This window comes from Bos javanicus, chromosome 9 (assembly GCF_032452875.1).
Source record: "Bos javanicus breed banteng chromosome 9, ARS-OSU_banteng_1.0, whole genome shotgun sequence".
NCBI lineage: Eukaryota > Metazoa > Chordata > Mammalia > Artiodactyla > Bovidae > Bos > Bos javanicus.
Window position 1 is genome coordinate 65240165 of NC_083876.1, and position 483309 is coordinate 65723473.

Consider the following 483309-nt stretch of genomic DNA (forward strand, 5'->3'; position numbering starts at 1 on the left):
ACTTTGACTTCAGCAATGAATGGTTAGAGGAGTGAAGTTTGAACGTTTTCTAATCCCTGTGCTGTATGTTAAGTCACTTGAGTTGTGTCCAACTCTGTGACCCTATGGACTGTAGCCCTCCAGGCTCCTATGTCTATGGGGATTCTCCAGGTAAGAATACTGGAGTGGGTTGCTATGCCCTCCTCCAGGGGATCTTCCTGACCCAGGGATCAAACCAGAGTCTGATGTCTTCTGCATTGGTAGGCGGGTTCTTTACCACTAGAGCCAAATCCCAGTTACTGATTATTCTGCTCTAGTATTTGAACCCATTAATTACAGCCTTTTTCAGTTTCTATCAAAGAGTCCTTTAATGAAAAGCACATGTAATCCTCAGCACCTGTCCAGCTAGTAGTTCCTAGCCCAAACCTATTTCCTGCTCTCTAAAGCAAAGTATTGGAAGGACTGACGCTGAAGCTGAAACTCCAGTACTTTGGACAGCTGATGCAAAGAACTGACTCATTGGAAAAGAGCAATGAAAGTAGGAGAAGGGGACAACAGAGGATGAGATGGTTGGATGGCATCACTGACTCAGTGGACAGGAGTTTGAACAAGCTCCGGGAGTTGGTGATGAACAGGGAAGCCTGGCACGTTGCAGTCTATGGGATCACAGAGTCAGACGCAACTGAACTGAAAGCAAAGTAGGTCTGGGTTTGTTGAAAGCTTCAATCACAATCACCTAAATAGTGCAAACAGGAATTTTTCCCATCAATGCCTACTTTATAGGACTGTTGTAAGAAATACGTTTGAAGAGCAGCATTATCAGGGGTTCTACAGAGGAAAGAGTCACCACATTCCATCAGTGGAATAAAATGGGTTGTTAGTAAATTCAGTAGCAAGAGGCTAGACTTCGTGGAAAAAAGGGTGGGCGGTGGAAATTATACCAGGTATGCCTCCTTGGAGCACAGAAATGAAGAGGCAAGAACACGGCAGGAATCTGACCCAGTGACCTAGTCTCAGGAAGCCTGCCGTGAACGTAAACCCTTTCAGTGGCCTTCCAGTGTCCCCTCCATAGGGTATTGATATTACAGTATGAAGACCTGATGCAGAGGGCCTATGTAACTCCTTGGAGAAAGGTCTGGAAGGAACTTGGATTTGTGAGGCAGGGAAAAGTGAAGTCATTAGAGAAGAACTGTTTACAAAAGGGATAAATTGAGCCTGCTTATTGGAGAAGCCTGAGTGGACTGAAGATCCTAGTTGGTTTTTTCCCATCAGCGTCAGGAAGTGCAAATGACCAAAAATATTTGCATGCCCATGTCTTACTTGTTTTGCTCATCATCCTGGCCATGTGCAAGGAGCACTCATGAGATCAAGCTGGTGCTTACTCCTCTGACTTGGGGTCAGAACTTTCATAGGAGCCTACTTCCTCACACATAATAGGGGCTTAGTAAATTTATCACCTTCTGTTGTCCTTGGACCTTCATCTACATGCAACCCTTTGCTCCCATCAGCCCCCAAAGATCATAGCTGTTCTCATACTCACAGCACAACTACTGCTACCAGCAGGATAACATTGGGTCTGTGTCTCTACTCTTCCTTTCTCCTGGGTTCCAGCCCCTATTCCCAGTTCCTGCCCGAGTTACCCAGTGTCCACAAAAAGGTAAATGTGTTTGAAACCAACTCCTTTACTTCTCTCCCTGAAACCAGCTGCCCACTCCCCTAGGTTTCAACATTCTCCAGTCAGTTCTAAACTCTAAGGCACCCTTGACTGTCTTTGTCAACCTGGGACAGTTCAGTTCAGTCTCAGTCGTGTCCAACTCTTTGCGACCCCATGAATTGTAGCACGCCAGGCCTCCCTGTCCATCACCAACTCCCGGAGTTCACTCAGACTCACGTCCATCGAGTCAGTGATGCCATCCAGCCATCTCATCCTCTGTCGTCCCCTTCTCCTCTTGCCCCCAATTCCTCCCAGCATCGGAGTCTTTTCCAATGAGTCAACTCTTTGCATGAGGTGGCCAGATTACTGGAGTTTCAGCTTTAGCATCATTCCTTCCAAAGAAATCCCAGGGCTGATCTTCAGAATGGATTGGTTGGATCTCCTTGCAGTCCAAGGGACTCTTAAGAGTCTTCTCCAACACCACAGTTCAAAAGCATCAATTCTTCAGTGCTAAGCTTTCTTCACAGTCCAACTCTGACATCCATACATGACCACTGGAAAAACCATAGCCTTGACTAGACGGACCTTTGTTGGCAAAGTAATGTCTCTGCTTTTCAATATGCTGTCTAGGTTGGACATAACTTTCCTTCCAAGGAGTAAGCGTCTTTTAATTTCATCGCTGCAGTAACCATCTGCAGTGATTTTGGAGCCCAGAAAAATAAAGTCTGACACTGTTTCCACTGTTTCCCCATCTACTTCCCACGAAGTGATGGGACCAGATGCCATGATCTTTGTAACAGATTACCATAAATTAGGTAGCTTAAACAACGAGCATATTCCTCAAGTTCTGGAGGCTGAGAAGTCTGAGATCAGGGTGTCGGTGCTTCCTCGCTTGAAAGCAGCAGACTTCTCATTGTATCCTCATATGACCGAGGGCAGAGAAACATAAGATCTCCTGAGACCCTTATAAGAGCGCTGATTCTATTATTCCTGAGGGGTCCACTCTCAGGACCTCACTTAATCCTATTTACCTCCCAAAGGCCCTGCCTCCTAATACTGGGAAACAGGGTTTCAACATGAGATTTTGAGAGGACACAGATACTCAGTTTATACATCGACTAACTCTCCCCAACGTGGAGTCATTAAACCTGTAGCCAATTTCTTCACAATAAGGCTTATATCAATCTGTCCTTTTCCACTCCTATATCCACCACCACAGAAGTCCTGTCACCATTTTACTTATTTTTCTGGTAGAGGTTTATTCTATTCCTCTACTCCAATGTTCTCACTCCAGATAGTCTGTGAAACGGCACTGCCAGCTCTGCTTCAGCACCCCGTGTTCCTCCTTCACCCGGTTGCTTTTTTGGTGTTAATGTCAGAATCCTCAACCCCAGCCTCCCTCTCCATCAGACCATCTCCACCTCCTATACAAATCTTCCCTACTACTACAGTAGTAGTTTTCTACTACTACTGTAGCAAATTACACAAACATAATGGCTTCAGCCAGCATGGATTTCTCACCTTACTGGTCTGGAGGTCAGGGATCCAACACAGTTCTCATCTGGCTAAAATCCAGGTATCAGCAGGGTGTGCTCCTCCTGGAGGCTCCAGGAGAGAATATTTCCTTGCTTTTTTAGTTCTCAGAGGCCACTCACATCCCTTGGATTGTACCCTCACTTCTCCCACCTTCACTGCCAGCAGGCTTGCATCCTCTCAGGACATTCTTCCAAGATAACGTCCCCTCTCTGACTCTAAGCTCAGCTGGGATGTGTTCTCCTCTTTTAAGGACCCAAGTAATTAGGTTAGGCCCCCTGCAGGATAATCCAGGCTACTCTTCCCACCATCTCCTCTCAGGATCCTCTTTTCCCATCACACTCAGGCTTTATGTGGCTGTGACACTCACCTTGGGTAATGATTCCTCTTGTGAGCAATGTAAGGCTCAAGACACTTATGAATGGCATTTTTGTTTTTTCTTCCTTAGTCTTTCCACATTTGTTACATTTGGTGAGTCTATGAACCCTGTTTATTTGCAGCCCAGCACTAATCTTTGACAAAGCATCATGCTTTTAAAAGGTAATTTATTAGAAGATAGAAATCCTCTTGGATTTTTTCCCTAAAATATCTGTAGTCCCTTTGCCATTGTACAGTAACATTTTCACACCTGGCTACCTTGTGGGAAAGGGAGGGACATTATTCTGCCCACCACGCTCCCCTTATTCATACAACCTGCTGATCTTCAAACAGATTTTGTCCCTTCCTCCTTGATCATCTCGTTCCCACCACTTCCTTTGTTTGCCATGCCTACATCAAATGTCTGATCATTGTTCTCATTGTATACACACACACACACACCCTACCCATTTATTTTCCTAGAATCTTCTAGACGAATCAAATCCATAATGATAATGATGATATTGACAATGATTGCAGGGGCCTCTTGAGGACTCTGATCAAGAGGGAATCATTGCAAGGCTGCTGCAGAAACAGGCTTAATTGCTGTAGTGTTTAATGGAATCAATTAAGTTCATCATTTTTTAAAATGTTATATCATTGTATTTAAGATTTTAATATGAATTTTCTTTAACCACCAAGTTTTTGAGTGAGTGAGTGAAGTCACTCAGTTTCCGACTCTTCACGACCCCATGGACTGTAGCCCACCAGGCTCCTCCGTCCATGGGATTCTCCATGCAAGAGTACTGGAGTAGGTTGCCATTTCCTTCTCCAGGGGATCTTCCCAACCTAGGGATCAAACCCAGGTCTCCCATGTTGCAGTCAGATGCTTTAACCTCTGAGCCACCAGGGAAGACCATTTACTCTAGGACAAAACTCTAAAAGGATTTCTATCTTCCAGTGAATTGGGTACTAGCCTTTCAAACATGTGATCCTTTAAAAAAGATCAGTGCTGGGCTGCAAATAAACAGGGTTCATATAATCTCACCAGATGCAATGAATGTGAAAAGACTAAGGAAGAAAACAAAAAGCCTTTCTTAAAGAAAACATTACCCAAGGTGACTGTCACACCAACATAATGCCCACATGTAATAGGAAAGCTAATTTTCCCAAGCATATGGTTATGCTGCTAATTTGTTAGGTGCTAAAACAATCTCCTCATTGTATATGTTCCTAATAAGTACAGAAAAGTTTAGGCTCTACAAAGAAAGTTAAACATATTCCTCTGCTGCCAAATCTCTAGATTGAACATCCCCATAAAAAGGACATGATTATACTTCCTCCAGAAACTCTTCCTGAGAAATAACAGGCTTTTAACTGCAGTTGCCCCAGTGGAGGGCTAGAGTAGGACTGGAGGGAACCACTAGAAACACAGTAGGTCTGAGGTGAGGTGCTGCTGCCCTTGGCAGCCAAAGATATCATTGATGTCTTTATGGATGAGCATTTTCCCAAAAGGTCAATGAATAGGGAGAATACGAACAATAAGTAGATTGTTAAGACAATTGTTAAGCTGCATATAACGACCACCACAAGTCAAATATAGTATATTTTGATACTTGGAAAACAATTATCTTATTTTTCTTTAAAAGTGCATTAGTATCAATAGAAATAATAAAGAATGAGCCGTCTCAGAGATAACAATAGAAAAAAACGATTCTAAATCTGTCAGATTACTTGACAACAAGCAGGAAATGAGCTAGATGTCTTCCACAGACATCTCCTAGTGTCAGACTCACTCCTGCAAAGTATAAAACTAGGTTTTCAGCAGACAGAGGGAACAAAGTCAAGATTCCTGGATCTTGAGAGGTTTACTATATGGCAGGGGAGATCAGACAAATACATGTAGCCAAATATGAATAAAATTAAATAAAAGTATGATGAAGTGTGAATGGAGCACAGAAGAAAGAGAAACTCCTTTCACCTGGGATCTGGAAAGCCTTTTTTGGAAAATGTGGTTTTGGAGATGGCCAAAGAAATGGGTGGAATTTTGGTAGAATTGTATGTAAGGAAGGGAATTTAAAAACTGATCCTAAATTCAAATAAAAATGCAAAGGGTCCCAAGTACCCAGAACAACTTTGAATAAGAAAAACAAAGTTGGAGGACTTAAACGATCTGATTTTAAGACTTTTTAAAGCTACAGTAATCAAGAAGTATGGTCCAGAACTAAACCAATACATATACAGACAACTGATTTTCAGTATCAGTGCAAAGGCAATTGTGGAGAAAGGATTTTTTTCAACAAATAGTGCTGCAACAATTAGGTATCCATATGCCAAAAAAAAAAAAAATGAATTTCAATCCATACTTTTCTATGTACACAAAAATTAATTCAAAATGGATTACAGATCTAAATAGAAAATCTAAAACTATAAAACTTCTAAAAAATAATAGGATTAAACTTTTATGACTTGGGTTTGGCAAATATTTCTTTGCTATAACACCAGAAGTATGATCCATTTAAAGGAGAAATGAAGTCACTCTGAAAAAGAATTTATATCGAGAATAAAGAACTCTCAAACTCAATAATAAAGCAAACACCCCAGTACAACAATGAGCAGACTTGAAAACAGATATCCAGATGGATAATAAGCACGTGAAAAGATGCTGAATGGGATTTTTCAGGCAAGAAACTGGAGTGGACTGCCATTTCCTCCTCCAGGGGATCTTCCCAACCCAGGGATTGAACCAGGATCTCCAGCATTGCAGGTCAAATTCTTTACCATCTGAGCCACCAGGGGAGCTTATTAGTCACTAGTGAAATGCAACTAAAAACCACAGTGAGATACTACTACACACACATACTAGAATGAATAAAATTAAAAAGACTGACCTTGCAGAATGTTGGCAATGAAGTAAATCGATAAGAATTCATATAAACTATGAGGAATTCACAGTAACATTTAAACATTTTAGAAAACTGATAAGCAGTTTCTTTAAAAAGATAAACATCTAAGATATGACCCAGAAATTCCTCTTCTGGGTGCTTTAGAAAATAAAAGCATATGTCCATAAAAAGACTTGTAACCAAATATTCACTGCAGTTTTCTTTATAGTAGCCAAAATTGTAAATAGCCCAAATATCCATCAACAAGAGAATTAATAAACAAATTATGGTCTATCCAAACACTACTCACAATAAACTACTCAGCAATAACTCAGCACTCAACTGGTAAAGAATCTGCCTGCAGTGCGGAGGACCTGGGTTCAATCTCTGAATTGGGAAGATCCCCTGGAGAAGGGAAAAGCTACACACTCCAGTATTCTGGCCTGGAAAATTCCATGGACCGTATAGTCCATGGGGTTGCAAAGAGTCAGACACCACTGAGTGACTTTCACTTTCAAATGTTTTGGAGAAGGAAATGGCAGTCCACTCCAGTACTATTGCCTGGAAAATCCCATGGACAGAGGAGCCTGGTAGGCTACAGTCCATGGGGTCATAAAGAGTCAGACATGACTGAATGACTTCACTTTCCTTTCCTTTCCTTTAAACACTACTCAGCAAATAATAATAATAAACTACTAATAAAACAGGGATGAATCTCAAAATAATTATGCTGAATGAAAACAGTCAGACAAAATAGAGTAGATACTGCTTGAATCCATTCATACAAGTATCTTGGAAATGCAAACCAATATACAGTGATAGAAAGAAAATCAGTGGTTTCCAAGGCAAGAAATGGGAAGGGAGGGATTACAAAAGGACAGAAAATTTTGGGGGGTGATGGGTGTGTTCACTGTCTTGAATGTGGTAATGGTTTCTTGGGGATATACTTATGTCAAATGAATTAAATTGTATGTTTTAAATATGTGAAAATTATTTTGCCAAATATATCCCAAAGTTGTTTTAAGAAAAAAAGTTCAGTCCTAACTCGCTTCAACTGGAATAAATTTTTCTCTAGGGAAACTTTTATAAACTAGAATGTGTGAGATAACCATAGGAAAAAACAATACACGCTGAAGAGCTCACACTACGCTACACATGCATCCATGCATATAATACACACAAGACAAAAAACAGAAGCAAATAACTGGCATGAAGAAGTAGCTAATCCTCAAACCCAGGATGATCGCTATTCCAGAGCCTGAAATTATGAAACAATCTAAAAGAGAACATAAAATAAGTTTGACGGAATCATTAAACATAAATCACAGAAAACATAATAGAAATCAGGATATCAAGATAAAAGACCAATTTTTTAAAGAACTAAACATAACTTATATAAATAAAATATATATTAGATCTTACATATAAAATTCAATGGTTGTTACAGAATATTGAGTAAAGTTCCCTGTGCTACACAGTAGGTCCTTGTTGATTATCTATTTTATATACAATAGTGTGTATATCGGAGTGGGCAATGGCACCCCACTCCAGTACTCTTGCCTGGAAAATCCATGGACAGAGAAGCCTGGTAGGCTGCAGTCCATGGGGTTGTGAAGAGTCGGACACGACTGAGCGGCTTCACTTTCACTTTTCACTTTCATGCATTGGAGAAGGAAATGGCAATCCACTCCAGTGTTCTTGCCTGGAGAATCCCAGGGATGGGGGAGCTTGTTGGGCTGCCATCTATGGGGTTGCACAGAGTTGGACACAACTGAAACGACTTAGCAGCAGCAGCAGCAGCAACAGTGTGTATATGTTAATCTCAAACTCCTAATTTATCTCTCTCCCCATCTTTCCCATTTGGTAATCATAAGTTTGTTTCCTAGTCTGTGAATCTGTTTCTGTTTTGAGATAAGTTCATTTGAATCATCTTTCAAGAGTCAACATATAAGCAATGTCATATGATATTTGCCCTTCTCTTTCTTACTTCACTCGTACGACAATCCCTAGGTCCATCCATGTTGCTGCAAATGGCATTACTTCATTCTTTTTTATGGCTGAGTAATATTCCATTGTGTGTATATGTGTGTGTGTGTGTGTGTGTGTGAGTATACCACATCTTTATCCATTCCTCTGTTGATGGACATTTAGGCTGTTTTCATGTCTTGGATCCTACCCAGGATCTCAGCCATACCTGATTTAGATGAATAAGATGATGCTATTTGGGATCCTTGTTGCTGCTGCTGCTGCTAAGTCGCTTCAGTCATGTCCGACTCCATGCGACCCCATAGATGGCAGCCCACCAGGCTCTGCCATCCCTGGGATTCCCCAGGCAAGAACACTGGAGTGGGTTGAGCTGACACTATATAGACTAAATATTGGACTTTGATTTGATGATGTAATTATTGAGATTTTAGAGGATGTTGGGGGTGAGACAGATATATTTTGCATGAATCTTTGGGGTCACAGAGGAGAATGTAGTAGGATAATGCCCTCCCCCCGCCAAACATGTCCATTCTTAATCCCTAGAACCTATGCATATAGTACCTTGCATGGTGAAAAGGACTTTGTGGATGTGATTAAGTTAAGAATCTTGAGATGAGAGACTACTGTGGGTAATCCAGTGTTATTACAAAGGTCTTATAGGAGCGAGGCAGGATGGTCAGAGATAGCTAGGTAAAGTGGAAACAGAGGTGACAATAATACAGGGCCATGAGCCAAAAAATGTGAACAGCCTCTGGAAGCTTAAAAAGACAAGAAATGGATCCTTTGCTAGAGCCTCCATATGGAGCCCTGATGACACCTTGATTCTAGCCCACTGTCACTGACCTTGCACTTCTGCATGTGAGAACTGTAAGAGAATAAATGTGGATTGCTTTAAGTCACTGAGTGAGTGGTCCTTTGTTACAACAGCAACAGCAAATGGACTCAGGAACCAACCTGAACAAGAAGCACGTGCTGCTTGCTATGCCGTCATGAAGTTCTTTGTCTCTGACCCAGGAGTCTGGTGCCTTCTGCCAGCTTCCACAGAACTGTGTCATGATACTTGTAAGCTTGAAAGAGGGGTCAAATCTTAGACCCTTCACAATTCTTGACATTTAGTCGATAACAACGATGGTATATAGCCATGGATATTTTTCCATCTTTTAAAAATATCCATCAGTCTTCTAATAAATCTACTTTTAACTAAAATTTAAGCCACTTAAATAGTTTTACATCTTAGTAATAGATAACCGTGGTTTATATTCAATTACTTAAATTATGAATAATAATATTCACATTCATAAAAGCCATTAAAATCAGTACTCTTTAATGAAAACAGGAAGTTTCTTTTTGTAAGAATGTATATTAACTATAAGAAACGTCCCATGCTTTGAGTCTTAAAGAATACTATTTTCCTCAAAAGACAATTATGGGAAAGGGATTTCTTTTGGTGGAATAAATTCTAAAAGAAATTTGTTACATGACTCATACCACTAGGAACTTGGAGATGACAGAAATTAGGAGGCATTAACTGTGGTGTTGGAGAAGACTCTTGAGAGTCCCTTGAACTGCAAGGAGATCTAACCAGTCCATTCTAAGGGAGATCAGCCCTGGGTGTTCTTTGGAAGGAATGATGCTAAAGCTGGAACTCCAGTACTTTGGCCACCTCATGTGAAGAGTTGACTTGGAAAAGACTCTGATGCTGGGAGGGATTGGGGGCAGGAGGAAAAGGGGCCGACAGAGGATGAGATGGTTGGATGGCATCACCGACTCGATGGACATGAGTCTGAGTGAACTCCGGGAGATGGTGATGAACAGGGAGGCCTGGCGTGCTGCGATTCATGGGGTCGCAAAGAGTCGGACACGACTGAGCGACTGAACTGAACTGATAAATGTGGAACTATTTTTAAATAAAATGAAAAACTGGACGTGTGAAAACAAAGAACCAGAGAAAATTATGGTGCAATAAATGTATTTATTTTTCAGTTTAAGCAAGACAGGTGGTAAACGAAAGTCCATATTGAAAATGCCACCCAGAGATTAGTAGCTGGCCATTCATGCAATGTGACTGGGCAAAACAAAGTCATTTCCAAAACAGTGTGCAGATTTAATTCCTTCATGAAATTAACTCTTGAGTTGCACCAAGCCACCTGGAATGTCTGTTGATGGGGTATTTATAACTCATTCACCATCCCAACTTAAAAGCTACACACTAGCTACACAACCATCACTCACACATCTGCCAAGCAAACAGCCAGCCTGGCAAATAGCACTCTTCTTGTTCACTAGCCAACGACACAGCAGTGTGACCAGTCACAGTTACACTAACACAGGGACACAGAAGGCACTTCCCTTTACTCAGCTGACAACCTTCCATACACTTTGGGGGATGGGATTGTCATATAAGGTACTCATCTTGGGGCATGGGGTGTGGGGGCTGTCTCCAGGTTTGAGCTGTTTTAGGAAAGCACTATAAATTTGGCCACAGTGACCATGAGAGACAAGGTCTCCTGACATCCTGGGAGATGCTCGAGCTCCTGACATAAGTTGGATTCAATTAAGGGTTGGGTAAGAGGTACAGACCTGGGGGAATGTTATAACAAGAACCAGGGGGCAGCCTCTAGTTTATATAATTTTGGGTATTTCCAGCCTCATGTGAATATAAAGTCAAAAGTCCACACATTATTGGATCACCTACTCCAGACTCCTCACCTTACAGATAAAAACGTGGCAGCCCAGAGAGTCAAAGTAACTTGCTAAAGGCAGAGCATGGCAGTGGCAGGACCAGATGGAAAACACGACACATCAAACCCCGTTCACGCACGCTGACGCAGGGTATGTGACCAAGTTTTTCAACGAGGAAGATGAGATAGTGTAAATATTTGGTTCCCCCCAAAGCTCCAAATATATTTAAAAGCATGAAAACTCAGCTTCACCATCTTTCTTCTCAGGGGGTTCTCTTCTCTGTCTTTCTGCCTCTCTCTGTCTCTGTCTCTCATACACAAACACACACACAATCTCGATGAATAGCGATTTCTGGCTACTCAATGACAAACCCAACATTTTCAGGAAAATGCCCGATAAAATGTGCTTCTCAGTCCAACTCTTTGTGTGAGGTTTGGACCACTGGCTTATTTTCTAGAACAATAGGTGTTTCAGAAATCAGGAGATCATCTTCTCCAAAGGAGTTCTGGTCCGTGTTGACGAAGTTGGGGATGTCGAATTTCATGAGCCTGTTCAGCTCCTCCTCTGGCCGCCCACTGCATCTGATGGCTTCCTGGAGATGAACTTCACTGTCGAGGGCCGTGGTCTGGAGACAAGCTTTGGCCTTCTCCAAGTGGTCCACTTCATTGATGTAGCAGTGAAAGAAGGACCTGGATTCCTCATTGCCCTGTCGAGAAAACACCTTATCTGGCTCCAGGGGCTTTCCAAAGTCTGACACAAAGCTATTCATTCTGAATCTCTTCTCCGAAGACTCTGCATTGCTGTGAAGAAAGGCAAAATAAAAGACTCCTTACCCTCCAGCACAGTTACCTGTGGGATGATGGTTTCCAGCATCTATGAAGTGCAAGTCCCCGCACAGAAAGTGCAGACAAACATCAAACTGAAAGACACCACTTCTGAAGATATACAAATAAATGCAAGGCAAAAGACTCAAGGTGTGGGCCCTTGGACCATCCTGAAAAGATGCTTTTCACTAAGGGGTCTTCTATATTCTGCATCACACACCAGTATTTCTCAGTGGGACCCTTGGTATTCTATCTGCAGCAGAATTACTTGTAGGGCTTCTCAAAATTCAATATTCCTGCTTGCAGGATCTCTGGTGGAAGGGACAGGCAATCTGTATTTTTTTAGAATCCCCAAGGATCACTACTTATGGTCAGGTTTAGAGCCGCTGGCCAACATCAGACCAGCCTGAACAATAATTTGATCCCACAGGGGTGAGCTTCATGTTTGTCAAAGCACTGCCATATCCGTTGATCTCTCCCAATTCTCAAAACTGACCCATGCAGCCACTTGGGCCAAAAGTTATACCTATTTCACAGAGGCAGAAGCTAAGGTAAGGAGCAGTCAGACTGCCTGCTTGACTGACACAGTCAGTGACAGGAGTGGTTAAAAAACTCAGCTTCTTAATTCCCTGTTTCATTTAGTGTGGAACAAATTAGCAATTTAATGGTAGAAACTGGTGAATGGATGAATAAAATAACTCTCAATGAGCACCATAAGTACATGACAGAAAGAGCAGATACAAAATGAATAACCTGATGGCCCACCTGAAATTCATCTGCACCAGGTCATAGCTGTGGCTTGTGGGTTCTTTAGTTGTGGCATGTGGGATCTACTTCCCTAAACAAGGATTGAACCTGGGCTCCCTGCATTGGGAGCAAGGAGTCTTAGCCACTAAACCACCAGGGAAGTCCCTACCCCACCTACTTTAATCACCATCTTTCTAGATTGATATAAGAGTGACTCCCACACAGGTAGAGTCACTTCATAAGGTCAAGAATCATGTCTGAACATGCCTTCAAATCCAGAATAGAACTTGACAACAAGTAGGCTCTGGAGTCTACATTTAAGGCATGTGTAATCTCAGTGACTTCAGTTTTTAAACCTCGTCATCCCCATCCCATTGATGACTCACGATATAGCATTTATGACCAAGCTGTCATGGGGTAGGCGATATGGGATCCATTTACAGCTCTTAGAAACTCACCTCCAAATTATCAGGAATTACCTGGATTTCAGAGTTCAGTAATTCTAGAAGCTTTGGAATCCAGGCAGCAGAGACACTTAAAGGTTTATCTCCTGCATGACATCAGATGGCATCAGATGACCCAACTGACATCAGATGAGGAATTCCTTTCAGAAATCCGAGTTCCTCCTTTTAATGATAAGCCTGATTAACCAATCTCATTGCCCACTCAGCAAAGGTGATACAAAGATCAATGACTGACACAAGAGTACAACATTAATAGGTTGTATTCAGAATTCAGAGAAAAATCATTTGAGAGAGACTGACAGAATTGTGCTTTAATGCAAATATAAGTTGTCTTATCTTTCAGTAAGTGATTTTCTTCCCCTGGTTGTCACTTCACCCAAGTTTAAAAGATGTTTGAGAACAGGGATGAATGGCACCAACAATCTGTGACCTAAGAAACTAAAAAGTCATTGAGGAAAAAGAGGGGATTAACATGTTAGAAAAAAAAAGCACGGTTAGGATGGCTGGGATCATGCCTTCTCCCGATTCCAGGCTAAGAAGCTCTGAGTACTCGCTTCCTGCCTGTCTAGAGCATCAGCTGAGTATGAAAGCCAACCCAGCTGTGCATAGCAGCTCTTCCATTATCCAGACTACATGTTCTCAGGATTACGAGTTGGGGCCATTGACCACCTCCCTCTGCACCAGTCCTTGCTGAAAAACAAAGGCACAAGAGCAGAGCATCTTGCCCCTTCCCCAGGGCAGAGCCCAGGCAGTGGACAGTAAGATGCCTTCCCTGCCTCACCCCTACTCATCTTTTTCCCCATGATCTCTCCTTGTGATAAAAGTACAATCTGATTCTCCCTTCCTGAAAATAAGGGAAAAATCCATCTTTGTTCTTAGAGTCTGAAAAGTGAAAGTGTTAGTCACTCAGTCGTGTCTGACTCTTTGCAACCCCATGGACTGTAGCCCACCAGGCTCCTCTGTCCATGCAGTTCTCCAGGCAAGAATACTGGAGTGGGTTGCCATTCCCTTCTCCAGAAGATCTTCCCAACCGAGGATTGAACCCAGGTCTCTTTATTGCTGGCAGATTCTTTACTGTCTGAGACACCTAAACAGACCATCCTTTTATTTCTCTTTCCTTCCTTGACTGATAAAACTAAAAAACCTGTATGTGAAAAACTGTGGTCATGGACATGGCTTGTTTCAGTTCAGTTTCTATTCATCCCATCACTGAGTAAAATCTATGTACTGAAATCAATAGATCTTAGACATAAAATTCAATGTATTTTTATTGACACATACACCCAAGTAACCCTCTAATCAAGATATAGAATATTTCCTTTCTTCTGGAAAGGTTCCTTCCGTTCAATTTCCAGCCCCTTCAGGTAACACAGGTCTGATTTCTATTTCCATTGATTAGCTTTGCCTGTTCTTAAACCTCCAGCCAATTTACACCTCCTGGAGGCAATACCTCCTAGAAGCAATCTGTTTTGTTTTTTGTTTTCGGTGAGGTTGGAGGTGGGGAGGGGGCACTGCAGGACATGCAGGAATCTTAGCTCCCCAACCAGGGACTGAAATCATTCCCCCTACATTGGGAGCACAGAGTCTTAACCACTGGACCGCCAGAGAAGTCTCGATCTGTTTTGATTTTTATCACTGCAGATTAGCCTGTTCTTGAAATTCATACAAATGGAGTCGTGCAATAGTGTTTGTTTGTCTGGATACAATAGTATTTTCTCTTGATCTGTGACCTGCATTTTCATTTTCTTAGAGATGTCTTTTGATAAACAGCTTTATATTTCCATTAATTTCAAATTACTAACTTTTATCATCTATGTTAGTGCTTTTACATCTTAAGAACTAATTGCTAACTCTAAAATAACAAAGATATTCTTTGAAGCTTTCTTCTAGAATCATCCTGTTCAGTACAGTAGCCAACAGCCACAGGTGGCTCTTCAAATTTAAGTAAAATTTAAAATTCGATTTCTCAGTCATAGTACTCACATTTTAAGTGTTCAACAGCCACATGAGGCCAGTGGCTATCTAATTAGGCAATACAAAGAACATTTCTGTCATCACAGAAAGTTCTATTGGACTGAACCATTCTAGGAGTTTTAATTTTGGGTTTATTGTATATGTTGAGACAGGGGTCAAGGTTTGTTTTTTTCTCATATGTTTATCCTGTTGTACCAGCCCTTTTTTTTTCAATTGACCTTATACAAAAATCTCTGTATTTCTACACACTGGTAATAAACAATAAGAAAAGGAAAAAAAAATACATTCACAACAGCATCAAGAAATAGGATACTTGGGAATAAATATAACAAAGGGTGTGTAAGACCTGTACACTGAAAATTTCAATATTGCAAAAGGAAATTAAGGAAGAGCTTAGTAGGTGAAGATGATGACATCAGTGGTAGACAGCTTGCCCAAGATGCTGGACCTGATTTGTATGATCATTTATGTTTTCTTGACTTCTTAGACCTCTGCACATAAATCAAATGCTTTTCTATCATAGGCCTGATTCTATGCTAGTTTTAGAAATCAATTCAATTGTTGGGTTTGTGGCCAATTACCTGTGTCTAGTTCTGGGTTACCTTGTTAAATTTCTCTACTACAAGACTCTAACCAGTTGGCCCTGAGAAAATTTACTTAAAAAAAAATTATAGTCATATTCAGGTTACTGTGATATTACTAGATGGGATCCCCTCACTGGGCCAATTAATTATGCCTGCTCTGACTCTGGCCATAAATTTGAGCTTTTTTATATTACTCAAGCTCAATCAGAGCAACAAGAAAAGTTTCAGCAAAGGAGGAAAAAATCTCCCACAATTATGGGATGGATTTATATAGATAACACCAGGCTATGGTAATTTAGGTTTAAAGTCTCCTCTGTGTTGGAAACAATTATCATACTAAGGGCAAACACACTGAAACCATACTCACAGAAAACTAGTCAATCTAATCACACTAGGACCACAGCCTTGTCTAACTCAATGAAACTAAGCCATGCCCATAGGGCCACCCAAGATGGGCAGGTCATGGTGGAGAGGTCTGACAGAATGTGGTCCACTGGAGAAGGGAATGGCAAACCATTTCAGTATTCTTGCCTTTAGAACCCCATGAACAGTATGAAAAGGCAAAATGATAGGATACTGAAAGAGGAACTCCCCAGGTCAGTAGGTCCACAATATGCTACTGGAGATCAGTGGAAAATAACTCCAGAAAGAATGAAGGGATGGAGCCAAAGCAAAAACAATACCCAGGTGTGGATGTGACTGGTGATAGAAGCAAGGTCCAATGCTGTAAAGAGCAATATTGCACAGGAACCTGGAATGTCAGGTCCATGAATCAAGGTAAATTGGAATTGGTCAAACAAGAGATGGCAAGAGTGAATGTTGACATTCTAGGAATCAGCGAATTAAAATGGATTGGAATGGGTAAATTTAACTCAGATGACCATTATATCTACTACTGCGGGCAGGAATCCCTCAGAAGAAATGGAGTAGCCATCATGGTCAACAAAAGAGATCAAAATGCAGTACTTGGATGCAATCTCAAAAATGACAGAATGATCTCTGTTCGTTTCCAAGGCAAACCATTCAATACCACAGTAATCCAAGTCTATGCCCCAACCAGTAACACTGAAGAAGCTGAAGTTGAACGGTTCAATGAAGACCTACAAGACCTTTTAGAACTAACACCCAAAAAAGATGTCCTTTTCATTATAGGTGACTGGAATGCAAGTAGGAAGTCAAGAAACACCTGGAGTAACAGGCAAATTTGGCCTTGGAATAAGGAATGAAGCAAGGCAAAGACTAATAGAGTTTTGCCAAGAAAATGCACTGGTTATAGCAAACACCCTCTTCCAACAACCCAAGAGAAGACTCTACACATGGACATCACCAGATGGTCAACACTGAAATCAGACTGATTATATTCTTTGCAGCCAAAGATGGAGAAGCTCTATATAGTCAACAAAAACAAGACCAGGAGCTGACTGTGGCTCAGATCATGAACTTCTTATTACCAAATTCAGACTTAAATTGAAGAAAGTAGGGAAAACCATTAGACCATTCAGGTATGACCTAAATCAAATCCCTTATGATTATACAGTGGAAGTGAGAAATAGATTTAAGGGACTAGATCTGATAGATAGAGTGCCTGATGAACTATGGACTGAGGTTCGTGACATTGTACAGGAGACAGGGATCAAGACCATCCCCATGGAAAAGAAATATAAAAAAGCAAAATGGCTGTCTGGGGAGGCCTTACAAATAGCTGTGAAAAGAAGAGAAGTGAAAAACAAAGGAGAAAAGGAAATATATAAACATCTGAATGCAGAGTTCCAAGAATAGCAAGAAGAGATAAGAAAGCCTTCCTCAGCAATCAATGCAAATAGAGGAAAACAACAGAATGGGAAAGACTAGAGATCTCTTCAAGAAAATTAGAGATACCAAGGGGACATTTCATGCAAAGATGGGCTTGATAAAGGACAGAAATGGTATGGACCTAACAGAAGCAGAAGATATTAACAAGAGGTGACAAGAATACACAGAAGAACTGTACAAAAAAGATCTTCATGTCCTAGATAATCACAATGGTGTGAACACTCTCCTAGAGCCAGACATCCTGGAATGTGAAGTCAAGTGGGCCTTAGAAAGCATCACTATGAACAAAGCTAGTGGAGGTGATGGAATTCCAGTTGAGCTACTTCAAATCCTGAAAGATGATTCTGTGAAAGTGCTGCACTCAATATGCCAACAAATTTGGAAAACTCAGCAGTGGCCACAGGACTGGAAAAGGTCAGTTTTCATTCCAATCCTAAAGAATGGCAATGCCAAAGAATGCTCAAACTACAGCACAATTGCACTCATCTCACACGCTAGTAAAGTGATGCTCAAAATTCTCCAAGCCAGGCTTCAGCAATATGTGAACTGTGAACTTCCTGATGTTCAAGCTGGTTTTAGAAAAGGCAGAGAAACCAGAGATCAAATTGCCAACATTTGCTGGAACATGGAAAAAGCAAGAGAGTTCCAGAAAAACATCTATTTCTGCTTTATTGACTATGCCAAAGCCTTTGACTGTGTGGATCACAATAAACTGTGGGAAATTCTGAAAGAGATGGGAATACCAGACCACCTGACCTGCCTCTTGAGAAATCTGTATGCAGGTCAGGAAGCAAGAGTTCGAACTGGACATGGAACAACAGACTGGTTCCAAATAGGAAAAGGAGTACGTCAAGGCCGTATATTGTCACCCTGCTTATTTAACTTATATGCAGAGTACATCATGAGAAACACTGGACTGGAAGAAACACAAGCTGGAATCAAGATTGCCGGGAGAAATATCAATAACCTCAGATATGCAGATGATACAACCCTTATGGCAGAAAGTGAAGAGGAACTAAAAAGCTTCTTGATAAAAGTTAAAGAGGAGAGTGAAAATGTTGGCTTAAAGCTCAACATTCAGAAAACTAAGATCATGGCATCCAGTCCCATCACTTCATGGGAAATAGATGAGGGAACAGTGGAAACAGTGTCAGACTTTATTTTTTGGGGCTCCAAAATCACTGCAGATGGTGACTGCAGCCATGAAATTCAAAGACGCTTACTCCTTGGAAGGAAAGTTATGTCCAACCTAGATAGCATATTAAAGCATAGAAAAGCAGAGACATTACTTTGCCAACAAAGGTCCGGGTAGTTAAGGCTATGGTTTTTCCTGTGGTCATGTACGGATGGAGAGTTGGACTGTGAAGAAAGCTTAGCACCGAAGAACTGATGCTTTTGAACTGTGGTGTTGGAGAAGACTCTAGAGAGTCCCTTGGACTGCAAGGAGATCCAACCAGTCCATTCTGAAGGAGATCAGCCCTGGGATTTCTTTGGAAGGAATGATGCTAAAGCTGAAACTCCAGTACTTTGGCCACCTCATGTGAAGAGTTGTCTCATTGGAAAAGACTCTGATGCTGGGAGGGGTTGGGGACAGAAGGAGAAGGGGACGACAGAGGATGAGATGGCTGGATGGCAGCACTGACTCGATGGACGTGAGTCTGAGTGAACTCCCGGAGTTGGTGATGGACAGGGAGGCCTGGCGTGCTGCAATTCATGGGGTCGCAAAGAGTCGGACATGACTGAGGAACTGAACTGAACTGATACCAGGTTTGCAGACTGAAAGCCCTCAGGTGTAAAGCCATATTACCATAGACAAAATATTGAAGGTTCCTTCCTTCAAGGGCCAAAAGCACTTCTCCTTTCTGATTTAGTCTGCTAATGTTCATTCTCCAATGCCTTCCAATACTCATTCTTTATAACTTTTCCAGATTTTATCATTGTTATCTGCAAGGTTATTCTGAAACATAGTACTCTGCCCTTCCTGAAATGGGAACACATGAACGGGCCTGACCGTTCGTGAAACATTTCTGGTTCCACCTCGTTCCCTGACTCCTCCAATGAGATGGGCTCTCTCCCAGAGGACTGGAGGCCTCTCTCCACTTGCCTTCTCACTCTGCACTAAGCCCTTTTCTTTCCCTGTCTGGCACCCTCTTTTAGACGATGAGCTCTTGAGGGTAGGCAGTTTCTTGTGTGGGTCCTCAGTGCCTTGCAGAATACTAGGCATAGAGTAGCTGCTTCTTACATTTTTGTTAAATGAATGAATACATCAGTCATGAAGAGATCGTGAAACTAAAGCCGCTCTTGCCTTGGCAGGGGGCCTCTCCTACAGTGCATACAGGGTTGGAAATCAATACAAGGGCATACCCAGGTAAGGCCTAAAAGCAAGGGCGGGTGAGCCTTAAGAGAAAGATGGTCTAACATGTGGATTAAATAACATAAGTAAAATGTAGAGCATAATAAAAAGAAAATAGAGAGAGGGTCTATTAATAGAGATCTTGAGTGTTGCTCTAGCATCAGAGAGATTTGGCAAACTAGCCCCATTGAGGTCTGCCTTGCACCTGATTTTGGCCAAGGGAAACACCGTCTCTGACTGCAGCCCATGGTGCTCTCCATATCTCCAAGCTGTCCCAGAGTCATCCATGGAGTCTCCTGCCCTGAGTCCTTGGAGCTCACAGACCACAAAGCTACTAAAAGGGCATTTTGCATCATGTAACTGGCCTACCTTGGAGGCTGCAGGGTCTTAGATACCATGAGGGAGACTTCCTGCCATTTATTGGTAAGATGGCTTCAAGAAAGACCAATGAACCTCTCTACCCCACCCAGTGGTTACCCCGTCTTTAAAGCAGACCAGGCCTCAGGAGTCACACCTGAAAATGTCCTTGTACACTCAATGTTGGAACATCAAAGAAAAGTGAAAGTGAAATCGTGTCCGATTCCTTGCGATCCCATGGACTGTAGCCCACCAGGCTCCTCCATCCATGGAATTTTCCAGGCAAGTGAACTGGAATGGGTTGTCATTTCCTTCTCCAGGGGATCTTCCTGACCCAGGGATCAAACTTGGGTCTCCCGCATTTCAGGCAGATGCTTTACCATCTGAGCCACTGGGGAAGCCTTCAAAGGATGCTCACTAATTAGGTGGGAGAGGGTGGGTTTCATGGCTGGCTGTCTGGTTTTCAGGAAACATGTACCGTATTGTTAAGGATGTCTTTCCAGCCTTATAAAGCATCTGCGGTGGGTGATCTGGGCGCTGCTCTATGGTTGGACACTCCCACTGGCAGACAGAAGAGGGCTAGTTGCAACCTTCTCATCCTCTCAAACTCAGTTGACATATGGAAAGATAATGCTCACTGGCACCTACTAGAGGAGTCAAAACAGCTTTAAGACCAACTCATTCAGCCTTGATTACATCTGTGAAAATGAAAAATTACAAGGCTCATATCTTAAATACCGTCTTGATTAAAATGATAATTCAAGCCAGAAGCTTCAACAACTGGAGCATTGAAAGAAAAAGAAACTTTGAGATGTTGGCTGAGCTAGCAAGTAATAAACTGAAGAATATGTGTGCTAGAGACTGAATGTGTGCCCCACCAAAATTTCTATGTTGAAACCTAATCCCCCAAGTGATGGGATTAGGAGACAGGGCCTCTGGGAAATGAAGTGATTCATCTTATGAATGGGACTCAGTCAGTTCAGTTCAGTCGCTCAGTCATGTCCGACTCTTTGTGACCCCATGAATCACAGCACGCCAGGCCTCCCTGTCCATCACCAACTCCTGGAGTTCACTCAGACTCACGTCCACTGAGTCAGTGATGCCATCCAGCCATCTCATCCTCATCCCCTTCTCCTCCTGCCCTCAATCCCTCCCAGCATCAGAGTCTTTTCCAATGAGTCAATTCTTCACATGAGGTGGCCAAAGTACTGGAGTTTCAGCTTTAGCATCATTCCTTCCAGAGAAATCCCAGGGCTGATCTCCTTCAGAATGGACTGGTTGGATCTCCTTGCAGTCCAAGGGACTCTCAAGAGTCTTCTCCAACACCACAGTCCAAAAGCATCAATTCTTCAGTGCTCAGCCTTCTTCACAGTCCAACTCTCACATCCATACATGACCACTGGAAAAACCATAGCCTTGACTACCCGGACCTTTGTTGGCAAAGTAATGTCTCTGCTTTTGAATATGCTATCTAGGTTGGTCATAACTTTTCTTCCAAGGAGTAAGTGTCTTTGAATTTCATGGCTGCAGTCACCATCTGCAGTGATTTTGGAGCCCAAAAAAATAAAGTCTGACAGTTTCCACTGTTTCTCCATCTATTTGCCATGAAGTGATGGGACCAGATGCCATGATCTTAGTTTTCTGAATGTTGAGCTTTAAGCCAACTTTTTCACTCTCCTCTTTCACCTTCATCAAGAGGCTTTTGAATTCCTCTTCACTTTCTGCCATAAGGGTGGTGTCATCTGCATATCTGAGGTTATTGATATTTCTCCCGGCAATCTTGATCCCAGCTTGTGCTTATTCCAGTCCAGCATTTCTCATGATGTACTCTGCATAGAAGTTAAATAAGCAGGGTGACAATATACAGCCTTGACGTACTCCTTTTCCTATTTGCAACCAGTCTGTTGTTCCATGTCCAGTTCAAACTGTTGCTTCCTGCCCTGCATACAAATTTCTCAAGAGGTAGATCAGGTGGACTGGTATTCCCATTTCTTTCAGAATTTTCCACAGTTTATTGTGATCCACACAGTCAAAGGCTTTGGCATAGTCAATAAAGCAGAAATAGATGTTTTTCTGGAACTCTTTTGCTTTTTCAATGATCCAGCGGATGTTGGCAATTTGGTCTCTGGTTCCTCTGCCTTTTCTAAAACCAGCTTGAACATCTGGAAGTTCATGGTTCACATATTGCTGAAGCCTGGCTTGGAGAATTTTGAGCATCACTTTACTAGCGTGTGAGATGAATGCAATTGTGCGGTAGTTTGAGCATTCTTTGGCATTGCCTTTCTTTAGGATCGGAATGAAAACTGACCTTTTCCAGTCCTGTGGTCACTGCTGAGTTTTCCAAACTTGCTGGCATATTGAGTGCAGTACTTTCACAGCATCATCTTTTAGGATTTGAAATAGCTCAACTGGAATTCCATCACCTCCACTAGCTTTGTTCGTAGTGATGCTTTCTAAGGCCCACTTGACTTCACATTCCAGGATGTCTGGCTCTAGGTCAGTGATCACACCATCGTGATTATCTGGGTCCTGAAGATCTTTTTTGTACAGTTCTTCTGTGTATTCTTGCCACCTCTTGTTAATATCTTCTGCTTCTGTTAGGTCCATACCATTTCTGCCCTTTATTGAGCCCATCTTTGCATAAAATGTTCCCTTCGTGTCTCTAAGTTTCTTGAAGAGATCTCTAGTCTTTCCCATTCTGTTGTTTTCCTCTATTTCTTTGCATTGATTGCTGAAGAAGGCTTTCTTATCTCTTCTTGCTATTCTTTGGAACTCTGCATTCAGATGCTTATATCTTTCCTTTCCTCCTTTGCTTTTCACTTCTCTTCTTTTCACAGCTATTTGTAAGGCCTCCCCAGACAGCCATTTTGGTTTTTTGCATTTCTTTTCCATTGGGATGGTCTTGATCCTTGTCTCCTGTACAATGTCACGAACCTCAGTCCATAGTTCATCAGGCACTCTATCTATCAGATCTAGTCCCTTAAATCTATTTCTCACTTCCACTGTATAATCATAATGGATTTGATTTAGGTCATACCTGAATGGTCTAGTGGTTTTCCCTAATTTCTTCAATTTAAGTCTGAATTTGGCAATAAGGAGAATTCTGACAGAATATGGTCCACTGGAGAAGGGAATGGCAAACCACTTCAGTATTCTTGCCTTTAGAACCCCATGAACGGTATGAAAAGGCAAAATGATAGGATACTGAAAGAGGAACTCCCCAGGTCAGTAGGTCCACAATATGCTACTGGAGATCAGTGGAAAATAACTCCAGAAAGAATGAAGGGATGGAGCCAAAGCAAAAACAATACCCAGGTGTGGATGTGACTGGTGATAGAAGCAAGGTCCAATGCTGTAAAGAGCAATATTGCACAGGAACCTGGAATGTCAGGTCCATGAATCAAGGTAAATTGGAATTGGTCAAACAAGAGATGGCAAGAGTGAATGTTGACATTCTAGGAATCAGCGAATTAAAATGGATTGGAATGGGTAAATTTAACTCAGATGACCATTATATCTACTACTGCGGGCAGGAATCCCTCAGAAGAAATGGAGTAGCCATCATGGTCAACAAAAGAGATCAAAATGCAGTACTTGGATGCAATCTCAAAAATGACAGAATGATCTCTGTTCGTTTCCAAGGCAAACCATTCAATACCACAGTAATCCAAGTCTATGCCCCAACCAGTAACACTGAAGAAGCTGAAGTTGAACGGTTCAATGAAGACCTACAAGACCTTTTAGAACTAACACCCAAAAAAGATGTCCTTTTCATTATAGGTGACTGGAATGCAAGTAGGAAGTCAAGAAACACCTGGAGTAACAGGCAAATTTGGCCTTGGAATAAGGAATGAAGCAAGGCAAAGACTAATAGAGTTTTGCCAAGAAAATGCACTGGTTATAGCAAACACCCTCTTCCAACAACCCAAGAGAAGACTCTACACATGGACATCACCAGATGGTCAACACTGAAATCAGACTGATTATATTCTTTGCAGCCAAAGATGGAGAAGCTCTATATAGTCAACAAAAACAAGACCAGGAGCTGACTGTGGCTCAGATCATGAACTTCTTATTACCAAATTCAGACTTAAATTGAAGAAAGTAGGGAAAACCATTAGACCATTCAGGTATGACCTAAATCAAATCCCTTATGATTATACAGTGGAAGTGAGAAATAGATTTAAGGGACTAGATCTGATAGATAGAGTGCCTGATGAACTATGGACTGAGGTTCGTGACATTGTACAGGAGACAGGGATCAAGACCATCCCCATGGAAAAGAAATATAAAAAAGCAAAATGGCTGTCTGGGGAGGCCTTACAAATAGCTGTGAAAAGAAGAGAAGTGAAAAACAAAGGAGAAAAGGAAATATATAAACATCTGAATGCAGAGTTCCAAGAATAGCAAGAAGAGATAAGAAAGCCTTCCTCAGCAATCAATGCAAATAGAGGAAAACAACAGAATGGGAAAGACTAGAGATCTCTTCAAGAAAATTAGAGATACCAAGGGGACATTTCATGCAAAGATGGGCTTGATAAAGGACAGAAATGGTATGGACCTAACAGAAGCAGAAGATATTAACAAGAGGTGACAAGAATACACAGAAGAACTGTACAAAAAAGATCTTCATGTCCTAGATAATCACAATGGTGTGAACACTCTCCTAGAGCCAGACATCCTGGAATGTGAAGTCAAGTGGGCCTTAGAAAGCATCACTATGAACAAAGCTAGTGGAGGTGATGGAATTCCAGTTGAGCTACTTCAAATCCTGAAAGATGATTCTGTGAAAGTGCTGCACTCAATATGCCAACAAATTTGGAAAACTCAGCAGTGGCCACAGGACTGGAAAAGGTCAGTTTTCATTCCAATCCTAAAGAATGGCAATGCCAAAGAATGCTCAAACTACAGCACAATTGCACTCATCTCACACGCTAGTAAAGTGATGCTCAAAATTCTCCAAGCCAGGCTTCAGCAATATGTGAACTGTGAACTTCCTGATGTTCAAGCTGGTTTTAGAAAAGGCAGAGAAACCAGAGATCAAATTGCCAACATTTGCTGGAACATGGAAAAAGCAAGAGAGTTCCAGAAAAACATCTATTTCTGCTTTATTGACTATGCCAAAGCCTTTGACTGTGTGGATCACAATAAACTGTGGGAAATTCTGAAAGAGATGGGAATACCAGACCACCTGACCTGCCTCTTGAGAAATCTGTATGCAGGTCAGGAAGCAAGAGTTCGAACTGGACATGGAACAACAGACTGGTTCCAAATAGGAAAAGGAGTACGTCAAGGCCGTATATTGTCACCCTGCTTATTTAACTTATATGCAGAGTACATCATGAGAAACACTGGACTGGAAGAAACACAAGCTGGAATCAAGATTGCCGGGAGAAATATCAATAACCTCAGATATGCAGATGATACAACCCTTATGGCAGAAAGTGAAGAGGAACTAAAAAGCTTCTTGATAAAAGTTAAAGAGGAGAGTGAAAATGTTGGCTTAAAGCTCAACATTCAGAAAACTAAGATCATGGCATCCAGTCCCATCACTTCATGGGAAATAGATGAGGGAACAGTGGAAACAGTGTCAGACTTTATTTTTGGGGCTCCAAAATCACTGCAGATGGTGACTGCAGCCATGAAATTCAAAGACGCTTACTCCTTGGAAGGAAAGTTATGTCCAACCTAGATAGCATATTAAAGCATAGAAAAGCAGAGACATTACTTTGCCAACAAAGGTCCGGGTAGTTAAGGCTATGGTTTTTCCTGTGGTCATGTACGGATGGAGAGTTGGACTGTGAAGAAAGCTTAGCACCGAAGAACTGATGCTTTTGAACTGTGGTGTTGGAGAAGACTCTAGAGAGTCCCTTGGACTGCAAGGAGATCCAACCAGTCCATTCTGAAGGAGATCAGCCCTGGGATTTCTTTGGAAGGAATGATGCTAAAGCTGAAACTCCAGTACTTTGGCCACCTCATGTGAAGAGTTGTCTCATTGGAAAAGACTCTGATGCTGGGAGGGGTTGGGGACAGAAGGAGAAGGGGACGACAGAGGATGAGATGGCTGGATGGCAGCACTGACTCGATGGACGTGAGTCTGAGTGAACTCCCGGAGTTGGTGATGGACAGGGAGGCCTGGCGTGCTGCAATTCATGGGGTCGCAAAGAGTCGGACATGACTGAGGAACTGAACTGAACTGATACCAGGTTTGCAGACTGAAAGCCCTCAGGTGTAAAGCCATATTACCATAGACAAAATATTGAAGGTTCCTTCCTTCAAGGGCCAAAAGCACTTCTCCTTTCTGATTTAGTCTGCTAATGTTCATTCTCCAATGCCTTCCAATACTCATTCTTTATAACTTTTCCAGATTTTATCATTGTTATCTGCAAGGTTATTCTGAAACATAGTACTCTGCCCTTCCTGAAATGGGAACACATGAACGGGCCTGACCGTTCGTGAAACATTTCTGGTTCCACCTCGTTCCCTGACTCCTCCAATGAGATGGGCTCTCTCCCAGAGGACTGGAGGCCTCTCTCCACTTGCCTTCTCACTCTGCACTAAGCCCTTTTCTTTCCCTGTCTGGCACCCTCTTTTAGACGATGAGCTCTTGAGGGTAGGCAGTTTCTTGTGTGGGTCCTCAGTGCCTTGCAGAATACTAGGCATAGAGTAGCTGCTTCTTACATTTTTGTTAAATGAATGAATACATCAGTCATGAAGAGATCGTGAAACTAAAGCCGCTCTTGCCTTGGCAGGGGGCCTCTCCTACAGTGCATACAGGGTTGGAAATCAATACAAGGGCATACCCAGGTAAGGCCTAAAAGCAAGGGCGGGTGAGCCTTAAGAGAAAGATGGTCTAACATGTGGATTAAATAACATAAGTAAAATGTAGAGCATAATAAAAAGAAAATAGAGAGAGGGTCTATTAATAGAGATCTTGAGTGTTGCTCTAGCATCAGAGAGATTTGGCAAACTAGCCCCATTGAGGTCTGCCTTGCACCTGATTTTGGCCAAGGGAAACACCGTCTCTGACTGCAGCCCATGGTGCTCTCCATATCTCCAAGCTGTCCCAGAGTCATCCATGGAGTCTCCTGCCCTGAGTCCTTGGAGCTCACAGACCACAAAGCTACTAAAAGGGCATTTTGCATCATGTAACTGGCCTACCTTGGAGGCTGCAGGGTCTTAGATACCATGAGGGAGACTTCCTGCCATTTATTGGTAAGATGGCTTCAAGAAAGACCAATGAACCTCTCTACCCCACCCAGTGGTTACCCCGTCTTTAAAGCAGACCAGGCCTCAGGAGTCACACCTGAAAATGTCCTTGTACACTCAATGTTGGAACATCAAAGAAAAGTGAAAGTGAAATCGTGTCCGATTCCTTGCGATCCCATGGACTGTAGCCCACCAGGCTCCTCCATCCATGGAATTTTCCAGGCAAGTGAACTGGAATGGGTTGTCATTTCCTTCTCCAGGGGATCTTCCTGACCCAGGGATCAAACTTGGGTCTCCCGCATTTCAGGCAGATGCTTTACCATCTGAGCCACTGGGGAAGCCTTCAAAGGATGCTCACTAATTAGGTGGGAGAGGGTGGGTTTCATGGCTGGCTGTCTGGTTTTCAGGAAACATGTACCGTATTGTTAAGGATGTCTTTCCAGCCTTATAAAGCATCTGCGGTGGGTGATCTGGGCGCTGCTCTATGGTTGGACACTCCCACTGGCAGACAGAAGAGGGCTAGTTGCAACCTTCTCATCCTCTCAAACTCAGTTGACATATGGAAAGATAATGCTCACTGGCACCTACTAGAGGAGTCAAAACAGCTTTAAGACCAACTCATTCAGCCTTGATTACATCTGTGAAAATGAAAAATTACAAGGCTCATATCTTAAATACCGTCTTGATTAAAATGATAATTCAAGCCAGAAGCTTCAACAACTGGAGCATTGAAAGAAAAAGAAACTTTGAGATGTTGGCTGAGCTAGCAAGTAATAAACTGAAGAATATGTGTGCTAGAGACTGAATGTGTGCCCCACCAAAATTTCTATGTTGAAACCTAATCCCCCAAGTGATGGGATTAGGAGACAGGGCCTCTGGGAAATGAAGTGATTCATCTTATGAATGGGACTCAGTCAGTTCAGTTCAGTCGCTCAGTCATGTCCGACTCTTTGTGACCCCATGAATCACAGCACGCCAGGCCTCCCTGTCCATCACCAACTCCTGGAGTTCACTCAGACTCACGTCCACTGAGTCAGTGATGCCATCCAGCCATCTCATCCTCATCCCCTTCTCCTCCTGCCCTCAATCCCTCCCAGCATCAGAGTCTTTTCCAATGAGTCAATTCTTCACATGAGGTGGCCAAAGTACTGGAGTTTCAGCTTTAGCATCATTCCTTCCAGAGAAATCCCAGGGCTGATCTCCTTCAGAATGGACTGGTTGGATCTCCTTGCAGTCCAAGGGACTCTCAAGAGTCTTCTCCAACACCACAGTCCAAAAGCATCAATTCTTCAGTGCTCAGCCTTCTTCACAGTCCAACTCTCACATCCATACATGACCACTGGAAAAACCATAGCCTTGACTACCCGGACCTTTGTTGGCAAAGTAATGTCTCTGCTTTTGAATATGCTATCTAGGTTGGTCATAACTTTTCTTCCAAGGAGTAAGTGTCTTTGAATTTCATGGCTGCAGTCACCATCTGCAGTGATTTTGGAGCCCAAAAAATAAAGTCTGACAGTTTCCACTGTTTCTCCATCTATTTGCCATGAAGTGATGGGACCAGATGCCATGATCTTAGTTTTCTGAATGTTGAGCTTTAAGCCAACTTTTTCACTCTCCTCTTTCACCTTCATCAAGAGGCTTTTGAATTCCTCTTCACTTTCTGCCATAAGGGTGGTGTCATCTGCATATCTGAGGTTATTGATATTTCTCCCGGCAATCTTGATCCCAGCTTGTGCTTATTCCAGTCCAGCATTTCTCATGATGTACTCTGCATAGAAGTTAAATAAGCAGGGTGACAATATACAGCCTTGACGTACTCCTTTTCCTATTTGCAACCAGTCTGTTGTTCCATGTCCAGTTCAAACTGTTGCTTCCTGCCCTGCATACAAATTTCTCAAGAGGTAGATCAGGTGGACTGGTATTCCCATTTCTTTCAGAATTTTCCACAGTTTATTGTGATCCACACAGTCAAAGGCTTTGGCATAGTCAATAAAGCAGAAATAGATGTTTTTCTGGAACTCTTTTGCTTTTTCAATGATCCAGCGGATGTTGGCAATTTGGTCTCTGGTTCCTCTGCCTTTTCTAAAACCAGCTTGAACATCTGGAAGTTCATGGTTCACATATTGCTGAAGCCTGGCTTGGAGAATTTTGAGCATCACTTTACTAGCGTGTGAGATGAATGCAATTGTGCGGTAGTTTGAGCATTCTTTGGCATTGCCTTTCTTTAGGATCGGAATGAAAACTGACCTTTTCCAGTCCTGTGGTCACTGCTGAGTTTTCCAAACTTGCTGGCATATTGAGTGCAGTACTTTCACAGCATCATCTTTTAGGATTTGAAATAGCTCAACTGGAATTCCATCACCTCCACTAGCTTTGTTCGTAGTGATGCTTTCTAAGGCCCACTTGACTTCACATTCCAGGATGTCTGGCTCTAGGTCAGTGATCACACCATCGTGATTATCTGGGTCCTGAAGATCTTTTTTGTACAGTTCTTCTGTGTATTCTTGCCACCTCTTGTTAATATCTTCTGCTTCTGTTAGGTCCATACCATTTCTGCCCTTTATTGAGCCCATCTTTGCATAAAATGTTCCCTTCGTGTCTCTAAGTTTCTTGAAGAGATCTCTAGTCTTTCCCATTCTGTTGTTTTCCTCTATTTCTTTGCATTGATTGCTGAAGAAGGCTTTCTTATCTCTTCTTGCTATTCTTTGGAACTCTGCATTCAGATGCTTATATCTTTCCTTTCCTCCTTTGCTTTTCACTTCTCTTCTTTTCACAGCTATTTGTAAGGCCTCCCCAGACAGCCATTTTGGTTTTTTGCATTTCTTTTCCATTGGGATGGTCTTGATCCTTGTCTCCTGTACAATGTCACGAACCTCAGTCCATAGTTCATCAGGCACTCTATCTATCAGATCTAGTCCCTTAAATCTATTTCTCACTTCCACTGTATAATCATAATGGATTTGATTTAGGTCATACCTGAATGGTCTAGTGGTTTTCCCTAATTTCTTCAATTTAAGTCTGAATTTGGCAATAAGGAGAATTCTGACAGAATATGGTCCACTGGAGAAGGGAATGGCAAACCACTTCAGTATTCTTGCCTTTAGAACCCCATGAACGGTATGAAAAGGCAAAATGATAGGATACTGAAAGAGGAACTCCCCAGGTCAGTAGGTCCACAATATGCTACTGGAGATCAGTGGAGAAATAACTCCAGAAAGAATGAAGGGATGGAGCCAAAGCAAAAACAATACCCAGTTGTGGATGTGAATGGTGATAGAAGCAAGGTCCGATGCTGTAAAGAGCAATATTGCATAGGAACCTGGAATGTCAGGTCCATGAATCAAGGCAAATTGGAAGTGGTCAAACAAGAGATAGCAAGAATGAACATTGACATTCTAGGAATCAGGGAACTAAAATGGACTGGAATGGGTGAATAACTCAGATGACCATTATATCTACTACTGCGGGCAGGAATCCCTCAGAAGAAATGGAGTAGCCATCATGGTCAACAAAAGAGATCAAAATGCAGTACTTGGATGCAATCTCAAAAATGACAGAATGATCTCTGTTCATTTCCAAGGCAAATCATTCAATATCACAGTAATCCAAGTCTATGCCCCAACCAGTAACACTGAAGAAGCTGAAGTTGAATGGTTCTATGAAGACCTACAAGACCTTTTAGAACTAACACCCAAAAAAGATGTCCTTTTCATTATAGGGGACTGGAATGCAAAAGTAGTAAGTCAAGAAACACCTGGAGTAACAGGCAAATTTGGCCTTGGAATACAGAATGAAGCAGGGCAAAGACTAATAGAGTTTTGCCAAGAAAATGCACTGGTCATAGCAAACACCATCTTCCAACAACACAAGAGAAGACTCTACACATGGACATCACCAGATAGTCAACACCAAAATCAGATTGATTATATTCTTTGCAGCCAAAGATGGAGAAGCTCTACACAGTCAACAAAAACAAGACCAGGAGCTGACTGTGGCTCAGATAATGAATGGGACTAGTGCCCAGATAAAAGAGGCCCCAGAGAGAGAGAGAGAGAGTCATTGTTCCTTCCCCCATATGAGGACACAGTGAGAAATCTAGCATTGATGAGCCAGGAAACAAGTCCTCAGCAGACACTGAATCTGCCAGTACGTTAACCTTGGATTTTTTAGGCTCCAAAACTGTGCGAAATAGACTTCTGTTACTTAACAAATCATCTAGTAAACATCCATGGTATTTATAGGAGCCTGGACAGACTCAGAAAATTAGAAAATTCATAATCTCCAAGAATTTTAGTGCTTTTCATTATATTTGTCACAGTCCTACCTATTCTATACCTTGTCATCATGAAATTTAGATCAAGCTAGTGTGTTTGCAAGAAATTCTCCTGTGTCGTACTAACTTTAGAAAAATGAAAACTGTTAATTTTGGTAGAATCTAAAAATCATTAGTTTCACTTATTTAAGAATCTGTATTCCTCCTTTTCAGCTTGTTATAAGAAATGCAATTTGGACCTATTCTATTGATTGCAATATTCCCAAACTCCACCAGTCAGAGTAAAAAGACTGTTCAGACTGTTTCGATTCTTTTCTTCTCACTCTGGCTTGTGTCATGTAGTCTCTGAACCAGATGGGAGATTCTCCCTCATAAGGACCCATCCAGTCCACCAGCACTTGCAGGGAACCTCATCTGCTTCCATGACAGTCCCCCTGCTCACAAACTCACCGATTCTCCAAATCCTTCTTCCTGATCTTTCAGAGAGTCCACTCCCACATCACATGGCCTTTCTGGTGTCTGCTCCCACCAGTCCCCTTGCTAAGCCTACAGCCCAGCCACATGGGACCTGCCTGTCCCCCAAAGCCCTCAGGGTGGTCCCCTTTTGTGCCTTTGCTCGTGCTGTTCCTTCTACTCCTGTCAAAATCAAATCTGTCCTTTGCTATCCAACTCCCATGTCCCTGCCTCCACGGACTTTTTGATCTCCCAACAAGAAGAAATCTTCCCCTTCTCTTGGCTCCTGTCCTATTTAATCAATCTTCTCTTACACCGGTTTACCAGGGGGCTCAGTGGTAAAGAATTCACCTGCAATGCAGAGACACAGGAGTTGTGGGTTGATCCCTGCGTTGGGAAGATCCCCTGGAGGAGGAAACGGCAATCCACTCCAGCATTCTTGCCTGGGAAATCCCATGGACAGGGAGCCTGGTGGGCTACAGTCCATGGGGTCGCAAAGAGTCAGACACGACTTAGTGAACAGGTCAATCACATACAGGGTGCGGCCCTTCCTGTCTCATGTCAGAGCTGTTTGGTGTGATCGTTTCTCTCCTATATACTGCTGTGCTGTATTCCACTCATCTCTGCATCTCTCAAAGGGACTTGCTGTCATTAGACCCTCAATCAGTACCCTGGACAGTTGTATCTGCAGGTGTTCAGGAGCCCTGATTCCTGTGAAAGGCACAGCCACCTCCAGTATTCAGGGACATGCTCCTTCCTCTGTGACCCTAAGACAAATCAAGTCAGGAGATCAGACTTCTGCCACTTTCACTGGCTGAGGGAAAACACCCGTAAGGCTCTGCGTTACTCCCTTAGGAATTTTACAGATTTATAATGAGTTTTTACAAATGGGCTGCCTACTGCTCAGTCTTAGCAAGCCCTCACTACTCTCAGGTTTACTCCACTCAAAAAAGTGGTGGGCAGTCCAGCAGGCACCTACGATTTCTGGCAGGGACTTCCAGTGGACTTTTAGAGATGCATAAGCCAAACAATGGGCTTCCCTGGTGGCTCAGAGGTTAAAGTGTCTGCCTCCAATGCGGGATACCCGGGTTCAGTCCCTGGGTTGGGAAGATCCCTTGGAGAAGGAAATGGTAATCCACTCCAGTATTCTTGCCTGGAGAATCCCATGGATGGAGAAGCCTGGTAGGCTACAGTCCACAGGAGTGGAGCAAAGAGTCGGACATGACTGAGCGACTTCACTTTCACTAAGCCAAACAAAGACCTACTAAGAGTGAAAACTCTTGAGATGAACCACCGGTGAGAAAATGATAATAACTATTTCTGGAGCCATAACCTGTCCTGAGAGCTTCATGCCCTAGCAGAGGCACCAACCAAACCCTTGTGTGTGTGTGTGTGTGTGTGTGTGTGTAAGTGCCTCTTGGTTGCTTTCATTGGTAGTTCTGCCTTGCCAGGGAGATGTCAGTCTCTGAGGAAAGACTCTACTACCTTAGAATGACCCTCAGCATGTCTGGGCAAGTCATAGCTGTGCACTCAGGAAATACCTCTTAATTGATGAAGAATTAAAAGGAACTCCTGAATAAAGGTGTATAACTTGAATCAGACATGTAAAGCAGTTGGATTTTTTACCTGTTGATATATGGAGACCTCTCAGAATAACAGATCTTCCTGAGGAACAACCTGCTATGTCTGCATTCAGCTGGTTCCTGTGACCTTGGTCATTATCTCCAGCTGTTAGCTTTTAGGTGCGCTGTACCCATGCTTGGGTGAGAATCGTACCCAGGTAAATTGCAACTCCAGGTAAGATGCAATTTCCATTTTTGCAAGATCATGAGCAATACCGTCCTCATCCCTAAAAAAGAGACCATCCCCACCTAGACAAGTGCACTTAGCAAAGGCTACACAAAATGAGGATATCTGAGGTGTACGATGTCTGAGAGTTGATCTTTATTTTTTTAAGAAGTACAAAATATTCAACATAAAATGCAACCCAACTTTTTCCCTTACTCCTTCTCTCTGGCAGATTTATGACAATGCGGCAATTACGGTGCTTTAACAAGACGGCAAAGAGAGTAAATGGCTCCTCAGTGGAGAAAGCACAGGAAAAAATGATTCTTTTTGTCCTGTCTATAAAGGACTCAAGTGAGAGGGTCCACCCACTCCATACAACAGGAGATATTCCATGGGAAAATAATCCCCATTAAAGCTACTTCTTAGACCTAAAAGCTTTTTAAAAAGGCATGATGGCAGCTTTATAAGAGTCCTTCTCCCTCTGATCTCTGCTTTACCAGCACTCACCCTTATCTGAGTCTCCTCCTGGGCACACAGATTACCCTCCCCAGCCAGGTGGTCAGATGGGTGTGGCCAGTCCTGGCCAATGAGCTGTGAGAGGAAGGGATGCGTGCCACTTCCTGGCTGAAGAACAGACCAGCAGGTATGAGTTCTCCACGTGCCCCACTGCTTGTCACAGCAATTCAGGAGGATGAACCTTAGAAACACTGCAGCTACGATGAAGAAGCATCGGTCCACCCCTTGCCAACCCTCAGAAGAGATGTAGCTTGAATACAGTGTAAACCTGTGTTGCATTACAGTGAGATTTAGAGAGCTGTTTACTCCTGTCTCATAATCTCATTATGACACATCCTCTCCTTAACAGAAGCCACTGAGTAGGCAGTGACTCTGGAATTGAAGTTCTGATGCTAAAATGATCCCAAGTTGTAAACTTAAGGGAAGAAGCCTATTTGCCATCCTTATGTCCTACTCCTTCCAAGGGGATTCATGCACTCTTTCCATAGGTCAGCAATTTAGTCTGCCTAGGATGTCTCCATGGAGAAAAAGATAGAACTAAGTGGCTGATTCAACACTAGTCAATTCTGAGTGGGGGCCTTACTCAGAAGTGATGCTCAAAATTCTCCAATCCAGGCTTCAACAGTACATGAACTGAGAAGTTCCAGATGTTCAAGCTGGATTTAGAAATGGCAGAGGAACCAGAGATCAAATTGCCAACATCCGTTGGATCATCAAAAAAGCAAGAAAGTTCCAAAAAAACATCTACTATTTTATTAACTACACAAAAGCCTTTGACTGTGTAGATCACAATAAACTGTGGGATAATCTTCAAGAGATGGGAATACCAGACCACCTGACCTGTCTCCTGAGAAATCTGTATGCAGGTCAAGAAGCAAGTTAGAAATGGACGTGGAACAACAGACTGGTTCCAAGTTGGGAAAGGAGTATGTCAAGGCTGTATATTGTGACCCTGCTTATTTAACTTATATGCAGAGTACATCGTGAGAAATGTTGGACTGGCTGAAGCACAAGCTGGAATCAAGACTGCCGGGAGAAATATCAATAACCTCACATATGCAGATGACACCATCCTTATGGCAGAAAGTGAAGAAGAACTAAAGAGCCTCTTGATGAAAGTGAAAAAGGAGAGTGAAGAAGCTGGCTTAAAACTCAACATTCAGAAAACTATGATCATGGCATCTGATCACATCACTTCATAGCAAATAGATAGGGAAACAGTGGAAACAGTGCAGATGGTGACTGCAGCCATGAAACTGAAAGATGCTTGCTCCTTGGAAGGAAAGTTATGACCAACCCAGACAGCATATTAAAAAACAGAGACATTACTTTGCCAACAAAGGTCTGTCTAGTCAAGGCTATGGTTTTTCTAGTAGTCATGTATGAATGTGAGAGTCAAGGCTATGGTTTTTCTAGTAGTCATGTATGAATGTGAGAGTTGGACTATAAAGAAAGCTGAGCACCAAAGAAAACAACTTTTTCTGAGAGACATAACCAAATCTCCGGGAGTTGGTAATGGACAGGGAGGCCTGGCGTGCTGTAGTCCACGGGGTTGCAAAGAGTCAGACATGACTGAGTACTGAACTGAACTGAACTGAGTCATATTCCAAAAGGATGCTGCCTGATATCTTACTTGAAGCAATTGTTCTTTGTGACCCACAATCCAGAGAGCTTGTTACCTAAAGCTGTTAGAATTCAGACATTCGAGCCATGACTAAGACTCTCTACTTAGTCTCCTTTCTAAAATCATCTTACTCTTTCTTCACACAAAGACATCACTTTGCCAACAAAGGTCCATAGAGTCAAAGCTATGGTTTTCCCAGTAGTCATGTATAGATGTGAGAATTGGACCTTAAAGAAGGCTGAGTGCCAAAGAACTGATGCTTTCAAACTGTGGTACTGGAAAAGACTCTTGATAGTCCCTTAAACTGCAAGGAGATCAAACCAGTCCATCCTAAAGGAAATCAATCCTGAAAATTCATTGGAAGGATTGATGCTGAAGATGAAGCTCCAATACTATGGCCACCTGATGTGAAGAGCCAACTCATTGAAAAAGACCCTGATGTGGGAAAAGATTGAGGGCAGGAGGAGAAGGGTACGACAGAGGATGAGATGGTTGGGTGGCATCATCGACTCAATGCACATGAATTTGAGTAAACTCTGGGAGATAGTTCAGCCTGGCATGCTGCAGTCCATGGGGTTGGAAAGAGTTGGACACGATTGAGCAACTGAAAAACAACTTTTTCTGAGAGACATACCCAAGGTGAGGTGAAGCCAGGGTAGAACAAGTCACATTTGGCACATGTAGCTCCAACATGAAAGCTTAGGGCCTGGCTGTCCTGTGGGAGGAGGAGAATCTTCTGTTCCTTCCTACTCTTTACCTGCAGCCCTCTGCTCTCCCCAGGATGCCATGAGCCATGCAGGGGAGGACTAACCTTCACTGAGGGCTGCCTGCTGTGAGGCTAGTGCATACTAGCAGTTCTATAGGCATCAGTTCACTCAATCTTTACAGTACCCCGAGGAGGCAGATACTACTTTATTTTTACAAGTGAGGAATCATCAAGTACAGAGAGGCTAAAGTGAAGTTGCTCAGTTGTGTTCCACTCTTTGCGACCCCATGAACTGTAGCCTACCGGGTTCCTCTGTCCATGGGTTTCTCCAGGCAAGAATATTGGAGTGGGTTGCCATTTCCTTCTCCAGGGGATCTTCCCGACCCAGGGATTGAACGCGGGTCTCCCGCATTGCAGGCAGACGCTTTACCCTTTGAGCCACAGACAGACTAAGAATCCAGTAAATCATTCCAGTAAATCTGGAAATGTTTGACTCCAGAGCCCATACTTGATCCAATATGTGATAAAAGAAAACAAATCTTATTGCTTGCTAATATCTTTGCTGTAAGAGAAAAAGATTTAATATTACTGATATGAAGTCATTTAATGTAGGGGTAAGAACAGGAGCTTCAAAGAGACTTTAGTTTGAGGCTTGGCTCCATTTGTTGTTGTTGTTCAGTCGCTGAGTCGTGTCTGGCTCTTTGAGACCCCATGGACTGCAGCATGCCAGGCTTTCCTTTCACTGTCTCCCGGAGCTTGCGCAAACTCATGTCCATTGAGTCTGTGATGCCATCTAATCATCTTGTCCTCTGTCGTTCCCTTCTCGTCCTGCCTTCAATCTTTCCCAGAATCAGGGTCTTTTCTAATGAATTGGCCCTTCACATCAAGTGGTCAAAGTATTGGAGCTTCAGTTTCAGCATCAGTCCTTCCAATGAATATTCAGGACTGATTTCCTTTAGGATTGACTGGTTTGATCTCCTTATAGTCAAAGGGACTCTTCAAGAGTCTTCTCCAACACCACAGTTCAAAAGTATCAATTCTTCAGCACTCAGACTTCTTTATGGTCCAGCTCTGACATCCATACATGACTACTGAGAAAACCATAGCTTTGACTATATGGACATTTGTTGGCAAAGCAATGTCTCTGCTTTTTAATATGCATAATTTTTTTAAAACCTGTGAATCCTTATATGAGTGATTCAGTCTCTTTTTTCTCATCTGTAAGGTGAGATTTTACAGGATAAATCCTATGTGATTTACTTCATCTTTCAGTGAGAACTTAGTGAGATTATACTATAAAGTGATTAACAGACCCTGACAGATGGTAAATGTCAAAAAATGTTCTTAGCATTATTCTCAGTGATTTATCATTATGTCCTCCATGTCTAATTATCAGGGGCAAACTTAAAACTGACTGTTTTATTTTAAAGTTGGCTGCTTGGATAATGTCTATTTTACAAAAAATATTTCCTGCCAAATAAATGTCAAGTTTACTAAGATATAAAACCATTGTTAACTGCTCCATTTAGGGATTTTTCCATATGTCTGTATCATTCAGTTTGATTTGGATATACTACAGCCAAATGCATGTCTTACCCTGCTTCAGAAAAACATTTAAAGTGTGGCCCTGAGGGCTCATCCATTGTTTCATTAAAAGTAAAAATAAAAAGGTCAAACTTGCTCCTTAACCTCACCAAAAGCATGTAGGATTACAATGACCCCTATCACCATCAAAAGAGAAATCATCTATTAGAAGGACAAACTGCCAACTGGAAAAGGGGAAAAACAAGCCTCAGCTACCCAGGGTCAACGTGAAATGTTAAGTCAATGTATTAGTCAGTGTTATCCAGAGAAACAGAACCAACAGGGGTGTTTGGGTGTGTATGTGTGAGTGTGTGAGTGTGTGAGTGTGTGTGTGTGTGTGTATGTGCCTGTGCACATTTATTTCTATATCTATCTATCTATCCATCTATCCATTCAGGGTGAGGTGGGGACAGATTTAGTTTAAGAAATTGGTTCATGTGATGGTGGAGACAGGCAAGTCCAAAATCTGTAGGGTTTGGACAGGCTGAAGACACAGGGAAGAGCTGCAGTCTGAGTCTGAAGGCAGTCCTTTGCCAGAATTCCTTTTTGCTAGACAGAGGTCCATCTGTTTCTAGGAACGCCTTTTGCAGTTGGATGAGGCCCCACCCTCATTATGGAGGATGATCAGTCTTCCTAAAAGACTGATCTCACCTAAAAAAAAAACCATCACAGAAACATCTAGAATAATGTTTCACCAAATATCAGGGCCTAGACAAACACAAAATTACTCATTACAGGAAGTCATGCTCCCTTTTGAGCTAGGGTGTTCCCATCTATAAAATCACGTGCATCTTATATCAAACAAGTACATCTCAATAACCATGCAAAGGTCCATCTGGCTATCTGAAGAGAAGGAAGATAAAGGGGTTTACTATTCCCCAATCACTCTACCAGATGTGCTATAACTTGAGTTTGTCCTCAGCTTCTTTTACTACTGCTATAATCTACACCATATTTCTAAACTCCTTGGACTAATATGCTGAAGCAAAGACATATGCAGATGTTTACAAAAACAAGGAGACAGAAAAGGGAAAGTTCATATTTTTTTAGTGGCTATTCCAGAGATTCTCAACCATCCATCTCCATAGCCTTCAATATAATGGTCTTTTACGTTCATTTAACATGTGTTTGAATTTTTCTCCCAGACCTTAATGTCTGAAAACAGCTATGTGATGGGCAGAACTGTTCCCTTTATCTATGACTAGTTGTTAGAGTTCAAGTGCAGGCTGAAGACTGAACAGCAGACACTGCAGACTGTGTGATGAGATACAATGAGAACACCACTGCTAGGCTGTGAGGATGAAGGGAGACATTGAATGGAAATGTGAGGATTTGAGCTCACTTTCTTCCATTTAGTCTCCCAGGTCATTCCCTACCCTTCCCCACCCTGCTCTGTGCCCTGGGAAACTGACCTCTGATGTAGGCTTTGGCCACTGGTAGTAGTGGGGTGCTCAGCCAGCGGGGAGCAGTGGTGAGAAAGGGGAGAGATGGGGAAAGACAGGTCTGGGTATTTATCGGAGGCTCCCTCCCTAAGAGGTCACACTGGGCTGTGTCCCTTGACCTGGGTCATTGCTCCTCTCAGCCAGTCTCTCTGCAGGGCTCCTGAAAGACAATCAGGGCCCTTCAGATTTGGGCATCTACTCCTCAGTGTTCTGAGCCCTGGCATCCTGCCCCATCCAGGAAGAGGGGCTGCTCTCTTCCCAGGCCACAACTTGTGACTAGTCCATTTGTCAAAAGCTCTAATTAAAAAAGATACACGCACCCCTATGTTCACAGCAGTACTATTCACAACAGCTGAGATACAGAGACAACCTAAATGTCCATCAAGGGATGAATGGATAGTGAAGATGTGGTACATATATCCAATGGAATATTACTCAGCCATAAAAAAGAATGCAATAATGCCATTTTGCAGCAACATCAATGCAACTAGAGATTATCATACTAAGTGAAGTAAGTCAGAAAGAAAAAGACAAATACCATATGACATCACTTATATGTGGAATCTAAAATATGGCCCAAATGAACCTATCTATGAAACAGAAATAGACTTATAGATATTGCCTTGTGGTTGCCAAGGTAACAGAGGAATGGACTGGGAGTTTGGGACTAGTAAATGCAAGCTAATAGATATAGAATGGATAAAAAGAAATATCCTACTGTATAAAACAGAGAACCACATTCAGTATCCTGGGATAAACCATTATGGAAAAGAATACTAAAAAAACAGAAATATGTGTGTAACTGAGTCACTCTGCTGTAGAGCAGAAATTAACACAACATATTTCAATAAGAACATTAATTTTTTTAAAAGCTCTTCTAATTACCTAATTTGAATATGCTATCTGTTGCCTTCTGGAACTGACTGACAAGGTATCAAACAAGTTGTTATTTTTTCCTTTTTTTGGAAGAGTTGGGATTTTAAAAAGTCTCTAAAACATTTCTGAGTTTTTGCAAACCATAACTTACCAATTATGTTTTGATGTTATTCAACACTCATTAAGCATTCATGCAATCATTTCCTCCATAAATCCAAAGCCCATCACAGATGTTCTTTACCACATCATGAAAATTTTATAATCCTTTATCTCATTTTGAGGAAATTAAGTGCTGAATTCAGTGAATAATTAAACAATTTAGTCGAGTATCATTTCTCTGCTCCTTGAAATGTTTTTTAAGCTAGCTTTCATCCTATTTTTGTTATTGTCCTTTTTCATCATTTTCAGTCTGGTGAGTCACCTAAATTCTTTTGGGAATAAGGAGAAAATCCATCCTAATTAGTAATCTTTCAAAATAAACATCAAGCCAGGATCAGCATTAAGACTACAGGAAAGACCAAGAAACCCAGGTGCACGAGGGTTCACTTGAGAAGAAGCCTCAGAAGCAAGAGGCAGAGTGCCAGGAGGAAAACAGGTCCCACCCAACCAGCACCTGGGTCTGGACAGCAAATCCAGCTCTCCACCCATTAGAAGCAACCCCACCCCCTGGATACTGTTTCTGTTTCTTCAAGTCCCTATGGGGTTTAACAGACATTTAGAAACAGCCCAAACTTACTCTTGGTGTGGGGCTCCTGTCTTGGTCAGCAGAGTCAGCACAAAAAACATAAAAATCACAAAGACTGCAAGGCCAACCCAAAATCCAATCACAATGGAATCTGTAAGACAGTTAACACTGGGATTAGTATTTCATAGCAACATAAAATTTAAACATTCAAGGAATCTGTGCTTTTTGATACATGAAATGAGAGAGGATGGTCACAGTCTTCTGAGACAACCTTGAACTATCGGACAACAGGGAACAGTTAATACAAGGAATGAGGGAAGAGTCCATGTCTTCAGGCTCCTGACTCAGGTAACACTCGGAGATGCCAGCCTTCCTGACTCTTGGTTCTACATCCCGATGGAAGAATTTAAGACGGAATCAGGCTGTCTAAGTCCTCAAGACTGAAGTGTCTTGAGTTAGAAAATCCAATTTTTAGCAGAAACTACAGGATGAAGCTTAAAATGACATCTGATTCAACTCAACCCAGTTTTGTTTTTTCACTCATGTTCATGCTGGCATAACTCACGTCTTCACTACATCCTGCAAAGAACATACAAATGGCCTCCTGAGTGCTCTTCTACCTTCAGTCTTTGCCTGGGCCTCATTTCTAATAGAATCTGCTTTATCGTACCTCTGATAATATTGCTCTTTCACAAAAAATACTTCAACAAAAATAGAATTGACCTTTTCCACATGAGAACAGATTCAATATACAAAGCACTTTTACAATATCTGAGAAGAAGGTACTCACGTCTTGGAGTTTGTTCTGGGAGCTAAGAGCCTCTAATCAGATCTCTTATATCAAAATAGTAAAGACTTACCTAGGAATTTCTGTTTTTTGCCTAAAATGAATGCTAACACTGACAAAAAGCTCTCCTTCTTAATGGTACAGTAAGTAAAATGTGTAAGTAATGCCTACATTTCTGCCTATATTTTGCAGGAATTTTTTCCAGCTATAATCATCTCTAAATGTAATATGCCCCAAAGAGATTTTCAACTTCCCTGGAAATGCCCCAACCAAAATTACAGCAGTATTGCCCTTTAAACTAAGAAAAAGAGGCAGAAGCAAAATGACACAAAAATAAAATCTGTGTCATGAAGTTATAAAAACTTAGATTACAGGAAAACGTATGGTGATTTGCCCAGTCATTTTGATTTTAATTAAAATCCTTAACAGCAAGTATCCTTACCCACAGACTGTTCCAGAAAAATAATGGATTAAAGAATCAAAGCAAATCAATGAGGGTGATTCACACCCTGACAGCAATAGCCCTCCGTCAGATAATGGATGAGAGTACATCCTAACAGATTCCACGTGCTTTTCTTTTACTTCCATACGGAACTACTGAGCAGAAAACAACAACAAAGGAGTGTGTGAAAGCATTTGATTATTACTATTCACTTCAGGGGTAAAGGATATGTGATTTAGTTAATGCTTTTTAAGGAACAAAAATAGAAAGCTCCTGATATAGGAAATTTTTAACTCCAAACCCTTTACAACCCCACCAATGGAGACCAGAAGGCAGGAAACAGCCAGCTATCACTGCCCCTGTCCCTCTAATGGCCCAGGAGTTGCTCAACCACAGCCACCAGCAATCAGCAGCATCCAGACCCTCAGGACCTACAGGTGAAGCCAGGCTCTTGTGGTCCTTCCTGCAATCAGGGGTGAGGAAAATTCCAAAACTTAATTAGCTGGAACTGGGGGTCGACCAAGATGGAGGCTTGGGAGGCTCCTGTGGTCCCCTCTTCCCACAGACACATGGAATACATGGCTACATATGGAGCAGTTCCCTCTGAAAGAGTTCCAGAAGCTAGCTGAATGACTCCTACACATCTGACAAATGAGAAAGTACCCACCTTCAAATCAGTAAGAAAGGCTGAGTCATCTCCTGCCATTAACCCCACCCCCAGCAGAGCATCATGCAATCAGAGGTAAGCCCCAATTCTCATCCTCCCCGAGGAAGGATCTGGACCACACATCTGGAGCCCCACTGGAGGCAGTTCAAGATAGCAGTGTAAGAAGGTCCCAAATTCACCTTCTCCTAGGGACATACAACTACAACTACACAGGGATACTTTCCTCAGAAAAGACCTGAAAACTGAACAATCAGAGCCTCTATGACAAAGGATAAAAAGACAGCACTGAGACAGTTAGCAGAGGCAGAAACACAGTCTCACCAAAAAAAAAAAAAAACAAACAGAAAAAAACTCCATCCTAGGTGCAGCAATCCACAATTGGGAGAGATCTCAAAAATACAGAACTCTTCTCTAAGGTGAGAGGGGTCTGAGTTCCATCAAAAGCATCCCAGATCGCCGATCCTGCCTAGGAAAAACAAGCCCCCAAAATGGTTGACTTTAAAAAACCAATGGGTGTTACTTTCAGGAAAAACAGAGCTCTGTAGGGAATGGAGAATATGTTTAAAGGGCTCGTGCACAGACTCCCTCACCCCAGGACCTAGTACAAAACACCAATTTGAAAATCACTTGGACTATTCAGAAAGGAGACCCACTAACTAATCTTAAAGCTTCTGCTGGAGAGGCACAAATTTGCTGGGACTCTTTCCGGTGATGGACACATTGGCAGATGCCATTTTTATGATCTCATTCTACCTTGCTAATTCCAGGGCTGGTGGGTGCCATCTTAGAACTCTCCCTCTAACCTGCTAGTGTCAGTAGGGGTGCGCCCCTGGGAGCCCCACCCACCCCTGTGTCACAGCTGCAAGCCACAGCTGGGCTGGGCAAGCACTCTGCCCACTGCCCAGCCCATACAGGGCTTGAGTTTCCTTGAGTGCCTAGCTCTGGTGGCCAGGGCTTCTCACAAAACATTTCCTACATGCCACTCCTTTAAGACTGGAAGAAGTGGCTGTTTTAGCTAATGCACAGAAACCAACACAGAGAGTCAAGAAGAAGGAAGAAATAGAGGAATATGTTCCAAACAAAAGAACAAGATAAATCTCTAGAAATAGATCTTAGTGAGAGTTCAAAATAAGGGTCATAAATATAGGAGTAAGCTCTTTGATATCACTCTTAGTAATGATTTTTTGGATTTAACACCCAAAGCAAAGGCAACAAAAGCAAAATAAACAAGTAGGACTACATTAAACTAAATAGCTTCTGCATAGCAAAGTGAAAGTGAGGTTGCTCAGCCCTGTCGGACTCTTTGCAACCCTATGGACTGTAGCCTACCAGGCTCCTCCGTCCATGGGATTTTCCAGGCAAGAGTACTGGAGTGGGTTGCCACTTCCTTCTCCAGGGGATCTTCCTGACCCAGGGATTGAACCTGGATCTCCTGCATTGCAGGTAGATGCTTTACCATCGGAAACCATCAATAAAGTGAAAAGGTCACCTATGGAATAGGAGAAGACATATGCAAACCACATATCTGGTAAGAGTTTAACATCCAAATTATACAAGGGACTCGTATAACTCAATAGCAAAATAAACCCAATTAAAATATGGGCAAAGGGCCTGAACAGACATATTTCCGCAGACAATATCCAAATGTTACAGGCACGTGAAAATGTATTCAACATCGCCAATCATTAGGGAAATGCAGTTCAAAACCTCAAAGAGATATCATCTCACCCCTGTTAGAATCACAAAAGACAAGAGAGAACAAATGTTGGTGAGGATATGGAGAAAAGATAACCCTTGTACACTGTTGGTAGGAATGTAACTGGTATAGCCACTATGTATGAAGTTCCTCAAGAAATTAAAACAGAACTACCATAAGATCCAGCTTTTCCACTTTTGGAAATAGAGCCAAAGGAAATGAAAGCATTACCTTGAAGAGGGTATCTGTACTCTCCTGTTCATTGCAGCATTATTCATAATAGCCAAGGTATGGAAACAATCTCACTGTCCATTCACTGATGAATGGATTAAGAAAATGTGATAGATGATAGATATTTGAATATTATTCAGCCTTTAAGAAGGAAATATTGTTATTTATGACAACAAGGGTGAAACTGGAAGGCATTATATAAAGTGAGATAAGCTAGTTAGAGAAAGACAATTAGAGCATGATATCACTTATATGTAGACTTTAAAAGAGAAGTCGAACTCAAAGAAACAGAGAGTGGAAAAGTGGTTGCCAGAGGCTGAAGGGTGGGGAAATCGGGAGAGGTTGGTAAAAAGAGTACAAACTTTTCAGCTGTAAGATGAATAAGGTCTGGGGACCTGACGTGTAACATGGAAAGTATAGTTGATAATATTATCTTGTACAGTTGGCAAGAGAGTAGAACCTAAATGTTCTTACCAATGGATAAACAATCAAATACATATACCTGAGGTGACAGAAATGTTAATTAAGTTGATGGAGAGAATCCTCTCACAATATACACAATGTATCATTATTTTATTTATTGTATAAATATATGACAATTTTATTTGTCAATTATATCTCAATGAAGCTGGAAAAAACTAGAAAGTCCACCTTGCAATGGAGCAGCAAGTAGGGGTGAGAGATCATGATGCCAAGACAGCTCAGAGAGGCAGAGGCCAGAAAATATGAAAGGAGTGAAAGCACTTCCTTGGCCACATTCATCTTCAATTCTAATCCTCTTGTATTTCTTAAACATGTCCCATTCATCTGGTTCAGTAAAGGACCTACCACTTTTATAGTACTGTGGACATTCATTCTGAAACAGCCAAACATCTCTAGGATATTTACAGGGTAACCACGACAGGGCCCGGGAATGGGCAGCAGTTTCTGCTCATGTCAACTCTGCTTAAGGAAACAGCTGTTTCATGCTTGCCAGTCAGCAGGCAGTTATGACTAGAGGTGAACAGTACCCTTTCATAGAATTATATTTCCTTGCTCTGTGCTAGATGATTAATTACTCCAATAACATGAAGCACAATTCATGCCTATAACACAGAGTTGGGAATGATAGTGAACTCTTCTGGTCCTTTATCATGAAAAAACACAGACAAAAAAAAAAAAAGAAAAAACACAGACAGACTGCTTTCCACAGTCCCAGAAACCCAGCAGGGCTGAAGGATGCTGTGAACCAAGTGTTACAAAAGGAAGGGTCTTCAAATTAGAGTCCTAGATTCTATTTGTGTATACATTTTTGATGGTCTAAATGTTCACAGTTTTGGAGAGCTGGAATCATTAAAATTTTTAAGTTTCAATTTGAAAGGGACATTGACTCATCTTCCACTAAGGGAATCTTGCAAGTTCTTCATCATTCACGTTATACATCCCAGATCAATGAGCCTATATATGGAGGGGATTTAGGGGGGTTAGGGGGTAGAGGGTAAAGTTATGTATAAGCATGTCCGGGGAAAGTTAACACTGGTGGCTTCACACATTAAGGCAAACACACAACATGCTTACAGTGGGAAATTGCACAAGACTTACATTTGTGAGCCTTCAGTCCTTCAAAGGAAACTGGTCCAATCTCATAATACTCATATTCCCAGGTATAATCAGAATTAGACGCAGATTGCTGGGCTGTCCTGTTAGAAATTAACCTCTGGGCAGACATTTCTACCTGCACAAATGGAGAAAGGCAAGCATAGAGTTTGTTAACTTATCCACACTGTCCTTGACCATCTTCAGGAGGTCAGCAGGCAAAAGCCTAAGGGAGGTCTTATCCATCAGGTAAAGGACATTTCTCCCTGGCTTCCCATACTTCACCCCAAGAGGTCATTATTTCCTTTTCTCTCTCCACGAGACTGGCATATATTTGTAACCAGACATCATGTTTTCTTTTGAGGTTGTTCCCCCAGAACTTAACCCAGTGCCTAGCACACAACCAAGTTCCAGTAACTGACGAAAGAAAGAAGGAGGGAGAGAGTGTACCCAAATCCTCTGAGCTCACAACTTTAGCCTGACCACATATCACCACCTATAAAGAGCCTACAGAGGATAAATAAAATCAGTGGCAGGAGAGAAGCAGCTCAATAGATTTCTATCAAGCACCTTCCATAGAAAAATAAGGACATGCCACCTACATCTAATGAAATAGAGTGGAGCAAGAGAAGGGGACATCAAAAGTCACATCATTGGGGAAGATCCTCAGTGGAAGCCCCAGTCTTGGCCACCACTAATTCCTGAAATTTGTCCTATTTTCTGGATATGCCAATGCCTTTATCTGTTACAATTTTAGATTAAAAAAATGCTGACTTCTTTGTGAAATGAGGTTGCACTATCCAGCATGGACACCTAGGATGACAAGTCCACAGAGCCAGCATCCAGCACCGTGCACCTGTGATATGTAAGGCACCGTATATTGTGGGCTAGAAGGAGACGTCAGGCCAGGACCCCAGAGACCTCCCCTAAATAATGGGGGAAGAATGTGTGTGCATGCTCAGGCACTTAGTTCTGTCTGACTCTTTGTGACCCCATGGACTGTAGCCCACCAGGCTCCTCTGTCCATGGGATTTCCTTGGCAAAAATACTGGAGTGGGTGGCTATTCCCTTCTCCAGGGGATCATCCTGACCCAGGGATCAAACCTGTGTCTCCTGCATTGCAAGCAGATTCTTTACCACCTGGGAAGCCATAATGGGGGAAGAACACTAAGCAACAAATAACAGTAACATAAGGAAGAATTTGGAGAAGGCAATGGCACCCCACTCCAGTACTCTTGCCTGGAAAATCCCATGGATGGAGGAGACTGGTGGGCTGCCATCTATGGGGTCACACAGAGCCAGACACGATTGAGCGCCTTCACTTTCACTTTTCACTTTCATGCACTGGAGAAGGAAATGGCAATCCACTCCAGTGTTCTTGCCTGGAGAATCCCAGGGACAGGGGAGCCTGGCAGGCTGCCGTCTATAGGGTTGCACAGAGTCGGACACAACTAAAGCGACTTTGCAGCAGCAGCAAGGAAGAATTTGAATGAAGTACCAGCCAAAACCAAGATTTGCTGAACAGTATAACCACTGAGTACCATTGCCCCACCCAAGAGCTTTCTGAAGCTCCCCTTCTTCCACCCACCATAGGTCAGGACCACCCACTGCTGCCTCCAGGGCACAACCTCCAGAGAAGCTGAGGCAAAATCTCTACCACCCTTCTGCCCCAAAGCATGAGTCTCACCTTTCCTTCTTTCTTTTTTTTAAAAAATTAATTAATTTATCTTAATTGAAGGCTAATTACTTTACAATATTGTGGTGGTTTTTGCCATACATTGACATATATCAGCCATGGCTGTATATGTGTCTCCCATCTCAACTCCCCCTCCCACCTTCCTCCCCATCCCATCCCTCTGGGTTGTCCCAGTGCACTGGCTTTGAGTGCCCTGTTTCATGCATCAAACTTGGACTAGTGATCTATTTCACATATGGTAATATACATGTTTCAATGCTATTCTCTCAAATCATCCCACCCTCGCCTTCTCCCACAGAGTCCAAAAGTCTGTTCTTTAGATCTGTCTCTTTTGCTGTCTCACATAAAGGGTCATTGTTACCATCTTTCTAAATTCCATTGCTAAGTCACATCAGTCGTGTCCAACTCTGTGCGACCCCATAGATGGCAGCCCACCAGGCTCCCCCGACTCTGGGATTCTCCAGGCAAGAACACTGGAGTGGGTTGCCATTTCCTTCTCCAGTGCATGAAAGTGAAAAGTGAAAGTGAAGGCGCTCAGTCATGTCCGACTCTTTGCGGCCCCATGGACTGTAGCCTACCAGGCTCCTCCCTCCATGGGATTTCCTAGGCAAGAGTACTGGAGTGGGTTACCATTGCCTTCTCCCTAAATTCCATATATATGCGTTAATATACTGTATTGGTGTTTTTCTTTTTGATTTACTTTGCTCTGTAATAGGCTCCAGTTTCATCCACCTCATTAGAACTGATTCAAATGTGTTCTTTTAAATAGCTGAGTAATATTCCATTGTGTATATGTATCATAGCTTTCTTATCCATTCATCTGCTGATGGACATCTAGGTTGCTTCTATGTCCGGGCTATTATAAACAGTGCTGCAATGAACACTGGGGTACATGTGTCCCTTTCAACTCTGGTTTCCTCAGTGTATACGCCCAGCAGTGGGATTGCTGGGTCATATGGCAGTTCTATTTTCAGTTTTTTAAGGAATCTTCACACTGTTCTCCATAGTGGCTATACTAGTTTGCATTCCCATCAACAGTATAAGAGGGCTCCCTTTTCTCCATACCCTCTCCAGTACTTATTGTCTGTAGACTTTTTGATAGCAGCCATTCTGACCAATGTGAGATGATACCTCATTGTGGTTTTGATTTGCATTTCTCTGATAATGAGTGATGTTGAGCATCTTTTCATGTGTTTGTTAGCCATCTGTATGTCTTCTTTGGAGAAATGTCTGTTTAGTTCTTTGGCCCAGTTTTTGATTGGGTTGTTTATTTTTCTGCTTTTGAGCTGCATGAGCTGTTTGTTGCTTTGTCAGTTGCTTCATTTGTTGTTATTTTCTCCCACTCTGAAGGCTATCTTTTCACCTTGCTTATAGTTTCCTTTGTTGTGCAAAAGCTTTTAAGTTTAATTAGGTCCCATTTGTTTATTTTTGCTTTTATTTCCATTATTCTAGGAGGTGGGTCATAGAGGATCTTGCAGTGATTTATGTCAGAGAGTGTTTTGCCTATGTTTTCCTCTAGGAGTTTTAGTTTCTGGTCTTACATTTAGATCTTTAATCCATTTTGAGTTTATTTTTGTGTATGGTGTTAGAAAGTGTTCTAGTTTCATTCTTTTACAGGTGGTTGACCAGTTTTCCCAGCACCACTTGTTAAAGAGATTGTCCTTTCTCCACTGTACATTTTCGCCTCCTTTGTTAAAAATAAGGGGTCCATAGGTATGTAGATTTATCTCTGGGCTTTCTGTTTTGTTGCATTGATATATTTTTGTCTTTGTGCCAGTACCATACTGTCTTGATGACTGTAGCTTTGTAGTACAGTCTGAAGTCATCACCTTTCCCTATTGCTTTCTTCCCCATTCCCAGTCCTGGACACCACAGAAACAGACTCCAAGCCCTCACATCCTGTTGTTCAAAACAGGGTGTGCTCTGACCCAGAGATGTGTGACAGTATCAGAATTAGAGGGTGACTATGAGTGCCCAGCCAAACAAATCACTACTCCAAAGGGAGAAGTTCAGTTCAGTTCAGTCGCTCAGTCGTGTCTGACTCTTTCTGACCTGCTGAACCGCAGTACACCAGGTCTCCCTGTCCATCACCAACTCCCGGACTTTACCCAAACCCATGTCCATTGAGCCAGTGATGCCATCCAGCCATCTCATCCTCTGTCGTCCCCTTCTCCTCCTGTCCTCAATCTTTCCCAGCATCAGGGTATTTTCAAATGAGTCAGCTCTTCACATCAGTGGCCAAAGTACTGGAGTTTCAGCTTCAGCATCAGTCCTTCCAAAGAACACCCAGGACTGATCTCCTTTCGGATGGACTGGTTGGAACTCCTTGAAGTCCAAGGGACTCTCAAGAGTCTTCTCCAACACCACAGTTCAAAAGCATCAATTCTTCAGTGCTCAGCCTTCTTCACAGTCCAACTCTCACATCCATACATGACCACTGGAAAAACCATAGCCTTGACTAGAGGGACCTTGGTTGACAAAGTAATGTCTCTGCTTTTTAATAAGCTGTCTAGGTTGGTCATAACTTTCCTTCCAAAGAGTAAGTGTCTTTTAATTTCATGGCTGCAGTCACCATCTGCAGTGATTTTGGAGCCCAGAAAAATAAAGTCTGACACTGTTTCCACTGTTTCCCCATCTATTTCCCATGAAGTGATGGGATCAGATGCCATGATCTTTGTTTTCTGAATGTTGAGCTTTAAGCCAACTTTTTCACTCTCCACTTTCACTTTCATCAAGAGGCTCTTTAGTTCTTCTTCACTTTCTGCCATAAGGGTGGTGTCATCTGCATATCTGAGGTTATTGATATTTCTCCTGGCAGTCTTGATTCCAGCTTGTGCTTCCTCCAGCCCAGCATTTCTCATGATGTACTCTGCATATAAGTTAAATAAACAGGGTGACAATATACAGCCTTGACGTACTCCTTTTCTTATTTGGAACCAGTCTGTTGTTTCATGTCCAGTTCTAACTGTTGCTTCCTGACCTGCATACAGATTTCTCAAGAGGCAGTCAGGTGGTCTGGTATTCCCATCTCTTTCAGAATTTTCCACAGTTTATTGTGATCCACACAGTCAAAGGCTTTGGCATAGTCAATAAAGCAGAAATAGATATTTTTTGGGAACTCTCTTGCTTTTTCCATGATCCAGCGGATGTTGGCAATTTGATCTCTGTTTCCTCTGCCTTTTCTAAAACCAGCTTGAACATCTGGAAGTTCATGGTTCGCATATTGTTGAAACCTGGCTTGGAGAATTTTGAGCATCACTTTACTAACGTGTGAGATGAGTGCAATTGTGCAGTAGTTTGAGCATTCTTTGGCATTGTCTTTCTTTGGGATTGGAATGAAAATTGACCTTTTCCAGTCCTGTGGCCACTGATAAGTTTTCCAAATTTGTTGGCATATTGAGTGCAGCACTTTCACAGCATCATCTTTCAGGATTTGAAACAGTTCAACTGGAATTCCATTACCTCCACTAGCTTTGTTCACAGTGATGCCTCCTAAGGTAGAAGAGAAGGTACCAATTCTCCTTTGGGAAAGAAAGCTATACAAATTTTAAGAAAAGCTGAACTTTGAGTAAGGATTCAGTTACCTTTCTAATACTGGCACAGAAATAACATGAAACCATTACTACAGTATCTTCCCTGGCATTTCTATTATTTGAACAAGAGGTGATTTCCCTTGACAATGAAATAAATTTCCTCAGGAAATGAAGACGAACAATTCAAACCCCAAAAGGAACTCTCCTTAATTATGAGCACTCTCTCCAGAAGAAAGGAACTGTGTGTGAGAAAGAAGAGTAGCTCTTCAGTTGCGAGGTTCAGAGATAAATGGTAGATTAGGATGAACATAATTCCCATTTGAGAATGTTAAGAATTTCACACCACACAGGAAAAAGCACTGCATCTGCAGTCAGAAGATGAGAGTTTTCATTGTTGTTTTCCCTCCATTTACTACGTTGCCAAACAGGACACTTCAGCCAGCCACATCTTCCTCTTCTGCAAAACCAACCATCCCGACTTCCTGTTGTTGGCAGGAAGTGGTTCTGCCTATGGTCACTAATTGACACCATCATTATCCACCTGGCCTGCTTCTTGAGCCTCCTGTTTTTTCTGCTTCTACTATTACCAACCCACTGCAATCCATTCTCCACACATCAGCCAATGATTTTTTAAAAAGACAAACTGCCCTTGTCACTCCTTTGCTTAATATTCTTAAATGGCTTTGTATTGCTCTAAGGACAAAGCCTAAAATCCTTAAGATATTCTACAAGGTCATGACTTGAGCCCTGCCATCTTCCCTTTTCTTGCCTCATACCATATATCAAGTTGCACTTGGATTTCTTGCAGGTCTTCAAATACTTCATGCTCCTTACAACCTGCACACATATTGTTCCCTCTGACAGGAGTATTCCTCCTACCACTTCACTCCTATCACTTCAGTATACCTCCTACCACTTAGTATTCATCCTAACCCATGTCTCCTTTCCTGCATACTCTCATCATGTATACTGGATAAAGCAAATCCAGTTTACTACCTGTTTTTGTATAGTCTGCAAGTGAATAATGTTTTAATATTTTTAAGTTTTATTTTTATTTCTTTTTTCTGTTTTTCATTCATCTTATTAAAAAATTTTTTAATGATTTCAATAATATTTATTTCATTTGAGCAATAATTTATTTTCTTTTTTTAATATAAATTTATTTATTTTAATGGAGGTTAATTACTTTACAATATTGTACTGGTTTTGCCATACATCAACATGGATCTGCCACAGGTATACACGTGTTCCCCATCCCAAACCCCCCTCCCACCTCCCTCCCTGTACCATCCCTCTGGGTCATCCCAGTGCACCAGCCCCAAGCAACCAGTATCAAGCATCAAACTTGGACTGGCGATTCATTTCATATATGACATTATATATGTTTCAATGCCATTCTTCCAAATCATCCCACCCTCGCCCTCTCCCACAGAGTCCAAAAGACTGTTTTATACATCTGTGTCTCTTTTGCTGTCTCTCATACAGGGTTATCGTTACCATCTTTCTAAATTCCATATATATGCGTTAGTATACTGTATTGGTGTTTTTCTTTCTGGCTTACTTCACTCTGTATACTAGGCTCCATTTTCATCCACCTCATTAGAACTGATTCAAATGTATTCTTTTTAAAGGCTGAGTAATACTCCATTGTGTATATGTATCACAGCTTTCTTATCCATTCATCGGCTGATGGACATCTAAGTTGCTTTCATGTCCTGGCTATTATAAACAATGCTGCGATGAATACTGGAGTACACGTGTCTCTTTCAAGCAGGAATAGAAGGAACATGCCTCAACATAATAAAAGCTATATATGACAAACCCACAGCAAACATTATCCTCAATGGTGAAAAATTGAAAGCATTTCCCCTAAAGTCAGGAACAAGACAAGGATGCCCACTCTCACCACTACTATTCAACATAGTTTTGGAAGTTTTGGCCACAGCAATCAGAGCAGAAAAAGAAATAAAAGGAATCCAAATTGGAAAAGAAGAACTAAAACTCTCACTGTTTGCAGATGATATGATCCTCTACATAGAAAACCCTAAAGACTCCACCAGGAAATTACTAGAGCTAATCAATGAATATAGTAAAGTTGCAGGATATAAAACATACATTAATAATGAGAAAATAGAAAGAGAAATTAAGGAAACAATTCCATTCACCACTGCAAAGGAAAGAATAAAATACTTAGGAATATATCTACCTAAAGAAACTAAAGACCTATATATAGAAAACTATAAAACACTGGTGAAAGAAATCAAAGAGGACACTAATAGATGGAGAAATATACCATGTTCATGGATCAGAAGAATCAATATAGTGAAAATGAGTATACTACCCAAAGCAATCTATAGATTCAATGCAATCCCTATCAAGCTACCAACGGTATTCTTCACAGAGCTAGAACAAATAATTTCACAATTTGTATGGAAATACAAAAAACCTCAAATAGCCAAAGCAATCTTGAGAAAGAAGAATGGAACTAGAGGAATCAACCTGCCTGACTTCAGGCTCTACTGCAAAGCCACAGTCATCAAGACAGTATGGTACTGGCACAAAGACGGAAATATAGATCAATGGAACAAAATAGAAAGCCCAGAGATAAATCCACGCACCTATGGACACCTTATCTTTGACAAAGGAGGCAAGAATATACAAGGATTAAAGACAATCTCTTTAACAAGTGGTGCTGGGAAAACTGGTCAACCACTTGTAAAAGAATGAAACTAGAACACTTTCTAACACCATACACCAAAATAAACTCAAAATGGATTAAAGATCTAAACGTAAGACCAGAAACTATAAAACTCCTAGAGGAGAATGTAGGCAAAACACTCTCTGACATAAATCACTGCAAGATCCTCTATGACCCACCTCCCAGAATATTGGAAATAAAAGCAAAAATAAACAAATGGGACCTAATTAAAATTAAAAGCTTTTGCACCACAAAGGAAACTATAAGCAAGATGAAAATACAGCCTTCAGAATGGGAGAAAATAATGGCAAATGAAGCAACAGACAAACAATAATCTCAAAAATATACAAGCAACTCCTGCAGCTCAATTCCAGAAAAATAAATGACCCAATCAAAAAATAGGCCAAAGAACTAATCAAACATTTCTCCAAAGAAGACATACAGATGGCTAACAAACACATAAAAAGATGCTCAACATCACTCATTGTCAGAGAAATGCAAATCAAAACCACAATGAGGTACCATTTCACGCCAGTCAGAATGGCTGCTATCCAAAAGTCTACAAGCAATAAATGCTGGAGAGGGTGTGGAGAAAAGGGAACCCTCTTACACTGTTGGTGGGAATGCAAACTAGTACAGCCACTATGGAGAACAGTGTTGAGATTCCTTAAAAAACTGGAAATAGAACTGCCTTATGACCCAGCAATCCCACTGCTGGGCATACACACTGAGGAAACCAGAATTATTTTTTAAAATTATTTTTTGGCCACATCATGTGGCATGTGGGACCTAAGCTTCCTGACCAGGGATTGAATCCATACCCCCTGCAGTGGAAGTGTGGAGTCTTAACCACTGGACCACCAGGGAATTTCCAAGAATGTTTTAATATTTTTAACCATTGGGAAGAAACAAAATAATGGTATTATTCATGATCTGAGAGAATTTTAAGAAATTCAAGTATCAGAGCCCATAAATACAATTTTATTGGAACATAGCTACTCTCGTTTTTGTTTTTGTTTTGTCTTCTCTAGCAGTACAACCAGAGAAGGCAATGGCACCCCACTCCAGTACTCTTGCCTGGAAAACCCCATGGACGGAGGAGCCTGGTAGGCTGCAGTCCATGGGGTCGCTAAGAGTCTGATATGACTGAGCGACTTCACTTTCACTTTTCACTTTCATGCATTGGAGAAGGAAATGGCAACCCACTCCAGTGTTCTTGCCTGGAGAATCCCAGGGACAGGGGAGCCTGGTGGGCTGCCATCTATGGGGTCACACAGAGTCGGACACGACTGAAGTGACTTAGCAGCAGCAGCAGCAGTACAACAGCTGAGTAGTTCTGAGAGAGAAAGCAGAGTCCCCAAAGTCTAAAATATTTATTTTCTAATACATTATAGAAAAAGTTTGCCAACTCCCTCCTCAAGAGTTGTGGCAAAAAAAATTATCTGAGCTTCAGTTTTCCCAACAGGAGAGTAAAAAGTGATAACAGTAGTAACATGATGAAGTTGTTCTAAAGATGAAATGTGATGTTGCATGAAATATGCAGAGCCAGGATGCAGGGAAAAGCTAGTCTGAGAAAGAAATGCCTAGGTTTATTCTTTACACAACAACTTCCCTGTCAGCCAATTCCTATCAACTTCACCATATGGTTAGGTGACCTATGTGGTTCAGACGAATAAAATTACAATAATAAAAAATAAAAAGGCATTCATTTCGATGGTTTAAAATCACAGTGAGAAGTACGGGATTCATGATGTTTCATCCAGTCAAAAATATGGTAATAATCTCTCTCTTTTTGAGGCAAATAAGATGAAGTCTGGTTTGATCATATCATTTTTATGCGAAATTAGCATTACAGCCAATGTAATAAGCAGAGGAAGGCACCTGGCTTCAGCTGGTGTCAAAATAGAAGATAGAAAAACAGAAAAAAAGCACATAAAATGATGAAGAAAATAAACATAAGCAAGTGTTTTCCATGCTCTGAGCATCACTGCCCATGATGTTCTTCTCCACATCTGTGCACAGTGGTTCCCCATCCGTGGTTGCCCAGGCCCACGGGACCAGCGGCTCTTCCTGCTACTCTATCAGCTCAGAAAGAAGCATTAGTACCACCTGCACAGGACCAACCAGGAACCAGAAAGTAAAATATCTGTAAAAGAGTCAGGTTTCAAGAAGTATCAACCATTTACCCACCACACAGAGGTGTTTTTTAAATTTCTTTTTTCTCTCCCTTACATTATCCCTATTCATCTAAATTAACTAGTTAGGGATTGATGGAGACCAAAGGGTGATGAAAGTCATAGGTGACAAGGTCCTGAGAGTGGAAAGGTGGTCCTTTAAGACAGGATGCCTGACAAATGCCTGGAAATAGGAGGTTCTCTGGGGGAGCAGAATGGGATGCAGGCCACACCATCTCCATCCCAGAGCAGTGTGGAGTCCTTCCGATGAAAGGAGCATCCTGTGTTTTCACTGGCTATTTCCTCTCGGTTCTTGAATCATCAAGACAGATTTGGAGGACAGAACCTCTGGCTTCTGCTTCTACCTCACACCCTTGAAAAAGTCCACGAGGCAGTGCTTTTCTTGCAAGTGTCAAATTAGCCAGCCTGGGCCATCACACGAACAGGACAAACAACAAACAGAAGGCAGGACGTTGCATAATGTCTGCTGTTGAAACCCCGGGTTGCCTTTCTAAGCTTTGCAGACACGGAAGGTGGTGCTGCTTCACCATCTGCAAGCTGCCAACAAGTCTGGGTAGCAGTCCCTAGAGTATATTGTCACCACAGTGAGGAATGTCTGGGCTTTAACACACACTGAGGGAGAGATGGGGGCACTGAGGCTTGTTTATGGGGGTGCTGGACTTAGCTGCCCTCTTCAGAGCACAGCAAACAGGAAACACAGAGCTCGGTGTGCGGCTGCCCTCTGCCCCCCAGCTGCTCCTACATATTCCCTCCTGAGAGTTTCTTAATGTCAGATTTCTTTGTAATATTAGAATCAGTAAAATAAACTTCTTCCAGAGGAAACATATCTCAAACAAGCCTATTGGTGCTGTATAGAGAGACTAATTGCTCTTTTGAGTAGCTGAATGCATCCTTGCCAGCAGCAATAATGAAAAATGATAACCTCACCTCAAAGCCCCACCTGAAAAATAAACTTGCCTTTTCCAGGTGTGCACTGAGTACTTTATGCCAGTTTATAGGAGTGGGAGAGGGCAATTAGCAGGCCCCAGGAACCTCTCAGAACTATCTGAACATTTCCCCTTCTCCCATCCACATGCCCAACACTTTCATGTCTTCTTCCAATTATCTGATCTTTCTTTCTCCAACCCAGGTTCCCATACCACTCCTGGATATCCTCTTACCTTCTTAAATCAGGTCAAATAATTCTCTCCACCTCCCTGAACTTGGGAAGATGTATATGAACATGGGGGCTTCCCTGGTGGCTCAGGCAATAAAGAATCTTCCTGCAATGCAGGAGACCTGGCTTCAACCCTTGGGTCAGGAAGGTACCCTGGAGAAGGGAATGGCTACCCACTCCAGTATTCTTGCTGGGAAAATCCCATGGAGAGAGAAGTCCGGTGGGTTATAGTCCAAGGGGTTGCAAAGAGTCAGGCATGACTAAGAGACTAGCACTTTCACTTTCACATATGAACACGGATGCTCCCATGGAGTGAATTAAAAACTCTTCATCAACATCTGTGGTGGGTCATGATGGGTGCATCTGATAAGGGAGCTGTTTCCTTGGGACTGGACCTTTATTTCCATGTTAAGGGGTAGACATGAGCAGTTGAGTTTTCCAAGTGACCACAAATTCAGACACAGGACTAGCACATAAAGGAGGGATCCAAAAGATGCCTATAAACCCTAAAAAATGAGCATCCACATGCACGTTCGCACGCACACACACACACACACATACACACACACACACCTGACAGCACAGCCAGGAAGACACACCAAGCAGTTGTTGGCCAGTGCCACAGACCTAATGACCCAAGGTGGTCAGCTTGCATGGAGGCAGACCTAATGACCCATTGCATTTGAGATCAAAATTCCCAACTGTAGGCATTCTTTCCACTCTTCAATTCCCGAATTCCAAAAGTCGGTGTGCCACCCAGGATGGCAACCTCCATTCTGACCTGGGCCATGACAATCTCATTAGTCACTTATCCTTATCTCTTTCTTCCTTCTATTCATAGGAACAGCTATTCCATCACAACAGAGAAGTCACCCTCTCGACCCATCACCCTTTCTCTCTCTCCAGCTGAGACATCCAAAAAATCAAAGGTCAAGTCTGGCCAGGCCCTATCTTGGTCACTGAAGAGCCCAAGGTCAGAACTTCAGAATCACAGCTTTAGAAGCTTCATTCCCTCACTGCACAGAGATGTGACCAGGCACCCAAAGTAGAACTGATGATCCACCCAGCTTCATGCAGCCAGGTGGGATGAACCACACAGAAATCTAATGAGAGTCTACAGGGTTATGAGCTGGGCTCATGGTTAGGCCAGAACCAGCTGGATAGTCCTAAAGCATTTCCAAAAGGCACTGCATCCCAGCAAGGAATCACACTTGACTCTATAAAATCAGAACCTCTGTGGTCCCCTCCCAGAATGTTGCTTAACAAATGCTGACATGGTCTTCTTGCCCAGTGCATCACTTCTTTTTATAGATTCCATGTGAATGCGAACCACCATGTTCTATCTGCACTTGGCACTTTAATTCTCATGTTTGCAGATTCCTTTTCAGTGAATCCATTTTAAGTCACCAACTTCTTACACAGAGTGTGACTTTTTAGTTCCTTCAATTAAGGAGGCCATGCTTCCTGGACTTCAGTTCTTCTCCTAACTATTATCTTGACTTGAACACACATCTTACTTGTGAAGTCAAAGACTCTAGTTACTCAATTCAGACTAGAAATATTACACACACACATGGTTCTTCCTCCCTTTTCAGATGGACACAACTCCCAAATTTCTCTACACTATCAAGGTTTATGCCTTGCTGGACATTTCCTAGAAAGTACTCAGTAACTCACAAAAAATGTGGTGATAGGACTTCCCTGGTTGTACAGTGGATAAGAATCTGCCTGCCAATGCAGGGGACATGGGTTTGATCCTTAGTCCAGGAAGATCCATATGCTGCAGGCAACTAAGCCACAGCTACTGAGCCTAAAGCCACAACCACTGAAGCTCATGAGCCTACCCGTGCTCCAAAACAAGAGAAGCCACTGCAATGAGTAGCCTGGGCCCCACAGTGAAGAGTAGCCCCCATTCACTGCCACAACTAGAGAAAGCCTGCATGGCAACGAAGACCCAGCACAGCCAATAAATAAATAAACAAAAACACAGTTACTGATGGCTGACAGAGAAATTCCAGATGCATCCTCTTCTGTCTCTTCCTCGTTCTCTACTGCACAACAGCAATTTATTTTGAGGAGCAAAACTTGGAACAGAAAGTGCTTACAAGCCTGAAGATTTCCTGTCTGAAAACCAGAATCAATGCCAATAGAAGAACAATTTGCAAAACCAGAAAGGAAACTTATATTTTGTGCAACTAGGTATTCATTCAACACCTGAAATGCAGAGAGGCTGAATTAACAAGTAGGCATCCTTCCTCCACCATCTGATCTCTCAAAGAGGATATGGGGTGGGTCCTATGCTCATCTTCTCCAGTTACGTTCTGGGCACCTGCATAGCCATACATAGGCTGAAAAGTGCCTTATAAAGTTGGCCCTTTCTGGCTCTGTTTTACTCCCTGGGTCAGTACAGCAAATGCTTACTGCATGAACTATGAGGTGGAGAACACAATGGCTATCCTTGAGTCACCTGGAGAGGTCTTTGAGATGGGAAACAGTCTCAGCAATATACCAGTACAGGCCATGCTAGGACTACATGAAGCAGTCCTCTGGTGGCCCTCTCCTCCCTTTGGTCTCTTTTCCATCAGGACAGGGACCTCTCCCGCTTGCTCACTGCTGTATTTCCAGCAACCCACCCAAAACCGGGCTCATAGCAGACATGCAATTAATACTCATCGAGTCAGTTTCTCATGATGTGGAAAAGCCATGAAATTATTTTTCTTTCCACTCTCTTTCTCAATCCTGAACCCAAGAAGAGAGCTTTCCCATTTTAACAGAGACTTCAGCTGGGCAGAGAGAAAACTGTCAGGCCTACACAAGGAAAAACACTCCAGAGAGAAGCTGTAAAGCCTCCATCTGGGAAGGATTGCCTGAAAGTGACAATGCACAGCTCTGAGATGCCGGGAACCATTGAGGAACTCCGCCCGTGGCACTGAGATATGAGAGGGGGTGGCAGGCAGGCTGCCCTCAGCTCTGCGGATTTAGGGAGCTGGGTTTTCACAGTCCTCCAGGGGTGAGGGGGGCACACTGACCAAGCAAAGGAGAATGATTTATAACCAGAGCATCCATTTGTTGAATTACAATAAGGAACAAAGTGGTCAAGAAGACCTGAGCAGAGGTTTTGCAGCCTGGGAAACAAAATTCAAGATGAGAAGATTAGCTGGTGAATGCAGAATTAGGGCAAAGGAGTCATGTAATGTAACTGAGCCACTACACATGTGACAGGACGCTCTGCTGTTTGTCTTGTATCCCAACACGGATGTCCCATTGCAGCCACAAAGTGAGGCCACTCTCAGCAGAGGAGAGGTTGGAGTTCTCACTAAAGAAATGTCATCCAGTTATCCTGCCTCTTTCTGGACCTTGTTTTTTTTTTGTTCTGGACTTCAAAAAATTCTAGGCATGTTGTGCATGCTCAGTTGCTTCAGTTATTTCAGTTGCTTCAGTTAATTTCCAACTCTTGGTAACTGTATGGACTGTAGCCTGCCAGGCTCCTCTATCCATGGGATATTCCTGGCAAGAATACTGGAGTGGGTTGCCATTCCCTTCTCCAGGGGATCTTCTTGGCCCAGGGATTGAACCCATGTATCCTGCATCGCAGGCAGATTCTTTACCACTGAGCTACCGGGAAAGCCCTCTAGGCATGTTAAAGACATATCCCAGGATGACCACTCTCTTATAATTAGTCTTTTGGGGTTCCTATTACTATTTACTTTTTGCTATATTCCTGAGCCTTCTGAAAAAGTACAGCAGACGGTCTAAATAGACACTTCTCCAAAGAAGGCATACAATGGCCAAAAAGAACATAAAAAGATGTTCACTATCACCAAATATCAGAGAAATGCAAATCAAAATTACATGTGGATCACCTCACACAAGGCAGACTGTCCAGCATCAAAAAGTCTATAATAATGTTGGAGAGGAAATAGAGAAAAGGGAACCCTTCTACATTGTTGGTGGGAATGTAAATTGGTACAGCCACTATAGAGAATAGTATGAAACTTCCTTAAGCAAACAAAACAGAACTTCCATATGATCCAGCAATCCATTCCTACACATACATCCATAGAAAACCTTAATTCAAAAAGATACATGCACCCCAGTGTTGATAACAGCACTATCTACAATAGCTAAGACATGGAAGCAATCTAAATGTCCAGGGACAGAGGAATGGATAAAGAAAATATGGTACATATATACAGTGGAATATTCAGTTCAGTTCAGTCGCTCAGTCGTGTCCAACTCTTTGCAACCCCATGAACTGCAGCACGCCAGGCCTCCCTGTCCATCACCAACTCCCAGAGTTTACCCAAACTCATGTCCATCATGGCAACTCATGATGCCATCCAGCCATCTCATCCTCTGTCATCCCCTTCTCCTCCTGCCCCCAATCCCTCCCAGCATCAGGGTCTTTTCCAATGAATCAACTCTTTGCATGAGGTGGCCAAAGTACTGGAGTTTCAGCTTTAGCATCAGTCCTTCCAACAAAGACCAGGATGGACTGGTTTGATCTCCTTTTTATGGCTGAGTGGAATATTACTCAGCCATAAAAAGAATGAAATAATACCATTTGCAGTAACTTGGATGGACCTAGAGATTATCATACTAAGTGAAGTCAGAGAAAGACAAATATATGATATCACTTACATGTGAAATCTAATTTTAAAGGAATATAAATGACCTTATTTACAAAACAAACTCACAGATACAGAAAACAAACATGATTACAAAAGGGGAAAGGGGTTAGGGGAAGGATAAAGTAGGAGTTTGGAATTAACATACATATGTTACTATATATAAAAAAGATAACCAACAAAGATCTACTGTATAGCACAGGGAACTCACTCAATATTCTATAATAACCTATATGAATAAAGAATCTGAAAATGAATGAATATATGTATAATGGAATCACTTTGCTGTACACCTGAAACTAACACAACATTGTAAATCAACTATATTCCAATAAAACTAATTTTAAATCAATAAAAATGTTTAAAAGTACTAGAATCATGCCAAAGAAGTGATGTGAAGTAAAGTGTTAGTCACTCAGTCATGTCCTTTTGCAACCCCATGGACTATAACCCACCAGGCTCCTCTGTCCATGGGATTCTCCAAGCAGGAGTACTGGAGTGGGTTGCCATTTCCTTCTCCAGAAGATCTTCCCAACCCAAGGATCGAATCTGGGTCTCCTGCATTGCAGACAGATTCTTTGCCTGAGTTGGGAAGATCCCCTGGAAAAGGGGATGGCAACCTACTCCAGTATTCTTGCCTGGAGAATCCCATGGACAAAGGAGCCTGGTGGGCTACAGTCCATGGAGTCGTAAAGAGTTGGACACAACTGAGTGACTAACACACAAGCCAGAGAACAAGCTATCAAAGAGCAGTGCTTCATCATGAGATACCACTTCACACCCATTTGAATGGCTATTACCAAACAAACAAAAGTCCCCAAACCAGAAAACACTAAGTGTTAGCAAGGATGCAGAGAAATTGAATTCTTGTGTGTTGCTGGTAGGAATACAAAATGGTGTAGCTTCTATGAAAGACAGGATAATGGTTCCTCAAAAATGTAAATATGGAGTACCTTATGACCCAGCATTTCCACCTCAGCGTATATACCCCAAAGAACTGAAAGCAGAGGTTCCAAGAGATAGCTGTACATCACCGCAGCAGCATTATTCACAACAGCCAGGAGACAGAAGCAGTCCACATGTCCACCGATGGATAAATGAATAAACAAAATATAGTACATGCATACAGTGGAATATTATTCAGCTTCAGAAAAGGAGGAAATTCTGTCATATGCAACAGCATGGATAAACCTTCAAAACAGCATGCTAAGTGAAATAAACCAGACACATAAGAACAAATATTGAACGATTCCACTTACATGGTATATCCAGAGCACTCCAATTCATACAGACAAAAGAATGTTGGTTGCCAAATGCAAGGAGAAGTGGAGAATGGAGAACTACGGATTAATACAGGGGTCCCCAACCTCCAGGATCTAATGACTGATGGTCTGAGGTGGAGCCAATGCAATAATAATGGAAGTAAAGTGCACAATAAATGAAATGTACTTGAGTCATCCTGAAACCATCCCCCTCCCTCCCTGGTCCACAGACAAATTGTCTTCCACAAAACTGGTCCCTGGTGCCAAAGAGGTTGGCAAACAGGTTGATTTAATGAATATGGAATTTCTGTTTGGGAAGATGGAAAACTTGTTGACGGCTTGCACAACACTGTCAATGTGCCTAATGCCACTGAGTTGTAATTTTAAAATGGTACATTTTATGTTATGTATATTTCACCCAAAAACATTCTAAAATGTTTTAAATAAGAAAAATATAACAAAAATCAACACTTTCTGACCAGTGTCCTAAGATGGGGGACAGAAACTGAGAGGTTCCCCAGAGTAAAAGACAATCCCAGGCGACAGAAGATGGTGGTGGGCACCCAGGTGCCCTCCCCGTGTGGGTCCTTCCTCCACAGCCCACCTTCTAGGATCCAGCTTTGCTCAGTTCAAGAGCCTATATGGCACTTCCTTAGCACATAAAAGGAATACTCACTCTGTCCAGGCTGTGAGGAATCACACTTCCTTACGCCAGGGAGAAGCTGGCAGGATATTGATGCTGTGCGAGCTGTGGTCCTCCCACTCCGACTAGTCCAGCAAACAGACTAGCTCCGTTCCCCAAACTCTGTAAGTTTCGCCTCCCAGGGTCCCTTGTCACTTTAGCTTGCCACATTTCAGGATAAAATCCACTACCAGTTATCCTTCCAAAGCTTCCAGGGCCTTCTCATGGATTATATGTAAAGCCAGTTGCTTCCCCAGTACCAAAAGGAAGTGCCTCAATCTCATAAAATTGGCTCTAGTCTCTGGGAAATGTTTCTGGGAGACCAGCTGTATTTCATGGACCTGGAAAACAGGGATGCCAGTATATATATATATATATATTTTTTGCCAAGTAAGGAAATGTGTAAAAAACAAAACAAAACAACTATCATTAACAATGATCCCTTCATAGACAAAAAGTTATTTTAAGCACCCTTCAAGGAGGAGAGATATAATCTCACAATAAAAATAGTTCTCTGCAAGGAAAGAGAGCTGGCAGCCTGGCACCAGTATTTTTACAGCAAACAGACATTTCCTTTCAGGTCTTGCCTCTGTCCACTGCACTCACGTGATAGCTACCGGAATGGCTTACATATTCACTCTCTCTGAAAGCAAAGGAAAATGCCTGAGAGAGACGTAGTGAAATTTCCTTCCCGATCTAGAACATAATAAAATACCTAGCTGCTTTCCACTTGCATCACACACTCAATGATGTGTGTGTGTTGTGTGTGTGTAGTGCAGCATGAATAAGATGCTATTAGAGTTCTGTCCCCCCAAATTCATATGTTGAAATCCTAACTTCCAATACCTTTTGTGGGTTTTTTTTTTTTTTTTAGGATTTTTTTTTTTTAATGTGGACTATTTTAAAAGTCTTTATTGAATTTGTTACACTATTGCTCTTGTTTTAAGTTTTTGGCCCAGAGGCATGTGGGATCTTACCTCTCTGACCACAAAGGGAACTTGCACTCTTTGCATTTGAAGGCAAAGTCCTCACCACAGGACCACCAGCGAAGTCCCTCCCTGTACCTTTGGAAATGACTGTATTTGAAAACAGTCTTTAAAGAGGTACTTAAGTTCAACTGCTGTTAGGGTGGGCCCTAATGCAATCTGACTGGTGTCCTTATAAGAAGCAGCGATCGGGACACAGGGAGAGACGCCAGGAGCACTGGTGTATGCAGAGCCCACCACGTGAAGAGTAAGCAAAAGGATGGTCATCTATAAGCCAGAGAGGCCTGGAACAGATCCTTCCCTTATGGTCCTCAGAGGAAACCAACTCCACTGACACCTTGATCTTGGACTTCTGGTCAGAGCGTTGTGGGAAGTTAATTTCTGTTGTTAGAGCCACTCAGGTTCAGGTATTTTGCTACAGCAGTCCTATAATAAGAATATGGCTGCTGAAGTTCAATGCATGAAGTAGGGCACTCAAAGCTGATGCTCTGGGACAACTCAGTGGGATGGGGTGGGGAGGGAGGTGGGAATGGGATTCCGGATGGGGAGACACATGTGTACCCATGGGTGACTCAAGTCAATGTATGGCAAAACCCACCACAATACTGTAAAGAAATTATCCTCCAATTAAAATAAATTAATTAAAAAAAAACAAGGATAAAGGTGCTGAAATTAATTTTTTTGAAATTAATTTTTTAAAACTGATGTTTTCTTTGATGAATTAATTAGACAAACTGTCCTAGAAAGGCTCTTAAAAATAACTTCAGTTCAGTTCAGTTCAGTTCAGTTGCTCAGTCGTGTCCGACTCTTTGCGACCCCATAAATCGCAGCACGCCAGGCCTCCCTGTCCATCACCATCTCCGGGAGTTCACCCAGACTCATGTCCATCAAGTCAGTGATGCCATCCAGCCATCTCATCCTCTGTCGTCCCCTTCTCCTCCTGCCCTCAATCCCTCCCAGCATCAGAGTCTTTTCCAATGAGTCAACTCTTCGCATGAGGTGGCCAAATTACTGGAGTTTCAGCTTTAGCATTATTCCTTCCAAAGAAATCCCAGGGCTGATCTCCTTCAGAATGGACTGGTTGGATCTCCTTGAAGTCCAAGGGACTCTCAAGAGTCTTCTCCAACACCACAGTTCAAAAGCATCAATTATTTGGTGCTCAGCTTTCTTCACAGTCCAACTCTCACATCCATACATGACCACTGGAAAAACCATAGCCTTGACTAGACGGACCTTTGTTGGCAAAGTAATGTCTCTGCTTTTGAATATGCTATCTAGGTTGGTCATAACTTTCCTCCCAAGGAGCAAGCGTCTTTTAATTTGATGGCTGCAGTCACCATCCGCAGTGATGTTAGAGCCAAAAAAAAAAAAAAGTCTGACACTGTTTCCACTGTTTCCCCATCTATTTCCCATGAAGTGATGGGGAAATAACTTACTTTATACCAATCACTCTTACTGGCACTAAATAACATACATTTTTGGAAAGAAAACCTATTCCAGTATATGACAATGTCAACCAATACCTTGATCACATTCTTATTAACATGCCCCTCAAGGGGAAAGAACACGAACATGTTAAAATTAGTATGAGTCAGTTCAGCTCAATAAACAAATTCTAAACACTGTGAGTTTGATGTTGAATGACTTAGCGGCGGTTGAAAAGTCAAGGCCTGTACCCACAAGGAATTCAGTGAATTCAGGCTTGAGTTTAGAACCATGCTCTCCTCTGTTGAATTTCACTCTCTCAAACAAACACACATACACATACACACACATACACACACATTAAGAAACATCACAGCAGCCTGATGAAACAGATAACAGGTACAACACAGTCATTAAGAAAGGAAGGACTCATCAGGACTTCCCTGGTGGTCCAGTGTCTGGGACTTTGCCTTTCATTGCAGGGGGTACAGGTTAGATCCCTGGTCAGGGAGCTAAGAAACCACATGCCTTCCAGCCAAAAAACCAAAACGCAAAACAGAAGCTATATTGCAACAAATTCAACAAAGACTTTAAAAATGGTCCACATTAAACAAACAAACAAACAAATAAACTTTGAAGAATTAGAAGGACTCATTATGACAGAGGAACCTGGGGTGAGGGGACCCTCAGAGATGGTCCTCTGAGGTTTTGCCCACTCTGTCCCACCTGCCAGCCTGGTCTGCCATCTCCTGCTCTCCAGCTTCCCACTTGCCTCTGAGGGTAGAAATCAGTCATCATTTCCTCCAGGGAATTCTGTCCAAGCTTCTCAGTCCTTGAGGACTCTCTCCCTTCTTTTAAATCCCATCACATGGATTACTTGAAGCTCTCATTTTAATAACGAGAGTATAAATCAGATTCTGTTAGTGTCTCTCACCAAACAGTCATACTGATTTATATAGATGCTATTAGAAAGCATCATGGCCAGGTGAATTACCATTTTAATGATGATAGGAAGACAACCACCCTTTCCATTTTAACTAATGGAGTTTTTGAAACACTTGGCACAAGACGACTAAGGAGCATGAGATTGGCTGTGTCTTAAATCACTTGGAGGATGATCTGGCAAACAAACTGCCTTTGTATTTATTGCTGATGGAATCTGTCTCCAGGCAGTGCACCCTGTTCCTTACAGCCTGGAGCTGAATCAATCTTTTGATAAGCAAGAAAGGAGTGGGACCAGGTATTTCTATCTCTGTTCCACAGAAAAGGAAATTTAAACTAAAGCAATGGTTTAAGACCTGGAGACAGAGCACCAACAAAGCTAAACTTTCTAGTGATTTACTCTCTCCTAGGTCCAATGGTGCCAAAAAGCCCCAGAGTCTTGTGTCCCACCTGGTTCAACCTTCCGGAGCATCAATTTTAGGAGAAAATTTAGAGGACATTTTAATATTAAACATGTTGCAAAATAACTACAAATAGCAAATGAAAGCTCAATGTGAACATCAACTTGCTTCCGGCAACCTTGGGCTCCACTTCAGACTCCCAGAAAAATGAGTTAACTCTCCTTGCCTATGGTGGCAATTTAGTGCAAATTTTAAAGAAGCATAGGTAGCAATGTACATAGGTTTACAAGATATAGTTTCTAGTAGCTTCCAGATTTTCAGATCTGCATCTTAAATTTCTGTGGGTTTTTTGTTGTTGGTTTTTGCTTTGTTTTTCACAGAAGATAGAATTATATTTTCTGGGGAAATCTACACAAAGGTTGGTAGAAAGACAGATTATGTTTATAACTATTACCATCACTTATCTCCTAGTTTTTTTCCTTGATCAACCAGGGGAATTCAGAACCAGTATTTAAAGACGCAGCTCCCCTAGCTGCCCCGTCTTTGCCTTTAATGGTTGTTTTGGCAGAGGAAAACAAATGCACCTTTAGGGAAAATAATCATTTGAAGCTTATAAGTTATTTTAACTTGAAGGGTTATGAAATTTACCAATGTTCTCTAGTCAGGGGGAAATTACATAGTTCTTGGTAACATGGACATGAACAACAATTAAACTGAGACAGAAACATCCACCTTTAGCAGCTCAAAGATTCTCAACTTTTATTTTATACTTCACATCTTAGCAACAACATGATGGATTGAAGACACACCCTGGCAAAGAGAGGAAGCAAAAATGTATACCTGCCTTTCTTTCCAATGGGACCAAGCACTTCATATACTCCAGTTTAAAAAAAATCACTTTGTACCCTGAAATAAGCCAAAAATAACATGACCATCCTGTCTAGAAGTTTGGTCTCCAAAATCATAAAACTTTGAAAATGTCCTGTAAACCTGGACTCCCTAAAAATTTTTTTACCCTGATTGCTTACCATGGGAATGTCTGAAGATAAATCATGACTTTGGAGAATATGACCATCGTGTGAGAAAGCTGTTTTCAACCATAAACAACAGACTATGTGCATTTGAGAATCCTGGAAACTATCTGGGGGCATTTTCCTTCAAGTTTTTATTGTGGTTTTATTTGATGAACCAATCTTCTGAAGCCTGGCTCCCTTGAATTCTCTTGCAAGTAAACATTTCCTTTTTCTTTTCTAAAGGCTCCTCTCAAAGTCTTGGTCTTAAGTACACATCAAGTATAGACTGCTACTCTTTACTATTTCCACTGAAGCGTATGTAACACACACTCTGAGCTGGGACAATTTATAGGACCTGATGAAATGTTAATTTCATTTTTCTTTTCCGCTGCTCCTTAAAATAGCATTCAGTGCATTCATCCTTCCCACCCTCAGACTAACACTTGAGCAGAATCCTGGGGACTTTTCTACTCAAGCAACCACTTCAAAGTCTCCCAAGAATTAAAGTGTGCTGCTTGGAGACAAAAGAAACTCCAACCTGGTTATAACAATAAATCTCCTGCCTATGCCAGCTAGGCCTGTTGCATGCTGGACTCCTGCAGCAACCTGGGGATGGCTGACGTCTTTTCTCTTTCTGTATGCCCAACAGCTGGCTAGCTTTTCATCCCTCCAAGATCAAAGTAAGTGGAGAGGCTGTGGAAGTCCTGTTTGGGGGTTGTAAATTACAGTGAAATGTGCCAGAATGAACCCCCAAAATCTTTCTCCAAGCAGCCCACACCGTTCCTTACAGCCTGGAGCTGAATCAATCTTTTAATAAGCAAGAAAGGAGTGGGAGCAGGTATTTCCATCTCTGTCCCACAGAAAAGGAAATTTAAACTAAAGCAATGGTTTAAGACAGAGCAGCAGGAAAGTTACACTTTCTAATGATCACTTTACAAAAGCTTATGTCTCATTCCCTTCTTTTTCATTAAATTAACTTTTTATTGTTTACTGTCCTAACACTGACATATAATGTTGTGTGTGTTGTACATGTACAGAAACTTTCTCAGTTATACATACACATCTATCTGTTCATCTTTTGATTCTTTTCCCATATGGGTTATTACATAGTGTTGATAGACCTCCCCTAGTATACACAGGTTGTTATTGACTATTTTATATGTAATAACTCGTATTTGTTCATTCCAACCTCCTAATGTACCCCTTGTGCCCTTCTTTCTTCTTTAGTAACTATAAGTTTGATTTTTAAGTCCCTGAGTCCATTTATGTTTTCTCAATTAACTCACTACTTTTAGATTCCATCTATAAGTAATATGATATTTTTCTTTCTGGACAAATAGAGTATTTCCTGCCATATTTCTGGTTTCCTTTCTGGAAAAAGAATATTTCTTGCCATATTCCTGGTTCTGACTTTCTTTACTTAGTTTGATCATCCATAGTTTTAGCTATGCTCCTGAAAATCCTATTTCATTCTTTCTCATGGCTGTCATATCCTACACTCTATACATGGGTGCTTACATGTACTCATTTTCGTTCTACTGATGGCTTACTCCTATCTTAGCCTCTAGATTCCTGGAAACACTAGCTGCTGGGGTTGCCCTCACACTTGGGCTGATCTTGGAGTGGACCCAGGCCAATCATCTCCCCACAAGGCCGGCAGGTCTTCAGGAAATCCTTGGGCATCTTTTGCCCTGACAAATTCGGGGAAGGCAGGTGATCTTGCAGCCTAGGCCACCACTGAACCCTAAATGCATGTACAGCTAGACTTGTGTTCCCATGACAGCCCCTCACATTATGTTTGGGATGAAGGCAGTACCAGTATATCTCTTTGAAGAAATCTTTTTAACAAAGCCTCTGCTCTCAAAGAACTTCTGTTCTGCAAGTGGCCAATGAGGTTTGGGAATCATGAAAAGTTCTCAAATATCTACACTGGAATTTCTACTTCTTGGTCTTGCCCTTTCCTTTGAAATTGCACATAATTTGAATGTATGTCTTGTTCAGAACTTTAATTTGGTTCCCAATTTTATTTTTGTAGGCACACATAGATGTCTAGGAGAGTGTGTTCATTTTCAGTTACTGAAAGTTAATTTTTCTCTTATATGTGTGTGTGTGTGCATCACTCAGTCGTGTCTGACTCTTTATGACTCCATGGACTATAGCCCTGCCAGGCTCCTCTGTCCATGGAATTCTCCAGGCAAGAATACTGAAGTGGGTTGCCATTCCTTTCTTCAGGGGAAGATCCAGGAAGAAATGGCAACCCACTTTCTGATCCAGAGATTGAAGCCACCAGGGTATCGATCTAATAAAATTTGAGCATTAGAAAGGGCATTGAGTAATGAAATCTGACACCCGTTTACCCAGTGGGCAATCCCCCTCCCCAGTCCTGAAAGATCCCCCAGCACTGGCTTGATCTACTTCTGGAAGCAAACCTACTTTCTCTTCCTCAGATATCTGAGGAATGGCCTCAGAACTGGCCAAGGCTGCTTTTTTGCCAGGTGAAAAAAAAAAAATATTCCCTATTCCTCATATGGCCTGGTACTCAGACCCTCATCATCCCATCACCTTCCTCGGGATCCTCTGAAGTTGGTCTCTGTCCTCTATAAAGGAGCCACCCAAGATGTGACCCTGATTAGAGGGGTCCCCAGCTCCTCTGACTTGAATGTCACTGGTTGGTAGATGGTAGTGTAAAGGCCCAGGCTGTAATCCCATCTCTATACTTGCTGCCTATATGATCTTGGACCAATTTCTTAATCCTTCTGTGCCTTAGTCTGGATAATCTGTTAAATGGGAATGGTGATGAGAAATGGAGTATTTCCTGCCATATCAGAAAACAAGGATGCCACAGTCATCAGCAATTGCAGCCACCACAGATGGTGAGCTGGTGAGCCTGAGGAGAGTCAGGAAAGAAAAGTCCTGCCATCCAGCAGCCAGCAGCCACTTCCTACGGTGAGCCCTGAGGAAAATCAGGATGTAAAAATGCAGGATACTGGTCCCAGACAGCTGAGGTGCATATCAAAGTAATGATTTCAGTGATCCCAGACTCTTGCATCTTCCCATACATAGAAAAGCGCTAAATTCCTAACTTGGGGTATTAATTTTCTTTAATTAACAATCATCTTTTGATATTCTGACTACCTGCTCTTTGTTGCAAAACTTTTATATAACCTGCCCTCCACGCCACCTCCTCAGAGCAGTTCTCTCAGGGTTACTTGAGATGCTTGCTGCCTCCCAGACTTAAGTTCTAAAAATTTCCACCAAATTAAACGTAACTCTCAACTTTTAGGTTGTGAATATCTTTAAAGTCAACAGTGATAATTATATTCTCTACTTCATGAGGGTGCGACAGGATTGAGAAAACAACTGTGAAACACTTACAACTCTACCTGGCACATAATCAGCTCCCTGCAAATATCTATTTGCTTTGTTTGTTTTCTTTTTAAAGCCTATTCTCATCACTGCAACCCATGTTTGCTATTGGGCAGCTACTTCACACAGGTTCATGTTGGCCTGGTGGGCCACTGAGACCCTCAGGTTACTTCTCTCACATGAACTGCAGCTTAGCGGAGCCACCCCATCCTTTCCTTTTTTCATTGATTCTTTGATCCCAAATGCAGAAGAAGACCTTCAACCATACTGTGAGCTCAACATTATATCTCTTGCCTGGAAATGAGTCTTATAGAGAATCCTACAGAAAAATGTCCCCTCTATATCTGTTTCATGATGAGTGACACCAGGGAGGTGTAGAGATGGAGCCCTGCTGTGTGTCCACTCCTCCCACACCTTATCCTTAGGGAGAGTATGCCTCTGTAAAGGCGGGACTCACATCTATGACGGGGGTGGGAGGCAGTGACTGAGTTATTCATAGGTTCCTAGCTGTGAAATATGAACAACTACAGCCACCTAGCTGTGAGGACCAAAGGAAGCTGTGCAGTAGGAAGCACACAGCCAAGCTGTCATCAGATCTACAACATTAGGAGATCAAAATAAAGGATTTGGAGAGGAATTCTGATTGGTAAAATACCTCAACACCTGGGGGCCTAGAGAAAGAGGCAGGAGGAAGGCTATATTTTCCAGAAGATGCTGATGATAGTATTTGCAAAGTAAAAGATGACCCCATGATGAGCAGAGGAAATTAGCCTGGAAGGAACAATAGCGCAGCCAGGGTTAGGTATGCACACCCATGCAGAGGCAGTGGGATAAACCACACACACACGCACACACAATTCATAACCCAATACTTGCCCTTGTACATACAGTGCACTCTGATCCTGTCTCATCCCTTCTATTGAATTTCATGTCTTAAAAAGGCTGGTGTAACTCACTACACTGATAGCATTCCACTGATGAGTCACAACCCACAGCTGAAAAACAGGAGATATGGCGTGCCCCAACCTGCAGCCCCACTAGGTTGCCAGAAGAGAGAAAAAAGTTCATTTGGCATACACTGATTTTGCAAATCCTTTCCCAGGTGCTCTTGAGCTAGCTTCTCTAAGAATTTGTTCTGGAGGGTTGCCAGGATTCAATGTTTGCTTCTTTTGAAGTCTACAGGCTTGGCTACCATCTCTCAAGCCTGCTCCGAGGGACTGTGAGCTAGGATGCCTGCTACTTGAACCTCAGCTCAGTTTCAGGGTTTCCGGATCCTCTTAAGGGGTTTGGGCTGCCCTTCCTTTATTGAAAGGAAGGAAACAGACTGGGCGCAACACTGCCTTCCCTGTCACCTGTTAATATCACCTCATCTTTCATAAACACTGGGTAATCTTCCTGACAAGAACACAACTGTTTGTTGTCGGGCACCCCAGCACCTGGCTACCTCTCCTGCACTCTGGACCTTATCCTTGTAGCCTTGGCCTTTCTTGCCTGCGTTTTAGGTGATGCGCCCCCACTGCATCACAGTCCTAGATTCCAGACCTCGCCTCCCCACTGTTAACTGGGGGATCTGGCTGGGAGAACTTATTTAATATCTCAACCTAATTTTCTTCACTTGTAAACTGGAAATATTACCATTTACCTTTGGGATTTTATCAGAATTAGTTTATACGTGGGAGTTCCCTTCTCCTCCCTGGAGTAGCAGGGAGACTTTCCCCAAGCTCCCTTTGCTTTTAGAACACCATCACAGGCTTCGATTTTGTTAGATGAAATCCGGAGTATCATCTGCGATTACCCTTGTCATCTAAACCGCGGCGGAAACCACAAAGCCTCCGAACAAGTTTCTAATGAGGCGACTCTCCGTCTTCCTCAATTAATTACACAGAAACGATGAAAAAAGGGGAAAAAAATCGAACGCGGTATTTCCCTCTAAACAGTAGAATGACCTGCAGGCAGGCGCCTGGGCACAAGCAAAATGAATTAACAACAGTCAAACCCGCGTTATTCCAGGAGCCCAGCCCACCGCCAGGGGCGCGCACCCGGGAGCCGCGGGCAGCACGTTCCGCCGGGACAGGCCGGTCTCCCGCGCCCGGGTTGGGGGCTCTCTCGGTTGCTGGAGACATCCGGGCTGGCCCGCCAGGACAACGAAAGTTCTGCCCCTCGGCGGGAGAAGGTATGACCTATCATTGAGTGCAAGCGAAAGGACGAAACCCACCCCAGCCCCGGGCGCCGCGCTCCTTGCTTTTTCGGACGCCCTCCGGCAGGACACTCACAGCAACCCGCTTCCAGGAAGGCTCTGTACTTGGGTCCACTCCACGCGTCCGCACTCTTGCCCCGGGCACCCTCGAGCAGCAGATCTCTCCTCCCCACTCCCTTCCACTCAAACCACCCCCTTGCAACCTCAGCAAGCCCGACCGTCCGTGGGAGCCAGAGCCTCAAGGTTCCAGATTCTCGTGCCGCCCGCGGTTACCAGCTCCTGCGAGGTGCGTGAGCGCGGCCGCCGCCTTCAGCTGTCTGGCCGGCCGGGCGCTCCCGGCGCTGCGGTGCGGCGGGGACGCGCGCTCCCGACCTGCGGCGAGGCGGCGTGGGGCCGTCCCCTCCACCCCCACCGAGTTCAAGGGCGCCCCGCTGGGGGAGCTAGCTCTGCCGAACGCTCTGTGCCCTGAGTTGGGGGGTGGCACTCACGCACCTTCTGGATGACAGCCTGTCGCGAGGAAGGGAAAAGGACCCGAACGCATTGTTAGCCCTTCCGGGGCTCGGCAGTGCGCCCGTTTGGCCAACTTTAGGTAACCAGAGCCCGCGAACTGTGCGAAGATTGAGGCAGTCTAGGAGGGGGTTGGGAAAAATCCTCAGTACTGGGTTCAGGTTCAGTTACACTGGGACTCTCCATCGTGAGCTACTTTAATACCTGAAACTGATCTCCTCATGCCTTTCGGCATTGGGTCTACCAGACAGGGCCTCCCAAAGATGGGAGTGAAACAGGAGTGGTTTCAAGTTAGAGACCTAATTCGCTCCTGCCTTACAGTAAATACTTATTGAGCCCTTATTCCCTGACGGTCACTGATCGGGCAATGGAAAGCAGCCCCCTGGGGCCTGTATTCTAGGGAAAAGACAGGCAATCAAAAGAACAAATAAGAACGTGTCCTGTATTGGATTGCGACAAGTGTTGTAGAGAAGAAAGAACTCAGGAAAAGGACAGAGAATGTTGATGATAAGGGATACAGTATTAAAGCAGGGGATTGGAGATGACCTCCTGGTAGGGCTTGCCTTCAAGCTCAGGCGGCCTGGCGCCCTGGAAGCCAAGTGGAACCAGCGCTGTATTGCAGTGGGGTAAATGTAGCGAGAGCAGCAGGCAGGCAGGTTTGTGACTCTGATTAACTCCATCTCTTGGTGCCAGAAAAGGATTCCTGGAAATGACAGTTAATTCTTTTTTTTTTTTTTTTAAAGCTAGTTTCATCACTCCATGTAAAATGAAATGTTTTGCAAACCATCCTTCCAGCTATATTCCTATATTGGCCATAGGCAGTTTAATTCTAAATGGCATAATATGACCATCTGTGATGAGATGCACTAGTCCTTCCATAATTCTCCATATTGGTTACACATTCCTGGTCACCGGGAAGCAATCCATCACCCACGCAGAAGAGCCGGTACCGCCCTGTTGATGGTACAGATCAGATCAGATCAGTCGCTCAGTCGTGTCCGACTCTTTGCGACCCCATGAATCCCAGCACGCCAGGCCTCCCTGTCCATCACCAACTCCTGGAGTACACTCAGACTCATGTCCATCAAGTCAGTGATGCCATCCAGCCATCTCATCCTCTGGCGTCCCCTTCTCCTCCTGCCCCCAATCCCTCCCAGCATCAGAGTCTTTTCCAATGAGTCAACTCTTCGCATGAGGTGGCCGAAGTACTGGAGTTTCAGCTTTAGCATCATTCCTTCCAAAGAAATCCCAGGGCTGATCTCCTTCAGAATGGACTGGTTGGATCTCCTTGCAGTCCAAGGGACTCTCAAGAGTCTTCTCCAACACCACAGTTCAAAAGCATCAATTCTTCGGTGCTCAGCCTTCTTCACAGTCCAACTCTCACATCCATACATGACCACAGGAAAAACCATAGCCTTGACTAGACGAACCTTTGTTGGCAAAGTAATGTCTTTTGAATATGCTATCTAGGTTGGTCATAACTTTCCTTCCAAGGAGTAAGTGTCTTTTAATTTCATGGCTACAGTCACCATCTGCACTGATTTTGTAGCCCAGAAAAATAAAGTCTGACACTGTTTCCACTGTTTCCCCATCTATTTCCCATGAACTGATGGGACCAGATGCCATGATCTTCGTTTTCTGAATGTTGAGCTTTAAGCCAACTTTTTCACTCTCCACTTTCACTTTCATCAAGAGGCTTTTTAGTTCCTCTTCACTTTCTGCCATAAGGGTGGTGTCATCTGCATATCTGAGGTTATTGATATTTCTCCTGGCAATCTTGATTCCAGCTTGTGTTTCTTCCAGTCCAGCATTTCTCATGATGTACTCTGCATAGAAGTTAAATAAACAGGGTGACAATATACAGCCTTGATGTACTCCTTTTCGCATTTGGAACCAGTCTGTTGTTTCATGTCCAGTTCTAACTGTTGCTTCCTGACCTGCATACAAATTTCTCAAGAGGCAGATCAGGTGGTCTGGTATTCCCATCCCTTTCAGAATTTTCCACAGTTTATTGTGATCCACATAGTCAAAGGCTTTGGCATAGTCAAGAAAGCAGAAATAGATGTTTTTCTGGAACCCTCTTGCTTTTTCCATGATCCAGCAGATGTTGGCAATTTGATCTCTGGTTCCTCTGCCTTTTCTAAAACCAGCTTGAACATCAGGAAGTTCACGGTTCATGTATTGCTGAAGCCTGGCTTGGAGAATTTTGAGCATTACTTTACTAGTGTGTGAGATGAGTGCAATTGTGCGGTAGTTTGAGCATTCTTTGGCATTGCCTTTCTTTGGGATTGGAATGAAAACGGACCTTTTCCAGTCCTGTGGCCACTGCTGAGTTTTCCAAATTTGCTGGCATATTGAGTGCAGCACTTTCACAGCATCATCTTTCAGGATTTGGAATAGTTCAACTGGAATTCCATCACCTCCACTAGCTTTGTTCATAGTGATGCTTTCTAAGGCCCACTTGACTTCACATTCCAGGATGTCTGGCTCTAGGTCAGTGATCACACCATCGTGATGGTACAGGATGCGGCAAATGCAATCAGAGCACGGAGCCTCAGAATGACTACTGCTGAGAAGACATGCTGCAAACAGGTGCGTCTCTGCCTTAGCTGTCAGAGTAGGGTGGCGTCTTTTGGGCAGAGGGCCAAAGACTCCTGAAAACAAGGGCATATCTTACTGTGTAGAAAAGGCCACAAACCCTCAGTTTCGGAGGCTGAAACTGCAGCATTCAGTGGGAGCAATATCAACAATGGGACGGCAGAGCTCCTGTTTCTCTCCTGTGCATCTCTGCCTCCCCATCAGCTCAGTTCAGTTACTCAGTCATGTCTGATTCTTTGTGACCCCATGGGCTGCAGTAGGCCAGGCTTCCCTGTCCATCACCAACTCCTGGAGCTTGCTCAAATTCTTGTCCATTGAGTCAGTGATGCCATCCAACCATCTCATCCCTCTGTTGTCCCCTTCACCTCATGCCTTCAATCTTTCCCAGCATCAGGATCTTTTCCAGTGAGTCAGTTCTTCACATCAGGTGGCCAAAGTATTGGAGTTTCAGCTTCAGCAGCAGTCCTTCCAATGAATATTCAGGATTGATTTCCCTTGGGATTGACTGCTTTGGTCTCCTTGCAGTCCAAGGGACTCTCAAGAGTCTTCTCCAACAAGACAATTCAAAAGCATCAGTTATTCAATGCTTAGCCCTCCTTATAGTCCAACTTTCACATCCATACATGACTATTGGAAAAACCATACCTTTGACTAGATGGACCTTTGTTGGCAAAGTAATGTCTCTACTTTTTAACATGCTGTCTAGGTTGGTCTTAGCTTTTCTTCCAAGGAGCAGTGTCTTTTAATTTCATGGCTGCAATCACCATCTGCAGTGATTTTGGAGCCCCCCCAAAAAAAACAGTCTCACTGTTTCCATTGTTTCCCTATCTATTTGCCATGAGGTGATGGGACCAGATGCCATGATCTTAGTTTTTTGAATATTGAGTTTTAAGCCAACTTTTTCACTCCTCTTTCACTTTCATCAAGAAGCTCTTTAGTTCTTCTTCACTTTCTGCCATAAGGGTGGTGTCATCTGTGTATCTGAGGTTACTGACAGTTCATGCCTCCCTGTGGCTGCATCTATTCCCTTCTTCCTTCTCCCAGTGCCAGCAATATCTTCTTCCTTTTCTTCAAGGTCCATCTCAAATGCCACTTCTTCTAGGAAGCCTTCCTCACTGCCCCAGCTACAAACAAACTCTTATTCTAAAATCTGATCCCTCTTTATGGCACCTGTCATTTTAGAGTTTAACTCTAAAATCAGCTCCTCCTATTCCTCCATAGGCTTGTTTTATATTAAATTTCTCCACAAGTCCCAGCTTAGTGCCTTGTATCCAGCAGACATTTAATGAGTTTTTTGTTAATAAATCTAGAAGAATACAGCTTCATTTTCCCTTTTTAAATTGACATATAGTTAATGTACAATATTATGTAAGTTACAGGTAAACTGTATACTGATTCACAATATTTAAACATTATACTCCATTTATAGTTATTATAAAACATTGCCTGTATCCCCCATGTTGTATAATATATCCTTGTAGCTTATTATATATGATAGATTTTACCTCTTAATCCCCTATCCCTGTATTGCCCTTCCCCTTCCCTTTCCCTCCTGGTAACCACAAGTTCTCTGTACCTGTGAGTTGTTTCTTTTTCGTTATTCAATATATTCACTAGTTTGTTGTACTTTTTATATTCCACATATAAGTGATATTGTACAGTATTTGTCTTTCTCTGTCCACTGTCCCTTAATTTTGTCACTTCATTCCATAACACCTTTCAAGCTCACAGAAATTTAGTGATAGGACTTATATGTAGCCATAGCTGTTGTCTGTCAATACAAACTGACAACAATTTACTTTGAAGTCAATTCTATTTGCCCCATTTTGAAGTGGGAAAAATGAAGTTTATGAGTAATGTCCCCAAGGTCATGAGACTAGAGTTGAGATTTAAACCAAGGAGATTTAAACTCAGCTCATTGCCAGAGCTGAGATTTAAACCCAGGGCTGTTTGACTCCAAAGTACATGCCCTTCACCACAAACTTATGCATCTCCTCATTCAGTCATGTATTCATATGTGCATTCATACACTGAGTGATCAACAAATGTTTCTATTTACTGTACTCAGCTCTGCAGCAGTTGCTGAGAAAATGACAGGTGGTTAAAACATAGTATTGCCCTCAAAATTGCTTTCAATCTGGTAGAAGGGACAGACCGATTAGGAAACAGTCAGACTTTAGTGTTAGAAATCTTATAAAAGAGATGCATAGAGGCTCTACAGGAGTGCTTTGTTGAACCTTAGGTGATGACAATAGGGATTCACTGAGATAAAATGTAATTTTAATTTTGGAGGATACATCATAGTTTGATAGAATGATATTAAAGAAAAGCATATGGTAGGAAGAGTGAAGAGCACATGCAAAAATATGCAAACATGCAAGAAAACATGCATTCAGAGATGGGCTACAGTAATTCAGGAGGGCTGCAGCATAGTGAAGGAGGTACTGAGATGGGGTTGAAAAGGTAAGCAAAGCCAAACCACAGATGGTCCACACATTAGCTCCATGGAGTCAATTATCCCCTGAACATGTATAAAATCATGGATTACTATGTACAAAAACTTTGTGCAGGAGAGTTTTGTGATGTTTAGTTAGAGTCTCAAAGGGCTGGGATGGAGGGAAATCAGTTCCCCTCACCATGGCCTGCTGTCCAATTCACAGATCACAGGCCATGGTAAGGGGAACTTACCAAGGGACTGCAACATCAGCCAGGATGCTCTGTATACCTGGGCAGGGGTGCAAGGCTGAGCCCTGCCAAATCACCTCAAAACATGCAGTGGTGCTGCCAGTCCTGGGCAAGGATGGCTGGACCCTGACCCTCTCAGCATCTTCGTATGCTCTCAAGACAAAAGGAGCAGGTAGCTGAGTGGTATCTTTATAAGAAGAGATTAAGACACACAGAGAGACCAGGGGCACTCATGTACAGAGGGACCACCATGGGAAGAGGCAGCAAGGGGATGGACCTCTGGAAGCCAAGGAAAGTGACCTGGAACAGACCTTCTCCTTTCATTCTTCAGAGGAAACCAAGCCAGAGGCACCCTGATCTTGGCATCCCAGTCTCCAGAACTATGAGAACAAAATTTGTTCTTTAAGCCATCCAGTCTGTGGTGTTTTGTTATGGCAGCCCTAGCAGACTCATAGGTTCACAAAACACAGATTCACACCTCAAAGATAAAATTTTTAAGAATTTCAATATGGTGACCACAGATCATTAAATCTCAAATGAGGCCTTCTGAAGTGTGGAGTTCCAGACCCCATGCTGGCCACATGCCCATGATGCCAAAACTTGGAAATATGGGAACAATGATCTGAAGACAACTAGGGATTCATCAGCAGAGAGGTGAGCTGAAAGCCATGAGAAGGGGTGAGACTGCTCCCTGGGAATGTGAAATGAAAACACCAGAGGGCCGGTAATGGAAGCTAGAAAGGAAGGAGGGGAGGAAGGGAAGAAGACAGAGAAAAAGCAACTAGAGAAAGCAGGGGTGGATGAGAGGAGGAAGGTGACCCCTAATAGAGAAATGAGCCCTAGGGTCTAAGGCTCAAGGTCATGGGACTAAGAACCGAAGACCATTGACCTTTGCAAGAAGGTCATGTGGTGGGAATTGAGGCCAGGTTGCTGCTGGATCCGGAGTAAGGGCTGCAGTTGCAGCCTACCCTTCTAAGGAGGCTGGGGGGTGGAGGAGGGGAGGGGTGAAGGAGGGGAGCGGTGGAGGAGGGGAAGGGTGGAGGAGGGGAGGGGGAGGAGGGGAGGGGTGGTAGGACTGTTGAGGACCTTGGTGCAGGCCTATGAAGACCCAAGGGACAGGAGACTGAAAGCCAGCCCACACTCTGTCACCAAGGCATATCAGCCTGCAGGAAGGGCTGATGGGAAAGTCTTCTGACAAAGACACCTAATGGCCTCACTTTGAATAACAGAGCTGCAACTAGAGCTTCGTGTGTTGGTGCGTTTATTATCTGCATCCCCTCACGGCTCCACAGGAGCAGCAGCTGTTCTGTCTCCATCTGGCTCTGGCAGCAATACTGACACATAGGAGGTCCAGTAACACATGTTCCACAAATGAATGGGACACAGAGTTAAGAGAAGAGTTGCCTGTGTTTTGTCTTTATTCTGTTTCCAACGCAAGAGACAAACCTGTTTATCGATTGACAGCCAGGACCCAGAAGGAAGAAAGAAGTTGAAGGCAGAGTTGAGAGAGAAAATCATTGATGAAATAAGACATTAGAGAATAGAGTAAGAAAATCAATCAAAATAACAGCCAGAGGTTAAAAAAAAAAAAAAAAAGGAAAAACAAAAACAAAAACCATTATCTGAATTACCTTTGAGAAATTCAGTCATTTGTTTACTCAGTGGTTAGCACATGGCTTTATCCTGAATCCTACTGGGGATGGGGAACTTTGGGGAAGGGAAGGATGGATACATAAGAACAGGTAAGAGAAACTTCCTCCCAGCTGTTCAAAATGATGACAGACAGACAAAATTTCTGGTTAAGAAATTTCTCATGGAAAAGATAAATGACAATGAAACACAGCAAGGAGGTTCCAAAGTGTCTGAGCAACAAGGAAATATTTGGAAGCAGAATGAGCTGGGGGGAAAACCTGGAGGCATTTGGTAAATCACTGCAGAGGAGTGACTTTGGAGAGGGGATAGGGAAAAGGAAGGAGAATATAAAAAAGGGACTCAGGTGTGGCTCCCCGGCCATGGCTGGTGGGCGGCTTCCAGACAGGGCTCAGTGTTGGCTCAAGACCTGGGACAGCTCCATTTATCTTCTGGTTGGCCAGGATCCATGCCAATGGGCCAGCAGGAACCAGTAAATATTCAGACCTCTCTCAGAGAAGGACACATCCCTAATGGCTACTGTGTCTGGGAGAGGGAAACTTGGCAGAGTTTGAGTGAATTCAGTAATGATGCAAGAAACAACTAAAGGAAAGGGATGGGAATGAAATATTGACACTGTTTTCAGAGGTCAAAGTGTATAATACAACAGCATTAATCCTGTTAATGAAAAGATAATCTATCATAAAAACATTCTATATTTTCCAAATAGTTGATAGTTTAATCAGAAAGATAGTATAAAATTTGTCATTTGTCTCTAGCCGTAATTTGTTTGCCAACTCTTTGCTTCATTGCAAAATATAAGAAACTCTTCTATTTAACAAAAAAAAAAGAAAATGTAACCCATGGTTTAAAAAAAAAAAACCCAATCAAAGGCAAAATCACACATACATACACACACACACTCCACTATGCAAAGTTATCCAAAGGAGCAGAAAGTACAATTTGCCTCCATACAGTTGTTCAATTAAGTTTCCAAAAATAAATAGAGTGAATGTTCAGAAACCTACAACATGAGGAGCACAGTCTGTAGCTGCTGCTGCTGCGTCACTTCAGTCATGTCTGACTCTGTGCGACCCCATAGACAGCAGCCCACCAGGCTCTGCCATCCCTGGGATTCTCCAGGCAAGAACACTGGAGTGGGTTGCCATTGCCTTCTCCAATGCATGAAAGTGAAAAGTGAAAGTGAAGTCATTCAATTGTGTCCGACTCTTCGCAACCCCATGGACTGCAGCCTACCAGGCTCTTCCGTCCATGGGATTTTCCAGGCAAGAGTATTGGAGTGGGTTGCCATTGCCTTCTCTGAGTCTGTAGCTGGCCATGTTCTAATAGAGAATCTCTCCCAAGTCAGCCATGGTAGGTGTGCTCCACCGATTTTCTTAGGTGATTTGAGAATTGTCACCTTTTTCTTTCTTTTTGCCTGACTTGGATTTCATTGCCTTGTCTTGGTTATCCTGTTGCTCTTTTCAAATTAGCACAGTTGTTTCTGAGAATATGTAAACTGCTCTCCCTTGCCAACTGTGCCCTTTTATTGCATGGAGCAGACACAGACCAGGGAATACCATCTGCACACACAGACTCCCTCCTGGGTATATCCACCCCATTCCTTTCCTTCTGAGACTTGAGCTTTTGTCTGGAGCTCTCCTCTTTCTGTTAATCCTGTTATTCTTCCAGCAGAATGACACAAGATGTCCACCCACAGAAATGGCACCAGGCAGACAAAGCAGTTAATGCATTTTAGCTCATGTTTGGCATTCAATCAAGACAATGGAGCTGCCAGCCGCTCTGAAATGTCAACTAGAATACATTTTACACTGCCAGGGAAAGAGAGAGTGGCCCAGGGAAAAACTATAGCCTTGTGGTGATAACTTGCAACTAGAGGCTCTGATGCTCACATATTTCTTTTTTTCGAAATCATACTGTTTGGGAGTGAATTTCTGGTGGCTGCTCATTCATTTACTATCACACAATAATGAGGAAGATTCAGTCTGTTGACTCTGGGCTGATCCAATCTGACAGCAAATAAGAAAGAGAGATTGGGCTCGTCCTGGCTACTTGCTCCTTGTTTTTCCTTAAATTGTATCACATGCAGGAATTATTCCAAAGTGGAAAAGCATACTGACTCTGGCTATGATACTGGAAACTATGGCCACGTGGGTGGCCCTTAAATGTGCATGGCTTTCTCTGTCTGCATGCTGCCTACTTGCACAGCAACCCTACCAGTGAGAACAAGAAGAGGTCTTGAAGCCCCCCATGGCTTCATCTTCCCAGGGAGCCCACCTTCCTTCCACCATTTTGTTCCTGGTCCTTTGGCCTCAGGGAAAATTTACACTCACCATCTTTACAGGAAGGATCTCCTTATCTGGTTTCGGTTCATGCATGACCAAGCCAGTGTATCCCTGCTGTCAGAGAACATGTACTGACCCAGAAGCAGTCCCCCAAAATGCCAACGCTCAAATGGGAGCCCACTACTCACAGCCTTCACTGAATTCCTGCAAACTCACAAGCACTGCTGGCCCAGTACCTGGGCCACTCTGTTCACGCCCTCTCTGCTCCTGCCTTCAGTTCAGTTCAGTTCAGTCACTCAGTCGTGTCCGACTCTTTGCGACCCCATGAATTGCAGCACGCCAGGCCTCCCTGTCCATCACCAACTCCCGGAGTTCACCCAGACTCACAGCCATCGAGTCAGTGATACCATCCAGCCATCTCATCCTCTGTCGTCCCCTTCTCCTCCTGCCCCCAATCCCTCCCAGCATCAGAGTCTTTTCCAATGAGTCAACTCTTCGCACGAGGCAGCCAGAGTACTGGAGTTTCAGCTTTAGCATCATTCCTTCCAAAGAAATCCCAGGGCTGATCTCCTTTAGAATGGACTGGTTGGATCTCCTTGCAGTCCAAGGGACTCTCAAGAGTCTTCTCCAACACCACAGTTCAAAAGCATCAATTCTTCGGTGCTCAGCCTTCTTCACAGTCCAACTCTCACATCCATACATGACCACAGGAAAAACCATAGCCTTGACTAGACGGACCTTTGTTGGCAAAGTAATGTCTCTGCTTTTGAATATGCTATCTAGGTTGGTCATAACTTTCCTTCCAAGGAGTAAGCATCTTTTAATTTCATGGCTGCAGTCACCATCTGCAGTGATTTTGGAGACCAAAGAAATAAAGTCTGACACTGTTTCCACTGTTTCCCCATCTATTATCCATGAAGTGGTGGGACCGGGTGCCATGATCTTTGTTTTCTGAATGTTGAGCTTTAAGCCAACTTTCTCACTCTCCACTTTCACTTTCATCAAGAGGCTTTTTAGTTCCTCTTCACTTTCTGCCATAAGGGTGGTGTCATCTGCATATCTGAGGTTATTGATATTTCTCCTGGCAATCTAGATTCCAGCTTGTGTTTCTTCCAGTCCAGCATTTCTCATGATGTACTCTGCATAGAAGTTAAATAAGCAGGGTCACAATATACAGCCCTGACGTACTCCTTTTCCTATTTGCAACCAGTCTGTTGTTCCATGTCCAGTTCTAACTGTTGTTTCCTGACCTGCATACAAATTTCTCAAGAGGCAGATCAGGTGGTCTGGTATTCCCATCTCTTTCAGAATTTCCCACAGTTTATTGTGATCCACACAGTCAAAGGCTTTGGCATAGTCAAGAAAGCAGAAATAGATGTTTTTCTGGAACTCTTTTGCTTTTTCAGTGATCCAGCGGATGTTGGCAATTTGATCTCTGGTTCCTTTGCCTTTTCTAAAACCAGCTTGAACATCAGGAAGTTCACAGTTCACGTATTGCTGAAGCCTGGCTTGGAGAATTTTGAGCATTACTTTACTAGCGTGTGAGATGAGTGCAACTGTGCAGTAGTTTGAGCATTCTTTGGCATTGCCTTTCTTTGGGATTGGAATGAAAACTGACATTTTCCAGTCCTGTGGCCACTGCTGAGTTTTCCAAATTTGCTGGCATATTGAGTGCAGCACTTTCACAGCATCATCTTTCAGGATTTGAAATAGCTCAACTGGAATTCCATCACCTCCACTAGCTTTGTTCGTAGTGATGCTTTCTAAGGCCCACTTGACTTCACATTCCAGGATGTCTGGCTCTAGGTCAGTGATCACACCATTGTGATTATCTGGGTCGTGAAGATCTTTTTTGTACAGTTCTTCTGTGTATTCTTGCCACCTCTTCTTAATATCTTCTGCTTCTGTTAGGTCCATACCATTTCTGTCCTTTATCGAGCCCATCTTTGCATGAAATGTTCCTTTGGTATCTCCGATTTTCTTGAAGAGATCTCTAGTCTTTCCCATTCTGTTGTTTTCCTCTATTTCTTTGCATTGATCACTGAAGAAGGCTTTCTTATCTCTTCTTGCTATTCTTTGGAACTCTGCATTCAGATGCTTATATCTTTCCTTTTCTCCTTTGCTTTTCGCTTCTCTTCTTTTCACAGTTATTTGTAAGCCCTCCCCAGACAGCCATTTTGCTTTTTTGCATTTCTTTTCCATAGGGATGGTCTTGATCCCTGTCTCCTGCACAATGTCACGAACCTCATTCCATAGTTCATCAGGCACTCTATCTATCAGATCTAGGCCCTTAAATCTATTTCTCACTTCCACTGTATAATCATAAGGGGTTTGATTTAGGTCATACCTGAATAGTCTAGTGGTTTTCCCTACTTTCTTCAATTTAAGTCTGAATTTGGTAATAAGGAGTTCATGATCTGAGCCACAGTCAGCTCCTGGTCTTGTTTGTGTTGACTGTATAGAGCTTCTCCATCTTTGGCTGCAAAGAATATAATCAATCTGTTTTCGATGTTGACCATCTGGTGATGTCCATGTGTAGACTCTTCTCTTGTGTTGTTGGAAGAGGGTGTTTGCTATGACCAGTGCATTTTCTTGGCAAAACTCTATTAGTCTTTGCCCTGCTTCATTCCGTATTCCAAGGCCAAATTTGCCTGTTATTCCAGGTGTTTCTTGACTTCCTACTTTTGCATTCCAGTCCCCTATAATGAAAAGGACATCTTTTTTGGGTGTTAGTTCTAAAAGGTCTTGTAGGTCTTCATAGAACCATTCAACTTCAGCTTCTTCAGCAGACTGGTTGGGGCATAGACTTGGATTACTATGATACTGAATGGTTTGCCTTGGAAACGAACAGAGATCATTCTGTCGTTTTTGAGATTGCATCCACATAGTGCATTTCGGAGTCTTTTGTCGACCATGATTGCTTCTCCATTTCTTCTGAGGGATTCCTGCCCGCAGTAGTAGATATAATGGTCATCTGAGTTAAATTCACCCATTCCAGCCATTTTAGTTCGCTGATTCCTAGAATGTCGACATTCACTCTTGCCATCTCTTGTCTGACCACTTCCAATTTGGTCAAACAAGAAGCTCCTCCCTCATCCCCCAGGAATTTCAGATAGTCTGGCCCGGGGTGAACTTGCTGCGGGAGGCTGCCTCTAGCTCTCAGTCACATGCCTATCACCCTTGGTCCCATTCCTCTCTAGCCTTCCTTGACAATCCACACTTACACACACACAGAGAGACACAATTTCAATCCATTGTAATTTTACAATGATCTCAGAATAGAAGGAAATAGCAACCCACTCCAGTATTCTTGCCTGGAGAATCCCACAGACAGAGGAGCCTGATGGGCTACAGTCCATGGGGTCTCAAGAATTGGATGCAACTTAGCTACTAAACCACCACCACAGAAGAGAATCCAGTAATACTCAGAGCACTTACTCCATGCCATGCCAGTTGCTTTGGAGGCATCACTTTCCATCCTCACAATCATCCTATGGAATAGCTGCTGCTGCTGTTCTCAGCCGCATTTTATAGATGTGGAAAGGGATGCTTAACAAGGATAGGCAGGTGCCATATGCCCCTGTGCACTGAAAGCATGCAGCATACTTCTGCCTCTCCTCAAATGATCAGTAAAACTATTCTTAATATTTCTGGCTCCACCAAAATGCATGTCCACATTTATAAGAAACTGACTCAAGGTGAAGATGATGAATAATAAAGAAGTAGTACATGAATGTATATACATCTGGGTATGTGTGTTTTGTCTAAAATGTCAGAGAGAGATATTGAAAGATATGTAAAAACATTTAAATTTTTATGATTTTAAAAGTATCACTAGTACTTTATGAAGTACTTTATAGAAAGACAAAAAAGAAAATCATATGTAACTTCACTGCCATAAAACTACCAATGACGGCATTTTGCATTAATTTTTAGACTGTAGTGAAACATGGCTGTTTACAATTATGTATAAGTAGTAATCATATGGTCTTTACAAATTTGTATATGTTTTTTTTGCTTAACCCCACTATATTGTAGGCATTTTATATTTTATTATATAATCTTTAGGACCATCACTTTTAATAGCTACAATATTTCATTGAGTAGGTACCATAATTCATCTCATTACTGATAGTTTGGTAGATTCTGATTTTTTTCTACTATAAGTTTTGCTGTAATGATATTTGTGTTTATCTTATATAAAAGCAGATGACAAAATTCACAGCAATTTTTCTGTTTGTACTGGAACTACAAAAATCTATTATTTTACACTTGCAGACATTTTTCAGATGTCTGCCAATAGGTGGCGCCAGCAACATCCACCTTTGGAAGAGCCTGGGAAATGGCAACCCACTCCAGTGTTCTTGCGTGGAGAATCCCAGGGACAGGGGAGCCTCATGGGCTGCCGCCTTTGGGGTCGCACAGAGTCGGACACAACTGAAGCGACTTAACAGCAACTTAGCAGCAGTGGGTGAGTAAGAGCAGAATGTACCAGTAAGAGTTTTTATTTTGTGTCTAGTTATTTTATTAATAAGAAATGTCGTTATGAAGTACCTTAAGTTTATCAATGAGAAATTACTCAACTTAGCCTGGATATGAGAAAACTGAGAGCAGGGAAGGATGATAATATAACATTACCAAGTAAAAGGGGAAGAGTTGGGGGAGGTGAAGGTGGAGGTGGAGAGTTGGGTGGCCGCAGGTGGAGGCAGGTTTCTGCCAAGTAAGGGGAACTTCTCAGCGTGACCTGGAGAGATTCCATCTGAAGGCTGCGATCTGGAGCAGAGTGGACAGGCCCCTAGCAAGGACTCAAGGTGAATTCAAGTCACCCTGCAAGCCTAGGCTGGATGCTCTATAAGACCTCTTTCCACCCTGAGATATGGTCACTCTAGAAGTTACATAAAATGAGTTTTTCCTTTTGTAATATAGAAGAGAATCAATTACCATAATTTTGGACAGTTTATAGGGACAAGGCAAGTTCTTTTATAACGGAGTGCATTTATTCAGTAAATCTGCATCATACATCTAGCATGATTCAGGCATTATTTTAGATGCTAGGAATGTAAGAGTGAGCAAAACAGAAAAATAATTAAAAAACCAGCCTTCATAGTGCTTACAGATACCTGATTCAGTCTTCAAAAATGGTTTTATGTGTCTGTGTGTGTTGTTGTTGTTAAGACTTTCTTTTTTTGATGTGGACCATTTTTAATGTTAGGGTTTTCGGTCACAAGACATGTGGGATCTCAGCTCCCTGACCAAGGATGGAACTCACACACTCTGCACTGGAGGGTGGAGTCACATCACTGGACCACCAGGGACATCTCTGTGTGATTTTTCTTATTTGACCCCAGAATGACAGCATGAGGAAAATAGATCAGGGATTCTCTCCATTGTGCATGAGGAGGTAAAGGCTTAGGAGGGTCCAGTGACTGGCCCAGGAGCACAAGCTGAGTTGTGGGGAGGGAGGAAAACAAAGCCCTAGGAGCCACTGTCACAGTGCTCTGTGCAAGCTGTGTCCTGACCCATGGGCCTGGATTTCTACTGTTCCAACTCAGACTACCCAAATGGGCAACACGTCCTGAATTCCCTGAAAATGACTGCATTTTTAACATAGGAAGGAGGTTAAGCCTCAGAAGAAGTCTCATTACAAGCCTAAGATATTTCAATTTCTAAGCTATGAGGTTCTCAAAGGCTGACACTGTATTTTATCCATGTTTCAAAACTTCATGCCTGGTACATAGTACATGCTTTATCAGCGTTTGTTTGTGAAGAACCATAACTCATCAATATCAGATGCTGTTCTAACATTGTGTTTTTCAAGTATGCTGTTCTTGTGAAATTACATAACTCAGAAATGGAAAGTTACATCATTTCACATGACTTTGAAGAAACTGGAAGAGTAAGATAGGGATCTGGGTATCAGAAATGCTTGGTACAACAGACATGCCAGTCCATGGGTCACACTGATGTCTGGATGAAGCAAGGGTCTGACCTCATTTCCATCTTCAAGCATTAACTATTTTGAGAATCGCATGATTATTTTCTCAGTGAGTCCAGTGTGTTCTGGTTAATGAAATACTGGCTTTTCACTTTCCAGTAGTTCAACTAAGTTCTTCATTGTTATCACTGGATTACCTAGAAGTATAGTCCAGATTGGGACACGTTGGGACATCACAGGCATTCTCTGTCCTTGGAAATGAAGAAAAAAGTAAGCACATCTTTCCATGGCAGGTTTCTAGAAGGTCTCTGTTTAGAGGGAGAAGTTAGTGAAAAGATGGCAGCAAGCTCCTGCTGGGGTCCAGCCCCAGCTGATCCAGGGAGTTCGAAGCGGGGACAGCGTCGGTGAGGATCAGGATACAATAGCTTCAATTAGATATTAATTAGAGATATAAAGAGTAATAGAATGAGGATAGCTCAGTAGGAAAATTCAGTGGAGAAAAGAGGCTGAGTAGCTTGGTTTACGCGGGAGACCAATAAAACTTAAAGACAAGGAGTTTCCACCACTTATGTAGGCCGCAGTCATCCTTCCATTCTCCCAAAGGAGAGGAGACACTGAGGCCTCCCCGGCCGGATCTTAGAAGCCCAGGCATAATTAGTAAGCATGGCGGGTTCCGCGCTCCAGATGGAGACTCAGCCAGAATGAGAGACAGCGACATGGGGGAGACCAGTATTTTGAGAAACTGATCCCAACGCTTTATTTTCCATGGTCTACTTTTATACACTGAGATGTTATGCAAAAGTCACGCAGGGTCAGCAGTCCTGACTTTTATCAAAGTCAGGTGCTTCATACAAATGTATACAGAGGTCTTAGGGGTGTTACATCATCTTCTGGCCAGGGGGCCTGCTGACAATTTATGACCCTCTCCTTGTGACAGTGGTCAGTCAACCAGGACACTTATTTCTCCAGGGGTGATTATTCTTAAAACAGACTCCACCTTCCGAAGGTACCAGATAAAGTTACATTCCTATAGGGTGAGGGTGTAGTGGGTTTTAATTAAGGATAGAATTTACTTAGCCTAAGGTCTAATGTGATTAATATCAAAGGTTAATACTTATTTCTTCTATATATTCATTAATGTGTATAAGGGCAGGGGATGTGGAGACTTAGCAACAAACATTGGCTCAACAAATGAAAAACCCTTCACCAATACAATTTCTAATCAGCCCACTATACTTATACTAATGGTTTTCTAACTTTTCTAAGGAACCTGTTTTTAGAAGGTTTAAAGCATCTCATGCCTCTCACGGTTGGGAGGCTATGAGCAATCACATGTGGCAGGACAAGCCTGTCAGGCAGGCTAGAGAACCTTCAGAGGAGTTTGTAGGTTAAAACACTCTTGTCACACCCAGGAATTTTTATTAACTGGAGCTCTAAGTTAACTCCTTCTCCGAAAGAGGTGGTGGGGGACAGCCCCCCACAAAGTCAGAGGTGTACATGAGAGCACAAAGTAGTAAAGTAGGCAGCCTCTGGTTATGGGGGTAGATGCTCGAGGATTTCCAGGGGGACTCCTGAGGCTCGATCCCGCCTTTGTGTATATTGAGCCTCCTTCCTCATGACCTTTGCCATGCGCAGAGTGCCTCAAGCTGGCCCCCACCAAGCTCCCTTTTCAAGTCCTCATCACCTGAGAAAAAAGCCACATTAGAGCTAGTGTAGCAAAGGAGATATATATATATATATATATATATATATATATATTTATATATATATACATGCATACATACATATACACCTACAAATGTGAGAGTTGGATGAAGGCTGAGCAACAAAGAATTGATGCTTTCAAACTGTGGTGCTGGAGAAGACTCTTGAGAATACCTTGGAGAGCAGGGAGATCAAACCAGTCAATCTAAAGGAAATCAACCCTTAATATTCATTGGAAGGACTGATGCTGAAGCTGAAGCTTCAATACTTTGACCACCTGATGTGAAAAACTAACCCTAACCCTAACCCTAACCCTAACCCTAGACCCTGATGCTGGAAAAGATTGAGGCAAATGGGGCGACAGAGCATGAGATGGTTGAATGGCATCATCAACTCAAAGGACAGGGGTTTGAGCGAGCTCCAGGAGATAGTGAAGGAGAGAGAAGCCTGGTGGGCTGCAGTCCACAGGGTCACAAAGAGTCAGACATGATTGAGCTGTAAAAACAACTGTTTTTACACTCATATACATATATATCTGTATGCATACATGTAGAAGCATAAATATATATTTAGAAATAGAAATATTATGCCTAATTTGCCTACGTGTTAGTCATTCAGTCATGTTCGACTCTTTGCCACCCCATGGTCTTTAGCTCACTAGGTTCCTCTGTCCATGGGGTTTCCCAGGCAAGAATGCTGGAAAGGGTTGCCATTTCCTTCTCTAGGTGATCTTCCTGACCCAGGAATCAAACCTGGGTCTCTCTCATTGCAGGTAGATTCTTTACTGTCTGAGACACCAGGGAAGACCAGAAATACTATAGCGGTGGCCAAAAAGTTCATTTGGTTTTTCCTGTTACATCATATGGAAAAACATGAACCATTTTTTTTTGTCAACCCAGTTTATTTCTATACTAAACATACTGTATAGAATACATGAGAAAAAGGAAAGGAAAGAATGTCGGGTGAAAACAATGTAAAACACACGTCTATCTAGGTAGATGGGAAAACCTGCAAAAGCTCAATCCTGAAGACCATTCTAAATTCAGTGTCTGTGTTCAGGCAAAAAAAATAAAAAGGCAGATTGAGAGAGTAGCATTGAAACATATACATTACTATATGTAAAATTAAATAGCCAGTGGAAATTTGCTGTATGATGCAGGGAGCTCAAATTTGGTGCCCTGTGACAACCTAGAGGGGTCAGATGGTGTAGGAGGTGGGAGGGAGGTTCAAGAGGGAGGAGACATAGGTATACTATCGCTGATTCATGTTGTTATATGGCAGAAACCAACACAATATTGTAAAGCAAGTATCCTCCCATTAATAATAAATTTAAAAAGAACAAACAAACAAAAGAATAGCTTTATTGATTTGCCAGGCAAAGGAGGACACAGCTGGCTCATACTCTTCAAAACTGTGTCTCAACCCAGGAGAATAAAAAAAATAAATAAATTCAGTGTCTGTGCCCTGTCAAAATATTGATTTGGGGGAAAAAATCCATTTGGGTTTTTCTGTTACATCTTATGGAGAAACCAGAAGAAACTTTTTGGCTAATTCAATAATTGCTCACCCTTGTTCACTTGAGAAAAAAATGTTAAAGATCAATGAAAGGAAAGAAGTTGTTTGGTGGCTTCCAAGCAGTTAAGGCAGAGAAGGCAATGGCAACTCACTCAGCACTCTTGCCTGGAAAATCCCATGGACAGAGGAGCCTGGTAGCTACAGTCCATGGGGCTGTGAAGAGTCGGACACAACTGAGTGACTTCACTTTCACTTTTCACTTTCATGCACTGGCAAAGGCAATGGCAACCCACTCCAGTGTTCTTGCCTGGAGAATCCCAGAACGGCAGAGCCTGGTGGGCTGCCATCTCTGGGGTCGCACAGAGTTGGACACAACTGAAGCCACTTAGCAGCAGCAGCAAGCAGTTAAGGAGAGATGATGTAGCCAGTGGTGAGGAGGCAGGGTTAGAGCTAGACAGACCTGGAGTAGAATCTCTGATCTGCCACTCACTTGTTCTGTTCCTCAGTTATTTCATCTGCAAAGTAAAGATAAGCACTGTCTTCAGAATTGTTGGGACTAGAATGAGGTCACTTATGTGAAGGGCTTAAGATGCTGTCTGTCATAGTAAATACTCATCAGAAGCAGCAGTGGCTTGGTTATACATGATGTTGGCAGTAATCACAGGGCCATAGGCTCAGCCTTGCAGAGAAAAGACAAGATATTTTGAGTCTGGACTTTTGAGTCCAAAAGTAAACAATTTTGTGCTCTGGGCAAATCAATGAATCTGTTTATACTCCTATTGGTAACAAGGCATTGGCCAGCCAATCCTCACAACTAGCAGCTAATTTCATTTCAATTCCAGAGTCACATGAGAAGTGGAATCAAGGATGGCTTACTTCAAAGCAGCAGTCATGCACAGATGTGAGAGTTGGACCTTGAAGAAGGCTAAGTGCCAAAGAATTGGTGCTTTTGAACTGTGGTTCTGGAGAAGACTCTTGAGAGTTCCTTGGATAGTGAGGAAATCAAACCAGTCAATCCTAAAGTAAATCAACCCTGAATATTCATTGGAAGGACTGTTACTGAAGCTGAAACTCCAATACTTTGGCCACCTGATGGGAAGAGCTGACTCATTGGAAAAGACCCTGATTCTGGAAAAGATTGAGGGCAGAAGGAGAAAGGGATGACAGAGGATGAGATGGTTGGATGGTATTACCGACTCAGTGGACATGAGTTTGAACAAACTTGGAGAGAGAGTGAAGGAGAGGGAAGCCTGGTATGCTGCAGTCCATGGGGTCACAAAGAGTTGGACATAGTAAGTGACTGAACAACAACTTCAAAGCAGTCTCACCAGAAAAGTGAACCCTCCTACATTGTTGGTTGGAGTATAAGTTTGGACAACCACTATGGAGCACAGAAAGGAGGTTCCTTAAAAAAACTAAAAATAGAGTTGCTGTATGAGCCAGCAGCCCCACTCCTGAGCATATATCCAGAGAAAACTCTAATCTGAAAAGATGCTTGAACCCCATTGTTCACAGCAGCACTATTTACAACTATTTACAAGCTAAGATATGGAAGCAACCTAAATGTCCTTCGACAGGTGAATGGATCAAGAAGACGTGATATATACATACAATGGAATATTAGTCATAAAAAGAATGAAATAATGCCATTTGTAGCAATATGAATGGAGTTAGAGATTGTCATATTAAATGAAGCAAATTAGACAAAGACAAATATCATATGATATCACTTATATGTGGAATCTTAAAAAATGGTACAAAGGAACTTACTTACAAAGCAGAAACAGACTCACAGATATAGAAAACAAACTTATGGTTACCAAAGGGGAACATTGGAGTGAGGAAGGGATTAAATTAGGAGTTTGGGATTAAAATATACACACAACTATACAGAAAACAGATAACCAGCAAGGACCTACTGTATAGCACAGGGAAATACTCAATGTCTTGTTATAATCTATATCTTTTCCACCATGTATATATGTGTGTGCCTGTATATATACATCTGAACCACTTTACTGTACACCAGAAACTAACACAACATTGTAAATCAACTATACTTCAATAAAAAAAAATTATAAAAACATGCACCCCAAGATCTGAGTGGGTTTTACTTCCAAAAGACTTTCTATGAAACTAGAATGTCTCCCAGGGAGACGATGAAGCTGCTTGCTCTAGTTTGTGTCCATGCTGTGGTTTTCCTCTGTGCCCAACAATATTTTCTGGAGCTGGGTTGCTTCCTTTTTACAAGATGTGATGGTGACTTGGGGAACTCAAACTCTGGCATGCATGCAGAACATAATTAGGGGGAAAAAGTCCCCAGGCAGAAGTGTTCTCAACTCAAATAGAAAAGAATTAGAAGTTTGTTTTTAATATCTGCAGTTCTGGGAGATCTTGTCCCATGGCTCTTTCCTTTGCTGAAAAGAATGGACTCTGTGACATCTACTCTCAGCATGGATTCCCCAGAAGAGTGCTCCCTCAGGCTTTCCAAACGAAAGGCACTTTCCAAGGCTTTCCACTTTATCTCTAGGGGGATATGATGAAACAGCAGGTCTGCAACTCACTCTCCTCATTAAGGGGACAGAGATGCCTGCAGAAAACAAAGAAGGTAGCTTGGTCTAATCTCCCTATAAAGATGCTAGTGACAGCTCTCCTGCCAAGAAAATAACTAAATTGCTGGTAGAAGAGTCCTTCTCTAAGGAAAGGTTTACCCATGGGTACCAGGTGATCAAGCCTGGGCTTTGTAAAGTTCTGGGGCAGAGTTCTCTGTCACAGGCATGTAAGCTCTGTAACCAACTGAGTATGAAAAGGAGAGGTTTCAAGACTAAAATGGCCCTCTTCTGTACATGATCTGACCTGACATATCCCTCAGACATGTCCAGAATTCTCCTGAGCTACAGTGAATCCAGGACTTCACGAAACATCCTGAAGACCTGTGTTGATAGCCCTAGGCTGGTCCCTGATTACCCTGTGATTCTTGATCTGTTATCTCCTTGAAATTATCAGGAATGCTTGACTCTGGGTGTGTGCATGTGTACTAAGTGACTTTAGTTGTGTCCGACTCTGTGACCCCATGGACTGTAGCCCACCATGCTCCTCTGTCCATGGGGATTCTCCAGGCAAGAATACTGGGGTGGGTTGCCATTTACTTCTCCAGGGGATCTTCCCCACCTGGGGATCAAATCCATACCTCTTATGTCTCCTGCCTTGGCAGGCAGGTTCTTTACCACTAGCGCCACCTGGGAAACCCCTGGGTAAGATCTCTGATTCCTGTGAATCTGATTAGACAGTCCCATCTTGTGATCAGTCAGGATGCTGGTAAAGGACAAAAGGAGTTTGTTCAAGCTTCATGTATCAGGCATCAGTCTGGAAGGTGAGCTTCATGCCTCTTGGGAGGGTCCATAAACCAAAGGCAGGTGCCCATTTTGAATCGCTTTTGAGATCTGCCAGATGTAAAGACCTGGTACTTAGTCTGCCAAGATAACCTAGATGAGCATCAGGAGGAGAAATTGATGGAATTTAGAAACCTAGGTGGAGATGTCATTCCCATCAGACAGATTTCCCTCAAATTTGAGATAAAAGGCTTTCATTATAAACTACTCTTTGAATCTGAATTCAGCTAAACTCATAACATCAAGCAGGACAGTGATACCAAACAGTGTCAGATCTAGCCAGATGGATGGAATGCTTGAATGAAAGCAGTCAGTCAAGCAAGACAATCATGCCAAGTGGGAACTCGGGTATTTTCCAGCTGCACGTAGATCAGAGGGTCCCTGGGCACACATCCCTTCATCCCACCTCCAGCTCTGCCTCTTACCGATCCCACCACTTGAGTCTATAGAGTCTACCTTTGTCCTTGGACTCCCAATTATTTTAATTTTCTACCATTTCCTCTTTCATTTTTATCCCTTTGGGATCAGCTTTGGTAAGGTATCTGCCTTATAAGAAAAAAACAGGATTTTTCCAGTCATCCAGTGGCTAAGACTCCGTGCTTCCAGTACAGAGAGCATGGGTTCGATTCCTGGTCTGGAAACAATCACACACGACACACAGTGAGGCCAAATAAATAAACAGAAAGAACTAAAGTCACACAGCACTTTCTTCCTCATGATGGTAGGAAAATTAGTTCCCTGTAATCTTCTGGAGAGGGCTCTGCTTTAGGACTCAAATGAATCTGGAAGCAGCGTGTTGCCTGATTCAACGCAGATTATGGATGTGCCTATAGTTCCTTTAGTCACCAGAAACAGTGATCTGTAGAGGGTGGATGACACATTCAGCTGTCACTTCCCTCCCAGGACCAGGAGAAATCATTTAACTCAAAAATCAAACAAAAGGAGCAAGCTCTGTCTTGTCTGATTGGCAATTACATTGTTTGAAAACCAGTCCTTCCCTCCAGCTTCTGAGGAAAACTCAGGGCTTGTACTGCTGATTAGAGAGCAAGAGTCTTTTTGCCAAACTCTAATGGATATTCCCCCAGATTTTGGAAGCAGAGTGAACACTGAATCATCAAAGAGCAATCAACCGTGGGCTCCATTTCAGACGTCTCTTTGGGCAGGAGAGGTTTAGCTCTATGCCAGATGCTAGACTTAAATCAATAACTCATCTTCCTTATATCCCAAGTAGATAACACTGGATTTCTGTATTTTCTAAAGAAATACAGAATATTTGCAACAGAATAGGAGACGTTGGACTCTAAGATACATGGAAACATCCTTGTCTTCTTTCTCTCAAAGACAACTGCTTGTTTATATTTAACATTTAGGTATCATTTACTCTCATCCAGACTTTATAAGGGCTTCACTGGTAAAGAATCTGCCTGCAATGGAGGAGACCCTGGTTCGATTCCTTGGTCAGGAAGATCCCCTGGAGAAGTGATAGGCTACCCACTCCAGTATTCTTGGGCTTCCCTGGTGGCTCAGATGGTAAAGAATCTGCCTGCAATGTGGGAGACCTGGGTTCAGTCCCTGGGTTGGGAAGATCCAATGGAGGAGGGTATGGCAACCCACTCCAGTATTCTTGCCTGAAGCATCCCATGAACAGCGGAGCCTGGCAGGCTACAGTCCATGGGGTTACAAAGAATCAGACATGACTGAGCAGGCACGCACACACACAGAGACATACCAAAAGACAAAAATTCGTCTCACTTTTGTTGAGTACCAGGGATAGACACTATGGTATTACAAATCAAAATGAACATTATTAACTACTTTTCCATTCCTGGATCTATACTAGGTTCTGAAGATATGTTAGTGAACAAGATAAATTCTGCCCCTGCTTCACAGAACACACAGGTTTCAGAGAAGGCTGCCGAAAGAATTCCAGGTGAAGTACAGATGACAAACATTCCGAATCGCCCTTCTAGGTTTGATTTTGTCAAATGCTGAGATTCCCTGATTTGGCAGTCATAATCTCAGGAGTTGCTTCTTGAATCTGGCAGTTTTTCCTTTTAGAACTTCTGGAAGATACATGATAATGGGTACTAAGTAATTTAATGGTTATCTACGGAGTTGACATTGCTGGGTAGGGGGAGAGATCCAGCGGTTACACAGGCAATGCCATGGTGGGGGTGCACTGGCGAGGGTCTCATTGTGGATGGATTCTGTTTACCAAAGGGCCTAGAGAAAGTCAGTTCTAGTCAGAGCAGACTGAGTCGGGGAGCATACTCTCCCTTAGAAGTCAACTGATGATGATTTAGAGCATCAGCTCTGCTATTGGAACAAATTAAGAAAAATATTTTTTTAAGGACAGAGGCTTTCTGAGCAAAAGGCAGAAACGAATTCAGGACAGTGAGATCAAGAACCACATGGACACACACACATGAATCCAGGCTGTCTTGCAACCAAGATAACTCTGAAGAATGAGTAGTAGCAACTGGCACTAAGACCCATTTTAGACTACAAGACTGTGTATTTAAGTATACAGTAGACTGTGTTACTTAAGTGTAATGAACATTATATTTTCTTAGAGTGGACCATTACTTCTTCCTGTAATGTTCATAAATCTCTATCTATGTTCCTGGAGAACGTAGACCCTTCCTAAGAGGAATGAAACAAACTAGATAAGCCGAACTCAAAAGAGACAGATAAGCCTCTTCTCCACCAGAGTTGTGGTCTCTGTTCTTAGCTTCATCTGGCAGCAAGTGGCTAGTGTTCGGATAGGGACCATCTCATCAAGCAAACATCTTTCTCTTTCCCTTAAGCTCCATTATTTCCTCTCAGAAGAGTACCTTGGCTCCAAGAAAAATGGTCAAGGTTGAACACTTAACCCTTGCATACAGTTAGCATTTCATGTTTATACTCTAGACAAACCCCCAATACCTTTTGGAAGACTTCATTCAGTGAAGAGAAATTTACTGCAATGTGTCTAAGTATATGCAGTCAATGAAGAATGTGCCAACTCATGTGATAGAGCACCTCTAACTGAAGGATGTCTTCCTATGGAGGATCTCAATACCCTAAACAGTGTGGAAAGAAGCCCTTAGCTCACTGCAGACTGACAACTGTGTAACTCTGAATAAGGAAAAGCTTTTGGGGCCTCTGTGTTCAGTGGCCCTGGCAGGCTTTCAAAATTTGGTTAAACAAGTTCCAGGGCAGCATAGGACAATAACAGGAGTTTGGAAAAGGAGGTGGAAAGAGAGATCTGAGTAGTGCCCTGCAATAACCGCAGAGCCATAGCCAGAGTCGTGTGCCAAGAACAAAGTTTTGAGATGACCCCTCAGGAGAGCAAAGTAAGGCTGGTCAAACCCAGCATGAAAGGGCAATGAAATGTACAAACTGCAAGAAAGATCACCAAGGAAAAAAAAAAACACCCAAGCTTCATGCTGATGAAGTTGGCAAATTTACTTTCTAAAGAGGCCAACTTTCCCCCACTCCCAGTAAAACTCAGTTATCCATAATGACACCTAGTTAAATTGTTGTTGTTGTATAACTGGTCTGGGATTCAGGGTACATATAGGCAATGTGTTGGTAAACACATATATGTTAAGAGACCATGGAACCTTGAAAGAAAAAGCAATTAGGGGCTCAGAAATTGTTTTTATGTCATTTATATTTGAGAAGTGAGACCTGAAGAGAAGATGCTTAAAAACAAATAAAAAACCCCCTCCATTCTAGTGAACACATGAGGGCTTTAATTCATATTGTATAGAAAGACAAACAGGTAAGGAAAAGATGCCCAATCAATGCTTCCTTTCCAACCCCACTGGATATAAAGATTTGAGAAGGGAAACCTAAAACCATGGAGTTAAATAGCCTGTGACTAAAGGCGATGGCACCCCACTCCAGTACTCTTGCCTGGAAAATCCCATGGATGGAGGAGCCTGGTGGGCTACAGTCCATGGGGTGGCTAAGAGTTGGACAGGACTGAGCGACTTCACTTTCACTTTTCACTTTCATGCATTGGAAAAGGAAATGGCAACCCACTCCAGTGTTCTTGCCTGGAGAATCCCAGGGATGGGGGAGCCTGGTGGGCTGCCATCTATGGGGTCGCACAGAGTCTGACATGACTGAAGTGACTTAGCAGCAGCAGCAGCTTACAGTGTGCGAGTCAAAAGACCACTTGGCTTACAGACCCTCCCAATTCAGTGGTTCCATCAAATTTCCCATCGTTCATAACACTGACATTTTGATATCCCAGCAGAAAAGTGCAGTTATGAGCTCATGCTTATTTTGACCAGCTAGAGCATTACCCATGTGTCTCTTTAGAACAGTGAGACCCCTAGGACACAAAGAAAGGAAAAAACATTCAATCATGATTTTTGATGCTGTGATTTAAAGTGCTAGTACCTCCTTTGAGAGAGTTACAAAGATAGCAGGAAGCTGAGATTCCCAGGGCAGGTCAGCAGGCAGTAGAGGAAAGGCATTTTTATAGCAACAATAAAAGCTTGAGAAAACATTGTTTGAAAACATTGCTCTTCATCAGGCAATTTCTGGCTCCTTCCCTTACCAGGATGAACTTATTGGTCCCAAGCCATACACCATGCAATGCACAAGTAATTCAAAGTATTTTCTTCTAGCCAATTAGTAACTGTGTTTAACTCAATGAATAACAAGTGACCCTAAAGTCTGGGGAGAGTCAAAGTCCACTGCCTCATGGACTATATTTCCTTATGTCCAGAAATACAGGTGCCCAGATTTGTGTCTTTCTGAAGGAATAAAGGAAAAAGAAAATTGCAATGGAAGTTTTATTCTTTACTTTCATCTTTTGCCAAGGTTTAAGGACTTTACCATGGAAATCACAACAGAGGAAGGAAATTCTGCCCACCGTTCTAAATGATTTCTATAAATCTCATTGTTTTAAAGAGAAAAATGATATCAAAATTGCATGTGTATTTGCATTTCCTTTCTAAGTTCAAGGCTGAGAAAATATGAATTTAGTGAGGAAACTCAGAACAAAAGAGGAAAAAAATCTTATTTAAAAAAGAGCCAGAAGCTGACTTAAATTGGGCTTGACTTTTCAAAAAATTATTTCCCCGAGGGACTTCCCTGGTGGTCCAGCAGTTAAGACTTCGCCTTCCAAGGGTGCAGGTTTGATCCCTGGTCAGTGAGCTAAGATTCCACATGTCTTGTGGCCAAAAAAACAAAACATAAAACAGAAACAATATTGTAACAAATTCAATAAAGACTTTAAAAATGGTCCACATTAAAAAAATCTTTAAGAAATAAAGTTAAGAAAAAAGAAAATTAAAGTTAAGAAAAAAGAAAATTTCATGTTAAGATAACCCATTTCAACATTCCCCACTTCTTCTTTTATTAGGAGAAAGAAAGCCTGTTAGCAGGGAGAGTTTAAATTCTACCAAGGGAGTTATAAACAACCTTCTCTAACCAAAATCAATATCTGACCCAGAATGTCTTGCTGGAATCACCACCTCAATATGACTCACACATTAGTTCCTGCTTCTATTGGTGAATCTCTACCTGTATTTTTATTTTATGGTCTTTTCTGATTGAAGTTGAAAGCATCATTGATGACCTGGCATGACTCTAAGAAGTAAAGAAATAAGTAGTGAGATTTTAGAAAACAGGAAGAGATTATTTATCATGTTGACCTTGGAAGTTATGTCTACAGGCTCCATAGTTTTGGTTGGTATATTAGCTTCTTAGGGCTGCCAGAGCAAAATCTCATAAACTTGGTGGCTTAAAACAACAGAAATTCATTCTCTTACAGTTCTGAAAGCTCGAAGTCTGAAATCAAGGGGCCAGCAAGTTGGTTCTTTCTGGAAATCTCTGAAAGAGATTCTGTTCTAGGTTTCTCTCCTAGCCTATGGTGGTTGCCAGTAATCTTGGCATTCCTTGGTTTGTAGATGCATCACTCAAGCATCTACCTCCATTATCACATGCGTGTCTGTGTCTTTGCTTTCTCTTCTTATAAGGATGCTAATCATATTGAATAAGGGATCCACCCTACCTCAGTATGACTTCGTCTTAACATATCTTAATTACATGTGCAAAGATTCTATTTCCAAAAAAGGTCACATGGACAGGTCCAGAGCTTAGCACTTCAACGTACCTTTCTAGGGTGACAAAATTCAACTCACCGTAGCCAGAAACAAATTTTTATAATCTTAACCAAAATGACTAAAGTTCAAGAAATCATTCTGTGTAAACCATTTTATGGACCTATTCACCCTAAAAATGTAAGCCTTTGGCTTCACCCATGAGATTTGCATGTCAGCAAGTTAGGTTTTATATATGTTTTGTATAGTGGCTTTTAAAAGATACCCATCAGGTAACTGCCCTTTATCCTCATTAAAATAATCCACTTGAGCTGCTGCATTTGGGCAGTCACTGGAAATATCCTATTTGAAGTTGACTTACAGAATTCAAACGTATCACATATAATAGGAGACCAAAATTTAGGGTGTTGGGAGTTTACACAAAATTTAGGGTGTTGGGAGATATTGGATGATCAAGGAGGAGACCAAAACTGGAAGTTTCCTATCTGATCCACCAAACTTGGACAACTTCCAGTGGGATTACAGAACAAGAATGCTTGGAAAGTAGTTTTCCCGATTTCAGAATAGTAATGGAATTGCAGTAGCAGCAGTTCCCCTGAAACCAGCTCCACTGGGTGATGTTTTTCTCATCTTTGGAGGGATCTTGACCAAAAGCACCTTGAAATGAATTTCAAGTTAAGACAACCCAACCTTTGAACCAAACACACCAATCAGGCAGCACTGAGAAAAGGCAAAGTAGAGAGTAATCATCAAGTGTTTGTGACTGACTCCTCCATTTTACTCTGTTGGAATTAAAGGTAAAAAGCCCTTAATTTGGGAACATTATAAATGCCATGAAACCAACAACTACACAGTAATTGCTTTGACTTCCATAATTTCCCCCAACATTTCACCCTGAAAAATATCAAGCATATAGCAAAGCTAAAAGAATTTTATGGTCAGCATCACCTGGATTATATCATTAACATTTGCTCTCTCATATAACTATCCATTGGTCCAACCGTCAATCTACCTGTCAATTTATCTTATTTTTATGCATTTGAAAGTAAATTATAGACATTAGTTCATAACCTCCTAAATATTTCAGCATGCATATCTTTAGCTGGGGATTTACATAAATCCCCATTTACATAACAGGGCACATAAACTATGAGATATTTATATCAAAGCATCCCCTCCCCATGAAGATAATTTGTTTCATAGTAAGTGTCCAGGTAGCATATTTTCCCCAGGCATTTCAGTAAATAACCAAAATAGAAGACAGAAATGTTAGTACTCAGGAAGGAGATGGCAAACAATGGGAGGAGATGAAACAAGAGCTGGTGGAAACCAGCAAAGAACTGGAAAAGAAAAACCATAGAAATAAGGCAAAATTGGAGGAAACGCAAATCAAATCGACACTGTAACAAAAAAAAAATTCTTTGAAAGTTGAAAAGAATTGGAAAGAAAATGATAAAGAAACAGGCAAAGGGAATCCAACAGATAGTTGAAATTACCAAAGAGAGAAAAACTACTTAAGTAGTATGAGAATGAGAGGGACAGAAACATAATGGTAAATATGATACAACCCCTGCAATATAGAGACATCGTATAATAATTAGTATATGTCTAGCAGTATAAATGTGATTTAACTATTACACAGTGAAATGGGAAGATGGGCAAAAAAAGTGGGAAGAAAAATCCAATGATCTGTAATATATCTGAGTCAAAGGATATGAATATAAATACAAGCATATATAAAGGTAAAAAGATACATTTTAAAAATTGTTTTTTACCAAAATTAGGAGATGTAGGGGAAGGAGTTAGTGGAAAACATGAAAATCAGCTTGTTTTAGAAGGAAATGGCAACCCACTCCAGTATTCTTGCATGAAGAATCCCTTGGATAGAGGAGCCTGGTGGGCTACAGTCAATGGGGTTGCAAAGAGTTGGACACGACTGAAGCAACTTATCACAGCACAGCACAGCACATTATTGCTCATAGTAAGGAAAAATAGATATTGTCTCTAAAGAAATAAAGGGCTAAGGGTAATACATATCTACAATTATACAAGTAACCACAAAACAAAACCACTAAACTTCCTAAATATCAGATAAATCATCCAGACTATAAAGATCACAGACTGAAATACTTTTTTAAAATACTTTTTTAGAAACTATAAAATGACATATATAAAAATATAACAGAATTGAGACTACATGTCTTTTAAATCAATAAATATAAATGGAATGAACATATCTATTAAAAGAAAAAGAATTGTAGGCAAGACTAAAAAGCAAAACACAACTCCAAGATGTGTGTAAAAGAATCACTTAAAACAAAGTAAGCCAGAAAGGTTAAAAATAAAAGTGGGGAAAGTTATACCAGGTATTTAGAAACCAAAAGAAAGCAGGGATCCCAATTATAAAATCATAATAGATGTAGTACCAGAAAAGGAACATTAATGAAACAATGAGACGGCATTTTAAAATCCTAACTCCTTGTAATTAATGGTGATTCTGTAACAGCTATAAATATTTACTTGAGCATAAAATAACGTAGCAAAAATTTTCATAATTCAGAAACTATAGGAAATACCAGAAAGATTGGCAAAATATATTTCTAATAGGAGTTTCTCTCTCAGAAATAAATTGGCAAAAACCGAATAAGGATATAGAATACCTAAATAACATAATTAACAAGAGATAATTAATAAAAATGCAATACCTAGAAAATAGAGAATACATCTCCTTTTCAAACACCCATAGTATAGTCAACTAAAACTGACCAGACTAGTATACAAATAAAATCTCAATAAATTCTTTATGATAGTGAGTTTTGCCATCCAAGAAAATGAATGTCTTTCCATTTGTCCAAGGCCATTTTGTCCTACATAAATATCCTATCATTTATTTTACATAGGTCTTTGTTTAATTATTGATACACTTATCTCTTGATATTTTACCTTATTCATCACTATTGTTAATAGGCTTATTCCATTAAGTTGTTATACTAACTGTATATATGGATATATAGAGAAATATATATGTGTGTGTGAATATATATACATTTATTAATATTAGTGTTATACTATGCTCCTTTGGGCTTCCCTGGTAGCCCAGGTGGTAAAGAATCCGCCTACAGTGCAGGAGATCTGAGTTTGATTCCTAGATCGGGAAGATCCTCTGGAGAAGGGAATGGTAACCCACTCCAGTGTTCTTACCTGGAGAATCCCAAGGATAGTGGAGTCTGGAGGGTTACAGTCCATGGGGTCACAAAGAGTTCGACATGACTGACCTATTAACATGCTCCTTTACTGAACTGTAAATTTTTCAGCTGATTTTTATTGCCAAATACCCAGTTCAGTTCAGTTCAGTTCAGGTCAGTTGCTCAGTCGTGTCCAACTCTTTGCAACCCCATGAATCACAGCACGCCAGGCCTCCCTGTCCATCTCCTGGAGTTCACTCAAACTCATGTCCATCGAGTTGGTGATGCCATCCAGCCATCTCATCCTCTGTCGTCTCCTTCTCCTCCTGCCCCTAGTCCCTCCCAGCATCAGCGTCTTTTCCACTGAGTCAATTCTTCACATGGGGTGGCCAAAAACTTCAGTCAATTTCCCAGTAGCCCTGTAGTCCTGAGAAGGGTGGCCAGAAGGGGAATCTGAAAGTTCCTGCAAAGACTCAGAGCAGCTGATGGACACTAATTTGCCTCTGGACACTGCTGGAAGAGAACATGATTTCTGCTTTCTTTCCACCTTCTAAAATCTTATAATATGCATTTTATTCATACCACTCCAGTATTCTTGCCTGGAGAATCCCATGGACAGAGGAGCCTGGTGGGCTACAGTCCATGGGGTCGCAAAGAGTCAGGCAGAACTGAAGCAATTTAGCACACACTAACACACCAAAATTACAGTTGGATATATATATGTGTGTGTGTGTGTATGTATTTCACTTTGCATAGAAATTGCACTTCAAAAAACTTATCCTCTACATATATTTACATGTGTGAAATTTAAATAGCAAACACATGCATACAACCTAGCTGTCCATCAATGGGGGGTTGGTTTAAAAAATTATAGTATAGTCATTCAATGGATTATTGTGCATCTTAGAAAAGAATGAAGAAAAACTTTGTGAACTACTTTAGAAATAGTTTCAAGACATTAAGTGACCAAATTAAAGTGCAGAGCTTTATGAAAAGAAGTCTAACCTTTGTTTTTTAAAAAAGAAAAAATCACATATTATTCCACTGGCTTTTATATGCTAAAAATCCTGGAAAGGCAAATAGGAAACTAACAACAGTGGTTATCTTTGGGAGAGGACAATAACAAATGGGCAGATGGAGGATAGGATGGGAAAGATATAATACTACTTGGGGATTTATGTTTGAATTATTTCAATGCATTGCCTATTCAAAAATAAATACATGAGTTTTTAATGATGAAGTCCGGAGGAAGAAAAGAACTTGGCAGAAGTTCAGTGGAACCCTATAAAGGCAGTTATCTAAAGACTTGAGAATAAGCTCCATGAGGAGTGAGTCTGATTCAGCCAAGAAAAGGGAAAACTGGGAGGTGACAGAGCAGAACTTCTGTGTACAAGATGATTGCTGACCATTTACCATCTTTCATGAAGACATGAATGGTTGAGCTTGAATATCCAAGTCAGACTGTGAAAACAGGACTAGGTTATTAAAAGCATATACAGACTGAAGCCAACCAGCCTTGAGATACTGAGCTCTCAATTCACTTGCTTAAACACCCTGCACTGGCTTTTTGTTCAATTACTTTAGAACAGGGAGCAAAGCCCTTCATAATCCGCACCAGGATACCTTGTAAACTGGGCCTGCTGCTAGACACCTGCTGTCCTCTCTCTACATGATACATTCTTGTCTCTGGCCTGGTTTTAACTTCCTGTTTTTAAAACCTCTTGTGCATTTTCATACCTCCATGCTTTTGCTGATGCTGATCTCACTTTTTGGAATATCCTTCTACTTATCTTCCTAAAGGGACCCTACTCATTCTTGAGACTGAAGAAGTAATGCCTTTGTGAAACCCTTTGAAGCCCTCCCTAATTATGGCATAATTCGCTGGGTCTTCCTATATCTTCTCCAGCTGAATGCCCATATCTCTGTTTTATTGGTCACTAAGCTACATGGTGATTAGTGGAATAGAAGTTTGCTGCTGCTGCTGCTGCATCGCTTCAGTCGTGTCCGACTCTGTGCGACCCCATAGACGGCAGCCAACCAGGCATCCCGTCCCTGGGATTCTCCAGGCAAGAACACTGGAGTGGGTTGCCATTTCCTTCTCCAATGCATGAAAGTGAAAAGTGAAAGTGAAGTTGCTCAGTCATGTCCGACTCTATCAACCCCATGGACTGCAGCCTACCAGGCTCCTCCGTCCATGGGATTTTCTAGGCAAAAGTACTGGAGTGAGGTGCCACTGCCTTCTCCGGGAGGAAGGAAATGGAAACCCACTCCAGTGTTCTTGCCTGGAGAATCCCAGGGATGGGGGAGCCTGGTGGGCTGCCGTCTATGGGGTCACACAGAGTCGGACACGACTGAAGTGACTTAGCTGCAGTAGCAGCAGCAGCCCTGTTAAAATTGGCAGATACCAGATGTTATCTTTTTATCCTTAGAAACCAATATAGTGGCCCATAGTTAGCACAGTCCCTGGTCTTAAATCATGCTTACTATATGGAGGGTGAGGTATAAAAAATGTAATTGGGAATAAGAAAAAGTAGGCAGTATTCTGTGCTTATACATTTCAAACACTTTGATAGAATGATTACTAGTCTGCTCTCCTATGTTTACAACTTCAGGGACAAATTCCAAGGCAATCTGTAGGATGTACTAAATAGACTCTTGAGTACACCGGGACATATTCATTTCAAAAGATACACAGTGGGTTTGCCACCAAGGCAGTTGTACAATGGGGAATATAAATGTGCTCTGAAAGTGCAACGGCACCTGTTTTCTTCATACATGAAGAAAATGATGCTTTAGGTGTGTATTTTCTGAGACCGTATATATTTAAAACTTCCAAACTTAATGTTCCACTAATTTATTTCAGCATTTTAGTTCTTTTCCTTAAGGAGAAAAAGAAGAGAAGCCCACAAAAGCTTCTACCTGACGCTACCAACACCCACCTCTCCACATCTCCCATGACACAGTAAACAGAAAGAGGACCCCTTTAAGAAGCCTTGGTTTTAGAAATGGGTCTCTTACATGTCAGAAAAATACATTTTATCAAAATATTTCAATCAGGAAATTCCATCTCGGGCTCATATTTTACATCCAAAGTCTTGTTCAAACACCTGAGTCTCTATGAAATCACTTTATTTATCATAACTGAGTAAATTATTCATAATTATAATACATGATCATATCATTTATGAGGAAATTGAATCAAACAGAAGCCTACGCCCTCTTTCAGTCCAATTATATACTGACTCTACTCAAAACAAGTGGAAACAAACTCCTCTAAGGTCAGCTGAGTTGGTCTGGATGTCCCATTCCATCACTGGGACCTCGGGCAAGTACTCATCCTCATTAAACCACTGTTTCCTCCCCTCATAAAAAAGAAATAATTTTTAAAAAAGAAATAATAGTAACAACATACCTTAAAGCGTTTCAAATTAGAAATGGGTTGCACATAGTACCTGGCATATAGTAAATTCTCAACAAGTTGTGCGCTTTTTTTTTTTCCCCCCTAAATCATAGTTCCACCTGTTTACCAGCATTTCCCTTGCCTTATTGTGGTTTCCTCATCTGGAGCACCTGTGCCCTCCCTCAACCTTACCCTGATAGGCAAACTTATCTTGGTCCTTAAATATCAATACCAGTATCAACTCCCCTGAGAAAACTTCCTGATTTCCAACTTTTCTAGGCCAGTTAGTCATCCTTGAATGTTCTGCATAACTCTCTCACTACCCTTACTATACTGCTATGTAATATTTACTTACTTATCTATCTCCCCCACATTAGTGTAAATTCCTTGTAAAGAGAAACTGTGTCTTCATCTGTGATATCATAGTATCTTTATTTCTAAAAACACTGGTGTCTTTCCCATACCTGCATTTAGAAGGGAAATAAAAACAAAAGCTCTTAAAATGCTTTTATTCAGATGGCTGAAACGAAACACTCTAGGTGTTAATGATATTTTGATGAGGAACTCAAGGGGAGATTTCCTATTAAGAGTGTTAATCAGTCAGTTGTGTCCAACTCTTTGCAACCCCATGGGCGGTAACTTGCCAGGCTCCTCTGTCCATGGAATTCTCCAGGGAAGAATACTGGAGTGGGTAGGCATTCCCTTCTCCAGGGGATCTTCCTGACTCAGGGATTGAATGCAAGTCTCCTTCATTGCAGGTAGATTCTTTACCATCTGACCCACCAGGTAAGGCCTAATATGGCAAATATTTAAAATTTTCTTAGTCCTGAGTTAGTCATTACTCTTCTTAAAAAATAAAATAGTGGTACTTATAAAAAATTAATCAAAAGAATCTTAGGTTTTGAATCTAAAGTCTACTTTGCCATATAAGTAAAACAAAATATACCTCTTCCAGAAGCAAATTCAAGTACAATATCGACAATATCCACAATGTATGTTCAAAATGTTCCAAGTTCACAATAATACCTCAACAAATCTATAGATGAATTAAGAATGAGTAAGAGACCCTCTGTTTTAGATGAAGTCAAAGTTTAGGGAAAAGGTTAAAAGGTTTCAATGATGAGTGTCTGTCAGAAGATTGTTTTTACTTCTCTGATGAACTGTGTTTAGAGTAATGCTGCTTTGAGAACTGGACTAGGAATATGTAAAAATCCTCAATATTTCCTTCAACTCCCTCTTTACACGCAAATATTTCATCAAGATTAACTTAATCCCTTACATGTGGAATCTAAAAAGAAATGATACAAATGAATTTACTTACAAAACAGAAAAAGACTCACAGACTTAGAAAATGAACTCATGGTTGCCAGTGGGAAGGCACAGTTACGGACTTTGGGAAGGTCATGCACACACTGCTATATTTAAAATGGATAACCAACAAAAACCTATTGTGTAGCACATGGAACTCTGTTCAGTGTTATGTGCCAGCCTGAATGGGAGGCGTGCTTGGGGGAGAATGGATACGTGTATATGTATATGTATATGTATGGCTGAGTCCCTTCACTGTTCACCTGAAACTATCACAGTATTGTTAATCAGCTATACCCCAATACAAACTGCTTTTGGTGTTAGAAAAAAAAAAAGATTAACGTAATTAACAAAATTATTTTTCAAGATGGAAAACATCACTGTAGAAAGTGAAGCAATCATTTTTTGAAAGTTACATTCAAGCACTCAATTAGAATGAGAATAACACTTTGCTAATTAAGTTGGAGGCAATCTTACACTGGCTTCTCAGGTAGCTCAGAGGTAAAGAATACTGCCAATAGAGAGGATGCAAGACATGCGGGTTTGATCCCTAGGTTGGGAAGATCCCCTGGAGTAGGAAGTGGCAATCCACTCCAATATTCTTGCCTGAGACATTCCAAGGACAGAGTCTGGTTATAGTCCTTGGGGTCTCAAAGACTCAGACACGACAAGCATGCATGCAAATACAACCTTATACCAGGAGTCTGAAAGACTCAGACTCTTACTCTCTATGCTTTTGGTGCAGGACAGTATATCCAGATTTGTTATTGATGGAATCTGAAGAGGTACTTGGAGAAGGCAATGGCACCCCACTCCAGTACTCTTGCCTGGAAAATCCCATGGATGGAGGAGCCTGGTAGGCTGCAGTCCATGGGGTCACTAAGAGTCAGACACGACTGAGCGACTTCACTTTCACTTTTTCACTTTCATGCATTGGAGAAGGAAATGGCAACCCACTCCAGTGTTCTTGCCTGGAGAATCCCAGGGATGGGGGAGCCTGGTGGGCTGACGTCTATGGGGTCACACAGAGTTGGACACGACTGAAGCGACTTAGCAGCAGCAGCAGAATAGGTACTCACCTTCAAAAGCCAAGAAGATCAGATCAGTCACTCAGTCGTGTCCAACTCTTTGCGACCCCATGAATCGCAGCACGCCAGGCCTCCCTGTCCATCACCAACTCCTGGAGTTCACTCAGACTCACATCCACTGAGTCAGTGACGCCACCCAGCCATCTCATCCTCTGTCGTCCCCTTCTCCTCTTGCCCCCAATCCCTCCCAGTATCAGAGTCTTTTCCAATGAGGTGTCTCTGCATGAGGTGGCCAAAGTACTGGAGTTTCAGCTTCAGCATCATTCCTTCCAAAGAAATCCCAGGGCTGATCTCCTTTAGAATGGACTGGTTGGATCTCCCTGCAGTCCAAGGGACTCTCAAGAGTCTTCTCCAACACCACAGTTCAAAAGCATCAATTCTTCGGCACTCAGCCTTCTTCACAGTCCAACTCTGACATCCATACATGACCACTGGAAAAACCATAGCCTTGACTACCCGGACCTTTGTTGGCAAAGTAATGTCTCTGCTTTTGAATATGCTATCTAGGTTGGTCATAACTTTCCTTCCAAGGAGTAAGCATCTTTTAATTTCATGGCTGCAGTCACCATCTGCAGTGATTTTGGAGCCCAGAAAAATAAAGTCTGACACTGTTTCCACTGTTTCTCCATCTATTTCCCATGAAGTGATAGGACCGGATGCCATGATCTTTGTTTTCTGAATGTTGAGCTTTAAGCCAACTTTTTCACTCTCCACTTTCACTTTCATCAAGAGGCTTTTTAGTTCCTCTTCACTTTCTGCCATAAGGGTTGTGTCATCTGCATATCTGAGGTTTTTGATATTTCTCCCGGCAAACTTGATTCCAGCTTGTGTTTCTTCCAGTCTAGCGTTTCTCATGATGTATAGAAGTTAAATAAACAGGGTGACAATATACAGCCTTGATGAACTCCTTTTCCTATTTGGAACCAGTCTGTTGTTCTATGTCCAGTTCTAACTGTTGCTTCCTGACCTGCATACAAATTTCTCAAGAGGCAGTCAGGTGGTCTGGTATTCCCATCTCTTTCAGAATTTCCCACAGTTTCTTGTGATCCACACAAAGGCTTTGACATAGTCAATAAAGCAGAAATAGATGTTTTTCTGGGACTCTCTTGCTTTTTCCATGATCCAGTGGATGTTGGCAATTTGATCTCTGGTTCCTCTGCCTTTTCTAAAACCAGCTTGAACATCTGGAAGTTCACGGTTCATGTATTGCTGAAGCTTGGCTTGGAGAATTTTGAGCATTACTTTACTAGCGTGTGAGATGAGTGCAACTGTGCAGTAGTTTGAGCATTCTTTGGCATTGCCTTTCTTTGGGATTGGAATGAAAACTGACATTTTCCAGTCCTGTGGCCACTGCTGAGTTTTCCAAATTTGCTGGCATATTGAGTGCAGCACTTTCACAGCATCATCTTTCAGGATTTGAAATAGCTCAACTGGAATTCCATCACCTCCACTAGCTTTGTTCGTAGTGATGCTTTCTAAGGCCCACTTGACTTCACATTCCAGGATGTCTGGCTCTAGGTCAGTGATCACACCATTGTGATTATCTGGGTCGTGAAGATCTTTTTTGTACAGTTCTTCTGTGTATTCTTGCCATCTCTTCTTAATATCTTCTGCTTCTGTTAGGTCTATACCATTTCTGTCCTTTATCGAGCCCATCTTTGCATGAAATGTTCCTTTGGTAAAAAGCCAAGAAACCAGGTTTCAAACCAAAAGTATGCACAAACCTATAATAACTCATATAGTTTTAAATAGAAGCAGAGGGGAAAAAAGATTTTTTATTTATTAGTACTCCCTTATTTTCTAAGGAAGAAGGATTCTGGTAAGTGAAGGATTCCACCATAGGGAAGAGGTAAAATGGGCTGAGCTCTGTAATATAAACCAGCTGCCCAAGCAGCCTCCTTTAAAATGTTCATTTCTCACCAATGCTCAAGGGAGGGGCATTTTATTGGAGAATGAGGACTGTCTGACTTCTGCTCCCAGAAAGTCATGGAGTGAGGACAATAGATTTCCCAGGACCCAGCCACATGTGTCTCACACAATTATTTTCGTCTTTTGGTTGGATTCAAAACCCCAAGTGGAGCAACTAATTTTATCACTGAGAGAACTGAAAGAAAAAGATAAACTAACCCCAACCAATGTAGGGGTTAACATACATCCTGCTGTGATTTGCTCCTGGTAGCTGATCAAAAATAGTGATGTTACTTGGAATCAATAACAAACTTCAGAAATGTAGCTGAATGTACCATGAAGTCACAGTCTCAACTGGAACAGCTATGCTGACAGAGCTGTAAATATTTCCCTTCAAAGCCACAACAGTCCAATATAGGGTGTCTCTGTAGCAAGCCCTCCCTCCTGGCTGATGAAATCAGTCGCCATGGTAACAGGTGAATGAAGCAAGAGGCAGAAAATCATTTTCCATCCCCAGCACGGTTCCTTCCCCTTTTACAAAATAACTCCAACACTCAGACAAAGTAACAAACAAAAAAAATCCCTAACTGTTAACACTCCAGAATTCACAGATAAAGTCTCCTCCCTTGCTCCACTCAACCCATCTTCCTATACCACCCCATCACCTAATCCATACCGAAAATACTTTTTTTTTTTTTTTATTGAACTCTACCCTCACTACAACCCTCCCTTATCTTTGGATTGATTTTATAGTGTCAATTCATAGTTCTTCCCAAATGTTCACAGGCAGCCAGGAGCCAGGACAGACCCAGGAATGGCCCCAGTTTCCAGTTCATCCACCCTCCAAGTCCATTTACAAATACCTCCCCTGTGAAGGTGCATGCATCCCCTTCCCTCCCAAATGACCTACCTTCCCAAGGTCCTCATTTCATCTCAAGGTGGGGCCATTTTCCCCCAGGCCCAGACTTCTCATGCTGGTCCCAGACGAGTCACTTCTGGTCTTCAGGCCCCACCAGCTGCTACATTCTTCAGATACTTTATTGTTTTGCTGGACTTCATCCCTTCCTCCACCCTCCCCAGCAACTCCCCAAACTTCACTGACTTACACCTCCCGTGCTAACCTATCTCTTGGCATCAGTTTCTTTCTCTCTGACCTGTTTCCTAACCCTTGTATTGTAATGTTAGAAGTCCAGAAACACTTTTCTTAGCTGCAAAATACCAGAGACATCCTTGAAGAGCCAGACCTCCCTTGTTGAGGAAATGATCTGAATCAGAATCAGCTGCTTTTGGTTAGGAAGGGCCTGAAAGTGGGTGGGACTGTTGCAGGTGAGGTGAGGGGAAGAGCTTGTTACTCAGAGGAGGAAGGATGGGGATGCCAGCGAGATGACAGAGGCTTTGCACCCTGCTGCTGCTGCTGCTGCTGCTAAGTCGCTTCAGTTGTGTCCGACTCTGTGCGACCTCATAGACGGCAGCCCACCAGGCTCCCCCATCCCTGGGATTCTAGGGCTCCCAAAACTTTAGGGAATGATCAAAGTTACAAAACACCTGGTCAAAGTAGATTTTGGTTTTGTTTATTTTGTGGGGTTGGTATGTGTGTGTGGCAAACTGAGGAAGGTGCTTTGCTTATCATCCTAGTTGACATGACAGGACTTAGGCAGGCACTTTGTATCCCTGAGGCAGACACAGAGCTGAGGACAAAACGATGAATATATGACTTGTAAGAAATTCTCAAAACCATAGAAGGGCTCTGAATTCTCATTTGTCATGTTTGACTCTCTGAGGCCCTGGCTGAAGCCTAGCATACATTTTAGTAAGCTTATGTAACTTTATAACCTGCCTTTAACACTTTCTGGCCCAAGGGAGAGCATAAAAATTGTAAAATGTGAGTAGGACTTTATACACTGTGATTATAACCTTATGAAAACTATTTATATGCAGGGGGCATGGGTTTGATCCATGGTCAAGAAGCTAAATTTCCACAAGCCACATAGTGGGGCCAAAAAGTAAAAAAACAAGAAAAAGTTAAAAAAATTTAAATAAAAAAATAAGATAATTAATTTAAATACAAAGTAAATTTGAATTAAAAAAAATATACAAAGATCAACAGTTTGGTAGTAGAATTACTGGTAACTCTTTTTCAAATGTTCTGTGATATATTAGTTTTACATTTTACATAGGTAATTATGATGGCTAAATAGTAATATGAGGAACTGTTCATGACAATATATTAAGTTTAAAAAACAGAATAAAATAGTGCTCTGGTATGTCTGCAATAATGTAAAATAAAAATCCAATACAGTTAGTTACCCTCCACTCTTTTTGAAAGTTCACTTTTATACCACTTCATTTTTATGAAAGCATAAAATGCTTTTATGAAAGCATTTATGAAAGCATCTGCTTTCACTAATGGAAAGAAATCCTAAAAGGATTCTTGTTTTTATGGGAAAAAGGTGAAAAACAAAAAGAATGTTCAGCATCTGTTTGCAGTGAGCTGTTAGAGGCCATGTGTACCCTAAGCAGAGAGAGTAGCACCACCAAGCTCTTTCCTTGGAACTATGGTCAGCATCTCAGTATCAGGTTGTCTTAGATTTAACTGTGTCTCTGAGCAAGTGTGCCCGCTCAGTTGTGTCTGTCTCTGCAAATCCATGGACTGTAGCCTGCCAGGCTCCTCTGTCCATGGGATCTTCCAGGCAAGAATACTGCAGTGGGTGGCCATTTCCTCCTTCAGGGGATCTTTCTGATCCAGGGATCAAACCCCATCTTCTGCACTGATGGCGGGCTCTTTACCATTGAACCACCTGGGAAGCAGGTGTCTGTGAGCATCTACACTTTAATTTCAATTTCTTTTGTGCACCCCTTAGCTGGATTGTGTCCCTGGACAATTGCTTCTTCACTTCACACCATGCTGATTTACAAAAAGTTTCTTAGGAACACTCTACTTTGGATATGGAAGAAACCCAGTATGTAAACAAGGGGTGGAAAGGTGTTAAAAATAGTCCCAGTTTGATTCTTTTCAATTAATTTTTATTGGAGTATAGTTGTTTTCCCTGGAGGAGGGCATGGCAACCCACTCCAGTATTCTTTCCTGGAGAATCCCCACGGACAGAAGAGCCTGGTGGGCTATAGTCCATGGGGTCACGACTGAGCGACTAAGCACATAGCCGTTTTATAATGTTGTGTAGTTTCTGCTGTACAACAAACTGAATCAGTTATATGTGTGTGTGTGTATGTGTGTGTGTGTGTATATATATATATATATATGTATATATATACCCCCTCTTTTTTGGATTTCCTGCCCATTTAGGTCATCACAGAGCATTGAATAGAATCCCTGTGCTATATAGTAGGTTCTCATTAATTACCTATTTTATACATCATAGGACTTCCCTGGTGGCTCAGATGGTAAAGTGTCTGCCTACAATGTGGGAGACCCGGGTTCGATCCCTGGGTCAGGAAGATCCTCTGGAGAAGGAAATGGCAACCCATTCCAGTACTCTTGCCTGGAAAATCCCATGGACGAAGGATCATGGTACGCTTCAGTCCATGGGGTTGCAAAGAGTCAGACAACAACTGAGCGACTTCACTCTCTCTCACTTATGCATCATAGTGTATATATGTCAATCCCAATCTCCTAATCCATCCCACTCCCCACTTCCAACCTTCCCCTTTTGGTGTCCATAAGTTTGTTCTCTATATTTGTCTCTATTTCTGCTCTGCAAACAAGTGCATCTCTACCATTTTTCTAGAATCCATATATAAGTGATTCTAAACTTCACTCTGTCACACAGAGTGAAGTAAGTTAGAAAGGTCCAGTGTGATTTTTATGGGAGGTAGACTCTGTGATGGAGTTGACTTCAAGTTGTTTTTTTAGGGAGCCCTTAATATCAAGACTTGTGGGAAAGACGAATTAGAAGGGGGGAGGGCAGGGAGAAGTCTAGCTGCCCTGGTCCCTCAGAGTTGTCCCTGTTGGGTTGGAATCCCTGTTCTGCATGGTCCGCACGCTCAGTCACAGGATGCGGGCCACTCCAGGGAGGGGTGGCCTCAGGAGAAACAGTTCTCGGTTGCAGGGGCTCCACCTGAAGGCTGTCTGCTGACAACACTCTTAGTAGCTGAGCCCACAATTCCTTCCTTGATGCAAGCTAAGTCACACATGTCCATATTCAGTACAAAAATGAGAACATTTGGTATGAAATGGCCGGATACAGTGTCATTCAAAAGCCTTCATGTAAAAATCCCTTTTAATGTTGCTACATCAAATTTTTATTGCTATAGAACTGTGCTTTTAATAGTACCCATCTCATAGTACTGCCATGAGAATTAAGATGACAAATGTAAAGCACAAGGCCTGGCCCAAAGTGCTCAATATTATTTATGGTTATTTGTTTTTCATTTTTCCTAACTTAAGCCATACTGGGATGAACTAGTCTTCTCCTCTGCCTTCCTTGTGTCATGAGTCAGGGCCAAGCTACACTTTTTTGCATCTTCCCCTTCTCTTTCTGCTTCCCAGCATTAAAAATGACATAAGGAGTTTGGGAATAACACATACACACACAAAAAAGTGATAACCAACAAGCAAGGCCCTGCTTTACAATGCAGGGAGCTATACTCAATGCTCTGTAGTAACTTATAAGGGAAAAGAATCTGAAAAACTATATATGTGTGTGTATATATATACAAATATATTTATAGGTATAACTAAATCACTTTGCTGTATATCTTTACTCATATATATATATATTTGTTATATGTTTTCATATATATGTATAGGCTTTCCTGGTGGCTCAGTGGTAAAGAATCTGCCTGCCAATGCAGGAGACTCAATCCCTGGGTCGGGAAGATACCCTGGAGAAGGAAATGACAATCCACTCCAGTAATTTTGCCTGGGAAATCCCATGGACAGAGAAGCTTGGCAGGCTACAGTCCATGGGGTTGCAAAAGTGTCAGATATGACTTGGTGACTAAACAACATGTATGTATATATTGAGATATATATATATATATATATATATATATATATGAATATATTGTATACATTCATATATATGAATATATATATGTATAACTGAATCACTTTGCTATACACCTGAAACTAACACAGCACTGTAAATCAACTATACTTCAGTGAAAAAAAAATTTTAATTTAAAAATAAAATGATGTAAGGATGTGATGCTGGAGTCACACCAGCCTTCTTATGAGCATTTGATGACAGACAAGAAGGACAGACCCACAGTCTAAGGTTGGTGAAGCAGAAGAACACATAAATAAATAATTCACGTCTTTAATATCATTTTTGAGATGACAAGCAATCCTGAGTTGTTTCACTCAGTAAACAAAAATATATATCCTCATGATATTTAAGCTACTCATACTTGCACTTTATTACTTGCAGCTAAAAATATTTCTAGCTAATACATAGGGCAGAAGGGATAGACAGAAGATTGGGAGGAAAGAAACACATAAGGTTTACAAGCTGGCTTGAGTTCTGGTAAGTTGGGAGAGTTGTGTGAATACAGGAACTTTATAAATAGAACTTCATGATGAGATCTCTTCCGACTGTGTCTGCTTCAAATTGATCCAAGGTTTAATTTTCTGAATACCTCCCTTCTCCTGACACAGAACAAATTAAGCCCCCCTTTGCCTCTAGGCTACGTGGAGCAGGTGTGTGCAGAAAGAAAGGGTGCTAATGAGATTTTCTGTTATTGGTGGGGACCATTGTGGCCATTAAAAAACAAATGAAAAACTGCTTCATTCAGACATAGATTCCTAGAACTTTAGTAAGAAGACCTGCATTCTGACAGTTTCCAACATTACCTATAATTTTAAGCTATTCGTCCTCTTTATTATTCATCAGCATGGAGTTGTGGAAAGACATCTCCATCCTCAGGAGGCTGTGTGCACATGACTCAGCTAGTGACTGGCTGTGGACCTTGGGAGAAGAAATTCAGGAGCTAGGAATTTAACTTGCCAGTATTCCCCCAGTAAATGAGGAATGGAGAGAGGAATAGACTTTAGTGCTTCCCCAATTTTTATTCTTCATTCTAATTCTCTAAATGATTCTGCTTATCAGAGGCAGATTTCAAGCTTCTATACTATCATAGATGAAAGAGATGGCTAGGAAATAAAATCTCCTTGAATGATTAATTTAAATAAGTTTCAAGGACTGTAGAGTTTGGAACTGGTACATTATGAAAAATAAAACTGACTTCCTGGGTTGACTTTTTTTTTTGCGGGGGTGGGGGGGTTGACTTTTAAGAAAATAGAGTGAATCCATTTTCAAGGGAGATGGACAAACTGACCCTAGCCCAGGCCCACAGATCCCACACACTCATACACGCTTGGAAATGTCAGTTATTTAGCAAGATGCTCCCCCACATTTGTGACACACTGGGTTATATGTATGCCATAACTTCTGTTTTGTTTTGGCTCTTAACTTTGTGTGGGTGACCATACACTTGTCACAACGAAATGATTTCTCAGTGCATGGTGGAGGCTCGCAAGTCTAGCAGAACAGTTGCCTGCTCCTCTCTGCTGGGCTGTGCTTCTCTTCCAGCCTTCTACACTCCCCAGCTCAGACATCCTGTCACATCTTTCCAGACCTGTCTTTCAACTGCTTACATGATTGCGCGTTTATCTTTGACCTCTCAAGTGCTGCACAATCAAGTTGACACATATAGGGACTTTCCTGATGGTCCAGTGGTTGAGAATCCACCTTACAATGCAGGGATTCAGGTTCGATCCCTGGTCAGGGAACTAAGATCCCACATGCTTCAGGGCAACCAAGCCCATGTGCCACGACTGCTGAAGCCTATGTGCAGAGAGCCTGTGCTCCACAACTAGAGAAAGCCCACAGGCAGCAAAAGACCCAGTGCAGCCAAAGAAGAGAAAGTTGACACATATAATGTCCATGGAGCCTGCCTCTACTAAGACAATCTGTCTGCTGCTTCTCTCAGCACATTAGATGAATCCAGAACCCTGAGGAGGGGCACTGGGGCAGCTGGTAAGTACGGCACTACAGAGCCTCACTCTGACCTTAGTGCTTCTACCAGCAGGCCAGCTCTCAGCTCCTTTATTCTTGTTCCCCTTGGGCCCTCTGCTCATAAGCAATGCCTCAGCGGTTCTCAGCATCACACACAAGTTAAGCAAGTACATTCTCACCTTGAGGGTGCCTACAAGGCACTAAATCAGATTGGGTGATCTGAGTAGATAAAAAGGCCTCTATAAGCACAGCCATGCAAACCCTGAATAGACACATTAAGTGCATAATCAGTTTAGTTCAGCTGCTCAGTCATGTCTGACTCTCTGCGACCCCATGCATAATAGATGGTTACTTTTTAACCTCAAGCCAAAGAACTTGGCACAGAAGGGACCAATTTTAATCTGTGAAATCAAACAGTAGTTAGCAAAGTGATTCCCACTAATTCATGTATTCCATGAACTGGGAGCAGAAGTAAAGGTATAGGATATTTCCTCCGGATAGCAGACTCTTCTTAGAGTTCTCTGTTTAGTCTAAATGGGGGTATGACAATGTTGGGCAGTATTTCCCATGTGTGGGCTGTGAGTCCTTTTCCTCATATATCACCAGGGTGGCTTATTTAAAATGTAATTTTGTAGACTCCATCCAAGAGTTAAATCGGAATCTCTGGCAGCGGGGGATGCTAGGAGTGTGTATTTTAATCAGTTTCCCAAATTTGAGACCCACCCAAGTAGAGACAGGGCTTCCCCTGTGGCACTAGTGGTAAAGAACTCGCCTGCCAGTGCAGGAGATGGAAGAGCTTCAGGTTCGATTCCTAGGTTGGGAAGATCCCCTAGAGAAGGGGATGGCAACCTACTCCAGTATTCATGCCTGAGAAATCCTATGGCCAGAGGGGCGTGGTAGACTACAGTTCATAGAGTCACAAAGAGTCGAACACAACTGAAGCAACTTTGCACACACGTGGAGAATATGGAGTTTGACTAACGTATCAATGTTTCCCAAATGTGCCTGGAGCCCTGAGGTCCTTTTCAAACAGACTCCCAGACCCCTTCCCTGGGAGGTGCAGGTTCAGTAGGTCAGGGGCAGGGCCCTGGAATCTGTACACTTAATGTGTCCCAAGTGACTCTGGTGGGACAAGTTTGGGGAACTCTGAATAGGAGAAAATTGCAAGGTGCATCACAGTTAAACTGTAAAAGTAAAGCTGACAGTTACTACATCCTTCCCACTAAACACTGCTGAATGTTTTCCAGTGTTTGCTTACCTTGAAACAATCTTAGCAGATCAGTGATCATTACTTTATGGTGGAGGGGAATGAAACTTAGCAAAGTAACTTGAGTTGATACAGCTCATAAGTACTGAACTCAAGTCCTAGAAGTTAAAAGTCCCTGCTCCTTCCCAGGCTGTCTCTCTCTTTACACATCAGATGAGCACCAGAACAGAGTGCCTTCTCTCCTTTACTACACCAGAGAGAGTCTCATCTATGTGGTTTTACAGCATTTTGAAATAGGACTTGGCACTCAAGGTCATAAAATACATTCCTCCTCATTTTATAAAATGTTTTGCTAATAGACATCTTATTTTTAGGGTTTCATTTTGAAAACTGTCCGATGTTCACCTTTTATGCTAAATTCACTTCTTTATCAGGACATCTGAAGCTTCACATCATCAGCTTCTCCCCCAGTGACCTTGTAGAATTCACCTCTATGTCACAGCTGAGAACTCAGAATTATCTATTACTGCCAAGAGGCTAGAATGAATATCACAGTCTCTCTCTGAGCAGCTTCAACAAATATGCTTTGGTCTTAGGTGTTCTTAATCTTTTTCTTAAACTATGTGTATTGTTCACATGGAAATTCCAGGGCAGGCTGAACTTCTGAACTGGCAAACTAATTTTGAAATTTGCTGAAGAAAGTTTGTTTAAAAAAAAAAAATCACACCACATTAACAAATTGAAAAACAAAAACCATATGATTATCTCAATAGATGCAGAGAAAGCCTTTGACAAAATTCAACACCCATTTATGATAAAAACTCTCCAGAAAGCAGGAATAGAAGGAACATACCTCAACATAATAAAAGCTATATATGACAAACCCACAGCAAACATTATCCTCAATGGTGAAAAATTAAAAGCATTTCCTCTAAAGTCAGGAACAAGACAAGGGTGCCCACTTTCACCATTACTATTCAACATAGTTTTGGAAGTTTTGGCCACAGCAATCAGAGCAGAAAAAGAAATAAAAGGAATCCAAATTGGAAAAGAAGAAGTAAAACTCTCACTATTTGCAGATGACATGATCCTCTACATAGAAAACCCTAAAGACTCCACCAGAAAATTACTAGAACTAATCAATGATTATAGTAAAGTTGCAGGATATAAAATCAACACACAGAAATCCCTTGCATTCCTATACACTAATAATGAGAAAACAGAAAGAGAAATTAAGGAAACAATTCCATTCACCATTGCAACGAAAAGAATAAAATACTTAGGAATATATCTACCTAAAGAAACTAAAAACCTATATATAGAAAACTATAAAACACTGGTGAAAGAAATCAAAGAGGACACTAATAGATGGAGAAATATACCATGTTCATGGATTAGAAGAATCAATATAGTGAAAATGAGTATACTACCCAAAGCAATGTATAGATTCAATGCAATCCCTATCAAGCTACCAACAGTATTCTTCACAGAGCTAGAACAAATAATTTCACAATTTGTATGGAAATACAAAAAACCTCGAATAGCCAAAGCGATCTTGAGAAAGAAAAATGGAACTGGAGGAATCAACCTACCTGACTTCAGGCTCTACTACAAAGCCACAGTTATCAAGACAGTATGGTACTGGCACAAAGACAGAAATATAGATAAATGGAACAAAATAGAAAGCCCAGAGATAAATCCACGCACATATGGACACCTTATCTTTGACAAAGGAGGCAAGAATATACAATGGATTAAAGACAATCTCTTTAACAAGTGGTGCTGGGAAATCTGGTCAACCACTTGTAAAAGAATGAAACTAGACCACTTTCTAACACCATATACAAAAATAAACTCAAAATGGATTAAAGATCTCAATGTAAGACCAGAAACTATAAAACTCCTAGAGGAGAACATAGGCAAAACACTCTCTGACATACATCACAGCAGGATCCTCTATGACCCACCTCCCAGAATATTGGAAATAAAAGCAAAAATAAACAAATGGGACCTAATTAAACTTAAAAGCTTCTGTACATCAAAGGAAACTATTAGCAAGGTGAAAAGACAGCCTTCAGAATGGGAGAAAATAATAGCAAATGAAGCAACCGACAAACAACTAATCTCAAAAATATACAAGCAACTCCTATAGCTCAACTCCAGAAAAATAAATGACCCAATCAAAAAATGGGCCAAAGATCTAAATAGACATTTCTCCAAAGAAGACATACAGATGGCTAACAAACACATGAAAAGATGCTCAACATCACTCATTATCAGAGAAATGCAAATCAAAACCACTATGAGATACCATTTCACACCAGTCAGAATGGCTGCGATCCAAAAGTCTACAAATAATAAATGCTGGAGAGGGTGTGGAGAAAAGGGAACCCTCTTACACTGTTGGTGGGAATGCAAACTAGTACAGCCACTATGGAGAACAGTGTGGAGATTCCTTAAAAAACTGGAAATAGAACTGCCTTATGATCCAGCAATCCCACTGCTGGGCATACACACTGAGGAAACCAGAAGGGAAAGAGACACGTGTACCCCAATGTTCATCGCAGCACTGTTTATAATAGCCAGGACATGGAAACAACCTAGATGTCCATCAGCAGATGAATGGATAAGAAAGCTGTGGTACATATACACAATGGAGTATTACTCAGCCATTAGAAAGAATACATTTGAATCAGTTCTAATGAGGTGGATGAAGCTGGAGCCTATTATACAGAGTAAGCCAGAAGGAAAAACACCAATACAGTATACTAACGCATATATATGGAATTTAGAAAGATGGTAACGATAACCCTGTATACGAGACAGCAAAAGAGACACTGATGTATAGAACAGGCTTATGGACTCTGTGGGAGAGGGAGAGGGTGGGAAGATTTGGGAGAATGGAATTGAAACATGTGAAATGTCATGTATGAAACAAGATGCCAGTCCAGGTTCAATGGACGATGCTGGATGCTTGGGGCTGGTGCACTGGGACGACCCAGAGGGATGGTATGGGGAGGGAGGAGGGAGGAGGGTTTAGGATGGGGAACACATGTATAATTTTTTTTTAATTTTTTTTTAGTAATAAATTAATAAAAAAAAATCAATCTTCAGAAAACTACTTCCTGTGCATACATACTGTCATATTGCCTGGGGCCCTGGTATTTCAGAAAAAGTGTTGTGTTATGGTTAAGAAAGGAGAGCAGGTGGGGGGCGGGAGAAGGAGATGAGATGGTCTTATCCTAAATTAATGGATATTATATGTAATTTCTCATTCAGATTCAAAGGCGGGAAGAAGAACTTGATGGCAGGAAGACCAAGCCTGACTTTGAGTGTGGCCAGTGTCCTGAAGGATTGTATGGTTCTCTGAGCAACAGAGCAATGGATTATGAGTAGTTCAAATGCACAGGAAAAACAAATCAGGAGTTATTCTTAAAAAGTAATTGCATTTTTTCATATATTGTATTATTGAACTGGAAAAATTAATATTGTTAAAATGGCCTTACTACCCAAGGCAGTCTACATATTCAATGCAATTCCTATCAAATTATTAATTGCATTTTTTCACAGAACTAGAACATATTTTTAACTTTTTATGGAAACACAAAAGACCTCAAATAGCCAAAACAATCTTGAGAAATAACAAAGCTAAAGGAATCATGCGCCCTTACTTCAGACTACACTACAAAGTTACAGTAATCAAAACAGTATGGTGTTGGTGCAAAAACAGACACATAGATCAATGGAACAGGATAAAGAGCCCAGAAATAAACCCACACACTTATGTTCAATTCATCTGTGATTAATTAGGCAAGAATATACAGTGGAGAAAAGACAGTCTCTTCAATAAGTGGTGCTGGGAAAACTGGCCAGCATGTAAAAGGATGAAATTGAAACATTCTCTAATGCCAGATACAAAAATAAATTAAAAAATGGATTAAAGACCTAAATGCAAGATCAGATACTATAAAACACCTAGAGAAAAATATAGGCATAGTATGCTTTCACATGAATTGCAAAAAATTTTTTTGATTCATTTCTTAGAATAATGGAAAAAATAAATAAATGGAACCTAATAAAACTTAAATCCTTTTGCACAGCAAAGGAAACGATAAACAAAACAAAAAGACAATTTATGCAATGGGAAAAAATATTTGAAAACAATGTGACCAACAAGGGATTTGTTTTGAAAATATGCAAACAGATCATACAGTTCAATATCAAAACCCAAAAAGCCCAATCAAAAAATGGGCAGAGGACCTAAATAGACATTTCTCCAAAGAAGAAAGATGGCCAACAGGCACATGGAAAGATGCTCACTATTGCTAATTAATAGAGAAATGAAAATCAAGATTACAATAAGGTACCACTTCACACCAATCAGAATGTCCATCATTAAAAAGCCTACAAGTAATAAATGCTGGGGAGGGTGTGGAGAAAAGGAATCCTCCTATACTGTTGGCGGGAATGTAAATTGGTATAGCCACATGGAGAACAGTATTAAGTTTTCTTAAAAAACTGAAAATAAAGTTACCATATGATCCAGAAATGCTACTTCTGGGCATACAGTTGGAAAAGATGAAAGATCTAATTTGAAAAGATACATGCACCCCAATGTTAATAGCAGCATTGTTTATAATAGCTAAGACATGGAAACAATATATATAAATATATAATATAATATTATTCAGCCATGAAAAGAATGAAATAATGCCATTTGTAGCAACATGGATAGACCTAGAGATTATTACATTAAGTAAGTCAGAGAAAGACAAATATCATATGATATCACTTATAAGTGAAATCTACACTTGATCCTAGCCAAAAGGCCAAGAAGTGATTATAAGTGAAATCTAAAATAATGATACAAATGAACTTACTTACAAAACAGAAACAGACTCACAGACATAGAAAACAAATTTATGTTTGCCAAAAAGGAGGGATAAATTGGGACTTCGGGGTTAACAGATACACACTACTACTTGTATGTGAAGTAGATAAACAAGAAGGACCTACATTATGGCACAGGGAAGTCTATTCAGTATCTTGTACTAACCTATAATGGAAAAGCATATATATATATATATACACTTTTCCAGATATATATATATATAAACTGAATACTGTACACTTGAAAATAACACTATTGTAATTCAACTACACATTAAAAATGGTTTGTTTTGAAAAAAATTGTTTTAAGTTTTTAGATGTTGGGGTAAAAAAGTAATTGCACTTTTATAACCAGATGAAATAGTGGCCTGTTTAATTACTGACAATGATTAAGGTACTATTCAGACCTGTCTGATGCTTCAGGGTCCTCTTTGTTTTTTCTTTTAAAGATAATTTCAACAGCTTTATTGAAGTACACTTGGCATAGAATACAGTGCTCATATATTTAGAGTACAATTTGATAAGTTTTGGCATAAGTATACACAGTGAACCACCACCACAATCAACATAGTGAACTACATACCACCAGCAAAAGATTCCATTTTAGTTGTTTCCACATGGAGTCATTATGAATAAAGCTGCAATGAATATTTGTTCACAAATTTTTGTGTGATATATGCTTTTATTTCTCTTAGGTAAATACCTAGGGGAGGAATGTAGGGTCATTTAAAAATTAGATCTATTTTTTAAAAAAACCAACCTGACCTACTATATCCCAGGCCAATACACTGGCCACCTAATGCAAAGAGCCAACTCATTGGAAAAGACTCTGATGCTGGGAAAGATTGAGGGCAGGAGGAGAAGGGGACAGAGGATGAGATGGTTGGATGGCATTACTGACTCAATGACATGAGTTTGAGCACACTCTGGGAGATGGTGAAGGAGAGGGAAGCCAGTCTATGGGGTGGGGTTGCAAAGAGTCAGACACGACTGAGTGACTGAACAACAAAAATTTTTTTTTAAATTAGACTTATTTTTTAAAAAACCAACCTGACCTACTATACCCCAGGTCCTGAGTCACAGATGTACTCTTCACAGGCACTCTGGACACTGATTCATAACTGTATCTTGTCTCCCTTCAAGCAGGACATCCTGCCACACACAGGCTTGCTCGTGGTGCCTCTGCTGACACCACACACCGGTGAGTGATCATAGTCAGCTTTTTCAGGTTCGTGGACTGGCAGTTATGTTATTCGTTGGCAAATGCAATACTTGGATCTCCTCAAATGCTCCTTGAAGACCACCCATTATTTCAAGGCTAATTTAGTGACTGACCTTTTCCCATGTACAAACAATATGGTGAACAGTTTGTATATTTTAAGATATTTCTTATAAAATGACTGGACCCTCTCTCCAGGGCATAATAGCTCCAGGAGATTTCTCAGTCCTTCAGGTGCTTACTAAAGACAATTTTTTTTCTTTCTTCCAACCCTGAAGAAAGACATTATCCTCATAAACAGTTCATAGGAAATCAAGCACATCTAAACTCCAGGTTTAAACAAGAAAAAGAAAGGCTTGCAACTGATCCAATTTGAAGTGATTTGAAGGCTCAGCCAACATGATGTGACTAATTCAAATGTATAATAATGACCTGCTTTTCCTGAACAAACTGCAAACAATATTACATGCTTTCAGGCAACAAATCTTCTCCAGTCCCTTTCCCAGTGTCTGAAAGAGTGTAAACTAGAGAAGAAGATTTATTGATTCTTTTAGGCAGGATGACTTTTTCCAACTACAAACAGCTCATAACATAATCCAGAGATATTTATTCCCAGTTGGAACTTATTTGTCTTCCCTTCTTCTGTTTTGTTCCTCTAAGTAATTTCTACTGAGAGAAATGCTCTTCTCGCCTTCTTCTGATGGTATTTTCTATTTATACACGGTGGACAGATACCTATGAAACACTTGTGTTTGAAAGTTGGCCCCTTTCACATATCCTAGATGTGCAAAGTTTTGTTCTGTAGTTAGGCTAGTCCCTCTCAAAATGCATCCAGATGCGACCCAACAGGGGAGGGTGAGACAGTCTGTCACTAGCCAGGACTTGGGTCCAGAGAACTACCCACTGGAGCAGGAAGGTACAGAGGGAAGGGGCTCTGGAACCTGGAGATTCCCACCCCACCATGAATCTGATGAGCTTCTAAAGGTCAGCCGAGCCCTACTGCACTTATCTTTTTAAAATTTATTTAATAAACATTTATAAAGACTTACTGCAGCCAGGCATCACCTAATCATTTACAAAGACTCATTCGTGAAATTCTCATCATTGCCTTGTGAAGGTGTGTTATGATTCCCACTGTACAGAGGAGGGAATGGAGGCACTGGCAGTGCCGGAGTCCTACTCCAGCAACCAGGGATTCAACCTGAAAAGATGGACGGTGTTGGTGAGAGAAACGAGGCAGCCTCTCATTTTTCTTGGACTGCCTCTTTATTTCAAGTTTAAGATTCTCTTTTATACTTTTACAAAAACATTAGGCCAGAGGTTTGACATTTTCAGTTCCCCCTCTCCCAGATTTATTATCTCCATAAATCATTGTTGCTCTTCAAACAGAGTTCCTGCTTCAGTGATTCTCTCAGGAATCAGCCTTATCATCTATTATCTCCCTCTTCTAATGTGTCCTATAGTTAACTTGTGATTACATTGTAACTCATGCTACACTCCTCAGTTTACTACTTATCTTCCTAAGTCCTGTTTGCCCCTAACATCCTGAGCTCACTATCTCTTAAAAAGGCTTCTAGCTATAGTGTCTCTAAAAATTCCTAACTTCTATAAGCTATAGTCCGAGAAGGCAATGACAACCCACTCCAGTACTCTTGTCTGGAAAATCCCATGGACGGAGGAGCCTGGTAGGCTGCAGTCCATGGAGTCGCTAAGAGTCGGACACGACTGAGCGACTTCACTTTCACTTTTCACTTTCATGCACTGGAGAAGGAAATGGCAACCCACTCCAGTGTTCTTGCCTGGAGAATCCCAGGGATGGGGGAGCCTGGTGGGCTGCCGTCTATGGGGTCGCACGGAGTCGGACACGACTGAAGTGACTTAGCTATAGTAAAATATGCTAACTTTACAACCTTCCTTAAATCTTTAACTTCTAACTATTTTAATTATTTCTAAGCCCTGAATTCAGTAAACTCCTTTGCCATAAACATTCTTCTCACAAATATGCTTCAGATATCAATCCCTCCCGTGGCCTCAAGCTATGGCCTATGTGCTCATCCTGGAACACTCTTTTGTAAAAGTCCTTGAACAAATGTCAATAATTAGCTTTATAAATTATTTTCTGCACACAACTGCAGAAGGCTTTGTGCCTTCTCATGCTCCTCTCAAGAACAATAAGCACCTTAATATTCCTTTTCAGTCAACTCAGCCGAGGAAAGGAAAAGACAAGTCAGAATTACAAGGCCTAACTCCTCCATCCCAGGATCCCTGCCTGCGGAATGAGGAGAGGGGGCTGGGGACCGTGCCTCCATTTTATCAGTAATGCCTAACCTGGCTCCCAACAGGCAGGTTAAGAAACTTGACCCCAAAGTCACCAGGTCAGGAGGCAGGAGAGTCAGACAATGGGTATCTGCGTCAACTCCCTTTATCTCTACCTGTGCTGCTACCAAGAAAAGCCAGATGTTGACAGTGGCTATGGCAGCAATCCCGGTGCAGTCGGATGAAGGTGGGGGGAGGGGCACACAGGAGTCCAGGCTAAGGGAGGGTGTAAAGAAAGTCTGTGGGACCATAAGGACAGGACCCAGGCCCTCAGCCCAGCCCACAGGTGGATGAGGAAGCACTGAACTGCAAGTGCAAGAGGTGGCACATTCATTCAAAGCCTCAGCTTTGCTTCTAGTTTGTCTTGTAGCTAAATCTGATCTTTTGATTAAGGACTCTATTCATTCATCCATTTGCACATACATTCCCTTGTGTATTTGCTCAGTCAGTCATTCAACAAACATTTACTGAATGTGAATTGCCAGGATCTTTGCTAAATGCCAAGGAGAAAACATAGCAATAAACCACAGACTGTACACTAATTTAAGATTTAATAATAATGACCTTAAGTTAAAAGAATCCCTGCTTAAGAAGCCCAGTTACACTTAGACTTATTTAAAAATGAAGGCTCATTTAAATTGAAATAGAAAGGCCTAAGTTTGCCCATGACCCAACAGTAGTACACATTTAATGTGTATCCCAGTCACTGAGCCATTTTGGTCAAATGAATGCCCCACTTTGCTAAGCAGATATTAAAAAAGAAAGAAAGGGTAATAGGAGGTGAAAATATAAGTTTTGATTTCAAATTCACTAAAAAGAAAACAAAGTACTATATGTACTATTGAACCATACTTTCTTTCTGGCTGGCTTGTGGGATCTTAGTTCCCCAATCAGGGATTGACCTCAGCAGTGAAAGCATAGTCCTAACCACTGGAGAGTCAGGGAATTCACTGAACCATATATTTAAGTGCTAAATCAACATTATGGTTTCTATAAACAATTTTATAAGGCATAGATTACATTTTATTTCCTTAGCAGAGTGTAGCTTTTTAATAAACAATGTAAATATAATAGGTAATTTCAATTAAGGCATTAATTAAATAACTTGGGCAAACTCGGATTTACTTTAGACCAGTGGTTCTCAAATGTTTTGGCCTCAGGACTCTTTTTTACATTTAAAAGTTTGTTACCTCATATATTTTCCTTTTTTTTCCCTCTCTTTTGGTGAGGACATTTATACTCTCTTAAGAGATTTCAATTATAAAGACTGTGTTACTAACTATAATCTGCATGTTTTACATTAGATCCTCAGACCTTATTCATCTTATACCTGAAAGTTTATATCCTTTTCTCAGGCTTTTCTTAGTTTCCCCATCCCAACCCCTGCTAACCATTTTCTACTCTGTTTCCAGGAGTTTGACTTTGTAATTAGATTCCACATATAAGTGATTTCATGCAGTATTTGTATTTCTTTGTCTGGCTTATTTAACTTAGTATAATGCCCTCAAGTTCCATCCACATTTTCCCAAACAGCAGGATTTCCTTCTTTCTCATAGCCAAATAATATTCCATTGTATGTATGGGGCTTCCCTGGTGGCTCAGTGGCAAAGAACCCACCTGCCAATGCAGGAAACTCAGGTTTGATTTCTGGGTGGGGAAGATACTCTCTAGAAGGAAACGGCAACCCAGTCCAGTATTCTTGGCTGGGAAATACCATGGGCAGAGAAGCCTGGCAGTCTACAGTCTGTGGGCTCACGAATGAGTGGTAAAACACATCTTTATCTGCTGCCAGACACTTAGGTTGTTTTTATACCTTGGCTCTTGTGAATGATACTGAAATAAACATGAGAGTGCAGATACCTCTTCGAGATCCTGTTTTTGCTTCCTTTGAATATATATATACTCAAATGTGTTGCTGGGTCATATTTCTGTTTCTGATTTTTTGAGGACCCTCCATAATTTTTTCCACAATGGCTGTACCAATTTTCATTTCCACCAGTAATGCACAAGGGTTTCCTTTTCTCCATATGAGAAAAACATTTAAATAGCCTTTAAATAACTATAATAGCATCACCAACTCAATGCACATGAATTTGAGCAAACTCCAGGACACAGTGGAGGGCAGAGTATCCTGGCTTTTTATAGTCCATGGGGTCATAAAGAGTTGGAAGTGACTTAGTGGCTGAACAACAACAAATAACTATGGATAACCTTGTTTGATACAATATCAAAATTCAACCACAATAGTTTCTCAAAGGTAAACCACATTGTGGAATCTGAAATGATGTCAATGAACCTTTTGTATTTTGTAACGTTAAAATCCATTGGTCTATCTTGTACTTTGAGTAGATCTTCTAATTACGGATTTTTTTTTTTTTTACCAGATTGCATATTGGTAAATATCTACTCACAACATTGTACAGGTCTTTCAAATGTTGATATCAACTAGATGGTGAAGGACAGGGAAGCCTGGTGTACTGCAGTTCATGGGGTCACAGAGTTAGACATGACTAAGTGACTAAACAACAACAAATTGTACAATATCCAAAAAAAAAAAAAAATCACATCTATCAGTAGCTCCATCAATATCATCAAAAATATCTTTAAGTATTTGGAAGCTGTCAAACTCACAGAAGACACAAGTTTTCCAAAATTCTAGTCTCTTGAAAGTCAAAACTTTATCATTAGCAAAGAATAAAAAATTAGCCAAAAATGTCAGTCCTAGGAGTGACAGCCTACTTTGCTGGTTTTAAAACAAATGCCTGCCAAACCCACCAGTCTGAATAATCATAGCTTGTATGTCATTTGTTGTTTCAAGTAAAAATAGTCTTCTCCGAACTAAACAGTCTGCTCAGCTTACAATTCAAAGAGCTTTTCCTTGAAACAACTGCCTTCAGTCTACAGCAGAAATATGTGTCCTTACTATTTTGTATTACACAATATTTTTCTTCTGCATCAAGGGCATTGTTAAGTGAAACTGGTGTTTGTTTTTTTCAGGGTGTGCATGATGATGAATAATACAAACACCACTGGTTCGGTGCAATTACCTTAATTTGTATTAAGGCTCCAGCAATTTTACACACCAATGCTTTTGAATCTCCAATAAAATGTCAACACATGTGTACAAGAATAAACCGTAAGATTAAAGTAAAAAGTGAAACAACCCTTTGAATTTTCCAGTGTAGCTGAGGCTCATTGTGGAACATTCACATATAGGAACCTCTTTTTTGTACTGTTAGTACTAATAAGAGATGAGCTGAAGAAAAAAAGAAGTCAGTCCATCCCTGTCTATAGACCAATCCATTTGTAGTTTGCAGTTCTGCAGAAGGAAAGATGAGAAGTCTGTCTCCATATTTGTAGCTAAGTCTTGGATTTACTGAGTTGCTGATGGGTACTGATGGGATTCCCTTTACTTACTCTTCATCCACCAGGCAGTGAACAATATCTGATTATAAAATGATTACAGGATTTATTTGTCTCAGAGTTGTTTGTGCTCCTTCAGTCACATAACTTATCCTAGAAGATGCTTCAGGGAGTTTTCATCTCTAGTTCAAAAGCTGAAACAAATCATTTTTGGAATTTAAAGAGCTCATCAAACCTATGTTTAAAATATTTGATTATTTTTTAAACTCTGATTTATTGGTTTCAATATTGGCAACTCTAAATCGGCAATATAGAGTGACAATTTAATTAATATTGTATATTATCTAAAAATTTTCTATTGCATAAGACCCAGTTGGCAAATTATTAACACCTATAAAGTGAAGGAAACAGAGGTTTTGTCATCAGTTTCATGTAGAGTTTTGCAGTCTCTTTTGTCAGGAAATTCTACAGTGTCAGTTTCCATTTTTGTCAGCATCTTTAGACATGGATGGTACAACTGTGGTTTGAGAGAGCAAATCTCATCTTTCTTTTTTATGCCAAGATCCTTTCTTTAATGGTAAGAAAAAGTATAATTTTTAAATTCTACAATAAAATTATTAAACTCATAAAATTCTCAAATATAGCTTTTTCAATCAACTTTAAAAAGTCTTGTTTGTATCTATAGTATGCTCTCACTTAAACAAAATGATGTGTGTCTGTATATCTAAATGTAGAAAATAGATGCAAGAATGGCCACCCATGTTAATTGTGATGGTGATCATCTCGGAGTAAGATTGGTGGGATTTTAGTCATTTTTGCTTTTTCCTTTATGTTTTTGCATATTGTCTACATTTTTTTCTGTGTTTTTAAAACAGCATTTAGAGGCTATTTTCCTTGTTTGTTGCAGGGAGGGTATCCATTTCCAACCTTAGATACTGGTGTGTGATGTGCTGTGGAAAGGATGAGTGGGACTAATCAGGCAATTTGATTGACAAATATGATGAATGTGCCCAGAAGTAATTTGGGAAACAGGACAGGTCCATGCTAATCAGAGCTTGCAAAGATGGATTTGAATACCAAAAATTGAATATTTTCACTTCATTTGCTAAGAGAACTATAGCTGTCAAATTCTATCAGAATATCATCTCATTTTCTTCCAAATCACAGTGTTGATGTGTGAAAACAAATTATGGAGTCATGGTGGTGTAATGGTAAAGAACCCACCTGCCAATGCAGGAGATGCTAGAGATATGAGTTCGATCCCTGGGTTGGGAAGATCCCCTGGAGTAGGAAATGGAAACCACTCCAGTAGTCCTGCCTAGGAAATCCCATGGACAGAGGAGCCTGGTGGGCTACAGTCCATGAGATCACAAAGAGTCAGACACAACTGAGCACAGCACACACACACACAGAAGGCCAGAGCAGGAAAGGAACTTAGAAACTGCCTGGTCCAAACCTGTCATGTTACAGGCAAGAATTCTAGGCTGCAGGAAGAGGAAGTACGTCTCCCAGGTCATGGAGGAAATCCCAGAGTACGTGTGTGGTAAGGACTGGTGCCATTTGGGAGGCCTGGGATTATGTTCTCATAGAGCCCTGATTAATCAGCCCTGGAGAAGCTATGTCCCAGCCCTGACTCTCCACCTCTCCTTTATCAGCATCATCAAGACTTCCCATAAGCCTCTTGTCACAGCTCCCAACATGTCTTCTTATCATGGTTTAATTACATGTACTTGCACCTTGGTACAGGAGAGCCAAGGAAGACACTACACAGCCAAGTGCTAGACAGAACAAGACTTTCACTCACATAGAGAAGAGACAAAGCAAGATTAGCTCCAATCGTATGCACTGGTCTTCATGGCTGGTAGATCTACCTCCACTACAGCAAATGCAGTGCAACTGGCCTATGAACCCCCAAGCTCCTGAGCATCGCTCCTCAGCAGCAGTAGAAGGACCCTGACTGGGTCTGAAATACCGAATGCTGGGGTTGTACCTGAAGGCCATCGACATAACCACTTAAATACAACAAAGAAGACTTATCCAGGAAAAACTTTCCCACACAAGGTTACTAAGCAGCATGAGAATAATCTTTACTTTGAGGTGAAAAAAGGCAAAGTCCTGCTTTAGGTACCTTCCCCTCCTCCCTCCTTCCCACTGTCCTTTGAGGCCACTTCACCCCAGTGTGCATTCCAGCTGCCCCCTCCATGGCCTTGGAGGAAGGAAGGTAAGGCAGTGGTCCCCCAACCTTTTTGGCACCAGGGATCAATTGTGTGGAAGACAAAATGTGGGCAGGGGAGGGAGATGATTCAAGCATTACATTTATTGTGCACCTTATTTCTATTATTATTACATCTACCTCAGCTCCACCTCAGATCATCAGGCATTAGATCCTGGAGGTTGGGGATGTAAGGGGATATCAGGGGATATCAGGTTCCCCTGATATAAGGGGAACAAGGTCAATTCCTCCAACCGCTGACCCTGTTCTCACTTCAAACTCCTACTGTGCTCCCCAGGACTGAGAACCTCCTTGGTCTGCCAAGCCTTAAAGGACTAGACATCCTGCCCACTTCCATCCTCTCATAACCAACCAAGAGTACCCAAGGCCAAGGCTATGGATTGGGAGAGGTTCATGTGGGCTGAGAAGTCTAAAGGTCTGGGTATGAGTCCTGAATGTTGCACTCACCAGCTTAGTTAGTTATGTAATTTCCCCCAGCACCTCTTCCCCACCTGCAAAGTGAGCATTATTGAGAGAGTGCAATGTGTAGAGCATACTGTTTGGTGAGGAAAAAGTGAGATGCAGCTCATGAAAATGCTCTGCAACATTTGCTACAGATCTCAGTTATTCCCTTAACTGGGGCTCATTGCAACCTCTCTTCCCCAGAAACACTTTGGATCAGGGCCTTATCCCTGTATACCAGCCCTTCATCCAGGGTCATGTTGGAGAACAGAGGGAACAAAAAGTGCTCACTGAACTGAGAAGGTATCTTGAGATGGAAAAGTGAGGCAAGCAACTTCAAACAATCAATGAATCAGTTTAATATAGGGTAACTTACAGGGTGGTATCTGGATTGGGGGAGGGGAGACAATGACCTGGAAGTATTTGCAGCTGCATTCTGCACCACACCAAGGAGTCACTGGGGCAATTTTATAGTTAACCTGAGTTATTTGGTTAGGTATTTGGGCCGGAGAAGACAATGGCACCCCACTCCAGTACTCTTGCCTGGAAAATCCCATGGATGGAGGAGCCTGGTAGGCTGCAGTCCATGGGGTCGTGGAGAGTTGGACATGACTGAGCGACTTCCCTTTCATTTTTCACGTTCATGCATTGGAGAAGGAAATGGCAACCCACTCCAGTGTTCTTGCCTGGAGAATCCCAGGGATGGGGGAGCCTGGTGGGCTGCCGTCTATGGGGTCACACAGAGTCGGACACGACTGAAGTGACTTAGCCATTTGGAAACAGGAAGCACGTTCTTAAGTCAAGATTGGTCTCATGGGTGCCAGGAATACGTCAGTGAAGGTTTTTATGATTTCAGGGGGGACTAATAGAGCACTGAGGTTACCTAGTCCTAATGATTGTTAAATAATACCTGTGAACTAAAAAGCCCTTGATAACAGAGAAGTGATTTTTTACTGTACAGTACAGTCCTGGGCAGTCAGCAGGACAGGAGAAACTGTAAGGGCTCCAAATGGCATCAGTTATGCTAATTGCCACACACTCCATCCATGACACCCTTTAAAAAAATTTTTGGCCACAAAGTGGAACCTTAGTTCCCTCCCTAGATTGAACCCACACCCTCTGCATTAAAAGGTGGAATCTTAACCATTGTCCCATCCCTGACATCTTGAGGGCCTCTGCAATCTTATCTAGCATTCTTCCGCATAGACCCTAGAGCCAGAGATAAAGATTAAGTGTAAGAAAACTGGTGCAAGAAATTCTATTAATAACACAATTTTCTTATGGCAATAACTTCAAAGTTATTTTTGAAATAGAACATTCTCCAAAAAGGTTTTGGTCCCCTATCTGCTGCCCTGTCGCACATGGTGGGGTCAGCTTGTTGGTCAGCCAGCATGGCCTTCATTCAGTTTTCATGTCTCAAAGCCTGGCTTTTACTGACCAAATGAACCTGGGCCCCCATCCCTGACCACCCTGGTCTGGCTCAGCTGATACTCCCTTCTAGAAATAACAAGGCAGGAGAGAAGGTCATCCAGTGGCACGGTCTAGTCATTTGAGGGCACACACAAGTAGCCATGTGACCAGCCAGGTGACGTGGGAGCAGACGGCTCAGGCTTGGAGCAACTCTGATTGAGCAGCTGTTGTCCTTTAGGTGAAACCTGAGACTTGGTACCCATCTTCTGCGCTGGACAGCACTATTGCTCATCCAATTAAGAAAGGGATGCCCCACCACTCCCCTCTCTGCTCTTCTCCTGCCTCCTTTCTCATTACTGGAGTCTGACACTGGCTCCTCCTTTTATGGCCTGGCCTCACTTCCTTTTACGACTCACTCATCCTTCATCCCTCTGGCCTTAAATCCTCTTACCCCTCCATGCCCATTCTGAAAGTGATTTCCCCAGCTTGATAACCTAAGCTCCAGTTCTTCCAGGAAACCTGATGATTCCTTGAACTAGGAAAGGAGTATCTCTATACCTCTCCTAGCATTCTTTGCATATTTCTAGTGATCATTTATTGTAATGCACAATTGTTTACTTATTTGTTACACTCTAAATTAAGCCTTCTGGATTAAAAAAAAAATCTATTGTACTGAGAGATGTAAGTGTCCACCCAAAGTGGGCTCAGAGGTCATCAGAAATTTTGAGTTAACATAGGGATGAGATGGGTGGGTGAAAATAAAAACCGAGATGAACAGACTCTTCCTCACAATTGTGTACCATCTGGGTGCTTGCAGATGCTGGAGGTAGGGAATATCCTGCCATTTGTGTGGGCCTTGGCTTCACGTGGGTAGGGGTACATGAGCGAGACAAAACGCCAGAGCTCAGCTTGTGAACTGTGACTTAGAAATAAATTATATAGTCATTGCTTTATTATTTTCTCCTCCCTTGCCTTCCATGCTGTAAAAAATGTAGCATTTATGAGCTCTACAATGAATCACAGCAATAAAGAAAATAAAGATCCTTTTCCTGTTGCCTCCAAGATTACCTAGACATTTGTTATTCAGTAAAAACATCCATTAACATTCTCTGAAAATGTTCCCGTAGAACATACCTTCCAGGGCTTTCCAATAGCTGAAAGAAGAGTTTCAAAACTTTTCCTTTAAAGAACAACTTGAAACTAGCACTTCTTGGAAGAAATGCCAGCCTCAATTTTTCTTGGCTTAATTTCATTTCAAGAATAGTACATTTTCTTCTTCCTCCTCTTGAGCCTCACTTGCTAGTCCCAGGAAGAAAGGGAGTCATGGTAAAGCAGCTACGGTGAGTAGATGAAAAGAGGAAGGACAAAAATAATAAGATTGACAACAAAAATACATTCGGGAGGACAAAAAAAACCAGAAACTCATTATGTAAAAACACTATTAAAGTATGGAAAAGACTGATGAGAGCGATAACTAGCAAATAATAGCAATGAAGAAAATGCCCTTAACTACAGCTATAGACCCAACACCCCAAATAAGAAAATACTTTGAACAATTTTTTCCCAGTGAATTAGAAAAGTTAGATAAAACAAACCATTTTCTAGATGAATACATTATCAAAACTGACTCAAATGAGGGGGAAAGCACAGAATCCCTGCTATAATCTAAAATGTTTATGTCATTACAAAGTCATATACTGAAACCCTAACCCCTCAAGGTGATGGTATTAGTAGGTGGGGCCTACTTAGTAGGGGGATGCTTAATCCATGGGGATAGAGCCCTCATGAATGAGATTAGTGCCGAATACAAGAGAGACACCTACCCCTTCCAGCATGTGAGCACACAGAGAGAAGGCGCCAGCTGTGAGCCGGGAAGAGGCCTGGCTGGCACCTTGATCTTGGGCTTTTCAGCCCCCAAGACTGTGGGAAATAAACTTATGTTATTGAGAAGCTACCCAGTCTGTGACATTTTATTATATCAACCTAAACAGACAAAGATAACTCCAAAGAGACTTATAAATATTAAAGGCAAACAAGAATATATTGTGTTGGCCAGAAAGTTCACTCAGGTTATTCCCATAAGATCTTAAGGAAAAACATGAACAAACTTTTTGGCCAATCCAATAAAAATCTGTCCATAGGATCAGGGGAAAGTGATGAAACAGTTTCACAAAGGAGATCTACCAACAATGGAAGTGCCACCTAGGAACTTTACCATAAAATAGAAAAAGAAGAATTATATACTCCAAAACACACATTACATAACCAGTATTACTCTGATATCAAAACTAGGTTAGAATGATTTAAAGAATGAAAATAACAATGCTAATTTCACAAACACTGACAAAAATTTCCTTAATAAAATGTTAGCAAAGAAGATCCAATGATCAGAAAATGAAATAAAAATTATTACCCAACTGGATAACTGGGTTTACTCCAAACTGGATAACTGGGTTTACTCCAAGAATATGAGTTAAGTCTAGAAAAACCTGTTTTATAAAATATCTATATCTATATTTTATCTATTATCGTATTAACTGAATAAAAGAGAAAATAAGATCCTCTCAATAGATGGAGAAAAACTTGTGTTTTTAATTTGATGATTTTAAAAACAGCGTATTTGTTTGCAGACTTAGAAGGAAATTTCCTCAACCTAATATAAATTTTAATACAACAGAAAAATCATATTTAAAATAGAAAGTAGAAACTAGACCACTTTCTAACACCATACACAAAAATAAACTCAAAATGGATTAAAGATCTAAACGTAAGACCAGAAACTATAAAACTCCTAGAGGAGAACATAGGCAAAACACTCTCTGACATACATCACAGCAGGATCCTCTATGACCCACCTCCCAGAATATTGGAAATAAAAGCAAAAATAAACAAATGGGACCTAATTAAACTTAAAAGCTTCTGCACAAAAAAGGAAACTATAAGCAAGGTGAAAAGACAGCCTTCAGAATGGGAGAAAATAATGGCAAATGAAGCAACTGACAAACAACTAATCTCAAAAATATACAAGCAACTCCTATAGCTCAACTCCAGAAAAATAAATGACCCAATCAAAAAATGGGCCAAAGAACTAAATAGACATTTCTCCAAAGAAGACATACAGATGGCTAACAAACACATGAAAAGATGCTCAACATCACTCATTATCAGAGAAATGCAAATCAAAACCACTATGAGGTACCATTCATGCCAGTCAGAATGGCTGTGATCCAAAAGTCTACAAGCAATAAATGCTGAAGAGGGTGTGGAGAAAAGGGAACCCTCTTACACTGTTGGTGGGAATGCAAACTAGTACAGCCATTATGGAGAACAGTGTGGAGATTCCTTAAAAAACTGGAAATAGAACTGCCTTATGATCCAGCAATCCCACTGCTGGGCATACACACTGAGGAAACCAGAAGGGAAAGAGACACGTGTACCCCAATGTTCATCACAGCACTGTTTATAATAGCCAGGACATGGAAGCAACCTAGATGTCCATCAGCAGATGAATGGATAAAGAAAGCTGTGGTACATATACACAATGGAGTATTACTCAGCCATTAAAAAGAATACATTTGAATCAGTTCTAATGAGGTGGATGAAACTGGAGCCTATTATACAGAGTGAAGTAAGCCAGAAGGAAAAACACCAATACAGTATACTAACGCATATATATGGAATTTAGAAAGATGGTAACGATAACCCTGTATACGAGACAGCAAAAGAGACACTGATGTATAGAACAGGCTTATGGACTCTGTGGGAGAGGGAGAGGGTGGGAAGATTTGGGAGAATGGCATTGAAACATGTGAAATGTCATGTATGAAACGAGATGCCAGTCCAGGTTCAATGCACGATGCTGGATGCTTGGGGCTGGTGCACTGGGATGACCCAGAGGGAGGGTATGGGGAGGGAGGAGGGAGGAGGGTTCAGGATGGGGAACACATGAGAAATAAAGGAATAAAAAATTAAAAAAAAAAAAAAAAGAGACATGTGTACCCCAAGGTTCATCACAGCACTGTTTATAACAGCCAAGACATGGAAGCAACCTAGATGTCCATCAGCAGATGAATGGATAAAGAAAGCTGTGGTACATATACACAATGGAGTATTACTCAGCCATTAAAAAGAATACATTTGAATCAGTTCTAATGAGGTGGATGAAACTGGAGCCTATTATACAGAGTGAAGTAAGCCAGAAAGAAAAACACCAATACAGTATACTAACGCATATATATGGAATTTAGAAAGATGGTAACGATAACCCTGTATATGAGACAGCAAAAGAGACACTGATGTATAGAACAGTCTTTTGGACTCTGTGGCAGAGGGAGAGGGTGGGAAGATTTGGGAGAATGGCATTGAAACATGTATAATATCATTTATATGAAACGAGTCGCCAGTCCAGGTTCGATGCACAATACTGGATGCTTGGAGCTGGTGCACTGGGACGACCCAGAGGGATGGTATGGGGAGGGAGGAGGGAGGAGGGTTCAGGATGGGGAACACATGTATGCCTGTGGTGGATTCACTTCGATATATGGCAGAACCAATACAATATTGTAAAGTTTAAAGATAAAATTAAAAAAATAAATAAAATAGAAAGTAGAATTAGGAAAACATTTGATAAAATTAACACCATTAAAAATTAAAAACAGATTCAGATATAAAGAACTAGGGGCTTTCCTGGTGGCTCAGTGGTAAAGCATCCACCTGCCTACCAAATCAGGAGACAATGGTTTGATCCATGATCTGGGAAGATCCCACATGGTGTACATACAGCAACAAAGCCCGTGCCCTACAACTACTGAGCCTGTGCTTTAGAGCCCAAGAACCTCAACTATTGAAGCCCCCGTGCCCTAGAGCCCACACTCTGCAACGAGAGAGAGAGAGAGAGAGAGAGAGAGTTTGCCTCTCAGTCGTGTCTGACTTTTTGCGACCCCATGGGCTGTAGCCCACCAGGATACTCTGTCCATGGAATTCTCCAGGCAAGAATACTGGAGTGCCTGCCACTTCCTTCTCAGGGGATCTTCCTGACCCAGGGATTGAACCTGGGTCTCTCATATTGCAGGTAGACTCTTTACTGTCTCAGCCACCAGGGAAGCCCCCATAACAAGAGAAGCCACCACAATGAGAAGCCCATGGACCACGACTAGAGAGTAACTCCTGCTCCCCATGCAGCAATGAAGACCTAGCACAGCCAAAAATAAATCATAAAAATTATATATACAAAAAAGAACAAACTAGGGTCATCTGTGGGGATGGGGGCAAGAGAGAGGTAGAGGATTAAAAGGTATAAAGTAAACTACAAGGATATATTGTACAATGCAGGGAACAGAGCCAATATTTTATAATAACTATGAATGGAGTATAAACTTTAACAGTTGTGATTCACTATATTATATAACTGTAACATATAATAATTTAAAGCAACTATACTTCAATTAAAAAAATTAAAAACAAACGCCATGCATATATCTGGAGAAAATTATAGTTTGAAAAAGATACATGTGCCCCAATGTTCAATTTACAGTAGCCAAGACATGGAAATAACCTAAATGTCCATTGACAGATGAATGGATAAATAAGATGTGGTACATATATACATAAAAAGAATAAAATAATGCCATTTGCAGCAATATGGATGCAACTAGAGATTATCATACTAGTGAAGTCAAAAAAAGAAAAACACCATATGATGTCACTTATATGTGGAATCTAAACTATAACATTAATGAATTTACCTATGAAACAGAAGCAACTCACAGAAAGAAAAGACTTCTGGTTGCCAAAGGGGAGGGGTTCGGGGATGGTTGATTGGGAGTTTGAGATTAGCAGATGCAAACTATGGTACACAGAATGGATAAGCAATACGATCCTGCTGTAGAGCACCATAGTAGTGGACCATGGTGTTAGTCACTCAGTCGTGTCCGACTCTTTCAGATTCCATGGACTATAGCTTGTCAGGCTCCTCTACCCATGGGATTCTCCAGGCAAGAATACTGGAGTGGGTTGCCCTTCTCTAGGGGATCTTCTTGACCCCGGGATCAAACCCAGGTCTCCCACATTGCGGGCAGATTCTTTACCATTTGAGCTACCCAGGAAGCCCTCTGTAGAACACAGGGAAATATACTCAATATCCTGTGATAAATCATAATGGAAAAGAATATGACAAGACTGTTTATGTGTGTGTGTGTGTGTGTGTGTGTGTATGTATAACTGCCTCACTTTGCTGTGCAGCAGAAATTAACACATAATAAATCAACAATACTGCAATAAATTTAAAAAAAAAAAACAAAAAATAATGCTGTGTAAACTATGAATAAAAAGGGATTTCCTAATCTGGTAAAGCTTGTAAAACTATAGCAAATATTCGATCTAATGGTGAAATATTAATTCTAAAGAATTTTAAAATTAGTTTAAAGGCAGAAATAAAACAACCATTATTCACAAATAGTATTCATTGGCCTGGCATGCTGTAGTCCATGGGGTAGCAAAGAGTCGGACACAACTGAGTGACTGAACTGAACTGAATTCAGGCTCTAACTCAAACTTGAGAAAACTCAATTATTAGAATTACTAATTGAGGTCGGAATAAGACAAATATATATGAATAGGTTGCATTCCTACATACCTAAATATATATATGCATACAATTTTAAAGCATATCATATGTAACAGCAACAAAATGTAAGGTATTGTAAGTAAATCTAAAGAAAACATGTATATCTTTATAAAGGAAATAATAAAAATTTATTGGAAGACATTAAAGAAGTTCATTATATAAGTGGATAAGAAGAGTGGATCCCATGTTCAAGGATAAGAGTGAATATTATAAGGATGTTAACTGCCCTCCCACCCCATAAGCTGTAAAGCTTCAGTTACAATCCCAACACTATTGTTCATGGAATTTGACAAACCGTCTTAAAATTTATGTAGAAAAGCAAACAGCCAAGGTCAGACATGACAATATGGAAAACTTCAGGGTGAGAACCCTCATCCTGGCACCTATGCAGACTTTCCTAAAACTTGAAGAATGAAGCAGCGTGGAACAGGGGAAGAGCCAAAGAAGCATACAAACAGAATGGAGAACTCAAGTATTGATGCGTTCATAGATGAAAACCTGACCTGTGGAGGTTTTCAGCATTCTTGGCTCAAGAACCCCATGAACAGTATGAAAAAGCAAAAAGATATGACACTGAAAGATGAACCCCCGCGGTTCGTTGGTGTCCAATATGCTACTGGGGAGAAGTGGAGAAACAGCTCCAGAAAAAATGAAGAGGCTTAGCTAAAGCAGAAACAACATCCAGTTTTGGATATGTCTGGTGGTGAAAGTAAAGTTCGATGCTGGAAAGAACTATATTGCATAGGAACCTAGTATGTTAGGCCCATGAATCAAGGTAAACTGCTGCTAAGTCACTTCAGTCATGTCCAACTCTGTGCGACCCCATAGACGGCAGCCCACCAGGCTCCCCCGTCCCTGGGATTCTCCAGGCAAGAATACTGGAGTAGGTTGTCATTTCCTTCTCCAAAGAATGAAAGTGAAAAGTGAAAGTGAAGTTGCTCAGTCGTGTCTGACTCTTTGCGACCCCATGGACTGCAGCCTACCAGGCTCCTCTGTCCATGGGATTTTCCAGGCAAGAGTACTGAGTGGGGTGCCATTGTCTTCTCCAAGGTAAACTGGATGCAGTCAAACAGGAGATGGCAAGAGTGAACACCAACATTTTAGGAATCAACAAACTAAGATGGACAGGAATGGGCAAATTTAATTCTGATGACCATTATATCTAGTACTGTGGGCAAGAATCCCTTAGAAGAAATGGAGTAGCCCTCATAGTCAAGGTCAAAAGAATCCAAAATGCAGTACTTGGGTGCAGTCTCAAAATGACAGAATGACCTCATTTCATTTCCAAGGCAAACAATCCAGCATCAAAGTCTATGCTCCAGTCACTAATACCAAAGAAGCTGAGGTCAAATAGTTCTATGAAGACTTACAAGATCTTCTAGAAATAACACCCACCGCACCCCCCCCCCCCCCGCCAAAAATGATGTCCTTTTTATCAAAGGGGCTTGGAATGCAAAAGTGGGAAGTCAAGAGAACCTGGAGTAACAGGCAAGTTTAGCCTTGGAGTACAAAATGAAGCATGGCAAAGGTTAACAGAGTTTTGCCAAGAGAACACACTGATCATAGCAAACACTCTCTTCGAACAACACAAAGGATAACTCTACGCATTAACACCACCAGATGGTTAATACCAAAATCAGATTGATTATATTCTTTGCAGCTGAAGATGAAGAAGCTCTATACAGTCATCAAAAACAAGACCTGGAGCTGACTGTGGCTCAGATCATGAGCTCCTCCTTGCAAAATTCAGGCTTAAATGGAAGAAAGTAGGGGAAACCACTAGGCCATTCAGGTATGACTTAAATCAAATCCCTTATGATTATACAGTGGAGGTGAGGAATAGATTCAAGGGATTGGATCTGATAGAGTGCCTGAAGAACTATGGATGGAGTTTCGTAACATTGTACAGAAGGCAGTTATCAAAACCATTCTCAAGAAAAAGAATTGCAACAAGGCAAAATGGTTGCTAGAGGAGCCTTTACAAATAGCTGAGAAAATAAGAGAAGTGAAAGGCAAAGGAGAAAGGAAAAGATATACCCAACTGAATGCAGAGTTCCAGAGAAAAGCAAGGAGAGATAAAACTTTCTTAAGTGAACAATGCAAAAGAAATAGAGGAAAATAATAGAATGGAAAAGTTAAAGATCTCAAGAAAATTAGAGATACTAGGAGAATGTTTCATGCAAAGATGGGAACAATAAAGGACAGAAATGGTAAGGTCCTAACAGAAGCAGAAGAGATTAAGAAGAGGTGGCAAGAATACACAGAAGAACGTTACACAGAAGAACTTTACACAAAAGGTCCTAATGACCTGGATAACCATGATGGTGTGATCATCCACCTAGAGCCAGATATCCTGGAGGGGGAAGTCAAGTGGGCCGTAGGAAGCATCACTATGGACAAAGCTAGTGGAGGTAATGTAATTACAGTAGAGTTTTTTCAAATTCTAAAACATGATGCTGTTAAAATGTTGCACTCAATATGCCAGAAAAGTTGGAAAACTCAGCAGTGGCCACAGGACTGGAAAAGGTCATTTTTCATTCCAGTAACAAAGAGGGGCAATGCCAAAGAATGTTCAAACTACCATAAAATTGCACTCATTTCACATGCCAGCAAGGTAATGCTCAAAATCCTTCAAGCTAGGCTTCAATAGTATGTGAACTGAGAACTTCCAGATGTACAATCTGGATTCAGAAAAGTCAGAGGAACCAGAGATCAAGTTGCCAACATCCATTAGATCATAGAAAAAGCAAAGGGTTCCATAAAAACATCTGCTTTATTGACTATGCTAAAGCCTTTGACTGTGTGGATCACAGAAAACTGTGGAAAATTCTTAAAGAGATGGGACTGCTAGACCACCTCACCTGCTTCCTGAGAAACCTGTATGCAGGTCAAGAAGCAACAGTTAGAACTGGACAACAGAGTGGTTCCAAATTGGGAAAGGAGTATGTCAAGCCTGTATACTGTCACACTAATTATTTAACTTATATGCAGAGTACATTATGTGAAGTGTCAGACTGGATGAAACACAAGCTGGAATCAGATTGCTGGGAGAAATATCAATAACCTCAGATATGCACACGACACCACCCTAATGGCAGAAATGAAAGACGAAGTAAAGAGCCTCTTGATGAAGGTGAAAGAGGAGAGTGAAAAAGCTGTCCTAAAAGTCAACATTCAAAAAACTAAGTTCATGGCATCTGGTTCCATCACTTTATAGCAAATAGATGGGGAAAAAGTGGAAACAGTGACAGATTTTATTTTCTTGGGCTCTAAAACCACTGCAAATGATGAATGCAACCATGAAATTAAAAGATGCTTGTTCCTTGGAAGAAAAGCTATGACAAACCTAGCTGCTACTCTATTAAAAAGTAGAGATATCACTTTGCCGACAAAGGTCCATATAATCAAAGCTATGGTTTTTCCAGTAGTCATGTATGGATGTGACAGTTGGACCATAAAGAAGGCTGAGTGCCAAAGAACTGATGCTTTTGAACTGTGGTGCTGAAGAAGACTCTTGAGAGTCCCTTGGACAGCAAGGAGATCAAACCAGTGAATCCTAAAGGAAATCAAACCTGTGAATCCTAAAGGAAATCAGTCCTGAATATTCATTAGAAGGACTGATGCTGAAGCTCTAATACTTTGGCCACCTGAAGGGAAGAGTCGACTCCTTGGAAAGGACCCTGATGCTGGGAAAGATTGAGGGTATGAGGAGAAGGGGCGACAGAGGATAAGATGGATGGATGGCATCATCAACTCAATGACCATGAGTTTCAGGAAACTTGGGAGACAGTGAATGACAGGGAAGCCTGGCTTGCTGCATTCTATGGGGTTGCAGAGAGTCAGACACAACTGAGTGACTGAAAATCAATGAATTTAAAAACATAAAGGACAATTCTCTATTTTGCATGGGGATATTGTTTAGGCCCAGGTACAAAGTTAAAGTGAGACTTCCCTAGTGGCTCAGACAGTAAAGCGTCTGCCTACAATGTGGGAGACCCGGGTTCAGTACCTGGGTTGGGAAGATCCCCTGGAAAAGGAAATGGCAACCCATTCCAGTCTTCTTGCCTGGAAAATCCCATGGACGGAGGAGCCTACAGTCCACGGGGCCACAAAGAGTTGGACACGACTTCACTATCACTTTCACAAAGTTAAAGAATAAAAAAATATGCATGGGAATGATAAACACAAAATGCAGAATAATGGTAACTCTGAGGGTGATCTAGAGGAAAATGGAATCATGGAAGTGTCCCCAGGAGTCTTCACTAATATTTAAGTGCTTTGTTTCTTAGGTTAGGTGGATAATACTTGCCTGTTTCTGACAGTTTCTCTAAATCTTTTCTAGATGTCTGAAATATTTGATTTTTATTAAAAAGATAAGGAAGTGCTGACGTCAGATTACTTTGTTACTCAACTAAATATATCAATCCTCATGTTGGCCAAAACTCTGAAAAGTGTTTATAAGAATTCAAAGCACAAAACAGTGTAAGAATAGCAATGGTTCATAAAGTTCCCCTTAATTTCATCCTATGTTCCTGAGCCTACAAATACTCATGATCTTTCCTCAAAAAAACTCAGCTCTTTGTTCTATCAAATATATAAAAAGTCAAAACATTTTGAGATTGCATTAGAGGCTAAGATGTATTCAGTACTTTCTCTGCTTCAGGCACCAACATCCCCACTGTACATATAAGAAAAACAGGGCACCAAGGGAGGACGTCCATTTCCCACAGCCACCCAGCTAAATAGGGACAGAGCCTTCTAGGCACTCACTCTTCTGCCCTTCCCAGGGTAGCCCTTGTTTTTCTGTCTCATCTCAGAGTAATTTTTAAAGCAGGATACATAAAATAAAGGTGCTTCTGGCACTCTCTAGGCCTGATCATAATGTGAAAGTGAAAGTTTCTCAGTTGTGTCTGACTCTTTGTGACTCCAAGGACTATACAGCCATGGAATTCTCCAGGCCAGAATACTGGAGTGGGTAGCCTTTCCTTTCTCCAAGGGATATTCCCAACCCAGGGATCGAACCCAGGTATCCCTCATTGCAGGTAGATTCTTTACCAGCTGAGCCACAAGGGAAGCCCAAGAATACTGGAGTGGGCAGCCTACCCCTTCTCCAGCGGATCTTCCTGACCCAGGATTCAAACTGGGGTCTCCTGAATTGCAGGCGAATTCTTTACCAACTGAGCTATCAGGGAAGCCCCGACCATAATGTGGTGTTTTCTAACTTCACGGAATAGAAAACAAAACTCAAAGAGCTTCCAAGAAAGAAGAGAGCTCTCCCTCTCAGCACTCCTGGCTCCAACGCCCTGTGACAACTCCTACAAGTTTGTGACCTTGCCCATGTTAATCAGACCAACTGCATTCCAGTCCCGGTTCTACCACTTTCTGACCTGTCACAGCTTCTTGCATGCTCAGTCACATCCATGACCCTTTGGACTGTAGCCCACTAGGCTCCTCTGTCCATGGGATTTTTCAGGCAAGAATACTGGAGTGGGTTGCCATTTCCTTCTTCAGGGCATCTTCCTGAACCAGGGATCGAACCCGGGTCTCCTGTGTCTCCTGTACTAGAGGCAGATTCTTTACCCGCTGAGCTATCAGAGAAGCCTTAAAGAAGCCTTTAAGCTTCTTTAAGCCTCAAAAACAAACAAACAAACAAAAAACAAAGTATTTAATACCTACCTCATTGAGTGACTGAGAGTGCTAAGTGAAAGTATGTCAACATCTCCTGCCCACTGTCTGGTCCATAACCTGAGATGGTTACCCATGGGGCAAAGTCAATGGCGCCCATCTCTTCCCAAGGCCATATTCAGTCACCTCACATTAAATCTGGCCATAGCAAAAGGACCTAAACCACACAAATGGACAAATTCTACACACCAGTGCTTTTTGTTTTTTTGTTTTTCCTAAGAGTTGGTTGTTCCATGTCCAGTTCTAACTGTTACCTCCTGACCTGCATACAGATTTCTCAGGAGGTAGGTCAGGTGGTCTGGTATTCCCACCTCTTTCAGAATTTTCCAGAGTTTGTTGTGATACACACAGTCAAAGGCTTTGCCACAGTCAATAGAGCAGAAGTAGATATTCTTCTGGAACTCTCTTGCTTTTTTGATGATCCAGCAGACGTTGGAAATCTCTGGTTCCTCTGCTTTTTCTAAATCCAGCTTGAAAATCTAGAAGTTCACAGTTCATGCATGGTTGAAGCCTGGCTTGGAGAATTTTGAGCATTACTTTACTAGTGTGTGAGATGAGTGCAATTGTGTGGTAGTTTGAGCATTCTTTGGCATTGCCTTTTTTTTGGGATTGGAATGAAAACTGACCTTTTCCAGTCCTGTGGCCACTGCTGAGTTTTCCAAAGTTGCTGGTGTTTTGAGTGCAGCACTTTTACAGCATCATCTTTTAGGATTTGTAATAGCTCAACTGGAATTCCATCACCTCCACTTGCTTTGTTCCTTGTGATGCTTCCTAAGGCCCATTTGACTTCACATTCCAGGACGTCTGGCTCTAGGTTGGTGATCGCACTATTGCGATTATCTGGGTCATGAAGATCTTTTTTGTGTAGTTCTTCTTTGTATTCTTGCCACCTGTTCTTAATATCTTCTGCTTCTGTTAGGTCCAAATTATTTCTGTACTTTATTGTGCCCATCTTTGCATGAAATGTTCCCTTGGTATCTTTAATTTTCTTGAAGAGATCTGTAGGCTTTCCCATTCTATTGTTTTCTTCCATTTCTTTGCATTGATCACTGAGGAAGGCTTTCTTATTTCTCCTTGCTATTCTTTGGAACTCCACATTTAAATGGGTATATCTTTCCTTTTCTCCTTTACCCTTCCCTTCTCTTCACAGCTATTTGTAATGCCTCCTCAAACAACCATTTTGCCTTTTTGCATTTCTTTTTCTTGGGGATGGTCTTGTTCCCTGCTTCCTGTACAATGTCACAAACCTCCATCCATAGTTCTTCAGGCACTCTATCAGATGTAATCACTTGAATCTATTTCTCACTTCCACTGTATAATCTTAAGGGATTTGATTTAGGTCATACCTGAATGGTCTAGTGGTTTTCCCTACTTTCTTCAATTTAAGTCTGAATTTGGCAATAAGGAGTTCATGGTCTATGCCACAGTCAGCTCCCAGTCTTGTTTTTGCTGACTGTATAGAACTTCTCCATCTTTGGCTGCAAGAGAATATAATCAATCTGATTTCAGTATTGACCATCTGGTGATATCCATGTGTAGAGTCTTCTCTTGTGTTGTTGGAATTCTTGCTATGTATGACCAGGACGTTCTCTTGGCAAAACTCTATTAGCATTTGCCCTGCTTCATTCTGTACACCAAGGCCAAATTTGCCTGTTACTCCAGGTATTTCTTGACTCCTTACTTTTGCATTCCAGTCCCCTATAATGAAAAGGACATCTTTTTCAGATGTTAGTTCTAGAAGGTCTTGTAGGTCTTCATAGAACCGTTCAACTTTAGCTTCTTCAGCATTACTGGTCAAGGCATAGACTTGGATTACTGTTGAATGGTTTGCCTTGGAAACGAACACATGAAACAACAGACTGGTTCCAAACAGGAAAAGGAGTACGTCAAGGCTGTATATTGTCACCCTGATTATTTAACTTATATGCAGAGTATATCATGAGAAATGCTAGGCTGGATGAAGCACAAGCTGGAATCAACACTGCTGGGAGAAATATCAATAACCTCAGATATGCAGATGACACCACCCTTATGGCAGAAAGTGAGGAAGAACTAAAGAGCCTCTTGATGAAAGTGAAAGAGGAGAGTAGAAAAAGTTGGCTTAAAACTCAACATTCAGAAAACTAAGATCATGACATCTGGTCCCATCACTTCATGGCAAATAGATGGGGAAAGAGTACAAACAGAGGCTGACTTTATTTTTGGGGGCTCCAAAATCACTGCAGATGGTGATTGCAGCCATGAAATTAAAAGATGTTTGCTCCTTGGAAGAAAAGTTATGACCAACCTAGACAGCATATTAAAAAGCAGAGACATTACTTTTCCAACAAAGGTCCATCTAGTCAAAGCTATGGTTTTTCCAGTAGTTATGTATGGATGTGAGAGTTGGACTATAAATAAAGCTGAGCACCAAAGAACTGTGGTGTTGGAGAAGACTCTTGAGAGTCCCTTGGACTGCAAGAAGATCCAACCAGTCCACCCTACAGGAAATCATTCCTGAATATTCATTGGAAGGACTGATGATGAAGCTGAAACTCAAATACTTTGGCTACCTCATGTGAAGAACTGACTCACTGGAAAAGACTCTGATGCTGGGAAAGATTGAAGTTGGGAGGAGAAGGGGACGACAGAGGATGAGATAGTTGGGTAGCATCACCGACTGGATGAACATGACTTTGAGTAAACTCCGGGAGTTGGCAATGGACAGGGAGGCCTGGCGTGTTAAAGAGTGATGGGGTCGCAAAGAGTCAGACACAACTGAGCAACTGAACTGAACTGAACTGAAAAGTTGGTTGTTAAACATTTACCAGCTACCCTTGCAGGGTTGTTGGAACTGGATTTGTCAATGGAAAAAGCAGTACGTAAATATTCACTGTAATTAAGATTTCATGACCAAGAGGACAAAACAGGGCATGTTAAGGAATGAAAATGCTTCCTGCAAGAGGTGAGTCTCCATCCCACAAAGCAGCACACACATCTAAGGGCTTCCTTTGTGCCTGAGCTAGGATGTGGGGGAGGGGCACCAAGGAACCAGGAGTTTTTCTAGAGTTGGTCCAGCACCAAGGGGCTGAGTTCCACAGCTTCATTACTGAGTGAGCAGATGGTATCTTCACGTTACTTTTGCATATTTTAAAAAATTAGAGTATAATTGCTTTACCATATTGGAGAAGGAAATGGCAACCCACTCCAGTTTTCTTGCCTGCAGAATCCCATGGACAGAAGAGCCTGGTGGGCTGCCGTCTATGGGGTCACACAGAGTCGAGCATGACTGAAGCGACTTAGCAGCAGCAGCAGCAGCTTTACCATATTGTGTTAGTTTCTGTTATACAATGAAGTGAATCAGCTGTATGTATACATATATTCCCTCCCTTCTGGGCCTCCCTCCCGTCTCCTCCATCCCACCCATCTAGATTGTGCTTTTCCTAAACCCTAGTAATTACCAGGAGCCTTGTATTTGGGTGCTTTTGCCACTTCCTAAATGGGTGAGGAAGAATGGCCCTTCTTCTAATGGTATATTGCATAGAATTCTCACCTCACCAAAGATTCAGAACAATTAATTCAAGATTTTAAAATATTATATACTTTATGAGTATATACTCAGTTGTTAAGTCATGTCTGATTCTTTGCAACCCCATGGACTGTAGCCTGTCAGGCTTCTCTGTTCATGGGATTTCCCAGGTAAGAATACTGGAGTGGATTACCATTTCCTTCTCCAGGGAATCTTCCTGACCCAGGGTTTGAACCTGCACCTCCTGTATTGGCAGGTGGATTCTTTACCACTGAGCCACCATAGTATATATTAGAATACACCACATAATATGTGAAAGGCAATGAGGAAAATCTATATGCATTATGATTTCTGTGATTTTTTTCTAAACTGTGCAAGCACATGGCTATCCGAGATCTACCTTGTGACAATTCTTATATATAAATAAAATATTAACTTGCTCAGAGAGTGAAAGATCCCCAGCATAACAAATACCTGAATGTATTTCACTAAGAATTTCAGCAGCTTTCCCTTAGATGTGTTTACAAGTAAGAGTTATTGGTACTGAACACAAATAACTGTTTTTCAGCATGTTCTAAATGAGAGGAAATAGAATTGTAATGAAGTCCATGCAGGCTGCCTCAGCAAACATTACCAAAAACTACATTCCCCTCGCTGTTCTGATCATCATGGGCTGCGATGGCTAATTAGAAAATCCTGAGTCAGAACAGAGGCTCTTCAAATTTAAGGAAGAGGGTTGCCAGCAGCATTTTCAGATTTACCTCCAAGTGCCTAGTTGCTAACAGAGCAATGGACAAAATGTACCATAACAAATCAGTGGTTGTTTCTCCCGCAAAGCCAAGCTTCCACAAAGCTTGTGTGGTTTGTATTTGCCGACAGTGATGATTTTCATTATTTAATGTGTTTGCCATTGAACCAGAATTGAAGGTGTTTCATTATGATCCTGCTTGTCATTAGCTGTCTGCCTCTCAGACCCTTCCCTTCCAAAATGTTCTCCCAACTCCATTACCAGAGTTCTCATCCTAGAATTGCAGTCATTCACATATCAACTTCAGAGTTGCCTTCTGCACTATTATTTACTTTACTCTCTTGGTTTAGTCAAATTTAAATTGATTTATATCTCTAAACTTATTCTTGTACTAAGCACTCCATAGGATCTGCTGTCAAATAATGGAAGAAAATATTCATGAAACACACCTGAAAAAGGACTTACCTAAATATATAAAGAATGCTTACAATTAAATAATAAAAACCATCCAATTAAAAATGGAGCAAAAGATTAAAACAGACACCGTATGAAAGACAATACACCAGTAGCCAACAGGCACATGATAACAAGTTTGACATCAGTAGACATCAGACAATGCATTGAAACTATAATATTGTAAAGCAATTATCCTTCAATTAAAAATAAATACATAAATAAAAACCACAATAAGATACCCCTATAAGCTTAAAAGATTAATAATTCAAGGTTGTTGAGGATGTGGAAGAAGTGAAATTCTGATACAGAGCTGGTAGGAATGTAAAATGGTATAGCCAGTTTGGGAAACAAACAAACAAAACAAACAAACAAATAAAAAACCCACTAAACCTGGCATTTTCTTAAAAATCTGAAACAGTACATTCAAAAGCATGATTATCTAACTAGCATGTCTCAACATTAGATCTAAAAATATATGCAGAATAAAATAGAATTAAATATGCAGTTATCATATGACTCAGCAATTTCAGTAGTAGGTATTCATCCAAGAGGAATGAAAAAATACATCCATGGAAGGATTTGGACATGAATATTCTTGGGATAAAGCTTCTCTCGAGGTGAAGAGCTGAGCACTTGCTGGAGGACTAGGGGGTTGGGGGCAGTGGCCTGAAGTCCTCAGGCCTTGCTTTCCTGGTGAGAAATCAGTATCTCATTATGGGGGCTCCAAGCTCAGCATGTTGTCCCCAAGGAGGAGCCTCCATTCCGTGAGTGGGGACCGGGCAGCAGAAGAGGACTTTAACCAGGGTAGAAAACATGTATTTTGCACTGTAGATAGGTTACTTTGGCGTTCTGAGGCCTCCCAAACTGGCAACCCTGCATGAAGATGATTCGTAAGAAAACCAAAGCAGAAAGACACCAAGAGAAGGAGTCTGGTGGAGGTTTCATTTTTTCTTTTTAAGCTAGCAACCGCCATTCTAAATATCAGAGACCAAGCAGACACTGTCATCTGCCCAAAGGTGGGGTCTACAGTTATCAACAAACACAGCCCCAAACTAGTTTAGGACAAGTTTACATGGCTAGACAAAATATAATTATCTTACCTTGGACAAGTTTCTCTCTGTTCCCTTCATAGACTGCAGTAGGCAGAATGGTCTTCCAAAGATGTTCTTCAAATGGTCTCCAAAGCGAAATGTTCTCCAGTGCCTCCAGGGAAGAGTTGAGCCCAGCTGACAATCCTTATTACAGCTTCGCGAGTAGACCCAGATGAGCCTCACTGGGCCCAGACCTCTAAGCCATGGAACAAATGGGCTGTTGTTTTAAGCCGCTAAATTTGTGGTAATTTGTTCTGGCAGAAATGGAAAACTGACACATAAACATATTTTTTAAAGGAAGTAAGCAAGCAGAATTCTCAAGGAAACGTGACTTTGAATATAATTCCCTTTTCTTATTACAAATACAGGAAATAGGAGTCTTGGAGCTCTTTGCTCAAGAATAATAGTTACAATCCATCCGTGCTTCTCAGTATATGGCTGCATTAAATGGGAGACTGGGGCTCTATTCAGAGGAGTTCCCAAGGTGTTCTAGAACACACTGGAATGGAGAATGGATTTCAGTGAGATCAAGGCTGCAATCTTTTGTCATTGTTGTTAGTTGTTCAGTTGCATCGATTCTTTACAAACCCACGGACTACACAGCTCACCAGGCTCCTCTGTCCATGAAATTCTCCAGGGAAGAACACTAGAGTGGGTAGCCATTTCCTTCTCCAGGGGATCTTTCCAACCCAGGGATTGAACCAAGTTCTCCCGCACTGCAGGTGGGTTCTTAACCATCTGAGCTACCATAGGAATAGCAATAAAAGACTACAATAGGAAGACCAGTTATAAGGCTTTCACTGATGTGGTTTAGGGCCAACAGGGAAGGGCTGACTGGAATGAAATCAGACTGGAGAGGGCAACACTGATCCTGAATGGTTCTAGAAGGACTGGCGAGGTGGAAGGTGTTTAAACTGTTCAGTTCAGTTGCTCAGTCATGTCGCTCCATGAATCGCAGCACGCCAGGCATCCCTGTCCATCACCAACTCCTGGAGTTCACTCAGACTCACATCCATCAAGTCAGTGATGCCATCCAGCCATCTCACCCTCTGTCATCCCCTTTTCCTCCTGCCCCCAATCCCTCCCAGCATCAGAGTCTTCCAATGAGTCAATTCTTCGCATGAGGCGGCCGAAGTACTGGAGTTTCAGCTTTAGCATCACTCCTTCCAAAGAAATCCCAGGGCTGATCTCCTTCAGAATGGACTGGTTGGATCTCCTTGCAGTCCAAGGGACTCTCAAGAGTCTTCTCCAACACCACAGTTCAAAAGCATCAATTCTTTGGTGCTGAGCTTTCTTCACAGTCCAACTCTCACATCCATACATGACCACTGGAAAAACCATAGCGTTGACTAGATGGACTTTGTTGGCAAAGTAATGTCTCTGCTTTTGAATCCATAGACTTGACTAGATGAACTTTGTTGGCAAAGTAATGTCTCTGCTTTTGAATATGCTATCTAGGTTGGTCATAACTTTTCTTCCAAGGAGTAAGCGTCTTCTAATTTCATGGCTGCAGTCACCATCTGCAGTGATTTTGGAGCCTAAAAAATAAAGTCTGGCACTGTTTCCACTGTTTCCCCATCTATTTCCCATGAAGTGATGGGACCAGATGCCATGATCTTAGTTTTCTGAATGTTGAGCTTTAAGCCAACATTTTCACTCTCCACTTTCACTTTCATCAAGAGGCTTTTTAGTTCCTCTTCACTTTCTGCCATAAGGGTGGTGTCATCTGCATATCTGAGGTTATTGATATTTCTCCTGGCAGTCTTGATTCCACTTTGTGCTTCTTCCAGCCCAGCGTTTCTCATGATGTACTCTGCATATAAGTTAAATAACCTGGGTGACAATATACAGCCTTGACATACTCCTTTTCCTATTTGGAAGCAGTCTGTTGTTCCATGTCTAGTTCTAACTGTTGCTTCCTGACCTGCACACAGGTTTCTTAAGAGGCAGGTCAGGTGATCTGGTATTCCCATCTCTTTCAGAATTTTCCACAGTTTACTGTGATCCACATAGTCAAAGGCTTTGGCATAGTCAATAAAGCAAAGCAGAAATAGACGTTTTTCTGGAACTCTCTTGCTTTTTCCATGTTCCAGTGGATGTTGGCAATTTGATCTCTGGTTCCTCTGCCTGTTCTAAAACCAGCTTGAACATCAGGAAGTTCAGTTCACGTATTGCTGAAGCCTGGCTTGGAGAATTTTGAGCATCACTTTACTAGCGTGTGAGATGAGTGCAAATGTGTGGTAGTTTGAGCATTCTTTGGCATTGCCTTTCTTTGGGATTGGAATGAAAACTGACCTTTTCCAGTCCTGTGGCCACTGCTGAGTTTTCCAAATTTGCTGGCATATTGAGTGCAGCACTTTCACAGCATCATCTTTCAGGATTTGAAATAGCTCAACTGGAATTCTATCACCTCCACTAGCTTTGTTCATAGTGATGCTTTCTAAGCCCCACTTGACTTCACATTCCAGGATGTCTGGCTCCAGGTGAGTGATCACACCATCGTGATTATCTTGGTCTTGAAGACCTTTTTTGTACAGTTCTGTGTATTCTTGCCACCTCTTCTTAATATCTTCTGCTTCTGTTAGGTCCATACCATGTCTGTCCTTTGTCAAGCCCATCTTTGCATGAAATGTTCCCTTGGTATCTCTAATTTTCTTGAAGAGATCTCGAGTCTTTCCCATTCTGTTGTCTTCCTCTATTTCTTTGCATTGATCGCTGAGGAAGGCTTCTTATCTCTTCTTGCTATTCTTTGGAACTCTACATTTTGATGCTTATATCTTTCCTTTTCTCCTTTGCTTTTTGCTTCTCTTCTTTTCACAGCTATTTGTAAGGCCGCCCCAGACAGCCATTTTGCTTTTTTGCATTTCTTTTCCCTGGGGATGGTGTTGATCCCTGTCTCCTGTACAAGGTCATGAACCTCAGTCCATAGTTCATCAAGCACTCTATCTATCAGATCTAGTCCCTTAAATCTATTTCTTACTTCCACTGTATAATCATAAGGGATTTGATTTAGGTCATACCTGAATGGTCTAGTGGTTTTCCCTTCTTTCTTCAATTTCAGTCTGAATTTGGCAATAAGGAGTTAATTATCTGAGCCACAGTCAGCTCCTGGTCTTGTTTTTGTTGACTGTGTAGAGCTTCTCCATCTTTGGCTGCAAAGAATATAATCAATCTGATTTTGGTGTTGACCATCGGGTGATGTCCATGTGTAGTCTTCTCTTGTGTTGTTGGAAGAGGGTGTTTGCTATGACCAGCGCATTTTCTTGGCAAAACTCTATTAGTCTTTGCCCTGCTTCATTCCATATTCCAAGGCCAAATTTGCCTGTTACTCTAGGTGTTTCTTGACTTCCTACTTTTGCATTCCAGTCCCCTATAATGAAAAGGACATCTTTTTTGGGTGTTAGTTCTACAAGGTCTTGTAGGTCTTCATAGAACCATTCAACTTTAGCTTCTTCAGTGTTACTGGTTGGGGCATAGACTTGGATTACTGTGATATTGAATGGTTTGCCTTGGAAACAAACAGAGATCATTCTGTCATTTTGAGATTGCATCCAAGTACTGTATTTTGGACTCTTTTGTTGACCATGATGGCTACTCGATTTCTTCTAAGGGATTCCTGCCCACAGTAGTAGATATAATGGTCATCTGAGTTAAATTCACCCATTGCAGTCCATTTTAGTTCGCTGATTCCTAGAATTTAAACTGTGGGTCGATTCAAATCCACTTCAGCTGACTCACTAATTAAGGCGGTTTTAAGACTTGCCTGTCTTCCAAGGGGCATGTAGCTGAAGCAATATCTGCCGAAGTTACTTTCCTAGGAACTTGGAGTCAGCTGTGTCTAGCTGGAACTGAGCTGGTTAAGACTGGATAGGATCATTGATGCTCCAAATAGCACAGATGAGTGGCCATGCAGTGACCTTTTGATATCAGAGGGCTAAAAACTCCACCCTCAGATCCTGCAGAGTGCCTCCACTTTTGAACATGCGAGGGCCTGGAGCTTAGTCATGCATGGGCAGAATGACAATTGCTCTAGCTTTTCCCAATCATCTCTCCCCATGCCTAAGAAAACCCTGCTTCTTTATCCTTTAGCCCATAAGTACCCCAGCCCCTTCCAGATCTGAGACTTGTTCTCCGGCCTCCTGACTTGGCAGATTTTTAAAAAAACCCTCAGTTCAATTCAGTCAGTCAGTCATGTCCAATTCTTTGTGACCCCATGGACTGCAGCACTCCAGGCCTCCCTGTCCATTGCCAACTCCGGGAGCCTACTCAAACTCATGTCCATCACGTCGGTGATGCCATCCAACTATCTCATCCTCTGTCATCCCCTTCTCCTCCTGCCTTCAATCTTTCCCAGCACCAGGGTCTTTTCCAATGAGTCAGTTCTTTGCATCAGGTGGCCAAGTATTGGAGTTTCAGCTTCACCATCAATCCTTCCAATGAATATTCAGGACTGATTTCCTTTAGGATGGACTGGTTGGATCTCCTTGTAGTCCAAGGGACTCTCAAGCGTCTTCTTCAACAGCACAGTTCAAAAGCATCAATTCTTCATGGCACTCAGATTTCTTTATAGTCCAGCTCTCACATCCATACATGACTATTGGAAAAACCCTCACTTTGCTGCAAACCTTGGTGTCTCAGTGTTTTGGCTTGCTGAGCATCAGCCAATCAGACCTGGTTGGGTTACATGACGGTCATGGCAAAAGGTTAGTTTGGGATCTATTGAATTTTAGTGGGTTGTGGAACATCCAGCTGGTATTCGGGAGGTAAAATTGAAGCTCAGTTGATTCTCAATTTAAGACACTAATCTGAGGATTATTAATACACAGGTTGAGAGGATGCTTATGGGTTTTATTTTGCTTTAAAATACAGTAAGAAGAGGACAGAGGAAAAGATACAGAGAGTAACAGGAGACTTTATTTGCTGGAGGCAGTCAAAAAGGGGTTGGAGGAGAGAGGAAAAAGGAGGATAGAAAAAATAAGAAAGCTGGCTAAGATAGAATTAATTTCTATATTACTAATTAACTACAAAAAAAAGGTATGCCTAGAAAGTTCATGATCTTAGGGGAGAAAAAGGAGGTGGTAGGAAGGCAGAAGATAGAAAATGTTTCTGTTAGCCACCAGGGAGCATTGACAGCCTAGGACAGCTAGGTCCTGCCTGGGTGAATGAGGACAGACAGAAGAGGGAGACATAGGGAAAGACAGTGTTGACTCAGCCACTTGCACTTGGGGAGCTTCCGAGGCTGGGGGTTTGTAATTTGAGGAATGTTAATATTGTGTTTTCTCTTGAGTATACCATTCATTTGGTGAAGCTTAGCTGCTTACAAAATCATTTACAGAGAAGTTGGAGACACCCGTCCCCCAACCCCCCTCCCCGTCATTTCTGTAAAAAAGCAATGCTGCTATCCTGAATAAGAGTGAAAAATTGAAGTTAGCTTATGCAGAACCACCCATGCATCCAACGCGGTTTCCTCATGAAAAAGCTCACAACGGCTTTTCTCGATACTCTTTGAAGAATCCCCATCTGTGAGAGCTTTTTGCAGGTTGTGCACAGAGGCAGGGAGAGAGAATAAGATGACCACACAGCAGAGCTTAGGAGGGCTCCCCACTGAGCTGGCATTTGTGGGGCGAGCAACCAGCCAGGGAAGGTACCATTTAGGATGGCGTGTTCCTCATTTTCCTAGATGGTCTAGGCAGACTCAAAAAAGAATTTAAATTTAATCCATTCCAAAGCAGCAAATGATTGTTTTAGGCCATGGGTCCAGAGGCTACACTTCCATTATCTTTCCCGATGTCTCTAGTTTTGGCTAAGAAAAGCTGTCAAAGTTATCTAAGTTTCTAAACACATCTAATCCAAAACTACCTGTGTGAGTGTCTCCAGAATCTTTTATCATTGCCTCTTAATATTCTCCTTACATACCACCCCAAACATGCATTCAAACACATTTCTATGACAAAGATTAAAAAGTACTTAAGTATATTTTTATTCTACTCTGTATCAAGGCCATAGACACAAAATGTTTGGATCGCTCAATAAGTTATAACATTCCATGTTTTCATAGTAAGAACAAGGACATAAATAATCATTTCCTGAGTTAACAGTGCAATGTAAAATTTAATCTGTATTGCTAATCAGACATTGTACAGCATAGAAATGTGATCAAAATGATCATTTGCTTTATCATGTCATAAAACACGAGAGCTTACTGTAGAACAGTGATACAGTTTACATGGTAAGGAACTTTGTGATTCATAACAAAGAATCCTATATGTACTTGTTGTCATGATTGACTTTTCAGGACAAATATCAGTAGTAAAATAAGTTAAGGTACAAAATAAAGTCCACAAGGTATCTATAGTGAAGAAACGTTTGTTTTTGTTTAAGAAACTGAAACTTGGATTCTAGTTAACCTTTTAGTATATACAAAAATGTTCTCTTAAAAAAAACCTTAAGTAATCACAAATTTAGATTAAACAGTTGAATGACAGCTCTTCATTATGCTGTAAAACTATGGATCTCATCTTTGGAAAAGTTCAGATCATGCAGCATCCTGAAAAACAAATACAAAGCACATGTTTCTTATGGAAGATGCTTGAAAATAAAATAACATCAAAGTTTACCACTGTAACCATAATATTTTTTCATATTTCCCAGTTAGTATGTGCTGTCTAAAAAACCCCATAATTTTCACTTCTAAAAAATTAACAATTCCTTAGTGTCATCAAATATCTAGTAAGTGTTCACACCTGCAGCTGTCTCATAAGTGTTATAATTTTTAAAAGTATGTTTGAATCAAGATCCAACTAAAGTCTATTCACTGTGACTGGTTTATATGTGTTTTAGGTATCTTTTGAGCTGTAAGATCCCCTCCATCTCTCTCTGTCCTGCAATTTATTTGTTGACAAAATGAGATTTTCACACATTGACTCCCCCATGGTTCTGATTTTGCAGTATCCCTGTGGCTTTACTCTAATAATATGTTCCTTTTTCCTTTTATCTCCCTAAATTTAATAATCAGATCTAGAGGTCTGATCAGATACAGGTTCAATTCTTTTTGACCAGACTACGTCATAGATCGTGCTCTTTCATCACAAGGCACATAATACCTGGTTGGCTCTCTTTTGGGATGCAAACCACCATTGATGATCTAGGTACGGATCAATTAGTTCATTAGGGACTGAACTTGATGACATCCTACTTCTATCATTATTTATCAGCCAAGGAATTCTCTAAAGAATAACTTCTTCTCACTTATTATGTGGTTACACAGTAGTATAGCTCATACAGAAAAGGCAGAATAAATCCTTATTTTTTTCCCCTTTATTCATCAGTTTTCAAAGTAAGGAGTTGATACCATAGCATTCTATCTTAATTTTCCCTCACGGAAAAGTAGAAATACGGCTTAAGTACAATTTAACTTGGAAAACACTATCAAAGGAGATAGCTACTTAAAAGTAGCTGTTTAAAATGCTGCTAAAAAAATAAACATTTATTTAGAACTCCCTCTATGTAGTCACTGTGCTAAGCACTTCAGTGCATAAATATTATCATTTATTGCCTTGTATAAATGAGGCTTCCCAGGTGGCAGTGGTAAAGAATCTGCCAGTCAATGCAAGAGATGCAGGAGATGCGGGGTTGATTCCTGGGTCGGAAAGATCCCCTGGAGGAGGAAATGGCAACCCACTCCAGTATTCTTGCCTGGAGAAGTCCATGGACAGAGGAGCCTGCTGGGCTACAGTCTGTAGGGTCCCAAAGAGTAGGACACGACTGAGCGACTGATACACATGAACATATAGAAATGCACTAAAGTTTAGAAAGTTTTGGCTCGTAGTTAATGACTGCAGGGTGACTGTAAGTGGTGGAGCTGGGTTTCCAACCCAAACTGGTAGCTTCCAGAGCATACACACATATTCACACAAAGGGCCAGGATGGCACAGGAGTCAAAAGGACCAATGTGGTACAGCAGGCAAGCCTCTCACTATCTAACCCCATCCTATCTTTTCAGCCATACCGCCTGTCTTTTTCATAATTAAAAATAAGACAGCAAGAGAGAAAACTATCTAGAAAGTGTTAGGTTCAGTCATATACCAAACAAGGAAATGCAGAGCATTTAAGGCAGCTGTATTTTAAAATCATCTAGAAACCCAATAACAGTGGCTATCGCTATATCTAAACTAAACACGTTAAAGTGTCATTTTAGAGTTAAATCAGATCAAGGTGATTTTTAAATAAGATAGTCATACCACTGAGTTTTCATTGTGCAGAGTTCAACTCTTTGACTAATGCTCACCCAGCTGCAGAGAGGGAGGATCAAAAGCTATAATGAGATGAACATAGCTTATGATATTTTAAAAGATTATTATATATTATGAAGCTTTGGTGGAAGGAGAGGTTGAATCTAGAGCCCTAAAAAGATCTGGCACCCATTCTATGAATGTGTTCATGCTGCCTGCCACTAGGAGAGGCTATCAAGAGCTGGGTGTGTCTTATTTTTGTGTTCACGTTTAACTCTGTGCATAACTGGGGCCTCCGACCCTTCACTGCATACAGATGAAACACTTGGTCAGTATTTTCTTACACTGTGACAGACTTCTAAAGTGCAGGTTCATATGAACAGGAAGAACTGAGAGCCGCATCAACTGCTTTCTACAGGAGGCTGTACTTCACCAGTGCTGCCGTTCTTTCTCCTACCACATTGCTACTCACTTCATTCCTTGTTCTGTGAATGGCGTTGGCCCACAAAGGCAGATGAGGACTTTGGATGTGTCTGATCTTCTTTTCAAAAATTCAGAGAGCAGAGCTGGTGAGATGTATCCCTGTTTGCCACTCCATTCAGAAGTAGGTGCTGAGAGGACAAATTCAACCTCAAATCTGGAGAAAAGAAACATTTCTTTAAGAAGTTTATTATGTTAAACATGTCAGGAACATGTTTCAAGTTCAATAAAACATCTTTTTTTCTCCTCTGGAGAACAACTGAATATAGGAAGGTTGATACACTTGCTAGAAGAGCACTGGAAGGGATTGTAAACAAAGATTTCACAAAAAATACAAGTAAATCCATAGTTATTTAACATAAACTTTTGTTACAGAAAAGAGAATAATTTGACATTTTTTACTGAACTCAGAGAGAGCTTAGCCTGGGTTCATGACCTGTGTGTAATTACATTCTACCTACATATAAATGTATTCCACTCAATAAACAGTTGTTGAATTCAACCAAGGATGACTATATCCAAGATAGAGAATGTGGTTTTTAGGGACCCTACAAACCAAATCATTTTAAATTAAAATATTTTGAATTAAAAAAAGAAAGCTCAAAGTTATCTCAGAGAGCTCCACGCTTCTATTAATCTGCTCAGTAAAGAACATGACCAATGACATGTGCATTTTAATCTCTGACTCAAACCCTTCCAATGAGTCCTTGACTCTGATAACCAATTGCCTATCTGACTCTTTTCTGTTAACGTCTCCATGGGCTCACCTCACCCTGCAGTCTCCCTGTGCCACACTTGGCTTCACTGCTGTGAATGGCACCACACTCACGTGGGTGCACAAACCAGAAACCTGAGACTGATCTGCCTCACCTTTCACATCCAGATTCTCCCTGATCCTAGCTCCTAACTCTGTGCTCTGCTTCTCAGCCTGCACTGCCACAGCCTGCCTGTTCTCTTTCTGTAATGTTTCTACCACACCCCACCGTTCAGTTCTTAGCTCAAGCATCATTTCTAGGGAAGCACTGCTGTTCCACTGTCTTTTCTTATATGTGCTGTAGAAATGTTTCCCTTTTCCTCTTCTTTATCACTCTTAAATCAGGCTGTAAATAGGTGGCCACCGAGATGATTATTTTAGTAATGTCTGCTGCTGTTACTAAGTCACTTCAGTCGTGTCTGACTCTGTGTGACTCCACAGACGTCAGCCCACCAGGCTCTCCTGCCCCTGGGATTCTCCAGGCAAGAACACTGGAGTGGGTTGCCATTTCCTACTCCAATGCATGAAAGTGAAAAAGTGAAAGTGAAGTCGCTCAGTCGTGTCCACTTTCCCCATAAGACTAGAAACTCAATGAGGGCAGGGACTGGTTACCGCTGCACCCCTAGTGGCCAGCACACAGGGAGGAAGGCATTTGAGAAGAGTACAGAATTACAATAAGAAAGAAGTACATCAAACCAAGTCTCAAAAGGAGCTCCAGACCAGTTCTTCCCACAGCTCTGTAATATGATATGTGACCTGCTGGTGAAGAGCCAGAGCAAATTGAAAATTCTAAGCTGTACCTGGTCCCTTTGCTCTGTTTTCAAACACCACTAATTCTTATCATTTTTCAGCAGCATAGATCAAATGCCTTGCTACATTTTCTGCTTGAGTAATTTAGATCTTTTCTCAATAGTGGCAGAAATTAATTATATGTTAATCTCAAGAAAACGCTGAAGTGAATCATTTCTCTCGTGAGGTGGCCTGGGTAGCCGAACACCAGAACAGAAACAAGAGGCAGCTGGTGCAGTGGTCCTTGCCTGGCTGCACTGCAGCAGGTTAACGCTCCCAAAAGCTGATGGGAGTCGGGGTGGGGAGGGTGAGGGTGGGACAGGTACACAGATCACCTCAGGGTCCAGCTGGGGACAGAAAAGCCATCCCAGCTCTCAGCAGACCCAGACTCTAGGTGGGAAAAACTACATGCTCTTACAATTCTAATAATCTGATTTTATATTTAAAAACCCTATAGAGACATGTTTTATTTCTTGCTTTCAAGATTCCCATTTTGTTTTAGCAGTGATTCAAATCCACCCTATAGAAAATAGCACCCCCAAAAAACATTCTTTCACTAACATTTTTTCCTTCCCTGCAGTTATAATTAAGAAAGTGTTAGATAATTCTGGAATGTGATGTCTGTTTACTGCTTCATGAGGGCAGAGTCCTTGTTTATCTTCTTCTACACTGTATTCAGGCTTGGTTTGAGACAAATGTGCAAAAAATACTTGATGAATAAATAAAAGAATTTATTGAACAAGCTATACTGGTTAAAAATAAACAGTATACTTGGAAAAGCAAAGCCATATGCTGGTATCTATGAAATTACATATAAAAATGTATGCAAATTTGTGGGAGCATTTTTCTGGGAAGGTCCATAACCTTTCATCAGATTATCAAAGGGGACCCAAGAGCAGCTGCAGAATCACTATCTTAAGACATTTCTAATTATACATAGACAGTACAATGGAGACAGCAACTGCCTTGTTAAATTACAAATGAAAGATAGTCTCCTCTGCCTCTATTTTCCAATAAACCTGTCACTGGAATAAAACTGCTAAGATATGTAAATCAATATTGGGTGTCCTTTGTCATCCAAAAAAATCCTGCTTTTCCTTTAATGAGCTGCTTTAAAAAGAAAAAAAAAAAAATCCTCATCAGTGGCATACTTTCTACAGGCATCTACCATAGGGTGAAAAATAACTGTGATCCTTACGTAAATGGTATAAATTCCTTATATGTTTTGTATTTAGTTACATATTGGTCCCCTGGGTATACCTTTGGGGCTCTCAAAAGAAAAAGACCAGGTGGCATGGATGCAGTTTTAGAGGACCGTAAGGAGACTGTTCTGGAGAAGGAAATGGCAACCCTCTCCAGTGTTCTTGTCTGGAGAATTCCATGGACAGAGGAGCCTGGTGGGCTACAGTCCATGGGGTCACAAAGAGAAGGACACGACTGAATGATCTTCTCCTTCCTGGGACTGGAAAAGAGCTTAAACTGGAGTGGGAGCAATCCCAAGTTAACTCAAGAATACCTGAATGAAGGACTTTTTACACCACATCAAGATACAGACGGTTATTATGGATGGTTACTTCCGAATTTTTCTAAAAGGCAACTTACTGTCTGAAGCATTTGTAGCTTTGAGGCGTGCACTGCCTTAGGTGAATGTCCTGAAGTTCCTTTCTACCCTATTATTTCAAAAGTGCCAGAAAGGACTCGGACTCTTGAAAAAGTTATCAGAAAATACATTTCCAGGATCCATAAAGTGCAAAGCAATATATATGAGAGAGAAAGAGAGACCTGATTCTATGAGGTCTAAATGTCAATGGAAGTAAACAAGCTTGTGAAAAAGAAATTATTTTTAAGTAGACTGATAACGACTTGAGATAAAAAATCTTGAAATACAAATGTATTCATTAGTCTAAACCGCATGCAGAGCCTGAAGTCATTTAACAACATATTCCCTCCTCCCCCAGGCAATCAACTTCCCGGACCCACTGATTCCTACTTCTTAACACAGGCATGGCCCTGCCCTCCCATTTTTACTGCCATAGCTTCAGTTCCAGCCCTTCTATCCCTTGTCTAAGATGCTGCTCTATTAGCCTTATCCTCATCTACCTGGCACATCCTCGTTATACTAGTTTTCCTAAAAACACAGATCCAGTCTCACAATTACTTTGCTTAAAAAGCTTCAGTGACTTGTTACTACCCACAAAATAGTATTTCAAAAGTATTTGGGGCCCCAGCTTTCCCTGGCTTTTCTAAACTAAAGAAAAATACTAGAAACTGTGGTGAACGCTATTTGCTCATGGGAGAAACAGCTCATAAACAGCTGACGTTAACATGAGATAAAACGTACATCTTATAGAAACATTTCTCAAAATGAATCTGATGAAACACCTGTGTTCTTTCAAATGTTAGTGGTAGTCCATGGTGGGGGAGGGGGAAGCTAACCTAATCAAGTAAGTTTGGGGGAAAATTAAAAGATATTTCTTTAGAATTTTTCAAAACCTTGAACATGGTAAGTTCATATTAAGCTTCAAGAAGCTAACAGAGCATACATTATTTCTCAAACCTATTTAATCACAGAGCCCTTTAGGGTGGGAATACATGAACACATTCGAAGAAACACACCCCTGGAGGAACATCTAGCAGGGGAACAGAAAATGGTTTAGGGTCCAGATTAGGGATCCACGTATCTGAGTTGCCTCACAGGCTGCAGGAAAAGGAAGGGATTCAAGAACTTTCTTCAGTTTCCTTATGCTTCCGGAATCACTGGATTTTTCTATCTTAAAGGAACTAACACATTGCTAGTCCCCAGAGTACAGAAAAACTTTACCTTTTGAGAGGCTATTTGTCAAAATGGATCAGTAGCTTTGGTACACTTTGACTTAGTGAGTCTTCTGGTGAATTTCTATCCTGCAATACACAGAACTGTACAAAAAAGGTCTTAATGATCCAGATAACCATGATGATGTAATCCCTTACCGAGAGCCAGACATCCTGGAGTGTGAAGTTAAGTGGGCCTTAGGAAGCATTACTACGAACCAAGTTAGTGGAGGTGATAGAACTCCAGCTGAGCTATTTCAGCTCCTAAAAGATGATGCTATTAAAGTGCTGTACTTGATCTGTCAGCAAATTTGGAAAACTCGGCAATAGCCATAGGACTGGAAAAGGTCGGTTTTCATTCCAATAACAAAGAAGGGCAATACAAGAGAATGGTCAAACTACCATAAAATTGCACTCATTTCACAAGCCAGCAAGGTAATGCTCAAAATTCTCCAAGCCATGCTTCAGCAATATGTGAACTGTGAACTTCCAGATGTTCAAGCTGGTTTTAGAAAAGGCAGAGGAACCAGAGATCAAATTGTCAACATCCACTGGATCACGGAAAAAGCAAGAGAGTTCCAGAAAAACATCTATTTCTGCTTTATTGACTATGCCAAAGCCTTTGACTGTGTGGATCACAATAAACTGTGGAAAATTCTGAAAGAGATGGGAATACCAGACCACCTGATCTGCCTCTTGAGAAATTTGTATGCAGGTCAGTAAGCAACAGTTTGAACTGGACATGGAACAACAGACTGGTTGCAAATGCGAAAAGGAGTACATCAAGGCTGTATATTGTCACCCTGCTTATTTAATTTATATGCAGAGTACATCATGAGAAATGCTGGACTGGAAGAAACACAAGCTGGAATCAAGATGGCCGGGAGAAATATCAATAACCTCAGATATGCCGATGACACCACCCTTATGGCAGAAAGTGAAGAGGAACTAAAAAGCCTCTTGATGAAAGTGAAAGTGAAGAGTGAGAAAGTTGGCTTAAAGCTCAACATTCAGAAAACTAAGATCATGGCATCTGGTCCCATCACTTCATGGGAAATAGATGGGGAAACAGTGGAAACAGTGTCAGACTTTATTTTTCTGGGCTCCAAAATCACTGCAGATGGTGACTGCAGCCATGAAATTAAAAGACGCTTACTCCTTGGAAGGAAAGTTATGACCAACCTAGATAGCATATTCAAAAGCAGAGACATTACTTTGCCAACAGAGGTCTGTCTAGTCAAGGCTATGGTTTTTCCAGTGGTCATGTATGGATGTCAGAGTTGGACTGTGAAGAAGGCTGAGCGCCGAAGAATTGATGCTTTTGAACTGTGGTGTTGGAGAAGACTCTTGAGAGTCCCCTGGACTGCAAGGAGATCCAACCAGTCCATTCTGAAGGAGATCAGCCCTGGGATTTCTTTGGAAGGAAAGATGCTAAAGCTGAAACTCCAGTACTTTGGCCACCTCAGGCGAAGAGTTGACTCATTGGAAAAGACTCTGATGCCGGAAGGGATTGGGGGCAAGAGGAGAAGGGGACGACAGAGGATGAGATGGCTGGATGGCATCACTGACTCGATGGACGTGAGTCTGAGTGAACTCTGGGAGTTGGTGATGGACAGGAGGCCTGGCGTGCTGCGATTCATGGGGTCGCAAAGAGTCGGACATGACTGAGCGACTGATCTGACCTGATCTGATCTGATACATAGAACATACACAATACACTAAAGAGAAAATGTAGTTATAAAAGTATAGTCAGTAGGACTACATTATTTAAAAAATACAAAAGAAAACAACTAATACATGTATATAAGTATGTGTGGGCAGTTGGAAAAGGGGAGAAAGAGAAAGAAAATGGAAAGATACAGACCATTACTTTTGCTTGGATGGTAAGACTACAGATGATTTTTTTCCCCATATATATTTTTCTATATAAATTCATATTAATTCTATAAACAGAGAAATCAACAAATCATCAAATTCCACTATTTACAGAGAAGAATATGCTACTAACTTTACTAAAATAAGGTTATTGTCTTCAAAAATGATTACTTTGAAAGGGAAGGAAAATACTTATTATATTTGTGTATTACAAAATGCTACCCAGGAGTCAATCTCATTGTAAAACTGTCCTTCCCCACAAAACTAATTCTGCAAAAGCAGAGAACTCAGAGTAGATGCATTCTACTGAGGGGGGAGGGAAGTACCGATGTATAATACTGAGCCAAGCAGGCCTCATAACACTGCTCAGTAAAAGACAAAAATATGAGACATTTAATTTGGATCACAGTTTACATAATAGCTACAGCTGTTGCTGTACATATTTATGTTCTGTTTTTCTCTCATTTTTCTTTAGGAAAGTATATGTAGGAGACTTCCCTAAACTTGGAATGTTGTGAACCAAATTCCAATTACTGGAGTTAATAGTCAAGTGTAATAGTATTTGGATAAAATTCAGGCAAGCTTTCTTTCCCTCCTCACATTTAAGCCTTAATGACATGAAAACTGAATTGAAACAGAAACATCCTAAAAAAGCACTTATGGTCTATCTATTTTCTGCAATTCTAGTAAATTTAGCAACGTGGGAAAATGAAGAGATCCATTTCCCGGATTGCATGAGGAAATAAGGCAACACAACATCCCTGCTTCCTATCATAGCCCTGGGGAACAGGCACATGACAGACGCTCACAAGTATTTCATGAATGAATGAACATTGCTACTGCTAAGTCACTTCAGTCGTGTCCGACTCTGTGTGACCCCATAGATGGCAGCCCACCAAGCTCCCCGATCCCTGGGATTCTCCAGGCAAGAACACTGGAGTGGGTTGCCATTTCCTTCTCCAATGCATGAAAGTGAAAAGTGAAAGGGAAGTCACTCAGTCGAGTCCCATTCTTCGCAACCCCATGGACTGCAGCCCACCAGGCTCCTCCGTCCATGGGATTTTCCAGGCAAGAGTAGTGGAGTGGGGTGCCATCGAACGTTACAAATATACTAATTCTGGGCCCAGCACCTACTCTGCCATTTCACTGCCCCCTTTTGCAAACAATCCTATGATGTAGATATTGATGTCCCTTTTCATAGATGGAAAAAATGAAGCTCCATCAGATCAAGTAACTTGCTCAAGGTCACAAGGTTAATAAGTTTCCATTATACAATTGTGTTTCAAAGAATTTCCCTTGCCAAACACATTATTTGGATAAACATGCTTGCTGAAAATGAAGGTACTAGATTACACACCAGTCTCAGCATCTATTTTTCCTATTCCTCCTTGTTCTACAAAGGACTGATTAGACACTGTGTCCTAATCCTACATAGAACAGGGTATTTCATTTAACTACACACGTTTTTATTGCCACAATCCAATAATAATCTAACCAAGATGATGTGTTCAAGTGTCACATTTTGTCATCAGAAATGTATTGGTAAAATGAGAAGTGATACAGGAGAGTCAAAATGTAGGAAAGTGTGATTTAACAGATAAAAAATAAAGCCTTAAATGTTAACTAAATGATGTTTATGACTGTAGCCCAACAGGCTCCTCTGTCCATGGGATTTCCCAGGCAAGAATACTGAGTGGGTTGCCATTTCCTTCTCCAGGGGTTCTTCCTGACCCAGGGATCAAACCCAGGGACAGCCTGCACTGGCAGGCAGATTCTTTACCACTGAGCCACCCTGGAAGCCCAACTAAATGATAGTTATGACCAATTAAAACTACCTTACATTAAATTTAAACTTTTACTTTCCTTGAATGTATGGGACTCAACAGTTATATATCTTGACTGAATACTACTACCAAAACCCATTGGTAAGCCTTCAAGGCCAGGTTTCTCCTCCATCTGCATAGTCTCAGAATATGGAAGGTTCCTGATAAATGTTCCAAAGCCACGTACCCATACGAAGCCATGCGTTTTCCAGTGAGGGTCTGACCATGAGTATCCAGGGAACACAGATCAGCCAGTGCTGGAAGTCAGTGCTAGTAGTGGGCCTCCAGCAAGGCGAGTGTATCTCCAGAAGGCCGAAGAGAAGGCAGGGAGCAGAGAACGCACAGGAATGGGAGCAGAAGAGAGAGGATAAAGGCGGGCTGGCAGTCAAAACACTCTCACTTCTCCCAGCAAACTGGAGCGTCTCCCTCACCTGATGAGTACTGTTAGAGCCACTCATCCAGAAGTGGGGAAAAGGGGGCCTTTCCTTATCCTCAAGCCTACACAATGCCACCAACCCAAATTACATGGACCATGCAAGAAAAAACACACAGGGGATGTTGTTAAAGAATACTTTGTGTTCAGAAGCTGTCAACACATACCCTTTACCAATTAGTTCTTACATCAAAGAAATACTGTTTGCCGAAATAATAGTAAATGAATTTTCCTTGTACAAGGAAAAGATCTTACAAAATACCATGTCCCCAAACTGCCAGAAGTACTTACAAAAGAAAAACCAAAAACTAGCCACAGAAGTATAGCTACGTCTGTCTAAAGTCTTTTAAATGATTGTTTAGAAAAAAGAAGCTCAAGTAGTCAATACAGAAATGAAATGCATATCCACAGAGGTCCTCCCTAACCACAATCCAAATAATCTGAGGCAGGGCTTCACAGTTTCCAAAGCATTTACACTGCCTTCTCTAGTCTGCACAATAGCCTTAGGAAGGAAGTACGACAGATGTCATTATTCTATTTTGAAGATAAAGAGACAGGCCTACAGAGTAAGTAATTTTTGAATACAGTTTCAAGCTAGTAAAGGGTAGACAGAAAGCCAGAATTTAGGTCTTTAGGTTTTTTCATAAACGTTGCTTCCAATTTTCCACTTTGAGTGAAAAAGACACTAGAAAAACCCAGGAATCTGTATTTCTTTAAATTAGGCTCTAAATTGCCATGTAACTACTTAGACATAATAAATATTTTTAGGATTATGTTTTAAGTATATTAAGAAGAGAAAGCACTTCAAAGATCATTAAATTCAGATCATTCTTAATTTGTGCAAATTACTTACTAAACAAGAATGAGGGGGAGGATGGGAGACAACAGAGAGAAGACTAGAAGGAACCATGGCATCACCTTAGTGAAGATGTTTGGAAAATATTCTGAAGTACCTGGAGGCCCTGGGACAGCTGAGTTCCTGAAGTCTTCACCTTTGAAAAGGCAGAGAACTTTATCTATACTATACCGTCAAAAACAAACATTTACGTCAGATACTTTGTGTGACTTAGGAAGTTCTGCAATTCTAGAAATAGTTTTTAATGATTACAAAAATGCTTCAGGATGTATGACAGCTTGTTCCATTCGCTCTTCTCCTAAAAGATGTGTTTTGAATTTCATACTGCTTTTACCTCTCTTTAGGGGAGATAGAGCATATGCCTGTTAACCTATCTCACCTTCTTCACTATGCTTGGGCTCCTTTTTCTATGAAACAAATTGTTACCTTGCTGTCCTTGCTGCCTCATTCTGCCACTGAGTTCAGCCTGCCTCAAATTTTTTTCCATGAACCATACTGGCATTTCCCAAAGTGTCTACTGAGGATCATTTGTGATATTTAATGTGTTTATGTAAACAAACAAAAATGAAGAGAATCTTGCTAAACAATGTATAATTAACCCCCTTTCTGGAAAGTCACAACAGGCACTGGCATGGATGGTAAAGGCTCTAAGAAATCCTGTAGTAAAGAATCATGTTTGCTTATTTAATTTGGCTGCACTGGGACTTAGCTGTGGCATGTGGGATCCTGAGTTGCATCATGTGGGCTCTTGGTTGCAGCATGCAGGATCTAGCTCCCTGACCAGGGATTGAACCCAGGCTACCTGCATTGGAAGCATGGAGTCTTAACCACTGGACCACCTGGGAAGTCCAAAACATCTTTATTTTTGTTTAACTCATCTCACCAAACTTATTTGATTTGTCCCCATTATAATTAGAAAATCTTGAATTACCAAACTGACTACACTGGATCATTTTCAAAGAAACCCAACTCACTATAAAACATAACATAAACAGAAAGCCCAGGAACTTCCCTGGCGGTCCAGTGGTTAGGACTCTGAGCTTTCAATGTAGGGGGTGTGGGTTCGATCCTTAGTTGGGGAATATGATCCCATGAGCAATGTGGTGCAGCCAAAATTTTTTTTTTAATTTAAAAAATCAATATAAAGTCCATTATATATTTTATCAATACATATTTGATGTCACATTGACCTTATCAAATAGTATTTCTTTGGGGAAGGTGTATTAACATTACTTACATTTAAATTTTTTAAAAGAGAATTATTGATTTGTTTAGTTTTTATTAGAAGGAGTTTTCTGGTCAACTAAGAACTTGAACTGAAAGAGGTTAAGGTCTCAACTGACTGAACATGTATGAAAATATTTAAACACAGAGCTAATACTACTTTAATACCTTTTATCCTTAAATGCTAATTTCTCCAACTGGCTTCTCCAAATTATGTCATCCTCTGTTTTATTGAAGAACATCAGCTTCACTTTCCTTAAAAGAAAAAACAACAATTCAAAAGTACTATTTCAATTATATTTAAAATATGCATGAATGGAAAGTCTAACCGTGAATTAGCATGAATGTTTTTTCAGTGTCAATTAGGTAATCAAAGGTAACAAAACTAAAGGAATCAAGTGAATAAAACAGCTTAGGGTAGAGGAGGAAGAGAAAGAAATGATGACTAAGGGATGAGAACATGTCTGTTGAAGTCCATTGAGTTTTTAATAGATTTAGAACACCTTCTACTAATCTAACAGCCTCACAAGGGACAGGAATTAAATGTAAAATGACATACCTGAGACTGGGTATATTAGTCAAAGCATAATTCAGTACTTTAACCATTGGTGTGAAGCCTGTTCCTGCTGCCAATAAAAAGAGATCTTCCAATTCTTGGAGCTGGGATATTATAAAATTGCCCTCAGGATTGCTTACAGAAACATAATCTCCTACACAACGAAATATACATGAAATCAGAAAAAAAAAAAAATCAGGAAAACTGAAACAGTTAACCTAGCCGAATTAAGAACACTAGGAGAAGCAGGTTGCATAATTATCAGACTATATCTCAGTTTTCAAGGAATGTAAGCAGTTTTAAGAATATTCATTAGGCCCCCAAGTATGTCATTATACTCACATTTTCATTATAATCAAATTAATAATAAGGTTTTATTATACTTATTTCCCAACATTATTTTCCCAAACCATCTGGCATCTCTAATTTATAAACTACTGCCACTAATTATCAATAAAGTCTTGATTGCTAAACTATTGATAAAACTATTTAAAAAGCAGAGTCTGTGTATACCTGTCTTGCATAGTACAGAGTGGAGAATACATATTCACTCTTACATACTGATTCTTAATCATAGTAATAAACCTAGTAGGAGAAAAAAATTGAAATAGAAATACTTTCTAATATCTTATTATCTTTTTACTGTTAATTTTTTAATTACAAAAGTCACATTTCCTTACCAAAGAACATTTAAAAATATGCAAATATACAGCAATAAAAGTCACTCCTAGATACTGTTAATAATTTGAGATAATTCTTTAGTCCATTTTAATTTTTTTAGTTTATTTTATTCCCCACTCCCTTCACTGAGGTTACTTCATACATTTGTAAAACAGATTCATTTGCCATACTCTGCATTCCATCTGGGATTCCCTGACATCACCAAACACAAGTTGCAGAACTTGCATTTTTTTCTGAAAGTTTTATATTTTTTTCACATAGTAAAATTCACTCTGCATGGTCTTTGACAAATGCATAGTCATGTGTCCACCATCTCAACAGCATACAGAATGCTTCTATCACCCTAAAAATTCCCCTTTGTATTCAACCCCTCACCCCACCCCTCACAACTATTTATCTGTTCCATTCCTACAGTTTTGCTTTTCCAGAATGTCATATAAATGGTAAAACTGTACAATTTGTAGCCTTTTGAGCCTAGGTGGTTTGGCACAGCAAAATGCATTTTTAAAATATTATCTTATGTACTATTGTTTTCTTAGCTCAGTCTCCCAAGACAATAGAAATAAAAACAAAATAAACAAATGGGATGGACCTAATTAAACGTATAGGCTTTTGCACACAAAAGAGACCATAAAAAGAAAAAAAAAAGACAACGTACAGAATGGGAGAAAATATTTGCCAATGATGTGACAGACAAGGACTTAATCTCCAAAATATACAAACAGCTCATACAACTCAACAACAACAAAAAACAAACAACCCAATGGAAAAATAGGTAAAAGATCTTAGTAGACATTTCTTCAAAGAACATACAGATGGCCAATAGGCACATGAAGAGATGCTCAACATCACTAATCATTAGAGAAATGCAAATCAAAACCACAATGAGGAACCACCTCACACCAGTTAGAATGACCATCATTAAAAAATATACAAACAACAAATGCTGGAAAGGGTGTAGAGAAAAGGAAACCCTCCTACTCATTTGGTGGGAATGTAAATTGGTACAGCTACTATGGAAAACAGTGTGAAGGTTCCTCAGAAAACTGAAAATAGAATTACCATACGATTCAGCAATCCTATGCCTGGGCATATACGTGGACAAATCAATAATCAAAAAGAGACACGCACACCTATGTTCACAGCAGCACTATTCACAGCAGCCAAGACACAGAAATAATCTAAATGTTTAGCAACAGATGAATGGATAAATGTACATATATACAATCGGGTAATACTCAGCCATAAAAAAGAATGACATAATGCCATTTGCAGCAACATCGATGCAACTAGAGATTATCATACTAACTGCAGTAAGTCAGAAAGAGAAAGACAAAATATCATAAGATATCACTTATATGTGGAATCTAATGGCACAAATGAACGTATCTACAGAACAGAAACAGACTCACAGATATAGAGAACAGACTTGTGGTTGCCAAGGGGGAGGAGGTGGGAGAGGGGAGGACTGGGAGTTCAGGATGAACAGGTATAAACTATTATATATAGGATGATAAACAACAAGGTCCTACCATAGAGCATAGGAAACTATATTCAATATCCTGTGATAAACCATAATGGAAAAGAATATTAAAAAAAGAATGTCTATATGTGTATAACTGAGTCAATTTGCTGTACAGCAGAGACTGACACAACATGTAAATCAACTATACTTCAATTAAAAAAAATTTTTTAAACACAACTGGAAAAAAAACCCACAAAATAAAACAAGAGCTGTTCTGAATTCCTATTAAAAACAAAGCATGATCAGAAACCATACTTGGGGCACACTACTACCAAATCTACAATCAAAATAGTTGAATAAACCCTTTTCTGGTATGCAACTGATATAATCTCTGTGCACCACTCAAATAAGAGAACTGTCTTCAGGACATTTCAGAAATTTTCAATGTAATATTAAAAATAATAAAAAAAATAAAGTTGTCCATACTTTAAAAAACAATTTCAAATGCTCTGGTTTATTTTTAAATGCTTGGCTGCTCCTCTCTTTTCCCTTTCTTGTCCATGGCAGGATAGCAAGAATTGGGTAGTAATTGATGAGTTAAACATTAGAAAGTAACAGAAGCTCCCTGTTATAATTTGAAAGGAACCATGAAAGCAGAATATCCTCGGGAAAAAATCAGCTGTTTGTTTACTAAAGAAGCCTCACAGAATCATACTATCTTGATAACTTCTGTCCACAGTCCAGTCTTTCCAATGTCATAAAATTGATTAGACTCAGGCATGGACCTAATGCTACTCTAATTCACAAGAGATTAAAGCATACCTGCCAGAATGGCAACGATTTTCAGCCAGACCACCTGCATCTAGTAACCTGAGCTCCATCCAGGACTTCCATTCCCAATGCAGGAAGATAAAAAATTGGACTATTTGGAAGGTCAAAATAATCATATAAAATTGCTCAATGAACACAAAATTGAAACAAAGTGGATAGTTTGATAAGGTAGCTCCTATAGGTCATAATGGAGTTTCATGAGTTATCACTGTCATGCCAGTGTACAACCCTCTAAGGGGCACCAGTGTCTGTGCCATGAGAGCTCCTCTAGATGAAACTGAAAAAACACTGGCCTTACTATTTCAGCTTTCCTTTTGCATGCTGTAGGCTGACTCTCCACTCTGTTTTGTGTTACACAATGTCTACAGATAGGTTGTAAGACCACTGGTTAAGTTTCCACCTTCTATATTACAATTGTGCTGTCAGTCCTTCACGAGGTCGTATCACCTTCATTAGATCTGTAGGTATTCCAAAATTCTATAGGTTCACATTTATGTTCAATATTTTGATTTATGTAACCAAAGATGACTCATCACATCTGTTATATGTTGATTGCTGAGCTTAACTTTCAGATAGCAAAAATTTTCTCTATTTCCAAATTTCAGCAATCTATTTCACTCGATATTACTGCTAATGTGGTCTTAAAGGGGGAAGGGCACATTTATTGTTAGGCAAAAGACAGTGAAAAGCTGAAGACATAGAAAAAGGAGTAAAATAGTAAGGGAGGGAATCTCTAAATATTAGTAGATTTCATTATAGTCCCTTTATTAATTCTTTCAGAGTACTTTTATTAAAAGCCCATTATGTGCCAACTGCTCTGCTAGGGATGGGAAATACAAAGATAAGACAATCTATATCCTTAAACTCAAAGTTATGTAAATAGGAAATATTATGTATTCTTATCCTAGAGCTATGAACAGTGTTAGTTACTGAGGGGTTCAGAAGAGGAGGGAAGTTTCATAAAGGAAGTGATATTTTTAAAAAATACTAGAACAAAGGTACTTGACAGGTAGAAAGAGGGTCAATGGGCATCCTACAAAGCTCATGTGTCAATGAATGAGGATGGCAAACTTGTAGAGCCTGAGTAGCACAAGTATTTTGTATAGTGAGAGGTGAAGCTGGAGAGTTCATCAAAGTCTTCATAGGCCATGAAAAGGGTGTAATCAGTTAGGTAATGGAGACCCATCCAAGGTATCAAAGCTGCAGAGCAACATGATTAAATTGATTATCAGGGCAGATATAGATAAAGAACTGGAAAATGCAGATTAATAGTAAGATATCAGTTAAAGGCAACTGAGAGAGACCAGTTACAGATCAAGAGAGAAGTGATGAAGGATTGATCTAAGAGGTAGCAGAAAGGATAGAAAAGACAGATTAAAAAGCTACTGGGAGGTAGACTCATCAGAACTTAGCCACTGACTGGATTGGGAGGGAGGCAATGGTTGTCTGAGGAGGCCTTACAAATAGCTGAGAAAAGAAGAGAAGTGAAGGCAAAGGAGAAAAGGAAAGATATACCCATCTCAATGCAGAGTTCCAAAGAATAGCAAGGAGAGATAAGAAAGCCTTCCTAAGTGATCAATGCAAAGAAATAGAAAACAATAGAATGGGAAAGACTAGAGATCTCTTCAAGAAAATTAGAGACACCAAAAGAACATTTCAAGACAGAACATAAAAGAACATAAAAGACATAAAAGAACATAAAAGACATCAAAAGAACATAAAAGACAGAAATAGTATGGACCTGACAGAAGCAGAAGATATCAAGAAGAAGTGGCAAGAATGCATAGAAGTACTACTCAAAAAAGATCTTAATGACCCAGACAAACCACAATGGTGTGATCACTCACCTAGAGCCAGACATCCTGGAATGTGAAGTCAAGTGGGCCTTAGGAACTATGAACTAATCACTACGAACAAAACTAGTGGAGGTGATGGAATTCCAGCTGAGCTTTTTCAAATCCTAAAAGATGATGCTGTGAAAGTGCTATATTCAATATGCCAGTAAATTTGGAAAACTCAGCAGTGGCCACAGGACTGGAAAAGGTCAGTTTTCATTCTAATACCAAAGAAAGGCAATGCCAAAGAATGTTCAAATCACCGCACAATTGCACTCATTTCACATGCTAGCTAGCAAAGTAATGCTCAAAATTCTCCAAGCTAGGCTTCAACAGTATGTGAACCGAGAACTTCCAGATGTTCAGGCTGGATGAAGAAAAGGCAGAAGAACCAGAGATCAAATTGCCAATATCCGTTGGCTCATAGAAAAAGCAAGAGAATTCCAGAAAAACGTCTACTTCTGCTTCATTGACTATGCTAAACCCTTTGACTATGTGGAAAATTTTTCAAGAGATGGGAATACCAGACGACCTTACCTACCTCCTGAGAAATCTGTATGCAGTTCAAGTAACAGAACCGGGCATGAAACAACAGACTGGTTCCAAATTGGGAAAGAAGTAAGTAAGTCAAGGCTGTATATTGTCAGCCTGCTTATTTAACTTATATGCAGGGTACATCAGGTGAACGCTTGATTAGATGAAGCACAAGCTAGAATCAAGACTCCGGAGAAGGCAATGGCACCCCACTCCAGTACTCTTGCCTGGAAAATCCCATGGACGGAGGAGCCTGGTAGGCTGCAGTCCATGGGGTCGCGAAGAGTTGGACACGACTGAGCAACTTCACTTTCACTTTTCACTTTCATGCACTGGAGAAGGAAATGGCAACCCACTCCAGTGTTCTTGCCTGGAGAATCCCAGGGATGGCGGAGCCTGGTGGGCTGCCGTCTATGGGGTTGCACAGAGTCGGACACGACTGAAGCGACTTAGCAGCAGTAGCAGCAGCAGAATCAAGACTGCAAGGAGAAAGACCAATAACCTCAGATATGCAGATGACATCACACTTATGGCAGAAAGCAGAGAGGAACTAAAGAGACTTGATGAAAGTGAAAGGAGAGAGTGAAAAAGTTGGTTTGAAACTCAACATTCAGAAAACTAAGATCATGGCATCTGGTACCATTACTTCATGGCATATAGATGAGGAAACAATGGAAAACAGTGACAGACTTTATATTCTTGTGTTCCAAAATCACTGCAGATGATGACTTTAAATTGAAATTAACTTAAATTGAAATAAACATGAAATTAAGATGCTTGTTCCTTGGAAGAATAGCTATGACAAACCTAGACAGCATGTTAAAAAGCAGAGATATTACTTCACTGACAAAGGTCTGTATAGTCAAAGCTGTGGTTTTTCCAGTAGTCATGTATGGATGTGAGACTGAACCATAACGAAAGCTGAGTTTCAAAGAACTGATGCTTTTGAACTCTGGTGTTGGAGAAGACTCTTGAGAGTCCATCCTAAAGGAAATCAGTCCTGAATATTCATTGGAAGGACTGATGCTGAAGCTGAAGCTCTAATACTTTGGCCATCTGATGTGAAGAACTGACTCATTGGAAAAGACCCTGATGCTGGGAAAGATTGAGGGCAGGAGGAGAAGGGGACAACAGAGGATGAGATGGTTGGATGGCATCACTGATGTGATGGCCATGAGTTTGAGTAGGCTCTGGGAGTTGGTGATGGGACAGGGAAGCCTGGGCATGCTGCAGTCTACAGGGTTGCAAAGAGTTGGACATGACTGAGGGATGAAACTGAACTGAACTGAATGGGAAGACTCAGGGAAGACTCAAGTTTCCAAATGGGGTGGAGGATGAACAGATAATATTTTGCAAAGAAGCAAAGAACAGATGAGGAATATGGAAGCAATATGGTGAGACTAAGAGAACACAACTTTGGCTGCAGACATGGTGAGTTTAAGATATTTGACAGATTCCACAAGGAAGTAACCAAAGGAGAGTGTAATATGTGATCCAATCTAGAACACAATCTAAATTAAGAAAAAAAATACTAACCAATCTGAAGCTGATCAAGCTCTGGTGTGAAGAATCCAGCAGGGTAGATTTTGATCAAAAAGTAGATGTATATATTGTTGGGAAGAACTGGTTCCTTGAACTCTGAGAATAAGGAATCACATACAGGTGTATATGGCTTCACAATTTCAGTACCTAGAGAAAGTCAAAACAAAGAAATTCAATTCTAAAAATCTAAACAAATGAAGATGAAACATAAAAATCTTATGATGCTATCAGTATATATTTAAAACTGCACCCTTAATGTAATATATTTGTAACTATGTTCTATATGTATACAGCACATGCATATATACTCTAAGCCAAAATGTGTTGAAATAATTTTAACAAATCAGTAATTCACCATAATATGAATAACCTGTTTTTATTAAGTGTGGCATAAAATGATAGGATTTTATGCTAATAAACTTAAAACAACCATCTTTGCCATCAGCATATAAGCTTTGTAATGGGCCACAACAAAAATGGCATCAGAAGTTTACACAGAGATACAAGGAGATACTTACACAATAATTTTAATTATATACCAAATTTTTAACAATGAATACTGATGGCCAATGGGATAATTTGAGTTTTAGGAAGGCATGAATTTTTGAATTATTTTAACAATTTATCATTTTATGTATTATTTTGGTAATTGAAAAGAACACTAATCCAACTACTACTAAGAATATAAAAATAAAAAACAGGGTAAAATTAGTAAGAAGCCATGTTATATTTTAGCTAGCCAAAATCCAAAGAAAGAGGAGTTAACATATTTGAAAGACCAAAATTTTATACATGGCTCCCTCACATATATGAAATTAACTATGTGTAAATTAGATACAATACTTGGACAATAAATACACTGGGGAAGATATCAGTTATTGAATAACTTGGCATTAGTGATGATGAAGAGAAAAATTGAACAGTGTGTATAATACACTATATTTATCAAATCCTGGCTGGTAGTCTGTAAAGCTACTTGCTGGAAACACTAGGACTGACATGGGAATGTTACCTTTTCAGCTTCAACAGATTAAGAAGATATTAGACAACAGCTGGAAGGGTATTTAAAACGAGGTAATTTGGGGGTGAAAATAAAGGAAAGAGCATTTACACAGTAAGGAATACACTTACAAGAGCTTCTTTTACTGGTGGCACATGCAAGGAAATCATCTATAATCATCCACTCATTTTCAGCTTTATAAATTCAACTTCATAAACAACCTTGAACTTAAAACTGGCTAATAAGAGATGCTAGTGTATGTTTCTGGTAGCTGTCTTCACAGAACACTGTGTGCTCTCTAACCTCTTTCTTTTAAGGCTTTGCTAATAACAGATTCCCTGTGGGAGGTAATGGCAACCCACTCTAGTATTCTTGCCTGGGAAATCCCAAGGACAGAGGAACCTGGCAGGTTGCAGACTCAGAGACAACTTAGCAAGTAAACAACAACAAAAGTAATAAATTACAATGCTGGTGGCACCGTCTCTGTGACGAGTGACAATTTCTTTGCTCCACACAGTGATGCAGCGTAGCTAGAGTTCCCACTTGCAGGCACCCTGCATCCACAAACCCAGAAATGGGATATCACAAAGACCAGCTGCCCAGAAACGCTTCACTAATAACCTACATGGGTGCTTACATTAGTACTGATTACAAACTCCTTATTAAAGAAAATGTTTCTGCAAAGCCTCACCTGTAATAGGTAGCCTGAGGTAAACGTGTTGCCCAACTGGCACCTCAAGATGTGTGCTTGGTGGCAGCATTAAGCAGAACAGCTTCGTATCATGAGTCACATCTTCCTTGGAAACTAACTGGCATTTTCTGTAGAACAAACCTAGAAAGAAGTTCATTTTCTCTTAGTGACAAATAAATTAGGTAAGAAGTACTCCCAGACCCACTACTCAAAAGCACAGACTCAGCTTCTGCTCTTTAGTGAGCTTGAATTTCACTAACAGGTCTATGACATTAAGATAAATTCATCACTATTTTGAAAATCTTATAGTGTTAGTTTTTTCCATTTTACTTCCTGACATATCCATTTTCTAAAACCTGTAAATACTTCCGTAATTTGAAAAAACAGCTCTATAAAATGAGTGTTATTTGCTCATGTCTGTTTTTATAGCATGTTAAAACCATTACAGTATAAAAAATGAAAGCCTAGTTTTTTCTTCTTAAATTTACTTTTTAAAATAATTTCATCCTTTATGCCTTTATCAATAGCTATATAATTAAATTGTAGATGTGAAAAATAGTTGATAACCATCAAAGTTCATTTTAAATTCTTTTCTTACAGAATGGCAAAGTCCTGAAACTCAACCATTTAAAGTTTAACAATACCAGCACTATTCAATAACTTATAAATATTTCTTTGATAAAGGCAGGAAAATATACATTCTTGTGTCTCTGTATGTGTGTTATATATACACAAACAAAATCTATATGTATATGAATTATAGGACATTTCAACAGTCAAAATATGATTAAAACAAAAACAAACAGGTTAATAAGGGTATAAGCTCTGATTATCTGGAAAAATTTAAATGAACTACTGAAGATGGCAGGTTTGTGGTACTAAAATACAAATAAAAGGAACCAAGTATTTCTATAAATACTGGAAATATCTGAAGTTAATACCCTAAGCTCAGGAAATATTTGCATACAGAGCAAAATAATACCATTGGATTAGAAGATCTTATTACAGAAGTTCTGAAAGCATGAATATTTTCACTGGCAAATTCTCTTTTGAATGTAAACAGCATACCAGAATAGACTAATGACACTGATTTGTTTCATAATTTCCTCTTTTTTATAAAACAGCATTCACAGAGATGTATCAGGAATTAATCCTAATAAGGCATCTTTGGCCATGTGAAGAGTCGACTCATTAGAAAAGACTCTGATGCTGGGAAAGACTGAAAGCAAAAGGGGGTGGCAGAGGATGAGACAGTTAGATAGCATCACCGATTCAATGGACATGAATCTGAGCAAACTCTGGATGGTACTGGAGGTCAGAGGAGGCTGGTGTGCTGCAGTCTGTGGGGTCGCAAAGAGTTGGACACGACTTAGCGACTGAACAAAAACAATAACAAAGCATCTTATTATCCTAATTAAGCTCTTTTTTCTAACCTAAAAATATTTAAGTAGGTAAAGATTTACTTCAGACCTTAGCATTTGAAGGCCCTACATCAAATAATCAATGGTTAGTAGAAAACTAAAATCACACAGAATCCTAAGAAACCATTTTGGCCACAGTTTCATCCAATTCTCTTCCCTTTTCGCTTGGTGCCCCAAAGACCCTGGTCACTACATCTTTCTACGCGCTACCACGGTAGCTCAGCGTGCACACAAACTTAAGCACACATCGTGGCCAAGGCAGAATTTAGACAAGATCATGGCCAAGGGCACCATCCCAGAATTATACCAGAAGGCCCAATCCAGTGCTAAACTGACGAAGGATCAAAGGAGCTAGGTTCACCCGCAAGAAGAAATGAAGGTTCAGATGATCTCCTTTTCTCTTCCTCTAGACCCTTCCTGTGACCCAGAGTGGAAATATTGGGTTGGCCACAGAATTCATTCAGGATTTTCCATAAGGTGTTACAGAAAAACCGGAACAGATATTTGGCCAACCAATATGTGATGAGGGCTTCCCTTGTAACTCAGTGGGTAAAGAATCTACCTGCAATTCAGGAGACCTGGGTTCAATCCCTGGGTTGAGAAGATCCCCTGGAGGAGGAAATGGCAACCCACTCCAGCATTCTTGCCTAGAGAATCCCATGGACAGAGGAGCCTGGCAGGGTACAGTTCATGGGGTCACAAGAGTTGGACATGACTTACACGACTTAGCGACTAAATCACAATATGCAATGAGACCTCCAGGTCTAAACACATGAAAGTTATAAATCAGACAAACAACTGTTAATAAGTTCTGTGCTGCAACCTGAAATGTACCTTCATAATGCCCCTTTAGAAGGCTAGGTTCAAATTCAGGATTTGTGAACTCCTCAGAGTTCCATGCAGGAAGAAGGCAAGGGGATGAGAGTTGCACCCCCAAACTGTTAATGGCCTGAATCCTGCTCTTCTCAGTCCCGCTGTCTGACCCTGAGTGGAGCCTTGTGTGGATGTGGGGACACTAGCCCATATGTTCAAGCTTATCTACTTGCTGTCCCCATAACTAGCCTTGGCCACTCCTTGGATAGGCTTCCCAGGTGGCTCAGTGGTAAAGAATTGCCTGCCAATGCAGGAGACGCGGGTTTGATATCTGGATAGGGAAGACCCCCCAGAAAAGGGAATGGCTATCACTCCAGTATTTTTGCTTGGGAAATCCCATGGACAGGGGAGCCTGGTGGGCTATAGTCAATGGGGTCCCAAACAGTCAGATACAACTTAGTGACTAAACAACAATTTCATGGATAGAAGTGGATTTGGGGTCATTTGCGCAGGGAATTCTGGGGCTCCAGATACCTGGAGTGCAGTGATTAAGGAAAGAGCTTCAATTCTGGGGGGACAATTCCTCGCTTTGCACCCTCCTCACCCTGTGAAGGATGTGCGGTTGGTGGAGAGCCCTTGTGTTGTTCCCCAAGCACGGAATCCAAGGTAGCTGTCCCTCATGAAAAGGTCCAGGGGCCACAGTGCTTTCCTCTAATCAAATCTAGTGCATACCCTCTGATGAAAAGACTCATCTTTAGACCTGACAATTTCACCTCTAGCCTTTGTCAGAAAGGATTTGTTACAGTAAGTCTGCATCTCTTCGACTGTACTTAAAACACAAGCAAACTCTGGGTTACAATGATGGACTGGCTTTCTAGACAGAGAAGTAACACGGAATTCCTGCTATTTAACACTGTGAGATAATGTCAGCATCTTTAAGTGTTAGTCGCTGAGCTGTGTGTGACTCTTTGCAATCCTATGGACTGTAGCCTGCCAGGCTCCTCTGTCTATGGGATTTCCCAGGCAAGAATACTGGAGAGGGTTGGCATTTCCTTCTCCAGGGGAACTTACTGACCCAGGGATCGAACCCTGGTCACCTGCATTCAATATCTTACCAATAAAATAATAAAACTGCCATAATTTCAATGGGACATGCTAACGATAGGTTCTAAAAGTCTTAAGAAAGATTTAAGAATGTTTTCATCTTTCACTCTTTCACCTACACTGAAGAGAGAAGTCACATAGGCATGGACCTAAAGCATGGGGATAAAGGAAGATAAAGCAGATTTGTTGACCTGAGACTGAATAATGCTGGTATTAAGGTGTCAGGTTTTTGGTTTTATAAGCATGACTATACAAGAAAATGAAAAACTGAAAATAAATATGAGATGGTAAAACAAAAAACACAGGACAGAAAAACGTTTGTTCAGAAACTTAATGCTTTTTGAAAAAAAAAAAATCTTAATTTTTAAATTGGAGTACAGCAAAGTGATTCAGTTATATATATATATATGTATACATGCATACACACACACACACACACACACACACACACTCTTTTTCAGGTTTCTTTTCATTACGGATTATTATAAGTTATTGAATATAGTTCCCCGTGCTATATGGTAGGTCCTTGTTATCTACTTTATGTATAGTAGTGTGTATCTTGGAGAAGGCAATGGCACCCCACTCCAGTACTCTTGCCTGGAAAATCCCATGGATGGAGGAGCCTGGTGGGCTGCAGTCCGTGGGGTCACTAAGAGTCGGACACGACTGAGCGACTTCACTTTCACTTTTCACTTCCATGCATTGGAGAAGGAAATGGCAACCCACTCCAGTGTTCTTGCCTGGAGAATCCCAGGGATGGCAGAGCCTGGTGGGCTGCTGTCTATGGGGTCGCACAGAGCCGGACACGACTGAAGCGACGCAGCAGCAGCAGCAGCAGCAGCAGTGTGTATCTGTTAATCCCAGACTAAATTTTTTTAATAACATACAAATAATATTGAGATACTCAGGGTAACACTGCAACACTGAGGATAATATGGTAATTTGGGCATTCTTTATACTTCTTGTTGAATAGAAACTACAGCTTTCCTTCTAGAGAGTAGAATTTCACAAGGCAAAAATAAAGACAAAGTTCAGTGGGAGAGAGCTATGAAAGAGCACTGGATTGGGAGTCCACACCTTCCTGTTCTAAGTACTTTTTTTGTTTTTTTGGCCATGCCATGCAGCACGCAGGACCTCAGTTCCCAGACTAGGGATTAAACCCATGTGCCCCTGCAGGGGAAGTGTGGAGTCCTAACCACTGAATTCCCCTAGTGTTCTTTCAAAGCACCTGCTGCTGCTGCTGCTGTTGCTAAGTCGCTTCAGTTGTGTCTGACTCTGTGCGACCCCATAGACGGCAGCCCACCAGACTCCCCCGTCCCTGGGATTCTCTAGGCAAGAACACTGGAGTGGGCTGCCATTTCCTTCTCCAATGCATGAAAGTGAAAAATGAAAGTGAAGTCGCTCAGTCGTGTCCGACTCTAGCGACCCCATGGACTGCAGCCTACCAGGCTCCTCCATTCATGGGATTTTCCAGCCAACAGTACTGGAGTGGGGTGCCACTGCTATTCACGCTCATTTTCCCTGCTGGAAACAGGGGCTTACAGAAGTTAAATAGTTTGCCCAAGATCACAGGGTCACTAGAGAAGATGTGGGATGGGGGAAGAAGTTATGAGAGTTTCTTGCCCCAACTCATAAACCTTGTTCAAAAAGTTTGAGAACTATAATTATAGACCAGTACATTGTCCTTTAGCATCTTCCTCATTTTAACCATGTCAGTTCAAACACAAATATCTATAGACTATCCCCCTACCCTTTACAACTCCCTAGTAACTATTTAATGTCCAAATTAAGGAACCAGTTCAGCAAGTCACCATCTATCTCAGGTACCTCTCTTCTTCAACATCCCCAGCAGGACACCTTGGGATTTCATCATGCTATTCAGAATAGTTTATAATTGAAAATCTATGAATTATTTCTGGAATTTTCCATTTAATATTTTTGGACCACGACTGACCAAGGGTAAGTGAAACCTCAGAAAGCAAAGCTGCAAATAAAGTGGGGGCACTGTATCTGTCTTTGACTCTGATCTCGAACATGGGATTCCTAATATCCTGGTAAATTCCTAAGCAATAAGGGAAAACTAGGAACATCTTTGTTCTCATGTGGTGACTCTAGGTGGATTCCTGGATGGGGGCTGGTCACCAGAAAGACTGAATTATGGTCAAAAGTTTGCAATTTCCTGCTCCATACATAGCCCACCCTCTGGAGAGGAAAGAGGGGCTGGAAATGAACTTATGCAGAAGAAACAACAAAGTTTTAGTTATTATGTGCTTTTAAAAGTATTACATAAACTGCAATTATGCTGCTGTTTTTAAAAATTATTCAGCCTTTCTACTAATTTTGATAAGGTTTTCACTTAACCTCTGGTGGTTGCTGTTCAGTCACTACTAAGTCATGTCTGACTCTCTGCAGCCCCAAGGACTGCAGCACGCCAGGCTTCCCTGTCCTTCACCATCTCCTGGAGTTTGCTCAAACTCAGTGATGCTATCCAACCATCTCATCTGACCTTTTGTAATATAGCTTTACTATCCTCACTCAAACCACTCTTGCATATATGAGTAAGAAAACATTCATAACACATCTTCTAACACCCAGGATGATAAATGTGTATGGGTACATGCTTTTTCCAATTAGTAAATTGACAACAGAGCATAGACTCCTTTCTGTTTTAACTATCACTATTAAAAATAAATTTGAAATGTATTCAGTTCTTTTACTACCTTACCTAGACTGATGTGAGCTGAATCTTTCTTTCAAAGTAAGGATTTTGTAGAGTTAAACATCAGTGTTAAGCTAAGAAAAAGGCAGCTTTTCTTCCAAGACTAGGTTCAATGGGGTCCTTAGACAATGAGGCCCATATCGTTTAGTAAGGTCGTCACTAGATTCGAACATCTCTGTGCTTATCACCTTTCCTCAGCTCCATAACTAATAATTCAGTCCACATTATACATTAAAGTGCTTGAATTCTAAGTTTTTAAACTTCATCTATTCTGTCTTTTAACACAGTAAATAATTTCTTACTTATTTACAGCCTGCTTCATCTATCCTGTGTTTCTTCATATTCAGGCTGTTCTGCTAGAAATGAGAATAAGACAGCAACATGCTAACGCATCTTGTAATTAGTGTGCAAGTGACAACTTTACACCTGCTGGGCTGAGCAGACAATTTAAAAGCATAAAGTACCGTGAAGTCCTATTTGCTAGCCATAGGAGTCTCTTCTTTTCCAGTAATTCTGAATGACTGTTTTAGGCAGCAAAGAAACATGGCTGCACAGGCAAGAAAGGGTTAGGAAGGGGCGAAGGGGGATCTTTATACACTGACAAGAAGAGCTGTTGTTCCTTATGACAGCAAACAGCTTGCCTGCAGAATCCCAGGCCCCGTAGAAAGCCTCAATTAAGTGACTGCTCACAAAGTGTCAACAAGCATGTTTACAGGTACAGACAGCACTTCTAGATGTGTACGCGTGTAGTGTTAGCAATTAAGAAGCCCTGATAAAAGCATAGTTCAAATTATGCAAAACTGCCATTTTTCTAGGTAAAAAATAAACAGTGGTGGTTTCATACAGTTCAGCATGATTTAAAAACACAGTTATAGATTCTATATGTATTTAATCTAAAGGTTTATAAGTGGCTATTGACATATCAAAATTATGACACAACTTTTCAAAACCTTGTTTATTCTTTAGTATCTCAATATTCATTTACTGAGCTGTTAGTTGTCAAATTTACAAAACAACCTTTGTGTGATGATCTGAATCCCTATACTAAAGGTAATCACAATTCAAATAAATTTTTAGGCTGGGTACAGAAATAGCAACCCAATATTCTATTAGTTTCTGACTCTTAATAGACAAGTTTCTTAGTCATATCACACACACACCACACCACACAAATACTCACTCATAATCGTCATCTTTGAGAAGAAAAAAATAATTGGAAGTGCCCAAGTTACAAATGGTAGTCTGGTGATATTCATACAATTTAATCTATCAACTGTTACACCTGGATTAAAGGTAAAAAATGAAGTAGTTTCTCTGCTCTGATTATGTTCTTTGCTATATTTAAATCTTCTGTGTAAGTAAACTCTAGATTTGACGTGAGAAGTTATTGCATTAAAAGTCTTCAACTCACACGCTTAGTTTCAAACTTAAATTTTTTAACTAGGAAAAATGGAAGAAGCCAGCATGCTAATATCATAAAAATTGATAATTCTGGTAATACACATTGAAAATCTAGGAACCACATAATAGAGTAAACATTTGAACTTACTGACAGCAAGTTAAATCATAATATTTTGATGATGTAAGTATTCAGCTTTGCTAGTGCAGAAAATAACCTATAGTTTTTATCATGAGTTAGGGAAGAGAAAGGACAAAGAAGAAATGAATCTGTGCTAATTCAGGCAAATAAATAGAAAAAATCCCCTAAACTGAGTCATTTTCCAAAGCAGAAAATCTAATTCACTGAAAAATACAAGCGTGGCTCCAATTTCACACAAGAAAGCTAAAACAAACTATGGTGGCTCACGACTCAAGCCGAAATTTATAGCAGGGAGGACAGAGTTCATGGAAAGCCTCAGGAAATTATAGGGAAGAATACTTGAGCAATGTTCATTCTAACTATTTCTAAATACAGGTCAACTTTGTTTCTCAGTATCATTTATTTCTAGGACTTAGCTTTTATCTGGTTTGCTAGGATTTTTCAATCAGTCAGTCAGTCAGTTCAGTCGCTCAGTCATGTCTGACTCTTTGCGACCCCATGAATCGCAGCACACCAGGCCTCCCTGTCCATCACCAACTCCCGGAGTTCACTCAGATTCACGTCCATCGAGTCAGTGACGCCATCCAGCCATCTCATCCTCCGTCGTCCCCTTCTCCTCCTGCCCCCAATCCCTCCCAGCATCAGAGTCTAGACAGCCAGATAATTTCAGGGCAACAGATTTTACCTTAATAATATCTTTTTTCATTTTCATGGTCTTTTACCTGTTCTCTTCTGATCTGCTGCATCTGCTATTATTCCTCTCTCTTCTGCCTACCTTATACCATGCAATTGAGACCTCCTGCTCTTGGAAAATGAATCTATTTGACCTTTCCCACATATGGCTTACATTTTCTTTCTCTGCCACCTGCAAAAGGTCTGGCACAGTAAGTACCCAGTAATGATATCTGGAAAGTCCTTCATGACTTTCTTTTTTAAGTCACTTTCAAAACATTGCTTGAAATTCATCTGCATTCATGGGGAGTTGCTCAAGGTCAGATTGATCTGCATCTGATCACTTAAGGTTACCTTAGAATATATTCAAGTTTGCACTAAGTAACTTCCTCTTATTGGCCTATGTCTTGATATAAGTATTCTTTAACCCCATGTTTATGTATGTTATTTCTTCCACTAGGAAAATAATTCTGATGTCATTTATTTGTTACATACCACAATACCTAAAATAGCATTCTACACACAATAAGTACTCAAAATGCAGCTACCTGATACTTTTCTGAAAATTAAAATATTATCTACAAATATATTTTTATAGTTTTAAATATTTAAAGATGGTAAACTGAATAGATGCAGTTAGTGTCTTCTAACCCTTCCCTAAAATAAAAACAAAGATGGTGTGTGAATGTGTGTGTGTATGTGTGAGTGAGTGAGAGTGTTTGGTTGTTTTTTAAGGCATAGCCTGTAAGGATAGAAAAAACTAACTCAGTTAACTGGAAAGCTAAATCCCAAACTAGACATACAAAAAGCCAAGAATCAATCCATCTGTAATATAAGATCTCATTAAGGCTCAGAAATTGGCAGGACCAAGTATTTCTGGAATCAGAGGGAAGGCAGAACTAAAACTGCTTTCTGGATTAAAGTTCATTTAAGAAGCCTAGCTGTCTCCCCTAGCCCCACCTTTCTGAAGTCTTTCCCTATTTCACACAGCCACAGGCCGATTCTCTATTATTCTGGCAAAATATCAGAATTTTGCTCTCTTGTAGAGGGCAAAACATAGGGTCTCTGGATTGCGTATATTTTACAGGCTGAACCGTGTGCATCTCAATGTTCCACATTAAAGTCACATCTCCAGTACTAGAGAATGCAACATATTTGGAAATGTGGTATTACAAAGTAAGTTAAAATGAGGTTGTTTGGATGGTTCCTAGTCCAATAAGCCTGATGTCCTTATAAGAAGAGGCAACAGGGACACAGACACAGAGGGAAGATCATGTGAAGACAGCCATCTACAAGCCAAGGAGACATGTCAGGAGAAGCCAACCCTACCAGAATCTTAGTGTCAGACTTTACCTTTAGACTGTGAGAAAATAAACTTCTGTTATTATCCCACTAAGTCTGTGGTACTTTTTTATGGCAACCAGCTCAGAGGTTAGAGCGTCTGCCTGCAATGCGGGAGACCTGGGTTCGATACCTGGGTCGGGAAGATCCCCTGGAGAGGGAAATGGCAACCCACTCCAGTATTCTTGCCTGGAGAATCCCACGGATGGAGGAGCCTGGTGGGCTACAGTTCACAGGGTCGCAAACTGAGTGACTTCACTTTCACTTTAGTAGACTAATACAGGACAGTTGACAAAACAAATCTTAAAAAGGAAATTAAAGTTTACAGATACCCCTGCCTTCTTTTCCCATATAATTTTTGAAATGTTGGGTGCAAGGTAGAAACTGTTTAGAGACTCCAGCAAAACACTGGCATCAGACTTTTCTGATCCAGCCACACAGTGAATGTTTCTTTTCTGATCCAAAGAAAGGATCCAGCCACACAGCCAATGTTATTGTCAGCAAGAAAGGCCCCACACACAGTTTTCAACTAGCTTTTAGAGTTCAACCCAGAAATACGCACAGTCAAGGATCAGCAGACATTCAAAGGAAGCATCTAATATGAAAGATAGACCAAAACGAGGCTAGGCTACACAGGGAAACAAAAACTCTAAAACACTATCAGTAATTCTCAAAAAGCTAAGAGAAGGGAGCAAATAGGATGCTAAAACAAATAAAAATCAAAAGAGTTCTCTAAAGTTAAAAATATGAAAGTAGAAATGAGTTACTCAACAGCAGAGTTAGAAGACACAGCTGAAAACAACTCTCAAAAAGTAGAGCAAAAGGACAAAATTGAAAATGAGAGAGAAAAGACAAGATACACAGAGAACTGGTTAAGAAGGCTTAAAATAAGATCATTTTTAGGGACTTCCCTGGTTGGTGGTCCAGTGGTTAAAATTCCACGGATGGAGGAGCCTGGTGGGCTACAATCCACGGGGTTGCAAAGAGTCGGACACGACTGAGCGACTTCACTTTCACTTTTGTAAACTAATACAGGACAGTTGACAAAACAAATTTTAAAAAGGAAATTAAAGTTTACAGATACCCCTGCCTTTTGCAGGAGAGACATGGGTTCCATCCCTGGTCTGGGAACTAAGATCCCACCCCACGCCGTGGGCTGACTAAGCCATAGCTACTGAGCCTGCAGGCTCTAGAGCGGTGTTCCTCAGCAAGAGAAGCCACTGCAACATGAAGCCTGAGCACCACTAGCCAAAGCCAGAGCACATCAATGAAGACCAGGTGTGCCACATCAAAGGGCCCAGTGCAGCCAAAAATAAATAAATAAAAAATAATCTATTTTTTTTAAAGTCTTAAAAAAAAAAGAACACTTCAAAAAGTAAAAACAGACCATGGAGGGATGACAAATAAGTACTTTCCAGATACATGGGTCTTAAGCTTCCATAATGGAAAGATTAGCACAAAGGATGACCATTTGGCACAAAAGTTGAAAACAGACCTCCATTAAGGTCTATCAAACTATGAAATTTCAAAACACTTGGAACAAGAGGCAAATCCTACCAATTTCCAAAGAAAATATGGAGTGCATTCACTTTGTGAAAATTCATCAAGCAGGAACACTTATAATATGCACCTTTGCCTGTAAGATGTTACACTTAAAATGAATGGTATTATCTTTAGGAAGTAAACTGGTACTCTTGCCTGGAAAATCCCATGGGTGGAGGAGCCTGGTAGGCTGTAGTCCATGGGGTTGCGAAGAGTCGGACATGACTGAGCGACTTCACTTTAACTTTTCATTTCATGCATTGGAGAAGGAAATGGCAACTCACTCCAGTGCTCTTGCCTGGAGAATCCCAGGGAGAGGGGAGCCTGGTGGGCTTCTGTCTCTGGGGTTGCACAGAGTCGGACACGACTGAAGCGACTTAGCAGCAGCAGCAGTAGCAGAGGCAATAAACGTGCCTTCTCTAATAGAAAAAAATTAGATATGCCTACAGGGCATCAACTTTACTTGTTTTTGCACCTTTTGTAAAAGGGAACCTGGAGGAATGAAGGAGTGAAGGAATGAAAGGTCTAAATGGGTATTCTCCATTTAGCTATCATTACTGAATGACCCCATTATGCCTAAACATTAGATAGCAGAGTCAGAAATGTAATCTCTGTTTAAAAAAAAAAAAAAAAAAAAGGGAGGGTAACAAACCCAATGCCCCATTTCAATTCTTTAGAAAGAGATACACAGAGAAGGCGATGGCACCCCACTCCAGTACTCTTGCCTGGAAAATCCCATGGATGGAGGAGCCTGGTAGGCTGCAGTCCATGGGGTCTCGAAGAGTTGGACACGACTGAGCAACTTCACTTTCACTTTTCACTTTCATGCATTGGAGAAGGAAATGGCAACCCACTCCAGTGTTCTTGCCTGGAGAATCCCAGGGACGGGGGAGCCTGGTGAGCTGCCGTCTATGGGGTTGCACAGAGTTGGACACGACTGAAGCGACTTAGCAGCAGCAGCAGCAGAAAGAGATACAAGGACCCTTTGGCTCACTCAAAGTGGCCCTCCAAATTCTGGTACAACTGAGCCACTGACATACATTTTCATGAACCCAGGACTCAAAATAACAGCATAGCCTACCTGTATCTTTCTTTGGAATAAATGAATTATGATTCTCCTGGGGATGACCAAGGCATTTCCAAGAAGTATTCTCTTTTTTCTTCAGGACGATCTCTATTTTTCCCACATTCTCAACAACTAGCACTGAAAAGAAGATAAACTCCATTTGTATTCATTGATATTAAATATGAGAGTTTATTTTTAAACCAGTCTCTCTCAAACAACCCAAATGCCCTGATCTGATATGAATGACATTGATCATTAGTGAAATAAATAAAATTTTTGGTACATATTCCTCAAAATTGTTTATGCCTTATATGATGTTAAATCCAGTTTATCTTAAATTCAGACTAACGTCTTTCAAATTAATGTATCAGGGGCCAAACTAATACATAATGCTGGTTTTCATATAAGCTCAAATAGACCCATGGCAACTAACACACAACTTAAAAAAAAAAACCTTAAATATACAAACTAGCCATTGAATGAATCAACAAAAGCAAATTTAATTTATACTGTATTAACATTTCTTGGGATCTGAGAGAGTCTTATGAGTGAATTCCGTAAACCAATATTGAGCTTAATAAACAGAAAAGGCTCCAGGAGAATGAATCCCTATAAATTATCCTTATAATTATCAATCTTTGATAATTAAAAATGTTTTATATTATCTTATTTTTGAATATTTGAAATAGTTTAGAATATATGAATATAATATTAATCATATAATAAGCTTTATTTTTATTTTATTTTTTCTTTTATTCTAAGTACATTTTTATTTTAAGGCCCTTTTAAGGAATGTGGGCATGAAAGGCCAGAAGACAGTCTTTTTGATCATGGACACTGAGATTCAAGAGGAAGCTTTTCTAGAGGATATTGACAGTGTGCTCAATACTGGAGAAGTACCTAACATTTTTGCAGCAGATGAAAAACAAGAAGTGATGAAGGTAAATGCTTTTCAGGGAGTGCTGCTGCCAACTCAGAAAGGTTAGCTTGAAACTTTTCTATTCTTCAATATAAATATGGCTTGTGCAGAGAATTTTGGTAATCAAAAACTTTGTTTTTTTTTTTTAATTTGTTTTAAAAATATAAATTTATTTTAATTGGAGGCTAATTACTTTACAATATTGTAGTGGTTTTGAAATACATTGAAATGAATCTGCCATGGGTGTACATGTGTTTCCCCATCCTGAATCCCTCTCCCACTTCCCACCTCATCCCATCCCTCTGGGTCATCCCAAGTACACCAGTCCTGAGCACCCTGTCTCATGCATTGAACCTGGACTGGCGATTCGTTTCACATATGATAATATACATGTTTCAATGCCATTCTTCCAAATCATCCCACCCTCGCCCTCTCCCACAGAGTCCAAAAGACTGTTCTATACATCTGTGTCTCTTTTGCTGTCTCGCATACAGGGTTAGTATTACCATCTTTCTAAATTCCATATATATGCGTTAGTATACTGTATTGGTGTTTTTCTTTCTGGCTTACTTCACTCTGTATAATAGGCTCCAGTTTCATCCACCTCATGAGAACTGATTCAAATGTATTCTTTCTAATGGCTGAGTAATATTCCATTGTGTATATGTACCACAGCTTTCTTATCCATTCATCTGCTGATGGGCATCTAGGTTGATTCCATGTTCTGGCTATTACAAACAGTGCTGTGATGAACATTGGGGTACATGTGTCTCTTTCAATTCTGGTTTCCTCAGTGTATGCCCAGCAGTGGGATTGCTGGGTCATATGGCAGTTCTATTTTCAGTTTTTTAAGGAATCTCCACACTGTTCTCCATAGTGGCTGTACTAGTTTGCATTCCCACCAACAGTGTAAGAGGGTTCCCTTTTCTCCACACCCTCTCCAGCATTTATTGCTTGTAGGCTTTTGGATAGCAGCCATTCTGACTGGCCATTGACCTCACTGTAGTTTTGACTTGCATTTCTCTGACAATCAGTGATGTTGAGCATCTTTTCATGTGTTTGTTAGCCATCTGTATGTCTTCTTTGGAGAAATGTCTGTTTGGTTCTTTGGACTATTTTTTGATTGGGTCGTTTATTTTTCTGGAATTGAGCTGCAGGAGTTGCTTGTATATTTTTGAGATTAATTCTTTGTCAGTTGCTTCATTTGCTATTATTTTCTCCCATTCTGAAGGCTGTCTTTTCACCTTTCTTATAGTTTCCTTTGTTGTGCAAAAGCTTTTAAGTTTAACTAGGTCCCACTTGTTTATTTTTGTTTTTATTTCCAATATACTGGGAGGAGGATCATAGAGGATCCTGCTGTGATTTATGTCGGAGAGTGTTTTGCCTATGTTTTCTTCTAGGAGTTTTATAGTTTTTGGTCTTACATTTAGATCTTTAATCCACTTTGAGTTTATTTTTGTGTATGGTGTTCAAAAGTGTTCTAGTTTCATTCTTTTACAAGTGGTTGACCAGTTTTCCCAGCACCACTTGCTAAAGAGATTGTCTTTTCTCTGTTGTATATTCTGGCCTACTTTGTCAAAGATAAGGCGTTCATAGGAGCATGGATTTATCTCTGGGCTTTCTATTTTGTTCCATTGATCTATATTCCTGTCTTTGTGCCAGTACCATACTGTCTTGATGACTGTGGCTTTGTAGTAGAGCCTGAAGTCAGGCAGGTTGATTCCTCCAGTTCCATTCTTCTTTCTCAAGATTGCTTTGGCTATTTGAGGTTTTTTGTATTTCCATACAAATTGTGAAATTATTTGTTCTAGCTCTGTGAAGAATACCGTTGGTAGCTTGATAGGGATTGCATTGAATCTATAGATTGCTTTGGGTAGTATACTCATTTTCACTATATTGATTCTTCTGATCCATGAACATGGTATATTTCTCCATCTATTAGTGTCCTCTTTGATTTCTTTCACCAGTGTTTTATAGTTTTCTATATATAGGTCTTTTGTTTCTTTAGGTAGATATATTCCTAAGTATTCTATTCATTTCATTGCAATGGTGACTGGAATTGTTTCCTTAATTTCTTTCTGTTTTCTCATTGTGAGTGTATAGGAATGCAAGGGATTTCTGTGTGTTAATTTTATATCCTGAAACTTTACTATATTCATTGACTAGCTCTAGTAATTTTCTGGTGGAGTCTTTAGGGTTTTCTATGTGGAGGATCATGTCACCTGAAAACAGTGAGAGTTTTACTTCTTCTTTTCCAATCTGTATTCCTTTTATTTCTTTTTCTTCTCTGATTGCTGTGGCCAAAACTTTCAAAACTATGTTGAATAGCAGTGGTGAAAGTGGGCACCCTTGTCTTGTTCCTGACTCTAGGGGAAATGCTTTCAATTTTTCACCATTGAGGATAAAGTTTGCTGTGGGTTTGTCATATATAGCTTTTATTATGTTGAGGTATGTTCCTTCTATTACTGCTTTCTGTAGGGTTTTTTTTTTTTTTTAATCATAAATGGATGTTGATTTTGTCAAAGGTTTTCTCTGCATCTTGAGATAATCACATGGTTTTTATCTTTCAATTTGTTAATGTGGTGTATTATGTCGATTGATTTGCAGATATTGAAGAATCCTTGCATCCCTGGGATAAAGCCCACTTGGTCATGATGTATGATCTTTTTAATGTGTTGTTGGATTCTGTTTGCTAGAATTTTATTAAGGATTTTTGCATCTATGTTCATCAGTGATATTGGCCTGTAGTTTTCTTTTTTTGTGGCATCTTTGTCTGGTTTTGGTATTAGGGTGATGGGGCTTCATAGAGTGAGTTTGGAAGTTCACCTTCCTCTGCAATTTTCTGAAAGAGTTTGAGTAGGATAGGTGTTAGCTCTCCTCTAAATTTTTGGTAGAATTCAGTTGTGAAGCCATCTGGTTCTGGTCTTTTGTTTGTTGGAAGATTTCTGATTACAGTTTCAATTTCCGTGCTTGTGATAGGTCTGTTAAGATTTTCTATTTCTTCCTGGTTCAGTTTTGGAAAGTTGTACTTTTCTAAGAATTTGTCCATTTCTTCCAAGTTGTCCATTTTACTGGCACATCGCTGCTGACAGTAGTCTCTTATGATCCTTTGTATTTCTGTGTTGTCTGTTATGATCTCTCCATTTTCATTTCTAATTTTGTTGATTTGATTATTCTCCCTTTGTTTCTTGAGTCTGGCTAATGATTTGTCAATTTTATTTATCTTCTCAAAGAACCAGCTTTTGGCTTTGTTGATATAATAAGCTTTAAAAGGTGATTATATTTTATGAATTAAATGTGTTTTTAAATATTTAAAGTATATTTCTTTTTGCCTTTAGAAACAATATTAGTCTTCCTCATGTGAACATAGAAATCAGCAGCAATTTAACAACTTTTAAAGACAGCATAGTCGGATGAATTCAATTCCATGAGCACTGATTTGAAGCTTAATAGACAAAAAAGTCCTTGACTTCAAAGAGTTTAATTAATATAATTTATAGAACTTACTATGGTGTATATAGAAAAAGGAAGGTACAGAACCAGTGTAATGTAATCTCACAGTGCTTTAAAATGAGAAACCACATATATACAAATATAGAGTAGAATATTATTCAGCCTTAAAAAAGGGAATCCTGATAGCTGTAACAATCTATGATAAACCTAGAGGGCATTATACTAAGTGAAGTAAATAAAACAGAGAAGACAAATACTGCATGGTATCACTTATATGTGCAAATTAAAAAAAAAAAGTCAAACTCAAAGAAACAGTAGCAAAACAGTGCCAGGCGTCAGGGGTGAGGGGGAAATAGGAAGAGGTTGACAAAAGAGTATGAAATTTCAGCTATAAGGTGAATAAGGTCTGAAGATGTCATGTATAACATGGTGACTGCAGTTGATGATACTGTCTTGTATAACTGAAATTATACAAAAGGTAAACATGTGAGATGATGGATGTGTTAATTTGATTGTGTGAATCTTCACAATGTATACCTTTATTGAATCAACATCTTGTATACTTTAAATCTTTAAATAGATCACAATTTTGTTAATTATATCTCAATAAAGCTAAAGAAAAAAAAAAAAACTACCGTTCTCTGATGAGTCTTCTATTGTTAAACAGCTGTGTAAAATCCATTGTACATTTATATGTAATGATATACATAATTTAATATGCTTTGGGTCTTCTGCATTGTAAGCAGACGCTTTACCATCTGAGCTACCAGGGAAGTCCTTGTTAACATTAAATATTTATATATACACCTAAGAAAAACTTGTCTGGTAACATGTATTTCTATAAGCTACACGTCAGGAGTAGGGCAGGAGGGAAGAATGAAAGACAAGAATTTTTTTTCTAGTGAGAGGAAATGAAAAGGGCACAGATGAAATGAATAAGGGAAAAGGAACAAGGGGTAGGAGGAACTGAAACCAGACGGAAAAGGTATATTTAAAAATTAACATATATGTTTATATAGAAAACATCATATCCCTGTTCTGCAACATGAAAATATACATGTGAACAATAAGACAAACTGCTGTCCCCTCATACATGCATATGTATATGTGTGTATATGTACATACATACATTACATTGGTAGCTGTCCCCCCATGGGTGTGTATGTATGTGTGTGTGTGTGTATATGTACATACATACATAATGTTGGTAGCTTACCAGAAAAATCTTCTTGAATCTCATGACTCAGGGCTAGAGAAAAAGAAAAAAAAAATTCAGTTAAGATCCAACTTCAATTCCTATAGTCTACAAACACGGTATAAGATCATTTAAATGGTTCTTTCATGCACTATTTCAAATCTCTCAAACATATCCTAAGAAACCATAAGAAAAACTGAATGCAACCAAAATGTATATACTTTGAGAAAAAATATTTAAATATATTCTTTTAGTTGTTCCATTTCTCTCCTTATTAACTAAAGAGTAAATATTCAGTTGCCCACAAGTGGGTAACCCACACTGGTTTAAGGGTGGTCCCACCCTGACAAATCCTACAAACCAAGAAAGGAGCAGGGCAGGGAGAGAGGCAGCACATGAAACACACAAGCTCCAGGGTGTGCAGAAGTGCATGTGAGGATAGGCCAGGTCTGGGTCTGGATAAATTTTTCTTTTCTTATTGTTCTCTAAGTTGGATAGTCATTTAGAAGAACTGTATAAAAAAGATCTTCACGACCCAAATAATCACAATGGTGTGATCACTCACCTAGAGCCAGAAATCCTGGAATGTGAAGTCAAGTGGGCCTTAGGAAGCATCACTATGAACAAAGCTAGAGGAGGTGATGGAATTCCAGTTGAGCTATTTCAAATCCTAAAAGATGATGCTGTGAAAGTGCTGCACTCAATATGCCAGCAAATTTGGAAAACTCAGCAGTGGCCACAGCACTAGAAAAGGTCAGTTTTCATTCCAATCCCAAAGAAAGGCAATGCCAAAGAATGCTCAAACTACCACACGATTGCACTCATCTCACATGCTAGTAAAGTAATGTTCAAAATTCTCTAAGCCAGGCTTCAGCAATATGTGAACTGTGAACTTCCAGATGTTCAAGTTGGTTTTAGAAAAGGCAGAGGAACCAGAGATGAAATTGCCAACATCTGCTGGATCATGGAAAAAGCAAGAGAGTTCCAGAAAAACATCTATTTCTGCTTTATTGACTATGCCAAAGCCTGTGACCGTGTGGATCACAATAAACTGTGGAAAATTCTTCAAGAGATGTGACTACCAGATCAACTGACCTGCCTCTTGAGAAACCTGCATGCAGGTCAGGAAGCAACGTTTAGAACTGGACATGGAACAACAGACTGGTTCCAAATAGGAAAAGGAGTATGTCAAGGCTGTATATTGTCACTCTGCTTATTTAACTTCTATGCAGAGTACATTATGAGAAACACTGGGCTGGATGAAGCACAAGCTGGAATCAAGATTGCTGGGAGAAATATCAATAACCTCAGATATGCAGATAACATCACCCTTATGGCAGAAAGTGAAGAAGAACTAAAGAGCTTCTTGATGAAAGCACAAGCTGGAATCAAGATTGCTGGGAGAAATATCAATAACCTCAGATATGCAGATGACACCACCCTTATGGCAGAAAGTGAAGAAAAACTAAAAAGCCTCTTGATGAAAGTAAAGAGGAGAATGAAAAAGTTGGCCTAAACCTCAACATTCAGAAAACTAAGATCATGGCATCCAGTCCCATCACTTCATGGGAAACAGATGGGGAAACAGTGGCTGACTTTATTTTTTGAGGCTCCAAAATCACTGCAGATGGTGACTGCAGCCATGAAATTAAAAGATGCTTACTGCTTGGAAGGAAAGTTATGACCAACCTAGACAGCATATTAAAAAGCAGAGACATTATTTTGTCAACAAAGGTCCGTCTACCAGTCAAGGCTATGGTTTTTCCAGTAGTCATGAATGGATGTAAGAGCTGGACTATAAAGAAAGCTGAGCACCAAAGAATTGATGCTTTTGAACTGTGGTGTTAGAGAAGACTCTTGAGGGTCCCTTGGACTGCAAGGAGATTCAACCAGTCCATCCTAAAAGAGATCAGTCCTGGGTGTTCATTGGAAGGACTGATGTTGAAGCTGCTCCAATACTTTGGCTACCTGATGCCAAGAGCTGACTCATTTGAAAAGACCCTGATGCTGGGAAAGATTGAGGGCAGGAGGAGAAGGGGAAGACAGAGGAAGAGATGTTTGGGTGGCATCACTGACTCAGCAGACATGAGTTTGGGTAAACTCCGGGAGTTGGTGATGGACAGGAAGGCCTGGCGTACTGTGGTTCATGCGGTTGCAAGAGTCAGACATGACTGAGTGACTGAACTGAACTGAACTGTGTGTCACACACTTTGCAGATGCTGTGGGTACCACAGTTAGGGAAAGGGAAAAATCTGTGCCTTTCTAGAACTTACATCCCAGAAGGGGGAGATGAAGTATTTTTACAAACATCTGTTCTAAAGTTCTCTATGTTAATATGGTTCTCTGAAACTTACAATTTTGATTCCGATTTAATATTAGCAACCAGGAGTTTCACATTTTTAACTGTGGAGCTTTTGTTTTTTCATACATGTGCTAGCTACAGTTAGCTACGATGTGAACAGAACTAGCCATAAAATATTTGAAACATAATAAATGCTGACACAAAAGTCTTTGTTAAAAAAAAAAAAAAAACATGACGGAGCTAATGAATAATATATACTTTTTTAGACATCTGAGTTTTTTGTTAAAACTCTCCCTAAGAGGCAATGTATATTAGATCTTACGCAGGTAAAAAATAAGATAGGATGTATTTCCAGAAGAAAGGTGTAAGAATTGAGGTTGATTAATCTAACGAATGGGGGAAAATAAGAAACAAAAAACATTTATCAACTTCAATCAAATTTAGGAATAAATGTCCTTCATTAAGAAAACCATGAGCAGAATCCCAAGTCAGCTGAGATCTGGAGATTTTCAGTTTGTTTTACAAAAGTAAACAGAACAGTCTTTACATAAGAATGAATGCTTAAGATACAGTTTTCTTCTTGTTGTTTTGGTTTGTTTCCTTTTTACTTTTTAACTGGAATATTACCTTCTTTGAAGGAGAAAAGGATGAAATCCTAGAGTCATTACAGGTGAGAAATGGATTAGGAATCTGCTACTAATACCTTTGATTCCAGATTTCAGTCCTGAGTTCTTTCTCCTGATAAATCTGCAACCTCTCAAAACAGACAGAAGTGAATTATATGGTTGGGCTCTGGCTGTGAAGGGATAGGCACTGGAGGGTACAGTACAACCTTGTGGCCTAGGCTACTGTGACGTAGCCTCTGACTTCCCATGACAGAGCTGGCAAGAGATAGGCCAATGGAACAGCGCCTGGTGATGTCAACTCAGCAGGAGCACACGACAGGCAGGCCTCTGGAGATGTGTTTGCAGGTATTAAGTAATATGATCTTACAAAGCTGGGCCAGCAAGTATTTCATATGACTGATTTCGATCACATCTAATCAAACTGTTTAAACTTGGGAAAAGTGAGGTCATACTGCCATTTGCTAGCCCTTTCACTAGTCTCAAGAAATAATGGGAAAACAAAAAACAAAAAACAAAAAAACCCCAAAACTGATCATAAAATGATAAACCAGGCTTCTCTGGTGCCTCAGTGATGAAGACCTGCCAATGCAGGAGACACAGGTTTGATCCTAGCCCAGAAGGTCCCACAGGCCATGGAGCAGCTGGGCCCGCGCACCACAACTATTGAGCCTGTGCTCTAGAGCCCGGGAGCCATAACTACGGAGCCCATGTGGCACAACTGCTAAAGCCCGCATGCCCTGGAGTCCATGCTCCACAGCAAGAGAAGACACCACAAGAAGAAGCCTATGCACTGCAGCTAGAGAGTAGCCCCCACTCGCCACAGTAAGAGAAAGTCCACAGAGGAACAAAGACCCAGCACAGCTAAAAATAAGTCAACAAGTCTTTAAAATGACAAACCGAAATGACAGTAGCAGATAAAATATTATAGTTTATCAAGGCTCTACAACCAGTTATGACTATACTTTAACAAAAGTTGTTTCCATGAATATAGAATAAGTTACTTACCAACATGTACAAGGTATGAATAATCCTTGATAACTGTCTCGGCTCTAAAGGAATCATCCCGATGATCAACTATTACTGAATCTAAGTTGATATCCTTAAACAGAAATAGAAAAGGAAAATAAACTTTTTTCTAAACTCTATCACTATACATTTAAGCTGATCAGTGGAAGTTCATATGGTAATTATTTACAGAGCCCACAAGCTAAACCCACATTACTCCTGTTTTTTGCTCTCTCATACCACGTTCTTCTCCTTCAAAGCATACATCATAATTTTAACTACATACGTGTCTATGCTTAATGTCTACCTTACGCATTCATCTGTAAACTCTAAGCATAAGGGACTGTCTTAACACAACTTCTTAAGCTCAGCTTATCAAAAAAAAATATATATCACTAACAACTTTTCAGATGTCTCTAGTTTCTACATAGCTTTGATGCAAGTTATTTTTCTGCCTTTCATTTACACAAGGAACACATCTTTCAACATAGTAAGCTCCCCCTTCCCCTCAGTCTTCCACCCTCTGTGCCTCACTGGTATCACCAATGGGAAGAGACGGATCCCAGGTTCCCTAGGCCCTGCCCTCTTGGTTCTAGACTGCTTGGTGAGGAGGGAGTAGGAAGTGGGACATGCAGTGCCTCTGGACATCCTGGCTCTTTCAGGCAGAGGCTGGACACTCCGGCGGGAACATCAAATCCTACTTCAGGAGGAGGAGGAACTCACTCACTCAGATACAGTTCTGCCATGGCAGAAGTAGCATGAATTCTCAGGAATCCTTGGCTGCCAGAATTTCTCTCTAAATCTCTATGGTTCCTCAAGTGTGGAGACCCTGCAGGCTGCTGGAGGATGTGCCTGGAGATGGTGTAAGTTGCCTGCTTATTCATCTGATTTTCCAGGTTGGACTGTAAGCCTGGTGAGGTCTCAGTCTCTATGAATCTGGCCCACCTGTAGATTTCTGAATTCTACAGCAGTGTCCAGAATGAAGCAGTGTTCAATAAATAATGAATGAGTTAATTCCCTAATTTTAGTTTCCAGAGGACATCTAAAGCTGGTTAGCAGCTTAAGCGTACTAAGACACAGCAATCCTCTCTCCTGTCTCTTGAATTCCAATTCAAGTGCAGGAAATCAGTTCATATGGTGAAGTTAAACTGCGACTCTCACTGCTGTTCAGTTCAGTTCATTTGTTCACTCGTGTACGACTCTTTCCGACCTGATGGACCGCAGCATGCCAGGCTTCCCCGTCCCATTATCAATTCCCAGAACTTGCTCAAACTCATGTCCATTGAGTTGGTGATGCCATCCAACCATCTCTTCCTCTGTCATCCCCTTCTCCTCCTGCCTTCAATCTTTCCCAGCATCAGGGTTTTTTCCAATGAGTCAGTTCTTCGCATCAGGTGGCCAAAGTATTGGGATTTCAGCTTCAGCATCAGTCCTTCCAATGAATATTCAGGACTGATTTCCTTTAGAATTGACTGGTTTGATCTCCTTGCAGTCCAAGGGTACTCACTGCTGTTATCCATGCATAAAAACAAACAAAATCACAGAAGAGCATATAAAATAATGGGTTGGCTGAAAGTTTTCTTCAGGTTTTTGTACGATGTTATGGAAAAACTGGATCGAACTTCTTGGCCAACCCACTACTTTCTGTTTTTTTTCCTGAGATGCTATGGCATGTTTGTTAAGAGCATATACTATGGAGCCAGCCTGTCTGGGATCAAAATGTTAGATCTCCCATTTACTGTGTGACTCTGCTAAACTACCTAATCTCTGTTTCCTCACCTGTAAAATAGGGATAATGAAAGGACCTATCTCATAGAATTGCTGTAAGTTAATACAAGATGAGTGCTCAGAAATGTGCCTGCATGTAGCTTTTTATTTTTTTCTGATGTTAAAAACTTGTTTACCTTCTGTTTAGTATATATGACGATGGTGACTAAAGAGTCTGTTTGGAACCAGTCATAGCTGTAAAATATTCAAAAAAGAATGAATAATTATATGCATTAACATAAATTAACCATTAAAGATATAATTTTAAAATATATACAATCAAAAAAACATACAATATAACACAATAGATACATGATTTAAAACATTTATTTTGAAACCTACAGTAAGAAATACATTTTTTGAGGGAAACTTTTTCACTAAATAATCAGACTCGCAATTATTTCTTAATTTAAAATGCCTATACTTCCATGTTCATGCCCCAACCATTAATGCCAAAGCAGCTGAGGTTAACCAATTCTTTGAAGACCTACAAGACCTTCTAGAATTAACACCAAAAACAGATGTCCTTTTCATCATAGGAGACTAGAATGCAAAAGTAGGAAGTCAAGAGATATCTGGAGTAACAGGCAAGTTTGGCCTTGAAGTACAAAATGAAGCAGGGCAAAGGCTAACAGAGTTTTGTCAAGAGAACACACTGGTCATAGCAAACACCCTCTTCCAATGACACAAGAGATGACTCCACACATAGACATCACCAGATGATCAATACTGAAATCAGATTGATTATAATCTTTGCAGCCAAAGATAGAGAAGCTCTATACAGTCAGCAGAAATAAGACCTGGAGCTGACTGTGGCTCATGAGCTCTTCACTGCGAAATTCAGGCTTAAATTGAAGAAAGTAGGGACACTTTCCTAGTGTCCCTAGGAACATTAGGCCAAACACTAGGCCATTCAGATATGACCTAAATCAAAACCCTCATGATTTTACAGTGGAAATGACAAACAGATTCAAGGGATCAGATCTGGTACACAGACTGCCTGAAAAACTATAGACAGAGGTTTGTAACATTGTACAGCAGGTGTTGATCAAAATTACCCCAAAGAAAAAGAAAGGCAAGAAGGCAAACTGGTTGTCTAAGGAGGTTTTACAAAGAGCTGATGAAAGAAGAGAAGCCAAAGGCAAAGGAAAAAGGAAAGATATACCCATCTGAATGCAGAGTTCCAGAGAATAGTAAGGAGAGAAAAGAAAGCCTTCTTACGTGAACAATGCAAAGAAAAGAGGTAAACAATAGAATGGAAAAGAACAGAAATCCCTTCATGAAAATTGGAGATATCAAGGGAAAATTTCATTCAAGAATGGGCACGATGAAACGACAGAAATGGCAAGGACCTAAGAGAAACAGAAGAGATTAAGAAGAGGTGGTAATAAAACACAGAAGAACTATACAAACAATATTGCAGTGACCCAAATAACGACAATGGTGTGGTCACTCACCTAGAGCCACACATCCTGGAGTGTGAAGTCAAGAGGGCCTTAGGAAGCATTACCCCAACAAAGCTAGTAGAGGTGATGGAATTCGAGCTGAGCTATTTCAAATCCTAAAAGATGATGCTGTTAAAGTCAGCTCAATACATCAGCAAATTTGGACTACTCAGCAGTGGCCACAGGACTGGAAAAGGTCAGTTTTCATTCCAATACCAAAGAATGTTCAAACAACCATAAAAGTGCACTCATTTCACATGCTAGCAAGGTAATACTCAAGATCCTTCAAGCTAGGCTTTAGCAGTATGTGAACCAAGAAATTCCCGACGTACAAGCTGAATCTAGAAAAGGCAGAAGAATCAGAGATCAAAATTGCCAACATCCATTAGAGAAAGCAAGAGAATACCAGAAAAGCATCTACTTCTCGTCACTGACTATGTTAAAGCCTTTGACTGTGCTGATCACAACATACTGGAAAATTCTTAAAGAGATGGGAATACTAGACTAACTTACCTGTCTCCTGAGAAATCTGTATGCAGGTCAAGAAGTCAAGAAGCAATAGTTAGAACTGGACATGGAAAATAGACTGGTTCAAAAACTGGGAAAGGAGTATGTCAAGTCTGTATACCGCCACCCTGCTTATTTAACTTATATGCAGAATACCATGCAAAATGCCAGGTTGGATGAATCACAAACTGGAATCAAGATTGCTGGCAGTAATATCAATAACCTCAGACATGCAGATGATACTACTAATGGCAGAAATCAAAGAGGAACTAAAGAGCCTCTTGATGAGGGTAAAAAAGGAGAGTGAAAAAAGCTGGCTTAAAATTCAACATTAACAAAATGAAGATTGTGGCATCTGGTCCCATCACTTCATTGCAAACAGAAGGGGAAAAAATGGAAGATTTTATTTTCTTGGTCTCCAAAATCACTACAGATAATGACTGCAACCATGAAATTAAAAGACATTTGTTCCTTGGAAGGAAAGCTATCATAAACCTATACAGCGTATTACAAAGCAGAGACATCACTTTGCTGACAAAGGTCTGTATAATCAAAGCTATGGTTTTTCCAATAGTCATGTACAGATGTGAAAGCTGGACAATAAAAATGGCTGAACGCCAAAGAATTGATGCTTTTGAACTGTGGTGCTGGAGAAGACATTTGAGAGTCCGTTGGACTGCAAGGAGATGAAACAAGTCAATCCTAAAGGAAATCATGAGTATTCAATAGAAGGACTGATGCTGAAGCTCCAATAATTTGGCCACCTGATAGGAAGAGTTGACTCCCTGGAAAAGACCCTGATGCTGGGAAAGATTGAGGGCATGAGGAGAAGGGCGACAGAGGATAAGATGGATGGATGGCATCACTGACTCAATGACCACGAGTTTGAGCAAACTCCAGGAGATGGTGAAGGACAGGGAAGAATAACTTGCTGTACTCCATGGGGCTGCAAGGAGTCAGATACAACTTAGTAACTGAACAACAACAATACTTCACGTATACCAGCAAATACATGGACATATACTACAGGTATACCAACTTGGATAAAAACAAACCACCTCCTTGACAAGACACTTTTTATAAAGGTTACACATCTAAAATGCCTTGTATCAGAGCAATAACACAACATATTTTCTGAAGGAAAATGACAAAATCTACATGCTTATTACCTTGACTCTTTCCTGTCACAAATATATTACACAAATATATTACCCACGAAATTAACTCACCAAGGATGTTTAACAGTCAACAGCAAAAATTTAAGGAAAAGCTACATCATCTGTTTTGTAAAACTCTGATCAAATTGATTTAGTTTTTGTTCTTATTACCTGTATACAGGCCCCCAGTGTGAATCTTACAAGAGATACCCCGAGGCCCTTAACTTAAAATTGTATATGAAATAACTTAACAGATATAACAAGTATAGCAGGATGCTACTGTTACAGACTCATCTTGTGGGGAAAGGTGGTAAGAGAAAAATGACAAATAATACACATAACCCTAGGGCATGTGAAATATCATTAACAAAATTATACATGGATTGCTTAATTTACTAAGACAGTGCAATACATTTCCAAGAATTTTCATTAAAAAACTGATAAAACAAACTAGACATGCAAAATAATGCTGTTGTTGTTTAGTTGCTAAGTTGTGTCTGACTCTTCTGCAACCCCATGGACTGTAGCCTGCCAGGCTCCTCCTCTGTGCATGGGATTTCCCAGGCAAGAATACTGGAGTGAGTTGCCATTTCCTTCTCTAGAGGATCTTCCAGACACAGGGGATGAACCTGCATCTCCTGCATTAGCAGAAGGATTCTTGACCACTGAGCCACTAGGGAAGCATATTACAGTTGAATAAATTATGGATACTTGATCAATTTCCATCATACGATGGAATACAGACCAGAAAATGCCTTTGCAGAATATTTCATGACATACAAAATTGATCACATAATATACTGTAATACCAATACTGTCAGAATAATACGGAAATAGGTACTACATGAATCAAAGTGGATAGAATAAACCAAATATTAAGAGTATATATTTAGGGTTGATGGGACCGACTTTTATCACTTTCTTTTGTATTTCCCTGTGTTTCTAAGTTTGCTACCATGAATATATATGTGATAATCAGAAAAAAATTGTTTTAAATAGTTCTTTTTTAAGTTGTGGTGTTTAAAATGGGTTAAACTTCAGTTATGCTAAAAGTTCATATTTAGGGAACAGCTCATTTTTCAACAATGCCTGATAAATGAGGCAGTGCAGTTCTTGTATCAAAAAAGCATGATTAATATAATAAGCAATAAATCAAACTTAGAGCCATTTTTTTTTAATGTGCATATTTTGGTGTAGAACTGATTAAGCTTTAAAGAAAGTAAAATTAGAAAGCATACCTTGGAGAACTAGGACCTTCTTTGGCAAGTGTATCTGTCACTTGGCTCTGAGGAAGCATGCCTTCACAAAGAAAAATAAACAAAATAGCTATAGTTCATCTATGTTGCATTTTTCTTTTTTTCACCCCATCTCTCCAGTAAACTTCTTATTGAAATATTATAAAAGGAGACAAGTCATAAATATACTACTCAATGAATTTCCATATGTAAAACATACCCTTGTAACCATCACCCTCCCTGTGCCCTTCCATTCACCACCTCTCCCCCAAGATAATCACTATTCTGACTTTTAACATCATGATAAGTTTTTGCCTGCATTTGACCTTTATGAAAAAGTGGAATCATAAAACATGCTTTCTTTTGGTCTGGGTTTTTGGGACAGTTACATAGACGTTAAAGTTAATGTTAAATTAGCATGATTAATAGTAAGCAATGAGTCAGATCTGGAGTTTTCTGAGATGTTATCCATGCTGCTGAATGCATTAGTAGTTTGTTCTGTTTTACTACTGAGTATTATTATACTCTCTCAATATACCATATACCATATATTAGAATCTATTCATTCTACTGTTGATGGATATTTGGGCAGTTTTTGGTGATTATGTATAGTGCTGTTATTAATATTCTTGGTACATGTACACACTCATTCTTAAAGAACATCCATCTACATATCTGATAGGTATACAGGACGTGAGTATGTTTAGCTTTAGTAAATACTGCTAGACAGTTTTCCAAAAAGGTCATACCAACTTACAATTTTTACCATAAGGGTATGGATGCCTGGTTGCTCCAATACCTTGCTGACACGTGGTATTCTGTCTTTTTCATTTTAGATTTTCTTGTGGGTGTGTCTCAACATCACATTTTAAATGCCCACCAAGGCTCTGGTTTTTGAATTGTTTTTGAAAACTCTGAGAACCGGGAAGAGCTTCAGAGATTCTGTAAACATTAACTATTTTTCTTCTACAGTAGGAGTGTACTCTTTGTGCAGGAAAAAAAAATTTAGGCTTTGGCGAGTCTTAGAATTCTCAATTAGAAGGCATGGTAATTATACAAAGTCAGTGTTGGGAGGCACCTAGGAGACACGGTAGTTTAGAGGTTTTCAAGATTCTTCTTATCCAGAGAACCTTCTGTTAAAACATGAGAGAATTGATGGACTTATGTCAATTTGAAGAGACTGGGTCTCTAGAGGAATGCTGGCTTCAGTGTTTTAAATGACGTTTAAATGATGACACAGAAAGCAGGCAGATGACGTCTGTAAATATGCAGACTTAACCATATACACTTATATAAGTCAAATATTTGAGGCATACATATTCATATAAAAGAGGTAACTGTGCTGGCCAGACCACTGGACAATGTAATATCACATTTTTAAGGCCACTGTTAACTGACATGTTAAGTGCCATGCAGCCAAAGGAAAGCAATGTGGCGGGAAAGAAAATAGCCAACCAGTAATTAGCCTTTAAGGAAAGGCTGTTTGCCTAGTATCATGGAAGAGTAAAGTATCAGCTGAAACCCAAGAACAGACCTTCCTTTAATGCGGTGACCCTGTCAGACAACTTCAGGTGGCACATCACAAACTGCATGTATTAGTCTATAAGAAGACTGTTTCCTCTACTTGAAAAAGAAGAGGTAATTCATCTGGCAATCTAGCTTGTTAGCTGAATTTCTACAACTTTCTTGTCCAAAATACAAAGGAAAAAGATGCATTTTAAAACATATATTAGTATTACAGTTCAGTCAGAGTAGCCCCAGGCAGTTTTGAAAGTCTCACACCAAAATTTTTGAGGAGGTTAGGGGTAGTGTCAGTCATGATTCCAAATCATAGTGAATGGCTGAGGAGAGCTGCCGAGCCCAGAGAAGAGGGGATTAACAGGCTACTCAGTATCTGCATAGACACTGGAGGAGAGCCCTGTGCCTGAGGGAGAGGTGCCCTCAGTCTGGCATCGGAGGGGGGAACTCCAAGTCAATGAAAGTATAGTTAAGTCCCCTACATAAGAACCTTCAAGTCTCGAACTTTCAAAGAGGCAAACGTGCATCCACATGTCCAATCATGTAAGTCAGTTCACGTGCATAGTGTACACTGTCACATGCATGCATCCTCTACACGTGGTTGTGCTTTTGTGTGCTTTACTGTACAGTTCTGTATAGAGTGCATGTGTGCTAAGTTGCTTCAGTTGTGTCTGACTCTCTGAGACCCCATGGACTATAGCTTTCCAGCCTCTTCTGTCCATGAGATTCTCCAGGCAAGAATACAGGAGTGAGTTGCCATGCCTTCCTTCAAGGGATCTTCCCCACCAAGGGATTGAACCTGTATCTCCTTTGCCTTCTGCATTGGCAGCTGGGTTCTTTACTACTAGTGCCACCTGGGAAGCCGAGTACAGAGTATACTAGCACAGTATCTTTATTTTAAGTATCCTGGAAGCAAGTGCAAAAGCAGCCGTGATGCAGCTGGTATTGCTGTACTTTTCAAAGTACTTTAAGACTAAAAATGTTTTCTTTATTTTTTTTTTAATTTATTATTCGTATGAAAAGTATTATAAACCTGTTATACACTACTATATAGCCTACTGTGTTAGTTGAGTACCTAGGCTAACTTTGTTGGACTTATGAACAAACAGGACTTATGAAGACACTCTCAGAACAGAACTCGTTCGTATATAGGGGACTTACTGTATTCAAGCTGAGGACAGATGAACACAAGTTCAGAGATGCCATAGAAAGGACTATAGAAAGAGTCATGGCTTCAGTAAGGGATCTACAGAGTCCTGTCAAATCCTCTAAGCTTAGCAAGTAAACACATCTTTTGCATAAAAATATCTAAATATCCCAAATAATTCTGTAAGGCATTTCGTATACAATCATGTGAATATGATTCAGTTTTTTACTATAAATGTATACGACTTACCATTTAAGACTTTCTTTTCCTCATGATAGTCTGTACAACAGTTTAGGAAAATAAAAAAGTTAGGTTAAGAAAAGTGTAACATCAGAGCAGATCAGTTTATATTATTGACATAAGGATAACAGCCCTCTTCTAAGAGGGCTTTCTTTAACAAAAGCCCTGAGGAGAGAAATAAGGCTGATAAACAGATGGCCTATCTTTTAAGTAAGTCATTGCATCTCTGAAGACTGTCAAGTCATTTCTGCAGATGTTTGTCTCAGAATTCACTGGGCTTTCCCCTCCTTTTCTGGATTTTTCTCCCCTAATATCTTGGTGAATTTCTTTAGAAAGCACATAAAGACCCAAGTTTTCTCCAGGTTGTCATTATCTAAATTAGTCAAAACTATCCAAAATTTATTAGATTACACTTTATATCAGAAACATACATATTAACCCAAAGAAAGACACCTTACTACCTTTCTCTCTTAACTAGGTGAGCACTTAAAATGATTATTCAAATTTAAATGGCCAAGTGCTGAAATATGGTAAGATTTTTTACTTATTTATCAGTACTATCAATCATTTGGGTTACAAGCCAGAAAAAGTTTAATGGGTGTTTTCTTTCAGGATGGTAACTGGCTCACAAATCTATATTATACCTTGATCACCACAAGTTTTATAACCATATGTCAAAATAAAACCATCAGCAAGTTGCCAGAGTTCTCTTAAAAAAAAGAACGCCAAGCTAACACAAAATATTCAAGAAGTAAACTGAATTGATAGACATTACTTGTTAACATGACATCACCTTGTTTTGTAGAAAAAGAAACCAAAATATGTACATCGAGGCTTTCAAATTCTTTTATATTTTAATTTTCAATCAACCAGAGACCTCATAAAATTACTACCACTTGTCACTCACATCATAAAATAACTATGATTAAGGAGGTCAGATAACCATTCTTTTATTTTCCCCATTTTACTGAAATAAGTTCAGAGCTGAAAGGGATCTTAACAACACACACCAAATTATCATCCATTCCTCTCACTGAAGGTTGAAAATAGAGGTCAGGACTTGAATAAAACCCACGGCTCTTCAGCAGTAAAGCTGAGGTTAAACTTTATATCCCCTGAACTGCAAACCATTTTTCTTAATATGCCATTGAGAGAGTTAATACTTTCTCAAAAGACACAAGGCCTAAAGACCATTTAAATTATGTCTCAAAATGAGTTTTGTTTCTCAACCTCTAGATAAAAATCTAGTCATTAGTTTGCAAGGGATCACTGATGGTCTGGCTTGGCAACTAACCTCCATCCAATTTCATCTGTCTTTGCTACTGTACTTGTGATCATTGGTTTTATCTTAGAACAAATAGCAAACTCACCATAACAAAAGTAAATTAAGTCTAATTTCAGTGCACAACATATTTGGCAGTTCAATGAATCTCATTGATCATGTAAAATAATTTGCTTTTATCTAAGAGACTCACAGATTTTAAACACTTCTTCCAAGTAATTTGTTTCTAGGGGGAAAAAAAAAATCATCTCCTATGATTATTTCCCATCTGATGTGAATTGATTTGAACCTGTCAGATCCTGCAACTGCTTGTTTTCTGAGCTTTTTTTTTTTTAATATAAGAAGTACCAGCAAGAAGAGAACCTACTTAAATGATCTAAAAAACCTTTAAAGCTCTACAAGTCTTATCTTTGCAATTCTTTTGGAAAACTGAGTCACAGAAATAAGAGAGACTATTATTTACTATGAAGCATAGTCACATCTGAGTCATTTTAGGCATGAGATACTTTCCTGTTTAACAAAAAACTTAACATTCTGTCTTGTTAACTAATTCTACTATTTGGTTGGCTCCATGGCCAAGAAAATTTGCATCTTCTTGTAACATTGGTTAGAGTGCATTACTCTGATAAGAGCCTCTGCTTTCTGAAAAATGAAAGCCATTCAGTCATGTCCAACTGTTTGAGAACCCATGGACTGTAGCCCGCCAGGCTCCTCTGACCATGGAATTCTCCAGGCAAGAATACTGGAGTGGGTTGTCATTTCCTCCTCCAGGGGCTCTTCCCAATCCAAAGAGCGAACCAACATCTCTTGCGGCTCTGGGATTGGTAGGCAGATTCTTTACCATTGAGTCACCTGGGAAGCCTCTAGCGTCTCTGAAGTGAAGTGAAGTCACTCAGTCACGTCCGACTATTTGTGACCCCATGGACACCAGGCTCCTCCATCCATGGGATTTTCTAGGCAAGAGTACTGGAGTGGGTTGCCATTTCCTTCTCCAGGGAATCTTCCCGACCCAGGGATCAAACCCAGGTCTTCCGCATTGTAGACAGACGCTTTACCATCTGAGCCACCAGTCTGGCAGGGAGAAAAACCAATCCAAGAACCACTGGTGTATACCAAAGGAAAATACATTATTCAAAAGAAGATAACTTTAATGAGGTGATCTCTACCTTACAAAAAGAAGTATCCAGGATTTCTTTCAAGTGTGAACTTTTCCAATTAAATAACTACTATTAGTTAAGGAAGGTATATATACCTACAAGCTTCAGTATCTGAACTTTTAAACTGAGGTTGTTAGAAGAGAATCCCTCTTCTACCTCGAAAGTATTCTCCTGGTCTATGGCTCTAAGTGCTTTATAGTCAGTAGCTGCTTGAGAAAACAGGAATGAAAAGTCAAAACATAAAGCATTAATATTAGAAATCATGATAAATCTATGAGAAATTAAGAAGAAACACCCAAGTGGTGCTAGTGGTAAAGAATCTGCCTGCCAATACAGGAGATACAAGAGATCTGGGTTTGATCCCTGGGTTGGGAAGATTCCCTGGAGAAGGAAATGACAACCCACTCCAGTATTCTTGCTTGAACAATTTTAAGGACAGAGGGGCCTGGTGGGATACAGTTTATGGGTCACAAAGAGTCAGACAGGACTGAGCAAGCACAAGTGTGTGTGTGCACACACACATATGCACATTTCTGACATGAGCTATGCCATTAGAAAATGTGACTATTTTACAGAATGACCATTATTACAAATAAATGCTGGAAAGGATGTGCAGAAAAGGGAACCTCCTACACTGTTGGTAGGAATATAAATTGGTACAGTCACTGGTATGGAAAACAGTATAGGGGTTCCTCAAAAATCTAAAAACAGTATTACCATATGATGGTGCTATGGTACCATAGCATATGGTACCTAATGGTACCATATGATGGAGAAGACTCTTGAGAGTCCCTTGGACAGCAAGAAGATAAAACAAGTCAATCTAAAGGAAATCAACCCTGAATATTCATTGAAAGGACTGATGCTGAGGCCGCAGCTCCAAAACTCTGGCCACCTGATGCAAAGGGCTGACTCATTAAAAAAGACCCTGATGCTGTGGCAAAGACTGAAGGCATGAGGAGAAGGTGGTGACACAGAATGAGATGGTTGGATGGCATCATTGACTCAATAGACATAAGCCTGAGCAAACTCCAGGAGAGAGTGAAGGACAGGGCAGCCTAGCATGCTGCAGTCCATGCTGGGATCGCAAAGAGTGGGACATGGCTGAGTGAATGAACAATAACCAGCAATCCCATTCCTGGGCGTATATCCAGAGAAAACTCTAATTAAAAAAGATACAGGCACACCTAGCAACAAGAGTCACGTTAGCCAAGACGTAGAAACTATCTAAATGTTCATCAACAGATGAATGGACAAAAAAGGTGTTGTATATATACACAATGGACCACTATTCAGCCAGGAAAAAGAACAAAACAATGCCATTTGTAGCAACATGGATACACTTACCATACTAAGTGAAGTAAGTAAGCCAGAAAGAGAAAGACAAATACTACATGATATCACTTATATGTGGAGTCTGAAATTTGACAGAAATGAACTTATCCACAAAACAGAAACAGACTCACAGATGTAAAGAACAGACTTATGTTTGCCAAGAGGAAGGGGAAGTAGGGAAGGGATGGAATGGAAGTTTGAGGTTAGCAGATATAAGCAATTACATATAGGATGGATAAACAACAAGGTCCTACTGTATGGCACAGAGAACCATATTCAATATCCTATGAAAAACCATAATAGAAAAGAATTTCAAAAACAGATTGTGTGTGTGTGTATATATCTTTATCTATATATAGATATATAAGTGATTCACTTTTCTGTGCAGCAGAAATGAACACACTGTAAATCAACTATATTGCAATTAAAGAATACATATTCTTTAACTGAATATACATTTACATATATATACATATATATAAACAAAATGTGACTGTTTTAAAAAATGATTTCAGCTGGGATTTTGTCATTTTTTTTCACTAAATAATTATTTAAAATCAGGAAATAAAGGGAATTCCCTGGTTGTCCAGTGGTTAGGACTCAGTGCTTTCACCACCTGGGCTGGGTGCAATCCCTGGTCTGGGAAGTAAGATCCCATAAACCAAGCAGTAAAAGCACCATCACCCCCCCTTCCCACACCAAATTAAAATTTTAAAAGTACATTTAAGTCTGGAACAGTGCTGTCCAGAAGAAATATAATACAAGTCACAAGTATAATTTAAAATTTTCTAAAAACCACATTCAGTTCAGTTCAGTTCAGTTGCTCAGTCGTGTCTGACTCTTTGCGACCCCATGGACTGCAGCACTCCAGGCCTCCCTGTCCATTACCAACTCCCAGAGTTTACTCAAACTCATGTCCGCTGAGTCGGTGATGCCTTCCAACCATCTCATCCTCTGTCATCCCCTTCTCCTCCCACCTTCAATCTTTCCCAGCATCAGGGTCTTTTCCAATGAGTAAGTTCTTTGCATGAGGTGGCCAAAGTATTGGAGTTTCAGCGTCAACATCAGTCTTTCCAATGAACACCCAGGACTGATCTCCTTTAGGATGGACTGGCTGGATCTCCTTGCAGTCCAAGGGACTCTCAAGAGTCTTTTCCAATACCATAGTTCAAAAGCATCAATTCTTCGGTGCTCAGCTTTCTTAATAGTCCAACTTTCACATCCATACCACATAACCACATTAACAAAGTACAAAAAGAACAGGTCAAATTAACTTTAATAATATATTTTTACTTAATACAGCATATTCAGAATATTATCATTTTCACATGACAATGTAATCAATGTAAAGTTATGAGATATTTTGTAATTTTTCATCCTAATTCTTAAAATATAGCACTTACACTTCCAGCACATTTCAATATGGAGAGAATTCCCATGCTCACTAGCCAGCCATATGTGGCCAGTGGCTATAATAGAGATAGCAAAGGATTAAAAAAAGGGCAAAAAGCAAGAACATTTCTCATCTTTGCCAGAGAATGAAGTGTTCCACATAAATAAATCAGCAGTGACTGAAGCTCACCTTTTCAAGCAAAGTTTCTCCTTTTATTCATTATTGACATCTTTCTAAAGCATGAAACAAACTACAATCCTTTTTAAACAAAGGATTATAAAAAGTACACTGATTTTTGGCTTGATAAGGGCTCACTAATATTACCGGTTTTATATTCTGACAGTTAGCTCTTCTGTGTTCTTTTCAGACATCACTCCCCCACTAGAAACCAGGTGATAAATGGAAAACTGTCCTCTCAAATCTGCTCAGCTATGGGGATGCCTATGAAATGCTACTTCTGGATCATCCCTGCACTGGGGTCTGGCGGTCACCCCACCTAAAACGTCGTGTCAGGGATCTCATATGGAAAGAAGTCCATGTACAAAATTTCTCTTCAGTATATCCATCGTCCCTCCCAACCCCTTGTAAATCCTCATGTTAGCAAGTCTCCATCTACTGCCTACTGTCTCTGTTTTCACCCTCTATTCCCATTTCATCTCTCTGTTTCCATTTCATCTATAAGTTCTAACAGTAGATTAGAGCATGTGAATACATGCTTGAGTTTGCCATGGAGAGTCACCATTCACTGCCTGCCCTCTCTTGAACTAGTGTAACTACTAATAGGAGCCCAATCTTTCTCAAATCCATCCCAGTTTGGACAATGACACTGCTACCCCATCTAATAGTTCTATCCCTAAATCTCAGGCCAGTAGACTGCAACGATCAACCCTGCCTATAGATAAAAGGCATATGAAATACTCTTAAAAAAAATTTCACTTTAATTAATAAACATTTCTTTAAAATAAAGAATATTCTTTATTTCTAACATATTAAACCTTTCTCTTCAGTTACTCTGTCCCTTTTACATGATCTACTTCTCTTGTTAGCCTGCAATTCAAACTGTAACTTGTTAGATCTTAAAGTCTCTACTGTTTAAAAAAAAACACCTGATCCATTTATTGCAATCAACACGTTCCTGCAGAATTCTTGTCTTTGCTCCCTAATACCTTGCAAGTTGCCTTATATCATTACCTGTTACCAGCCACACTCCAGCAAAACATTCATAATCCCCAAAGGCTTTATAGTGAAACAGAGATTCACAACCATGCTCTCACATGCCCTGTCAATAATGATGATAATACTTGATTTTTCCCAGAAACAGAGCCACGGTAAGACACATCAGTACATGCTGATAATTACAAGGGTACAAAAAGGGAACAGAAAACATAAGCAGCCTTAGCATCACAGAACAGAGGGGCAAAGGCAGCCACCAATAGCAACACCCACTTCTACTGTCCCTACCAACTGTTGCTACTAATGCATCGAGTGTTTAGCAAACATTATTTAATCTTCACAATGACTCTGGGATGTTTCATTCTTAAACCCCATTATACTGCTGAAGAAAAAAAAAAAACAACTCATGTCTGTTAACTGATGCTGAAGATCACAAAAGCGTATGAGTGTAACCTGAGGCAGAGATGAGATCTGACGCCGTGTTTGTCTATATGAAACCTGTGTTCTTTCTACAGATCATGCAGCCTCAGGAATCAAACTCAGGGCTACAGACAGTGTGAAAAAGGGAACTTTTAATTTATGAATGCACAGTATTTCAGAGTCCATGTCTCATTCTGGGTAAGAAATACGTTTGCACTTTGCTGAACCAAGTGGTGAGAAGGAGAAGGAATACTCATGACAGTTTAGTTCTTTACCATTAAGATTCAGTCAAATCCTCAGTTTCCTCAACCCTGCTGATTTTAGTTTCATAAATTTCCTTTCGTTAGTCTTTTTTTAAAAAATTAATTAATTTATTTTAATTGGAAGCTAATTATTTTACAATATTATAGTGGTTTTTGCCATACATTGACATGAATCAGCCATGGGTGTCCATGTGTTCCCCATCTTGAAGGCCCCTCCCACCTCTTTCCCCATCCAACTAATTTTATTTCAACCTTGTTACTAAATAAATTTAGGTTGTCATATTTTCTCTCAGAACTTTCAAGGTAATGTTCTATTGGCTTCTGTCTTCTACTGATATTCTAATAAATTAGCTGTAACAGCTTGTAAATTACATGAGTAAATTAGCTGTCAATTTACCGGTTTCTCAGTGACTCTGTCTCTCTCTGGCTATTTTTCATATCTTCTCATTGTCTTGCTGTTCTTCAATTTGACTACAAAGAGAATATGTGTAGATTCCTTTTTATTTATCTTGATCAGGATTTGGTGAATTTGCTATCTCTGATATTTGTGATTTATCAATTCTGGAAAGTTCTCAGCCATTCAGATGCCTCTTCCTCATTCTCACTACTACTTCCTTCTGGAAATCTGATTATAAGTGTTAGATCTTATTACTGTATTCCCTGTGGCTCTTGAATGTTTTTCTATCATTTTGTTTCTCTGTACCACATCCTGTCCAATTTCTGCTGCTCAATTTTATAGTTCATTGGACTGTTGTATGTCTAATCTCTCACTATTCATGTTATGCACTTTTTTATTTCATCAGTTTGATTTTTCATTTCCAAAGGTTCTATTTTTTCAATACTACACAATTACTAGTCTCCTTCTTTATTATGTTATTAATTTATTCTTATTTTCCTAATCACATCAAAGTTATTTATTCTGTATACAAATATTAAAGTCCAAGAGGTGAAATTCTGCCTTTATTTCTGCTGACTTGTTTCCTCAAGCATTAATTTTTCACTGTACACTAATAACTGCTGCTCTATACCTGTGGCAATTTTGAGGGTTTTAGATTGAAAGTTTTTCCACCACTAAAAAGGTATCTACAAATCTGCGAAGCAGCCTGGGAAACCAATAATGGGAGACCATTTTACTTCCTGGTTTGAGGTTTCTAAGACTACATAGGTGGTATATATTTGAATGCCCAACTCATATATGGGTAAGACTGTGGCTACAAATTCTCAAAGGGAACTTCTCTTTCCTCTCCCCCATCACCTCATAAACAAGGTCAAGGCAGACTATCCTGACATCTCCCTTTGTTGTTGGACAGATTTTTCCGTTAAGCATTCACATTTCACTGATTATACAGACTTCAGGAGCCAAGCCACAGGCAGGGATCTCAGTTCTAATTCCTTCTCTTTACCGACCCAAGATCTGATTTTTCTTTTCCTATGTGACCATTAAAATTCCTGTGTGGCTCTAAGTTCAAGTATCTGATAAGTGTTTTCTGAAAGTGAAGGTATGAGAGCTAGCTTATCACTTTGAATTGTTCCACCTACTTTTTTCCCCTTAACCTGGCAACTTCCCTGTGGAATCTGCTCATTTTAAACAGCGTCTGCTGTATTTGGTGAATCATTTTGAAGGTTCTCTGTCTTTCATTTCCAGGCAGGCAGGAAGGAAATCCTGAGTCCTTTCATTTGTTTCATGCCTATGACACAGAAGCCTAAGGAGCTGGGACACTTTCTGACCATCCTGAATGGTAGTACAGAGAAGCATGTGACCTTTACTACCAGACGGTGTAAACAAGACATGTAATATTTAGGGTGAAGTAAAGTTAGCCATTTAGAAATTTTAGTTAAGAACGTGTTCCCTGATGGCAGTGATCTGGTGAGCTCTGGAGCAATTAAGAAAATAAAGGTATTTGTTTACAAAGGTAACCTGGTTTGGAAGAACTGTCGGACACTAAAGTTCAAACTAATTTGCTTTTGGTGTACTGGAAGACCTCGTCTATTGTGCATTGCTTTATCCACTTTGCAGATATAGCGTTCCTAAAAAATTGAAGGCTTGTGGCAACCCTGCATAGACCAGATCTACTGGGGCCATTTTTCCAACAGCATTTGCTCACTTCAGGTTTCTGGGTCACATTTTGGTAATTCTGGCAATATTTCAAAATTTTTTCATCATTATTATATTTGTTATGGTGATCTGTGATCAGTGATCTGATGTTACCACTGTAATTATCTGGGGGCACCATGAACTGCACACCCATGTAAGACTGCAAATTTAATCTATAAATGTGTATGATTTGACTGTTCCATGGACTGGCCATTTCCCTCTCTCTTCCTCTCCTTGGGTGTCTCTATTCCCTGAGACACAGCAATTTGATATTAGGCCCATGAACATAACCCTACAATGGCCTTGAAGTGTTCAAGTGAAAGGATGAGTTCCACGACTCTCACTTTAAATCAAAAGCTAGAAATGACTAGGCTTAGTGAGGAAGGCATGTCGAAAGACAAGACAGGCTGAAAGCTAAGTTTTCTATATCAAACAGTATGGAGATACACAAGATTCATGCTCTTTTCATGCCTGCTAACACAACATCTAGGCTTCTCTTGTGGCTCAGTGGTAAAGAAAGTGCCTGCCAAGCAAAAGACGCAGGTCTGATCCTTGGGACAGGAAGATCCTCTGAGGAAGGCAACTTCCTCCAGTATTCTTGCCTGGAGAATTCCATGGGCAGAGGAGTCTGGTGGGCTACAGTCCATGGTGTCACAAAAGAGTCAAGACACAAGTGAGTGACTAAACAACAATAACACAACATCGATTCTGTGGCCTGTGGATCAAAGAGTCATTTTGACTTTCAAGTCTTATTTAAGAAATATATTTTATAAGGCTATATAGCTGCCATAGATAGTGAGTCTTCTGATGGATCTTGGCAAAGTCAACTGAAAACCTTCTGGAAAAGAGTAACTTTCTAGATGCCACCAAAAACTTTCATGATTCATAGGAAGAGGCCAAAATACAAACTTTCAGAGGAGTTTGGAAGAAGTTGATTCTAACCCTCACAGATAACTCTGAGGGGTTCAAGACTATGGTGGAGTAAGTAACTGCAGATGTGGTAGACATAAGAAAAGAACTAGAATTAGAAGTGAAACCTGAAAATGTGACTGAGTTGCTATAATTTCATCATAAAACTTGATAGATGAGGAGTTGATTCTTTTTCTTTAAATATAAATTTATTTTAATTGGAGGCTAATTACTTTACAATATTGTATTGGTTCTGCCATACATCAACATGAATCCGCCACGGGTGTACATGTGTTCACCATCCTGAAACCTCCTCCCACCTCCCTCCCCATACCATCCCTCTGGGTCATCCCAGTGCATCAGCCCCAGGCACCCTGTCTAATGCATTGAACCTGGACTGGTGATTCATTTCAACATATGATATTATACATGTTTCAATGCCATTCTCAAAATTCATCCCACCCTCGCCCTCTCCCCCAGAGTCCAAAAGACTGTTATATACATCTGTGTCTCTTTTGCTGTCACGCATACAGGGTTATCGTTACCATCTTTCTAAATCCCATATATATATATTAGTACACTGTATTGGTGTTTTTCTTTCTGGCTTACTTCACTCTGTATAATAGGCTCCAGTTTCATCCACCTCATTAGAACTGATTCAAATGTATTCTTTTTAATGGCTGAGCAATACTACATTGTGTATATGTACCACAGCTTTCTTATCCATTTGTCTGCTGATGGACATCTAGGTTGCTTCCATGTTCTGGCTGTTATAAACAGTGCTGCGATGAACACTGGGGTACACGTGTCTCTTTCAATTCTGGTTTCCTCAGTGTGTATGCCCAGCAGTGGGATTGCTGGGTCATAAGGCAGTTCTATTTCCAGTTTTTTAAGGAATCTCCACACTGTTCTCCATAGTGGCTGTACTAGTTTGCATTCCCACCAACAGTGTAAGAGGGTTCCCTTTTCTCCATACCCTCTCCAGCATTTATTGCTTGTAGGCTTTTAGATAGCAGCCATTCTGACTGGCATGAAATGGTACCTCATTGAGGTTTGATTTGCATTTCTCTGCTAATGAGTGATGTTGAACATTTTTTCATGTGTTTGTTAGCCATCTGTATGTCTTCTTTGGAGAAATGTCTGTTTAGTTCTTTGGCCCGTTTTTTGATTGGGTTGTTTATTTTTCAGGAATTGAGCTGCAGGAGTTGCTTGTATATTTTTGAGATTAGTTCTTTGTCAGTTGCTTCATTTGCTATTATTTTCTCCCATTCTGAAGGCTGTCTTTTCACCTTGCTTATAGTTTCCTTTGCTGTGCAGAAGCTTTTAATTTTAATTAGGTCCCATTTGCTTATTTTTGCTTTTATTTCCAATATTCTTGGAGGTAGGTCATAGAGGATCCCGCTGTGATTTATGTCAGAGAGTGTTTTGTCTATGTTTTCTTCTAGGAGTTTCATAGTTTCTGGTCTTACCTTTAGATCTTTAATCCATTTTGAGTTTATTTTTGTGTATGGTGTTCAAAAGTGTTCTAGTTTCATTCTTTTACAAGTGGTTGACCAGTTTTCCCAGCACCACTTGTTAAAGAGATTGTCTTTTCTCTGTTGTATATGCTTGCCTCCTTTGTCAAAGATAAGGTGTCCATAGGTGCGTGGATTTATCTCTGGGCTTTCTATTTTGTTCCATTGATCTATATTTCTGTCTTTGTGCCAGTACCATACTGTCTTGATGACTGTGGCTTTGCAGTAGAGCCTGAAGTCAGGCAGGTTGATTCCTCCAGTTCCATTCTTCTTTCTCAAGATTGCTTTGGCTATTCAAGGTTTTTTGTATTTCCATACAAATTGTGAAATTATTTGTTCTAGCTCTGTGAAAAATACCGTTGGTAGCTTGATAGGGATTGCATTGAATCTATAGATTGCTTTGGGTAGTATACTCTTTTTCACTATATTGATTCTTCTGATCCATGAACATGGTATATTTCTCCATCTATTTGTGTCCTCTTTGATTTCTTTCACCAGTGTTTTATAGTTTTCTATATATAGGTCTTTTGTTTCTTTAGGTAGATATATTCCTAAGTATTTCATTCTTCTCGTTGCAATGGTGACTGGAATTGTTTCCTTAATTTCTCTATTTTCTCATTATTACTGTATAGGAATGCAAAGGATTTCTGTGTGTTGATTTTATATCCTGCAACTTTACTATATTCATTGATTAGCTCTAGTAATTTTCTGGTGGAGTCTTTAGGGTTTTCTATGTAGAGGATCATGTCTTCTGCAAACAGTGAGCGTTTTACTTCTGCTTTTCCAACTTAGATTCCTTTTATTTCTTTTTCTGCTCTGATTGCTATGGCCAAAACTTCCAAAACTATGTTGAATAGTAGTGGTGAGAGTGGGCACCCTTGTCTTGTTCCTGACTTTAGGGGAAATGCTTTCAATTTTTCACCATGGAGGATCATGTTTGCTGAGGATAATGTTTATCATATATAGCTTTTATTATTTTGAGGTATGTTCCTTCTATTCCTGCTTTCTGGAGGGGTTTTTTTTTTTATCATAAATGGATTTTGAATTTTGTCAAAGGCTTTCTCTGCATCTATTGAGACAATCATATGGCTTTTATTTTTCAATTTGTTAATGTGGTGTATTACATTGACTGATTTGTGGATATTGAAGAATCCTTTCATCGCTGGGATAAAGCCCACTTGGTCATGGTGTATGATCTTTTTAATGTGTTGCTGGATTCTGATTGCTAGAATTTTGTTAAGGAGTTTTGCATCTATGTTCATCAGTGATATTGGCCTGTAGTTTTCTTTTTTTGTGTGGCATCTTTGTCAGGATTTGGTATTAGGGTGATGGTGGCCTCATAGAATGAGTTTGGAAGTTTACCTTCCTCTGCAATTTTCTGGAAGAGTTTGAGTAGGATAGGTGTTATCTCTTCTCTAAATTTTTGGTAGAATTCAGCTGTGAAGCCATCTGGACCTGGGCTTTTGTTTGCTGGAAGATTTCTGATTACAGTTTCAATTTCCGTGCTTGTGATGGGTCTGTTAAGATTTTCTATTTCTTCCTGGTCCAGTTTTGGGAAGTTGTACTTTTCTAAGAATTTGTCCATTTCTTCCACGTTGTCCATTTTATTGGCATATAATTGCTGATAGTAGTCTCTTATGATCCTTTGTATTTCTGTGTTGTCTGTTGTGATCTCTCCATTTTCATTCCTAATTTTATTGATTTGATTTTTCTCCCTTTGTTTCTTGATGAGTCTGGCTAATGGTTTGTCAATTTTATTTATCCTCTCAAAGAACCAGCTTTGGCTTTGTTAATTTTTGTTATGGTCTCTTTTGTTTCTTTTGCATTTATTTCTGCCCTAATTTTTAAGATTTCTTTCCTTCTACTAACCCTGGGGTTCTTCATTTCTTCCTTTTCTAGTTGCTTTAGGTGTAGAGTTAGGTTATTTATTTGACTTTTTTCTTGTTTCTTGAGGTATGCTTGTATTCCTGTGAACCTTCCCCTTAGCACTGCTTTTACAGTGTCCCACAGGTTTTGGGTTGTTGTGTTTTCATTCTCATTCATTTCTATGCATATTTTGACTTCTTTTTTGATTTCTTCTGTGATTTGTTGGTTATTCAGCAGCGTGTTGTTCAGCCTCCATATGTTGGAATTTTTAATAGTTTTTCTCCTATAATTGAGATCTAATCTTACTGCATTGTGGTCAGAAAAGATGCTTGGAATGATTTTAATTTTTTTGAATTTACCAAGGCTAGATTTATGGCCCAGGATGTGTTCTATCCTGGAGAAGGTTCTGTGTGAACTTGAGAAAAAGGTGAAATTCATTGTTTTGGGGTGAAATGTCCTATAGATATCAATAGGTCTAACTGGTGTATTGTATCATTTAAAGTTTGTGTTTCCTTGTTAATTTTCTATTTAGTTAACCTATCCATAGGTGTGAGTGGGGTATTAAAGTCTCCCACTATTATTGTGCTATTGTTAATTTCCCCTTTCATACTTGTTAGCATTTGTCTTACATATTGTGGTGCTCCTATGTTGGGTCCATATATATTTATAATTGTTATATCTTCTTCTTGGATTGATCCTTTGATCATTATGTAGTGTCCATCTTTGTTTCTTTTCACAGCCTTTGTTTTAAAGTCTATTTTATCTGATATGAGTATTGCTCCTCCTGCTTTCTTTTGGTCTCTATTTGTGTGGAATATCTTTTTCCGGTCCTTCACTTTCAGTCTGTATGTGTCCCTTGTTTTGAGGTGGGTCTCTTGTAGACAACATATATAGGGGTCTTGTTTTTGTATCCATTCAGCCAGTCTTTGTCTTTTGTTTGGGGCATTCAACCCATTTACGTTTAAGGTAATTATTGATAAGTATCATCCTGTTGCCATTTACTTTATTGTTTTAGGTTTGAGTTTATACTCCCCTTTTGTGTTTCCTGTCTAGAGAAGATCCTTTAGCATTTGTTGGAGAGCTGGTTTGGTGGTGCTGAATTCTCTCAGCTTTTGCTTGTCTGTAAAGATTTTGATTTCTCCTTCATATTTGAATGAGATCCTTGCTGGGTACAGTAATCTGAGCTGTAGGTATTTTCTTTCATCACTTTAAGTATGTTCTGCCATTTCCTCCTGGCCTGAAGAGTTTCTACTGAAAGATCAGCTGTTATCCTTATGGGAATCCCCTTGTGTGTTATTTGTTGTTTTTCCTTTGTTGCTTTTAATATTTGTTCTTTGTGTTTGATCTTTGTTAATTTGATTAATATGTGTCTTGGGGTGTTTTCACCTTGGGTTTGTCCTGTTTGGGACTCTCTGGGTTTCTTGGACTTGGGTGATTATTTCCTTCCCCATTTTACGGAAGTTTTCAACTATTATCTCCTCAAGTATTTTCTCATGGTCTTTGTTTTTGTCTTTTTCTTCTGGGACTCCTATGATTCGGATGTTGGGGCATTTAACATTGTCCCAGAGGTCACTGAGATTGTCCTCATTTCTTTTAATTCATTTTTCTTTTTTCCTCTGATTCATTTATTTCTACCATTCTATCTTCTACTTCACTAATCCTATCTTCTGCCTCTGTTATTCTACTATTTGTTCCCTCCAGAGTGTTTTTGATTTCATTTATTGCATTATTCAGGAGAAGGCAATGGCACCCCACTCCAGTACTCTTGCCTGGAGAATCCCGTGGATGGAGGAGCCTGGTGGGCTGCAGTCCATGGGGTCGCTAAGAGTCGGACATGACTGAGCGACTTCACTTTCACTTTTCACTTTCATGCATTGGAGAAGGAAATGGCAACCCACTCCAGTGTTCTTGCCTGGAGAATCCCAGGGACGGGGGAGCGATTTAGCAGCAGCAGCATTGCATTATTCATTATGTATTGACTCTTTTTTATTTCTTCTAGGTCTTTGTTAAACCCTTCTTGCATCTTCTCAATCCTTGTCTCCAGGCTATTTACCTGTGATTCCATTTTGTTTTCAAGATTTTGGATCATTTTCGCTATTATTATTCGGAATTCTTTATCAGGTAGATTCACTATCTCTTCCTCTTTTGTTTGGTTTGGTGGGCATTTATACTGTTCCTTTACCTGCTGGGTATTCCTCTGTCTCTTCATCTTGTTTATATTGCTGTTTGGGGTGGCCTCTGTATTCTGGCAGTTTGTGGAGTTCTCTTTATTGTGGAGTTTCCTAGGTGTGGGTGGGGTTGTACAGGTGGCTTGTCAAGTTTTCCTGGTTAGGGAAGCTTGTGTCGGTGTTCTGGTGGGTGGAGCTGGATTTCTTCTCTCTGGAGTGCAATGAAGCGTCCAGTAATGAGTTATGAGATGTAAATGCGTTTGGAGTGACTTTGGGCAGCCTGTATATTGAAGCTCAGGGCTATGTTCCTGTGTTGCTGGAGAATTTGCATGGTATGTCTTGCTCTGGAACTTGTTGGCCCTTGGGTGGTGCTTGGTTTCAGTGTAGGTATGGAAGCATTTGATGAGCTCCTGTCAATTAATGTTCCCTGGAGTCAGGAGTTCTCTGGTGTTCTCAGGATTTGGACTTAAGCCTCCTGCTTCTGGTTTTCAGTCTTATTTTTACAGTAGCCTCAAGACATCTCCATCTTCTTTCAAAGACAATGGGCTGCTTTTCTGAGTGCCTGCTGTCTTCTGCTGGCATTCCAAAGTTGTTCTGTGGAATTTACTCAGCGTTCAAATGTTCTTTTGAAGAATTTGTAGGGGAGAAAGTGCTCTCCCTGTCCTATTCCTCCACCATCTTAGGACTGCCTCCTTGTAATGAGGAGTTGATTCTTATGGATAAGCTCAAAAGTGGTTTCCTGAGATGGAACCTACTCCCAGTGCAGATGCCTTGAACGTTGTTGAAATGACAACAAAGGATTTAGAACATTACATAAACTCAGTTGATAAAGTAGCAGCATCAGCATTTGAGAGGACTGACTTCCCTGGTGGCTCAGACGGTAAAGCGTTTGTCTACAATGTGGGAGACCCAGGTTCAATCCCTGGGTCAGGAAGATCCCCTGGAGAAGGAAATCAATCCACTCCAGTACTATTGCCTGGAAAATCCCATGGACAGAGGAGCTTGGTAGGCTACATACAGTCCATGGGGTCGCAAAGAGTTGGACACGACTGAGCAACTTCACTAGTGACTTCACTAGTGACTGATTTTGAAAGATGTTCTACTGTGGGTAAAATGCTATCAAATAGGTCTATATAATACAGAAAAATCATTCATGAAAGGAAGAATCAATCAATGTGGCAAATTCCTTTGTGGTCTTATCTTAAGAAACTCCACAGCTGACCCTAACTCTAGGAACCAACCACCACCCTGATAAGTCAGCAGTCATCAATATCAAGGCCAGACACTCCACCAGCAAAAAGATTAGAACTTGCTGAGGGTTCAGATGATGGTTGCTTTTTTTTTAGTAATAAAGTTGAAGGGAAAGAGCAAATTAGCCAAGATGGCATGGTCAGGCTCTCTCATCCCATGGCCTCTCACTCTTGCCCTACGATTTGTAAATGATTATGTAATAGCTGAGATCACTTTTAGCACTGCCCATGAGGTACTCCCTTGGTCACGGGCTACCTTGTGTGGTACGCCTGTATGAGTTTCACCATGAAAGCCCTGGCTGATGCAGCACTGAGGCTACACTGGAATGACATCATGATTATGTTATTCAAGGTTATGTTATGGTTTTGTTATGGGTACGTTATGGTTATGTTGTGGCTGCTGCTATGGCTGCTGCATCAGCCAGGAGAGAGGTTGTGTTATGGCTGCTGTTCTAGCCAGGAGAGAATAAATGTGTCTGTACTTCTTTTTTTTTTTTTTCCGGCACCCTTGTCTTGTTCCTGACTTTAGAGGAAATGCTTTCAATTTTTCACCATTGAGGATAATGTTTGCTGTGGGTTTGTCATATATAGCTTTTATTATGTTGAGGTATGTTCCTTCTATTCCTGCTTTCTGGAGAGTTTTTATCATAAATGGATGTTGAATTTTGTCAAAGGCTTTCTCTGCATCTATTGAGATAATCATATGGTTTTTATTTTTCATTTTGTTAATGTGGTGTATTACATTGATTCATTTGCGGATATTGAAGAATCCTTGCATCCTTGGGATAAAGCCCACTTGGTCATGGTGTATGATCTTTTTAATGTGTTGCTGGATTCTGATTGCTAGAATTTTGTTAAGGATTTTTGCATCTATGTTCATCAGTGATATTGGCCTGTAGTTTTCTTTTTTTGTGGCATCTTTGTCAGGTTTTGGTATTAGGGTGATGGTGGCCTCATAGAATGAGTTTGGAAGTTTATCTTCCTCTGCAATTTTTTGGAAGAGTTTGAGCAGGATAGGTGTTATCTCTTCTCTAAATTTTTGGTAGAATTCAGCTGTGAAGCCATCTGGACCTGGGCTTTTGTTTGCTGGAAGATTCTTGATTACAGTTTCAATTTCCGTGCTTGTGATGGGTCTGTTAAGATTTTCTATTTCTTCCTGGTCCAGTTTTGGGAAGTTGTACTTTTCGAAGAATTTGTCCATTTCTTCCAAGTTGTCCATTTTATTGGCATATAATTGTTGATAGTAGTCTCTTATGATCCTTTGTATTTCTGTGTTGTCTGTTGTGATCTCTCCACTTTCGTTTCTAATTTTATTGATTTGATTTTTCTCCCTTTGTTTCTTGATGAGTCTGGCTAATGATTTGTCAATTTTATTTATCCTTTCAAAGAACCAGCTTTTGGTTTTGTTGATTTTTGCTATGGTCTCTTTTGTTTCTTTTGCATTTATTTCTGCTCTAATTTTTAAGATTTCTTTCCTTCTACTAACCCTGGGGTTCTTCATTTCTTCCTTTTCTAGTTGCTTTAGGTGTAGAGTTAGGTTATTTATTTGACTTTTTTCTTGTTTCTTGAGGTGTGCCTGTATAGCTATGAACTTTCCCCTTAGGACTGCTTTTACCGTGTCCCACAGGTTTTGGGTTGTTGTATTTTCATTTTCATTCGTTTCTATGCAAATTTTGATTTCTTTTTTTGATTTCTTCTGTGATTTGTTGGTTATTCAGCAGCGTGTTGTTCAGCCTCCATATGCTGGAATTTTTAATAGTTTTTCTCCTATAATTGAGATCTAATCTTACTGCATTGTGGTCAGAAAAGATGCTTGGAATGATTTCTATTTTTTTGAATTTACCAAGGCTAGCTTTATGGCCCAGCTTTATGTACTTCTTATAGCTCCTCGAATCTCCTTCCAGCCTCGTAGCTTCTGCCTTGCCTACCCTGGGTTCAGCAAACAGTCAAACAGTATGAACAGAAGACAACTGGCATCACGAACAGGATGAGCAATACAAAAGTGTTTTTCAATTAAGGTATGCACATTGTTTTTGCAGACATACTGCTATTGCACACTTAATAGACTATAGTAGAGGGCAAATATAACTTTTATATGCACTGGGAAACCAAAAAATTCATGTGACCTTCTTTACTGTGGTATCTGCTTTATTGTGGAGGTCGGAAACTGAACTTGCAATACTTCTCAAGTCTGCCTATGTACGTATAATGCTTATTTGTTTTGTAGTAGTATTAGTAGAAAGAAAAAAGCCTTTTTGAGTATCTGTTACAATGCTATCATGCTGATTTACTCATATGAATTATTAGCCCTATCAATCTTTGCATAGATTAAAAAAAAACTCGAGGCTCAGTGATAAAAAGAGCCATCTTTATGGCACCATTAACAGGCCATGGAACAAGGGTTCAAATCTAGGTAGGTTGACACAGCCAATGGAGGCCTCCATCAATAAAGCCTGGAAATACAAAACTCACTTAACTACATAAATAGTAGCAGAGTCAGGTCAAACAAGCCAATTTACTCCTACTTTGGATGTCAAAATCAAGAGTTGTTCAAAATAAATGACTCCATTCCATCTACAGTAAAGGACTTACACAAAGCGCTTCTGCTACTCTTACTGCATGTTGAAACCTTTGCAAAGGCACTTCTTTGCAAAAGAAGCTTAGGAGTAAAGAGATGCTTTCCAACACTGTGCTGATTGCAGAGTGGCAGTTGTCAAGGTAAAGGCAAGAAATGGTTTTTTTTTAAAAAGTACTTTAAAATCAGAATATAGGTTGTCTATGATAAATAGTCAAGGAATGGGAGATAAAGATGGGAAGGAAAATTTCACTGTATAACTTTTTATATTTTCTGATTTTTGAGTCACGGGAATATAGTTACATATTCAAACAATTACACTCTAGGAAACTAGTCTAAAAGTCAACTCTAATCAAGTGTTCAAGCTACTGTATGTAACGAGACTGGTTACATAGTCTTGTAACAAAAGACTAACAAAACCCGAGTAAACAAAGTCCTTTCACTTCAATTATGTTTATTCCCCACACTATGAAAGTTCTCTCAAAACAGTCAAATTTTTCAGGTAAAGTCACTGTTTCATTCTAAATAACTTAAGAAAAACCTTTATAGTGGCTGGACTAGGAGGCCAGTGAAATGAGAATGATTTAGTCATTTATTTAAATCTATTGGCTGAAATCCCTCTAAAAGATAGTCCACCTGTGTCGAACACCAATGCCAGTTTATCCCTGGATCCACGTACCTTTAGGAAAAGCAGGTTTCATGGCCATCCTGCCCACCAGGCATTCTTTTAGCATGGATTCATAGTTGACCCAACGATGAACCTGGCGTGGGAGAAAAGTAATATAAAAGCAACATGACTCCAACTCCATGAGATGCTACCATTTTTTTTCTGATCAAAACTAGACATTCTTACACTGCTCTGAAAAACTAAAAAGCAGATTCAATTAGCCAACAAGGGAGGGACAGAATGAGAGCATATGCAGGGATGGTTTAGAAAAATGTTCTCCAAGTGTCGTCGGTAGACCTCTGGAGAATCCCGATGCCCAGATACCCATAAGGTCTTGACTAGTGTCAATACTGGGTTGGTTACAATGTTCATTTGGGTTTTTCCATAATGTCTTATGGGAAAACCTGAATGAACTTTTTGGCCAATTCAGTAACACTAAGATGTTATTTACCTTTTTCACTGTGTTAACATCTGCAACAGTTTTTGAAAAAGCAATGTGGGTAAAACCGCATCTTAGCATATAGCAAGGCAGTGGCCTCAACCATGATATTCTTCACCACCACAGACTCATGGGGGTGGAGGGAATTGGTTTCATTTGAGAATATCCTTCCTGAGGTAGGAAAAAAAAAAACGTTCTTAAACCTGAACCCTTGGTTTCAGGACTTTTTTTATACGCTGTGTGACAAATGGGAAGTTTTCAAAAACACTTATGCTGCTAAGTAAGATGGTTTCCCTGAGGAAAAACATTTAGGCAATTGTTTGATTTGCATATCAAACTGTTTTTTCTTGAAAGGATGTTTATAACGTAAAAGAAAATGCATGACTTATAAACTAGTTACTCGGACTTGGGTATCTAATAGACATTTTCTTCAAAATGAACAGAGTGAAATTGTCATCTCAAGGAAAACAACTAACAGTATTTGTTGCCAGACTTAAAAATGGGAATTAAATTTAAACAATCTTTCTGGGGACATATTCTCAATATACACTAAAAATCTTAAAATACGCAACTCTTCTATTTAGTAATTCCGGAATTTACCTGGGAAAATATTTACATATACAGAAATATCCAGGCACCAGGACACTCATCATAGCACTATTTATATTAGCAAAATATTGGGAACAACCTAAAAGACCAATTGTAAAAGATCATAACAGAAAATCATAATATATTATTCAATAAATGCTATATAATAATTAAAATAATCAGGTCAAATAATACCGTCATCAGAATCTTTATGTACGTTTCCTGAATATATAAATTTACACTAAAATAGAAAATATGTAAAAAATATATATGTAATTATAAATGGGCAATCACTAATAGAAATTTAAATTTTATTTACCAAATATTTTAAAATAGAAAATATGTAAAAAATATATATGTAATTATAAATGGGCAATCACTAATAGAAATTTAAATTTTATTTACCAAATATTTATAGAGTATCCAGTTATGTGTAAAGTACCATCTCTGGGGCTATGTAGAATTTTAACAGATAGATGAAGGAAAAAGATATTCAAAGAGGCAAAGGTACAGGATTTGTCAAAGCTAGCGATTCGCTCAAAGCACTTCAGTTTGCTCAAAGCAAGGTCCATGTTGAGAATATTTACCTTGATACATTACTTTTAGGCCCTTAAAAGCCAGACTAATGACCTTAAATGTATTATACTGTGTGAAATGGAATATCTCATGCCACATTAATAAACAAGGATGAAACAGCCATCAGAGACTTCAGGCCTTCAAATGTGCATTTCTGAGCCTGGAGGGCCCCCAAAAGAGAGAACAATGCCTGCAATGAAGCAGCTGTTAGCTGAGGAACTTAAGGCTGTCACAGTCATCAGCCGTTACATCCCTCCCATGTAAGCCAGTGAGCCCTAGTTCAGTTCAGTTCAGTTCAGTCCCTCAGTCGTGTCTGACCCTTTGCAACTACATGAACTGCAGCACACCAGGCCTCGCTGTCCAGCAGCAAACCCGGAGTTCACTCAAACTCACGTCCAGCGAGTTGGTGATGCCATCCAGCCATCTCATCCGCTGTCGTCCCCTTCTCCTCTTGTCCCCAATCCCTCTCAGCATCAGAGTCTTTTTCAATGAGTCAACTCTTCGCATAAGGTGGCCAAAGTATTGGAGTTTCAGCTTTAGCGTCTTTCCTTCCAAAGAAATCCCAGGGCTGATCTCCTTCAGAATGGACTGACTGGATCTCCTTGCAGTCCAAGGGACTCTCAAGAGTCTTCTCCAACACCACAGTTCAACAGCATCAATTCTTCAGCACTCAGCTTTCTTCACAGTCCAACTCTCACATCCATACATGACCACTGGAAAAACCATAGCCTTGACTAGACGGACATTTGTTGGCAAAGTAATGTCTCTGCTTTTCAATATCCTATCTAGGTTGGTCATAACTTTCCTTCCAAGGAGTAAGCACCTTTTAATTTCATGGCTGCAATCGCCATCTACAGTGATTTTGGAGCCCCCAAAAATAAAGTCTGCCACTGTTTCCACTGTTTCCCATCTATTTCCCATGAAGTGATGGGACCAGATGCCATGATCTTAGTTTTCTGAAGGTTGAGCTTTAAGCCAACTTTTTCACTCTCCACTTTCACCTTCATCAAGAGGCTTTTTAGTTCCTCTTCACTTTCTGCCACAAGGTGGTGTCATCTGCATATCTGAGGTTATTGATATTTCTCCCGGCAATCTTGATTCCAGCCTGTGCTTCTTCCAGCCCAGCGTTTCTCATGATGTACTCTGCTGCCGCTGCTGCTAAGTCACTTCAGTCATGTCTGACTCTGTGTGACCCCATAGACGGCAGCCCACCAGGCTCCGCCGTCCCTGGGATTCTCCAGGCAAGAACACTGGAGTGGGTTGCCATTTCCTTCTCCAATGTAGGAAAGTGAAAAGTGAAAGTGAAATCGCTCAGTCGTGTCCGACTCCTAGCAACCCCATAGAATGCAGCCCACCAGGCTCCTCTGTCCATTGGATTTTCCAGGCAAGAATACTGGAGTGGGGTGCCATTGCCTTCTCCGATGATGTACTTTACATTAAGTTAAATAAGCAGGGTCACAATATACAGCCTTGACGTACTCCTTTTCCTATTTGGAACCAGTCTGTGTTCCATGTCCAGTTCTAACTGTTGCTTCCTGACCTGCATACAGGTTTCTCAAGAGGCAGGTCAGTTGGTCTGGTATTTCCATCTCTTTCAGAATTTTCCACAGTTTCTTGTGATCCACACAGTCAAAGGCTTTGACATAGTCAATAAAGCAGAAATAGATGTTTTTCTGGAACTCTTTTGCTTTTTCCATGATCCAGCAGATGTTGGCAATTTGATCTCTGGTTCCTCTGCCTTTTCTAAAACCAGCTTGAACATCTGGAAGTTCATGGTTCACGTACTGCTGAAGCCTGGCTTGAAGAATTTTGAGCATTACTTTCCCAGCGTGTGAGATGAGTGCAATTGTGTGGTAGTTTGAGCATTCTTTGGCATTGCCTTTCTTTGGGATTGGAATGAAAACTGACCTTTTCAAGTTCTGTGGCCACTGTTGAGTTTTCCAAATTTGCTGGTGTATTGAGTGCAGCAATTTCACACCATCATCTTTCAGGATTTGAAATAGGTCAACTGCAATTCTATCACCTCCACTAGCTTTGTTCATAGTGATGATTTCTAAGGCCCACATTCCAGGATGTCTGGCTCTAGGTGAGTGATCACACCATCGTGATTATCTTGGTCATGAAAATCTTTTTGTACAGTTCTTCTGTGTATTCTTGCCACCTTTTCTTAATATCTTCTTCTTCTGTTAGGTCCATACCATTTCTGTCCTTTATCGAGCCCATCTTTGCATGAAATGTTCCCTTGGTATCTCTAATTTTCTTGAAGAGATCTCTAGTTTTTCCCATTCTGTTGTTTTCCTCTATTTCTTTGCATTGATCACTGAGGAAGGTTTTCTTATCTCTCCTTGCTATTCTTTGGAACTCTGCATTCAGATGCTTTATGTTTCCTTTTCTCCTTTGCTTTTCACTTTTCTTCTTTTCACAGCTATTTGTAAGGCCTCCTCAGACAGCCATTTTGGTTTTTTGCATTTCTTTTCCATGGGGATGGTCTTGATCCTTGTCTCCTGTACAATGTCATGAACCTCCATCTCAGGCACTCTATCTATCAGATCTAGTCCCTTAAATCTATTTCTCACTTCCACTGTATAATCATAAGGGATTTGATTTAGGTCATACCTGAATGGTCTAGTGATTGTCCCTACTTTCTTCAATTTTAGTCTGAATTTGGCAATAAGGAGTTCATGATCTGAGCCACAGTCAGCTCCTGGTCTTGTTTTTGCTGACTGTATAGAGCTTCTCCATCTTTGGCTGTGAAGAATATAATCAATCTGATTTTGGTGTTGACCATATGGTGATGTCCATGTGTAGAGTCTTCTCTTGTGTTGTTGGAAGAGGGTGTTTGCTATGACCAGTGCGTTCTCTCGGCAAAACTCTATTAGCCTTTGCCCTGCTTCATTTCATATTCCAAGGCCAAATTTGCCTGTTACTCCAGGTGTTTCTTGACTTCCTACTTTTGCATTCCAGTCCCCCATAATGAAAAGGACATCTTTTTTGGGTGTTAGTTCTAAAAGGGAATTAAAAAAGGAGAATACTTGCTATCGGGCTACAGCCACTCTACAGATGAGGGATAGGGGATGTAAAAACAGATGGGTGCAGGATGCTGGCCCTAGATAGCTAAGAAACACTTCACTGAAGGAAATTATTTCAGTAAGCCCTGAAGCTAGTATCTTCCATGTTGCTCAGTTGTGTCCAGCTCTTTGTGACCCCATGGACTGCAGCACGCCAGGACTCCCTGTTCTTCACCATTTCCTGGAGCTTGCTCAAACTCATGTCCATCGAGTCGGTGATGCCATCCAATCATCTCATCCTCTGTCATTCCCATCTCCTCCTGCCCTCAATCTTTCCCAGCATCAGAGTCTTTTCCAATGAGTCAGTGCTTTGCATCAGGTGGCCAAAGTACTGAAGCTTCATCCTCAGCATCAGTCCTTCCAGTGACTATTCAGGATTGATGGGTTTGATCTCCTTGCCGTCCAAGGGACTCTCAAGAGTCTTCTCCAATACCACAGTTCAAAAGCATCAATTCTTTGGCGTTCAGCCTTCTTTATACTTCAACTGTCACATCCATACATGATTACAGGGACCTTTGTCAGCAAAGTAATGTCTCTGCTTTTTAATACACTGTCTAGGTTGGTCACAGCTTGTCCATGGAACAAGTGTCTTTTAATTTTGTGTCTGCATTCACCATCTGCAGTGATTTTGGAGTCCAAGGAAATAAAGTCTATCATTGTCCCATGTATAGAAGAGTGCTAAATTTCTTAGTTTGAGATATCTGGCTTTCCTTAATTAACAATAATCTTTCATGTTCAGACTATCTGCCCCCTTTGCTGCACACTTCTATAAAATCTGACTCCTTCCCTGCCTCCTTGGAGCTACTTGAGATGCTGCCTCCAGGAATGAAGTCCTAAGAACTCTCACTTTTCAGGTTGTGACTATTTTTCAGTCAACAACTGCCAATGGTGAGCCTCCGAGAGCTGCAGAGCAAGGTTCTAAGACAACTGTCTCTGAGAATACTACTTTAGTTGTCATGTTATCTAAATGGTGCTGAAGGTAAAGGTATCAGGGCAGTACTAAAATACTCGGGTGAGAGAGGGTGGTGATGACCTGACTAGAGGCAGTGGGGAAAGAGAAAAGGTGCAATATTTAAAGACAGAATCACAGAATTTTACCAGAAATTGGATATTGGGACACCTTTGTTACCAAGAATGTTGCCCCAGAATCATAATCCTGCCCATCCCTCATGTGGAAACTAACTACCCTTATCTGAGTTTCTGGCCCAATTAGAAAAGGACGAAGCTGCTCCTAAAGAACTTTCTAAAGAATCGGTTAGAACCAACTAGGCCCAAATGGCAAAAGACCTGCTGACCTCCAGTGGACTGAGCCCTCTTTATACATTCACTGTAATACATTAGCATGCTAAGGGACACATCCCCCAGTGCCACAACAGCTGACAATTGCCATGACATCAACCAGAAGAACCCAAAAAAACAAGTGAAAAGGAGTGTTGCCTCATTCTGGATCCAAACCACACCCCTATCTCAGAAAAGTCATTAATATTCCTCCCACTCTTTATCAAATTCCCTCCATTTTACCTCAACCTTCTATATATATGGTGTCTCAGCCTGAGCAGGGTCAAGAAATTGATCCGCGAATTAGTTCTTGCTTCTCCATCCTTTGATCACTGAATAAAGCTTGTGCTGTTGCAGTCTCAACACTGGTTTTGTCATTGGTTGTATGAATCTGAGCAAAAAAAGAACCTCCCTGGTTGAGACAAGGGGTCTCGGCCTAGGCTAACACTCGGGCACAAGTCCAGGTGACCGATTCGGTAACACAACGAGAGAGGGCAAAGACTACTCAAGTGGTTTCAAGTTCTCATTTCCAGAAACAGGAAACAGAGGAGGGAAAAAGGGAAGAAGAATATGAGTTGATGTTATCTGAGGGTGCACTAAGCTCAAGTATCAACAGGTTATCACACTGTCCATCCAACAACTGGAGATACTAAACAAGTAATCAGGAGTGAGAAAAAAAAAATAGACAGAAGTCTGACAGTAAAGGGATTACTTAACATTCTTTGTACAACTCAAATACTAAATATTAAAGATACAAGAAGTTTCACTACCGTTTCTAAAATATAAAGTTTCCTTCTGTGAGGAAAAGTTATAAACAAGGGGAATGCAGCAAGCTGGTAACTAGTGTGGACAAAAGAATGCAGCCTGCCATTTTAATAAACAAGGATCTTGTAGCCATAAAGCGATCAACCACAACAGCTGCCTGCTATCGTGCCCTAAGGAGAATTCAGGCTTCTCTGGTGGCTCAGTCGGTAAAGAATCCATGTGAAGTACAGGAGACCTGGGTTGGAAGATCCCCTGGAGAAGGAGATGGCAGCCAGTCCAGCACTGCCTGGGGAATGCCATGGACAGAGGAGCCCGGTGGGCTACAGTCCATAGGAGCAGCAAGAGAGTTGGACATGACTTAGTGACTAAACCATCACCACCGACCAAGGAGAATTCAGGACGGAGAAAAAGAGGATACTGGCTCTAGAGAGTTAAGGTGACATCAAAGGAGTAATTGATCTTCCTATACATAGAAAAACACTAAAATCATTAACTTGAGAGGTTTTCTTCTTGTGATTAGTAATAATCTTTTGATATTCAATTGATGTTTTTTTCCCCAGCAAAAATTCCTATAAATCCTGGTTTCTCCCTTATCTCTTTGGGAACACCTTCTCAAAGCTATCTGACAGGCTGCTTCTGGACTATAGTTCTCAATAATGCCCCGAGTGCATTTTTTTTTTTTTTTGTCAACAAAAGGATTGTAGAACTTGCTCAAGAACTTAACAATATAGTAGTTCTTATGATTTCCCCCCAACAAGCTTAAATAAGGTCCTTACAATCACATGACACTAAGAAATATAAACAGGACTAGATGTTACTGGAAATTCATCTATGGCAGAGTACATTCAGCCATCAAGAGGTTACAGGAGCCAACTAAAAACTGTCTCTTGCCATCTGCCTCTACAAAGATGAAGTCACCAGCCACTGCAGCCACTGACCTTCAACATCCCTGAAAGGAATTCAGGGCACAGATCAAAAATGAGACACTCTGTGTTCCGGTAAAAACTGGCAAAAAGGGCCTTCACAGAGTTAGACGTTTTCAAGAGAAGATTTTATGAGCCTAAATTCTTACATCTTCTCACACTTAGGAAGCATTAAAATCACTAAGAGTGACATCTGCTCTTTGTGACTAACAGCAAGCCTCTGATGAAATATGAGCTTGACTACATGTACCCCACTTCACTAAAAACATACGACCTCTCCCGCAACCCCACTGGAGCAGTTTCTCAGAGCTCTCTGAAATGCTGTCTCCCAGACTACAGCTCTCATTTTGCCACCAATAAAACTTAATCACAATTCTCACACTGTTTTGTTTGTTTTTTCCAGTTGACACACAGGAGAGATGAAAATCTGGTAGATAAATTTTCCTGGCAAATGTTCCCAAACAGTTTTCTATTTCACTTGCATTGCTAGCAGATAACCAATACCAAATTACAATGGGAATTTACCTTAAATTAGCAATAAGAGCCTCCCAAGGAGAATCCTAGTATCACTGATAAGCAAAAATGACTTTTTTCCAAGCCAGTAAAAACATTAATAGCAAATGATATTTGGCTATTTAAGCAGGTGCGTGTAAGTACATTAAAATACAAAACAAATTGTATTTCTGGTAGCCTGGTAAAAAAAATAAATCTCCAAATGGATGAGAACATAAAAGGAACAGAAATTAAATTTCATTTGTTCAGAAGACAACTCTAAAAATAACTCAACTGGTTCAGGTATCTCAACTGGTAAAGTCCAGTACTACAACATGGTTATTAATCATCACTAAAATACAAAATAAAGCATTTGTCAGATGAAGGCAAATTTCTATTCCTAATGCATAGGCAAATTAAATGAGCAGTTGCTATTTATGAGCATCTTCCCACACTTCAAAATTCAAGCCAACACATCTGAAATTTATGCCACTATTTTCTTTCTATCACTGCCACACTACTGAACCTAAGAGTGTGGTCCCAACTAGGATAGAATGATCACTTTCAGCACCTTACCTGATCAAAAAGGTCAGTGCCATCTGATCCTGCTGCTCTCATAAGTTCATCTTCTCCACCAGGATGATACTCCATATATGGGCTGACATTATAAACAAAGCCTACATCAAATAAGGAGAAATAATACCCTAAATGAACTTCTTAAAAACTGTACAAAGTAGGTGTACAAAGTAGATGTTTTAATAAATTTTTCCAAATACCTCCCACTTAACAAACCGTTACTCAGAAGTATTAAGGATATAAAGGGTCTGAGGTTTCACCATACTTGCAAGCTAACAAGTTAGGCTGCTGGTTTCATGGGTCCTGACAGAAAACACGAGACTCCTAGGTTAGAGACAAAGGATAGCTGAGTACTTACATCAGCAGCAGTAACTAGAAAATTCGGCACCTACGTAAGTTTCCCAAGCCCCAGTTCCCACAGAGCTTTGTGAAGAGGGCCGGATAAGCAGCTGTACACTCAACGTGCTGCATGATGGAAAAGGAACCTTGAGCATAGGAAGCCCCGAACCTTTTATAAGGGGCAGTAAATGCACCTGCCCTTTGTTCTGGAGGCAGACATGATCTCTGTTTATACTGAACAGTAAACAAATCTCTCCTTTCTTTGCTCTAGAAGGAAACACTACCTGTACCACTGAAGGATGATCACCATGCAAAAATTTCTGAAAAGGGGGCTAGAATAAGACAGAGTCAGTGCCTCGGCTTGCAAGATGTGCAAAAGACCTATAAAAGAACTGCCTCCCAACACACACAAAAAATCATGCAACACTGAATTTAATATTTTAAAAGTTCTCTCTCTTCCCAACCCTCTCCCCCAACCTCTCTCTCTCATATTATCACATCATCCTCTATTGCCCTGGCAGGAGAATCTGATGAAAAAGAATGGAGCTGTCATCCATAAATCGATCATCTCAGCAAAGGATGAGAGATGGGGACTGGGTCACTGAGGCACACTCTGTGAAAGCAAGCAGTTCTTTTCTGCACTTGCTCAAGGAACCAAGATTACTGTTTAAATCTTAGGAATTCTTTCATCTTCCCCAAATACTTATTTCATCTGTTCATATATTTAACTATATTTTTGTTAGGAAACCATTGACAGAAACATTCCTGCCATGGCCAGGCAGGATAATAACCGCTTGAGTGTTATCTCACAACATGGAACCCAGAACTGACAAAACTGCTGCCAGCTGGAAGAATTCAGGAGAGAGCATAAGGGGTAAGGAGACACCCACCTGCCAACCTTCCAGAAACCCTTGCACTGGAAACCATCTTGATTGAGAGATGCAATCACAGGCACAAGTAAGATGATTGGCCAGAGACAAGCTGGAAAACTAACCTTATTATTATAAAACCTGAGACTGTGAGCCACATGGCAGAGCAGTCCTCCTGGGTTCTCTCACCCTGCTCTCTCCCGCCCAGGTTCCCCTTTCCAATGACGTCTTTTGCTCTGTCAGTACATGTATCTCCTTGGACGATTCATTCCCAAGTGTTAGACAAGAGTCCACTCCTGGACCCTGGAAGGAGTCCACCTTCTGGTACATTTTCATCTTTTAAGAAGAAGGAAGAATAGAAGTAACAAATAGAGGAGAAGAGCTCACTGAATAGCCTTCCCAAGGAAGTGAACTTCTTTTAATCCTTTATTTGAAAACTAGATAGTAGACAAACCTAGCCTTTCAAGACACCTCAAGAGTGCAAGGAGAACAACTGGTTTTCTTATTTCCAGGACTAATCCTTCTTTATGTAATGACTTCCATGAATTCAAATAAACTCAGATAATTTAAGATGTTCATCCTATATAATCACCTTTGAAGGGAAGTAGTTAAATTTCAAACCCAAGAAGGGTACTGCAGTTTCCCCACCAATTTAATTTTGGAAAATAACCAGCCAGTCTGAATTGCTTTATAAAATTACTTAAAGGAAATTTAGGCAACAAAAAGAGGTAAATTCACAAAATCTCTCTTTCAACAGTCCTCCAAATAAGTCAGGAAAATGGGGGTAGGGGGGAAACTGGTAGAGCACCCTCCTCTCTCCTTCCCCATAAACCTTTCCCAGCCAATTTAGAAGGAATTTTTGCTATTGTTTAATGCTCCAAAGTCCCACAGACCACAAATGTCTGAAGTAATGATTCAGTTCAGTTCAGTTCAGTCGCTCAGTCATGTCTGACTCTTTGCGACCCCATGAATCACAGCACACCAGGCCTCCCTGTCCATCACCAACTCCCGGAGTTCACTCAGACTCGCGTCCATCAAGTCAGTGATGCCATCCAGCCATCTCATCCTCTGTCATCCCCTTCTCCTGCCCCCAATCCCTCCCAGCATCACAGTCTTTTCCAATGAGTCAACTCTTCGCATGAGGTGGCCAAAGTACTGGAGTTTCAGCTTCAGCATCATTCCTTCCAAAGAAATCCCAGGGCTGATCTCTTTCAGAATGGACTGGTTGGATCTCCTTGCAGTCCAAGGAAGTAATGATTAGGATCAGAGTTATTCCCAATAGGTTTTTAAAGACAGAGAATGCATTCCAAACATTCAGAGTTCTAGTGTTTCTCAGGAACATGAAATCTATAACACACGATCATCTAATCTTCTGATGGAAATCCATGTGTTTCAGCAACAGCAGAGAGATGACCAGGCAGTTTAACAGCTGTCCCTGATCAGCAAAGAGAGCCTTGTATCTCCCACATGTGTTCTTGACTGCCTCCCAGTTCTTTAGATCAACCCTCATCCTCTCATAATCTACCCTCCTTTTTGATGGACTCCAGACCTGAAGAACTTCTCATCCCCTTCAAATGGACAAAACTAGGAATGCTTATAAAATCCCTCACTGTGTGGAATTAAAGCCCAAGAAATGTTAGATCCAACCACATTTGGCAGTATTAGTAATTTGCTAATTATGAGACTTTCAAACCTGTCCTAAAATGCATCTCCCCTGGTTCAGAGACTCTCTTCCCTCTTTTTCTTCTTCCCTCTTATCTCTTTCCATTTTTTTTTTTTTCAAAAGCATTTCCTACCAACTAAAACTTGGACCCCTGACTGGCAGAAGAAAACAGTCACAAAGAACCTAGCTTTATGCTTTTCCTTCATGCTTTACTGTATTCTATTTACACCATGGGCTTCCCAGATGGCTCAGCAGTAAAGAATCTGCCTGCCACTGCAGGCAGTGCAAAAGACTTGGGTTCAATCCCTGGGTCAGGAAGATCCCCTGGAGGAGTAAATGGCAACCCACTCCAGTATTCTTGCCTGAAAAATCCCATGGACAGAAGAGCCAGGCAGGCTATAGTCCATAGGGTTGCCAAGAGTCAGACACGACTTAGCAACTAAACAATAACAAATCTGCACCCTGCATGACTTTTAAATAGCACTTTCTAAAGTGCAAGATTTGTCTCCCATGAGTTCTTACCACTTGACTTTTAGAATTTTGCAACTTTCTAAATTTTAAAATGACATAATGTCTTTCTAAAGCTCTATTTTTTTGTTCAGGTGTGGCAGATTTACACAGCTGACTGCCCTCTAACTATAAATGAATAGTATTTATGGACCCCAAGATACAATCTCATTAATGCTAGGCTACTAATAAATTTTGCAAAACCTAAATCCTAATAATAACATTAAGAACAAGGATGGGTAGGAAGGGATTCATGAAATATCAATCCCAAATGGTGCGAAACTCGGCTGAGACCAAGATCCTCTAGTCATAGCCCAACGGTTGCTTTTAGATTATTTACACGGATGACTTTCAGTGGTAGAGGGAGATTTAAGGAGGCTACTTACTGACTTACCTACCTGTCTATCCCCTCCTTTGTGCTGAGATTTTATTTTTTGTATTTTGTTTTTTAAACCCCAACCAGGAGTAGATAGAAGAAATGGACTGGCTGACTACTGTGAAGAACAGCAACTTAATTTCACAACATATACACATACCAAAGCATAATGTTGTACACCCTAAACTAACACAATATTATAGGTCAAATCTCAGTGAAGCTGGGGCAGAAAAAAAGAGGAGGAGGAGTCACTTACTAAAACTAAATCAGTTCCATTGGGAACATATACTTTAATGTTTAAATATACCAATAAAAATGCCATAGCAACATTCAGGGGGTACATTTTATAGCTCATTCAGCCTAGCAGAGCTGCAGTGCAATTGGAAGCACACTCAGAAAAACAGCTACACTGACCTCTTTAGGCAATGCACTGGCAGTATCTGTTCTAACATTTTCAAACGAAATTATCTTGTTTATGTTATATATCTGGAACTCTGAGCTCTCACATAAGTTCCTAGAATAAAAACTAGCCACTTCAAAATTATCAAATCAATCACAGAATGACAGTCTTTACAACTTATTGACCAGAGATGTATTAATATGTCTTTTGTTAGCTTAACGTTATTGATGGGAGACATTTCAATATCATTTCAGGTATAACCTGAATACTGATGTTGCCATTTTACATGCAAAGAGCTCTTCCATCTTAGCAAACACTGCCTCTGGTTTTTCATGTACATTTAAATTTGTGGTAATTTAAACCCCAACTGCTACTATGGGCGTCTTATCATAATACTTTAATCTCAAGCTTGTGTAAGTTTGTGTGTACAAATTTTAAAAAGTGTAACAGAAAACATACCAGTTGCCAAACCTAACAATATTACTATGACTAAGCAATTAAAAGTGATTCTGAAGTTCCTAGGAGCTAAGGATAAAAGAGATACTAGTTATAGAAGTCTCATGATTTGATCTTAAAAAATTTTAAAATGGAAACAAACAAACAGAGACTCATCAGTTCTTTAAAGGGGAGACTCCCTTCAAGCTTTTGATACTGATACTGTGAAAAATTATGAGTCCCTATATAGGGGTCACGGACCATATAATACATACCACAATTTAACAAAATGCAGAAACATTCTTCAGGGAGCAATTCTCCCATCCTCCCTGGCCCTGGGTAATCACAAAGGTACTTTCTGTCTCTTTAGACTCACGTACTTTGGGCATTTTACATAAGTGGAATCACACAACATGTCATCTTTTGTGTTTACCTTCTGTCATTTAGTATACTATTTTAAACATTCATCCATGCTGGCGCACGTATCAGTACTTCATTCCTTTTTATGGCTGAATCATAGTCCATGTATGGATGGATCACATTTTATTTATCCACCCATCAGCTCAGGAACACTTAAGTTGTTTCCACTTTTTAGCTATGATGAATAATGCTGCTATGAACATTTGTGTACATGTCTTTATGTGGACATATATTTGTATTTCTCTTCAGTATATACATTGGATTGAATTTCTTGGGTCATATGGCAATCTGTGTTCAACTGCCAGATCATCTTCCGTTCTCTGCAGCAATGGGTGAAGTTTCCAGTTCCAGAGAGCTCTTTTTTTAGTCACTTCTCCAACTCTGGTTAGAGAGGAAAAGTGTTTTGCCACCTAGAGAACCTGAATCATACCTCATATCTCAAATAACTGAACTCAGAACTGGAATTCAGCATGCTCCAAACTATTCTTAACTCCTAGCTCTAGACAACACAGAACAATGTAAGACTCAAGTGATATATTATATCTATTAATCTATCTCCCAGAGGAGGCTCTCACAATTTTTCAGGTTGGGTAACAATATATGTGAAGCCTTTACAGCCCACCAATGAGGAGGGAACTGTATCCCCATGGCTCAGGCCACACACTGTAACTGATAATGTTTCATTTTGTCTTTGTTCTATAAGTCAGGGAGTTTCAAAGTACAGTTGAGGGGCTCCCCCACAGCTCAAGACTCTTTCAGTGGTCCAAGACCAAAACTTTTTCATAGTGATATTAAGATGCTGCCTGCCTTTCTAAAAATCTCATTCTTTCACAAGTGCATAAGATTAAAAACAGAAGGGGATGTCAGAATATAGTTGTCACCTACAAAGCCATACATTAAAGATATCTGCCAACATGTGAAACAATGCCACTTATTCACTGTGTTTTGTTTTGGAAAACATAGTTATTTTTCATGAAAATATTATTTATGATAATATACAGTAAATTTATTTTTTTATTAAATTAAGAAATTCTTTCAGTTTCTAAATATCAATAGATATGAACATCATAAACAAAAGTTCTTTGGGGTCCTCAATAATTTTTAAAGGAGTAAAGGGATCTTAAAACCAAAAAGTCTGAGAACTACCACTACTAAGGAAAAGTGGTATTTTTATAATTAGATTTTAAAATAATTTTTGTTTTAAAATTCAAAAACAAATATAACTCCAAAGCCCCACATTACATTCATCCAACAAAAATTTATTTAATGTTTATCACACATGTACAAACTATTATGACACTATACTGCGATATGCCTATGTATTACACTAATCACCACCGTTCATTTTTTTGGCTCTAAAATAAATGAAGGAAAAAAGGTGTGTTCACATAGTAAAATATGGCATATTTCATTGTATTCAATGCACAGATCCATTTTTGCAAGTATTGTGACTACTCTGCCATCTTGTGTTCAGTAAAGAAACTGCACATTATTTTCATTATTTTATTTTAGAGATAAAATAATGAAACTATTTTTAAAATTTTCAATTTATTTATTTTAATTGGAGGCTAATTACTTTACAATATTGTATTGGTTCTGCCACACATCAACATGAATCCGCCACAGGCGTACACGTGTTCCCCATCCTGAACCCCTGGGTCCAGGTTTGACTAGGGGGTCAAACCTGGGCCCAGGGAATGAAAGCACCAAGTCCTAACCATTGGACCTTCATGGAATTCCACATATTTACTTTTCACATAGTATAGTTTCTCCTACACATTTACTTTCAACTCTTGTCTTTTATATTCAAAGCATATCTCGCATTATGTAGTTGGGTCTTGATACACATATACACACAGAAAATCTCTTTCATTAAAAATTTACATTTACACTTAATTACTGATGTGACTGAATTTAGAGCTACCATCTTATTAGCCTCTTTCCCCAGACCCAAGTTTTCTTTTTTTTTTTTTCCCTCCAAGTTTTCTGTTTGTGTCTCTATTCCTCTTTCAGAGACTTCTTTTGGGCTAACCAAATATTTTTTTAGAATTTCATTTTATTTCATCTATGGGTTTTTAATATACCTCTTAGCACTATATTTTAAGAGACTGTTGTAGGCATTCAGTTCAGATCAGTCGCTCAGTCGTGTCCGACTCTTTGCGACCCCATGAATCACAGCATGCCAGGCCTCCCTGTCCATCACCATCTCCCGGAGTTCACTTAAACCCATGTCTATCAAGTTGGTGATGCCATCCAGCCATCTCATCCTCTGTCGTCACCTTCTCCTCCTGCCCCCAATCCCTCCCAGCATCAGAGTCTTTTCCAATGAGTCAACTCTTCGCATGAGGTGGCCAAAGGACTGGAGTTTCAGCTTTAGCATCATTCCTTCCAAAGAACACCCAGGGCTGATCTTTAGAATGGACTGGTTGGATCTCCTTGCAGGCCAATGGACTCTCAAGAGTCTTCTCCAACAACACAGTTCAAAAGCATCAATTCTTCGGCGCTCAGCTTTCTTCACAGTCCAACTCTCACATCCATACATGACCACTGGAAAAACCATAGCCTTGACTAGAAGGACCTTTGTTGGCAAAGTAATGTCTCTGATTTTCAATATGCTATCTAGGTTGGTCATAACTTTTCTTCCAAGGAGTAAGCGTCTTTTAATTTCATGGCTGCAGTCACCATCTGCAGTGATTTTGGAGCCCCCAAAAATAAAGTCTGACACTGTTTTCGCTGTTTCCGCATCTATTTCCCATGAAGCGATGGGACCAGATGCCATGATCTTTGTTTTCTGAATGTTGAGCTTTAAGCCAACTTTTTCACTCTCCTCTTTCACTTTCATCAAGAGGCTTTTTAGTTCCTCTTCACTTTCTGATTTACTTACAATATATATCCTTAAGCTTAACTAGTTTACTTCAGTTAATGTTGTAACCCCTTCACATGTAATGTAAGAACCATTTACTACATTCCATTCCTGCCACTTTAAGGAGCTATACAACACAATGTTATAGTTTTTGCTTGAAAAAGTCATGTATATTTTAAAAGATAAGGGGAAAAAAGACTAATCCTTGTTTCCTCACATAGTTACTATCTCCTAAAGATCTGAGTTTCCATCTGGTATCATTAGCCTTTAACCTGATGAATTTCCTTTAGAGCTCCTTGTAGTATAGGTCTGCTGATACTAAATTCTTAGTTTTTGTTTATCCAAAAAAGTTCATCTTTATTTCATTTGTATCTTTAAAGTAGCTTTAATGATACAGAATTTAGAGTTGATTTTTTTTTTTTTTTAAATCTTCAGCAATCTTTTTTTATAGGGTCCAGCTGTTTTACTTCTGGTTATTTTCAAGATTTTCTCTTTATCTTTGGCTTTCAGCAGTCTGAATATAACATGCCCCTATGTGATTTTCTTTGTATTGATCATGAGTGGATTTGTCATGCTTCTGCTTCTCTGGTGGCTCAGCTGGTCAAGAATCCGCATGCAATGTGGGAGATCTGGGTTCAACTCCTGGGTTGGGAAGATACCCCTGGAGAAGGGAAAGGCTACCCACTCCAGTATTCTGGCCTGGAGAATTCCGTGGACTGTACTGTCTATGGAGTCGAAATGCATTGGACACGTCTGAGCAATTTTCACTTTCTTTCATTTTGAATTAATAATTTTAGGCCTTTCACCAATTTTGGCCAATATTTCTTTAAATACTTTTCTGTACCATTCTCCCATTCCTTTCCTTCTGGAATTGCCAATAAACATATATTAGACATTTTTATTTTATCTCAGAGGTCCCTGAGCCTCCATTCATTTTACTTTGGGTCATTTTCCTCTCTGTTCTACAGACTGGATAATTCCTATTAATCTATCTGCAAGTTCACTAAGCTTCCTTTTGTTAGTTCCACTCTGCTATTAAGCCTATTTGATAAAATGTTTTGCTTCATATATAGCACTTCTCAGGTCTACATTCCCATTTTTTATAGTCCATTTGTTCATTATGAAAAATGATGAGACTTTCTGAGATTTCATATTTGTTCATTTATTATATAATCTATGTTTCTCTACTTCCTTGAGTATTGTCATAATAGGTACTTTAAAATCCTTGTGAACTAAATTCAACATATGGGTCACCTCAGGGTCAATCTCAAAGAGTTGTCCTTTTCCTTGAGCATGTCTAGAAACTCTGGATTATATTCTGGTCATTGTAAATAATATGTTGTAGAAAATCTGGATTCTGTCACATTCCTCCAAAGATTATTGCCTATTTTAATAGGCATTTAACTTGACTGGAGTCAAACTCCAAACTCTTGTTTCCCCTGTGGGGGAATGAAAACTAAAACCTCTGTTCAATCCTTTTAGCCTTAGTTAGGTTGCCCAGAGTTTGTCCATATGCAAGATTTAGACAGCTTATACTCCTCTCTGGATCACTTTTTCTGTATTCCTCATTTTTCAGTTAGTGCAAATGCTCCAAATTGTGTCATCTAGTTCTTTAAGCCAGCCAAATTCTGGATTCTGTCACATTTCTCCAAAGGTTATTGACTATTTCAGCAGGCATTTAACTTGACTGGAGTCAAACTCCAAACTCTTCAAGCCAAGACTGGGGGTCTACATCTAAATTTTAGTAACCCTTCACAGTACCAAACTGGGTATGACCTCAAGTTAAATGCCATAAGAAATGGCAATTCACCCAGTGATAATTCCTTCTTACAAGTACAGATGAACCTTACCCTCTAGTTTCTGTCTGCTTTTGGTTGCTCACCAGTGTTTTTTTGATAGCTTTTTTTTTTTTTTTTAAATATGTTGTCCTGAGTTTATCGTTGGTATCTGCAGGACTGTTAGCCCAAAAGGAGTTAATCAGCTGTAACAAGAGCAGAACTCTGCACATTATTTTAGAAAACTAGGCAATTAACTTGCTACTTTCAATCGAGACAAATGGAAAAGAAAGTAATGAAAGACAAATGGATTTCATAATGATTAAAAGTAAATCATTTGGGGGCCTTGGTATTTAAGAACAATAAATAGAATGTTGGCTTGCAAGGTTTTGGATAATAGAGTATTTTAGGACTTCCGGATTAAAAGCACTCATTTGCCTCTCACACTCCTCAAATCTTTCTAATGACTACAAAGAATAAATAAGTCATAAAACCACAGAGGCACAGAAATTTGAAGAGGAGAAGACAACAATTAAATTTTGGAAGACTGACAAGCAAATGATAAGCAATAATATAATTAACAGAGTGAAGAAAGGTGAAATAAAGCCTATGTGTAAATTGGAGGGGAGCCAGTATGTGCAACAGAACCCTCAAAAGGTGAAGTAATCAGAAACCCCAGGTAGTTCTGAAAGTGAGCATGTAGGATGGTCTACAATTCAATATAAAAAGCAATATGATGCTTAAATCCTCTCCTGCATCCCATACAACCAAGTAATAAGCCCCTCCCTACCTAAATCCACAAGAAGTGTAGGCTTACTCCCTAGGGCAATGAGATACACCACCCTCAGGGAAACAGCACAGTTAGTGGAGGAGAGGCCTGAACTGAAAACAAGAAGTAAAAGATCATGTGTCAAAATATTACCAGGATCCACCTCCTACCACCCATCACAGCAGAACATTTGCAGATGATTGGAAAATTGTAGCCTAAAAGAAAAAGACTTAGACAAAGGAGGCTGAGGATCCCTGCCACTGTGCTTAGTTGCTCGGTCGTGTCCGACTCTTTTCGAACCCCATGGACTGTAGCCTGCCAGGCTTCTCTGTCCAAGGGGATTCTCCAGGCAAGAATACCCGAGTGGGTTGCCACGCCCTCCTCCAGGGGATCCTCCCAACCCAGAGATGGAACCCAGGTCTCCCACATTGCAGGTGGATTCTTTACCGTCTAAGCCACCAGGGAAGCCCTTCCTGCTACTGCCCTGAGTCAATTCATAAAAAAATGTTCTGTCTGAACACATGGAACTTCCATTCAGCTTTCTGGGCCATTACTGTCACCATGAAGGGGCAGAACATTTGACCAAAGCCTCTAAAATTAAAATTATTATATTGGGACTTCCCTGATGGTCCAGTGGTTAAGAATCCACCTTCCAATGCAGGAGATTTGGGGTTCAATCCCTGGTTGGGGAACTAAGATCCCATGTGCCGCAGGGCAATTAAGCCTGTGCACTTCAACTAGAGAAGCCTACGTGCCATGACGAAAACCCAGCATAGCCAAAATACATAAATAAACACACATTTTGTAAAAAAAAAAAAAGAAAAAATAGTATCTTAAGTACTTACTGTCAAGTTCTGCTGCACAATTTTTAAGGAGGGGGGTGAGGAGACTAGAAATGAGACCAGCACTACCTCAGAGACATGAGAATCAGGTAGCAACTGTCCTGAATATAACTTAGAAATTCAAACTGCACCAAACAACTTCAATGATGGCCAGCCCAGTTAAGAAAAGGGCTAAAATAATCTGGTCTGGATGCCTTAGTTTGCCCAGGAAAACTGAAATGGAGCGTAATAAAGGTCTCCAGCACTTCAGAAGGTCAACTGCAAAGTTATCAAAGGTCATCTAATGTGACATTATTATGTGACATTATTAGTACTAGGAAAAATAGTCCTGACATTTAACTAAAAGGAAATTGATGTGTAAAAGCATTAAAAATTAACCAGCAGTCTGAGGAGTCAGTTATACTCTTGAGTATTTGGGGGAAAAAATCCACAAACTTTTCCTAGAAAGAATAATGACCAAACATTATTAACAACAGTTACCTTTACTATTCTTAAACTGATTTACAACACACAACAGCATTAAGCAAGGCATCCTATCTCTAAAGGATCAGTTTTCCAACCCTCTCTTTCCTATTCCATGTGATAATTTCCCTGTCTGTGCCTTAGGGCTACCAATGAGAGTTACCCCAGCTCTGAACTGCCCTGCTACTAAAAAAAAGGCCAACTATGTTCTTATGCTTTGAGTTATTTCCTATTTTCCAAAACAAGCAAGCTGCAAAGATTAATTAAGATGTAATGCTGTGGGCTTCCCTGGTGGTGCAGTGGTTAGGACTCTAAATTCCACAGGATGACAAGGCCCTTTGAGGAAATGGGACACAGGAACCACTTCTCATCACCTTTGACAGACCACAGCAAAGAGAGATGATGCCAGGACTTCCCTGGTGGTCCAGTGGTTAAGACACTGCACTTCCACGGCAGAGGGTGTGGGTTCGATTTCTGGTTGGGGAACTAAGGTCCCACATGCTGTGCAGCATGACCAAAATAGAAAAAACAAAAAAGAAATGTTGCTATAAAAACTGAATTTTAACCAACTCTTTTAGGGCCAAGTATGCCAATTTAAAACTCCAAGAGGCCCAGACACAAGGGGACTCTGCACCCACTCAATTCTTTTTTCATGATCCTGTACCTCATGAGATGATCATGAAAAAGTGTGAACAGGGCGGATTTGAGAAAGGCCCACCTGGTCCAGGTGCATAGTACCTGCTCTAAGACTTGCGGCTAGAGCAGGAGAACCAAGACAAGTTCATTTACATTTTAGGCCTGCTGGAGCGCAAGGTGATGATCATCTACTGGGGAAGGAGCAAGAAATTCACCGATGTCACAGATCAACCCTAACAGGTAGCAAAAGCAGTCTGCTGCTGGGTAGGGATAATAAAGTCTCGCATATGCGAGTCCCTGCACTGACAGCAGGCAAAGGTTAGCTGCTGTTGGAAAGAGCAGGAAACACACATCCTCCTTTACTCTGCACTGACGTGAGGCAAATGCAAGCCAAACACTGGAGGAGGGACAGAAAGCCCACTCAGGCCAGATTCTATGCAGATATGAACCAGATGTCTTCTAGCACTGGAAGACAGGTGGGGAAACTGCTCAGCCCCACACCCTCTGCCCTGCTCTCCTCCTCCTCCCCTTCTGATACAGAGCAAAGCTCAGCTGCCACAGACAAGAATCTCCCTGCATTCTTAAACCCTGCACTGAGTCAGAGACAGTGGGGAAGTGACAGAATCACTGAGAAAGCTCTGCCCTTGGGGCTCAGGTAACAGAACTGGCCTAAGATTGAGGTTCTAACAGGAAAACTGCAAAACTCCTTCCAGCACCTAAATCTTACATCAAACAAGTAAAAGCGGTCTCCCCCTGGGAGGGGGCAAGAATGTGATGAGAGACACTTCATAAGTATATAGGCCAAGCTGTCAGCTAAGAGTGGTACTGCTGCTGCTACTGCTGCTAAGTCGCTTCAGTCTTGCCCGACTCTGTGCGACCCCTTAGACGGCAGTCCACCAGGCTCCCCCATCCCTGGGATTCTCTAGGCAAGAATACTGGAGTGGGTTGCTATTTCCTTCTCCAATGCATGAAAGTGAAAAGTCAAAGCGAAGTCGCTCAGTCGTGTCCGACTCTTAGTGACCCCATGGACTGCAGCCTACCAGACTCCTCCATCCATGGGATTTTCCAGGCAGGAGTACTGGAGTGGGGTGCTACTGCCTTCTCCAAAGAGTGGTACAGGAGCAACTAAAAAAGTCCTCCAACACTGAAGGCTTCACATCAAAAACAAGGTAGTACTAACCTACTACGAGAGGAATCTGAAGTCAGTGGTACGCCTATGGTAACGGTAACCACCACCCCAAACTTATCTCAACAAACTAGACTGACTCATCCTAATTACCAGAAAAGGTATATGAGTTCTGAATATAAACACCTAAGGTTCTACTCTTCATCTATAATCAATGTGTAACACTCAATCAAAAAATTACAAGAAACATTTTTCAAAATGATAAAAACCACTGTCAAGAGAGAAAAATAGCAACAGACACACTTAGAGATGATGCATATATTGGAACTTGTCAGATAGAGACACTGAAATAACTTTTAATATATGAGAAGATCTAGTAGAAAATAAGGTTGACACTTAATAAATGTTCAGCACAGAGATGAAAGATGAATTCCTCTGAAGGGTGAATCAGCGGACTGGATACAGTAGAAGAAAGAAAAAGTAAACTGGAAAGAATAAGTAAACTGGAAGAAAAGTCAACAGTAATGATTAAATTGAAACACAAAGAAAAAATGAGTGAAAAAACAGAATGGTGCCTTTTAGAGCTATGGGATAATACAGACTAACACATATGCAACTGGAATCCCAAAAGAAGTAATGAGTAGAAGTACTTGAAGAGATAATGGCCCCAAACTTCCCAAAATTAATTTAGAGAACTCCAAGTAGTTCCCTGGTGGCTCAGAGGGTAAAGCGTCTGCCTGCAACGTGGGACACCTGGGTTCGATCCCTGGGTCAGGAAGATCCCCTGGAGAAGGAAATGGCAACCTACTCCAGTACTCTTGCCTGGAAAAATCCCATGGATGGAAGAGCCTGGTGGGCTACAGTCCATGGGGCTGCAAAAAGTTTGATACGACTGAGTGACTTCATTGACTGAAGTAGAAAATATAAAAAATATATATTAATAGTCAAACTGCTGAAAAACAAAGCAAAATTTTAAAGGCAGGCAGAGGAGAGAGAAACCTTATATCCTACAGGAAAACAGTTAAGAATAACAACAGAGTTCTCATCTATGCAAACTAGAAGATCGTGTGATATTTTTAAAGTGCTGAGGAAGATAAATGGCTGAACCTAGAATTTTACACTCAATGATAACACATCCCTAAATGAAGGCAAAACAATGACATTGTCAGATGAAGAAAAGCTGAAAATTCGTTGCCAGAAAACCTGTACTACAAGAAATGTGAAAGTCAAGTCTTTAAGGGAAATCTGGATCAACACAAAGAAATAAAAAGCACTGAAAATGGTAAAAATATGGGTAACTTTTTTCATTTTCTTAATCTCTTTAAAAGATAAGTGACGGTCTAAGCAAAAACTGTAATATATTGCAGGATGTATAGAGTATGCAGAATAAATAATAAGGATTAGACAAGACACAAGAGAAAGAAATGGAAGTATAGCCTATATACTCTTATACTATATGTAAAATGGTATAATACTGTTTGAAGGTAGACTGTGATACATTAAAAATGAGTATCATAAACCCTTAGTGTAATGACTAAAACAAAGATGACAAAAAAGTATAAGGAATAAGTTAACAGTGAAGATAAAACGGATTCATTAAAATGTAATGATGACTATGTCAACAATGCAGGAGACCCGGGTTCAATCCCTGGGTTGGGAAGATCTCCTGGAGAAAGAAATGGCAACCCACTCCAGTACTCTTGCCTGGAAAATCCCATGGACAGAGAAGCCTGGTAGGCTACAACCCATGGGGTCGCAAAGAGTCAGACACAACTGAGCAACTTCACTTTCACTTTCATGTCAACAACAGATGATACCACTCTAATGGCAGAAAGCAAAGAGGAAGTAAAGAGCCTCTTGATGAGGGTGAAAGAGGAGAGTGAAAAAGCTGGCTTAAAACTCAATATGAAAAAAACTAAGATCACAGCATCTGATCCCTTCACTTCAAACAGAAGCAGAAAAAGTGGAAGCAGTGACAGATTTTCTCTTCTTGGGCTGTAAAATCACTGTGGATGGTGACTGCAGCCATGAAATTAAAAGACACTTGCTTTTTGGACGGAAAGCAATGACAAACCTAGACTGTGTATTAAAAAGCAAAGACATCACTTTGCCAACAAAGGTCCATACAGTCAAAGCTATGGTCTTCCTAGTAGTCACGTATGGATGTGAGAGCTGGACAGTAAGGAAGGTGGAGTGCCGAAGAATTGATGCTTTTGAACTATGGTGCTGGAGAAGACTCTTGAGAGTTCCCTGGACTGTAAGGAGATCAAACCAGTCAATCCTAAAGGAAATCAACCCTGAATACTCACTGGAAGGGGTTTTGCTGAATCTGAAGCTCCAATACTTTGCTCACCTGATGCAAAGAGCTGACTCACTGGAAAGACTCTGGTACTGGGAAAAATTGAAAGCAAAAGGAGAAGAGGGCAGTAGAGGATGAGATGGTTGCATGGCACCACTGATCAATGGACATGAACTTGGGAAAACTCTGAGAGATAGTGAGGGATAGGGAAGCTGGGCATGGTGCAGTCCATGGGGTCACAAAAAGTCAAACACAATAACAACAACAACATGTCAATAATGGTTGACTCAGGACAGGTGAAGGATTTCTAGAGATCACTGCATCACCTTTACAACTGTTTGTTGTTTTTTTTTTGTAAGTTTGAAACTTTTTCAAAATAAAAGGTTTAACTGAAAATATTAATGACCAAAAATGGCCCTGAAGAAACCTCCAATATTTATTTAACCCCTGCCGAGTGCAAAGCCTGCAGAAGACAACATGAAGCTGTACAAGGAAAGATAACATATGAGCTCCATCAGGCTGCAGTTTACATTCTATGAGACCCCAAAATGAATAACTGACCATAGAATATATTAGAAAACTGTCTAGAAATAACAAATATTTTGATTAAGGAACTGATATATTTCCTAACTCCAAGAGCCAATCATCTGGAAATAGCAAAATTACAAGTCTCTCAACTGGTTACTATTTTGTGAAATCATTAAAATATCCCTACCGAAGGTTGTTTAAAAGTTCTACACATGATTCAAAGGATACTTACTGAGCACTACCCATGAGCCATGCCCTGTACTAGATGCTAGGGGTAGGGAGAGAAACAGTAAATTAATACCCTGAAACTCAATTTAAATTAAAAGACAGTAATAGATGAAGTGTCCCAAAAGATAATATATTAAGTGGGTGCAAAAGTAATTGAAGTTTTTGCATTGTTGAAATTTGCCATTTGATATTGGAATATGTTCTAAATAAATACAGTTATGTTACATATAATTTTAATGCACATTTCTTGCTTTTATGTTTTTTTGCTAATGACATTCCTTGCTGTTTATTTTATATTTACTTTAGACTATAGAAATTATGTTAAGACAAAAAACAAATTTGAGTGATTTTCTTATTGGAGTTCAAAATGGGTCATAAAGCAGTGAAGACAACTTGCAACATCAACAACACATTTGGCCCAGGAACTGCTAATGACCATTCTATGGTCGTTTGGCATTTGAAACAAACTGGAAGGGAAAAAAGATTGATAAGTGGGTACTTCATGAGCTGACCACAAATCAAGAAAATTATCATTTGGAAGTGCCATCTTCTCTTATTCAATGCAACAATACTTTATCAATCAGATTGTGATGTGCAACAAAAAGGTAACGACTGGCTCAGTAGATGGACTGAGAAACTTCAAAGCACTTTCCAAAGCCAAACTTGAGCCAAGAAAAGGTCATAGTCACTGTTTGGTGGTCTGCTGCTGGGTTGATACACTACAGCTTTCTGAATCCTGGCAAAATCATTATATCTGAGAAGTATGCTCAGCAAATCGATGAGATGCACTGAAAACTGCAAAGCCTGCAGCCGGCACTGGTCAACAGAAAGGGCCCAATTCATCTCAATGACAATGCCCAACTGCACGTCACACCACCGATGCTTTAAAAGTTGAACAAATTGGGCTATGAAGTTTTGCCTCATCCACCATATTCACCTGACCTCTTGCCAACAGACTACCATTTCTTCAAATGTCATGACTTTTTGCAGGGAAGACGCTTCCACAACCAGCAGGATGCAGAAAATGCTTTCTAAAAGTCCGCAGAGTCCTGAAGCACAAATTTTTATGCTATAGGATAAACAAACTTATTTATTGTTGGCAAAAATGTGTTGACTGTAATGGTTCCTATTCTTATTAATAAAAAAGTGGTTGAGCCTAGTTATAATGACTTAAAATTCATGGTGAAGTAAAACTCACTCAGTAGTGTCTGACTCTGCAACTGCATGGACTGTAGCCTGCCAGGCTCCTCTGTCCATGGAATTCTCCAGGCCAGAATGCTGGAGTGGGTAGATATTCCTTTCTTCAGGGGATCTTAACAACCCAGGGATCGAACCCAGGTCTCCCACACTGCAGGCAGATTCTTTACCATCTGAGCCACCAGGGAAGCCCAAAATTCATGGTGCGAAACCATAATTACATTTGCACCAACCTGACATGTTCTAACAGAGGTCCTGTATCAAATGCTGAGGAAGAAAGCCCAGGGGAAGAAGCAAATTCCAAGAGGACCAGGCTAAGAGGAGAAGATTGAAAGGAAGAAACTGTTGGGAGAACGAACTGTGTTTAAATAATGGTTAAACAACTGCCTGAGATCACAGAGGAGGCTGAAGAGAATTGATAGGAGCACATAAAGGGTTAAGACTTAGAAAAGAGTGAGTGAGCCTTAGAAAGAAAATTTTTGACTTTTTAACAAAAGGGAGAGAAGAAAGAATACAGGTATCACTAATTTGAAGTTCCTCATATTCACAATGAATACCTATATGTTGCATTTGAGCTTTTAAAAAAAAATTATTTTAATTAATTTTTATTGGAGTATAGTTGCTTTACAATAGTGTGTTAGTTTCTACTGTACAGCAAAGTGAATCAGTTATATGTATACATATACACCTTTTTTTTTCCTTACACAGTCACACCATCCAGACCTTGCACATGCTTTTTCCGGAACCTATAATATTGTTCCCTTTCCTCTTTAGTTAACACCCACTTATCTTTCATCTCTGCTCAGTCCTCCACAATCTTCACTCTTGACACAGCAGACCTCTCTTTCACAATACTCCTCAGTCTTGGTTAACGCTTTGTGTTCTGCACTAGATTATAAATGCCACAACAGCAGGGGCCACCTCTGTTCTAAATACCCAGGTCACTACCCAGGACCTGGTACAGTGCATGACATATAGTAGATCCCAAGAAATATCGCTTACACGAGTGAACCAATGCACAGAAAGAGAAAGGTAAAACTTAGAGCCCGAGTGACAACTATACACAAAGTCACACAAAAAAGTAAAAGCTATACTTCACTAAATTTCTAAAAATAAAAATAGTCTCAATCCTCATTCAGGTTTTGCAGTAATATCTTATGGAAAAACCTGTATGACTTTTAATTAGTAATGTTATTTAGCACAAGAGGAGAGCTGCAAGCAGTAGGCACTTCACTGTAATCTCATAATGAATTAGTTCACAAATGGCACTCACAAGTGGGTTACAGCACAAAGGCTAAGCCAGGATCCAATCTAGAGTTGCTGCTGCTGCTGCTGCTAAGTCACTTCAGTCGTGTCCAACTCTGTGTGACCCCCTAGACGGCAGCCTACCAGGCTTCCCCATCCCTGGGATTCTCCAGGCAAGAACACTGGAGTGGGTTGCCATTTCCTTCTCCAATGCATGAAAGTGAAAAGTGAAAGTGAAGTCACTCAGTCGTGTCCGACTCTTCACGACCCCACGGACTGCAGCCCACCAGGCTCCTCCGTCCATGGGAGTTTCCAGGCAAGAGCACTGGAGTGGGGTGCCATGGCCTTCTCCGAATCTAGAGTTGAATATGATAAAACAGAAAGCAGTGCAATGTGGTTTAAGCATAACAGCTTAGAATCAAGTTGCCTAGGTTAAAATAGTGGCTCCATTCTCATCAGCTATGACTTTGGCAAGGTACTCTACTTTCTGTAGTGGCATAAGATTTAATATCCCTGACATCTACTCTACTTCCAGCAACTGCATCACTTTTTGTTCAAGGAGTCATATCCTCCCTGACACTTCAGTCTGGCCCCTCTCTAGGCTACAGGATGAACTTGTAACCTCGGTTTAAGTGAGTAAGTTACACCATTTTCCCCTAAATAGAACCACTATTCTAGCAATGAGAACATGATCAAAACTGTGTCGATCAGAGCCAATCCCAATAATTTTGTTAGTTACTAGATAAAAGGGGTAGAAATCTTCTCTGATGGCTCAATGGATAAAGAATCTGCCTGCAATGCAGAAGACACAAGAGATGTGGGTTTGATCCCTTGGTCAGGAAGATCCCCTGGAAGAGGAAATGGCAACCTCCTCCAGTAATCTCACCTGGGAAATCCCATGGACAGAGAAGCCTGGTGTGCTACAGTCCATGGTGTCCATAAGAGTCAGATAGGACTGAGAGTGTAATCCAATATCCTGGAGAAGGGAATGGCTATTCATTCCAGTATTCTTGCCTGGAGAATTCCATGGACAAAAGAGCCTGGTGGGCTATAGTCCACGGGGTTGCAAAGAGTCAGACATGACTGAGTAACTAACACTATACTACTGCCGATATTAAATATTACATACTAAAGTAAATATTTTCTATAGAGACATTTTATGTCTCTCTTGGGCTGATCAAGCTGAAATTTGAACTGACATAAAAATGGTGTAATTGTTAGAAAATGAAGAATACTTTAAAAAGGAGAAAAAAAATTTATACCATGATCTGTGGTACAGCTTTAGATTAAAACTTGTGTCCGAACACTATCTCTGACCTACAAAGCTAGATGTGGCATACATTTAAGAAGGTATCATTAATATTTTAAATTAGAACAATTAAGAAGAAAAAGAATTACATTTAGTCCTGTGCTTTCTTCTACTTTCCTAGACGACTGTGTCAGAAATTACCAGTAATCTGTCTCATGTTCATCCTACTTTGTTGCCTTTGACAACATCCTGGGTTATCTATTACCTCCCGAACTTTTGTACGAGCTAAAAACTTTCCTAGTCTCATGTCAATCCACTACACCCACCAGACTGATCTTTCCAAGGCCATCTCTGATCATACTGTTTCCACATTCAAACATCTCCAATAGTTCACACTGCTATCAAAATTAAGAATACATTTCTCAGCCTGGTTTTCAAGGTCCTCCGCAATCTTCCCTAACATGCCTTTATAGTCTCCTTTCTTACAATTCTCTTAACACGTAGGCTAAGCTCCAGAACACACCTCCAGCTTTTCTGTGTCTACACCCTTAGTTATGCATTTCCCTCCACTTGGGTGTGCTTCTGCCTCACTTCCCATTGAAATCCTCAACACCGTTTCAAGGCTTATCTCTATCACAAAAGCATCTCTGATTTTCCTAACCCATGTCTCCCTCCCTGAAATCTGATCTCACTTTCCTTATAGCCCTCATAGGGCACTTCTCTGGGTCTTGTCCAACAGTCATTTACTTTCTCCTGCTAGAGTGGAAGATCCCAGGGCAGTGTCTCAATCAACTGCTTCTTTATTAAAATTAAAAACCAAACTCTGTCAATAGGAAAAAAAAAACAAACACATCTTACTTGGCAATCAGGGGAGAAGTCTTATTAATAGGGTAGAATATACTCTTCAATAGAAACTCTAAAAGAATTTAACCTTAAATCAATGACCTCACTGGAAGAGTGCCAGCCATTCAATTCACTGTGGGAGATATGTAGCTGGAAACAACATGTATTATGTTTCAAACATACCAAAACAGTCCCTGGTCTCCATCAATATATCAAATGAATAATAAAGTATTGCTGTACTATAACAACGACTCATTTATTTAACAGCATTAGGATGTGAAGGGTTCACATGAGAGACTTTTCTGGAAAAGTGGCTTCCTACTGCAGAAGAAGTAGGAAATGGCAATCCACTCCAGTATTCTTGCCTGGAGAATCCCATGGACGGAGGAGCCTGGGGGGGTTACAGTCCATGGGGTCACAAAGAGTCGGACACGACTCAGCAACTTCACTCACTGCAGAAACAGGTCAGACATGCCTGTAGCCTGGACCAGCTGAGAGATGCTCATGGGAAAACTGACCTCCACTTCACAGAGGCCAGCAGAAGACACTCAGGAAGAATGGGGACAGCACCTGCTGCCAGTGACCTGCACCTGGTAAATGGGTCTGCAGCACAGACAGAAGGCAGGAAGGGTATTAGAAACAGTTTATTTCCCTGAGAAACTTCCCAAAGAGCATCTGTCTTAGGACAAGCTATCCCAGCCCCTGCTGGAAGATTCCATACCCTCTGCTGCTGGAAAACATTCTACACACTACTTCCATCTGTAATGAGTTGACTTGTGTATCCCTCATACTCAGATGTTAAAGTCTTGCAGTACTTCAGAACATGACCTTATGTGGATACGGGGTCAATGCAGATGTAATCAGGTGAGGTCATAATAGAATCCGGCAGGCTCCTCTCCAATATGACTGGGTGTCCTTATAAAATCAGCAAATCTGGACACCAACAAGCATACAGGAGGAAAGTCATATAAAGATGAAGTCAGAGATCAGGGTGATTTTCCAACAAGCCAAGCAACTCCAAAGACTGCCAGCAAACCACCAGAAGAAAGGTGAGAAGCATGGAACAGATTCTTCTTCAAGCCCAAAGACAGCCTGATCTCAAAGTTTAGCCTTCAGATCTGGGAGATAATAAATTTCTGTGCTTCAAGTCACTCAGTTTGTTATATTTTGTCTGTGCCTACTTAGCAAACTAACAGGGCTACTGGTGTCTTTCCATTTATCCTATCCCTGATTGACTGGGACAACCACACACCTATTCAAGTAACCAAATTTCTTGAAAATGATAAGTGTTGCACTAGTTCAACAAACAAAGGGATGACCTCAATGTACCAAGCACTGAAGACAGGGCAGGTAACTGACATGGTCTCTGCCCTCATATGGGTGACAGTGTTACCAGGATAACTAACAACAATGGCCTCCCTGGTGGCTCAGATGGTAAAGAATCTGCCCACAATTCAGGAGACCCAGGTTCAATCCCTGGGTTGGGAAAACACCCTGGAGAAGAGAATGGCAACCCATTCCAGTATTGCCTGGAGAATTCCAAGGACAGAGGAGCCTGGTAGGCTACAGACCATGGGGTCACAAAGAGTCAGACATGACTGAGTGACTAACACACACACACACACACCCCCCAAATCAAAATTATACTGTGATAAAATTACAACAGTGATAACAGCAATAAGTGATTCATTTCCTTTCTTCTTTAAACTGAGGAAAGCAAATATACTGAACTCTTGCTGGATGACTCAAGGACTCTGTCAAGACCCAGCGTAGAGCTGTAAGCCCTTCATTGTTTTTGCTTCCCTCACCATGCCAGGTTGGCAGACACCATGAAATCTACTTTCATCAGCTACTGTTCTATTTCTCTGCTCATTCTCCCCAATCTATCTATTGAGTTGGTCAAAAATTTCGTTCAGGTTTTTCTATAATATCTTAGGGAAAAATCTGAATGAACTTTTTGGCCAACTCAGTATTTCCAATTTCTTGCTTCTAATTTGTTGTGGGCTAGGAAAATCAGGTAACTAATATTGCTAACAAACATGGATTAAGTAATAAAAATTGCTGCAAATGAGAACAAAAGATCCTGCTTTAATGTGGGCTTTCTGATTTACTTTAGAGTTTCAGAGACACTTTTTTCCTATGGAATTCTGTTGTAAGACACAAAGGTGGAACATTAATGCATTTAAACTAGATGCTGCTGAATAATTTTATTACTTTGTATTATATTATCTGTCAAACACTTGTTTTCTTTCAAAGGGAATACAGTACAGGAATACTGTATGAACACTGATTTAGAGAGAAATACTGTTCAAATTCAGAATTAAAGAATTTATTTATTGTCCAGCATAAGGCATGTTTTTTACTAACTGCAAATGTTTGTTACTAACTGAAAATTGTGTTTACAGTTACTAACTGTAACTAACGTTTTGTTACTAACTGTGAATCATATTACCAAGTAACAGGGCCAAGAAGTATACGGCATTACAAGGGGAAAGCCCACCAACACATTCTGCAGTACACAGTAAATTCCACCTACCTCTTATGCATATCCAACAGTCATCTTTTTTGTTGTGTTTTTTAAGTTCTTCTTCAGTTACTTCAATTAATCTGCCTTTTAATCCCGTTAGGTCCTTTCCACTTTTGGTCAGTCGAATCCAATCCATGAGACTTCTGCCCTGTTTCAGAGGGACCTCAAAAAGGAAAAGGGAAGAATTCAACGTGGCTTCTTCAAATCAGCTGAATTTCCTTCCCCCTCCTGCTGCTTGTCTTCAGGACACTTCATTACTCAGATTCCCACTCAAAAGAATAAGAAAACAAATCTAAAAATTCTAAAAATCTTCTTCCATCTTTAGGAGGGTGTATTAGAATTACAAATGGAACATTAACGCCTGGGCCATGAGATGGGGTTTAGAAATTCTGGACACAAATGTCAATCTAATGAAATCACAGTCCAAGGGTAGTACTGACCCCAGAGTCAGAAGAAAAGTTTTGGTCCTGGCTCTATCACTAATATGTTATAGCTGCTTACCAACCTGGACCAACAATTTTTTGCCTTAAAAAATCAAATGAGATTTGATAGAAGAAAATAGAAACAGCCATTCTGACTGGTGTGAAATGGTACCTCATCGTGGTTTTGATTTGCATTTCTCTGATAATGAGTGATGTTGAGCATCTTTTCATGTGTTTGTTAGCCATCTGTATGTCTTCTTTGGAGAAATGTCTATTTAGTTCTTTGGCCCATTTTTTGATTGGGTCATTTATTTTTCTGGAGTTGAGCTGTAGGAGTTGCTTGTATATTTTTGAGATTAGTTGTTTGTCAGTTGCTTCATTTGCTATTATTTTCTCCCATTTCTGCCATCTCTCCCTCAATCAAAACCACTATGAGGTACCATTTCACACCAGTCAGAATGGCTGCGATTCAAAAATCTACAAATAATAAATGCTGGAGAGGGTGTGGAGAAAAGGGAACCCTCTTACACTGTTGGTGGGAATGCAAACTAGTACAGCCACTATGGAGAACAGTGTGGAGATTCCTTAAAAAACTGGAAATAGAACTGCCTTATGATCCAGCAATCCCACTGCTCGGCATACACACTGAGGAAACCAGAAGGGAAAGAGACACGTGTACCCCAATGTTCATCGCAGCACTGTTTATAATAGCCAGGACATGGAAGCAACCTAGATGTCCATCAGCAGATGAATGGATAAAGAAAGCTGTGGTACATATACACAATGGAGTATTACTCAGACATTAAAAAGAATACATTTGAATCAGTTCTAATGAGGTGGATGAAACTGGAGCCTATTATACAGAGTGAAGTAAGCCAGAAGGAAAAACATCAATACAGTATACTAACACATATATATGGAATTTAGAAAGATGGTAACAATAACCCGTTGTACGAGACAGCAAAAGAGACACTGATGTATAGAACAGTCTTATGGACTCTGTGGGAGAAGGAGAGGGTGGGAAGATTTGGGAGAATGACATTGAAACACGTAAAATATCATGTAAGAAACGAGATGCCAGTCCAGGTTCGATGCACGATACTGGATGCTTGGGGCTAGTGCACTGGGAAGACCCAGAGGGATGGTATGGGGAGGGAGGAGGGAGGAGGGTCTAGGATGGGGAACACATATATACCTGTGGCGGATTCATTTTGATATTTGGCAAAACTAATACAATTATATAAAGTTTAAAAATAAAATAAAATAAAAATTAAATTAAATTAAATTAAAAAAATAAAAATAAAAAACCAATATGGTGATGTCACAAATGCCATTTAAAAAAAAAGAAAATAGAAACAATTGGCTAACGCTGACTTTCTGGACTTTCAACATACACAGGCTATTAGAACTCACGTGAGATAGAAAGATGTTTTCTAAGAATCCATCCACTGAGAAACAAAGGTTATCAAGTAATAGAAGATAATAAAACTGCCACACTCTAGGGAAGGGGTTGGCAAACTGGCCTGTTCCTGTTTCTGTTTCTGTGTAGCCCTTGAGCCAAGAATAATTTCTACATGTGGTGGTGCTGGTGATGGTGAAGAGATTGAGTCCTTATGACATCCTCAAAGCCTAAAATATTTATTATCTTGCCTTGTCCACAAAACTTTGCCTGCACCTGTTCAGAGGGTCTAATAACAAGATGTTTGGGATTTTGCAGGGTTTTGTTTTAATACATTTTCAAGGCTTTTTGATAAGGGGTATTATTATGTCATTAGTATTTTAACCAGTTAAGACACCCTAGTGGAAATTTTTCCACACATCTAACCTGTATAACTAGTATGTAACATAGTACCAGATAACTGTTTAACGTAAAAGCAGTCACATTATTCGAGGAAGCTTATTGCTATAGACTGAATGTTTGTATCCCCCTACCAAATTAGGTTGAAATGCTGATCCTTGATATGCTGGTACTAGGAAGTGGCACCTTTGGTGGGTGATGAGGTTGTTGGGATTAAGGCCCTTATAAAAGAGGCCATATAGAGAGCTCCCTCACCTCTTCCACCAAGTAAGGACACTGAAAAGATGGCTGCTGCTGCTAAGTCACTTGAGTCGTGTCTGACTCTCTGCGACCCCAGAGATGGCAGCCCACCAGGCTCCCTGGTCCCTGGGATTCTCCAGACAAGAACACTGGAGTGGGTTGCCATTTCCTTCTCCAATGCATGAAAGTGAAAAGTGAAAGTGAAGTCACTCAGTGGTGTCCGACTCCTAGTGACCCCATGGACTGCAGCCTACCAGGCTCCTCTGTCCATGGGATTTGCCAGACAAGAGTACTGGAGTGGGCTGCCATTGCCTTCTCCAGAAAAGATGGCTACAAAACAGGAATCAGGCTCTCACCAGACACAAAACTGGCCAGTTTTGCACTGATCTTGGAATTCCCAGTCACGATAAGGCAAGAGGTAGGTGGGCCCCCCCAGGGTAAAGTCATTGGAGATTCATTCCTGGTGGACCAAAACTCCAAGACTAGAAAATCTGGACAACTGAGAAAGATCTCCCTGACTACATCTGTGCAGAAAGGCTCTTTGGAAGTCAAAAGGGGACTGATGCCAACTGATGCTCTTTACCCATAGGCTCATTGTCCATCTTGGCTAAAAGATGTCCCCCCACACATGGGAGGATTCTGAGATATATCAAATACAGTCTCTGAACCAGGGAAATCAAAATGACTGGCCAAAAAAAACCCAGAAAATATGCTCCATGTAAGTAATTCAAACTGCCATGAGGACACGTGTAGTGAAGTGAAGTTTCTCAGTCATGTCCGACTCTTTGCAAACCCATGGACTGTAGCCTACCAGGCTCCTCCATCCCTGGGATTCTCCAGGCAGGAATACTGCAGTGGGTTGCCATTTCCTTCTCCAGGAGACCTTTCCAACCCAGGGATCGAACCTGGGTCTCCCATATTGCAGGCAGACGCTTTATCATCTGAGCCCCCAGGGAAGTACGATTCAGCAACTCTCTCTTAGTCTGCCTGTGTGTCTATCCACGTGTACTGTACTCTTTTTCCTCCCAATAAATACTTTACTTGTCTCACCACTTCCTGTCTTTGTGGGAATTTTTTCTGCAAAACTGAAGGTCCAGGGCCTTGTCACTGACCGCTAGTCTATTGGCTAGGATTCAGTGTTTTCACTGCCACAACTTAAACTCTGGCCAGGAACCGAAGCCCCGCTTCAAGCTGCTACAGGTCGAGCTGACCTGAGATCAATTAGAAGTGTGAGAAATAAGTTTCTGTTGTCTATGAGGCACCTATGGTATTCTGTTAGAGAAGCCCAAAGGGACTAAAACATTTAAATATCTCAATTCCCTAAATCATATCTATTTTAGACATTCAATTGTCCCCAAAATAGCCAGGTTAATAGGTCTGTGGTGTCTTGGCAACTTCACATTCCTTCTTACTAATCCTCATCATCCATCCTTACCATCACTAACTACAACTCTCTAGGTCTCTTGGTCTTCATAAATGAAGTGTGAGAACACATATGATTTTTCCTATCCCAAACCAAAATCACTTCTCTTTCACCATTCCACACCTGTAGGGTAGTTAAAAGTTATCTTTTGGAAATGCAGATCTAATCCAGGGCCCTGCCTCCTTCAGTGGCTCCTCATATTTCTTATAATGTTTCTAAATTCCCTACAGAGGTTGACCAGGCCCTTTATAATCTGGTCAGAGTTGACTTCACTAGCTCCATGTCTGAACTTTTGTCCCTTCCCATTCTATGCTTTGCAAGAGTGCATGTTCAGTCAGTCTCATCCCACTCTTTGCAACCCCATGGACTGTAACCTGCCAAGGTTCTCTGTCCATAGCATTTCTCAGGCAAGAATACTGGAGCGGGTTGCCATTACCTCCATCGGGGAATTTTCCTGACCCAGGGATCCAACCAGTGTCTCCTGCATCTTTTGCATTGGAAGGCGAATTCTTTACCACTAAGCCATCTGGGAAGCCATTCTATACTTTGCTATGCTGTGCTTAGTCGTTCTAGTCGTTCAGTCGTGTCCGACTCTTTGTGACCCCATGGACTGTAGCCCACCAGGCTCCTCTGTCCATGGGGATTCTCCAGGCACGAATACTAGAGTTCTATATTTTAGGCAAATGGAAGATGATTCGCCCCTCCCAGCCACAGACATTACTTCCTCCAGAAGCTTTCTCTGGCACCAACTTCTTCATGGTCATAACAGACTATTATAGTCCTTAGGCATTTATAACTGTGAAGTCCACTGGATTAAACTCTTTGAAAACAGAGCTGTTGGGGCCCAGTGCAGGCCATGCAAGATGAATACTTGGACCACCCTCTTGGTCTCCTTGAAAGCAGGAAACAAATCTCCCCTGTGGAAGGTGCCCTTCCTGTACTGGAAGGTAGAAAGACATCCTTCTCTCAGAGATAGGAAATTCGGGGCCCAGAAGACTATAAGCAAGCTGTGTTACTTCTTTACTAATCTACTACCCAAGCCCAAACTTTGCTTAAATTCCTTACTAATTAAGTACCCAGACCCAAGTTTCTTTGAGCCATCAATTCCTCTCAAATTTGGTATCATGCAGGGCCCTGTTGGGATCCTTAGCTTTTCTGTGTCCCTCACTTTTTTGATTATCGGAAACAGCCTTCACTAAGCCTCTGTGACCTTCCCTGAGTTCCAATGGGCAGATCCAAGCAGTTGCTAATTAGGGAAGGGAGGGGTGGTGAGACCAGGGAGACAGTCAAGAGCAGTCTTGGGGCAAGGTCCTGTTTCCCCATCAAGTCTGCATGCTCAGTTGCTTCAGTCATGTCGACTCTTTGCGACCCTATGGACTGTAGTCTGCCAGGCTCCTCTGTTCATGGGATTTCCCAGGCAAGAATACTGGAGTGGGGTGCCATTTCCGCCTCCAGGAGATCTACCTGACCCAGTGATCAAACCTGCATCTCCTGTGTCTCCTGCATTTCAGGAGGATTCTTTACCCACTGAGCCACCTAGGAAGCCCAACAGTATCTTTGAGCTGTTTTGCAGGAAGTGAAACCCCTTCTAGGTGGGGGAAGTTATGGTATGCTGTCCACAAGCATACAGACCCCCAGAGCAGTTGGACCTGAAGGTTGTCAATGTTGACTCCTATTTGTGGTTGTTCAGTCGCTTAGCTGTGTGTCTGACTCTTTGCGACCCCGTGGACAACAGCACACCAGGCTTCCTTGTCCTTCACCATCTCTAGGAGTTTGCTCAAATGCATGTCCATTGAGTTGATGATGCCATCCAACCACCTCATCCTCGGTTGCCACCTTCTCCTCCTGCCCTCAATCTCTGTCAGCAGCAGGGTCTTTTCCAGTGACTCCTATTTACCTCACCACCAACCCATCGGAAGAACTGTCCACGAGCTGATCTCACCCTTTTTTACCACAAAACTTGTCACTATCTTGCCCAAGTTAGGACACGTGGTTTTGAGGACAGGAGCCTGACATGTCTCCCTTTGCCTGGCAAAGCAATAAAGCTATCCTTTGCTACTTCACCCAAAAATCTGTCTCCAAGATTTGATTCAGCACCAGTATACACGGAAGCTGAGCTTTCAGCATCAAATTTATTATCTAAAAGCTTAAAAGCATGAATAAAATTTAAATCTTTTCTACTGCTAATCTGTCTTGTGTCAACTTTATCAGTCTAGCCACAAGGACTCAAGAGGGATGGATAAAAGTGGAAATTTCTCCCTCCCCAAAAGAGACCATATCTCCAGCATATGGTAGGTTCTCAATAAATACTTATTAGTTGGTTATTATAAATAACATTAGCTACCATACTGAGTGCATTCTCTGCACCAGGCACTGTGCTATGGGTTTTTACGCACAGCAATCCCTCAACAATCAATGAGGCTTGCGTAAAAGCCTACAAGCTAGTAACATCTAGTAAGTGCTTACCATAACCCAGGACTGTGCTGAGAAAAACATTAGCTCATTTAATCCTATGAACAATCCTATAAAACGGGTATTATTCATATTAGTCCCATTTACAGCTGAGGAAAGAGACTCAAAGAGGCTAAAAGGTAGGGATGGAAACAGAATGAGTCTTTCTCACTCAAAAGTCCATGCTTCTAACAATTATGATACACAAACCTCCCCAACTAAGTTCTGTCTTCTTATTTACAACCCATTTCATACAATCCTGACACAGGTTCTCACATGTTCCAGATTAGCCTGTTTTGAAATTGAGCAAGGCCCTGAGGGACCCTCCCGGGTTCATGTCCCTACTTCTTGTTTCTAGAAAAAGCTTTAGCCTCCGAGGCCTTCCCAAATTCCAAAGAGCAGTCTCAAACAGCTAATAACTACAGATGTGAGAAAATGCAGAAACCAAGGAACATTGGTCAAGCAAGAAAATAACATAGCCACAGGACTCCTAGTCCCTCCTGAATGGATATAGTTAACAACCTAATGTCCTTGAGTTGTTTTAAAGAAACCAGAACCTCAAGGGATAGAAACTGCTAACCACAAACATACAGATCCTAGACTGGCTGGAACAAGACAGAGGATTGAGATTTCTAAAATATCACTATGTTACCTCACCAGCAACCAAACAGAAGAGATCCACAAGCTAACCATGCACCCTGAGACTCTCATCTCAAATGCGGAATTTAAAAATCTTTGCCTGAAAGCCATCAGGGAGTTTGGGTCTTTTGGTCATTAACTGCCTGTTCTCCCTGCTTGTTGTTGTTCAGTCACCAAGTTGTGTCCAACTCTTCGAGACCCCATGGACTGCAGCATGCCAGGCCTCCCTGTTGCTCACCATCTCCCAGAGTTTGCCCAAGTTCACGTCCATTCCATCAGTGATGCCATCCAACCACCTCATCCTCTGTCACCCTCTTCTCCTCTGCCTACTTGATGCCCTGCAAATAAAAGTTGTACTTTCCTCCACCACAACCCAGTGTCAGTGGATTGGCTTTGCTGCATGTCAGGCAAGTGAACCCAAGTTCAGTTCAGCAACAAGTTCACAAAGCGGGGGAAAAAAAAAAAAAACACAAAAATCAGTGTGAGTCTGAATTGCACAATAAACTTATTTTATTCACTTTCTGGACCCAAACACTCACCTGTGAGTGTTTGGGTCAGTATCATTTCCTTTAAATGATACTGAGAACGTGGCTGGTAGTTTTAAAGGAGAAGGGGAGCAACTCTCATATTCTAATTTAGAGGTTCTTTCTTTGCAAAGTTTCTACTATTTAGTTAAGCATTTAAGGAGAGAAACAGGTCAAACCCCAAGGAGAGGACAAGTGATTGGATGGTTGGCCGATATACGGAACAATAAAAGAAAAGTCACCATCAGAGTCATACCATATAAGCCTCTTTCAAGGCAGCATTTCTTAACCTCAGTTTCCTTTGCTGTGAAATGGCGATAACAAAAGCACCCACTTCACAGGATCACTGGAAAGATTACACAAGGTAATACATGTAAAGCACTCAGGCTGTCAGTAAGCACTTAATCAATTTCAGCTATATTATTATAGTTGGGGTTTGAGACTTCTGAAAGGCTAATGAAAGCTACAGATCTCTGAACCCATAATTCTGACCTAGGGTCAAGCTCCAGGTCCATGGAGAGAATTCCTAGGGTCAAGCTCCAGGTCCACGCGGAGAAAACAAAGTTGATGAAGTTCCCAAATGACGTTAATGCTAAAGACTCAAGAGTCCAGAAATGAAGAAAGGAATGGCCTGATCAGGCAGAAGTCTTGAAAACAAAACATGAAGATGTGGTTATAAAATGAGGAACTAACAAACAACAGGAGCAAGCAACATTCATATTGCAATAAACATGGGAGACAATTTCATTAAATTCTGCAAATATAAAACACATTTGCATCCCACCTGTTAGTAACAGTAACTATGTTCAACAAAAACTTAAAAGAGCATTATATTAGCTTCAAAATTAGCAAGAGATATCAGTAGAAAAGACAGTGATAAAACAATCAAGTACCAGAGGAAGAGAGAAAGGCAGTGTGACTTGGAGAAATATCCCTAAACCTAACAGCAGGTTTGTATATAGAAATTTGTTCTCTCTTCTCCAATCTTCCCTAGCTCCTGGAGTCCCCACTCTTGGCGGGATAAACACTGGTCACTGCTGCTATTGCCCAGCCTTTCCCCTCTTCTAGGGAACCCAGATCGCTCACAACTTCTTCGGAAAGTGAACAAAAGAACGGAGATCAGGTTATGTTGAAGGAAGGAAGCCGATACAGAGTACCTAACAATATGGGAAGCACGGAGCCTGTCATTACCTTATATCTGAATCTGATTAGTGGGAAAAAGAGTTGGAAGAAGGGAATTGACAGAACGGGATAAAGGGATGGGAAAGAAAAGGGACCAGCTGGTAAGAGATGGAGGTTAAGAGAGTTCCAGGACTGGAGAACGCATGGGATCTGAAAGAGATCGCCAGCAAGGGTAGGAGGGGATGAAAGCCAGAGATGGGGACAGGAGGTGGGAGAGGGTACGTAAGGAGAGAATGGACTGTGCCGGAGCCTGAGATCCCGGCAGGAAGAGAGGACTGCAGCGCGCTTACCTTGCTACGCCCCCCGGAGGCGACGCGCTGCTGCGAGCTGGGGCCCGGGAAAGACTGGGAAGGGACGTTCAGCATCCTGGACCCCTGGCCCGGGCCTTACCCGGGGTCCGCCGCCCGACTCGACAGCTCAGCTCAACGCCTGTGGAGTAACACCTCCCGCTCCGGCTCCGAGGCCGGGCAGAGGCCAAGCCCCCGACCCACTTCCGGGGTCGTCCAGGGTGAGGCGCGCCATGACGCAGCACGTCGAGGCTGCGTGAGGCGGAGCCAACAGGACGAATGGAGAGCGGGCAGGGTTGGAACCAGTGCAAACTACGCATGCCTCATTCGTCCTGCACCCTGAATTTCAGCACTGCAAGGAGGTGACAGCTATTCTGTGGAAAGATTAAAGAGTGAAACTGTTGCTAAGCCTTGGTGCTGACCGAATCTGAGAATAAATTTCTAGAGATGCCTGTGAACCCAGAACACAACTGTCTGTCCATTGTTAAAGCACTACCATCACGCTGCTTGAAATATGGAATAAAATAACACTATTAAGGCATTTTGATTTGCCAGAAACTCTCTTTTAAGGAAGGCACCAATCTGTACAGAAAAGAGAACTTTTAAGAGCTGAGATGTCAAATGCAAACAGGCACTCCTGTGAGGTGCAGAGAACACTTAACCTTTAGGAACTCTCGCTAATGACTAGTGAACGAGTTGAAGAGGTTAGTAAAGTCTCGCTCTGCTCCATTCACCCACTGACAAGGTCTTCCTCATCTAACTTCCTCTCTTTCTTGAAAGATAGAGCGAAATGTAGACTAATGCAGCTTACCCCCGAATGTTGTGTTGCATAGTTAGCCAAGTTTAAGAGTCAGATAGGTTTAGTTTCATGGCAGCCATGAAATTAAAAGACGCTTACTCCTTGGAAGGAAAGTTATGACCAACCTAGATAGCATATTAAAAAGCAGAGACATTACTTTGCCAACAAAGGTCCGACTAGTCAAGGCTATGGTTTTTCCAGTGGTCATGTATGGATGTGAGAGTTGGACTGTGAAGAAAGCTGAGCACCGAAGAATTGATGCTTTTGAACTGTGGTGTTGGAGAAGACTCTTGAGAGTCCCTTGGACTGCAAGGAGATCCAACCAGTCCATTCTAAAGGAGATCAGTCCTGGGTGTTCTTTGGAAGGACTGATGCTAAAGCTGAAACTCCAGTACTTTGGCCACCTCATGCAAAGAGTTGACTCATTGGAAAAGACTCTGATGCTGGGAGGGATTGGGGGCAGGAGGAGAAGGTGACGACAGAGGATGAGATGGCTGGATGGCATCACTGACTCGATGGACATGAGTCTGAGTAAACTCCAGGAGCTGGTGATGGACAGGGAGGCCTGGCGTGCTGCGATTCATGGGGTCGCAAAGAGTCCGACACGACTGAGGGACTGAACTGAACTGAACTGAACTGAGGTTTAGTTTGGATGCCACCCCTGGGGTTAATAAATGAACAACCTTATGCAGGTTACTTTAATATCTCAATGCCTCATTTTCCACTTACACAATGGGTTTAGGTTTTACTTAGTAAGGATTAAGTGAGATGTCTGGCTAATGGTAGGCACTCAATAAATGTGACTGTGGCTCTTAATACTATTCCAACACATTAATAACAGCAGCACAAATACTGTGCAGGCAAACACCAGTATCTAATGCTCAAGGTCCATGTTGGTGATCTGGTGGGGTTTTGCATATCTATTGAGGAACACATACATCCTGAGAGTAGAATCCAGTGAAAGGAAAGTTTTCAAGAGAAGAAATATAGTTCTAAGTAACTCTCTCTATCCTCTTTCCATAACTAATTTTTCCTGACTCTGAAACATGGTTTGAACTTGTTCTATTTCAATTGCCTTGTTCTTAAAGTGCCTGTAAATCAATGATTGTAAGGGGGCATTTCTTAGCTAAGCAATGGAAACACTTGTATTTCAGCTACTTGTAATTGAAAAGACTGTATTTGAGCTAAAAGAATTTCATGATCATAATTACTATGTTACCTCTATCTACCATGCAAAGTGCTTCTGTTTTCTCTTTCATTAAAAAAAAGGATGTATTCTTCTATAAAAATTTTTTAAGCTAATCACTAAGAATTTCTTATTTCACTTCCCAGGAGAAAATTTTTTACATGAGAATATAGGACCTGGGAACCAGAGCAATGGAAGGTGATATTATTGGAGAATGTTTCCTATCTGCCACATTTCTTAGCTCCCTTGTGTACTGAAATGAAAAAATGATTATCAAATTCTGGCATTTTGTCTCCCCCTTTTTAGACTCCACTTAAGTAAGATGTTTTGTTTTAACTCTGGGGATCCCTCAGTGTGGTGCCATAAGTACTAAACACCCATGCTATTTTACTACTGAATTTAAGGGCAGCAGAAGAGTATTAAAGTGAGAATAACTTGACTCACCATTCATTAAAATTGCTAAAATTTAGTATTCCTAACATTGATTCCCAATCTTAATTATAGACAATGTTTACAATCTTTTTCACCATCTGCTGGCTAATACATAATAGTAACATGTGATTGATAACATAAGGTGATTTTCCTCATTACCTAATAAGATAATACACATCTGTAACTACAACATCTAATGGGGATCAGTAGGAAATACCAGATATTACAAAACTCAGTCTTGAAAATTAAATATTGTTATTCTTTGAAAAGTCATACATAAATGTTTTCAAAATTATAAACAAAGATAAATTTGTAATTTGAGGAAGCAATCTAAATTATCTTTTGTAAGCTCCAAATGTTTACAATACAATCAAAACACTTGTAAACAGAACCTATTTTTAAATTCCAACATTGTATTATAGTGTAGGGATAAAAAAGGCCCAACTACCATAGTAATTACTAAATATTTCATTTTATTAATAACTTATATACAAATAAATTAATTTTAAAAGGATTATGATACATTTGTACACTAATCTAATTTGTACCTACAAACTTTGAATGTCATCAAAACTAATCAGGTTAATTTTCACAGATCAGCTCCTCAGTTTCGTCTTCACTATCAGAATCTTCATAAAATGAAATTGTGGCTTGAATTGGAAAATTTTTCAGAAGAGCTTCTGCTTCTTGATATAAGTAATCATAACACTTTGATTTTGGCCAAAATAGTCTGAAAGAAGCAGACAACATAATATGCTTTATTTTTTTTTCCACATTCAGAATCTTTGTTCTCATGAAATGCTCAAATTTCAAGAGCTCCATATATTTATCAACTGATTTATGCATTTAAATAGAGTTTAAAATGCTGGTGTTACAGCCTTCATGGAGTCTATTTGATAAAGTATCAATAATTGATTCACTGTTTTAAATCTTTATCCAAGTTATACGTTGGATCACATTCACATTAAACCCTCCATGAGCTTAAGATCAATATTTAGATAGCTTACTTCAGGCATTATGGATATACTTATTCTTACAAAATACAGAAGAAAGTTTATCTTCCAATTTCCAAATTCCTTTGGGGAAAAAATGAATCCTACCATGACATTAAATATTGGGATGATAAAAACTTTATAAAGATGACAAAATATTATGCACCTTACACAAAGGCAGAAATTACCTAGCATCTTGTTTGACACTCAGACTTAGTTTGTAGATGTAGATGGAACCAAATCAAGTTTAGAAACATATAAAAAGCAACTTTTTCAAAAGGCTATCTCTGACCCCAACCTTGATCCCATCTCTCTCCCTTTTCCCCACCCAACTAAATTTGGGAACAGTATGTTGAGATATTGAAAATAATACTGATTTTGTGCAAATAATTTGCATGTAAATGTGATTACCTTAAAATTTCAAATTTACAACAAATATTAATCTTACCATCTGATCTTCTATTATTTTTCATTCAGGGGAAATAAAAGGATAAGGTTGCACCACCAACTAGAGTGCCTGGTATTTTAGTGTACAATAAATAGCCTCATGTGTCCAAATCAGATTGATTCTAACAAAGAGAAAATTTCATTATATTCAGTATGCTTCATTTTAAAAAGCAAAAATATAGGCAATGTAGTTGATAAATGTTTCTAGCCAAACAGTTAAGTTTATAAATTGGGTGCCTAAATAAGCAATATCAGTCATCCTATAAATATTTTAGTAATCTCTTATGCCAATCATAACTCATAATTCAAAGACAGATAAATCATGATCCCTATCTTCAAGAAGTTTATAATTGAGTAAAAAGAATCAGAAACACACAATAATATACAAGATAGAACTTAAAGAGAAATACAAAGAAATGGCTACATTAGTTCAGAAAAGAAATTGCTCCTAAAAAATGCAATTGATTTTCTAATGTGTAAAACTGTCAAACCCAAAGAATGTTGTTTAATTATTTTCACACTCTGTCTCCCCAGAATCTCTCACTGGCCATTTTTCTTACAGGGACTTTACACTTTGCTGACTTCTTCCCTGTTCTGTTTAATTCTTCCCAGTCAGGTTTGTGTACCTCTTTCTCTGTAGACAGGTTAGATGCTGGCCTTCCCCCAGCATCTTATCAAGAATGATCATCTTTCCTTTTTCACTCCTCCAGATGACCTGACTCACTGCCATGATTCCCCTGTTTATTTACCAAAGCCTCCTAAGTCTGTATTTCCACTTAAGAACTGGACTCTGGACCACTGACCTGTATATGCAGCTCTTTACTGGACAGATCTATTTGGAGGCCCCATAAGCACATGAAATATGACAAATGGGAACTCTGACATGCTATCTTGTTCCCAAGTTATCTTTTAAGCCTTAATTTCCATTTCATTAGTATAACATTCACCTGGTCATCAGCCACCAACCTGGGAACCATTCTGTCTTTTTACTTCTATTTACCTACCATATCCAATACATCATAAGCCTAAGCCTAATCTACTCTGTCAACTAAGCATTCCCCAAATTCACCCAGTTCCATCAATGCCTTAATTGCAATAACTTCCAGTTTCACTTTTGATGTTCTAACTAAGGCTGTATACAATTTCCTTACTGATTTTTCTGAAGCATAAATCTGATCACATTATTTTAATTAAAATCCTTTGAGTAACCCCCAATACCACCTACAGAATAAAGTCCATAAGTTCCCAATGCCATACACAGGAGCAGGACAAAAGTCTTGTACCAAGGTGTACAAGATCTGCTCTGGCTTCCCTGCTGGAGTAACCACAGCTCCACACACTCAAATGCCAGTTCCTTGATGCTCCCAGAAGGAACTGTGCTATTCTTTTTCCTCTCAATGTCTTCTGCCCCACCCCACAAGTTCTCCACTGGGTTAACCTCAAGACTCAGCCAGGTAATCACATCTACGATACACAGGTCCCTGACACTTTCCCACCTCCCCCCTCCTGGTAGAGTTAGTCATAAAATTGACCAAAGTAAACCATTATAACACTTCCAAAGGGCTATGATTATCTCTTCCCATGTTCTTCACTAGTGCTAGCAAAGGGTAGGAAATTAATCAACACTAATTGACTACTATGGTCTTCCCCCGGTGGCTCACATGGTAAAGAATCTACCTGCAATGCAGGACACCCGGTTGGATTCCTGGGTCAGGAAGATCCCCTGGAAAAGAGAATGGCTACCCACTCCAGTATTCTTGCCTGGAGAATTCCATAGACAGAGGAGTCTGGCAGGCTACAGTCTATGGGATTGCAAACAGTAGGACACAACTGAGAGACTAACACTTATTGACTACTACGTGCTATTATAAACACATGCACATTCTACAAACTTTATACAGCTCTTCATTTAACAGCTCTCTAAAGCAGGCAATGAAGACTTAAGCTTTCACCTGATTAAAAGCTACTAATCATCTTGCAGGAAGACTGACTTCCTGTGGCTAGGAACAGCAAACTAGCTCTTAATTGTTAGGTCAAATAACTTTCGATCGCTTTTACGGTCCTGTAATCTTTGGGATTTTCATTACGTTTCCATTTTCTCTTCCGTCTCAAGTTCCATTTGTTGATTTGTTCGGTTTGCTGTAAACCGCAATTGCGAACACCATTCTTGATTCTGATTTGCAAAAAAGAATATTTCCACTCAGCCTGGTGTGAAGCCAGTTTCACTCAAACCTTTTGGCATTAAAAAGAAATTGTTTCGCAGGCACAAGACGTCATCACTCTACTTTTACTAATGCTACCGCGTTCCCTCTTCATAATAGATATTGTAAAGCGCTTACTGAGTGGGCACTGATTAACCGTTCTTTAGGATGAGAGCGTGAACTACATTTTTCAACTCCCTGAGCAAAGGACCTCTGAGACTAGGAAGATAAATCTTGACGGTAGATTTTTCCAAGAGAGAAAAACTTCGGTATCAGCTGCTGAGCAGGGCTGTGCGAGACCCTTCCCTGGAGCTGCTGGAGCCCTTCGATGAGGCCTGTCACTCACCTGACTGGGTGTCTGTATTGGGAAAGCTTTCCTGAGGCGTCCGTTATTCCGGGGCCATCTGGCATCTGAGGGGGTGTAAGGAAACGGATCGCAGTTATCACTCACCCCTTTCTAAAAAACTGCAAACCCGGGCGACCAAGCGTTCCTCCCGTCGGCAGGGAATGTGACCCCGGGGGCTCAGAAGCCTCCCTCCCGGCTCGATCCTCGCGTCCCGGGAGCGGCGGACGCACTCACCGCACAGCACAGACAAGGCCACCGGTAGGGCCACCTGCTGGTGCGATAATACGCCAGGGGCAGGCCAGGCGCGCGTCTCCCCGGGGTCCCGCGTACCCTGCGCGGGTCGATCAACGGAGCCCCTGGGAGGCGCGGCCCGCCACGCGCGGTTCACTCACCGCCTCCACGGCGTTGTGCGGCGCCTCCTGCTCCTTCTCTCCTCCGTCGTCAATCCACGGTCTCCAGAAGACTGCGGATCTGCGAGGTGGGGAGCACAAGACGCGCAGAGAAGATGCGAACCTAGACCCAGGAGACCTGACCGCAGCTGAGCCAGGGCAGGGTGGGTGTGGGGCTGGAAGATCCGAGGGGAGGAGCCGGGAAGGGGCAGGCGGGAGGGATGGAGCGGGGTAAGCGCGAGGCGGGGCCAAGGCGTTGTACCCGGAGTCCGCGCCCCTGTGCTGCATCAGAAGATCTGGAGCTGGCGGCGGGCGACAGAGGTGCACGCACTGGCCGCTTCTGCTCTCCGTACGTTTCGCGATCTCCATGGACAGGCTGGCCCCTGGCACCCACCTGGCCCGAACGCAAAGCTTTATATAGCCCCCGGGTCCCGGAGCATCTTTACACGCTCGCTCCCTGTCTCCCCTGCTGGCGGAGTAAACAAAAAGGCTGCGCGTGAAGGCGCAGCGGCCCGAACCCCGGGGACGAACGCGTGCAACTCCCAAATGGCCTGGGAAGCTGTTTTGCCAAGCGATTGTTAATCACTCTTTCACCCTTGGCTGCGGGGGTGGGGTGGGATACAACATTCCTCAGAGCATCCAATTTCCAAGTGATGAGGCTAGGAGGGGTTAAACCTAAGCGATTCTACACGTTTTGTGTATTTCTGCAAAAAAGGCCAAGTGGCAGGTCATTGCTCCACGTCCCATGGCTTTTGGCCTTCGGCAAATGCCACTGGCTCTGGACTCCTTAGGAAAGGAATATTGGTTGGTTTTTTGTTTTTTTAGTTCCTTGTTTCTTTTTTAAAAAATATATTTTAAAACGATTTGTTTGGCTGCATCAAGTGGTAGTTTCAGCGTGTGGGATCTAGTCTCCAGACCAGGGATGGAACCGGGTCCGCTTGTATCCGGAGCCTGGCTTTGCAGCCATTGGATTACCAGGGAAGTCCCTTGTTTGTTTGAACCTAGGAAGTCCTAGGTTCCTACATCTGCCTATTATTATTTGAAGATGAAAGAGTTGCAAGAACTGAATTATAAAAGGCATGTTCCGACCTAGAGGACCAGAGAGTGGAGTCATAGGATTTGGGCCTAGAGCTCTTCCAACATCTTATCAGTGTCCTCCAAAATAAGTCTTGAGTGTCATCTATACAATTCTGTCACTCTTGGAATTGTGCCACTCAATGATAATTAGCAAATTCTTTTGTGGTTGATGGTTGTGTGTAGAATAATAATGAAGTCTTAAAAGTTATAATGTAGAACCAGTTAATCAACCCCTCTGTGCCTGTGTCTCTTATTTAAGTTACTTCTTACTTATCATAGAGGTCCATGAAACTTGTCATAATTTTTGTTCAAAATAGCTGAACTTCCTCTTGAAAGTTGTAGAGAAAAACCCCAAATGTAAACTGTAATGTTTCTGCTATTCATTCAATTACTGTGTAGGAAAGAAATCCATCCAATTAATACCCAAGAACCTATAATGACCTACCTGTCAGAAAGGTGAAATAGGGTTTGCTTCAGATAATGAAATCAGTAAGGATAGGTATCTAATGCATGTTTCAGTGCCCTAGATTTACTGTTAGGCTAAATAAAATAAAACTTACAGAATAGTTGCTACAGTGCCTGACACACAGTAAGCTCTCTATAAATTTTAAGTTATATAAAAAATGTAACCCTTAGCAGATGCTAAACTATCTGAGGAAAAGGCTTATCATTTCCATTTTGTAAACATCTTTTAGGGTGTCTGTAATGTGCTAAGTTCTGTGTTTTCCATATATTATTGCAGTAAGATAACCCCCTATTCTCAAGAGGATTACAGCCATGGCCATCTATGGCTATCACAGTGGCTGTATGAGCAAAGGTTTTTAAAAATTGCCACATTCAATAGCAAAAGCACATTTTAAGCCAAGAAGTAATATCAGGAGAGAATTGATGTGCGTCAAAACTAGAAAACCTTCTTAAAGTAAAAGAAACCAAAATTGGGATTTCAAGAAGGATCAGTTGAGGACTAATGGACTGTGTGTGTGTGTGTGTGTGTGATGCAAGAGTGGAAGGACCAGTGCTTCACGGGGTTAGGTGTTGCTGGAGCAGAGATGCGGTTGAGGAGAGTGAAAAGGCCTGGAGTATTAAGAGTCTAATATACCATGACAAAGCATTTCAGTGTTATTCTGTAAGCACTGGTGAGAGATTTTAACAGGAGAGTGGAATAAACAAAGTTTGTTTTATAAAAGTTACTCTGATAGCCATATGGACTTAGGGAAGCCTGATCCTAGAGACAAGGAAATCATTTACAAACTCACTGAAATAGTTCAGGCAACAGATAATGAGAAGATGTATACTAAGGATGGAAATAAAAGAAAATATTTGAGGGATACTTGGAAACTGAATCTATAGAACTACCTGAATCAGGAATGTGGGTGGACATGAACGTGAAATCTAGATATGCTTCCAGGTGCCTAGCCTGCTTGAGTGGGTAGATATTGATGGCTCAGAAAACACAAAGAAAATGGAATAGAGGAATAAGAGCAGGTGAGAAGAGCATGTTCCTTCATTCTGTTAATAGTGCTCAGGGAAACAGCAATGAATTTGGTTTTGGATTTTGAATCAGTTAGGCCCAGCTGATCCAGACAGCAATAACAACAAACTCCAAAAAATATTAGAGGTTTATTTCTTACTCAAGTCATATATATATATATATATATATATATATATATATATTTGATGAGAGATTGACACATCATCTTCACTTAAGGATAAAAAGTTTGGAGCCTATTTCCTCTGGAAAATTGCCACTTGGCATAACAGGGGGAAGGGAATAAAATTAATAGATTTTAGAAGGCTTAGGAACACATACATTGAGCAGATATCTAGAGGACAACCAGAAATATGATACCTGGAGTTTAGTGGAGAGTTTAAAGATATAAATGTAGGAATCATTTTAAAAAAGAAAAAGAAGTAGAAATTAAAATGATAGGAATTGATTAGTTTTCCCATGGAAATTTTGTAAGTTTGAGACCAGGACCAAAGACAGAGCTCTGAAAAGCAAAATGAGAAGATATGCAAAAAATAAATGAAACAAAATGAAAAAGAACAAACACTTGCTGTACAAGAATGGTGAAGGTGGCAGAAGGTACATTACTAGAACAAGGTGTAATGGAAACACAGGAGGAAAGCATTCCAACAAAAAAGGAAAGATCTGAGGTATTAAGTGATACCAAGGGGTTTATAAGTGACTTTAAAACAACGTATTAAGTGTATGGAGGTGGAAAATTCTTTTTACAGTAAGTTGAGACATGAAGAAATAAAAACTGTGAGATGATGTTACCATTTTACAGGGGATAAAAAGAGAGAAGGGAAAGGCTGAATCAGTGGAGGGATTTTGGTTTTGGTGTGTAAGAGACAGGAGAATGATGGTAAGATGAAGAGAGGAAGCAGGGAAGGAGAAGCATCTACAAAGAGAAAGCACTGGACCTGATTGATAGCTCATGGTCCTTTAGGGGGAAGGAAACAAGGAGATCAATAGCCCTCGGGAGGATTTTCATATGATTGGAGAGTATGTTTCAGTGATAACAGTAATCCAGGCCTGGGAACAAATCAAGAAAGCAAATTTAATCAAGGGGACTAGAAATGGTGTGGGGAAGGGTTGGTATATTGTGATGATGAGAAATAAATCCTAGAGGACTTCAGTTGTCTTAAAACGGCGAAGAAAATAGGAATAAATTCCTAGAAGGAAAAAAGGAAGAATCAATGATAAATAAATATTTAAAAAAGAATATAGGGCAAGATTTATACTTGATAAAACTTAGGTAAACTGAGAAATAGAAATATGGATTATTAGAGCTACAGGATCATAAACTTTCCATTTATACATTTATTCCATTTATGCCACCTATTAATACAGACATTATTATACAGTGAGATTATACAGTACTTATGGCAGAAAGTGAAGAGGAACTGAAAAGCCTCTTGATAAAAGTCAAAGAGGAGAGTGAAAAAGTTGGCTTAAAGCTCAACATTCAGAAAACGAAGATCATGGCATCTGGTCCCATCATTTCACGGAAAATAGATGGGGAGACAGTGGAAACTGTCAGACTTGATTTTTGGGGGCTCCAAAATCACTGCAGATGGTCACTGCAACAATGAAATTAAAAGACGCTTACTCCTTGGAAGAAATGTTATTAAAAAAAAAAAAAAAGAAATGTTATGACCAACCTAGATGGCATATTCAAAAGCAGAGACATTACTTTGCCAACAAAGGTCCGTCTAGTCAAGGCTATGGTTTTTCCAGTGGTCATGTATGGATGTGAGAGTTGGACTGTGAAGAAAGCTGAGTGCCGAAGAATTGATGCTTTTGAACTGTGGTATTGGAGAAGACTCTTGAGAGTCCCTTGGACTGCAAGGAGATCCAACCAGTCCATTCTGAAGGAGATCAGCCCTGGGATTTCTTTGGAAGGAATGATGCTGAAGCTGAAACTCCAGTACTTTGGCCACCTCATGCGAAGAGTTGACTCATTGGAAAAGACTCTGATGCTGGGAGGGATTGGGGACAGGAGGAAGAGGGGACGACAGAGGATGAGATGGCTGGATGGCATTACCGACTCGATGGGTGTGAGTTTGAGTGAACTCCGGGAGTTGGTGATGGACAGGGAGGCCTGGCGTGCTGCGATTCATGGGGTTGCAAAGAGTCGGACACGACTGAGCGACTGAACTGAACTATCTTTCTCTATCTGACTTATTTCACTTAGAAAAACTTCCTCAAGGTGCATTCATGCTGTTGCAAATGATGGGATTTCCTTCATTTTTACAGTTGCTCATTGAGAGGTTTTTTGACTACTGATTCATCTTCTTTTTTAATAGTGGTTCTGCTCAGATTTTCTATTTTTTCATGATTCAATCTTGGTAGGTTGTATGTTTCTAGGAAATTATCCATTCTAAAATATGTGCTTTATATAACATATCAATATGCTTTCCATAAAACATCAGTGAGAATTAAAGTTAGAATGAAAAATATAAAAACCTTAATTCCTTCAACAAATATTTATTGAACACCCTCTGTGTGCCAGACACTTCTAGCAACTCAGGAGATGTCAGTGGACAAAACAGACAAAATTCCCTGCCTTCAAGGAGCTTATATTCTAACAGACATCTAAGCTACAAGCTTTTATATTTTACCTTAAATAGATATTATAAATTCACCTTATACATGGTACATGTGGACTCAATATGCTTTTTAAAAAAAATCTTTGGATTTATGAATGACTACAGGATGAAAGAAAGCGGGCATGTCCTGGAGAAAGGATACTAGGTGAGAGTCACTGAGTAAGAAGTATGGAAAAAATTGAGACCACATTAGAAAAATGGACAAGAGCTTCTGTCTAATCCAGAAAATAATAACCAAAAAAAAAATAAAAATTAGACCTTGAGCTAATTTCCCATTTTGAATGTGACCTGATGTTTCCCTGCTCTTTTTGATGGACAGGATGACCTCAACTTGGGCATGACTTACTCTCCACTTAGAGACTGAGGTGAGAAGCTGCCATGTGCAGGAATGCAGGGAAGATAGGGACTCACAGCTGCTGCTGCCACCACATGCCTCCTGAGTGAGACCTGTTTGCTTGTTCAAAAGCAGGGCCAGTCTCAGTTCTTATATATCCTCTCTTTTTTAAATTTATTTTTTAACTTCTTATTTTATATTGGAGTATAGATTATTAACAGTATGATAGTTTCAGGTGGACAGCAAAGGAACTCAGCCATACGTATACACGTATCCATTCACACCTGAATTCCCCACCCATCCAGGCTGCCATATAACATTGAGCAGAGTTCCCTCTATTATAGTCCTTGATGATTATCCATTTTAAATATAGCAGTGTTTATACATCCCCTCTTACCCATGATTTTATGAATATTACTTTTTAAAATTATAATATCTCTCTGCTTAGCTAGACTCTTTTGTAAAAGATTGTACATACAAAATGCTCCTTTCTGAGAAAAGGATTCATTTGTGTGTGAATGCCAACAGAATCAAACTTGTTAACATTTTGGTATTTTATTTCAATTATGTAATTACGTTTTCACACATAAAACCTGTGAAAAAGGCAGTATAAAACCCTGAACAGGAGGGAGAGGAGAGGGAATTTCAAAAGGGAGGGGATATATGTATACCTATGGCGGATTCACGTTGAGGTTTGACAGAAAACAGAGAAATTCTGTAATTATCCTTCAGTAAAAAATAAATTAATTTTAAAAACCTGAATATAAATATGTATGAGAGATCTTTTTGAAGAGATGTTAATTTTTTCAATTTGCTTACTTTATTTATGGTTAATGAAATATGATGTATCAATAGCTTTAAAGATCTAAAAGGTTATTCTTTGTAGAAAATTGTTTCATCCCCACTCTGAATTATGTACAATAAAAAACTGTTAATGTTGTTGTTGTTTAGTCAGTTAGTCATATCTGACTCTTTTGTGATCCCATGGACTGTAGTCTGCCAGGCTCTTCTGTCCATGGGATTTCACAGGTAAGAATACTGGAGTAGGTTGCCATTTCCTTCTCCAGGGGATCTTCCCGACCCAGAGATCAAACCCACATCTCCTGCATTGCAGGTGGATTCTTGATCACTGAGCCACTGGGGAAGCCCCAAAATTGTTACTAGCAGTATATATTTTCTAAAGCTAAATTTTGTATTCATAATCTTAGTAACACAGAAAAGATTTATCCCTTACTGTTTGGATGGATATGAAGCAATATACATTATGGATATGAAGCAGTATACTTTATGATGGAAGTGCATTAAAGAATGGCTTCCTAATCATACTGAGCTTGGACTTGAGGAACTAAACAGTACAGTCAAAATCAAGCCTTTTTCTTAATCTATTTTTTTTTTTTTTTTGGCTGCATCACACAGCAGGTGGAACTTCCCTGACCAGGAATCAAACCTGTGCCCCCTGCAGTAGAAGCACAGAACCCTGATCACTGGACCACGAGGGAAGTCCTCAGGCCTATTTAGATGTTTCTGATAGGCTGGTTTTTAAAAACATGCATCTTTGGTAGAAAAAGTGATTGTTAGGATGGCTGTGATCACTTTAGAATGTATTTTAAAGCAGACATTTTATTTATACGGTCTCTGGACAGTTCTAGGTATTTTTATTGCAGTGATCTCCCTGAGGTTCCACCTGAATGGATCATCCATAGCAATCAGATCAAGTTATTTAGAGGAGATTGTGCTGGGTCTGTAGTAAGGACATAGGCCTCCAAAGCATCAAGTGCAATGACAGGCTATCTGCGAGGTCTTTGTCAGCAAGGTCTCTACTACTGCTGATTTGCCAGAACTAAGACCTCACACAGAGGCCATTATAAAAGGAGCTTTTATAATGAGTCACCCTAACTTGAGATAGATCCAAAGACCAAGCCAGTGTGCTCAAGTAGCTAGGAATTTTATTTTGCATTATTAGAAAGTCAAACACATGAAAGTATTCTAAACTCAATAGTAAGCTAAAATTCTCTTTTTTCCTTTACAGTTGAATTGGCACTTCTATGATCAACATTTTATGTCAATAAAATTTTGTTTGAGGTAGTTGACTTAATAGAGGTCTTTTTTTCAATCTGAAGATCAGATTCTTTGTGAAAGGTGGCATTTCCAAACTTGAGGCATTTGAGAAACTTCCCAGGTTTAAGATAAAGATAACAGTTGTGGCAAAAAACTAAAAACTGAGCAGAGCGAGTCCGTGTTGTTTTTAACCAAGAAGGTGCTCACAGATGGCTCAGAGAGAGATTTAGCAACTCTGTGCTAATCACACCCGTACATGGGAATATCTCCATTGAAAACAGACAGACTCCAAGTCACCCTTTCAGTAACTTGCATACTTCGTTAGTAACAATAAAGTATAATATTTAATGGCCTAGGGACCTCCCTGGCCATCCAATGGTTAAGACTTCAGCTTCCATGCAGGGGCTGTAGGGTTGATCCTTGGTTGGGGAGCTAAGATCTCACTTGCCAAAAAACCAAAACCTAAAACAGAAGCAATATTTTAACAGATTTAATTAAGACTTTTAAAATGATCCACATTAAAAAAAACTTTAAAAAATGTTTAATGGCCTCAAATATTCCATGCTTTGTTTTATAATTACAGTTGGATGTATATTATTATAATCACCATGAGAGTTCACGAGAGATAGTTCCCATTCAAAGTATATTAAAGATACAAAAGTATTGTAAGTTCTGGCCAGACTCGTTTCTTGACATTTCTAAACTGTGTTAACCCCAGATTAAATTATTAGGTTAATTTCTCATACTTAATAAATTATCTGAAATGAAAACACAATATGTAAAAAAAAGTATCCGTTTGGCATAAAAAGATTGATTTATCTGTGTTTACAGTGTTTTACCACATCTGACACCTTATGTGAAATATCCATTAATTATATAGTTACAATGTCCTATATTATTACATGTCAATGACCAAAAGATGATAAGCACCAAGATTCAAGTTTAAATTTTGCTTTCAGAATATAACATAAAATAGTTTTCTTTCCCAAGAAAACTTTCTCAATTAAATATCTGTTGATCAGCCACTATGTGTCAGACACTGTATTAAACTTTTAGTACAGTGTAGAATAAGACCAACATGTTTTCCAGCTCTTATAGGGCTTATATTCTAGTTTGGGAAACAGAAAATAACAAATGCATGCACAAGAAATTACAGATTTGCAAGACTGCTATAGATGGAATTAGAAGAGTAATTTAATATAAAGTAATCTGAGGAAGCCTCTTTTAAACAGGGTGATCAGGAAAGGCCTCTGAAGAGATGACATATAAGCTGAGCCTTGAAGGAAAAATGGTAGAGTATTATTTCCTGAATGATCTATAAATCATTCCTGCTGTAACCAGACCATACAGGATCATAGCAGAAAATATGTAGCTGCTCTTGTGGCTCATACTGTTAGTGAGAGACCAGACAGCTGTTGTGTGGGTTGTTCTAGAAAAGGAAGAACATATTGGATAGTATTTTTCTGTATTTGTTTCTGACTTTTATTAATTACTTAGAGAATTACTTGGATTATAGAATGAAATTTATATTCTTCAAATACATAAATGTTTCCAGTTTAATGGGGAGTCAAATTTTAACTGAAAGCATTAAGTGTAAAAGGTATGATGCTATAATGTATCAGCAGTGACATGTGCAGAATAATTTAAGGAAACAAAAATGTAGTAGTAGCAGATTGAGTAGAATTAACTTTTTGTTATTATTGAATAGATTATATATTACAAGCTAAGAATGAGATATCAGTAAAAAGTTAAATGAGACTTTGTGTATCTTTAATGCATCTAAGCATTCATTAGGCACTCTATGACAACTGACTAATTAAAAGAAGGAAAACAGACAAATATGATATTTATAAAACATCTCTGTAATTTTTTTTTTTTTGGCTGAGCCATGTGTCATCTAGGATATTAGTTCCCCAACTAAGAATCAAACCCTTGCCCCCTGAAGTGGAAGTGCAGATTCTTAACCACTGGGCCACCCAGGAAGTCCTAAAATGTCTCTGAATTTTATCTTTTGTGTTCGTCAAAAAGTTCATTTGTGGGGTGGTACAGAAAATCCAAATGGACTTTTTGGCAAATCCAATATTATTCCATAACAGTCCTGGGGACCACAATGAGACATTTCAGTTGTCATGATTATGCAGGAACCTACTGGTTCCCTAGTCCATAGCTATTCCCCATTCCCACTCTCATTTTTACTGAAAGAACCCCATTTTGTGCCAATATCAAGCAGTCAGATGTTTTTGGAGAAGCTATGTCCTTCTTCAACCACAAAGAGGGAATTGTGTTGGTTTCAGCCAATCATGGTAACCTCCAATTCCACTATCCCAGGACTAATTTGAGCTTCTCCACTGGCCAGGGATTGGTGATCCACTTCTGACACATGATGTTTGAAAACAAGTCAGTGTTAACGGTGGCAGAGTGATTTTAGGAAAAATCTTTCTTGCTGTCTAAAAGAAACACATGGGAAAAAATATACCACTCCTCTATGTTCTATCTCTTGATCTTATATTTACTTTTGATGTCAGTATTTGCGGCTGGTAAGAATGGATATGAGCCAGGATCCAGAAACTAACAGGTTAGAAGGATATAAGGATCCTGGGAACATTTTAATGCAGTTGAGGTTATCAAATAATCTTCAGTGGAAATACTCAACATCTGGATTCCTTATATGAAAATAGTAATTTTCTTATTTCAATTTTAGACTCTTTTAGATGAGTTTTAGTTATTTGCAGCAGAGTGATCTTCATTCAGTGACTAGTTCTATTCTCAGGTAGTGTTTAGTAGGTTAACTGAATATATTTTTTTATAATCTAAATATATAATTGACTTAGTATTTCACATAGATAAGGTTAAAATACTCAGCAATGGGATGAGTATTCACCAGGCAATGCTCCTTGTATGTGTGTGTACTGAGTCGTATCCGACTCTTTGTGACCCCAAAGACTGTAGCCCACCAGGCTCCTCTGTCCCTGGAATTTTCCCAGGCAAGAATACTGTTGCCATTTCCTTCTCCAGGGGATCTTCATGGCCCAGGAATTGAACCCACATCTCCTGTGGCTCCTGCATTGCAGGTGGATGCTTCACTAATGAGACACTGGGGAAGCCTGCTCCTCATATAGGTATATTCAAATTGTTATCGTTATCTCACTGATTCTTAAAATCTTTGTGGTAGAGAAAATGTTTTTTAGTAGTTCTCTCTTTTGAAAGACTAAATTGAAATTTACCAAGCAAGATATTATCTAAGGTGGTTCTTAATACTTTTAGTCTCAGGACCCCTTTAAACTCCTAAAAATTATTGAGAATAATTATTTGAACTGTGGTGTTGGAGAAGACTCTTGAGAGTCCCTTGGACTGCAAGGAGATCCAATCAGTCAATCCTAAAGGAAATCATTCCTGAATATTCATTGGAGGGACTGATGTTGAAGCTGAAACTCCAATACTTTGGCCACCTGATGCGAAGAACCAACTCATTGGGAAAGACCCTGATGCTGGGAAAGATCGAAGGCAGGAGAAGAAGGGGAAGGCAGAGGATGAGATGGTTGGATGGCATCACCGACGTGATGGACATGAGTTTGAGTACACTCTGGGAGTGGGTGATAGACAGGAAAGCCTGGCGTGCTGCAGTCCATGGTTTCGCAAAGAGTCAGACATGACTAAGTGACTGAACTGAACTGATTTCAAAATAAAAAGTTAAGAGCCCCAAGGACCTTTACTTAATGTGGGTTATATCTGTCAATAGTTACTGTATTAAAAATTAAAAGTGAGAACATTTCAAGCTATGTATATTTATTCCTTTAGAATAACAATATCCTGTTGCATAGTAATATAAAATATGTATTTTATAAAAATAACTTTTTTCTAAACTAATTTCTTTTGCAAATCTCTTTAATATTTAACTTTATAGAAAATGATTGGATTCTCTTGTCTGCTCTGCATTCAATCTGTTGCAGTATGTCATCCTGGTCGAAGTACATGAAGGAAATCTGGTCTCAAACAAGTATGTTTGGAAAAGAAAGCATTTTTTTTTAACCCTTACATGCATTCTAGAGATTCCACAGAAGTCCTACATACTTCATAATCCACTAATCTAACATGGTCAGACGACACCAAAACTTTAAGGGTCCATATTGTTTCATTTTCCATCATCAGGTAGTCACAAGCAAATACTTGCAAAAATTAGAAGAATTAGAGCCAGTTCTCTGCCTTAAGGAAAATTTCACTCTCTATGATCATGATAAATGACTCATCTGTTAAACAACCAAATTTGAGTTATCTTTAAAAATTATTGAAAAAAAATTCAGGAGACTAAGAGGAGAAGCCATGAGCTCAGAATCAGTTGTGAAATGCTTTATCTGGTAGTCACTAGGTTTCTCCAGGAATTCTGGGAGGCTCATCTTAGGTACATGGCAGGGTGTTGGGGGCCAGAGTGAGGTACTCCGCCCATGGCAAAGGTCATGAGGAAGGAGGCTCGACATACGCAAAGGCGGGATCGAGCCTCAGGAGTCCCCCTGGAAATCCTCGAGCGTCTACCCCCATAACCAGAGCCTGCTTACTTTACTACTTTGTGCTCTTACCTACACCTCTGACTTTACAGGGGGCTGTCCCCCACCACCTCTTTCGGAGAAGGAGTTAACCTAGAGCTCCAGTCAATAAAAACTCTTGGGTGTGACAAGAGTGTTTTAACCTACAAACTCCTCTGAAGGTTCTCTAGCCTGCCTGACAGGCTCGTCTGGCCACATGTGATCGCTCACAGCCTCCCAACCGTGAGAGGCACAAGATGCTTTAAACCTTCTAAAAACAGGTTCCTTAGAAAAGTTAGAAAACTATAAGTATAGTGGGCTAATTAGAAATTGCGTTGGTGAAGGGTTTTTCATTTGTTGAGCCAATGTTTGTTGCTAAGTCTCCATATCCCCTGCCCTTACACACATTAATGAATATATAGAATTAACCTTTGATATTAATCACGTTAGACCTTAGGCTAAGTAAATTCTTTCCTTAACTAAAACCCACTACACCCTCACCCTGTAGGAATGTAACTTTATTTGGGTGGCGTCTGTTTTGAGAATAATCAGCCCTGGAGAAATAAGTGTCCTGGTTGACTGACCGCTGTCACAAGGAGAGGGTCGTAAATTGTCAGCAGGCCCCCCTGGCCAGAAGATGATGTAACACCCCTAAGACCTCTGTATACATTTGTATGAAGCACCTGACTTTGATAAAAGTCAGGACTGCTGACCCCGCGTGGCTTTTGCATAACATCTCAGTGTATAAAAGTAGACCATGGAAAATAAAGAATTGGGATCAGTTTCTCGAAATACTGGTCTCCCCATGTCTCTCTCTCCCTCTGGCTGAGTCTCCATCTGGAGCGCGGAACCCACCATGCTTACTAATTATGCCTGGGCTTCTAAGATCCGACCGGGGAGGCCTCAGTGTCTCCTCTCCTTCGGGAGAACGGAAGGACGCCTGCGGCCTACGTAAGTGGTGCAAGCTTCTTGTCTTGAAGTTTTATTGGTCCCCCGCGTAAACCAAGCTACTCAGCCTCTTTTCTCCACTGAATTTTCCTACTGAGCTATCCTCATCCTATTACTCTTTATATCTTTGATAAAATATTTAAATAAATAGGTCGCCGACGCCGTCCCCGCTTCGAATACCCTGGATCAGCCGGGGCAGGACCCCGGCAGCAGGGTGCTCTTCCTGCCTGTCACTTGAAGTCAGGTATGGCTTTGTGATACATGGTGGAAGTGATATGTCTCATTTCTGAATGGAAGCCTTACGAACCAATGGGCAGTTGTCATGTACCTTTCCTCCTTGTCTGGATGGAGGAGATTGCGGCAGTCTGAATAAGGAAGATATGGAGGAACTCCCACCCACCAGAAGCAAACTTTGCGGTTTTTAACTAGTGAGATTTTGGAGTTGTTTGTTCCTGATATGACATAGTCTGTGCTGCCTGATTCATTTTACCTTTTGATCTGTTAATAAAGAATGCCATAGAAGCAAACACTATAATCATAAAATTCTTCCTATAATCTTAACAAGCTAGAAGTCTAGATAAGGGTTATTTTGCTTTTGACCAAAGGTTTATAGGGAAAGAAATGTATTTAACGTGATCTTTGAAGCAAATCATAATGATCAAAAAGCAATGCCAAATTGAAGTGAATTTCTAATTATGTAGGCAGCATTTTGGAGTTGTTTTTATCAAAATAGTTTTCATTCATTCTAAAAATATTCATCTACTAAAACTATGTGAAGACTCTGCTAGACTCTAAGAAGGTATATCAATGGGATCCACCCTCATGGAGTGATTTATCACCTGAAAACTTTATAGAAACTATGAGTCTAAGTCAGACTTTAGCCCCTTATATTTTTTAAAAAGTACCATTTTTTTTAATGATACATAATAGAATCTCAAATTAGCAATGACAAACAAAATTAAAGTTTCTTTTTCTCCTGTAAAGTAAAAATAGTTTAATGAGTAGACATTCTAAGGTTGGAATAACAGCTACTTTTAATCGGGGACCCACAGAGTTTCCTTCTCTCTGTTCTACCACCCCAAGGATATGGACTCTGCCTTTGTTGCCCTAGATAGCTGCTAGAGATCCAGGCCTCACATGTACACACTGGGTATTCTGGGAGAAGAGACAAAGAAGAAGGGTAAAAGGACTTATGATTGATTATATTAAGAAGGTGTTTTTGGAAGTTGCCATATAACTTTCATTTTTATTTTCTTTGGTCAGAATTTAGCCAAATAGCCACACCTAGCTGTAAGGAGAATTGGGAAATAAAGTCTTTATTGGGAGCAGCCCTTTCCTTTCCTAAAAATCAGGGATATTTTTACCAAGGAATAATGAATATTGAGATGGCAACTAGCATCCTCTGCCACACTGTTCTGTAGCAGTTATTATGTAAAACTACCTGCAAGAAATTTTATCAGAATAATCCATAAATTAGTTGATTCCCTACTTCATACTTGAGGCTTCCCAGGTGATGCTGGTGGTAAAGAATCCGCTTGTCAATGCACGAGATGTAAGAGATGAGGGTTCGATCTCTGAGTTGGAAAGATCCGCTCAGGAAGGGCATGACAACCCACTCCAATGTTCTTGCCTGGAGAATCCTGTGGACAAGAGGAGCCTGGTGGGCTACAGCCCATGGGGTTGCACAGAGTCAGATATGACTGAAGTGACTTAGTACGCATGCACACTACTTCATACTTATAGATTCAGCAGGCTCTGGGAGTCTGGAGCTATCATGCCTTCGATCATAGCACTAGGTATGATTAGAAAGCAAATTTCTCTAAGTTTGGACAAGTGAGACAGGATAAATTGGTCTACTGGGATTACCCTTAATCATCAAATGACACCTGAAATGATTATATCTTGAAGGGAATCTTTTAGCTAGAGTATATCTTTTATAATTTTTAATATGTATAATCTTGAACTTATAGAAAGGTTGCAAGGGCCTCTATATGCCGTTTACCCAAGTTCACCAATTGTTAAACATTTTGCCCTTTGTATCTTTCTCTCTCTCTATGTATGTATATATATATATATACACGCACACACTCATTTTTCTCAATTATATGAGAATAAGTTGCAGTCATTACACCTCTTTACTCCTAAACACTTTAGTGTGCATATCTTCTAATCAAGAACAATTTCTTTAATAATCACAGAGCAATTAACAAAACCAGGATATTCTACCTTGATACAATGACTATTATCTAATCCCCAGTAAATATTCAAATACAACCAATTACCCTAATAATGCCCTTTATTCCTGTTTTTCTTTTCTCCCATCAAGGATCCATCCAATCCAGGAATATACACTGATTTTAGTTTGCATGCCTCCTTAGTCCCCTTTAATCTGTAACAGTCCCTTAGTCTTTTTGTCTTTCATGACCTTGGCATTTTTTTCAAGAGTAGTGACCAGTTATTTTGCAGTTGTTTAGTTGCCAAGTCATGTCCAGCTCTTTGTGACCCCATGGACTGCAGCACGGGCTTTCCCAGTGGCTCAGAAGTAAAAAAGCCTCCTGCAATGCAGGAGATGTAGGTTTGATCCCTGGGTCAGGAAGACTCCCTGGCAGAGGGTATGGCAAGCCACTCCAGTATTCTTGCCTGGAAAAATCCCATGGACAGAGGAGCCTGGCAGGCTACAATCCATAGGGTTGCAAAGAGTCAGACACGACTGAAGTGACTAAGCATGCACACACAGATTGTAGCACGCCAGGCTTCCCTGTCCTTCACTGTCTCCTAGGGTTTGCTCAGATTCATTGAGTTGGTGATGCCATCCAATAATCTCGTCCTCTGTTACCGCCTTCTCCTTCTGTCCTCAATCTTTGCCAGCATCAGGGTCTTTTCCAATGAGTCGACTCTTTGCATCAAGTGGCCAAAATATTGGACCTTCAGCTTCAGCATCAGTCCTTCCAGTGAATATTCAGGGTTGATTTCTTTTAAGATAGACTGTTTTAATCTCCTTGCTGTCCAAGGGACTCTCAAGAGTCTTCTCCAGCACCACAATTTGAAAGCATAAATTTTTTTATATTGGGGCATCACTGATTAACAATGTTGTAACAGTTTCAGGTGAACAGCGAAGAGACATAGCCATGACTTATATGTGTTGTTTTTAATTTTTTACACATAACCTAAGGCTGATTCATGTTGATATATAGCAGAAACCAACACAATTTTGTAAAGCAATTATCCTCCATAAGCTTTTAATGTCAAATATATTGGTTTTATGAATTTGGAATTGTATAGTTCAAATAAACATATAACTGCTTTGAAAGATCCTTAAGTATTTTTACAACATTCAGGGAACTCAAATCAGTTTGGCTGGATTGTACCCACTCTGTACAGCCAAACACATAAAGACCTTGTTACAAAGGATCTGTGGTTTCACAGTCAAACTCCAACTCTGATTAAGCTCTGCACTGCAACAGGATTTAAGGCATCTATATTTTGGATGCAGAGGATTAAAGAGCCCACTTTATCTCATCACACTCTCCAGGAAACAAATGCTCCAGATATCAGCCTGGCACCAGCAAATGCTCCCTCCCCAGTTGCCTCACTAATGCCTCATCTTTAGGTAAACCTTCGCTGAGAGGTTTTCTTTTTTGAGGGGTAGGAGCTTTCCTAGTGGCTCAGGGTAAAGTATCTGCCTGTAATGCAGGAGAGTCGAGTTCAGTCCCTGGGCATGACAACCCACTCTTGTGTTCTTCCCTGGAGAATTCCATGGACAGAGGAGCCTGGCAGGCTACAGTCTATGGGGCTGCAAAGAGTTGGGGATGACTGAGAGACTAACACACACACTTTCTTTTTTTAATACAAGCATAGAAGATTCTTGGGGAAAAAATTCATTTTAATGACTAACCTTTACAGGTATTTCTTAAAAACATGATCTATATACTTTATATGGGTGACATTACATAGTCACCATCCTTGATAAGAATATTCCTGCCAATTTCCTCATCTTTCCTTGGAAGGTCCAGATCATAGGAGAAAAAGTATTCAAGTGAATCTCACTCTTTTCTGTCCAAAATTGCTCTCTTCCATATTGAAACACATTTAAGAAAACACAGAAACCACAACCAAACTCTTTGGAGACTAAGCAGTCTAGTCCAGATTTGGTAAACATCTATACTTTGCACTTCCTTTAAAGAAAACAGAAAGCGCTGGTTTGGCTGGAGATCACTCTATGTGTTAATGAAAACACTCCACATGGCCCAAGTGGTTTGTGACTGGCAAGTGTTACTCACACAAGTACCCGAGAAAAGACCATGTTCCACATAGCATAGGAAGCAAGCTTTGTCCCATTCATGTCATTTGTTGATACTTTAAAGGCACCAATGTTCAAACTTGAGTTTTTCTAACTAGTCCTAGTGTCTATTTGTCTCTCTCTAATTCTGTTTTACAATGTCATGCCATACTTTAATACCCTCTCACAGAAAGTGAAAGATTATTCAGTGTTTGGGATAAAACAGACTGTAACTTAAAATTCTCCTTCATTTGGCTTAATTTCCATGTATTTTAGGTATTTATTGATCATATGCACCTTTATTTGATTAACTAGAACACTGAGGTCAGAAGGTACTAGATGAAGAAGTTAGACTTACATAACCCAATAGGAACAGAATCCAGACTGTATTTCAAAGGGCTTCTGATCACTCAAGATATTCAAAGGACTTTAGAATAGGCCAGGTGAATAAGGAACGTGTGCTGTTTTAACTCTTGGACTGACTCAGCCGTTCCAGAGAACAGTGTGAAATAAAGCTCTTTGAAATATAGAATTTTAAGTTATAGTCTATTTTATCCTAAATACTGAATAATCTTTCACTTTCTGCCAGAGGGTATTAAAGTATGGCATGACATTGTAAAACAGAAGCAGAGAGAGTCAAATAGACACTAGGACTAGTAAGAGAAACTCAAGGCCATATGGCCCAGTAATTCCACACCAGAATATATACTCAAAGGAATTGAAAAGAAATGCCCAAACAAAAATTTGACCATAAATATTCAGAGCACCACTATTTCCAATAGGCAAAACAGAAACAACCCAAGTGTCCAAAAGGAAGTTTCTTTCTAGAAACAACCATATCAAAGGCACTCTGTAGGGACTCTCATTCTATATGTGCATTATTTAGCTTCCAAATTACTTAATGAATTCCAGAATAATCTAAAGAGGAGGCAGGGTAGGTAACCAAGATGCACATAAAGTCTAACCAGCTGCCGGTGGCCCCTGGAAGCCTGCGGCACATCCACACACGTGGTCCGTGCAGTATGTCAACGCAGACACTCTTCTCTGGAGTGGTTGAGTCAGCCTGAGGGTTAAAGGAGCACACATTCCCTTACTCACCTGACCTGTTCCAAAACCCTTTGAATATCCTGAGTGACCCCAAGCTCTTTGAAATACAGTCTGGATTCTGTTCCTATTGGGTTATGTAAGTCTAACTTCTTCATCTTGTACCTTCTGACCTCAGTGTTCTAGTTAATTAAATAAAAGGGCATTTTGTGAAGGAAAGTAGATCTTGGTGCAATTATGGCAGGCGGCTTCTTTTTCTTTTTAATAATGAGAAACATAATGGAAACAAAAGTTTCCAGTGGCCTACAGAGGCTTCCCAAAACTTCCACTGTGAAAACTGAATGCCTCAAGCCACACATGAGCCAATGGCTCAGGGGCCCACTGTGTGTGATTTTCCTCTAGAACTGAGCTGCTTCACAGGTGAGCTGCTTCACTGTGACTTGATCGTTAACTGCAGTATCCTTGGAAGTTTTTCCTAACTTGGGAGGTCCAGATACTCTTCAATTACCCAAGACCATCATTTGCCTTGTTTGCTTCCCCTAGATCCAGAGCATCAAAATCAATTTGAACCTAATTTTGCTCTGACTTTGGACAATTTATTGAAATCACTTACAAAGCCTCAGTTTACCTATCTGTAAAATACCCCTCAGGTTTAGGGTAAGTCAACTGAAACAGGTGTTTAAAATGCTGTCATAAAGACATACAGATGGCCAAAAAGCACATGAAAAGATGCTCCATGTCATTAACTATAAAGGAGATGCAAACCAAAAGCTACAGCAAGACATCACTTCACACCTCCTAGGAAAGCTAGAATTAAAAAAAATGAAAAACAGTAAATGTTGGTGATGATGTGGAGAAACTAGAACCCTTGTATATGGCCGGTGGTAATGAAAAATGGAAACTGTGAAAAATAGTCTGGAAGTTTCTCAATAAGTTAAGCACAGAATGACTATATGACCCAGTAATTCCACACTAGAATATATACTCAAAAGAACTGAAAAAAAGTGCCCAAACAAAAATGTGAACATGAATATTCAGAGCACAACTATTTCCAATAGGCAAAACATAGAAACAACCCAAGTGTCCATCACTCGATGAATGGATAAACAAATGTGGTACATCCAAACAGTGGAATATTACTCACCCATGAAAAGGAACAAAGTGCCGATGCATGCTGCAACACGGATGAAATCTTAAAAATAATACACTCAGGAAAAGAAGCTAGATCTAAACAGCTGCTTATTAAATGAATCAGTTTATATGAAGTACTCAGAATAAGCAAATCCATAGAGACAAAAAGCACGTTAGTAAGTGCCAGGGACTGGTAGGAGGGGAGGCTGGGAAGGGGTGTGGGGTTTGGTGATGAAAATGTTCTGGGACTAAATAGGGGGGATAGTTGTACAACTGTGAATATTAAAATGTTACTAATGATACATTTTATATTACATGTACTTTATCACATTAAAATTTGTTGTTGCATAGTAAGCATTCCATAAACATTAGTTATTATTACTAGATAACTTTAGGCATTTTAAGTGTCCTCAGAATAAAATTATCTAATGGTTATTATCTAACAATATTATGCATTGGATTTCATTCTATTGCTTTCTAACTGATACACTTCTTATCTCCAACTGAACTGCGTGCTCTATCAGATAAGGATAAAACTTCATTATCCTTCGTCAAGCCATCCTTGTGCCTAAACAGAACTTTCTGTGTGAACTGATCTGAGAGATGCTGAACATCTTACTTGTTCCAAGGTCCTTACCCCATGGACTTCCTCTGAGCTCCGAAATTCCACACAAGCAGGACTGTAATGTGTAAAGCACTATGACTCCACTGTTGAACTGCAGGCTTATTATCTAGACGATAGTTAATAATTATATTAAATGTAATAATTAATAATTGCATTAAATGTAACATCTTAGTGAATTAAGTCAGTCACCAAAGAAAACATCTGAGGACATGGGACCTTGGTAGGGGATGAGTGAGGTAACAGTTTGGCCTACCAAGGTGATCTTCAGTGCGCAGTTCTGAACCACCAGGGCAGTGGGAGGAAACACCTGTGGAGGAGGGTAGCTGAGAGGAAAGAAATCTGAGACACAAATTTCACTTAGTTGAGATTTTGTGTTCCATATCATTATGTCTACCCCAATATAGCGGGTACCCAGTATGAAAACCAAGATGTTTCTTTAGAATGAAGTAATGAGTGAATGAATGATGTCTCAAATAGGTTTTAAAAGGCCCCCTTCTCTTTTTTTTAAACTTTTTTTTTGTCCTTGCCACATGGCATGTGGAATCTAGTTATCATATATCAAACCTGGGTGTCCAGCACTGGAAGCACAGTCTTAGTCACTGGACTACCAGGGAAGTCTCCTACACCCTCTCTTTTATCACCAATGTAACTAAAGTAATAATAATAGGAGTTAACATTTTTAGAGCTTATCATGGGCTAAACAACACATGTGATTATTTGATTCAATCTGCCCATAATCCTACGAAATAATTAAATTCATTGTCTTCAATCTACACACACACACACAAAGGACACTGAGATTTAGAAAAGTTGAGCAGTTTGCCCAAATTAAAGCCTCACAGAGTTGGGTCTTTATCCATCTAGAACCTCCACCCTACCCACTACACTGACTATTCTCACGCGCTCTTCCACTGTTCGTGGGAACATCAGCATGTGCTGAATTGACGTTAGAGTATGAGTCAGAGCCAGCAGTAGCAAGAAGCAATCGCACACACTGTGGGGTAGAGGGCCACTTTGGTCATTTCCCTCTCTGCTCTTGACAGTCACCTGTATTTCCCACCTGAGCCTGGAAGCAGTAATTGTTAATATCAAGGCAAGATCATCATAGCCACTATGAGGAGAGCATATCAAGCGCTCATTCCAGGTGGGCTGGCATTCTCTCTCTGTGGAAAACTGAACAGAAAGATGTCTTGAAATAATGTGATTGAAACTTGCAATTCCATCTGGCCACAGGTGATATTTGTTGCAAGCGCTATGTTTAGCTTGTGTGGAATATCCACAGCCCATTTTATTTCTTTTATTTTGTTTCAACATATTTACCGAGTAGCCATTCATGAGCTTCAGTAACACATAAGCTATGCCAGTTATGTTTATTTAATGACTTCTCAGGATAGCCAATGACCAGCAAACTTCAGACAATCCAAACACCTGGGCTGAATATTTCTTAGCATTGCTACTAACTATTGTATACATTGGGCCAGTTGTCCTTACACCTGTGTAGATTTGTGTATTGCATTTATGTGCTTTCAACACAGGTGAAAGAAAAGTAAGACTTTGGATCCAAAACAACTGTGTGTGGAATGTCATACAACCAATTCATCTGGTAATATTTGGAATTTTTCATTCTCCACTCCAGTGTTTGTATAGTGCCTTCAATTAATCTGCATATGCATAATTTAGGAAGACATAAGTAGACTAAGTTGATTTAGCAATCACTTTTCATTCTATATCATTCTCTTCAATGGATCAAAAATTCAATATGGCTTTTATCTAGAACTGCTGCTGTTTTCTTGACTTGTAGGCTTTTCCTTTCACAGCTAAGGCTATAGCTTTTCATCCAGTTAACTGTAAAACCTTAATCTCTTCCATGCTGTGATATTCTCCAGAGACAGTGAGCAGGGAATGTTTCAGGATTTAAATTCAAGAGTGGTGTGACCAGGAGCAGCTGTCCCTTTCTGACTTGAGCAGAGGCATGCAGTGACTGGGGACAGGTTACAATCCTGTCTATGCACATGTGGTAACGTGTTACTCCAAACACCCAACATTCCTGGCTCCCCTCAACTCTACACACACAAACCCACACGCTGGCAAATGGCTACAGTGCTGCAACCAGATGGGTGAGTGGCCTGAGAGTTGCTGAGACCATATGATGCAATCAGAAATTTGACTTGCTGGAGATATTAATTACCTTTCATTCAGGTAAATACTATAATGTGCTCAGGAGGGAATTGTTATTTGGAGTGGACTCCTGTTCTAGAGTATGGGCTAACAGGAGACTGCTCTGGTTGGTTGCTTTAGGATCTACACTATCAACAAGGCTTCCTGAAAAGATAACTAAAGGACTCCCAGCTCGGGTAAGCACATGTTTACACCAAGCAGAAAGTAACAACAACAACAACAACATTTTCAAAATTTGTAGTTTGGTTTCTGACCTTTTGCAGGAATCAGTATCAGTTCAGTTCAGTCGCCCAGTCGTGTCTGACTTTGTGACCACATGGACTGCAGTATGCCAGGCAGATGGGCTCATGCATGCTCCTGCAAAGTGGCTTCAGTCGTGTCCGACTCTTTGCAACCCTATAGACTGTAGCCCGCCAGGCTCCTCTGTCCATGGGAGTCTCCAGGCAAGAATACTGGAGTGGGTTGCCATGCCCTCCTCCAGGGGATCTTCCTGACCCAAGAACTGAATCTGTGTCTCTTACGTCCCCTGCATTGGCAGGCGGGTCCTTTACTACTACTCCGCCTAGGAAGCCCCAATCTTGTGAGGTGAGATAAAAAGTACATAGATGAAAACCCAACAGGCTGAGAATGGTGAAACCAAGGCGCAGAAAGACATTTATGGGTTGTTGACGAAATTTTGGAAGAAGACAATAAATATCCTTAGGGTTTAGAATCCATTAATGAACTCTTCTATGACATGTAACTGAAGGTTTTCTAAACTGTTACAACCTATATTCATAAACTATCAGTCAAGCAAAAGATAGTTCTAAAATCTGTGATGTTAAATACTAGAGAAAGGATAATTAAAGCAGAAATATTTACCAAATACACACTATGTACTAGATATTCTTCATAATGTTATTAGACATACTCATTGGAAAAGCATAACAGGCATTACCTCGGCTATAGTAGAAAAGGTAGAAGTTGATCTGGGCCCTGAAAAGTGGTTAGAATTGACACAGATAGTAGATAAGAATGGAGATCTTTCCAGGGAAGAAAAGTAACCTGAACAAAAGTAGGGAGGTGTGAAAGGGCTTGACTTCCTCTGGAGACAGTAAACAGGTTTCTGCAGGAGAGATGATGCGCTGGGGAGCAAAGACAAGTCAAGCTGGGTGGATGAGGCTTGATTACTGAAGGTCATGATAGTCAGAGGAGTTTGGGCCTGATGAAGTAATCAAAAAAATAATGACGGTCAAAGAAGGACTGTGAAGAAAATGATGGCAAAATTACATGCAGAATGGAATGGAGGGGATAGAGTCTGGGAATAGATAGGCCAGTTAAAAAACTGTTACAGAAATAATAATATTAATAGGACATTATAATAACAACAGCTAATGCTTACATGGCTTCCCAGATGGCTCAGTGGTAAAGAATCTGCCTTCCAATGCAGGAGACACAAAAGACAAAGATTTGATCCCTGGGTCAGGAAGATCCCCTGGAGAAGAAAATGGCAACCCACTCCAGTATTCTTGCCTACAGAATCCCATGGACAGAGGAGCCTTGTGTGCTACAGTCCATGGGGTCTCAAAGAGGCAAACATGACTGAGCACACACACCCAAAACAAAACACAAATGCTTATATAGATTTTATTATAGGCCAGACTCTCTTCTAAATGCTCTCCATATAGTAACCCATCTAATCCTCAAATGACTCTGTGAGATGGGTAGGAACACTTTTACAGATAAGGGTCTGAGCCACTGAGAGTTTTCCAGACTTAGCAAAGGTAAAAGTTTAGACAAAGCAGTAATACAGTAATTAAGTAGTAATATGGGCATGAGGGCTTAGGCTAGGTTAATGTATTAGGGATAAGAGAAAAGAGAGCCTAGTAAGCTCTGTAATCTTAATAGCATACTTCTTGCCCCCAAAGTCATCAACAGAAGCTCATAAAGTTCTCTTTGCCCAATATTTATGCTTCTAGAATCCCTTGTGGACCTTGTCTCTCAAACTTGCTTATTGCATCATTCAGGTTCTACGCTACAAAACCTTCCCCATATTTCTCACTGCTGTTCTCAGTCCTCTCCAATGGACTTGCTACTTTGATCTCTCAGTGGGTGGGTTGATGGGTGATGAATCCCAAGTGTCCAGTGCTCTGGTCACATGGTCACGGCCCACCCCCTTTCCCATTCCCATGCCCAGGCTGCCTTAGATCTTAAAGCCCCAGACCTCCAGCTCACTCTGCAGGAAGAGCAAGCAGGATGCATGTGAAGGACATTTACAGAGGAAGATTGGATTGTTGATGAACTGAATGAAAGGATAATGTTCTAGACACCAACATCTCCAGTCTCCAGAGAAGTACTCTGTATTACCACCCATAGAAGATGTACTGTATTAGTATTACCACCCACAGAAGATGAGATCCATGATAAGATCAATCTGGATATGAAATGATAGACCTGTAGACTAATAGTGTCAGAAGGTATTCGTATTAGAGGGTTATTGAGTCAAATCCTATGTTGGGTTTGTATGGAACATGCAGGCAGAAGGGTTCTAGGGAGTTAATAGGTAGATGAAGCAGCCAAGTATGAAGCCTGGGGCCTCAAGATACTGGTTTGTGAGTCAAAAACCTAGTCATGGGAATGAATAGTGAACTGGGCTGGGTGAAGCAAGCAGATATCAAGAGAAGAATCTTAAGGGCTCAGGGGACAAAAGCTCAAATAGGAGGCATGAAAGTACATAGAAACCAAGGAACCAAAATGGAGACTGAGAAGGAAGAGAAGAGGAGGAGAAGCTGGACACCAGGGCCAAAGAACTCAAGAAGGGAAGAGAGTTTCAAAGAGTTTTTAACCTGATTCAAAGTAGGACATCTTTGGTTGCTTCCAAGTTTTGGAGATTATGAATAAAGCTGCTATAAATATCAATTTGCAGATTTTTGTGTGGACAGAAGTTTTCAACTCCTTTGAGTAAATACCAAAGGGTATAGTTGCTGGATCATATGGGACTCAGCCATTAAAAAGAATACATTTGAAAAGTTCTAATGAGGTGGATGAAACTGGAGCCTATTATACAGAGTGAAGTAAGCCAGAAAGAAAAACACCAATATAGTATACTAACACATATATATGGAATTTAGAAAGATGGTAACAATAACCCTGTATACGAGACAGCAAAAGAGACACTGATGTATAGAACAGTCTTTTGGACTCTGTGGGAGAGGGAGAGGGTGGGATGATTTGGTAGAATGGCATTGAAATATGTATAATATCATATATGAAACGAGTCGCCAGTCCAGGTTCAATGCACGATACTGGATGCTTGGGGCTGGTGCACTGGGATGACCCAGAGGGATGGTATGGGGAGGGAGGTGGGAGGAGGGTTCAGGATGGGGAACACATGTATACCTGTGGCAGATTCATTTTGATATATGGCAAAACCAATACAATATTGTAAAGTTAAATAAAATAAAATTAAAAAAAAAAGAAACCACTAAACTGCTTTACAAAGTGACTGTACCATTTTGCAATCTCATCAGCAATAAATGAAAAGTTACTACTTTAATTTAAATTGATTACAATTAAATCAAATTTAAAATACATTTTCTCCAAAGCACAAGCTCTATTTCAAGTGTCATGTGTAGTAAGTGGCTACTGCATTGGGCAGAGCATATACAGAACATTCCATCATCGCAGATAGTTGTGTTGGACAGTTATGTTTTATAGATTCAAGGGATTATATTTTTACAGGATAAGTACTTGGTGTATGTGCTATCTGAAGATCAGAAAGTCTCTACATAATGCCAGAATGATCTGACACTTCTGTTCTTTTGCTCCTGTCATTAATTAAAATTTCTGCCTAAGTGAATCATTGTTAGACATAGTTAAGGTAATTTGCCACTATTCCCAGATGTTCCCTGCAGTTTTGAATGTCTATCAAATTGCTATTACCTTTTCATAATTCTTAATTCATAGTTAGGGATATGGATTCCCTATGTATTCCTTGAGCCTCAAGCTCTAGTTGAGGATGTAAAAGGAGAAGAATCTGAGTTCACTAGGAAATCAAGATTTGGTGGTTACCCTTTTGTCCAACTTGAATGACAGAGCATTTCATAAGGATGGCATGCCCTGGTATAAATAGAATACAGTCTCTGACTTAAGTAGGTACCTTAGAGCCAGTTTCTACTAGACCATAGCCTAAGACATGTGGAGCAGACCAAATTAACAAGAGCATTAAATAAATAATGGATATAACTTCAACTAAATAATCAAGTAGAGTAGATAAATAAACCCTCAATTGGCAGGATGTTCTTGTCAATCCTATATCCAATCAATGTTGGCTGATCACCAGTCTTCTTGATGTAAATGGAACACGGTAGCATCCATATGTTGTCCTCCATGTAGTACTTTTTTTTTTTTTTACAGGAATATATGCTATTCTGCTGAGGATGATTCAATGTCATGCTCAGATCATGCAAAGTTGTAATTGCAACTTTAATAACTTTGCTGTATTTTGCTTTTCTATTGTAATCGTCATCTATACACTTATATACTTCAGAAGTTTATGATGTTTCTTTCCAAAGATATAAAAGAGAAATGCATAGCAAGCCTTGGGATAAATATATATAAGTTTTATGCCCCTGGTCCTATGCCAATGCCTTTCTGTTTTACATGCAAACATACATAGGCACACACACACATTCACAGGTGCATACACACCCTGGACCTTTAGCTGGGAAGAAAATCTCCCAGTAAATCCACTTACAATGTAACAGCAGCTTTTCATACTTTCCATTGCAAGACTAGAGGAAAACATCAGCATTTCTGCTCTCTTCAGAACTTGATAAGAATTTTTGAATGGTGACTCTCAGAAGACATTTTCCATCCTTCTCTCACTCCTCTATCTTTCAAAATGCTCTGAAAAGGAGCATTATGCTAATTTTTCTGTTGAAAATCATCCAGAGTTTCTTGTGAGTCATCAGTTGGAGGAGTAGTATGATTCCATGCTATGGCTGAGTAAACATGGAGATTTGATTTCAGACTGAGGACAAATTTCAAAGTGCAAATATAAATCACATAGTTGATCCTTTTTTCTCCCTCTTCTAAGCAATCCTACTAGGCATCCAATAAGAGGGTGAAAATCACTCTATATGATTCCCCACTTTTCATTACATTTTTTTTTGGTTGAAATCATTTCTTTCTTGAATGCTTCTTTCTCCCAACTTGGGTCATCTTTATAATTGATTTTTTTAAAGTTAAGTAATTTTGATTATTATTATTGTTTGGGTAATGAATGGGGGGTTTTCAGGACAAAGCATCAAGGAACTGTTCTTAGAAAGAGTTTCATACAGGAAGAGCTGGGGCAGACTAGAACACCCACAAATAGACCTTTATTTCTAACTATGTGGGCATATGGCTCAGAGGTAGATGAACAGAAACAGGCTACAGGGTCAGAAGAAATGGCTGAAAATTACTTTGCATCTTCTAATCCCATGAGAGTTTACTTCATTACCTCATATTTTTCATTCCTGAGAAAGGGGTACAGGTCATAACCTATAGCCACAATGAAGCAAGAATACTAGAAAGGAGAAACATCTATCTGGTCATTTGGCCATTTAGCCGATTCGGGAACTTTTATGTGAAAGGAAGGAAAGAAGGAGACAATTAGAAGGAGGATGAAAACATATACCATTTAGAGGAGAGTGGGTAACCTGGGGAAGATTTTTAACTTCAAATCCTGTCATCTCCTTGACCATGTTGAATTAGTGCTGGCTCTCATTGAACTATTGACTCAGCTTATGACCAAAGATAAACCACTTGATCTGTCTCTGAATTGCAAATCTCCTTGCCTCATAAATCAAGGATTTGGAGACCAGCAGAACTTTAGGATTTTGTGAAAGGAGAGAGTAAGAATAATGACCATGAGGTCCAATAATAACAATATTTTACTATGAGGGCAAGAAAAGAGAGACTTGTCAGGAGGCATCTTGATGTCCTGGATTGGTGATGTATACTCAGTGGACTTGGCTTCTTGCATAAGTCTTTCCCACTGACTCATAATCCATCCTTCTATGCAAGACCTTGTGTATTTGCTCATCAGAGCAGCTTGAAACAGGGAGCTTGGATTCCCTTCCTGGGCATTTGCTTTGGTGGAAACGCTCACACAAACTAATGTGATGGAGTCTCTTTGTAGGACAATTTGATCTTTCCTTTTATTATTATCAAGAGGAAATGCTGTTTGGTTGTAAAGATTTAGAGACAAATTAATGTCCTTTATAGTGAAAGGTAGGATGGGGGAGAGGTATAGCAGATGCTGGTGTCCCCACCCTCAATAGGCTTCCAGCTGCCAACATTTGTGCCAAGCAAGGACCTTCTCTTGCTACTGGAGCCCACACCCCCTCCCATAGGGCAGGCCTGACACAGGCAGAATCATTGCCCCTCCCTCGAGCAGCCCTCATTCAATGACTGAAACAGCAACCGGTGGAAGTTGGTGTGTCAGTGTCCCCACTCCCTCACCCTTACTGGGTGCATGGTCTCCACTGGCTTTCAGGGTTTCCCCAGGAAAATTAGGCCCCACTCATATGGGAGATAGCAGGCTTCCCTTTACTGGGTCTCTCCTCCCTGTCTCTCTTCACCACTCTCCTCTGGCTACAGCCTTCTCTTCCCAGACAGTTACATTTGCTGTTTAGTTCTTATCTCAGCGTTTGTTTCTGTGGGACACCAAACTAAGATACAAGTCATTGGAAATTTGGCTAATCATACATAGTTTTATTTAAAAGGAAGTCTTTTTTTTTTTTTTTAGGTATTTCAAGATTTTGAGAAATGATTACAATTTCTTTTTTTTTTTTTTTAGATTTTGTTTGTTTGTTTGTTTGTTTTAAATTTTATTTTATTTTTAAACTTTACATAATTGTATTAGTTTTGCCAAATATCAAAATGAATCCACCACAGGTAAAAATATCTGTGCTGGGTGTTCTTAAGCACTGTAGAGATATAAATCTTACCAATCTTTTCAAAACTTTCTGAGTTGAGATATTCAATAAAAAGTGTATGTTTGAATCTTCTGCAAGAGCGCAAGATAAATGCTTTCAATGTTTTCTTTCCTTTTTGATTTTAAATGAGTTAAACTTTAAACTGGACAAATCCCTTAACAACATTAAGATTTTTAACTTAGTTGTAAAACTGTATACAATCTGTCATCACCCAGAAGACAAAGTTGATATATAATTATCTCATTATTTCACACTGGCTCTCAATTCTGGTTCATTTGTACATCAGTTTCTTTTATTAAAAGGGAAGTAATTGTAATAGTTGCCACCCACTTTTACAGAATTTTCAATTTAATTGATATTTTCATGACACAATTCATCTATTGATATATTCTTTTTAATAATAATAAAACGATCTAAATGCATTAAAATACAGTGATGTAACAGCATATGATAAAAATGAAGTTTCTTCATGAAGACATGAAATTTAAAGATTGCCTGGGATCAGAACTTCATTCTGATACTTTCAAACTATGTAACCTTGGTCAATTTACTTAATCTTTCTGTGCCTCCGTTTGCTTATCTGTGAAATCAGGATAATAACTGTCCCAAATATATAAAGATTCTGTGTGGATTGATGCAATTTTAATTGTAGAGCACTTCCAGGTGCTTGGCCCATGCTAAGAACTCAATAACATGGCAGCTATTCACATTTGGACCACATAATGTCAGTCTCCAGCTCCTTTCAGGAGCACTTTTCTTGTTCAGAGTTGGGTCATACCCTGAGACAATGTGAATGACCCTGGATCAATATGCTTCTTTTAGAGGATAACTGTGTTTCAGTGAGTAAATTTGAAGTTCTCTATCCTTTCCCTTCTTTCTCCATCCTTGATCACAGATTTAACCAAGAAATGAAAGACAATCATGATTAAAACACAACAAGATGTCTTCCTGAGATGCAATACTTTCCTGAGTCTCTGCAGGAATGGTACAGGAAGAGAGTAGTTAATTTACTTCGTCATCATCCCCCTACCCTACATCTTCTTGTCTTGTAGCTTGACAGTGACATGGCAACTGGATAATCATAGTCAGAACTCCCCTTCCTCCTCCTCTCCTCCCACTTCACTGTCTTTCCACTGTTTTACACTTTCAGTTCAGTTCAGTCACTCAGTCGTGTCCGACTCTTTGACACCCCATGAACCGCAGCATGCCAGGCCTCCCTGTCCATCACCAACTCCCAGAGTTTACCCAAACTCATGTCCATTGAGTCGGTGATGTCATTTAACCATCTCATCCTCTGTCATCCCCTTCTCCTCCTGCCTTCAATCTTTCCCAATATCAGGGTCTTTTCAAATGAGTCAGATCTTTGCATCAGGCGGCCAAAATATTGGAGTTTCAGCTTCAACATCAATCCTTCCAATGAACACCCAGGACTGATTTCCTTTAGGATGGACTGGTTGAGTCCATCAGTGCAAGGGACTCTCAAGAGTCTTTTCCAACACCACAGTTCAAAAGCATCAATTCTTCTGCACTCAGCTTTGTTACTCATTGTATAATGTGGTGCCTTTCAAATATGTATCCCTTTTGTGAGTCATCTATTGACTTGATTTGCTTGTGCTTTTTAATCTTATGATTTTTTGGTTGGCAGATGATAGTGTCTGACAGATTTTCTTATCCTAATGAAGGACCATGCAATTAGGGTGTTGTACATGTCATTGTCTTCATAAATCTTAGTGAGTTTCCCCTTATTTCCCTAAGTTCCAAGATTTCCTGGAAATATCATAGGTATTATGCATGTAAAGTCAATTTAAGCAAACAATACTGAATGTAAGAAACAGATGTATAGAATTTTCCTCAGTATTCTAAAATTAATCCTTTAATTTTTTATTTGCACATATTAACTGAGTAGCAATTATGTAACTGGCACTGTCTGGTAATTCAAGGAAGGAGAAGCAGGAGAAGCTGGAGAAAAAGTAGAAGAAGAAAAGGAGGAGAAGGGAGAACGGAGGAGGAGGAGGGGAGCAGACATTTCTAAACCTTCATAAATTTATAGTCTTTGGGGAGATAATAGATAATTAGAGGTAAACAAGTACCTAGAACATTAAGTAAATAGTACATTAAGTAAATTCCTGCTCCCACAAAAGCCTGGACTCAAATCATGAAGAGTCTTCCCCTTCTCTTAATCTGTGGGCTGATGTGTGAGGCCTCCATAAAGAAATCAGTTTTAAAATTCTGATACTAGTACTGAATCTCTAAAAAATGTGAGAAGTCATTACTTCTCCCACATTTCCTCTTCCCTCTTCCCCAAAATACAGACTAGGAGTGAAGTAGAAATTTAGAAAAGAATGATAGAAATGCATTTTGGAAGATGCATGCTCAAATTCTCCTGCATGGGCCTGAGACCATGTCAACCGCACAGCTGATGATTTTTCCTATCGGGAAATGAATGGGATTAGCTGACTGTGTTTGCTCTTTCTTGCAATAAGGTTTGATGGGTGCTTTTTTGGGAAGGTAGATTTCACAAACTGTAACAAATGGAACAAGACTGCCAGGAGAAATATCTCAGTAACCTCAGATATGCAGATGACACCACCCTTACGGATAGAAAGTGAAGAAGAACTAAAGAGCCTCTTGATGAAAGTGAAAGAAGAGAGTGAAAAAGTTGGCTTAAAGCTCAACATTCAGAAAACTAAGATCATGGCATCCAGTCCCATCACTTCATGGCAAATAGATGGGGAATCAGTGAAAACAGGGGCTGACTATTTTTGGGGCCTCCAAAATCACTGCAGATGGTGACTGCAGCCATGAAATTAAAAGACGCTTACTCCTTGGAAGGAAAGTTATGACCAACCTAGACAGCATATTAAAAAGCAGAGACATTACTTTGCCAACAAAGGTCCGTCTAGTCAAGCCTATGGTTTTTCCTGTGGTCATGTATGGATGTGAGAGTTGAACTATAAAGAAAGCTGAGTGCCAAAGATACGATGCTTTTGAACTGTGGTGTTGGAGAAGACTCTTGAGAGTCCCTTGGACTGCAAGGGTATCCAACCAGTCCATGCTAAATGAGATCAGTCCTGGGTGTTCTTTGGTAGGACAGATGTTGAAGCTGAAACTCCCATATTTCGGCCACCTGATGAGAAGAACTGACTATTTGAAAAGACCCTGATGCTGGGAAGGATTGAGGCCAGGAAAATAAGGGGACAACAGAGGATGAGATGTTTGCATGGCATCACTGACTCAATGGACATGGGTTTGGGTGGACCTCAGGAGTTGGTGATGGACAGGGAGGCCTGGAGTGCTGTGGTTCATGGGATCGCAAAGAGTCGGACATGACTCAGCGACTGAACTGAACTGAACTGAACAACTGGAACAAGCTGGTCACAGGTGGTTCAGTGGTAAAGAGTCTGCCTGCAATGCAGGAGACACAGGAGAGGAGGGTTCGATTTCTGGGTCAGGAAGATCCCCTGGAGTAGAAAATGGCAACTACATAGTCCATGGGGTCCCAGAGAGTTGGACATGACTGAGCACACACATACACACACGCATGCATAACAAGTTGCAAACAAGCTGTTTGTCTGCTGTTTTCTGGGTCATTTTTAGAGACTAGAGGGGCTTCTGGATTGAACTGTCCTCAAATGAAGACATGGAGTTAGTGTGTAGCACAGTGGTTACGGCAATCCACTCAGGTACTACTGCCTGGAAATCCCATGGACAGAGGAGCCTGGTAGGCTGCAGTCCATGGGGTCGCTAAGAGTCGGACATGACTGAGTGACTTGACTTTTACAGTGATTACCATTTTTGTCACATAAGTGTCTGGAAAGACAGAATGCCACTCCTTTCTGTAAGGCAATAACCTAGTGTTTTAGGTTCATAGCATGACTGAGCAGAAAGTGCAGTGAGCTCCCACACATCCTTGGAGCATCTGCTAATTTCTCCAGGACTGGTTCTCCAACTGCGAAGGGAGAGATTGATGTGGCTCCAGCAGGGAGACCAGGAATGTGACCAGGTGATTGTGCTTGTGCTCAGCCGTGTCCAACTCTTTGTGACCCCATGGATGCTCCTCTGTCTGTGGGGATTCTCTAGGCAATAGTACTGGAGTGGGTTGCCATTTCCTCCCCCAGGGGATCTTCCCCACCCAGGGATGGAAGCATCTTCTGTGTTTCCTGCATTGGCAGCCGGATCTTTTACTGCTGCACCACCAGGGAAGCCTGAAAGTAAACAAATCACAATGGGCTTGTCTGGGATAATGAGCTTAGATAACCTAGATGTGCATATAATTCTGGGTCCTCAGCCCCTAAGATAGAGGTTCAGAGGTAGTTGGGCATTTGGGAAAAAAATCTCACCAACAGAGGACCAAAAACCTGTCTGGGTAATGTCCAAATGTATAACATTATTCTTAGTATAGAATAAATGAAGGCGTGGTGGAAAAATTAACTGGCCTTGAAGTTTCTTGGAGTCTTCAAACTTCCTTCTCCATTGCTTAACTTGGAAGAATCCAAATTAAGCCCAGTTCAGAGAAGGGAGTTGTTGCTGACTTTGCCAAGTGATGAAAGTCAATGTTAATGGGCCTATTCAGGGGCACTTGAAAGGAAGATGTGGTTTATAAACTAGACTTTGAAAGATGGGTAAGGTTTGAATATTCACAGTATACTATTCAGGGTTCAGTGCAAAGCTCATAGACAGATGGATGGAAATGGTAATTTATACTGACAGAGAGTTAAGGAGGCCTTTTCAGTGAATTGCCTTGAAGATAACCTGAGATTTAAAATATTTCAAAGAGGATCTCATCAAAATTACTCCAAAATTTATATCCTTGAGACCAATGTGGAGTCAGTTGAGGAAGCTTGAGGATGAAGCAGATTTCTAACATGTCATTTTAAGGTGCTGGTGTGACTGTGAAGCAGCCTGCCCTTCAGATGGGTGGAAAAATGAAATTGAAGCAAACTGAAAGGGAAAGATGGGAATAGAGATTAAGAGATCACTCCCTGTGGAGGTCCTAGCTGCAACTGTAAGAGGTGAGGGTTCTCTCTGGAGTCCACAGAGTGATGAGTACAGAAGGCAGATAAGGAGATCATATGGATCTATGTGATGTGGGAGGCTAAGGAAGAGACAGGCCAGAACAGAGCAGAAAAAGAAGACTTGCAAGGCTGAAGGACAACTGGGGACCCAAAAGTCAGCAAAAAAACAAAAGAGAAGGGGGAGTTTCAAGGAGCATGTGATCAATAGCCTAAAATGTTATAAGATCAAGTAGAATGGAAACCAAGGAAAAGCTGTTGAATGTTGTTACATTTGAGGGAACAATTTCAATAACGATGGAGCAAAATGTCAGAACATGGGGAGCTGAAGCAATGAAAGGATGTTAAGAAAGATGTGATGTGTTTGAGCAGGAAAGGAAGGAAAAAGGTGAAAAGCAAAGGTGAATTTTAGGTGAAGCTTAAGATAAGCTTCACTGCCTCATAGTTACATGTACCTCTTCCAAGGCCCTAAGAGGAACACTAGCAATGGACTAGCATTTGATTGTAGGTTTTGTGTATTTCTTGAGAGAAAGATATTTTTCCTACAGTTTGTTGTAAGGCCATTTCCTTTCCACTTAAATTTCCCCTCCTCAGTATGGGATGCTGGGATACAAATTAAGGGGAAGTTGAATTGGAGATATACTTAGTTTGGATTTATTGGAATCATGGGATAAAAAGTCACATCTGGGTATAGTTAAATTACTGCTTGTTTACCAGATATAAGAATAGCTTTCAGATATATATTATAAGCTATTCTTATATTGAAAGAGTATATATAGCTTCTTCCTATTCTATCCACATCATGACATGAGGACATCAACAAAAAAATAGGTCAAGTGTTGTTTATATCCTTTTAAAAGAATACTTAAAATTTGTCATTTAGTGAAAACTTGAAATTCCCCTAAATCTTGTAACTCATATAGGAAAGAAGCTTGACAGACTCTTCTAAAACTGGCATCAATTCCAAAACTTAACATGCACTTCCCAAGAACAAGTTATGAACCACTTCCCAAATTTTTTTCAGACTAAATAGAATAAAAACCAAGGTCCATCAAGCATGTTAGAGGAAAATCTGAATTATTTTCCTTTTATCAATATAAAAAAATGCTATTACAAATGCTGCTATTTGAGGAATCTAACAAAGAATATGATGTTTCATCTGGATTTTTAAATCAGCATCTTAAAAAATGTCTAACTTGTTATGGTTTATTTATTTTCTCCTTCTAAATGTATGTGATGATTTGGGAGAATGGCATTGAAACATGTATAATATCATTTATATGAAACGAGTCGCCAGTCCAGGTTCGATGCACAATACTGGATGCTTAGAGCTGGTGCACTGGGACGACCCAGAGGGATGGTATGGGGAGGGAGGTGGGAGGAGGGTTCAGGATGGGGAACACATGTATACTTGTGGCGGATTCATTTTGATATATGGCAAAACCAATACAATATTGTAAAGTTAAAAAATACAAAAAAAAAAGAAAGAAAAAAAAATCTTGCACATTTTCCAATATACCTTACTGCCTAAACTAGTTAAGAACTACCCCCTTATTAAAAGAAAATTACTTAAAAAAAAACAATAAATGTATGTTCACTTTTAAAACTAATCTTGTGTTATTAAGCTCCTACCATCCTAACCACAATACCTTCAGGATGTACCCAGTTTATATTGTTTTGTTTTTTGAGGGTAGAGGATAGATTTGAACCAAAATAATAGCCTACTTACTGTGACAAGCAGTGATTTCAACTTCCTAATGATCTTTCAAATTAAATATTACTGTGCCTGTTATATAAGTATTATAACTGTTATATAAGTGTATTATCATCAGCTCAACTCAGTTGCTCAGTCATGTCCAACTCTTTGTGACCCCATGGACTGCAGCACGCTAGGCTTCTCTGTCTATCACCAACTCCTGGCGTTTACTCAAACTCATGTCCATCAAGTTGGTGATGCCATCCAACCCTCTCTGTCATCCCCTTCTCCTCCGCCTTCAATCTTTCCCAGCATCAGGGTCTTTTCCAATGAGTCAGTTCTTTGCATCAGGTGGCCAAAGTATTGTAGTTTCAGCTTCAGTATCAATCCTTCCAATGAATATTCAGTACTGATTTCCTTTAGGATTGACTGGTTGGATCTCCTTGCAGTCCAAGAGACTCTCAAGATTCTTCTCCGATACCACAGTTCAAAAGCATCAATTCTTCGGTGCTCAGTCTTCTTTATGGTCCAACTCTCACATCCATATATGACTACTGGAAAAACCATAGCCTTGACTAGACAGACCTATGTTGGCAAAGTAATGTCTCTGCTTTTTAATATGCTGTCTAAGTTGGTCATAACTTTTCTTCCAAGGAGCAAGTGTCTTTTAATTTCATGGCTACAGTCACTAACTGCAGTGATTTTGGAGCCCGTGAAAATAAAGTCTCTCACTGTTTCCATTATTTCCCCATCTTAAAGGATTGTTCCCCATCTTAAAAGATTGTTTCCTCATGTGCTATCTTAAAGGAGAGCAAACTAGTAATTTCCCATGCTAGACTGTCTCTGACCTCCTGAAGTGATCGTTAGAACATGGCTATTCCCCACCATGGTGGGGTCTTGGCCTCTCCTAGAAGAGATCTATTTCCATTTCTAATAACGTGGTTTGACCTGTAAACAGTTGTACGCAGCGGAGTGTTAGTATTTATAGAGTACTAATGCATAGCGGCACAGGAGCAACTGATCATAACATCTAATACAGATTCATGTATACAAGCCGTGCTCTGCAAATATTTGATGATAATGCTGTTTGATGCGTTTTCAAAGTGAACACAAACATGGTTCTGTTGCATGATTCACATCTTCTCTCCTTCAGACATATGTTTATGGTAGAAATCTATCTCCTGGGTTATCCTGGGTAAAGTGCTCATTAGAAGCAATGGCATGAACTGTACATCACACCCTTTCCAAATCTATGCTTCTTTTACTCAAAACATTCCCAGATTTTTTTTTAATCATGATTATTATGTCCTAGTATATTTCCAATTAATTTCTGCCTCTCTTTGTCATGCCCCTTCCTTCTTCCTTCTGTTCTCAGCATTTCAAGTGCGTGTGTGCTCAGTCACTCAGTCGTGTCCAGCAACTTGTGACCCCATCGACTGCAGCCCGCCAGGCTCCTCTGTCCATGGAATTTTCCAGGCAAGAATACTGGAGTAGGTTGCCATTTCCTACTCCAGGGGATCTTCCCAACTCAAGGACTCAACCCATGTCTCTTGCATCTCCTGCATTGATGGGTGGATTTTTTTAGTCATGCCCCAGCCTCCCAAAAATGGTGGGAGCATTGGAAACAGGACAGTTTGTAATTCAAGCAGACCCCATAGTCTGTACCATATAATCCAAAAAGCTAATTTAACAATTTTTTTAAAGACTCAGAATGGAATAATTGCTCTAACTATCCAGGAATGATGTCCTAACCCTTAAGTAAATATTTACTTTGAAAAATAGTATCTTGGAAAATTATTAAGAACAAGATCATAAATTTTATTTTTACTGCATTTATAACTCTTCTGTACCAAGTGAGCTGGCTCCAGGGAATGCTGATGTTACATTTTTCAAAGATAAAAATCATGTTAATATTTCTGTGTCGATAATAAATAAGAACAGAGAACTTTTTTGAATGTGGCATCATACAGAATCTTACACCAAGAGTTTGACAGGCATTTATTTTATGTTCTGATACAATGATGAGAAAAAGGTACAAGTTTGATTTTTTAAAATTTTTATTAGAGTATAGTTGGTTTAAGATGCTGTGTTAGTTTCTCCTATACAGCAAGGTGAATCAGTTGTATATATATATATATATATATATATATATATATATACACACATACACATATATATCTACTCTTTTTTAGATTCTTTTCCTATATAGGTCATTACAGAGTATTAAGAAGAGTGCCTATACTATACAGTAGGTCCTTATTAATTATCTATTGTATATATAGTATTGAAACTTCATGTCTGACTCTTTGTGATCCCATAGACTGCAGACCACCAGGCTCTTCCATCCATGGAATTTTCCAGGCAAGAATACTGGAGTGGGTTGCCATTTCCTACTCCAGGGGATCTTCCTGAGCCAGAGATTGAACCTGAGTCTCCATGAACAGAGGAGCCTGGCAGACTACGTTACATGGGGTCATGGTCAGACATGACTGAGCAACACTTTCACTTTTCACATGTAAAATAGATAATCACCAAGGACTTACTATACAGCACAAGAAACTATACTTAATGTCTTACAATAATCTGTAATGGAATAGAATCTGAAAAAGAATATATATATGCACAAATGTATATTTGAATCACTTTGCTGTACACCTAAAACTAACACATCGTTGTGGATCAACTATACTTCAATTTAAAAAAATGCATACTCACAGGTTCTTATACAAATTGACAATAAGTAATACGGAGACTCTAATACAACCTCAAACTAAGAATCTGATATAAACCCTTGAACCCTTGAATACTGCAATGTTGGGTTTTACTCTGTAACAAACTACCTCAAGTCTTAGTGATTTAAACAACTGCCATTTGTTCAGTTGATGGTGCTGAAGTTCAATAATTTGGACTAGGCTCAACTCGGCAATCATCTGACTTAGGCAGGCTTAGCTAATCTCTACTGGGGGGGGTCCCTCCTAAGTCTGAAGTTGCCCCCCATTCCCATAATATTGCAGTCATTAGGTTCCAAGAGCAGCAATTAGAAGTGTGCCAAGCCCAGAACGAATGGTACATTGACTGTACCACACTCTACTGGCCAAAGCAAGTTACCAGGTTAGTCCATCATTAACCTCTTGGTGGGAGGAGATGCAAAGAATTGGCCAGTTTTACCATTCACCACGTCCCTGAGTTCATTTCCTTTCCTGAACCCTCGCAGAATGTTTTTACTGTCAAAGTGATGGATTGACCTGAGATTTATTTTTAATTTTATCTCTTGAAACAGTGCTCATTTCTCCAGGACATGCTTTTTGCTTTGTCTTCCTACATTCTCCTTTTTAAAAAAATTTTTTCCTGAGATAATATTCACATAGTACTTTGGCATTAGGGGGGCTTCCTTCGTAGCTCAGTTGGTAAAGAATTCACCTGCAATGCAGGAGACCCTGATTTGATTTCTGGGTCAGGAAGATCCACTGGAGAAGGGATAGGTTACCCACTCTAGTATACTTGGGCTTCCCTTGTGGCTCAGCTGGTAAAGAATTTGCCTGCAATGTGGGAGACATGGGTTCCATCCCTGAGTTGGGAAGATCCCCTGGAAAAGGGAAAGGCTACCAACTCCAGTATTCTGGCTTGGAGAATTCCATGGACTATATAGTGCATGGGGTTGCAAAGAGTTGGACATGACTGAGCAACTTTCACTTTCACTTTCTTTGATGTTAGGAAGTTCTTTCACCAAATGGATCATTTTATGTAACTCTCACAACAATCATAGATTGTTAGACAAGGCAAGCATTTTAATTTCCCTTTTATACTAAGGAAATAGTAAGTCAACCCCTTTTATACTAAGGAAATAGTAAGTCAAATAGATTAAATCAGGTACTGGGCCTCACTCCAACAAGCTCCTGAGAATCAGTCCAATGTTAAGGTTTCAGGAGTCTTGGGATCCAGTTGTTAAACACAGTCATTATTAAAAATAAAATATATTAAAAATAAAAGTAATAGATACTCACATCTCATCACTTTCTAATTATTGGGTTGGCCAAAGAGTATGTTGGGGTTTTTCCATAAAATGTTATGGAAAACCTGAATGAACTCTTTGGCCAACCCATTATTTTTGTGTTCTCTTAAGGTTACTTATATCTATTGTATCTGTATAACGGAAACAGTGTATAATGGTGTGCTCTTTACTGCCCATTTTCCCAATCCCACATTCAGCAACATCACACTGGTAGCTTGAAACTGGCTATAAGGGAAATATTTACATGGTGGAAGTCAGCATTCAATTTTTCAGTCTGTTGACTGTCTATCAAAAGAAAATGAAGAAAATGTTAATAAACAGATTAAACTTAAAAATGTGTTTAGTCCATAGCTGTTACATTGTGAAAAATTGAGAAAATCTCCTTCTAATATTTAAGTGCTGTTATCTGACTTAGTGAAGAAGTCACATCATTGACAAACAAGAGAAGATCTAACACAAATCCTTCATGGCCTCACTTTAGTCTTGGTAACACAAGTACAATTATCAATCAACATTCATGTCAAAGCTATCCCCAGAGAACCAGGTGCTAAACATTTCCCAGCTCAAGTTCACACAGCTGAAGAGTGTTAAAATCAGAGCCTAGAGACTTCCCTGTCAGTCAAGTGATTAAAACTCCACACTGCAGTGCAGGGGTGCAGGTTCAATCCCTGTTTGAGGAACTAAGATCCCACATTCTTTGAGGCAAGGCCAAAAAAAAAATTAAAAAATAATAAAAATTAAATAAAGAAAGCAGCTCGCCCTCCTGCCTCAAGCACCTTTAAAAAAAAATCAGATCCTGCATGCCTAACTTAGTATTCTTCTCAAACCCCTTGTCCCTCCTCTCAAAGAGAAAATAGGATAAAGATCATTGATTGTAGACAAAAATTTGGTTCTTTCCTCACATTTCGTCTTACAGGTTCACTTTCTTTTCAGAAGTTTAGGTATCGGAGTGGTCTGAAACATTAACACTCAAGAATTTTACGTTTTTGTAAATGTAAAAGGAGAAAAAGAATCTCTAAGTCCACTTTTCATACTGTAGCTCACAGCTGGGAGGCCAAATCAATGCTTATTAAGTTCACGACATTTCATTGGGCCAGATATAGGCCCTGCCACTTATTAGCCATATGACCTCTCCCCTTTTTCAACATTAAAATAAGAATATTAATAGTAACAGTGACACGACTGAGTGACTGAACTGAACTGAACTGATGATTACTGAATGGGATTTTATCAGGTTTAAACAAAATAATGAATATAATTTACTCTGTATCACACTTGGCAGTACTGAACAATCAAAACATGTTAAGAATCACTGAAATTACTATTTCACTAGGATGGAGGGTGTAGTAGGAGGAGATAAGTAGATGTGGCAGATGGGGTTGCTTGGTGGAGTCTGTCCCATCCACAGGCTTTCTCTCTAGCCATCTTCCAATGATTGGTGTGAGGATGCCGGAGTAACCCAGTCAGGGTCAATTAAGTAAGTGAAAGGATTTTTTAATGGACAGACTTGACTAGCATAGACCTTTGGCCTTTTGCTGTTCTCTCTTCCTCTCTCTGTCTGCCCAAAGGTGGAGCCAAATGAGACAATTGCCATGATTATGGAAGCTGAGAGGCTGAAGATGGCAGAAAATAGCTTGGCTCCTCAATAACATCAATGAGCTACCAGATGCCCTGGACTGCCATCCTCTGGACCTCTTGATATGTGAGAAAAATGAACTCCTGTCTACTCAAGCCACAGTTAGTGTGTTTTCTATTATTTGCCACTGAAAGTATTTCTAACTAATAAAGTGTCAAAATTAGAGGTGGGAGTTAGACGGAAGAACAGTGGGTGAGAAACTGCATTTATGAAAAACAGTTGTTTGTTTAACTTAATAAACACCTTCTAATAGTCAATAATATATATTTCTATAAAAAGTATTGATCACATAGTCAGGAAGTTCACAAAATGGCAGAAAATACCCAATGAAAAGGTGATATAATTTAAGAGATTTCCTCTGGAGAAAGTGAAATCCATTTTATTTCTAACTTTGAACACATTCAAGGATGAGACAAATGCATGACAGCAGGTTGGAAGTTTAACCTGAGGAAAGATTACCTAAGAAAAAAATGGACCATATAACTGTTAGAAGAAAAACATATATAATTTATATATGTATAAATTTCTACTTGACTTCCCTGGTGGCTCAGATGGTAAAGCATCTGCCTACAATGCAGGAGACCAGGGTTCAATCCCTGGGTTGGGAAGTTCTCCTGGAGAAGGAAATGGCAACCCACTTCAGTATTCTTGCCTGGAAAAATTCCACAGATGGAGGAGCCTGGTGGGCTACAGTCCATGGGGTCACAAAGAGTTGGACACAACTGAGCGACTTCACTTTCACTAACTTCTAAAGAAGTTTTCCTAATGAAGGATTGCCAGGACAAGAAATATGGACTACAGCAGTTGGTATATTCTTGCCAAGAGTAACTAATCTGGGGTAAGTTCTCATTAAAAAAATGATATTGAAAATGATAAGCCATATTCACTGTGATTAATTAAGGAAAGCACGTTATTCTATTTCTTAATATCCTTAATTTAAGTTACAGGAAAAAATAGCATGTAGCCAGGTAAGATTTCCTCTGCAACATTCATTTTCTGCCTACAGTGATGTCTGGAAAAGTGTTTTCTCTTTGTCAGTGCTTAGTGCTCAGTGGCTGTGAAAAACTTAGGGCTTCCCTGAGGCAGCATCTTAAACAATTAACAGCATAGTAAGATTCAGTTCTTTCTCATTCAAAATGTGATTTTGTTAACACTAAGAAATGAAAACACCTTTAGGATGCTCTGAACTGAGTACAGGTTGGGAGGACTTGCTACTAGGTAACTGGCCCTTTAAAGGGTATATGGTCCTTAGCAGCCCAGATGCAGCAGTCAAAAGCTTTAAACATTCTGACTAGCAATGGCTGGTGATGGGCTTTCCTAAATTCTCACTCTCCATCTATTTAATGATCCATACTGGATCATTAAATTTTGCTGGATATTGAGCTCAAGTTCATTGATCTGCATTTCCAAGGTTCACCCATCAATATATGACTTTTTTTTTTTTTTTTCGGCTGTGCCTCATGGCATATGACCGGAGAAGGCAATGGCACCCCACTCCAGTACTCTTGCCTGGAAAATCCCATGGGCGGAGGAGCCTGGAAGACTGCAGTCCATGGGGTCGCTGAGGGTCGGACATGACTGAGCGATTTCACTTTCACTTTTCACTTTCATGCATTGGAGAAGGAAATGGCAACCCACTCCAGTGTTCTTGCCTGGAGAATCCCAGGGACAGGGGAGCCTGGTGGGCGGTCTATGGGGTCGCACAGAGTTGGACACGACTGAAGCGACTTAGCAGCAGCAGCAGCAGCATGGCATGTGACGGCTTTCCTGGTGGACCAGACAGTAAAGTATCTGCCTGCAGTGCAGGAGACCCAGGTTTGATCCCTGGGTCAGGAAGATCTCCTGGAGAAGGGAATGGCTACCCACTCCAGTATTATTGCCTGGAGAATTCCATGGATGGAGGAGCCTGAAAGGAGCCCATGGGGTTGCAAAGAGTTGGATACAGATGAGTGACTAACACTTTTCATGGCATGTGGGATTCTTGCTCCCTAACCAGGGATTGAACCTGAGCCCCATACCTTGGAAGCACAGCTTCTTAACCACTGAAATACCAGGGAAGTCCCATTCAATATCTGAATTTTAAAAAATGATGGCCACATTCTCCTACTTTAGGCAACAGAACTCTGCCATGAACCCCCAAGCTTATCCACAGAGGATCTGTGAATATATCTCTAAGAATCTTGGGTATAGCACAAGCCAAGTATCTTTCAATACAGCTGGGGAATAAAAGAATGTAATCTATTGCCGGGGCCAGCCCCGGCTGATCCAGGGTATTCGAAGGAGAGACAGCATAGGCGAGGATCAGGATACGATAGCTTCAATTAGATATTAATTAAAGATATAAAGAGTAATAGAATAAGGATAGCTCAGTAGGAAAATTCAGTGGAGAAAAGAGGCTGAGTAGCTTGGTTTACACGGGAGACCAATAAAACTTCAAGACAAGAAGTTTGCACCACTTACGTAGGCTGCAGGCGTCCTTCCGTTCTCCCGAAGGAGAGGAGACACTGAGGCCTCCCCGGTCGGATCTTAGAAGCCCAGGCATAATTAGTAAGCATGGCGGGTTCCGCGCTCCAGATGGAGACTCAGCCAGAGTGAGAGAGAGAGCGACATGGGGAGACCAGTATTTCAAGAAACTGATCCCAATTCTTTATTTTCCAGAGTCTGTTTTTATACACTGAGATGTTATACAAAAGTCACGTGGGGACAGCAGTCCTGACTTTTATTAAAGTCAGGTGCTTCACACAAATGTATACAGAGGTCTTAGGGGTGTTACATCATCTTCTGGCCAGGGGGGCCTGCTGACAATTTACGACCCTCTCCTTGTGACAGCGGTCAGTCAACCAGGACACTTCTTTCTCCAGGGCTGATTATTCTCAAAACAGACGCCACCCAAATAAAGTTACATTCCTACAGGGTGAGGGTGTAGCGGGTTTTAGTTAAGGAAAGAATTTACTTAGCCTAAGGTCTAACGTGATTAATATCAAAGGTTAATTCTATATATTCATTAATGTGTGTAAGGGCAGGGGATATGGAGACTTAGCAACAAACATTGGCTCAACAAATGAAAAACCCTTCACCAACACAATTTCTAATTAGTCCATTATACTTATACTAATAGTTTTCTAACTTTTCTAAGGAACCTGTTTTTAGAAGGTTTAAAGCATCTCGTGCCTCTCACGGTTGGGAGGCTGTGAGCAATCACATGTGGCCGGACAAGCCTGTCAGGCAGGCTAGAGAACCTTCAGAGGAGTTTGTAGGTTAAAACAGTCTTATCACGCCCAGGAATTATTATTAACTGGATCTCTAGGTTAACTCCTTCTCCGAAAGAGGTGGTGGGGGACAGCCCCCTGTAAAGTCAGAGGTGTAGGTGAGAGCACAAAGAAGTAAAGTAAGCAGGCTCTGGTTATGGGGGTAGACGCTCGAGGATTTCCAGGGGGACTCCTGAGGCTCGATCCCGCCTTTGCGTATGTCGAGCCTCCTTCCTCATGACCTTTGTCACGGGCGGAGTACCTCACTCTGGCCCCCAACAATCTATGATTTGTGTCCACCTGCAATTTTAAAGACATTTAAAGAAGCAAGTGATTTGGGGGCTTCCCTGGTGGCTCAGTGGTAAAGAATCTGCCTACCAATGCAGAAAACACAAGTTTGATCCCTGATTTGGGAAGATCCCACAGGCCACAGAGCAACTAAGCCCGTGCACCACAACTATTGAGCCTGTGCTCTAGAGCCGGGGAGCCACAACTACTGAAGCCTGTGTGCCCTAGAGCCTGTGCTCTGCAACAAGAGAAGCCACCACAATGAGAAGCTCATGCACTGCAACTAGAGAGTAGCTCCTATTTGCTGCAGCTAGAGAAAAGTCCTCACAGCAAGGGAGACCCAGTACAGCAAAACGAAACAAAACAAACAAAAAACCCCAACACAAATGAACATATGTGCAAAATGGAAACATCCTAACAAGACATAAAGACAGTGGTTTCAGGTTGGGGAAGGCAAGATTGAGAATTTGGGGTTAGCAGATGCAGACTATTATATATAAAATAGATAGGCAACAAGGTCCTACTGAATAGTACAGGAAACTATATTCAATATCCTATGATAAACCATAATGTAAAGAATATGAAAAAGAATATATGTATATATAACTGAATCAGTTTGCTGTGCAGCAGAAATTAACACAACATTACAAATCAACTACACTTCAATAAAATAAAAAACGTCTGTAATGCTTGATTTAAAAAGTTTCTTATGACAAAGGGATACCACATAACATCAAGAAGCTATTTTCTCTGTTGTTTATATGCTTTTAAACTTAGTTCAAAATTCAAAATGAATGCTAAGGTTGCCTGCAGTCTATGCATTGCACATCACTTCCATTCTCATACCCAGACAATTTACAGCCTCTTTTTTTTTTTTTTTTCCTTCAGTGGAAAACAGCACTTTGGTCCCAGATCAAACCTGTTCTGTCTGCGCTCCACTCTTGAAATTTCTTCAGACTTTTTTTTATTTAACAGAGCTAGATGTCTGATGTCTAAAATCTATTCACTAGTTTATATGCCAAAATAATTCTAAATCTAGCCGTAGTCGTCTTCTCTAAGATGTAATCTCATATTAACTCATTATTGTGGCTCTATTAAATATGCCATAGGATTAAGGGCTTGAGTTATTTTTTCAGGAACTGAACACTTGGTTTGGCCACTCTCTGCTCTCAAAAGTCTGGATATTTACCCCAATTCCCATGCTTTCAATCATACTAAAGCTAATACAGAATAAAGTGTCATTTAAAAAAACAAGTTTGTGACTGTCATCTCCCTCTTATACAGATGTCAACTTGAAGCAAATTAGCATCTTAAAGTTCTAAGAAGTTCCAAAACAAGTTGTCTTCAATGACAGGGTCTGTGGATTGTTAAGATTTATCTTCCTGGTAACAAACAGGCTGATTGAAAATTTTTTTCAAGAAGGTAGCTGTGCGCCCCCTGCTGGTAGACTGCCTCATTGGTAAGGCAACTCGCTGGTGGAAAGGCTCATTTGTTCCCTAGTCCTGTTTCATCTTCCCTGAGATCAGAACCATCTCTAGGTCGCTCTCTTGACTTGTCCATTTCTTAACAGCCTTTTAAATGCAGGGCACATATTTTGCAAATAAAAGTGCCAGATGGAAGAACTGTAATATCTGAGTTCTAGGCCTATTTCTTTTTTTTTTTTTTAATTGGAAGATAATTGTTTTACAAAGTTGTATTGTTTTCTGTCACACAAGAGGAGTCAGTCATAACTATATATCCCCTCCCTCTTGAGCCTACCTCCCGACCCCCTAAACCACCAGCCCACTCCTCTGGGTAGGTACAGAGCGCCCGGCTGGGTTCCCTGTGTTATACAGCAGCTTCCCACTAGCTAGCTATTTTGCACACGGTAGTGTATATATGTCAATGCTACTTTTTCGATTTGGCACCCACTCCAGTACTCTCGCCTGGAAAATCCCATGGACGGAGGAGCCTGGTAGGCTGTAGTCCATGGGGTTGCGAAGAGTCGGACACGACTGAGCGACTTTACTTTCACTTTTCACTTTCACGCATTGGAGAAGGAAGTGGCAACCCACTCCAGTGTTCTTCCCTGGAGAATCCCAGGGACGGGGGAGCCTGGTGGGCTGCCGTCTATGGGTAACACAGAGTTGGACACGACTGAAGCGACTTAACAGCAGCATCAGCTCCTTTCCTTGCTGTGTCCACAAGTCCATTCTCTCCATCTGCATCTCCATCCTTTACCTGCAGATAGGTTCATCAGTACAAGGCCTCTTTCTCTTCTTGATGCAACATGTGATTTGGGGCAACCTGATGTCTCTGGACTGGACCTCAGTTTCTTAGGACAATAAAGGCCATGATTCCTAACATCAAATTCTGGGTGGTGGTTGGCATGTTTGAACCATAGGATGATCCTCTTCGTATTTTTCCTGCAGGGGAACAACAAGGCCTGGAGTTACCAGTGAACCTGTTGGCTTTCCTTCATCTAGATGAGGGTTTCTAACCTCAGCACTAATTGACCTTTCTGTCCACATAATTCTTTACGGTAGGGGACTGGCATATATATTGTAGGATTCATAGAGGCATGTCTGGCCTTTACCCACTAGATGTCAGTAGCATGCCGTCTTCCAGGTGTGACAACCAAAAGTGTTTCCAGATATTGCCAAATGTCCCCCAGAAGGCAAAATTGCACCTAGTTGCCAACCACTGATTTAGAACAGCAGGGGGCCCAAAGTGTTCACCACTGGACCTCTTGAGTCTGTGTTCCCAGGGAGCACGTGCTCATGTGGTCAGTCACTCAGTCATGTCTCACTTTGTGACCCCATGGACTGTAGCTCTCCAGGTTCCTCTCTCCATAGGATTGTCCAAGCAAAATACTGGAGTGGGTTGCCGTTTCCTCCTCCAGGGGATCTTCCTGACCCAGGGATCCAACCTGCATCTCCTGGACCTCCAGCATTGGCAGGCAGATTCTTTACCACTGAGCTTTCTGGGAAGCCTGGGGAGCACAACGGCAAGTAACTATGACAGCAGAGTATCTAATGTCCTTACTGAGTTTTGGTTTGCATCCTGGCGAGCAGTCTTCTGTGAGTGGCACTATGCCACTGTGTTGTGAATTTAGAGTTTGTGGATGGAGCACCTGTCTTTGGTTTGTGATATGCTTGTCCACTAAGTTTCTACAAAGAGAAGTGCTATGTTTGTCACCCAGGATTTGGACTACATCACTAGTGCCTAGTCTGTTTGCTTTCTGGATCTTCTCCCTATCTCCACCTTATCACTGGCCAAAACATAGACCAAAACTCTGTCCCTTTGTCATTCCTTGTATATTACCTTTGTTATATTTTGCTTCAGTCCTCTTGACTTTATGTTAAACAAGGTTTCCCTGAGTTTGAAAGTCAACAGTCCTTTGAGCTGAATCCAAATTCCTAACAGCAATGCATACTGGAATTTTAATTTCTGTCCTTATTGTATATAATGACTAAGCCATTGCCAATATCATTTTGGAAAAAATAGAATTGAAGGATTTCTAGAAAAAATATTATTCCCAAATAAATGTCATTTCCTTAAGGAAAGATTTTCTGCTGAAGTGTATCATATAAATAGAGGACTTTAACTTTTAATCAAGTTAATGGCCATGTTTATGATGTTGCTATACAAGAATTTATGTAAGAAAAAAAGACTTGCTAATGAAACTATAGGAATTTAAACAATGGAAATGTTTTAGTAAGTGGGATAAAAATGCAAAAATAGTTCAAGTAATATCCTAAAATTTGATCAGTACTAAGAACTTAGACTAGGTTGATACGATATTCTTGATTTTATCGTGGTTTTAAAATAGTGTTAATATAAAATTATAAAGTATAGTTTTAGATCTCAGTTGTGCAGACATAGAGTTCTATTTTTATAGACAACTGACACTAAAGGCTGAATTATTTTAGAAGAATATCAGGACTGCAAACATATAAACAAATATATTTGATGAAATTGAATCGTAATGGCTGGGGTTGATCTTGTAATTTTTAAAATATTTAAAAAATATTTTGCAATTTTTCTGTTATTTTCTGATCATCTTAACTCTAAAAAATCTATATGTTCATCTCATACATTAGATCCAATAAAGACAAAATTGTATCAGAAAAAAATTAATAATCTTTGTATTTATTTAAGCCAACATAATCAAATATGAAATATATGTTATATATGCCTTGTGTTAGAGAAAATATATGTTAGAGAAATATATGCCTTGTGTTAGAGAAAAATTAATATACAGTTCTTATTATATAATTCAGTGTGCAAATCATTAAGAAAAAGAAATAACAAAAATAAAAAAAGTGAAGAGGCAATTAATTTAAGAGGGAAGAACTAGGTAAATGTTCTTAATCTTGCTAAAAGAAAGATAAAAATTTATTTAGTTATATTGGCAAAAATTATAGCAATTCATAATAGCACTGCTGAAAGTTGTTGGGATGTGCACATTAATAAAAGTATTAGTTTAAATTAATATTTAAATGTATATTTATTTATTTATTTATTTATTTTTTATCCAGAGGCCAGTCGGGCTCCCGCTGCCGCGACACGGTCTCGTCACCAGGTCCGGCTTCCGTGGTTTCCGGGTAGAAAAAAACGCCACGGCCAACGCCGCCTTGACCTCCGACACCTCTATATTTATTTTGACTTGCAGGGAAAGGTTTCTCATTGCAAGTATACTTTTGAAATTTTTTAAATTGAAATATTATTTATTTATGATGTGTTATCATCAAGTATACAGCAAAGTGATTCAGTTCTACATATATATATATAGTTTTTTAGAATCTCTTCTATTATAGGTTATTGCAAGATACTGTAAGTATAGTTCCTTGCACTATACAGTAGGTCCTTGTTGGTTATCTATTTTAACTATTTTATATGTAGTTCAGTTCAGTCGCTCAGTTGTATCCAACTCTTTGTGACCCCATGAACCACAGCACGCCAGGCCTCCCTGTCCATTACCAACTCCCGGAGTTTATCCAAACTCATGTCCATTGAGTTGGTGATGCCATCTAACCATCTTATCCTCGGTTGGCCCCTTCTTCTCCTGCTTCAATCTTTCCCAATATCAGGGTCTTTTCAAATGAGTCAGCTCTTTGCATCAGGTGGCCAAAGTATTGGAGTTTCAGCCTTGACATCAGTGCTTCCAATGAACACCCAGGACTGATCTCTTTTAGGATGGACTTCTTGGATTTCCTTGCAGTCCACGGGACCATAGTTCAAAAGCATCAATTCTTCAGTGCTCAGCTTTCTTTATAGTCCAACTCTCATATCCATACATGACTACTGGAAAAACCATAGCTTTGACCAGACAGAACTTTGTTGACAAAGCAATGTCTCTGCTTTTTAATATGCTGTCTAGGTTGGTCATATATGTAGTAGCATGAATAATGTAATCCCAAACTCCCACTCCCTTTCCCCTTTGGTAACCACAAGTTTGTTTTCAAATGGAGTCTATTTCTGTTTTTTAAATAAATTCATTTGTATCACTTTTTTAGGATTTTACATATAAGAAGTATCATATTTGTCTTCTCTATCTGACTTCTCTTAGGATGATAATCTCTAGGTCCATCCATGTTGCTGCAAATAGCATTATTTCATTCTCTTTTATGGTTGAATTATATTCCATTGTGTATACGTATCACATCTTTATTCATATTCATCTGTTGATGGACATTAGGTTGCTTCCACGTCTTGGCTAGCTGCTATGAACACTGGGGCCATGTATCTTTCTGAATTATTGTTCTCTCCAGAAATGGCAACCCACTCCAGTATTCTTGCCTGGAAAATCCCATGGAAGGAGGAGCCTGTTAGGCTACAGTCCAAAGAGTCGGACATAAATGAACGACTTCACTCACCAGATACATGCCTAGGAATGGGGTCACTGGATTATATGATAGTTTTATTTTTAGTATTTTAAGGACTCTCCATGCTATTCATCATAATGGTTGGAACAATTTACATTCCCACTAACAGTGTGGAAGAGTTCCTTTTTCTCCACACCCTCTCCAGCATTTATTATTCATAGCCTTTTTGAAAATGGGTATTCTGACTGGTGTGAGGTGATACCTCATGGACATTTTGACTTGCATTTTTCTAATAATTAGAAGTGTTGAGTATCTTTTCATGTGCCTATTGGCCACGTGTAAGTCTTCTTTGGAGAAATGTCTATTTAGATCATCAGTCCTTTTTTATTTATTTATTTATTTATTTATTTTTTCTTCTTTTTTTTAAATTTTATTTTATTTAACTTTACAATATTGTATTGGTTTTGCCATATATCAAAATGAATCTGCCACAGGTATACATGTGTTCCCCATCCTGAACCCTCCTCCCTCCTCCCTCCCCATACCATCCTTCTGGGTCGTCCCAGTGCACCAGCCCCAAGCATCCAGTATCGTGCATCGAACCTGGACTGGCAACTCATTTCATATATGATATTATACATATTTCAATGCCATTCTCCCAAATCATCCCACCCTCTCCCTCTCCCACAGAGTCCAAAAGACTAAGGAGACATACAGATGGCTAACAAACACATGAAAAGATGCTCAACATCACTCATTATCAGAGAAATGCAAATCAAAACCACTATGAGGTACCATTTCACGCCAGTCAGAATGGCTGCGATCCAAAAGTCTACAAGCAATAAATGCTGGAGAGGGTGTGGAGAAAAGGGAACCCTCTTACACTGTTGGTGGGAATGCAAACTAGTACAGCCACTATGGAGAACAGTGTGGAGATTCCTTAAAAAACTGGAAATAGAACTGCCTTATGATCCAGCAATCCCACTGCTGGGCATACACACTGAGGAAACCAGAGTTGAAAGAGACACATGTACCCCAATGTTCATCGCAGCACTGTTTATAATAGCCAGGACATGGAAGCAACCTAGATGTCCATCAGCAGATAATGGATAAGAAGCTGTGGTACATATACACAATGGAGTATTACTCAGCCATTAAAAAGAACACATTTGAATCAGTTCTAATGAGGTGGATAAAACTGGAGCCTATTATACAGAGTGAAGTAAGCCAGAAAGAAAAACACCAATACAGTATACTAACGCATATATATGGAATTTAGAAAGATGGTAACAATAACCCTGTATACGAGACAGCAAAAGAGACACTGATGTATAGAACAGTCCTTTTTTATCTTAATTGGGTTATTTGCTTTTTTGATGTTAAGCTTTATATGTTATTTGTATATTTTGAAAATGAATCCATTGTTGGTAGCATTGTTTGCAAATATTTTCCCTCATTCTGTATTTTATCTTTTTGTTTATGGTTTCCTTGACTGTGCAAAAGCTCTTAAGTTTAATTAGGTCCCATTTGTTTATTATTGCTTTTATTTCCATTACTCTAGGAGAAAGCTCTAAAAGAATATTGTTGCAATCTATGTCAAATCATTCTCAGAAGTCAGAGGATGCAGCTCAAGGAGACAATCTGCTGAATAAATCTGTATGTCTCTTATGTCTTGGGATCCCAGGGATTTCTAAACTGTCATATTAGCCCACACACAGCCTTTACAAATTTGTTAGAATTTCAGTTGTGTTCCTCTTACTCACACTAGGGCTGCCACTTCAGTGCCCAGTGCTCTGGCAAAACAGAATTTCTTAGGTCTCATCTCTCCTTGGAAGGGCTTGATGATCTCTAGAATTCAGCTCACCTCAATTGCTTTTGATTGCATTTCTCCAACGAGCTGAAATAAATGTATGATTTTGAATATTGCAAGACTTTTTTTTTTTCTCAGTGTAAGAGTGAAATTCTCACAAGGCTTCTACTTAAGCAGAACTCCTGCATTTTGGAGTCTTCCCAGGTGGGGCTAGTGGTAAAGAACCCATCTGTCAATGCAGAAGACATAAGAAATGGGGGTTTGCTCCCTGAATAGGGAAGATCCCCTGAAGGAGGGCGTGGCAACCCACTCCAGTATTCTTGCCTTGAGAATCCCATGGACAGAGGAGATTGGTGGGCTACAGTCCACAGGGTTGCAAAGAGTGGGACATGACTGAGTAACTTAGCATGCACACATACACACACACATACACACACACACCTGCATTTTTATATATGAAATGCCTTGATCACCACCGTAAAAAGGACACTTCTTTTGCCATTTTATCTGGGATATGACAATACACAATAGAGAAAAAGTAAAAATCTCAAAGCCTTTTTCTCTCCTTACTCCAGTATATGTTTTGAAAAGGGAGGCATAGCAACAGGAAGTCATATGCCATAAATCTTGTTTTCCCTAACTTTTCTATTTTTGGAGTTTCCCTGGTGGCTCAGATGGTAAAGCATCTGCCTGCAATGCAGGAGACCTGGCTTCAATCTTTTCACTTGCATTTTCTTTCACTTTATGTTTTAAGGTCTACTGAAACCTCCAGATAGATCTGGGCCAATAAAGAACATGAGAGGGATAGCCCTCTCTAGCCCATTGGGAAAACTGACTGCAGGTTTTGGAGGAAACCTCATCAAAGGCCCTTCTAATATGGTGTGGTGTGGACAAGGCTAAAAAGATGAATCTGAGGTAGCAATCATGCTTCCCACTGGGAATAGAAAGAAGTACAGTTGCTGGATGAGGAGACACCTGGCAATACAATAAATCATCTGTAGTGAGGGATTGCACAATTACTAAATGTCAGACAGCTCCTCGACATTTAACGATATGGAAAGGAAAGCCTGCTGGCTATGCTGGTTCTCTCTGTGCAAGCAGGGAGTGAAGGACCTGCCATTCTACTTCCTTCAAGAAAGAAAAATCTCATTTCAAATAGACCGTAATAGAATACACAGAAGAACTGTACAAAAAAGATCTTCACGACCCAGATAATCACGATGGTGTGATCACTGACCTAGAGCCAGACATCCTGGAATGTGAAGTTAAGTGCGCCTTAGAAAGCATCACTACGAACAAAGCTAGTGGAGGTGATGGAATTCCAGTTGAGCTATTCCAAATCCTGAAAGATGATGCTGTGAAAGTGCTGCACTCAATACGCCAGCAAATTTGGAAAACTCAGCAGTGGCCACAGGACTGGAAAAGGTCAGTTTTCATTCCAATCCCAAAGAAAGGCAATGCCAAAGAATGCTCAAACTACCACACAATTGCACTCATCTCACATGCTAGTAAAGTAATTCTCAAAATTCTCCAAGCCAGGCTTCAGCAATATGTGAACTGTGAACTTCCAGATGTTCAAGCTGGTTTTAGAAAAGGCAGAGGAACCAAAGATCAAATTGCCAACATCCACTGGATCATCGAAAAAGCAAGAGAGTTCCAGAAAAGCATCTATTTCTGCTTTATTGACTAGGCCAAAGCCTTTGACTGTGTGGATCACAATAAACTGTGGAAAATTCTGAAAGAGATGGGAATACCAGACCACCTGATCTGCCTCTTGAGAAATTTGTATGCAGGTCAGGAAGCAACAGTTAGAACTGGACATGGAACAACAGACTGGTTCCAAATAGGAAAAGGAGTATGTCAAGGCTGTATATTGTCACCCTGCTTATTTAATTTCTATGCAGAGTACATCATGAGAAACGCTGGACTGGAAGAAACACAAACTGGAATCAAGATTGCCGGGAGAAATATCAATAACCTCAGATATGCAGATGACACCACCCTTATGGCAGAAAGTGAAGAGGAACTCAAAAGCCTCTTGATGAAAGTGAAAGTGGAGAGTGAGAAAGTTGGCTTAAAGCTCAACATTCAGAAAACGAAGATCATGGCATCCAGTCCCATCACTTCATGGAAAATAGATGGGGAAACAGTGGAAACAGTGTCAGACTTTATTTTGGGGGGCTCCAAAATCACTACAGATGGTGACTTCAGCCATGAAATTAAAAGACGCTTACTCCTTGGAAGGAAAGTTATGACCAACCTAGATAGCATATTAAAAAGCAGAGACATTACTTTGCCGACAAAGGTCCGTCTAGTCAAGGCTATGGTTTTTCCTGTGGTCATGTATGGATGTGAGAGTTGGACTGTGAAGAAGGCTGAGTGCTGAAGAATTGATGCTTTTGAACTGTGGTGTTGGAGAAGACTCTTGAGAGTCCCTTGGACTGCAAGGAGATCCAACCAGTCCATTCTGAAGGAGATCAGCCCTGGGATTTCTTTGGACGGAATGATGCTGAAGCTGAAACTCCAGTACTTTGGCCACCTCATGCGAAGAGTTGACTCATTGGAAAAGACTCTGATGCTGGGAGGGATTGGGGGCAAGAGGAGAAGGGGATGACAGAGGATGACATGGCTGGATGGCATCACTGACTCGATGGATGTGAGTCTGAGTGAACTCCGGGAGTTGGTGATGGACAGGGAGGCCTGGCGTGCTGTAATTCATGGGGTCGCAAAGAGTCGGACAGGACTGAGCGACTGATCTAATCTGATAAGTAGGTAGATGTAACAGCGTCCAAAGAATGTTTCACAACTGTAACAATTTAAAAATAAATGCATTTTTACTTAGGCCTTATGCATGAGAAAGGCATTTGGGGCAGGATTTAGTTCAAGTACCCTCTGCATATAGAGTGGTTTGAAACTATTTTGAGATCTTGGTTAATTTAGAACAAATAGAACACTCTTTTGATGCATAAACTTAAAAACAGTCACTTCTAAAATAATCTTATGCACATATTCAGACCTCTACCAAACATCAGTGCCATTGAGCTATCAATATTATTCATGACCCAGGAGATAGTCCTCTGAGTTTCAGCAGTAATGACAGTAGGAAAAATGAGAAAATAAACCAAAGGTTGTAGAGAACCAGGAAATAAACCAAAGGTATAAACCAGAAAGAAAGATGGCTCTTTTTTTTTTTTTTTTTTTTGAAGATTTTATACATGAAACTGAACCCCACTGAAGCTGAAGAACAGGTGGGATGAATTTCAAAAAGGAAACCATCAGCACAATAAAGAAACAAACACAGAGTGGTAGATTTTAAAATGAGAGTTTACATGTGGTTCCTGCTTATAGTAGAAGTGCCAAAAATATTAACTGTAGTAAGAACAGTATAGGTGAAAGACGACTGATAATCAGGGGTGATGGAAAGTGGGGGTACGAGGATGCACGAGGATGAGGAGTAAAAGTAACGTGGCAGCCCAGGTATAACCAGTGAGAAATCTGCAGAGTTTGCCATAACATTTAAAAAATCCTGATCCGAAAACCTGCCATCCACTACCCCATGCCTGAACCATCAGTAAACGAGCAGAATATATTGTTCTTCATATAACAGTTCCTCACATCAACAAGATATTTCAGGTAGTTCAGGCTATGAAACCATGAATAGTACAGCATTTCCTGTGACACAAGGACAAGTGAAGGCAAAATACAATGAAACACTGTTGCCTGCACAGTAGGATGTATAGAAGATGTTAGAACATAATAACATAAGGTAAAGTTACAAATAATTTAAGCAAGAGAAAAAAAACGCTCAGTTTAAAGATCAAGCAGATAAATTTAAATGCGTCAATCCATATATTTTATTGAAAAAAAGAGTTAATAGGGTGATTGGTAAAATCTATTTACAGAACAGGAACAAATGCTTGAAAAAGTGAAAATATTAAAAAATGTATTTGTAATTAAGATCAAGGACATTTCAAAGTATTACACATTCTCAGTTGTCACCATGTGCCTTTTGTTGCTAGAGAGTTGTAGAGAGAAACCAGAAGAAGCAAAGAAATTATCACTAGGTAATGTTACTGCTGCTACTGCTGCTAAGTCGCTTCAGTCGTGTTCGACTCTGTGCGACCCCATAGACGGCAGCCCACAAGGCTCCCCCATCCCTGGGATTCTCCAGGGAAGAACACTGGAGTGGGTTGCCATTTCCTTCTCCAATGCATGAAAGTGAAAAGTGAAAGTGAAGTTGCTCGGTCGTGTCCTACGCTCAGTGACCCCATGGACTGCAGCCTTCCAGGCTCCTCCATCCATGGGATTTTCCAGGCAAGAGTACTGGAGTGGGGTGCCATTGCCTTCTCCTAGGTAATGTTCAATTTAGTTCAGTTCAGTCGCTCAGTCGTGTCTGACAAATTTGAGACCTGATGAACTGCAGCACACCAGGCCTCCCTGTCCATCACCAACTCCTGGAGTCCACTCAAACCCATGTCCATCAAGTCAGTGATGCCACCCAGCCATCTCATCCTCTGTCATCCCCTTTCCTCCTGCCTTCAATCCTTCCCAACATCAGGGTCTTTTCCAGTGAGTCAACTCTTGGCATCAGTTGGCCAAAGTATTGGAGTTTCATCTTCAACATCAGTTCTTTCAATGAACACCAGGACTGATCTCCTTGAGGATGGACTGGTTGGATCTCCTTGCAGTCCAAGGGACTCTCAAGAGTCTTCTCCAACACCACAGTTCAAAAGCATCAATTCTTCTCCGCTCAGCTTTCTTCACAGTCCAACTCTCACATCCATACATGACCACTGGAAAAACCATAGCCTTGACTAGATGGGCCTTGCTTGGCAAAGTAATGTCTCTGCTTTTTAATATGCTATCTAGGTTGGTCATAACTTTCCTTCCAAGGAGTAAGCATCTTTTAATCATGGCTGCAATCACCATCTGCAGTGATTTTAGAGCCCCCCCCCCCAAATAAAGTCTGACACTATTTCCACTCTTTCCCCATCTATTTCCCATGAAGTGATGGGACCAGATGCCATGATCTTCGTTTTCTGAATGTTGAGCTTTAAGCCAACATTTTCACTCTTATCTTTCACTTTCATCAAGATGCTCTTAGTTCTTCCTCACTTTCTGCCATAAGGGTGGTGTCATCTGCATATCCGAGGTTATTGATATTTCTCCTAGCAATCTTGATTTCAGCTTGTGCTTCTTCCAGCCAGCCTTTCTCATGATGTACTCTGCATATAAGTTAAATAAGCAGGGTGACAATATACAGCCTTGACGTATTCCTTTTCCTATTTGGAACCAGTCTGTTGTTCCGTGTGCAGTTCTAACTGTTGCTTCCTGACCTGCATATAGGTTTCTCAAGAGGTAATGTTAGTACTTTCTAATTTATTAATTAGATATTAATATTAATTAGTTTATAAATTAGTATTGCTAATTCAATAAGAAAAAGATAATATTCTCAAAGAAAGAGTGGGCAAAACTTATAATGTGAAAATGCAATAATAAAGAACACAGATGGCCAATAAATTTATAGGGCTTTCCAACACTGGCTCAATGGTTAAGCATCCACCTGCCAATGCAGGAGACACAAGAGATGTGGGTTCAATCTCTGGGTTGAGAATATCTCCTGGAGAAGGAAATGGTAACCCATTCCAGTATTCTTACCTAGGAAATCCCACGGGCAGAAGTTCCTGGCAGGCTAGAGTCCATGGGGTTGTGAAAGTCAAAACTGACTTAGTGACTAAACAATAAACTTATAAAAGTGTTTGTCATCACAAGGAAAAACTAAAACTATGATTTATCAAATCAGAAAAAAATGTAAATACTACCTGTCCAGTGTTAGCCCTAGACTGGGGAAATAAACACTTTCATTAACAGCTATATTATAAATTTAAATATTTCATTGCAATTTGACAGTGTGTATCAAAAGCCTTAAATGTGTTCATAACCTTGTGTCCAGAAATCTCAATAAGAGAAATAAGTTTAAGAAACCTAATTGAGCAAGAGTGACAATATAGAATGGCACATAGAAAAGCTGGAGAAAGTTGTAATTGAATTTTAATTTTGTTTTCTCTTCCTGTCCAAATGCTGATTTAAGATAATTCCTGATTCCCTTCTCCAAGATTAGCTAGCCCGTAGGAAAAACATCAGGAAAAAATAGAAAATCGGAGAAATCCCTGAGGTGACTGTATGAAGATGGCGTGGCTTTTACCTGGAGTAGGATCCAACCTGGAGGTGAGGAAAAAAAAAACAAAACACAGTGTCAATTCCTGCCACTTTTTAAGAAAGAAAATCAGAGCAGTGCAAAAGCCCTTGTTTAGAAGTAGCTAAGGAAAACAGGCCACCTCATGCGAGGCCATGTGAAGAGTTGACTCATTGGAAAAGACTCTGATGCTGGGAGAGATTGGGGGCAGGAGGAGAAGGGGATGACAGAGGATGAGATGGCTGGATGGCATCACTGACTCGATGGACGTGAGCCTGAGTGAACTCCGGGAGTTGGTGATGGACAGGGAGGCCTGGTGTGCTGCAATTCATGGGGTCGCAAAGAGTCTGAACTGAACTGAACTGAAGGAAAACAGGAGGAGATGGATTAACTTCTGGAAGTCACATCCTCGCCTTTCCTCTTTCAAACTACCAGGGCTGAGGAACTACAATTGCCCAGTGGGAAGGTTGGTGGTCAACCTGTCTTAACAGACTCAAGTTCAAACTGGAAACAGCTGACTCCAAGTTTCCGAAAAACAACTTATACAAACATCTTACTGTTTAGGCTGTGTGAGGCTTTGAGGACATATAAGTTTTTGTAAAAGAAAAAAAAAATAGTGAGCTTGATCATTGAAAGCAAGTTACAGTTCATTATTTGTTAAGTAAATCATAGTTTAATGGATCTAATTGATGACTACCCTCAATTTTATGGTTCACATACTTTACCTTTGGTATTTTTCTAAGACAAAAATAAATTTTATCAAGGTGTTTAGTCTTATTCATTTGACTGCATAAACTTCATAGATCTATTGTGTCGTCTCTTAAAATTCTTCTTTCTCTTGTTTAGGATGTGAGTGTGTGCATGCTAAGTCTCTTCAGTCATGTCCCATGGACTGTTGCCCACTAGGCTCCTCTGTCCATGGGGATTCTCCAGGCAAGAATACTGGAGTGGGTTTCTATACCTTCCTTCCAGGGCATCTTCCTGACCCAGGGATTGACCCAGGGATCTCTTATGTCTCCTGCAATGTCAGTTGGGTTCTTTACTACTAGCATGGTTCTTTACCACTAGAATGCCTCATTGAAAACTCATTCAATCTTCTGAAATCTAAAGCCTTTAGTTTCATTACAGAAACTTTGTGTTTGATTATAGGATTTGGCTCAGACTCTACTTAAAGTTATATAATGCATATATGGGAAAAGGAGTACGTCAAGGCTGTATATTGTCACCCTGCTTATTTAACTTATATGCAGAATACATCATGAGAAACGCTGGGCTGGAAGAAGCACAAGCTGGAATCAAGATTGGTGGGAGGAATATCAATAACCTCAGATATGCAGATGACACCACCCTTATGCCAGAAAGTGAAGAGGAACTCAAAAGCCTCTTGATGAAAGTGAAAGTAGAGAGTGAAAAAGTTAGCTTAAAGCTCAACATTCAGAAAACTAAGATCATAGCATCTGGTCCCATCACTTCATGGGAAATAGATGGGGAAACAGTGGAAACAGTGTCAGACTTTATTTTTTAGGCTCCAAAATCACTGCAGATGGTGACTGCAGCCATGAAATTAAAAGATGCTTACTCCTTGGAAGGAAAGTTATGACCAACCTAGATAGCATATTAAAAAGCAGAGACATTACTTTGCCAACAAAGGTACATCTAGTCAAGGCTATGGTTTTTCCAGTAGTCATGTATGGATGTGAGAGTTGGACTGTGAAGAAGGCTGAGCGCCAAAGAATTGATGCTTTTGAACTGTGGTGTTGGAGAAGACTCTTGAGAGTCCCTTAGACTGCAAGGAGATCCAACCAGTCCATTCTAAAGGAGATCAGCCCTGGGTTTTCTTTGGAAGTAATGATGCTAAGGCTGAAACTCCAGTCCTTTGGCCACCTCATGTGACGAGTTGACTCATTGGAAAAGACTCTGATACTGGGAGGGATTGGGGACAGGAGGAAAAGGGGACGACACTGAACTGAACTGTCCAAATAAAAGGATTAAGGACTATATAAAGTATCTAAAAACAGTGCCTGCTCAGATTATGTATTCTGCTATTTGTACAATAAATGGTGTCACTGCTTAAACATATGGAAAGCCAGTACATAACAGAAGCACAGACAGTAAGAAAACAAATCACTGAAATTAAGCCAGAATCTTAATACATTTAATCTTATAATAATCTTGTTTGAAACAAGGATAAATGATCATGAGAAGGAACCAACTATATATCTTGGAAAAACTGAAGTGAACAAATGGGCTGAATATTCAAATAAACACAGCTAATCAAACAAGTGATCTGGAAGTAAGCTAAGAAGTTCTCTGGCAAAAGAATAAAGAAATGGTCTTTAAAACTTAAAACATGGAGTTGCAACAAAAGATCTAATTAGAGTTCCAAGAGGAAAGAAATCAAGAGATCTATTATAGTGAAATTTTAAAGCATTAAGGATGAAAAAGTTTGCCATTAAGTCATCATTTAAGGAAAACTGATGTATTAATTTTGGGGGGCTCCAAGATCACTGCAGATGGTGATTTTAGCTATGAAATTAAAAGACAATTACTCTTTGGAAGGAAAGTTATGACCAACCTAGATAGTATATTGAAAAGCAGAGATATTACTTTGCCAACAAAGGTCTGTCTAGTCAAGGGTATGGTTTTTCCAGTGGTCATGTATGGATGTGAGAGTTGGACTATAAAGAAAGCTGAGCGCCGAAGAACTGATGCTTTTGAACTGTGGTTTTGGAGAAGACTCTTGAGAGTCCCTTGGACTGCAAGGAGATCCAACTAGTCTATCCTAAAGGAGATCAGCCCAGGGTGTTCATTGGAAGGACTGATGCTAAAGCTGAAACTGCAATACTTTGGCCACCTCACGTGAAGAGTTGACTCATTGGAAAAGACTGTGATGCTGGGAGGGGTTGGGGGCAGGAGGAGAAGGGGACGACAGAGGATGAGATGGCTGGATGGCATCACTGACTCGATGGATGTGAGTCTGAGTGAACTCCGAGAGTTGGTGATGGACAGGGAGACCTGGCGTGCTGCAATTCATGGGATCGCAAAGAGTCAGACACGAGTGAGTGACTGAACTGAACTGAACTGAATGCATATATAATTTTTTATATCCTGAAATGTAAATGACAACTTGATAGGATATAAAATCCTAAGATTTAAGGCTTTTTCCTTCAATTCTTTGAAAAGTCTACTCCATTGTCCTTTTTTTCAATTACTGGTAAAATATCTAAGTCATTTGATTATTGTGTGTGATTCTGATTTTCCTATCTGCAAGTTTTTAGAATGTACTTGATTTTTTTATATTTTTGAACTTACCTTTCTAAAACCTGAAAAATATCTGTTTTCTAAATTACTAATGTGTTTCTATCTGTTGTGTATTGCCATGCTACAAATCGCCCCTAAACTTAGCAGCTTATAACAACATTCATGGTGAACTCAGTCTGTGGGCCAGCAATTTGTGTTAGGCTCTGCTGGACAGATTTTCTGTTGATCTTGCCTTGGCTCACTAATGTGATTTTAGTAATCTGGAGGCTGGATTGAAGATGGATGATATAGAACAACCTCAATTTTGGTGATTGGCTTCTGTAATCTAATTTTCTACCTTGTGTCTCTTCAGCAGGGTAGATGGAGCTTGTTCACAAGACGTGTGCTTTCTTAAAGGGCAAGAGCAGAAGGCATCTTAAGGTCTAGGCTGGGAATTCACTCAGCAATGCTTTTACTATATTCTATGGTCAAAGCAAATCACCTACCAGTCCAGTTTAAGAAGTAGAGAGGTAGACTCTAGCCCTTTATGGGCGGAGCTGCACAGATCGTGTGGCCATTTTATATCTAGCACAGTGATATTATCCATATAGGATTATGGATCTGCTTAATCCCAAGAGGGTGAGTATCAAGTTTATCAAGGAAAATATTCCTGTTTCTACTGGAGTGTCTAATTCTAAGAATTCATTTTGAGATAACGAATGACAGAAAATAAGGAGAAACACCAGCAGTAAGGTTTTTAATAGATAATTTTAAAAGAAGAATTATTGTCAAGAATGTACAGCAATCAATTCTTGTTAATGATGGAGAAATAGAGATGAAAGTAAATAGAAATGGTGATGTTGTAGGAATTTATGAACAGTGTTCAGTGAGGTAGTTTCCATCTTGGGGAGTCTGCTTTGTAGTTTATGAGCTGTAAGTGAACAAGTCTACCCAGAAACTATTCTCCATGGAAAAAAGTGTTGAAGGGAAGATAAAGCAATGGAAAAGGAGGGACAGTCCATGAAGGGAGTGAGGACTATATTTGTTGATTATTTAAAATGAATCAGGGGACACAATGGAAAGAGCTCAAAGAAGATTCAGTGTAGCAGAAGAAAGGTGAGCCAAGGTTCAAGCATTTTGAAGGAAACTATTTGTGCTTGAGAATATTTGATACAATTACCCCTCCCCATTTTTTTCTGACAGAGTGATGTCTCTAGCTGTTGATTGTGATCAACAAAGGATGTGAAGACCTTGAAAAAAATTTTTGTTTGGCTAGTAAAGAAAGGAGAATCAACATAATTGTACATAAATAAGTTGATTCAATGACCTGGCAGCTTAGAACTGGCAACATGTCAAAAAAGAGTAATCCACCTTTGTACAAAGATGAGTTGCATTGAACTCTGAGTTATTGTAGTTATCTCAAGGCAAAACCACACTGAAGTTGGAAAAAGTCTTTAGTTCAAGAGGAGAGGGGCAAGTGGCTGCCATTCCAAGGATCAGTCTGAAAACAGTTAAACGTTTCCTCTATGACTGGATGAATGTGGTCTTGGGAACCCACATGTGTCTCAAGCCACACCAAACACCTGACAGCCACCTTTCAGTTTCCTCTTTCCATTCACCTACCATGCACCTGCCTGTAAGCTAAAAATAATATTATTTAATATTGTTTCTAACAGAGAAGACTGTCTCCTGAATTGGCAGGCCGGTTCTTTACCACTAGTGCCACCTGGGGAGCCCATAATTGCATAAAACCTGCTAATAGGGAAATCCTGAAAGATCTCTAGGAGATCAGCCCACTAACCTACTACATGCTCAGCCTCGAGCAATCTCTAGGTGACTTCATCAAACAATTTCTAGGGTTTTTCCAAAACACTGATTGGAACAAAATTCAGGCTTGCACACAAAATCCTGTTAGCTAAAGAAAATCACCCTGTCAATAATTCCACAAGGAATGCTGCCCTTAAAGGTACCATTAGCAGCCAAATCTCCATTATGGTCCAAAGGGATATTTTCCCAAATGATAACATAGAAAAATGACTTGAGAAGCCCAACAGTTGGCCTCAGGAAAAGAAATACAAGGTTGTAAATTTCACAATTGTTCATTTGTTAAAAAGAGAAAGCTCTGATTTGACCAAACAACAACCTAGTCATACTGGAGACTCTAAAATTCCCAGTCCTCCCCACTGAACATGCAATAAACTCCTGATCTATTGTCAAAATGATAAACTTCATGAATCAGTTTTGGTGAAGAAACATTAATAAGATCACAAAAAGTGCCTCCTTCTTTATAGCCAAACTATTCTCACTTCCTGTTGATTTTTCCTCTGAAGAATATTTTTCTTGGCTTCGACGGCAGGAAATACATCATGCCCAATAACACTGACCAAAACCTGTTATTTCCTTTTTTTTTTTTTGGTATCCATTTTTTTCCAGAATAAAATTAATGTTATATCTTTTACTATTCAAACTAACTTCTTCAGGAGACATAAGAGATGTGTGTTCAATCCTTTGGCTAGGAAGATCCCCTGGAGGAGGGCATGGCAACCCACTCCATTATTCTTACTTGGAGAAAACCTATGTACAGAGGAGCCTGGTGGGATACAGTCCACGGGATCGCAAAAAGTTGGACATGACTGAAGCAACTTAGCATGTACATACTAATTTCAAACTCCATCCTTTAACTCATTCTATTTCTTTATTCATGGATATTTTTCTTTTCAGTCCATCAACATTTACTCTTTTTTCAAGATTCATTTCCTATCTTATTCTATTCCCAGATTATTCCAGCTCACAACACACTCACTTTTGTCCAATATTTTATGCCTTAGCCTCTTATTGTCCTCTGATTGTATAGTTCTAACTCTTCTTAACCAATTGGAAGATCTTCAAGGGAAAGCATTATCCTGACTCAGACTTTCAATAGTCTCTTTCCAATTCCAACATCCTTTTCAATTAAAATCCTGCTAAGCAATGAGAATGAATGAATATTGACATGTACAAGTAGATTGCTGAATCTCAAAATAATTATAACTGAAATAAACCAGACAAAAAAGAGCACACAACAGCTTGAAATCTCTAGCTAATGTCTAATCTGCAGTGATATAAAGCAGATCAGTGGTGCCTGTGAAGTTGGGGAGTGGGGTGGGGTGAGGAGTTAGTGGTATGTGGGGGTCAGGGAGAGAGTGGACATCAGAGTAGGGAGGTTCTTGAAGGTAAGAACACAAAGGAGAAAAGAAATTTTTTAGAGTAATGCATGCAGTCATTATCTATGACGATTGGTCCAAAGCCACAAAACATATCAGATTTATTAGTAAATACACTTTTAAATGTGGAAATTTTTGTATGCTTATTATATATTAATAGAGCGATTAAAAACTCTACTAAATAAGCAAGAAGGAAACATTCAGAAGTCCTATTGCACAAGCATTATATCCTTGTTGTTAAATTAAACCTTAAGAGCCCAATTAAAATGCCTCAGTCTAAATTTAAAGATATTTCTTAAACAGGCCCTAACTGATCTTCCCAAATTTACTATCCATTACTTGTTTTACATTCCAATTCTCCCACCAATGTGGTAGTCTTGTTTCTGATACAACCTTCTGTCATTGCCATTTCTGTAATATTCTGGCTATGCCTTTACCATGTTCCTTGGTCACTACTTTCTTCTTATGTAGGGGATTCTCTGTGGTGTTGGAGAAGACTCTTGAGAGTCCCTTGGACTGCAAGGAGATCAAATCAGTCAGTCCTAAAGGAAATCAGTCCTGATTATTCATCAGAAGGAATGACTGAAGCTGACACTCCAATACTTTGGCCACCTGATGCGAAGAACTGACTCATTGGAAAAGACCCTGATGCTGGGAAAGAAGGGAAGGCAGGAGGAGAAGGGGACGACAGAGGAGGAGATGGTTGGATGACATCACTGACTCAATGGACATGAGTTTGAGCAAGCTCTGGGTGTTAGTGATGGACAAGGCAGCCTGTTGTGCTGCAGTCCTAGAGGTCACAGAGAGTCAGATATGACTGAGTGACTGTACTGAACTGAATTGAAGGGCTTCCCTGGTGGCTCAGAGGGTAAAGCATCTGCCTGCAATGCAGGAGACATGAGTTCAATCCCTAAGTCAGGAAGATCCCCTGGAGAAGGAAATGGCAACCCACTCCAGTACTCTGGCCTGGAAAATCCCATGGACAGAGAAGCCTGGTAGACTACAGTCCATGGGATCACAAAGAGTTGGACATGACTGAGCTACTTCACTTCACTTCACTTGATAGCTCAGTTGGTAAAGAATCCACCTGCAATGCAGGAGACCCTGGTGTGAGTCCTGGGCTGGGAAGATCCACTGGAGATGGGATAGGCTAAACACTCTAGTATTCTTGGGCTTCCCTTGTGGCTCAGCTGGTAAAGAATCCACCTGCAGTATAGGAGACCTGAGTTTGATCCCTGGGTTGGGAAGGTCCCCTGGAGAAGGGAAAGGCTACCCACTCCAGTATTCTGGCCTGGAGAATTCCATGGACTGTCTAACATACATGAGATTGGAACAAAAGCCTAATGGAGTGAATTGTGAATGCTAACACCAATCATAATGTATATTGTAAAATGTGCAATGAATTCTTGTACATTGTATAATGTACTCTTATATAATGAACTTTTGATCAATTTTAAGCTGTAACAACTTCACAAGGTGATGTTTATTCTATCATTCTCTAAAAAAGTATTGCTACATCTCCAGCCAATAATGTGTTAATCTCAGCCTATGGTTGACACTCTTTTCTGAGCTATTCTTGTACTTAGAGTCCTTATCTTATCTTTGAGGCTTATTGGTGAGATCGTCCCTGGTGGTTCAGATGGAAAGATTCCTTCTGCGGTGCAGGAGACCTGGGTTTGATCCTTGAGCTGGGAAGATTCCCTGGAAGAGGGCACTGTAACACATTCCAGTATTCTTGCCTGAGAATCTGCATGGGCAGAGGAGCCTGGCAGGCTACATTCCGTGGGTTGCAAAGAGTCAGATGTGACAGAGTGACTAAGCAGAGCCCAACACACCATTGAAAATCAGTTCAGTTCAGTTGCTCAGTCATGTATGACTCTTTGCTACCCCATGGACTGCAGCATGCCAGGCTTCCATGTCCATCACCAACTCCCAGAGCTTACTCAAACTCATGTCCATTGAATCAGTGATGTCATCCAACCACCTCATCCTCTGTCATCCCCTTCTCCTCCTACCTTCAATCTTTCCCAGCATCAGGGTCTTTTCCAATGAGTCAGTTCTTCTTATCACATGGCCAAAGTATTGGAGTTTCAGCTTCAGTATTAGTCCTTCCAATAATATTCAGGACTGATTTCCTTTAGGATGTATTTTAAGATGGCGGAGTAGAAGGACTTGCGCTCATCTTCTCCTGAGAGAACTCCAAAATTACAACTTGCTGCTGAACAGCCATTGACAGGAGAATGTTGGATCCCACCAAAAAAAGATACCCCACATCCAAAGGCAAAGGAGAAGTCCCAGCAAGATGGTAGGAGGGACGAAATTGCATTTAGAATCAAACCCCATTGGAAATCAACTATACTTCAATGTAAATAATTTTTTTTAAATTTTAAAAATGAGCAAAACACCATTTTAGGTAAGAAAAGATATGGATGTTAAATAAGGACATGAAAAGATGTTAACAAAATTAGCTATTGAGGAAATTAAAACCCATAGTGAGTGGTCATTACATGCCTATTAGAATGGCTAAAAAATAAATAGAGATAATACAAATGCTAGTTAGGATGCAAGAAATTGGATCATTCATATGTTTCTGACAGAAATGTAAAATGGCAAAACCACTTTGGAAAATAATCTGGCAGTTCCTTTTAGTACTAAAATGGACTTACCATACGACTTAGCAATTAAACTCTTAGATATACAGCCCCAGGAAATGATAGCTTATTTCCATGCAAAACATTTGTACACAGAGATTTTTTGTGGCTTACTTTGTAGTAGCCAAAAGCTATAATAGCCAGAAGCCTGAAGAGCATTAGTGGATAAATGAATAAACAAATTCATACACCTATAGCAAAGAATATTAGTTGTTCAGTTGCCAAGTTATGGCCTACTCTTTTGAGACTCCATGGACTGCAGCCTGCCAGGCTCCTCTGTCCATGGGATTTCCTAGGGGAGACTACTAGAGGGAGTTGTCATTTCCTTTTCCAGGGTATCTTCCTGACCTAGGAATGATATCTGTGTCTCTTGCATTGTCAGGCAGATTCTTTACCACTGAGCCATCAGGAAAGTCATGTAAAGAGGTAGAATGATGTCCCAGCCTTGTGTTAATGGTACAGTTATGTGTATTAATTATGGTAATAATTGCACAAAGCTACAAATGTGATAAATTTGCGGAGATACACGTACATACAGGTACACACATGGGTACTGCTGTAACCAGTGAAATCTGAACAGGTAGTATGGATTGAAACAATGTCAACATCAATATCCTGGTTTTGATAATGTAAAATCTTAACATTGAGGGAATTTAGGTGATGGGTGCCTGGGAGAATTCCCTGTACATTTTTTTGCACTTTCCAACAAATTATTGATGCTTTTAAACTGTGGTGCTGAAGAAGGCTCTTGAGAATTCCTTGGACAGCAAGAAGATCAAACCAGTCAATCTTAAAGGAAATCAACCTTGAATATTGGTTGGAAGCACTGATGCTGAAGCTCTAATTCTTTGGCCACCTGATTCAAAGAGCTGACTCATTAGAAAAGACCTTGGTGCTGGGAAAGATGAGGGCAGGAGGAGAAGGGGCGACATAGGAAGAGGTGGTTGGATAGCACCATCGACTTAATGGACATGAGTTTGAGCAAACTTCAGGAGATAGTGAAGGAAGGGGAAGGCTGGCATGCTGCAGTTCATGGGGTGGCAAAGAGTTGGACTTGAATGAGTGACTGAATAGCAATGAATTTATGGTTGTAGCAAAATATACTTTTGAAAAGTGAGAATGCATGTGGCCTTGCTATACATGGCCAGATCCTTTCTGTACTATTTTGCCCTGGTCTTGTACTATTTTGTACTTGTACTATTTTGCCGTGGTCCAATACTTTGGCCACCTGATGTGAAGAACTGACTCATTGGAAAAGACCCTGCTGCTGGGAAAGACTGAAGGCAGGAGGAGAAGTGGGTGACAGAGGATGAGGTGGCATCAGTGACTCGATGGACATGCATTTGAACAAGCTCCAGGAGTTGGTGATGGGAAGCCTGATGTGCTTCAGTCCATGGGGTCTCAAAGAGTCAGATGCGACTGAGCAAATGAACTGAACTGAACTGAACTGATAATAATGACACAAAAATTCATGAGACATTCCATATTTTGAGGGGGCTTCCCTGGATCTGTTTGCAACGTAGGAGCCCTGGGTTCAATCCCTGGGTTGGGAAGATCCCCTGAAGGAAGGCATGGTAACCCACTCAGAACTCTTGCCTGGAGAATTCCCGCCTGGAGAATTCCCATGGACAAAGGAGCCTGGTGGGCTACACTGCATGGTGTCTCAAAGAATTGGACATGCCTGAGAGACTAAGCAGACACACACTGGTATGAAAGATTTCATGTTTCATAAATTAGCTTTGCTAATTTCAGAGGCGAGTAGAGAACTGGTGTTCCAGCATGTGCTTAATTTGCGTTCCTCTTATTATGAATGTGTTACGACAAAGAATATCGCTGTCAAAGCATATTCACATGAACTGTAAATCTTTCCCAATCCCAAACTTAATTAATGATTTTAAGGATATAAGTAAGAAGCAGATGGAGACAGATTTTGTTTTTGAAGGGCAAGAAATCTTCAGACACTGCACCCTGCTTGTCTCATTCTACTTCAGTAATATGCAATTTGAATTCAGATTAACAGATGTCATCTGAAAAATGTATGCAAATACACTGCTCTCGAAGGCAGTTATTTTACTTTGGGGGCTCCCCAGTTTTATGCTAGTTTATACTTACACAGATTTAAAAATACCCTACAAGATTAAATCCCATCACCAGCTCTGCCCAAAAAATCTAAAATTTCTCTGTTTATGTGTGATAAGTGATAAACAAGCAGAGAGCTGCTGCAAGGACCCCCTTCCCGAGCTGTTGGGGTAATGTTGATTCTCTGAAGGGTGCAGATGACAAAGAATCAAATCTAAAAGCCTTCAGATTTCATGTTGTTTGCCCTTTTAGACAAACTTGGGACCAGATGCTATGCTATGCTATGCTAAGTCACTTCAGTCATGTCCGACTCTGTGTGACCCAATAGACAGTAGCCTACCAGGCTCCCCCATCCCTGGGATTCTCCAGGCAAGAACACTGGAGTGGGTTGCCATTTCCTTCTCCAATGCATGAAAGTGAAAAGTCAAAGTGGAGTTGCTCAGTCGTGTCTGACTCTTAGCGACCCCATGAACTGCAGCCTACCAGGCTCCTCCGCCCATGGGATTTTCCAGGAAAGAGTACTGGAGTGGGGTGCCATTGCCTTCTCCATGGGACCAGATACCTCTGTCTTTTTCTTATTTCTTCCTTTTGGAATCAGAATGCCTATTTTATGCCTGTTCTATCTTGGAAGATACACACTTTCTTTGGTTTCATAGGTTCATAGCTAGAGAAGAAGTTGCCTCATGATGAATCATACCTTGAGTCTCATCCATACAGGATTTAGATGAGACTTTGGGCTTAGACTTTAGAATTAAAGTTGAAATGAATTAAGACTTTTGGAACTGTTATTACCCCATGAACTGTAATCTGACAGGCTCCTCTGTACATGGAATTTTGCAGGCAAGAATACCGGAGTGTGTTGCCATTTCCTTCTCCAGGGGATCTTTCTGACCCAGGGATCAAATTCTTATCTCTTGCATCTCCTCCATTGGCAGGTGAATTCTTTACCACACACCACCAGGGAAGTCTGCTCAAATCAGTTTTGGTAAAGGATGTCTTTCCATGAATCTGTTTTTTGGGGGGTCAAATTTATTAGCACCATTTTGCTCATATTATTTCTTTATTATTTTTTAAATGTCTATAGGATGTGTAGTGAGGTTCCTTCATTAATCTAATGTCTTTATCTTTCTATCTCGATCAACATTACTTGCATTTTTGAACAACTTGAAACTGGTTTTGCTGATCCATTCTTCTTCTTTTTCTATTTCCTTGATTTCCACTCATTCTTTTCTTCCTCTCATTGTATCTTGAGTCTACTTTTGTCTTCTATTTCTTGATTCTTAGCATGGAAGATGATTATTGACTTTTGACCCCATTTTTTTTTTCAATCTAACTTTTTAAAAATATAAATTTCCTTTGTAGCACTGCTTTAGGAGCATTCCACTGATTTTGGACTGTCAGATTTTTATTTTCATTCAGTAAATTTTTAAAAGTGTTCTTTGTCATATATTCTGTTATTTATGAATTATTTGTTCCTTTATTGTTTTGTTTCTAAATATTTGCGACTTTAACAGATACCAGTTTTGATAGTCTTTTTAAATTTCTTTCTTTTTAATGAAACAATTGATCTACAACACTATATTAGTTTCCACTGTACAACAGGAGATGCACCATATAAAAACATTATGAAATGGTCATCATAACTTAGTAATTATCTGTTTCCATGCAAAGTAATTACAATATTATTGGCTATGTTCCTTATGCTGTATGTTATATTCCTCTGACTTATTTATTTCATAATGGGAAGTCTGAACCTCTTAATCTCCTTTAGCTGTGTCAACTTAAAAAAATGCACAGTATCAGAGTTGCAAGTTAAGTTTTATTTGGGGCAAAATGAGGACTGCAGCCCAGGAGACAGCACCTCAGATAGCTCTGAGAAATTGCTGCTAAGAGGTAGAGGGGAAGGTTGGTATATATGTGATTTCGGTGAAGAGAGGGTACATGTAGTCAAGCACATATTTTCTTTCAGAATGTTTCTGCTTGTCACAAGGAGTGGCTATCACCATGAAGGATTTTAGAGCTTTTCTAGATATGAGGAGATAGGAGAATTGGACTCACAAATCGGCTTCAGAAAATATCTAACTATGAACACAGAGTGCTTCATTTCTGCTCTCTACTCTGAACTCCTTTCAAGGGGTGTTAAAAATCAGCAGCTGCAGCAGCACATGATTTAATCTTTGCAGAGGTAGATGGCAAGTCCCTGTTTACAGTTGACATCTATTTCACACAATCCCTCACACTCTCCTCTCTGGAAACCACCCATTTGTTTTCTGTATCTATGAATGTGCTTTCATTTTGTTTTGCTTGTTTGTTTGTTATGTTTTTTAGAATCCCCATAAAAGTGGGACATTACAGTATTTGTCTTTATGTCTGACTTGTTTCACTTAACATGATGACTTCTAGTCCATCCATGTTTTTGCAAATAGCAGCATTTCATTTTTTTTATAACTGAGCAAAAGTCCTCTGCGTGTGTGTCTGTGTGTGTGCCTTTGTGTTTATTCATGATAATAGACACTAAAGTTGCTTCCGCATCTTGGCTATTGTAAATAATGTGGAAATAAACAGTTAAGTGCTAATCTCCTTTTGAATTGTTTTTGTTTTATTTGGGTAAATACCTAGAAGTGAAACTGCTGAATCACTGGCAGTTCTACTTTTAATTTTTTGAGGAAATCCTATACTGTTTCCCTGGTGCTTCAGGGGTAAAGAATCTGCCAGTTAACGCAGGAGACACAAGATACTCAGGTTCAGTCCCCGGGTTGGGAAGATCCCCTGCAGAAGGAATTGATAATTCACTTCAGTATTCTTGCCTGGAAAATTCCATGGACAGAGGAGCCTGGCAGGCTACATTTCAAGGGGCCACAAAGAGTCACACATGACTGAGCACTAGAACAGTAAAAGACAGTGGTCCAGTCTCAGCTTTTTGGCATGTGGGTCTCTGGTTTTCCCAACACCATTTATTAAAGAGACTGCCCTTTCCCCATGTATATTCTAATCTGCATTGTTGTAAATTAATTGACCAAAATATTTTTAGGTTTTTTCCTAGGCTCTTTTTTTTTTTTTTTTGCATTGATCTATGTGCCTCTTTATATGTCCATATCATACTGTTTTGGTTACTATAGATTTATTACACAGTTTAAAACCAGGGAGGGTGAGCCTTCCAGCTTTTTATTCTGTCTCAAGGTTGTTTTGGTGATTTGGGTATTTTTGTGGTTAGATACATCTTTGTCACTTGACTTCACTTATTAGTTTTATTTTTGTAATGTAAAAATGTCTCACCTGTATGTAGACATTGACCAATCTGTTTTCTACTTTTGAACAATAGATCTTCCTTAATAAGACCTTCCCCTAGCAAACGCACACAACATAAAAAATCATTTATTTTCATAAGGGACACATTTGGTTGAGAGGTAGTTAAAGAATACTGGGGTTTGTAGGGGAAACGAAAAAGTGACATAATATAGGGGAAAAGTACGACTGGTGACCAGAACCATCAGAAGATAATTAGCCTACTTATTTAGTCTGACTCATGCCATTCAGTTCAGTTCAGTTCAGTCGCTCAGTTGTGTCTGACTCTTTGCGACCCCATGAATTGCAGCACACCAGGCCTCCCTGTATTGGAGAAGGAAATGGCAACCCACTCCAGTGTTCTTGCCTGGAGAATCCCAGGGACGGGGGAGCCTGGTGGGCTGCCGTCTATGGGGTCGCACAGAGTCGGACACAACTTAAGTGACTTAGCAGCAGTAGCAGCAGGCCTCCTTGTCCATCATGAACTCCCGGAGTTCACCCAAACTCATGTCCGTCGAGTTGGTGATGTCATCCAGCCATCTCATCCTCTGTCGTCCCCTTCTCCTGCCCCCAATCCCTCCCAGCATCAGTCTTTTCCAATGAATCAACTCTTCGCATGAGGTGGCCAAAGTACTGGAGTTTCAGCTTCAGCATCAGTCCTCATGCCATTAGCAGTAGTTTAAATACAGTTTCAGATACTTTTTATTCATTTTTAATATGTACTTTTTTACTTAGCGCCTTCAATAGAAACAAAAATTGTATTTAAAAGGAAAATTACAGTTTTGTTTAGTTTACACCAGAATAGCTCAGAAATTTTCTACTTGATGTTGAAATGATTTCTCCAAGTGCTCAGACACTAAGAAAGCAGCCTCTTTCACTACATGGATTGATAATTGTGCTCATAAGGCAAAGTACTTTGAGTTCAGTCCTAGAATATAAATTAGTTAAAAACTCTCTTCAGTGCCCAAAGTTGTATCTTGTAAGAATAATCTCTTACAGGAGAATCTGCATTGCTTACCTGGCAATATATAAATGAGCATTGAAAGAAATATCAAAACTTGGAAAATCCCATGGACAGAGGAGCTTGGAAGACTACAGTCCATGGGGTCACAAAAGAGTTGGACACGACTTCATGACTAAATAACAACAACAACCTTCCTTTGACACAGATATTGACATATTCATATGTAACTCAAGCATTCTGAGATTAATTAGGGTTCCACCAGACATGTAACTGAATTCTAAGGAGAGGTTGGCTGAGGGGATTATTGGCTGATAACTTTGAAAATACAAAGATGAATCAGGGATAATAAGGACCACAAACTTCTCATAGTCATTATAAAATTTGATTGCTTTTATTCATAGAATTAAACTGATCAACCTGTAATAGCATAAATTTAGGCTACTAAATTGGTATTAAGAGGAGCTTTTCAATGAAGAAACATCCCATAGCCCAAGCAAATTTTGAAGTCGTGAGCTTCTTCCAAACTGTTAAAAATAAACCTCCTGTGAAAATAGAAATATTTATGTTTCCGTTAATAAAATTATGAAGAACTTAGAAATACAAAAGTATACAGAGTAAGGTAAAATTTCTAATTAAAGGATTTGTAACATATTAGTAGTCCTGTGAGACAATAGCCTTGTCAAAGTATAAAAGAAAATGCATTGTTTGGGGCAATCTAACAGTAAAATGAAGTGCTATTTCCTTTATTTGAGAATGAGATGCATTCAAAAATTCTCACACAATGTAACAGTCACAATATTTTATGGAATAAATTAAATGCACCTACTATGTATCATCACTGTGTTACAAATAAAATTGTTGAGACCCATGTTAACCCTTTTCTTACTCTTGTTTGCAATGTTTTCTTTCTAGAGTGAATGTTTTCCCTGGAGGAAGGAGATCTCATGATGTCCAACTGGCACTAAAACTAAGTGATATTTGCCAACTTAGCCTCCCTGAACTATAGGGTTAGTCCATGAAAAGATGGACTAGGATAGCAGAGACTCCACAGTCCTAATTTTAAAACATTGATATTTAAGTGTTAGTTCATCAATACTTCTGTATTTTCAAGGCAGGCAATACTGGATAGTAAAAAAAAAAACAAAAAACACACCCACAAAAATTGTAGTAAAACACAACCCAGGAGAGGGCAATGGCACCCCGCTCTGGTATTCTTGCCTGGAAAATACCATGGGCGGAGGAGCCTGGTAGGCTGCAGTCTGTGGGGTCGCTAGGAGTCGGACCTGACTGAGCGACTTCACTTTCACTTTCATGCATTGGAGAAGGAAATGGTAACCCACTCCAGTGTTCTTGCCTGGAGAATCCCAGGGACGGGGGAGCCTGGTGGGCTGCCGTCTATGGGGTCGCACAGAGTCGGACACGACTAAAGCGACTTAGCAGCAGCAGCAGTTTTATTTTGCTTCAGAATATCCTTTAGGACATGTTATTTGTCTTCAGTGGATCTTTTTACTCCAAAATGTAAACACTGTCATCAACATACTGTTTTTAAGGACAATAAATAAACTGATGTGTGAAAACATGAAACCTAATATCTATTATTTAATTGATGTTCAAAAATCTTATATAACTCTGTATCTCTGCACTCTGTCTTCCTAGTTGCACCCCAGCCATCTGTTTCTTATTATATTCTCTGTCTTGGTGGATGAGCACACCTTACCAGGGGAGAATTATACACCAATAATGAAGGGTCTGATTATCATGGATTAGCACTTTTGAAATGTAATCTAAAACTTAGAGTATTTTTAGGGTAGCAATAAGTATTTTAAGAAGAAATATATGAAAGTGTTTATTTTAGAACTGTCACTATTGCAGATACTGCATGACATGTGAGGTCCTAGAAGGGTAGTTTTCACTAACTGTTATAATTATATTCAATATATCTATAATATAGCAGGTATTCAATCATTCCTGTTGAATGGATCATTAAATATATTTAGTTCTCAAATGACTTTAGTTCATTTAGGTTTCATGGACAGTATAACTCATAATCATACCTGTGCTTTTATTTATTTTTTGAATGAGTTTTACTGCAGTCATAAGTGCTTTTTCCCGTCTGCTGAAGTTACTCATGAGAACATTATGATCCTGATCTGTGAGTGGCCTGTGTGGGAAACCCACTAGGAATTCTGCTGAACTTTCAAAGTATGGGCAATATAATACTGCTTCAACAAATTCTACGGCCAGCAGAAAGTCCATGGTGAAGTCTCGTTCAGTTTCAGAAGAATAGAATGATCTAAAGAAATGACACAAAATTAGATGCATGAGTTACAAAATATTTCATTATACATGCAAATTAAAGTCTAAATGTGTCTTTTCTCCCATGTTCCTTAGGGATTTTATGCTATATATTACATAGTTGACTGAAGTGAACCTACAATTTCAGTATATTGTTATTAATCCTCACACTATCTTCTACATTGTGCCTGGCTGAAGAATCTACTACATAGCAACAGAGATGGCAAAACTTTGAATCCCAATTTTTAAAAATTGTAGCATCCTAAGCAACCCCTCTCTTACTTCTACCAGATTTATTCTTTGTGATTTCTGATTCTATTTCTCCTGTATCTAATTTCTGTGCCACTAATGTCTAACATCACTTGTTTTCCACAAGCACAGTTCAGGGACAGGGTAGTATGAGCCAGTTTAATGAATAGAAGATTATTTAACAGGGATTTCTGAAAATTATTCAACAACATACATAACTGATTCATGTTTATTGTGTGTATATCCTTATATAATTTTATAATTCATAGGAAATAAGAAATGGACTAGGATTTTGCTACAGTAATCGAATAATCTTCTTGAATAAAACACAATGAGGCTCAAGGCCGAGGGACAAACAAACAGATCAAACAGAGGATCAGGGTTACATCTGAGTTCATCTAATTTGTAGACTGAAATGGAAGACTCAATTCTTTCTTTCAGTGAACAACTATAAAAACTGAACAAAATATTAAAAACATGTTCTTTATATAAGAGAGTGGACAATGATTTTGAGAAATTGTAAGATCAAAATCCAAGAAAAAAAGTATGATGGACTGAAAATTTACATGTTGACGTTTATATTAAAGAGGAAGAAAGACCAGAGTGCAGACTCTCTCTCTCCCTCTCCTTTCTGTCTTCTCCACATGAGGACAGAAGAAGGCAGCCATCTGCAAGTCAGAAAGAGGGCCCTCACCAGAAGTTGACCATGCTGACACCTTAATTCCTAAGTTATAGCCTCCAGAATTGCAAGAATATCAATTTCGGTGATTTAAGTCACCCAGTCTATGGAATTTGGTTATGGCAGCCCAAGTTCACTAATAAGAAGGGAGAACATGATACAGGATGCTCGGAGCTGGTGCACTGGGATGACCCAGAGGGATGGGATGGGGAGGGAGGTGGGAGGGGGTTCAGGATGGGGAGCACGTGTACCCCCGTGGTGGATTCATGTTGATGTATGGTAAAACCAATACAATATTGTAAAGTAATTAGCCTCCAATTAAATAAATTTATACTAAAAAAAGAAGGGAGAACATGTGGTAAGTATCACATACGAGGAGATTTTTCCACCCAAGGGAATGGATGCTTTTGAAAGCTGTTGCTCTAATGTTTACATGATAAGAAGAGTCTTTGACAAAATTGTGCAACTGAGAGAAGAAACATCAGAGTTAATGAATAACTAAATGGTAGTCTACACACACATACACACACAAGCATACAAAATATCAAGCCATTGAAGATTATGGAGTAGATTTTTTTAAACCAGAAAAAGGGATTAAATAGCAAAGAAAAAATTGATCTACACTGAACATTTTCCATGTTAAGAAGACTTCATTAAAGGAGTGAGCCAACAAGCATAAACTGAGAAAAGGTACATTCAAGATATATAACTGACAAAGTGTTAATATTTAATCGATGTAAATTCCTCCAAATTGATAAGTGAAAGCTAGGATTTCAATTAAAAAATTTAAGTCTGGGAACTTCACAAAAGAAGACATCTGTATAGTTTGCTAAATATCAAAAAAAATTGCCACCTTATTTAGTAATGTAGGATTTGTAAGCAATTTTCACATTTAGATACTACTACTCAAAAGAATGGATAAAAGCATGAAAGTGACCATTATCAAGTATAAGATAGAATATGATGCAAAAGAACCTATCAACACTGCTGGAATGAATATTAATTTGTGTTCAATACAAATTATTTGGTATATATCCTCTTTGACGCAGAAAATCTCTTCACCAGACATTTAGACATATGCTTGCTGAAAGACCAGAATGAGAATGCTTGTGACAAGTATTTGTGAGAGTCAAGAATTAGAAATAACACACTGGTCCTTTTATGGTAGAATGGCTATTTAAACTATCATATACTAATCTGTCATTACACAAATATGAAAAAGACAAAATTATTGCTGCACACAAGATAGATGACCGATTAAAATTTCAGTGGAAGAAATCAATTGGTATTGTGCTATTCCATCCATACAAAGATTGAAAACAAGCAAAAATAATCCATGGTGTTAGAATAGTAGTTCCTTTTGGGTAGAAGGGAAAGAATAGCAAATGAAATGAGGACAGGGGCTGGTCCTGCAGTATGGTTAGATTCTGTTTCTTGCCCTGGGATTGGTAGCATGGGACTTTTATTTTGTGATAACTCATTATACTGATTACTTAGGATCTGTGTACTTCACTGCATACTTGTAATCTGTCAATAAAAAGCTATTATAATTACCTTTCTTCTCTATTATGGCATAAGAGTTAGAGTATTTATACATATGGAACTCAGTGATAGAAAACATGGTTAATGGACTTGGAACACTAAATATATTTTTCTAATCTGAATCAATTCAATTAAATTAATGGATTCATTATTTACAAAAATCTCACTATTCCTGTTTTGACTATAATGCTTAAAAACCAAAATGCACATAATCTAAAATTGTTCAATTCTCTGAAACAAGATTTTTGAAAAGCTTAAATGAAATAATGCATGCAAAGTACTACACACCGCTTGACTCACAGAAGCACTCAAAAAAGTAAATGACTAAAGGAGACAGCAGGGGCTAATATATTGTACTGTTAAGATGTTTATAAAGTAAGTCTGGAGGTGTTGATTTAAAATATGTTGATGCAACAGGCATGGCATCACTAAGTCTAAAAAAGTGCATAGTGTCAATGTTTATTGTAAATGGGCGACTTTAACACTAAAAGACATTGGAATAAGCATAGAGTGATGAGGGATGGAGAAAAAAAAGAATCTGCAGTGATAAAGAGGAAAATGTGCTTAGTCGCTCAGTCGTGTCTGACTCTTTGCGACCCCATGGACTGTAACCCGCCAGGTTCCTCTGTCCCTGGGGATTCTCCAGACAAGAATACTGGAGTGGGTTGCCATACCCTCCTCTAGGGTATCTTCCCAACTCAAGGATCAAACCCAGGTTGCGGGGAGCCGGTGAGGCATTCTGCTCATGACAAAGGTCATGAGGAAGGAGGCTCGGCATACGCAAAGGCGGGATCGAGCCTCAGGAGTCCCCCCGGATATTCTCGAGCATTTTCCCCCAAAAAACCAGAGTCTGCCTACTTTATTGCTTTGTGCTCTCACCTCTGACTTTACTGGGGGCTGTCCCCTACCACCATCTCTCTCTCTCTGTGTCAGAGTTAACTTACAGCTCCAATTAATAAAGTTCCTGGGCAATTAGGAGTGTTTAAATCCAAACCCCTCAGATGGCTCTCTAACTCGCCTGACAAGTTTACCCGGACTCCTGCAGCTATGCATAGGATTGTTTACAGTCTCCTAGCCTCCAGAGGCACGGGAAGCTTAAGATATTCAAATAGCTTAGAGCCTCTCAGAGAGTTAAAAACTGTCAGAATAAACTAGTAAAGGATTTCATTGATGAGTCAATGCTTGTTGCCAAGTTTTCACATCCCCTGAATTGTATCCTTGAATGTGTATTAATTAATAGTTGGTATATAGAAAAAAATAAGTAGTGGCCTTGGTGTTAGTAACTGTAGACCCTTAAGGTAATAAATTATTTTCTTTGTTGTAAACCCATTACACATCCGCACTATAGGAATGCAATTTTATCTTTGGAAGATGGTGCCAAACCTTAAAATAATTACTCTTAGAGAAAATAAGTCTTTGTTGATAAGTCCTTGTCAAGAGTCATAAAATGTTAGTAGGCCTTCTGGCCAGAAGATGATGTAAATCACCTAAACCATTTGTATACGATAAATTTGCAGGAAAGAAACCCTGGTTTTTGATAAGAATCAAAGACTGCTGACTTTGCATCCCCTCTTATCCTCTATGTGTAACTTAGGGTATATAAGCCCCTGTTAAAAATAAAGCTACGGGCCTTGCTCACCAACGCTTGGTCTCCCCATGTCATTCTTTCTTTTAACTTCCAGCTGAGTCTCCATCTGGAGCGCGGAACCCACCACGCTTACTAATTATGCCTGGGCTTCTAAGACCCACTCGAGAAGGTGTCTAGGGTGAGGCACCTTCCGCTATTCGAGAGGGCGCCTGCGGCCTACGTAAGTGGTGCAAACTTCTTGTCTTGAAGTTTTATTGGTCTCCCGCGTAAACCAAGCTACTCAGCTTCTTTTCTCCACTGAATTTTCCTACTGAGCTATCCTCATTCTATTACTCTTTATATCTTTGATAAATAAATAAATAGTCGCCGACGCCGTCTCCCCTTCGAATACCCTGGATCAGCCGGGGCTGGTCCTCGGCACCAGGTCTCCTGCATTGCAGGCAGATTCTTTACTGAGTCACCAGGGAAGCCTAAAGAGGAAAATAGTAAGCGTTTTTATGAATAGGTGAGAAGATTTTTTTGCCAAGGCCATTCACCTTTGAGTATATAATTTTTTGCATTTGAATCCAAAGATATTTCACTCAGAAAATCAATAAAAAAAAAAAAACTTTACAAAAGGAAGTTCCCAGAGATATTCACAATTGAAAAGAAGGCTCTCTTCAGGGTTTTCTGAGATTCCATATCTAGGTGCTGTTATAGAGGAATTCTCGGGGCTTCCCAGGTGGCTTAGTGATAACAAACACATCTGCCAAGAGTTGCAGGAGACACAGATTCAATACCTAGGTTGGGTTGATCTCCTGAAGTAGAAAATGGAAACCCACTCCAGTATTCTTGCCTGGAAAATTCCACAGACAGAGGAGCCTGGCAGGCTACAGTCCACGGGATTGCAGAGTCAGACATGACTGAGCACCTGAGCATGCGGAGGTACAAAAACACCAAAAATTTTGTTCAAGGCTGTTTTGGGACAAAAACTCATGTTAATGACTGAATGTATATCGTTGAAGTCACTGCATCTAAACTCACATTTATATTAAGAAATAACTCTTTGAACTGAAGGAGGTGATGAACAGTACAATAGGCAGGAGGACAAAAGTTGACAATTGGATTCAAGGATGACCTAGAACCAGGGAGACAAGAAGCCTAGAAGAGAAACAGGAGCAGGACCAGGATCCTGGACTTCTCCCACAAAAAGCCCTTACTTTACAAATACCTAGAGAAAGCTGACCATGCTTAGCAGCAGACTTCATTGTAGTCTTTGTCTATTATTAAATGAAATTTACTATATTTACCTAGGTGTATGTTAAGCATGTAAGTTTCACATAGTTTATCTTACTACATCTTTATCTGTAAAAAAAGAGAAAATGACCTCTCTTTAAGAAATTACTTAAACTATTACGAGAATCAGATAACTAGATGAACCCCATAAAATTACCAAACAACATGCTATGTATTTTAAACCATTTTTTTTAGGAGGATGAAGGTTGGCATTGCAAATTGAAACCCAGTGAGAATTTTTTACCACACTATTTCATAGCTACCTTATATAAACAAGTAGAAATTAATTGCACATTGCATCAATTAAAAAATAATGATTGGACATGAAGAATGACTTTGCTATGAGATATACTGTCAAATAATGTATGGAACGTCCTCTCAAAAAACCTGTAAGCAACCACCTATCTTTTCATGTATATCTTCCTTGATAGACCAGATGACTGATGAATTGCAAATAATAATGGAAAAACTATTTCTTGATACCTTTTGAAACTATGAGTAATGAATATTTGAGGCAACCACATCTTACACGTTAAATTTTACAATTCCAGAAAGAAAGCCAGAGTTTAATCGCATCACATAAAGCAATTCTCTTACACATCACTGAACTTCGGTTTTGCCACATCAATGGCAGCTTGATGGGCCACCCACATCTTAAAGATCGCTGTGTCCTCATCTGTGTCATACTGAGGAATACCGCTGGTAGTGGAAACTATCTTTCTGGACAGCAGATACTGCAGAATGAGAAATGACTTACTTCAATAACAGATTTTAAAATAAATTTAATTACCAGTGTCATGAAGTCCTGAAAAAGAACACTGTAATACACTCATCTAGCTGACTGTTTACCAATGAAATTTATTTTCAAAATAAATTTTAACACTTAGAGATGTTATTTAGCTTAACCTATTTGCTTTACAGATGGATGTATACCAATTTATTTGCAGAGACAGAAGTAATTTGGTAATTATTACATTAATTTTCTGAAAAACCTTTCTATAAATACAATTACACCAATTTGCTATCAACTATTTAGTAATATTTCAGGCTACTAATAGGAACAGTACAAGGAGGTAGGGACAAAACTTTGAACTTAAAATTTCATATGCATATTAATGTGAAGTTTAGTCTATTTTTAAATCATAAATCCCAACAGAAGAACTTCAGTGTCTTCATTCATTCTATTCATAAAAATATCATTGCATTCTTTTACCTTATAGAACCTGTTGGCTACATCCATAACTTGTGGATAGGATGCACGGCATTCTTCAATTGAATAACAGAAGTTAGATCTGTACTCTCAAGATAGTAACTCTACCTCATATGGCAAATTCCCCAGAAACTCTGATTCAATTGCAAGCAAGGAAATACATAATAACCACATAGTAGTTAAAGCCTGTAAAAAAAATAGGATGGAGGTATCTGGAGCCATTAATTGTCTATAGAAAGTAGGAGTTAACCAAATGACTAATGCTTAATCTATATAATTTATCTTCTTTATTCTCCAAACCATGTTGAATTTGTTGGCTCTAGGAAATGCACATGATTATGAAAACTTAGGGCTCATCACAGTCAGGAAAGTTTCCATTGGGGACACACTCTTGGTGCAGTTATTTGTATATGGGTCTACATTCACATACAATTAATGCAATTCAGTTCCAAATTATTTATGTCCTATATTTATTTATCCCTCACATAGGAAGTAAAGAATAAGATTTGACTCAGGAAAGTACTCCCTTCCGTTTGGTTATATATGTTGTAGCTGTTTAGTCCCTAAGTCTTGTCCAACTCTTTGCAACACCATGGACTGTAACCTACCAGACTCCACTGTCCATGGGATTTCCCAGGCAAGAATCCTGGAGTGGGTTGCCATTTCCTTCTCCAGGGGATCTTCCAGACACAGGATTGAACCCGAGTCTCCTGATTAGGCGGGTGGATTCTTTACCACCAGGGAGGCTCTGGGTATATATATATATATATATATATATATATATATATATATATGTGTGTGTGTGTGTGTGTGTGTGTGTGTGTGTTAGTCACTCAGTCGTGTCCAACTCTTTGCAACACCATGGACTGCAGCTCGAGAGGCTCCTCTGTCCATGGAATCCTCCAGGCAAGAATACTGAAGTGCGTTGCCATTCCCTTCTCAAGAGGATCTTCCCAACCCAGGTATTCAACTCTGGTCTTCCACATTGTGGGCAGATTCTTTATCATCTGAACCACTGGGGAAGCCCAGGTGTATACATGTAGATGCTGCTAAATATACATGTATATGTCACATGTGGAGATTTTTTGCCTATATTGTGGAAGAGATTTTGGTTTAACCATCTTCTTCTATCCTCTCAGCTACCTTAGGGATGGTTCTGAAGCCCAACCAATTCTCTTTCCACACAACCTTGAATACATTTTCTGTTTTAACTTGCTATTTTTCTTCTGGGTCTTTCTGGTGGCTCAGTGGTAAAGAATCCGCCTGCCATTGCAGGAGATTTAGGTTCTATCCTTGGGTTCAAAGAGACCCTGGAGAAGGAAATGGCAACTCATTCCAGTATTCTTGCCTAGGAAATCCCATGGACAGAGGAACTTGGTGAAAGACAGTCCATGGGGTCACAAAGAGAGTTGGGCATGACTTAGGGACTAAGCAATAACAATCTTTCTTCTGTTTCTTGGCACTCATTTCAACCAAGTCCTCACTCTAGTATATTCTGTCTTAGGACTATTTATCTACTTCCAATTCCTGGGTTCATCTTGTCCACCAGGATTCTGATGGCTCCCAGGACAGGGTTATTCCTAGGTGTACTCCTCAGCTTGGCTTCCATCATAGGCATGAATCTACATCTTCTATTATTGAAACACATCCCCCCACAATCATGCTTGACATTCAGAGGACTATTCTGATTGTTAATCTAGCTGTCAAAAAGAAGGTAAGGTACTAGTGATACAAAACGTGAGGAGAAGACACAATTGATAGGTATTTGAAGGAATATTTTCAAGCCTTTTAATGACAAATCATTTTCTTACTATTTGAAATTTGGTGCACTAGTTGAACTCATTCCACTTATTTCTACTCTTAACCTTAATTTTTAAATTGGAGTGCATGATTGTCAATGTAAACTTTACTTTGGACTGTCTATACTAGGACTAGAAGAATTTTGTTAATTACCCAGTACAATCTTTATTTTGAAATGTACATTTACAAGATCCACTTTTTCAAAACTTTGTAACTAGTGAAGTTATATTTCTCAATAAAACATTCAGTTCAGTTCAGTTGCTCAGTCGTGTCCGACTCTTTGCCACCCCATGAATCACAGCACGCCAGGCCTCCCTGTCCATCACCAACCCCCGGAGTTCACTCAGACTCACGTACATCGAGTCAGTGATGCCATCCAGCCATCTCATCTTCTGTTGTCCCCTTCTCCTTCTCCTCCTGCCCCCAATCCCTCCCAGCATCAGAGTCTTTTCCAATGAGTCAACTCTTCACATGATGTGTTGGAAGAAGCATATATGTTGATATTACCTATAGTGAAATTCATCTTTAGGGCCTAAAATAAGATTGCAATTGAAAATAAGAAATCATGACAAGTTTTTGGGTTTTTTGCATATTAGTGGCTTGCTGCTGTGTCACTTCAATCGTGTCCGACTCTGTGTGACCCCATAGACGGCAGCCCACCAGGCTCCCCTGTCCCTGGGATTCTCCAGGCAAGAACACTGGAGTGGGTTGCCATTTCCTTCTTCAATGCATGAAAGTGAAAAGTGAAAGTGAAGTCACTCAGTCATGTCTGACCCTCAGTGACCCCATGGACTGTAGCCTTCCAGGCTCCTCCATCCATGGGATTTTCCAGGCAAGAGTACTGGAGTGGGGTGCCATTGCCTTCTCCGTTAGTGGCTTAGGGAGTTAAACTAGAACAGTGATTAAGAAAATGAATTTTTGAGATAGATAAATGTTGACACTTTATGAGTTTTGTAATAAAAGGGAAATTACTCAACCTCTCTCAACTCTGTTTGATTATCTGTATTATGAGGATATTAATTTTAAGATCATGGTAAGGGTTGAATTAAACTATCTCTCTAAAAGGCTAGCATGAGGCTGGGATGCAGTGAGAAATAAAGAGTTACTAGTTGGAAAAGGGACTGGGAGTAGGTGAAATAAGCAACAGAAAGTTTGAAAAACTAGGTACATGTAAGGATCATTTTCTTCTTCAGTATCTATCTAAAAAGAACGATGTGCTGTAGATCTTAACATAGACATAGCCATAGAAAGAGTTACCATTCATATTTGTTTTTTTAAATTGACTAGCCCCCACCTCAGGGAAGTGCACAGAAAACTGTATATATTTACAGAGTAAATATCAAGATTTAACCCAACTTAGCTGCCATCTATGGGGTTGCACAGAGTCGGACATGACTGAAGCAACTTAGCAGCAGCAGCAGCAGCTTATCCTATAGAAAAGCAGAGTGAGCAAGCCCCACAACCACAGATCAATAAAGAAGCATGGTGAAAATATAACACTTACCTCCCCAGCCACTGTTGATAGATATGCAGCCAGAGACTCCAGACTCATAAGCACACCGTGAACTATTGGGAGGCTCTGAAAATCTATCTACAGAGTAAACAGAGTAGGTGAAAAGAGTTAAACCTTGAATAGAAAGTCATAAGAGAGGAAAAGACTCATATGCTCCCCCCCAAAGAGTAAGAAGAGGGTTATTCCTGCTAATGATACAGTGTATTCATATGACTAGCATTTCATTCACTTTGAGAGCTCAAAGCTTCTTAGAAATTCCAGCCTGTACAGACCCTTTCTTGCATTTTTTTCTGTTTTTTTATTTTTCTTTATTATTTTCTTTATACCATATTTATTTTCTTTACTAACTCCTTCTTGACTAAGCTGGACCTGCAGAGTGTTTCACAAGGCAGTCTCTGTGTGTCCTTCTTTTCTTCCTAAATCAATCAACTTCATTGCAATAATTCAAGTGTGCAGAAGTTTTTTTTTTTTTTTTCCTATATGAAGGCACCACATTCTAGTCCTTGTTTCATTCTAGACTCCATCTAGTAACATCCAAAGAAGATAACTTAAAAAAGAATTTGATGAGAATGGGAAGCTAATTCAGTTCCAGAATCTCAGTAATAAGATAATTGATTTAAGAAGTAGTGAGAGCAAAATACAGATGGAGAAATTCACCCCAACTGAAGCAGAAAAGAGAGGAGCATTCTGGAAGCACAGAGTTCCGAGCATCACACTTGACTCCATTTCCCCATCCTACTTGTTTAAGTGCAGGAAGAGACTGCTGCATTCTGGGCCTGTCCTTCCTTGTTTTCAGCCCTTTTTTGTGCCTGAACCTTACAACTTACAGGAAAGAGACTGTGCAGTGAGGGCCATATCTTATTAAATTAATTAATTTATTTATTTAAATTTAATAATATTAAAATTAATAATTAATTAAAACATACCTGTTTTTTTTTTTTGTTTCATACATGACATTTCACATGTTTCAATGCCATTCTCCCAAATCTTCCCACCCTCTCCCTCTCCCACAGAGTCCATAAGACTGTTCTATACATCAGTGTCTCTTTTGCTGTCTCGTATACAGGGTTATCGTTACCATCTTTCTAAATTCCATATATATGCGTTAGTATACTGTATTTATGTTTTTCCTTCTGGCTTACTTCACTCTGTATAATAGGCTCCAGTTTCATCCACCTCATTAGAACTGATTCAAATGTATTCTTTTTAATGGCTGAGTAATACTCCATTGTGTATATGTACCACAGCTTTCTTATCCATTCATCTGCTGATGGACATATAGGTTGCTTCCATGTCCTGGCTATTATAAACAGTGCTGCGATGAACATTGGGGTACACGTGTCTCTTTCTCTTCTGGTTTCCTCAGTGTGTATGCCCAGCAGTGGGATTGCTGGATCATAAGGCAGTTCTATTTCCAGTTTTTTAAGGAATCTCCACACTGTTCTCCATAGTGGCTGTACTAGTTTGCATTCCCACCAACAGTGTAAGAGGGTTCCCTTTTCTCCACACCCTCTCCAGCATTTATTATTTGTAGACTTTTGGATCGCAGCCATTCTGACTGGTGTGAAATGGTACCTCATAGTGGTTTTGATTTGCATTTCTCTGATAATGAGTGATGTTGAGCATCTTTTCATGTGTTTGTTAGCCATCTGTATGTCTTCTTTGGAGAAATGTCTATTTAGATCTTTGGCCCATTTTTTGATTGGGTCATTTATTTTTCTGGAGTTGAGCTGTAGGAGTTGCTTGTATATTTTTGAGATTAGTTGTTTGTCAGTTGCTTCATTTGCTATTATTTTCTCCCATTCTGAAGGCTGTCTTTTCCCCTTGCTAATAGTTTCCTTTGATGTGCAGAAGCTTTTAAGTTTAATTAGGTCCCATTTGTTTTTTAATTAGGTCCCATACCTGTCCCATATTAATTAGGTTTTTAAATTAAGTTTAATTAGGTCCCATACCTGTTTTAAATAGCTCTCCATACATTAAAGTTACCGCCCAGTGTACATTCCCTGTATTGTTTTTGCCAAATGAAGCAAAATATTTGTCTGATTCTGTTATAAGGATCTTACATATTCTTAGTCGATCCATATATTTCCAGGGATCAATGATTATCTTGTTATTCTGCACTGGAAATTCTGCTATGTCTCCATTAATCTGGTCCCAGAAAGGGAGATAGTTGTTGTTTGCATTGGTGGTTGGCCCTGGATCTGGGGCCAATCCCACAGAAAAGAAGTTCAGGAAGAGAAAAGTAGGGATCAGCAAGGAAGACCACATCCTCTCCCTGCCTGTTGTACTTAACTGTAAGTCTCAACCAAAAGCAAGTTATATAGCAGATGGGAGGTAGTCTTCTGGCCAATTAGAAAATGACGAATAAACTGCCCAACAAGCACCTGAATTGATGAGTAAATAATGAACATCTGCCAACACGGATTTAGCAACTAAAATTGTAAAGGCTTCAGATAATTGTAAAATGCTTCAAATAAATTATTTGCACAGATAATTTATTGAAAATAGGTATTATTTCCCATAGTTTAAACTATGTAATCACTGTCAGTTTTTCTAAAACAACATATTAAATTTAACCTAAAGGAATACTTTCATATTTTCCTGTTTTATTGTGAAATAGTTGACATGCCATTGCCTAAGTTTAAGGCATATAGCATGAAAGGTTGCTTTACATATTTTGTAAAATGATTACCACAAAAGTTTCAGCTAATATCCATCCTCTCATCTAAATACAATGAAAAGAAAGAAAAAATAGGGAAAAGCTCTTTCTTCTTGTGATGAGAACTCTTAGGTTTTACTGTCCTCACAACTTTTTAATATATAATACAACAGTGTTAGGTTTTCCTGGTTTCTCAGTGGTAAAGAATCTGACTCCCAAGGCAGGAGACCTGGGTTTTATCTATGAGTTGCGAAGGTCCCTTGGAGAAAGAAATGGCAACCCCCTGCAGTATTCTTGCCTTGAGAAATCCCAAGGACAGGGGAGCCTGGCAGGCTATAGTCCACAAAAAGTCGTACATGACAGAGCATGCACAGGCACTGCAGGGTTAGCTATAGTCATCGTGTTGTACATTACATCCCTAGTATTTATCTTATAACTGGAAGTCTGTACTTTCTGACCAGCTTCTTCATTTCTCTATCCTCCTGACCACCTCCTCTAGTAACCCCAAATATGATCTCTTTTTCTACATGCTTTTTTTTTTTCCTTTCAGATTCTGCACATGAGTAAGATCATATAGTTTTTTTCTTTCTTTGACTTACTTCACTTAGTATAATACCTTAAAGGTCCATCCATGTTGCAGCAAATGTCAGGATTTCCTTGCACTTTATGGCTGAATAATATTCCATTGTCTGTGTTTACCACAACTTCTTTATCCTTTCATCCATCAGTGGACACTTAGATTTTCAAGACTTGGCTCTTGTAAATAAAGCAGCTATGAATATGGGGTGCAGATATCTTTTCTTAGTGTTTTTGTTACCATTTGGATATACTCGCAGTGGGTCTCCCTGGTAGCTCAGACAGTAAAGAATCTGCCTGAAATGCAGGCGACCTCAGTTTGATCCCTGGGTCAGGAAGATCACCTGAAGAAGGGAAGGGCTTCCCACTCCAGTATTCTTGCCTAGAGAATCCCAAGGACAGAGGAACCTGACGTGCTATAGTCCATGGGGTCTCAAAGAGTCAGACATGACTCTTTCATACTCTAACACTTCCATAATTCCAGAAGTACAATTGCTGGGTCATATGGTAGTTTTATTTTTTATTTTTTGAGGCTCCATACTGTTTTCCATAATGACTATACCAGTTTACAATCCCACCAAATGTGCACATTCATTCTAGCATTTGTTGCTGCTGCAGCTGCTGCTATGTCGCTTTAGTCGTGTCCGATTCTGTGTGACCCCATAGACAGCAGCCCACCAGGCTTCTTGTCCCTGGGATTCTCTGGTAAGAACACTGGAGTGGGTTGCCATTTCCTTCTCCAATGCATGAAAGTGAAAAGTGAAAGTGAAGTCGCTCAGTTGTGTCCGACTCTAGCGACCCCATGGACTGCAGCCTACCTACCAGGCTCCTCCGTCCATGGGATTTTCCAGGCAAGAATACTGGTGTGGGTTGCCATTTCCTTCTCCAGGAGATCTTCCCGACCCAGGGATTGAACCCGGGTCTCCCGCATTGTAGGCAGATGCCTTACGGTCTGAGGCACCAGGGAAACTCTTAACAGATAAGAGTTTTGCAAATATTTTTTCCCATTGTCCTGGTGGTCTTTTCATTTTGTTGATGGTTTCTTCCTCTTTTTAGTTTGATATAGTCTTGCTGATTTATTTTTAAATTTGTTACTTGTGGTTTTTTGAGTTATATTCAAAAAACATTAACAAGACTATTGATGAGCTTTGTTCCTATGTTTTCTTCTAGGAGTTTCATATGTTCAGTTCTTAAATTTAAGTGTTCAGTTCATTTTAATTTAATTTTTGTAAGTGTGTTAAATATGGGTCTGGTTTTATTCTTTCACATGTTTTTATTCAGTTATCCCAGTGCTATTTATTGAAGATTGTCTTTTCTGCACTGAGTATTCCTGGCTTCCTTGTTAGATACTAGTTGATTGATTATGCTTCGGTTTATTTCTGGGCTCTGTATTCTGTTTAAGTGGTCTATGTTTCTGTTTTTATGATGGTAACCTAGTGTTTTGATGCCTAGAGCTTTATAATATAGCTTGAAATCAGAAAGTGTGCCTTGCTATATAAGTGCCTTGTTATTTTTTCCTCAGGATATTTTTTGGCTATTCTTAGTGTTTTGTGGTTCCATATAATTTTCAGAAGTGCTTTTTCCTACTTCTGTATAAATGCCTTTGAAATCTTGATAGGGATTAGTTTGAACTTAAAGGTGGTTTTGGTAGTATCAATTTTTTGACAGCATCATTTCTTCCAATCCATGAGCATAATGTATCTTTCCATTGATTTATGTCTTCTTTGATTTCTTTCATCAGTGTTTTAATGATTTTCAGAGTAGAGATCTTCAGCACCTTAAGTAAATTTACTTCTCTGTATTTTGTTTTATTTATATTGTTATAAATGGAATTGAATCTTCACTTTGTTTAAGAATTTTGTTAGTGAACAGTGTTGCTACTGATCTGTGTATGTAAATTTTGTTAATTTGTTAATTTTCCAACTTTATTGAATTCCTAGTATAGATCTAACAGGTTTTTTCAGTTTGTTTGTTTTTTGAATCTAACAGTGCTTCAGTGTAGCTCTACATGAATTCAGCCTATTGGGAGATTCTTTTAGCCTCATGAATCTGAATGTTTATTTCTGTCTCCAGATTTCCGAAGTTTTCAGTCATTTTTGCTTTATATACACTTTCTCTCCCTTTCTTCTTTTCTTCTCTTTTTGAAGTTCTCATATTGCAAATGTTTTGTTTCATTGTGCCCCATAATTCCATAGCTGTCTTCAATCTTTTTTATTATTTTTTCTTTTTCTCTCCTGTCTCAGTAATTTCCAATGTTCTATCACTTTACTTCATGGACTATTTCTCTGCATAGTCAGTCAGTCTGTTTTGTCGCTCTCTATTAAATGCATCAGTTCAGTTATTGTATTCGTTTTCTCTAGGATTTCTGTTTCTTTTTTTAACGGTTGCTCCTTTTTTATCTTTTTTATCAAACATCTCATTCTGTTGCTCATGCGTTGGTTTCCTAATTTTGTCGAGTTCTCTTTCTGTGTTTTCTTGTAGTTCACTAAACCTTCTTTTAGAGAATTAGTCTGAGTTTTTTGTCTGACAGTTTATAAGTCCTCATTTATTTGGAGTCAGTTATTAGATCTTTATTAGATTCCACTGGTCTTGTCATATTTATCTGATTATTTTTTCTGTGTATTTGAGTAATAGGATTTCTTTTCCAGGCCTTATAAGTTTGTTCTCGCAGATATTTTTCTTTACTGTTCAGCTCAGTTTGGGTTTCTGGGTGTGTCTGCTGGTAATGTTTTAAGGCAGGAGGAGCCTGCTATTATGGTCTATTCTGGGGCAAGACACATGTTCCGCCTTTGAGGATGGAGATGGGATGGGGTGCACCACTGGCTGAGGACAGTTGGCTAGGACTTCTGGCTTGGTTTCCTACCCAAATGAGGTTGCAGAATGGAATCTACAACTGCATGAGTTCTTTGGTCAGGACCGGGTAGTATATTCTGTAGTAGGTGGGACTATGAATTAGCTTCCCTACTCTGGCAGGGCAGCAGACCAGGACACAGGGATTGTATAGCTCATTGTTTTCTGGTCCAGATTCAGCCTGAGTGTGCGCTGAATTTTCTGCCGAGGCCACCAGCTTTGCTCTGCAGTTGCGGGGAGCCGTGGGCTGTCCTCTGGTCAAGTGGTACTGCCCTCCAACTTTCCTGATGAACAAGTGCTGGGGTCCAGCCCCAGCTGATCCAGGGTATTCGAAGGAGAGACGGTGTCGGCGAGGATCAGGAAACAACTGCTTAATTAAACGTTAATTAAGGATATAAAGAGTAATAGAATGAGGATAGCTCAGTGAGGAAATTCAGTGGAGAAAAGCGGCTGAAATAAGGATAGCTCAGTAGGAAAATTCAGTGAAGAAAAGAGGCTGAATAAAATTCCAAAGCAGGGAATTAACGTCACCTACGAAGGCCGCAGGCGTCCTCCCGTTCTCCCGAAGGAGAGGAGACACTAAGGCCTCCTCGGTCGGATCTTAGAAGCCCAGGCAAAATTAGTAGGCTTGACGAGCTTCCCCGCCTCAGAGGAAAAATTCAGCCAGAAGGTGAAAGAAAGAACGACATGGGGAGACCAAATTTTGGTGAACAAAAAAAAGGGGCGTACTTTATTTTCCAAAGTAGTTTTATACCTTAAGTTGTGCATAGAGGATAATGGGGGAAGGGGTGGAGTCATGCAAGGACAGCAGTTCCTGGTTCTAATCGAAGCCAGGCTTTCAAACCTATCATATGCAAAAGTTCAGGTGATTTACATCATCTTCTGGCCAGGAGGCCTGTTAACATTTTAAGAAACTTATCTTTCTCTAAAGGTGATTATTCCAAAGTCAGGCACCAGCCTCCAAAAAAGCATTGGACAAAGCTGCATTCCTATAGGACAAAGGTGAGGTGGGCTCAATCAAGAAAAGAATTAACTCAAGGGTCCAAGGTTACAAACATTGAGGCTACTACTTACATTTCTATACACCCATTATATCAATCAATACACTGCCAAAGACACAGTAGGTAAGGGGTATGGAGACTTAGCAGCAAACATTGGCCCAATAAGTGAAAAACCCTTCACCAATACAATTTCTAATCAATCTTTTAACTACTCAAAAGAATCTGTGTTTAGACAGTTTAGAACATCTCCTGCCTCTCACAGTTGGGAGTCTCTGAACAATCACATGTGGCCGGAAAAACCTATTCAGGCAGGCTAGAGGACTTCCAAAGGAGTTTGTAGGTTGGAACACTGTCACACCCAGGAATTGTTAACTGGAGCTATAAGCTAACTCTTTTTTCAGAGAGAGGTAGTGGGGGACAGCCCCCTGTAAAGTCAGAGGTGTAGGTGAGAGCACAAAGCAGAAAGTAGGCAGACTCTGGTTTTGGGGGTAGATGCTCGAGAATTTCCAGGGGGACCCTGAGGCTCGATCCCGCCTTTGTGTATGCCAAGCCTCCTTCCTCATGACTTTGCCATGGGCGGAGCTCGCTCCCCACAAACAAGGCCACTGGGTTTGCTCTGCAAACTATCAACTCTGTCTGCCCTTCTCTCAGCTCAAGTGCTATTGGACCACACAGCTTCAGGGAGTTGTTGCCAATATTCTGGTCAGATTGGGCCAGGTTATTGTTTTACAGTCACTAAGTCATGTCTGACTCTCTGCATACCCACAGATTTCAGAATGCCAGGCTTCCTTGTCCTTCACTATCTCCCAGAGTTTGTTCAAATCCATGTCCACTGAGTTGGTGAGTTGGGTTCCATCCCAGGGTTGGGAAGATCCTTTGGAGGAGGACATGGCAACCCACTCCAGTATTCATGCCTGGAGAATCCCATAAACAGAGAAGCCTGGTGGGCTACAGTCCCTAGGGTGGCAAAGAGTCAGACAAGACTGAAGTGACTTAGCATGCACAAACTGGTGATACTATCCAAGCATCTCATCCTCTGCTGCCCTCTTCTTCTTTTGCCTTCAGTCTTTCTCATCATTGGGGTCTTTTCCAATGAGTTATGTGTGATTTTTGTCTATTCATCTGTCAATGGACAATACATTTACTTCCTTACTTTGGCTATTGTAAATAATGCCAAAATAAACTCTAAAATGCAAATATCCTTATGAATTGTTTTTTTCTTAGGGTAAATATCCATAAGTGAAACTGCTGAATCACATGGCAGTTCTACTTTTAATTTTTTGAGAAGCCTCTATACTATTTTCCACAGACTCATAGATATTGTATTCTTGCCTGGGAAATCCCATGGACAGAGGATCCTGGCAGGTTACAGTCCATGGAGTCAGAAAGAATCCATCAGGACTTAGTGACTAAACAACAACAATAACAACAATACAGGGAACAGATTATTGCTGGGGGTGGGGTGGGGAAAATAGGTGAAGAGAGTTAGAGACACAGTCTCCCAGATACGTAATAAATAAGCCACGAGGATGTAATATACAGCACAAGAAATATGGTCAATGATATTATAATAACTGTATGGGGTCAGATGATTACTAGACTTATTGTGGTGATTATTTCATAATGTATACAAATGTCAAAACACTATGTAATACATTTGGGACTAACATAATATTGTATGTCAACTATTTTCAAGAATAAATAAAGAATGTTCCTGAAGCAACTCTAGAGTCACCTTTGCCTGGGACTAGTTTTCTTTACTACTAAAAAGTGACATTCATGGAGTGTTTACTGAATGTTGTACTTATTCAATAAAAACTCCTCCATATGGTTGGAGGAAACTTGAATGAATGATGGCCTTCTAGGAGCTTAGGGAATTTGAAGGCTTATGCACCCCCGGAAAATGTTTTTCCTTTTGTCTTGTAGAGTTTCATTCTATACCTATGCCGATTGCTATTCAAACAAAAGATTGGAGGGGAGGAGAACTCTAAGCAAATTTCTGAAGTTCTGTCTTTGCATGCTTTCCTTTTTATCCTGGCATTATACTTTGCAAATTCTGATAGCTTTAATTTCCCTAAAGTCCAACTTTTTTCTCCTCAATTCAGGATAAGCTCTGGAGTCTTGGGTTTTTGCCTCTTGAGCTTAGCAAATGGCAGAAAATTATGGCTTTTAGGACTCACTAGATTTGTTTCCTTTTTTCTAAACCATTACTTCCCTCTCCTGATTGCTTTCTCCTGTCTGGAAATAAATTTTATATATTTTATCCTGGTTTTTAGTTTTTATGCAAGCAGCAATTCCAGTTGGAGTACCTTTGTAATAGGCTGAAGCAGAATTTCTTAAACCTAAAAGATTTGAGCATCTGGAATAGAGTTTCCAAGTTCTTTATCCTCAGGGACAATAGTGACAGATCTTGGCATAACATTCATAAAAGAGGCAAGGTTTCAGTGTTTGGGTCCTATCAGTGGCATTTCTATCTTAGAAGTCAGCTCTGAACTATTCAAGAGCAAAAGGCCCAATCTGATAATTCTTTTTTCCTAGACTTGAAACCAGTTACTCCTGCAGGAACAATCAGGAGGATAATTTTTTCTTCCTCAGAACACTACTGACATTAAGAAAAAAATATCATAGACAAAGTAAATATTCTGAACCTTACTAAACCTTACTAAAAAGACTTTTGCCCATAAAAATATTTTAGATACACATCAAGAGGATGGTATAAATTCTTGAAGGTTAGAAGAGAAATATATAAAGAGATGACTTTTTTCTCAGTGCTTTAAATATGGACCACATTATCTAAAATTCTCTAGTAATTGCAAGTCCAGAAACATTGTTGAAGTTCAAAAATCTAAGAAAAAGAGATCTGATGTCAGAAGCAAGTTCAGTTCAGTTCAATTTAGTCACTCAGTCGTGTCCGACTCTTTGCACTCCCATGAACCACAGCACGCCAGTCCTCCCTGTCTATCACCAACTTCCGGAGTTTACCCAAACTCATGTCCATTGAGTTGGTGATGCCATCCAACCATCTCATCCTCTGTCGTCCCCTTCTTCTCCTGCCCTCAATCTTTCCCAGCATCAGGGTCTTTTCAAATGAGTCAGCTCTTTGAATCAGGTGGCCAAAATATGGGAGTTTCAGCTTCAACATCAGTCCTTCCAATGAACACCCAGGACTGATCTCCTTTAGGATGGACTGGTTGGATCTCCTTGCAGTCCAAGGGACTCTCAAGAGTCTTCTCCAATACCACAGTTCAAAAGCATCAATTTTTTGGCATTCAGCTTTCTTTATAGTCCAACTCTCACATCCATACATAACCACTGGAAAAACCATAGCCTTGACTAGATGGACCTTTGTTGACAAAGTAATGTTTCTGCTTTTTAATATACTGTCTAGTTTGGTCATAACTTTCCTTCCAAGGAGTAAGCATTTTTTTAATTTCATGGCTGCAGTCACCATCTGCAGTGATTCTGGAGCCCCTCAAAATAAAGTCTGACACTGTTTCCATCTATTTGCCATGAAGTGATGGGACCAGATGCCATGATCTTAGTTTTCTGAATGTTGAGCTTTAAGCCAACTTTTTCACTCTTCTCTTTCACTTTCATCAAGAGGCTCTTTAGTTCTTCACTTTCTGCCACAAGGGTGGTGTCATCTGCATATCTGAGCTTATTGATGTTTCTCCTGGCAATCTTGATTCCAGCTTGTGCTTCCTCCAGCCCAGCATTTCTCATGATGTACTCTGCATATAAGTTAATTAAGTAGGGTGACAATATACAGCCTTGATGTACTCCTTTTCCTATTGGGAAACAGTCTGTGGTTCCATGTCCAGTTCTAACTGTTGCTTCCTGACCTGCATACAAGTTTCTCAAGAGGCAGGTCAGGTGGTCTGGTATTCCCATCTCTTTCAGAATTTTCTACAGTTTATTGTGATCCACACAGTCAAAGACTTTGGGATGGTCAATAAAGCAGAAATAAATGTTTTTCTGGATCTCTCTTGCTTTTTTGATGATGCAGTGGATGTTGGCATATTTGATCTCTGGTTCCTCTGCCTTTTCTAAAACCATCTTGAACATCTGGAATTTTACAGTTCACATATTGCTAAAGCCTGGATTGGAGAATTCTAAGCATTACTTTACTAGCGTGTGAGATGAGAAGCAAGTTAGTGTGACTTAAAAAAGAAACCTCTATCCTTTGACCAGCATACCCTTAAAGTTGCAGATGAAATCCCTTTATCTAACAATTGAGCACACATTCCTGGAACACTAAGTGCTTGCTAGAAAAGTGTCAAGGATGGGAAGGAATTCTGGGTAGGTTAGTACAAAATATTTAAAGTAATATTAGGTGAATTTTGAAATGACATGGAATGGGAAATTCTTGTATAAATAGGAATTCTTATATCTTTATGTTGCCTTTTTATTTTTTTGTATAGTTCCTGGTGCTCTAGTCTATATTAGTTAATTAGCTACAAATGAGGAAGCCCGTACGTTTGTGAATTTCATCTTAAAGGACACGAGGCCTTTGAGTTCTGTCACTTCATGTACTGTTTTACACCCCTTTTACAGTTTTCTGGGGCAAAAATTTCTTCTTAATAGTGGTTCCAGGGAATGGATTCTTGAAAATGGAAGCATAAGGACTCTAACTGATTCTGGTCTCCTCCCTCACGAATATAGTCCAAACTCCCTTAATGAACATCAGTACAATTTTTAAGCCTGACTGGCTAAGCAAACAAGCAATATTGCTACTATATAATATTTATATAATATAAATTTTAAAATATTCATGGTAAAAATCTTATCCACAAACCATCATTATCCCCATTTATATTTCACTTTCTTGGTATTTCTTATCTGTTTTATGTCTTTTAGATATAGTTTGATATTTTAGGACTTCTCAGTTTAACCCAGCAAAAGCCATATATAGATGCCTATCTTTGGATATGCATTTCAATGCAACAGTTTTCTGGAGCTAACCATAGCTGCAAATTAGCTTCCAATTTTTCTGTAAAGTTTTAAGGAATAAAAGAACTCATCGTAAGAGTAACATTAGTTCAGCAGAACAGGCATATACAGTAGCAGAATAGAAAATGTATTGACACTTTTATGATGACCATCTCAATGATATATGAATTCTTTGATAGAATGATTATCATTTTATGGAAAAATAAAAGAACTAGTGAACACACTTTGATGTCAACCACAAGGAAAGGAAAACACATTATTTGACCACTTTCATTTACTTTTTTTCTAATCTGTAGACTATATCAAATAATGTTAAATTCTAAAAATTGCCTGCATCTCATATCTCTTCTTACTCCAACTGTATATCCTCACTAGTTTGCACTGTTAAGTGATTCATTTTCTACAAAGATTGTGTTGTCATAATATCATTTCATGCACTTAATCATCTTGCTTCATAGAAAAGTTCTGAGATTCAACACAATGGTTTGGGGGAAGTGGGTTTCTCTGAGACTTGTCCTAGGCTTGTTTTGATGAGTTGGCCCCAAACTTGCATCAATCTTAATTACCTATCTTGTCAGAAGAACATATAAGAGAATCCCGGAACAAACAAGAGAGGTGTTTTTCCAGGTATTGCCGGGAGAAGGTGGGGTAGTGGAAGGAAGAAAAAAGAAATGTCTTCTGGAGATGTAATATTCAGTAAAAACAATATTCTTGGTGATTTGAACACTACTCTGCCCAGTATAAAAAAGAGAACTGGTGGTCTTGGGAGATGGATACGATGTGTCAGACAATAGGGCCTAATTAACTTACAGACACTGGAAGGATTTTCTTCCAAGCATCTGCTAGCACTTGATTACTAGAAAGAAGTAGTTGGCAAATGGACTTTATTTGTTACTAAGGCAGCACACTTGACATCAGCTCTATGTTAGGACACACAGAGTTTCTTATTGCACTGCAAAAAGAAAAAAAACTTACAAACTTGGTGACTTGAGAGACATAGATTTATTATATTATACTTCTGGTTTCAAAAGTCCAAATATTGGCTTCACTGAACTTAATCCAAGATGTTCAAAGGACTGATTCTTTTTTTTTTAATATAAATTTATTTAATTGGAGGCTAATTACTTTAAAATATTGTATTGGTTTTGCCATACATCAACATGAATCCGCCACAGGTGTACACGTGCTCCCCATCCTGAACCCCCCTCCCACCTCCCTCCCTGTACCATCCCTCTGGGTCATCTCAGTGCACCAGCCCCAAGCACCCTGTATCCTGCATCCAACCTGGACTGGCAATTAGTTTCATATATGATATTATACATGTTTCAATGCCATTCTCCCAAATCATCCTACCCTCGCCCTCTCCCACAGAGTTCAAAAGACTGTTCTATACTAACAAACACATGAAAAGATACTCTACATCACTCATTATCAGAGAAATGCAAATCAAAACCACAATGAGGTACCATTTCACACCAGTCAGAATGGCTGCGATCCAAAAGTCTACAAGCAATAAATGCTGGAAAGGGTGTGGAGAAAAGGGAACCCTCTTACACTGTTGGTGGGAATGCAAAGTAGAACAGCCACTATGGAGAACAGTGTGGAGATTCCTTAAAAAACTGGAAATAGTACTGTCTTATGACCCAGAAATCCCACTGCTGGTCATACACACCAAGGAAACCAGAATTAAAAGAGACATGTGTACCCCAATGTTCACCACAGCACTGTTTATAATAGCCAGGGCATGGAAGCAACCTAGATGTCCATCAGCAGATGAATGGATAAGAAAGCTGTGGTACATATACACAAGGACTGATTCTTTTTGAAGCTTCTGAAGGCAAAATCAATTTCCTTGCCCTTTACAGTTTCTAGAGGTCACTTAAATATCTTCCGATCCTTCCCTTTCATCACTGCAATCTGTGGTCCAGTCCTCACATCTCACTCGGATCATCAGGCATCTTCTTTATAAGGATCTTGTGAGTCCACTGAGCTGAACCTGATAATTCAGCTCAAGATCCCTGCATTAATCACAGCTGTTAAGTCTCTTTTGTCATGAAGCGTAACATATTCTCAAGTTCAGGGTTTAGGACATTGTATTATTATTAGTTTTGCAAGGGCTACCTTAACAAAATACCACGAAGTGTGTGACTTAACCAACAGAATTTATTTTCTCACAATTCTAGAGTCTAGAAACCTAAGATCAAGGTGCTGCTAGGACTGATTCCTTTCCAGGCCTGTGAGGAAGAGTCTGTTTCATGCTTCTCCTCTAGCTCCTGGTAATTTGCTGGCAATCTGCCATTCTTTGGCATGTAGAAATACTGCATAAGATTAAATTTAATATACTATCACTGGAAAATGAGTTTATTATAGTGCTATTACATCATGTCCAGGATATCATGAATTAAAAATGAAACTACATACCCTGTGGTATCTAAATCCCACTGTTTTGAGCCAGAATTGGCATGTGCTGTGCCCATGGCTTGTGCTTCACAATGATACATGAGTACCTGTGTTGTGAAAGCTTGTTGCTTAGGGTCTAGCTTATTGTTATCCTCCCAGGCCAGATGGAACCAGAACTTACTAAGCAGTATCTCTGGCGGTTATCTTGATAACAGCATGTAAATTGTATATAATTAGTATATAGAGCAAAAGTATTTTGGGAGTCAGGAGACTTAGGAAAAAATAGGAGGCTAACTGATATGAGGTATTATAAACATTACGTTAACCTTTCTGTCACCACTATAAGGTGACCTGGAAAAGGTCAATTTTCATTCCAATTCCAGAGAAAGGCAATGCTAAAGAATGTTCAAACTACCATACAATTGAGCTCATTTCACATGCTAGCAAGGCAATGCTCAAAATCCTTCAAGCTAGGCTTCAACAATATGTGAACCAAAAACTTCCAAATGTACAAGGTAGATTTAGAAAAGGCAGAGGAACCAGAGTTCAAATTGTCAACCTCTGCTGGACCACAGATAAAGCAAGAGAATTCCAGAAAAAATCTTCTTCTGCTTCATTGATTATGTTAAAGCCTTTGACTGTGTAGATTACAGTAAGCTCTGGAAAAGTCTTAAAGAGATGGGAATACCAGACCACCTTACCTGCCTTCTGAGAAACCTCTATGCATGTCAAGTTCAAGAAGCAACAGTTAGCACTGGACATGGAACAATGAACTGGTTCAAAATTGGGAAAGGAGTATATCAGGGCTATATATTGTCACCCTACTTATTTAATTTATTTGCATAGTTCATCATGCAAAATGTCAGGCTGGATGATGCACAAAGTCGAATCAAGATGGCCAGGAGAAATATCAACAACCTTAGATATACAGATGATACTACACAAATGGCAGAAAGATAAGAGGAACTAAAGAGCCTCTTGATAAGGGTGAAAAAGGAGAGTGAAAAAACTGTCATAAAACTCAGCATTCGAAAAACTAAGATCATGTCATCTGATCGCATCATTTCAAGGCAAATAGATAGGGAAACATTGGAAGCAGTGGCAGATTTTATTTCCTTGGGCTCCAAAATCACTGCAGACAGTGACTGCAGCCATGAAACTAAAAGACACTTGTTGCTTGGAAGAATAACTATGAAAAACCTAGACAGTGTATTGAAAAGCAGAGACACCACTTTGCCAACAAAGATCCGTCTAGTCAAAGCTATGGTTTTTCCATTAGTTATGTCCGGATATGATCATTGGAACATAAGGAAGGTTGAATACCGAAGAATTGATGCTTTCAAACTGTGGTTCTGGAAAGATTCTTGAGAGTCCTTTGGATGACAGGAAGATCAAACCAGTCAATCCTAAAGGAAATGAACCCTGAATATTCTTTGGAAGGACTGATGCTGAAGCTGAAGCTCCAATAGTTTGGCCACCTGATCGGGGAGCCTACTCCTTGGAAAAAAGACCCTGATGCTAGGAAAGACTGAGGGCAGGAGAAGAAGAGGATGAGATGGTTGGATGGCATCATGGACTCAATGGACATAAGTTTGAACAAACTGTGGGAGATAGTGACGGACAGGGCAGCCTGATGTGCTATAGACGATGGGGTCACAAAGAGTTGGACATGACTGAGCAACTGAACCACAATAAAAATAAGGTACAATACAGAATTTGGAACTTTGCTATATGAAAACATGTTTGTGTTTTTTTAAGATTTTCATTTATTTATCTTTGGCTGCATTGAGTATTCATTGCTATACTCAGGCTTTCCCCAGTTGTAGTGAGTGGGGGTTACTTTTCATTGCAGTGCATGGGCTTCTCTTTGCTGTAGTTTCTCTTGTTGTGGAGCACAGATGGTAAGCAGACAGGCTTCAGTATTTGTGACATGCGGGCTCAGTAGTTGTGGCTCCCAGGCTCTAGACACAGGCTCAGTAGTTGGGGCGTGCTAAGTTGCTTCAGTCATGTCTGACTTTCCTGACCTTAAGGACTGCTGCCTGCCAGGCTCCTCTGTCCTTAGGATTCTCCAGGCAAGAATACTGGAATGGGTTGCTATGTCCTCCTCCTGGGGATCTTCCCAACCCAGGGATTAAACCTGTGTTTCTTATGTCTCTCCTGCATTGGCAGGGGTTCCTTTACCACTCAGTTCAGTTCAGTTCAGTTCAGTTGCTCAGTCATGTCCGACTCTTTGAGATCCCATGAACCACAGCCCTGTCCATCGCCAACTCCCGGAGTTCACTCAGACTCATGTCCATCGAGTCAGTGATGCCATCCAGCCATCTCATCCTCTGTCGTCCCCTTCTCCTCCTGCCCTCAATTCCTCCCAGCATCAGAGTCTTTTCCAATGAGTCAACTCTTCGCATGAGGTGGCCAAAGGACTGGAGTTTCAGCTTTAGCATCATTCCTTCCAAAGAAATCCCAGGGCTGATCTCCTTCAGAATGGACTGGTTGGATCTCCTTGCAGTCCAAAGGACTTTCAAAAGTCTTCTCCAACACCACAGTCCAAAAGCATCAATTCTTAGGCATTCAGCCTTCTTCACAGTCCAACTCTCACATCCATACATGACCACAGGAAAAACCATAGCCTTGACTAGATGGACCTTTGTTGGCAAAGTAATGTCTCTGCTTTTGAATATGCTGTCTAGGTTGGTCATAACTTTCCTTCCAAGGAGTAAGTGTCTTTTAATTTCATGGCTGCAGTCACCATCTGTAGTGATTTTGGAGCCCCCCAAAATAAAGTCTGACACTGTTTCCACTGTTTCCCCATCTATTTCCCATGAAGTGGTGGGACCGGATGCCATAATCTTCGTTTTCTGAATGTTGAGCTTTAAGCCAACTTTTTCACTCTCCACTTTCACTTTCATCAAGAGGCTTTTGAGTTCCTCTTCACTTTCTGCCATAAGGGTGGTGTCATCTGCATATCTGAGGTTATTGATATTTCTCCAGGCAATCTTGATTCCACCTTGTGTTTCTTCCAGTCCAGCGTTTCTCATGATGTACTCTGCATATAAGTTAAATAAACAGGGTGACAATATACAGCCTTGATGTACTCCTTTTCCTATTTGGAACCAGTCTGTTGTTCCATGTCCAGTTCTAACTGTTGCTTCCTGACCTGCATATAGGTTTCTCAAGAGGCAGATCAGGTGGTCTGGTATTCCCATCTCTTTCAGAATTTACCACAGTTTATTGCTGGGGACCAGCCCCAGCTGATCCAGGGTATTCGAAGGAGAGACGGCCTAGGCGACTATTTATATGCTAAATAGAGATATAAAGAATAATAGAATGAGGATAGCTCAGTAGGAAAATTCAGTGGAGAAAAGAGGCTGAGTAGCTTGGTTTACGCGGGAGACCAATAAAACTTCAAGACAAGAAGTTTGCACCACTTACGTAGGCCGCAGGCGCCCTCTCGAATAGCGGAAGGTGCCTCACCCTAGACACCTTCTCGAGTGGGTCTTAGAAGCCCAGGCATAATTAGTAAGCGTGGTGGGTTCCACGCTCCAGATGGAGACTCAGCTGGAAGTTAAAGGGAAGAATGACATGGGGAGACCAAGCGTTGTTGAACAAGGCCCGTAGCTTTATTTTTAACAGGGGCTTATATACCCTAAGTTACACATAGAGGATAATAGGGGATGCAAAGTCAGCAGTCTTTGATTCTTATCAAAAACCAGGGTTTCTTTCCTGCAAATTTATCGTATACAAATGGTTTAGGTGATTTACATCATCTTCTGGCCAGAAGGCCTACTAACATTTTATGACTCTTGACAAGACTTATCAACAAAGACTTATTTTCTCTTAGAGTAATTATTTTAAGGTTTGGCGCCATCTTCCAAAGATAAAATTGCATTCCTATAGGGCGGATGTGTAATGGGTTTACAACAAAGGAAAGAATTTATTACCTTAAGGGTCTAAAGTTACTAACACCAAGGCCACTACTTATTTTTTCTATATATCAACTATATTAATTAATACACACTCAAGGATACAATTCAGGGGATGTGAAAACTTGGCAACAAGCATTGACTCATCAATGAAATCCTTTACTAGTCTTATTCTGACAGTTTCTAACTCTCTGAGAGGCTCTAAGCTATTTGAATATCTTAAGCTTCCCGTGCCTCTGGAGGCTGGGAGACTGTAAACAATTGTATGCATAGCTGTAGGAGTCCGGGTAAACTTGTCAGGCGAGTTAGAGAGCCATCTGAGGGGTTTGGATTTAAACACTCCTAATTGCCCAGGAACTTTATTAATTGGAGCTGTAAGTTAACTCTTTGACAGAGAGAGCGAGATGGTGGTAGGGGACAGCCCCCAGTAAAGTCAGAGGTGAGAGCACAAAGCAATAAAGTAGGCAGACTCTGGTTTTTTGGGGGGTAGATGCTCAAGAATATCCGGGCGGACTCCTGAGGCTCGATCCCGCCTTTGCGTATGCCGAGCCTCCTTCCTCATGACTTTGGCACGAGTGGAATGCCTCACCGGCTCCCGGCAGTTTATTGTGATCCACACAGTCAAAGGCTTTGGCATAGTCAATAAAGCAGAAATAGATGTTTTTCTGGAACTCTCTTGCTTTTTCTATGATCATAGGGTCGCAAAGAGTTGAACATGACTGAGTGACTAACACTTTGATTATGTGTTTCCACTTGTTTAATTTGCTTTTGTTGCCTCTGCATTGGGCATCTATTCCAATGTCAAGGAGCTTGCCATCTATATTTCTTTTTAGGACTTTTATAGCTTCAGGTGTTATTCTCAAGTCTTTCATAAATTTTGAGTTAAGTTTTGTGTATATTGTAAGATAGTCATCCAGTCTTTTTTTTTTTGGACATGTGAGTCTGCAGTTTTCCCAACACCATGTATTAAAAGAACTGCCCTTTCCCCATGTAACTCTTGCCTCCTTTGTTGTAAATTAATTGACTGTATATGTTTGGGTTTATTTCTGGCTCTCTCTTTATTTGCATTAATCTATGTGCCTCTTTGTATGGCAATGCCATACATTTTTGGTTTGTTGTTATTGTTCAGTCACAAAGTCCTGTCTGACTCTGAACCCTATGACCTGTAGCACACCAGGCTTCCCTGTTCTTCACTATCTCCCAGAGTCTGCTCAAACTCAGGTCCACTGAGTCCATGATGCACCCAACCATCTCATCCTCTGTCGTCCCCTTTTCCTCTTCTCCTCAATCTTTCCCAGCATTAGGATCTTTTCCAGTGAGTCGGCTCTTTGCATCAGGTGGTGAAAATATTAGAGCTTCAACGTCAGCATCAGTCCTTCCAATGAATATTCAGGGTTGGTTTCCTTTTGGATTGACTGGTTTGATCTCCTTCCTGTCCAAGGACTCTCAAGAGTCTTCTCCAGAACCACAGTTAGGAAGCATCAATTCTTTGGCACTTAGCCTTCTCTACGATACAACTCTCACATCCATACATGACTACTGGAAAAACCATAGCTTTGACTAGACAGACCTATGTTGGCAAAGTGATGTCTTTGCTTTTTGAATACACTGTCTAGGTTTATCATAGGTTTCCTTCTAAGGAGCAAGTATCTTTTAATTTCATGGCTGCAGTCACTGTCTGCCATGACTTTGGAGACCAAGAAAATAAAATCTGCCACTGCTTCCACTGTTTCCCCTTCTATTTGCCATGAAGTGATGGCACTGGATGCCATGATCTTAGTTTTTCTAATGTTGAGCTTCAAGTCAACTTTTTCACTCTTCTCTTTCACCCTCATCAAGGGCTCTTTAGTTCCTCTTCACTTTCTGCCATTAGTGTAGTATTATCTGCATATCTGAGGTTATTGACATTCCTCTTGGCAATCTTGATTCCAGCTTGTGTGTTATCCAGATCTACGTTTAGCGTGATACACTCTGCATAGAAGTTAAATAAGCAGGCTGACAATAGACAACCTTGTCATACTCTTTTACCAATTTTGAACCAGTTTGTTGTTCCAAGTCTGGTTCTAACTGATGCTTCTTGTCCTGCATATAGGTTTGTCAGAAGACAGCTAAGGTTATCTGGTATTCCTAACTCTTTAAGAATTTTCCACAGGTTGTTGTGATCCACACAATCAAAGGCTTTAGTGTAGTCAATGAAGAAGAAGCAGATGTTTTTCTGGAATTCCCTGGCTTTTTTCAGGATCCAATGAATGTTGGCAATTTGATCTCTGGTTCATCTGTCTTTTGTAAACCCAGCTTATACATCTGGAAGTTCTCAGTTCACATACTGTTGAAGCCTATCTTGAGGGATTTTGAGCATTGACTTGCTAGCATGTGAAATGCATACGAGATTATATGGTAGTTTGAACATTCTTTGGCATTGTCCTTCTTTGGGATGGGGATGAAAACTGCCCATTTCCAGTACTGTGGCCACTACTGATTTCAGTTTATAACTTTAAATTAGAAAATGTGATATTTCCACCTTTTTCTTCTATCTCACTTATTTTGGTGATTTGGGTATTTTTAGGGTTTGATACATTTTGTCACTTCAGTTATTAGTTTTATTTTTATGTAAAGATATCTCACTTGTATTGAGACATTGATAAACCTATTTTTGACTTTCAAAAAGTGGCTTTTGCTTAATATGTCCTTCTCATCAGGAACAACAGATAATATAAAACATCATTTATTTTCATAGGGGACCATTTTGGTTGAGAGGTGGTTAAGGAATACTGGGTTTTGAAGGGAAATTAAAAAGTGGCACAATATTGGGAAAAGGTATGACAGGTGGTCAGAAACACCAGAAGATAATTAGCCTATATAGTTTGATTAATGCCATTAGCAGTGATTTAAATATGGTGAGTTTCACATAATTTTTACTCATTTTTGTTATGTGCCTTTTTCATTTATGGGCTCCAATTATAACAAAATTATATCTAAAAGGAAAATTTTAGTTTTGTTTAGTTTACACTAGAGTTCATGGCACCCCACTCCAGTACTCTTGCCTGGAAAATCCCATGGATGGAGAAGTCTCATGGGCTGCAGTCCATGGGGTCACTAAGAGTTGGACACGACTGAGCGAATTCCCTTTCACTTTTCACTTTTCACTTTCTTGCATTGGAGAAGGAAATGGCAACCCACTCCAGTGTTCTTGCCTGGAGAATCCCAGGGACAGGGGAGCCTGGTGGGCTGCCGTCTCTGGGGTCACACATAGTTGGACACGACTGAGGGACTTAGCAGCAGTAGCAGCAGCAGAGTTCAGTTCAGTTCAGTTGCTCAGTCACGTCCAACTCTTTGCAACCCCGTGGACTGCAGCACTCCAAGCCTCCCTATCCATCACCAACTCCCGGAGTTTACTCAAACTCATGTTCATTGAGTAGGTGATGCCATCCAACCATCTCATCCTCTGGCATTCCCTTCTCTTCCAGCATTCAAACTTTCTCAGCATCAGTTCAGTTCAATTCATTTGCTCAGTCGTGTCCAGCTCTTTGTGACCCCATGGACTGCAGCACATCAGGCCTCCCTGTTCATCATCAACTCCCAGATATTACTCAACTCAGGTCCATTGAGTTGGTGATGCCATCTAATCATCTCATTCTCTGTCGCCCCTTTTCCTCCTGCCTTCAATCTTTCCCAGCATCAGGGTCTTTTGCAATGAGTCAGTTCTTCACATCAGGTGGCCAATGTATTGGAGTTTCAGCTTCAGCATCAGTCCTTCCAATAAATATTCAGGAGTGATTTCTTTCGGGATGGACTGGATGGATCTCCTTTCAGTTCAAGGGACTCTCAAGAGTTTTCTCCAACATCACAGTTTAAAAGCATCAATTCTTTGGCGCTCAGCTTTCTTTATTGTCCAAATCTCACATCCATACATGACTACTGGAAAAACCATAGGTTTGACTAGATGGACCTTTTTTGTCAAAGTAATGTCTCTGCTTTTTAATATGCTAAGGTAGTCATAGCTTTTCTTCCAAGGAGCAAGCATCTTTTAATTTCATGGCTTCAGTCACCATCTACAGTGATTTTGGAGCCGGAAAAAATAGTCTGCCACTGTTTCCACTGTTTCCCCATCTCTTTGCCATGAAGTGATGGGACCAGATGCCATGATCTTAGTTTTCTGAATGCTGATTTTTAAGCCAACTTTTTCCACTGTCTTTTTTCACTTTCCTCAAGAGGCTCTTTAGTTCTTCTTCATTTTCTGCCATAATGGTGGTGTCATCTGCATATTGAGGTTGTTGATATTTCTCCCTGCAATCTTGACTCAAGCTTGTGCTTCATCCAGCCCAATGTTTCTCATGATGTATTCTGCATATAAGTTTGATAATCAGGGTGACAATATACAGCCCTGATGTACTCCTTTTTGCATTTGAAACCAGTCTATTGTTCCATGTGCAGTTCTAACTGTTGCTTCCTGACCTACATACAGGTCTCTCATGAGGCAGGTCAGGTGGTCTGGTGTTTCTTTCTCTTTAAGAATTTTCCAGTTTGTTGTATTCCACACAGTTACAGGCTTTGGCATAGTCAGTAAAGCAGAAATAGATGTTTTTCTGAAACTCTCTTGGCTTTTTGATGATCCAATGGATGTTGGCAATTTGATCTCTGGTTCCTCTGCCTTTTCTAAATCCAGCCTGAACATCTGGAATTTCATGGTTCGTCTACTGTTGAAGCCTGGCTTGGAAAATTCTGAGCACTACTTTACTAGTGTGTGAGATGAGTGGACTTGTGCATTCTTTGGCATTGCCTTTCTTTGGGATTGGAATGAAATCTAAACTTTTCCAGTCCTGTGAACACTGCTGAGTTTTCCAGATTAGCTGGCATATTGAGTGCATCACTTTCACAGCATCATCTTTCAGGATTTGAAATAGCTCAACTGAAATTCCATCACCTCCTCTATCTTTGTTCGTAGTGATGCTTCCTAAGGTCCACTTGACTTCACATTCCAGGATGTCTGGCTCTAGGTGAGTGACCACACCATTGTGATTATCTTGGTCATGAAGATCTTTTTTGTATAGTAGTTCTGTGTATCCTTGCCATCTCTTTTTAATATCTTCTGCTTGTGTTAGGTCCATACCATTACTATCCCTTATTGTGCCCATATTTGCAGGAAATGTTGTCTTGGTATTTCTAATTTTCTTGAAGAGATCTCTAGTCTTTCCAATTCTATACTTTTCCTCTATTTCTTTGCATTGATCACTGAAGAAGGCTTTCTTATCTCTCCTTGTTATTCTTTGGAAGTCTGCATTCAAATGGGTATATCTTTTCTTTTCACCTTTGCCTTTCACTTCTCTTCTTTTCACAGTCATTTGTAAGACCTCCTCAGGTGAACATTTTGCCTTTTTGTATTTCTTTTTCTTGGGGGTGGTCTTGATCTCCTACACAATGTCATGAACCTCCATCCATATTTCTTCAGGCACTCTGTCTATCAGATGTAATCCTTTGAATCTATCTCTCACTTCTACTGTATAATTATAAGGGATTTGATTTAGGTCATACCTGAATGGTCTGGTGGTTTCCCCTACTTTCTCCAACTTAAGTCTGAATTCTGCAATACAGATTTCATGATCTGAGCCACAGTCAGCTCCTGGTCCTGTTTTTGCTGACTGTATAGAGCTTCTCCATCTTTGGCTGCAAAGAATATAATCAATCTGATTTTGGTATTGACCATCTGGTGATGTCCATGTGTAGTCTTCTCTTGTGTTGTTGAAAAAGGGTGTTTGCTATGACCAGTGCATTCTTTTGGAAAATCTCTATTAGCCTTTGCCCTGCTTCATTCTGTACTCCAAGGCCAAATTTGCCTTGTATTTCTTGATTTCTTAGTTTTGCATTCTTGTCCCCTATAATGAAAAGGACATTTTTTTTTGGGGGGGGGAGGTATTAGTTCTGGAAGGTCTTGTAGGTCTTCATAGAACCATTCAACTCCAGTGTCTTCAGCATTACTAGTTGGGAAATAGACTTGGATTACTGTGATACTTAATTGTTTGTCTTGGAAACAAACAGAGATGTTCTGTCATTTTTGAGATTGCATCCAAGTACTGCATTTCAGACTCTTTTGTTGACTATGTCTACTCTATTTCTTCTAAGAGATTCTTGCCCACAGTGGTAGATACAACAGCCATCTGAGTTAAATTCACCCATTCCAGTCCATTTTAGTTTGCTTATTCCTAAAATGTCGATGTTCACTCTTGCCATCTCGTTTGACCACTTCCCGGTTGCCTTGATTCATGAGCCTAACATTCCAGATTCCTATGTGATATTGCTCTTTACAGCATTGGACTTTACTTCCATCACCAGTCACATCCACAGCTGAGTGTTGTTTTTGCTTTGAATCTGTCTCTTTATTCTTTCTGGAGTTATTTTTCCACTGATCTGCAATAACATATTTGGCAAGTACTAACCTGGGGAGTTCATCTTTTAGTGTCCTCCTATCTTTTTGCCTTTTCATACTGTTCTTGGGGTTCTCAAGGCAAAGATACTGAAGTGGTTTGCCATTTGATTTTCCAGTGGACCACATGTTTTCAGAAGTCTCCACCCTGACCCATCCATCTTGGGTGGCCCTACATGGCATGGCTCATAGTTTCATTGAGTAAGACAAGGCTGTGGTCCATGTGATCAGATTGGTTAGTTTTCTGTGATTGTGGTTTTCAGTATGTCTGCCCCCTGATGGAGAAGGATAAGAGCTTCTGGAAGCTCCTGATGGGAGAGACTGACTGAAGGGGGAACTGGGTCTTACACTAGAGTAGCTCAGAAATTTTCTACTTGATGGTGAAATGATTTCTCCATGTGCTCAGACACTAAAACAGTAGCCTCATTCATTACATGAATTGATAAATGTGCTCATATGGCAATGTACTTGGAGTTCAGTCCTAGAATATAAATTACTTAAAATGTGTCTTCAATGCCCAAAGTTGTATCTTATAAGAATAATCTCTTGGAGGAGAATTTTCCCTGCCTACCTGGCAATCTATGAATGAGCATTGAAGATAGTATCAAAATCTTAAATATGAATAGTGTAACCTGTCTTTGGCACAGATATTGACCTATTCATGTGTAACTCAGGCATTCTATGAAACTAATTAGCTTCAACCAGGTAGGTAGCTCAATTCTGAGTGGAGGGTTGCAGGGGGATTTATTGGCTGGTAACTTTGAAAATACAAAGATGAAGCAGGGATAATAAGAACCACAAATTTTCACAGTCATTATAACATTTGATTGCTTTTATTCATGGAATTAAACTGATCTACACATAATAGCATAAATTTAGGCTACTCAATTGGTATTAACTATACAGAGTGAAGTAAGCCAGAAAGAAAAACACCAATACAGTATACTAACGCATATATATGGAATTTAGAAAGATGGTAACAATAACCCTGTGTACGAGACAGCAAAAGAGACACCGATGTATAGCTCAGTCTTATGGACTCTGTGGGAGAGGGAGAGGGTGGGGAGATTTGGGAGAATAGCATTGAAACATGTATAATATCATGTATGAAATGAGTCGCCAGTCCAGGTTCGATGCACAGTACTGGATGCTTGGGGCTGGTGCACTGGGATGACCCAGAGGGAGGGTAGGGGAGGGAGGAGGGAGGAGGGTTCAGGATGGGGAACGCGGGTATACCTGTGGCGGATTCATTTCGATATTTGGCAAAACTAATACAATATTCTAAAGTTAAAATAAAATAAAATATAAAAAAAAAAAAGGAAAAAAAAAAAAAAAGAGTAGCTTTTTAATGAAGAAACGTCCTGTAGCCCGAGCAAATTTTGAAGTCATGAGCTTCTTCCAAATTGTTAATAACAAACCTCCTGTGAAAATAGAAACATTTATGTTTCCAGTTAGTAAAATTATGAATGCAACTTTGAAATCTAAAAATACGTAAAATAAGATAAAAATCCTAATTACAGGATTTGTAATATATTAGCAACACTGTCTGACCATTAGGCTTGTCAAAGGATACAGGGAAATGCATTGTGTTGGACAATCTAACAGCATAAAAGAAGGGCTATTTCTCTTCTGCTCATTTGGCAGCATATATAATAAATGATGAGCTGTTTCCCTTACTTGAGAATGAGATGTATTCAAAAAATTCTCACACAATGTAATAACCACAATATTTTATGGAATAAGTTAAGCACAAATTGTTGAGACCCATCATAACTCCTTTCTTACTCTTGTTTGTAATGTTTTGTTTCTAGAGTGAACCTTTTCCTGTGAGAATGGAAACCTGGTTGCTGTCCAACTGTCCCTAAAACTAAGTGATATTTGCAACTTAGCTTCCCTGATCCTTAGGATTAATCCATGAAAAAAATGGGCTGGAACTGAAAAGACTCCACAGTTCTAATTCTAAACAATTGAGATTTAAATGGGTAAGATTTACTAGTTCATCAAAACTTTCATATTTTCAATGCAGGTTATATTAGATAGTGAAGAAAAATGAAAACCTCAAACACTAAATTTAAACAAGCTGTAGTTTAAGTTTGCTTCAGCTACTTACAAAGTATATCATTTTGGACATGTTATTTAATGTCAAATGAACTTTTTCTTTAAAAATGTAAACAATGCTATGAATTTCATACCGTACCTAAGGACAAAAAATAAAATGATGTGTGAAGCTTAATATTCATTATTTAATTGATGCTCAAAAATTTTATATGACTGTCTGTCTGCACCCAGTCTTCCTACTTCCAGCCCAACCATCTCTGTTTCTTATCTTCTCTGTCTTGGTGGATGAGCACACTTTACACTAGGGAGAATGACACAACAATAATGAAGAGCCAGATTTTCACAGACTAGCAATTTTGAATCCTAAGCGAGAACCCAGAATATTTTGGGGGTAGCAATAAGAATTTTAGGAAGAGACATATAAAAGTGTTGATTTTAAAGCTGTCACTATTGCAGAAGCTACATGATATGTGAGGTCCTGGAAGGGTAGTTTTCAGTAACTGTCGTAATATTCCTCAATATATCTATAATATAGCAGGTACTCAATCATTCCTGTTTAACGGATCATTAAATATATTTAGTTCTCAAATGACTTTGGTTCATTTAGGCTTCATGGATAGTATAACTCATAATCATACCTGTGCTTTTGTTTATTTTTGTAGTGAGTTTTGCTATAGTCATCAATGCTTTTTCCTGTCTGCTGAAGTTACTCATGAGAACATTGCGATCCTGATCTGTGAGTAGCCTGTGTGGGAAACCCACTAGGAATTCTGCTGAACTTTCAAAGTATGGGCGATATAATACTGCCTCAAAAAATTCTGTGGCCAGTAGAAAGTCCATGGCGAAGTCTCATTCAGTTTCAGAAGAATAGAATGAGCTAAAGGAAGGACACAAAGTTAGCTGCATGAGTTACAAAATACTTCATTTAAACGCAAATTAAACTCTAAATGTGTCTTTTCTCCCATGTTCCTTAGGAATTTTATGCTATTTATTAAATAGTTGACTGAACCAAACCTACAATTTCAGTATATTGTAATTATTCCTCACACTATCTTCTACATTATGCCTACATTAGCTGAAGAATCTAAGTGAAAGTGAAGTCACTCGGTAATGTTCCAGTCTTTGCTACCCCAAGGACTGTAGCCTACCAGGTTCCTTCCTCCATGGGATTTTCCAGGCAAGGGTACTGGAGTGGGTTGCCACTTCCTTCTCCAGGGGATCTTTCCCACCCTGTGGGCAAACCCACGTCTCCTGGATACAGGCAGATGTTTTACCTCTGAGCCACCAGGGAAGAATCTATTACATAGCAGCAGAGATGGCAAATCTTTGAATCACAACTTTAAAAAATTGTAGCATCTTAACTAACTCTTACTTCTACTAGATTTACTCTTGGTGCTTTCTCATTGTGTTTCTCCTATATCTAATTTCTGTGCCACCAATGTCTAACATCACTTGTTTTCCACAAACACAGTTTAGGGGCTGGATACTATGAGCCAGTATAACAAATAGGTTATCTAATAGAACTGCCTTGCTGTTGCTGTTGAGTCACTTCAGTCGTGTCCGACTCTGTGCGACCCCATAGACGGCAGCCCACCAGGCTCCCCTGTCCCTGGGATTCTCCAGGCAAGAACACTGGAGTGGGTTGCCATTTCCTTCTCCAATGCATGAAAGTGAAAAGTGAAAGGGAAGTCGCTCAGTCGTGTCTGACTCTTAGCAAATTAAGTGGACCTCATGGACTGCAGCCCACCAGGCTCCTCCGCCTATGGGATTTTCCAGGCAAGAGTACTGGAGTGGGGTGCCATTGCCTTCTGATCCAGCAATCCCACTGCTGGGCATACACACTGAGGAAACCAGAACTGAAAGAGACACATGTACCCCAATGTTCATCACAGCACTGTTTATAATATCCAGGACATGGAAGCAACCTAGATGTCCATTAGCGGATGAATGGATAAGAAAGCTATGGTACATATACACAAAGGAGTATTACTCAGCCATTAAAAAGAATACATTTGAATCAGTTCTAATGAGGTGGATGAAACTGGAGCCTATTATACAGAGTGAAGTAAGCCAGAAAAAAAACCACCAATACAATTTACTAACGCATATATATGGAATTTAGAAAGATGGTAACAATAACCCTGTATATGAGACAGCAAGAGAGACACAGATGTATAGAACAGTCTTGTGGACTCTGTGGGAGAGGAAGACAGTGGGATGATTTGGGAGAATGGCATTGAAACATGTATAATATCATATATGAAACAAGTCACCAGTCCAGGTTCGATGTAGGATAGTGGATGCTTGGGGCTGGTGCACTGGGATGACCCAGAGGGATGGTATGGGGAGGAAGAAGGGAGGAGGGTTCAGGATGGGGAACACATGTATACCTGTGGCAGATTCATTTTGATATATGGCAAAACCAATACAATATTGTAAAGTAAAAAAATAAAATTAAATAAAAAAAAGAAATTTCTGAAAATTCTTCAACAACATACATCATTGACTCATGTTTATTGTGTGTATATGCTTATATAATTGCTCCTAATTCCTAGGAAATAAGAAGTGGACTAGAAATTTGCCACAGTAATCAAATCACCTTCTTGAATAGGACATAACAGGGGCCAAGGGCAGGGGACAAACAAACAACAGATGGTTTCTCTTGAGTTCATTTAATTTAAAGACTTAAATGGCATGCTCAATTCTCTCTTGCAGAAAACAACCATAAAAACTGAATAAAATGTTAAAAGCACGTTCTATGATGTCAGAGTGGACAACAATACTGAGAAATGGTGACTTCAAAATTTAAGAAAAAAGATATGATAGTCTGAAAATTTACATGTTGAAGTTCATACTAAAGAGGAAGAGAGACTAGAGTGCAGATTCTCTCTCTCTCTCTCTTCTCCATGTGAAGCCACAGATGCTATGATGCAAGAAGGCAGTCATCTGCAAGCCAGAAAGAGGGCCCTCAGCTGAAGCTGACCATGCTGGCACCCTAGTTCTGAACTTGCAGCCTCCAGAACTGTGAGAAAATAAATTTCTGTGATACAAAACAACTAATTTATAGTATTTGGTGATGGCAGCCCAAGTTCCTAATAAGAGGGGAAGACTCAAGGCAATGATTGATTTTGAGAGGTATTGCTCTAATGTTGACATGATGAGAAGAGTCTTTGATAATATTGTAGAGTGAGAGAAGAAACATCACAGTTAGTGATGAACTATTAATAAATAGGACTCTACACACACAGAGAAACATACAAAAAATACCAATCCATTGAAGATCACTGGGTAGGTTTATTTTTTTAAACCAGAAAAATAATTAAATAGTAAAGGAAAAAAAAATGAGAAATTGGTCTACACAGAAAAATTTTCAAATTAAGGAGACATCATTGAAAGAGTGAACTGACAAGTATTAACAAAGAAAAGCTACATTCAAGATATATAACTGATATGTTACTCTTAGATGAACTGCAAGTAAAAATGGAAAAACTATTTACTGGAATATGGAAAATATTTCAGGAAAATATTTCCTCATATGGAAAATATGAGCAATGAACATTTGAGGCAACCAAAACTTAAACATTATATTTTACTATGCCAGAAAAAAAAAAAACAGTTTAATTACCATACATAAAGCAATTCTCTTACACATCACTGGACTTCGGTTTTGCCACATCAATGGCAGCTTGATGGGCCACCCACATCTTAAAGATCGCTGTGTCCTCATCTGTGTCATACTGAGGAATACTGCTGGTAGTGGAAACTATCTTTCTGGATTGTAGATACTGTAGAATGAATAAGATTTAGGTCAATAAAATATTTTAAAGTAAATTAAAATACATTTAATTACCAGTATCATGAATTCCTGAAAAAGAACATTGTGACATACTCACCTAGCTGATTGTTCAGAAATGAAATTTATTTTCAGAATAGATTTTAAGACTTAAAGATATCATTTAACTTTTTTGCTTTGTACAAAGATTTATGCTGTTCTGTTTGCAGAGGAAAACATAATTTGTGATTATTACATGAATTCTATTGAAAACATGTTTTTATAAATACAATTATGCCAATTTGCTATTAACTATTTAGGATCACTTCAGGATACTTAGCAGAACGATTAGAGGGGGAAGGGACAAAGCTCTAACATAATTTCATATGCATGTAAATGTGAAGTTTAGTCTATTTTTAAATCATCAATCCCAACAGAAGAACTTCATTCAGTGTTTTCATTCAGTCTATTTATAAAAATATCATTACATTCTTTTACCTTATAAAACCTGTTGACTATATCCATAGCTTGTGGATAGGCTGCATGGCATTCCTCAACTGAATAACAGAAGTTAGATCTGTACTCCTCTCGAGGTAGTAACTACTTCAAATGGCAAATTTCCCAAAAACTCAGATTCAATTGCAGCAAGGAAATACATAATAACCACATAGTAGCTAATGCCTGTAGAAAAACAGGACGAAGATATCTGGAGCCATTAACTGTCTATACAAAGTAGGAGTTAACCAAATGACTAATGCTTAATCTATATAAGTTCTCTTCTTTGTTCTCCAAACTATCATGTTGAATTTGTTGCCTCTAGGAAATTCATATGATTATGAAAATTTAGGGTTAATCTCAGTCAGGAAAGTTTCCATTAGAGGCACATTCTGGATACAGAAATTTGTATATGAATCTACTTAGTTCAATCCAGTTCCAAATTATTTATGTCCTATATCTATTTACCCCTTACGTAGGAAGCAAATGATCAGATTTGGCTCAGGAAAATATTTACTTCAGTTTGGGTATATATGTAGACGATATTTGTGGAGATTCTCTGCCTAGACTGAGGAAGAGATTTTGATATAACCATCTTGTTCTATCTCAGCTCTCTTAAGGATAGTTCTAAATCCCAACCAAATCTTTTCCCAAACAACCTTGAAAACATTTTCTGATTTTCAGTTTGACTTTCTTCTGGTTCTTGATGCTAATTCATTTCAACCAAGTCCTCACTCTAGTATATTCCATCTTTGGACTATTTATCTACTTCTTGATTCCTCGGTTCATCTTGTCTACCAGGATTCTGGCAGCTCCTAGGCCAGGGTTATTCTTAGGCCTACTCCTCAGCCAGACTTTGGTCAGAGGCATGAATCCACACCTTCTGCCAATAAAGCACATCCTTCCACATTCCTGCTTGACAATAAGAGAACTATTTTGATTGTTAATCTAGATGTCAAGAAGGAGAAGCCAGATACTGGTGATACAAAACGTAAGGGAGAAGACACAATTGATAGATAAGTATTTCAAGGAATATTTTCAAACCTTTTGATGACAAGTCATTTTCTCATTAGATGAAACCTGGTGTGCTAGTTGACCTCATTTCACTTATTTCTACTTTTAGCATTAATTTTCACCTTTGAGGGGATGATCCTAAGTACAAACTTTACTTTGGACTAGAAGAATTTTGTTCATTGCCAAGTACAACCTTTATTTTGAAAGGTACATTTATAAATGCACTTTTCCAAAACTTTGTACCTAATGAAGACATATTTCTGCATAAACCAATCAGAAGGAACAGATATGTTAGGTGTCCCCTACAGTGAAATTGGTCTTTAAGGCATGAAATGTTTTGTAGTTGAAAATAATTAATCATTATTAAGTTCTTGCGGCTTTTTCAAATTAGGGGTTTAGGGAGGAAAACTTAAGTGATTAAGGAAATGAATTGAGAGAGAAAGATGAATGTTTAGACTTTCTATTACTAGCTTTGTGATAAGCAAATTACTCAACCTCTCTCAGCTTCTGCTTGATTATCTGTATTATGAGAATATTAATTTAAGATCATGACAATAGTTGAATTAACTCTCTCTAAATGGCTAAAGTGAGGTTCTAGAATGTGTAAGTGTGAAATAAATAGTAGCTAGTTGTAGAAGGAACTAGGAGTGGTTGGAATATGCAATAGAAAATTTGAAATACTAGGTACTTGAAAGTATCATTTTCTTCTTTAGTATATATCTAAAATGAACAATGGTATCCCAGGTGGTACAGTGGTAAAGGACCCGCCTGCCAATGCAGGAGATGCCAAGAGATGGGGGTTCAATCCCTGGGTCAGGAAGATTCCCTGGAGTAGGAAATGGAAATCCATTCCAGTATTCTTGCTTGGACAGAGAAGCCTGGTGGGCTACAGTCCATGACGTCTCAAAGAGTTGGACATGACTGAGCACATGCCAACATGTCTGACACAAGATGACAATGTAATGTACATTATTAGTTTAGATATCACATTAGCAGAGTTCGGAGAAGGCAATGGCACCCCACTCCAGTACTCTTGCCTGGAAAATCCCATGGATGGAGGAGCCTGGTGGGCTGCAGTCCATGGGGCCTCTAAGAGTCGGACATGACTGAGCGACTTCACTTTCACTTTTTACCTTCATGCATTGGAGAAGGAAATGGCAACCCACTCCAGTGTTCTTGCCTGGAGAATCCCAGGGACTGGGGAGCCTGGTGGGCTGCTGTCTATGGGGTCGCACAGAGTCGGACACGACTGAAGCAACTTAGCAGCAAGCAGCATAGCAGAGTTATCATTCATGTGTTTTTTTTTTTTTTAATTAATCATCTCCTGGGAGATTGCACAGAAAATTGTATATGTTTACAAAGGAAATACTGAGATTTAACCCAACTTAGCCTACCGCATAGAAAAGGAGAGGTAGCAAGGCCCACAACCACAGATCAATAAAGAAAAGCATGGTGAAATATAACACTTACCTCCCCAGCCACTGTTGATAGATGTGCAGCTAGAGACTCCAGACCCATAAGCACACCGTGAACTATTGGGAGGCTCTGAAAATCTATCTACAGAGTAAACAGGGTAGGTGAAAAGAGTTAAACCTTGAATAGAAAGTCATAAGAGAGGAAAAGACTCATATGCTCCCCCCCAAAGAGTAAGAAGAGGGTTATGCCTGTTAATGATATGGTCCATTCATATGAATAGCATTTCATTCACTTTGAGAGCTCAAAGCTTCTTAGAAATTCCAGCCTGTACAGACCCTTTCTTGCATTTTTTTCTGGTTTTTCATTTTTCTTTATTATTTTCTTTATACCATATTTATTTTCTTTACCAACTCTTTCTTGACTAAGCTGGACCTGCAGAGTGTTTCACAAGGCAGTCTCTGTGGGTCCTTCTTTTCTTCCTAAATCAGTCAAGACTTCATTGCAATAATTCATTGTGCAGAAGTTTTTTTTTTTTTCCCCCTACATGAAGGCACCACATTCTAGTCCTTGTTTCATTCTAGACTCCATCTAGTAACAGCCAAAGAGACAATTTAAAAAAGAATTTGATGAGAATGGAAAGCTGATTCAGTTCCAGAATTTCAATACCAAGATAATTGATTGAAGAAGTAGTGAGAGCAAAATACAGATGGAGAAATTCACCCCAACTGAGGCAGAAAAGAGAGAAGCTTTCTCCCTTTCTCAGAGAGGATGCTGAGTTTTGAACATCACACTTGACTCCCCATCCTACTTGTTTAAGTGCAGGAAGAGTGTGCTGCATTCTGGACCAGTTCCTCCCTGTTTTCAGCCCTTTTCTTCTGCTTGAACCTAACAACTAACAGGAAAGAGACTGTGCAGTGAGGGCCATATCTTATTACTCTGTCCACTAATATTTATGAGGCAAAGCCCAGGCTTTTAAGGGAAAATATGTTCCTTACCTTATTTTGTGTGAAACCTCATCCTGGATTTCATAGCTAAAAGAAATTCTGTCTTATATCCTATAATAATCTCACCCGATGAAACAGAGATATTTATAGTGTCACATTTATCTGAGAGGCCTGTCAGGCTTTAAGAAAAAAAAAAAAAAGATTTTTTTTTAATCTAGAAGGGGGCATTTCTTCTTCAAACAATAAGCTTTTAGTTTACAGGAATTTATTTTAAAAGCTGCAGGATTTTATGTTTAAACTAGGAAGTCTATAAAATGTAAAGCAAAGGTGTGACAAATAACTTTACTATTCAAAAGAAGCATTTGATTAGGTATTATGAAAGCCTGAGTACTTAAAGATAAATGATTATATTGACTGCATTGGTTATATTGACTGAATGCATGAACATTCAGATGGTAACACTTAAATAGATTAGCTGTAATGCCACTTCTAGCATCAAAGAAAGAGACAAGCAATTTTCCTAGGGAATAATTCAAATGTACATACCTGTTTTAAATAGCCTTCCATAAAATAAAGTCAATGCCCAAAACACATTGCCTGTATCGTTTTTTCCAAATGAAGCAAAATATTTGTTTGATTCTGTTATAAGGATCTTAAATATTCTTAGTCGATCCATATATTTCCAGGGATCAACAATTATCTTGTTATTCTGCACTGGAAATTCTGCTATGTCTCCATCAATTTGGTCCCAAAAAGGTGGGTAGTTGTCATTTTCATGGGTGGTTGACCCTGGATCTGGGGCCAATCCCACAGAAGAAAAGCTCAGGAAGAGAAAAGTGGGGATCACCAAAGAAGACCACATCCTCTCACTGCCCGTTGTACTTAAGCGTAAGTCTCAAACAAAAGCAAGTGATATAGCAGACGGGAGGAAGTCCTTGGGCCAACTAGAGAATTATGAATACCTGAGCAGGTAATATGCTGACCAACTAGAACCTGAATTAATAAGCAAATAAATGAGCATCTGCCAATATAGATTTAGTAATTAAAACTGTTACAGGCCATTGAAAAACACTTCAAATAAATTGTTTGCAGAGATAATTTTTTGCCGATAGGCAATTATTTCCGGTGGCTTAAATTACCTAAACTGTCAGTTTTTCTAAAACATTGTATTAAATTTAACCCAAATTCTTTCATTGTTTTCCAGTTTTATTGAGAAACAATTGGCATACATCATTACCTAAATTTAAGCATACAACATTATAGTTTGATTTACACGTATTGTAAAATGATTATCACAATAGTTTCAGCTATCATCCATCCTCCCACCTAAATACAATAAAAAGAAAAGAAAGACAAAAAGGGAAAACACTTTTCTTGTGATGAGAACTGTTAGGATTTACTGTCTTCACAATTTTTTAATATATTATGTAGCAGTGTTAGCTATAGTTATCTTGTTGTACATTACATCCTAAATACTTATCTTGTAACTGAAAGTTTGTACTTTCTGACCAGTTTCCTTCTGTTCTCTATCCTCCCAATCGCCTCTTCTGGTAACCACAAGTATGCGCTCTTTTTCTACAGTCAGTCAGTTCAGTTGCTGTCGTGTCCAACTCTTTCCAACCCCGTGAACTGCAGCACACCAGGCTTCCATGTCCATCACCAACTCCTGGAGCTTGCTCAAACTCATGTCCATTGAGTTGGTGATGCCATCCATCCACCTTATCTTCTGTCGTTCCCTTCTCTTCCTGCCTTCAATCTTTCCCAGCATCAGGGTCTTTTCCAATGAGTCGGTTCTTCGCATCAAGTGGCCAAAGTATTGGAATTTCAGCTTCAGCATCAGTCCTTCTAATGAATAGTCAGAACTGACTTCTTTTGGGATTGACTGATTTGATGTCTTTTCAGTCCACTGGACTCTCAAGAGTCTTCTCCAACATCACAGTTCAAAAGCATCAGTTCTTAGGTACTCAGCTTTCTTCACAGTCCAATTCTCATATCCATACATGACCACAGGAAAAATCATAGCCTTGATTAGACGGACCTTTGTTGGTAAAGTAATGTCTCTGCTTTTGAATATGCTATCTAGGTTGGTCATAACTTTCCTTCCAAGGAGTAAGCGTCTTTTAATTTCATGGCTGCAATCACCATCTGCAGTGATTTTGGAGGCCCCCCTCCCAAAAAAGTCTGGCACTGTTTCCACTGTTTCCCCATCTATTTCCCATGAAGTGATGGGACCAGATGCCATGATCTTCGTTTTCTGAACTTTAAGCCAACCCTTTCACTCTCCTCTTTTACTTTCATCAAGAGGCTTTTTAGTTCCTCTTCACTTTCTGCCATAAGGGTGGTGTCATCTGCATATCTGAGGTTATTGATATTTCTCCAGGCAATCTTGATTCCACCTTGTGTTTCTTCCAGCCCAGCGTTTCTCATGATGTACTCTGCATATAAGTTAAATAAGCAGGGTGACAATATACAGCCTTGACATACTCCTTTTCCTATTTGGAACCAGTCTGTTGTTCCATGTCCAGTTCGAACTGTTGCTTCCTGACCTGCATACAAATTTCTCAAGAGGCAGATCAGGTGGTCTGGTATTCCCATCTCTTTCAGAATTTTCCACAGTTTATTGTGATCCACACAGTCAAAGGCTTTGGCATAGTCAATAAAGCAGAAATAGATGGTTTTCTGGAACTCTCTTGCTTTTTCAATGATCCAGCAGATGTTGGCAATTTGATCTCTGGTTCATCTGCCTTTTCTAAAACCAGCTTGAACATCTGGAAGTTCATGGTTCATGTATTGCTGAAGCCTGGCTTGGAGAATTTTGAGCATTACTTTGCTAGCGTGTGAGATGAGTGCAATTATGTGGTAGTTTGAGCATTCTTTGGCATTGCCTTTCTTTGGGATTGTAATGAAAACTGACCTTTTCCAGTCCTGTGGCCACTGCTGAGTTTTCCAAATTTGCTGGCATATTGAGTGCAGCACTTTCACAGCATCATCTTTCAGGATTTGGAATAGCTCAATTCGAATTCCATCACCTCCACTAGCTTTTATCCATATGCAAAATATAAATCCTGGCATATGCCTCCCAGTTTGTATATAAATTAGCTCAAAATGGATTACTGACATACGTAAAAACTGCAGAACTAAAACTTTCAGAAGAAAACACAGGAAAAAATCTCTGTGACCTTGATTTTAGTGGTTTTGAGATATAACACCAAAAGCACAATCCAAAAAAAAAAAAAAGCACATATATGTAGATAGGAAGACAGACAGAGATTTTACCAAAATTAAAATTTTTGCTCAGCAAAAGACACTGTTAAGAGAATAAAAAGATAAGTCACTAACAGAAACTATCTGCAAATAATGTAGCTATTTTAGGTCTTATATCTAGAATACCTAAGGAATTTCTAAAACTTAAGTTTTAGAAAATAATTAAGAAAGCTGAGTGCCTAAGAATTGATACTTTTGAATTGTGTTGTTGGAGTAGATTCTTGAGAGTCCCTTGGACTGCAAGGAGATCCAACCAGCCCATCCTAAAGGAGATCAGTCCTGGGTGTTCATTGGAAGGACTGACATTGAAGCTGAAACTCCAATCCTTTGGCCACCTGATGCAAAGAGCTGATTCATTTGAAAAGACCCTGATGCTGGGAAAGATTGAGGTCAGGAGGAGAAGGGGACGACAGAGGATGAGATGGCTGGGTGGCATCATTGACTCGATGGACGTGAGTTTGGGTAAACTCCAAGAGTTGGTGATGGACAGGGAGGCCTGGCATGCTGTGATTCAATGGGGTTGCAAAGAGTGGGACATGACTGAGTGACTAAACTGAACTGAACACTCAATTAAAAATGGGTAAAAGGGATTCTCTGGGGGCTCAGGTGGTAAAGAATCTGCTTGCCAGTGCAGGAGAGCTGGGGTCAATCTTGGATCCAGAAGGTGCCCTGAAGAAGGAAATTGCAACCCACTCTAGTATTCTTGCCTGGAGGATTCCATGGACAGAGGAACCTGGGAATCCATGGGGTTGCAAACAGTAGGACACGACTGAGCAATTAACAGACACAGACAAAGGGTTTGAACAGATATCTCATCAAATAAGAAATATGATTCACAAATAAACACAGAAAAAGATGTTCAATATAATTTGTCAGGAAAATGTAAGTTAATACCACAACAAAATACCAAAGCACACCTATTTCAATCATTAATGTTGAGGGGAAAAAAAACTGACAACAATAAATGCTGGCCAGAATGGGTAGCAACAGAAACTGTCATTTATTGCTAATGGACATGCAAAACAGTAGAGCTTTGTTGGAAAATAGTTTGTCCATTTCTTATAAAATTAAACATAGGCTTATATATGACCCAAGTGATATTTTTTTAATCTAGATACTGCCCCAAGTGATTTGAAAATTTACTTCAAAAAAGAAAAAAAATCCTGTGTATCAATTGTTGCTGTTGTTCAGTCACTCAGTCATGTGCAACCGTTTGTGACGCCATGGACTGCAGCATGCCAGGCTTCCCTGTCCTTCACCATCTTCTAGAGCTTGCTCAAACTCATGTCCATTGAGTCGATGATGCCATCCAACCATCTCATCTTCTGTTGCCCCTTTCTTTTCCTGCCCTCAATCTTTCCCAGCATCAAGGTCTTTTCTAATGAGTTGGCTCTTTGCATCAGGTGGCCAAAATACTGGAGTTTCAGCTTCAGCATCAGTCCTTCTAATAATATTGAGGATTGATTTCCTTTAGGATTGACTAGTTTGATCTCCTTGCACTCCAAGGGGCTCTCAAGAGCCTTCTCCAACACCACAGTTCAAAAGCATCAGTTCTTTGGTTTTCACCCTTCTTTATGGTCCAACTCTCACATCTGTACATGACTACTGGAAAAACCATAGCTTTGACTAAACAGATCTTTGTACATCAATAGAAACTTTCAGTTCAGTTCAGCTCAGTCGGGTCCGATTTTTTGTGAACCCATGAATCGTAGCACACCAGGCCTCTCTGTCCATCACCAACTCCTGGAGTTTACCCAAACTCATGTCCATCAAGTCAGTGATGCCATCCAGCCATCTCATCCTCTGTTGTCCCCTTCTCCTCCTGCCCCTAATCCCTGCCAGCATCAGAGTCTTTTCCAATGAGTCAACTTTTTGCATGAGATGGCCAAAGTATTGGAGTTTCAGCTTCAGCATCAGTCCTTCCAATGAACACCCAGGACTGATCTCCTTTAGGATGGACTGGTTGGATCTCCTTGCAGTCCAAGGGACTCCCAAGAGTCTTCTCCAACACCACAGTTCAAAAGCATCAATTCTTTGGTGTTCAGCTTTCTTCACAGTCCAACTCTCACATCCATACATGACCACTGGAAAAACCAAATCCTTGACTAGATGGACCTTGGTTGGCAAAATAATGTCTCTGCTTTTTAGTATGTTATCTAGGTTGGTCATAACTTTCCTTCCAAGGAGTAAGCGTCTTTTAACTTCATGGCTGCAGTCATCATCTGCAGTGATTTTGGAGCCCCCCAAAGTAAAGTCTGACACTGTTTCCACTGTTTCCTCGTCTATTTCCCATGAAGTGATGGGACCAGATGCCATGATCTTAGTTTTCTGAATGTTGAGTTTTAAGCCAACTTTTTCACTCTCCTCTTTCACTTTCATCAAGAGACTTTTTAGTTCCTTTTTGGTTTCTGCCATAATGGTGGTGTCATCTGCATATCTGAGGTTATTGGTATTTAGCCCAGCGATCTTGATTCCAGCTTGTGCTTCTTCCAGCCCAATGTTTCTCATGATGTACTCTGCATATAAGTTAAATAAGCAGGGTGACAATATACAACCTTGACATACTCCTTTTCCTATTTGGAACCAGTCTGTTGTTCCATGTCCAGTTCTAACTTTTGCTTTCTGACCTGCATATAGGTTTCTCAAGAGGCAGGTCAGGTGGTCTGGTGTTGCTAAAATAAAACTGAACTTCCCTGGTGACTCAGATGGTAAAGAGTCTGCCTGTGATGTGGGAGACCCAGGTTCGATCCCTGGGTCAGAAAGATCCCCTGGAAAAGGGAAGGGCTAGCCACTCCATTATTCTTGCCTGGAGAATCCGATGGACAGAGGAGCTTGGTGGGCTATGTCCATGGGGGTCACAAAAAGTCAGGCACGACTGAGCAACTAACACACACACACACGAAATAAACTGAAAATGGAAAACAATCCCGAAGTTGTTGAACAGGTGAATGGATAAACTATAGTGTATAGTTTATCATAATGGAACTCTAGTCAATCATAAAAAAACAAATTATTGATTCAGGAATCAAAAATGAGTCAAGTGCATTTTGTTAAACAACAAAGAGGCAAGAGCTACATGGGGTGTGATGCTCTTCATATGACACCAAAAAAAAGTGTATTGTTGTATTTCCTAGGTGAATGATATTCATTGTCCAGGGGAGTTAAGATTGCTGCTACAAGGAATGAGGAGAAATGTGTCTGTTTTCCAGGTGACTATCTAGGTACCTTTTTAGTACTTTTAAAACTAGTGGCAATAATTAATAGGAGAGTTCTGCAAGCCAATACTACTACAGTAGAGACACTTCAAGAATACAAGGTTGAGTTATTCCCCCAGTTATACAACCAAGACTAGAAATTGAATGAGTATGGAAAAAAGCATGAGAAGAGAAAAGTGTATGTGTGTAGCCCATTAGAGGAGATGTTAAGTGGTTAAATTAAAAGTTAATCACTTGCATTCTCTATCACTTGGTTCACAGGCTGAGGATTCTGATGAGAGAAAAGTCACCACTTAATAACATTGATTTATATTATATTACGTGGTGCCTAGGCTATCACCTTAACTGTATGAGATAAGTTTTAAACAGGATATAAGCTCTTTCACAGTTATATCATGTTTGTTTTTTCTGGTGAAGACAGTGAATCCCTTGGATATTTACCGGTAAAACAAACACCTTTATCAGAAACAATGCAATGCGAACTGTTATACCAATAATTAGGGTATTCCACAAATCTACTAAGAGGGTATTGGCAGGAGATTTTAACTGGGGAAAGCAAATGCACTTAACAGAATATGGTTCTATTTTCAATGAGTGCCAACTCCTGCACCTTTTATGATGGAAGGAAGCTATTGCAATTCACCGGCTAGCAGGAAGTCTAGTGATACTGTGACACAACTGAAGTGACTTAGCACACACACATATAGGGAGCAAAAGACTTATACTCTGAAAACTAAAAAATGCTGATAAAAGAAACTGAAGATGACACAAACAGATGGAAAGCTATATGGTGTTCTTAGATTAGAAAAGTCAATATTGTCAAAATGGCAATACTATCCAAGGCAATCTACAGATCCAAAGCAGTACCTGTGAAAATACTCAAGGCATTTTTCCACAGAACTAGAATAAACCTAAAACATGTATGGAACTAAAAAAGACCTCAAATAACCAAAGCAACCTTAAGAAAGAAGAACAATGTTGCCCCATTTTCAAAATACATGACAAAGCTACAGTTGTCAAAACAGTATTGCACTGGCCTCAAAACAGATACAGAGTTCATGAAACAGACTAGAACATCCACAAATAAATCCACACTCATATATCACTTAATTTATGATAAAGAGGCAAGAGTATACAATGGGGAAAGACAGCCTCTTCAAAAATGGTTTTTGAAAAACTGAAGGGCTACATGCAAAAGAATAAAACTCCACAAAAGTGTACACTATGTAACTATGTCAAAAATAAGAAGAAAGTTTATAATAGTTTGAAGAGTTATGTTAACAGCAGCTTAAACTTTTTCTGAAAAGCTTTAGAGAAAAAAATACTCTGTCTTGTATTCCTAATAATACTAGAGAAATGTAACAGTACTCCTATTAATCTATCTTCAAAGACTTGATTCATCAGAATGACCCAAATTCTAAGCCCAAATAGTTAATGATTCAAGCCCCTAAGCCAAAACAGTTGATTTCTCCAGTACAGATTTTATTGAGTAATCTGGCTTCTTCAGTAGATTCCTCTGCAGGGCCAAATGCCATGTGTTGAAAGCATGAGTGTACAGCCAAGTTGGCATCTCTATTGTAAATAGATAAAAGTGTTCTTTCTTTTAAATGAGCTTATTTTGGACTTAGTTAATATAAATGAATTGCTGGAGTTCTGACAATGTTGGGCACAGGAACAAAGTTAATATTCTGTGTCTACATGTCTACAAAGATGAACTCAAGATCCTCAATAAGATGAGCTAGTTGAGGAGGCCCTTCATTTCTAAAACATGTTCTAAAAGCTTCTTATTCATTAGGTTTTCCAATAAGTCAGCTGACATTTTTTGATTGTTGATAATGGGAGAAAATACTTGCAAATGAAGTAATGGACAAAGGATTAATCTCCAAAATATACAAACAGATCATGAATGTAGGCTAAGTCGCTTCAGTCATGTCTGACTCCTTGTGACCCTATGAACTGTAGCCCACCAGGCTTCTTAGTCCATGGGATTCTCCAGGCAAGAACACTCGAATGGGTTGCCATGTCCTCCTCCAGGGGAATCTTCCTGACCCAAGGATCAAAACCAGGTCTCCTGTGGCTTCTGCACTGCAGGTGGCTTCTTTACCCCAAGCCACTGGTGAAGGCTGCAAACAACTATAGAATTCAATCAAAACAAACAAACAAGAACAACAACAACAACAAAAAACAAAACCAAACAAGCCAGTCAAAAAATAGGTGGAAGATCTAAACATTTCTCCTAAGAAGACATACAGATGGTCAAAAGCACATGAAATGCTCAACATCAGTAATTATTAGAGAAATGCAAATCAAAACTACAATGAGGTGTCACCTCACACTGATCAGAATGGCCTTCATCAAAAAATCTACAAACACTAAATGCTGGACAGGGTGTGGAGAAAAGGGAACCCTCATGCACTGTTGACAGGAATGTAAATTGATACAGCCACTGTGGAGAGAAGTATGGAGGTTCCTTAAAAAGCTAAAAATAGAACTACCATATGAGCCAGCAAACTCACATTGGGCACATACCCTGAGAAAAGCATAACTCAAAAGGAGACATGTACCCCAATGTTCATTGTAACTCTGTTTACAATAGTCAAGACATGGAAACAACCTAAATGTCCAATGACATTTGAATGAATAAAGAAGATGTGGTACATATATACAAAGGAATATTACTTAGCATAAAAAGTAACAAAATTAGGTCATTTGTAGAGATGCAGTTGAACCTAGAGTCTGTCATACAAAGTAAAGTAAGTCAGAAAGAGAAAAACAAATATGTATTAATGAAAATCTGTGGAACCTAGAAAAATGGTACAGATGAAACCATTTCCAGGGCAGGAATAGAGATGCAGCTGTAGAGAATGGATATATGGACATGGGGGCAGGGAGAAGGGGAGGATGGAATAAGTTGGGAGATTGGGATTGACATATATATACTACCATGTATAAAATAGTGGAGAAGGCAATGGCACCCCACTCCAGTACTCTTGCCTGGAAAATCCCATGGATGGAGGAGCCTGGTAGGCTGCAGTCCATGGGGTCACTAGGAGTTGGACACGACTGAGCAACTTCACTTTCACTTTTCACTTTGCTGCATTGGAGAAGGAAATGGCAACCCACTCCAGTGTTCTTGCCTGGAGAATCCCAGGGGACCGGGGAGCCTGGTGGGCTGCCGTCTATGGGGTCACACAGAGTCGGACACGACTGACGCGACTTAGCAGTAGCAGTATAAAATAGATACATGGTAGTATCTATTTTGGAGAAGGAAATGGCAACCCACTCCAGTACTCTTGCCTGGAAAATCCCATGGACAGAGGAGCCTGATAGGCTACAGTCCATGGGGTTGCAAAGAGTCAGACATGACCGAACGACTTCACTTCACTTCATAAAATAGATAGCTAATGGGAACTTGCTATAAAGCACAGGGAGCTCAGATTGGTGCTCTCTTATGATTACATGTGTGGGATGGAGTGGGGTGGAATGGATATCTAAGAAGGAAGGGATATATGTACACATACAGCTGATTCACTTCATTGTACAGCAGAGACTAACAGAGCATTGGAAAGCAATTCTACTCCAATAAAAATAAAGTAGGAAAAAAACCCAACAAAACAAAGGAAGCAGGCATTGTGGTAGACGCTAGGATCATAATATTGAAAAAGACATTGTTCCTGCTACTTGGAGCTCAGTCTGTGTAAAAATACTGATAAGCAGATAAGTGACCATAGCTTATACAATGAAAGCTATTGTAAGTACAGAGTACCATGACAATGTAGAGGGCAACACAACTGGAAAGGAGAGTCAGGGAGTATTTCTTATATTACAGTCATATGGTTTTGAAAGGACCTCATTCCCCACCTAGATGCTACTCTTCCCTAGGACAGGGAAATAATAGCATTTAGTGTGGGATGGGAGGAGAGAAAGAGGAAAGGGGGAAGATAAGGTAAAAGTCTTCTGGACATATTACAAAGATATCAACCAGAAGGAAAAAATGTCATATATCCATGTCCGGTTGATGATTTATGTAGTTGAAAAACCTGTTTATAATTATTTGAGCCTAGGTCTTAATTCCATTAAACTTGCAAACAGTATATTTTTGCATGTTTAATATTCACTTAAATATCATGAGGAGGTAACTCTAGGAAAGGTTGTTATAATACTTTGTTAGGTGATTAATAGTTTATCTTGGTGGAGAATGACATCATTAATGAGAAAACCATTCAAAGTTTGTTTTATTACTGCTTTAAAAACATATAAGTGAGTATACATTTGTAGCTGCTTTATTTAGGTTACTCCACTTATAGGTATATTGTGATTGACCATTTACACAATAAAATTCATATTTGATTATTATTAATTTACTTCAATTTCTCTTTCATGTTTCAATTGGAGCATCCTAATATATTTTCATTAGTATATAGGTAGCTTATATTTTCTGTGATTTTCAATTACTGGTTATAAAGTAGGTGTCATAAAGCATTTGATGTTAAAAGTGGGTCAGTCTGTTAGTTCAGTCACTCAGTCATGTCTGACTCTTTACAGCCCCATGGACTGCAGCATGCCAGGCCTCCCTGTCCATCACCAACTCCCGGAGTTCATTCAGACTCACATCCATAGAGTCAGTGATGCCATGCAGCCATCTCATCCTCTGTCGTCCTCTGCTCCTCTTGCCCCCAATCCCTCCCAGCATCAGAGTCTTTTCCAATGAGTCAACTCTTCGCATGAGGTGGCCAAAGTACTGGAGATTCAGCTTTAGCATCATTTGTTCCAAAGAAATCCCAGGGCTGATCTCCTTCAGAATGGACTGGCTGGATCTCCTTGCAGTCCAAGGGACTCTCAAGAGTCTTCTCCAATACCACAGTTCAAAAGCATCAATTCTTCGGCGCTCAGCTTTCTTTATAGTCCAATTCTCATTCCATACATGACGGAAAAACCATACCCTTGACTAGATGGACCTTTGTTGGCAAATGAATGTCTCTGCTTTTTAATATGCTGAGTAGGTTGGTCATAACTTTCTTTCCAAGAAGTAAGCATCTTTTAGTTTCATGGCTGCAGTAACCACCTGCAGTGATTTTGGAGCCCAGCAAAATAAAGTCAGCCACTGTTTTCCCATCTATTTCCCATGAAGTGATGGGACCAGATGCCATGATCTTAGTTTTCTGAATCTTGAGCTTTAAGCCAACTTTTTCACTCTCCTCTTTCACTTTCATCAAGAAGCTCTTTAGTTTTTCTTCACTTTCTGCCGTAAGGGTGGTATCATCTGCATATCTGAGGTTATTGATATTTCTCCCGGCAATCTTGATTCCAGCTTGTGCTTCTTCCAGCACAGCGTTTCTCATGATGTACTCTGCATAGAAGTTAAGTAAGCAGGGGAACAATATACACCTTTGACGTACTCCTTTTCCTATTTGAAACCAGTCTGTTTTCCCATGTCCAGTTCTAACTGTTGCTTCCTGACCTGCATACAGGTTTTTCAAGAGGCAGATCAGGTGGTCTGGTATTCCCATCTCTTTCAGAATTTTCCACAGTTTACTGCAATCCTCACAGTCAAAGGCTTTGGCATAGTCAATAAAGCAGAAATAGATGTTTTTCAGGAACTCTCTTGCTTTTTCCATGATCCAGCAGATGTTGGCAATTTGATCTCTGCTTCCTCTGCCTATTCGATAACCACCTTAACATCTGGAAGTTCACGGTTCGTATATTGCTCAAGCCTGGCTTGGAGAATTTTGAGCATTACTTTACTAGCATGTGAATTCAATGCAATTTTGAGGTAGTTCGAGCATTTTTTGACATTGCCTTTCTTTGGGATTGGAATGACAACTGAGCTTTTTCAGTTCTGTGGCCACTGCTGAGTTTTCCAAATTTGCTGGCATATTGAGTGCAGCACTTTCACAGCATCATCTTTCAGGATTTGGAATAGCTCAACTGAAATTCCATCACCTCCACTAGCTTTGTTCCTAGTGATGCTTTCTAAGGCCCACTTGACTTCACATTCCAGGATGTCTGGCTCTAGGTCAGTGATCACACCATCATGATTATCTGGGTCGTGAAGATCTTTTTTGTACAGTTCTTCTGTGTATTCTTGCCATCTCTTCTTAATATCTTCTGCTTCTGTTAGGTCCATACCATTTCTGTCCTTTATCGAGCCCATCTTTGCGTGAAATGTTCCTTTGGTATCTCTGATTTTCTTGAAGAGATCTCTAGTCTTTCCCATTCTGTTGTTTTCCTCTATTTCTTTGCATTGACTGCTGAGGAAGGCTTTCTTATCTCTCCTTGCTATTCTTTGGAACTCTGCATTCAGATGCTTATATCTTTCCTTTTCTCCTTTGCTTTTCACTTCTATTCTTTTCACAGCTATTTGTAAGCCCTCCCCAGACAGCCATTTTGCTTTTTTGCATTTCTTTTCTATGGGATGGTCTTGATCCCTGTCTCCTGTACAATGTCATGAACCTCCATCCATAGTTCATCAGGTACTCTATCAGATCTAGTCCCTTAAATCTATTTCTCACTTCCACTGTATAATCATAATGGAATTGATTTAGGTCATACCTGAATGGTCTAGTGGTCTTCCCCACTTTCTTCAATTTAACTCTGAATTTGGCAATACGGAGTTCATGATCTGAGCCACAGTCAACTCCCAGTCTTGTTTTTGCTGACTGTATAAAGCTTCTCCATCTTTGGCTGCAAAGAACATAATTAATCTGATTTCGGTGTTGACCATCTGGTGATGTCCATGTGTAGAGTCTTCTCTTGTGTTGTTGGAGGAGGGTGTTTGCTATGACCAGCATATTCTCTTGGCAAAACTCTATTAGCCTTTCCCCTGCTTCATTTTATACTCCAAGGCCAAATTTGCCTGTTACCCCAGGTGTTCTTGACTTTGTACACTTGCATTCCATTCCCCTTAATGAAAAGGAATCTTCTTTAGGTGTTAGTTCTAAAAGGTCTTGTAGAGTGACTTAAAAAAGAAACCTTTATCCTTTGACCAGCATACCCTTAAAACTGCAGATGAAATCCCTTTATTTAACAATTGACCTCACATTCCTGCAAAACTAAATGCTTGCTAGAAAAGTGTCAAGGATGGGAAGGAATTCTGAGTAGGTTAGTACAAAATATTTAAAGTAATATTAGGTGAATTTTGAAATGACATGGAATGGGAAATTTTTGTATAAATAGGGATTCTTGTATCTTAATGTTGCCTTTTTAGTTTTTTGTATAGTTCCTGGTGTGCTAGTCTATATTAGTTAATTAGCTACAAATGAGGAAGCCTGTACGTTTGTGAATTTCATCTTAAAGGACAATGAGGCCTTTAAGTTCTGGCACTTCATGTACTGTTTTACACCCTTTTTACAGTTTTCTGGGGCCAAAACTGCTTCTTAATAGTGGTTCCATGGAGTGGACTCTTGAAAATGGAAGCATAAGGACTCTAACTGATTCTGGTCTCCTCCCTCAAGAATATAGTCCAAACTCCCTTAATGAACATCAGTACAATTTTTAAGCCTGACTGGCTAAGCAAACAAGCAATATTGTTACTATATAATATTTATATAATATAAATTTTTAAATATTCATGGTAAAAATCTTATCCACAAACCACCATTATCCCCATTTATATTTCACTTTCTTGGTATTTCTTATCTGTTTTACGTCTTTTAGATATAGTTCGATATTTTAGGACTTCTCAGTTTACCCCAGCAAAAGCCATATATAGATGCCTATCTTTGGATATGCATTTCAATGCAACAGTTTTCTGGAGCTAACCATAGCTGTAAATTATCTTCCAATTTTTCTGTAAAGTTTTAAGGAATAAAAGAACTCATCATAAGAGTAAAATCAGTTCAATAGAACAGACATATACAGTAGCAGAATAGAAAATGTATTGACACTTTTATGATGACCATCTCAATGATATATGAATTCTTTGATAGAATGACTATCATTTTATGGAAAAATAAAAGAACTAGTGAACTCACTTTGATGTCAACCACAAGGAAAGGAAAACACATTATTTGACCACTTCAATTTACTTTTCTTCTAATCTGTAGACTATATCAAATAATGTTAAATTCTAAAAATTTAGAATCTCATATCTCTTCTTGCTCCAACTGTATATCCTCACTAGTTTGCACTGTTAAGTGATTCAATTTTCTACAAAGATTGTGTTGTTACAATATCATTTCATGCACTTAATCATCTTGCTTCATAGAAAAGTTCTGAGATTCAACACAATGGTTTGGGAAAGTGAGTTTCTCTGAGACTTGTCCTAGGCTTGTTTTGATGAGTTGGCCCCAAACTTGCATCAATCTTAATTACCTATTTTGTCAGAAGAACATATAAGAGAATCCTGGAACAAATAAGAGAGGTATTTTTCCAGGTTTTGCTGGAAGAAGATGGGGTAGTGGAAGGAAGTAAAAAGAAATGTCTTCTGGAGATGTAATATTCAGTAAATACAGTATTCTTGGTGATTTGAACACTACTCTGCCCAGTATAAAAAAAAGAACTGGTGGTCTTGGGAGATGGATACGATGTGTCAGACAATAAAACCTAATTAACTCGCAGACACTGGAAGGATTTTCTTCCAAGCATCTGCTAGCACTTGGTTACTAGAAAGAAGTAGTTAGCAAATGGACTGTTTGTTACTGAGGCAGCACACTTGCCATCAGGTCTATGCCAGGACACACAGAGTTTCCTATTGCACTGCAAAAAAAAAAAAAAAAGTTACAAACTTAGTGACTCAAGAGACACAGATTTATTATATTATACTTCTGGTTTCAAAAGCCCAAATATTGGCTTCACTGAACTTAATTCAAGGTGTTCACAGGACTGATTCTTTTTGAAGCTTCTGAAGGCAAAATCAATTTCCTTGCATTTTACAGTTTCTAGAGGCCACTTAAATGTCTTGCGATCCCTCCCTTTCATCACTGCAACCTGTGGTCTGGTCCTCACATCTCACTCGGATCATCAGGCATCTTCTTTATAAGGATCTCGTGAGTCCACTGGGCTGAACCTGATAATTCAGCTTAATGACCCCATCTCAAGATCCCTGAATTAATCACATCTGTTAAGTCTCTTTTGTCATGAAGTGTAACATATTCTCAAGTTCAGGGTTTAGGATATTGTATTAATATTAGTTTTCCAAGGGCTGTCTTAACAAAATACCACCAACTGAGTGACTTAAACAACAGAATTTATTTTCTCACAATTCTAGAGTCTAGAAACCTAAGATCAAGGTGCTGCTAGGATTGATTCCTTTCCAGGCCTGTGAGGAAGAGTCTGTTTCATGCCTCTCCTCTAGCTCCTGGTAATTTGTTGGCAATCTGCCATTCCTTGGCATGTAGAAACATTGTACAAGCTTCAGTTTAATATACTATCACTGTAAAATGGGTTTATTATATTGCTATTACGTCATGTCCAGGATATCATGAATTAAAAATGAAACTATGTACCCTGTGGTATCTAAGTCCCACAGTTTTAAGCCAGAACCATGTGCTGTGCCCATGGCTTGTGCTTCACAATGATACATGAGTACCTGTGTTGTGAAAACTTATTGCTTAGGGCCTAGCTTATTGTTATCCTCCCAGGCCAGATGGAACCAGAACTTACTAAGCAGTACCTCTGGCGGTTATCTTGATAACAGGATATAAATGGTATATAATTAGTATATAGAGCAAATTGATTTGGTGAGTTAGGAGACTTAGGAAAAAATAGGAGACTAACTGATATGAGGTGTTATAAACATTATGTTAACCTTTCTGTCACCACTATAAGATGACCTGGAAAGGTCAGTTTTCATTCCAATTCCAGAGAAAGGCAATGCCAAAGAATGTAAAAACTACCATACAATTGAGCTCATTTCACATGCTAGGAAAGTAATGCTCAAAATCCTTCAAGCTAGGCTTCAACAATACATGAACCGAAAACTTGCAGATGTACAAGCTAGATTTAGAAAAAGCAGAGGAACCAGAGATCAAATTGTCAACCTCTGCTGTACCATAGATAAAGCAAGAGAATTCCAGAAAAACATCTTCTTCTGCTTCATTGATTATGTTAAAGCCTTTGACTGTGCAGATTACAGCAAACTCTGGAAAAGTCTGGGAATATCAGACCACCTTACCTGCCTTCTGAGAAACCTCTATGCATGTCATGTTCAAGAAGCAACAGTTAGCACTGGACATGGAACAACGAACTGGTTCAAAATTGGGAGAGGAGTATATCAAGGCTATATATTGTTCCCCTGCTTATTTAATTTATTTGCGTAGTTCATCATGCAAAATGTCAGGCTGGCTGATTCACAAACTCGAATTAAGATGGCCAGGAGAAATATCAACAACCTTAGATAAGGAACTAAAGAGCCTCTTGATGAGGGTGAAAAAGGAGAGTGAAAAAACTGCCTTAAAACTCAGCATTCCAAAAACTAAGATCATGTCATCTGGTCCCATCACTTCATGGCAAATAGATGGGGAAACAATGGAAACAGTGGCAGATTTTATTTCCTTGGGCTCCAAAATCACTGCAGACAGTTACTACAGCCATGAAACTAAAAGACACTTGTAGCTTGAAAGTAAAACTATGAAAAACCTAGACAGTGTATTGAAAAGCAGAGACACCACTTTGCCAACAAAGATCCATCTAGTCAAAGCTATGGTTTTTCCAGTAGTTATGTCTGGATATGATCATTGGACCATAAGGAAGGTTGAATGCCGAAGAATTATAGTCCAACTCTCACATCCATACATGACCACTGGAAAAACCATAACCTTGACTAGATGGGCCTTTGACAAAGTAATGCCTCTGCTTTTTAATAAGCTGCCTAGGTTGGTCATAACTTTCCTTTCAAGGACTAAGTGACTTTTAATTTCATGTCTGCAATCACCATCTGCAGTGATTTTGAAGCCCAGAAATATAAAGTCAGCCACGGTTTCCACTGATTCCCCATCTATTTGCCATGAAGTGATGGGACCAGATGCCATGATCTTAGTTTTCTGAGTGTTGAGCTTTAAGCCAAATTTTTCACTCTTTTCTTTCACTTTTATCAAGAGGATCTTTAGTTCTTCTTTACTTTCTGCCATAAGTTCAGTTCAGTCTGTCAGTCGTGTCTTTGCCACTCCATTAATTGCAGCACGCCAGGCCTCCCTGTCTATCACCAACTCCTGGAGTTCACTCAAACTCATGTCCATAAGTCAGTGATGCCATCCAGCCATCTCACCCTCTGTCGTCCGCTTCTCCTCCTGTCCCCAATCCATCCCAGCATCAGGGTCTTTTCCAATGAGTCAACTCTTCACATCAGGTGACCAAAGTACTGGAGTTTCAGGTTTAGCATCAGTCCTTCCAATGAACACCCAGGGCTGATCTCCTTCAGAATGGACTGGTTGGATCTCCTTGCAGTCCAAGGGACTCTCAAGAGTCTTTTCCAATACCACAGTTCAAAGCATCAATTCTTCAGTGCTCAGCTTTCTTCACAGTCCAACTTTCACATCCATATGTGACCACTGGGAAAACCATAGCCTTGACTAGATGGACCATTGTTGGCAAAGTAATGTCTCTGCTTTTGAATATGCTATCTAGGTTGGTCATAACTTTCCTTCCAAGGAGTGTCTTTTAATTTCATGGCTGCAATCACCATCTGCAGTGATTTTGGAGCCCCCAAAAATAAAGTCTGACACTGTTTCCACTGTTTCCCCATCTATCTGCCATGAAGTGATGGCAGATAGATGGCATGGCAGATGCCATGATCTTTGTTTTCTGAATGTTGAGTTTTAAGCCAACTTTTTCACTCTCCTCTTTCACTTTCATCAAGAGGATTTTTAGTTCCTCTTCACTTTCTGCCATAAGGGTGGTGTCATCCTCATATCTCAGGTTATTGATATTTCTCCCGGCAATCTTGATTCCAGCTTGTGCTTCCTCCAGCCTAGCGTTTCTCATGATGAACTCTGCATAAAAGTTAAATAAGCAGGGTGACAATATACCACTAATACCACCTAATAAGTCCACATAATTTTGGCACTTGGGTTTAACTTCTCTGTGGCATGTGAAGTCTTCCCAGACCAAGGATCAAACCCGTGACCTCTACATTGGCAGGTGAGTTCCTATCCACCGCACCACTGGGAAGTAGAAAAACCTGTTGTTGTAACATCACCAGGTATCTTGGGGAACAATCTAAAATATCCAAATTTATATAACAACAATAGAGACTGATTATATAAGAAAATATATAAATTTACCTTTGAAAGATAATATATACAGCTATTTCCATCAACAGCTTGAGAAGGTGTTGGATGGTAAGGGAAAAAATATATAAGAAAACAAGGAAATATAAGGATATCCAGAATGTTATGATATTGGCTAATGTGCTATTTTAGGAAAACCTAAGCTTTCTTTCAGATAATGTAGGTTCCAGTGACCACATAAATCACAGTTATCTTTTGTGCACAAGAGACTATGGAGTTATCTTTATAAGAATTATGATCATACCCTTGAGAAATATATTGCAAAGAAGTATTAACAATATGGCTAAGAGTCACATTAGAATAATAATCTAATAATGAGAGTCCCTTGGACTGCAAAGAGTTCCAACCAGTCCATTCTAAAGGAGATCAGCCCTGGGTGTTCTTTGGAAGGAATGATGCTAAAGCTGAAACTCCAATACTTTGGCCACCTCATGCAAAGAGTTGACTCAGTGGAAAAGACCCTGATGCTGGGAGGGATTAGGGGCAGGAGGAGAGGGGAGGACAGAGGATGAGATGGCTGGATGGCATCACCGACTCCATGGACGTGAGTTTGAGTGAACTCCAGGAGTTGGTGATGGACAGGGAGGCCTGGCGTGCTGCAATTCATGGGGTCGCAAAGAGTCAGACACAACTGAGCGACTGAACTGAACTGAACTGACTGAATCTCCCAAGAAAGCTTAGAGAATCCTTAAATAATTCTGGTCACATTTTTGAGTGGCCAAGACAAAAACATCCAAGATTTATGTGAGAGAGTTCTGACTGAAATCCCATCCCATTCATGCTTATTTAAGAATTTTTTCACAAATTCTTGCTATTATATCAGGCAAAGTCATAGGAAATTGTACACTTAGTATTTTTCTGAGTAATTTCAATAATTTGGTACATACTTACAAAATGTCTTCTCATACCAAGGACTGTGTTATTCTGTTCTCACAGGGATGAAGTGGAGTCACTCAGTCGTGTCCAACTCTTTGCGACCCCATGGACTGTAGCCCACCAGGCTCCTCCATCCATGGGATTCTCCAGGCAAGAGTACTGGAGTGGGTTGCCATTTCCTTCTCCAGGAGATCTTCCCAACCCAGGGATTGAACCCAGGTCTCCTGCATTGTAGGCAGATGCTTTACCGTCTGAGCCACCATTGAATTTTACAGGGAATCTCACAGGGAAGTAGTAGTTAAAATTACATTCTTTACATTCTTCCTTAGAAGTGTTGTTGTTCAGTCATCAAATCATGTCTGACTTTGCACAACCCCAGGGACTGAAGCACGCCAGTATTCCCTGTCCCAGATGTGTACAAGCCTATACAGAATTTGTCCTGAAGAAATTTTGCATACCAAGCTTATGATTTATTGACTCAGCTTTGACTGGGCTTCCTTGGTGGCTCAGAGGTAAAGAATTTGCCTTCATTGCAGGAGACTCAGGAGATGTGGGTTCGACCCCTAGATCAGGAAGATCCCCTGGAGAAGGAAATGCAGCCCACTTCAGTATTATGTGCTTCTCTGGTGGCTCAGATGGTAAAGAATCTCCCTGCAATGCAGGAGACCCCTGTTCAATCCCTGCGGGAAGATCCCCTTGAGTAGAAAATGGAACCCACTCCAGTATTCTTGTCTGGAGAATCCCCATAGACAGAGGAGCCTGGCAGGCTACAGGCCATAGGGTCTCAAAGAGTTGAACATGACTGAGCGACTAACACTTTGATTATGTGTTTCCACTTGTTTAATTTGCTTTTGTTGCCTCTGCATTGGGCATCTATTACAATGTCAAGGAACTTGCGATGTATATTTTGTTTTAGGACTTTTATAGCTCAGGTGTTATTCTCAAGTCTTTCTTAAATTTTGAGTTAAGTTTTGTGTATATTGTAAGATAGTCATCCAGTCTTTTTTTTTTTTTTTTTTTTTTGACACATGAGTCTTCAGTTTTCCCAACTCCATATATGAAAAGAACTGCCCTTTCCCCATGTAACTCTTGCCTCCTTTGTTGTAAATTAATTGACTGTATCTGTTTGGGTTTATTTCTGGCTCTCTATTTATTTACATTAATCTATGTGACGACATAGGATGAGATGGCTGGATGGCATCACTGACTCGATGGATGTGAGTCTCAGTGAACTCCAGGAGTTGGTGATGGACAGGGAGGCCTGGCGTGCTGCGATTCATGGGGTCAAAAAGAGTTGGACACGACTGAGCGACCGGTCTGATCTGATCTGATGTGCCTCTTTGTATGGCAATACCATACATTTTTGGTTTGTTGTTATTGTTCAGTCATGAAGTCCTGTCTGACTCTGAACACTATGACCTGTAGCACACCAGGCTTCCCTGTTCTTCACTATCTCCCAGAGTTTGCTCAAACTCAGGTCCATTGAGTCCATGATGCCATCCAACCATCTCATCCTCTGTCGTCTCCTTTTCCTCTTGTCCACAATCATTCCTAGCGTCAGGATCTTTTCCAGTGAGTCAACACTTTGCATCAGGTGGTGAAAGTATTAGAGCTTCAACTTCAGCATCAGTCCTTCCAGTGAATATTCAGGGTTGGTTTCTTTTAGGATTGACTGTTTTGATCTCCTTCCTGTCCAAAGGACTCTCAAGAGTCTTCTCCAGAACCACAGTTAGGAAGCATCAATTCTTTGGCACTTAGCCTTCTCTACGATACAACTCTCACATCCATACATGACTACTGGAAAAACCATAGCTTTGACTAGACAGACCTATGTTGGCAAAGTGATGTCTTTGCTTTTTGAATACACTAAGTTTTTTGTAGCTTTCCTTCCAAGGAGCAAGCGTCTTTTAATTTCATGGCTGCAGTCACTGTCTGCCATGACTTTGGAGACCAAGAAAATAAAATCTGCCACTGCTTCCACTGTTTCCCCTTCTATTTGCCATGAAGTGATGGCACTGGATGCCATGATCTTAGTTTTTCTAATGTTGAGCTTCAAGTCAACTTTTTCACTCTTCTCTTTCACCCTCATCAAGGGCTCTTTAGTTCCTCTTCACTTTCTGCCATTAGTGTAGTATTATCTGCATATCTGAGGTTATTGACATTCCTCTTGGCAATCTTGATTCCAGCTTGTGTTATCCAGGTCGGTTTTTCGCATGCTACACTCTGCATAGAAGTTAAATAAGCAGGCTGACAATAGACAACCTTGTCATACTCTTTTACCAATTTTGAACCAGTTTGTTGTTCCAAGTTTGGTTCTAACTGATGCTTCTTGTCCTGCATATAGGTTTGTCAGAAGACAGCTAAGGTTATCTGGTATTCCTAACTCTTTAAGAATTTTCCACAGGTTGTTGTGATCCACACAATCAAAGGCTTTAGTGTAGTCAATGAAGAAGAAGCAGATGTTTTTCTGGAATTCCCTTGCTTTTTTCATGATCCAATGAATGTTGGCAATTTGATCTCTGGTTCATCTGTTTTTTGTAAACCCAGCTTATACACCTGGAAGTTCTCAGTTCATATACTGTTGAAGCCTATCTTGAAGGATTTCGAATATTGACTTGCTAGCATATGAAATGCAGAGAAGGCAATGGCACCTCACTCCAGTACTCTTGCCTGGAAAATCCCATGGATGGAGGAGCCAGGAAGGCTGCAGTTCATGGGGTCACTGAGGGTCAGACAGGACTGAGCGACTTCACTTTCACTTTTCACTTTCATGCATTGGAGAAGGAAATGGCAACCCACTCCAGCGTTCTTGCCTGGAGAATCCCAGTGACAGGGGAGCCTGGTGGGCTGTTGTCTATGGGGTCGCACAGAGTCGGACACGACTGAAGTGACTTAGCAGCAGGATATGAAAAGAGCATGATTATATGGTAGTTTGAACATTCTTTGGCATTGTCCTTCTTTGGGATTGGAATGAAAACTGCCCTTTTCCAGTACTGTGGCCACTACTGATTTCAGTTTATAGTTTTAAACTAGAAAGTGTGATACTTCTACCTTTTTCTTCTATCACAAGTTTGTTTTGGTGATTTGGGTATTTTTAGGGTTTGATACATTTTGTCACTTCAGTTATTAGTTTTATTTTTACATAAAGATATCTAAAAAAAGCTGTGACCAAGGCCCAGAAGAAGGACGGCAAGAAGTGCAAGCGCAGCTGCAAGGAGAGCTACTCCGTGTACGTGTACAAGGTGCTGAAGCAAGTCCATCTGGACACCGGCATCTCATCCAAGGCCATGGGAATCATGAACTCCTTCCTCAACGACACTTTCGAGCGCATAGCTGGCGAGGCATCGCGCCTGGCGCATTACAACAAGCGCTCGACTATCACACCCAGGGAGATCCAGACTGCCGTGCGCTTGCTGCTACCTGGGGAGCTGGCTAAGCACTCCGTGTCCGAGGGCACTAAGGCTGTCACCAAGTATACCAGCTCCAAGTAAATATAATGTGCCTAGCCACTGTTAACAGAGAAGGCAATGGCACCCCACTCCAGTACTCTTGCCTGGAAAATCCCATGGATTGAGGGCCTGGTGAGCCTGGTGACCTCCATGGGGTCGCTAAGAGTAAGACACGACTGAGCGACTTCACTTTCACTTTCACTTTCAAAGATATCTCACTTGTATCGAGACATTGATAAACCTATTTTGACTTTCAAAAAGTGGCTTTTGCTTAATATGTCCTTCTCATGGGGAACAACAGATAATATAAAACATCATTTATTTTCATAGGAGACCGCTTTGGTGGAGAGGTAGTTAAGGAATACTGGGTTTTGAAGGGAAATTAAAAAGTGGCACAATATTGGGAAAAGGTATGACAGGTGGTCAGAAACACCAGAAGATAATTAGCCTACATAGTTCGATTAGTGCCATTAGCAGTGATTTAAATATGGTGAGTTTCAGATAATTTGAACTCATTGTTATTATGTGCATTTTTCATTTAAGGGCTCCAATTATAACAAAAATTATATTTAAAAGGAAATTTTTAGTTTTGTTTAGTTTACACTAGAGTTCAGTTCAGTTCAGTTGCTCAGTCATGTCTGACTCTTTGCAACCCCATGGACTGCAGCACACCAAGCCTCCCTATCCATCAGCAACTCCCAGAGTTTACTCAAACTCATGTCCATTGAGTAGGTGATGCCATCCAACCATCTCATCCTCTGGCATTCCCTTCTCTTCCAGCATTCAAACTTTCTCAGCATCAGTTCAGTTCAATTCATTTGCGTAGTCATGTCCAACTCTTTGCGACCCCATGGACTGCAGCACATCAGCCCTCCCTGTCCATCATCAACTCCCAGATATTACTCAACTCAGGTCCATTGAGTTGGTGATGCCATCTAATCATCTCATCCTCTGTCACCCCTTCTCCTTCTGCCTTCAATCTTTCCCAGCGTTAGGGTATTTTCTAACGAGTCAGTTCTTCACATCAGGTGGCCAAAGTATTGGAGTTTCAGCTTCAGCATCAGTCCTTCCAATGAATATTCAGGACAGATTTCCTTCAGGATGGACTGGTTTGATCTCCTTGCAGTCCAAGGGACTCTCAAGAGTCTTCTCCAACACCACAGTTTAAAAGCATCAATTCTTCAGCACTCAGCTTTCTTTATTGTCCAAATCTCACATACATACATGACTACTGGAAAAACCATAGGTTTGACTGGATGGACCTTTGTTGGCAAAGTAATGTCTCTGCTTTTTAATATGCTAAGGTGGTCATAGCTTTTCTTCCAAAGAGCAAGCATCTGTTAATTTCATGGTTTCAGTCACCATCTACAGTGATTTTGGAGCCAAAGAAAATAGTCTGCCACTGTTTCCCCTCTTTCCCCATCTATTTGCCATGAAGTGATGGGACCAGATGCCATGATCTTCATTTTCTGAATGCTGATTTTCAAGCCAACTTTTTCCACTCTCCTCTTTCACTTTCATCAAGAGGCTCTTTAGTTCTTTTTCAATTTCTGCCATAAGGGTGGTGTCATCTGCATATTGATATTTCTCCCTGCAATCTTGACTCTAGCTTGTGCTTCATCCAGCCCAGCATTTCTCATGATGTATTCTGCATATCAGTTTGATAATCAGGGTGACAATTTATAGCCTTGATGTACTCCTTTCGCATTTGAAACCAGTCTATTGTTCCGTTTCCAGTTCTAACTGTTGCTTCCTGACCTGCATACAGGTGTCTCATGAGGCAGGTCAGGTGGTCTTGTGTTTCTTTCTCTTTAAGAATTTTCAAGTTTGTTATATTCCACATAGTCACAGGCTTTGGCATAGTCAATAAAGCAGAAATAGATGTTTTTCTGGAACTTTCTTGGTTTTTTGATGATCCAACAGATGTTGGCAATTTGATCTCTGGTTCCTCTGCCTTTTCTAAATCCAGCCTGAACATCTGGAATTTCATGGTTCATGTACTGTTGAAGCCTGGCTTGGAAAATTCTGAGCATTACTTTACTAGTGTGTGAGATGAGTGGACTTGTGCATTCTTTGGCATTGCCTTTCTTTGGGATTGGAATGAAATCTAAACTTTTCTAGTCCTGTGAACACTGCTGAGTTTTCCAGATTTGCTGGCATATTGAGTGCAGCACTTTCACAGCATCATCTTTCAGGATTTGAAATAGTTCCACTGGAATTCCATCACCTCCACTAGCTTTGTTCATAGTGAGGCTTCCTAAGGTCCACTTGATTTCACATTCCAGGACGTCTGGCTCTAGGTGAGTGATCACACCATTGTGATTATCTTGGTCGTGAAGATCTTTTTTGTATAGTTCTTCTGTGTATCCCTGCCACCTCTTTTTAATATCTTCTGCTTGTGTTAGGTCCATACCATTACTGTCCTTTATTGTGCCCATCTTTGCAGGAAATGTTCTCTTGGTATCTAATTTTCTTGAAGAGATCTCTAGTCTTTCCCATTCTATACTTTTCCTCTATTTCTTTGCATTGATCACTGAAAAAGGCTTTCTTATCTCTCCTTGTTATACTTTGGAAGTCTGCATTCATATGGGTATATCTTTGCTTTTCACCTTTGCCTTTCAATTCTCTTCTCTTCACAGCTATTTGCAAGACCTCCTCAGATGACCATTTTACCTTTTTTGGATTTCTTTAACTTGGGGATGGTCTTGATCCCTGCCTCCTATACAATGCCATGAACCTCCATCCATAGTTCTTCAGGCACTCTGTCTATCAGATGTAATCCTTTGAATCTATCTCTCATTTCCACTGTATAATCATAATGGATTTGATTTAGGTCATACCTCAATGGTCTAGTGGTTTTCCCTACTTTCTTCAACTTAAGTCTGAATTCAGCAATATAGGTTTCATGATCTGAGCCACAGTCAGCTCCTGGTCTTATTTTTTCTGACTGTATAGAGCTTCTCCATCTTTGACTGCAAAGAATATAATGAATCTGATTTCGGTGTTGACCATCTGGTGATGTCCATGTGTAGTCTTCTCTTGTGCTGTTGAAAGAGGGTGTTTGTTATGACCAGTTCATACTCTTGGCAAAACTCTAATTAGCCTTTGCCCTGCTTCATTCTGTACTCCAAGGCCAAATTTGCCTGTTACGCCAGGTATTTCTTGATTTCTTACTTTTGCATTCCAGTCCCCTATAATGAAAAGGATATTTTGGGGGGGGGTATTAGTTCTGGAAGGTCTTATAGGTCTTCATAGAACCATTCAGCTCTAGTGTCTTCAGCATTACTGTTTGGAGCATAGACTTGGATTATTGTGATACTGAGTGGTTTGCCTTGGAAACAAACAGAGATGTTCTGTCATTTGTGAGATTGCATCCAAGTACTGAATTTCAGGCTCTTTTGTTGACTATGATGGCTACTCCATTTCTTCTAAGGGATTCTTGCCCACAGTGTACATATAATGACTATCTGAGTTAAATTCACCCATTCCAGTCCATGTTCGCTGATTCCTAAAATGTTGATGTTCACTCTTGCCATCTCCTGTTTGACCGCTTCCAATTTGCCTTGATTCATGGACCTAATATTGCTCTTTGTAGCATTGGACCTTACTTCCATCACCAGTCACATCCACAGCTGGGTGTTGTTTTTGCTTTGAAGCTGTCTCTTTATTCTTTCTGGAGTTATTTTCCCACTGATTTCCAATAGCATATTTGGCATGTACTGACCTGGGTGTTCATCTTTCAGTGTTTTATGTTTTTGCCTTTTCATTCTGTTCATGGGGTTCTCAAGGCAAGATTACTGAAGGGGTTTGCCATTTCCTTCTCTAGTGGACCATGTTTTCTCAAAAGTCTCCACCATGACCCATCCATCTTGGGTGACCCTACATGGCATGGCTCATAGTTTCATTAACACAGGCTGTGGTCCATGTGATCAAATTGGTTAGTTTTCTGTGATTGTGGTTTTCAGTATGTCTGCCCTCTGATAGAGAAGGATAAGAGACTTATGGAAGCTCCCTCACTGGAGAGACTGACTGAGGGGGGAACTGGGTCTTACACTAGAGTAGCTCAGAAATTTTCTACTTGATGGTGAAATGATTTCTCCATGTGCTCAAATACTAAAACAGCAGCCTTATTCATTACATGAATTGAAAAATGTGCTCATATGGCAATGTACTTGGAGTTCAGTCCTAGCATATAAATTACTTAAAATGTGTCTTCAATGCCCAAAGTTGTATCTTATAAGAATAATATCTCAGAGGAGAATTTTCCCTGCTTACCTGGCAATCTATGAACGAGCATTGAAGATAGTATCAAAATCTTAAATATGAATAGTGTAACCTGTCTTTGGCACAGATATTGACCTATTCATGTGTAACTCAGGCATTCTATGAAACTAATTAGCTTCAACCAGGTAGGTAGCTCAATTCTGAGGGGAGGTTGGCAGGGGGATTATTGGCTGGTAATTTGAAAATACAAAGATGAAGCAGGGATAATAAGAATAACAAACTTTTCGCAGTCATTATAACATTTGATTGCTTTTATTCATAGAATTAAACTAATCTACACATAATAACATAAATTTAGGCTACTCAATTGGTATTAAGAGTAGCCTTTTAATGAAGAAACGTCCCGTAGCTCGAGCAAATTTTGAAGTCATGAGCTTCTTCCAAATTGTTAATAATAAACCTCCTGTGAAAATCAAAACATTTATGTTTCCAGTTAGTAAAATTATGAATGCAACTTTGAAATCTAAAAATATACAAAATAAGATAAAAATCCTAATTACAGGATTTGTAATATATTAGCAACACTGTCTGACCATTAGGCTTGTCAAAGGATACAGGGAAATGCATTGTGTTGGACAATCTAACAGCATAAAAGAAGGGCTATTTCTCTTCTGCTCATTTGGCAGCATATATAATAAATGATGAGCTGTTTCCCTTATTTGAGAATGAGATGTATTCAAAAAATTCTCACACAATGTAATAACCACAATATTTTATGGAATAAGTTAAGCACAAATTGTTGAGACCCATCATAACTCCTTTCTTACTCTTGTTTGTAATGTTTTGTTTCTAGAGTGAACCTTTTCCTGCGAGGAAGGAGACCTGGTTGCTGTTCAACTGTCCCTAAAACTAAGTGATATTTGCAACTTAGCTTCCCTGATCCTTAGGATTAATCCATGAAAAAATGGGCTGGTATTGAAGAGACTCCACAGTTCTAATTCTAAATGATTGAGATTTAAATGGGTAAGATTCACTAGTTCATCAAAACTTTCATATTTTCAACGCAGGTTATATTAGATAGTGAAGAAAAATGAAAACCTCAAAAACTGAATTTAAACAAGCTGTAGTTTAAGTTTGCTTCAGCTACTTACAAAGTATATCATTTTGGACATGTTATTTAATGTCAAATGAACTTTTTCTTTAAAAATGTAAACAATGTTATGAAATTCATACTGTACCTAAGGACAACAAATAAAATGATGTGTGAAGACAGAAAGCTTAATATCCATTATTTAACTGATGCTCAAAAATTTTATATAACTGTCTGTCTGCACCCAGTCTTCCTACTTCCAGCCCAACCATCTCTGTTTCTTATCTTCTCTGTCTTGGTGGATGAGCACACTTTACACTAGGGAGAATGACACAACAATAATGAAGAGCCAGATTTTCACAGACTAGCAATTTTGAATCCTAAGCAAGAACCCAGAATATTTTGGGGGTAGCAATAGGAATTTTAGGAAGAGACATATAAAAGTGTCGATTTAAAAACTGTCACTGTTTCAGAAGCTACATGATATGTGAGGTCCTGGAAGGGTAGTTTTTAGTAACTGTCATAATATTACTCAATATATCTATAATATAGCAGATAATCATTCCTGTTTAACGAGTTATTAAATATATTTTGTTCTCAAATGACTTTGGTTCACTTAGGCTTCATGGATAGTATAACTCATAATCATACCTGTGCTTTTGTTTATTTTTGTAGTGAGTTTTGCTACAGTAATCAATGCTTTTTCCCGTCTGCTGAAGTTACTCATGAGAACATTGCGATCCTGATCTGTGAGTAGCCTGTGTGGGAAACCCACTAGGAATTCTGCTGAACTTTCAAAGTATGGGCGATATAATGCTGCCTCAAAAAATTCTGCGGCCAGTAGAAAGTCCATGGTGAAGTCTCGTTCAGTTTCAGAAGAATAGAATGAGCTAAAGGAAGGACACAAAGTTAGCTGCATGAGTGACAAAATACTTCATTTAAACGCAAATTAAACTCTAAATGTGTCTTTTCTCCCATGTTCCTTAGGAATTTTATGCTATTTATTAAATAGTTGCCTGAACTGAACCTACAGTTTCATTATATTGTAATCAATCCTCACACTATCTTCTACATTGTGCCTACATTAGCTGAAGAATCTAAGTGAAAGTGAAGTCATTCGGTAATGTTTGAGTCTTTGCTACCCCAAAGACTGTAGCCTACCAGGCTCCTTCCTCCATGGGGTTTTCCAGGCAAGGTTACTGGAGTGGGTTGCCACTTCCTTCTCCAGGGGATCTTTCCCACCCAGCGGGTGAACCCTCGTCTCCTGGATACAGGAAGATGTTTTACCCTCTGAGCCACAGGGAAGAATCTGTTACATAGCAGCAGAGACAGCAAAACTTTGAATCACAACTTTAAAAAAATTGTAGCATCTTAACCAGCTCTTACTTCCACTAGATTTACTCTTGGTGCTTTCTCATTGTGTTTCTCCTATATCTAATTTCTGTGCCACTAATGTCTAACGTCACTTGTTTTCCACAAACACAGTTCAGGGGCTGGATACTATAAGCCAGTATAACAGATAGGTTATCTAATAGCAATTTCTGAAAATCCTTCAACAACATACATCATTGACTCATGTTTATTGTGTGTATATGCTTATATGCTGCTACTGCTAAGTCACTTCAGTCGTGTCCGACTCTGTGCGACCCCAAAGACAGCAACCCACCAGGCTCCTCCGTCCCTGGGATTCTCCAGGCAAGAACACGGGAGTGGGTTGCCATTTCCTCCTCCAATGCATGAAAGTGAAAAGTGAAAATAAAGTTGCTCAGCCGTGTCTTGACTCTTAGCGACCCCATGGACTGCAGCCTACCAGGCTCCTCCATCCATGGGATTTTCCAGGCAAGATTACCAGAGTTGGGTGCCATTGCCTTCTCTGATAATTGTTCCTAATTCCTAGGAAATAAGAAGTGGACTAGAAATTTGCCACAGTAATCAAATCACCTTCTTGAATAGGACATAACAGGGACCAAGGCCAGGGGACAAACAAACAACAGATGGTTTCTCTTGAGTTCATCTAATTTAAAGACTTAAATGGCATGCTCAATTCTCTCTTGCAGAAAACAACCATAAAAACTGAATAAAATATTAAAAACATGTTCTATGATGTCAGAGTGGACAACAATACTGAGAAATCATGAATTCAAAATTTAAGAAAAAAGGTATGATATTTTGAAAATTTACATGTTGAAGTTCATATTAAAGAGGAAGAGAGACTAGAGTGCAGATTCTCTCTCTCTCTTCTCCATGTGAAGCCACAGATGCTATGATGCAAGAAGGCAGTCATCTGCAAGCCAGAAAGAGGGCCCTCAGCTGAAGCTGACCATGCTGGCACCCTAGTTCTGAACTTGCAGCCTCCAAAACTGTGAGAAAATAAATTTCTGTAATGTAAACCAACTAATTTATAGTATTTGCTGATGGCAGCCCAAGTTCCTAATAAGAAGGGAAGACTCAAGGCAATGATTGATTTTGAGAGGTATTGCTCTAATGTTGACATGATGAGAAGAGTCTTTGATAATATTGTAGAGTGAGAGAAGAAACATCACAGTTAGTGATGAACTATTAATAAATAGGACTCTACACACACAGAGAAACATACAAAAAAAAATCCAAGCCATTGAAAATCACTGGGTAGGTTTTTTCTTTAAAACCAGAAAAAGAATTAAATATTAAAGGAAAACAATTAAGAAATTGGTCTACACTGAAAACTTTACAAATTAAGGAGACATCATTGAAAGAGTGAACTGACAAGTATAAACTAAGAAAAGCTACATTCAAGATATGTGATATGTGACTCTTAGATGAACTGCAAATAAAAATGGAAAAACTGTTTCCTGATATTATGGAAAATATGAGCAATGAACATTTGAGGCAACCAAAACTTAAACATTATGTTTTACTATGCCAGAAAAAAAAACAAACAGAGTTTAGTTACATCACATAAAGCAATTGTCTTACACATCACTGAACATCGGTTTTGCCACATCAATGGCAGCTTGATGGGCTGCCCACATCTTAAAGATCGCTGTGTCCTCATCTGTGTCATACTGAGGAATACTGCTGGTAGTGGAAACTATCTTTCTGGACAGCAGATACTGCAGAATGAATAAGATCTATGTCATTAAAAGATTCTAAAGTAAATTAAAATACATTTAATTACCAGTATCACGAATTCCTGAGAAAGAACATGTGACATCCTCATCTAGCTGATTGTTTAGAAATGAAATTTATTTTCAGAATAGATTTTAACATTTAAAGATGTCATTTAACTTTGTTTGCTTTGTAGAAAGATTTATGCTGTTCTATTTGCCGAGGCAAACATAATTTGGTGATTATTACCTGAATTCTATTGAAAAATGTTTTTATAAATACAATTATGCCAATTTGCTATTAACCATTAGGAACACTTCAGGATACTAAGTAGAACGATTACATGGGGAAGGGACAAAACTCTAACATAATTTCAAATAATTATAAATGTGAAGTTTAGTCTATTTTTAAATCATAAATCCCAACAGAAGAACTTCATTCAGTGTTTTCATTCATTCCATTCATAAAAATATCATTGCATTCTTTTACCTTATAAAACCTGTTGGCTATATCCATAATTTGTGGATGCGCTGCACGGCATTCCTCAATTGAGTAACAGAAGTTAGATCTGTACTCCTCTCGAGATAGTAACTCTACCTCATATGGCAAACTACCCAAAAACTCAGATTCAATTGCAGCAAGGAAATACATCATAACCACATAGTAGCTAATGCCTGTAAAAAAATAAGATGGAGACATCTGGAGCCATTAACTATATATACAAAGTAGGAGTTAACCAAATGACTAACGCTTAATCTATATTATTTATCTTCTTTATTCTCTGAACTATCATGTTGAATTTGTTGGCTCTAGGAGATGCATATGATTATGAGAACTTAGGGTTAAACACAGTCAGGAAAGTTTCTATTAGGGGCACATTCTGGGTGCAGAAAGTTGTATATGAATTTACTTCAGTTCAGTTCAGTTCACTTGCTCAGTCGTGTCCGACTCTTTGCGACCCCATGAATTGCAGCATGCCAGGCCTCCCTGTCCATCACCAACTCCCAGAGTTCACTCAGACTCACGTCCAGAGAGTCAGTGATGCCATCCAGCCATCTCATTCTCCGTTGTCCCCTTCTCCTCCTGCCCTCAATCCCTCCCAGCATCAGAGTCTTTTCCAATGAGTCAACTCTTCTCATGAGGTGGCCAAAGGACTGGAGTTTCAGCTTTAGCATCATTCCTTCCAAAGAACTCCCAGGGCTGATCTCCTTTAGAATGGACTGGTTGGATATCCTTGCAGTCCAAGGGACTCTCGAGTCTTCTGCAACACCACAGTTCAGAAGCATCAATTCTTCGGCGCTCAGCCTTCTTCACAGTCCAGTTTCTATCTAAAATGAACAATGGCTTCCCAGGTGGTGCAGTGACAAAGGATCCGCCTGCAAATGCAGGAGATGGCAAGAGATGGGGATTCAATCCCTGGATCAGGCAGATCCCCTGGAGTAGGAAACGGAAATCTGTTCCAGTATTCTTGCTTGAACAGAGAAGCATGCTGGGCTACAGTCCATGAGGTCTCAAAGAGTTGGACACGACTGAGCATATGTCCACATGTCTGACACAAAATGATAATGTGCTATACATCATTAATTTAAATATCACCATAGCAGATTTATCATTCATGTTTTTTTTTTTTTTTTTAGTTGATCATTTCCTGGGAGATTGCACAGAAAATTGTATATGTTTACAAAGGAAATATCGAGATTTAACCCAACTTAGCCTATCCCATAGAAAAGGAGAGGTAGCAAGGCCCACAACCACAGATCAATAAAGAAGCATGGTGAAATATAACACTTACCTCCCCAGCCACTGTTGATAGATATGCAGCTAGAGATTCCAGACTCATAAGCACAGCGCGAACTATTGGGAGGCTCTGAAAATCTATCTACAGAGTAAACAGAGTAGGTGAAAAGAGTTAAACCTTGAATAGAAAGTCATAAGAGAGGAAAAGACTCATATGCTCCCCCCCAAAGAGTAAGAAGAGGGTTATGCCTGTTAATGATATGGTCCATTCATATGAATAGCATTTCACTCACTTTGAGAGCTCAAAGCTTCTCAGAAATTCCAGCCTGTACATACCCTTTCTTGAATTTTTTTCTATTTTTTTATTTTTCTTTATTATTTTCTTTATACCATATTTATTTTCTTTACCAACTCCTTCTTGACTAAGCTGGACCTGCAGAGTGTTTCACAAGGCAGTCTCTGTGGGTCCTTCTTTTCTTCCTAAATCAATCAAGACTTCATTGCAATAATTCAAATGTGCAAAGGTTTTTTTTTTTTTTTTTCCTATATGAAAGCACCACTTTCTAGTCCTTGGTTCATTCCATCTAGTAACATCCAAAGAAGACAATTTAAAAAAGAATTTCATGAGAATTGGAAGCTGATTCAGTTCCAGAATCTCAATAATAAGATAATTGATTGAAGAAGTAGTGAGAGCAAAATACAGATGCAGAAATTCACCCCAATTGAGGCAGAAAAGAGAGAAGCTTTCTCCCTTTCTCAGAGAGGATGCTGAGTTTTGAACATCACACTTGACTCCCCATCCTACTTGTTTAAGTGCAGGAAGAGCGTGCTGCATTCTGGACCAGTTCTTCCCTGTTTTCAGCCCTTTTTTTTCTGCTTGAACCTAACAACTAACAGGAAAGAGACTGTGCAGTGAGGGCCATATCTTATTACTCTTTCCACTAATATTTATGAGGCAAAGCCCAGGCTTTTAAGGGAAAATATGTTCCTTACCTTAGTTTGTGTGAAACCTCACTTTGGATTTCATAGCTAAAAGAAATTCTGTCTTATTTCCTATAATAAGCTTACCCCATGAAACAGATATTTATAGTATCACATTTATCTGAGTAGCCTGTCAGGTTTTGTAAAAAACAAGATTTTTTTCATCTAGAAGGGGACATTTCTTCTTCAAACAATAAGCTTTTTCAGTTTACAGGAATTTATTTTAAAAGCTGCAGGAATTTATGTTTAAACCAGAAAGTCTGTAAAATGTAAAACAAAGGTGTGACAAATAACTTTACTAATTTAGAGAAGTATTTGATTAGGTATTACGAAAGTCTGAGTACTTAAAGATAAACGATTATATTGACTGCATTGGTTATATTGACTGAATGCATGAGCATTCAGATAGTAACACTTAAATAGATTAGCTGTAATGCCACTCCTAGCATCAAAGAAAGAGAAAAGCAATTTTCCTTGGGAATAATTCAAATGTACATACCTGTTTTAAATAGCCTTCCATATAATAAAGTCAATGCCCAAAACACATTGCCTGTATTGTTTTTTCCAAATGAAGCAAAATATTTGTTTGATTCTGTTATAAGGATCTTAAATATTCTTAGTCGATCCATATATTTCCAGGGATCAACAATTATCTTGTTATTCTGCACTGGAAATTCTGCTATGTCTCCATCAATTTGGTCCCAAAAAGGTGGGTAGTTGTCATTTTCATGGGTGGTTGACCCTGGATCTGGGGCCAATCCCACAGAAGAAAAGCTCAGGAAGAGAAAAGTGGGGATCACCAAAGAAGACCACATCCTCTCACTGCCTGTTGTACTTAAGCGTAAGTCTCAAACAAAAGCCAAGTTATATAGCAGACGGGAGGAAGTCCTTGGGCCAACTAGAGAATTATGAATACCTGAGCAGGTTCAACTAGAATCTGAATTAATGAGCAAATAAATGAGCGTCTGCCAATATAGATTTAGTGATTAAAACTGTTAGAGGCTGTTACAAAACACTTCAAATAAATCATTTGCACAGATTATGTTTTGCTGATAGACAATTATTTCCTGTGGCTTAAATTACCTAAACATTGTCAGTTTTCCTAAAACATTGTATTAAATTTAACCCAAATTCTTTCATTGTTTTCCAGTTTTATTGAAAAACAACTGGCATACATCATTGCCTAAATTTAAGCATACAGCATTACAGTTTGATTTACATGTATTGTAAAATGATTATCACAATAGTTTCAGCCATCATCCATCCTCCCACCTAAATACAATAAAAAGAAAGGAAAGACAAAAAGGGAAAACACTTTTCTTGTGATGAGAACTGTTAAGATTTACTGTCTTCACAATTTTTAAATATATTATATAGCAGTGTTAGCTATAGTTATCTTGAACATTACATCCCTAGTACTTATCTTGTAACTGGAAGTTTGTACTTTCTGTCCAGTTTCCTTCTGTTCTCTATCCTCCTAACTGCCTCTTCTGGTAACCACAAGTATTAGCTCTTTTTCTACAGTTGGTCAGTTCAGTTGCTATCATATCCAACTCTTTCCAACCCCATGAACTGCAGTACGCCAGGCTTCCATGTCCATCACCAACTCCTGGAGCTTGCTCAAACTCATGTCCATTGAGTTGGGGATGCCATCCAGCAACCTTATCTTCTGTCATCCCCTTCTCCTCCTGCCTTCAATCTTTCCCAGCATCAGGGTCTTTTCCAATGAGTCAGTTCTTTACATCAGGTGGCCAGAGTATTGGAGTTTCAGCTTCAGCATCAGTCCTTCCAATGAACACCCAGGACTGATCTCCTTTGGGATTGACTGGTTTGATTTCCTTTCAGTCTAAGGGACTCTCAAGAGTCTTCTCCAACACCACAGTTCAAAAGCATCAATTCTTTGATGCTAAGCCTTGTTTATGGTCCAACTCTCACATCCATACATGACTGCTGGAAAAACCATAGCTTTGACTAGGTGGACCTTTGTTGGGGAAGTAATGTCTCTGCTTTTTGATATGCTGTCTAAGTTGGTCATAGCTTTTCTTTCAAGGAGCAAGTGTCTTTTATTCATGGCTTCAGTCACCATCTGCAGTGATTTTGGAGCCCAAAATATAAAGTCTGTCACTATTTTCATTGTTTCCTCATCTATTTGCCATTAAGTGATGGGACCAGATGTCATGATCTTAGTCTTCTGAATGTTGAGTTCTAAGCCAGCTTTTTCACTCTCCTCTTCCCCTTTCATCAAGAAGCTCTTTAGATCCTCTTCACTTTCTGCCATAAGAGTGGTATAATTTGTGTATCTAAGGTTATTGATATTTCTCCTGGTAATCTTGATTCCAGCTTGTACAAAATGTCTGGCATTTCGCATGATGTACTCTGCATACAAGTTAAATAAGCAGGATAATATATAGCCCTGAGGTACTCTTTTCCCAATTTGTAACCAGTCTGTTGATCCATGTCCGGTTCTAACTGTTGCTTCATGACTGCATACAGATTTCTCAAGAGGCAGGTAAGGTGGTCTGGTGTTCCCATCTCTTTACAAATTTTCCAGTTTGTTGTGATCCACACAGTCAAAGGTTTTGGCATAGTCAATAAAGCAGTAGTAGAGGTTTTTCTGGAACTCTCTCTAAAGGTACTATGAATACTTTTTCTACAAGTATTGTTGTTTTGTTTTTTTTTTCAGATTTTGGATATAAGTGAGATCATACAGTATTTGTCTTTCTCTGCCTTATTTCACTTAGCATAATGCCTTAAAGATCCTCTATCCATGTGGTAGCAAATGTTTGCTTTTCTTTGCACTTTAAGGTTAAATAATATTCCATTGTATGTATTTACCAGAACTTCGTTAGCCTTTCATCCTTCCATGGACATTTAGGTTTCCCTGTCTTGGCTATTGTAAACACCGCTGCTATGAAGTTGGGGTTTTAGATATCTTTTCATTAGTGTTTTTGTTTCCCTTTGGATATACTTCTGGAGGTAGATTTGTTGGATCATATGGTAGCTCTATTTTTTATTTTTTGAGGCCCTTCCATAATGTTTTCCCTAGTGGTTGTACCAATTTACAATCCCTGCTCCCCACAGTGCGCAGAGTTTCATTTTCTTCATATTCAAGCCACCATTTGTTATCTCTTGTCTTTTTGACAGTTCATATTCTAATAGTGTGAGGTGATAACTCATTTTGTTTTACATTTGCATTTTCCTAATAAATTGCAATAATGAGCATCTATTTATGTACGTGTTGATCTTTTGTGCATCTTCTTTGGGGAAATGGCTATCTTTTTTCTGAATTATATGAGTTGTTTGTATATTTTGGATATTAGTCACTTATCAGATACATGGGTTGCAAATATTTTTTTCCCATTATGTACACTGTCTTCTCACTTTGCTGATTGCTTCTGTTTTTTAGTTTGATGTTGTCTTGTTTGTTTATTTTGGGATTTGTTTCCTGTGCTTTTTGTATCATTTCAGAATAGTATTGACAAAATTCATAACAGTGTGCTTTGTTCCTGTATTTTTTTTAAGAATTTTCTTCAAGGAGTTTCATGTTTTCAAGTATTGCATTTAAGTCTTTGATTCATTTTGAGTTAATTTTTATAAGTGTGTAAGATACCGGTCCAGTTTCATCCTTTCACTTATATTTATTCAATTATTGCAATACTATTTATTGAAGACATTGTCTTTTCTGCATTGAGTGTTCTTGGCTCCCTTGTCTGATCTTGGTTGAGTGACTATGCTTGGGTCTCTGAAGTGTAGGGATGGGCTCAGCCTCATGTCCGTATTTTAGGATTCTCTCACTGCTGTCTTGTCCCTAATAGATGTTAGCCCTGTTCTTGTGACAGAACTGTCTATGTCCCCCACTTGGTGATCTCACTCTTCAATAGTTCTATTTCTATGTAAAAGATATCTCTCAGGTGACACTACCCCCACTCTGCCAAGAGGACAAAACCATATTTTTCCCCTTAGGACAGATTAGAAGATGAAACTTAAAGCTTCTCTATGATCCAGTACAGTTTGTAGTGTACTTTTTTGTTGACTTGATAGCTTAGTGGTAGGGAGGGAAGAGAACTAGCATTTATTTACCTCTGATTACTTGTTAGACTTTTTAAAATTATTATTTCATGTAATTTTACAATTATTCTATTATCACTATTTAAAAGATTCTTATCACTATTTTAAAGATTATAAAAACAGGGCCAAAAAACATTTAGGCATATTGCTTGGTGCTTACATATGGATAGAAATTATGGTTGTGTCTAAAATGTAGAGCTTTGTGTAGCGTACATAGAAGAGTCTTATCCTTCAGTCAGTACTGCTCTTGTATTGTCTAATGTATTTCAGGAATAAAACTGAAAAATTAAAAAAAAACTTTTACATTTAATTTAACATATACATTTTCACTTAACCTACAAAACAGTAACAAATATTTTAGGCCTGTGTCATGCAATCAAAAATTTTCAGCATGCCAAAATTAGTGAAACATGACCAATATTGAGAGAAAGAGCAACAAATAAAAACAACACAGAATTGAAAATATATTAGAATTATCAAATAAGAACTGAAATTAAGAGAAATAAATTGTATTGAATGTATAAAACCAGTCTAAGAAACTCAACAAAAAATAAAGACTATAACTGCCAATACACATTATAATCAAATTATAAATATCAAATTCAATCATAAAGAGAAAATTTTAAAATCAACCACTACTAAAAAGTCACTGGAAACAGTAAAAACAAGAGAGCAGCATCTGTAAATCACTTAAAATAAAAAAAAAGAACCTGCTTCTATACTTACCAAAAATATTTTTCAAAAAATGAAAGCTACATAAAGACTTTTTAAAGCATACAAATTCTAAATCAATACATCATAGATACTCACTACATGGAATTATTAATGGATGTTCTTCAAGTAGAATAAAGATGATACCAGAAGACTACCAGACATAATAACTACATGTGTAAATATATGAGATGTTTTTTCTTAATATTATTTAAGTCTCTAAGAGATTATTGACTTAAAAATAACAATTTCAATATCGCAGCATTTAAAACATGTGAAAGTAGAATCTATAACAATAAATGCATAAAGGGGAGAAATAGAAGTATGTCTATCATCCAGTCAAAGATTATAATACTTAAAGGAACAAGAAAGAATACCCCATTTTGCCACATGGACCTGGGAATTCTAGCCAGAGTAATTAGGAAACAAATAAATAGATAAATAGTATCCAAATTGGAAAGGAAAAAATAAAATTATCTCCATTCTTTGACGATATAGTCTCATATGTGGAATAAGAGAAAGAATCCACAGATTTCCACAAAATAGCTGATAGAACTAATAAACAAGTTCAGCAAAGTCACAGGATATAAAATCAAGACACAAAAATGAGTTATGTTTCTGTGCAGTTACAATAAGCAATCTGAAAAGAAAATTATTTACAATACTATCAAAAAGAATAAAATATTATTGTGCTCAGTCACTTAGTCAAGTCTGAGTCTTCATGGCCCCATGGACTGTAGCCTGCCAGCCTTCTATCCATGGAATTTTCCAGACAAGAATACTGGAGTAGGTGGCCATTTCCACTCCAGGGGATCTTCCCAATCCAGGGATCAAACCCATGTCTCTTATATCTCCTCCCTTGGCAGGCAGTTTCTTTACCACAATACAACCTAAAGTAAACTGAAAGAAACTAAAGACTTGCATACTGAAAACAATAAAAAGTGCCTGAAATAAAGAAGAGGCAAATAAATGGAAAAATACCTCTATTCATGAATTGGAAGACTTACTATTGTGAAGATGTCAAAACTATCCAAAATGATCTATAAAATCCCAATGGTGTTTAGTGCAAAAACAGAAAAATCCATCCTAAAATTCACTTGGAATCTGAAAGGACCTTGATTATCCAAAATAATCTCAACAGAAGAACCAAGTTAGAGCCCTTATACTTCCTGATTTCAAGCCTTATTCTAAAGCTATAATAATCAAAACAGCATGACACTAATATAAAAGACAAACAGACGAATGGAACAAAATAAAAACCCCCAAATGAACACTTACATTTATGGTCATATGATCTTCAGCAAGGTTTCCAAGATTATTCAATGGGAAAAAGACACTCTTTTCAAACCCTTGTACATGGAAAATTGGATACCCACATGCAAAAGAATAAAGGTGGATCCTCATACCATTTACAAGAAATAACTCAAAATGGAGCAAAGATCTAAAAGTAAGAGCTTAAAGTAAAACTCTTAGAAGAAAACATTTGGCAAAACTTCATGACATTGTATTTTGCAGTGATTTATTGGCTATGTGAGCTATTTTTAGTCACAACACTTCTGATACCAAATGTGTTGGGTTTTTCCCTCATACCAATCAATTCTTCAACTGGGTATTCTATAATGTAATTCAATTTTGACACTAACTACCCAGAGTTAACTTAAGACTCCACTAGTTTAAGAGCTCGGTCCCACAAAACTTCTCAGATCAGACGCCAGTCATAAGATCAGGCCCCTAGGTTACTCACTCTTCTGTTTAACTTGACTATGAAGTTGGAGGTGTTTCCACAATCTTCCTCTTTCAGGCCCAATAATTAGTTAGAATGGCTTGCAGAATTTGGGAAGGCACTTTATTTACTATTATAGGTTCATTATAAAGAATAAAGCTCAGGAAGTAAAAATGGAAAGATACACAAAAGGCAGGGTGAGGGAAGTAGAGTTTCCATGTCCATTCTGTGCACATACGTTTCCCAGTACTTCTATGTTTTCATTGAGCTGGGAACTCATTTAGGACTTTTTGGTGGGATTTGAGTGCATAGAATTTATTGATGAAATTACTGGCCATTAGCAGTTAATTTAATCTCCCACCCTTGGAGGTTGAGGATAGGACTGAAAGTTCTCAGTTTCCAATCAGAACTTGGTCTTTCTGGTAACCATCCCCATCCTAAAGCTATCGAAGTCTCCAAGAAACATTGTATTAGAATGAAAGAGAATCTTATCATGTATCACTTAAGAAATTCCAAGGATTTTAGTGTCTTTATTTCAGAAACCAAGAACAAAGCCCAAGAATCTTTCTATGACATCATACTATAACATGAAACATAGAAACAAAATAAAAACTACTCAAATCAAACTCCTAGAGATAAAAACTACCATGTATGAGATGACAAATATACAACCAATTAGATAAACAACTGGTGATATTAACAACCACTAAGTGCTGAAAGAAGATTAGTAAACTTGAAGACATAACAAAAGAACCTACAAGGAACAAAGAAAAAAATAATTAAAAAGTGAACAAGACATCAGTGAGCTGTGGGTGAACTCCAATCACCATAAAATATATGTGATATTAGTCCCAGAAGAAGGGGCAAGATAAAATTATTTTAGAAATAGTGGCTGAAAATTTTCTAAAGTGAATGTCGACATTCTAGGAATCTAGACTGAAATGGGTGAATTTAACTCAGATGACGATTATATCTACTCCTGTGGGCAAGAATCCCTTAGAAGAAATGGAGTAGCCATTATGGTCAACAAAAGAGTCCAAAATGCAGTACTTGGATGCAATCTCAAAAACGACAGAATGATCTCTGTTTGTTTCCAAGGCAAACCATTCACTATCACGGTAATCCAAGCCTATGCACCAACCAGTAATGCTGAAGAAGCTGAAGTTGAACGGTTCTATGAAGACCTACAAGACCTTTAAGAACTAACACCCAAAAAAGATGTCCTTTTCATTATAGGGGACTGGAATGCAAAAGTAGGAAGTCAAGAAACACCTGGAGTAACAGGCAAATTTGGCCTTGGAATCCAGAATGAAGCAGGGCAAAGGCTAATAGAGTTTTGCCAAGAGAACACACTGGTCATTGCAAACACCCTCTTCCAACAACACAAGAGAAGACCCTACACATGGACCTCACCAGATGGTCAACACCGAAATCAGATTGATTATATTCTTTGCAGCCAAAGATGGAGAAGCTCTATACAGTCAGCAAAAACAAGATCGGGAGCTGACTGTGGCTCAGACCATGAACTCCTTATTGCCAAATTCAGACTTAAATTGAAGAAAGTGGGGAAAGCCACTAGACCATTCAGTATGACCTAAATCAAATTCCTTAAGATTACACAGTGGAAGTGAGAAATAGATTTAAAGGACAAGATCTGATAGATAGAGTGCCTGATGAACTATGGACCGAGGTTCATGACATTGTACAGGAGACAGGGATCAAGACCATTCCCATGGAAAAGAAATGCAAAAAGGCAAAATGGCTGTCTGAGGAGGCCTTTCAAATAGCTGTGAAAAGAAGAGAAGCAAAAAGCAAAGGAGAAAAGGAAAGATATAAGCATCTGAATTCAGAGTTCCAAAGAATAGCAAGGAGAGATAAGAAAGCCTTCCTCAGTGGTCAATGCAAAGAAATAGAGGAAAACAACAGAATGGGAAAGACTAGAGATCTCTTCAAGAAAATTAGAGACACCAAGGGAACATTTCATGCAAAGATGGGCTCGATAAAGGACAGAAATAGTATGGACCTAACAGAAGCAGACGATATTAAGAAGAGGTGGCAAGAATACACAGAAGAACCGTACAAAGATCTTCACAACCAAGATAAACACAATGGTGTGATCACTGACCTAGAGCCAGACATCCTGGAATGTGAAGTCAAGTGGGCCTTAGAAAGCATCACTACGAACAAAGCTAGTGGAGGTGATGGAATTCCATTTGAGCTATTCCAAATGCTGAAAGATGATGCTGTGAAAGTGCTGCACTCAATATGCCAGCAAATTTGGAAAACTCAGCAGTGGCCATAGGACTGAAAAAGATTAGTTTTCATTCCAATCCCAAAGAAAGGCAATGCCAAAAATGCTCAAACTACCGCATAATTGCACTCATCTCACATACTAGTAAAGTAATGCTCAAAATTCTCCAAGCCAGGCTTCAGCATTACGTGAACTGTGAACTTCCAGATGTTCAAGCTGGTTTTAGAAAAGGCAGAGGAACAAGAGATCAAATTGCTAACATCTGCTGGATCATCGAAAAAGCAAGAGAGTTTCAGAAAACCATCTATTTCTGCTTTATTGACTACGCCAAAGCCTTTGACTGTATGGATCACAATAAACAGTGGAAAGTTCTGAAAGAGATGGGAATACCAGACAACCTGACCTGCCTCTTGAGAAACCGATATGCAGGTCAGGAAGCAACAATTAGAACTGGACACGGAACAACAGACTGGTTCCAAATAGGAAAAGGAGTACGTCAAGTCTGCATATTGTCACCCTGCTTATTTAACTTCTCTGCAGAGTACATCATGAGAAACGCTGGGCTGGAAGCACAAGCTGGAATCAAGTTGCCAGGAGAAATATCAATAACCTCAGATATGCAGATGACACCACCCTTATGGCAGAAAGTGAAGAGGAACTCAAAAGCCTCTTGATGAAAGTGAAAGAGGAGAGTGAAAAAGTTGGCTTAAAGCTGAACATTAAGAAAGCTAAGATCATGGCATCTGGTCCCATCACTTCATGGGAAATAGATGGGGAAACAGGGGAAACAGTGTCAGACTTTATTTTTGGGTCCTCCAAAATCACTGCAGGTGATGATTGCAGCCATGAAATTAAAAGACGCTTACTCCTTGGAAGGAAAGTTATGACCAGCGTAGATAGCATATTAAAAAGCAGAGATATTACCTTGCCAACAAAGGTCCGTCTAGTCAAGGCTATAGTTTTTCAAGTGGTCATGTGTGGATGTGAGAGTTGGACTGTGAAAAAAGCTGAGCGCCAAAGAATTGATGCTTTTGTACTATGGTGTTGGAGAAGACTCTTGACAGTCCCTTGGACTGCAAGGCGATCCAACCAGTCCATCCTAAAGGAGATCAGTCCTGGGTGTTCATTGGAAGGACTGACGCTGAAGCTGAAACTCCAATACTTTGGCCACCTCATGCGAAGAGTTGAGTCATTGAAAAAGACCCTGGTGCTGGGAGGGATTGGGGGCAGGAGGAGAAGGGGACGACAGAGGATGAGATGGCTGGATGGCATCACCGACTTGATGAACATGAGTTTGAGTGTACTCCAGGTGTTGGTGGACACAGGTGTTGATGGACAGTGAGGCCTGGCGTGCTTCGATTCATGGGGTCACAAAGAGTTGGACATGACTGAGCAACTGAACTGAACTGAACTGATAACTCATACATCCAACAAGATGAATGAACTCCATTTAAAATAACCATGAAGAAAACAAAACAAGGCATAGCATAATTAAATAATTCAAAACCAGTGATTAAGGTAAAACCTTAATATCAGAGAGGCTTAAAAACATATTATGTAAAAAATAAACAAAGATAAGCTGATTTCTTCTCATACACACACACACACAATGCAAGTAACATAGTGCAATACCTTTAAATAAAAAAATAATAACCTAGAGTAAATAAAAAAAATAATAACCAAAAATATTTTTTAAAGAAATAAAATAAAGAAGCATTCAAACATATCCAAGCTAAAGAATTGGTCATCTGCAGAGCCACAGCACTGGAAATGTTAAAGGATGCTTAGGCAGAAGGAACAGCAAATCTTATGGAAATGTAGATCTGCAGAAAGGTGAGAAGAACACAATAAATAGCAGTTGCATGGACAAACACACACGACTTTTTTCCTTAAAATGTAAAACCCTGAAAAGATAACCAGCTATTTGAACAAAAATGGTGAAAATGTACCATGAGGTTCATAACTTATACACAAGGTAAATATATTATCCTAGAAGGTGAAAATGGACATATATTAAGATGCTTATACTATACATGCCATGGTATAAAAATCACTTGGAAGCTGACTGGGATAAGTTAATTATGTATGTTATAACCCTGAAGCAATCACCAAAAATATGAATCTAAGTCATTGATAATAAGCGATATGTTTATTGAGCCTAAGACTCAATATTAGTTAAGATGTAAATTCTCCTGAATTTGAAACATAGATTCAGTTGATGCAGCCCACATTTGTCTCAAAACAAGCTTCTTACAAATGTGAATGAGCCATGTTTACATTGCTCAAATTTTATATGGATTATAAAATTTATATGGAAAGGCAAAGGAACTCAAATAGTTAAAACAAATGCCCCCGCCCCCCCCCCCAAAAAAAAGAATGAAGTTGGAAGACTAGTTGATTTCAAGACATTATAAAGTTAGAGTAATCAAGACAGTATAGTATTAATGAAAGGATAGATCAATGGAACAGAACAGAGAACTGAGAAATAGATGATACAAACACTGTCAATTTATTTTTGACAAAGGTGCAAAGGCAGTTCAATTGGAATATTTTTAAGAAATGTTGCTTAGAGTAAATGGATATCCATATGCAAAAATATAAATCCTGGGTTATGCCTCACAGTTTGTATAAAAATTAGCTCAAAATGGATTACTGACAAAATATAAACTGCACAACTAAAACTTTCAGAAGAAAACATAGGGAAAGAATCTCCATGATCTTGATTTTAGTGATGTTTTTAGATATAACACTGAAAGCACAATCTAAAAAAAAAAAAAAGCACATGTATGTAGATAGGTAGACAGACAGAGATTTACCAAAATCAAATTGCTTGCTCAGCAAAAGACACTGTTAAGAGAATAAAAAAGAAAGTCACTAACAGAAAGTATCTGCAAATAACGTAGCTACTGTAGGTCTTATATCTAGAATGCATAAGGAATTCGTAAAACTTTAGATGTAGAAAACAGTACACCCAATTAAAAATGGGTAAAAGAGCTTCCCTGGGGGCTCAGGTGGTAAAGAATCTGCTTGCCAATGCAGGATACCTGGGTTCAATCCATGGATCCAGAAGATCCCTGAAGAAGGAAATTGCAACCCACTCCAGTGTCGGGAGCCGCGTTAGGCATTAGTGACAAAATGGAGGCACGGTCCCCAGCCCCCTCTCCTCATTCCGCAGGCACGGATCCCGGGATGAAGGAGTTAGGCCTTGTAATTCTGACTTGTCTTTTCCTCTCCTCAGCTGAGTTGACTGAAAAGGAATGTTAAGGTGCTTACTGTTCTTAAGAGGAGCATGAGAAGGCACAAAGCCTTCTGCAGTTGTGTTCAGAAAATAATTCATAAAGTTAATTTTTGACATTTGTTCAAGGACTTTTACAAAAGAGTGTTCCAGGATGAGCACATAGGCCGTAGCTTGAGGCCATGGGAGAGATTGATATCTGAAGCCTATTTGTGAGGAGAATGTTTATGGCAAAGGCATTTACTGAAATTAGGGCTTAGAAATAATTAGAACAGTTAGAAGTTAAAGATTTAAGGAATGTTGTAAAGTTAGCATATTTTACTATAGCTTATAGAAGTTAGGAATTTTTAGAGACACTATAGCTAGAAGCCTTTTTAAGAGATAGTGAGCTCAGGATGTTAGGGGCAAACAGGATTTAGGAAGATAAGTAGTAAATTGAGGAATGTAGCATGAGCTACAATGTAATCACAAGTTAACTATAGGACATATTAGAAGAGGTAGATAATAGATGATAAGGCTGATTCCGAGAGAATCACTGAAGCAGGAACTCTGTTTGAAAAGCAACAATGATTTATGGAGATAATAAATCTGGGAGAGGGGGAACTGAAAATGTCAAACCTCTGGCCTAATGTTTTTTGTAAAAGTATAAAAGAGAATCTTAAACTTGGAATAAACAGGCAGTCCATAGAAAACTGAGAGGCTGTCTCATTGGCCGACACCGTCATCTCTTCAGGTTGAATCCCTGGCTGCTGGAGTTGGACTCCGGCACTCCAGTATTCTTGCCTGGAGGATTCCATAGACAGAGGAACCTGGGAGTCCATGGGGTCGCAAAGAATCAGACACGACTGAGCAATTAACACACACACACAAAGGGTTTGAACAGATACCTCATCAAAAAGATATATGATTGACAAATAAACACATGAAAAGATGTTCAATATAATTTGTCACTAGGAAAATGTAAGTTAAAACCACAATAAAATACCAAAGCACACCTATTTCAATGGTTAATACTGAGGGAAAAAAACTGATATTAATAAATGCTGGCCAGATGGGCAGCAACAGAAACTCTCAGTTATTGCAAATGGACATGCAAAATAGTAGAGCTTTGTTGGAAAATAGTTTGTCTATGTCTTATAAAGTTAAACATAGGTTTACATATGACTCAAGTGATATTTTTTTTTATCTAGATACTTCCCCAGGTGATTTGAAATTTTACTTCAAAAAAAAAATATCTTTCCTGTACATCAATTGTTATTGCTGTTGTTCAGTCGCTCAGTCATGTTCAACTCTTTGTGACCCCATGGACTGTAGCATGCCAGGCTTCCTTGTCCTTCACCATCTTCTAGAGCTTGCTCAAACTCATGTCCATTGAGTCGGTGATGCCATCCAACCATCTCATCTTCTGTCATCCCCTTCTCCTGCCCTCAATCTTTCCCAGCATCAGGGTCTTTTCTAATGAGTTGGCTCTTTGCATCAGGTGGCCAAAATACTGGCATTTCAGCTTCAGTGTCAGGCCTTCTAATAATATTGAGGATTGATTTCCTTTAGGATCGACTGGTTTGATCTCCTTGCAGTCCCAGGGACTCTCAAGAGTCTTTTCCAACACCACAGTTCAAAAGCATCAATTCCTTGGTGTTCAGCCTTCTTTATGGTCCAACTTTCATATCCATACATTACTACTGAAAAAACCATAGCTTTGACTATACAGATCTTTGTACATCAATAGTAACTTTAATAGTCGCTAAAATAAAACTGGGCTTCACTGGTGACTCAGATAGTAAAGAGTCTGCCTGTGGTGTAGAAGACCCAGGTTTGATCCCTGGGTCAGAAAAATCCCCTGGAGAAGGGAAGGGTTACCCACTCCATTATTCTTGCCTGGAGAATCCCAAGGACAGAGAAGCCTGGTGGGCTATGTCCATGGGGGTCACAAAGAGTCAGACACGACTGAGTAACTAACACACACACACACAAAATAAACTAAAAATGGAAAACAATCCAGAAGTTGTTGCACAGGTGAATGGATAAACTAGAGTGCATAGTTTATCATAATGGAACTCTAGTCGATCATAAAAAGGAACAAATTATTGATACAGGAAACAAAAAAGGGTCAAGTGCATTTGTTAAACAACAAAAATTCAAGAGCAACATGGGGTGTGATACTCTTCATATGAAATTATGGAAAAGACAAAAATATGGGATGAAAACCACATTTGTCATTGCCAGTAACTGGGTCTGGAGAAAAGGTTGAGTACCAAAGGGTAGTAAGAAGGAGTAAATATTTCTGTGACAGAATTGTTGTATGTGATACTATGGTGCTGGGAACACATGTGTGCGTGCTCAGCCATGCCTGACTCTTTGTAATCCTCTGGACTGTAGCCCACCAGGCTCCTCTCTCCATGGGATTTTCCAGGTAAGAATACTGAAGTGGGCTGCTGTGCCCTCCTCCAGGGGATCTTCCCGACCCAAGGATCAAACCTGAATTTCCTGTGTCTCCTGAACTGCAGGCAGATTCTTTATCACTTGAGCCATTGGGGAATGTGCTAGGGATATGACTCTATGCATTTGTCAACATCCATAGATCTGTATACGAGAAACAGTGGATTTCCCTGTGTGCAAATTCTATAACATTTTGATAGGATATACTATCAGATCAGATCAGATCAGTCGCTCAGTCGTGTCCGACTTTTTGTGACCCCATGAATCGCAGCACACCAGGCCTCCCTGTCCATCACCAACTCCCGGAGTTCACTGAGACTCACGTCCATCGAGTCAGTGATGCCATCCAGCCATCTCATCCTCTGTTGTCCCCTTCTCCTCCTGCCCTCAATCCCTCGCAGATTCAGAGTCTTTTCCAATGAGTCAACTCTTCGCATGAGGTGGCCAAAGTACTGGAGTTTCAGCCTTAGCATCATTCCCTCCAAAGAAATCCCAGGGCTGATCTCCTTCAGAATGGACTGGTTGGATCTCCTTGCAGTCCAAGGGACTCTCAAGAGTCTTCTCCAACACCACAGTTCAAAAGCATCAATTCTTCAGCACTCAGCTTTCTTCACAGTCCAACTCTCACTTCCATACATGACCACAGGAAAAACCATAGCCTTGACTAGACTGACCTTTGTCAGCAAAGTAATGTCTCTGCTTTTTAATATGCTATCTAGGTTGATCATAACTTTCCTTCCAAGGAGTAAGCACCTTTTAATTTCATGGCTGCAGTCACCATCTGCAGTGATTTTGGAGCCCAGAAAAATAAAGTCTGACACTGTTTCCACTGTTTCCCCATCTATTTCCCATGAAGTGATGGGACCGGATGCCATGATCTTCATTTTCTAAATGTTGAGTTTTAAGCCAACTTTTTCACTCTCCACTTTCACTTTCGTCAAGAGGCTTTTGAGTTCCTCTTCACTTTCTGGCATAAGGGTGGTGTCATCTGCATATCTGAGGTTATTGATATTTATCCCGGCAATCTTGATTCCGGTTTGTGTTTCTTCCAGTCCAGCGTTTCTCATGATGTACTCTGCATAGAAGTTAAATAAGCAGGGTGACAATACACAGCCTTGACGAACTTCTTGTCCTATTTGGAACCAGTTTGTTGTTCCATGTCCAGTTCTAACTGTTGCTTCCTGACCTGCATACAGGTTTCTCAAGAGGCAGATCAGGTGGTCTGGTATTCCCATCTATTTCAGAATTTTCCACAGTTTATTGTGATCCACACAGTCAAAGGCTTTGGCATAGTCAATAAAGCAGAAATAGATGTTTTTCTGGAACTCTCTTGCTTTTTCTATGATCCAGAGGATGTTGGCAATTTGATCTCTGGTTCCTCTGCCTTTTCTAAAACCAGCTTGAACATCAGGAAGTTCACGGTTCACATATTGCTTAAGCCTGGCTTGGAGAATTTTGTGCATTACTTTCCTAGCGTGTGAGATGAGTGCAATTGTGTGGTAGTTTGAGCATTCTTTGGCATTGCCTTTCTTTGGGATTCAAATGAAAACTGACCTTTTTCAGTCCTGTGGCCACTGCTGAGTTCTCCAAATTTGCTGGCATATTGAGTGCAGCACTTTCACAGCATCATCTTTCAGCATTTGGAATAGCTCAAATGGAATTCCATCACCTCCACTAGCTTTGTTCGTAGTGATGCTTTCTAAGGCCCACTTGACTTCACATTCCAGGATGTCTGGCTCTAGGTCAGTGATCACACCATCGTGATTATCTGGGTCGTGAAGATCTTTTTTGTACAGTTCTTCTGTGTATTCTTGCCATCTCTTTTTAATATCTTCTGCTTCTGTTAGGTCCATACAATTTCTGTCTTTTATCGAGCTCATCTTTGCATGAAATGTTCCTTTGGTATCTCTGATTTTCTTGAAGAGATCCCTAGCTTTTCCCATTCTGTTGTTCTGTTGTTTTCCTCTATTTCTTTGCATTGATTGCTGAAGAAGGCTTTCTTATCTCTTCTTGCTATTCTTTAGAACTCTGCATTCAGATGTTTATATCTTTCCTTTTCTCCTTTGCTTTTCACTTCTCTTCTTTTCACAGCTATTTGTAAGCCCTCCCCAGACAGCCATTTTCCTTTTTTGCTTTTCTTTTCCATGGGAATGGTCTTGATCCCTGTCTCCTGTACAATGTCACGAACCTCATTCCATAGTTCATCAGGCACTCTATCTATCAGATCTAAGGCCCTTAAATCTATTTCTCACTTCCACTGTATAATCACAAGGGATTTGATTTAGATCATACCTGAATGGTCTAGTGGTTGTCCCTACTTTCTTCAATTTCAGTCTGAATTTGGCAATAAGGGTTCATGATCTGAGCCACAGTCAACTCCTGGTCTTGTTTTTGCTGACTGTATAGAGCTTCTCCATCTTTGGCTGCAAAGAATATAATCAATCTGATTTCGGTGTTGACCATCTGGTGATGTCCATGTATAGAGTCTTCTCTTGTGTTGTTGGCAGAGGGTGTTTGTTATGACCAGTGCATTTTCTTGGCAAAACTCTATTAGTCTTTGCCCTGCTTCATTCTGTATTCCAAGGCCAAATTTGCCTGTTACTCCAGGTGTTTCTTGACTTGCTACTTTTGCATTCCAGCCCCCTATAATGAAAAGGACATCTGTTTTGGGTGTTAGTTCTAAAAGGTCTTGTAGGATATACTATAAGAAGATGAAATGTGGACTCTAACAAACCTATCTGTATGTCACAAACACTGAAAAGTGTGAGATTGAAAAGAAATTGTCTGAATAACTTTGTAAAACAATATTTTGCCTAAATGAGTAAAACTAAAGAAAATAAGGCCTCCCCTGGGATACATATGACAAAAATGCTGAGTTCTTCAGTCAAGAGTTCACAATGTGAAAATCACTCAAGTTCTTGGAGGAGACTGTATCAATATCATTGGAATCTAACGCTAGGAGAATGTGAAAAAAAAAATGAAAGCACAGTGGAGTGTCTCACCAATTGCTAGTTGTCAAGAAACGTTTGCTGATTTAGTAGACAGCTTTGATCATATAAGATTAGTGACATTAGCAAAAGACTTTTAAACTCAATGATAAACAACTCATATACATCAGATCTCTATTTCGGGAGGTCATCCTAAAATTTTGGAAAGTTCCACCACCTCAAAATTATACAATAAGTAATTTATTAAAATTTGCCAAAAATGAAAAGAAAGCCTATAGAAGTTTGAAGGATTGTCTTAATAGAAGATGAAATTGTACATAGAATAATTTTGAAAAAAGTAATCAGTATGTCTCCTATTCTAAATAGGCCAGAGAGAAATGTCATACGCTTATAAACTGATCATTAAGGAAGTAAGATTACATCAGAATATCCTAGCTTAATGATACTAGCCTGTGGGTTCAATTGTTTACTTGCCCAGGTTTTGTGTCCATGGGATTTGACTTCCTTTGGAGAGTCCTCTGCAGGGACAAAAGTTCCCATCTTAAGAGCATGAATGTACAGCCATGTTTGCCTATCGTAAATATATAAATCAGTCCTGTGTTTAAAATAAAATTTTATTTTGTTTTGTTTGGCTGATTAATGTGAACCAAGTATGTAAGTGCCATCAATGTTGGGCATAAAAACAAAGTAAACTTTTTGTTCATGAAAAGGAACAGCAGATCCTGGGCAAGGACTGAGGAAATTTTACCTGAGGACAAGGTCACTTCCTTTGTGGTCAAGGCCATTCCATCTATGGCTTCTTAAATGGTTCCATCTGTTCAATTTTCCAGTAATGGAACAAAAATTTATTGAGTGTCTATATTATGAGCCAGGTATTGTGTAAGGGTCTAGGAACAAAAAATTGAACAAGACATAGCTTGTTCGATGGTGGTGCTATGTCCCGTTGAAGAAAGTAGATAAATGAACAAGGCTCATGTTGTAAATGCTTACATACTTGTGAGTTCAGAGTCTTCTGAGAACACAGAGTAAAAGCATTTTAGTAGGAAAGGAAAGGCAAGAACTAATTCCCAATTTTTAGCTACACAAACTTGAAAGGAAGGGGTCCTTGCTGAGAGTGCTGCTCTTGCCTAGGCTGGGATGCTCATGTCATGTAGTACAGAGGGAAGGAAGGGTGAGAGACTTCCAGAGAGATAGCGAGAAATCTACACAAAGAAAAATGATCCATACCCATACTCAGCTAAGCACTCACGTAGTGGAAAATAAGCAGTTTCTGAGCCTAGCTCTTTTTTAAAATTGAAGTATAGTTGATTCACAATGTTTTGTTAATTATTTCTGTATAGCAATGTGATTCATTTATACATATACACATATACATATATATATATATTCTTTTGCATTTTGGTTTATCATTGGATATTGAATATGGTTCTTTCTGTGCTATACAGTAGGACCTTGTTGTTTATCTGTGCTATATGTAAAAGCCTTGCATCTGCTAACTTCAAACTCCTGCTCCATCTCTCCCCTAAACACTTCCTTCCCCTTAGGCAACCACCAGTTTCTTCTCTATGTCTGTGATTCTGCTTCTATTTCATAGCTAGGTTCATTTGTGTGATACTTTAGATTCCATGTATAAGTGATATTGTATGATATTTGTTTTTTTTCTCATTTAACTTGGTATGATAATCTCTGGGTGCATCCATGTTGCTTAAAATAGAATTATTTCATTCTTTTGTATGACTGAGTAGTATCCTATAGTATATATGTACCAAATCTTCTTTATTTGAGTTGTTTCCATGCTTTGACTATTGTGAATAGTGCTGCTATGAACAGAGGGGTGCATATATCTTTTTGAATTGTAGCTTTGGCCCAGGAGCAGGACTGCTGGATTATATAGTGATTCTATTTTCAGTGTCCCGAGGAACCTCAATACTGTTTTCAACACTGGATAAGCCTAGCTCTTAATCCTATTAAGGAGAAATGATCTGTTGTACATTAAATATTCATTTAATTTTCTATATATGCCACTATGAGGTAATTCAAGAGAGGGTTGCTTCAATATTGTGTTGAGTGGTGGGGTTTTTATAATGTTAAAAAACAGAAATCATGGATAGAAAAGTCATTAATGGCATTTTTACTTCTAGTAAAAACATATATAATATACATATATATGTATATGGGTCTGCATTTACAGCTGTCATATTTCAATGATTATACTTAAATAAGTGGTGTGATTTGCTTCAACATTGACATACTAAAATGCATTTTTATTTTATATTTCTTTTGATTTCTTTTCCATGTTTCCTGAGTCTAGAGAGTAATTATCTCTCTATATAAAACATTTTTGCACTTTACTTTTTAAAAGGATTTATTTAGTTATTTATTTTACTTTTTGGCTGTGATGGGTCTTCGTTGCTGGCATGTGGGCTTTCTGTAGTTGCAGTCGGTGGCAGCTACTCTTCATTGTTGTGTGCGGGCTTCTCATTGTAGTGACTACTCTTGTTGGGGAGCACAGGCTCTAGGTCTGCAGGCTTCAACAGTTGTAGCACATGGGCTCAGTAGTTAGGGTTTCTGGGTTCTAAACCAGGGGCTCAGCTGTTGTGGGGCATGGGCTTAGTTGCTCCCTGGCATGTGGAATCTTCCTGGACCAGGGATCAAACTGGTGCCCTATGCATTGCAAGGCTGATTCTTGGTCCAGACTTCCACTGGATCACCAGGGAAGCCCCCTGTACTTTAAATACGACCTTAGTTTTCCAAAAGTATAATGACCTCATGTTCCAAAGGAAAAAATGTGCATACAACTCAGAATTGTATATTTTTATCATGCTGGAAAATGATGTCACTAAAGGCAATGCTTCTCATGATATTTCATTTGTTAGGAAACTACTCATTTATCAGGCTTAATTAGTAGTTTTCACAGTCATGTGACTTGACTTATAAGAGCAAATATCTGACTATTTCAATATAATTTCTTTAATAGTGTGTCCAACATTTTCAAATGCAGGAATTGCAGGTAGAGTCCTTTTCAAGGTGCATGTATCTCTCTGATCCTTCTTCTGTCCTCACTTCTCTCTAACCTAGCCAGAAAAGGTTCTCTGATTTTAAAGGCTCATGTGCTTAGACTTGACCCACAAGAATAAGTCAGTATAATCTACCCATCTGAATGTCTGTACACTTAATTCCATCTGCAACCTTAATTTCTGTATAATTTGAGGTAATAAATATATCCACAGGTTTTATGGGTTAGGGTGTGGCCCTCTTCCTGGACCCTAAAGCGTGTCTTGCTCAGGAGGTCTTGCTCAGGAGGCTACAAATATAAAAATGCCACCTATGACTTAAAGTATCTTTGATATTGAAATAGGTTTTTTATCAGAGAATTCTGATGCAGACCTTCACTGCAAACTTCCCAAATGTCTGGCCACAGTTGTCAGAGAAGAATAAGGGTCTCTTCTCTTCCACATTACAAAAATTACATGTTACTTCTTGTGGTGATCAAACCCTGAACTCTCCTAACAAGAAAATCAAGGAGATGTAGTTCCCTGCCAGTTTAAGGGATAAAGATGATGAATCAACAATATGCAACACATTTGTACAGTCCATATATTTGTCAGTTCAGCATATGTAACATCCTCCTATCCTTTCAAATACCTCTAAAAACAGCTTCATGATCAAACATGATGGCAACAACTCTCTTACAAAAGAATTGGGTTATTCCACTCTCCAGATGGTGGGAAATCCAAGTTTTGTCATTCAGTTTCTGTACCCGTCTATGGTTGGTTAAAGATCACTCCCCTTCCAGTTCATTAAAATTCCTCCTTTGACATTCTGTGACACAACGACTAGTATTTCAGGTCAAACTTCCAAGAAATAATAGGAGATGGAACCCGGGAGAAACCAATTAAAATACAAAAATATATAAATAATCTAACAAGGAAAAATATGCCTAGTTTTTATAGTAGCATTATTGAAACTAGTCATGGGAAAGTTAAAATTTGCTTTTTCCATACTCATTCAAATTCTGGTCTTGGTTGTATAACTGGGAATATCTCAACCTTGTATTCTTGAAGTGTCTCTACTGTAGTAGTATTGGCTTGCAGAACTCTCCTATTAATTATTGCCACTAGTTTTAAAAGTACTAAAAAGATACCTAGATAGTCACCTGGAAAACAGACACATTTCTCCTCGTTCCTTGTAGCAGCAATCCTAACTCCCCTGGACAATGAATATCAGTCACCTAGGAAATACAACAATACACTTTTTTTTTTGGTGATTAAGAAATATAGGAGTCCAAAATGACTGAATAGCAGTACTTCTTTTGGTTCAATAGAGCTTGAGACCTACAACATTTAAATCAACAGAGCACAAAACTGAAGGCATGAGAAGAGAAAAATGTATGTGTGTAGCCCATTAGAGGAGACGTTAAGCGCTTAAGTTAAAAGTTAATCACTTGCATTCTCTATCACTTGGTTCACAGGCTGAGAATTCTAATGAGAGAAAAGTCACCACTTAATAAAATTGATTTATATTATATTATGTGCTGCCTAGGATATCGCCTTGGAGATAAGGTTTAAATGGGATATAAGCTCTTTTACAGTTATATCATGTTTGTTTCTTCTGGTGAAGACAGTGAATCCCTTGGATATTTACCAGTAAAAAAAACACCTTTATCAGAAACATTGCAAAGTGAACTGTTATACTAATAATTAGGGCATTACACAAAACTACAAAGATGGTATTGGCAGAAGATTTTAACTGGGGAAAGCAAATGCACTTAACAGAATGTGGTTCTATTTTCAATGAGTATAAACTCTTGCACCTTCTATGATGGAAGGAAGCTACTGCAATTCACTGGCTAGCAGGAAATCTGGTGATACTGTGAGGGTGTAGTACCCTGTTCGGGGCTTATAAATGTCTGCTTATTTTCTGGTTGAGCATTCAGCAGACCACCTTACCTGCCTCCTGAGAAATCTCTATGAAGGTCAAGAAGCAACAGTTAGAACCAGACATGGAACAACAGACTGGTTCCAAATTGGGAAAGGAGTATGTCAAGGCTGTAAATTGTCACCCTGCTTATTTAACTTCTATGTAGAGTACACCATGCGAAATGCTGGGCTGGATGAAGCACAATCTAGAGCCAAAATTGCTGGGAGAAATATCAATAACCTCAAATATACAGATGATACCACCCTTATGGCAGAAAGTGAAGAGGATCTAAAGAGCCTCTTGATGAAAGGGAAAGAGCAGAGTGAAAAAGCTGGCTTAGAGCTCAACATTCAAAAAACTAAGATCATGGCATCTGTTCCCATCACTTCATGGCAAATAGATGGGGAAACAATGGAAATAGTGACAGACTTTATTTTCTTGGGCTCCGAAACCACTGCCGATGATGATTGCAGCCATGAAATTAAAAGATACACATGGAAGAAAAGCTCCTTGGAAGAAAAGCTATCACCAACCTAGACAGCATATCAAGAAGCACAGATATTGCTTTGCTGACAAGGGTCCATATAGTCAGTGTTATGGTTTTTCCAGCAGTCATGTATGGATGTGAGCACTATGAAGAAAGCTGAGCACCGAAGAATTGATGCTTTTGAACTGTGGTGTTGGAGAAGACTCTTGAGAGTCCCTTGGACTGATAGGAGATCCAACCATTCCATCTTAAAGGAAATCAGTCCTGAATATTCATTGGAAAGACTGATGCTGAAGCTGAAACTCCAATACTTTGGCTATCTGATGCAAAGAACCAACTCACTGGAAAAATACCCTAATACTGGGAAAGATTGAAGGCAGGCTGAGCCAGGGATGACAGAGGATGAGATGGTTGGATGGCATGACTGACTCGCTGGATTTGATTTTGAGCAAGTTCTAGGAGTTGGTGAAGGACAGGGAGGCCTGGCATGCTGCAACCCATTGGGTTGCAAAGAGTTGGATACGACTCAGCAAATGCGCTGAACTGATTCAGCAGAAGTAATATTCAGATCAGCTTTGGTTAGAGGAAAATTAAGTTGCTGAAATATTTGCATGATATCCCCCAAGTCATCTTCACCACTGATGTCCTTTTTAAGTCTCTGACTACTGACATTGAGGTAGTGTATATCTGTACCTATGGCCATCTAAGCAAAGTGAAGAAGCAGATGCATTATTTAAAGTTCTTCCCACTGGAATATTCCTCCCCTTCCATTTTCCATCAGGTCCGTACTTGAAGATTATGGGAGTCTATTTCCAGTTTTTGCCAGTGTAATATGCAAAACTAACAGGTATGCAGGAAATGTGGAGAGATTTTTTCCTTTCCTCTTTCTACATCATCTGAAATGAGAGACTCTCATGAGTTCAGAAGTGTGAACTGGAAGCAAAATAGCCATGTGGCAGGAATAGATGTTTCTAACTTCTTTCCCATGGTGACTTGTCATTATGACTAAATGACTTTAGAGGAAAAAAAGACAAATTATGATTATCACTAGAGTAACCCAGGTATATTTGCCAACAAGATGTACACATTCAATTTCATAGGAAAAAATTTCCCACTTCTTCTCACCTCATAACTAGCCATCTCCACTAATTCATCACTGACATTTCAATAGTGTGCCTCATTCAAACAACCTTGTTTCAAATAAGATTGAATTAAAAGTAATTCTGGTATTAATTTGCTGTGATTGCTCAGACTGTTCATTTAATATATATATATAAATCATAGTCCCTTCTTGTATATGTATGTGTGTTTATATATTACACACACACACACACACACATATATATAATCTGAAGGTAAATAAAGGATATAAAATAAACATAGTAAAACTTCCTGGATTGTGAATATTGTTTAATATATACCATGGTTTATACTGTTTTAATGTACATTCAATAATACCATATTCACTTTTTGCTACTACAAAGTGTTGCAAAAAATCATCTTTCATGTTTCATTTCTGTATACCAACAGCAAAAGATCAGAAAGAGATATTAACAAAACAAGCCCATTTACCATCGCATTAAAAAGAGTAAAATACCAAGGAGGTTAAGGGCTTCCCTGGTGGCTCAGTGGTAAAGAATCCACCTGCAATTCAGGAAGTACAGGAGACTTGGGTTTGATCTCTGGGTTGGGAAGATTCCCTGGAGGAGGGCATGACAACCCACTCCAGTATTCTTGCCTGGAAAATCCCATGGACGGGGTGCCAGACAACTACCGTCCATGGGGTTGCAAAGAGTTCAACACAATTGAAGTGACTTAGCACACACACATGTAGGGAGCAAAAGACTCATACTCTGAAAACTAGAAAACGTTGATTAAAGAAACTGAAGATGACACAAGCAGATGGAAAGATATATGGTGTTCTTAGATTAGAAGAGTCAATATTGTCAAATGACAATACTATCCAAGGCAATCTAAAGATCCAAAGCAGTACCGGTGAAAATACTCAAGGCATTTTCCCACAGAACTAGAATAAATCTTAAAACATGTATGGAACCAAAAAAGACCTCAAATAACCAAAGCAACCTTAAGAAAGAAGAACAATGTTGCCCCATTTTCAAAATACATGACAAAGCTGCGATTCTCAAAACAGTATGGCACTGGCCCCAAAACAGATACAGAGTTCATGAAACAGACTAGAACATCCACAAATAAATCCACACTCATATGTCACTTAATTTATGATAAAAGAGGCAAGAATATACAATGGGGAAAGACAGCTTCTTCAAAAAATGGTGTTTGAAAAACTGAAGGGCTACATGCAAAAGAATAAAACTCCACAAAAGTGTACACTATGTAACTATGTCAAAAATAAAAAGAAAGTTTATAATAGTTTGAAGAGTTGTGTTAACAGCACATGAAACTTTTTCTTAATAACTTCAGAGAAAATAAATACTCTGTCTTGTATTCCTAATAAGACCAGAGAAATGTAACAGTACTCCTATTACTCTATCTTCAAAGACTTGATTCATCAGAATGACCCAAGCCCCTAAGCCCAAACAGTTAATGATTCAAGCCCTTAAACCCAAACAGTTGATTTCTCCTGTACAGATTTTATTGAGTAATCTGGCTTCTTCGGTAGATTCCTCTGCAGGGCCAAATGCCATGTGTTGAAAGCATGAATGTACAGCCAAGTTGGCATCTCTATTGTAAATAGATAAAAGTGTTCCTTCTTTTAAATGAGCTTATCTTGTACTTAGTTAATGTAAATGAATTGCTGGAGCTCTGACAATGTTGGGCACAGGAACAAAGTTAATGTTCTGTGTCTACATGTCTACAAAGATGAACTCAAGATCCTCAATAAGATGAGCTAGTTTAGGAAGCCCTTCATTTCTAAAACATGTTCTATTTGCTTCTTATTCATTACATTTTCCAATAAGTCAGCTGACATTTTTTGATTGTTAAGAATGGGAGAAAATACTTGCAAATGAAGAAATGGACAAAGGATTAATCTCCAAAATATACAAACAGCTCATGAATGCAGGCTAAGTCGCTTCAGTCATGTCTGACTCCTTGTGACCCTATGAACTGTAGCCCACCAGGCTTCTTAGTCCATGGGATTCTACAGGCAAGAACACTAGAATGGGTTGCCATGCCCTCCTCCAGGGGATCTTCCTGACCCAGGAATCAAAACCAGGTCTCCTGCAGCTTCTGCACTGCAGGTGGCTTCTTTACCCCAGGTCACTGGGGAAGCCCCCAAACAACTATAGAGTTCAATCAAAAAAACAAAAAACAAAACCAAACAAGCCAGTTAAAAAATAGGTGGAAGACCTAAACATTTCTCCTAAGAACACATACAGATGGCCAAGAGGCACATGAAATGCTCAACATCGTTGCCTTCTCCTCAGTAATTATTAGAGAAATGCAAATCAAAACTACAATGAGGTATCACCTCACACTGATCAGAATGGCCATCAGCAAAAAAATCTACAAACACTAAATGCTGGACAGGGTGTGGAGAAAATGGAACCCTCATGCACTGTTGATGGGAATGTAAATTGATACAGCCACTGTGGAGAGAAGTATGGAGGTTCCTTAAAAAGCTAAACATAGAACTACCATATGAGCCAGCAAACTCATGTTGGACACATACCCTGAGAAAACCATAACTCAAAAGGAGACATGTACCCCAATGTTCATTGTAACTCTGTTTACAATAGTCAGGACATGGAAACAACCTAAATGTTCAAAGACACTTGAATGAATAAAGAAGATGTGGTACATATATACAAAGGAATATTACTTAGCATAATATTAGTAACAAAATTAGGTCATTTGTAGAGATGAAGTTGGACCTAGAGTCTGTCATACAGAGTAAAGTAAGTCAGAAAGAGAAAAACAAATATCATATATAAATGAAAATATTTTAGAAAAATGGTACAGATGAAACCATTTCCAGGGCAGGAATAGAGATGCAGATGTAGGAAATGGATATATGGACACGGGGGCAGGATGTGATAAATTGGGAGATTGGGATTGACATATATATACTACCATGTATAAAATAGATAGCTAATGGGAACTTGCTATAAAGCACAGGGAGCTCAGCTTGGTGCTCTCTTATGATCACATGTGTGGGATGGAGTGGGGTGGGATGGAGATCTAAGAAGGAGGGGATATATGGACACATACAGCTGATTCACTTCATTGTACAGCAGAGACGAACACAGCATTGAAAAACAATTATACTCCAATAAAAATAAAGTAGGAAAAAACCCCAACAAAACAAAGGAAGCAGGCATTGTGCTAGACACTAGGACTATAATATTGAAAAAGACATTGTTCCTGATACTTGGAGCTCAGTCTGTAGAAATACTGATAAGCGGATAAGTGACCATAGCTTATACAATGAAAGCTATCGTAAGTACAGAGTACCATGACAATGTAGAGGGCAACACAGCTGGAAAGGAGAGTCAGGAGTATTTCTTATATTACAGTCATATGGTTTTGAAAGGACCTCATTCCTCACTTAGATGCTACTCTTCCCTAGGACAGGGAAATAATAGCATTTAGTGTGGGATGGGAGGAGAGAAAGAGGGAAGAGGGAAGATAAAGTAAAAGTCTTCTGGACAAATTACAGAGATATCAACCACAAGGAAAAAATGTCATATATCCATGTCTGGTTGACAATTTATATAGCTGAAAAATCTGTTTATAATTATTTAAGTCTAGGTCTTAATTTCATTAAATTTGTAAACAGTATATTTTTGCATGTTTAATATTCACTTAAATATCATGAGGAGGTAACTCTAGGAAAGGTTGTTATAATACTTTGTTAGGTGATTAATAGTTTATCTTGGTGGAGAATGACATCATTAATGTGAAAACCATTCATGGTTTTTTTTATTCCTGCTTTAAAAACATACAAGTGAGTATAGACTTGTAACTGCTTTATTTAGGTTACTCCCCTTATAGGAATAATGTGATTGACCATTTACATCCTAAAATTCATATTTCATTAATATTAATTTACTTCAATTTCTCTTTCATGTTTCATTGGAGCATCCTGCTATATTTTCATTAGTATATAGGTATGTTATACTTTCTGTAATTTTCAATTACTGGTTATAAGACAGGTGTCATAAAGCATTTGATGTTAAAAGTGGGTCAGTCAGTCAGTTCAGTCATTGAGTCATGTCCGACTCTTTGTGGCCCATTGGACTGCAGCATGCCAGGCCTCCCCATCCATCACTAACTCTTGGAGATGACTCAACTCATGTCCGTTGAGTGTTTGTGATGCCATCCAACCATCTCATCCTCTGTCGTCCCCTTCTTCTCCTGCCTTCAATCTTTTTCAGCATCAGGGTCTTTTCAAATGAGTCAGTTCTTCACATCAGGTGGCAAAAGTATTGGAGTTTCAGCTTCAGTATCAGTCCTTCCAATGAATATTCAGGACTGATTTCCTTTAGGAGGAATTGGTTGGATCTCCTTGTTGTCCAAGGGACTCTCAAGAGTCTTCTCCAACACCACAGTTCAAAAGCACCAATTCTTTGGTGCTCAACTTTCTTTATGGTCCAGCTCTCACATCCATACATGACTACTGGAAAAACCATAGCTATGACTATTTGGATCTTCATTGGCAAAGTAATGTCTCTGCTTTTTAATATGCTGTCTAGGTTGGTCATAGCTTTTCTTCCAAGGAGTAAGCGTCTTTAAATTTCATGGCTGCAGTCACCATCTGCAGTGATTTTGGAGCTCCAAAAAATAAAGTCTGCCACTGTTTCCACTGTTTCCCCATCTATTTGCCATGAAGTGATGGGACCAGTTGCCATGATCTTAGTTTTCTGAATGTTGAGCTTTTAAGTCAACTTTTTCACTCTCCTCTTTCACTTTCATTGAGGCTCTTTTGCCGGGGTCCAGCCCCGCCTGATCCAGAGTATTCGAAGGAGAGATGGCATAGGCGACCTGTTTATTTAAATATTTATCAAAGATATAAAGAGTAATAGAATGTGGATAGCTCAGTGAGGAAATTCAGTGGAGAAAAGAGGCTGAATAATTCAGCCAGAAGGTAAGAGAAAGAACGACATGGGGAGACCAAGTTTCAGAGAACAAGGCCCGCACTTTATTTTCCAAAGTAGTTTTTATACCTTAAGTTATGCGTAGAGGATAATGGGGTAGAGTCATGCAGCAAGCCAGGCTTTCTTCCTGCAAACTTACCATATGCAAAAGTTTAGGTGATTTGCATCATCTTCTGGCCTGGAGGCCTGTTAACATTTTAAGACCCTTTCTTCAGAAAACTTATTTTTCTCTAAAGGTGATTGGTCAGGAGCCACCCTCCAAAAGCATTAGATAAAGTTGCATTCCTACAGAGCAAAGGTGTGGTGGGCTATAACAAGAAAAAGAATTAACTCAAGGGTCCCCGGTTACAAACATTAAAGCTACTACTTACACCAATTATATTAATCAATACACTGCCAGGGACACAGCAGGTAAGGGATATGGAAACTTAGCAGCAAACATTGGCCCAACAAGTGAAAATCCCTTCACCAATACAATTTCTAATCAATCTTTTAACTACTCAAAAGAATCTGTGTTTAGACAGTTTAGAACATCTCCTGCCTCTCACAGTTGGGAGGCTCTGAACAATCACATGTGGCCGGAAAAACCTATCCAGGCAGGCTAGAGGATTTCCAAAGGAGTTTGTAGGTTAAACACTGTCACACCCAGGAATTATTAACTGGAACTGTAAGCTAACTCTTTTTCAGAGAGAGGTAGTGGGGGACAGCCCCCCATAAAGTCAGAGGTGTAGGTGAAAGCACAAAGCAGAAAGTAGGCAGACTCTGGTTTTGGGGGTAGATGCTCGAGAATTTCCAGGGGGACTCCTGAAGCTTGATCCCGCCTTTGCGTATGCCGAGCCTCCTTCCTCATGACTTTTGTCATGGGCGGAGTTCCTCACGCTGGCTCCCAGCAGTGATAGAATTCCAGTTGAGCTATTCCAGATCCTGAAAGATGATGCTGTGGAAAGTGCTGCACTCAATATGTAATATGCAATATGCACTCAATATGCAATATGCCAGCTCCTGGCATCTCCCCCTTTTTTATTTCTTAAAACAGCCAGATGCAGCTCAGTCGTGAGCTTTTGAATGTTCTGCCGAAGAATCCTGACAATACAAGGAAGAATGATTATGAGAAGCAAAATTAGAACTAAAGATATTAGACAGAATGTTTTTTCCAGAAATAAAGTTAGAGAAGGTGTGAAATAAGTCATTAGCTGCTCCAGCGGCGGTAAAATCCAGTCGAGAGTGTTCCAGGGTCTGTATTTGATTATGAAGTTTCCCTAAGTCCAGGCCAATGTCAGAGCTGTTCCAAACACCTGAAATATGATTTGTAATTTTTTTCCCATTTATAATCTGTCTCGTTTACCTTTAAAGATGTCACGCATATCCACTGGTAATCAGCGTGGCAAGACAGAGCCATTTTCACTTTTAAAGCCTGTAACTCAGTCCCAATATGCATTATTGCCTCTTTCAAGGCATCTACTCTCATCTCCAACTTTCTATCTATAGCTTCCTGTGTTGCTAGAGTTAAAGAGACGTTTTTAGACATAGTATCAACATATTGGGCAGTATGCACCTGTTGAGTCAATGATATTGCTGCAGCAGTAACAGAAGTAATTGCTGCTATCAAAGCTGATATTCCTAAAATAAATAAGCCCACAAATCGTCACGATCACATTAAATCTTGTAGTTGTTGTAACACAGCAAGACTATAGTTATATCAATAAGTGGTTACATCATAAGATAAGGTGGACATTGTAACATTACAAAGGAGAAAACATTATATTGAGGGTTTAAACAAGATGAGAGCATGCATTGTTCACAAGTCACTGCATTGGTTCCACCAGTGAAAGTCACATGTACATTAAGTTTTCCAGAATCATTGGTAAAGAGAAAAACATAAGGAGAGGGTAGACAAGCCAAAACAGAATAAGTAGAATTATTTTCTGGTTGGAGTTCACACTGCAGCAGCCCCGTCAGTGTCGCCGGGATCTCGATGTTTATCTTGCCTCCCCTTCTGGTGGGCTCCTCTTTTGTGATCGAAGCAATGGGGGAACTGGATGTCTGGGGGACTGCAATATGTCGAATCAGCCTGTCCCGGATGTAAATTGGAGAATCTGCATCCTGTGGAAAAATACAAGCACATCCTCCACCGCTAGTTAATAATGGGTCAGGACCTTTCCATTGTCCTGAGAGGAAGTCCTTCCATTTAACTAATGGTTTTGCATTTAATTGCTCCAGGCACCAATGACGAAGCATTGCAGTAGTTCCAGCCAGATCAGTATTTAGAATATTTATTACGAAAAGAGCAAATATTTATTACGAAAAGAGCATGTTGCAAGATTTGATGGGGACAGCTATACTTAAACTCCCCTTCTTTTAGTTTTTGAATTTGGATTTTTAATGTTTGATGTGCTCTTTCAACAATGGCCTGTCCCTGGGGATTATAAGGGATGACAGTATTATGTTTAATTTGAAACTTTATACAAAATTCCTGAAAAGACTTAGAAGTGTAAGCAGGAGCACTGTCAGTTTTCAAAGCTTTTGGCAGGCTCAAATATGAAAAACAAGTAAAGAGATGTTGTATTACATCTTTAATTGCTTCCCCTGTACGAGCAGTTGCAATAATAACATGAGAAAAGGTGTCTACAGTTAAAGAACAAAGGACAGTTTTCCAAATGAAGAAACATGAGTTAGATCCATTTGCCAGAGTACGTTAGGTTTGAGACCACGAGGATTAATTCCCATAGGTAGACTATTATAAACAGTGGGGCAATATAAGCAAGAACACACAATTTCTTGAGCAGTCTCTCTGGGAATTTGGAATTGATATCTTAAAGCAGTAGTGTATTGATGAAGTGAGTGAGAGGCTCTGGCCTCCTCAATCACAGTAGCCACTGTATTTCTGGTTAACAAGTTAGCCAAATCATTAAAGGCATTTTAAGGGCCGGGCAATCTGGAATGAGCCCGAATGTGTCCAATGAAAAATATTTTATTTCTTTTCCAAACTTGTTGCTGTAATTTAGTTAACAAATGAAATATGGTAGTTTTATTTTCAGACAAAAACCGCAGTTTCAGTGTGTGGAAACAACCTGACAATATACTGAGAATCAGAATAAAGGTTAAATTCCTCATCTGCAAACATAGCAAAAGCCTTTATGACTTGTTATTTCAGCGCTCTGAGCTGAAGTTTTCCTGTGTTTCTAAAACCTTTTGGTGATTTTTAGTAACTATGGAGGCTTTACCATTTACTGACCATCAGTAAAAACTATCTGAGCATTTGGAATAGGAGATTGTTTACATCTGACAGGAAAAATAACTGGATGTCTGGATATAAAATTCAGCAAAACATGCGAGGGTAAATGATGTAAAATTTTGACCAAAATAGTTTCCTATAACAATCTGCCAATTTTTATCAAACATTAGAAGAGCACCAAGTTGTTCCTTATTATATGGAATTACAATTTCTGATGGCTCTTTACCAAATAATTCAATGGTCCGCTTTTTTCCTTTAATATCAAAGTAGCTGTCAATCCTGGTTAAGAAGCCGCTACTTTTTTAGTTTGAGCGGGAAGATGGACCCACTCTAGGGAGCCGTTTTGCTATAAAACCAATTTTTTGTCTGGCCACCCCAATTACACCTATGGGGGTTTTATGGCAAAGGAATTGTCAAGCGGTTGTCAATTTAATTTTTAAAATTCTTTAAATTTACATTTTAACAACATAAATTTACGGATATGTTAATTTAGGTGTAATGTTTAGTTTAGGTCTCTGTATAAATTTAAATAATAAATGTATAACCTCCTTATCTCATTTTGGTATACAGATATACCTAAATGCAAAATGTATTTATATATGTATTTATATATGGCAACAAGTATAAACTTATTGACATATAATATATATAAATCAATATGCTTGAATTAATCTTTATAATTAATATATTAATTAATATATATTACAGCAATACAACACGTACACAGCTAATACCAACCAACACAGACCAATGTACTGCAATAATACATGTCACACATACATAATTTTACAGTATATAAAACATATATCATCAGAGCACATCAATCCATACCAATTAATATCAGCCACACACACATTATATTACTGCAATATATATTTAATTATACAGTATATATATAATATGCATACATAGTATACACATTAATTTATATACAAATTGATTAAGTATAGATCTATAAATAGAATTAGATATACCTTTATTATGTTTTATTTATACCCATACCTAATTAGGCAAACTGTAATTAGGCAAATATATTTATATTACGTATTTATAACAATATATAAAGTATTGTTAATTGTACCACCTGTTGATAACTAAGAAATTGAGAAAACCCTTCTCTGAGTATCTCCTATTTGAGACAGCACGTCCCTCCCCCATAGGGTAAAGGGGAGCATAGGAACTACATAGGGTTGGAAAGTTCCACAGGTATCCTCAAACTGCCAATCTAACATTTTTGAACTTTTAACTACTGTAGGGGCTTGAGGGCAAATGAAACAAAATTTGACCCCTGAAATCTATCAGGGCAACTTGCCAATTATCACTATTTTGTAAAAGACTTGCAGTTGATCCTTATTGAGTGAAATTATTATATTTGTTACTTCTTTTCTAAAAAGTTCCACACTTCTTTTTTCCTCCTTTTATAATTAATTGTGCCACCGAGCTGGGATAAGATAACACTATTTTTCTTGGGGTCACTGGTAGATGGAACCAATAGGCCTTTTTGTCACAATCACCCTGTAGGTGTGTTTTATGGCAAGAATAATTTAATCTCATCTTTTGGTAATATTAATCCTAATTAACTGATCATTTAAAGTCTCATCTACTTTAACAAGAGCTGTCTGTCTTACTAGTCAACTTTCTCTTAGAACTGGAATTAGGATCGCTTTTTAAGCAATCAAACAAAGGCTTTAAATCTGCAGTAGTCAGTTTTAAATGTGGGCATATCCAATTAATGTCCCCTAATAATTTTTGGAAATCATTTAAAGTTAGTAAACAATCTCTCCGCAGCTTCAAAGGGGCATTATCAGTTTTCAAAAGTTTTGGCAGACCTAAATATGAGAAGCAAGTAAACAGGTGTTGCACAACATGTTTATAAGCTTTTCCAGTTATCGTTTTGTAAACCAAATCTGGTCTATAGCTTTTTAGATGACAAGCAACCATCTAATCTTTGCTTGAATACTTCCAGCAACAGGGAACTCACTGCTTTTCAAGGTTTTAAACTCTCCCTCACCTTTTTCTCTACAGCATTCCCACCCCGCATACCACTTTCTCTTATCCCACCAACTCATTTTCAGTAGTATGTGTTGGCCAGGAGCTGGGTCAGTCTTTCCCATAAATGTTAAGAGACGTCTGTTCCTGTGTCTAATAGCCCTGACATTTTATTTTCTTGAATTAAAAGATCTTTTAAAGGCCTTGGAGCTGTAATTTCCTGCACCCAAAAGGCTAGACCACTAGATCTAAACACTCTGTGGCTCTTAGCTTGAGAAGTCAGGTTTTTTCTTGTCTGATAGTAAGGTAAAAGCAAAAGCTGTGTTAATCTTGGACCTTTATTAATTTGCACAGTTTTGGTAGGCGGCGAGATCAAAACTTTAATTTCTCAATATAATCAGAATCTAGTACACCATGCACCACTGAAATTCCTTGAAAAGAAAGCGAGCTACGCCCTAGCACAAGTCCTACAATGCCCTCAGGCAGGGGGCCAGCCACTCCCATTGGAATCGGAGCAAGTCAGGGGTTGATATTGTTGCTAAATCCCCTTATCGGTCCTCTTTTTTCTTAGCCTAGGTGAGACCCCCCTGAGGGGGTTTTCTCCACAGAGCACAGCTCTGCATATTGTGCGGGCAGTCTGTTTTAAAATCTCCACTGTTCAAAAAACTTTTTATCTTCCTCAGGCTTAGGCAACACTTTGAGAGGCTTTGGGGGCAAAGTGAGGAACTCTTGGGCCCTGGAAAGCGCAAAGGAGGCAGCGGTGATCGCCTTAAATCAGAAAGTGGTGGATAAGTTTTTTTTGTTTTTTTTTGTTTTGTTTTGTTTGTTTTTAAAGGTTTGCGCAGAGGGGGAGGGAGCTTGCCAGGGCGCCTGGTCCCAGAGTCTCTTACAGTCTCTCTCTCTCTCTCTTTCTCTTTCTCTGTGTATCTCTTTTTCTAACTTCCTTTCTTCCTTTCTCAATCTTGCTGTGTTCCCTGATTCCTTCCTTCTCTGTTCCTCTCTCCTTTTCACTCTTTAGCTCTTTCTCTATCTTTAGATCTTTCTCTATTTTCTTTCCTTTTTTCTTTTTCACTTTTTAAAAAATTTTTCTCTCTCTCTCTCTCTTTTTTTTTTTTTTTGCTTGGGTGAGACCCCCCTGAGGGGGTTTTCTGCAAGGAGCAGGCTCTGTGTATTGTGTATTTTTTTAAAAGCTCCTTTGTTTAAAAGAAATCTTTTTTATCTTTCTCAGCTTTAGGCAATGTTCTGGGAGACTTTGGATGTAAACTGGGGAATTTTTAGGCCCTGGGAGGTGCAAGCGGAGGTGGAGTAATCGCCTTAAATCAGAAATTGTTGGATAAATTTTTAAAGGTTTGTGTAGAGGGGGAGGGGGCTCGCCAGGGCACCCAGCCGCAGCATCCTGTAAGCCCTCTCCTTCCTCGGGAGGTAGAGCACAGTCTCCCTCCTTTTCTTCATCAATGGCAGAAAATATGATCTGCGCAGAAGGTGGAGAGCCACTAGCATCCACCGCTATAGCCTCTCTGATAGGCTATCCCACAGCCTCATGATGAGGGTCCAGAACATTTTTAATCATATTTATAGGTTAAGTTTTTAGTTGTTTTTTTACCTTCACCCAAGTATCTAAATTAACAGTAGCCTCTTTAACAGTTTCAAGATTACTTGTATAAAGAGTTGCCATTCTTAGTTTCAGTGTTACCCATGTCAGAAAATTAAGTATAATAGAAGATAAAGCTTTTAGCTTTTAAAAGATCAGGCTTTTCTTTGGCCTTTTAACTTTAGAAACCGTTTTCTCTCTCTAAGTCTAACTCTTTAACACTTTCAACACTTCCCACTCCTCTGGCCCTGTCTATCCTACAGGGGGGTCCGCGGCACCCTTGAGTGGGGTCCTAGCCGTCCCGAACACTGGAAGAACAATAGGGCTGATGACCCAGATTGTTCCGAGGGAGGAACAATAGGCTGATGACCCAAACTGTTCCAAGGGAGGAGCAGTAGGGCTGATGACCCAAACTGCTCCGTGGGGGAACAAGAGGGCTGATGACCCAGTTGTTCCGAGAACGGGGAGCAATAGGGCTTATGACCCTGATTACTTTGGGGAGCTTACCTTCGAAAACACCTGTCTCGGGCTCCACCTGCCGGGGTCCAGCCCCGGCTGATCCAGGGTATTCGAAGGAGAGACAGCATAGGCGACCTATTTATTTAAATATTTATCAAAGATATAAAGAGCAATAGAATGAGGATAGCTCAGTGAGGAAATTCAGTGGAGAAAAGAGGCTGAAATAAGGATAGCTCAGTGAGGAAATTCAGTGGAGAAAAGAGGTTGAATAATTCAGCCAGAAGGTAAGAGAAAGAACGACATGGGGAGACCAAGTTTTGGAGAACAAGGCCCGCACTTTATTTTCCAAAGTAGTTTTTATACCTTAAGTTATGCGTAGAGGATAATGGGGGAAGGGGTAGAGTCATGCAGCAAGCCAGGCTTTCTTCCTGCAAACTTACCATATGCAAAAGCTTAGGTGATTTGCATCATCTTCTGGCCTGGAGGCCTGTTAACATTTTAAGACCCTTTCTTCAGAAAACTTATTTTTCTCTAAAGGTGATTGGTCAGGAGCCACCCTCCAAAAGCATTAGATAAAGTTGCATTCCTACAGAGCAAAGGTGTGGTGGGCTATAACAAGAAAAAGAATTAACTCAAGAGTCCCAGGTTACAAACATTAAAGCTACTACTTACACCAATTATATTAATCAATACACTGCCAGGGACACAGCAGGTAAGGGATATGGAAACTTAGCAGCAAACATTGGCCCAACAAGTGAAAATCCCTTCACCAATACAATTTCTAATCAATCTTTTAACTACTCAAAAGAATCTGTGTTTAGACAGTTTAGAACATCTCCTGCCTCTCACAGTTGGGAGGCTCTGAACAATCACATGTGGCCGGAAAAACCTATCCAGGCAGGCTAGAGGATTTCCAAAGGAGTTTGTAGGTTAAACACTGTCACACCCTGGAATTATTAACTGGAACTGTAAGCTAACTCTTTTTTCAGAGAGAGGTAGTGGGGGACAGCCCCCCATAAAGTCAGAGGTGTAGGTGAAAGCACAAAGCAGAAAGTAGGCAGACTCTGGTTTTGGGGGTAGATGCTCGAGAATTTCCAGGGGGACTCCTGAAGCTTGATCCCGCCTTTGCGTATGCCGAGCCTCCTTCCTCATGACTTTTGTCATGGGCGGAGTTCCTCACGCTGGCTCCCAGCAGTGATAGAATTCCAGTTGAGCTATTCCAGATCCTGAAAGATGATGCTGTGGAAAGTGCTGCACTCAATATGTAATATGCAATATGCACTCAATATGCAATATGCCAGCTCCTGGCATCTCCCCCTTTTTTATTTCTTAAAACAGCCAGATGCAGCTCAGTCGTGAGCTTTTGAATGTTCTGCCTAAGAATCCTGACCATACAAGGAAGAATGATTATGAGAAGCAAAATTAGAACAAAAAGATATTAGACAGAATGTTTTTTCCAGAAATAAAGTTAGAGAAGGTGTGAAATAAGTCATTAGCTGCTCCAGCGGCGGTAAAATCCAGTCGAGAGTGTTCCAGGGTCTGTATTTGATTATGAAGTTTCCCTAAGTCCAGGCCAATGTCAGAGCTGTTCCAAACACCTGAAATATGATTTGTAATTTTTTTTCCCATTTATAATCTGTCTCGTTTACCTTTAAAGAGGTCACGCATATCCACTGGTAATAAGCGTGGCAAAACAGAGCCATTTTCACTTTTAAAGCCTGTAACTCAGTCCCAATGTGCATTATTGCCTCTTTCAAGGCATCTACTCTCATCTCCAACTTTCTATCTATAGCTTCCTGTGTTGCTAGAGTTAAAGAGACGTTTTTAGACATAGTATCAACATATTGGGCAGTATGCACCTGTTGAGTCAATGATATTGCTGCAGCAGTAACAGAAGTAATTGCTGCTATCAAAGCTGATATTCCTAAAATAAATAAGCCCACAAATCGTCACGATCACATTAAATCTTGTAGTTGTTGTAACACAGCAAGACTATAGTTATATCAATAAGTGGTTACATCATAAGATAAGGTGGACATTGTAACATTACAAAGGAGCAAACATTATATTGAGGGTTTAAACAAGATGAGAGCATGCATTGTTCACAAGTCACTGCATTGGTTCCACCAGTGAAAGTCACATGTACATTAAGTTTTCCAGAATCATGGGTAAAGAGAAAAACATAAGGAGAGGGTAGACAAGCCAAAACAGAATAAGTAGAATTATTTTCTGGTTGGAGTTCACACTGCAGCAGCCCCGTCAGTGTCGCCGGGATCTCAATGTTTATCTTGCCTCCCCTTCTGGCGGGCTCCTCTTTTGTGATCGAAGCAATGGGGGAACTGGATGTCTGGGGGACTGCAATATGTCGAATCAGCCTGTCCCGGATGTAAATTGGAGAATCTGCATCCTGTGGAAAAATACAAGCACATCCTCCACCGCTAGTTAATAATGGGTCAGGACCTTTCCATTGTCCTGAGAGGAGGTCCTTCCATTTAACTAATGGTTTTGCATTTAATTGCTCCAGGCACCAATGACGAAGCATTGCAGTAGTTCCAGCCAGATCAGTATTTAGAATATTTATTACGAAAAGAGCAAATATTTATTACAAAAAGAGCATGTTGCAAGATTTGATGGGGACAGCTATACTTAAACTCCCCTTCTTTTAGTTTTTGAATTTGGATTTTTAATGTTTGATGTGCTCTTTCAACAATGGCCTGTCCCTGGGGATTATAAGGGATGACAGTATTATGTTTAATTTGAAACTTTATACAAAATTCCTGAAAAGACTTAGAAGTGTAAGCAGGAGCACTGTCAGTTTTCAAAGCTTTTGGCAGGCTCAAATATGAAAAACAAGTAAAGAGATGTTGTATTACATCTTTAATTGCTTCCCCTGTACGAGCAGTTGCAATAATAACATGAGAAAAGGTGTCTACAGTTAAAGAACAAAGGACAGTTTTCCAAATGAAGAAACATGAGTTAGATCCATTTGCCAGAGTACGTTAGGTTTGAGACCACGAGGATTAATTCCCATAGGTAGACTATTATAAACAGTGGGGCAATATAAGCAAGAACACACAATTTCTTGAGCAGTCTCTCTGGGAATTTGGAATTGATATCTTAAAGCAGTAGTGTATTGATGAAGTGAGTGAGAGGCTCTGGCCTCCTCAATCACAGTAGCCACTGTATTTCTGGTTAACAAGTTAGCCAAATCATTAAAGACATTTTAAGGGCCGGGCAATCTGGAATGAGCCCGAATGTGTCCAATGAAAAATATTTTATTTCTTTTCCAAACTTGTTGCTGTAATTTAGTTAACAAATGAAATATGGTAGTTTTATTTTCAGACAAAAACCGCAGTTTCAGTGTGTGGAAACAACCTGACAATATACTGAGAATCAGAATAAAGGTTAAATTCCTCATCTGCAAACATAGCAAAAGCCTTTATGACTTGTTATTTCAGCGCTCTGAGCTGAAGTTTTCCTGTGTTTCTAAAACCTTTTGGTGATTTTTAGTAACTATGGAGGCTTTACCATTTACTGACCATCAGTAAAAACTATCTGAGCATTTGGAATAGGAGATTGTTTACATCTGACAGGAAAAATAACTGGATGTCTGGATATAAAATTCAGCAAAACATGCGAGGGTAAATGATGTAAAATTTTGACCAAAATAGTTTCCTATAACAATCTGCCAATTTTTATCAAACATTAGAAGAGCACCAAGTTGTTCCTTATTATATGGAATTACAATTTCTGATGGCTCTTTACCAAATAATTCAATGGTCCGCTTTTTTCCTTTAATATCAAAGTAGCTGTCAATCCTGGTTAAGAAGCCGCTACTTTTTTAGTTTGAGCGGGAAGATGGACCCACTCTAGGGAGCCGTTTTGCTATAAAACCAATTTTTTGTCTGGCCACCCCAATTACACCTATGGGGGTTTTATGGCAAAGGAATTGTCAAGCGGTTGTCAATTTAATTTTTAAAATTCTTTAAATTTACATTTTAACAACATAAATTTACGGATATGTTAATTTAGGTGTAATGTTTAGTTTAGGTCTCTGTATAAATTTAAATAATAAATGTATAACCTCCTTATCTCATTTTGGTATACAGATATACCTAAATGCAAAATGTATTTATATATGTATTTATATATGGCAACAAGTATAAACTTATTGACATATAATATATATAAATCAATATGCTTGAATTAATCTTTATAATTAATATATTAATTAATATATATTACAGCAATACAACACGTACACAGCTAATACCAACCAACACAGACCAATGTACTGCAATAATACATGTCACACATACATAATTTTACAGTATATAAAACATATATCATCAGAGCACATCAATCCATACCAATTAATATCAGCCACACACACATTATATTACTGCAATATATATTTAATTATACAGTATATATATAATATGCATACATAGTATACACATTAATTTATATACAAATTGATTAAGTATAGATCTATAAATAGAATTAGATATACCTTTATTATGTTTTATTTATACCCATACCTAATTAGGCAAACTGTAATTAGGCAAATATATTTATATTACGTATTTATAACAATATATAAAGTATTGTTAATTGTACCACCTGTTGATAACTAAGAAATTGAGAAAACCCTTCTCTGAGTATCTCCTATTTGAGACAGCACGTCCCTCCCCCATAGGGTAAAGGGGAGCATAGGAACTACATAGGGTTGGAAAGTTCCACAGGTATCCTCAAACTGCCAATCTAACATTTTTGAACTTTTAACTACTGTAGGGGCTTGAGGGCAAATGAAACAAAATTTGACCCCTGAAATCTATCAGGGCAACTTGCCAATTATCACTATTTTGTAAAAGACTTGCAGTTGATCCTTATTGAGTGAAATTATTATATTTGTTACTTCTTTTCTAAAAAGTTCCACACTTCTTTTTTCCTCCTTTTATAATTAATTGTGCCACCGAGCTGGGATAAGATAACACTATTTTTCTTGGGGTCACTGGTAGATGGAACCAATAGGCCTTTTTGTCACAATCACCCTGTAGGTGTGTTTTATGGCAAGAATAATTTAATCTCATCTTTTGGTAATATTAATCCTAATTAACTGATCATTTAAAGTCTCATCTACTTTAACAAGAGCTGTCTGTCTTACTAGTCAACTTTCTCTTAGAACTGGAATTAGGATCGCTTTTTAAGCAATCAAACAAAGGCTTTAAATCTGCAGTAGTCAGTTTTAAATGTGGGCATATCCAATTAATGTCCCCTAATAATTTTTGGAAATCATTTAAAGTTAGTAAACAATCTCTCCGCAGCTTCAAAGGGGCATTATCAGTTTTCAAAAGTTTTGGCAGACCTAAATATGAGAAGCAAGTAAACAGGTGTTGCACAACATGTTTATAAGCTTTTCCAGTTATCGTTTTGTAAACCAAATCTGGTCTATAGCTTTTTAGATGACAAGCAACCATCTAATCTTTGCTTGAATACTTCCAGCAACAGGGAACTCACTGCTTTTCAAGGTTTTAAACTCTCCCTCACCTTTTTCTCTACAGCATTCCCACCCCGCATACCACTTTCTCTTATCCCACCAACTCATTTTCAGTAGTATGTGTTGGCCAGGAGCTGGGTCAGTCTTTCCCATAAATGTTAAGAGACGTCTGTTCCTGTGTCTAATAGCCCTGACATTTTATTTTCTTGAATTAAAAGATCTTTTAAAGGCCTTGGAGCTGTAATTTCCTGCACCCAAAAGGCTAGACCACTAGATCTAAACACTCTGTGGCTCTTAGCTTGAGAAGTCAGGTTTTTTCTTGTCTGATAGTAAGGTAAAAGCAAAAGCTGTGTTAATCTTGGACCTTTATTAATTTGCACAGTTTTGGTAGGCGGCGAGATCAAAACTTTAATTTCTCAATATAATCAGAATCTAGTACACCATGCACCACCGAAATTCCTTGAAAAGAAAGCGAGCTACGCCCTAGCACAAGTCCTACAATGCCCTCAGGCAGGGGGCCAGCCACTCCCATTGGAATCGGAGCAAGTCAGGGGTTGATATTGTTGCTAAATCCCCTTATCGGTCCTCTTTTTTCTTAGCCTAGGTGAGACCCCCCTGAGGGGGTTTTCTCCACAGAGCACAGCTCTGCATATTGTGCACGCAGTCTGTTTTAAAATCTCCACTGTTCAAAAAACTTTTTATCTTCCTCAGGCTTAGGCAACACTTTGAGAGGCTTTGGGGGCAAAGTGAGGAACTCTTGGGCCCTGGAAAGCGCAAAGGAGGCAGCGGTGATCGCCTTAAATCAGAAAGTGGTGGATAAGTTTTTTGTTTGTTTTTTTGTTTTTAAAGGTTTGCGCAGAGGGGGAGGGAGCTTGCCAGGGCGCCTGGTCCCAGCGTCTCTTACAGTCTCTCTCTCTCTTTCTCTTTCTCTCTCTATCTCTTTTTCTAACTTCCTTTCTTCCTTTCTCAATCTTGCTGCATTCCCTGATTCCTTCCTTCTCTGTTCCTCTCTCCTTTTCACTCTTTAGCTCTTTCTCTATCTTTAGATCTTTCTCTATTTTCTTTCCTTTTTTCTTTTTTCTTTTTCTTTTTCACTTTTTAAAAAATTTTTCTCTCTCTCTCTCTCTTTTTTTTTTTTTTGCTTGGGTGAGGCCCCCCTGAGGGGGTTTTCTGCAAGGAGCAGGCTCTGTATATTGTGTATTTTTTAAAAGCTCCTTTGTTTAAAAGAAATCTTTTTTATCTTTCTCAGCTTTAGGCAATGTTCTGGGAGACTTTGGATGTAAACTGGGGAATTTTTAGGCCCTGGGAGGTGCAAGCGGAGGTGGAGTAGTCACCTTAAATCAGAAATTGTTGGATAAATTTTTAAAGGTTTGTGTAGAGGGGGAGGGGGCTTGCCAGGGCGTCCGTGGCACCCTTGAGTGGGGTCCTAGCCGTCCCGAACACTGGAAGAACAATAGGGCTGATGACCCAGATTGTTCCGAGGGAGGAACAATAGGCTGATGACCCAAACTGCTCCATGGGGGAACAAGAGGGCTGATGACCCAGTTGTTCCAAGAACGGGGAGCAATAGGGCTGATGACCCTGATTGCTTTGGGGAGCTTACCTTCGAAAACACCTGTCTCGGGCTCCACCTGCCGGGGTCCAGCCCCGGCTGATCCAGGGTATTCGAAGGAGAGACAGCATAGGCGACCTATTTATTTAAATATTTATCAAAGATATAAAGAGTAATAGAATGAGGATAGCTCAGTGAGGAAATTCAGTGGAGAAAAGAGGCTGAAATAAGGATAGCTCAGTGAGGAAATTCAGTGGAGAAAAGAGGTTGAATAATTCAGCCAGAAGGTAAGAGAAAGAACGACATGGGGAGACCAAGTTTCGGTGAACAAGGCCCGCACTTTATTTTCCAAAGTAGTTTTTATACCTTAAGTTATGCGTAGAGGATAATGGGGTAGAGTCATGCAGCAAGCCAGGCTTTCTTCCTGCAAACTTACCATATGCAAAAGCTTAGGTGATTTGCATCATCTTCTGGCCCGGAGGCCTGTTAACATTTTAAGACCCTTTCTTCAGAAAACTTATTTTTCTCTAAAGGTGACTGGTCAGGAGCCACCCTCCAAAAGCATTAGATAAAGTTGCATTCCTACAGAGCAAAGGTGTGGTGGCCTATAACAAGAAAAAGAATTAACTCAAGGGTCCCAGGTTACAAACATTAAAGCTACTACTTACACCAATTATATTAATCAATACACTGCCAGGGACACAGCAGGTAAGGGATATGGAAACTTAGCAGCAAACATTGGCCCAACAAGTGAAAATCCCTTCACCAATACAATTTCTAATCAATCTTTTAACTACTCAAAAGAATCTGTGTTTAGACAGTTTAGAACATCTCCTGCCTCTCACAGTTGGGAGGCTCTGAACAATCACATGTGGCCGGAAAAACCTATTCAGGCAGGCTAGAGGATTTCCAAAGGAGTTTGTAGGTTAAACACTGTCACACCCAGGAATTATTAACTGGAACTGTAAGCTAACTCTTTTTCAGAGAGAGGTAGTGGGGGACAGCCCCCCATAAAGTCAGAGGTGTAGGTGAAAGCACAAAGCAGAAAGTAGGCAGACTCTGGTTTTGGGGGTAGATGCTCGAGAATTTCCAGGGGGACTCCTGAAGCTTGATCCCGCCTTTGCGTATGCCGAGCCTCCTTCCTCATGACCTTTGTCATGGGTGGAGTTCCTCACGCTGGCTCCCAGCAGTGATAGAATTCCAGTTGAGCTATTCCAGATGCTGAAAGATGATGCTGTGGAAAGTGCTGCACTCAATATGTAATATGCAATATGCACTCAATATGCAATATGCCGGCTCCCGGCACTCTTTAGTTCTTCTTGACTTTCTGCCATAAGGGTGGTGTCATCTGTAGGTGGT

General features: G+C 39.9%; 5 protein-coding genes and 1 long non-coding RNA gene across 13 annotated transcripts; 2 read left to right on the plus strand and 4 right to left on the minus strand.

The window, feature by feature from the left end:
* Positions 1-10346: 10346 nt before the first annotated feature.
* Positions 10347-75489, minus strand: MRAP2 (melanocortin 2 receptor accessory protein 2). Of its 6 annotated transcripts, none has more exons than XM_061427920.1 (4): positions 75418-75489; positions 46752-46884; positions 41399-41498; positions 10347-11876 (listed from the first exon to the last, which is right to left on the minus strand). In XM_061427920.1, the coding sequence occupies exons 2-4, from the start codon at positions 46876-46878 to the stop codon at positions 11486-11488; spliced, it is 618 nt and encodes a 205-aa protein (XP_061283904.1). In that variant the 5' UTR covers positions 46879-46884; positions 75418-75489; the 3' UTR covers positions 10347-11485. The 6 variants fall into 6 exon arrangements, with proteins under 6 accessions (XP_061283904.1, XP_061283903.1, XP_061283907.1 ...); XM_061427919.1 differs by lacking the exon at positions 75418-75489 and adding an exon at positions 75144-75229; XM_061427923.1 differs by lacking the exon at positions 75418-75489 and adding an exon at positions 75002-75112.
* Positions 75490-162272: 86783 nt separating this feature from the next.
* LOC133254002 (cytochrome b5 reductase 4) lies at positions 162273-277030 on the minus strand. 2 transcript variants are annotated; one of them, XM_061427924.1, is made up of 16 exons: positions 276801-277030; positions 267841-267994; positions 244234-244334; positions 235541-235622; positions 215471-215500; positions 212560-212620; positions 208350-208407; positions 206446-206539; positions 202534-202566; positions 196961-197083; positions 184728-184868; positions 183031-183183; positions 176152-176302; positions 175761-175847; positions 165020-165184; positions 162273-162863 (listed from the first exon to the last, which is right to left on the minus strand). In XM_061427924.1, the coding sequence occupies exons 1-16, from the start codon at positions 276873-276875 to the stop codon at positions 162809-162811; spliced, it is 1563 nt and encodes a 520-aa protein (XP_061283908.1). In that variant the 5' UTR covers positions 276876-277030; the 3' UTR covers positions 162273-162808. The 2 variants fall into 2 exon arrangements, with proteins under 2 accessions (XP_061283908.1, XP_061283909.1); XM_061427925.1 differs by lacking the exon at positions 215471-215500.
* Positions 277031-279666: 2636 nt separating this feature from the next.
* Positions 279667-284215, minus strand: RIPPLY2 (ripply transcriptional repressor 2). 2 transcript variants are annotated; one of them, XM_061427927.1, is made up of 3 exons: positions 283593-284215; positions 283201-283265; positions 279667-282826 (listed from the first exon to the last, which is right to left on the minus strand). In XM_061427927.1, the coding sequence occupies exons 1-3, from the start codon at positions 283956-283958 to the stop codon at positions 282682-282684; spliced, it is 576 nt and encodes a 191-aa protein (XP_061283911.1). In that variant the 5' UTR covers positions 283959-284215; the 3' UTR covers positions 279667-282681. The 2 variants fall into 2 exon arrangements, with proteins under 2 accessions (XP_061283911.1, XP_061283910.1); XM_061427926.1 differs by having other exon boundaries at positions 279667-279944; positions 283593-284175.
* Positions 284216-292097: 7882 nt separating this feature from the next.
* Positions 292098-396930, plus strand: LOC133254005 (uncharacterized). The gene is made up of 3 exons (XR_009738529.1): positions 292098-294293; positions 295079-295171; positions 396728-396930. It is a non-coding gene; the product is annotated as an uncharacterized LOC133254005 (long non-coding RNA).
* An 18075-nt stretch (positions 396931-415005) lies between these two features.
* Positions 415006-432198, plus strand: LOC133254348 (histone H2B type 2-E-like). The gene is made up of 3 exons (XM_061428632.1): positions 415006-415040; positions 427346-427661; positions 432193-432198. Exons 1-3 carry the CDS (start codon positions 415006-415008, stop codon positions 432196-432198), a joined length of 357 nt encoding a protein of 118 aa, XP_061284616.1.
* Positions 432199-432229: 31 nt separating this feature from the next.
* On the minus strand, positions 432230-439611 carry LOC133254349 (protein LEG1 homolog). Its single transcript, XM_061428633.1, has 6 exons — positions 439265-439611; positions 437840-437926; positions 436537-436721; positions 435916-436052; positions 433612-433850; positions 432230-432333 (listed from the first exon to the last, which is right to left on the minus strand). Exons 1-6 carry the CDS (start codon positions 439578-439580, stop codon positions 432230-432232), a joined length of 1068 nt encoding a protein of 355 aa, XP_061284617.1. The 5' UTR covers positions 439581-439611.
* Between the last annotated feature and the right edge of the window lie 43698 nt (positions 439612-483309).

Bases quoted from the DNA above. Each gene is read 5' to 3' on its own strand.
- MRAP2 (XM_061427918.1), bottom strand. From the start codon at position 69,223: ATGAAGTGCTTGGTCCCATTGGAAAGAAAGGCAG. The intron at 46,881-69,189 runs GTATACATTTTT...TTGTGCAGGTAG, and splicing joins CCCATTGGAAAGAAAGGCAG to AAATGTCTGCCCAGAGGTTA. The intron at 11,877-41,398 runs GTAAGTTTGGGC...CTTTCTTCACAG, and splicing joins ACAGGAGCCCCACACCAAGA to CAATGCAGAGTCTTCGGAGA.
- LOC133254002 (XM_061427924.1), bottom strand. From the start codon at position 276,875: ATGCTGAACGTCCCTTCCCAGTCTTTCCCGGGCCCCAGCTCGCAGCAG. The intron at 244,335-267,840 runs GTAGGTGGAATT...TATTTGATGTAG, and splicing joins CTGTTGGATATGCATAAGAG to GCTTTGTTTATAATGTCAGC. The intron at 162,864-165,019 runs GTGAGTAGCAAT...TTTGTTTTTCAG, and splicing joins TTCACAGAACAAGGAATGAA to GATGCTGCATGATCTGAACT.
- RIPPLY2 (XM_061427926.1), bottom strand. From the start codon at position 283,958: ATGGAGATCGCGAAACGTACGGAGAGCAGAAGCGGCCAGTGCGTGCAC. The intron at 283,266-283,592 runs GTGAGTGAACCG...ACACCCCCTCAG, and splicing joins CGCACAACGCCGTGGAGGCG to ATGCCAGATGGCCCCGGAAT. The intron at 279,945-283,200 runs GTGAGTGACAGG...TGCTTCTTTCAG, and splicing joins CAATACAGACACCCAGTCAG to ACTATTTTGGCCAAAATCAA.
- LOC133254348 (XM_061428632.1), top strand. From the start codon at position 415,006: ATGGGAGGAGAGAAAGAGGAAAGGGGGAAGATAAG. The intron at 415,041-427,345 runs GTAAAAGTCTTC...TTTTACATAAAG, and splicing joins GAGGAAAGGGGGAAGATAAG to ATATCTAAAAAAAGCTGTGA.
- LOC133254349 (XM_061428633.1), bottom strand. From the start codon at position 439,580: ATGTGGTCTTCTTTGGTGATCCCCACTTTTCTCTTCCTGAGCTTTTCT. The intron at 436,722-437,839 runs GTAAGTGTTATA...ATTTTTTTACAG, and splicing joins TATCAACAGTGGCTGGGGAG to GCATTAGCTACTATGTGGTT. The intron at 432,334-433,611 runs GTATGATTATGA...TGATTTTCACAG, and splicing joins AAAAATAAACAAAAGCACAG to GAGGTTTATTATTAACAATT.